The sequence below is a fragment of the Anastrepha obliqua genome, chromosome 5 (genome assembly GCF_027943255.1).
Source record: "Anastrepha obliqua isolate idAnaObli1 chromosome 5, idAnaObli1_1.0, whole genome shotgun sequence".
Classification (NCBI taxonomy): Eukaryota; Metazoa; Arthropoda; class Insecta; order Diptera; family Tephritidae; genus Anastrepha; species Anastrepha obliqua.
Window position 1 is genome coordinate 97321498 of NC_072896.1, and position 576716 is coordinate 97898213.

The 576716-nt window shown below is 35.9% G+C and overlaps 22 protein-coding genes and 1 pseudogene across 41 annotated transcripts in view; 9 read left to right on the plus strand and 14 right to left on the minus strand.

Annotated features, from left to right (window-relative positions):
• Nucleotides 1-32037: 32037 nt before the first annotated feature.
• On the minus strand, nucleotides 32038-35007 carry LOC129248893 (uncharacterized). The gene is made up of 2 exons (XM_054888505.1): nucleotides 34057-35007; nucleotides 32038-32310 (listed from the first exon to the last, which is right to left on the minus strand). The coding sequence occupies exons 1-2, from the start codon at nucleotides 35005-35007 to the stop codon at nucleotides 32038-32040; spliced, it is 1224 nt and encodes a 407-aa protein (XP_054744480.1).
• A 24376-nt stretch (nucleotides 35008-59383) lies between these two features.
• LOC129247165 (synaptotagmin 1) lies at nucleotides 59384-210388 on the plus strand. 11 transcript variants are annotated; one of them, XM_054886140.1, is made up of 13 exons: nucleotides 59384-59430; nucleotides 60134-60426; nucleotides 61037-61345; nucleotides 61449-61673; nucleotides 146265-146484; nucleotides 146574-146836; nucleotides 146894-146989; nucleotides 154126-154320; nucleotides 154408-154584; nucleotides 183797-183911; nucleotides 196082-196215; nucleotides 205712-205995; nucleotides 206227-210388. In XM_054886140.1, the coding sequence occupies exons 5-12, from the start codon at nucleotides 146274-146276 to the stop codon at nucleotides 205916-205918; spliced, it is 1398 nt and encodes a 465-aa protein (XP_054742115.1). In that variant the 5' UTR covers nucleotides 59384-59430; nucleotides 60134-60426; nucleotides 61037-61345; nucleotides 61449-61673; nucleotides 146265-146273; the 3' UTR covers nucleotides 205919-205995; nucleotides 206227-210388. The 11 variants fall into 11 exon arrangements, with proteins under 11 accessions (XP_054742115.1, XP_054742114.1, XP_054742118.1 ...); XM_054886139.1 differs by having other exon boundaries at nucleotides 61037-61673; nucleotides 206147-210388; XM_054886143.1 differs by having other exon boundaries at nucleotides 61037-61673; nucleotides 206176-210388.
• An 11369-nt stretch (nucleotides 210389-221757) lies between these two features.
• On the minus strand, nucleotides 221758-224415 carry LOC129248416 (bifunctional lysine-specific demethylase and histidyl-hydroxylase NO66-like). Its single transcript, XM_054887958.1, has 3 exons — nucleotides 223056-224415; nucleotides 222598-222956; nucleotides 221758-222533 (listed from the first exon to the last, which is right to left on the minus strand). Exons 1-3 carry the CDS (start codon nucleotides 224266-224268, stop codon nucleotides 221769-221771), a joined length of 2337 nt encoding a protein of 778 aa, XP_054743933.1. The 5' UTR covers nucleotides 224269-224415; the 3' UTR covers nucleotides 221758-221768.
• Nucleotides 224416-226157: 1742 nt separating this feature from the next.
• On the plus strand, nucleotides 226158-226729 carry LOC129247970 (electron transfer flavoprotein regulatory factor 1). Its single transcript, XM_054887359.1, has 2 exons — nucleotides 226158-226316; nucleotides 226393-226729. The coding sequence occupies exons 1-2, from the start codon at nucleotides 226272-226274 to the stop codon at nucleotides 226600-226602; spliced, it is 255 nt and encodes an 84-aa protein (XP_054743334.1). The 5' UTR covers nucleotides 226158-226271; the 3' UTR covers nucleotides 226603-226729.
• Nucleotides 226730-231501: 4772 nt separating this feature from the next.
• Nucleotides 231502-271479, minus strand: LOC129247533 (carbohydrate sulfotransferase 13). Its single transcript, XM_054886686.1, has 3 exons — nucleotides 270807-271479; nucleotides 235135-235600; nucleotides 231502-232291 (listed from the first exon to the last, which is right to left on the minus strand). The coding sequence occupies exons 1-3, from the start codon at nucleotides 271161-271163 to the stop codon at nucleotides 232062-232064; spliced, it is 1053 nt and encodes a 350-aa protein (XP_054742661.1). The 5' UTR covers nucleotides 271164-271479; the 3' UTR covers nucleotides 231502-232061.
• On the minus strand, nucleotides 271306-287094 carry LOC129247534 (uncharacterized). The gene is made up of 4 exons (XM_054886687.1): nucleotides 286749-287094; nucleotides 284396-284467; nucleotides 271496-272010; nucleotides 271306-271421 (listed from the first exon to the last, which is right to left on the minus strand). Exons 1-3 carry the CDS (start codon nucleotides 286998-287000, stop codon nucleotides 271519-271521), a joined length of 816 nt encoding a protein of 271 aa, XP_054742662.1. The 5' UTR covers nucleotides 287001-287094; the 3' UTR covers nucleotides 271306-271421; nucleotides 271496-271518.
• Nucleotides 281824-282004, minus strand: LOC129249599 (U2 spliceosomal RNA; annotated as a pseudogene).
• A 2052-nt stretch (nucleotides 287095-289146) lies between the features above and the next one.
• LOC129247510 (uncharacterized) lies at nucleotides 289147-291857 on the plus strand. Its single transcript, XM_054886662.1, has 3 exons — nucleotides 289147-289724; nucleotides 289789-289962; nucleotides 290944-291857. The coding sequence occupies exons 1-3, from the start codon at nucleotides 289210-289212 to the stop codon at nucleotides 291725-291727; spliced, it is 1473 nt and encodes a 490-aa protein (XP_054742637.1). The 5' UTR covers nucleotides 289147-289209; the 3' UTR covers nucleotides 291728-291857.
• LOC129247509 (pre-mRNA-splicing factor CWC22 homolog) lies at nucleotides 291857-295782 on the minus strand. The gene is made up of 3 exons (XM_054886661.1): nucleotides 294945-295782; nucleotides 293632-294874; nucleotides 291857-293576 (listed from the first exon to the last, which is right to left on the minus strand). The coding sequence occupies exons 1-3, from the start codon at nucleotides 295521-295523 to the stop codon at nucleotides 291961-291963; spliced, it is 3438 nt and encodes a 1145-aa protein (XP_054742636.1). The 5' UTR covers nucleotides 295524-295782; the 3' UTR covers nucleotides 291857-291960.
• A 3281-nt stretch (nucleotides 295783-299063) lies between these two features.
• On the minus strand, nucleotides 299064-300130 carry LOC129247867 (uncharacterized). The gene is made up of 3 exons (XM_054887228.1): nucleotides 300061-300130; nucleotides 299804-299999; nucleotides 299064-299728 (listed from the first exon to the last, which is right to left on the minus strand). Coding segments are annotated over exons 1-3 (756 nt in total). The 5' UTR covers nucleotides 300063-300130; the 3' UTR covers nucleotides 299064-299170.
• A 314-nt stretch (nucleotides 300131-300444) lies between these two features.
• LOC129247151 (leucine-rich PPR motif-containing protein, mitochondrial) lies at nucleotides 300445-307131 on the minus strand. Its single transcript, XM_054886111.1, has 7 exons — nucleotides 306933-307131; nucleotides 306170-306695; nucleotides 303870-304344; nucleotides 302919-303782; nucleotides 302335-302858; nucleotides 301143-302262; nucleotides 300445-301067 (listed from the first exon to the last, which is right to left on the minus strand). The coding sequence occupies exons 1-7, from the start codon at nucleotides 307073-307075 to the stop codon at nucleotides 300535-300537; spliced, it is 4185 nt and encodes a 1394-aa protein (XP_054742086.1). The 5' UTR covers nucleotides 307076-307131; the 3' UTR covers nucleotides 300445-300534.
• A 118-nt stretch (nucleotides 307132-307249) lies between these two features.
• On the plus strand, nucleotides 307250-309761 carry LOC129248476 (cysteine desulfurase, mitochondrial). 2 transcript variants are annotated; one of them, XM_054888033.1, is made up of 7 exons: nucleotides 307250-307338; nucleotides 307413-307586; nucleotides 307642-307733; nucleotides 307795-308006; nucleotides 308140-308348; nucleotides 308425-309016; nucleotides 309411-309761. In XM_054888033.1, exons 2-7 carry the CDS (start codon nucleotides 307430-307432, stop codon nucleotides 309562-309564), a joined length of 1416 nt encoding a protein of 471 aa, XP_054744008.1. In that variant the 5' UTR covers nucleotides 307250-307338; nucleotides 307413-307429; the 3' UTR covers nucleotides 309565-309761. The 2 variants fall into 2 exon arrangements, with proteins under 2 accessions (XP_054744008.1, XP_054744007.1); XM_054888032.1 differs by lacking the exon at nucleotides 307250-307338 and having other exon boundaries at nucleotides 307347-307586.
• Nucleotides 309762-311171: 1410 nt separating this feature from the next.
• Nucleotides 311172-312214, minus strand: LOC129248126 (very-long-chain (3R)-3-hydroxyacyl-CoA dehydratase hpo-8). Its single transcript, XM_054887564.1, has one exon. It carries the CDS (start codon nucleotides 312137-312139, stop codon nucleotides 311408-311410), a length of 732 nt encoding a protein of 243 aa, XP_054743539.1. The 5' UTR covers nucleotides 312140-312214; the 3' UTR covers nucleotides 311172-311407.
• Nucleotides 312215-312235: 21 nt separating this feature from the next.
• Nucleotides 312236-314138, plus strand: LOC129248125 (uncharacterized). Its single transcript, XM_054887563.1, has 5 exons — nucleotides 312236-312562; nucleotides 312625-312766; nucleotides 312822-313096; nucleotides 313150-313291; nucleotides 313346-314138. The coding sequence occupies exons 1-5, from the start codon at nucleotides 312415-312417 to the stop codon at nucleotides 313971-313973; spliced, it is 1335 nt and encodes a 444-aa protein (XP_054743538.1). The 5' UTR covers nucleotides 312236-312414; the 3' UTR covers nucleotides 313974-314138.
• A 2142-nt stretch (nucleotides 314139-316280) lies between these two features.
• On the plus strand, nucleotides 316281-328350 carry LOC129248997 (actin-related protein 2/3 complex subunit 2). Its single transcript, XM_054888599.1, has 8 exons — nucleotides 316281-317326; nucleotides 318466-318559; nucleotides 318661-318760; nucleotides 319530-319716; nucleotides 319783-320003; nucleotides 327360-327451; nucleotides 327531-327640; nucleotides 327769-328350. Exons 1-8 carry the CDS (start codon nucleotides 317253-317255, stop codon nucleotides 327794-327796), a joined length of 906 nt encoding a protein of 301 aa, XP_054744574.1. The 5' UTR covers nucleotides 316281-317252; the 3' UTR covers nucleotides 327797-328350.
• A 27-nt stretch (nucleotides 328351-328377) lies between these two features.
• Nucleotides 328378-357172, minus strand: LOC129248998 (transmembrane inner ear expressed protein). 2 transcript variants are annotated; one of them, XM_054888602.1, is made up of 4 exons: nucleotides 357013-357172; nucleotides 342751-342947; nucleotides 338289-338441; nucleotides 328378-328554 (listed from the first exon to the last, which is right to left on the minus strand). In XM_054888602.1, exons 2-4 carry the CDS (start codon nucleotides 342857-342859, stop codon nucleotides 328427-328429), a joined length of 390 nt encoding a protein of 129 aa, XP_054744577.1. In that variant the 5' UTR covers nucleotides 342860-342947; nucleotides 357013-357172; the 3' UTR covers nucleotides 328378-328426. The 2 variants fall into 2 exon arrangements, with proteins under 2 accessions (XP_054744577.1, XP_054744575.1); XM_054888600.1 differs by lacking the exon at nucleotides 328378-328554 and adding an exon at nucleotides 338027-338176.
• Nucleotides 357173-360215: 3043 nt separating this feature from the next.
• Nucleotides 360216-407153, plus strand: LOC129249001 (UPF0047 protein YjbQ). The gene is made up of 5 exons (XM_054888606.1): nucleotides 360216-360403; nucleotides 367401-368420; nucleotides 406449-406503; nucleotides 406592-406673; nucleotides 406770-407153. The coding sequence occupies exons 2-5, from the start codon at nucleotides 368222-368224 to the stop codon at nucleotides 406983-406985; spliced, it is 552 nt and encodes a 183-aa protein (XP_054744581.1). The 5' UTR covers nucleotides 360216-360403; nucleotides 367401-368221; the 3' UTR covers nucleotides 406986-407153.
• On the minus strand, nucleotides 403773-405103 carry LOC129249000 (uncharacterized). Its single transcript, XM_054888604.1, has 2 exons — nucleotides 404884-405103; nucleotides 403773-404722 (listed from the first exon to the last, which is right to left on the minus strand). The coding sequence occupies exons 1-2, from the start codon at nucleotides 405076-405078 to the stop codon at nucleotides 403874-403876; spliced, it is 1044 nt and encodes a 347-aa protein (XP_054744579.1). The 5' UTR covers nucleotides 405079-405103; the 3' UTR covers nucleotides 403773-403873.
• A 105-nt stretch (nucleotides 407154-407258) lies between the features above and the next one.
• LOC129248999 (AF4/FMR2 family member lilli-like) lies at nucleotides 407259-411837 on the plus strand. The gene has a single exon (XM_054888603.1). The coding sequence runs from the start codon at nucleotides 407259-407261 to the stop codon at nucleotides 409119-409121; it is 1863 nt and encodes a 620-aa protein (XP_054744578.1). The 3' UTR covers nucleotides 409122-411837.
• Nucleotides 411838-429455: 17618 nt separating this feature from the next.
• LOC129247623 (PITH domain-containing protein GA19395) lies at nucleotides 429456-432160 on the minus strand. Its single transcript, XM_054886813.1, has 5 exons — nucleotides 431896-432160; nucleotides 431690-431811; nucleotides 431524-431628; nucleotides 429870-429955; nucleotides 429456-429805 (listed from the first exon to the last, which is right to left on the minus strand). The coding sequence occupies exons 1-5, from the start codon at nucleotides 432094-432096 to the stop codon at nucleotides 429681-429683; spliced, it is 639 nt and encodes a 212-aa protein (XP_054742788.1). The 5' UTR covers nucleotides 432097-432160; the 3' UTR covers nucleotides 429456-429680.
• Nucleotides 432161-437033: 4873 nt separating this feature from the next.
• On the minus strand, nucleotides 437034-471587 carry LOC129247577 (uncharacterized). Of its 8 annotated transcripts, none has more exons than XM_054886756.1 (9): nucleotides 463167-463454; nucleotides 448821-449350; nucleotides 444684-445005; nucleotides 444161-444564; nucleotides 443926-444047; nucleotides 443745-443860; nucleotides 438594-438711; nucleotides 438213-438519; nucleotides 437034-438167 (listed from the first exon to the last, which is right to left on the minus strand). In XM_054886756.1, the coding sequence occupies exons 2-9, from the start codon at nucleotides 449125-449127 to the stop codon at nucleotides 438034-438036; spliced, it is 1830 nt and encodes a 609-aa protein (XP_054742731.1). In that variant the 5' UTR covers nucleotides 449128-449350; nucleotides 463167-463454; the 3' UTR covers nucleotides 437034-438033. The 8 variants fall into 8 exon arrangements, with proteins under 8 accessions (XP_054742731.1, XP_054742732.1, XP_054742730.1 ...); XM_054886757.1 differs by having other exon boundaries at nucleotides 437034-438137; nucleotides 463167-463453; XM_054886755.1 differs by lacking the exon at nucleotides 463167-463454 and adding an exon at nucleotides 471471-471587 and having other exon boundaries at nucleotides 437034-438519.
• A 92495-nt stretch (nucleotides 471588-564082) lies between these two features.
• Nucleotides 564083-564721, plus strand: LOC129248237 (uncharacterized). The gene has a single exon (XM_054887707.1). It carries the CDS (start codon nucleotides 564321-564323, stop codon nucleotides 564648-564650), a length of 330 nt encoding a protein of 109 aa, XP_054743682.1. The 5' UTR covers nucleotides 564083-564320; the 3' UTR covers nucleotides 564651-564721.
• An 11700-nt stretch (nucleotides 564722-576421) lies between these two features.
• The window catches only part of LOC129248147 (uncharacterized), an 11047-nt gene continuing 10752 nt past the window's right edge, over nucleotides 576422-576716 (minus strand). The window contains exon 3 of the mRNA XM_054887593.1: nucleotides 576422-576716. This exon is cut by the window's right edge and continues 193 nt beyond it. Within this exon, the coding sequence (XP_054743568.1) occupies nucleotides 576513-576716 (204 nt within the window). The 3' untranslated portion in view covers nucleotides 576422-576512.

Genomic DNA, 576716 nt, shown 5'->3' on the forward strand with positions numbered 1-576716 from the left:
TAAAGTCCATATAAGAAATAGTTAAATTTTTTTTGGACGAAACAGGCGGTTTCATATTTGGAACATTTACGAAAATAAACTGAATGAGAAGACTATTTGTACACATTTTATATGAAATATATTTAAAATTGAATTTTACACATGAGAAATCAGTGGCAAATTTTTAAAGAGTTGGAAGCACAAACAAATAATAAATAAAGAATAGGTGTCCACTTTTTTTGCTTTACAACAAATTTAAAACAAGAACAACAAAATTGTGTGTAGTCATCTCTACTTACAAGGTGGCACTAAATGAATCACTCTATTATAAAATTGATAATTATTTGCAAATGAGGTCGTCGGTCAATCATATTTGACAAATGTGAAGTAGACAACTGCAGCATACAAACTGACAAGCGGTGGGGCGTGAAAAGATCTAAATAAAGATTTTCACCACTCGAAACATTTTTTTAGTTAAAAAAGTAATTTAAAAATAAATACTGATTTAAATTAAATTGTTTCTGTCAAGAATATGGACTACGATTTTCCTAGCCTTTGTATTTATCGAAAATCTAGTGCGTTCTCATACCTGGAATTTTCTCCAGTGTACTTATTTCACATTGCTGCTCCTATCGATGTAAACACGAGAAGATATGTCCATCCTATCCATCACAAAAACTTTTAAAAATTGTACATGAAAGTAACTTTTTACAGACTAGTCGTAAACTAAGAAATATTTTTCACAGCATTAATAACATTTTCCAGTTTCAAGAAGATTAGCTTTATAAATACCCAAAGGGACTAGTATTTATGTATGTGTGAGCACAGTAACGTAACAATATTTCACTCTTACCAGTAAGTCAACAGAAAGTAGAAATTAAAAGCAGCTACAGTAATTGCTTTAGCAACAGTTTTGTAACAGAAAAAACACAAAACAAAACCAAAAATTAAATGAATTGAGAAAACTTTGCTAAACGAAGGATTCAAACGTAATATCTCGTAATCTTGCGCCAGCACACAGAACTCTGTGCAGACGTACATACACATATAGACATGCACACATACACACTAACACCTACTTCTATGCATCCCTACTAAATGAATATGTCAATTATTTAGACGTCGAACACCTAGAAGCGCATAGCAAAAGCAAAAGCTACAACACCACGAAGCGTTGGCAAATTAAAAAGTGATGAACTCACCAAGAATGCAAGAAGACAGTGAGCATCGGAAATTTCTCATTTAACTTCATCCATTTAGCCAGTCATCGCATGTCGAATTGCTAACTTTCAGGTGAGCAGCAGCCATGACAGCAACAAGCAGAGTGAGTGCTTCGTGTGGGACAGCAAATGTTTCCTAATCAAATCAAGTCGTTGCGAAATGATTTTTTAAAACAATTTCAACTACTCAATTACAACATCTTAACAGTATTTTCAACTAACTGTCGGTACAGTGTGTGTGCGTGTGTATGTATACAAGTATACATATATACACTCATCTAACGAAAATATGATAGTAGCAGGCACTTTGATTGCCACCTACAAAGGTTAAGCCCCAAGTCGTAAGACAGAGCCAAAGCGGTAGCCGTGGCAAGCAAATTTGTATGGGAGCGTGTTGCACATTTGCACCTGACGCTACTCGGAGGCGGTAACTCGCACTGTACTGGCATGTGCATTCGCCTACATCCATACTTGCCCACGTACAATTTATCTATGTGTATGTACAATCATAGATGTGGCCCGGCGTTGCTTCGACATTTTGCTTAGCTGAGTATGCAATTATCCAATGCTGACAGTTTTAATTGAATTTTAATTTGCAACAAATTGTTACTTTCCGTTAGTTGTTGTGCAGCTGGATATTGCTACATTTTGGCTGCTGGACCAAATGCCTCGAGCCGTTAACCGCTGAAGCGAGAGCAGAACATCTCTAGGCATGAATACCATAACCAGGCACGTACTCACTTCGGAAGCACGCAGCGCTAGCAAACCAACAGCAAAGCATCTGAGTAAGCCTGAGAATAGGAAAATGCACGACCGTATATTTGCTTGATAATAAAAAAGTTATAAAGGGTGGTTAAATTTCAAGAGCCGGTGTTGATTTTGAATAAAATACAATTTTTTTAGTAAACTATTATCATTTTTCTTTATTATGATAATACTGGTATGGCTCAATTACGTATAGAACAAAGTATCGGCCAAATGACCGCCGCGGCCTCGGCGGCACACCTTTATCCGATGGTCCAAATTTTCGATGACGCTGAGGCATAATTGAGGTTCTATGCCATTAATGTGCCGAATTATCTCATCCTGTAGCTCTTGAATTGTTGCTGGCTTATCGACGTACACCTTTTCTTTCAAATAACCCCAAAGAAAGAAGTCCAACACTGTCGTTGACGTTTAGGTGTGGCTCACATTCAACATCGGCCCTTGAAATTTAACCACCCTTTATACTTGCACTAAGCGGCTGCCAAAAAAATTACAGGAATGCAGTATAGCAATTATGAAAGAGGAAGAGATGTAGGAGCTCTTAGCTTGTCACTAAACTTTGCTGATTTGGTATCAGGCTGATTCTAATAAGGCATCCAATTTTTACTTCCTAGACTTCTCAGCTTGCCAAAAAGTGCTACTTTTTACTAAGTAGGCAATTGAGTAGTAAAGTCCACTTGCGAAAAACAAAACTAACAGTCTACTAGGATCTTATCATACCTGTCCTAACGATGGCGCAGAAGTCTGGACAATGACAATATCCAATGAGGCGTCCCTTAGAATGTTTGAGAGAAAGATTCTGCAGAAGATTTTTGGACCTTTGCACGTTGGCGTCGGCGAGTATTGTAGCCAATGGCACATTGAGCTCTTTGAACTTTATGATGACATAGACATAGCGCAGCGAATAAAAATTCTGCGGCTTCGTTGGCTGGGTTATCATAGCGTCCGAATGCATACAAACGTCAAAAATTAAACCGAGATATCTTTTCTAATTAAAATTTTAATCGATTTTATAGATGTTGAAAATTAACAAATAGCTTCGATTGAAATCCCAATCAAAGTACGAGGGTAGTTTGAAAAGTCAGTGCAAAGCCAGAGAGATGACATGATAGTGGCATCCCTTTGGAGAACACAATCCGATCGGTATATTTCTTCGTATTTGCGAGTCGTTTTAATCGAGGAAGTCGAGTAATTTTCAAAACAATGCTTTTTCATCACGACAACTCAGCAGTTGTAGTCGCAAAGCTAACGGAAATAAGGTTCCAACTCGTTTCACACCCCCCTATTCTCTAGACTTCGTTCCCTTATATTCCTTGGACTACTGTTTGTTCTCCCTGATGCAGGGTTATCTCAATCTGGTTGTGAAATGGACCGCAAATTGTTGTCTCTGGATAAATCCTCTGAAGACGGAGCTCGTCTTATTTACGAGGAAATATAAAATACCTAGAATCTTTCTGCCCTTAGTAGCGGGCGTTCCGTTAATGGTCTCTCACAGAGTGAATTACCTGGGACTTATCCTTGACAGAGGACTAAAGTGGAAACCCAACATTGAAGAGAAAATTAGAAAAGCAACAGTCACTTTGTATGGTTATAGGGCCTCTATCGGCAAAAGATGGGGCTTATCGCCTAAATTACGTTTTAGCTTTATAACACAATTCTAAAGCCAATTTTGTTGTACGGAGTCCTTGCCTGGTGAAACTCACTGGAAAGGATGACATCAGTTAAGAAACTTGAGCGACTCCAAAGGTTTGTCCCTATTGAAGTCAGTGGGGTGTCACTGCACGCATCGCAATCAGATTGAAGTATTCGGGCCTAAGCTAAACTTTAGCTACGAACACTCAAGTTTTCTTAAACATTTGGAGTTCATCCCTATGGTTCTGAATCATTGTACACATTCGCTAGCTCTGAGTGGAACTTTTTCCATTCATATTCTTTCAGGGGCGGAATGACCGGTGTGCAACATTTGTTGGCAGGGTATGGCAAATATATTTACGGATGGCTCGAAGTTGGACGGAAGAGTTGGTGGGCGAGTATTCTGCGGGAGCTCCCCATCAAGCTCAAATTCAGACTTCCGGACCACTTTAGTGTTTTCCAAACGGAGGTAGAAGCAATGAATTGGTTGATTACTTCTGTAATTACAGTAAAGAATGTAAATATTTACTCCGATACCCGAGCAGCAATTAGGACTTTGGGCTCGTTATTTGTGCGTTCGAAATTAGTCGGGCAATGCCTGGCTTCTTTCTCGATTGTATCTCAATACTTCGATATTCAACTCATTTGGCTGCCGGTTACAGCGGCATAGGGAGATGCTGCTTGGCTCATGAGCTGGCTAGACAAGGAATCCTAGGCAGGGTTTGATCACAAAATAAGACGATTGGGATTCCCTTGGAAACTTGCAGTCTGCGCCTAGAAAGATGGGCGTCGCGTCAACTCAGCGAGTGTGCAAACGTGCAAAGTCGCATGATCCTTTTATCCACGGGTAAATCGGGAGCGCTCGAGGGATCTTAGAAGGTTAACAAAGCCGCAGTACTCGAATTTGGTGGGTATCCTTACTGGAAGCAGTCTGAAAAACGAAGTGGAATCATCTCAGCATCTTCTTCTTAGCTGCTCTGCTCTCGTCCAGCAAAGTTTTAGACATCTCGGTTCTCATTGTTTGGCTACACCTGCGGATATTGCAAATATCACACATCTGGTGAAATGCATAAGTAGCTTGAAGTGGCTGATACGAACGTAAATAGCATCTGTTGGTCGTCATCCGCTAATCCAAAGCCCTTTCTTCTTTTCCTTCCACCTGCCTGGTTCCTGTGCTTTTCCTTTCCCCCCACTCCCTCCCACTCTATGGTATCGCAATGGGCGTATTTTGAATATTTATCCAAGCGGGCCTCTCGCAAGGACAGCCATTCGTCCTAACCTAACCTAACTAATTTTTGCACGGACTTTTCAAACGACCCTCGTGTTGTAATTTAAAAATACCATATCGTGTGAGGTGTTTACACTTCATTTAGTATGTAAAAATATTAATATGTACCTTTTATATAAAATATTTCCATTACAGTTTGCTTCCTCAAATCACTATGTTTACACACATTTACATACGAATGCCAATCTGCAAAATTTACATCAGTAAACAATTATGATTACGCCCCATTTGTGGTTATACAAACACAATCACACAATACATTCGCACGCATACCACTAAGCAACAACAGAAAATACCAGTGATTCAATAAAAGCGTGTGCATATCGCAAAAAACAACACCGCACGCATTTTAGTGTACATACACTAGTATTTTCGTGTATGTATGTGTGCATGTGTGCAAGTATGTATAAATCAACATCTCATCACAATTGGAAACGTTTTTCAAACGCTATATCAACTGCATAATCCAGCGTACAAAACAGAACTTTCAGCGTTCATCAGCAGCATTCATGCAACTAACAACCAGTTCACCTATGATTCACCCTGCACCCTTCATCCTTCACGTTTGCCCAACACCCACCCATATCCGCTCATGCACCTTTGTGCCCTAGGAGTCGCATCGATGAGCCTGACACGCTTGACTAGCAGCGCATCATTACTTGCATTTTTCTACCATTGTTACGCCTAAATGTATGCAAAACTTTTATTCTACATCTCGTTGTGTGCGCAGTCGAATAGAACGGAAAATTGCTAATGCAGGCGCAACTTCAGCAGTAAAAGCAAGTAGTGCTAGTATTACATAGATATTTGTATGTTATGTATGTAGTAGTATTTTACAAGCACAAAGGCATACTTGTAGTCACTTATATGTAGTGCTAGTGCTGCTGCTGCTGCTAGTTTGCTGGTAAATTGTAAAAGAATTTACACGCGTTAGTAGAGTAGAAAAATATGCGTGAATTTCATTTATGAATACGAAATTACTCGTATAGAGGCAGCAAGTGGAAAGTGAGCTGGAGAAAAAAAATGTCAAGCACGTAAAGTTGTGAAAGCGGCAACAGCCAAGTAGTTGAACAAGTGGTTTTCGATGTGCTGAGTGCCTTTGGTTTCTTTCTGTAGTTTTCACTTACTTCGGTTGGTTGGAGCAGTGAAGTCTCGTTTATGCAAAAAAATGCTAAATTATTACTTGAACAATTTTATTATTAGCCTACCTGAAGATGAAAATAACTCATATAATATTGACCTCTTTCTTTCCTCGGTGGGCTAGGCCTTTGTATTCAAAGGAAACTAAAACGAAAATTAAAACGCTGAAGCAGGATTATCGGAGGCAGAAGCAGGTCAAAATGCATACTAAACTTTTATGTGCCTCTCTATGAGAGATTTGAGTCGTGAAGAGGCGTGATTTTTTTAGTTTTTGCTACATTCTGAACTTTGAACAAAGAAGTGAAAGTTTCAGCTGAAACGCAATTTGGTTGAATTACATTAGCAAAGGCAATGAAAGCTTTGCTTTTTTTAAGTTATGTAAGGTAAGAAGAATTTAGAGTAGTTGGGGTAGATTATGTAAGATTTTGTATTGTAAGCTAAGATAAGCTTAGGTTAAAAATAAGAAGAAGAGTAAATAATTGACACGTACACTTCTGTTAGGTGTTTAGACGAGCTCCTCCTCCTATTTGTGGTGAGCGTCTTGCTATTGTCTCAGAAATGGAGGAGACTACAGTTTAAGCCGACTCCGTACGTTAATGGTTAGAAAAAACTTTTTCTCATTTTGCTGTTTCATGCCCGGAAACTCGAAGCTACAGTGCATGGTAGTTACGCATCAATCTATTGTACATTCCACCTAAAACCAAGACAGTGGCTGGAAACTTCGTAGCATAACGACAGGACTCTCTGCAGGACTGGAACATAGCCATCTGTCATTCTGGCGATTTCTGCAGTTAGCAGTATTTTGGTTTTGGTCAAACTTCGTCAAAATCATAACATCTCAGGAGCTTCAGGGTATTTAATTTTGTTTAGAAGGAGTTTTGATTGGATGACTGGCTGTTCTCCTGTTTGCTCCAACATAAACTGTTTTCTGCGCATAACGTAGAATGTATACCGGAGATCTTGCTAGACAACTCGATGATCACAGCACGAACAACGAAAACAAAGAAAACAATAAAATACTTGTCATGCAGGATTATCCCAGTGCTCCTTATCTGCAACTTAAACACTATTCTATCATCTCTTGGCTGGCAAGTGCCAAAATCTATGTAAATTAGCTGTCATATACAGTGCGTTTCATAACTACAGGAGCTTATTGAGAAGTTTGGATTATTTATTTATTTCTTATTTAATTTTCAAAGTTTGTTTTATTAAAATGTATTTCATTCTACTACAAAATACAAGTTTCAAACTTTGTACAAATTAAAAAAGGTCAAGAAATTTTCATCGCAGTTTATATAATATTTTCGTTTCTTTTTTTAACTAAAAAATTATAATGTATGCATTATATGTTCATTAAGGTTGAAACTATCTGCAAATTTCAAAAAAAAAAATTAAATTTGTATCAAAATTTCAATCTTTGTATTAGATCTTTAGAAAAATTTGAAGTATGCAGAGTTATAGCCTCTCAAATTTTGGTACATTAAAGTGGAAGTTTGAACTGCCTAAAAATTCAAATTGGTTTTTGACAATTTATTTTCTGCTTCCATATAAGAGAAATATCGAGTTTTCTTTATATAGAGAAAAAACAAAAGATCGCCAGCAAAGAAAATTGTCAAATATAAATACGATTATTGAGCGACCCCAAATTTGCACTTTCTTATACTAAAATGCAATAGGCTATAAAACTACATACTTGAAATTTTTTCAAAATTCTGAAAAAAAATTCAATGTTTGATTAAAATTTTTTGATTTTTTTTTTTAATTTGTATAAAATGTCAATCTTGTATTTTAAGGGATTTGGTAATAAAATTAACTATTTTTCATAAAAAATTATCAAAATTAATTAAAATTAAAAATAATAAAATTATTATAAAAAATAATGTAAAATTGTTAATGGTTTCGTCAATAAAAATAACTATTTTTCATACAAAAGCATCAAAATGAAATAAAATTTAAGATTCATAAAGAATTAACAAAATTAAATAAAAATTAAAAATTATACAAAAAATTATATAAAATAGTGTACTGATTCATCAATAAAATTAACTATTTTTCATAAAAAATTATAAAAATTAAAACAAATTTAAAAATTATAAAAAAATTATAAGAAGTTGTTTAAGGTTTCGTCAATAAAATTAACTATTTTTCATAAAAATTACCTAAATTGAATAGAAATTAAAAATTTGTATGGTTTCGTCAATAAAATCAACTATTTTTCATAAAACATGATCAAAATTAAAAAAAAAAACTAAAAATTATAAAAAAATATATAAAATTGTGTATGGTTTCGCCAATAGAATTAACTACTTTTCATATAAAATTATTAAAATTGGAGAAAAATTAAAAATTATCAAAATATTATAAAAAAATTATGTAAAACTGCTTATGGTTTCATTAATTAAATTAAAAATTTTTAATAAAAAATTATCAAAATTAAAAATTAAAAAAAAATTATATATAATTTTGTATAGTTTCATCAATAAAATTTTTCATAAAAAAGTATCAAAATTAAGTAAAAATTAAAAATTTAAAAAAATATATATATACAAAATTGTTTATGGTTTCGTCACTAAAATTAACTATTTCTAATAAAAAATTTTCAAAATTAAATAAAAATTAAAAATTAGAAATTATAAAAAAATTATATAAAATTGTTTATCGTGTCGTCCATAAAATTTACTTTTTTCATAAAAAATTATCAAAGTTACATTAGTTAAATTTAAAATTATAAAGGAATGATATAAGATTTTGTATGGTTTCATAAATAAAATTAACTAGTTTTCATAAAAAAATATCAAAATTATAAAAAATTAAAAGTTATAAAAACATTATATAAAATTTTGTATAGTTTCGGCAATAAAATTAACTATTTTTCATAAAAAATTATCAATTATCAATCAATTAAATAAAAAATCAAAACAATTAAAAACCTGGGCAATAAGTCCCTCTGCTATAGTTATGAAACACACTATTCAAATATATTACAGCGCATGGTTTATATATTCTGTTACGCTCCCACACTTATTATCACTACTCACTTAAGAGACCGACTTACGCTAATTTTAGTAGAACCATCCCCTGCTACTTCGCAAATAATGAAAAATGACAAGCTAACTTCGAATGCTAGCCTCGCATCATCAATCCCATAATCACTCCTTACTGCTAGCCATATGTCATAAATGTCATTGGTCCCATCCTTGGCACCCTCAAAATCTGGCAGCATGGCAAAATAAACAATTGATTTTTTCATTGTGTAGCAGTTTGTTGCGACACTTTCGTTACTTAATACGAGTACAAATTGCGGCTATCGAGGCAGCTTGGCGTCCATTTCAGTTAGTCGATCTCTATTTAGGGCGATTTATGCATTAACTTTTTCCCAAAAATATTTCCAATAATAAAAAAGCTTAAAACGAAAATAATAAATAATATAACATATTGGAAAATATGTGCACGCACACTCAATGCACAGAAGCAACGCGAAAAGGGCACATAAAAAATGTTTAGTGGAATAGCAGACTTTGAGTGTATGAAAGCGCGTCATTTTGTGCTTTACAGCTGCGCTGCGAGAGTTGGCCATTTATCAAAATCGCCCTTGCTATGCATCCAGCACGTGGTGTCCGGTTGTTGTTTTTTCTCTCTCTTTTTCCATTCGTTGAGTGTATTGCATGTAGTGTAGTTTATGATACATGAGAGCACACATGCAGTTGAATGCGTGTAAGCGTGGCACTTTGTATGGCATATGTACATATGAATGTGTGCGTGTGTGTGTTGTGCAAGCGCACGTTTCAGTTTGATGTAGCTATTGTAACAAATTCAATAATTTTCGTGACTGACAGGCACGACAAGGCATTTTGGCCATGAAGTTCCTACTTTCATCAGGATCCTTAAAAATTCATATAATTTTTTGATTTTAGGTGAAAGGGTAAGTGCAAATTTTTCGGGTATTAATCCATTAATCGCATGCGTTGCTTACCCTGAAATTTAAATTTGATAAGGCGAGCCAAGAAGCACCGAGAAATTCGTAATTCCTAAAATACTCAGGCTAAAACACACATTGCATTCAAACTTCTGGAATGTAAAAGGGTAGGTAGCCAAGGAGATAAAAGAGAAGTAGCAAGGAGAAAGAGATAGGATAGAATGGAGACAGAGAGAGAGAGACAGAGACAGAGACTGTAAATAGCATACATAATCGCTAATCCAATTCATGATTGGTATAGAACTAATTCGGATTATTGGCTCTGGTCCTTTGGGGTAATCGCTAATCCGCAGTTGGCCAATTCATCAGCAATTTAATTTCCTTGTGCACCGCGGTGTCCTGAAATCCAGATAAGTAGAAGCTTATTCCATCTTTCAACAGAATTAAGCTTCTTCTTACATTCCGGAACAATATTTGAGATTTGCTTTGCGTTCTCCAGGGCAAAGACTCCAATCTGTTTCCCGATCTATCTCCTCTCAAACACTTATCTTAAAAACATAAATGAAACGCAAATTATAAACTTTTTTAATTCTAGAAAAGAAGTTAGCTTTAATTTTCTATGTAAAATGCCACTTATTTATCGACATTGCAAATGTAAACCGCACTGGAAATTCCAACTCTTTCAAAATTGTGGCTTCGGTAATGTTGTTGATAAATTTGTTCAGCGCAAACCGAGCGCCCTTTCAAAAACGTGACAGGTTTATATTTCGTAATTCAATGATTACCGATCCGACTTTTAGTTGCAGTATATGAGGTGTCGCAATTCCAGCGAATTCAAAAACTCCTTTGGATAGAGGACCACACAATTATTTTTAAACCTAAACGCCTTACAAAGGGCGCACACATCATCCATTGACCCAACAGCAGTGATTGACTGCAAATTGTAATAATTTTTTATTTACTGTCATTCGTTTTGTGATAGGTGACAACCCTATGCAGAATGATACATTTTTTTATACACATTTCGTTTGAGGGTAGTATTGTTATATTGTACACCTTAACATATTTAAATTTGATTTTTGTATTTTTTTTTGCAATATGTGGCAACCCTACTTAATTTTAAAAACAATTTGTTTTAAATATTTCCATACTTTCTTTGAGCAATACCGACAAAAATAGATATTAAACTTTTTTTCTCGATATATCAAAAATATGGCAACACCGTTTTCAAACCTACCACAACCAGAAATAAGCAAAATAGAAGAAAGTGATTGACTACAAACCCTACGTAGAATGATACATTTTTTTGATACACGTTATGTTTGAGGGTAGTGTTGTTATATTGTATACCTTAGCATATTTAAATTTGATGTTTGTATTTTCTCCCTAGGTGGTAACCCTACCTAATTTAAAAAACCATTTTACTAAATATTTCCATATTTTCTTTGAGCAATATCGACAAAAATTTAAATTAAAATTTTTCAAAAATGTGGCAACACTCTTTTCAAGCCTTCCACAGCCAGAAAGAAGCAAAGTATAAGAAAGATTAATGAATTCGGAACAGCACTTAAGGAATATTATGTTGCACAAATGATTGAAAAAACATGCTGAATTAAAAGAAGAAAATATTTAGATTAATTTCATTGTTTTATGAAAAAATGTGTCGTCTTTTCCAATCACCCTGCACCAGAAATAATCAAAATTTTAGCTTGGACAGTTCTTTGCCTCTTTTACCATTGTTGTTGTTGTTGTTGTTTCCTGCTGAAATTTTCGCAATTAGCGACTAGCGCCGTTTTACAGTTTTTTTTTTTCTTTTTAAGTCAGATCCATTTCGTGAGGCCAATGTAGGTATAACAGCAAACTTTGTACCTCTCCGTCTGAGATCTCATTAATTTGCTGTAAGAAGTGCTTGCCGAAAGAGTGAAGTCTTACTTTATCTAGACCTGGACATTCGCATAGATTGTGGAAGAGACTTTATTTCACCTCTTCCGCTTTACAGCTTTTGCGGATGGGATTGAAAGGGGGTTAAGACTGACTGCGCGATCACCTACTTTCCAGTGACCTGTAAGGGTTGCGGCTAATGTAATGTATCGGCCGAAGATTTTGTCCATGCTCCGTTGGCTTTCCTCAAAATAGAAGGACAGGAGAGTTCTTTGGATAAAAGCTTACTCAGAATGGCCGTATCTTTGGTTGATCCTATGGAACTACAGAAATCTTTCCAAGCTTCTGCCTGAGCTTGTCTGATTGCTTTCTTGTATTCCCTAAGACAGTATTTGTAAGGTTTAAACTACTTATATTTATAGCAGATGTTGTCATTTTCCTAAGCTAACTTAAATCTTCATTCCACCAGGCGAGATATGTGGTTTTGCCGTACGTGACAGGACATGAAGCTTCAAGTCTTTTGTCAACGAAACTTCGAAAGCTCTTACTTTCTCATCTAAGCCTCTACTTGAAGTTATGGTTTTATTGAAGTGTTGAAGTTTAGACCTGTCTACCTTATTGATTGTGTACCAGTTTACCATTACTTTTTTTACCATTTACAGGGTTTGATTGAAAAGTAGGTTAGGTTTGGCAGCCGCATCGCACATAGAGACAACGATGCCACTTAGACCACGAAATGGGTCCGTTGTGAACCGCGGGGGCTGAGCTACATTTCCCTCTCCATATTAAACCATCCTGAGCTTTTGTCCTGTGAGGGCCCCTACTAAGGTCCTGATTTGAAGTCTATTCAGTTTTATAATACTCTTGGACAGACGTAAATTTAGCCTTGGCCATGTTTGCCTAGCAATTAACGCTAATCCATCTTTGATTTGTAGATCTGATTAATGCGTCCTTAATCAGAAGCTTACAAGTTGCCAGAGGTATCTCCATAAAATTACTTATGTCTGGCAAACAGGTACCTTCTCTTGCAAGTTGGTCTGCCCTACAGTTCCCTGGTATATCTCTGTGGCCTGGAACCCAGCACAAGATTATACGATATTGTTTGGCCATCTCATTTAGAGATTGGCGACAACGTAAGACACTCCTTGATGTTGTTTGGAATGCATCCAGGGCTCGTAGGGCAGCTTGGCTGTCTGATAGAATGCAGATATCCGTTGATGATATTCTGTTTATCTTTAGCCATTTTAAGGCTTCATGAATAGCGTTTATTTCCGCTTGAAAAACACTACAGTGATCCGGTAGTTTAAAGGATTCACTAATAGAAAGCTCTTCGCAAAATAACCCTGATCCTACACCGGTATCCATTTTAGACCCGTCCGTGTAGATCTTAACGGGTGTGTTGGGTGTTGGATCTTCTTCACACCATTCCAGTCTAGAAGGGATTTTCATTAGGAAATTCCTTTCGAAGCAGAGAATGGGAGGGTGATAATCACAGTCACTGGGTATATCCGTGTAGGAGTCTAAGATGGTTGAATGTCCATGTGTGACGGCCTTCTATTGTGAGCTCGCTTTGAGCCTTACAGCGGAGCAGGCCGCTAAGTATTTGCAGAAGAGATCTAGGGGTGGCAGATGTAATATGATATACAAAGCCATGGATGGCGTGGTTTTCATGACGCCACATATTGCTAATTCCGCTGATCTCTGCACCTTATTCAATAAATTAGAATAGGTTTTTTTCTGCATAGCACACCACCAGATAACATGGGTCTGACGACAGCAGTGTAAAGCCAATGAGCAACCTTAGATTTAATTCCCCAGGTCTTACCTAAAGCTCTCTTACAGGCATAAAAAGCTAGGTTCGCTTTCCTGACTCTTTCTAAGATGTTTGACTTCCAAGTCAGTTTCCTATCTATGATTAGTCCCAAGTACTTGGTTTCTTCCGAAATCACAGGAGCTTCCCCCTTGAGCATAATTGGACTTAGTTGAGGGATTTCGTGTTTCCTAGTGAACAATATAAGTTGTGTTTTGTCTGGGTTGACTCCTAGACCACACTTTCCTGCCCACCTAGAAAGTATGTCTAGAGCATTTTGTATTAGGTCTCTTAATGTAGATACAAATTTACCAGAGACAGCAATGACACCATCATCGGCGTAAGCTATCACCTTACAGCCTACCGATTCCAGTATTAACAGGAGTTTATTTACAACTGCGTTCCATAGAAACGGTGAGAGGACTCCGCCTTGCGGTGTACCTCTACTTACCAATCTCCTGAGCACCGATTCTCCTAGTTCCGATTCTCCTAGTGAAAAGTAATGAGCCTTATTTTTTTTAAGCATTTTTGGCTTATACAACTAATATTCTTCTAATATTCGGTCCTTCTACTGCAGGAAACATTTTTTAAACTCATCCGCCGGAATCGAATTCGGTTGTTACAGTTTTTTGGATCACCTCAATGGAGCCGAAACGCCTCCCCTTCAGCTTTCTTTTCAGGCGCGGGAACAAGAAGAAGTCCGGAGGGGACAAGTCTGAGCTGTAGCGAGGGTGGGGAAGCACCGGAATCCCCATCTTGGCCAATGCAGAGGTGCAGAGGAAGGTGGTGTGCGCCGACGCATTGTCGTGATGAAGAGTCCAATTGTTGACTAGGTCGGACCGTACCCGGGCGACGCGGTTTTTCAGCCGAAGGAGCACTTCTTTGTAAAATGCCGCGTTTACAGTGCTTCCTGGAGGTACAAACTGTTTAGCTTTACGCAAAATTTGAACGAGTAACGTTGCTCCAACGATCGCTGTATTTTCGGCACTGCAAAATCCTAACACACTTTTAAAACAGCTTTCACGCGCGGAGCGATGTTGACTGCACCGCTGTTGTCAGCAAACTGGGACCAGTTTCTAGTGGAAGGGGAAGATCCAACGATCATTTTCCCCCACCAGCCGATTCGGTTGATCGCTTGGCAGACGCTCCGCGCGGGAAGGCTCATTACTTTTCAATCCAACCCTGTACATTTACTTTTACCATTACTTTCCCACTTTTAATGGCAGTACCTTAGCATAACGGTTCCAGAGGTAAAAAGTAAGACATTTTTAATTTGTATTGGAGGCGTTAGGCCGCATCTTTATTAAACGTTTTGAAGTTTTGCTGTTGGTGAACAACCCTCATGCTCTCCGCCATCATATTTTTACATTCCATACCTAGGAGAGTGCGGTTATTGTGTCTGGAGTAAAGTATAACCTTATTTAAGAATTTTTACTAACAGTTCTCTGAAATTTCACATGGAATTTTTCTTGAACAAAAAGATATTTTCTCCAGACGGTGTTAGTAATAAATTGTTTAATTTTTCATTTCATATTATTAAAGAAAAAAATGCCTATATTAATTTCCCAAACTCATTCATGAAAAAGCAAAAGTATTCGCTTAACCCCAGATTGATTAACAAACAAGTTATAAAATAAATACGACACCAAAAATGGCGTACATTGCTCTCGTTCATCAACATTTCTCAGACTAAATATCGCTTGAGTATTTTACTTACGTTTTAGTACATCACTTCGAGTTTAACATTTTTTCCCATCAAAGTGTATGTACTCATAAAATATGCAGATGCACACAAATTCCAAACCACCGTCCTACAAGCACGTATCCACCGAAGGGCTCAATGGGAAATATCGCACTGATTGGCTGCCTTCGCAAAAAGTGATTGACTTCGTTCCAGCTACTGCTTGCATACAAAGACATTCCACCACGAAATCGAAGTCAGGACATAAAAAGTGATACCGAGAATCGATTTTGTATCAAAATGAGGTAACATCTGCGTCCAACGAGATCAACAGATGCACTTCATGCAGGATGCCACTGATTTATTGCCAGCACACGCGCCAACAGGCGTCTAACGAGTAAACAGCCATACAAACAAACTTCGAACTACGAACACACACACACACATACCTACAGAAATGTACTTTCGTTTGTCTATTGTACCCTACTCCACTGGCTCCCATTCCAACCCGAAAATTCAACGCTGTCCACAGCTTAGAGCCGCAAACGACACCAACAAGGCAAGCCTCTGGCAATATTGTTGTTGTAGCAAAAATTGCTGGCATTTTTTTCGCTGATGCTTGTCTCCAATGATTCAACGGTAACGATAAAAAATCTCCACCACATGCTGCAGTTCATGGAAAACAGCTGCTACGCGTGGCCTTGCACACAGTTACAGCAGGTCCTTCAAGCAGCGTTGTTGAAATATTTGTTGCATTCACATTTTTAAGTTGGTCACTTTGTCAGCGAGAGGATGAAGTGGTGTTTTTTATACTTTGGGGTTTCAAATACAAACGTGCAATACATATTAGAGCACGCGTACAATTGTGAGTAGATGAGGGCTTGTGCTTGTATAGGTAAATTTATTCCTGCAATCGAGTGAGGTATTTCAGCCAGGTGCAACTCAGGTACAATGGTAATACGTTGCAAGGTACACCACTTGGGTGCGTATGTTTTTTAAGGTATATTTGCATGTAGTTGAGAGCATAACATAGTGAGACTAATTCTAAATTACAACTATTTCTTCTTCGACCTATGGTAACTATTCCGAAAGTGGTTACATTTGAACTAGTTGAAAAAATCCCAACTTGCACCTACTCTGAGTAAATTATTGGTCTGGCAAAAAAGTTCAACAGCAAATTGTTAAAATATAGGTTTAAATTTTAATATCTCGTGCAATAAGAGGATGTGCAGAGGGGATGTCTCTGCGAAAATTATAAAGTGTTGAAACGTGGCATTTTTTTAGTTTGAAATACTGCATAAATTGACAGTCTTATAATGTGAATAAAAATTATAAATATTAGTCTTATTTCACTATTTTTAACAATATTTTTTTCCAATTCGCAACATTTTGATCAAAAAGTGACTGGAAGAACAGCTGGGAAAGAACGAAAATTTCGTAGTTTAAAAATCGGCCTCACCCTAATCGGCCAACCAATGAAAAAGTTTGGTAAAATGAAAAAGGGTAAAAAATTTTAAATTTTGATGAAAATTTATTTGTTGTTTTTTTTCTAATTAATATGAATTTTATATGAGGATGAACAATATTTTCACAAAAAATTTATAAAAATTATATAAGAAGCAATTAAGTGGTAAAAATCTGTCAATAAGTCCCTGTTATATAGCTATCCAACGAAATGTGTATTATGTTCAGCTTATTAAGACACCTCTCATGACACAATTAATCACTTCACCTGCCCCTAAAGTCAACTCATTCAACACCTCCTTCCCTTAGATTCCACCTTTTCTAAACACCTTTTTCGTTGGTCCTTCTGTAAGATATCATCAGCGATGGCAACTGATGCGTTTCAGAAGTTAGGCAGGGTTTCGATAAGCTGCTGCAATAAAATCAAAAACAACAACAGCAACAACAAAAACAATTGAAACGGCTACAATCATTCAATAAAAAGTACATCGTAGTTCATCATTACAACAACGTGTGACCACAAAAGGCGGGTTCCAATGGGATGGATCGATTTGACAGACAGATTTGGCGAACATTTCAACGATGTACATTTCATTTATAAAAGCACGCATCACTTTTTTTCAATAATGTCAATACTCTTAATTCTAGTTATGTAAAATTTCGGAAGCCTTGTGGAGTTAAGTACTGCTTTTGCACTTTAGAAGAAGCAAATATTAACACTTCTTAAAAACTACCTGATTTTGTTATAAAGGGTGGTTAAGTTCCAAAGGCCGGTGTTGATTTTGAATAAAATACAACTTTTTTTAGAAATTATTATCATTTCTCTTTATTATGATAATACCGATACGGTTCAATTACGTATAAAACAAAATATTGGCCAAATAGCCACCGAGGTCTCAGCGGCACACCTCTATCCGATGGTCCAAATTTTCGATGACGCTGAGGCATAATTAAGGTTCTATGCCGTTAGTGTGGCGAATTATCTCATCCTTTAGTTCTTGAATTGTTGCTGGCTTATCGATGTATACCTTTTCTTTCAAATAACTCCAAAGAAAGAAGTCCAACGGTGTCGTTGACGTTTAGGTGTGGTTCACATTCACCATCGGCCCTTGAAATTTAACCACCCTTTATAAAAGAAAAAAATATAACCCCAAAGTCACTAGACGTGCAGCAAATGCAGTGCACTTTCCTAAAGGGTATCTATAAATCCAAACATATTTACATATATACCTCAGCTCAGAACTCTCAGAACTGCATTCGGGTACATACTGCATATGTCAATTGTAAGCACACCCGCTAACTGGCAGCGATTGGATCAGTGCAGTGACGAAAAAGTGGCGGACACTCCGAAAGCTATCGCTTAAAATTCATACATATTTACGTGTGTGTGTGTGTATACACCTCCAAATTTTTTCCATGTTTTTGAGCAATTATTGCGTTCTATGTTTTTCAGTTGAATGTTGGGAGACGCTGAAATTGGTTATGGTGACTTGACAGAATAAAAGATGCTACAGAATGTTATAAATGAATACGTCTAGATAGATATATAAATACATACACATACATACATGGATACAAACATATCTGATTAGAGAGAAAACTAAGTAAAATTTTTTAAGTTGTTATTTTTTTAGTTGATTAGTATCTTATTAAATATACATTAACATATTATCTTATTAAATATAATAATTTAAAAGGTACCTCTTTTATCTAAATAAGCGAATTTGCTGGTACATATTTAATCTAATTAGAATCTCAAATCAATTTAAATAGTCTTCAATAATTTAATTAAAATGTATACTAAATTAAATTAAAATTCTATTAGTAATATTGCATCACTTCCACACATTGTGTTGAATGTTTTATGATGTAATTGGACTGCTTTATCCAAGGTAAAGTCAATAAACAAGACAAAACGAAAAGAGCTTTGTTCTTATAACTTCAAGTTTATTTATTCAAACTAATCCCCTCTGGCCTCGACACATTGTTTTGCGCGATCTAAAAGCTTTTCGAAAGAGTGTTTCAGCTCATTGACCGGAATGTCCTTCAGGATGTCGGTACAAACCTTTTGGATGACCTCTATGGACGCAAAACGTATTCCTTTCAGGGCCAAAAAGAAACTTTCCGAATAGGTAGAAGTCACGGGGAGCCAAATCAGGCGAATACGGTGAACGATTGATGGTTAAAATGCAATTTATAGTCAAAAAATCAGTCAAAAGAGTGGACTGATGAGATGGTGCATCATCATGCAATAAGCGTCAGCTTCTTCCTTCGCGGTAATTAAGGCGAATTCGACGAATTCGGTGCAACAAATGCTTCAAAACGCCAAGATAGAAAATTGCATTCAAGGTTTGGCCCATTGGCATGAACTTATTGTGGACAATTCCATTGAAATCGTATAAACAAATGAGTATCGACTTGATTTCTGACTTCTCCAAACGAGATTTTGTGGGTGGTGGCTCATCTGGGGCCTTTCATTCGGCAATTTGACCCTTACTTTCAAGTTCATGTTAGAAAAACCAGGTCTCATCACCAGTTACAATGTTATAAAGGAAGTTCTCGCCTTTTCTTGCCTCTTTAATGAGGTCTTTCGAATGTTGAATTCTGAGCAATTTTTGGTCCTCGGTTAACTTGTGCGGAATGAAACGTGCACAGTCATTTCGTAAGCCCAAATGCTCTGTTAAAATGCGATAAATCGATGCTTTAGAGGTATTCAACTCCGATGCCATAAATTTCAACAACGATTTCGGTTGATTTTTTATAAATTTATGAGCAATTTCGATGGAGTTTTCGGTGATTACTCATTTTGGGCGCATACGGGCCGCATGTTCATTGTCATTTAAGTCCTCACAACCATCTCTGAAATGTGTAAACCACTCATGAATCATCGGCATAAACTTTGTTCATCAATTCAAATATTTCGGTACACGTTTTACCGATTTCAAAACAAAATTTGTTATTAGCTCTTTGTTCGAAATTAATTTTTGTACCGATGACACAAACATACTGACACTTTAGACGCAATAACTTTGCTTCCATTGAGCCGAATGTCACCAAGCTTTCACTTGAAGTCAACTAGGGATGTAACTTCCAACGCATTAACTCAGTAAAAAGATGGCACCATCAGAAACATTTTTATGACACCAGTCTTGTTTATTTTGGACTTCACCTTGGATTTAGGCAAATAATCGATTTAGAACCTTTTTTAATCTCGTAGCTAAATTTTTTTAGAAGAAAACGAATAAACGTATTTTGATTTCGATCGATTCTAGTCTCATAAAGTATTCGTTCCTTACAACCGAATTTTTAATGCGAAAAATGCTTCGAAAATAGTTCGAAACGAAAGTCAATACAGGCAGTTGAAAGCAGGATATCGTTTAGAATTTAGTCTAAAGCCTCCATGCTAGTCTAGGCACTTTTAGCAGGAATGATAGATTAGCGCGTTTGGCCAACCAAAGCAAAATTATGAGAGTAGCTTCGGCTGTCACGTCATTGATTGGTTGGTTAAAGTGGGGATTCGTCCAGAATCCATCCATTGGGAACTCGGCAGCAGAATTCTACTCACTTATTTCACACAGATTCGCACACTCGTCCAATCAGTCATGGTTCAGATGGCAACGAAGTAACAAAAGCGGATTGATTTTTTTCGTATAACTTTAACTCAATTTCAGTTTTTTTGTAGACAAATAGCTGTTACGACCCCAGTTTCATCAACCAATCAGCTGATGCGATCAAAATCACTGAAAATCGGGGCCGGTTGACCACACCTATGGATTCTGTACATCATGCACTTTTAGCTTTGATTCCTTTTTTATTCCTTGTTCACTCCTAGCATAGGGCCTCGACAAGAAATTTGCCTTGCGTTGGTTACGTTAATCTATTTGATTTCTGACAGGGTAGGTGATTAGCCTGCCACTACCAGTCGTAAACTTAGGAACAACGCCTTCTTACAGCTTGGAGCACCCTCTGTGTTTTACCTTTATCTGCCAGAAGGATCGCGCAGATTTTTGATGACTTCGCTAAAGTTGATGTGTCTGCGCTATGATTCACAGTATCAAACAAATTTTGGCATCTACGAATTATTCGAATCATGCTGAGGCAGCCAACGTTCACTACACCTTGAACATTGAAAAGGGAGCTAACGCTCAAACTCATACTTGGGTGAGGATAAGATGACAGCCGAACGATGAACGACTGAATTACGTTTATGTTAATCTTCAATCGATATTCGAAACTACTATATCCGCAGGTGTAGCAAAAAAGTGAGAGGCGAGAGATCTAAAACTCTGCCCAGGGAGAATAGGACAGCCGAGAAGAAGGTCCTAACACCTTCATTCCAACGTATCCCTCAGACAGGACCAGCAAAATTCGAAAGCTGCAGTTTTGTTGGCCTTAGAAGTTTTCTCGACCATCTCGGATCTGCCCGTAGTCAGGAGCATTTCCCGACTTTGCATGTGCGCTCTAAGTCAACGCGAAGCCCATATTTGCAGAAGCTGGCCACAAAATTTTCAAGGTATCCAATCCTCTCATTTCGGGGTAAAATCATCTCGAGGATCTATCTACCTAGCACATCCGCTCAGCAGTTTACTCAAATTTTTCGAAGTATTCGAATGCAGTCGAGAGAGAAGTCAGGCATTACCCGACTAATTTCGAGCACATTAACAACTAAGACTATTTGTCTCTTAATCATTCCGATGAGCCTATAATCATGCAAAGAAATATACTCCTCGCCATTTAGGAAGCATTCTTGAAGTTAAAGAATTGGATTTCCTTAAGTTGGTCTCATTTCGTTATTTTTTTAAGACTATAAAGACGTCTAACTCTTCAGGTATTAATGACAGAGCAAACCGTAATCGTATTAGAATATTTCATCATTTCAATAATGCAGTTCGGGTTAAATTTTTCATTACGAATTCACTTTTGTCAGCTAAAATTAACTACCTAAATTAACTAACTACACCCGCATTATTATCGCTTACAAGGAATAAATGTATAATATAAAAACTAACCTGATTCCAATCCTCTACAGTCATGTGGCGATATTTCCATACCAAAAAAAGCTTCTTTTTTTCCAAAACATCCGTAAGCTTTGCTTTTTACCCAGGAAGATAATTGCATAGTAGTGCGAATCTTGCCTCTTAAATAACTTAAATCTAATCTAAAATGTGACTTAGTAAAATAAGTATGACTGGCTTAAGGGGGAAGTCTACTGTGACAAGGGAAAAAACAGGCTTATTTTCCGGATTTTATTTCTAACAAAATATTGCTCGTACATAAAATCTATTTAAACTCTTATCTTTATTATATATTTAAGTTTTTGAAAAAAAAATTTAAGTCAAAATATTCAAAATGGCCGCTGTGGCACTTCTGCAAGCGCAGGTCCGCTTTTCTTAGGTGCCTAAACGGTGTACATGAAATCTTACGTTTCGGTGATCTAAAACAAAAAAACAAAATATTGTTATCATATACATAGTATTGACTCTCGTCTGACGTAGGATTATGTCGATAACAAATTTTGGCGTTGAAAAAAAAATTCTTGAAATTTTTTTCTTTTTTTTTGCCTAAAATTGATGTTACTATTGTTTATAACAATTTAACAAATAACGATATCAAAAAAATTCTATATCAGACGAGAGACACTATTACAGAGAATATATAATTAAATTTTTAAGCTGATTCATTTATCAGAACTCGAGATATCGTGTACACCGTATACAAAAACTTATATTAGTTTCGAGAAAAATACGTTTAAAGTTTCATGTGCCGCAGGTACCCGCTTTGGAGCGCTTCGGGAAAAGGTCGAAATTTCAACGAAGAAAAATTTAGCCAGCTGTAACACATATTGTACCTTATTTAAGAGGGTTCAAAGTATTTTTTAAGCTAATAAAAAAAAATCGATTTTTTGAAAAATTCACAGTAGACTTCCCCCTTAATTTGGCAATCCACTGTATGTATTTACATATCTCTGTGAGTTCAGATTCTGTTCCTTACATAAGATGTTAAACTAAGAGAGGGACTGTACTGTTAACGTCCAGCTAACATCATGTAGAAGCAGTGGGGCTCTACTGTTAGCGTCATAAGTAGCAACTGTTTGTATTTTTTTATTTTTTGGTGTGTGATGTAGGATTCGAAATGCTTTCGCACTTACAGCCACCGTCGTCTACTGCGTGGAGTGGTGTGGCCACTAAAACAATCCCTCCTCTCCTTCTGGGGAGTCACATTTCCCGGGACTACTTTCGGCATTACTTTGGGAGGACCCAGAATGGCATCCATAAAGGACCAGTTCCGTTTACCCATGTCTGGGTCCACCGTATTTGTAGCCAGCTTTCATGCTATAGGCGCGTCTTCTTTGTTGCACTGTGTCGAGGTCTATTTTTTTCTGTAGTATGTTCCCGATGTATTTCTTTACCGCGTTCCAGCTGTCCTCGCGTTCGAGAATTTTGCTGATTATATTACTCGGCGCGATATCACCAATCTGCTTCCTCGGAGCATCTCTTTCCGCAAACGATCTGTCATAACTAAAAAACGTGTGTTCAAGGTATTTCACTATTTCTGGGTCACTAAAAACTTACTGATGGCCTAGTCGCTAATGCTTTTTTAATTCATTGTGATTGGAATTCATTACTTTTCCAATTTTCAAATAAAATAAAAAAAAAAAAAAAAAAAAAAACTTACCACATATTTGCATGCTTTAAGCGAGTGGCATGTGACCTCAAATCTTAAGGATGATTTCGGTCTTATGTTTAGCGAAAGGTCATGATCCTCGCGTTGTAACTATTTGCGTCATTATCATAACTTGTTTTAGCGTCCTTCTCGACTCCTCAATGTCCCGGGCTAGTATGACCACCGCTATATCGTCCGCGTATCGCACCAGATATGTATCTTCTGGCATTTCTATGCTCCAGATCTCGTCGTAATCCAGATTCCAGAGATCGAAACCGAAAATAGATCCTTGAGCTGGGCCAGACGTTACCGCTTTAGTTTTCTGGCCATCTGGTGTGTCGTACAGCAGTTCATGCTTACTCAGATAGCTCTCGAGAATACTCAGCAGGTATGCAGGAGGTATTCGAAGTCTTTATAATGTCTACCCATCGTTGGCTGTTAAAGGCGTTTCGTACATCGTACAAGCGTTGCTAGGACATTGATGCGAGTTTTTCAAAGTTCAAATGTGCAAAAGTAAAAAATCCGAAATATCTAAAAATGTGTTTGGGTTCTTAGATAACAGAATAAGAATTGAAAAGTTGGTATTTTATGGCGTTATAAACAACTACTCAATGAGTTTTTAGTTTGTGAATTGAACAAATTAAATTGATAATAAATGCGATAAAGTCTCTAAAAAATTGCAAAGCTCTCAGGTCCGATAACATCAATCTGGAACTTCTAAAAGCTGACCCCATGATAAGCGCTCGGATCCTTCTGCTCTTATTGAAAAAACACCTGGAACTCTGAAGAAATACCATCTGAGTTAAAAGAGGGGGTTATCACCCTTCTGCCGAAGAAAGGTAACCTATCTGAGTGCAAATATTGGCGAGGAATCACGTGCTAAGCATGGTGAACTCATTGAACCAGGGTCAACCCAAAGAACAAACAGGCTTTCGTCCACACTGCTCTTGAGTCGATCATGGAAACTCCTTGAGAGTGATCATGGAGCAGTCGGTTGAGTGGCGCTCGCCTCTTAACCTCGACTTCGAGAAAGCGTTGGACACTCTCAGTCATGAAGTAATGTGGAAAGCTCTTGAATGCAAAGGAGTGCCTGCCATAATAAAAGAATTGTACTCGGGCGCTTCATGTCGCGTGAAATACGAAAATGCTCTAAGTGGTAGTACCGAAATTCAAACCAGTGTTAGGCAAAGATGTGTATTATCTCCACTCTTGTTCAACCTAGTCCTGGTCCTAGCAATGCGACAAGGGGGTGCGGTCAGCAAGGGTATTTTCTGGGGTTGATGCGGCCGGCTTGAAGACCTAGACTATGCGGACGACATTTGTTTACTATCGCATAAATACTCAGATGCATCAAGCGGTATGCCATGCAGTAGCACAAGCAGGTCTAAGAATTAACATAGCAAAGACTAAAGTAATTCGGAGTAACACCACCGCAACGCAAGCACTTCAAATTGCCGACACGCCGCTTGCAGATGTAGATGAATTTTGCTACCTTGGGAGCATAATGTCAAAAAACGGCGGATCAACAACTGACAAATGCAACCGAATATCTAAGGGACGCGTTGCATTTGGCATGCTAGACAAGGTATAGAGATCAACCCACATCTCCAGGCACACAAAACTGAAAATATTCGATGCCAACGTGAAGCCGGTAGTTCTGTATGGATGTGAAACATGGAACATAACAACAAGCATATCACAATCTTTGCAATCCTTGTAATCTTTCCTAAGCCGTTGCCTACGAAAGATAATGCGGATATTCTGGCTTGATATTATAAGCAACAATGATTTTTGGGCGGCTACCGGCCAAACACCAGTTGATATAGAAATTATGCGTCGCAAATGGAAATGGATCAGACACACATTGCGCAAACCATGTGATGATATCGCAAGGATAGCGATAGACTGGGGATTCCAAAAATTTATTTATTACACGCATCATGGAAAATAAATTCGAAAAGTTCAAGATGGCGCAAAATTAATCATCCTTTTTGTCTTTTTTTTTTTTTTTTGAAGAAGGTGTATGCTAAATAAAAAAATGTTTTTAGTGATGGAAATATATGTTTTAACTTTCGCGCGCTCATTGCTTTTATGTTTATATACAGGGTTTGATTGAAAAGTAATGAGCCTTATTTTTTTAAGCAGTTTTATTAAACCTTTTGGCTTATACAACTAATATTCTTCAAAATAGGACCCTTGAGCGTCAATACACCGCTGATAGCGGTCCTTCCACTGCAGGAAACATTTTTTAAACTCATCCGCCGGAATCGCGTTCAATTCGGCTGTCACAGTTTTTTGGATCGAAACGCTCCCCTTCAGCTTTCTTTTCAGGCGCGGGAACAAGAAGAAGTAAGGGGGGGACAGATCTGGGCTGTAGGGAGGGTAGGTTAGCTCCGGAACCCCCATCTTGGCCAATGCAGAGGTGCAGAAATTCACGAACCCGGTTCACATATTCGTCTGTTTGCGTCGTCGAAGGCCTTCCAGATCGCTGTTCGTCTTCGACGTTCTCCCGGTATTCCTTGAACGACTTGTGCCACCGTTTTACCTGGACAGAGATTGGTCCCCGTAAGCCTCCTTGAGTAGCCCAATGGTTTCGGTACTCGGTGCACTAGCTTTACGCAAAAGTTGATCGACTAACGTTGGCCCAACGATCGCTGTATTTTCGGCACTGCAAAATCCTAACACTCTTTTAAAACAGCTTGCACGCGCGGGGCGATGTTGACTGCACGGCTGTTGCCAGCGAACTGGGACCAGTTTCTAGTGGAAGGGGAAGGTCCAACGATCATTTTCCCCCACCAGCCGATTCAGTTGATCGTTTGGCAGACGCTTCGCGCGGGAAGGCTCATTACTTTTCAATCAAGCCTTGTACTGTAGCTGTCTAATTCACAAGTACCAACTATGATTAACGTGCGACGCCATATCCAAAAATTATAAATCTTCCGATGGGGGACTAATTTTGCGTCACCTTATATTTTAAAATGTTTAATAATTTTTGTAGCACACAACTTTTACTGCCTAACACTTTAAAGGAACATTGAGATAAATAAGCAATCGTCCAATATATATGCTTCTACCTCATTTCTTTATTTTGTTTGCTGTGCTGAGGCAGCCAGATAATGTTTACTTCTATGGCGTTGTTAATTCGAAGCAAGTCAACTCAGCACGCACACACACGCACTTTGTGTATGTATTGACATTAGTGGCCAGTTGGTATGTGATTGGGTGTTACACAGCAGTTGTGCCGACACTAAGCTAGACACCTTTCAAAAAGCTAATACTTATCAGGTGGACGACTACATTTTGCAGAAGCACTGTGAGCGGGAATTTTCCTCACAAATTCCTATCAAGGTTTTTTGTATGGATGTATGTACTCAAATGCTTACATTACGCAGAGTTTCTGTCTGTTTAGGTGTGTTTTTTTTAAATACATATTTGCTTGCATAATATTTCACCTTATTCAAGCGAAACTCATAAATCTTCAAAACCGCAAAGAGTTGTGCAAACGGAAAGAAGAAATGGTCAGCTATTGAATGATTTAACATGCAAAATGTGGTGATATTGGCAAAGAGTAGGGAATAATTGAGTTATTAGAAGGCGCAATGTGAAAAATGGAAAGGTATGGCAAACATCAAACCGTTAATTGACTCTCAATGAATTTGGGGGAATCAGCTGATTTGCTGACGTAATAAGAGATATGACAACGTCGTCTTGTTTACAATAGAAGGTAGCAAAAAACTGGTCGATTCTGAATAAATTATAAATATAAGTATTATTGGCCTTTTTTCTGCCTTGAAATTGTTGCTAGAAATATAATTTCCGTCGAAGTTAAACATCATTGAGCCATGACTAACTACTTTTAGCGACTGATATTGAAGACTTGGGTTATGATGATATTTTTTAATACCAAATTATGCCACACAGTCGACTAGCTAACGATCTTTCCGGTGTTATAAGCTGCGATGGCGATATTAATGGTCGCGGCACTAGGAAGACAGTCGGAGCAGTCGCATGAATGAAATCGTCTTGAATGAATAATCGGATTTTAACTATTTCTATCAAACCTTAACGAAATACATAAACTTATATACGGAACATTTTAGAGAACTATAAACAACTGCCTAAATGAGTTTTTATATGGCTACTCACATTGAACAAATTGACTCTCTTAAGTTATTATTGTTATAAAATGGGTATTTGTGCACTGTGATCTGAAGAGATAAAGTCTGTGTAGAAAAAAAGAACCGCAATTATTCATGAAGTATAAAAGATATATATTTACATTTTTTTTTACATGAAAGTATGTACAAAACTATGATTCGAAACTACTCTATAAGCCGCGTAGTCTTCATCGTTGTTGGGTATAGCCTGGCGTGTTCTTCATGCTTTAAACCAGCTTTTCATGGACTGGACTTCCGGCAAGATGCGTTTTCATAGTTCCCCACATATTTTCAATTGGGTTCGCGTCTGGGGGCTGTGAAGTTCAAAACTGTGACGCCATTTTCTTGTTTTGTTGTTTCTCAATGTGTTTTTCTGAGAGCAGTGGTTTTGATGATGTGGCACGGTAGGATATGTTCGCCTCCTTCACTCGACGTTCGATGGTGTTGATACTCACATCTATTCCCTTTTTAGCAAAACCTGATTGTGCTTGGCGGAGTCACAAAGAAGGGTCCTGCTTAAAAAGTTGGACGATCACTTTATCCTGCTTTTTTGTTGACACTCGCTTCAAGCCACGTTCGTTGTACACCTTATATCGCTGGTACCACATCACAACAAACTTTTTTGAGTTTTTAATCCCTTTTGCAGCCGTGGCCCTTTCGAATGCGTGCATAAAAATACCGCCTCAAAACGCTTCGTGTATTTCTCACTCATTTTTTCTTGGTTGCGTTTACGAGAAAGTTTCGACCGACACTAGCCTGAGTTAGCACTTGCGTCGTAGCCCTTGAGTGGGACTATTACGCAGCAGAAAGCAGAACCCGCTTCCCAGGTAATTTAGTCTGCGTCGTACCACTGTTGTGCAGTCGCATTGAAAATGTTCTGCTGTTTCTTGTGCCTCTTTACAAAGTCTACGAGAATTATTTTCTGCCACACCAATTTTTTTCATGTGGTTGAGTTTACAATGCCTTGTTATTAATTTAGTATAGGGTCTTATGTATTTTCTGCGGAGATTAAGGATTTATATTTTTTTATACTTTCTGGATCAATGAGTATTTTTGATTGACGCATGCCCGTTTGGACTCTTCAATACTCGATTAGGCCTCGTTGTTTCCGCTCACGTAAAAAGGCACTTTTGAAGCTGTTGTTAACCCCACTGAAAGGTTCAGGGTTCAGGACCAATGAAGGAAGTGTTTGCACCTATTTTCGATAAAGCGTCCCCAATTTCATTCGCTTCGTGCCCCTCATGTCCCGATACCCATATCAGAGTAACAAAGTTTCTTGATGCTAGAGTTTCTAGAATTCTAAAACATTCACAGACCAACCTTGATGGAAATGAGAAGCTATCTAGCGATTTTAGAGCTCCTTGACTGTCAACGAGAATGTTGATATTGGCACCACATGCGTGGCTCTACGAAGACATTCCCTGGCACATACCTCTAAGGCGTAGACTTTTGCCTGAAAAATGGAAATCGTTTTTCCCATTGCAATTGCCTTCTTGAAGTTAGGTGTGATAACTCCTACCCCCGCACTGCCGTCTTCTATTTTGGACCCATCAGTAAACCACACCTTTGCGCTTTGGTTTAAAGATATTTCATTTTTTCTCCATGCTGAGCGATCACTGATGACCACCTTGAAATTGTTGGGGAATTCTTATTTTCTCTTAAAGTATACAAAAATTGATACCCCGCATCATTAAAAATAAATTCGAAAAGTTCAAGTTCAAAATCCGTGTGTCAGTGTGAAATCAATGTGTGGTTTATTCTGCCATTCAAAGTCTCACGTTCTTTCTCATTTCCTGCGCAATCTATGTTTGTTTGTTGGCTTATCCTTCTTCGTATTGCCTTCTGCAAGTGTATTAGTGCATGCGCGCATGTGAATCCAGAGTGCAAAGAAATCAATATGACTAAAACACGTTGCGTGAATGCCACTACCTAGCCGCTAGCCATCTAGCCAAGTTCCTTTTCAACGTCCCCTCTACGTCAATGCTTCGCTTGCTATTCAGCGGATTAGCAGCGACTTAAGCGCATCTTAGCCTTCAGTGAATGCTGCCGAGTGAGTGCAGAGTACACATATAAATAATCCGAGTATTTGTATAGAAATGGGTGGGGGACATGGGGCAAGGCATTAAAGCACAGATATATACGAGTGCATCTGAACGCGTATACACTAACAAACGTGCGTAAACAATCATTGATACTTGCACAAAATGGGCAAATCCAAGATGGTATATGCTTTGCTTTTTTTTTTGGAAAAAATATTGATTTTCCACGTTGGTACCCAGGGCTGCGAAATAAGCGCAGAAGGCTGAAGAGAGGAATTTAAATGAAAAACTTTACGTTTAGCTGTGTGAAGTAAGTGTTTGCAGTGAATAAATCAGAGGGTTGCGAATATTTTAATAAAGTTTTTTTTTTGGTTGCTAGAAAATTGCTTGAGATATTTGCGCACCCCCTAAATTCGTGGTTTATTTTATTGCGTGAAGCAAAAATCATTGTTTTTTCATCTGCATATATCGTTCATTCACATAATACATATTGCATTTATTCTAGAGAGATTCAGCAACAGCATAAAGGTATCTACAAAAGCAAATATCTGACGCGAAACTCCCAAAAATAAATTTCAAGCAGTTGTTCTATGGAAAATCCTCGAATTGGAAGGAATGCGTTTACTATTGCAATAAATAGAGTTATTTATTCCAGCGAAAAATTTCAAGCCATACTTGGCCGGAAAGTTTTGGAAAATAGCAGCCACATACATATATTTTCTTGAGGCCCAAAATTGAAGAATTTAGGTCTCATGTATGACTGCTACCCTTTAAAACTGAATACCACTCGTTATTATGAAAAAAAGAAAAAAATGCTCCCCTCCTGCTATGACTCACAAATAATTTAATTTTGACACCTAGCAAATGAGCGATAAATGAGCAAAACAAAGCCAATACTGACTCTTAAAGCGAAGAAGTATTTCAGTTGTCCGATTGGTGGCGTTGGAGAAAAAATGAACTGAAGATATCATTGGCGATACCGGGTCCGCAGGAGAATATATGTAAGCGAACATCAGTATAATGGTAAATGATTGCGCCGACGTGAAAGTACTTATAGACATACTAACATATTTTTCATTCCAATGGACCGATTTTCTAGACTAAGGTGCTATCTACCTAAGCCTAAACAAGCATAAGATTTAAGGAAGGATTAAAACTCTTCTACGGACGGATGCTTACACCAAAGCTTGCCCTCTATCAGCAAAATAATATAGAAACAGCAAGATAACTGGGTACCTGGGTGCCTACTTACTGCGCGATCGCGGGATTAACCCACTCGACGCACAGTTGAGACGAAGCTGAGCTACTAACTTAATGTGAGTGGGGTCATTATGTGATCCCACCTACCAAAGGTTAGTTTATTGTAATTTTTAGCAGCTTACAAAAGGTCTAATAACTGAATGTACTGTCTTAGAGTGGATTATGTAGGGTTTTCCAATAAGAGGTGTTATTTTGATATTCAAAGAAAAATGGTATTTTTTAATATAAATAAAATACATCATTTTTCTGTGTTTGGCCGAGCTCCTCCTCCTATTTGTGGTGTGCGTCTTGATGTTGTTCCACAAATTGAGGGACCTACAGTTTCAAGCCGACTCCGAACGGCAGATATTTTTTTATGAGAAGCTTTTTCATGGCAGAAATACACTCGGAGGTTTGCCATTGCCTGCCGAGGGGCGACCGCTATTAGAAAAATGTTTTTTCTTAATTTAATGTTTCACCGAGATTCGAACCTACGTTCTCTATGTGAATTCCGAACGATAGTTACGCACCAATCCATTCAGCTACGGCAGCCGCCGTTAATAGTGGAAAATAACATCAGGCAAATAACCCTATATATAGGTCTGGTAACAGTTTTAGTAAAGATAATGTTAAAGTGTTAATTAGCGCTGGTTTTTTAACCAATCACAATTGAAGGAGTTTTTATATTTCGGTGTAGATTCATCTACTGCTATGTGCTGCTCACCGGCTTGATATAATCAGGAGGGCATTTTATGTACACGTTCGGTCATGCCTAGACAAAGGTCAAAATATTTATTTATTCTGAGAGGAACAGCAATTTCAACTATACTATATAAACTACGAGTATATATCCAGTCGCTTGAGATTTATCAATCAGGAAAATATCTGGCCTATTGTGATCTCTTCGGTCATAATATAGAAGGTAGTTGGAGTCTTCTTCAACAGGTTCTGGGGTGTATCTGAAGTATGGTATTTTGCTTGAATTGAAGTCGTACATCTGCGTCAGTTTTACATGGACTATTTTCGCGATGTCATTATGTCGCTTCAGGTACAAAGAGTTTGCCAGTGTCGTGCATCCCGCTAGCACGTGGTCTAATGTCTCACTCCGACTATTGCATCTTCGACATCTGTCTGCAGCGGCATTTGGATCTCGCATTACGTATTTAATGATCTAAATTTCTAGTTGGAATCACACCATCTTGTATGGCGAAAATGGTACCCTCCGTTTCAGCAAATATCGACCTGTTGGTACGCCATAAGTGCGACAGTTTTTGGTCAACATGTGGTCGACAAGTCTTTTCAGCCATTTCAGACCATCTTTGGATCTTTTCATCTATTGTGGTTGCGTTCCTGATTTCGTAGGATTGATTCATCCGAAGTGGGATGTAATTATCATCCGCAGCAATTGCAGCCTTGTGCAGATCGGATTGGGAGCACTTATGTTGGAAGTATGATCTTATGTTTAAGATAAGTTTGTCATGTAGTGCTCCAACATCAATCTGTCCCCTGCCGCCCGCTTTTCTAGGTAGCATCATTCGAACGACAGAGCTTTTTGGATGACGTGACTTGTATTTAGTTATAATTGTACGTATTATTCGTTGTAAATTTTCTATTTCAGTAGATGACCATTTTACTATTCCGAAGCTATACGATATCTCCGGGACGACAAAGCGTGGATTTAGTTTTTCCCATTAAGTTGGGTTTTACAGACAGCGTTAAGGCGCCTTTTAAATTCTGCTATTAGATTTTTCCCCATTTGCATCGTATTTATGCTGCTGCTTTGCATAACTCCAAGGTATACCTCTCCCGGCTCCATTTCTGTTATGTCGAGTCCGCTACTTTCCGCAGTTACATGTCGAGAAACCACTTTCCCCTTAACTATTGTGATCTTTCGGCATTTATCAAGTCCAATAGGCATTTTAATGTCATTGGAGAAGGTTTCGACGCGGTTCAAAAGCTTATCTAGATATTTGGAATTGCTGGCGTAGAGTCGCAAATCATCTACGTAAAAAAGGTGGCTCAGCCGGAATCTTCCAGACTGTCCGTGCTTTAATACAAACCCATGTCCCGTCTCATTCATGTTGTGACTTAAGGGGTTCATGCTGAGAACAAACCAGAGTGGACTCAACGAGTCACCTTGAAAGATGCCATTTCGAAAGTTTATTTCGGTTGTGTATTGAGAGCTTTCCGGGCCAGGTATTTTTATTCTTGTCCTCCAGCGTTGCATAACTTTTTCTAGAAAGAGTATGATATTGGAATTGAAGTTTTAAATATGAAGTACTTCAATAAGCCAGGAGTGGGGAACCGAATCGAATGCTTTCATCCAGCCAATATAAGCTGCATAGAGGTTTCTGTTCTTCTGTTTAGATTGCCCAAAGACAACTTGATCTATAATCAGCTACTCTTTACAACCTTGTGATGCACGTTTACATCCTTTCTGCTCTTCTGCAATTAGATTATGTGTTTCGATATGCTCATACAAGATGTTAGTTATGCACGACGTGTAAGTATTTTGTAAATAACTGGCAGACAGGTGATGGGCCTGAATTTTGATGGGTCGTTGATTTCATCACATTTTGGAATCATATAATATATGTCGTACCAAGCGTTGCAAAATTTGGCAATTCTTCTTCGCTGGTTATTATCTTGGTGAAGAGGGCTGCAAGTTTGTCGTGTATACATGTGAGATTTTTGAACCAGTAAGCATGCAAGTTGTCGCAGCCTGGAGTTTTCCAATTGTGAAGCCTTCAAGCAACTTTCGCAACCTCTTCAGGTGTTACGGCTGAGAAACCAGGTATTGGGATACTAGAGTACTTTTCTCTAACTTCTGCTATCCAGCTTGCCGAGGTGTTGTATTGCTGAGGTTTGGACCAAATAGACGACCAGTATGATCTAAATTTATCCGTTGATGCCTGTCACGTCTACCTTTGAACGTTCGTGGTTTGTTTTAATTGTCGTAAAAATAGCTTTTGATTGCTTTCAAACATACGATTATGTTGTTTGCGTTTCATAGACATGCTATATTTTTCTCTTCTGGTGGTTAGCGTTCTTAATTTTTGCTTGGGCGTATCGAGCGTACGCTTGGGCATTTCTTCATTATTTTCGAACTTCGAGTGATTATTAAATTTTTTACATATTTTGAGGACTTGGCGTTTCAATCGTCCGGAGGTGTTTCCACCTACCAATGCTGTTATTTTTCCTATTTTTCGGCGGTGCTCTTCAATGTTCTTATCGAGTCTTATCAACCACTTCGGTTTATTACTCTTGTCAGTTGATCTGGAGTGTTTTGGCTTCTGATTGTGTTGATTGTTCTCAAAATGTTTGTTAGTGATAATTTCAGATATAGTTTTAGCAACGCAGTATATGACTATTATAAGTTCTTCGAGACTAATCTCTTCGTTCAGTGTTTCCGGTAATACAACAGCGTTGTAATAGTCAACTAATTTTCTGAGTTTTCTAGAGGTGTTTAGTTTCGGCAAGTGCGGCAGACTCATCGCAGGCATTCCCCTATATTTCGCATAATTTTTTTGAAAACTATTATATGCGCATTCAAAATCTATTGGCTCTGCATTGTCGTTGACGGGCTCAATAATTAAAGGGACATTCTGTTCGTTCTCTGCATCCATACTACCATCCTGTGGTGATTTGTTTGGTTGCACAGGGCTTGCTGGGGCTCCAGAGTTGCTACTGAGCTCTCTCGCCACTTCCTGAGTAATTTCTTCCCTTCTTGCTTCTGTGATGTAATCATGTCTGCGTATTGCTCTTAATTGATCAGACAAGTTTTGCTCTGACGCGTTCATTTGCGGATATTTTTCTACAAACTTTTCACGTAAACGTTTTCGGAAAAGGGTGTTGTGTGTTTCTAATTTAGTGATATGTAGGTATGTGCGTAATAAGAATTCGTTAATTTCTGATGTCCATTTTTTACGCTGTCTAGTTGCTACAACTGGGCTGGTCGCTGCATACGATGCTTGTGAATCAGTCCACGGCTGCAAAAAGTCTTGTCTATTATCCCCAGAGTAGTTGTTTGTATCTGGAGTATGATCAGTCTGGGGCCGAGCTGGACCAGATTCCAGAAATGTATGATTACAATTAAGATTAGGGTTATCCGAGGCTTGATTTATTCTTCTCATTTTTTATAATGGTTCCATTTTATACCTGCTGGCAGGTGGGTTAACAGCCGCTTCTTACCTGAAGTACAGACGCTGACCGGAGAGCCGCCCACTCTGGTTCAGTCGCTGCCGGGTTTAGATTTCCAGTTTTTGGTCCGCGAGTGGTATTTTATTTCCCGCCTACCCTGTATATCTACAGAGCGTTCCCCTATCCGCCACCCGGGGACGCGTCCGAAGGTAGAACGGATTGAAAACTCCCCAGAGGGAGTTTATTTTATTTTAATTTTTATTTATTCTGATCCAGCAGGTGGAATGAGGTGATGAAATATACCATGAAGGTAGTCCCCCATCTAAGTACTATCGGCGTCCGACGTTGCTTAATGTCGATGATCGCACGAGAACCGATGTTTTCAGCGTCGCATGGCCATTGACGCCATGAAGGTAATATAAATTAGCCAAAGATTCATGTCAACTAATGTTCGATACTTAACTAACATCGAGATTGGCAGCACTAATACATAGCCAACATAACTTTAAACTGCTACTTTCAGGATCCAAAGCACTACTTAACTCGTATAGCTAACCCCGTCGTGCGCAAGAAAACGATTTTCACTCGTACTCGTATGCGCATAGAAATCGTCGCCACTAAATGTTGTGTAGAACTAGTCGCTTTTATGAGACATCGTAATTTTAAGCGTGAGGCAGTGTCAAAAACAATTCGCAACAAATGGTGCAAGCAATTTGCGCTGATTGAATTTTCATCGTGAAAACAAACACATTCGCATGGGTACTCACGCATAAAAAAGCCATTGATATGGGCTTGGATTGCGAAACTGTGCAAATCCAAGTGAGCTCTGATGATAGTGCGTGATTGTAAAATTGCAAGAATGGGCAGATGTCAAGGCGCAATGACACCAAAGCCAGAGAAAATACCTTCATCAAAAATTATCGCAAGGCAGCACTTGACAGCCGCAACGTCACCAAGATGACGATGAGCAAGCTGACGACAATAGCAGTAGCCGCAGTAGTAGTGGCAGTAGCAGTGAAAAGCAAGGCTGATAGGCTTGAATGCGGCAGCTTGGAAGGGGCGAAAATTTCAATATCGCAGCACACGCGCAACGACGTCACAGCGCCCATCAATACCGTCTTGACTGCAACAATAATTTCAATCACTGTCAACGATAAATTCGTCAATTGCACATTCACAACAGATCAGCAAGGAAATTGGGTAAACCAACAGATCCAACAATAACAGCAAAGCGTACGCAATAAAGTTAAGCCGAGGAAAGCAAAAATGCTGACATCTTCAGCGACGTATACAACGCAACAACAGCCAGAGCCGGATGTTTGTGAAGGCAAGCGTGACGATGCGTGAGGATACAAAAAGACGCAACTAAGAAGAGTCGAAGGCACGTTAATGCTGCCAGCAAATGAACTTCACTTGTAAATAGCCAAAAGCATGTAATTGAAAGCGGATTAAAGCAGCAGCAGCAGCAACAGTGGCTGTAAATGGAAACACTTGCCGACGAGTCACATTTCATTGCGTGAGAAAGGAAAATGTCCAATCAATCAGGCACAAAAGTATCACAGACTATCAGCGGCAAAAGCTAACCTACATTTTCGCAGTGCCATAATAGCTATGATGTATTTAAGTACGTACACTTGTGTGCACAATAAAAACAGCATAACATATTCACTATTTATTTAATTTTTATCTAACTATCTTAATTTTTTTTTACAAAAATATATTTTACATAGTTTATACTGTTGCTTTTGAGTGTACATAGCTCTGTAGCCTATTCAATTTTGATATAAAGGGTCTTTCAAAAGTGATGACTAGTTGCCAGTAGTGAATAATACGGACAGATAAACGTCCGAATAAATCGACAATTCAGAGGAAGGTAAAAAAATTTCAAGAAACTGCTGTGTTGAGGATAGAAAAAGGACTCTTCTTCTTCTTAATTGGCGCGATAACCGCTTACGCACTAAGCGCGCCAGTCGTTTCTTTCTCGTGCTAACCGGTGCCAATTGGACACACCAAGTGCTACCACCAGCTGGTACCGCATCGAATACTTTCAAAGCCGGAGCGTTTGTATCCATTCGGACGACATAACCCAGCCAACGTAGCCGCTGGATCTTTATTCACTGCGCTATGTCTATGTCGTCGTAAAGCTCATACAGCTCATCGATCCATCGCCTCCGATATTCGCCGTTGCCAACGTGGAAAGGTCCAAAAATCTTACGCAGAATCTTTCTCTCAAACACTCCAAGCGTCGCTTCATCGTATGTTGTCATCGTCGACGCTTTTGCGCCATACGTTAGGACGGACATGATGAGAGTTTTGTCGAGTGTGAGTTTTGTTCGTCGAGAGAGGACTTTACTACTCAATTGCCTACTTAGTCCAAAGTAGCACTTGTTAGCATAGAAAAAGGACTGGCAGACCCAAAACTGGATGATCTGTTGAAAATATTACTGCTGTAGCGCAAAGTGTTGGTGAAGAACCTTCAACTTAGATATTTTGGCGTTCTCAACAATTAGACTTTTATGGATCGACGCTTTGGCGAATTTTGTCTGTAGGTTGTCTTTCTCAAGGTGGATATTTGCTGATGTAATTTGCCACATATAATTGTTAATAGTCGTATTTTGATAAAAATAGTAAAACCTGCAAGAACCTAAATTTTTACATGTTTCATTTTAAACCAATATCTAAGCGCGTCTTTTGTAAGACCCTTTACTGCTGAGGCAGTTTAAGGTGGCTCAAATTTGAGTTATATTTGATAGACTTTTTTTTGACGGTGCTATGCATTTTCTTCCATATAACGAATGCTCGAAAAAAAATTTTATATGAAAAAATGCATAAGACCGCCAGTAAAAAAATTTCAAAAAATCAACGCGTTTTTTGAGCCACTTGAAATTTTTCACTTTATTGGACCCAAATTCAATAGGTTGTGAAACTGCATACTCCAAAAATTAGCTGCATTTTTTTTTTAATATTACCCAAAAACTTTAATTTTATGTTAGATATATAGACCAAAAAACACCAAATTCAATATAAAGATTTTTCTATAGCGGTCGCCTCTCGGCAGGCAATGGCAACCCTTCGCGTGTTCCTTCATGAAATATATCTGCCGTTTGAAGTAGGTGCCTCGATTTGTGGAACAACATCACAAATAGAAGGAGGAGCTCGGCCAAACACCCAGAAAGGGTGTAAGCGTCAATTATGTAAATTATAAAAATATATCTATTCATATATATATGGGTATATATATATATATATATATGTAGTCTTTGTTGTAGTATTGATATAAAAATATGTTTTATAAAAAAAATTTAACAAATTAAATAAAAATACATAAATGATCAAAACTTTCTAATATGTCCCGCTGCTATTATTGTGAACATAGATGTATGTGCGTTGCTTTGTTTCTGCATGTGTATGTGCCAGTGAGTGTGCAGTGCCAAGCGCGGCATCTTATAGTACGTGATGAAGCGCACAATCAAGCCTCTCAAAACGCATGCAAATGCTACCTCACTTCTCCCAACGGCATTTCCTACTCGTTTCTCTCTTCTACGGCATAGTTGTTATCTAGAAATTCACTTTCGTTTTAGCGACACATCTACTAACGACATACTGCGCTTGTGGATGTGGATGTGTAGTAAAGCAAAAAAAAATAACAAAAAAACAAGAAGTTTAACCATCGAAAACAAGTACAAATACGACAAAAAGTAGGCACACATATCCACTGGTACGTGACACTGACACAGATTGTCATGGCAAGTGAAGCCGCCGAAGGACATTTTTGCCTACAAACGCATGCGAATAAATATGATTTTATGAGCAAGTTCATGCACATTTATTCGAATTAGTATAGGTATATATACATACATACATGTGAGTAGAAATATATTACAATGAAAGTATTCATATAGAGACCACATCCGTTTGTTAAAAAAACAAAGACACGAATCGCGCAAAGAGCAGACGATTTTGCTTAAGGCGCAGCGCAAAGTACTTCAATAGAAAGAAAAAGGAATGACTAGATACTCATAAAAGGTGTTTATTCATGCTGGAGATAACAACTCGAAGAGATGACAATTAAAGTGAACTAATGTTAAGTTATTTTGATACAGTTGCCGTACATAGTTTCATAGACCTTTATTTGTCACATCATCCTAAAAAATCAGTCTGCTTAGTTAGGATTACTTGAACATAAAAAAAAGTTCCTGATAATTCAGAAACACGCATACATAAACTCAAACATATCCGGGTCACCCATATCGCCCGCCCGATCTTACCACTATGAACTTTTTTCTGTGAGGGCGCCTCAAAAAAACAAACCGAGTGAACATCTAGCGCCTAAAGAAAATATAGTTCGCGAAGTTATTGGCACTCCGTGTTTACTTCTTCAACGAGTGGCATGGAGTACGGAAGCCAAATTCCAAGAGTGTTCCGACGTAAATGTTGACCATTTTGAGGAAATCATTTTTAAGTATTGAATCCGCTCTTGTCTTCTTTGTACTAGTTATTGAAATAAACTAGTATCATTAGTAATTCCTAAACTAATCAGACTGGTGTGTGGTAACGTGAAAGAATAAAAATTCAAGGCGAGACATCCGCAAAGTTTGCAGCCAAGGCGAGAGTGAAACAAAGAGATGTGCTGCCATGGACAATTTTCAACCTATTTCCGTGCAGTGCTATAAACGCGGAAGGCATTAATTTTAAAAGACATACCATATGATGAACACTATGGCACTGATCTATGTTTATCCGGATGACTTCACACTTGCCTGTAAAATGTATGTCTTCCGGAAGAGTTTCGTAATATTCGGCGCAGCTACCAGCGAAATTGCCTTAAGAATCATCCAACAAACGACTGAACACTGGGTACTATCAAGCGTAGTTGCGGATCTATGTACATGAACATCAAATAATATAAAATGTTGTTTCTAATAGTGGTCGCCCCTCGGCAGACAATGCCAAGCCTCCGAGTGTATTTCTTCTTGATAAATAAAATGAAAAATGAATAATTGGCGCGTACACTTACGTTAAGTGAATGACCGAGCTCCTCCTTCTATTTGTGGCGTATGTCTTGAAGTTGTTCCAGAAATGGAGAGACCTACAGTTTTAAGCCTTCCCGAACGGCAGATTTTTTATGAGGAGCCTTTTCATTTCCTGTTGAGGGGTGACCACTATTAAAAAAAAAACAATTTTTTCCATCATTTGTATTTCATAGCTTCACAACAGGTTTCGAACACGAGCTTCACCATGTGATAGTCTCGCATCAACCCACTCGGGTAGGGCGGCTGCAAAATATGGCATTGACTTTAATTTTTGGCAGGCAACTGTATAACATACATTGAAATATTTGAAATTATTAGGTTAAGTGAAGTTAAATTAAGTTAAGTTAAGTTCAATGAAGTTAGATTACGTTAATTGAAGTTAAGTTAGGGAAATTATATTTAATTAATTTAATTTTAGTTAAGTTAGGTTAAATTATGCTAAGTTAGTTAAGTTAAATTAAGCTAGTTAAGTAAAGTTAGGGTAAATTAATTTAAATTGCGCTAAATTAGGTAAGTTAATCTAAATTAAGTTGTTTGTTGTAAAAATAAATTAAATTAAGTTAAGTATCTTTACCCAAGTTAAGTTGCTTCTACATGAGATATTTTACGTTAAGTAATTAAGTTGAATGAAGCCAGGTTAAGTTATATACTTTTGATTGCACTTGAGGGTGCTCTATAATTGGCCTAGCATTTGCTGATCGTACCACAGCGAATCGCACAAAATGGAAATTGGCCGAATTAATTTATACTCAAAGCGATCACCTGGCGGACGTACGTACTGTAATGCCGAGAATTGAATCTAAGACAGTCAAAAAAAATGGAAGCAAAAAGATTTTAACGCAGTAACTTTTGGACAAGTATGGACAGACACTTACAACTTCCGCAAATCAGCAGAGGATCTAAATACTGGGGAAACCGAAAACCAGCATATTGGTGGACAGACGAAATAGCTAAACTTCGTGAGGACAGCAGAGTTACAGTTACTAGAGGAAAAACTAAAAGAGCGCGAGGTCGTACAAACTACGATGAACCACAGGAGTAATATAATATAAATGCCGAAAATTGCTTAAAAACGCAATCCAAAAAAGCAAAACTCCTTGCTTTAAGGAGCTGCGAGAGCAAGCCGACAACGATCCTTGGGGATTAGCTTACACGATAGTTATGAGCAAAATTAAAGGACCAAGAGCGCCACAGCCAACCTGTCTGGTGCTAATGAAAAAAATTGTTTCAGTCCTCTTTCCCCCACAGGAAGCAAAAGACTCACAAAATGGCTTAATATCAGAAATTGCAATGGTTCCTCGAGTAATAGAAGAAGAAGTTCTTAGGACCTTAACGAGGATAAAGGATAGCAAAGCCCCCGGGCCTGACGGGACTCCCGGGTTAACAACCCGACCTGCCTCTATCATACAGACCCCTATGTCTGCTGAACACCGTGGGGAAGGTACTGGAACGCATTATCTGCGAACGACTTCAGGAGCATCTGGAAGGCTCGACAGGACTCTCAGACAACCAATTCGGCTTCCAGAAAGCTAGATCTACGGTCGATGCAATAAGAACGGTGGTGGAAAAAGCACAAAAGGCTATAAGTACGGGAAGATCGGCAAGAAAGCTCTGCGCTATGATCACCTTAGATGTTAGAAATGCTTTTTACTCGGCAAACTGGCCCTCAAAGGTTTCAACGTACTAGCCTACCTTGTTCGCATTATCAGCAGTTATCTGCGATATGAAACTTAAAATGGCCAAAAAACGTACAAGGTCTCCGGTCGTATACCGCAAGGATCAGTGCTGGGACAAACTTTATGGAATATTATGTACGATGCAATTCTAAAGGTGAAGCTTCCACTAAACGCCGAAATTATGGGATACGTCGATAATATTGCCCTGGGGGTAGTTGATAGGAAAACCACTTAAAGGAAAAGTGCAACGATGCTGCAGCGAGAGTGCAACGATGGCTTAACGAGACTAAGTTAGATTTAGCTGGTCATAAAACCAGAGCAGTTCTAATAAGGAAGGGCGAAAGACCTTTGAACTGAACATAGGTACACACCGTATAATCTTGAAAAAGGCGTTCAAATATTTTGGGATCTGGATTAACACACGACTTTGTTTCAGGCAACATTTAATAAAAATAAGTTCCAAGACGGCTTGAGCCAATGGTGCCCTGACGCGACTTCTCCCTGATATAGGAGGGCCCCAGGGAAATCGCAGACGACTAATGTCATTGGTTGCAGACTCTATAATTCTTTATGCAGCACCTATCTGGGTGGAAACCAAAAAGTCTAATCTGCGGAAAGTCACCAAGACATACAAGCAAGTCACGCTGCGTATAGCTGGCGCATATAGTACGGTGTCTGATCATGCAATCTACGTAATAGCTAGAAAGATACCTTTGAACCTCTTGGCAAATGAAATGTTTGGGCTCTATAACGGGCAAGGAGTGCGGCCCACACCAGTCGAAAAAGCAGCTGAACGACGGCCGGTGGCAGCGATGGGATAAGTCACAAACCGGATGTTGCACCTACAAACTCATACCACGTGTTTATGAGTGGTTAATGAGAAAACATGGAGACACCGACTATCACCTTTCGCAGTTGCTCAGCGAACATGGCTTTTTTCAGGAATGTCTGCACCGTTTTAAGCTGGCAGACAGCCCTTTCTGTCCAAACTGCCCGAATACTAACGAAACGCAGAACACGTCATGTTTTATTGCGACCGCTTCAGAGAGGAACGAGCTATCCTGGAGCAAGCCCTGGGTCATCAACCATCCCCCAGCACCCTCATACGAGATATATGCGCAACCAGCGGTGAGTGGGAGGCAGCGCAAACGTTCGCAAGTTGTACGCAAGTTCGTAAGTCTACTCAAATTAAGTTAAATATCTTAAATTGTATGCTGAAACTTAAACTGAAACTAACCTTTGAATGTAAAACACAGTATTCACCTTTGAAAGTAAAAATGATCGAAAACAAAATGAGTTTGAAAAAGCACTTTCCACGCCAACTACAACCGCAAATTTAAGTATATAGGCCAGTCAAGCATTTGCTAGCTATGAAATTTATTGACGAATTGAAATTATTAAATCTGAAAAAAAAAATAAAGCTACTTTAACCCATGCACTATCGTTAAAGTTGCAACAAAGTAAATGGCAGTTTTTTAATTGAATAAAAACAAAGCATAAACAAATTGATGCGTGTATGTGTTTGTAAAATTAAATTTGTATGCGATTCTTTCAGCGCAGACCCAATAAAATTTACATTAACCAAAGGAGGAAAAATAAAGTAAATTATGCCATTGAATGGTAATTAATTTGACATTGGAGACAAGGTCATATGGGATTATCAAACCAACCATGAAATGGAGTTTTTTTGTTGTACATAGTTAAAAGTCCGTTATATTATATGATGACAGTTTCGATAGTCGAACAAATAAATGAAATAAATGAGAATATAAGTGAAGAGATAAAATGACAGTGAAATGAAAATGCGCTGAAAAGTATAGAAAGGAAACAGGTTGTAAATTAAATTTAAATCAGAAATCGACGCTTAACTGCACAGCAAAGAACATATGAAAATGCATACATACGCACATATGCATGTATATATTTTTTACGCACACATGTCCAAAGTCCATGTAAACAAAGGTTGACAAGCAAATTTCATCTTACTTTGTCGTAATTTATAATTTAAATTCTCCTCAGTAAATTATGCATCTACCATAAATGCAGTCCCAAAAGAAGCTTTAACTACTCACATACACATATACTCTCACATACATACACACATAACATACATACACACACTTATGTACAACGTTCTCCATTCTTCAGTCTAAGCTACCAAACGAAATTCTCCAATATATCCTTCAAAAATTCTGTCAACGTTCAGTGCATTGAAGGCCAAATGAATGTGTCATAATTGCCACAAATGATACTTGAAACTCTCTACAGTGTTGTTGATCTATTGCTCTCATTACAAGCAATTAAATACAGTTGAATTATTTAAATTGCGCAAATTAATTTGCTCATCTCACATCACAGGCAACTTCTATTAGTTATCTCTCCCAGGCAAGCGTCAGCAAAGCATTGGTACGTTAGAATGCGACGAACATGCGAACAAGGCAAGAGAATTCAGTTGATGCAAATCGCATGTGAATGATTCCATTGACATACAACAACAAGAGCATAATCACATCATTTGGAATGCAATTGACATTCTATGGCTGTTGGATTGCTGTCTTTGATGCGTGAATGTTTGCTGCACTGCGCAAATTGGCTATAAAGGGCAAATGCTTTGTACGGGTACTAAGTTAATTTGTTGTTGTAATTGAACTTAATATAATTGCAAGTAAAGTCGCTGTAGTAATTTGCACAAGCCAAGTGCATTGGAGCGAATTCTCATGGCCAGGAGGTTCATCTATTACGCACAGAATGTTGATTGCAAGAGTATTCGCCTTATGTCGCTTAACGGAAATTGCCGAAGTTATGCATTCAACTGCAATTTTAGTTTTGGTTAAAAAAGGTTTCTTCGAAGCAAAATTATTTAATATTTTTGCGCAAATTGCTACAACTTACCCTGGGAGAGGAAATCGAAGGACGATGTGGGATCGGGAGGTCACAGATACGAGTATCATGGCTGCGAAATATTAAACATTGGACGGGAATCGGCAATACCAGATAGTTATGGAATGTGGCAAGAGACAGAGAAGTTTTCAGCGAAATTGCACGCCAATATTTTTTAAAAACATAAATTTATACATAACAAACACACAAATACAAATACATACTTATATATAAGTACATATACACTTTTGTAGGAGCATTCAAATAAAGAAGAAAAGCATTTCTTTATTCCTCAGAGTGATTTTTTCATCCATATGGTGTAGCAACTGCATAAGTAATAGAATTGAATGAAAATTCTTCAACTCTGAGTGCAGTACGTATATTTCGAGAATCATTTTCAATTTGCATAATATTTCAACGCGGCCGCTTCTACGTGCATTTTAAGGCACATTTCTGGTCTAGAGACGTGAAAATTGAAGGTGTTGAAAATTGCAGAAAAACAATCGGTATCAATTAAAAATCGCTCTTATTCATTAGATCAATTCTTTATTTACAAAAAAAAACAATATTTTTTTCAATGACACTAATAAAAAAAAATTGCTTCCCCTGACGTAGCACATGACACTGGCAGAACTGATTGGGCTGCTCAGGTGCGTCTGAAAAAAAAAAATAGGTCGATTATTCATCAGGAGATATGTCACTATGATGGGTAGCAGATTTACAAAAAAAAATTGTTTTCTAGATATTTTATCTGTTTATTGAAAAACAAACAAAAAATGATTTTTTTCACGTTCTCGCTCTTAAAAAAAATAGAAAAATTTATTATAAAATTATAATTCTGCTACCCCCGAGAGCCACAAACAAGACTACTCAATAGCATATTAAAAATTCAAATCAATCCGTTCAGTACTTTTTGAGAAATTACCAACGCCAACTCGGAAAAAATAGTTTCGCGAAAAACACGGTTAAAATTTCATGTCTGGGCGTCGTACTCCAACCCCGCCTCGTTTTAAAGGACTGTATAGGGTGGGCCATGTAAAATTTGCTTTTTGAATCGGCTATAAAAAAAAATAATTAATAGTTTTTGAAACTTTTCTTTTTATTTTGAAGATTGAACATTGTCATTTATGAATGAAAAATAATATCGTTCAAATGACTGCCACGATTGGCTTTACAGTAGGCCATTCGATCAAACCCAATTTTTAAGCACATTTTCGATTGTTTGGGCTCCAATTTCATGAATGGCAACTTCGATTTCGTGTTTTAAAGCATCAATCGTCTTTGGATGGTTCGCATAGCATCGTCCATGTCATCCTCTTCAATTTTTGGAAACAACTCGTTGAGCATGTCACGGTAACGCTCACCATTTACTGTAACCGCGGCTCCTCGCTCGAAAAAAAATGGCCCAATGATGTCGCCAGACCAAAAACCGCACCAAACAGTGACTCGTTGTAGAAGCATTTGCTTCTCTACAGTAAAGGGTGGATTTTCTGAGCCCCAAATCCGACAATTTTGCTTATTGACGTAGCCACCGCTGTGAAAATGAGCTTTATCAGAAAAGATGATTTTTGGGTAAAAATACTCATCTTCGGTCAAACGATTTTCTGCCCATTTTCCCAATTTTGTTCAAGCGTATAGCGTCCCATTTCGTAAATGTCAAACCTTTATGTAAATTATGAACACATTTGACATGTCATTTGTGTTACCATTCTCAAGAAAATAGGTGGTTCAAAAAGCAAACGCTATATGGCCCACCCTGTTTGTAAACTATTATAACGAATTTCAGTATAAAAATTTGCAAGTATACTTTTGAAAGTATAAACTATCATAACATGAAAAAAATCGATTTTTTCGAAACTCTAGACCAGGAAGGTGCCTCAAAATAAAAAAAGTAGCTCACACATTTTTGCTAGGTTGTTTAATAGATTTTGCGGTTCGATAAGAAAAACACAATTTTATGATTTGAAATACTCGTACACTCTATTATTTAGTATAGTATCTCTGAACAACAATACACCTGTTCCAGGAGATTCCAATTTATGAATTCTATCCCTGAGAGAATCTGGAAGGGCTTCAAAGTAAGCTTCCACAGCCATTTTGGCCTCATTATTTGGTGAAAACCATTTTCCACTCATGCATTTTTTAGGTCTGGAAACAGATACAAGTTGCTAGCGGCTAAATTTGGATAATACGGGGTATGCTCCCACAATTCGATGTTTAAGTTATGGATTATGCTTTTGTCACACAGTGCATTTTCCTGATAAAAAAAATTTGTTCTTTTGCAAACTGAATTTTTCGTGAATTTTTCCCTTCAGCTGGGCTAGAAAGTTACAAAAATATTCAGGATTTATTGTTTTACCAGTTTGCAAGTAATCCACAAACAAAATGCTCTTCGCAACCCAAAAAACTGATGCTAACATCTTCTCTGTCGATTTCCGGACACGAACTCGTTTCAAAGCCGAAGAATCTGGTTCACACCACTCTTTAGCCTCTTGTTCTTATTCAAGATCGTTTTGATAGACCCAAGGTCTCCTCTATAGTTGGCTGATATACTGGCTAATGAAGGCTCTGCAAGCACACCACTGGGCCCTGCACTCATCCTATGGGTCAATTCTGCATCGGTTCAATTATGAATTGACGACTTCATGTGGTCTGCTCATAGAAGGCCTGAGTTGGTCTGAGTTGGGCTCCTGCAGAGTAGCTAAGTGCTTTGTGAAAGAAGCAAACAAGAAATTAGCGGCATTGAATAAAGCTGATACTCTTCTTCTTCCGGATCTCATAAGATTCATCACTGAATCCAAAAAATTGGTGGAAGAGTGACCTCCAACCAATTTTCCCGTCTGTATCTATCCTGTTTCCTTATTCCTTCCACTGTAATCTGTCATGGTGTAGAACAATGGTCTTCCTAACTGAGTGCTTGGACTTGTCCAACCCCGCCACAAACCTATTCTAATCTAACTTACCTCTATAGTGATGAATCGACGCACAAAATCCACTTTACGCTTTCAACAACGATTTAAATGTTGCTGAGAAAGTCGCATTCGAATGTGTTTTTCATTGTTAGCGAATGCGGCATCCATTGTGCGCACACCTTTCTGAAACACAATACTTCAGTCAAAATATTGTTTACACTACACAATAAGATACCTGGAGGTCTACTAAATCTCTTTCAGTCACTCGACGATTTTTCAATATATTATATTACAATGAAACTTCACATACGTTCATATGAAGACTATACCAACATAACAAAAAAAATCTTATCGAACCTTAGTATACTTAGTGCCCTCCTATGTGGCACTTCATGATACTATGTATTAGTTCATACAAATTCTTTCGCCTTACTTCGACTATAAAATTTGCATAGTTATGATCCTCTGATAAACCTTTTCCCTTTTGAAGATAATTTCATACCACACGATTTGTTTTTTTTTATTTTATTAATTTCAATTATTACATACAAAAGCTAAAGCGAAGCAAAATTGTTGTCTAATAAATTTTTAGCTCGAGGATTTGGATTAGGGGCAAGGCGATTGCCGTATCTTTGACTGATATTGGCGATTTCTTCAAATATTGTTGAAACTTTCAGATCACCTCGTGTAAAATCTCGTTGCTTACGAACCAAGGCGCATTCGCACACATGCCCAGCAGCTTAGACTGAAATCTCTGCAGTTCGAAATCTCCAAGTTCGATTTTAAAGCTGAACCCCATATTTGAACCATATTTGAGTATTGCTTGGCTTGTGACAACCACGATTTTTGGTCAAGTAACCAATATAAAGAGCGTAGTTTAAGTCCGATTTGCTTCCGCTTTGAAAATGTGTGAGATCGCCATGTGAGACGCCTGTCTAGCAGAATTCCTAAGTATCTAGCATTATCTGTTTGGGGGATTTGAGTGTGGCTTAAGGATACATGAGAGCAAGATCCGTTTGCTTTTGTATGCCATTCTTTCAACCGGGCGCCGACTTTATGGAGGTTTCTGGGTAGTTTAAAAGAAGCAGCTGAGACATGATTACTCTTAACCATTACAACAGTGTCAACTGCATATGTGAAGGGTTACCTTACCTTTGTAACACTTGTATAGCATCCGCCGCATACTGGAAAATGATCTCAAAGGCAAGCCTTACAAGATCCAAAAGGCGCATGATCTCACACCATAGCAGCAAAGGGTTGACCTTGAGAGAGCGAAGGAGTAGCTACGCTTGGCCGAAAGCGGTCAATTTCCAAACATTGTATTTTCGGACGACAAAATTTTTGAAAATGAGAAATTCGTAAACTTCCAAAACGATAGGGTTTATTTGACCGACCGTTCATACGAGAATTTGAGACATCGATTAGCCACCAGGAGCCAGCACCCGCCACAGGTAAAGGTTTGGCCGCTGTGACCACAAATAGGCACTCTCCAATCGTTTTCATCGAGCCTGGCGTCAACGTAAATGCGAAATATTATCGACAAAACATTTCGGTGGCAGATCATGGACGTTTCAACAGGACTCAGCACCGTCTCACAAAGCTCGAGGGAACCAAGAATAGCTAAAAAACAACGTTCCAAACTTCATAACGTTCACACAGTGGCTTTCAAATTCACCAGACCCGAATCCGATGGATTATTCTCTTTGAGCCATTTTGGAGAGCAAGGTCCGAACTAAAAGATTCACCAATCTCGAGGCGCTAAAAAGCCGTTGTTCGCGAGTGGGCCAAAATACCTGCAAGTCACATTCGGGCAGCTTGCGATTCGTTTCTGCACTGTCTCATGGCCATAGTCAAGGCAAAAGGTGGTCATATCGGGCGAAAGTAAATTGATTCTTAATTTTGTATTACTTTCACACATTTTTACTTTGAATTGAGTAAAAGTAAATTTCCGAACTAATTTTATGCCCTTTATAATTGGACACACTTCGAGCGCCGAACCCTGTATATTCAAGACAAAATAGTAAAAAAAAATATGAAAATAAAAATAAAAATAAAAAAAAGAGGTTGTCTGTAAAGTAGGTTTACTGACGATAGTTTAACGTGATAACGTCATAAGAAAATACTAATTGAATGGTTGCATTTTTCAAAAGAAAATTTTAATTTTATTTGTTTGATAGATATTTTGTATGGATATAGAGAATGAGTTAACATTAACATAACATAAAATACTTTAACATAACATAACATAACATAACATAACATAACATAACATAACATAACATAACATAACATAACATAACATAACATAACATAACATAACATAACATAACATAACATAACATAACATAACATAACATAACATAACATAACATAACATAACATAACATAACATAACATAACATAACATAACATAACATAACATAACATAACATAACATAACATAACATAACATGCTGTTCAAGCAAGGTAACGACGCATTTTTTGGTGCGTGCAGCTGGCTACATAGAATTATAAGACGTTATCACGTCAAAAAATAATAATAGCATTAAAACAACAGGTATTATTAACAAACTTGGTTTTATTTTAAATTCTTCAAGTAAATCAAATTAATAATAATCAATAAGAAGGCATATGCAAATACAAATACGTGAATTTATATATGTACATATGCGCATATACATACACATATACGTTCACTTAAGTAGGAGAGAGCAAGATATCGAACGTTGCCGTTCGTTTGCTTTGTTTGCTTTGTCGTTCGTTCCGCGCTTTCGCTTGCAGTTCATTCAAGGTAACGGCAATGAGCAAGGTAACGACACAATTTTTCGTGCGTGCAGCCTGTTAAATCGAATTATAAGACGTTATCACGTCAAAAATTAAAAAACAAAAGTCGAATGTAGTAACCCTACTTTTTTGAGCCGTCGTATAATGGTACCCAGCCAAATAAAATGGTGTTCTTTGCCATCATCGAACACACCAGTTTTATGAAAATAATTGAATGAAGTATTGAGTGCTTAAATATCGGTCCGACTACATTCTTTCCGCAATTTTCTCAATACTTTCGGCAATTGGACTACCAGAACGGGCCTTAGTTTCGACATCCATATTACCAGAATGGAACTTTGGAAACAAAAATTTCCTGCATTCGATGGTATATTTGGTCCATAAGCAATACAAATTTGTATAGCCATCTAATCCGACTTTGCCCTTGCTTGTAGAAGTACTGAAAGGTGTATTGCATTTTCTCTATTTTCTCTCGGAACGTTCTAACACACAACTGGCTTCACTAAATGCAAAACTGTTAAAAAACATAACGTCCCTTAAATCTTAATGTCACTTTTAAAGCATGAATTGATTGAGTAACTGTTTATTTGTTATGAAATCACACGCACAATGTTTAGACAACTGCCATCTCCTGAGAACCCCACGTAACGCCTTTTCATTTCAAAGTGCTCCTTAAGCTTTTACAGCTTCTGCAGGTTGTAGAAATTGCTCAGAATGAATTTTACTTTCACAAACGACTAAAAGCTACAAAAGCATTGCATAAAAGCACATCATGCACGTAAAGCTCATTTGTACTGTGAACAGTTTACGAAAATAGTTACACAAATTATTGTTTAGAGTTAATTTAAGAAAACTTTAATGTTTGAGGTGAAGCCTACTAAATACAGATAAATTTAATTTTTGGTATTAAAAATCCGGAATAGGCATACAAATACAGAGTAGTTTTTCTATTGGAATAATCAATTCTAACCGTTACCCTCCTCCCACCTCACCAATACGAGGGTCGCAATCCACACAATGTAAGGCCAATAAACGCCGAAGCTTCTAAAGCGTCTAGATCTAACCATTTCAGCTTCAGCAAAAAATAAAATCATCAATCACTCAGGAGGGCTGGAGCTGCACCTAAATCTACGGCTACCTGACTACTACAGCGTCTTTCCAGCTGAGTTAGTAACTATAAGGGGCCTGCATTGTGAATCAGAGGCTAGTTGCAGCTCAACCGATCATTATCTATTTTGACAGTCAAGCTATCATAAAATCGCTACAGTGCCAGGATACTTCATTCAAAGTGGCAACCGAATGCATAAACTGCATCGCGGATGAGCTGGCTAGGAGGGGAACTGAATTTAAATCACTTAACTCTGGCTAATATGCGAACAATCCTTTATTCTCCATCAGGCTTTTGGTCAGATTTATCTACAACACGCATTCCAAAAAAGATGGAAGTCGGAGCCTATTTGGGAGATAATTAGACTGGTTTCGAGTAGAAAGAATAAACACAGAACTCGATACCGAATCATTTTAGACCAGCCTTCCATTAGTAGAGTAGTTGGCATCATAAACGGGCACTGTCTGAGCACATGAGAAACGTACGGGGTTTTGCTCAAACGATTTCTGCCGCAGCTACAGAAACGAGGTGAAAGTGGAGAGCGTTGAATACTTCCTATGCCACTGTCCCGTCTTTCCAGAATGCGGCATAGCTGTCCAAACTTTTACTTCTTTGGCTGTTTGGCAGTTACAGAATCCACAGTCATCTAAAATATTTCATCGTTTATCAGAGAGAGAAAATGGTTTCACTACATTGGGAATTAGAGGAAAAAATTGGAGCCCAGACTAGTGGTGTCATAATGGGCGTCCAGGACGAAGTATGCCCCTCTCCACCCGAACCTAATCCACTGAAATTCCTTTAATGCAAATATTGATAATTTTTTGATAGTGCAGGTTCCAGACTATTGTATCATGTTCTAGAGCGGTCTTACCAAAGTTAAAAAAAAAAACACTTCAGTAAAATATCGATTATTGAAATATTTTGATTACCTCTTCATAAATGCAAGATCACCGAAGCATTATTGTGAAGGCTAAATTAATTGTGGTATCCTGATTCAATCGATAAGAGTATAACCGAAAAAGTTGTCCATCATCGCCATATATTAAATTATTTCAATGTTTTATAACAGTTGAAATATCATTAATAAAAAGCAGGACCAGAATCCGTCCCAGGTGACTGCCCTGGAGAACGCCTGAAAAAACGTCAATTACGTGAGAAATACAATTTCTGAAAATAGCGCTTTACGTACTACATTAGAGGTAGAAAGACATATAAAGGAGGAGGCCGAATTGAAAACAAAGATATAAGAAAGAAGGAAAACGATTTGTTTAATCCTTTTTCTTAAATGTAAAACTATGTAAATTGCGAACTGAACTTTGGGCTCATATCTCCCACTCCCTGTAGACAGTATCTGCAGTTAACCTATTTTCTGGTATTTCAAGCGGCGATCCATGGCATATATAATTCTCGCAAAGAAGAATGGAACCTTAAGCAAATTACACCGGGGTAGGAACCAGGACATGAAGGTCATGATGGCAACGAACAGGCACTCTGTCTAGTAAAGTTAGGCGCTACATTAAAATTCTATGGACCAGAAGCCTTCTGCGGACTTAGCAGAGCCCATTTAAAAGAAATTGTTAGCGACCAGGGGAACACCAAATTCATTCGAAACTGAATGAAAGGTCCAGGGCAGATAAAACAATTTATTCTTTTTTCTAGAGGAGTATCACATAGACTCTCAAATCTGGACATGATGAGGCGCTGAGCTCACCCGAAATGGAGATGTTAATACTTCACAAATCGCATTATAAGGTCAAGTAAAATATCCATACTCTAATCGATTCTGTACATCAGAGTCGTGTTTTTTTTTGACATTTTTTTTGCTGGGTATTATAGATGACAGGTATTTAGATCGAGTCATTTTATCAAAAATTAACAGTGTTAAAACTAGGATAATCATCGGTGAGGTTGGCAGCAGCACCGTGAAACGCTCTGTCCTCAGGGGAACTCCTCAGGGAGGAGTCTTATTCCCCCTGCTGGGGTTGTTAGTTGTCAACAATATCCTAACCAAATTCAACCGAAAGGGAATTAAAGTAGTGGCGTGTGCGGATGACATAGTGATAAGTTTAAGGAATGATTCCAACCATAATCAGTGAGATTAGGGAAGGAGCTCTGGTGTTACTCAGTAACTGTGGTTTAAGTGTAAACCCGAGCAAAACTGTGCTGATGCTGTTCACTAAGAAAACCAAGATACCAAACTTTAATACCCCAAAACTAAACAGCGTTAGTCTTACGTTAGCCCAACAGCCAAAATACCTAGGTCCCAAACTCAGCTGGAGGTCCAACGTAGAGTAAAGGGTAAAGAAAGCAAATATAGCACTTTACACGTGTAAGAGAATATTGCGTAAAAAATGGGAACTCCAACCAAAACTATTCAATTAGTCCTACACAGCCATTGTAAGGCCAATACTAAAATATGCGGTACTAGTTTGGTGGCCCGCAACAGAAAAGAAATACAACCAAATCAAGCTAAACAAGATACAAAGAACAGCGTGTATCTTATCTACAGGAGCGCTCAGCACCAGTCTTAAGGAAACGCTCAATGTAATAACTCATCTACTACCATTAGATTTATATATAAACACAATCGTTACCTGCAGCGCGGTGAGACTCAAAGGCATAGGAAGCTGGACAACAAGGTCGTACGGTCACAGCAAGATCCTCCTACAGGGACCCCTGCTGCTCATAAACAGATCACACTACACAGTCCCCGACCATTAACCGAGAGCCGAATGGAACAAATGGAAGGTGATTGGAAGACACGACATTGAAATATACACTGACGGTTCTAAGATGAACTGTGGTGTGGGAGCTGGCTTCCATTCGGAGCTACTCAACCTATCTCAGTCAGACTTCCCGACTATGCCAGCGTCTTCCAGGCAGAACTTTTAGCGATCAGAGAAGCATGCAAATCACTAAAGCTCTACAAGGAAGTTGGTGCAAGGGTAGCCATAATTTCAGACAGTCAAGCAGCTATCAAGACCTTAGACTCTAACTCCACTTCATCTAAGGTAATCTTATAGTGTAGAGAGGAACTGAAATTACTTAGTCATCGGCTTGAAATTACTTTGATATGGGTTCCCGGTCATAGGAACATACGGGGTAATGAGATAGCGGATGAGTTAGAAGCTAGAGCAAGAAGAGGTTCGACACTAGACATAGCAGAGGTGGTGGCAGTCTCCACCCCACTCAACAATTAAAAGCATCCATTGCTTCACACTATAATGTTTTAGCCGAAAGAAGATGGAAGCAACTAACTACATGTATTACAACAAAAAACACATGGCCGTCGTACAAAATCTAAAGGACGAATTATCTGTTAGGATGTTCTCGGCCAAACATTTCACGCATCACCGCAACCCTTACAGGCCATTGGAAAGTAGGGGATCATGCAGCTAGACTCAACCTACCCTCCCATCTGCAGAAGCTGTCAAGCGGAAGGGGTGAAGGAAAGTCCTTTCCACTACTTATGTGAATGTCCTGGTCTAGCTAGGGCACGACTCCGCTCCTTCGGCAAGCCTTTACTGCAGCAAATTAATGAGATCTCAGACATCGAGATAAGGAATTTGCTACTATATTTGGACCTAACTAAATGGATCTGACTTAGAACAAAACAAAAAAAAAACCAACGAGGACAGTGGTAGTAAATTAGGATTATTTCAGTGAAAATACTCAACCACTTCAACAACAAGGTGTTATTTACCCAAACTTTCTACTCACCACTACGCTCATCCACAACGACGAAGAAAAATAGTCGCCAGTATCTTTAATCTTTCTTCTTAGATTAGATTAGATGTGTGGGTGCCCTGGCCAAGTCCAAGCACTCAGTCAAGAAGACCATTGTACTCCACCGGGATAAATTACAGTAGAAAAAATAAGGAGACATGATGGATACTATATGGATAATAAGACGGAAAAACTGGGTTGAGGTCACTGTTCCGCAAATCTTTTGGATTCATTGATTAATCTTAAGCGACCCGGAAGAGTATGAACTTTATCCATACTCAGTATATCGAAAATGCTCTGCAGCCTCATACCCAAGACAAGGCATATTGGGTTGCCAATGATCCCCATAGCAGTCATATGTTAACCCCAGGCATTGTGCCCTGCGACTACACCCACCAGTACTCACAAACCCTCCCTACTAAGTTTTAGGAGAAATGTCAGTAATTTCCTACTTAGTTCTTTTACAAAGCACTTGGCTGCTCTGCAGGAGTCCGATGCAAACCAACGTCTTCTTTGAGTAGACCTCATGAAGGCGTCAATCCATTGTTAAATCGATGCAGAATTGGCACCTAGAAAAGATTCATGGCCTAGTGGTAAGCTTACAGAGCCTTCGTTAGCTATCTTTCTCCTACCATTAGACACCGTACGTATGCTACGGCAGGGGTCGCAAGGTTAGATGATTTTCTTACGCCTATTATTTTCTCAGCTCTAAGAATGAAGAAAAACTCCTTCGAGGACATAGAGGGCTCCACTCAGACTGGAAGCCTTTGTCATTGAAATTATTTGGGCTAAATTCTCCGCTATATTTTTGAGCCTATATAAAAATAAATATTTAAGTTTGCTAAGAAACATCTTAGTAGAGAAATATTGAAATCCCTGCCCACCGGAGCCTCCCTATCCTTTAAATTCTTTGACTTATTATTACATGCCATCGGCAATTTTCCTGAGTGCTTGGAAACAAAGTGCCGGCCATTCACAATTCCATTAGCAAATTTTATTATAATTTTTTTTTTTGGTTTTAAATAATTTTAAATAAAAATTATTATAATATAACAAAAAAGGATACCCAAATCAACTAATTAAGATTTTTTTATTATTTGATTTTATTTAATTTTAGATAACATTTTTAAAAGGAACAGAAGCTTTACTATAAAACATATCTTTCTGCACAAATTGGCATGCGAGGGTTAAAAAGCTTTTCGCAGCTTTGCTTTTTGCCAAATTATTCTTACATTGCTTTTCACTCAAGTATTCCCACTAGTCGTCATTTATCATAACTGACTCCCCATCACACTCCCACGTTCTCAATCAGAAATGCGTCAGTCATGTTGTGTCATTGAGAAAAGTCGTCCTCTTATCACATCACAACCTCACTAACACTACAAAGCGCGCATAAATGAGCACATTTGTGTCGCATGCGAAAGCCATTGAAATGTGAGAGTGGAAATGTATTGCGGGAGTTATTTTGTAACATAGATTCGAAAGAGAGGCGAGTGGCTGGCGAAAGAGAAAAGGAGAGGATGTTAGAGTATGTTGACGTACTTAATTCTTTACTTTTACTGCTAAGCTGAGGAACGTTTACGCAGTGCTGCCAATGTTTCGCTTGGCTCAGAAAAATGTGTAGTTTGCTAAAAAATGCATGAGGGATTCTTTTCGAAATAAAATTATAATTTAGTTTCTAAGATAGGAAAGTAGAAAAGGGCAATTCTGCATACCTATATTTTTTATTAAAGTATGTTGCTGCATGTATCTATTATATTTGATTGGGGAAAAAGAATTTGTGTTTTATTATTGCATTATTTCCTCAGTAGATGACTGCACTACAGTATATCTTGTAAAATATCGATAAAAACTATTTAAAGTTAATACTCATTGTCAGGGTGAAATTTCACACTAAACAAATTATTTTGCTGCTTGCAATGGAAGTCAACAATGAGAAAATTCTATAGACTTTATAGTTTTTCTTTGATAAACACGAAAGTACAAGCCAAGCCATTGAAATTGTGAATGGTTTTATGGTGCCGATACTGTAACAGCTAATTAAGTGCAATTTTGGTTTCTTCGGTTCCATCCAGGAAGTTTTGATCTTAAATAAAATGACGATAACAACGAAAATGTCGATAAAACCACAGAAATAATCGAAGCTGACCGACAGGCTAGTAGTTGCAGCATCGTCGTGGAACTGAGGATCGACAATAAAACAATTTAAACCATTTCCGCCAAAAATTTTTACGCAAAAATAATGGGCTTTTCTTTCCCCAAACTAATTCTTTAGTCGTAGGTATCTGAAAGGTGTTTCTGTAATAATTATATAATTTCCCAAGGCAATAACTGTTAAAGCAGTTGTCAGTTGTCACAAAAAGAAAGTCACTTTTATTTACTATTGAAATTATTAAAATTTACTTTGAAAATAGAGAAGAAGGGAATATATTTTTATCGAAAAGTTGTATTCAGTGATAAACTAGGGCTGAATGCATTTGTTAACACACAAAATTGTAAATTCCAGAGTGAGAGAAATGTGGTGACAGTGTGTCTATCATACTGGTGATATGGTTGACCTTATTCCTTCAAAACTGCTGTTGGAGCCAATTTCAACCTCAATAGAGCACGTTGTAGAACCATTGACTTTTTGTTCCGAAAAATGTAGAATATTGATTGAGACAAAATGTGATGTCAAAAGGATGCAGCTACAGCCCATAAAGTACCTGAAAGCAAAGGTTTTTTGAAAACTAAGTTTGATGAAAACATTCTTGCTCCATTTTTTTCTATAAAGTAGCCTACAGAGCTGCCGGGTGTAGTACAATGGTCTCCTAACTGAGCGCCTGGGCTTGTCCAACCCCCCACAAGTATCCTACTATGATACTTAACGTACTTTACACCGCTCGATTATTTTCTGAGCATATAACTATGTTCAGTCATAAGTGTACACTTACACAAAGACCACAATTGGACCTGGAAGCCAAAATTACTGAGTTATAACAGAAATAAGACCAGATTAGCCGAAAAATTACTCAAAAAGTGACTATTACAAAAGACTTCCTAATATGTAGTTTATGTGGGAAAACAATTCTCAACATCAACGCAAAAAAATTGTCAGAAAACCTACGCGATTTTTTTGTGTTTTGTTGTAAAAAGTTTGAAGTTTTGGTTTTTGTTTAAAATCCATTGTGTTTTTATATAAAAATATAAAAAAAAAATATTGACGAAAGAAAATGCTGGTAAATTGTCGAGCTTTCATTATTTTATTCAAAATCTTATGTAAATATTAATGGTATATAATTAATTGTCAAATAAGTGAGATTAGGTTAGGTTAGCCTGGTTGGCAATAAGCCACGCATAGGCCGTTTGGTGCCTAGCGATACCAGATGGAGAATAATTATCAAATAAATATAATATAATTTTGTGAATCAAATTAATCATTTCTTATTTATGTTTTTTAATTAAATACTTAAAAAATAACTTACACTTATATTTGTAAAATATTTGCTTTTTTCGTTTAGTAAAAATACGCGCTGAAAACTTGACCACTTCTCACATATATCAATTTCCAAAATGTTTTAGATTTAGCGCGAAAGTAATTAAGTTGGCAACTCTGCTTTAAAAGATTCGCTCAGATTTTATTAACGGGTTTTCACACTCTTTTTCTGCCAGTCTTTTCAAAGCGAGCTCAATAAAAGTAACTCCAGCGATTAAACAGTGTGAAGAGCGCGCATTCGGCAGTGAGCGCAAATATTAAAGAGTAAAAGCCATAAGAGTACCGAAATGTTGCCTTTGTCAACAGAACAGCACGATAACGGAATTTTCAAAATAGGGCAGGTTTGCCATTGTAAATTTGTTTTCTTTAGACATCCAATAATTAAGCAACCCTAAAATGTCATCAATCAGTTGCAGGAAGGTCAAAGATAAATTAAATTGAATGTAAATTTTTTTATTTTTAAACTCTGAATTTTGTTAATTATTATAATTGTAATACTTATTTTAAAAGTTATATTATTTTAGCTACATGAAAACAAAAATTGTTACTTTACTTATGGGAACTCCAGTCAAACCTTAATTCCCACTCGCGGTCTTTAGAGCTTTCAAAGCTTCACCAGTGTTTCATACAGCTTGCGCACATGCTTGTCTGTCATTCGGGCTTTTGGGTAAAAAATCGATTTTCTATCGCCTGTCACACTCCAACCAATGTGGAAATGCTCGCCGGTGTGGGCTTTCCATGGGATTTTCTATACTGTAATACCTCAAAACGCGAATGAGCATCGACCGTGAACGTTGACGAGGAATAATTGCAGCGCTGAAGGTGAACACATATATCTATAGAGAGAAAAACCTTATATTTTTATTAAAAAATTACACAAAATCCATCATAGAGGTGGCAAAGTATTTTTGTTTTTTAAGTGATTTGGTGAAAATTCGGAATTTACACAACATCAAAACTAAAAAGGTTTTCGCATAGCGGCCTGAAAAGAGACTTTTCGCAACCAACCTATATTGGTCGTTTCGAAGGGAAAAGAAACCTCTGTGACTATTTGAAGTGTAGGAGTGCGGGCGAGAAAGAAAATTGGTTGGCTACATATATAGTATTATGTGACTGAATTTAAGGTCAAAATGCCAAGAAAAAGTGTAAAACTGTAACTGCTAACAAATTTAGATTTCAGAAGATAAATTATTTTAAGCAAACTTACAACAACAGCAAAAAATTAAACAAAAAAAAACGAACTCAAGATTAAAACTCGGTCAACGGGTCTCGCAAATAGCAAATATTCAACGAAATATGAAATTATTGATTTTCTGTCGTGGCAGCATTGAACTAAAAAAAAACAAACAAGCGTGAAACTTTCAGAAATTTCTCATTTCGAACTACTACGAATTCATTTTACGTGCTGATATAAAGAAATTTCTGCTCACTTTTTGTGGCACGCAAAATTTCTTCATATCAATCGTTGGGTAATCGTAAGCTCAAACATGTTTCTGGTCTTTCTTCCCCCAAAATCCCCTTGAAGAATAATCGAACACAGTTCACTTGAGCAAAGCTACTTAATGAAAATGTCGTCGCAGTCGAGGAAACAAAGCAACATAGCTCAAATAGCGTAAACAACAGCAACCAGGACGTAAAATACTTAAATAATTTTCGGATTTAGAGAATTAATTCTATAGTAGCAACGGTGCAGGAAATGCACTAGCAGTCAGCGTTGAAGAATAAAGTAAAATATTTAAGCAGCACAAAAGTAGTTCAAAAACTATAAAGGCAACACTCCAGCCAAATTAAATCGGTCCATCACCATTGCCTATCATTGTAAGAAAAAATCTCTATCCCGAAAGTCGCCCCAACGTCGCTAAGCTCATAGCTTTAAACACACTTACACACACATATATACGCGAGTAGTTAGCGAGTGTGAGGAGGAGAGAGCGATCAGCATTGACACTCCGATTTAAGTGCACACAATACTTGTAGAGAAGTGTCATTTAAATAGTATTTTGCGATTCTTTTATTCCATTTTGCTTTCATCTCTCACTCTCTCTTTCTCTTTTCCATCCACTTACATGCTCAATCACTGCATACGTTTATTCGCCTAAAAGTTGATTTCGACTCTGTGTACTTAGCTTATTGTGCCATCAAGACAAAAACTAATACACCCACAAAACTCATTTAGCACACATACCCACTGGGCCATACGCCATTAGCTGTTTGAACATACAAACAAACACATAGCAGTGGGACATATGCACACACCCATCCACACTTATATTTATAATTATCTGATACACGCACTCCCACATCGCACACGCGCATTCGCATACAGACAGCTCCAAGAAATTTTTCTCTTGTCAATAACACTAATATCAATACACATTTTGTTTGCCTTCAACATCATCCACCGCTTCGTACTCTCACGTGTTCTCAGCGCCAACGGTATCATCATCAGTACTACAGGCAGCCTCGTATTGAGAGCATAGCCAAAGTTAACCAGCAAACAAACAACTTACAAGCCAACGACGACGAATTGACCAACTAACCGAACCAACGAAAACGCATCGTCAGCACCATAGTAGTCATAGGCTACAAGCCCCCGCTTTACACTGCACTTGCTCTTCGCTCTTATGCGATACCAACCAACACACTGATGCGGGCCAGTTCGTTCGAATTGTTCGTATTGATTTAAGGCTGTTGGCAAAGTGAAAATTACAAATAAAAACCAAGCGAATGTACATGCGTACGTACACACATACATACATACATATATATATATGTATAAAGTTATAATTTTTAATATAATGTTACAATAAATACAAAAACAAAATTGAATACCAATGCAGTAGAAAAGTGCGCATAACAAATCCAAGTCGAGCCAACGTTAAAAAAATTTGCTCTCGTGAATTGAGAGTTAAAAGCAACAATAACAAACAAGCAGTCATCAGCTGTCCTCGAGACACATTATTGTAGTGAAGAGACGTAATTCGGTACTAGAAATAAAAAATTTAACGACGCGACTTTCGCTGTCATTCTGCTGATATTCAACGGAACCACTAAATAAATCAAAGGTGAGTGAAACGCAGTAAAGGGGGAAAAATTATATTAATGTGTAAGATAACTATAACCACTAACCTCAGTGGGGTGGTCTCTACATACATACGATGGTGATATGAAATCAAAAGCCTGAGGAAGTACTTAAGTTTAGGTCCGCGATCAAAGGTCCACAGTGCACTACGGTGCACTAGAAACTAACTAAGTCTGACACATTTGTTCATATTTACGCCAAAATTTAGGGTAACCAATTTTTGAGTTGATTTGATTTTGTATGAATGTCGACCAAGCTTTTTACACAGTATTCTCGACAAAACATAAACTGAGAGATTCTTTACACTGGTGAAGTTCGCTCATTTAGAACTGCAGCATTTACGATTGTGATATTTTTGGTATCTCGGCAGTTATGTTGCCTCACTGATATCTGCGAGTATTTGGTTCACCCATATCCACTAAAGCAGACGAAAATTTTATGGTGACACAATTATTAGGGCTCACAATTGCAACAAGCACTCTTAAAGTTCAGACCACTAGCATAGAATTGGTTGGTATTTTAATATTTAATTAATAATTTCCAATTTGTAAAATTCACGAGTAAAAAAATTGCATGGTGATATTTTTGCATTTCTAAATCATTAAATACTCATTGTTGTATTTGTATTTAATTGCACGAATTGTATGCCTTCAGATATACCTGGTGTATAAGATGTAGAACACTTGTTTTTTTGCACGGTATTGAGTTAACAGTGATTTAAAATTGTTATCCTGCTCCAATTGTAGGCAAGGCTAGAAAATTGCAAAGAAAGTGCTCATCTGTTTCTTCCTCTTCCTGATCTCTACAACTTCTAATTTTTTGTTTGTTTTGCAATTCGCTTCAGTTTTGTAATACAGTTTGACAGTGTAAAGGAATTTATGAAAACCAAGAAAATTTCGCGCTGGTAAGTTTGCCGGATTATCCGCGTTTAAAACCATAAAAATCTTACCTCCTCAGGCGTCACCATCTATCTGATGTTGTACTCTACCAATGAGGTTCGAAACTTTATCCTTATCCTTTAACCTTATATCAGGAACAAATAGTCTCCACTCTTATGCAAGCTTAAGATGAGTACTGAGAGGTTGTTTTGTGCCTTTTGAGCTAAATGAATCTGCTATACTGAACTTTTTGCCATATACTTAACCCTATTTCGATAGCACAAAAAATTCCAAAAAAATATTCACTCAATTTTAAGTTATACGAGTATGGCAACAGATATGCTGCTCATCCATGATTCAATGATGAAAGGTTTGCTCAGTAAGCAGCTTTCTTGGTCTCTCTTGCCAAATCGGCTCCCTTAGCAAGACACTGGGTTGCTAGCTCTAGAAATTTTGAGTAAAAGTGGGAGAATAATTGGATAGTCCCGACGCGATCAATAACATTGCACACTTTATTATAAAAAAGTTAGGATTGACGGAACTTGTTTCCGATAAGCCCACCTTCCCATGGATGGATGAAGTGTCCAGAGGAGGCTTAGCAAACCACAGTACCAGCATGCAAAAGCTTCTCATAAAAAACCATCCACCGGAATCGGCTTAAAACTGTAGGTCCTTCCATTTGTGGAACGCGCGCTACCGCAGAACTCTACGTGCCAATTATTTATTTATTTTTAACAAAATAGTTTCATATTGGCGAAACTACGCAACTTCGCGATCGGTTTTAAATTTAAAAATTAATTCACAAAATAAAATCATGGATTAAGTGAAATAATTTCTTGTTTTAATATTAGACTTGGCAATTTCCGCTAATACCATAAATTCTATTTGTACCATTATTTACATTCAAATATTAATTAAAATTAATTTTTTAAATCATTCGCAGTTTCTTTCCATTTAAGTAAGAAAATACTTTTTTGCTACCATTTTTACCAAAAAAGATTTAATATTTTCCACTTTATTCACCTTCTTAAATACAACCTTTTGTAAGGAAGTGTCAAAAATCGAATGTTACCAGTGAGCACACCTTTAATAAATGACTGCCCATCCAAAAAATTCCAAATCAGCTGCCACTAAAGCGAGAGTTCAAATAAATTGGAAAAAAATCAAACCGCTTTTGAACATTTAAGCAGTGTTGAACACAAACACAAGCTCAAATTGAACTGAGTAGTATCCCATATTTCAGAAATATTAAAAATTGAATTTCTGACACATTGTCCAAATTTCTGTCACGAATTTTTGCGTTTTTTATTGCAAATATTTTCTTACAAAGAAGAAAAGCGGCTTAATAAATATTTATTATTCTAACTCATCCAGTGCCTATAAAAGTGTAAAGAATATTTCTTTTAAATTAGGATGAAATTTAAGGAATCTGTTTTGAAATGTAATTAACTGATGTTATTCAAAAAATGGTATTTTGAAAAATATACCATTTAAGTCTTAAAACACCGTGCGTTAAAAATTAATTTTTTTTTATTCAGGACAAAATTCACATGCACGCAAAACTATAGATCTTATATTGGGTTGGCAACTAAGTAACTGCGAATTGCACTCATAGATGGCTTCAGTTGAATTTTTCGATTATTTGATAGTTAGCAATTCAGTCGTTAATCAGTAAAAAAATTGTTTAAACGGTTGCTTAGTTTTCGTTTGGCGTTCATTGAAAAATAGAAAATCAAAAGGAACATTTTCGTCATATTTTTCTTTTTTATTTCCGCAAAGGGAAAACCGCATCGCAATCTCATAAAAAGTTATGCGCAGTTTTTGGTGACGAAGCCTTAAAAGAACGACAGTGTCAAATTTCGTTCTGGTGATTTTTTACTCAAAGATGAAAAACGTTCTGGTCGTCCAGTGGAAGTTGATGACGCCCTACTCAAAGCAATAATCGATTCCGATCGTCACAGTACAATATGTGAGATTGCATACATAACTTCTGCTCAAATACGAACGAGACGTTATCAATAAAACGGTCCGCGGATGACATATGGCAAAAATAAATTTTTTGTTTTTTGGTAGGACTGTTATAAGCTTACATGGCAAATTTCAGCGTGATATCTCACGTAGTTTGTTTTCTGTGCTACTGTAAACAAGTCAAGCTCGAGTATGTGCTTCGAATTCGCTTTTATGAATTTAATTGTCTCAAAATGTTTTCCACGGAGCGGCAACTTGAGCTTGGGAAACAGGAAAAAGTCACATGGAGCCATATCAGGCGAATACGGTGCTTGCGGAACGATATTAACATTATTTTTGTTCAAATAATCGCAAGCAAGACGTGATGTGTGAGCTGGTGCATTATCGTGATGCAAGAACCATGACTTGTTGTCCCACAATTCCTTCCTTTTAAGACGAATGTTCTCGCGCAAACGCTTTAAAACGTCTAAATAATATTCAACGTTAACCGATCGGTCTTGCGGAAGGAACTCCGAGTGCACCACACCTTCGTAATCGAAAAAAACAGTCAGCATAACCTTAATTTTTGAGCGACTTTGGCGTGGTATTTTTGGGTTGATGTACGGCCTTCTTTGAACGATTTGTACCACTGGAAAACACGTGCACGCGATAGAGCAGAGTCCCCATATGTTGTCTGCAACATTTTTAAGGCGTCTGAAGCCGAAATTTTGTTGGAATAACAAAATTTCAAACAAATTCTTTGTTCAACTTGAATTTCCATCGTTAAATTCGAAGAACTCACTCGAGCTTGACTTGTTGGCAGTAGCACAGAAAACAAACTATGTGACATATCACGCTGAAATTTGCCATGTAAGCTTATAGCAGTCCTACCAAAAAACAAAAAATTTATATTTGCCATATGTCATCCGCGGACCGTTTTATTGATAACGTCTCGTTCATATTTGAGTAGAAGGTAGATGCATTGAAAATCACTTAAAACAACTTGGCTATGTTCAAAAATATGGCGAAAGGCCATTGATCGGAATGGGCAACACATTACAGAATAAAGTTGCTTAGAGCTATGAAAAAATTGTCTTGGATTTTCTAAAAAAAATCCGGGAATACTTAGTTGCCAAGCCAATAGTTGCATACTCGGTTTTCCAATTTCACTTCAATTTATTTTTTTAAAGAACTTTAAAATTTCAAAAATTAGATTTTCAACAAAAAATTTGTTTTATACTATGATATTAATACGTATATCAAACCAAAGAAGGTATATGCAACTATTAACAAAAGTCGATTTACTCTTCGTCAAGACCCATATACATTATTTCATAGCAAGAAAGTTCAACTACTTTTTTTAGTTTTTATAATACAGCAAAAACAACGAAGTTGAAAAGTAGTAACTTTATATATGTATGTCCTCTTTCCTCTTGATACTCATATTAATATTATAGAGAAATATGAGTATTAAAAACAAAATTTTCAAAATTTAGTTCATTGAAATAATCGGTTTTCCAATAACAGGTGTTATTTAGATTAGATTAGATATGATAAACGGTTTTCTTACGGCCGCAATTGGATAGTGTTGATCTGGACAACGTCTACTTTCAACAAGACAACGCTACGTGCCACACAAGCTACGAAACCATTGATATTTTACGGGAATAACAGCTTTTATTGGAAAATCCTTTAAAACATTGCGCCATCTGGCTCGGTTAGCTGCTTGCTGGCGGTGAAACCGAGCGCTGCCAGGTTATGCCTCACTTGGTCTCCCCAAAGTAGATTAGGTCTTCCTCTTCCTCATTGTCCACCCGAGTGTTCCTGAGTGTATAGCTCATACAGTTCGCTATTCCATCGGATACGGAACTCATTCTCGCCTATGCGAAGAGAACCAAAGACTTTTCGGAGAACGCTCTCAGTGCTCTCTCCTCAGAGAGAGAGTGCTCTCCAAACACTTATTTTCAACAAATAATGGGATATCAATCAAAATTTACCGTTTTACTTTGCTCTAATTAACCCATTTTGGATATGTGCAATTATGCTAAAAAAACAAGTAAATGTAAAGAATACAATTGACACTGATATGAAAATGCTCTGAGTAGGATTTTCTCCAAACTGAAAACTTAAGTAGCGACCGTCGTAAAAGTTCCCAGAATATATTCGGAAAATTCAAAATATAAGTTGATTCCTCAAAAGTAACATTATCGCCTTCAAAGTACTCCATATTAACTGCATTTGGTCCAGCTCCCACATTTCTGGAACTCTATTTTAGGTATAGCCACCTTCAATCTTTCCATTACTTCCTATCGGCTGTTAAAACGTCTTTCCCTTAGTGTTTTTTTTAACTCGATGAAACAGCAAAAAAATGTCAGGGAGCCATATCAGGCGAATTCCATGGCCCTTGGATGATACTCGTTTCGTTTGTGATAAAACAATGATTTCACTATGCGAGGGTGCGTTATCAGGGTGCAAAATCCACGAGTTGTTGTCCCCCAAACCCCTTCCTTTTCCAAATAATAAATCTTATTAACTGTCTGACCTTCTGGCAAGAATTCATTGTACACCACGAATATTCAATAATCTGTAATCCATAAAGACGTGAGTATCGAATTCTGGTTTGACTCAAAACAACGACGTTTGTTTGGTCTTGGCTCATTTGGCGCTCTCCACTCATTCGTCTGATTTCTAGATTGCGTGTCGTACTCATAAATATACGTCTCGTCTCCAGTAATGATGCGTTTGATCAATGGATTCGGTCGGATGCGGTCTTTGGGAATATCAACGAGATTCCTTTTTTGCATAAACTATAGGTATTTTGAGACCAACTTTGGAGCAATTCGGCGCAAACTCAAATCATTAACTGCAATTTTGAGTTGATCAAACAACTTTTCTTTCACTTTATTGATGTTTTCAGCAGTTTTCGTTGTTGTCGGCTCGCCACTACGCTCGTCATCCTTGATGAACTCACGATCTCTTCCGAGGCGTTAATGCTACTCGTGAATGCCTGTCGGGTGCTTTCTTTCGAGTTTCATTACCGATAGAGTTATCCAACATTTCTAAGGTTTTAACACCATTGAATCCAAACCAAAATTAAATACAAACTCATTGTTGCAAATTCAAATCCATTCTGAAAACTGCAAAAAATCCAAAGCATGTGCAGAGTTAGATTTACTCAAGACAGCGTAACTTTTACAAATATCAAGAAATGGAGATAATTTTCTTTAGATCAAGGATCTTGGACCATAACAATTATTGCTAAAGAAGCTTAAACTGCCTAGAACCGCAGAGTAGTCCCTCCAAGGAAATCTGAATCGGAAAGCTTTCGCATGAAAAGTACTGAAAGGATTTTGTCTCTTACTCCGCTACATAGCACCTGCAGAAATAGACGGTGGTGTGGGCAATGGTCCAGTGCCTCGTTAGTACTCCTATGATGAATTACATATACTTTTTTGAGAGCCTTAGTAGGCTTTGCGTACTTACATATTTCTTCAGTTACAGGCCAAAGTACCCTAATACGCAAAACTGTTGCCGGTAGCTGTTTTAATATTATTTCTAAAGTTATGAATAAAATAATTCTTATATTTTTTTTTATGTCCATATATAGCTTAGAAATAACACATTACATATCATTGAAGCCGATTAGGGAGTAGAAGTTGCAAACAAGAAGTAGAGAATTTCTTTCGTAGGATAGGTGGTATATCTCATGGGAAACTTCGTGCTTATATGGCGACACATATTTGATTATTTTTTTTTTTTTAATATACCTTTTATAAACCCACTGTATCTATGGTTTTGAAACAAATTGAAACATTGTACTACAAAATATTTTTTTTTGTTCAAATTAACGAGGCTCCGGTAATGGATTCTGGTGGTGAGGGCAAAAAGAAAATTCAAATATATAAAATGTGTACGGTAACTTATATTGAAATTTTACGAAATAATTTTTTCAATACATACTAAGCAAATTACCACCTAAACACATTTTTTGTTTTGATTTATTTCTCACATTTAAAAAAAATCGAACTTAGATGTATTCATTTTTTTTACGGCAAATATCTGTGAATTTTATGGCAAATATTTTTGGGGTACATTTTAACGGTAGATGTTGTCATACCTATTCCGCTTTTATAAAAGAAAAGAAATAGGCACTTTTATTCAGGATTAAAATGTTCCACAAAAATGTTTAAAATGTAAGGACTACATAATTTCCTATATCGAAATCCATTAATAATGTGCAAATGGACTGTGAAAACTTTTTTTTTGTTGGGTTCTGTGGTATAATCAACATATAATTTTAAATATAACCATTATTTTTTACATACCCTATGATCAAAAAGTACAGGGAATGTTTAATTTAAACGAACCGCGCACGTGGGAACCGGTCCATATTTTTTTCTTATGTTGGTAGGACTGTAAGACACACAAATGTCACTTTTTAGCGCCATCGTGTCTGCTTGGCCGGCCGGAAATGTGGGCCAGCAATTCATGGATTTTGGATGATGATAACGCGCCATCGCACCGAGCCCTAATTGTGCTGGATTATTTGACCAAACACCAAGTAAATACCATCGTGCAAGCATCGTATTGACCTGATATGGCCCCGTGCGACTTCTTCTTGTTTCCCAAGTTGAAGTTACCACTTCATGGAAAGTTATTTCAGTCGATCGAGGAGATCAAAGAGAATGCGACGAAAGAGCTGAGGGCCATCCCTTCGTCGGCCTACCACGGGTGCATGGACGACTGGGTTAAACATTGGCACATGTGTCTTGCTTCAGACGGGTCATATTTTGAAGGAGATAAAATAAATTTGCCTTAAATTTAACTCTGTTTTATTTTATTTAAATATTCCCGGTACTTTCGGATCATAGGGTACATAGTTTGCCTCTCCTCCGAAAGAAGATTTTTTCCGAATAGAAATATTTTTGAAAATTTGGAGACGTTTTCCGGGGAACAGCCACTACGAGTATGAGCAAAATATTAGTCATGCACAACTCAACTCGGCTATAGTCGACCGCTGGTATTTATGCCACGGTACTTGTATCGGGTGTTTTTAGCTGCACCTTAGCTAACCTATCGATATCGATAACTAATGACTTAACAGCTGAAAATGTGTGTTGACATTTCTCTTCAGAAAAATTTGGCAAATCATCTCCCTCTGGCGGCATCATCGGTCCGGTCTATCAAAATGAGAAAGGAAATGCTCTTACGGTGAATAGGGAGTACCATCAAGCCATGCTAACTGAATTTTGGTATCCAAAAATTAATCAGCTACACATCGACCATATTTGGTTACAATATTTATTAATCAAGCCATATTCAAGCCACCAACGATGCCATACGGCTAGAGTTATTAGAAAAAGTAGTCAAAAATTCGATTGATTGAATGGACTAAGGGACTCGTAGACGAAAAAATTCATTCAAAGAGAATTCTGCTTTGTACTTTCACTTTAAGTGTTCAAGCTTTTAATAAAAAACAGTTACATACACATAATTTGTATTATACAAGGTGGCGCAAAATTAAGCGTTCATTTGTTTTTGAACCATTTTTTCACTACATTAAAATTGATTAACTTTTTGCTAATTAAAAAAAATGATTTTGTGTAATGGAAACATTTATTTTGACTTTATTGTTTGTATGCTGCATCTGTCCAGTTCAAATATGATTGACGTATGACGCCATTTGCAAAAATTATGAATCTGTAATTAATTTTGCGCCACCTTGTATAGCATTTAAAGCTAATTGCAAATGAGGATTGTAGAAACTACTCTTTCAATATAAAATTAGTTAGTTGTAGTCGTGAAGTAATAACTGCCTTAATGGGCACCATGCACGAGTGTTCATCGTTTATCAATTTCTTCTATCTACATCATACTGACACATCCTGTTTCCATTTTTCTTTCTTTTTTTCATTATCACTATATCCACTAATTATTTATTACTCTGCCTAAATTTTTTATGTACCACAAACACAGACTCTCTATGTGCCAATAAAACACGGCACAAATAGAAATGAAAATGAAAACGAAATTTGAATACGCCAATTTAACGCCATGTTTGCATATTTTCTTCTTGAACATTGCGTCACAAACCACTTCAGAGGTGAACGATAGCATGGAAACGTGCCAAAACCTTTAAAAAATTTCCATTCGCCAACAAGCTATGTAGTAAAGTGTTGGTTTCTGTAATACAAACACACATACATGCGCATACATATGTATATACAGATACATGCGAGTATTTATAAATGTGTACGTGAATGTAAACATACTCACACGCGCCATCTTAAGCACACACATATACTTTTGTCGTAGCCTTCGCACACCAGTCTGTAATCCCCTTCATCTTTTCAATCAAAAGAATCGCTTCTTGTCTTAACAAAGGACACATAGCAGAAAGTTCACTTATAAAGTAGCGATGTCGACGAGCAGTGATGATAACATTAAGACGATACCAATGAGCAATGATGTGCACAAAATCACACTCACATTCGTATGTATACAAGCCACATACAAGCCAAATTAGAGGCCAAAAAGTGGGGTCGCACGCAATCCGCAGTATAGGCAACCGGGCAGCCAAGCTGGCGAGGAGCATTTTATACTTTTTCCTTTATCTACAACTACTATTTATGAGTTTGTAATTTTTTTTTTGTTAGCAATAAAAAGTGTAATGCATTTTCGTTCTTTGCCCGAGGCTGTAATTTGTTACCGAACGCCTGTGACCTGCCAGCTTACCAGCCCACCAAACGCGCTCGTGCAGCAAAGTAATCAATAGCATTAAAATATTTGTTTGTATATTTGCGTGTGACCCCATGTTGCTACTTTTATATACACTACATCAAATATTAATAAAAGCTTATACTATACATATAAATATATAAAAAACAACTATTTTCTCCACTCCTTACATTGCGAATTGCCTTTTGCCGTTAGCCCTTAAACCGATTTACCAACTAACTTTCATTCTTTATTTGCTACGCATACGACAAACAGTTTATCACGTCTCCCCTAACCATGCAGTTATTGTAGTATTTGCTTGAATGTGAAGAAATGTGTGCTTGGGTGTGTGTGTGTGTGTATGTCTGCTATAATTTTCTTTCATAAATCGCCTTGAGCAGTTCGAACGGCTGCGAAGAAGTGTAAGTTCTCTGCTAAACAAGCATCGTTGTGTGAGCATATCTCTCTATCGCATCTCTTTGCCTTTCTTTTCTCGCATCCACTCTCTTGTTCGCTCACCTCTGCGCTCTTTGCCTTTCTTAACAGATTTTAATCTCTCAGTGTGATTTGTTATCATTTAGTTGATTTCTGTTCGCTCTTGTTCCGCACGATTTTGAAAGGCACTGGCACGCTTGAGAGTATGTGCCTGTATGTGTGTGTGCGAATGGATGTATGTAAATGCTGAGCATTTATATTACGATTCTTTTCGTTTTCATTATTTGCGACAGAAATATAATATCCTTTTTCTGCGGAACCTACTTACGCTAGTGTAGTTGTTAATAAACGAACAGCAGTGTGATTTGAAACTCAATGAAATATATTTGTGTGTTTTATTTTAAATAATAAATATTTTCTAATTTTTATTCATTTAGTTTCCATCACTTTGCGCTCAGTATAGATAAAAGTGCCAAATAGCTGTTATTGCGAATCGTCTTTTTGAAATTATTATTCAAATTTAATGACCCAAAGTAATGATTTTACCTTCCTCTTCTTCATTTGCGCTTTTATAATTCATAACCAAAAATCAAGCACGAAAAATTAGAATGAATTAAAGACACCTGAAAATCCGTAATTGAATAGACTGCAATGCGGGCACTGCGAATTCACCCATTGGACTAAAATGAGGGACAATACAATAAGATCACCACATTTTGATAAATTTTTACTATTTGCTTTTTTTCTATTTTTTTTTTTTATTTTTTAGGAAAATATATAGTTTACAATATGACAAAGGCCGTATAACCCAAAGTTTCTAACTTTAAAAATTTATAAAAACTAGGCAACTTGTCATCAAAATGTTAAACACTTTGGTCAGAAGTTTTAGTAAAATTCTTGTTATGCAGTTTTATAGCCCATTCACTTTTTACAAACTGCAGATTTGAAGCTGCTAAAACTCCACAGTTTTTTTGAAAAGGTATTTTCGCTGAGGTATGTCACATTTTCTCCATGCAAGTATAACGAATGCACGACAAGTTTTTTTAGTGTATCGAAAATAGGCAACAGTGTCCGCGAAAAAAGTGTCAAAACTCCTAAAAAAATTTAGAGGTACTTAAAACTTGCTCTTTGAATAGCGATTTAAATAACATTTAATAACATTTTTTAGCCGATTTGGTTTCTAATACATCATACACTGTTAAAAACTTTCTAAAATATCCTCATCCACATCTTAATAAGATCACCTTCACTTAAAGAGTGAAGTCTCTTTATTGTTTGGAGCGCCGAAAACTCTCAAATTAAGTTCTGCAAAAGTTATGTTATGTCTCTGTTGAATACTTCCATAGTGCTAGCCACTTTCTGTTAGAATTTAAGTATTCCCAGGAAGAGTTATATTCTTTTCTGTCGAGTTTATTTCGTTAAATGCTAATGTCCTTATTATTGATGAGGCGAATGGTGTCTTATCGGTGTGTATTTAGACTTACTCAATACCCATACCCAATGCTAATACTCAGTACTTATACCCATAGGTAGGTAAAATGGTTGAAGTGCTAGTCTGGCACTCCTCAGGCAACAACAGGCAGTTATCTACAGCCAACCAGAGCTGTTGATGTAGTGGAGAATATTGATACGATTTAGGCTGGCACACTACCCCAAGCTATCGAAGAATGGAGCGCCCAGTGACCTTAGTCGTCTAGCTGCCAAACCCGGACATTTACAGAGAAAGTGCTCAGCAGTCTCCTTTTCTAAAAAAGATCCCCACAGCTTCTGCAATGGGGGTTAAATGGTAAACTCAGCTTTTTGCATGAGTGCCGATCATCCAATGACCGTATTTACTGGTCTGCGAGTTTGTAAATTTAATCCGTCTATTGTGCTGGGGCCAAAGGGTTTTCGAAATAACATGAAGAAATGGAGCTCCATCTTTTCTGCGCTTTCCTGAGAAATAATTTGTGCAATTCCCTTTTAACAACTGTCAGAGGGATATTTATACTCATACTCTCGATAATTTTTTAAAACAAAAAAACTAGAAAGCAGCATCCATGCCTTTGCATATTTTAAAGCCGCTTTTGGCTATACATAAAACAATTTACCTTATCCTTATCTGAATCTTGTATCTCTTTACTTACCGAATATGCTTGACCACAATTACCTGAAGTATCTTGCATACAAACAAGCTTTCAGAGTGTGAGTAATTATAGCATTTTACAGTACTGATGGTAAAAGAGGAAGCAGGAACTGAAACTAGTACTCGGCATCAAACGTTCCAGACAGTATAGCTTTCAACGCTTTACTCAGCTTTAAGATTTGTCACCTGAGTAAAGCACCGAAAGCTATAGCGCTGCAACGCTTGGTACACAGTTCTTGTATTATTGTGCCCATGAATTAAGTAGATAATTCCAGAAGAAGTTTTTCAGAGATACGAAGTGCCCTTGCGCCATGCGGACGGTACAAGCCGCAGAGGCGGAAGTTTATAAAGTATAAAAAATTCACAACGATTTGTGTATGTAGCATAAAATTCATTTCATTAAGAAGCAACAATTTCAGAGGATAGTCCATGATATGCCAATTAATACAAATTCTTTAACCCAGGAAGTTTTTTATGCAAAAGCCTTCCTTAAGAACGAAAGACCTTGAAAGACCAAGGGGAAAACGAGTGTTCACACTTTTTGGTTCTAATTTCCGTTAATTTGCTAGACTGACACTTCGTTTTGACCGAATTATATATTATTACAGCGCGTGACCGTGAATATTATCTTGAAAATATTTTATATGCAAGTGAAACTACAAATTTTATACACCAGTTTTTCATTTTCTCAACAATTCAATTCTTTTAAAGGATTCTAAAATTTCAAAGTATTAAATTTCCAAAAAAAGGTTTCAAATACTTATACTCACTCTAGGATATGAGCACGGATTACAAGCGAAAGAGGATATATTCAGTTATTAAAAGAATAAAATTTGAATAGGTCGAGCCAAGAAGCACCAAGAAATTTGGTGGCTCCTAAAACACTCAGGCTAAAAAGCACATTGTATTTAGAGCTCTAGAAAAACGGTAGATAGTCAAGGAGGAAAATAGAAAGGTACCAGAGAAAGAGATAGGAAAGAATAGAGACAGAGATAGTAGTCCTGTGAGAACTTTCCAGATTCTTTGGCAAATCTGTAAATAACCTCCAGTTTTAGAGAACGAATATTACTCATGCTCACGACATCGGAACCCAAAACTCGTAGCCTTGCACTAGCAAAGGCAGGACACTCACAGAAGAAGTGCTCAGTGCTATCCCCCTCCTCCAAGCAAGACAGGCACGTTGGGTCCTCAATGATTCCACTGGTGGTTATATGCTGACCCCATGGGTTGTATCCTGTAATAATACCGACCATCAACCGAACGTCTTTCCTTCCAAGTTTTAGTAGAAAGTTAAGAGAATACTTTTTTTACTTTTCGCCAGGTCAAATATGGCACAATAATGTCCTAAGAAATATTATGAAATTTTAATTATTTTGAAAAATATATTATTTATATTTCAAAGTTATTCATATGAAGTAATGCTAACTTCAATTGCTTTTTTATAAAAAAGTAAAACAAAATAGTTGAGCTTTCCTCTTACGACATTAAGTATACGCAATGGATGCCTCTGCCTACGTTTCCGCCTTTGAAACTTAAAGGCCTTTTAAAAAATTTTTAAAAAATTTGAAACCGAAGAATTGAATATGCAGAATTTTTATATAAAATCAATAGTTGCACGGCCCTTCGCAGAAATAATTTTCAGCATGCCGGTCGAGAAATTGGCAGACCGATACCGCCTGGCGATGCCCTACAAATACAGAAATGAAATCTCTTGGCCTAACATGAAATGCATTGGGATCCCTAGCACATAACTGTGTTCGTTGGCAAAGTGGAGTAGTTGGCACGCCATACTCACACTCACTGGTTTAAATTTAGAAAAATTATAATAACAAAATCATAGAACTTATCATGTTATAGTCTATTCTATCCCCCACCATTGAATGGGTCTCCCAGTTGTCCTTTTAGGTTTGTACTCTTCAATATCCTTGAAAATTTTCTTAACAGCAGAAAAAACATAAGAAATGCTTTATGAGTATATATAATTATATGTATATAAATAAAAAAAATGCTTGTTAGCTTCATTTGCGCGTTGGTGTGTGTGTGTAGTAATTGCTCATACGCTGACACAAATAGTTCTTGTACACGAGAAGCAATAAAGCTAGAAGCATAAAGTTTTGACAGGTTTTAATTAAAAATAATAGTCTCTATTAAGGTGTTTTTTTTGCCAACTGCCAAGGAAAATGAACTGGGATATTAAAAAATAAAAGTTTTGAAGGACATTCTTCACATATTTAAGAAAGTATAGCTGTCAGAAAAATGTTATGATTATTTTTATTTAATTTTTTTTATTTTATTTTTATATTTCTTAAATTAAAAAAAACATAAAAGTGATTATGTTTTCCCAAATAAAGCTCTCTTAAAAACAATATTTTACCATAAAATATGATATTAAAAATTTAATTTTTTCCAAAACAAATTTTTCTAAAATGTTTACATTTCATTATCAAAAATTTAAATTTTTTTATTTAATACCAAAATTCTCAACAATGCATAAATCTTAAAATTAAACATTTTTTTTCTGAAAGTTTTTTTTTGAATTTTATCAGTTTATATATATAATATTTTCCATTAACTCCTTGTGGAGCATAGAGCGTGACAAATCCAGATCCTCGCGGATACGGTTTTGCACTATAACCCTCAGGCGCGGTCTTCCAACTTTACGTCCTGCTGTAGGAACGGATTACACTTTGACGCTTATTCTTCGACGACCAATGACTAAGCGGTAGTACTGTTGAGATACAAGGATTTAGTTTTATTGACGTTGATTTTAAGTCCAGTCAAACGAAATTGCTGTTGTACGGACGTTGTCATAGCCTCAAGATCAGAAAACTTGAGTAACAGTAAGCAGATGTCATCGGCATGGCTCAGGTATCTCAACATGGTTTTATAAAGCTTCCATTGAATGCCACGTCACCAACAGGAAAATTAGAGGCCATGATATCTTCGATAACCATCATTTTACTTACTACATCAATGGTTTCATTGCTTGTGTGGCACGTAGCGCCGTCTTGTTGAAAATCAACGTTGTCCAGATCAATAAAATTCAATTCCGGTCATAAAAATTCGTTAATCATCTCTCAATAGCGCAATCCATTCACCGTAACTGTTCTCCAGCTTCATTTTCGAAAAAGTAAGGTGCAATGACTCCGCCGGACGATAAACCATAAACCGCACCAAACAGTCACACGTTGAGGATAGAGAGGCTTTTCAACAATAACTCTTGAATTTTCCAAGCCCCAGATCCGACAATTTTACTTGGAAATGGGCCTCATCCCTCAAGTTGATTTTTCGATGGAATTCCGGATCATTTTCAAGCATTTCAGCGAACCAATCAGCAATGACACGGCGTTGTTATTTTTAATTTTAATCATTATAATGCGTTGTTTAAGCGTGTATTGCTCCACTTTTTTTAATGGCGTTGTTTCTACTTCTCAAGTATCAAAAAATGACAGCTTCAAAAGTGAAATCTACCGAAATAGCGGGCCATTCAAAATAACGCCTGTTATTAGAAACTCCTTTATTTAAAACAAAATAGTTAAATATCTATTTAGATCAAAGCTACTCGTATCGCTTTTGAGTTGAATTAAAATTCTGAGCGAAAAAATATAGATGAAGAAAAAGAAAGGAATCTGGTATAGGGATTATGAAAGAGGAAGAGCTGTGGAGTATTGGAGCATCAACCATTTTGTTCATAAACGCCATTAATTTTTTTCTACAGTGTATTGAAATTTACTTAATTTGGCCTCAAGTTGATCTAAATTATTTGAAAAAACTCGTATAAAACTAAATTTGCCATAGATATTGACTTTAGTTGTCTGAAATAAAATTTAATTACGCATATTTTTGTGGAATATTTCAACCCGATATTTCTTACCCACATGGGTCATTTTAACCGCTATTTAAAATTCTGAAAAATATTAAGTTTGTAGAATCGAATGACGATTCGAATAGAAATATTTCCAAGAAAGTTTCAAGAAGTGTCTGCACATATAAATAAAAGTGTGCCATGAGGAAAGCACGCCATGAATTTGTTTCCAACGCTATTAAGCGCTTTGTGCTCCTTCACAAGTGATACACCGCATTCTTGTTATTATTATTAGTGCAGCTGGAGTGGCAGTCGGTGGTCGGATATAAATCCGAATCGTTCCGCTAACGTCGAATCAACTGGGGTGGGAAGGACAGCATTCGTGTCATTTTGTTTGGCTGCCACACATTGTAAATTTATTTATTTGTTCCTGATAATAAATAAAAAGTAAAAAATTAAATAACTATTTTGAAATATTGACTGGGTTGCACTAAAGGGTGACTAAAAACAACAATGAATTATTATTGATTAAAACTTAATTTTACACCGCCTGCGTGCAACAATAAATTATCCTCTTATCCAGCAAAGTGCAGGTTTTTATTGAATACACAAAGTGACCTTCTCACTCGCAGTCTTTTCGTGTGTTCATTTCTTTGTTTTTATTTTTATGTTTGGTTTTGCTTTCTAGTATTGGCACATAAGCTCTAATTACATCACATTTTTCAGTAGTTGAACAAATATTCCAGTTCATTGCAGGTGGGCGTGGAAATATAACAAATATTCCGCACAACCCCTTGCGGCTATAAATTTTATTAATGTTCCTGTTTGACGTTTTAACTTTTGCTTTTTCTTGCTCTACTCCCAATTCTTTCTGTTCCACTGCGGTAGCTGCCATTCTTTTCACACAAATGATGCTTGCATGTGGGTTAAGTAGTTGGCATTGCGGTAACAGACTGCGATGTCCTTTTGGCTTTCTTGGTTTCGTGTTCCCACATTAGCTACATACGAAGCCAGTTTTCTAGTATATCCATTTATCGTTTTATTACCTTCTTTTAGGGTGTGACTCTAGCCTCATTTTGCTTATTCTTCTATAGACATATAAGTACTTTTTAGAAAGATATTGCGTATTATAAAAGCGAGCGTAAAAATTGCCGTTGAGCCTCTACGCTTCATTGCGCGAAATTACCATAGGGAAATATAAATAGATAATGCGATTCGAAGAACGAGCGAACGAACAAGTGAAATAAAACAAAATTTATTAAATTGAAAATTGTCTGAGCGTTCATAGTCGTAAGGCAGCTTATTTTTTCCACAAAAATCCTGCATTATTATAAAAGTTTCTATCGTTTGCTTTCATGCTTTTTCCATTAATTTCTCCCAAAAGTATTGACACACAGGCCACTGCAGACAAGATACAGGTATAAGGGATATGAGATCAGTTCCATGTCAAGCGGTCCAGTTATTTTAGACAAGATCGCCAGTTCTTCCAAAAATTTATTTGTTTATGGGCCTGAATAGAATAAGAAACAAATTAAAAATTTCTGAAAAAAAAATTTTAATTTTTAGATTTATGCAATTTTGAAAATTTTATATAGAGATTTTAAGTGTGAAATACCTTTGGTTTTTTTAATGTTCTCATAAAGTTTTTTTTTTAATTATTAAAATAATATACATTAAAAAAGAAATTCTATCATTTGAGCTGAAAAAGCTAATCTAAGCTGAAAAATTTTGAAAAAAATTTTAAATTCTGAAAATTGGTTTATTTGTAGCCTAGAGTACAATCAGAAATAAACCGAAATTTTTTTAGAAATAGTATTTACAGATTTTTTTTTTTCAAAGTTGAAAATTTCGGTATGGAGTTTTTAAAAGTGAAATATGTTCGGTTCTTATTAACATTTTTATACAGTTTTTTTTTTGTAATTGTTTAGAATAAAATATGCTTTAAAAAAATCTCTTTAATAAGAATTACAATGAAAAATTTTGAATAAGCTTTAATATATCTGGAAACTGCTTTATTTTTAGTATTCAAACTTAAACCAAAAATTTTTGAAAACAAATTATAATTTTGAGATTTATTCAATGCTGCAAATTTTTATAAATAAAAACTTTTAAAATCTTCAATTCGTTTTAATAATGTTTTTTATAATATTTTTTCTTCTGTAATTGTTTAGAATAAATTATATATAAATAATATTATATTTTGTGTTGACAATTTTTGGCTAAAGTTTTATTTTTTTGTCGGTTTCGAAAAACAACTTTTTTCAAAATAAATATTTATTTATAGGTTTGAGTATAATAAAAGTAAACTGAAAAATTGAAAAAAAAATAATTGGGAGTTTTATTCAATGTTGGAAATTTTGATATTTAAAAGTTAAAAAAAAAATGTTAATTTTTAGTATAAAATACACTTTTTATTCTCCTACATTGTGATTATTTATAATAATATTTCATTTAAATAAATAAACAAATATTTAAAAACGGTGTTGGAAAAAATCTTAATTTTTTAGTTCAAAATTAAAAAAAGCCGTGTAATGGGATGTTTTTCAAAAATGACAAAACAATTTAAATATTTCCCAAAAATTTTTGTTTTAATTTTTTAGGATAAAACATACTTATTATAAGCCTGTAATGTTATTACTTATATTTCTGTTTCATGAGAATAAATAAATAAATACTATATTAAAAAAAATTTCCAAAACCAAAAAAATTTCAAAAATTTATTTTTTTTAATTTTTGGAAAAAGCGGTTCTGAGGCGACGTTTTTCAAAAATTACAAAAAAATTGCTTCTTTAACAAAAAACTATTTGAAATTTTTTTTAAATTCGCAAATAAAAAATAAAAAAAAATAATAATAATAAATATGAATTAAAAAAAGATTAATAAATGTTTTTCACTTTAAAAGACTTTATGCCCAAATTTTCAATATTAAATAAATCTCTAAATTATAAATATATTTTCAAAATTGTTTCAGCGTACTTCATATTGCAATCAAGCCTACCAATTTCAAGCAAGCCAATTTTCAAAAAAAATGTACTAAAAGTTAATTTTTTTTTTTTTTTTTGAACTTTTGGGAAAGCACTTGTTTTGAGAAATGAGAAATTTTTTTATTTCATAAATGAGAAAAAAAATTGTTTCGCAAGCATTTTTAACAAAAACTAAAATTGCTTCCAAAGAAAAAATTTTTTTTTTTGATATTAAATTGTATCATAAAAAATTACAAAAACAATTATTTGCTGAAAAGAACCGAGGGTTTTTCACTTTAAAAGGCTTTATGCCCAAATTTTCAATATTAAATAATTCTCAAAATTATAAATACATTTTCAAAATTGTTTCAGTGTACTTCATATTGCAAGCAAGCCTACCAATTTCAAGTAAGCCAGTTTTCAAAAAAATGTGGGCCAATGACCAAAATACTTGGATCACTTGACATGGTATCACTCCTAAGTTAAATTAAGTTGATTGTGAAAAATAGAAAAAAAAAAACATTTTTATGCAACTTTCTAGAAGAGAAAAAAAACAAGGAATACTTGGAAAAAGGATCTTGTGTGGTACAAGCTAGCGTTTACTAGAGCGTAGTTGCATGTCACTAGAAAATTCCGAAGATGATTTTTCCACTCCTGATAGTTTCTTGGGTGAATTAACGAAGTGAAAACCATGAAGTCTAGGATTATTCCATGATAACCTTCTCCAAAAAGTTGCAGCAGTAGGTAGTTGAAATAAAGTTGGCTCTCAGCCACATAATTTACTATCATTTCTTCCATGTCATTCCAGCTTTTTCGTTATATTCGGCTCACTTTTCAGAGTCAAAAAAACAGATACTCTCCGCTCTCATTATTTTATTGACGTTGGTATGCCAGTAACTTTTTATTCTTATGATATATTTCTCGGTAGCTGTACAGTTGTAATTCTCGACGCTAATCAAATTCCTGCATTTCTTAGTCCAACGCCAAAACAACATCGATTCATACGCCTTGGCAATCGCATACCTCGGTGTATCGGTTAAACGGAAGGAGTGCAAAGTTGGAGTTTAATATTATTGTTCGATTAAAACCCACTTTTTGTTGAGAGTTCTGGCGGTGTTAGCACGAGAAGATTCTTATAGCCTTACCTTTTATCAAAAACCTGAACCCTCACTGAGGATATTCGTACGCACATTGGTACCTCTCATGATAAGTGGCGTTCAATTGCCGCTCCACGGAGGCATATAAGCAAGGCATCTTCAAATTAGTTTCTGTTTATACATCTTTTGTTTTTAATTCTGAAGTCCTCGTCAGAAAATTATACCGTAAAAATGCATTTTTGCTACTTTTAATTTTTAATTTAAAAAACACCTCCATATGGAGTACCTTGAGCTCGTACTTGTACCAGAAATAACATCTTGAAGGAAATATAGTGCCAGTCTGCCTTCTAAATAACAGAAGGCCCAAAATCACATTTAGAAGATTTCGATAAAAAACTCTTCATGGAGAGCTTCAGGAGTATAACTTTGGTATATTTTACATGCCGATGCAGTGTAGTGAAGGTAGTAAGTATTCAGATCAAATACTCATTTTTTATAAAGGGTGGTTAAATTTTAAGGGCCGATGTTAAATGTGAACCACACCTAAACGTCGAGCTTTTTTCTGCATTGCATTCGACATTTTTCAATCTCAGACTAACTTAATTTGAAGCATGGAAAGATAAACAATCAAGCAACGCGTTAAAATTATTCATTATTATGAAAACGGGCGTCCAAATCAAAATGCATATCAAAGAAAATCATCTTCAGTGATGAGGCACATTTTCACCTCAGTGGATTCGTCAATAAGCAGAATTCCCGCATTTGGGCGAATGATAATCCAAGAGTGATTGCCGAAAAACCAATGCACCCACAAAGAGTGACTGTTTGGTGCGGTTTATGGGCCGGCGACATCATTGGGCCGTATTTTTTCCAAAATGACGCCGGTCAGGCAGTTACTGTGAATAGTGTTCGCTATCGTGAGATGATAACGAATTTTTATGGCCCTAATTGGAAGATATGGATGTGGACAATATGTGGTTTCAACAGGACGGTGCCACTTGTCACACAGCTAACGAAACAATGGCTCTTTTGCGGGAAAAATTTGATGGCCGAATAATCTCACGTCGCGGCGATGCCAATTGGACGCCAAGATCATGTGATTTGACACCGTTGGACTTCTTTCTTTGGGGTTATTTGAAAGAAAAGGTGTACGTCGATAAACGAGCAACAATTCAAGAGCTAAAGGATGAGTTAATTCGGCACAATAATGGCATAGAACCTCAATTATGCCTCAGCGTCATCAAAAATTTTGACCACCGGATGGAGGTGTGCCGCCGAGGCCGCGGCGGCCATTTGGCCAATAATTTGTTCCATACGTAATTGAACTATACTAGTATTGTCCTAGTAAAGAGAAATGACAATAATTTCTTGAAAAAATTGTATTTTATTCAAAATCAACACCGGCCCTTAAAACTCAACCACCCTTCAGATTTTTTTAGGATTTTTTTTTTTTAAGAAAATAAAATGCGATCGTTTTTTATTTTATATGTAGTATGTTATTATTGACATCAAATAGTATATAAAACCAATTTTTTTTACATACTTTTTTGTAATAGTGTGGCACCAAAGTAAGCGTCTTACAAACAAGATAGGTGGCTTGTCAATAAGATTTTGGCTCTTCAGGACATCTGAAACGAGAACGTTACACTGATTATTATTCTTTAGGCTTGTTATTCTGGCAGGTGCTACAATGGGAAAACTACAGTCTGATTTCCATCCGAAAAACATACCTTTTTTTCAAAACGCCTCCATTTTGTTATTTTTCAAAACAAATTGTGAATAGCTTAGGCCAACTTCTTCTTCTTCTTGATTGTTGTGATAACCGCCTATGCTATTTTGCCCGGCGTCAGTTGGGCATACCAAGTAAAGCCAAGTCCTTCTCCACCTGATCTTTCCCACGCAGAGGAGGTATTCCTCTTCCTCTTCTACCACCAGCTGGTACCGTATCGGATATCTTTAGAGCCGGAGCGTTTGTATCCATCCGGATGAAATGACTCAGCCAACGAAGCGTCGTGAACCTCATACAGCTCACTACTCCATCGCCTGTCGCCAACGTTCAAAGGTCAAGAAGTCGTCTACAGAATCCTTCTCTCAAACACTCCACATCCCATCGGATATTGTCATCGTCCAAGCTTAGGATAACCAGGGAATTATGGTGTTCAATGAAACAAATTTTCTGATAAATCGCCGAATTGTGGAGCTAGGACTCACTCAAAGAGATCTGAATCAATAATCGATTCAGGTTTTACAAGGATCGTTTTGTGTATCCAAAACTTCACTCAGAAAGAACACAAAGACTTTGGTACAGTTGAGGTGTTGATCTTCCTAATAACTAAGTGCTTCTTGAGAAAGCCAAACGAAGTGGTAGTGAAATTCCACATTAGGCTGAGAAAGAATGAGAACGATTGAAAAAATCAAAGCGTGATTTCTGGTGGGATTGAAGACGCTGCACAATCCATCTGTCCAATATTTGATTACCACAGACATTATTGACAATCCTATAGGGGTATGCTGCCAGGAAGAGGATAATAATATAAAGTACTTTTTCTGTTTTGTCCCACATACAGTAGACTAAGGTTGCTCATTTTGGAGCCAGCTTGACAAGAAATATCAAAATATTCTATTTATCAATAAACTTCTCAGAATTATTATGGTGTCAAAAAATTTTAGAGGAAGTTAAACTCGTTCCATTTTTCTTATCCATATTTCCTATTTTACTTCTTAGGTCTTAAGTTAATCTCTTACAATAAACATCCCCATTTGAGTACGTAAGTTTGCGTTAATAATTTAATACCCCATTGATAACCAATTCAATGCTATCCAGACCTTTCTATTGTACATTCTGCACCGTCATTTTCTTAACACATCTGATGTACCTCAACCAAGCAACTTCCGCTGAGATTTCCAGAATGTTGCGGCAATGAAAATAAAAATAAAGTAATTGCATCTCATAGAATAGCGCGTGGCTATATCAGCGGTTGTAAGTACTTACATATATATAATATTATAGAATCAAGTATAAATAGATACAGCGACCGCCTTTATCTTATCACACACAAATCCAATATTTCCTCTGTGCGGCATTGTGTTTTGCTTTGCTACCTAAACAACAACTTTGCAGTCATGATTTCATTTTATCGACAGCCATTGTTGGCAGCCGGATGATATGTACGTGTAAAAATAGCAAAAACATATGAATTATTCAACGCATGTCGCAGCAATTTCTGTTGGAAAGCAATCTAATAGATAACTACGATATTTAGTAAGAGTTGCAGTATAATATATAGACGCCGCTCCCACGCTCACAGGTGATGAGCGATACGCACAATATTTTCTTTGTATATTTTGACTTTTGTCAGAAAAAATGTATGAAAATACCTCAACATAATTGAATTAAGGTATATTTTTAGGCAGCTCCATAGCAGCCAAATAGGCCCTCAAAAATATAGGATTGATAAGGGTAGGTAGGTATGTAGGCAACATAAGTCATTGTACTTAGCCATGTGCACTAAAGCTACTCAGAGGTCCCGTCTGACAGTGGAGTATATTTCTATAAATACTGTTACTTAATAGGGCTCAAATAGATGGGATCAATTTGTAAAATTCAGAATAGACATGCGCTGCTCACAAATCAATCTGGCTAAGTAGCAGAGATTGGCAGCAAAAATAATGATGTTAATTTATTTCACTAGACAAAAAATGTAGCTGTGCACCTATAAGGGGACAGATACCTGTAAACGGCCATATTTTCCCTGATTTTCATTAAAACTATTTAAAATGAAGAAGTCAATATATTTTTTTCAAAATTGGCATACAGTTTATTTATATATACATTAAGATAGTAAAAAAAAATTTTTTTACATTTTAATCATTTAAAATGGCGGATGTACACTCAATTCTTCCAGGAAGGTCACAGCAGGGCTTCTCAATCGGCGGGCATTGTAGCATCGGCGTCAGTGACCTGAATACAAAAAACTAAAATTTTTTTGTTTATTAATGTCATAATTTCTATATGAATTAAAACAAATGGAAAAAAAAGTTTCGCGGAATAACAAGCTTAAAACAGAATGAAACAAAATTTTGGGGCGAATTTTCCTACTATTTGTGCTTCGAAAAAATTATTTTTTCAAAAAATTTTCAAAAACTTCTAAATTCACATAGAAAGTAATATCATAAAAAATATGTGTGCAAAATGTAAGGGAAATCGGTCAATAACTTTTCGAGTTATCGTGTACGCCAATTACAAAAATATAGTTTTGAGAAAAACGCGTCTAAAGTTTGAATACATAAGAATTCCTCTCCCAGTGCTCAAACGCAAAACCTAGAGTCGTCACGGTTAACGATCTATAATATAAGAAATACTTAAATTTACGTTCTAAACATTTTTTGGCATATTCTTAAAGGATTATATGAACATTTTAAGAAAAAAACAAAAATTTTTTTTCGAGATTTTACAGGTATCTGTCACCTTAAGCCTTTATGGCTGCTGAATAGGGTTATATACTGAAGTCTGTTTAGCAAGAGTATTCGAAAACGGATCAGAGTCAAAAAGAAAAAAACGCTATTTTTAAACTTTTACCACTACTTCGGCCAGCCGACACTGCTAAAAAATGAACAACGCCACCATATCTCCGGGACTTTGCACTATATGATTTCTGACTGTTTCAACAAGAACTTTGCACTTCATGACAATTCTGGCATTATACTATGTATATGTCTTGACATACAAAGGATCAAAAATAAAAACTACTCAACTATTTTTTTAGTTTTCGACACAGTCTCCTTTGAGGCTTATATACTTCGTTCAACGCTGTTCTAGTTTGCTGATCACTTCCGAATAATAGAATTTGTCCAACCTTGAAAAGTAGCCATTCGTTTCTGCAATCATCTTCTCGTTTTAATAAAATCTTTTTCCGACCTGCCATTTCTTCAAATTTGTACACAAATAGTAGTCCAAAGGAGCCAAGTCTGGAGAATTGGGGGCATTTTGAAACTAATTGTTTGCTTTTGTATTAATTCCTGAAGCGTCAGGTGGTGCGTTGTCATGATGGAAAATGAAAATCACTCGATTTCCTCTATTCAAACGGATGCCACACACAAAGAATAGACCGATCTGCCTAAAACTTGGTGTATGTTTTTCCAAGAGATGCTACAAACTAAACATAACCTCGATAAATGTCAGTAGTGTCATCTCTCTGACTTTTCATAAACTTTTCAAACGATCCTCGTATATGCAGTAAAGGCTTTGCAATTCTTACAATGAACTCAATCTCATTCGGAAATCGCATTAAAATAATAAAAATCCTCTATGAAAATGTTGAATCCGTAAAATTTGGTGGGTTTGTAAAATTTGCAATATTCTTGGTTGCCCTTTTTAAGACCCTTATTAAGGATTTGATCGATAAATTTGAGTCGACTGGCGTATTGTTAAATTTTTCAAGAACAACGCGCGTTCGACCGAGTCGTTCAAGCAGCGCTATGAAGCCTGGAGGCGTGATTAGACCTTCTTTTCGAAAATTGGACTGGAACTGCGGTTACGGCCAATGCATCACACTATCGTGAGATGTTAACAACTGGATTTTGGTCTATTATCGATGATATGGATATCGCGGGCATGCCTTACAGCCACTGAAAAAAATGATTTTAGTGAAAGCTAAGTCACCCGATCACGTAATTTTGTTATTAATTAGTCACCTCGATTATGCGATTAAACACCATTGGAATATTTCTTACGAATCTATGGTTAAAGATAGATTCTATACGGAGCCAGCCCAATTGAAGCCTTAAAACTCAAAATTCGTGACGTAATCATCAAAATCCCGTACTTAAGGTGTCATCGTTTTGTTGCATATTAGCTCGTTGCTAGATTAATCCAATAATTCCAAGCAGTGTCTTTGCTTGGAACCTCTCTATGATGTCAATGTTCGTTTTCGCCGCCGCTCCCTATAGCTGGGATTTCAAATTGATTAAATTACGGCTTTGTACAGAAGAGGTTTCTTTTCTAGAGACAGCATTGAGCTTTTTCCCATAAGCCATTGTAGAGAAGTAAGTCCAAGACCGAGCTGTTTGCGTTTGGTCATTATGTGTTTTTGCCACGTTAGGCGTCTGTCCAAGTGCATACCCAAATATTTCACGTTATCCACTTGTAAATGCCGAATAAGGTAGCGGCAGAGCATGTTTCAAATTTCAGCGTGAAGGTAACTTGCATGGACTTTGTTAGGTTTACCTGCTTACGCCATCGATTGAGCCATTTCTCTATATCTTCAATGCTTTCTTGTAGAAAATGTGTCGCCAAAATGCTGTTGTGACTAGTAGACATGATGACGGTATCGTCAGCGTAAGTTGCAGTCTCAACCATTCTTAAGAGTGATAGACCCGCATTAAATATTGTGTAAAGTACGAGGCCAAGAACACTTCCTTGGAGGACACCTACAGAGATCGTGGCTAAGTCCACGACCTCGTCCCCAGTTTGAATCTCAAGTACCTGCAATGATATCTACAGCTGAATCCATAGAGAAACCGGCAGAGTTTGGGAATTTGTTTATTCATACTTAGCCAGATCTGCTTCGTCACACAACATGTGATGTCCACTTCATGACCATTTACCTGTTGTTGGTATGCTAAGAGCCGAAATCTGTGTGAAGATAAAGAGAATTTCTTAAGTGTTAGTAAGTGTTATTTCTAGCGGAACGTCTCTAGGTAATTCCCAAGTATATGTCTCTGTTCGGGCAACCTTACTACTTTTGTGGCATGCTTCGCAGATAGTCAGTCTAGAGATTTTCTATATACAATAGCTACCTTTGAAGAGGTATTATTGCATTGCAAAGATTTTATTGCTGCTTGACTCTCAGAATATATGGATTAGTATGGACTATGGAGTTGGGGACTGTGCAGCTGATATATCAAAAATTCACCACTTTCGACATTGAAAGGTGTTACAGTAGTCAGAACGCCATATGCTAAGGTTCCTTGAGAAATGCTCCCTCACAATTTTGCTGTCAAAATCATTGTTCAGCTTAGAGCTATCGATGCAAATGGCAGTAGATCCTGCAGCTGAGTCTATAAAGTTCGCTCTTCCGCAGCATTTAAGAATTTTGATGTGAAATTTCCAAAGAAAATTTAAAGCAATAAAACAGCGCACCGAGTTTAAATGAAAAGCGCAAAGAGTTCTAAGGTCTGTAAAGCGCTTAAAGTCATTGAGTGATGGTAGGTAAATTTATGCCAACAGTCCTCACACAAGAACGGCGATGCTTCTAAGCAATAAACTAACGTCTTTCTCCCACTTTTACAGTTCATGACGTCAAAAATCCCCATACCCAGAGGTGAATGAGAAGCTATTTCAACCTGCGCATATCTTCTGAAGGCGACCAGCTTCGCTTAAATACGTTTCGATTTGACAAAAAAGAATTTAATCGCAGCTCGTGAATTTTTTATACAGAGGATTCAGAAACTCTTTTGGACTCTTCGCCATTCAATTTCCAAACTTGAAGTTGTGTTTACCGGACACGTGGAAAAGCTAGGGTTACCATTTAACCCCCATTGCAGAAGCTGTGGGGACCTTTCAGAGAAGGAGACTGTTGAGCACTTTCTCTGTAAATGCCCGGGCTTGGCAGCTAGATGACTAAGGTCACTGGGCGTTCCTTTCTTCGACAGCCTGGGGCAGTTCGCCAGCCTAAATGCCATCAATCTTCTCCACTACATCAACAGCTTTGGCTGGCTGCAAATATCTGTCTGTTGGACGTCTCATAAAGGTATCAAAACGGCGCCTTAGTGCTACTTGAGGAGCGCTAGACTGGCAATTTCACCTATCTACCTACCTCGAGAACCTTTGTAGTGGCAGAGAACAGAGTACCCGCGAGAAATGAAAGACTGCCCATTGCGCTCTCTCCTTTTAACACCTAGAAGTGGGGTCTCTTTTCAACCTGTTCATCACCAAACGATGGCATCGTAGAACAACTGGATGTGTCGGGCAACCGCTGTGTACAGCCAGCGTCGTTTGTAAGATTTCGTACCACATCTTTTTCGCATGCCTTATTTGCTGGCTTATGGTGCTGGCTTGTGGGGTGGTGGTGGTGGGCTTCAAATAATCAGATTGACATTTTTTCTTGGAAATTATTATTCTGCTTGTATATTTTTAGATAATAACCCCAACTTTCTGGTGCCAATTGTCTTTTTTAAAAAAATCGCAAAATGTATTATTTCCATATTTATTCAACTTAATGCGCTTTCTACTACCGAGAATTGATAGAATAAAGACCTAAATTAAAATCTTTAAATCCTTATTACACTTCCATACAACGTTGCGCACTCATGCGCATGCTTCGCAAAATTCTGCGGAAATTTTCATTGAAATTTGTTTTCCGGCGCAGACAATGGATATTTAATGTATTTTTCGTAAATAAAGTCAACGCAAAAGTCTGTGCTTTTCGGAGAGCTTAATTTAATTTATTTTTAATTTTTTCCGTCACAACTCAGATAAGTAGCACTTATTTGGGTATACACACATACAAATACATATACGCATCTGAGTTGGGGTACGGCGAGGCCTTGCTGTACTTTTGTGAAAAATGTTTGCTTGCGTGTGGGTAGCAAATATGGCAGCAAAGCTCGAATACAGAATTTTTATATGAATGAAATTTTCCATGAGTGGAATTAAAAGTATGTTTTCCGAGGAAAAACAAGTAGCAAAGGGGGCACTGTCAGTAAAATAAAAGTAGATAAAGCAGCCTCTACGCAAGTGTATGTCGGCGAAAATTACGGTTGGACACATTTGCAAAAATGCTTATAAAGTTAATGCAGCCTTTGACACATTGTACGTATATAGTATATATATATGTATGTTTGTATGTGTGTGTGTATGTGTTTATGTTTTCATGTACATTTTTATGCTTGTATTCGTGTTCATATGCACAACCAACTGCTCTCACATTGTAACACATGTTCAAATGTGCTTAACTTAACTTCCCAGCACAAAGGCAAACGCGTTGGTGTGAATGATAACAAAAAGCGCTGTTAACTGTAGCAGAGAAAGCCTGTATATCCATGCAAGTGTATGTAATTCTAAGCGTAGAAATATATCTAATATACCTTATTGTATATGCCTTCCTTTTGTGTTTGTGTTACAACAGAAATACGATGGCATCATAGAAAAATCGAAAAATTAAGGCAAGCGTAGCACTTTTTGCCAACACTTGGCAGTCTGACGTACACTTCTGTACACCCTGCTTTTGTGCACTATTTACCACTGTATGCCCAATAACAGTTTATTATTTGTTGCTGTTGTTGATTTCGCTTTTATTTTACGTGTGTTCGCATTGTGCTCCACTTGTTTTGTTGCCAAAAGGTGGGCGCGCACATGCATACAATACAGGCAGCAAAACAAAAAAACACAACACACACAACTACCTACATAGCTTATGCCGAGCTCGTACGTTTCACCTGGAGGGAAATTCACTAGTACTGAATTGATGCGCTCTGGAGGGTTTGGAACTTTAACTGGTATGCTTATGCACTCTCTCTCTCTTTCATATAAAAATATTGCGAATGTAAGCAGCGAAGCGCTAGAAAAAATAAATTCTTGAATCTATTTAAATATTAGGTGCGCAACTAAGTTCCCGCTGTTTGTCAATAGATGCCGCCTGCAGTGTGTGCTACTCGATTTAAACATAACCTAAACGTCACAAACCAAGCTTTGATATATGGTAAACAAACTGATTCAACACATATGTGATTTTGTTTTGGTATCTGATTTTGTGCCGAATAATCGTCGTTTGCGGGAAGTGTTGATTTTCCTCTTTCATTCGAAAAAAACGCCGGCTGAAGCGCATCGAGAGCTACAAAAAGTCTATGGAGATGCTGCTTTAAGTGAAACAAAGTGCCGAGATTGGTTCTATCGGGTTCTATCGCTTCCAAGAGGGTGGTTTTAATGTTAACGACCGTATTCGTTTTGGAAGGTCAAAAACCTTCGAAGACGCTGAATTGAAGGCATTGCTCAATAAGATCCGTGTCAAATGCAAGAAGAGCTTGCATCAGTATTAAGAGTTACCTGCCAATCCATTTCCAAGCGATTGCATGCTTTCGGAATGATTCGGAAACAGGGCACTAGGGTTCCTTATGAGTTAAAACCAAGGGATGTTAAACGTCGTTTTTTCGCCTGTGAACAACTGCTCCAGCGGCAAAAAAGGAAAGGTTTTCTTCATCGCATCGTAAGGGGGGATAAACAATGAATTCATTGCAGCAATCCAAAGAAAAGAAAGTTATATAGACTGCCCGGGTATGCTACTACGTCGTCGCCTCGGCCGAATATTCACGCGGCGAAAGTTATGCTATGTATTTGGTGGGACCAAGTTGGTGTTATTTATTATGAACTGTTAAAACCAAACCATCACTGGGGATAGGTATCGACTTCAATTGATGCGATTGAGACGAGCACTGCGCAATACGCGGCCTCACGTTGCCAAGCCCGTAAAAACCTACCTGGAAACACTGAAATGGGAAATCCTACCCCACCCACCATATTCTCCACATAATGCGCCGTCCGATTATCACCTTTTCTGATCGGTGGCACATGGTCTAGCTGACCAACAGTTCCATTCATATGAAGACATCAAACAATGGCTTGATCCATTGATAGCCTCAAAAGATGCGCAGTTTTACAGCGACGGTATGCGAGATCTACCAGAAAGATGGGAGAAAGTAGTAGCCAGCGCTGAGCAATACTTTCAATGATTCACTTGTAACCATTGCAAAAGTTTGGAACTAAATAGTACTGAATTCGACTGATGTTCTCTCCTCGCCGTTTCCCATAGCTCCGAGCTAATATTAAATTCGACAAATTATGGAGCAACAAAATTGTAAATTGCATAGTTCGATAAAATAAATCAATGACTTTCGATTGATGTTTGCCTTTTGGGACAAGTAAAATAAATTTTAGCTTTTAGCTCTCTGCACTTATGGAAAAATTCAGTACTTACTTATATTTTTGTCTGCCGTTCGGAAATAGTCAAGACGCACACCATAAATAGGACGAGGAGCTCAGTCAAACATCCAAAAAGGCTGTAGGCGCCAATTATTTATATATACAGAAATATTGTTTGGATCACAAAACTCGAAAATAAGTTCGTTAATTAATTTAAAATTTACAGACAAAGTTGCCTTCGAATACTTATGGCAGCGTGTTTTCGAAAATCGAACTCATGCGGACCTAAATAGTACACCTTCCTACAAAATAAAAACAAAATCTTACATTGAAATGTATGTAGTATGAAATGAAAGAAGTTTAATAAAACTTGAAAACAAACTTATCTTTGCATAGATTTGGCAGGAAGCTTTAAAAATAAAAAAATAAAAATTAAATATTGTAGTTGAAAAATATATGGCAATACTGGTTTTAAAAGCAAGCTAGCCATTGCCATTGATACGTGGTCGCATAGAATTGCCACTTCATTAAACAATTAGCTAATAATTAGGAACTTAGAAAGTAAGGCGTTGTATTATTATTAAGCTACTGCGCGCACTGCGACCAAAAGAGACATAAATATTTTAGCCCACTCTAGGTTTTACTGCTTCATTATTTATATGAAGGCACGGCAATACCACCAAGGTGGTGTAGACTTTTCTGTTTGCGGTTTATTATTCCCGTACGGGTGAGCGATATATATAACATTGACTTCAAAGGTAATACATTTTTTTTGAGCAGGGTTGTCACTTGTCTGAAAAAATAACTAACCAAGAGGATTTCAATACTAACATAGATGCATATATGATATTTTATTACTGGCATTCGGACATACATATTTTAAGTAGAGTTGCCATCAACCTTGAAATTGTAAAGTATTTAAAAGAAAGCTTTTTAAGAAAGATGTATGCTAAAATGGTTGTTGATAAAAAAACTGTGACAAAATATTTTTAATACTAACATTGTTAATTAGAGTTGCCACCTGATTAATAAATAATATATTATATATATTTATATTATAATAATAATTATAAAAGTAAGATATCTTAATACTTATATGAAAGATTAGAAATTTTCTCGAACAGGGTTGCCGCACATGTACAAAAATAGCTAAAAATTAATAAATAATTTCAATGCTGACATTAATTATTTACATAATATATTACAACGTTGCTATTAAAAGAAAACTATTTAAGAAATCTTTAATCTAGACACTGTTGGTATAGAAGCTTTGATAAGAAACCTTAAAGCTAGACATTGTTGAATGAAGTTGCCACATGTTTAGGGGTTGCTGCTTATCTAAAGCACAAAATTAAATAAGAAGAGTATATCAATACTGACATGCACAGATAATATATTTTAATAATGCATACAGACGAATAGCGACTATTGTAGCCGAATTGGTTGGCGCGTGGCTACCATTCAGAGGTGTATATTTTCGAGTCTCCGTGCACGAAACTCCTATTAATAGAACAAGTTCTTTCTAAAGCGGCTGCCCTCGGCAAAACTTCCGAGTATATTTCTGCCATGGAAAAACTCCTCACAAAAACCATTTGTCTTTCGGATGCGGCTTAAAACTGTAGGTACCTCCATTTGTGGAACAACATCAAGACGTACGCCTCAAATAAGAGGAGTAGCTCGGTCTAACCCCCAACAAAGGGTGTAAGCGCCAATTATACATATATATAAACCCAAAAATTTCTAACTAGGGTTACCATCCATCTAAATAATATATTTAATGGAATATTAGACTTTACTTCAACATTTTAATATTATTCTTCCTTAATTAATGCGCGCCTTCATTTTTATGCTGAAGCGTGAGGTGAACAAATTATTAAAAATCGACTAGAATATGGAGTTACTTCAAACTTCTATTATGCAAAATAGGCTATAAAACTGCAAACCAAACATTTTTCTAAAAACTCTTACTTAAAGCCATTTACACTTCAGATATTTATTTTTTTCTTTATGAATTTAAGAAATTAGGCTGTCTCTGTAAGACTGTTTAGTATTTTGTAGGACATCAACTTAGATTTATATGGTTTTAGTTATGCATTAAGGGGCCCCGGTGGTCTAGTGCTCGAAAATGTAGGGTATTTCAGGAAATTAAAAAAAAAAAAAAAAGATATTTAAATTTTGTATGCTTTTTATGTAACTTCTTTTACATACAAAAATGAAAGAAATTTTTTTTTTTTTTTAATTTTAATAATTTTAAAAATTGCGCTGAAGATGACCCTCCCGAAAAATTGGGCCTGGACGGTGTTGTCCATTTTGGCTCTTCTAGATATTTATCTGAAACACAAAGAACAACATATTATTAATCAGTATGACTATAGCTCTGTCGCGTACTTGAATAAAAACAATTGAGAAAATGCCGCTTTGAATTTGACACTCTAAAACTCGGGTTTTTCAGTTTTTTAATCATAAAAACGAAAAAATTGAAATAATAATACTATTCTAATAGCCATTGATATTGGGAAGAAAATATTAAAATTTCAGACGATTCGGTTGAATAGATTTTTTTGTTTTTTTTTATAACACTAAGCCGAAAAAAGTAGTTTTGAGATATTTGATTTTAAAGTTTTGAGAGTGGATATTTTCCATTGATGCCGCCGAGTGACAAATCTGACTTTACCTGCTCAAAAGGCTGCAGAATCGAAAATACTGGGAATATCCTTCCAAAAATTTTACTATATTATATATTCTTAAAAGCCCATACTTTCGAAATATAAAAAAAAATCGAAATTCTAGACCACCGGGATAAGATATCCTTTATATAAAAACAGTATTGAACATTAAAGAAAAGCAAATAATCAAAACTGATCAAAATTTTCAAGTGCTAAAGTGTTTTCCATCCCTGTATTTGTATCAAAAGAAAGCCATTTAAAAATCTCTAGCCTATTTACTGTTTTTTTAACAACGAAGGTATTAATATAGAAAAAATAAGGTTACTGCCTAACTGAAAAAAGTTAAATAAATAAAATATTTTAAAATTCAAACCAGATTTGTTAGAAATAATCTCCATTCTCATCTTATAATTCTAATCTTATAATTCTTATTTAATTTCACCTAAAGAATTGTACTTTAATATAGTTATAAAACAAATGATTATCGTTTTACAAAAATTAAAAATTGGCTCAATAGCCTACATTTACGTAGAAAGCACATAATCTTTTATCCCGACTCGAGTCAGCAATTTATTGCATCGGAAACCGTTGTTGTTGTTGTTGTTGTTGTTGAAGTAGTTGAGTATTTCCACTGAAATAATCCTAATTAGTGACCAGCGCCGTTTTAATACCACCGTGAATGATGTTTTTTTTGTTGTTGTTGTAAGTCAAATCCATTTAGTGAGGTCCAAGTATACCAGCAAATTCTTTATCTCGATGTCTGAGATCTCATTAATTTGCTGCAAGAAAGGCTTACGAAAGGAGCGAGGGCGCGTCCTAGTTAGCCCTGGATATTCACATAGGTAGTGGAAAAGGCTTTCCTCGCCCCTTCCGCATGACAGCTTCTGCAGATAGGATTGAAGGGTAGGTTGAGTCTAGCTGCATGATCCCCTAGTTTCCCATGGCCTGTAAGGGTTGCAGTGATGCGTGAGATGTTTGGCCGAGAAACCGTAGTCACCACATAATATCGCATCATTTTAGCATAACTTTTCAGCCGTAACGCTGCCACACTTTAAAATTAGCTGCTAGCGACATAAATAGCAATGCGGTTCGCAATTGCCGAAATCACACTGGTTCTGAACCACAAATATATTTCACTAATAAAAATTTTCTCTACAGGGTGTATTCAAACACTGTATACATATATACGTACACACATGCATGCATACTTTTCGGCGTACAGGCTTAGGTAAATGTGTAACGGCGAATATTCACACAGGAATGCAAATACATGTACACATTTGTTGTTGTAGACTTACTCACATTCAAGCTCGCTCCAACTCATGTTGGAGACCACTTGTCTGCGTTGAAAATGTGCTGCGAAATAGCAAAAAATGAATAGGAAAGAATAGAGGGAAAAATTAAAGCAAAAAAGCTCCTGACAAAAACCAGGGTATGCGTATATGTTCGAATGTATATATGTACATGAATAACTAAATATAACTGTATATATGTAAATTTATTAGTTTCTCCACTTCTAACTATACAAAATGAGCACAAACATAAATGGATGCCCGATGGGTGCCTGAGTGCTACAGGAGGTAGTATTTCAATGTGGAGTTGCCAACAGCAAAAGCATACAACTCTTAATCTGGTTTATTTTTTTCTTACTATATTGAAATGGAAAAATATAAAACTAAAAATATTAGTAAGTAGGCTCATGTTATAAATTTGTGATTTCAATTTCCATTATCTTGGCCTCAACAAATAATGAATTATGGAATTTAATGCAGTGCTGGTCTGCCGCTAGCCAAATAGGGCACTTTTTTATGCCTATACTTGTATGTATATTTGGATGTATATATTGCTGTAGTTTAGTGGTGCTCACATCCGCCGCAATGCATTCTCTTCTTGTTTTCGCATGCTTCACTACTTGACTATTGTTTGTTATTGTTATTTTTTTTTTTTCCGTTTTTGGCACCACTCCCAGTACTCATAAATTGAGCCATAGAGATGCCAGCATTGAAATCGATTTTTCAGTGAGCGCATACAGAGGAATGATTCTTTGCAATTCTCACTTTCATCGCATTCCGTTTAAAGTAATATTTTGTGAGAATTATTATTAAAGTTAATATGGAGACTAAATTTAGAAGAAGTCACTTATGACTTATCTAAAGCATACAGTTTGTCAATGAAGTGTTTTGACATCCACTAATCAAGCGAAATTCAGAAGTATTGTTCAGGAAAATATGTATTTTTTCATGGTTTTTTTCCAATCTTTAGTTTTGTTTGCTAATGTAAATAGTTCATAAACCAATAATAGAAAATACAGTAACTCCGCTTAAATAGAACACAAAATTGAAAAGCAAAAAGAATATACATTCAAGCACAGCTGTCAGGAAAGTCTTTTTACATTAGGTAAAAGTTATATGTTTCAAAAAAAGAAGCGTGAATAAGCACTTTGTATGACTACCCCGAGCATCTATCTATAAGACCTTGTAGTCAGCCTTTCACAGCCAAGAGTACAACCTCCGGCGATGCTCTAAATGCTATGCTTGATTTGCTCCCCTCGGATCTTAAGATACAACAGGCAGCAATAAAAGCAATGTGTAGGCTCCATAAATATGGTTTCTGGCACGAAGACGGTACTTCGGGACACAGAGAAATCTTTAAATTGCTATCTGAGCAGTATCCATTGTTCTTGGCACCTAAAGACAACCTGATACCCATATGAAGGACAATTTGATGTCAGATTTCCACTGCGTGAGCAATGGAGCAATCCAGAACGCATTCAGAGAGGTTTGACGGATATTTTCTTTACCGATGGATCCAAGAATGAAATAGGGTCTGGAACCGGATGTTACTTAAATGATAGTAATAAGTATCACTACGCTATGGGGGAAATAGCAACTGTTTTCCAGTTTTCGCCATCCCGAAAGTAGCTGAATGGATAATCGAGAGGAGATGGAGCGGGAAACAGATTGAAGTTTTCAGTGAGAGTCAGGCTGCACTGAAGGCGCTGGATAACGCGAAGCAAATCTCAAAGATTGTTCAAGAATGTAAGAAGAAGCTTATACTTATATGGTTTTCAGGACACTCCGATGTTCAAGGAAACGAAATTGCCGATGAATTGGTCAACTGCGGATCAGCGATTACCCCACAGGGACCAGGGCCAATTCTGCAGAAATCAAGAAATGGATCAGCGATTATGTATGCAATTTACATAAAGAGCGATGGTCCGGTCTAGAACGCTGCAGAACTGCAAAATGTTTTGTGACAAGTCCGAACAGAAAACTTTCAAACTTTCTACTAAAACTTGGAAGGAAAGACGTTCGATTGATGGTCGGTATTATTACAGGACACAACTCATGGAGTCAGCATATGAACAGCATTGGAATTATTGAGAACCCAGTGTGCCTGTCTTATTTGAAGGAGGCGGATAGCACTGAGCACTTCTTCTGTGAATGTCGTGCCTTTGCTAGAGCAAGACTACGAGTTTCGGGTTCCGATGTCGTGAGCATGAGTAATATTCGTTCTCTAAAACTGGAGGATATTTACAGATTTGCCAAAGAACCTAGAAAATTCTCACAGGACTAATTACCACTCTATCTGTCTCTTTTCTTTTCTATCTCTTTCTCCGATACTTTTTCTCCTTTCCCCCTTGACTATCTACCCTCTTTCCAGAGCTCCAAATACAATGGGCTTTTAATCCCGAGAGTTTTAGGAGCCACCAAATCTCTTTGTGCTCCTCGGCTCGACCAATTCAAATTTCAATTTCAATTTCTGCCTTTCACAGAATGCCCCTATTTTTGAACATCATAGCCCTGAGGCATCTTGCGTCATTCCTCTCCTCTTTTGTTCTCGTTATTTGCAACTTTTTTCTTTATATATGGCACAAATTTCTATTGGATTCATACCCGAACTTTGGGCTAGTGTAACCAATAAAAATAAGTAACATTTTAACCATACGAACTTTATGCCTTGGACCGTTGTCTGGGTAGAATTTAAACTGGGGTTTGTTGTCAACAATGGAGCAAAATTTTGTGGCAATATTGGTCAAATGGCATTGCAAAATGTTCAAAATATTGTCGTGCAACCATCTTATCTTCTATAAACACCAAATTACTTGTATCCCCACATCATAACTGTAAGTTTCCCAAATTCCTCTGTCGGTATAATATTTCGCATTTTCAGTGCTGTTAATAGCTGCCTCCACACTCTAGCTAAATGGTTGAGCTATGTACGTCCTAGCGAAAAATAATTGCTCTTCAATATACTGTCCAGAGAATAAAGACTTCATCCGAGCAAACTGTATAGTATAATCGTGCTTTTGCAAAACTTAGCGGACTTGTTCGTGAGAAATTCGCTACCACAATCATTACTATGGCTCACTAGTAGGATTTCTTGTCGATCTGCGGCCTTGCGGCTACTTTTCTCATCAAAATATGATACATTCGGTGTGGACAGATATTTTTCGTAGTCTTCCGCCTGCAGATTTTGGCTCCAGCCTATTTTAAGTTTTTGGACGATTTATTGTATCATAAATGATTTGTCCGGTTAAATAAAACACTTCTGATAACTGGTGCACACTTTTTCCCATTAAATAATTATATATATCTATTAGACAAAATGAGTCCCCTCAAGCGTTGTTCGTTTTCCAGGCATATTTGAGTTCTTTGTAATTTACTTATAATTTGATATTTTCATCAACAAACCACTCTCGCGTGAAGCTATAAATATTTAATTCTTAATAATTCTGCATACTTAGTTTTATATCTATTTAGTTTTATAATGGACTTTAAAGTTGCAATGGATTAAATTTTTACAAATACTTATACTCTTTTTTATAGCTCCGATTTTTGTAGCTCGTAAATGCAAAAAGTGGCCAAAGTATCCAATTTATCTCCAACCTGCATTTTTATTTTTTCTACCTCTGGTCTTTTGTCTGGTTCAAAACTAAATTTTTGGGATTTTTCAATTAAGTTCTAGGCCAAGGCTTTTCTCCATGCAGTATTTTATATCTGTACTAAAGTGCTTTATAAATTGAAGTCCCTAAAATGGATGCCTTCACCGAATAGCAGATTTAATGGCAGAAATGCACTTTGGTATTTTCCATTGCCTTTCGCTGCGCTGCAGCTATTAAAAAAGTTATCTTTAGCCTTAAATGTTTCACAGCGAAAATAGTACGCGAATGAACTGATCTCAGTTGTTTGCTTAATCTTCAGAATCACACTAAACAATGGCGTCGTGGTGGGCTCTGAAGAATCAAAAGTGATGCTCAAATACAAGTAGAGAGTAATTTCTAGGCGGTGTATTCTTGTACGTTATCTTTGACATTTTTCGAGTAGATAGATATACAATTTTAGCCACAGGTGTTTCACAAAAGAAAAACGCGTCAAATTTATTTAAACTTATTACGAAAATCATCAATCTTTAAAAGCAACATATCGCAAAATTAGTCATTGTTTTCGTGAAAATAATCATCTAAATGAGTCGACAGTTCAAAGGTTGGGAAAAAAATTTCAATAAACTGGTTCTGCTGACGATAGAAAAAGGACTGGCAGACCACAAACTGGACGTTCTGTGGGAAGTATTGCTGCTGTAGCATAAAAAGGTGCTGAACAACTTTACAGATCGTTATCTCGATGTCCTCAACAATTTTGCATTCATGAATCGGCTGTTTGGTAGGTTTTATCATTTTACATAAATGAATTCATTTCTCCAAGCAAAGATAGGACAATAAAATAAAAAAAAAAATATGACTAGATGGCCTTACCTACTTTCGTACGTTTAATTATCATCATTTAACTGAATGCGACTACCGGTCGGTTGGTCTTGGATTAAAATCTCACTGTGAACATGAAATATGAAATGATAGAAACATTTTACTTTCAAGATCCAAGAGTCTTCAGTACGCCTTAGCAAACCTTCGAGTGCCTTCTGCCTTGACGAAATTTATCATAAAATTCATCTGTCACTCAGTCATGAAGCAAAACTACTCCTCCGTTTATAGAACAGCGGCAAGACGCATACTACAAATTTAATGAAAATCTTAGCTAAAAGTTGTAAGCGCCAATTTTATATGCACTTTAGGTTTGGCAGCCGCATCGCCTATAGAGACAACGATGCCACCTAGACCACGAAATGGGTCCGTGGTTACTCGCGGGAGCTGGGCTATATTTTCCTTTCCATATTGAACCATCCTGAGCTTTTGACAAAGCGTAAAAGGTTGTTGATATCTAAAGTGCATAGATTATCTATAGGCGGCCGCCGTAGACGAATGGTTTAGTGCATGATTACCATTCGGAATTCACAGAGAGAACGTTGGTTCGAATCTCGGTAAAACCAAAATTAATAAAAACATTTTTCTACTAGCGGTCGCCCCTCGGCAGGCAATGACAAACCTCCGAGTGTATTTCTGCCATGAAAAAGCTCCTCATAAAAATATCTGCCGTTCGGCTTGAAACTGTAGGTACCTCCATTTGTGGAACAACACCCAGACGCACGCCACAAATATGAGGAGGAGCTCGGCCAGACACCGAAAAGAGTGTACGCGCCAATTATAAATATATATAATATAATAATACCAACAGTCTATTTTTCTACTCCAAGCAGATCCTTAAGGCCCTTATATTGGGCTTGCTGGTGGCCTTAATTTCGAAGAATTTTAATTACTAATTACCAAATACGCTAATCTATCCGTCTAGTAATTTTCACTTTTAATAACTATAAACTGCAAACCTACACTCGCTGTAGTCAATCTTAGTGAAACATTTACTGAAACCCAGCCTCCTCACCACTTACAAAGACACACTTAAACCTTTTCTCATACTCATAAGCATTTCTTCACCAGAATCATACTCCATGCGCTGTTGTTTTTGCGCAATCCAATGGCTTTTTTTTTTTGTTTTCTTGAACTGTTGAAATCTCTTTTCTTTATATACTAATTTATTATGTCCTTTTGCGGTTTTCTTACACATTTCAACTATTTCACGAATGCTGTACAAAGAAAACCATTTTGAGCTTTGAAGATGTTGCCATTTATTCTAATTTTTTACCTCACTTAAAGTTGGCAGCAGACAAAGTGTTCTCGGCGCCAGGTCAAGGTTGCTGGAGCAAAGCCAAAAGCCGAGATTTTACGCTTCCACTTGCGAAAATTGTGTTCGCGTCAACGCGCTAGTAGCACATGCAGCGCCAGCAAACGTATAAAGAAACAAAGGAAAAAGCGAATGCAATGGATGAGTGGATATTCATGGCAAGGATTCACGCACGTGTTTGCATGCTGTGGAAAGGGAAATAAAATTGAAATAACTTCAAGTAGGAAAATTTTTATTTCGCATACTTTCTTTTTCGTATTTTAGTGAAAAAATAAAAGTATCATATTCGTCTGCTCCTGCCCAAAGGTTGAAGCCAGTACCTTCTCGAACAGTAAATAAGGAAAAATATATGCAATAAATGTTTTTCAGCGCTCATCTCTCGGTATGTATAAACAAATATCTCTGTGGAGAGAGGTAACAAATTAAAAGCACACCAACCAGAAGTTGGCGTAAAACTAAGTTGTCATAATACTTAGTTTATCGTAATTCATTTTACAATACTGAAAATGGTGTCTCTGATGCTCTTAGTACCTAAAGGCTATCAAAAATGTGTACCTAATTTATAGCTCATTGATATTCGAAAAGTGCGTACTTCATTTCAGAAGCTCCTATTACTTGTTTCTAACCATATAAAGGGTAGCCCCTCGGTGAGTTTCTTTTTACAAATACTATAAAATAAGTAAGGAAGGGTAAATTTGATTCAATTCGAACTTATATATATACCCACGCCCCTTGTGGGAAAATTTAATCAGAGCTGAGCGCAAACTTTTTGATTCAAACCAAGTCACAGACAATGGCAATATTTTGTAACAACGGGGGTACGCACGAAAAGTTAGCCTTATCATATAAAATGAGGACATGGTTTTCATCAAATCTCAGTAATAATTATGCCGAATTTAAATGAGGAGGAGAGCAATACGTAAACGAAGTTTCGGCGAGTTTTACTGGGTCAATTATCAATCCATCTTCTGTTTTAGTATTTTATGTGTCTAAATATTTCCAGGACGGTCAGCATAACTTCGATCTTTAATGACTCCCAAACTGTACACAGTAATATTAAAGCTATAAGAAGAATGATTGCGCTAGAGATAGACCCTAGTTGAACTTCGGCAGTAACAACAAATACCGAAGTTGAAGTTACAAATCCGAAATATAACTCTTTATTTTCTATCTTAGCGGCATGAAGAAATAACATAGATAAGCTTGAGAAAAAGAGCAAAAATAAGGGATTACGATTGCGTTACTAGTGAACACTTCTTGCCAGACATTTCACTAAGGTCGGTGAACATGGTCCGAAGTTTACCACGAGAGTATAAATTTTTATAATTTTTATTATTATATAAAACTAGCGTACCCTGGCCCGCTTCGCTAGACGATAAATTCAATGATTTGCTGAAAGAGAATAAAATTAATACGAAACAAAGCAAATTCTTTGATACAATTTCATTCAAACTTTATTGTAACACTTTTTGGTAGACAACGTTTTTGGTTTTTTCATCTTTCGCGTGAATAATGACAATGGTTTGCCAACTCGTGAGCAAGCTACATACAATTGTCCATGAGAAAAAATTGGGTATTCTAAATTAATACCGCACATTTGTAGAGACTGTCCTTGCACCATATTAATTCTCATAGCGAAGGCAAGGCGAATAGGGAACTGCAAACGTTTGAAATCGAATGGTAAATCCGCCGGAATCAGTGGAATTCAGGGTATCAAAATGTTTTCTCCTTTGTACTTCCATTTCAAAATTGTTGCTTTGATAACGTTACCCATTAGCTTCTTCACAGCGAGTCTGGTACCGTTGCAAAGTCGGGGCACATTACTATTGCGCAGCATAATAATCGGTGCTCCAATTTTTAATCGTAAATTATGAGGTGGTAAGCCTGGCAAATCGAGTGAGTTTAAGAATTCAGTTGGATAATTTACGACCTCATCTTGATCAGTAATAGTGTCCATTGACTTACACGCAACTATGTCACCAGGTATTTGATCTAAAATAGCTGAATTTATATCATTGACGTCCTTATTTTTCCCAGCTAAAATTGCTCTTTCGCTGAGTCAATCATGGTTTTTGTAATGTTGAACTCTGTTTGGAAATACACTCTGTATCAATGCCTATTTAGACTGTGCAAAAGTGCAGAAATTGTTAGGCAATGTTATCATTCCTGTTGTGTTTGAAAAAAGGTTTATTTTTTTTGGTTAAAAAGTGTTTTTTGAAGTTTCCATAAAAAGTTGATATGGTAAATAATATGCAGGGTCTGATACACGCAAATTTGCATTGACTATTATAGTGACAAAATTATCGATCACCAATTCCAACAGGATTTCAAAATCAGAGTTGGAATGAGTTGTTGTGTGGTGTACTTCTGAAAAAATGAGAAATAAACAAAATAAATCTAAAAATTCGAATTCTAACTTTATCTTGTGTATGTTCTTATTACCTTTCCTTTTTCATTCGATTCCAACATTTGTTCATAGCCGAAAACATCGTTTGCAAACGCATTCATTTCCATATAGAATAGGTCAAAGAAAGCATTGCTCAATTGAATTGAAACATTATTTTCATAAATACTTAGGACCTTAACTAATGCACCTTGGTACATACCTAACGCAGATATTCATCGCGACCTTAACATCGATACTATTGATGAAACAATACAAAGCGCTAGCAGAAGACACATAAATAGACTATTAACGCATGCAAATCCTACGTTGAGAAGACTACCAAATAAAAAAAAATCTACCCAAAGTCGGCTTAACCGTCAAACACCAACAGATCTTGCAAAATCCTTGTAATCAATTGTCAACTAATCGTATATGTCATTGTTTGTTAACCACTTGTTTTTAAATAATATGTATATATTTCTTCTAAATGAGCTTGGGGGCATTGGCCCTTCAATATCACTCTCATTCTATCTTTTTGTAAATGAAATTACTTATTGTCTAACGACAGGTGTAATATTTTATGGAAGAAATAAAAAAAAAAAAAAATTTCATTCGAATCATTTGAAAGTTCTGTATACAATAACGAAAAATTCAAAAAAAGTTGTATACATAAAATGAATGTCGATTCGAAACTTACTTTAATCTAAGAATCGAGCAAGTTTTGTTTTGTACAATATTTTGATTTTTTCTTTTTTTTATATGAAGAAAATATTTAAAAGAAATTTTTTTTGCTAAAAACCTTCCCCTAGTGGATCCCTATAATATGAAAAAAGAACGAATAAAATTGGCCTCGTATCGGCCCAAAAAAATGCGTACAAACGAACATCATTTCATTTTTATATATATAGATAGTTCACAAAATATGAGAAAAAAGTTATTTTAATATTCAACTCTTTTTCAATTTTAACCTTTGATTCAATTTTATTTCCAAATTAAGTAATACAAATAATTCAAACTATTTTAACCCATCAAATGTCTTTATATTCAGCAATAACAAAACGCAAAAAAAATTGTCTCTGATTTTATGCCATTTCAAAATAACCTGACTTTTGTGCAATTAAGTGAAAAAGCAGACTTGAAGTGCTCGTGATTAATTTTCAAAAAGCGACAACCGAGTAAAACGTGCACAAGTAGTTTTTGACAAACAAAAATATTTTCTTGGGGTGGATCGAATAATAATTTCCGCTTTTCGACTGCCTTCTATACTTAACAACTAGTTTTTATACATGGCTCCGTAAAAACGAAACCAAAAAATAAAACTGTTTCATTATTTTGCTTTTAATATGTCTTATTGATGATTAAATAAAACTATTTCCACCGGGAAACAGTTTTTTTTTTCAACGCTTTATTAATTCATGCATTTAAGGGTAAATTTGCTTTAAATAGTTCATCATACGCACTGTATTCCCTTATACATCGCGACATAAGAATTTCTTATTTAAACAAAACTTTGAAAAATTAGAAATGTGACTAAAATTTATTTCAGTCTTCACTTCTATAACTAATTTGTAATGGTGTTGGTCATGTCTCTTTTCGCAAATATTGCGAAAATGTGGATTGAGAGGTCCAAAATACAAATGAATAGCTTCTGAACAGAGTAAAAACTTAAAAAGTTGAGATAATTAACTTGGAATTTTGGTAATAAATTTGACTCATTTCTTAAAGTTAGTCCAGCGTAAACCACAAAATTAAATAATTTTTAACCTTTATTAGGAATCAATAATAATAATAAATAATTATGGAGCGTTTCCATTCAAATATAATACAACACTGCTAAGGCTATGTGGAGCAACACTTTACCATCAAAATAAAGTTGAATGAAATTGGCAAATCTTACTCAAGAAAGTAAAGTATCTGCTTGTATACAGTTGAGCTCAAAACTTACCAAAAATTTTGCTCAGCTATCCGCGCACTATTTTCACTATCGATTGTTCTTCACTTTTTTCCACCTAGTCAATACTTGAGTGGGCGCATAACAGAAAGCAAAGAATTTCTCCCATTTTTCAAGGGACAAGAGAATTGTAATTTGAGTTTTTGACATACGGCATTTTAAATTTGCTAAGTGCTCGAGTCCCAACTTGAACTTTACTTAGGATTTCCTTAATGTTATTGCTCAAGCTTATCTTCGCATTCTTCTAGACTTTAAATTCGATGTGTATTGTATAGCCATCGAAAAAGGTCATGTCTTGCGGCTGGCAAGGAAATGAAGTCATACAATCTGCGTATATATGTCGCACAATAAAGCCAAAGGCCGATTAAACTAACTAAAACGCCAGCTACTTAAATAACTGAAACGATAGTCGTCAACTGCGTAAATCAGCTTAGAACTGAAGTAAGTAACAAAGTTAATACAATTCAATTAGACACCGCGACGACGAAACAATTAATTGCGACGTACCGCACAAACAAATACGTATACAAGCACAAGCAAATATACGTATGTGTGCACGTCACAGCTCTGCACCAGTGTTGCCAGAACCAATCGCAGCAGCGTACTAAAGCGATGATCAAAAAAGTAATAGATAGTAATAGAAAAATAATCCGCAATTATTTCACGTGAGAAAATGTTCAGAAACACTCACCTTTCCATACTGATGTATCAACAGGATTTAATTGACTAAAACAAAAACAAAACACTCACTATCATACTGACATGCTCATCACAGTGACAATTCTCGAACTGAATAAACTTCTAACAAAGCAGTAAAGCTCATTCAGAAAGGCAGAGTCAAATAAACGTCATAACACAGTCAGTAACACAGGATATCACTAATTAACATATCGCACCCTAAATACAAAATGGTCAGAACTCAAAATTTTCCGCACTCGAGCTTGACTTGTTTACAGTAGCACAGAAAATTTATTTTTGCCATATGTCATCCGCGGACCGTTTTATTGATAACGTCACGTTCATATTTGAGCAGAAGCTACATTTTGAGTTGTGACCCTTTTGTATTTAGGGTGCGATATATTCTTCCAACATTAGCGGGTTTAATATTTTAAGCCTTTACGGCCAATGCGCACGTTGCAAGTTGCAACGTATTGTATCGTGTTGTTATACATATTCAAAATTGACGATGTGCAGTAGCGGAGAAATTATTGTCAAAAGGGCGAATGAAACAAAAATATCTCCATACATATGTCCTTTTAGTATACATTATGTTTACATTTATGGCTGCTGCTCGCCCTCTCTCGTTAATAATGGGACTTACATAAGCAGCGATGGATAAAGAAGGTTTCCCAATACGTCTTTTATAAAACATTTTTTTCAAAATTTGGCTGAAATTGTAATTTAAAACATGAACAATTTTTTTCCTGTTTCCTCTTAGAATTGGAAATTGTAATAGATTTCATATGAAGTGAAATGGCGTAATAAACTGAGAACAAATGTAATAGATCTATTACAATTGTAATAGACTGGCAACACTGCTCTGCACGAATAAAATCTTTCAACTCACGAATGTCCCGATGCGAAAATGTGATAACTTACTCGTACATGAGTAGTTGGATAGTAATCGGCATCGTGAAACCGAATACGAATAGGATACGAATGCGAATAGGAGTACGAATATGAATATAATTAGGAATATTAATAGTGAGTGAATGAGTAGGAATGGGAATATGGGTATGAGTATACTTATATAAGTAAATATGAATATGAATATGAATATAGGTATGAGTATGAGTATGAGTATTAGTGAGTTAGTATGAGTTTGAGTTGAAGTATGAATATAAAGATGAGTGTAAATATGAATATGAATATGGATGAGAAAATTAGTATAAATATGAAATTGAATATGAATATAAATACCAATGTAAATACAACTACTTTGAGGATTACGAATATGCAGATGAATATGAATATATGTAAATATGATATGGGTATAAGTAAGAGTATGAGTATGAGTATGTATGAGGATGAGTATGAGTGTGAGTAAGAGTATAAGTATGAGTACGAGTATGAGTATGAGTATGAGTATGAGTATGAGTGTGAGTATGAGTATGCATGCGTATAAGTATGAGTATGAGTATGGGTATGAGTATAAGTATGAGTATGAGTAAGAGTATGATTAGGAGTATGAAAATGAATATGAATATGAATGCAAATGCGAATTCGAATTGAAATCCGAATACCTATACGAACGCAAATGCAAATTAGAGTTATCTCCAGGACGGCTTCACTAACAGATAATATTTTGCATTTTCTGCGGAATCTGTACTTTTTTTTAGTCAGGTGTAAATCAAAATGTCTGAAACATCATTAAAGGTGCCGTCACACCAATAGTACGTGGGCATGCTCCCACTAACACTACATATAACATTCCTCCTCCTCGGCTGATTTCCACCCTGGAACCGTGTTAGCATTTCTTTAAGTTGGAGCCGCTTTTATGTCTATTGACACAACAGGTTCCTGCGTCCACGTTCCGCTCAGGTGGACGTATAGAGATTTTACGCCATCGATAGTATTCACTCCTCCCACTCTCTTCGAAAGCGGTTGTGGGGAGAATGAAACATCGGAGAATATGCAATAGCCCGATACTCACAAACTATTGTCTTGTCTTCCGTTTGGTACTGTTGTGAGTGTTTAACTCAAGCGTCTGTGTTTGTCGTCGGTGTATCTAAAACAGTTTATCTCCACTGTCCAAAAACTGTGTAATCATCGAATAGGCTTTATTCGCATAAGGTTGTTGCATTGCTCGTTCTTCACAGAAACGTCTGCAGTGAAAGGCCATATATTCTGCGCTCTCGACTGTATTCGAGCAACTGGGGCAAAAAGGGCTGTCGGCCAGCTGGAAACGGTGTAGATATTCAAGAAAGCAGCCGTGTCCGGTGAGTACCTGAGTTAGGTAGTAGTCAGAATCTTTACTTTCCTACACCTCAAACAGTTACTGCTCATTATTTTTATACTTTCATAATGTAACACCTACAAAATATGTCCATTCTCTATTTTCTGAAGAAGAGTCTTGAAAAATTTCTGAAAGCGTCGCACAGTAGGTTTTGGTGAATTTCAGCCTTACTAACTTTTTCGATCACAAGTCAGTTAAGGGGTAGCATTACTTGTCGGAACGAAAGATAAAAATAATGTTATATTTAGGTCTTACAAAATATTTTTTATAATTTCGCTTTAATATTTAAACATTCTCGCATAATCAAATATTACTTACATTTCACGTTTTCTCTTGTGCTGCGCTCTAGTACACATGCACGCCATCTGGTGGTAAAAATAGACAGTTGTGAAAGGTATTCAAGAGAAGCAGCAACTATTCTCCTCTACGTAAGTACGTTGATTAAATTTTATGGCTGCTTTTAGTAAATTCTGCGAAAATGCAAACCCGTAAAAGTAGTTTATAAAAGGGAAATGATAATAAAATTATTTCCAACGCAACAACAAGTAAAAGGCTTCTTCTTAAGAGTATTTTTAGCAATAGAAATTTTTTTTTTTTTCTTTACTTTTTGTTATCCTTATGCTAAGAGCAGCTGCTTGTGATATAAACGATATTTCTTGTTATCACTCCAATTGGTTTTGTACATGTAAATAAACATATCGTGCAATGTCATAACTATAAAAGAAAAAACACACAAATATGTATGACACAGACTCGGCTAATTCAATTATTTATGAGTTTGCCACATCAAAAGGCGCTTATTTTTTCAAACGTCCACGATTCACAGTCTATAGAGTTCAAAAAGGCTTCACAATATTCTTTTTTCATGTCTTATATTTATTTGGTCTATTTCCCTTTTTGTTTGTCTCCCTTTACGGATGACCAGTTTATCGCTCAAACAGCTGGAACATACCCACGCATATGTGTGTGTGTATGAATGTATGTATTTGTGTATTCTCATTTGCGAAGCATTAGCTACGCTTCTGCTTTTCTGCATTTCCTCCACATTGAATATGTCGTAAACGTTTTATTACTTGCATCTGTTTTTTTTTTTTCTTTTTCTTCTTTTTCGTGTAATTTTATTCCTATGCAGGGAGCACATTTTAATAATTTGTATATTGTAAAGATTGTTGAAGAAGTTGAAAGTAATTGCGTGACTTGATTTTCGCTGGAGTTCTAAAGTTATACATATTTTTTTCAACCATTGGTCCTTTTTTATGTTCACTATAGGCTTTTGAGAAACTGGACGTCTTCGTTTTCACTTGGACACGAAATTTGCTTTGAGAAAAGAAGGGTTACGGATACATGTTATGTATTCCAGTTCGACTCAAGAAGGAGATGTGATGAATGCTAGATCGCCACGTGCTAACCTTACGAAGTAACTTTTAGAATTGCCTGAGCTATGATACCCGAAATTATAAAATTTCGAACACTTGATCTTCTAGTTGCAGGGAAAGTAAGCATTAAAAGCCCATGTATGAGCCAAAGTGATGGTTTAATAGGTTTCGATTCTGCTAAGCCTTTTAGCAAGCTCATATCCATAACTCCAGGCCGTTTAAATGTTGGTAGTCAAGGCTCTTTTACCGAAATGACAGCATGAAAAGAGAGCACATTTTTTTCTCTGGGCAATTTGTGGGGACCTAATGAATTTTTTTCATATGGACTACTCAACGGGTCAGTAGTTAAGCAAACGCCGCTCACATACGAGGGGTGCCTTTTATATTTCGGGATTTGGCAACCCTGGTGTTGCAATCTGGCAACTGACAGCTGTTTCGCAAAGTTTGACATTTTTTGGCTTTTACGTACTCAGAACGTTTTGAAATACCAGCGCTATTTGTGTTGTTTACAGTAACTTTAAAGATTCATCTCGGTCCAAAAATGGAATTAAATCGTGAACATTCTCGTGCGATTATTTTTTACAACTTTCGACGTGGATTAACTCAGCAACATTGCATGGTTCATCCATTTCATTAATTCATTTTTTGGCGATGAAGCTCCATCAAGGACCAGTGTTTATCGATGGTATGGTGAATTCAATCGTGGTCGTAGTTCACTCCAAGACGAATTTCGTGAAGGTCGTCCAAAATCAGTTGTTGTTCCGAAAACCATTGATGCTGTGCGCGAACTGATATTGCAAGATCGTCATGTGACCTATCGTGAGATTGAGACAATCTTAGGCATTAGTGAGACCAGCATACATTCAATATTGCATAAACATTTGACTGTCAAAAAAATTTGTACGCGTTGGATACCACACAATTTGTCAATCGCTCAAAAAAAGGCTCGGTCGATTGGTCGAAGGAAATGCTCAAAAAATACGATCGCGGGGCTTCAAAACACGTCTATGACATCGTGGCAGGTGATGAATGAGGTATGAGACCGAAAGTAAACAGCAGTTGACTGTATGGGTGTTTCAAGATGAGCCAAATACAACAAAAGTTGTTCGCGCACGAAGCACTTCCAAGCAAATGGTCGCCTGTTTTTTCGGAAAAACTGGACATGTCGCAACCGTACCACTAGAACAACGCAGAATAGTAAATTCTGAGTGGTACACAATCATTTGTTTGCCAGTTGTCTTCCAAGAAATTAGGAAAACCAATCGCCAAAGACGGATCACTCTTCACCAGGACAATGCGAGCTCTCACACATCGGCTCAAACAACTGCATTTTTGAGCACCCAAAACATCGAATTAATGGGTCATCCGCCGTATAGTCCTGACTTGGCACCGAATGACTTCTTTTTATTCCCGTACATACAAAACAAACTGAGAGGTCAACGTTTTTCGACACCTGAAGAAGCGGTAGCGGCATTCAAAATGCATGTTTTGGAGGTACCTCATTCAGAGTGGCAAAAGTGCTTGGACAATTGGTTCAAACGCATGCAAAAGTGTATAGATCTTCATGGAGAATATTTTGAAAAACAATAAAGTGGATTTCGATGATTAAAATTTGTATTTGTTCTCTAATCCCGACATATAAAAGGCACCCCTCGTATATGTCTTAAAACCCCCAGTTTGTATGACTTCCTTAATAACAAAAGGTTAAGATGCTTTCAGGCGGCTTATAAAGCGTCTTTTATAGTAGAAAACGCTTCTATATCTTGTTTTAAAATAATACGGCTCTTTATAATTAAATGTGGACAGCTAAAATGTCAATTCATGAATGCCTAATTGTTGAGTACGTCGGGACATCGATGTTGAAGGTTGTTCAACAACATTTTCCGCTACAGCAGCAATATTATCAACAGAGCGGCCAACTCTTGGTCTGTCAGTCCTTTTTCTATCGTTAATTGGACGAATATTTCCACCAAAAAAATCACGAATATTGCGATATGATGTTCTTACAGATTAACCCTTTCATAATAAGTTTCCATGGTTGGAACGCATTGTTCTATCGTCAAATACCTTCATCTAGGTCATCACGAATTATTCGCTACTGACATCTAGGCGTCACTTTTGAAGGGCTCTTTAGTTTAATGGGTTTCAATAAGAAAAGCGAAACACTCAAAAAACATTTTGTTATAAGATTATCTCTTCCAGCGTATGTAGTTAGTTGGTAGGTATGTTTTCTCTCAGCTTCTTCTTCATTTTTCATTATTCTCTTCCTGCTCACTTCCTTCTACTTTCTATCATCAATGCATTATAATATTTATCTTCTAAATCGGTATTTGTACTCTGTTCATTATTTGGAAGTCAATTATCGTCAAAATTGCAGTCATCGCTGGAAAAATCTTAGCCACTATCTTTAAAGCCTGGGTCACTTTCAGACTTACTCTCGCTAAAATTTTCCTTTTCATTTTATTGTTTTTACATACTTTTCAAAAACCTCTCACTATGCAAAAATTACTGCTCACATTTTGAAATTACCTGCTCAGAACTCACATTTATAAATTTGGCGACTGGTTAGAAACCACTTCCCAAAAAAAATAGTATTTTGCTTCAGATTAGTACATCGTGCTACATTGATTTGGCACACAAAGCATAAAATTAGTGAATTTGATAGAAAAAGTCAAAAATTTTAAAGAAAGAAACCGAGAATATCAAACATCAAAATGCAATAAAAATGCCCGGACCAAGAACTAAAGAATATAAAAATGTTCAGAAATGAAAAAGTGAAAACTGCAAATTTTAAAAATCTTCTTCTTAATTGGCGCTATAACCGCTTACTCTCATTAGTATAGAACAAAAAGGAGAATTTTAAGATCGAAATGAAAAATACCGAAAACCATATGCAACAAAATCAAAATTTTTCGTCCATCAAAACTTTTTTGTTGAAATCTAAAAATGTTGAACAATCTCAAACCATCAAAAGACGCGCTTCCAAAAACTAACTCACAATTCAGTTATGACATCAGTAGTGACTTTGGGTCTAACACCTTTCCGCGTTGACGCTCTGCGGCCAGGCTTGAAAAAAATAACCATCATCAGACCAACTTCTGGCACAGAAAATTTCAGGTTTTCCACATTTTTTAATTATTATTATAATTTTTTTTTGTTTTTGCTACTGCTCTTTCATTTTTCTTACAACATTCGACTTAATTTCGATTTTAAAATGCGCACTTTCCACCTACAATAGTTCCTGAACTGAAAGATGTGATTCGCCGAGCCAAGTGAACTACTTGTTTTGCAGTACTAAAAGTTACGATACATATTCCAAGCAAAATGTGACAAAAGCGCTTCATTTAATAAAATATGATATTTATATTTCTAACCTAAGAATGGAAAAATGAGCATTAAAAAAAAAAACAAAAAAAAGGCGCATTGCTGGTTGAAAAATACATCCTTCCTTTTTCAATATATTCTCCTTGAAGATCACTTTTGCATTCATTTGATCTAATTTTCGAAGCCCTTTAGTCAGTCGCGTTTCAAGGACAAAATGTATGGGACCCAACACGAGCACACCATTTTCAGCCCAAGGTGATCATGCAAAATCATACTGATGCACGTCATAATAATACCCAAGGACACTTCAATCTCTCAGTGCACAGCATCGATATTTTCCGGAACAACAATTGATTTTGGACGACTCTCCCAGGTTTCCTCAATGAGCGCATAGCGACCGCAAGAAAGTCCATTGTGACGTTTTTTTACAGTTCTAAGATATGGTGCTTATATATATATATATATATATATAATTGGCGCGTACACCCTTTTTGGGTGTACGGCCGACCTCCTCCTTCTATTTGTGGTGTGCGTCTTGGTGTTGTTCCACAAATGGAGAGACCAACAGTTTCAAGCCGACTCCGAACGGCAGATATTTTTATTAGAAACTTTTTCGTGGAAGAAATACACTCGAATGTTTGCCATTGCCTGCCGAGGGGCGACCGCTATTAAAAAACTGTTTTTCTTAATTTTGGTGTTTCACCGAGATTCGAACCAACGTTCTCTCTGTGAATGGTAATCACGCACCAACCTATTCGGCTACGGCGGCCGCCAGATATGGTGCTTACTCTTCGTATAATAATTTTAGCACACCAATCCATTATCGTCTGGTTAGTTCATTCCGAAAATTGTCATCTTTTTTTAGTCGTTTTTTAGACGCGAAGCAACAGTTGGATTGTACACGCCGACCAGATGTTTTTCAAATATTAATAACGATGAGAAGAAGCTGCCTTAATAACAAAAAAGAAGAGTACAGTATTAAGCTGAAAAAATAAAAAAAAGTGGAATACCCCGGCATTTTGTGGATTTTCATTCCGCCATTTAAATAATAGTTAAAAAAATCCATTTTATGCCGAGTTGAATCTTTAAAGGCCATGTAAATAACATTAATTTATTCGCACAGCAAAATGTTCTGAGTGCGTTTATCATAAAATATTATATGACAAACTTTCCAATGGAAATTTCAGTTGGCGCCTAATAATGCAAGAGTCGTCCTTGACCAGAAATATAAATGGCAACCTTCGTAAAACATCCGAAATTTTTGAATACATTTTTCGTTTTTTCAAATTTTCAAATAGGTAATATTAATGAGACACCTTCTCAAAAAGCTGCTTTAAATTTCTTTAGACTTTCTTCACAGAATATATTCTGAACCGAAACTTGTACTGGTATAAACTTTTTCTTTAAAAGCTCGGTTTATAAAGTTTTTTATAAGTGTCTTTGTTAAGCCAAGTTCTCGCATTCACCCCACTTGTAAATACTAGTTGGTTGAAAAATATTGAAAGCGATATTACGAGTATATGCCATTTTCATATCTCATCTTTCATTCGAACACATACAACATTTAATTTCGACCTCATTCATTCATTTCATTCTTCGCTTACCAGATATTTGAAGTTGATGTATCCGAGTAGTATTTTACAAGAAATAGAAAGAGCCGAATATAATGAAGTGATACGATTTTACCAAAAAATCACTACGAAGATGGAAAATCATTGGAAGCTAAAGCAAAAGCTAAAATTGAGTGAAACCAACTAATCGCACTTTATAAATTCGCATTCTTCTACTTTTGTGTTCTTACCTTTCAACTTTTCCTTCAACAACGCCTTTCAACTACTGCACAGCACTTGCACGATCAATGGTAGTTTAGTGTAGCTATTTTGCCTCACAGTGCACTTTGCGCCTCCATCACAGCACGTAACGAACAACTTCCAACGAACTGCCACTTGTAATTATCTGTCAGTCAAGTGTCGACGGCAAGTGAGTCAATACGAGTATGAGCACACTGAAGTGCTTCCGTCATCTTTCTTTGCTGCGCTCTACACTTTTCCTTATTCTTTTCCGCAAAGGCTGCTACTTAAGTGCAGCCCTCGGCTTGCTGCTATTTATTTAATTAATATGCACAGCGAGTGGGTGCCTGCGGAAAGTGATGAGCATTAAATTCTAAATTGAAGGGTGAACAAGGCTTGGAAAAGGCAAAAGATATATGTATATGTATATATGTATGTGAGGGATAAAAGAGATTAATTATTTCGTGCCGCCTGTAGCGATGAATTGAAAACAAATATGAACCAATGAATGTAAGTATTGCCTATGTTGTATTTAAGTTGTGGTAATAATGCTTTCATCATTTGCGGGAATAACTAATTAAAATATGGACTACTTCGTAATACAAAATTTCTTCATTTAATCGAATCACAAACAGCGCACTTTCGGTTGTCTGAAGGAAAATGAGGCTTCTAATGAAGTCGAATAAGTAGTACAAGGAGATGGTACAAGGAGATGGTATGTTATTTATATATTTGAAAAAATAGTACAAATAGTTGACCGCGGAGTTAAAAGGAGGAAATTCTAATACAAATTGCTTACTAATTCTAATTCTGTCAATCATATGCCGAAGCGATCATGTTTTACTATTTCAAGAATTAGGTATGTGAGCTCCAGGATTCTCGACTGTTCATGCCAGAAAGCTTGAACCGGAATGCGTATAATTGCAGAGCGATTCCATGTCCATTGATGCACGTGTTTTGGACATTGTGCTCAATTCTGGTACGATTTCGTATTTGAGTATCTATGTACAATATTATTACGAGTCTATTTGTGCGATTGAGTATAATAAAAAGGAAACTGAAAAAAATTTTTAAAACTTATAATAATATTGAGATATATTCACAAATTAAAAAACAAAATGCTCCCAAAAATTTCAACAAAAAAATTGTATATTATCTCTATAGGAAAGTTTTTCAAACAAACACAAGTAAAATTCAGAAAAATGCATGCAATTTTTATTTAAATCGGTAGTACAGTCCATATAATTTCATGTTTGAAGATTATTTCATGCAAATGTTGACCGTGACTGCGCTTCAAATGGTCCATCCGCTTAGTCCAATTTTGGCATACTCTTTCCAATGTTTCGGCCGGTATCTCACATAAAAATGTTTTAATGTTGTCTTCCAATGTGTTAATTGTCTGAATAGCCATGAGCTTTAACATAGCCCCACAAAAAATAATCTAAAGCGTTATATCGCACGATATGGGTGGCCAATTGACAGGTCCCGAACGTGAAATAAAATGTTCACCGAACTCGCCCCTCAACAAGTCCATTGTTACGCGTGCTGTGTGGCATGTGGCACCGTCTTGCTGAAACCACATGTCATGCAAGTCAAGCTCTTGCATTTTGGGCAAACAAAGTTGGATATCATTTCACGGTAGCGCTCACCATTCACAGTTACGTTACGATTCGCAGCATCTTTGAAGAAGTACGGTCCAATGATACCTCCAGCCCATAAACCGCACCAAACTGTGACCTTTCCTGGATACATTGGTAGATCTTGCAATTTTTCTGGCTGATCTTCACTCCAAAATCGACAATTCTGCTTATTTACGTACCCATTGATCCAAAAATGAGCTTCGTCGCTGAACACAATTTTTCGATAAAAAAGTGAATCTTCGGCCAACTTTCCAAGAGCTCATTCACCAAAAATTCTGCGTTGCGGTAGGTCGTTCGGCTTCAATTTTGCACCAGCTGTATTTTAAAAGGCTTCACACCTATATCCTTTGGCAAAATTTTCCACGTTGTTGAGTCACAGATGCCCAATTGCTGCGAACGGCGACGAATTGATAATTGATGGTCATCATTAACACTGGCCGATACAGCTGCGATATTTTCTTCAGTTCGCACTCTACGTAAGCGTGTTGGTGGTTTGATGTCCAATAATGTAAATATGGTTCTAAATATAGTCACAATAGCTCGAATAGCCGCTTAAAATGGAAGAAGCGCGCGATAAACTTTCTTAACAGAACACGCATTTTTATAATAAAATTCAATGATTTGCAAGCGTTGTTCGTTTGTAAGACGATTCATGGTTAAATTATAGACCAAACTGAAGATGTTTGACAGTGAAACAAAACACGAAACGTGCGTCAGCTGTTTAAACCAACTGTTTAAAAAGATAATAAATAGCTAAAAAATCACCCTTTATAATGAAAAAATTAGAATCATAATTTAATATAAAATATATATTAAGTTGTATATTTTTATTATAATGAAAAATTTCACCCAACAAACAATATTTTTTGTCTTAAAAATTTTAAAAACTATTTATATGCCAAAATTATGTAATTATTTATTGAAATTCCTCCAGCGTGTTTCATATTATACACAAACCTACAAATAAACCATTTTTTTTTTAAATGGCAAGAAAATTTCCAAAATTGTTTAACAAAAATGAATAATTTTTGCTCAAAATATTCTTTACAGGTATGTTTTATCCTAAAAACTTAAGAAAAAATATTACAAAAATGTTAAAAATAACCAAAGATATTTCACTTTTAAAAACTCTAAATAAAATCAAATGCTTACGAATGAATATATCTCAAATTACAACTTTCAAAATTCCTTCAATGTACTTTATACTATACTCAAACCTAAAACTACAAATTACCAATACTAAAAACAATAGAAAGATTTTTTTTTAAATTTCAAAAAACCAAAACTTTCTCAGACAATTTGTACAAAAAAATATATTTAAAAGTGCATATAATTTAAAATTAATATATCATATAATTTTTCCCACAATTTTTTTTTCTAAAAAAATACGAAAAACCTTTATAGAAATATTTAAAGGAACTAAAAATGTTTCACTTTTAAAAAATCTATACCAAAATTTTACTTTGTATAAATACCAAAGTTAATAAATTTTTTTTTATTTTTAATTTTATTTTTTATTATAGTCAACTCTATAAATAAATAAATTTTTTCAAGAACTGGCGGCAATGTCTAAAAGGCTTGTATTATTCAGCAGGAAACCGCTTTGCCAAAAAATACTATTTTTTCCCCCTTCTCTTCGGTTTATGCACCACTTCGAGCTTCCTCATTTTCTGCTAACAAACAATTCGCTTTCAGTCTGTACTCTATTATTATTATCCGAGGATTTAGCACAACAACTTCAAAGACCTATTGTGCCAAGTCTGTACTTTACTGCTAAATTTCCACATAAATTTTCTTCATAATTATCTTTACTATTTAAAATTAAGACGTTTTCAATATTTAGAGCTGGACATACCTTTCTTTTTTTCTTATTTCTTATTTGGAAATAACTCAAAACTACTCTTTGCATTCAAAATATCGCTTACTTATAAAAAAATGAGAATGATCTGCCTTGTTTTCACATATTTGTAAATAAATGGACAAAATCAGCAAAATATCCAACATCACCCTGCTACAACTGGTACAATTTGCCTAAAATCTCAGTACTTATTTAAATATTTCTAAAGCTTCTAATAGCCGCTCTAGCTGCCTTTCGATTAGCCATTGTATGAGTGGCTGGTATAGCGGACGAAATCACCTCTAAAGCTAATTTTCCTTGGACTTGTAATAGTGCCAACACTTTTATAACGGAAGATTTTTCCTCTCCTACGAAGAGCATTCAAACCAAATTTTTTCCCGCATTATTGTTGACACTCTGATTAGATTATGACATCGTTTTGGTAGGTTTTTGAAAGACTGCCATTAAAAAAGGCGTCATCCATTTAACTCTCATCATCAAAAGCGGCTCAGGAATATACATTTTGAATTTGATCTAAAACAAGACTCTTTTTTATATAAAATATATTTTGAATTTGATCCAAAATGAACCTAAAATGCAATTTCTTAAAACATCTCGACCCAAGTGCTAAAAAGCAGGCAAAATTAATATTGTATATTCTGAATTTAAACTAATAAACAGTAAATACCAATTTTCTGAATATCTCGACATGAGTAGCACCCAGCAGTAGCATTTTTTGAATATTGGAAATGCATTCGCAAAAATTTTAAGGATTTCCTGAATTTCCAAGTAGCAAGGTTTTCCCATTTATAAACTATTTACAATTATCAGATATGACTCAAAAGTAAAAAAAAATACCTGCCATGTGAGTTAAAGCCCAGAAACCTTTAAAGGCGTTACGAATTTCTTCTTATAGGTACTACAAAAAGGAAGATTTCACACCAGATGGTGAGACTGAATGAAATATAGATACACTAAAATGAAATTACTAAAACCTATTTGCAAAATTACAGCTTCGTTCGCCAAGCATTTCATGTGCCGCATTCCATTTATGGTATTTAGTGCTGAGGCTCCTTTCTGGTTAAGTGGCTCTATAAATAAACAAAGTTGTCACATTTAGAGCGCAGAAAATCCAAAAGAGCTTTGTAAGTTGTCTCTATACTCCAAAAAAGTCAATATTCGGTGGGCATTTTACTCTGGCAGCTACATCGACTCATATTTCTTTGCCTCTTGATTGCCCAAGGCACTCGTACATTCACATTTCATATAAAATATTCACATGATTGTATTTATTGCTCATTTTATTTATTTATTTATTACAATTTTCACTTCCTTCATGCTCTTTGAATTATAAATATTTCAAAATAAAAATCCATTTAACTACTGCTTCAAAAATGCGTATTACTTAAAGGAAGCAAACTGATGTTCAAGGTTTTTCTCTCTATTTTATGCTCTTCGACTTTAAGCCCCAAGAAATTCAATATTAAAATTTCTTACAAATGTGACCTTGCTTCGTCGCACGTTTCGCAGTTTTCAATTGAATAAAAGCAGTCCAACCCCCTTTGTCGCCCTTTCGTTTTCATTTCCTCCTATGGCAATCTTGCTACCCAGTGAACCAAGAATTATGAAATCCGAATAGCAGTTAAGAACTCAGTACAGAATAAAAAAGCTGTGTGGGGTGATATTAGGGAAAGAAGTAAGATTATTTAAAAAAAATTGCTATTTACTTCACATCACGCCAATTAAAATAAAATTAAAGCTTATTATAAAACTATTTATAACAGACAAAAACCCAGAGAGTTGTTCCATATAATAAATCTTTTGTTTTTCGCTCGCTGCTAAATCCATCCAATGAAAACACCTAGTGCGGAATTATCTTTAGGAGGCTTTATATAGTAAAAGGTTCTGAACATTTTCCGCTAGATCTCTTTGCATCCGGTCAGGATATACGACGATTGAAAGTTGTTATTACGCTTCAAAAAGTTCTTTGCAAGTTCTTTGCACTTGAGGAATCCAGTAGTGCTCTACAGCGTCTAAAAACTTTTCTTTATGACAAACATTTATACAATATAAAATACATAACAATGTTTATTGGCACTGCAACCAGTTACAAATAAAATAAGGAGCTGTACAATTTTTGTACCAAAAAGACAATTTTGTTAAGAGATTTGTATTGTCTCGTCCATCATGCCAGGTTATGTGTTTTAATTCGGTGAACTCGTCGGCTTGAGTTGTTGAGGAATTTGCTAGCTTCCTCATTCACTTGCCGTTGAAGCCTGAGAGAGTGGGCTTCTGCTTCTTTTTTAATTTCTTCAGCGACCGTAGAGAACTTGAGGTTACTATGCATATCTTTATTGTGAACGAATCAAGATGAGTTGAGAATATTTCGAAAGATTTATTCTGGTTTCGTTGAATTTATTTTTTTATACTTTATAACACGTGGCGCAAAATTAATCAATTATGGAAAGATTTATAATATTTGCAAATATCGTCCTACGGCAATCATATTTGACACTTATCAGCTGTCTAGCAGCATGCAAATAGACAAGCAATGGAGCACGTAAGGGTCAAAATAAAGATTTCCGTCATTCAAAATATTTTTTTTTTAGTAAAAAGTTGAATGGTTAATTTTGCGCCACCCTTCACTATTACATTTACTTTGACTTTCACAACCCTATAATTGCGCTCCAAAATTAAAGTAAAACGATGAAGATTTATGCTTTTTCCACCACAACTACGACCAAGCTGAGTAATCCGAACAGGCCACCGAACACTTTGTGCTATTTATGGACACTTAGCAATAGCGAATGCCAGTGCAAAGTGGTGATTTCAATACAATATTTTTTTGCATTTATTTTTTCATTTATTTTTCGTCCAAATTAACTACAATTCAACCGCAACCGCAGGGTATGTTAACAATTAAAAGGCGCCAAATTTTAAATATTATTTTCAATAAGTTGAACTCAAGGCACTTAGATTAAACAAACAATTTTATATTTTTCATTTATTTATTTATATATTCATACATATACAAGGTGGCACACAAATAATGATCGAATTTTGTTTTTGTGTAACTCTTGCAGTAAATAAAAGAAAATTATTTTGAATGATACGAATCTTTATTTTGATCTTTGCGCGCTCCATTGCTTGTCTGTTTGTATACTTCACAAGTGTCAAATATGAAATATTGCAAATATTGCAAAAATTATAAATCTTCCGAAAAGGTGATTAATTTGGCGCCACTTTGTATATATAAGTATAATTCGTAAGTGTATCCTTTGTCGGATGCTTGGCCGAGCTGCTTCGCCAATTTTTAGTTTGCGTCAATTTTATGCTGCCCCGGAATGGTCGGTCAATATTTCAACTTCAATCTGAAGTCATCTTCAGTATTTTAAAGCTATGCCTGGTTGACCAACTAAATGGAAATGCGCGCCAAAAGCAAAAAATCGCCAAAATTAATTAAATGAGTTCCTGTCAATCTGAAAATGATATTTTGAGCAAAAGGCGGTGAAAGTTATGATATTAGATTTTAAAATATTTTAGTTTCAAGTTTTTGAAAACTCAATTTTAATTTAAAAGGTAACTTCTGTAATCCAAAAGAAGTGAAAAATTAAAAACAAAATATTGATTGAAAAAGAAAGAAAAGAAGAAAAACCAGAATGTTGATTAAAACTTCTCTTTCGTGAATCAAAAGAGGTGAGACATGAAAAAAACAAATTATCGATTGAAAATAAAAGAAAATAGAAACAAAGTATTGATATAAATAAAGAAAAAATTATTATATATTGATTTTCTTTTTTTTTGGAATTCTTAAGTGTGTTAGCGAAGCGTCACTAAAACTATGTCTTTATACTAAATGTTACGAAAATTGGGCTACTTTTAATTAAAGCAATTGGTTTTCTTGGGCAAGTCGACATTTAATATCATCTTTGATTCCGATCGTATGTCGTACGTAAGATGAAGAAGTGGTATATCCTACGGAAAAGGAGGTTAGCGAATAGCTACGAATTAAGCGGAAAACATCAGTATGTACCGACGGCTACTTGAGAAGAGGCTGTTCTCAAGTTCAGATTGTTCAACAAAATATTACTTAGGTTATGCTATATAGTTTGAAGTTAGTTATATTGTCACTAATATATGATGCATTTTCTTTATCTAGTAAAAAAATACTGCCCAAAAATAGGGACTTCGATAGTTTTAGTTTTAATGGCGGAACCCAATAGGAACTGTTAAAGAATTCCTTCTAATAATTTTATAATTATCCAATTGAGTTACGCAAATGAAACTGCAACTATCGTAGTGCCTATTCTAGTATATAAAAAGTATTTTTCAATAACAATGACTTCCATGCTTCTAATTTCAATAGCGAAAGTCAATTAAAATAATCTCAAAAGTTTTCTCATATTTTTTAATTAATAACTTCAATGAAAATTTTTTACTTAGAACAAACGAATACTGTTTTTTGTTTACTGGGCTACAATTCATTTCAAATCATTTGGGTACTGATACGTCAATGCAAAAGTGCGGGTACATTTCTTGCTGCCTCATTTCTGCTTTCACTACTTCCTCATACCAGTCCTCATCTAATTTATATGCAAGTGTTTGCGCGCTTATAGTGCCTTTATCTCAATAATAAATATATTCATGAATGCAGCGCAAATTTGTAATAATACAAAGGATAATTGTGAGCAGCAATTTGATATTTTCTGCAATGAATATTGAAAATTCCATTCAATTTGCAAGTAAAAATGTACAGCCAAAGGACACTTTGCGCTGTACGTGCCATGCAATATTTAAATATGCATCTTCTACTCTTTTGATAGCAAAATATTAGTGAAGTGAAGTGTTGTGATTGAAAAAAGTTGTCATATTTTTCACATTGCCATGCAGAAATATACCACAAAAAAGTTGCGCAACAACTCAATAAAAGTGACTTACACTCAATTTATGTCTGTCTATTTGAAAACAAAAAAGTTTACTTAAATATTTTACTGTTGAGAGCAAATGACTTCCTTTTGACGAAGGAAAATGAAAATTGTAGTTAGTCCTTCGAGTTGCTGGTGGCATATGGCATGAATGCGGGTCAAGTGCTATTCCCGGAGCACTCACTCGCACGTTAACTATATTATATGGCACAACAGTCATCGTCTGTTTGCTCAGCAGCAAGCAAGTTGACACTTGAATCAACGATGCTGTGCAAAGTACCAAATGAACTTCTGTGAAGTTAGCCAACAAGGAAGTCTGTCCAAATAAGGGCACAAAATAAATGAAATTGAAAAAAAAAATGAGAGTAAGATATTACCTCAATTGTTCATCGCACAATATATTTGTGAGGTGTGTAATGGCGATGTCAATCTCGCAATACTGGCGTTTTGAAGCACAAATAATTTAAAGATTTCCGGGATTTGTAATTTCTAATGAAACATATACCATAAAAGGGAGACAGAACAGCAAGTTGCCAAGTTGTTGCAAAAAAATGAATATCTCAATCCAGTGACTTGTTCTGGAATCCCGGATTTATAATAACATTTTTAAGAACAACAACCGCATCCCGAGACTCCCAGAACTGTAGAAATCGAAAAAATGTACATCCCTAGCGTATAACTCAGCTTCCGCTGCTTTTGAGAAGAACACCAAGTTGCCAAGTTCTTGCAAAAAAATGAATATCTCAATCCAGTGACTTGTTCTGGAATTTCGGCAATTGAAAAAATCGAAAAAATGTACATCCCTAGCGTACAACTCTGCTTCCGCCGCTTTTGAATAAATGGCCATATGCTGAATCATCTGTGAACATAGCCTCAACACTGTAATAGAAAATTTGTGTTTTTTGCCTTCATAAATTTATGCTCGGTCGAGGGCGTCAGTTTTTGTACCGAATGCTCAACATTTTTAGATAGATTTAATTTGCTGTATTCCAATCGAAGAAAACTGTATTTGGAGCTCATCATTAGCTTTTTAATACTTATGATAAGACTGTAGTCAGTGAGCGAACTCACCGTGAGTGGTGTGAGCGCTTCTACTAAATGAAAATTCATGACATTCTTTTGAACCGAGCCCTGAAAGAGAAAAGAGAAAGAGAGAAGATACAACAAGGCCATCCTCCAGCACCATAAGGCTCCACCTCAAATTTCAAAAGGGGTGAAGAAATACGTAGAAGCATTAAAATTAAAGATATCGTCTCATCTGTCATACTCTCCAGTCATTGCTTCCTTACACTATTAATTATTTTGAGTCAAATTCCATATAGTCTGGCTGATTAATTTCAATCGTGTCAAGAAATCCAAAAATGGACAGATTCATGGATTGCCTCAACAGGTGAGTAGTTCTTCCACTTTGGCATTCGTAGATAGCAAAAGGTAGTGGCTAATAACTGACAGTACTTCGAAGCATAAATGTGTCATCATGTTTTTTAAGCAGCACAGTAAATTTTGAGAAACATATTTGCAGGTAAACAGAAATAAATTTGGAGATAAAACTTTCCGCAATATAAGAAATTTTAGAAAAATTTCGAGTATGCAGTGTTATAGCCCATTGAATTTTACTCAAATAAAATGCAAGTTCTAAACGACTTAAACGTTTTTTTTTGGCAATGCATTTCTAGAAATTACTCGATATAATAAATAGTAGGCATTTTTTATATAGAAGAAAACGCCCAAGACCGCCAGCAAGAAGAAATGTCAGATATCAACGCAAATTTTAGCCACTTGAAACCCATGTTTTATTTTACTATAATTTTAGGGGCTATAAAACTGTGTATCCTAGTTTTTTTTAATTTTTATTAAAAAGTGAAAATAAAAATTTGTTTATATCTTTATACGAGTATATCCTCCACATTGTTTGAAGCCCTATTCTATAAGGTTTTTGTAGGAAAATGAACTATAATTTCATAAAAAAGTTTTTAGAATTAAATAAAAAGCAAATAAATTGTAAAAAGGTGCCAATAAGTCCCGGTGGTATAGTTATTTAAGAGAGTAACTCTTAATTCCTGTCCTCCCTGACGGGACATAGGGCCTCTGCAGAACGCTTTCAACGGCCACGATCCGTCGCGATGACTTCGATTTCTTTGAAAGATTTCCCTGCAGTCTTAAGTTATTTTTTCAAATGCAAATAAGGCGTCTTTTTTTCTATTGCCTTGCGGGTACCACTCTTCTTTCGAAGAGTATAGCCAATCAACCTTCACTTCCTCTGCTTTATTTCAGTCTTAATGGGTAATTGCTTACAAGTCGTCCGAAGCTCTCTGCTGTTGATTGTTCTGGGTCAAATCTGCAATAAATCTCTTAAACATTTGTTGACAAAAACTTGCAGTTTATGGCGAGCAAATCTGTTGTGAGCCAAATCCCACAGCCATACAAAAAGACCGATCGGTCAGGGAGTAATGCAGTACAGAAATACGTCTGTCTATTTTTCTATAACGTATTTTTGTGTAATCGCTCCATATCTCCCTTTCTACTGCACCAAATTTAGTGATTTAAACGCCGTTTTCAAGTCCAGCTTTATGTAAAAAGTATACACTTTTGAATAGGGTAGCCACTGTCCGAAAATTTTGTGATTTCAATGCATAAGTGAAATAAAATATCGCAGGGCGTTTAGCAACTGAAAGATATTTAAATGCACTTTTACTCAGAAGCAATATTTTTGAATAGGGTTACCACCTACCTAAAAATTTAAACTAATTATATTTTTATCAAATATTTCCACTGCAACTACTATATGGCGAGTATCGGTATAAACTTAAACCCAATAAATTTTTTGAAATGCGTTGCCATGTATTTAAAAGTTCTTGTTTGAGCCATTTTGTGTAATCCCTTCATATCTTTTTTATTACTGCATCCAGTTTCATAAGTGAAGCGTCATTTTATTGTAGATGCCAACTTCATCGCCTAGATCAAAATTTCAATATTGCAAATAGCGTTACCATCTCTCTGAAAATTTAATAAGTTAAATATAAAAGTGAAATAAAATATGGCTGTTTATTTACTAGTAGGCATTTAAAAACACTTTGATTCCAAAGGAAAATTTTAAAGTAAAATTATGAAGAGGTTTGCCACCTACATGAAAATTTTAATTAAAATATATCTGTAATTTAAGCAGATCTTGGAACCAAATTTTTTAGAGGGGTTACCACCTATCTAAAACATTTAACGAATTTAAATATGTGAGTTACGAAAATAAGTTTCCAATTTATCTGAATAATACAACAGTTTGATCTGTTATATAAGTCATTTTACCCAAAAAAAAAGCGTCCGATGAAATTTTAAAAACTTATTTTTTTTTTAATAATTGAAAGTTAGTGTTTTCCAACTTCATTTAAACAATTGTTGTATATCCTAGGCATATACTTCTGTGAAGAAGGTGTGATTATGTGATTATTTTGATTTTTAACTCTACTAAAAATTTTTGAAAAAAAAACAATTATCACTTTCTGACATCAATCACCAATTTTAAAGCAGTTTCGCACATTTTATCGCACATCGAATACAATTTTTTTTTAAACTCGAATTCTCTATTATTCCTGAAAAAAATGTTACTTTTGGGGATATATAATTCCAATTTATTTTCTTCATTAGTCTTCTTTATATTGTAGGTAAAAATAGTACTTATTGTTATTGTTATGACAGATTGTATGAAATAAATGGAAAACTAAAAAAAAAAATTATTATTTTCACATTACTATATAATTTCATACCTGCGAATAATTCACACGGGTGAGCTAATAAATATTAATGCTTTACAAAAAATTTTAATTTCTATATATTCTTCTATATTTTCCAAAAATCAAAATTTTTCTTTAAAAAAAATTTTAAATACAGCACACTTTAGTTTTTATTACAATTCCACAAACACTTTTCACATAGCACTGCCACTTTATGATGTAAAAAGGCAGATAAGCTCTGAAACTATGCTGACAAGCTGCCCTGCCTATAATCCTAAAATCCAATACCTAACCACCAATTTGGGAGAGCGATTTGTTTAAAAAAAATGCTTTGATTTCAGAAATCTGTACACAAAAATCATCTTTTTTTAATGAAAACATAATAATAGAACAAAAAATTTTAATTTTACAGTCACTGGCACGCTTTGAGTAAGTAATTCCAATTTTAAAATGAATGAGAAATTAAAATATCCCTAGTTAAAGTTTGCCCTTTAAAGAATTTCATGTAAGCCTTTTAGCTATCCAAATGTTCATGGCCGTACAGCGGATGCACAAATTAACGCTAAATTATGGAAAATTCTTATTTGTTTGACAATTCTAGACCCAGCGGGGCGTATACGTAACTAGCGCTCGCGCTACACATCTTTGCACTTGAGCGCGCATGTCGTATACGTAACAGTTGCTGCAGTGCGACCTTTTTGCTTGTTTTATTTGCGGTATAAAAATGGAAAAATTGAATTAGGACTTTCTAGACATTTGCGCTAAGACTCACCTGCATACAAACATTTCATATTTCAACCGCAACGCATACATACACATAACATCTTACGAACAACACCTACAAAATGGTGTCCTTTATTTAAACAAGTGTTTGCACACATGCCACTCAGTGCTCAGAAAAATTCATATCTCTTGCCAGTATACTTGGAAGAAAAGAAAATTCACCGTAAAACGTGTCAAAAACATTGTATCCACACACATTTAAACATATATACGCATACGTGAATGTGCTCTTATAAAAAGTGAAAAAGTGATTTCTTTCTTACGGAAGATACTGTTGATAGATACTATGTTTCAGCTTTTGTGTACAATGGTGTCATGAGTTTGCTTTTAGTTAAACATTCTGGCAGTAACGTTTGAGACAGATTATATTCTCAAAAAAAGTATGACGTGGGTAAGATCGCTTTGAAAAAAGTTAAAAAAATAATATTATTATATTTAAAGAGGCATTAAGAAGATGCCTCTCTTGATATATAAATAATAGTTACTGCTGAAAGATTCCTAGAGCTGGGAAATACCGAGACAGGTAACTCAGCTCAATACATGGGCATTCCTTTAGACATAAAAAGCTCTGGATCAGGTCGGCTTACACCCCGCAGGCCAACATCAGATGGACAGATCTGGCTTAGAATGCGTCAAAAGAGCTTGAGACCAACTTTTCATTAGTAGTTGATATAATTGCCGAACACTGCATAATGGGAATCCAAGGCAAGTGTTTAGAGTTTCCCTCTAATGACTTCTGTAGCAGTAACAAAAAACCAGAAAGTGCATAGTATTGAATTTCGCCACTACTATCCCTCTCTTACCACTACGCGACATCGCTGTTTAAACTTTTGCTTCTTTGGATATCTGAGAGACTGAAAATTCACAGCCATTGACAGTATTTCCTCTTTTATTACAGAGGTCAAATAGATTCAGAGTGAGCATCCAGGCTTCAATGCAACCCTTTTTGTTTTTTTTTTTTTGTTTTTGGAGGAAAGGATAAAAATATCAAAAACATTCAATTGGTGCCGTCGCACTAATGATATTTGGGGCATGCTCAAAAAACAAAAACACAATCTCCCCTCTTCAGCTAACTTCCACCCGGCACTACGTGTTGGCATTATATCGAGGCCCTTTCCCTTGGACGTATGGAGATAATACATAAAAGATAGTCTACAATTGCTTCTGCTATAGGTGGGATCAAAATTAACATTGAAAATGCAGTAATGTCTTCACCAATACCGTCATGCCACTTAATAATTTAGTCGTGTGTGATAAACTTAGTCGGCTTTGATTATCGTCAATTCGTTACTATTCGACCTCCACTGGATGTGCAACCATTTAGATTCTCATGAAAAGTGACAACCAACGTAACTTGACATAGCTTAAAGTAATATGCCCTTCGTGGAACCTTCAATCTGTTAGCAAAGCCAGCAGTCTCAGCTTACTTTTTAGTGGACAGATGGAAATTTTCAACTTTACGCAGGCATCTAAATTTAACCAGGAATTTGTAGTGGCACTTCTCGGATTCAAGTTCCTATACTCTGTATAGGAGTACTAGTGCTAAAATCTCAAGCCTTCGTAAGATAAGTATGAACAGATTTTCAAGTCAGCCGGGATGCCTTTAAGTGGTGTCGTGTGAGCAAGCTGGTATATGCCGCTTGGGTGCTTTGTATTCATTAGCTACTCCAAAGATTTCTAGCTGAAGCCAATTAGTGGCTATCAGGCGAAACTTACAAGAACCAGGCGAGTTTTAAATAGCACTTTTCGGAGACTTAATGCATAAAAAAATTGCTGCTGGTATTATTTCTCTGCAGCTCTTAAATTTTCTACTAATTTTATTCGTATTGAAAGTGGTCCCATATTTCCTGCAATGCTCTGCGCCTCCACTTCCCTTAGTTACGTGTCTTTCTATATTTAACTACTCGAAACTTTATTTCGCCCACAATACTTGTGCTATAAATGAAATTAAGTGATGTGTTCCTAAACTCCATTTCTAAAAGTTCACATTCATACACATTTAAAAGTATTTCAGTGTACTCTGTGTGTTTGCTGGTTTTCTACATGAAAAATGGCTTTGGCAACGCTTGAATTCATCTGCATTTACAGAGGCGCCAGCAACAGCTGCCAGCCACCAACAAATCCTTTCGCACTGACGTCATTTACACTCCAATTCAATTCACACATACTTTGGCACTACTACATACATGCATACATCCCCATTGCCCGCACTAAGCTCGGCTAAGTAATAAGCTGTGGAAAGGCCTTAATGCCAGCATCAACTCTCGTAATGAAGTTGCCCACATCGCCACGGAACTGGCGTTGACTTGACAACGATTGGAATGGAAAGCAAAGGCAAATTTATCTATAAATAAAAATTAAATAAAGATTTTAAATGAGAGCTTGTGGCTATGAAAAAGGTACTTATATACGATTTCCTAGTGAAAATGAAATGGTCTACTCAAACAAATTTATTTTGCTGTTAAGTAAATGTTGAAATGTTTACTATTTGTAAAGGGTTGGAATTTTAGTAATTTTTAGCTTTAACGCAAATTTTGCATTTATTACTTTCTCTCATATTTTAGCATTATTATTATTGTAAATATTTTTCAACGTGAATAAATTTCTAGTGTACTTCTCTGTTCCTAAAGTGTAAAAGCAAACTAAACACCTTTTAATATTTGAATTGAAAAGTTTGCATACATTCAGGCCAAGCAACGTAGTTGAAAGCGTAATCGCACTAATGAGAGTTGCTTTGTTGTATCGCTATACCACAACGTCATTTGGCAGTAATGGAGCAGCGTGCAGATGAAAAATTTAAGTACCACAAATATGTTCAGTGGCTAAAATTTAATTTGTGTTTGTGAATTTTAGCATTTCTTCCCGCTGTGTGGCATTTCTACCCTATAAAAATTAAATTTCTCATATCTCACCAAATATTTTGTTTAATTTAATACAACAAAAGCTTTCAGTGAAATAGAAATGTACCACAGCAACCATAAATAGCACCAGTTTGACTCAGTACTACACCTGCAATTAATTGATTAATTATATTTTGAATTTTTGTTCTTCCACAAATCCGGGCGTTTCTGGCGGATTGCTTCGCGCAAATTGCGCATAACTTGCAGGTAATTTTCCTTATTGACTGTTTTACCCTGTGGCAAGAACTCATGATGCACAACGCCACTGCAATCGAAGAAAACGGTAAGCAAAACTTTTACATTTGACCGAACTTGCCGCGCTTTTTCCGGTCTTGGTTCGTGCGGCAGCTTCCATTGAGGTGATTGAGCTTTGGTTTCCATGGCATAACCATAAACCCACGATTCGTCACCAGTTATGACCCTCTGGGGCAAATTTGGGTCGTCGCGGGCAGAGTCCAACATCTCATTAGCAATGTTCATGCGATGCTGCTCTTGGTCGAAATTAAGCAGTTTTGGTACGAACTTTCCGGCGACCGGTCTCATGCCCAAATCGTTGAAAAAAATCGAATGGCACGTGCCAATCGATATGTCTAGGTTCTCAGCAACTTCTCTAACGGTGATTCGACGGTTGGCTAATACCATTTTTTACTTCATCAATTTTTTCGTCTGTTATTAAGTGCTGGGGCGTCCGGCACGCTTTTCATCATTTACATCTTCTCGGCCTTCTGAGAATATTTTGTACCCCCGATAAACGTTGTTTTTTTTCAAAGCAGCTTCTCCGTATGACACAGTCAACATTTGGAATGCATCCGCGCACTTAATTTCGTTTTTCACCCAAAATGTGATCCTGGTTCTTTGATCCATCTTTTTGAATAGGTAAAAATCGAAGGCGTGTCGAAACACGTGCAAGCAAAGCAGCTGTCAACAATTAACTGAACATTCAAAATGGCCGAACTCGTCGGCATGAGTGAGAGACATGAGTACCAACATATCGCCACTAAAAAATCGAAATTCGAATATTCGTAACCGGCAAAAATTCAAAATTCGCGATACTTTTTGAACACACCTCGTATCTGCGCGGGGGCTATGCTTTTCGAAAATGATAAAAAAATATTTCCCCAAAATGTTTAACAAAAAAAATTAATTTAAGTTTATGGGATCCCACTCTGAAGATTTCAGGGCGTACAAAGCGCAGTATCAGCTATTAGTAAAAAGAATACAAAATTATTTCTGCCGGAGGGGTTCCCATAATTTTTTAAAACTAAAATTAAAATTAGTTCATGAAGATTTAAAGGATTACTAAGCAACACCTCAACTATTAATAAAAAATATACAAAAATATCTGCGGCGGGGTTGTGCTTTTCAACAAAAAATTGTTTCCCAAACATGTTAACCAAAAAAAAAATTTATTTTTTTCCAAAAAAATATAAAAAATATTTCTAAGAAAATATAAAAAATATTTCCAAAAAAATATAAAAATTTTCCAACAACAATGTTTTCCAATTTTCCCTAAACAAAAAATTTATTTTTATGTATTTTTTTGTCTTAAATAATGATAAAAAATGTGTAGAAACTATAAAAATATTAAGAGGAAAAGAATATATCTGACTTTAAAAAACTTCATACCAAAATTTTCAACCTTCAATAAGTCTCAAAATTATTCAATTTCTTTCAAAATATTTTCTGTTTACTTCTTATCACAGTTAAGCCTAAAAATAAACCAATTATCAGAAAAATTTTGAACCATATCCAAAATATGTACTTGAGTCACTTGGCAGGGAACCACTCTACTTCAGAAGCAACTAAGCGACATTTTTTAGCCATTAGAATAATTCACTTCTATAAAGACTTCTACAATGAAAGACTAAATTTTTTTTTTCTGTAACTCTACTCTCTTGCCAACAAGTGCTACTTTGGACTAAGTAGCCAAATACTACCCATTTGCCTCTCTCGACGAACAAAACTAACACTCTACAAGGTTCTCATCATGCCCGTCCTAACGTATGGCTCAAAAGCTTAGACGATGACAACATCCGATGAAGCGACGCTTGGAGTGTTTGAGAGAAAGATTCTGTGCAAGATTTTTGGACCTTTGCACGTTGGCAACGGAGAATATTGCAGGCGATGGAACGACGAGCTTTATGAGCTTTACGACGACATAGACATAGCGCAGCGAATAAAGATCCAGCGGCTACGTTGACTGGGTCATGTCGTCCGAACGGATACAAACGCTCCGGCTCTGAAAGTATTCGATGCGGTACCAGCTGGTGGTAGTAGAGGAAGAGGAAGGCCTCCTCTGCGTTGGAAAGATCAGGTGGAGAAGGACTTGACTTCACTTGGTGTGTCCAATTGGCGCCGGTTAGCACGAGTAAGAAACGACTGACGCGTATCCCTCAGGTAGTGGGCTTTTCACTTTTGGTTAGACGAAGTGCCCGTGCGGGTGCGCATTCTTCTTCGAAAATAAACCAATGAACTTTTTGCCATAATAAATTGTACTCCCTATACAAAAACATGTACGATAACTATTCAAGATCTGTCCATAAAATTGTAAAAAAGCCAAATAAAACATTTTTCTTTCTTGCACAAATACTTTAGACTCATTGATTTGAGACGAAATTTTTTTTAGCTATAAGGTGGGGTGGTACATGCCGCCATTGACACCTTTGATACAGCTGTGCCACAATCATAGATTTATGAAAACATTATTAATTATTTATGTATATGGCATTTTATAAATTGGAAATGTTTCCACAAATCCTGTTTATGACCCAAAGCAGAACTTTTGTTCCAAACGTATAATGGCCAGATAAAATTAAATGCTTTTATGCTTTTCAATAAATTCAGACCCTGGAGATGACGCTCGCATTGAGATATTTTGAAAAGTCGTATTTCTGGTACATTCAAGTTGAAATTCTATAAAATTAATTCTCAGTATCAGTATCAACTCAGTAAAACTATATATGCTTTATTTTCAATGTGGCCCCCATAACCCCAATACGCTTTTTGTACGAATATCGTGAACTTAATTTTTCAATGCACTCTGAAAAATCGTTGCTCCTTGTTCTATAAAATGTGTGCTTACTTTTGTCTTGAGCTCTTCATTGTCTGAAAAGAAATTTTTCACGAAGATCTTTTTTCAAATTTGGAACAAAAAGTAATCATAAGAGTCCAGATCGGGGCTATAGGATGGACAGTATAACATCAGCGGCCTTCGAACACGCGCTGTGTGAACCAAAGCGTTGTCTTGAAGAAGCAACACACCGGCTGTCAATATTCGCCATCCTTCTTTTTTCTGTAATTGCTTCCCTTAAATTATACAAAGTAGTACAATGCTGCGTTCATGGTTTAGCCTGTTTTCGTGTACTCAAACAATAAAATCTCGTCCAAGCTCCAAAACACGAGGGCCATGGTTTTTCCAGCGGACAGACTGACTTGAATTTTTTTAGGAGGGTTTGCACTCTTCTTATGTCTCTGCATACACCCTTGTTTACTTTCAGGGCCATACTAATAAAGCCATATTTCATCTCCACTGACAATAAGGTTGCTGTGGTAGCCAAACTGGTTTGTACTTGACAACCATTCGGAAGTTCACGGGCTTGAATTCCCAGGTACGAAGCACCAATTGACAGAAAAAGTTTTTTCTAACCATGGCTAACTTCCGAAGGTATTTCTGCTTAGAAAGCTTTTCATAAAAAATGTGTGCCATTCGGAGGTGGCATAAAACTGTAGATCCCTGTTAAAAATATTTATTGAATTTCGCCTAAAGAACTCCAAAGGCACTTTAAAGCACTCCACTCGATTTGATTTCTGTGGGCGTGAGCGCTCGCGGTACCCATCTCGCGCCTTGGGAGATTTAAATGAGCATGGCGGATGGTGTGTATGCTACCAATGGATAGGTTAGTCTCCTCTACTTATAATTTATATAATAATTTATAATTTAAGTTTTATTCGGATGCCCTCCAATACAAGTTTCTCAACTTTTTTCACATTTACTGCAGTAGCGGCAGTAATAGGACCGCCTGAGCGAATGTCATTTTCAATACTCCTCCTGCCCCTTCCAAATTTATTTGACCACTTTTGATTTGCATAGCCACTATTTATTCGAGAATAATTTTTACGCTTATCCCTGGTTTTGTAAGGAGTTTAATCACAACGCTTGGTTCGATTTTCTTCAAGATTGTCGCGTCAGTCATCACGATCGTCTTTCAATCAAGGACTACTAAGTAACTAATGGCCGTAATTATGTGAAATCTTGTTTCTATACCATCAAGTAATGTAACCATTTATTGCAAATATTAATTTACACACCTCACTAGTAAAGTACACGGACAGCGAAAGTTTATGCAACGTTTCTCGTACGTTACCTACCCAGAGAAATATATTCGCTGCAAATTTACCCTCTGGCAGGAGCTTGTCTCAAGACGCGTGAGGTCGAGATATTTATATTATCAGGTACCCAGGCCGTTTTTCATTTCATGGTCAAAAATGAACTCACCAATTTTTACTGAATACTGAAAAATGCCTGAAAAATGCGCACCCCAATTTAAAATAATATAATTTAATCCCCTTAATTAAAACCATTGTACGCATATGCGAGCCACTATTACAACATGCAACTTGCCCACAACTGCTATTTATTAATATTACGTGAATTACTATAATCAATCGTAATTCATAATTTTGCTGTGTTTTTAGATTTTGCTGGAAAGCGCAGCTGACCACTTAAATAGAGCAGGAGGTAAAAACAGTTCAAGGTGAAATAGCGACAGTAATTGCCCATAATTGAAATATTTTAAAAATATAAGCTAACATGGCAGTCGGGTAGAGTTCATTTGATTGGTAGTATGCACGAGGAGTGTTAATTCTGGGATCCCGTAATCTCGAAATCGCGGGTTTCTCTTTGTTTTTCAAGCATCGATAGCTTCGGAATTAATTTATTTGAGTGTTGCTTGTACGAGTGATATCCATCGCGGGACTCGGAATGCCAAAACTTTTTTTAATATTAAATTAAAAATCACGTGAATAATTGATATGAAAATCAGCACAATTTATGAATTTTTTCAAGTTAAAGAAATGATTTGAAATTAAATTTTGATAAAAATTTTACATTGATTAAAATTACAGAACTTTCCCTTTTGGGTGTACAAAAAGTGACCAGTTACCAAAACTAACTTTTAATTGCAAGTGGCGGCTTTCGTCGGCAGACTTTATTATACACCGAATAAGTAAATTTGAATTACGGTCAGAAGACTAAGCTTTGTATGCTTTGCTCTTCTTGTGAACTCATTTAACACAAATGTAATAAACCATAAAGTTCCGTTTTTTTGGAATCGTGTGAGTGTTCTTAGTCTAAAGGAAAGCTTTAAGAAGTAAGAGAAAGTTTGTTCACCTGACTGATTTTTCCTATCCCACACTTAAGTAAAATACCTGACTGATTTTTCCTATCCCACACTTAAGTAAAATGTATTGTATTTTTTCAAGAATTAGCTCCTGCTCTAAGAATTCTTTGTTCGGGTTATTTAGAATTATTATTATTCAAAACTTTTTCAGCTGCTTTAACAATTCTTTGTTTGTGTTATTTTAACTTGATTACATAAATAGTATTAAAAACTTTTTCATCTTTAATGCTTAGAAATTCTTTTCAAAATCATAAAATGAGTTGTTAAAATGCCTGAGCATCAAAACAAAAGCCTTTTTTGAGTTTTTTGAACTTAAGAAAGTTACAATAAATCTCGGTTAGGTTAGGTTAGGTTAGGTTAGGTTGTAATGGTCGCCCAGAAAGTGGGCTCACTTGGACGAAAGAAGTTTGGTTCATTCTTTATGATACCATTGCAAGGGCGAAAACATCCGTAGGATAAGAAAAAATCACTCATACAAATTAATAGATTTTGAAAAAGTTATATTTCGGGACTAATCTCGAAATCGCTGAATCAATAATAACCGCTAATCACATTCAGTTAATTTTTTTTTATATTATATAATGTGGTATGCCCAAATGCTTCTTACTTTTGCAAAAAAACCAAAAGCCCTATGGAAGTTTTACTGAATTTAAGTAAGTTATATCTCGAGACAAATCCCGAAATTACGGGACTCACAACCACTTTGAACGTTGACATGCTTAGTATAAGAAAAATTAACTCTTATGAATCAATAGTTTTTACTGGTTACATTTCGGGACTAATCCCCTAATCGAAATCAATAATCGCCGCTAATCAAATTTAGCAAATGTTTGTTTAATATAGTAATACGCGTATCCTGCTATTTTTTAGCAAAAAAACAAGTGCCTTATTAAAGTTTTACTGAATGTAACCTCTTCCAGTATGATTTAGTAATGAAAAAGTGTGCGTGAAATAATGTTAAAATAACGAGCTAGTTAGACACACAAATTAGTCGCTCAAAGTAGTTTTCAACAGCCCGAGAACCAACAAAAAATAACTTTGTTTCTAACTAACCGTGTACCGGAGCGAATCCCGATTAGCAATATTCGTTAATATTGAGGTCCCTAGCGTACACGTGGAAGTACGTATTCTACTTACATATATGGCAAAAAATCACTCATACGCCCCGGATAAGCTATCTAATTCATACGTTATTATATGCTTAACAGTAGTTTATTATATAATATTGTGCCGTTATTGTGTCATTGCAAGAAGCAGTACCCTTAAAAATGAACTAAATTAGAGCACATAAAGGCCAGGACTCCACCTACTTTTATATACAATTCTGTATAGAGTAGAAATGCGCGTCAGCCATCTGTCTTTTGAAGAATTTTTTTTTTGTCGGGACAACTAGCAAGTGCAGCACTCAGACACAATTAAGTCCATTGTGCTATACTTGGATTCCCTTGAAAACTTGGTCTTTCCAACACTAACATGCGCTCTTTCCTCTGTTATTATCATTGATTATCACATCAGTTCTCCTTAAGGCTTAGGTTTATTTCGATAAAAGCAGCCACCTTTGGCAGACAAAGAAAACTTTCAAAAGTTATTTAACATTTGGAAGACTTACTAGATTAAATTAGAAGTGTTTTCTCAGAGAAATGTTCCTGTTGTTGCACTAAGATAACTAATTTTTCCAGCCACACTGCCTTTTTTCAGTACTTTTTAATATTTCATAACTTCAGAAATTATGTAATATCGTTGTTATTTTTGTACCTTAAATGGAGGCGCCTATAGTTTGCCAAAGAATGTCGGCTGATTTCTAAGACATGATCGACAGACCCGCGAAGCTTTTCGCCATTACCTACGCAGGATCGTCCGCTGTTGTAAAAACATGTTCCAGTGGACGCCGAGCCAAGCACTAATCGATAAGTAGACACGCAGAAGCACATACAAAAAAAGTTCGCAAATCAATCAAGTCAAATTGCAAACACAGAGTATTATTACTCATACCTCCACTTGTATATATATTTTGTATATTTTAATTAATTTTTCCATAACTCTGGCCAACATACTCACATATGTAGATACAGGAGAATTGTTTTGCTCCATGCAAGCGAAAACCACAATTGCAAAGCAATAAGTCAGTGGGTTATTTAATATTGCTGGTTTGAAGCATCGCTGTTAATCAAATTGTGGCTGAAATTGTGATGTGTTTGCACACACAAAGCAACCCAAATTTGTAATAAAATACACGAAAGATCTTAATTTGTGTATGCAAATATAACTATTTGTTTGCTCACAATATTTGCAACGTATTTTATTTAAATGCAAAGATATTTGTGCTATACACTACAGATATGCATATATATTTATGTACATATGGGCTTATTTGTATTTCCTTCACAATGTCAGCAGCACCATAAAAAATAACTCTGTCAGATTATTTAAACGAGTACGGTGATGAACTGTCGATGATAAATACTCTTATCTTAATGAAATTAATATTTCTTATTCACGTAGAGATCACGAAGGAAATGAGAAAGCAGACTTTTGTGCCAAAAAAGGGACAGAAGGGATATTTATTAGACCAACCCCATTTTTCGGCTTAACAAAAATAATATAAAACAGGAAACCAAAAAATGAAAAATGGAAAAATCGGGGAACACTGGAACGGCACAAGTGGCCTTAATCACTCCAAGAAGGTTTTGAACTTCAATGCCAACCGAGCAAAATCTGATCTAACCCTAGATTACTCTGTGGAGCACTTACAAGTCTCTTTGCTTGTAATAAGGACTTTAACTCAAGAGGATTGTCTAGTACAAGATTATGCAGGTTCTGCTATGATGAAGAGCACTCTATGGAACACTTCATCACCAACTGTGAGGCATTAGGCCACAAGAGACACAGAATCCTGGGCTCGTACCTACTATAATTGCTCCCTCCTATGGAGCTGGTTTGATTCCTCGGTATACTAAATAACTATAATTATGTAATTAGGGGCGCACAATAAATCAATCTGGTCACAGTGCATAAAGGCCTTAGCCTAACCCGTACAACCATTACCATCATTATCATTCACGTAGAGATTTTTGCATAGCCATATGCGCTGCAGTAGTAAAATATAATGCATGCAATGAAACCCAAGCAAAATTAATCACGGTATCGGAAGCTGCATATGGCGTCGATTGACAATGTCATCGGCATATGCCAGCAATCGTAAATTAAAATTTTCTGATAAACTTAAAATTTCATACAAAATTTGGAATCTGAATTCGGAATTCAATCTGACTTTTGTTAAAGAATGAACTATGTCTATGGAAAATTTGTTAAAATTAAAATAAAACGTATAAATGTAAAAATTTGTAATTATAAGGTTTTTTTTGTCGTTGGATGTATTTTATTCCTAAGACCTAGATCCCTACGCAAGGAAAACTCTACAGGTGGGCCATATAGCGTTTGCTTTTTGAACCACCTATTTTTTTGAGAATGGTAACACAAATGATATGTCAAATGTGTTCATAATTTACTTAAAGGTTTGACATTTACGAAATGGGACGCTACACGCTTGAACAAAATTGGGAAATATTGAAAACCTATTTCCAAAGTGGTGAGTCTTCTTCTTCTTTTCTGATTTTCACATCGGTGACTACGTCAATAAGCAAATTTGTCGGATTTGGGGCTCAGAAAATCCACACGTTACTGTAGAGAAGCAAATGCATCCACAACGTGTCACTGTTTGATGCGGTTTTTGGTCTGGCGGCATCATCGGGCCATTTTTTTTCGAAAATGAGCGAGGAGCCGCAGTTACAGTAAATAGCGAGCGTTACCGTGACATGCTCAACGAGTTTTTTTTCCAAAAATTGAAGAGGATGACATGGACGACATTTGGTTTCAACAGGACGGTGCAACTTGTCACACTGCCAAAGTTACACTCGAACTTTTGGCCACCGTTTTGAAAACCGAATAATCAGCCGAAATTCCGATTTCAATTGGCCGCCTCGGAGCTTTGATTTAAGCCAGTTGGACTATTTTTTGTGGGGAGCTGTTAAGGACAAATGCTATGCGAACCATCCAGAGACGATTGATGCTTTAAAACACGAAATCGAAGTTGTCATTCATGAAATTGGAGCCCAAACAATCGAAAATATGCTTAAAAATTGGGTTTATCGAATGACCTACTGTAAAGCCAATCGTGGCATTCATTTGAACGATATTATTTTTCAATCATAAATGACAATGTTCAATCTTCAAAATAAAAAGAAAAGTTTCAAAAAGTATTAATTAGTTTTTTTTATAGCCGATTCAAAAAGCAAATTTTACATGTCCCACCCTATATTTAATTCGTTAGTTCGATCGACGGTTTTTGTTTTTTGTTCTTATCTCTTTCTCTGATACTTTTCTCCTTCCCTCCTTGACTACCTACCCTCTTTCTAAATAGAATAGGATTTTTAGTCAGAATGTTTTAGGAGCCAAAAAATCTCTTGGTGCTCCTATTCCAGTTTTCAATTTTTTTTCGGTCGAAGTTGGCAAATGCTACAGTAAACAGTCGTTTACCATGGCGCGATAGCGTTTGCCATTCACTGTTACATTGCTGCTAATTTATTTCACATATTCTTATGGACTCTAAAGGGTGCTAAAAAGCTTCTCCCGTTTCAGCGTTCAACTTCTTCATTTTTTTTCTAATCATCTATTCCCACTTGTAATCGTTGTACGCTTATGACTTTGAGCTCGCTTGAGTGCAGACGTTCAGGTCGCCTTAGTATTTATATACTTATAATATTGATTCTTGAACTAGTAATTGTCTAGAACTTTGAATGTTCTTCACAGAGCAAAGTTGATTTTAAATGTATTTTGTCACACTTTTGTTTATTAAATATCAATAAATACTACAATCAACTTTACCATAATTTGTATTGTAAGCTAGAAGGCTATCGATTGCTTTAGTTGCTCGTGCCTTATAATATTTACTATGAATTAATTTATAACAGGCAGGCTAATAACCTACCCTACCGTTAAGCAAAATAAATGAACGAAACCAACGCAAGACTGAGTATTATCGAGGCCCTAAGCTCCCGAGTGGAGTGAACAAGGAAAAAATACATTTATAGCAAATAAAGATTAATAATTATAATACGATACGATAATAAGACACATGGGTACATCAAATCTCACACTTTACTAAAGAACTTATATTTCTGCGAAAACCACCTCTCATATCTATGAACTTTTGTCAATAAATTCTGACCTTTCATAGAAAAAATCAGCACTTTACTAAACTTTTATTACTCCAGCTGTAGCTATAAATGATAAATTTATTAAATGTTTCGAGAAAAACAAGAAATTTAACGCCTTATCGAAAAAAGTGCTAAGTCGGTTTAATTTTTTTCTGAAAAAATCACAGATAAATATGTAAATAATACGCAATCCATAGCAATCTGCAGATCCCATTTTAATTTTGTTTACTAGCCTTGAATACTAGCATATAAAATAAAAGTGAGCAATATAATTTTTATATATTTTTCTTTACTGACATGCGCCAGGCGGAATCGAGGCTAAACTCTTGTTTTTGTTGCTGTTTCCCCACATATAAAGTTGCGTGAACACATCTAGTTATTCATCTGAAAAGCTAATACGATTTACACACAATCATTCTTACATTACATTATGATTGGCGCTAATTGAGAGAGCATTTGTAGTGATTCCAAGAACAACAGCTGCTGCATAGTTTTTTCGTTTAAGCAGAATATACCGAGTAAGGTTTCGTTTCGTTGAAATTGAGTTTCCAACACAAAATTTGAAATTTTTTTTTGTTATCCTGGAAAAATTTCATATGGACGTGAAACTATAAATTTTGTTTAGTGATGCTGCATTTTCGCATCAATTTAATATTTTAAACAACTTTAAAGCTTTAAAGGAGAAAAAGTAAGCAGAGGAAGCCATGGCGTATACTTTATTTCATAGGAGGAAAGTTCAACTTTTTTAGTACTTTTTTATAATACAGCAAGAAGAACGAGGTTGAGATATGCATTATCATATGCAAATATATATGTACCTTTCCTATCTATAAATATATATATATACTTTTTTTTTTCAAAGTAATTCATTAGGAAATTTCAAGGATATTTAAGTATAAAATTTCCACAGTACAACATTGTACTAAATTTGCTCTAACGTGTAAGTGAAGAGAAATCTTTTTTATTATCGAGATATATTCTTTTTCGTTTGGTATCCATATTAATATCATAGAGCGAGCATAAATATTTAAAAACATTTTTTTTTTTATTTGGTCTTTTAAAATTTGAAAGTGTGCAATATTGCTATGTCAAATCCATAGTTTTAGGAGCATATGAAAAATTTCCCTGATAATATATAAAAAATTACAAAACTCGAAGGCCAACTATTTTATGATAATTTGAAAATTTTCAAAAGTCAGCGAAACGGAATGAAAACAAATTCCCCACACATAATTTTTTTGCACACACAAGTCCCAAAGATGCATGTAGTAGGATACATTTTTTGATGTAATAAATAATTATTATTTTTAGGCTACTGCGCACTGTGGCCTAAACAGATCTACAGTGCAAAGCCTGCTGAGGTACCCTATATTTTAAGGCTGTTTTAAAATTTTAGAACATTCTGCGGTTTATTTTCCTTGAATTATATTAAGGCACGGCAATACCACTAATGTGGTGTAGTCTTTTTCTGCTTAGTGTAGGACATATACAAAAAATGTGTTCCGAATTTTCAGTGTCCATTTCACAGAATCGACCGATGATGGTCTCAGATAGACAAATTTTGTTTAAGTGATACCTCTGTCTACAGTTGCTTATAAGGTTACCAGTTAAAAGTCTTAAGCCTACTCTGCTGAGTTACAAATCAGAAATTTCTCCATCAGGCATTAGAATTTTGCCAGGATTCAACGATCTTCTTCTCCTCCCACTTACTGAGAAATTCATTAATGTGACCTTGTGTAAGTCCACAGGCATGTTTGCCTCTTTTTTCTCTCATATCCCTCATGTCGAGGAGCCTTAACAGATAATACTGTTAAAGTTTCCTCAGATGTTAAGAAGGCCCAGGCAGTGATTTACCATTTTTGAGTTGATTAGAGTTGATAGAAGGGCTTTCAAAACCGCCGGACTATCTAAAAGTATGTAAATGCGGGTGAAAAACTAGCACAAAATAATTGTTTCACGGAATAAGTTGATTTTTTTATCAAATAATTCTTTTTCAAAATTACATTCATTATTTAATATACAAAGCATAGTTGTATGCTTCGACTTTTATGCAAATTAATAAACGTTTTGCCTGTCACTAACCTGAGAGTGGACCAAAATTTACCTAACAATTTGATAAGATTAATAAAAAAAGAACTCGCTAACTCCCTTCTGCAGCTTGAGCAAAGCTGCTCCATGAAGCCTAATTGAGCAAGAGGAAGAAGCTCATAGCCAATTCCATTTGAGGCATTTGAGATATTAAATTTTAAAATTTTGGGCAAAAGTGCGAATACTTTATCAAAAATATCATGTAAAAAACAAGTCGGAATATTATTTCTGTCCTCAGACTTCCATAGTAGAATTAAAAAAAAAATGCTTGTAGTACATTCTATGTAACCCTTTATCTTTTACTTAAACGGGCATTTTTTACAGTTTCTCAAAACATGCATTATGGAAATTCATTAAAAAGGCAGTTGAAAGATTAGAATGTTGAACTGTTCCACAGAAATTTTAAGCAGTGAATTTTACTGAGGGTTACCGAAAACGAAAAACTCGTATGGGTTAAAATGAATGCAACCTGCAGTTCGCAGGCTCATCAAAATTTTTAAAAATTAAATCATCCGTAAAAGAAACTCAGTCCGTCTGGGCTAGTATTACCTTTGGCGAAGTTGATCCTGAATACGAACCCTTTAATAATTATTGACATTTCACCGTGTTGAGTAACAATTTTGTAAAATTGTGGATAGATGGCATGAAAAATTGTGAACTGGCATCGTCTTCGGCAAAGTTGATCCCGGAGACATTTAATTTCATAATTATTGAGATCTGTTCATTTTTGTTGGACTGTGTATTCATTGGTCTCTCGTTAGTAATCAGACACCAATTTGGGGATAGTTAAAGAGTGAAGGAGAACCCTGGTGCTGTCATTTCCATACAAACAGCTTAATGTGTCATCTGAGTGCAGATATTAGATTTCTTCCTAGAATAGTTCGCTCTTAATATTTTTATATATTGTAGAAAATCAAAAAGAGCTTCTAAAGAGCGAGGGCGAACTCTGAGTTGAAAAGGTCAATGTATCTGACCCTATGACTAAAGAAACCAGCTTCGCCCAAAGAGCTCGAAGCTGAAACTCTCGATCGATAATTCTGAACTTACGAGTGCTCGCATCTTGGTTCGAGATATGCAGACGAGTAAGATATGAGTAAGTGGTGGGGATAGGTAGTGTATGGAGCTGGCACAAAAATTGCCATTACAATGTGCAAATAATTTTGGACCGAGACGCATAAAAAGGCTTCGATAAAAGTTTAAAGAGCAAATTTATATTTATAGCCATACAGCCAAGAAGGCTGTCTCCAATCCAATGTTTACGTTGAGGCAGCCACTCAGCAGAGATAAGACAGAATACAGTTATGGTGTTTTGGTGTTGGAGATTCAACTACCGAAGACCTTTAAGTATTTATAAGGCATTCCCATGGCAGCCGGAGCCGATTCTACGTTACCGGAATGACTCGGGTTTTTCCCGACCAAAGGCTGCCACCCCAGTAAATTAGCCCTGTCTAGTGTACCGTACCCCAAGTATTTATTAGGGAATCAGTCGAGGATATTAACATATTATGGAAAGCAAAGGACTTTTCATGTCGCCTAGCCCCATTTTTCCTACTACTCTCAAATTATATATTTACCCATCTATCTAATTCTTTTCCACGGCCTCTCACTTAATTTAATAAAATCTCCCTTCCATCTTCTCTCCTTTCAGCAACACAAAATGCCGCCAAACGCGAATGCGAACACTGAAGAACAGCTGCCGGAGGAGTCGACGCCCAGTCTGGAAGCGGCCGATCAGAAAATAGAGGAAACCACGCAGCGTGAGGTATTCCGTGAGTTAGCGCAAAAACCAAAAGAACAGCAAGCGGAAAGTCAAAAAATGTTCACAGAGGCAACCACTTTGACACCTAAAACCACAACAGAAGCCGAGGGTAAGACAGAAAATTACACTTGCAAGCATACATATATATCTACAAATTCGCATACTGGTATTAATTAATTATATATTGACACTTTGCAGAGGAGCCCACCACAACAGCTGTGTCCACCATCCAGAAAATTGGGCATGCCGGCGAAGTGGTCACTGAGGTGATTGCCGAGAAGACCGGCCTGCCCACATGGGGTGTAGTGGCCATCATCATATTGGTATTCCTCGTCGTCTTTGGTATACTCTTCTTTTGTGTACGCCGTTTCTTGAAGAAGCGACGAACCAAAGATGGTAAGGGTAAGAAGGGTGTCGATATGAAATCGGTACAATTATTAGGATCGGCGTATAAAGAGAAAGTAAGTATCAACAACGCCATCATATCTTAGTAGTTATTGGGTTCTGGTATGTCATAGGTTCAGCCTGATATGGAGGAACTCACCGAAAATGCTGAAGAAGGTGATGAGGAGGATAAGCAAAGCGAGCAAAAATTGGGAAGACTGAATTTTAAGGTAAGCAGAGTGAGAGATCTCAAGTCGAGCAAGGTTTACACTCTACTGACAACACGCCAATATATGTGTACGTGTATTTGTATGTGTGCAAGTACAAAATATACAGTAAAAGCACAGTGGAGCATAGAAAACGCGAACGTGTAAACTAATTTATATGGTTGCAAAATAATTCAAATACCTTTTACAGCTTTTCAAATTTTAATAATCTCAATTCTTAGTAGCATAAATTTAAATACTTATTTTTCCGTCTAAAATATACAACTCAATTATAATATATCATAACTAAATTTCACCACTTTTATCGTTGCACATAAAAATTGTATTTAGTTTTTTATTAAAATTTTGTAGATGTTTTCTCATAACGCTCCTCTAAAACAAATTTGAACTTGGAAAATATATTTAGAATTATTGATTCATACTAGTGTTGCCAGAGTTGTAAGAAATTTTAATAATATATAAGTCAAATTCAATATAGTAATAACAATAACAAGAGCGCAACGCTTACACACTGGAGACTTGAAGCCGAAGGTTTCAAATGTACGCCAAGATGGAATTTCTTACAACATTTTATATGCCTCATCTCAAAAGAATTATGAACGAACTATAGAAAGCTCCAAAATATCTTGGAATATATTCAGAAATTTCAAAATACAAGTTCATCCCTCAAAAAGGATATTATTGCCTTCATTGTAATTCCCATCAACTGCAACGCACTCATGCCAGCGTTTAATCCAGCTCTGAAACATTTCTGGAACTCTATTTTCATTATAGCCAACACAGCCGTTTTTGATTTTTCCATTACTGTTGAAACGCCGAAGTGTTTCCCCGTAGTGAATTTTTAATTTGATCAAACAGGAAAATTGCAGGGAGCCATATCAAGTGACTGTGGATGACAGTCGTTTCATTCTTGGTCAAAAATTCACGGAACACATAGTCGTCCGAGTGGTCCGCCGGAACCAAGTCTGGAGAATGGGCGTGATATGAAATAAGTTGTAACTCTATTTCCATTAATTTTACGAAATGGTTGAAGTGCCAGTCTGGTACTCCTCAAGTAGCACTGAAGCGCCGTTTTGATACCATTATGAGACCTCCAACAGGGAGATATCTACAGCCAACCAGAGATATTGATATAATGTGGAAGATTGATAGGGTTTAGGTTGACGCACTGCCCCAGGCTGTCGAAAAAGGGAGCACCCAGAGTAAATGCTCTACAGTCTCTTTCTCTGAAGGGTCCCCAAAGCTTCTGCAATGGGGGTTAAATGGTAACCCCAGCTTTTCCCCGTATATGCCGATCGTCCAGTGACCGGTTAACACAGCTACGAGTTTGGAAATTGAAGGGTGAGGAGTCCAAAGGACTTTCTGAGTTCTTCGTATATTGTACTGGGGCTAAAATGGAAATGGAGCTCCATCTTTTCCTCGCTTTCCTGAGAAATAATATAATTTGTGCAGTTCCTCATTAACAACGGTCAGGGGGATGCCGATGACCGGGGAGAATGGGAAGCTCATCACCAATTTCATTTCTCTCTATGTTCCTATGTCCTGGAACCCAGATCACAGAAATATTACCTGCACACCCAAGAGATTTCATCTCCTCCTTGCAGGCGTTTACAAATTTCGTTCTGCACTATGGCGTCGTCAGAGTCTTGATCTCGCCTTGACTATCGGAGAAAATGTTAATATCGCCCTCGCTCCCGCATTCCCTAAGCATTTTGTATGCCTGCAGGATCGCAAAGACTTCTACTTGAAAAACACTAGCAGTATTCGACAGTTTAAAGGAGATAGATAAATTGGCTGATTTAGAGAAAACACCTGCTCCGACTCCCGATTCAATCTTAGAACCGTCAGTGAACACAGAGGTGCAAGCTTCGGTGCAGATTTTCCCCTCCAATACTGCCTATTTGGAAAAATTGCCCTAGCACGACCCTCAAACTCTAGTTTGCGGATAGAGAGATTTGTTCGAAGTTCGGAGAAATACGGTGTTAACTGCCGAAAACGCTACCATGTCCCTTGAGAGATTGCCTCCACAGGCCAACCTCCTTTAACCTGATTGCACTAAGTGCAAAACGACATTCAGGGCAGCACTGGGGCAAGTTTTATATGCTCCAAACCAGGCATGCATACGTTAAAGTTGGCAAGCCCACTGCGTTGTACATACACAGCACGACCTGTGGCTTGAGTCCCCATTTTTTACCGAACAGAGTTTTGCAGGAGTAGAAGACTATACTGGCCTTCTTTACCCGATTTTCAATGTGTAGCTTCCAATGGGGTTAGGAGTCAAGTATCACTCCAAGATATCTAACTTCCGATGAAAGCGGGAGAAAGTGGTTATTTAATGTGGGAAGTCGAAAGGGTGTAGGTTTATATTTTCTGGCAATAGCACAAGCTCTGTTTTGTCAGAGTTATCTCGGAGGTCGCAGGTAGTAGCCTAGCGACTGAGTACAGCCAGTGACCTATCCAAAATCTCAGCCATGACTGAAAGAAACGGTGCCAATACCATTAAGACCAAGTCATCGGCGTATACTACCACGTTAACCCCACCCTTATTTAACATTATCAGTACTTCGTCAATAGCAACTAGCCAAAGTAGGGGCGAAAGGACACCACCCTGCGGCGTCCCCTGTAAACGAATTTAGTCACTGTAGGCTGGTGCTATGTCGACTGGTGCGTTGTCGTGATGGAAAAAAATCACTCGACTTCCCCGATTCAAACGAATACCAAACACAAAGAAAGGTACTACTAAGTAAGCATAACTTCAATACGAGCCAGTAGTGCCACCCCTCTGACTTTGCACGGACTTTTCAAATGACCCTCTTACGTACAAATAGAATAAAAGTCCAAATATCACTTTTGACTTGAATCACCTTGACTTAAAAAGTTATAAGATTCTGGGCCCCTGGCAAATAGGAAAGTTGTTTTGAGCTCTTGTCAAAAGCAACAAATCGCAATTCCATGTATGAGGAAGAATGGCAACATAGGTAGAAGAAAAAATATTGCTTGTTAGCCCACTTAAGGCTAGCTGCAATATAAATAAATGATACAAAAATTTTAAGTTTGAAATATTACACTGTGCGATAAAACACAATTTTTTTATTATCCACAAAAACGTGTATATGTGCGTGAAACTATAGATTTTATATATGTCCAAGTATGTGGTAATGCTGCTTACCCAGTTTTTCATTTTCTCAGCAATTTTTTAAAGGGCAAAATTTTTTTTTCTTTTTTTACGAGATTAATATGGATATCCAACAAAAGCGGAAATATTTAGTCATTAAAAACAATATTTTGGTTACGAGCGCTAGGACAAATATAAATTTTTTATAGTACACACTACGTATACTTCATTTCATGGAAGGAAAATTAAACTGTATATATTATTTTTTTTTAAGTTTTCATACAACAGTAAAGAGAATGAATTTGAGGTACATACATAGGTAGACACCTATGAAATGAGACCTTCTTGTAATTTCAAACGTTTATTAACAAAAAAAATGGTTACAAATTTAATCTTCAAAATAATATCCATCGTTAGCGACACATTTCTCCCATCTCTCAGGCAATTTGCTGATGCTGCGCCAAAAAAATTGGCCGTCTTTCGCTCAAACCAATCATCGAGCCATTTTTTGGCTTCTTCGTGAGAATTTAAGCGCTGCTCCGAAAGTGCGTGGCCCATCGATGCAAACAAATTATAATCGGAAGGCTTTAAATCTGGTGAGTAAGCCGCATGGACCAGTGATTCCCAATTGTACGTCTCCACCAATTCCCGGGTCGCTCTTGTTCGATGTGGCGGTGCATAGTTCAAATCGGCCAATTGTCGTTGGTAGCGTGCACCGTCAACTGTTTCACCTGGTTTTAATAGCTCGTACCAAATCATACCACGCTGATCCCAGAAAACACACAGCATTGCCTTGCGGCCGAAGCGAGTTGGTTTGGCTGTTGTTTTTGGCTTGTGGCCGGGCGGACCATACGATCGTTTACGCTTGGGATTAGAGAAATGCACCCATTTTTCATCATCCGTAACGATTCGATGCAAAAAAGACTTCCTTTTGAACTGGGAGAGCAGCATTTCACAAGTGGTTTTTCGGTTCTCTTGCTGCCTTTCAGTCAGTTCATGCGACACCCATCTTCCGACCTTTAAAATCATGCCCATGTCTTTCAAACGTTTGGAAATGGTTTTTAGGGTCACTCCCAACTGCTCTGCCATCAATTTTTTGGGTTTGACAATCATCTTCATCCAACAATGCTTGCCATTTGGCGTACTCAAACTTTTTCGATGGCCGGCCACGGTCCTCGTTCTCCACGCTAAAATCACCACTTCGGAATTTTTCAAACCACCTGATGCACTGTGCTCTACTTATAGCATGTCCACCATAAGCTTGCATAAGCAATTGTTGAGCTTGAGAAGCGTTTTTCTTCAATTGATAACAGAAAATTATCGATATCCGCAAAGCGTAGTTTGAAGGCACGAAATTCGACATTTTTAAGAGCGACAAAAATGCATTGTTATATGAAACATAACAAACAATGACCTGAATATTGTTGACAGATGACAGACGAAAAAAACAAGACATTTGGGAAGGCTTTAAAATACTCCTAGCGACATCTATGGACTAATAGGTGGAAGTCTCATTTCATAGGTATCTACCGTACAGTTCTAATACAGGGTGGCTGATGAAAGCCGCTACCAAAAAAAAATTGAATAACTTTTTTTCTTTTTAAGTTATCTGTTCCATTTTTGTTTTAATTTGCAGATTGATCTTTAAAATTTATTAAAATGGATAACTGGGACACGCAAACAAGAATTTGGATAGTCCGCCGCTATCACGCACTGGAGTCCGTAGTTTTGGTACAGAGAGAGTACAGGCGGATGTTTGGCGGCGATCCCCCGAGCAGATGGACCATAATGAGACTGGTGAATAATTTTGCTGAGCAAGGAACAGTCGCAAGAAGGCCTTATCATCGAAACCCACCAGTTCAGACGGAGGAAACGATCGCTGCTGTAGCTGCAGCTATACAAAGCAATCCAAGGGTTTCAACAAGAAGCTTATTTGCTCAACTTGGTGTCAGCCGACAGTCTTTGCAAACAATAATGCACAAAGATTTAGACTTATTTCCCTACAAAATTCAAATGGTTAGCAAACTGAATGCAGCAGACTTGCCAATTCGCTTGGAATTTTGCCAGAAGATCCTGCAAATGGTGGAAGAAGACCAAAACATGTTAAACTGCCTTTTCATGTCTGATGAGGCCCATTTCGATTTAAACGGCAATGTGAACAAACAAAATTGTCGAATATGGAGTACTTCTAACCCACAGATACTCCACGAGACGGAATTGCATCCTCTTCGCGTGACAGTGTGGTGTGCGATTTCTTCACGCTGTATTGTCGGGCCTTATTTTTTTGAAGAAAATGGTCACACCGTTACGGTTACTGGAGACCGTTATTTGAAAATGCTGAAAGAATTTTTCTATCCAGAACTACGCCGAAAGAGAATTCCTTTCAACTCTGTGTGGTTTCAACAAGATGGGGCAACGTCTCACATAGCCCAGACTGTTATGACAGAGTTGCGACGAAAATTTCCCAATAAACTGATTTCAAGAAACTCCGAATTTCGTTGGCCCCCCAGGTCGCCTGACCTTACTGCACCTGACTTTTTCTTGTGGGGTTTATGTAAACAAGAAGTTTATAAAACAAAGTCAACAAATTTGGATGAACTAAAACAATCCATTCGGGCAACAATTACGGCTATTCCTGCCGCAACTCTCAAAGCAGCAATGAACAACTTTTTACTAAGATGCCGCACTTGTGTCAACGAGCATGGGGGGGCATTTAAATTCAATTATTTTTAAAACTAGTTAAGCTACATTTAATAAAATTTAACGACCTTCAACTTGAAAAAAAAATAAATGAATTTTATACACTAAAAAAAAGTTATTTGAGTTTCTTAATGTAGCAAAATTCATCAGCCACCCTGTATATTGTTTTTTTTTGTTTTTCAAAATAGTTCGGGGAAAAAATTTTCAAAGGATATTTTTATACAATACTATATTTTTTAAAGAAATGGGCGTATGCTCTTTGAGAGTTTGAGGCACGTAATTGTCTTTTTTTTCAATAATTCAAGAATTTTTGAGCTTACATTTTTCAAAGGACAATATTAATATATTTCTTCAAATATAAGAAAAATATTTTTTAAATAAGTGGACATATGATTTTTCATTTAATAGGATGCTTTATTATTTAATAGGAAATTGATATTTTGAAAATTTTGATATGAATAAAATTTTTTGAATATTTAGTTCTTTAAAACTTTAGAGTTTTTAAAAAAATGTATTTTTAATTAAATTAATTCTTTAAAACTCTAAATACATTTTTTTTATATTAAATGACTGAGAAAAGAAAGAACTGAATAAAAATAAAGTTTTTAATTTTTTCTTAAAATTTAACAAAAAATTTTTTTTTAAGAAAATAAGTAGAATTTTTAAAACTTTCAGAAATGATATTTACTGTATCAAAAACAATATTTTTATGCAAACTTAACAAAAATAAAAGAAATAATAAACAAATAGTGACTAAAATGTTTTAAAATTTTAAACTATAGAATTTGTTTTACATGTATATTAAATTTTTTCTGTATAATTTTTACTGTCGCACGGTGTTATAATAACGCTCTGGCAACGCTATGCACCTGAAAATCTAGCATACATTTTGTGATTTTTTAAACTCATTCTAGCGCACTTTGCAGTTATGCTAAAATATCTTGCATTAATTTTTTTTTTTAAATCGCGTCACAGCCACTTAAAATTTCTCAACTTGATTCTCGACAACATTACACACATTTTAATTCCTATGTGTTACAGTTATCATTCAATTATTTTCCTTAAAAATAAATATTAGTAAACTAATATAAATATTTTCCTCTTACCGCGCTGCTCCGCAAAATTCACCACCTACTGGATGCTGCGCTGCGACTTTCTTTTCACGCGTTTTTTGTTTTTGTCTCAAATCTCTTCGCATCTGCTTGCCATGTTTTTGTTTTTGCTTTTATCTCTCTCTTTATTCCTCTCTCTTTCTCTCTCTCTCTCTCTCTCTCTCTCTCTCTCTCTCTTTTGCTTCTATTCTCTTCCGATTTCTGTTTAACAGCTCGAATATGACTTCAACTCGAACAGTCTGGCGGTCACGGTTATACAAGCTGAAGAATTACCCGCTCTTGATATGGGCGGTACGTCGGATCCCTATGTTAAAGTTTATCTGCTGCCCGATAAGAAGAAGAAATTCGAAACTAAAGTACATCGCAAAACGTTGAATCCCGTCTTCAATGAAACTTTCACATTTAAGGTAAAAATGTGCACGTTCTTATTTCCACGCAATTGCATTCATTTTCAATTACATTTGTGCCTTTTACGTTCCATTTACGCTAATTAGAGTTTACCCTATGCTGATGCCATGAACAAGACTCTCGTATTTGCCATTTTCGATTTCGATCGTTTCTCCAAACACGATCAAATCGGCGAAGTGAAGGTACCACTCTGCACTATTGACTTGGCGCAAACTATCGAGGAATGGCGAGACTTGGTCAGCGTTGAAGGTGAAGGCGGACAGGTATGTGATACTGGCTGTGCTGCTGGTGCACCACAACGTTACCAGCTACGTTAAAAGTTAATGTGGTTTATTATTATAATTTTTTTGTTTGATTTTTTTAAATTACAAAACTTATTGCATTTCTACTATTTTATGATTACTTTTTCCTATATATAAAAATAATGAGTAACAAAATTAAAATTAAACTAAATTAAATAGCGATTAAGTCCTTGCGAATAATGCCATGAATTTCGAACACTGCAAATAAGTAACTTAACGGGTGCGAATTTTCAATATACGTTTAAGTATCTGTTGTTTTTTCTTTTTCTACAACTACAAGCAAAAGTCAAATTTGCCTGTTAAACTAAGTACAAACTTTTAACTAATTGTGTACACTTCTTTATGAAACATTAACTCGCGTGTTATGAGTATAAGTAGCTTGTGTGTGTGAATTTACAGACGTATTTGCGCCACGCGTCAGTGGAAGTGTGTTTTGTGTTACTGCAATCAAAAATCAAGCATAAATCAGTACAAAGAAATTTACAGGTACAAAGAACAGTTACATGAGGCAGAAAGAGTGCAAAGACCTACCCGATTAGTTCAACACACCCAGTTCAAAATGCATTAAGTAAACTGAAAAATTATTTAAATATCCGCATTTAAGACCAAAATGTAAACCATTTATACAACAACAAAAAAATTCTCAAACTAAATATAAAAAAATATTTTAACAAAAGACTCCTCGTTAGCCAGTAAACATAATAACTAATAGTTCTATTAATTACTAATTTTAGTAGATAATTTATTCTTTCAAACTAGAATTCATTTAATTAAGAATTTTAAAGAATTTTATTATTTTCCTACTTCTTTCAACAGCACATTAAAAAAAAAGTATATACACTTTTTTCAAATACAAAGTAGCGTTTAGCTTCACTCACTCACGTGTGAGTGGCTGAGCAAACGTTTTTTTAGTGCCAACATTAAAAGAAAACTTATTCAATGAACAATCAATCGTTTAAATCAAACTCTAAACAAGTTTTTCTTTTCCACTCCCCCTCTATTTACTACTACTACTACTACTACTACTCTACTCGTACTCACTACTCAAACTCAAAATATAATAATCTTGATTTGATACCGACCTTTCGTAGAAGGTAAATACATTCAAAACAACAAAAAAAATCATATAAATAGTCCTCTTGTACTATTACTACTACTACTACTACTACTACTACTACTAAATACTAAATACTACTACTAATTCCTTTTTTCAATTACTTTTACCACTTACTTTATTGCAATATACCATTTTATTACAAATAAAATCAATACAAAAACAAAAAATTATATATTTCTGCATTTTTCTCACATTGTTAATATTGTAGTTAAATTTTTGTGTTTTTTATTTTTATTACAGAAATTTATTGCCTATTTAAATATGAAAATGTACAGTTATAATATTTTACAAACAATCCAAAATAGAAAGAATGCAATTTGATATCAAATATGTGGGCATTTTTTAATTACTTCTAAATGAAAATACAATAATTTATGCTACAATATTATTTTGTTGAGAAATTCTAATGAATTGCAGAGAAATATGCCGCCTTATGTTGTACATACGAATATAATCCTTTTTTAATAACAACGTTGCTGGAGTTTAGTAAAACAAAGAGGTTAGCAAAACAAAAAAAAATTGGAATCAGATCGCATTTATATCGTTCATTAGGACTCAAAACAAACCAAAAATATATCTATATCAAAATACAATATAAAATAAATTTCTCAAAATTATAGACGTGATTTCTAAATATTTATGGCACTTCATTAAAACCCAGCACCAAGTAAAGGCTCTTTCAAAAGTGACGCCCAAATGTCAGCAGTGAATTATTTCTAGATGGTGCCTTTTCCTATGCCAACTTTAACATTTTTCAAGTAGACAGGTTTACAATTTTACACGGTAGAAGAATGCGTTAAAATTATTGAAACTAATTATGAAAATGATGATCCGAATGAATCGAGAATTCAAACGAGCGCAAACAAATTTGAAAAACTAACGCTATCAAGGATAGAAAAAGGACTGCCAGAACGAAAACTAAACGTTCTATTCAGAATATTGCTGCTGTTACGCAAAGTATTGAGCCTTCAAGATCGATATCTCGACGTTCTCAATTAGGTATTCACGACTATTCATCGTCGACGATTTGGCGAATTTTACCTGCAGACGTTCTTATGGTGGGCATTTAAAGAATGTAATTTTTCTTCAGAAGTTGTTAACAGACGTATTTTGAATAAAAAAGAGTTGAAGCTGAAAGAATCTCAAGTTTTGAAAGTTTTATTTTAAAACAATGTTGAGACGTGTCTTTTGAAGGACCCTGTAAACAAAGTCCATTAATGCCGAATTCTAGGTTCTGCTTTGCATGGTTGAATATGTGTTTATTCATGATCTGAAAAAGAGTCCAGTGCCAGAGTAATTTGCCAGCCTATGAAGTTTTTTATAAAAATAACTCCACCAATCCTGCCTAGGTGACTAATTACCACACCAAATTTTGCTTAGATTTCTCTCTGCATTATCAAATATCTACTTGAAATGGAATAGAATTATGGATAACCGAAAATGTTCCACATTTTTGAGCCGCATCGCTCATTGTACAAGGTGGCGCAAAATTAATCATCTAATTTTATTTTGGTATTTGGTATAGCTTACACTAGATACTTTAGCTATCTAGTTCTGAAGTATCAAATATGATTAACGTACGACTCCATTTGCAAAAATTGTAAATCTTACGACAGGAGGATTAATTTTACGCCACCTTCTAGTTGAGAGAGCATTTAAAAGATAAGAAAAGAGAAGTGGAGTGAAAATTCATTAGGCATCCATACATTTTCAAATTTTTTTAAGAATATTATCAGTATGTCCAAGAGAAATTGCTCCAGAATGTGGCTCGTTCGACAGAAAAATGTGCCATCTAAGGCTGGGGAATGTCGCTCAGCAGCAGAGAAAATGCTTTGTATTGTACTCATTTGTCAAACAAAGTGTACAAACTGGATCGTCGATGAGGTTTTTATGGTGACCATATATCGTCCGCACGGATTGTGCCTCGTAATTAGTTCAATCAGGGCTCGTAGCTCACTTTTCCTTTCGGGTATGAACTTTTTGCTACAACCCTGTCAATGCTTCTCAGGAAATAATAAGTAATTTTGCAGGCGCCAGTACTACATCAACTTATCTCATAATCTCTCTATTACTGAGAACTTTGATGCATTCGAATGTTATTAGTGTGCTGGGCACCAAAATGGGTTCCAATCCAAGTGAATGCTCCAAAGAACTGTAACTCGCATTTTCATCAACCAGTTCGTTGCTTTGAACTCCATAGAATCTCGGCTGCTTCATGAACTTAACCTTGTTCCATGGCTTTGACCTCAACTTACATCATTAAACTATTTTTGATCAGTAACTTTCCGTTAAAGTATCTTAAGTTATTGTCCAAATCCAATCTATCTTCAGTACCATTTTCAGTCTTGGTGTCAGTCAGTGTAGAAAGTAAAACAATCCAATACTTAGTTCTTCAAGTCATCGATGACCCTGATATATTTACAAATAATTGATGATGAAATATGAAAAAAAAAAAAATTTTCAAATCAAGATCTATGCTGCCATGTGCCATGTAGTTCAAAGTACTTTCAATAACATGGAGATGCTATCGTTTTATGAGAATATTGTCAATGTTATCCCTGAAGACTAGAAATCCCTAAATATGCAATTCGTATTCATGCGGCGCTGTTTGCATGGCCTTTCCTCTCGCATGACCAAATTATGTTGGTGTGAGTTTGATGGTGATTGTTTCGCTTGTTCTTTAAACTATGGCCTTCAGTTTTTTTTAACGTTTGAATAACTGATCCAAGTAATTTTTTGTTAGTATGAAGACAACCCATGATACCGTGTGATGCATCTTCCAAATGCGCTTTGGTGTAAATTTCAGCACCAACTGAGGGAAAGCTAATATTTCAATGGGGCAAAGAAACGCTCAAAGGCGGTGAAAGGCCAAATGGTAATGGCAAAGTGGATTCTGCTCGAAAAATATCAAACTACGTGATTTCAATAAAAAGTAATAAAAAATTTGGCTTCGCGAATTTTTGAGATGGAATTGAGAATTCTTCAAACTCAAATACTGTAGATCTTCGTGAGCTCAATTCAAGATTTTAGCCGCACAAGCCGGAGTTTCTATCGAAAACGCAAATTATTTACTATACCTTTCCCCTTCTTCGTCCCATTTGGCACTCTGCGACTAACATCGACTACTGAAATTGCATGTGTTGATGAAAGAAAGTCATCAAGAATCGATTCAGGCCATTCAAGTCTCTATGACTACCATCCTATGCAACATTCCCAAACAGGACACAGCAGAATCTTTTGATAATTTAGAGAAGCGTGTAAAATTTCGCATCAAACAAAATCACATAAATTGATTAATAAAAAATTTTTTCGAATCATTTTCGGTCGCGCAATTACTAACAATAGAGGCAGTGGCAGAAAAATATTAGGATTTGTTTCAAGAACCCATTGCGTGTATACAAATACTTATCCTAGCCCAGCAACGTTGTTATTCAAAATATTTTAGTACCTTACCATCAGCATGGATACGTCGGCATTGGCTCTTGGCTTCAAGTGAATCGAATACTCCAACTGAAATAAATCCAAGTCGATGTAATACTCGTAAAGCTGCATCGATTTTGCCTGATAAGTGGATTTTTCTATGTCGAATTTTGTGCATAAAATACAAATAAATTTAAACATAATTTTTGCATCAATTTCGATCCTTTTCAAACCAATACCATGCTGAATATTTCAAAATTGCTAATTTTCTTGTAATTATTATAAAATAAACCGTTTTTATTTTTGAACGGTCCATTCTGCAAAATGTATCCCTTGCAAAATTTTGCTTCTTTAATTTATTTTAGATTGATGTTTTTGAAAGCATTCGGGAGACGGATCGCAAAGGCGTGTCTCTTTCCAAAGGCACACAAATAATATTAACTATTTTTATTTAACTATAAATAACTGTAATATACCTACAAACAACACAAAACTATTTAACCTCACATATTGACACTATTTACATTTGAATATATCATTTTTCCCAGCCAGTATTTCGTAGTTGCAACTCTTTGTCTCAACTTTAAGGCAAAAAAAAAAAATATTTTATTATGTTTTATTTTATTACTTATTCAATTATTAATTTGTTTTGATGTTTTTAGTTATTTATTATTATTTATAATTTTTTATGTTTTTTTTTTAATAATTTAATTATTCAATTATTATTTATAGTTTTTTTTCTGTATTTTATAATTTAAATTTTTAATTATTTTACTAATTTTGTATTTCCTTAATTTTTTTATTCCCGTGCTTATTTCCTTTTTTTAGTTATTTAATTTTTTCTGTTTGTTTATAAATAAATATTTTATTTATTTCAACATCTTTTTTATATTCGTTTATCTATGAGTTAATGATATTATTTTCTATTTATTTATTTACCTAATTATTCATATACAATATTTTCTTTTCTTGTGCATTTTTTAGTTAATTCATTAATTTATTAATTTATTTGCTTTCTTTTTCATTTTTATATTTTATTATTATTTAATATTTATATTGTTTATATTATTTTATTAGTTGAAATATATATGTAAATATATTTTTGTTTGGCGTATTATTATTTTTTATAATTTCATTTCTTATTTTGGTTTTTATTATTTTTTTATTTTCGTCTGTATTTACTACTTTTAATTATTTAACTGTTTCTATCTATTTCCTGAATTTTTTTTATTTGTTGATTTCTGTACTCCCCACTTTTTATGAATTAATGAACTTTTTTATTTATTTGCTTACTTAGTTACCCCGCAAGGTCAAATCAGCTCACCGTTTTTATGGAACGCAGTTGTAAATAAACTTCTGTTAATACTGGAATCGGTGGGCTGTAAGGTGATAGCTTACGCCGATCATGTAAATTGTACCTACATTGGTAAATTTGTATCTTCTTTAAGAGGCCTAATACAAAATGCTCTAGGTGGGCAGAAAAGTGTGGTCTAGGAGTCAACCCAGACAAAACACAACGCATATTGTTCACTAGGAAACACAGAATCCCTCAGCTAAGTCCAATTATGCTCAAGGGAGAAGCTCTTGTGATTTCGAAAGAAACCAAGTAATTGAGACTAAACACAGATAGGAAACTGACTTGGAAGTCAAACATCTTAGAACCTAGCTTTTTATGCCTGTAAGAGAGCTTTAGGTAAGACTTGGTTGCTCATTGGCTTTACACTGCTGTCGTCAGACCCATTCTTCTATATGGAAACATTATCTGGTGGTGTGCTATGCAGAAAAAAACCTATTCTAATTTATTGAATAAGATGCAGAGATCAGCGGAATTAGCAATATGTGGCGTCATGGAAACCACGCCATCCATGGCTTTGTATATCATATTACATCTGCCATCCCTAGATTTCTTCTGCAAATAATACTTAGCGGGCTCAAAGCGAGCGTATAATAGAAGACTATCATACATGGACATTCAACTATCTTGGATTCGTATGCGGATATATCCACTGTCTGTGATTATCACCCTCCTATTCTCTGCTTCGAAAGGAATTTCTTGAAAATCCCTTCTAGACTGAGTGGATTGAAGAAGATCCAACACCCAACACATGCGTTAAGATTTACATGGACGGATCTAAAATGGGCACCGGTGTAGGATCAGGGTTATATTGCGAAGAGCTTTCTATTAATGAATCCTTTAAACTACCGGATCACTGTAGTGTTCTTCAAGCAGAAATAAATGCTATTCATGAAGCCTTAAAATGGTTAAGGATAAATAGAATATCATCAACAGATATCTGCATTCTATCAGACAGCCAAGCTGCCCTACGTGCCCTGGATGCATTCCAAACAACATCAAGGAGTGTCTTACGTTGTCGCCAATCTCTAAATGAGATGGCCAAGCAATATCGTATAATCTTATGCTGGGTTCCAGGCCTCAGAGATATACCAGGGAACTGTTGGGCTGACCAACTTGCGAGAGAAGGTACCTGTATGTCAAACATAAGTAATTTTATGGGGGTACCTCTCGCAACTTGTAAGCTTCTTATTAAGGACGCACTAATCAGTTGTGCAAATTGAAGATGGATTAGCGTTAACACCTGTGAAATTGCTAGGCAAACATGGCCAAGGCTAAATCTACGTCTGTCCAAAAGTATTATAAAATTGAGTAGACTTCAAATCAGGACCTTAGTAGGGGCCCTCACAGGACATTGCCACATAGGAAATCATGCAAGGAGATTAGGCGTTTACACGCATGATTTCTGTCGTAGCTGTAGAAATGAAAAGGAGTTGGAAACAATTCAACACCTTTTTTGCACATGCCCAGCTCTAGCCAATAGCAAGAACCGAAATTTAAGATCCTACTTCTTAATGAATATGGATAATCTATACACTTTAGATATCAACAACCTTTTACACTTTGTCAAAAGCTCAGGATGGTTCAATATGGAAAGGGAAATGTAGCCCAGCCCCGCGGCTCACAACGGACCCAATTAGTGGTCTAAGTGGCATTGTTGTCGCAATGTGCGATGCGGCTACCAAACCTAACCTTACTTAGTTATTCATACTATCCAAATATATATAAATTTTTATTTATTTTCTTATTTTTTATTTATTTATTAATTCATTTGCATGCCTTGTTTATTTTTGTTAGTTTAATTATATGTGTAAATCTATTATATATATTTTTTTGTGTATTTATTATTTGTATATATATATTTATTTCGTTATTTTACTATTTTTATAATAATTTAATTTTTTATTTCCTTATTTACTTACTTGATTTATCTATTTCATTTTTCCTGCTAATTTATTATTATTATTATTTTCTTGTTTTTAGATATATTGAACAAGTATACATACAAGTAACAAGAAATATTACATATATTTTATAACTTTCTAATTTATTTTAATACTTTTTATTTGGTTTGTGTTTCTTTATTTATTCATTTATCATTTTATTTGTTATTTATTTTTTACTTAATTATTTTTTTACTTCTTTCTTTTTTGTTTTTTTTATAATTATGTATTTTTTTATTATTTTATATATTTATATAATTCCTCTACAAGTTATTTTTCATTTATTTATTTACTTATTTATTTTTAACTTACTTACTATAATATTATCGCATTTATATTTTTTACTAATTTAATTATATTAATAATTTATGCATATATTTCTTTTTTTTTATTGTTTATGAATAAATTTACTTATTCCTTTGCTTTATTTATTTATTTATTTATTATCTATTTATTTACTCATTTATTTTTAATAACCGCATGCGATGCTCTTCTGCATCTCCTCTCTCAGCCTTCAGTTAGACTCACATGTGCTCACATTCTCTTGGCTCTCTTCCAACTACAGCGCCTTTGAAAGCATCACCTTGCAGAGTCACAAAAAATTCAAATACTATCGAAAATATTGGCTGGGTTGAATTCACGAACCAAATATACTATTTTTTAAGCCAAATAAAGTATTTTTCAAACAATCTGTTTTCAAAACCAAAAAAAATGCAACACAACAGACTCTTACATACATGGATTCTTGCATACATATTTCCCTACAGCAAATACCCATCACCAGCTACCACAGCCACGAACCCTCTGTACTCATCTACGCCAACAAGCAAACTGCACACGAAAATCCACATGCACGCACACACAAACACACTCGACGAAAATACTCACCTCGTTCGCATACTCCGTAAACACTTAACAATTTTTAGTCACATTTGATATGCCACTAACACTACATAAGTAACGAATCCGTAAATATATTGAAAAATGCCACAAATTAATTGAGAAGAAAGATAAATAGATTAAATTTAATTAAAAGCTTGGCATGCGAATGCATCTGAAACTCGCCGATTCAATTATTCGTGCTCGTTTTTTAAATGCATTCAAATTTCGAAATATCAATTACAACAAAACAAAACAGCTTTTATTTAAAACTATTAATATTTAAACTTTTTTTTTTTGGTTAGTTAGCGCGATAAAAAATGTATCAATACTAAAATTATATTGTATCAATATTCATTCGAATTTTTATTATTTTTGTTTTGTTTTTGTTTATTTGAAATTCAATAACAATTTTCCTAACCCATTATCTGCATGCTTTGCATAAATGAATCGTTTTTAACTTTTTAGAGTAATCATTAAAATTAGTTAAATTTTCTGTTGCTTTCCATTAGTTTTACGTTTTTGTTTTTTTTTCTAAAGCAATTTAAAAGAACTCTTTACTGTTACTATTTTCACACTGTAAAAGCATCGCTTCTTTTCTTAGTTTTTTTTCAGCGCATTTTCCTATTTACCTTTTACATATTTATGCAAATAAAATATTTATATTAATTATAAATATTTTTAAAAAATATTATTGCTATTTAACTATACAAAAAACAAAAAATTATTTAAATAAAATATTTAATCTTCTCTTAATTCTTTTCTTCTTAATTACTTTTGTCTTTTATAACACGTTACATTCCTTCCGTTCGTATCGCTAAATCGCTAATCGATCAATTAATCCCACCCGAACTGTTGTACTGTCACGATTCAAACCGAAACAAACAATAAAAAAATAAAACAAAAACGATTCGATCTGTCAAATCCAAAAACAAAATACAAAAAAAAATATCGATAATTCAACTCATTTCAATTCGAATTATCACATCATTTGCCAAAAAATGTGATTGATTGCCAAATCGAAAACAAAATCAAAAACTTCAAACCACTTCCCATCGCAAAACCGACCACCAACCAACCACAACCACAACCACTTCGATATGTTAAAAAAACTCTTACGTATTCCCGATCAACTGTAACGTTTTGTAAACTTGGTTAACGCAATGGCTTACACGTAAGTACTCATCAAACGGATTTTTTCAAAAGTACTCATTGTTTTGTTTCGTTGTTGTCTCATTATCGAAGTATTTATAATCGTATTTTCGTTGTTTTTCTCCAATTGGTAATGTTATTAGTAATATATGTGAATATACAAAACTATTCGAATTTTTTTTTTTTACATAATCGATGTATTGGTGTACATCCCGATTGTTAAGCATATTATTGTAATATTTTTGAATCAAATTACTACCCCGATGTACTTAAGCATAAATTTAATTCTGTGTGCACTTATACGATTTTTCGAAATTTTTTTAACAAATTAATGTTCTAAATTATTTTGCCATATTCAATTTGTACGTACACATAAATTTATTTTATTACTTTTTTTTGTTTTTTTTTTTTTTGAAGATTTTATATTAATTTTATTCACAATGTTGTGCCTTGTTTGCTTGTCTGCTCGGAAAATATGGATGCATAAGTGATTTGATTTTTTTGCGCACCTTTCAAACATTTTGAAGTAAGGTAGGCTTCGTGAGCTCGTCAGGAAACTAGGATTGATAGCGGAGAATTTTCTAAGCGGAAGAAAGGCAAAAAAATAGAAAGCTGGCGACCTTGGTATTAAGTTCTTAGCAGCTTCCATAAAATAACTAATAAGGCGACTTTAAATGCAGAATCACGAGCTAGTCAAAGTATGAGCTACTTTTGCCACCAATACAAAGTGGCCAAGTGGACGCGACCTTCGATTATAAATCACCAAATCAAAATAAAAATTTTACAAAAATTAGGATTGCTTGGCAAACTTTAGTAGCGACTGTGATCAGAGAGTGTGATATTTTATCTCCTTCAAAATGTGACCCGTTTCAAGCAACACACACGCGTTTAACCCAGTCCTCCATGCACCCCTGATAGGCCGACGAAGAGATGGCTTTCAGCTCCTTCGTCGCATTATCCTTGAAATCTCCTTCAAGGAAGTGGTAACTTCAACTTGGGAAACAAAAAGAAGTCGCACGGGTATTTACTTGGTGTTTGGTCAAATAATCCAGTACAATTTGGGCTCGGTGCGACGGCGCGTTATCGTCATGCAAAATCCAAGTATTGTTTCCCCACATTTCCGGCCGTTTGTGGCGTAGAGCATCTCTCAAAGGCTTCAAAACGGATAAATAATATTCTCTATTGACTGTCTGGCCCGATGGAAGGTACTCATGGTGCACTATGCCTTGGCAATCGAAGAAAATAGTCAATTAAACATTCCCGGTACTTTTTGATCATAGGCTATACCGTCTATGTTTCCCAGCTAGCAGAATTAAAAATGCATTTGGGGAGAGAGTTAAAATTTCACGCAAAAATGAACGACCCCATATACGGATGGCATAGGTAGGTAGGTGGGTGATATGGTTGAAGTACCAGACTGGCTCTTCCCAAGCGCCGTTTTGATACCATTAAGAGATCTCAAACAGGCAGATATCTACAGCCAGCCAGAGATGTTGATGTAGTGGAGAAGATTGATGGGATTTATGTTGAAGCACTGCCCCAGGCTGTTTAAGAAAGAAGAAACTAGTGACCTCAAACGTCTGGCTATCAAATCCGCACATTTACAGAGAAAGTGCTCAACAGTTTCATTCTCTGAAAGATCCCTACAGCTTCTGCAATGGAGTTTAAATGGTAAACTCAGCTTTTTGCGTGAGTGCTGATCCAATAAGCAGTAAATACAGCTGCGAGTTTGAAAATTTAATTCGTCTATAGTACTGGGGCCAAAGGGTTTTCGAAAAAGCATATGAAGAAATGGAGCTCCATCTTTTCTGCCCTCTCCTGAGAACTAAGTTGTGCAATTCCCCTTTAACAACAGTCAAAGGGAGTCCAACGACCGGATAGGAGGTCTCTGCGACCAATTCAGTCGCCTTTCTGGCAAGCTCATCAGCAATTTCATTTTTTTCTATGCTCCTATGTCCTGGAACCCAGATCTGAGAAATGTTTCTTGCGCTCCCAAGAAGACGTATGGCGTTAGAGCTTTAAAATTGTGATAATAATGTGCGGTACCATTCTTGGCAGGTACGAAATGCCTTCGTAAATAACAAACCGTAAAAAAACCAAAACCCCCAAAGGATTCAACCCATGTAGGCCACAATATGTTTTTGTGTTCAAATAAATGTTTTATATTAGTAACCAAGATTGTTGCGGAAAATTAAAAGTAACGTTTAAAATAGCAATCAGAGCTAAAAAATATGTTCGGTTATATGATATGAAATTTCAAGAGCTATTTTTTCGTAAGACAATTTAACTCCTCAGTGTCTCTGCTTTATTTAATAAGAACCGGAAATGCCTTGTTAAAAATTAGTTAGAAGAATGAGAAGTTCTTCAAATATATTTCCTCAATAATTTCGCTTCTCTCACTCAAAAATAGGGGGACTAAAAAAATGCTCATCAATTTTTTCCTCTGTATCTGCAGTTGATACAAGCAATTAGTGACTTTATTAGTAAAATTTAGTTGTATCTTCTCCCGAAAGGCATAGCAACTTAATATTTATTCATTTGATTAATTTTTTATAAAAGAAGGCACATCATGAAATTTTCTGTGGAATATTTTGTAGAGCCTTTTAAGCCTGTAAAGGAAAATAGTTTCAAAATATCGCAATAGACAGAGCGAAATTTTAGTATAGTTATCTGGAGCTTTATACAGGGTAAAGTTATTAGACTACTAATTTATAAGTCCTTTGGTTGGTTATACCGTCTTATACAGCTTAGGCTCTGCAGCTCTAAAATATACTCAAAAACACGATTAATTCATGTGACCAAGAATCGTCTCAACCTCCACCTCTGATGATATTGAAATAAATAAATATTTTATAATACCTACAAACCACTTAAACTTTTTTGGAGAGGGAATTTATTAATAGCGAATTTTCATGAGTGCTCAGAGATCCTCAATTTTTTGTTTATGCCTTCTTTCGTAGTCCGCTCCACACTTCTCGCTTTCCAGTTTACTAACTGATGAAAGAACATTTTGAGCAACACTGGCTCACCTGTCGGGCAAAAAATTTTCGCACGTATTACAAAAGTTATAAATCAAAAAGTTATTTGTGTAAAACTATTTGGTTTTTCCTTGTGCACTCTTGCGTTGGTTTCGTTGATCTACTTTGATTTCTGACAGGGTAGGGGATTAGCCTGCCGCTACCAGGTGTAAAACTATATTTTACTCAAAATATCTACTTCAAATTGTGGAAAGTTATCCAAATTGCGAAATGCTGCTTTTGTTGACCACAGAATCCTGTTTTGCTACTCTTAACATATTTTCATATGTTTTTTTTTTATTTTAGTTACAATATAAAGAGCTTCGACACAGACAATAAACAAATAAAAATATACCCAACAGATATGAAAAATTGCCTAATTTTAATTTATTTTTGTTTGCAAATCTTTTAATAGTTTTTCATAGAGTTTTTCATACGCTATGGTTTATTTTTTGTTTTTTTATTTTTTAATTTAGTAAAATTTTTTTTGAAACATTTCAAAATTTGTGTTTTATAATACTCTACATAAACACACACCTAGTCAAGTCATAAAAATTAAAAATATAAGTAACAAGACAACAACAAAAAAGACGTAAAACTGAACCTTTTAGGTAAGTGAAAAATCTATAAACTCCTCTTTTTTCTATGTAAAAGCTAAAATCTCATACTTTCGCTAGAAAATATATACTTAAACAAAAGTTAGTCAAAATAAAAGCGGATATGGATTGATTCGTGAATATGAAATACTTAAATTATAAGCAAGAAATTGTATGCAATTGGCATTAACGTAGCTATTTTTTTATTAATTTCTCTATATATGTATATATACATACATATATTCATGAAGATTTATCGAAATTCTTACTTTAAATATTTGCTATATATTTATGTACTTGTATATGTGTCATCTCTATATATGATTTAGTTTTTGAATGCCAATGCAATTTTTGATTCTAATAAATAGTGTTTTCTATGATGACTCTAATTATTTTTTGAATTTTCGAAAATTTGTAATTTTTCACTTGTAATAAATATTTTGTATGCATTTTGGAATTTTATCTATCATTGCCATGCTTGAAACGCACTCATATACATACAAATTTACTCTTAACAACTTAAATCAAATCATTTTCAGCATTCACATTTCGACTCAATATAAAGTAGGTAGAGTCACAGTGTTATGATCGCCCAGCCGTATATATGTGAATATACTTACGTGTACTTGTATACATACCTACATCATACATATATAAATATATTAGCTTAGGCACTCTGCCAACCGGCAGTTGTTAATAACTAAAGTGAGCCTCACACTGGTCACGTTGCTGTCGTAAATCGTTGCCTTCAGCCCCGTACATCTTGTATTGTATATACACACGTGATGACAATAATAGCAGCGCGACATGTTGCAAAAATACGAATATTTATATAATTTTTAAAACATTTTTTTTTATTTTTATAAAAGTATAGTTCATACTATAAAGTTTAATACAACAAAATGAGAATGAGTCAAAATTTCAGAGATTTTGTAAAATTAATTTTTTTAATTCAATAAATTTTGATGAATGTTTCAAATTTTGTGCTCAAAATTTTTAGAAAATTCCAGGTTTAAGCTGCATACCTGCTTGTTTAAGGGAGCTCAAAATCCGCGTTCATTTTTTATCTTTTTTTTGTTTTTTGACGGTGCTATGCATTTCCTTCCATATAAAGACTACGCGAGGCCGCCAGTAATAAAAATTCTCAAAAATCAATGCGATTTTTGAGCTACTTCAAACTTACATTTTATTACGCTAAAATTCAATAAGTTACACAATTGTATACCCAAAGTTTTTCTAAATATTCAAATTAAAAAATTTTAAACTTTAATGAAAATTTTTCAAATTCCAGGTATGCAGTTTAAGGTTGAATTTTTCAAACATTTTAAACTTTAATGAAAATTTTTCAAGTTTATTTTTTATTTTTAAATATTTTCAGCGTTTAAGAGTTTAGATTTCGTGACTTTTGTTGTAGTATGAACCATATTTTTATAAAAAAAAATATTTAAAAATAAATAAATAGCAAAACTTTACGATATGTCCCTTTGCTATAAACAGGCGTATGTATGCATAAACAAAAAACAGGAACAAAATACAGGGCAAAGCAAATTTAACACGAATTAGAACAATTTTTTTTGTACGAGTATTATTTTCAATTATTTTTTTTTTTTTCAAAATAATCTTTAAGATGGCAATAACAAAGCATTTAATACACTTGCCAGAAAAAGTATACACACACGTGTATTCTATTGCATAAAATTAAGATCTTATTTTCAACTGTCCCCTAACGTAGCATTAATTCTCTCAAAAGCTTGATGAACTCTGCGGCTGATATATGTATTTATAAGGTTTGTTGTTGGGTTCACAGTTCAAGTGAAATTAGGTAATTAGGTAGCTCGCTGGCATTACCTGACTTGAACGTTGTCGAAAAAAGTAGTCGATTTTTGATACAAATTTTTGCCCAAGCTCTTCCTCGTATTTGAGTCGCGCGTCTTGACCTTGTTCAACAAATGGGAAGACCTACAGTTTAAAGCCGACTCCAAACGGCAAATAGTTTTTATGAAGAGCTTTTTCGTGGCAAAAATACACTCGGAGATTTGTCGTTGCCTGCCGAGGTGCGAAAAAACTTTTTCTATCATTTTAGTGTTTCATGCACAGAGATTCGAACTTAACCACTACTGAATTGTAGGTATTCACCAAACCATACGGCTACGGCGGCGGATTTTTGGTGCAGACTTTCCGTAGTTGAGAAAACGAAAAGAGCTAAAAGGCACCTTAAAACTGAGAATAGTTTATTGGTTCGGTTCATAAAACTCACTTTACGGGATGGATGATAATTTATATGGAAAAAAGCTTCCACGCATACCAGGACTATAAAGTCACAGTATAATGCAACAAAACAGAAATTGGATTCCAAAGTTAAATCTGTATCGAGAAAAGATGAATTCTGCCACATGCGGTAAAGAAAACAAATCTTTCTTTCTTATTGTACCATAACTTTGTGGGCAAAGTTTATTTTATTCAACTCATTCGATTATGGATGCCCAAAGCACGTATTTCAATAACGCTAACCACAGCCGCACAATCATTTCTTCAAACTTCTGGTAGAAAATTTTACCTCTCTTTGACCATAACGAACCATTTTGTTGCCACATCCTGGTTACCAACTTGCTTACCAGTTGTTTACAGCATGACTATATCCAGTCTGTGCGGTTCAGGAACCTTTTCAGGTTGTTGACATCTAAGTCAGACAGCTGTTCCAGACTCTCGAACAGCGGTTTACCCAGGGTTAACATTAGTCCTTCCATAGGGCAGGGCATTCGCAGAGGAAACGGAAGATTGTTTCCTTTTTCTCCGGTTGTTTACAACTGTGACAGAATGTGTTGTGAGGGATGCCCATTTTGGCTGCTTGTTCTCCCACAGACAGACTGCCGTTAGTCTCCAGGCGTCCCGTCGTTTCATGTTTATCAATGTTGGCGATTGCTTAAGGTGGTAGGTGGGCTATAACGTTCTGCTAAGTTTGCATTTCGTCTGGTCTCCCTATCTACAATCCGCGATTCGAAGGTATTTTAGGGAAATTGTACTCTTGACTGCACCTAATGGTGTGAATATCGATTCTGCAAGAGCGTTATTCACGAAAGATCCCCTTCTTGCCAGTTCATCCCGATGTCCCGGGACCCAGATTAAGGTAGCTTTATGGTTTTCGCTCAAGGTGGTAAGGCTAGTCCTGCTTTGTTCCACCACTTTAGAGGTTGTGTAGCCGAACCCAGGGCCTGGATTGCAGCTTGGCTATCCGAAAGAATAGCGATATTACCCTTAAAAGAGGGATCTGCGATTAGTAGCCTACAAGCTTCCCCAATTGCCAGTACTTAAATGGTAGTATGCCGTCCATTTTTAGTATCATTAAATGGTAAAAGAATTGTGCGTAGAAAAACGCTGCTTGCAAATAAAAAATTCGGCTGGTTGCTAATATCCTAATTTGATAGCTACACAAGTGGATAAGTGGATCCCAATAAATCTGGTTTTTATACTCAAGAAAGCAGGCCAGCTAAAGAGTAGGTTCTGAGATGATTATACCGCCATCATCGTCTAGGCGGCTACTGTCAAAAGTTCTCAAATCCCATCTAGTAGTGCTGAATTAGAATCCCGCCACTATCGAGTTTTGCGCCTTCTCAATTTTAGAAGCTGCTTTGAAGGTCTTCGTTTGATCCAAGAACCAAAGGACATCGTCCGTCATATAATTTCTTACAATATCCTTATAACTTAATAAGTTTGATAGCGAAATATTCAGCGGGAAAACTAAGTCAGACATGCCTCGACTACAGAGATATCCTTAAGATTTGCCCAGCTGGTGTCCAAGCTAAACAATATCACATATCCGACTCACAAATAAAATATGCTCATATAGTTAGTTTTAAAATATGTATATTTTGTTATTACATACTTAACAACTCGCAACGTTTAGAATTTGCTGATTCGAAAATTAAATTTTTATTTATAAAAAAAAATTGTGTAAAACGTCTAAAATTTTTAAATTACTAATACTTAGGAATGGCCACAAGCGCTTAGAAATTTTAAATATTTGTCCACTGTGTGCCAATACTTTTTTTAGCAAGTGTATGTATATATAGAATGTAAGTTCTTAAGAAAATAGGTACGCTGCAAATTCACAACTCTACCGGTTTTGAGCTGGGTGCATTCACAAATTAATACTATAGTCTAAAATATACAATAAAAAATGTAAAACAACAAAATCCACTTACTTAAATACTTCTTTAAGGGGGGGGTAACGTTAATTCATGGAAAAAAGGCACATTTTTATGATTTTTTTTTCACAGAATTCAGGTGGCTTTGATTATTTAACATTATATTTATATTTTTAAGTAAGCGGCTTATCAAATTCGACATATTTAAATATTTCTATAAAGGCATTCACAGATAGCAAGTCTTGTATTAACAAGAAAATTTTGTTTTAGTAAGCGAGGCGTATTTACTGGCTCTAGTGGTTTCATTAATAAAAATTAAGTTTAAAAAAAATTGTATGGTTCAAGTAAGCGATTTTTCAATTTCGAAACACCTAAATATTTCTGTAGGGCTATTCACAGATTTAGAGTCCTTCTTTAATATAAATATTTTTTTTTGTTTTTGTGAATAAAGGAGCTTTTCACGCTTCAGATAGCTTTGATTATTAAAAGTTAGATTTAATTTGGTTTTTGTTTTCAATTAAGCGACTTTGCAGTTTCGAGAATGCCGCTATTAACTAAGTAGTAAAGGGTTTCTGAAACAGCGTGACTGAAATAAAGCGGCTAAATTTTAAGAAAAAGAGTTCGAATTTATTTTTCTCTAAGACAATACTAACATTCTATATGATTTCCTACGTAAGAGTTCAGCGAATCCACTTCAAACACACAGCATTGGGTAGACCCAATTTTCGGTAACTTTTTCCAAAATTTTATTTTTTCATTAAGGGCAAGTATGTTATAGATCTCAATGCTTTGAGTGAGGCTGTAATTAGTGACGTTTTTGATATAGCCATAAAAACTAATCCAATGTCATTAAATCGTCAACCAAATTTAATACTTTGCTTTAGGTAATGAATTTGAAATTTTTCTAAATGTTGTTGACCTGTAAAGCGATTGATGATGTTTTGTCAAACAATTTTGAAAACCAACAGAACTAAGAACTGTCAAACCGAGTACAAATTGTACAAACTGGTACTGAATAGAGCATTCCAATGAAAGTTCTCTTATATTTTAAATGTTAAGTGGAAAAGTAGTGTATTTTGATCAAACACTTACAGCCTATTTCCACCAAGAACTCAATTGCAGTTAAAAGTTCCTCTCTCTGTTGAACTTCAGAAATATCTAGCATTTCCGCCGGAATAGAGTAAACTTAAACAGCTAACTTTTGCATATTTGACATTTTTAATCTTTACTTTTCATATATAAGGTTGTCAAAAAAGTCTTGCGGTATTTCCGCAAGCTTGTCTTTGCAAACGCGTAGTTCTAGTTGTATTCGTCGCATCGGTTCACGCTAGAGTTTTTTGGAAAGCTCTTTTCACGTGCTAACACGTGTTTGATTAATTGTTGTTTGCTTTTAGTCGTTCGTGAGTTATAGCGTCGCAAACATGGAGCAAAATAAAGAGAAAATACGGCATATTTTACAGTACTACTACGATAAAGGCAAAAATGCATCTCATGCTGCCAATAAAATTTGTGCAGTTTATGGACCCGATACAGTTTCCATTTCCACCGCACAACGATGGTTTCAACGTTTTCGTTCTGGTGCAGAGGTGATCGAAGATGCGCCACGGTCCGGAAGGCCTGTCGTCGAAAATTGCGATAAAATCGCTGAATTGATCGAAAGAGACCGGCATAGTAGCAGCCGTAGCATCGGCCAAGAGCTGGGCATGAGTCATCAAACCGTTATAAACCATTTGAAGAAGCTTGGATTCAAAAAGAAGCTCGATGTATGGGTGCCACACGACTTGACGCAAAAAAACATTTTTGCCCGTATGGATGCATGCGAATCGCTTCTGAATCGCAACAAAATCGACCCATTTTTGAAGCGGATGGTGACTGGCGATGAAAAGTGGTCACTTACGATAACGTGAAGCGCAAACGGTCGTGGTCGAAAAACGGTGAAGCTGCCCAGACGGTGGCCAAGCCTGGATTGACGGCCAGGAAGGTTCTTCTGTGTGTTTGGTGGGATTGGCAGGGAATCATCCACTATGAGCTGCTCCCCTATGGCCAAACGCTCAATTCGGACCTGTACTGCCAACAACTGGACCGCTTGAATGCAGCACTCATGTAGAAGAGGCCATCTTTGATCAACAGAGGCCGAATTGTCTTCCATCAGGACAACGCCAGGCCACATACATCTTTGGTGACGCGCCAGAAGCTCCGGGAGCTCGGATAGGAGGTTCTTTTGCATCCACCGTATAGTCCAGATCTCGCACCAAGTGATTACCACCTATTTCTGTCCATGGTGAACGAGCTTGGTAGTCGGAAGTTGTCCACAAGAGAGTCCTGTGAAAATTGGCTCTCCGAGTTTTTTGACAATAGAGAAGCGAGCTTCTATAAGAGGGGCATTATGAAGTTGGCAACTCGTTGGGAACACGTCATCGAATAAAACGACGCATATTTGACTTAAATCGCATTATTAGAACCAATTTTATGAACAATTGAAAATTCAATAAAAATACCGCAAGACTTTTTTGACAACCTTATACTTCATTCGTTTTGGGCATTTGTTTTGGACATAAATATTGAGAATTTTTTTTCATACAAAGTTATTCTAGAGCAGCAAAGGCTAAGCTGGCTACCTTCAGTGTGCTTTTTCCAATTTTTTAACAAAAATATATATTAATATTATCTGTCGAATTTCAATCAAAAAAGGGTTACCCAAATTTCTTTGATAGAGTGTTTACATTGAAATTATTGTATAAAAAATGTTGAATATGCAGTAAATCAATTATTAATTACAAATGGTTTTTAAGAAAAAGTATGTAAGGGATTTTTTTGCACAATAAAGTTCATTTTGATAAAAATTTATTTATTAAAATTTATTTTTTTTTTACTTTAATTTTGTGAAAATTTTTTGTTGTTTAATTTTGTTAATTTTTTTTTTAATAAAATTTTGTTTAAATTTTTTTTTTTTAATTTCATAAGTCTGTAAGAAAAATTTTTACAAAATAAAGCTTATTTGATAAAAAAAAATTCTTTTAAATTTTATTCAAAAAAGTGTTTCCATTGCAATTATTGAATAAAAAATGGTAAATACGCAATAAATCAATTATAATATTAATTAAAAATATTTAAAAAAAAAACTCTGTAAGGAAATTTTATACACAATAAAGTTAATTTTGATAAAAAAAAAGAATTTTTTAATTTTGTTAAATTTTTTTTTTTTTAATTTTGTTAAAAAATTTTTTTTAATTAAATTTGGTTAAAATTTTTTTTTTAACATTTCGTAAGTCTATAAGAAAAATGTTTACAAAGTAAAATTTATTTGATAAAAAACTTTTTTTAAATTTTTTTGAAAATTTTTTATATCAAAATTTTGTTTTATTTCAAACATATTTAAAAAAAAATTTTTCTTAATGTTGATTAACATTTTTTGAAATTTTTATATATTTACTTTTTGTCAGCGCAAGTTTAGCTCTACGTTCCACCTAAACTAAATTCATATAGTACCCGTCCAATTTTGTAAGCTTCAACTCGGTCCGAAAATTCACCACAGTTAAACTAGCGCTGAAACACTGGCCTTTAATGATTTCTGCTTCACTAATGTAGTCCGTCTGCGCCCGAATGTACCTAACAGAAATCTTTACATATGTAATACGTCTCGCAGTGTTAATTGGGAGGCTTCTACAAACCGGCCTGGTTGAGTTTACTCTGTTCTGAAAGAGAATCGACGGTATTTGATACATGAACAATTGCATGGAAGTTTGAGTATTTAAACTCAATATTTATCTATAATTAAGGCTCGGTGAAAATAGGTCATTATTATTACAGTGAAAAGTATTTCCTTCTGTGTGGAAGTTGGGCTTTCACAAAAATATTAGAAAATATTTATTATAATTTATTATGTAAACGAATTGTAGCCACAAATAAAACTGTATGTATTGAAAGAATGCGAACGGATCTGTTGTGAAATCTTGCTGTCTCTTTTAACAAAAAAATTGCATTTTAAGCAAACCCAATTCCAGTACACTAAAACGAAACAATTTATGAAATAATTTGTTTTTAGTTTTTGTTTTTTTTCATTTATTATTTTTTTCGAATACTAAATCGAAGCTCTGACACATGCAGTGAATTGCGTAATTCTTTGTTTTTATTTTTATTTTTTCTATATTCTCTCTTTCTTCTTATATAGTTTCTACTTATTTTAAGTTGTATATTTGTGCTAAATATTTACATACATATATCAGTTTATACTATTTATACTATGTGTTCAGATCAATGTTTGTGGAAATTTGTTGTTGTGTTGTATTTGAATACATATTTGTTTTTCTATTCGAAATACTGGGCATTAATTTATATACATATATTATTTGATGTTAATTAAAGTGATTACTCTGTAATGCTACATACATACCTCAATATATATATATTTTATATTTTGCTGAGTAAAAACCTACAAAATTATATGAAAAGCTTAAGTGCCTAAATTACAAAATTATATGCATAGATATTCTAATTTACACAAAATCGTTCAAAGTATGTATTTGGACTTGTATTTTAGTGTTAGTGTGTTCACGGGTTGAAATGATTATGTGGAAGGCTTCATAAGGTTATCTGAGCCAAGTTGAATAATGGATTTGAGTGAAATATGTAGTAATAAATAAAAATTGGAGTTTGTTATTGTTCATAAAAACCCGCGCACCCGATTGAGTTTGAAATTTCAAAGAAACTTCACTCTGTGAGTTATGTGTATAACTTTAATCAAGCTGACTTCAAAATGGTATCGCTAAGTGTGCTGCGTTGAAGCTAGAGAAAATACTTTTGCAAAAAATGGACTCGGTAGACGGAACTGAGGTTGCAGTATTTCGAGTAGTCTTATTTATTATATATCTGGAATTGTATTTGGAATACATATTAACGGTTTAATAAGGAATAATCGACGAACTTATTTGCTAGGAGACGCTAGGCACGAGATTTACAGAAATTTTGTTAACGATCCACTGTGCTAGGCAATTAGGATAAGTTTGAAATAGGAAAGAAAGTATTACTCCTTTTTCCTTTGCCAAGAATTTGACCACTGGAGATATTTCGAAAAATCACATTATAGTCTGCTGTATCCAAGCAGAGGGAGTTTTATGATGAGCTTCCTATAGACTTCGAATCAGAATCGAAAACTTTGCCAATTTCACCAAAAAATCGGTATAAAATGTGCTTAGAAAAGTAGAGGGTTTTGTGTTATACCTGCTATACCACGCTTAATAATAAAGGGCTTTCCAATAAAAGGTGTTATTTTGATAAAGGAACAATGGTTTCGTTGTTTGTGTGGCGCATAGCACCGTTTTGTTGAAAATAAACGTTGTCCAGATCAATACCATCCAATTGCGGTCATAAAAGTCGTTAATCATCTCTCGATAGTGCAATCCATTCACCGTAACTGTTGCTCCAGCATCATTTTCGAAAAAGTGAGGTCCAATGACTCCGCCAGACCATAAACCGCACCAAACAGTCACACGTTGAGGATAGAGAGGCTTTTCAACAATAACTCTTTGATTTTCTGAGCCCCAGATCCGACAAAGCGACTGAGGTGGAAATGGGCCTCACCACTCAAAACGATGACACGACATTGTTGATGATCGGACGGCTTGAGTTCTTGTGTGAACTGGACTTCATAAGCTTTAAGATCCAAATCTTTTTGCAAAATACGGTGTAATTCCAAAGAACAACGAGGAATGGACAAACCTGGGTTTTCTTCAACACTTTTGGCTACAACAGCAATATTTTCCGCTGTTCTTGAGCGACATGCACGGGTTTTATTCTTCACATCACTAACTTGTCCCAACAGCTCGAATTTGTTCACCAATTTCTGTATTGTGGTTCGACAAGGTGATTCACGATGACCCAGAAACGTTCGAGTTTTACGAACCGTCTCTGGCAAATTTTCACCATTTTTATAATGAATTTTAATAATTTCAATGCGTTGTTTAAGCGTGTATCGTTCCATTTTTATTAATGGGGAAGTTTCTACTTGTCAAATATCAAAAAATGACATGAAAGGTGACATCTACCGAAATAGCAGGCTATTCAAAATAACATCGGTTATTGGAAAACCCTTTATCATACAATTTTGTACACAGCTATAAAATAACCTTTGACGCAGACTAATCACAGCACCCAGAAGTCTAGAATTACTGATATTTTATTTTTAAATTAAATGAAACAAAACATTTTCGCAAAAAGAAAATACAAAGATCTTTTTGGCCACTTATAACTTGGGGGTAGGTTAGGTTGTGGTAGACCTACACACTTAAACCTTTCGTAGGTTCATTATGATACCACTGGAGCGAGCTTATCCTTACCCTATGGGTTCCTTTTCAAACCATCCGGTAGCTTTAATAAACGAGCAAAGCTTCACTAGTTTTAGAAGCGCTATGTCCACTACATCAGTTAAAAAAGCAGTATCAAGAGTGCGGAGCCTCCTTATAGCTAGCCTCACATCAAAATTGTCTGACTGTTTCCTCTTCATCTGTGTTAGGACAGCTTCTACAGAAATCAAAGTACGGGAGTCTTAACCTTTTAGCGTGGCTGCCTATTAAACAGTGGCCAGTTAATACCCCTATCATTTTTCTTATAGCTTCTCTGTTAAATCTTAACAAGCTTTTTGATCGACCGCTGTTCCATTTCGACCATGTCTGTCTGCCTAGTGCGCATGTTGAGAGGTTTGGCCAACTTATGTTTACCTTGTTAATGATTTCCCTATCTATAAGTAGGTTGTAGGCTATAGGCATGGGTATCAGCGTCTTATCCACTAAGAGGACGAGCGTTGTACCAGTTCGAGCAAGTTCATCTGCCTTGCAGTTTCCTGCTATATTCCTGTGGCCTGGCACCCAAATAAGATGTACCTTGTAGTATTTAGATACGTAATTTAGAAGTTTATAACATTCTATGACTGTTTTTGACGAGTGTGTTTTAGATTCTAGCACCTTTATGGCTGCTTAACTGTCCGAGTATATGAAAACTTCATTTGTGGATAATACTCTCGTTTTTATCCCTCTTTAATGGCAGTGACTACCGCCTGAAATACACTGGCAAATGATCAGGTAGGCGAAATGATTGGCTAACTCCGAGTTTACCGGTGTAAACCCCTCCACATACTCTGTTGTCTAGTTTTGAACCATCTAGGTTGTAAGGCGGCCCATTTAGAGCTGGAGTCTCTTTGTGATACCGCTTATTAGGATTCAATTGATCCCTCCAACTTCCAATGTGGTAGAGCCAATTCGTCGCTCGATTAAGAGAGAAAATAATGCGAGTGACTGTAGATTTTGTGCCCATTAGTCAGTTCTCGGTAATAGTACTAACTACTAGACTAATGGAAGGTCAATTGAGATAGATGAGGCACTTAGACACAATTCCATCCTTTATTTAGCTCACAACAATGTTACCTATTCAATTAGTTTTTGTGAGTTATGATGCTCCAAAACTAAAGTTCAGCCCATGATTAAATCGTACGTTCAGCCAATGATCAGAAATGCCGTTGCAGCAACTATTTTGTAAACATAATCGGCAGTTGAAGATTTTTTCACGTCACGCATTTACTTATTTCTTCCCGATTCTCGTTTATCTAATATAACTTTAGTCCAGTCAAAAGAGACAAAAAAAATAGCCAACTAAGTAATTTTAGGAGTATGCGAGTTTATGGTTTTATTATGTAAAGCTCATCACTGTGAACTTAAGTTTGAGTTTTCGGGGTCGGAGGTTGTGTCCCGCGGCCGCCATCTTGAAAATAAGGGTGCAACTGGTTTTTTGCGTTTATCTCGTGAATTCCGAGAGTTACGAACATTTTATAAGATACTTTTTTGTAGACAATAATATTATCTACAACTTTCATTCAAAACTTTTTATTTTAAAATTAATAATAAAAAAGTTATAAACAAAATTACGCGAAAAATTAAGGGATGAATTGTTTTAAAGCGTAATAACTTATTTTTTATAGATTTTATGGAAAATATACTTTAGAGCTTTTTTATAGAGCATTCTTTTGTGAACATTTCTGTCTATAAGTTTTTTCGGCTACCTTTATTTAGTCTTATGATTTTGAGCTGCTAAGCGGAGCAACCAATACATTAGTGAAGCGCGTACATGATTACATAGGCCGACAAAATTTAACCAACATTCAGACCCAGAAACCAGACTATATATTTCCGAAGGTTTATGATGCGCTGAATCCAAATCTGGCCTCAGAATTGCTCTATCAGCTCTGGTTATCTAAAAGTGCAAAAAACCCCATTTTTGCCCATATTTGAGGTTATGTAGCCTTGCAGATGTTTTATTGCACCAAAATTAAAGGATGGCATCTTTAAATACAAGCCTTCTTTTTTCAAATGGCGTTGAGTTTGCTCAAATATAATTTTTTTTCGCTGAGATATCGCATTTTGAAATTTTCATGTTTCTAAATTTTCCTACACCTGAAAATCGATTGAGATAACATAGACATGATATAGTCGATTGGTGCAAGAAAACATCTGCAAGGCTACATAACCTCAAATATGGGCAAAAACGGTGTTTTTTGCACTTTTAGGTTAGGATATCTCGAAAACCAGAGCTGATAGAGCAATTCTGAGACCAGATTTGGATTCAGCGCATCATAAACCTTCGGAAATATATAGTCTGGTTTCTGGGTCTGAATGTTGGTTAAATTTTGTCGGCCTATGTAATCATGTACGCGCTTCGCTAATGTATTGGTTGCTCCGCTTAGCAGCTCAAAATCATAAGACTAAATAAAGGTAGCGGAAAAAACTTATAGACAGAAATGTTCACAAAAGAATGCTCTATAAAAAAGCTCTAAAGTGTATTTTCCATAAAATCTATAAAAAATAAGTTATTACGCTTTAAAACAATTCATCCCTTAATTTTTCGCGTAATTTTATTTATAACTTTTTTATTATTAATTTTACAATAAAAAGTTTTGAATGAAAGTTGTAGATAATATTATTGTCTACAAAAAAGTATCTTACAAAATGTTCGTAACTCTTGGAATTCACGAGATAAACGCAAAAAACCAGATGCACCCTTATTTCCAAGATGGCGACCGCGGGACACAACCCCCGACCCCGAAAACTCAAACTTAAGTTCACAGTGATGGGCTTTACATAATAAAACCATAAACTCGCATACTCCTAAAATTACTAAGTTAAATCTTCTTTTGACTGGACTACTTTAGCAGTGACAATAATTAAGAACGCGGCAAACAAATATTTTCAAAACGGTCTACGTCACTCAAGGCGCAACAGTCGCAAAATCGATTAAAGTTTTCTAATATATTAAAATTAATGTGAAATCAGAATTCTATAGCCATAAAAGCTTAGATTAGATTTGGTCGGGCGGTTGAACTCAAACAGAATGGCTTGGAACTTGAACTGCAATTATAATCCTGAAATTCAATTCATCCGTTAGAACAGCATTTAAAGGTGGAAGGTAATAAGGTACACAGGAAAAATGAATAGGTAAGAGCAATATTTGAACGAAAACGAGTTATGGATTAGAAAACCGATACCTGAAAAATTTGAAATTCAGCAGGAGGTTAATATGCAAGTGAATAGAGCCACTGTAATATCGACTGAATATTAGCTTCAATAAGGTAGGGCACCTGAAGAATAGGGGCTAGAAGGAGTCCAACTCAACCTCAAGACAGCTGCCGTAAAAAGGACTCGAAGTTATATAAATATGCATCGCACAAATGCCTAAAGGACAGTATGCGTTTGGAATTGCTTGAATAATTTTGAACTTTGGCATTCGACGAACCTCACAAAAAAAGTGGCCTAAAATTGTTGCTATACGTATGTAAACATCATCCATTCGTGTTAGTACATTTTTTTAGTTTACTTCAAAATGTCCAGTAGTTTTATGGGTGGTGTACGATCACTTGTACCTACTTGGCTTCTATTGATGGAATTACATATGTGAATGGTTTTCCAAAGTGATTTTTTAGGTCGGCCCGCTTATTGTTCATCTATCAGTGACAATTTTCCAATATCCTAGCGAGTACAACATTCAAAATTCATTTAACTGCTTCAATGCCTAGCATATCTTCTAACGCAGTTCTCTCGAAAACGTTCGCTCGATCTACGTCTCACGTACGTCTTTCTAATATAACAAAACCAAAAAAATTGATTTAAATTCAGTGAATAATTCTGTTACCTTTCTAAAGCCGTATGTTGTTCAATTTACACACTTTTCGCTCATTCTATACGCCGTTGCCCACTTTTTCGGTCAAAAATTATTCGTACCTTGGAAATTTAACAGAAAATCTCCTGCAATTCTTGTTGAACTTCTTGCTACTAACGCCGATAAAAAGTGTTTTTGGCAATCATCGAACAAGTAAGATACCTGCAGTTTTCGCAGCAAAGCATTTCTGTGCACAATTCTGCTCCACTTTCTACCACAAGCACTCTTCCCTTATCACAGGCTATTTGGAAGCGATCGTGCATTAGTAAGCAATCTTCAGAAGCAAGGGTATTTCATACACTTCTGAATCCCTTTTTCGCTCCCTTTTAAGAATGCAGTAGATTTTGCAGGTCATTTGCCCTGTCAAATCTCATACTGTTAGTGATATTTTTCTCTCTCTTACGTAAGTGGCCGCCATAACCGGGAGATTAGTCCACCTTTTAAGATTTTTACTTCCACTTACTTTACACTCTTTTACAGTTACAGTGTAACCACTTGGATACTTATATTACTCCGTTGGTCCGAAATTATTTTTTCTAATACTAAGTCTTAGGGAATGGAATAAATCAGCGGATACTAGCTCTATTGGATGGACACAAATTTTTTGACGGTGAGTTTCCCATCAATAGAGGTTTCACTCTATAATGCATGCTTCCAAATTCATAGCGCTCCCGCGAAACTAATGGATTTCTCTGCAGTTTAGTTGTTAGCTGAAGGGCAAAAAAGTGTTGGCAATAATTAATCATCGGCAAAGTATTTCTCTCAAGCAAAAATCTTCTCTTCTTAACTAAGTTAAATCACGGGCCTCTTTTTTGTTTTTTTTTTTTGGAAGCGAAAATAGTCGAGAAGCAACAAAACCTATTTACTTATTAACATAAAAATTATAATTAAAAACTCCTCCTCTCCAATTAAGTAAATAATGTTGAAACTCAATAATTGTGGAACTGTATTTATGTATGTACGTGTGTAATTTAGTCTCTTTGGTGTGTATGTATTCAATAAACTTATCAGAAACTTAACAAAAATAAATTCGTATATGTTATTATAAGAAATGATAAATATAATTAATTAAAATAATTATGTAACTGTGTAAACGCCATATTGATGTGTATGTATGTATGTACCCAACCGAATACTCATATGTATTGTAGCTCAAGTGATATGTATGTTGTGTGCTTAGTTAATTTTAATGTTTTAATTCTGAGAAAATATATTTTCAACTTATTTACACTAAATATTTATAATTAAAAAAATTAATATTCATACAACTTTTTCTCTTTCTATTCCCCCGTCTCTTTATTCACTTTCTTTTCTTTTATCGTGTGTGAAAAAAAATATTTATAAATATAGGAAAAGCTTGGCGACATCTGCTTCTCACTGCGTTACGTACCAACTGCTGGCAAGCTAACCGTAGTCATCTTAGAGGCAAAGAACTTGAAGAAGATGGACGTCGGCGGATTGTCTGGTAATAAATTGTGGCACCAATGCGATGCAAAGATTTCGACAGTTTTCGAAATATATAAAAATTTTTTCGGAATGCAAAAGTTTTGTAATTTTCTGTTTTGCCAAAGTGCAAGCAAAAATTATAAAACTTATTAAGTGATGCATTCCAAGCAGACAACTGTCGTTCTTTGCATCGATTTTTCAGTATACGAAAACCGATACACACTGAATGTTGTGCCCAATAAGTGTTTATGTAATTACTATGCTTTTTCTTAAAATATCTACTTATAATTAGTAGCTTTTTTTCTCAAGTTAATATGCATGCTAAATTTAATTTTATTCTCCTTTAAAAGTAAATCAAATATTTTTTATGCTCTTTAAATTTGCCTGTAATTTTGTTGGACATTTTTTGTTCTACTCAAAACTAGCAATGAGCGAAATGATATGATTGAATTGAAAATTGAAAGTAAAATGCCTTTGAAGAAGCATTATTTCCATAATTTGATTAAAGAGAATTTATTCTTATAAATAGATTTACAATCTATCACCTAATTTCAGCCATTTAATCCATTTTAAAATTTACTTAAATCTATTTATTAATAAATTCTTAATCGCGACATTGATTTGTTGAAAATAATAAATAAATACATACACGTGGAAAGTATTTGATGCATGCAAAGGGTGTTCCAAAAACAAGTTCTCTTTTAAAATGGAAATAAATTGAAAAGAAAAAACAATTCTAAATATTAAGGCTTTATTAGAATAAGCACTGAGGTCAAAGGTTGCTCAGGAATGCCTGGCAGCTCTAAATGATATTAGCACCGTCTTCAACGACCGGTTTATATGAGTTCCAGGACATAGAGTTATTGAAGGAAATCGCAAGGCCGACGAGCTAGCCAGAGAGGTTAATGCTTGAAAGCAGACGCAATATTAAAATTCCTATGGCAAATTGCAAATTTAAAATAAAAAATAATATTCCTATCATGGCGAAAAGAAAATGGCTTGTGTTACAACCAGGCTAATTTGGCCGCAAATAGATAGGAAAAGATCAGGAGAATTGCTTAACCTCGCAAGAGAGAACCGCTAGCGGTTTGTGTCACCGGTCATTGGCTATTAGGTAAGCAGTCTTCTAGGTTAGGAGTATTTTCTCATGAGTACTGCAGAAATCATAGAGACGAGGAACAGGAAGAAACAGTAGAACGCTTCCTCTCCAATTGTGCTGCCTTAGTTAGGAGGAGAGGAAAATACTCTTCTGACTCAGTAACGGAACTACCCTGTGTTGGGATAAAACCTATTCTAGGCTTCATAAGAGCATCTAAATGATTCCAAAGATGAATAAACACTAAGTTTTTCGTGATACACAGTGGAGCCACCACGGACCTACATAGTCTAAGTGCGTTGGCTATTCTAAACCGCATGCCACAAAAACCTAACCTAACCCTAGAATAAGCAAATTTTCGAATTACTGATGGAATACGATTGTATAACTTTGGCAGCCTTAAGGGTGTGAAAAATGGCCTTAAGAGTCGAAAGTTGAGAGAAAAGAGAACATATTTTTTTAATTTTATTTGATAATTTTAAAATAGACTCAACTAGTAATAAAACAAGGCTAGCTACAACCTTTTCCGATAACTATAGGACTATGGTTAAGTTCGTGCGGTTTTTTTTCGAAATTTGAAACTTTATTGACGTAAAATGGTTACAAATTTAATATTCAAAGTATTGTCCATCGCTTGCTACTACTTTTTCCCATCTTTCTGGCAATTCACGGATTCCCTTTGTGAAAAATTCGGTCGGTTTTGCCGCAATCCACGAATCGATCCATTTTTTGACTTCATCGTAATTACGGAAGTGCTGGTCAGCCAGGCCATGTTGCATCGATCGGAAGAGATAGTAATCGGATGGCGCAAGGTCTGGACTATACGGCGGGTGGGGTAGGACATCCCATTTGAGCGTTTCTAAGTATGTTTTGACCACTTGTGCAACATGTGGCCGAGCATTGTCATGTTGCAAAATAACTTTGTCGTGTCTATCGGCGTATTGCGGCCGTTTTTCTCGCAGTGCTCGGCTCAAACGCATCAATTGTCGTCGGTAGACATCCCCCGTAATCGTTTCATTCGGTTTCAGTAGCTCATAATACACAACACCCAGCTGGTCCCACCAGATACACAGCATAACCTTCAGGCCATGAATATTCTGCGCCGACGTCGATGTTGAAGCATGGCCAGGGTATCCATACGTTGCCCGACGTTTTGGATTGTCGTAATGGACCCACTTTTCATCGCCAGTCACAATTCGATGCAAAAAACTCTTTCTTTTGTGCCGTTGAAGCAGTTGTTCGCATGCCATAAAACGGCGTTCAACGTCTCTTGGCTTCAATTCATACGGCACCCAATGGCCTACCTTTCGGATCATTCCCATGGCTTTTAAACGTTTGGAAATGGTTGATTGATCAACTCCCAAAGTTTTTGCAACCTCTTCTTGCGTTTGAGCTGGATCTTGATCGAGCAATTCCTCCAATTCGGTATCCATGAACTTTGGCGGCGCACCCTCGCGTTCTTCGTCTTCCAAGCCAAAATCACCACTTTTAAAGCGTGCAAACCACTTCTGGCACGTTCGCTCAGCTAGAGCATGCTCACCATAAACTTCCACCAAGATACGATGACTTTCGGCTGCTTTTTTCTTCATATTAAAATAATGAAGAAGAATTCCCCGCAAAAACACATTATTTGGCACGAAATTCGACATTTTCAAGTGTGGTAAAAATATTGTTGTTTACGCTTCAAATAAAAAACTTATACTGACGTTTGTGCCTTACGACAGTAGCTCTCCAATGAATGTTTGGAAATGTGGATCGATGGAATAATAATCAAGTTACGCCATCTGTTGTAAAACCGCAAGGAACTTATTCATAGTCCTATTATATATGGCTTGAACAATGTTGTAATCTTCCGAGTGACGAGTTTCAGTCGAATTTGTTTGTTTAAGCAAAAAAAAATGTCAACCTTTTGATTTATTAAAATCTGACTCCAGATCCCTACTACCGGATTCTCTACTAAATATATGTAACAAATTTGTTGAACATAGAATTTTGATTCTGAATTATATGCTTTTTTCGCTCTCTCAATCGGAATTCGCTCTCGCATTTCAGTATCCAAATAGGAACCCAATTACGTTATTCGCCCAATACATTTTTAAAGCAAATCAGTTTGGAGCGAGTTACCTTGCGAATTACGTATTACATAAGTTTTTCGTAATTTTTAGTAGGCTCTCCTCTAAACCTTTAAAATTTATATATCTCTGCAAATAGTTTTAATAGGCTTTAAAAAGCATTCAAATAGTTTAAAACGTGTATAAATTGAGATTTTAGTCAAAATATCACAGAAATTAAAGGAAAAAAAATATTTAATATTTGGTTTAACCCTTTAACGGCTCTCCTTTTGCACCACCTACAAAATAATCACAACTGCATAAAATCAAGTTGAATTACTTTCTAACGGAGCATATATTTTTATAGAAGCTTCTAGAGCCACGAGAAATTATAAAAAACGGCATTACTTATTTATTATAATTTTTTAAATATTTGTAGGCATGCAAGAATGTGAAATTTTTCACAAGTCTCAAGGGAGTGAAACAGTTTTAAATAAAAATTAATTTGACATACATAATAAAATTTGTTCTTAGAGCTCCTAACACCAATATGTGGTCAAAATGTTAAAATTCAAAATGGCGGATCCAATATGGCAGCAAATTTATTTTTTTTTTAAATATTTTCTAATTAAAATTATTGAATAAGGTACTTTTGAGGCGAATATTTTTCCCGAAATGTTCAGTCCACTTTTTTGATTTTTAAAATCTGAATATTAATTCCGGATCAACAACCACGAAAGCTTCAAAGGATTTATTTTTGAATTTAAAAAAATATTCACCATGCCGAATTTGTCAACATTGACCATAGCCTTAAATTCAGCACATCACTAACAAGAATGATTGATTACCAGGTTTGCTATTTAGCTATGGTGAAAACGAAAATTGTGAAGAGAACTTTGGCTGTCACGTCACTGGGAGATTCGGCAGCCGTTTTTCTTCACGATCATGTCACATGTGTTCACACACTCGTCCAACCAGGCTTTGCTCAGACAGCAACGAAGTGGCATTGATTGCTTTTTTTCGTATATCACCAACACAATCTCAGTTTTTTTGTAAACACGCCTCAAGTTAACCCAGCACATCAGCTGATTATGTCAAATTCGCTCAGAACCAAATAACGGTCTGTTAAAAAGCTCACCTTTGCAATCTTTTCACCATGCCTTACTAAATCTTGATAAATAGTTGGCATTTTGTTTAATCATTTTTTAGAGTTTGCCGAGCAGGTCAAGGGTTTGGTTAGATTAGGTTTGGCAGCCGCAACGATGCCACTTAGACCACGAAATGGGTCCGTTGTGATTCACGGGGGCTGGGCTACATTTCCCTTTCCATATTGAACCATCCTGAGCTTTTGACAAAGTGTAAAAGGTTGTTGATATCTAAAGTGTATAGATTATCCATATTCATTAAGAAGTAGGATCTTAAATTTCGGTTCTTGCTATTGGCTAGAGCTGGGCATGTGCAAAAAAGGTGTTGAATTGTTTCCAACTCCTCATCATTTCTGCAGCTACGACAGAAATCATGCGTGTAAAGGCCTAATCTCCTTGCATGATTTCCTATGAGACAATGCCCTGTGAGGACCCCTACTAAGGTCCTGATTTGAAATGTACTCAGTTTTATAATACTCTTGGACAGACGTTGATTTAGCCTTGGCCATGTTTGTCTAGCAATTCCACAGATGTTAACGCTAATCTATCTTTGGTTTGCAACACTGATTAGTGCGTCCTTAATGAGAAGCTTACAAGTTGCGAGAGGTCAGGTAGCTTCTCTTGCAAGTTAGTCTGCCCTACAGTTCCCTGGTATATCTCTGTGGCCTGGAACATAGCATAAGATTATACGATATTGCTTGGCCATCTCATTTAGAGATTGGCGACAACGCAAGACACTCCTTGATATTGTTTGGAATGCATCCAGGGCTCGTAGGGCAACTTGGCTGTCTGATAGAATGCAGATATCTGTTGATGATATTCTGTTTATCTTTAACCATTTTAGGGCTTTATGAATAGCGTTTATTTTCACTTGAAAAACACTACAGTGATCCGGTAGTTTAAAGGCTTCACTAATAGAAAGCTCTTTGCAAAATAACCTTGATCCTACACCGGTGTCTATTTTAGGTCCGTCCGTGTAGATCTTAACGGGTGTATTGAGTGTTGGATCTTCTTCAAGCCATTCTAGAAGGGATTTTCATTAAGAAATTCCTTTCGAGTTTGAAAGGGTTGAAAAAATGTATTGTATATTATTATATTCTCAATCTAATGAAACAAGCGCGAAAAATTATATATTGAATAAATACCGAAAATTGATTATTTTGTTCAATTCACCATCCTTCGAAATACGAACTAAAAAAAGTCTAACTGAGTCAAATGACGATGCATCCCCTTAATATCGCCAAGGCAGCTGATAACACCATAAGTCAACTTCTTTCTTTTCAATTTGAGCCCAACCGAAAGGATGGTAGAAACTGAAAGGATGGTACAAATTCTTCAGAATCTGCACCAAATGGTAGCACTTTGCCATCCTAACAACAATGCCTAAGATGGTTTACTATTTTTATAAAATTGTATGTTCAATTTAAATCTAAACTTAAAGCCTAAACTGAAAAACTTTAATAATGCTGAAACCTTCTAATGCTGAAACCTATAAACCAAATCCGAGCTCTTGAACTGTTGATTTGCTAACCTCAATTCGCCTTCATTTTCTTCACACTGTTGGCCACATTAGCCAGCTTCTCATCTATAATCAGCGTGGCAACGCGCAGCTTGTCCACTAGTCATGCAGTCACCGATTTTTACGCACAAACTTACGTTCGGCAGTCTGACTTCTTTCCTAAAAAGGCATTGGTTGGGCAATACAGTACCCATTTTGAAAATAAATTTGAAATATTTTCCAATGTTATTCACAAGCGCGAATCCGGTTTTGCTATCAACACATCCTATAAATCAAAAAGAAAGTCGCTTTTGGACCACCCTGTTATAAGAATAAAATTAGAAAAAAATTCATTAAATATAATGCTTGCTTCAACTGGCAACTAATTGACATTCGTATATCAACATCGCTTAACAATTAATAAATATTTGCAATTTAGCTTAGTGCCTTAGATTTTTATTTATATATAAATATACTTTTTTAGATTTCTTTAAGCTTTTCTAACCTAATGAATAACAATTTCAACCTTCCCTTCATTAAAAAATCATCGATATTTTCAAATGGCAACACGGTGAGGCGCTTTCACAATTTCTTCCCTTTTTGGTTTATCTTTCAATAACAAAAACAAAAATATATATATATTTATGCATAATTACTTATGTATGTATGCCAGGATATACATGTAAATATATGTATGTATGTGTACATGAATAAAGCTTCTCTTAAGACTGCTAGCAATTCGCAAAAGAAATTCCCCAAGCAAAAATATAAAAAAAAAAGAAAAAAATATTTTATTAAGTAGAGGGCTCGCACGTTTTTTAAAACTAAACATACCTTATTCGCTCGCTTTCATCTTCTACTACTGTTTTGTCTAAATGCGCCCTCCTCCGTCCAGCCGTGTTGTCTTTGAAAATATCAAATCCAGTTCTTCTAAGCTTTTACAAACATATGAATTGATGAATCCGTATAAATTATCTTCAATTTTTTGTTTTTAATCAGATAACTGTTTTAATTGTTTAAAAGAAAGCTATTACATATTAGTTAGATAGGTGTTTTATTATTTTCGTTCAAATATGTTTAAGGTAACTAAATTAAATGTTTCAGTTTAGTTTCCCGCAATTATATGAGTAATTTTTTAACGATTCCCTCAAAATGCAGGTGCAACTGAATCTTCGGTGAAATAGTAGATGGGTAGTGTTGTAATCTGAAAATTAAGAAACCCTCATTACACGCTAGATGTAAGAAATTTTTTTATTCACTTTTATTTATGAAACCAGAACTATTCAAAATAGTCAGGTTCGAACAAAAACCAAAGCTCAGGGCGTAATGTAATTTATATAAAGAGTATAGAAAAACTCTTCCTTTTGCCTTATAATTTCGAATTCCAAGAAAATAAATGATACAATAATCATAACTCCACACATACCTAAGCACATGCTGTCAAAAAAGTATCGAGAATTGCTTAGTAAAACACAAAGTATTTATTACTCAAGCAAACTTATGGCATAATCTTCAAAAGAGGCGACCCCTACCGAAGTAAATAATACACTAATTCGAACAAATAATGCGATCAACAAAATAATTGTCAAAACACATTCTCGAAATCGACTTCAGTTTTCGCCGCAAATTCTCCTTTACTAAAGCGTTTTTCAGTAAGAGGGCTTCAACTTTTTTTTTAGAATAAAACACAAACGGTTTGACTTTTTTAACTATATTTTTTTTTTTATTATAGAGTTTGAACATATACATTTAAGTATGAAATTCGATTTCTTTTGCATGACCACCGCGTGCACGTTTTACGAAGTCCAATCGTTAAACCCAATTTTCGACCACTCTTTTGCATAAATCGGCCGAAATTCCATCAATTTCGCGTTCAATATTGGCTCTGAGCTCACAAATCATCGCCGGCTTGTTACTGTAGACCAATGACTTCACATAACCCCAAAACGGAACGGCTTGTTAAATGGACCGTAAAATGGCCGAAATGCTCTTAAAGTAGCAGCAACAGAACGATTATTTTCATAAAAAATTTGCTCGATTTGCAATCGTTGCTCAAGTGTGTAGCGTTCCATGATGAAATGTAGACTAATGAAGTTTACAAATGACAAGCGAAAAATAAAAAATATTCGCCCTCCCTATCGGAAAAAAGTTGAAGCGCACCTATTGAAAAACGCCTTATATGTCTGCCGCCGACTGAAAATATGAGCCTTGAATTAGTGAGTTGCGTTTTGGAAAGAGGAAAGATCAATAAGACCCGTATCAGGTGAATACCGTCTAACCTTTTTGTTTAAAATTTTACCAATCCCTTCAAACAACCTTTTTATTTGAGCATTTCCACGCACTTTTTGGACACAATGCATTTATGCGCAAGCTGTCAACCAAATTTTCGAAGTCTTTGTGACAAGTCCTGGCTCTTTGATGATAACATTTAAGAGCTTTTAGCTTTAATAGCATGAAATCGATGGTTTCAAGAAATAATCGCACAAACCAAGGTTTTTCCAGGTTTATATCTCAAATTCCAAACCTGGTTTTGCTTAAAATACAGGGTGGTTGATGAATTTTGCTACATTAAGAAACTCAAATAACTTTTTTTTTAGTGTATGGAATTCATTTATTTTTTTTTTCAAGTTGAAGGTCATTAAATTTTATTAAATGTAGCTTAACTAGTTTTAAAAATAATTGAATTTAAATGCCCCCCATGCTCGTTGACACAAGTGCGGCATCTTAGTAAAAAGTTGTTCATTGCTGCTTTGAGAGTTGCGACAGGAATAGCCGCAATTGTTGCCCGAATGGATTGTTTTAGTTCATCCAAATTTGTTGGCTTTGTTTTATAAACTTCTTGTTTACATAAACCCCACAAGAAAAAGTCAGGTGCAGTAAGGTCAGGCGACCTGGAGGGCCAACGAAATTCGGAGTTTCTTGAAATCAGTTTATTGGGAAATTTTCGTCGCAACTCTGTCATAACAGTCTGGGCTATGTGAGACGTTGCCCCATCTTGTTGAAACCAAACAGAGTTGAAAGGAATTCTCTTTCGGTATAGTTCTGGATAGAAAAATTCTTTCAGCATTTTCAAATAACGGTCTCCAGTAACCGTAACGGTGTGACCATTTTCTTCAAAAAAATAAGGCCCGACAATACAGCGTGAAGAAACCGCACACCACACTGTCACGCGAAGAGGATGCAATTCCGTCTCGTGGAGTATCTGTGGGTTAGAAGTACTCCATATTCGACAATTTTGTTTGTTCACATTGCCGTTTAAATCGAAATGGGCCTCATCAGACATGAAAAGGCAGTTTAACATGTTTTGGTCTTCTTCCACCATTTGCAGGATCTTCTGGCAAAATTCCAAGCGAATCGGCAAGTCTGCTGCATTCAGTTTGTTAACCATTTGAATTTTGTAGGGAAATAATTCTAAATCTTTGTGCATTATTGTTTGCAAAGACTGTCGGCTGACACCAAGTTGAGCAGATAAGTTTCTTGTTGAAACCCTTGGATTGCTTTGTATAGCTGCAGCTACATCAGCGATCGTTTCCTCCGTCCGAACTGGTGGGTTTCGATGATAAGGCCTTCTTGCGACTGTTCCTTGCTCAGCAAAATTATTCACCAGTCTCATTATGGTCCATGTGCTCGGGGGATCGCCGCCAAACATCCGCCTGTACTCTCTCTGTACCAAAACTACGGACTCCAGTGCGTGATAGCGGCGGACTATCCAAATTCTTGTTTGCGTGTCCCAGTTATCCATTTTAATAAATTTTAAAGATCAATCTGAAAATTAAAACAAAAATGGAACAGATAACTTAAAAAGAAAAAAAGTTATTCAATTTTTTTTTTGGTAGCGGCTTTCATCAGCCACCCTGTATAATAATTGAAATAAATTAATCCGCACCAATGTCAGATTATTTACATTTAATTGTGAATGGCCCTACTGTGTTTTGCCTCTTTATAATACCTGAATATTATGTGAGCGGCAGGCTAGTCACGTACCCTGTCAGAAATCAAATATATTAACGAAACCAATGGAAGACAAGTCTTGTCGACGCCCTATGCTCCCGAGAGGAGTGAACAAGGGAAAAAAAATATGAGACGTTTACTTCGGCCTTCGTGCGTTTTTTAAAGGTGGTTTTAAAATTAATAAAAAAGATGTTTAAAGTATTTATTAAAAAAAAAAAATAAATAAATAATTGGCGCGTACACTTCTGTTAGGTGTTTGGCCGAGCTCCTCCTCCTATTTGTGGTGTGCGTCTTGGTGTTGTTCCACAAATAGAGGGACCTACAGTTTCAAGCCGACTCCGAACGGCAGATATTTTTATGAGGAGCTTTTTCATAGCAGAAATGCACTCGGAGGTTTGCCATTGCCGGCCGAGGGGCGACCGCTATTAGAAAAATGTTTTTATTAATTTTGCTTTCACCGAGATTCGAACCAACGACCTCTCTGTGAATTCCGAATGGTAATCACGTACCAACCCATTCGGCTACGGTGGCCGCCCAATCATTAATCAATAATATATTTTCTTTCATTATTTACAATGTCTCCCCAACGTTTAACCAAATTTTTAATTCCCTGCTCAAAAAATTTCTTGAAATTGGAGCCAAAATACGCTTCGATATCCCTTTTTATAGCTTCTTTTGAGGAGTAGTTCTTGTTACTCATATGTGATTGAAGTAAACGGAAAAGGTGATAATCACAAGGTGCAATATCCGGAGAGTATGGTGGATGTGGCATTAGCTCCCATCCGAGCTCGTTCAGCTTGCCTAATGTTTGCCTTGCGGTATGAGGTCTTGCGTTGTCGTTGTGAAACAAAACTTTGCGTCTATTCACTAAAGACGGTCGATTTTTGTTAAGTGGCTCATTCAGGTTTGATAGCTGATGGGAATAATAATCAGCAGTTATCGTCTGGTTTGGTTCCAGAAGTTCATAATAAAAGATACCGGCCATATCCCACCAAATAGACAGGAGAATCTTCTAGGGGTGAAGGCCATCTCTAGGGTCGGTTCTGGTGTTTCATCTTTATCTAACCATTGGCGTCTGCGAACAGGATTATTGGAAAGGACCCATTTTTCAACACCAGTAACTATACGGTTCAAAAAACTCTCATTTTCAAGCCGTTGCAGCAGCTGAGAACACACATTCACTCTCTGCTGAAGGTTGGCGACGGAAAGTCTATGCGGATTCCATTTTCCCAGCTTTCAAAGCTTTCCCAACTGAACCAGGTGCCTGTGAACAGTTCCATGCGTTGAATTTAACCTCTGAGCTATCATATCGACTGTCAAATTTGGCTCAGCTTCCACGAGTTCGAGCAAGGCGTCGGAGTTAAAGACTTCAGACTTGAAAACCACTTTTGCGCAGTCCTTACACTCACGGTATTCTCTCCGGGAATAGTGTTTATTTCTGCGGTAGCAGTTGTTGCATTTTTACCACTTTTATAAAAAAATACAAAATACGCCTCTTACAGGCGTTCGAAGATTCCATTTTATTTTTGAACAACACGTACTTCTATCCGCGATTAAAATCACTTGTTGAATGGACAATACCTGTATATCAAAGAAAATATAAATAATTCCGTTATATTCCGCGAATAATTTTTTGTATGCAAAAATCGTACAAAAGTGAAATTATGGGTAAAATACGCACGAACGTATGGACTGACCTGATATTTGTAGAGGCAGAATAGCCCACTGGGATATCATGATACAGATAAAAATAAGCATGAACATAAACATAAAGATAAAGTTAAGAACGCAAAGATAAAGATAAAACTGGAATTGAATAAAAACAACTACTTGCAATGGGAATTGATGTTGGTCGATTTTTCAGCCAAGTGGATACCCGCTTACTGCCCATGTAGCACCAGTAGCTTACTTCTAGACTACTAGAATTTTGTAGATACTTTTTTGATAGATACATCTGGTTACTATCCGCCTACAATAGTTATTTCATAGGTAGTCAGGAAGATTCAGTTCACTGATTTTTGCTTTAAAATTCATAAGAGATTTCAATTACTAAATATTTTTTCAACGTTTTTTTTTTTTTGTGTTTAGTTATTTAAACCGTACTATAAGTTACTTCCCCTATTAAGTGTTTATAAAGTTGGTTTCAAAAAATAAATTAAAAATAGTTCATATATGTAAAGTTGTTTTTTTACTGAATTTGCCAATTTGTATAACCAAGTTACATACATATATCCATAAACTGGATTACAGCTATTTAAAAACCAGAAAAACAAAAAAAAAAAAACAAAAAACAAAAAAGAAATAAAAGACAGCAACAAATAGTTCAACCAAAAATGTTATGAAATTTTGAGCCAATCCAAGCATTTATTGCAAACAAATTGATATAAACGTATTTGAAAATTTTGTATTTACGTTTTATTTTCTCACTTTCTCTTTCTATTTTTATAGATCCATATGTGAAAATTGCAATCATGCAAAATGGAAAACGTTTGAAAAAGAAGAAGACAAGTATCAAAAAATGCACCCTCAACCCTTACTATAATGAGTCGTTCTCATTTGAAGTACCATTTGAACAAATACAAGTATGCGAGAATGTATTATACTATCCTACTACTAACTACTTAAAAACTACTACTATTACTACCACTACTACTACTACTACTACTACTACTACTAGTACTACTACTACTACTATTACTATTACTAATACTACTACCAAGTCTACTTATTCTACTGCTATTACAAAATACTACTTTACCACAAGCAACTGCTTACCAAAACTACTATTATTACAACAACTACTACTAATACTACTCTTATCCCCACTACTACCTCTTAACCAACGTTATAATAAATGTTCTCCCCCTCCCACTCACCTGCCTTGTACTTGCAAATTTATCGATGTTTTTTTGAAGAAAAAAAAATAAGCAAGAAAATATAAACTCCCTTCATAGCGAACTAACCACTACATATTTTGAAAGCCTGTTTACAAGGTTTTGTACATACCTATGTGCCAATTTGAGAAAACCCGTTAAATATTATAAGTACATATCACAAAAAGTACTCGTACAGACTTAGCAAACAGAACAGCAAAATAACAAAAAATCAAAACAGTAACAACAACAACTGCGTACCATAGACTAAATCAATAAATATTTTGTAATCGGTGTTTGCTCTATGTTGTATTGAAAAGGCTTCAATTTATTGAGTTTATTATTATGATTTTTTTTTAAGTCGCCTCCTATAGTTTTTTTTTTTTTTTTGATTTAAACAAATTCGAAAACGTGTTTATGTAAATATTCAACAAAAAAAACAAAAAATACCAAAATCTATTCATAAAAGGTATAGTAAATATTTGTTTTATTTTTGCTTTGGGGCCGACTTACACATCATTTGTTTTTGGCTTTAATGTTATTTAACTCTGGCGATTTTTGTGTAGCTTACCTATGTAAATGTGATACAGAAAATTTGTGTTACAATAAGTTTTTGTTGATACATACATACATATTTTCCAAGCGAAAAAATTACGAAATTACGTTTACTCAAAATCAATTGTTTAATTTACAATATATTGCGCTTTTATATTAGTATTCAAAATTAAAGCAAATTAGCCATAAAATACAAGAAAAAGAATCACATTGAACGGAGTTATCCTGTAGGACTGTGCACGATTAGTCCTTACGAATTTCTAGTTTAGGCTGTCGTAGCTAAATACTAAATTACTTACTTAACGGCTTTACACTCATACATGTGTACAAACATACGTACAAATAAACAAATGTATGGCTACGTAGTTTTGCAAATAACCGCATACCCCCAATAAAACAAAAATGGCTTGCACACAAGCAAATTTCAGCGCAAAATTTCTAATTACACGGCAACTCTTATGTAGCTCAAGAATAAGTAACGTGCCAAACACTTATGTAAATGTATGTAAATGTCATTTGAGAACTATTGTGACGGTCTTAAAAGTCCGTCAAGCACCCACTTGTATGTGCATGTGCAAAAGGCGCATATGTAGCTTTGAGTTTCCCACTCAATTTTTCAAATTCGCAAATCGAAAACGCTTTGACTTGACACTCTCCACGCTCAAACACAATCGATTCAATATACTTACAATACATGCAAACAAATATGTAGGTGGTATTCACTGTACAAAAATATGTGGCAAGGTACTTGGTAGAGCAATAGTCGTAGAAGCGGCCAGACCAGGCCACAGCCAAATAGATCAACGCATTTGATGTCCAAATAAAATCGATGAATCTGCTAATGAGTAACGCATTTGATGTCCAAATAAAATCGATGAATCTGCTAATGAGTAACGCATTTGATGTCCAAATAAAATCGATAAATCTGCTAATGAGCAACGCATTTAATGTCCAAATAAATTTGATTGCTAATTGGTCTTCTAAAGAGCAAAAGACTTCCTCTAGAGCCAAAAAATTGTAATCATTTTTTTCGGAGAGGACAACAGCACCATGTTAGGCATTTCAATTTAGATAAAGAGCCATACATTTTTCTGTACATAGATATGTAGCATTTGTTTTTTTTTTTTGGTGTGTGAGGTGGGGTTCAAAATGCCTTCGCACTTACAACGGCCGTCGTCTGCTGCATTGAGTGGTGTGGCCACTGAAACAATTGCTCCTCTGCTGGTGAGACACCCTTCCCGGCACTACTTTCTGGGAGAGCCCAGAACGGCATGCAAAAAGGATCAATTCTATTCACCCATGTCTGTATCGACAGTATTTGTAGCCAGCTTTCATGCTATAGGCTCGTCTTCTTGTGTCGCTGTCTGTGAGGCTTCACTTTGTTGCACTGTGCCGAAGTCTTTTTTTTCGTAGTACGTCCTCGATGCATCTCTTTACTGCGAGAGATGATCGTACTCTTTCCGCGAGCCACCTGTTACTACTAAAAAACGTGTATTCAGCGTCATCGCTCGGAGTTTCGCAGTGGATGCACCTTGCCCATGCTGTATAAGTATCTCTGGAAATGTCCTTATCCCGAAAGGCCCTGAGTTAAAAAGTAATTCATTTCCCCGAAGTTCCTTTGCACCCATTTGCCTATTGATGGAATGAGATTCGCCGTCCATCTGCCACTCGGTTCATCGGTCACATCGGTTTTGCCACCGCAGCGTGGTTTGGCATCGTCTCCTTTCCGCGGCGCTGGGAATGACGTGTTTCTTCTTGGAGTACCATGCATCCATTCGTTCCTGGGCCATGAGGTCGACGGGCATCCCCCCGCTGATTACAAAGACTACAATGCCATTCCCATGGCAGCCGGTTCTAGGTACGTTACCGGTATGACTCGGATTTTTCCTGACCAAGAGCTGCCGCCACAGTAAACTAACTCGGTCTATGGAACCGTTTATCACTATAGTGCCAGAAACAGTTCGGTAGGCTTAGGCAACTCTGAGTGCCGCCGTTCGTTGCACAGCCTCCAGTGCTTTGCACTTGGCTTTGCAGTTTAGCGCATCTCGCCATACTTCGCCGCCGTCAGGAGATATACCATAGAAGAAAGGATAATTAGACTGATGGCTCACAACTATTTATTTACCTGAACCTCATGATTCGGTGGAAAACTTCAACCACAAATACTCGAAGTTTTAAACCAGGCTTCACACAAAACCTAAAATTAGATTTTGTGTAAAACTAGGAGCCAATTGTCGATTAACCATAAGAATGTCCAAGGGGTGAAAACTCCCTACTTAAACCAAAGTTCAGATGAAACTTTCAAATCGTCGTAATATATTTTATTATATTATTATCGATTCTCGTCTTCACCAGAATCCATTGCCCGATCACTCTGTTTTCTATGCCGATTTGCCATGGTGAAAACTCCTTCCCTAAACCAAAAGAAGTAAACTTTCAAATCGCCGCTGTACGAAAATGTTTGGATTTTTCTACCCTCCACCAGCATTCGTTGCCGGAACTTTGTTACTTTGGAAAAAGGTTGCTTTTGTCGTACAATTTAATAAAACACACTTTTTCAGCTCCATCTAAACGTAGTATAAACCCATTTGTGCGACCCAACTCTACACAAGGTATTTCTCGTTGCCACAACATAGTGAATGCCACCAAAATACATATATTTTTACCACTAACTAGTGCCGGTACTCCTTAACTCCTTCAACTCCTATTTATATTTTCTAACTAAACACTTAGTAATACAAACCTTCGCTACTGATCGGCTCCCTAGGGAGTCACACCGCGTAAAAAATAATGTACATATTACATACATACATATATATGTACATATGCATATTGTCGGCGTCAATAACGACGGCCGCCATGGGTTCGTTGTTTTGACACTGTCTTCTGATTTGATACGATATTACAACAGCAATAAAAATAAATCGAACAACTACAACAACAACAAGAACAACAAAAATAATAATCATAATAATAAGCACTAGAACTACAACAACAACAACTAGAACACTGCACAACAAGAAAAACCAACAGCCACAATAATTTAACAAATGCAAAGAGCGCAAAGGAGTAAACAAAAAAGACAAATTAAAAAGTGTTAAAAAGAAAAATAATAAAACGAAAATAATTTTGATGTCGGTGAAGTAAAATAATACACACATTTGTTTTTTGCATATTATTTTGAAAACACATTGGTATACATACATACATATATGTACATACTTGAATGCCTTGTACGAAATCAAAGATTTTTTTCTTATATACGTACTTAGGTATAAGTACATGCCTATGTATTGTACAATACAATACACGCATACACGTTAAAAACAACAAAAACAAAAGTATGTAGTTTAAATAGTAGTAGACTGTCTATAGCGTCAGCTAGACCCAACTAAAGCCAACTAAGCCTGCGTTGCTTTGTGCCAGTGGCGCCGGCACCCTCTATCTCCTCTGCCCCTTGTCTGGCACCCAAACACATTAAAGTCTCTGTACTGGACTTTAAACTTAAACAAGAAAAACAATCGAATAAATGGGATTGAGTATTATACATTTTCGTTTACAAGTATTTAATGAACATTATTCTTTTGGCTAAAGCAAAAAAAAAACAAAAAACAATGAATCGCTGCACCAAATAGCCACTATACAAAAAAAGAAATTGTTCATATAAATAACTGAGAGAGAAAAAAAAAAGAAACACAGCGACAACTCATTTCCATTGACACCAACATAATCGCACTGGTATTCGAAAGGCGCCAAAGCCATTACATTTAAGCCATTATACTTATATACACACATACATACATACTTAAGTATGCTAACTTTCTGATAAGCGATCGAGCACTGCCTTTAAACCACCCCAAATGGCTGAATGCAACCACACGCATATTTTCTACACACACATACATGCATACATACGAACATTGTGAAATGAGTACGTAGTACAGACTTAGATTTAGACTTAGAATAGCTAGAAATTAGGCTAGACAATCCGTTACTGCTGATTTTTTGTGCTTTATTTGCATGGGATTTTTTGCAAAACTTGCCGCCGCTCACCTTATCCAAAAATTCTAGTACACATTAATATTATATGAAAAGAAAATGCTTTAAGCAAATTTTTAATAATTTTTGTCGTTGGAGCTTCACTTTTTTGTATTTATAAAAATCAGCTTTAATTACTTAAATAAAACAAACAAAAAACAAAAAATATATAAAACATAAAACAAAAAAATATAAAACAAAAAACAAAAGATATAAAAAAATTTAAAACATAAACACATTCGTGTAAAGGTAGATTCCAAAACATGTATACATACATAAAATATATTTATATGCCGCAAAACTGGTATTGCTTTAGAAAAGTTTTACGAAAAGTATACACCTTTTTTTCTTATTATTCTAGACATTTTAAAAATTTATAACATTTTAGCAAGCTTTCGATTTGTAGGCACTTTCTTTATATATACTTTACAAGAGTTCAGCTATTTAAGTGAGTATATGGAAGGTGGCGCAAAATTAATCACCATATCGAAGATTTATAATTCCTTCAAATGGCGTCATACGTGAAACATATTTTACACTTGTAAAACATGTACAGACAGGCAAGCAATGGAGCGCGTAAAAGTCAAATAAAGATTTCCATAAGTCGAAATATATTTTTTTAAATTTTTTCAAAAAAAAAAATGAATTTTTTGATAAAAACTTATCAATTTTTTGATAACAAATTATCAAATTTATCAATTTTTTTGATAATTTGAGATGTCCATAACTTAAAATATGTTTTTTTTTTATTTTATTTTTTAATTAAAAAAATTGATAATTTTTAAGGTAGGCGTAAAGGCCAAAATAAAGATTTCCGTAAGTTTACGTTTTTTTTTAATTTTTTTTTAATTTTTTCAAAACAAGTTATGAATTTTTGATAAAAAATTATGCATTTTTTGATAATTTAAGATTTTCGTAACTTAAAATATTTTTTTTTTTCAATTTTTTAAAAAATTATATTAGATGTTTTCTGAAAGTTTGTTTCAAAAAATTAATAAACAAAATATTTTGAGCTATGGAAATTTCAAATTATCAAAATATTGGTAATTTTTTATCAAACAATTTTTATCAAAACGTTCATAATTTTTTCTGAAAAATTACAAAAAATTATAACGTTTTTTTTTTTGTTTTTTTCCTATTTTTTCAAAACAAGTTATTTTTTGATAAAAAAGTATCAATTTTGTGATAATTTAAGATTTCCGTGACTTAAAATATATTTGTTTGGTTTTTAATTTACAAAAAAGAGATGTTTTTTGAAAACTTTTTGAGTTATATCATAGAAATTTCAAATTATCAAAATACAGGTAATTTTTTATCAAAAAATTAATAATTTTTATCAAAAATTTTTATCTGAAAAAATACAAAAAATTAAAAAAAATTATTTTGAGTCATGGAAATCTTTATTTCGACCTTTACGCTTGTTTTCCTGTAAAAAAATTGATAACTTTTTTAAATAATTTTGCGCCATCTTATAAATATATGTCAGTTACCCATTTATACAGGTGCTAGATAACTCGTTTCTCAGTACTAAGAAAAGTCAAGAAATTGGTTCAGTCTCCTGATATAAGATATAAACCTTGAAGTGTAATGATAATAAACCTAGCCAAAATGAGAATCTACTGATCCCGTGCCATCGGATGCCTTATAGGAACAAGCTGGTATTTTTGCTTGTCCTTAGTGTTGAATAAAATTCATGAGGAATGTTCATGGCTTAGTGAATTTTTATGGTATGCAAGTAGAATGCCTAAACCTTCTTCCTTTTTCTTACTGGTGGCGTTAGTGGGTTACAATTTTTCAAATTAAAAGAAGTCCAATGACCAGCAAATTTTAAGGCATTTGGTGTTTAAAAATAATATCAGACACAAACGTGGCTTCCTTGAAGTCATGCATACATCGTTTGAAAGTCATTCGGGCAATTCAAGCTTGTACAATTTTTCCTGCCTAACTAACTTTATCGCCATAATAGCGCATGGAGCTTTAGCTTCCCAGCTCTCAATCTTTACTGGTTTATCAGCATAGACAAGTTTTTTTACTTACTCACACAAAAGTGTTCCAAAAGGGTCAAACATCAAACTGCATGGCTTAAGCGACCCGATTGGAGCCATTTCTTGAGATAATTCGGTCACAAAAGAATCAATCGCAAATTCGTAATGAAGTATCGGGTGTCAAGTGAGAATTTTCTCCCTTCCAGTATGAAAGCTTTGCTTATTCACATACCAATTATGTATGTAATTCCGAAATGAGACTAATTCAGAAAGATAATTTCGCAGCAAAATTCCAAGCTCCAATATTTGATTGTCATTAAAAATATGCCGGTCATTCCATGCAAAATTTACACTTAAACGTTCGTCTCGAAAAATTAATTTTTATTTTTTTTTTTTTGTAAAAATATGGCACGCGAAAACTTTTTATTTTCACATGATACGTGTGATTTACTAGTTATATTTTTCATAAATTTGAATTTTTTGATTTTTGGTATTTTTAATTTTTTTTTTTTTTAATTTTCAAATATTTCTATGTCAACTGTAAAAGTTTTAAGTTAGGCGATTGTTCAACGATTGTTTATAAAAAAAATTTAACATCATAAGTTTTTCTTTGCTATAAAATTATTATTTTTTTCTTCGATTTAAATTTTTTTATTGAGTTTTTTTTTTGTTTTTTTTTTGTGGCACTTTTTAATTTTCAAATACTTCAATTCTAGCGAGGCGCATTCATTAAAGGTGGTGGCACTAGGCTAACAGCAATTTTCTGTACGTTTGATTGTCAAAGCAAAGTATCGGGAAACTAGAAAACAAATAATTAATTCGCCTTGTTTCATTCCGGGCTGACAGCCACATGGACACGGCGAAAGAAAAAACAAATCAGCTGGTTTACCAACACTACCTTTAATAGATTCGCCTTGAATGCTAATTGTAATATTTTTTAGATAACATACGAGTATTTATTACAGTTATAAATCATATTATATTATAATATATTTATAAACTTACGTCTATATTGAATTTTTAAACAAAAGCTGATTCGAACTGTAAACGAATTTTAAGTGTAAATTTTACATAGACCAGTATACGCCCATATATATTTGTTTATATAACCCATAGAAAAACTCAAAAGTACCACAAGACTTTGACCAGTTTTGAGTACTTTTTTAAATATTTTTTTTTTATGAATTTTTTAGAAAAATAATAAAAAAATAAGAACTATTCCCTCTACAACAAACACCAAGTAAATAAAAGTTTGAAACTTTGTACCATTTCGACTGTCTTATCTCCATTTTACTACGCTCATTTTTGACAGTTCTTCACGTAACTATAGTATATGACCCATTTTTCATCACCAGTTTTTATCCGCGTTCGACTTCGTAATCTGAAACGCAAAGGCTCACAGATCAATTCGGCCCAAAAGGTTCTCTTGCATCAATTCGTATGGCAACTATACAGCGAGCTCCTTCTTGAGACCAAACAAATAAAACCAAGTGGGTTTCTGGCTTAACTTCAGTTTCCGGGAAATGAAAAAAGTGTTCACATGCCAGTCCGACTTCACAATTTTCATGAATTTCACGATATTTTCGACGCTTGGACTACCAGAGCGTGCCACAGCTCCGACATCCATTTCACCAGAACGGAGTTGTGGAACCACTGCCTTCTTACTGCATGCGATACAGTAGTAGATGTATAAAAAGCATAACCTTTTTAGCCGTCTACTTCGAAAACTCATCTAGGAACAGAATATATCGATTTTATCTTTTTTTCTGGCTTCACTAAACGCAAACCAATTCAAGAATTTTTGGTGTCACATTAATTCGCCTATAGTATACTCGCTGCAATATATACTTCATTGGATATGGCTCACTAAAGTCATCTAGCGAAAATGGGCAGAATTTCTCGTCTGAGTCAACACATGGTTCAAAGGTGAAGTGTGAAGTTACATGAATGCAAGTTAGCCTATTGGAAAAATTGTTTATGAAAGTTATCTAAGCAAACTCCACAGAGCTCTTCTTTTGCACTCAAAGCGTCTGAAAAGCGTAGGTTAATCAAATAGCGTGCTCCCGATTTTACCTTAAATTTTGCACCACCTTAGTATTAAAAAAACACCAAATTTATGATATAATAAAACGTGCATATGACTATTATTTGTTGTTAAAAGTAGTATTTGTAGTTAGTACATATACATACACGTACTTATAAGTGTGTACCTATGTTGAATCAATCACCATCCACTGTCCCCACCAATCCGCCAAATAGCACAAAACCTAGAGTTATACCAACTAGTTGAATGTGGTGCACAACCCCCACTTATCTGCTCACCCAGATATTCATGCAAAAAAAAAACCTACTACTATAACAACTACAAACAAAAACTCTTCTTCTTCAACAAACTATGAAACAAAAACCAAAGAGAAAATTAAAAAAAAGTAACGAAAGTTATGTAAAAAAAAAAAACATTTATAAACAAATAATTTATACTTAAAAAGAACATGCAAAACTGTGACCGCATAAGCTGCAGGAAATTTGCTAAATATTTTCTTTACATTTTACTAATCTCGTGTCTTTATTTCTCAAACACTCCTCTGCTCTGCTGCTGACCATTGACGCGCTGGATAAATTATCAGAAAATCTGTCTTGTCGTTACTGTTGTGGATTACGATCGTATTGGTACATCTGAGCCGATTGGACGTTGCATACTCGGCTGTATGGCTACAGGCACCGAACTGCGGCACTGGTCTGATATGTTGGCCTCACCACGACGACCGATTGCTCAATGGCATACACTAAAGGATCCCGAGGAAACCGACGAGATACTGAAGAATATGAAATAAAGTGGATAGATAAATCATATAACTAGTTAATGAATGCTAAGGAGCGGTGTAGAACGTCGTGACACGTGAAGATCAAGGTAATAAGCTATGATGCCATGGTGCTTTCACTTAACATACATACATACAAACATACATATGTATATACAAGTGCATAGATATGCAATTCATATACATATAATGTCATATTTCTAATTAATTACTTAAGTATTGATCGAAAATTTTTAACAGTTGTTCATCAATACAATGAATTCATGTAGTTATCGCAAAATAAACCAACTTACACACATACTTACATACTTATTATGTAGTTGCCCGTACCGCAAATGAACACTAAAGCTGATTTAGTGTAACAGAACAAAAATCATGCCGTCAACAACAACAACAACAATATAAATACATATATAATCTGAATATATACTACAATGTACCAAACGACAACAACAACAACAACAACATCAATAACAACTGGCAAACGCTCATCATTAGTTCCACACAAAACAAAGTCTATGGAGAAAAAAACGTCTTATTCGAATAACAAAATATACAAGTACATACATACTATATATATACATACATACATATACACAAAGTAAAAAAAATTATTTGTTCTCGCAGTATAAACTAAATAGGATATATTCGTTATATTGAATCAAATGAAAAAAGAACAAGAAAGAGAAAAGAAAAACGTTTATTTTAGGCCTCGACTTCGACCTCAAATCCAACAATCAAATATAACGCGAAAAAAACTACCTACCTAAAGAAATTTTGAAAAAGAAATAAGAAATAAAGTAGTCCGTGTGAACCCAGCATTATTGGTGTGTATGCTAAAAATTAAAAAAACAAAAAACAGGATCAGTTTTTCAATGCAAGTTTAACTGTAATTAAAATGTAGTCCAGCGCAATTGCAAAAAGGTAGAAAACAAACAGATTTGCGCCTAAGCAACAACAAAATGCATTTTATGCAGATTTGATTTGCTGTTTATTAGCTCTTTTGCCGCATAATTACCCTTGGATAAATTTGATTGACTAATTTACCACAGTCGAAAAACAACTCTGTGCATGACGTTTGTTTGCATCTCATTTCCTTAGCACTGCGTGAAAATTGTTTCATAGCGGGAAGAGCTGATAAAAAAAATAACAATCCAAAATCACATAAAAATTCCGGCACCATTTCGCAATACTAATTTTTTTTTTCCTTGTTCACTCCTCTCGGGAGCATAGGGCCTCGACAAGACTCAGTCTTGCGTTGGTTTCTTTAATTTGTTTTTACCCTAAGTAGTGGGAATGCCCCCACTTCGTTGCTTAGGAACAACGCCTTCTTACTGCTAGGAGCGCTATGTGTGTTTCGCATTTTTCTGGCAAAAGAATCGCACAGATGATTGAGGACTTCGCTCAATTTCATGTGTCTGCGCTATTAACACGATCACTCGCTTCCTCTTGCTGGCGCGATTGATGCAATGCCACTAACTTTGTTTGTTCTGCAGTCACAATGCAAATAATGCACTGATTATTGTGCGGGAGTAAGGATGGAAAGGATAAGTTTTTGGGGTTAAGGAATGATTTTTTTTTTTTTCTTTATTTAGAAACAGGGAAAGTAGGTAAATTTGGAAAAGTGCGAGGACCGTGCTTTACGTGGGATTCGAACCCAGAACCTCGGGGATGGCAGGCTAGTGCACTACGCTAGACTACCGAGACCACGATAACGCAGTACTAATACAAGAAGGAAATACACCCACTCTTTTAGAGTCGCACCTTTTTAATATATACTTTTTCTCTTTGCCAAATCAGCTGTTGCATTAGCTTTCTTGCGAAGCTGTCATATGATTGTACAGTGCGTCCAAAAAGCCTTCAGCCATTCTGTTACTAATCAAACATACCTGCATACCACTGCTGATTGTTCTAAAAGTGCTCGTGCCCCCACAAGTAATGGCAAAGTTGCGTATATTTCGGCCATGACAAAAAATCTTACAATTTTTTACGAAAACCAGTCGTTAATCGTGGGTGACATAAATCTCTCTTTGTGAGAGAACACCGCAAAATGGAGTGGCACCTTGGGGTGAACGCCCTTCAAGAAGCAGTAGTTGTAAACTTTTTTGAAACTTAAGCCCAAAGAGAGCGTAGAGTGGTTTGCGCATGTCTCTGCACCGATACTCGGTTTCTCAGTGAATTTGGCAGTATCAGTTGTTGAGCGAACCTTATTTTAAAGTTTTTTTTTTTAATATTTTTTTTTTCATTTTTTATTTACAAAGAACTCCAATCTTTATGTTAATCAAACCAAACTTTTCATTTTTGTTTACAAAACTTGGTTCTTTTTAGCACTTTTCTCTCAGTTCGCGCTCGTAGTTCTTCTAATATTACGTCACGCTAAAATTGCACTCGAATTGAATTCGATAAAAATTCTAACATTCTTGTTTATTAAATTAAATTTACACATCAAAATTCTTTTCCAACATTTTCGTTGAATATTATCAGTATATATTTTTTTGGGCATAAGTCAATAACAAAGCAGAGGCAGAATTATATAAAAGTTGTTTAATCAAAAAATTTATTTTGCAATCGGGATCGAACTGCAGTTAATAGTCACGATAGTGATTAATAGTAATTTATAATTACACTGCTAAACCCGGTTTAACTGTGGTGAATTTTTTAAGCTAAGTTTAAGACTGCAAAAGTGGGCATTCTAACTTGCCTTGGCTGTGGTGAATTTTTTTAGCTGGTTTTAAGCCTGTAAAATTTGCCGTTCAAACTTAGTTTAACTGTGGTAAACCTCTTTAAACTGTGCTTAAGCCTGCAAAAGTGGGCTTTATACTTAGTTTAACTTGGATGATTTTTTAAACTGAGTTGAAAGCTGCAAAATTGAGTTTCAAACATAGTTCAATTGTGGTGAATTTCTTAAACTGTGTTTAAGCCTGCAAAATTGGGCGTTTTAACGTAGTTTAACGGGAAAGCAGAGTTAAACTTGCACTGAAAAATTGGTATTTAACCCTAGAAAGGTAGACCCCTTAAAAATTCAATTATAAATAAACCTTGTATGTTTACGACTACTCACTTTTATATCTCATAAAAAAAATAAAATATAATCTCTTTTAAAATTCCAATCATTTTGTTTTAATCAACTCATTCAAAAAAAGTTCAGAAAAATTCGCGATTCTTAGTACAGTTAGCGCAAGTCTAGCACGATGTTCAGAGCTTAGGTTAAAATGAGCGCGTAAAATTTACGCATTTTACCATTCTAGGGTTAAACAAGCACTGAAAAGTTGATCCTAACTAAAGCCAGTCGGCTTTCAGCCGCGTCGAGTCGAGTCAGTTTAAACACAAAACAAAAATTAAAAACAAAAAAAAAACACAAAGAAACTACTATCAGACAAATGTTTGAGAACTTACGAAAATGCATATGTATTTATATGTAAAAACCAAAAACCAAAACCAAAACAAAAAACTCAGTAACTGTTGACTTCCTGTTAAAATGTTTATATAAAAGTATATGCATTGAATAAAGACGTATTGTATTGTATTGTATTGTATCTATTGTGACCATATTGTACTATATATTGAGAGATGCCTCAATTTTATGCTCTTTCCAAAGTTGTTTGTTTTCTGCTTTCAGCTCGATTTTTTAGAGAGAAGAAAACTTCGTTTTAAGTTTCATTGATAATTTGTAATTAAAGTTTATGATGTTCCAACTGTTATAATTGAAGAAAAGGAAAAGCGAAAAAATACTTAAAAATCCAAACCAAAAAATAATAAAAAAAAAAAAACATTTATAAGTGCAAACAATAAATAAAAGAATTTCAATTTCTTACTAAAGTTTGCAATCTTTTGTCTCAATTCCAATGGTAATGATGTAAATTGTATTTAAATTTTAATTATATAATGAAATTGTTATAAAATATATTAAGCAAGTGAATGATTAAAGTTTCAACAAAAAAAAACAAAACACAAATCATCTGAAATACTAACAAACTATTTAAGTAGCAAAAAGTAAAAATAAAAATCATGTATGAGAAATTAAATTAATAATGAATTAATTTGCCTGAAAACGAATGCTACAATAATTGACATCTCTCATTGGAAAACATAACATCTAGCAAAATTAAAAAAAAAAAATTAAATAATTGGGCTATCTGGTGATTTCAATTTTTTTTTTCAAACTTCTTTTCAACTCTTCTTGATTAAATATATATTTGTAGTTATTTTGAATTAATGATTGGTCAAAAGTACTCTAGAATGTTGACGCCGTTACCCCTGCAAGAATTGAATAATTTCATAATGATAACTTGAAAGCTTTATTTATTTTATTTATTATACTTCAGTTTAACGAGACCATTTTGAGTTATTCAATAATTAAATAACAAAATATGTAGTTGCAAAGGGATTTATTGGACTAACCTACCTTTTAGGAAATTAAAAAAAGGGACTCAGAATTACATCGCTGTTAAATTTTGAAACATGAGTGCTCAATTTGTTATTTACAATTTTTTTGACCATTATTTGCCAACTTACAGAATATATAAGTATATTTATTTCCGTATGCTGTCAAAAGTTTTATAATCGTCAAAATTTATTACCGTTTAAATTAACCGTTTCCCGTCAACGCTATTCACCGAAATAGGTCTCGCTGTCAAAGGCATGAAACCAAGGCGCCTTCATTAGATTCGCCTTGCATGAAACACACCATTCGCTGTGGTGAAAAGTTATTTATGAAGTGCCATATAAAGTAAAAGATGATAGATACCAGGTTTGCTCGTTCGGTATGGTGAAAAACAAATTTTTTTTTAGGGGAACTTTGGATTCTTCTCTAAGCTAAAGCTAAATTTTGTGAATAACGTCGGCATATCTGTCATTCTCGCTAAGAGCCGAATAACGGTCTGCTAAGTAGCACACCTCGAAAAATCTTTTCACCATGATATAAAGTGGGATCAACTATCATTCTTTTGACAGCTGACTCTTTTCTTTCCCAATCGATCGAGAAGTATACGGGAAAAAGGAAAACGATATCTATGAAATAAAAAACAGTGAATTTCTGCTAAATCTACATATAAAATAATATATGTAAATTAGTGTGAGCCAAACTTCATTAATCAGTAGCTTTATATGTATATAGACGGCAGATGTAATTCAGAACCTTATTGAAGCGTTGATTAGGAATAACATATATGCTAAATGCAAAAATTCCGGCTGGCATAGAAGAATATTGCAAATCAACTTTGACTATTACAACCTGCTCTGTTATGGGACATGGCTGCATAACAATGATTAAATTTCATAGAAAATCATATCAAAAAGTCTAAGCCATTTCGTACAAATTTGGATATTTCTGGGCAAAACATATTCGTTTAACTAAGAAATATATTAAAATATTTGTTATTGTATTTAATTTAAATTTTCCAAATTAAAGATACAATTTTTTATTATTATTATTATTGTTTTCCCCCCGAGTTTTTAATGTTATCATAAAAATTCTAATTTGGCATAGCAACCCCGCCAATACGCTCAAGCAAACGCACTAGGCACTCACACCATTACACACCTACATATGTAGGTGCCTCTCAAACTCACTCCAAGGGTGCCTGTCAAAACACGAAAAGTGCTTTTACTTATAATTTTGTACAATGAATTTTAATTGTGCAACGAAATTTCAAAACGACTTTCAATCGATTATCGTTTTAATCGATTAATCATGCAACCACTGCTTTCAAGTTATCTTAACTGAAAAGTTCGATTTTCGAATGTTTGACCTGAAAATAAGATCTTCCTGATACTCGTATATTTTTTTGTGTTTTATTTTTTTGTTTAATCTCATAATTAATTCAAATACCAATATTAAGCAAGTTTTACTTGAAAAGTACTTCATTTCTTAACTGGAAACCCAATTATGATAAGAAAACGTAAAGTAGCACCGAATTTTTGTCCATAATAATTATAACCCACACGTGTACAATAAATATTAAAACAACAAAAAAAAACAAAATCCAATCCATATATAAATACATTATTTCTTATTAAAAACGCGTATTGCAAATAGGAGAAAGGCTTAAAATATGTAATCGCTTACTTAGTAAATCATTTTACACGTTTACAATTACGTTTACGTTTACATTTCAATTAATTTATATGTATGTATATTCACATTACGTTTACATTCGTCGAAGTAAATTAAGGAATTTTATTGTGTGTATGTCTATGTGTAAGTAATCCTTTAGAAAAATGATGAATTATTAATGCAAGTAAAAGGTACATGAAAAAAATAAATAAATTATTGTAGAAAGTTAAACTTCGCGCGTGATTACAGAAAAGCAAATATCATCGGTTCTTAGAAGCCATAAAAACAATAATTTAAATATATTAAAGAAAAAACACATATTCGTGTGATTCATGCTTTTGTTTTATTTTTTATATAACTCTTTTTTGTGTCATATGTCACCATTTAGTCAATTTGTTAATGGTAAATGGTAATTATAACTGAAAAAAAACACAGTGCACACATATATGTTTACATATCTGGTTTATAGCGAGCATTACATTTTTTTTATTTATTATTTTCAATTAATTTTTTCTAAAAAAAATGCGCTTATATTATTTTTTTCGCTTTTTTTTTTGTGATATATTTTATTATTATTGATATACCTCATTGTTATGTATATCATTTTATTTTTCCTTGTTTTATATGCTTTTCTCATCACTTGCCATCGAACTCTTTTATTTCCCTTCAATTTACTTGAATTCATATCATTTGATTTCCTTTTATCGAGCTCCGTTATTTCCCTTCAATTTACTTGAATTCAAATTATTTGATTTCCTTTTATCGAGCTCCGTTATTTCCCTTCAATTTATTTGAATTCATACCATTTGATTTGCTTTTATCGGCGCTTATCGACCCACACACGGAGTAAAGCTTGTTTGGTTATCGATAACTGTAACTTTTACTCATACGGAATGCTGGTTTTGTTTGTGTATAGAATCGTTGGAGTTTACATTACAAAAAGTTATAATAATAGGCATTTAGAATTTGAAAACTCATATTTAATACTATTATTAAAATATTTAAAGACATATTAAGAACAATAATAGTTATTACTGCTAATTTATATTATATTAAGAATAAAGAAAAAAACTAAATCTGGCAGAATAGCAGGCAGAAAGTTAGAAGAAAAAAAACACACAAAAACCGAAATTAGTAAATTCAATGGTAGCAAAACAAAAAAAAAACGAACATAACCAAAAATATTAAAATTATTTTAGGTAATGAAAGAAAACAAGCAAACAAACAAAAACAAATATATATATAATATATAAAAAAAAGAGCCGCTATTGATTTTTAACTATGTAGAACTAATAAAAATACATACATACATATATGTTTTTGTCCTGTATAAATATAAATTTAAGGTCAACACACAAAACTGATTACGATTGACGAAACCAAAGCAAAAACAAAAACTAAAATTACAAAGGAAACACACAAATAATGAAACACAACCGTTACACTTACATACATATACATACATATATAAAAATGCAAACTACAGTTATTGCAAAATTTAAAATTAAAATAATTTCGCTTAAGTTGATAAAATATGCGTTATAGAGAGCGGCTGTACGGATCCGTAGCCAGTACCCCCCCAGTTGGCGTATTCAAATAATGTTATACATGAAAAATTGTGCAGCTGCGAAAGCCTATGTATGTACATACATAGGTACGTGTAGATGGTGTAAAAATAGCGAAAATGCAATGGAATGAATAGAAAAATTAGATTACACATAGTTGCACTAAACATACAAGTATATTATTATACGTATTTATTAAAACCAAAAGACAAAAACAAAAAAAAAAACAAAAACGAAAAAAAAAATCAAATAAAAATACAAATATATACCTATAAACAATACCTATATACTGCAAGAAAGGAAACTAATAAAAACACTAAATAAAAAAGTTTGTTATTTTTGATTGCAATGAGGCATACATATTACTAACAACTACATAGAAAAATATGAGTATAATAAAAAATTAAAATTAAAATGAAAATCATACTTTTATTTTGTTTTATTTACATTTAACTACAATTAAAAAAAACAAAAGAATTCAGTAACCATCCCACATCATCATGCATACAAACATATGTAATTACCACAATACTTACGATATTAATCGTAAACATAGATATGCTAATACATTATCGAAATCGCTAGGTTGAACTTCCATCTCTACGAACAAACTTAAGTACCTCTCTCTCACACTCACTTTTTGAAAAAAAAAAACGAAATAAACAAGTACCCGTTTTGATGCGCGTACAGCAGAGTAAAACTTTTAGCTCGTACTTGAGTAGACACAAACATTTATAGACCACATTTCAAAAATTGTATACATTCATATAAGAAATATACACCTGAATACATTGAAACATCCAGGCAAAAAGAGTCTAACGAAGTAAAAAATCAAAGATATGTAGAGAAAATCCCAAAACCCTAAGATATTACAATTTTCAAGCCCGAAAAGATGGTTCACATCAAATACGCATATGGCGATATAAGCGGCAGTATACTATACACATACATACATATGTATACATATGTATGTGTGGTATGGTACACTACCAAATTCCCCTCTTTTACAGTACAGTAAAATGTTTACAACAGCAACAGGTGTATATGTACATATGTTACGTATAGCCACTATCACAACAACTGTTTTTGCATTATTCTTCTATACTTTTCTTCGAAATCATGTACGCCACTTTGTTGTAGTCATTTGAATAGCGTTAATGAAAGCAAAAAAAGGAGAGGATCAACAGATTTAGGAGATTTCGCAGCCCCGCCAAGCATTGAACCATATTTCGAAAATTTTTACAAATCTATAGAATATCAATTTTATATTTTATATAAAATTCAAAGCAAAAATAGAAAAATAAAAAGGTAATGTGGCGCCATTCCATAAGCAAACAGGAAGATATTTACTACTAATACATACATACAGACATATAATGCATGCATAGTATGGCATACTACCACAAATGGAAAAGATATACAAATAATCATCTATACATAATCATCAGCACCGCATAGTATGAATTAATCAGCTAAAGAAAATACTGATACATATATGAAATAGTTGTACACATACGTACCGGAATGCACAAAGTTTCAGTAGAATAAAAGTTTGAGGCAAAATAAAAAATAAAAATAAAAATAAAAATAAAAATAAAAATAAAGGTAATTAAGCAACGCAAAGGATCAATGTAGCTGGAAATAAATGGAGTAGTAAAAGAATTAACTATGCATACATATGCATTACATATATGTATACATATAATGAATGTATTTAGGATGAAGAGGGACCTCTAGTGGTGCCCTAAACGAAAATGTTCACATTTTACACATTAAGAAAAAAACTTTTTGTTTTTGTTTTTCCTTGGACACTTTATACTTTCTCCTTACCGTTAACAGACATAAGTTTTTGAATGATAGTCCCCCAAAATGACTTTCGTTTAACTAACTTAGACATTACGTAAATAAGGCTTTGCAAAACTCAAAGCAAAAAGTATGTTTTATATTCAACGCATTCGATTCGGCATTTTAATCCAATCATCCCCACTCGCCAACATAATCAGACCGACATTTGCATATGTTGCATATATTTAATGTAAAAATACTTATAAATATATAAATTAAAAAATAAAATTTAATATTATAATTAAAAAAGAATATGACTAGTAACGAAACTGTTAATCCCTGACGAAGGAGTATTGAAGAGAGCTGGAATGATGCTTATTCACATATTTAATTTTGATTGTATTTAAAGAATGAATTTTATTTGATGCATTGAGCAGATGTGCAGATATTATTATGAATTTAAGTATTAAAAATATGTATTAAAAACAGTGGAAAAACAGAAATAAAATGAAACAAAAAACAACATCTGTAGTTAAATAAATACAAAATTTATATAAGTTAAAATAAAAATGTTCAAAACTACACATAATTTTTTTATTAAGCTTTTCTGTTTTGCGGAGACGACGTTAGATGAAATGGTAAGCATATTTTTTAAAGTATGAATACTTATTAAGGGGTCAGATACCTGTAAACGGCCATATTTTCCCTGATTTTCATTAAAATTATTTAAAATGAAAAAGTCAATATATTTTTGTTTTAATTAGCATCCAGTTTATTTAAACATTAAAATATAATTTTGACGTGATAACGTCTAATAATTCAATTTAGCCGGCTGCACGCACCAAAAAATGCGTCGTTATCTTGCTCATGCGTCGTTACCTTGCTTGAACAGCATGTTATTTTATGTTGTGTTATGTTATGTTATGTTATGTTATGTTATGTTATGTTATGTTATGTTATGTTATGTTATGTTATGTTATGTTATGTTATGTTATGTTATGTTATGTTATGTTATGTTATGTTATGTTATGTTATGTTATGTTATGTTATGTTATGTTATGTTATGTTATGTTATGTTATGTTATGTTATGTTATGTTATGTTATGTTATGTTATGTTATGTTATGTTATGTTATGTTATGTTATGTTATGTTATGTTATGTTATGTTATGTTATGTTATGTTATGTTATGTTATGTTATGTTATGTTATGTTATGTTATGTTATGTTGTGTTATGTTATGTTATGTTATGTTATGTTATGTTATGTTATGTTATGTTATGTTATGTTATGTTATGTTATGTTATGTTATGTTATGTTATGTTATGTTATGTTATGTTATGTTATGTTATGTTATGTTATGTTATGTTAAGTTATGTTAAAGTATATTATGTTATGTTAATGTTACCTCATTCTCTATATCCATACAAAATATCTATCAAACAAATATAATTAAAATTTTGTTTTGAAAATTGCAACCATTCCATCAATATTTTCTTATGACGTTGTCACGTTAAACTATCGTCAGTATACCGACTTTACAGACAACCTCTTTTTTTTATATTTATTTTAATCATTTAAAATGGCGGATGTACACTTAATTCTTCCAAGAAGGTCGCAGCGGGGTTTCTCAATCGGCGGGCATGGTAGCATCGGCGTCAGGACCTGAATAAAAAAAACCAAATTTTTTTTTGCTTATTAATGTCATAATTTCTATATAAATTAAAAACAAATGGAAAAAAAAATTCGCGGAGTAAAATGCTTCAAACAAAATTGAATTTGGGTCGAATTTTCTTAGTATTTTTGCTTCGAAAAAATTATTTTTTCGAAAAACTTTCGAAATTGTAAATTCACAAAGAAAATAATATCATAAAAAAATGTATGCAAAATGTCATGGAGATCGGTCAATAACTTTTCGAGTTATCGTGTACGCGGATTCGAAAAATATAGTTTTGAGAAAAACTCGTCTAAAGTTTGAATACAACGTAACTATACCTCTCACAGCGCTCGAACGCAAAAAATAGAGTCGTCACGGTTGACGATCTATAATATGTATAAGAAATACTTCAATTTACGTTCTAAAAATATTTGGATATATTCTTAAAGGATTATATTAACATTTTATGAAAAAAAAATTTTTTTTTCGAAATTTTACAGGACATACCCTTAACGTTCTAGTAAGACCCGGAAAAAATGCCCATACAATGCCAATCAGTTCTTATAGATATGGGTGTGTTCAAGCTAAACAATGATTAAAGCAATATGCTCTCAGGTCCTTAAAATTTTCAAGTCCTATCCCTTCCTACAAGGTGAAGTCTAAAATAAATAAGACTGAGCTAAAATAGAAACGACAGGAGCTTTGTTCTAATAACTTCGAGTTTATTTATTCAAAATAGTCCCCTCTGGCCTCGATACACTATTTTGCGCGATCTAAAAGCTTTTCGAAAGAGTGTTTCAGTGTTTTCCACGACAGTCGGTTCTACGTGACCGGAACGGCCCGGATTTATATCCGGCCAAGGACTGTCACTTCAGCAGCATTCCTCGTAAATGGACGGGGAATGTTTATGCTGCTACAACAACAACAACAGTGTTTCAGGTCATTGACCGGAATGTCCTTCAGGATGTCGGCACAAGCCTTTTAGATGGCCTCTACGGAGGCAAAACGTTTCCTTTCATGGCCAAAAGCAATTTTCGGAATAAATAGAAGTCACAGGGAGCCATATCAGGCGAATACGGTGAGTAGTTGATGGTTAAAATGCGATTTCTAGTTAAAAAATCAGTCGCAAGAGTGGATCGATGAGATGCTGCATTATCATGCAATAAGCAACAGCTTCCACCTTCGCGATATTCAGGGCGTATTCGACGAATGCGTGGCAACAAACGCTTCACAACGCTAAGGTAGAAAATTGCATTGACGGTTTGGCCCGTTGGCTCAGACTCCTTTTGCACAATTCCCTTAAAATCGTAAAAGCAAATGAGAATCGACTTGATTTTTGACTTCTCCAAACGCGATTTTTTGGGTGGTGGTTCGTCTGGGGCCTTCCATTCGGCACTTTGACGCCTAGTATGTTCATTGTCATTTATGTCCTCACAACCATCTCTGAAATGAGTAAACCACTCATGAGTTCCCGGCACGAGATAGACAATCATTGCCATAAACTTTTTTCATCAATTCAAATGTTTCGGTTAATGTTTTACCGATTTTTAAACAAAATTTGATATTAGCTCCTTGTTCGAAACTCATTTTTGTACCGATGACACAAGCATACTAACACTTTAGACGCAATAACTTCTCTTCCACTGAACCGAATTTCACCAAGCTTTCACTGGAAGTCAGCTGGGAATGTAGCTTCCAACGCTCTCACTCATTAAGGAAATGGCGCTATCAAATACATTTTTATGACGCCAGTCTTGGTTATTCTTGTATAATTCTAGTTTGATTTTAATTACCTTATAGCCAAGACAGGCGGCGGCGGCGGCGTTAATCGACGCAGATTAATACTCGTATTGTAGTGTAACAGGCGGTTGTTACGTGGATTACAGCTGATTTGTTTATTGAACTTTTTTTTTAATAACTCCTAAAACACTCAGGCTAAAAAGCCCATTGTATTTAAAGCTCTGGAAAGCGAAAGGATAGATAGTCAAGGCGGAAAGAAGAGAAGGAAAAGGATAGGACGCAATAGAGGAATAGAGGTAGTTAGAGCCATGATGGAAAGAATAATGAGATGGCGCCTATTGTGGTACCTTTACTTTGCGCACAGCTAATTTGACAATGAGTTACGTGGTTTTAACACCGGCGAGATTATCATTTTCGTAACTTTATTTAGCTTTTTTTTTTGTTATTTAGTCTCGGAGTTTTAGTTCTTTCTTCATGACATTTTTCTAGCCTGTTCTAATTAAAAGTAATGTTTGTATTTTTGTAAAATATACATTTTTTAAAAATTAGTTGAATAATTTACTCAGTTTTATTTTGCTTTACTTTTTTTAACATCTGGTCGCATTGCCCGCGATTGCAGTTGTTGTTATTGTTCTGCTGCTTTCAGCAGTCAAATCTCTCTCTCGCTATTGCAGTGTTGCCTAGCTTTGGATATAAAAACGCACTAAAATGTCCCTTTAAAGAAAATAAAATAAATGTGTTATGGATATTTACAATTTAATTTATGAGTTTTTTTGTTAAAAGAAACTCTTTTGTTAAGGGAACGACTTATTTGTTATATTTTTCATGTTATTGAACAAAATAAGGTACTCTTTTTGTAAAAATGTCGTTATGGTTTTTTTAATATTTTCTGGTTTTTTTTGCTTATTTTTACTATGAATACACCTCTTGATGCCCTATGTCCTACTAAGGATGGAGGGCCGGACGAAACGATTACACCTCTATGGTTTTAATTCGCATTCAGTAAATTCAAACGCTTTTTAAAATGTATAAAAAGGTTTTCAATGTTAAGCAGAGTTGAGAGAAGAACATATAATATTCTTGCATTAACTTGCCGGCTACGCTGGCTGGGTCATGTCGTCCGAATGGATACAAACGCTCCGGCTTTGAAAGTATTCGATGCGGTACCAGCTGGTGGTAGCAAAGGAAGAGGAAAGCCTCCACTGCGTTGGAAAGATCAGGTGGAGAAGGTCTTGGCTTCACTTGGTGTGTCCAATTGGCGCCGGTTAGCACGAAAAAGAAACGACTGGCGCACTTTATTAAACTCGGCCAAAATCGCGTAAGTGGTTATCTCGTCAATTAAGAAAAAGAAGCATTAACTTTAAAGGAGCAAAAATTTAAATTTGCGCTTTCAAAATATAGAACTTTATAAGAATCAACAAATTTGCATTAGCACAAAAATCTTCTCAGAGTGACCTTCTTTAACCTTCTTTTGTTTAATAATGTAGTTTTTTTAACTAAGCTGTAAGGCAGAGAACGTTAATGATATAGAGAAGTCTCACGAGCTACGAATAGTGTGAATTGTTAAAAATGAAGTCTAACCGCGAAGACATTTTCACCTCGCCCAGCTCGACAGCGAGGAAGTTCTTAACAGAGCTGATTACAGTGCATTATGTACAAGTACATTGGCTCTGCTCAGTTTTTGGTTTCTGTATGAAATCAAATTGACTAATAGCATTTTACAAGGCATTTGAATGTGAATTTCTATGTTCCTTTGAAAAATGAAATTTTATTCAATTTACGCCTTTTTCTTACAGGGAATAATAGGTATATGCATTAACGTTCTCTGAATTGCGTGTCGAGATGTTGAGTTATTATTTTCTTTTTTTTTTGTCTGAAGAAAGTTAATGGCATTAGTGTTAAATTACTTTAACCTGTGAATATTCGTTTATATGTTTTGTAATTTTATGGGCCAACAGCAAAAACAAAAACACTTTTGTTGGCACATATGTATGTATGTGAAGTCCAATTGTGTGGTCTAAATAAAAGTTATTAAGGGGTAACACCACTGTACACGCGTAAAATAAACACGATTTTTAAAGAATTTTTTTGTATAGAAGGAAAGGGGAAACAATCACTCTGATTTGGGAAGTTATTACTTATATACTAAAATACAAAACTACAAAGTTTGATCGAAAAATTTTACAAAATGCCGGCATTGGAGACATTTTTGTAATGTGGTTTCTCTTGAAGGAGCTCCGCGGCACGCAGCACAGAGGGTGCAAATTTTAATCTGGAACAAGGAAACATTTTTTTTCTTAATCTAGATAAGAATAGCTAGGGGATTTAAAAAATATTTATTTTTGTGGAATTAGCAAGCATTTGAAGAAAAAAACTCTATTTTGGACTAAAAAAACGGCACTTAAATAATTATAACAATCGTTTAAATTAATCTATCGAAAATCCCCTACGCTCTTCTCTTAAGAAGGTTATTATACAGACGTAGTGAAAAACCTGATTAAAAATATTTAAAATTGTTTGAGTTATGCTGCGTGCCAATTTCAGAAAACGTGTTTTGAGAAAAACGCGTTTAAAGTTTGGAAATTTGGAGAAGTCGTTAGGTAGCAGTCACTAACGCTTGGTTAAAAGCTTAAAATATTTATGAAATAGACTTCGGTAACGTATAAAACTTTTTGTTCTGTATTTTAAAAGGTTCAAAGAATTTTTTAAGCTTATAAAAAAAAAAAATTTTTTTGAAATTTCTACAGTGGTGTTACCCCTTAAGCCGATTTAAAAAGTTAATTGAACAGGAACATATATTTTGATTTTTATTTTTTATCAACATTTAACATACTTAAATATATTCCGCTTAATTCTTAATGATAAATTATAAAAAAAAACACTATAAATAAAAAAACCTATACAAAGACCACATTTATATATAAAAATTTTTAAATTAGATGCACACATTTAGACATTGTAACAAAACTTTCGTGGCAGTAATGGAAAAGCCAATACATTATAATTAACAATTTCTACTACAACACTAAAATTTAAAGACACTTAAAAAGACACTTTTGTCATCATTTAAATGGCTTCTCGGTCATCAGCAGCCCACGCTCCCATAGCGCGGTCACCATTTGCACCTTATGCTCTTCATCTTCTAGTGGCAGCTGCGACACAGCGATATACTCTGGGTACGAGCGTATGAGCAGTTCAACACTAGCCGCCTCTTCCATTTCAATTTCCATAAAGTTCCGATTATATTCGCAATACTCTTTGGAGTTGTCCAAGTAATAGTATATACGCACTTTGCTATCCTCCTGCACCAATCGCATTATGTTTGCTCGCAACAGGCGAACATTAGTGCGCTCAGTGATTTCATAGTCACACAAGCATTCGCCGCGCTCATTAGTCATACTATGCGAACCGAATATGGTTCGCTCGTGTTCAGCGGGCGACAGGTGTGGCGGCAGCGCTTCACTCTGATATTTTTTGGCGAGCTGATCCACAGCAGCATCCATTATTTCATCTAATGGTACGCTGTGCAAACTCTGGCCCATTAGTTTAGTGACTTTGCGCAACAGTTCGGCGCGCTCCATGGTATTAATGTCGCTGAACGCAACGCCAGCATGTTGGAAGATGTGAAGCGGCAAACCGCATCGCATTTCAATGTTGGTTTCGATAGCGCGCTGCAATACCAATGGCATCATATACTCGAAGAGATCAGCATAGGATTGCTTTTGATACATGCTAAGTGTGATGTGCAATGAGTGATAGCCTGGTTCGGTGCAGGCCTGATGGATAGTACCACGCGGAAAGTATAACATGTCGCCAGGTTCCAGCACCTAAGGAGAGCAAATGTTTAATATAAATTTTAAAATACTTGATATATGTACATTTGATGCACACCTCTTCAAATATCGGCTGGCCGATCTCCTGCTGGGTAAAATTCTTTGATGAGAAACGCGCCAGTTGTTCGGCCTGCGTACGTGGCTTGTAAAGGCGCCAGCGCTTGCGTCCTTCAATTTGCAGTACAAAAGCTTCTATATCGTCGTAGTGTGGCGCAAAACCTTGGCTGTTAGGCGGTGTGAGATAGGCATTGGCGCCAACTAAACAGTGAAAGTACTCCTGCAAGGTGGTGTTCAAGCGATACAGCTCTCGCAAAAATATGTGCGGGTTTGGCAGGCGTACACTACAGCCTTGCCCATAAAGATCCCAAACGACAGGCGGCAGGGCACGTCCTACTGGATTGAGCATCTTACGCTCACCTAAAGAAAAATAAAAATTTATAAAAAAAAATATTTTTATAAAGAATTTTTTATATTACAGTAAACTGTTTTTTTTTTATATTAATTATATTAACTCACCATTTTCATAAGATGTTATATCAATATTCTTTGTAAACTCTACATGATTTTTTAATAACATCTGATCAATAGCCTGAAATGATATAAGATGTGAATAATAGTTACATCCTTTGCGCTGTATTAGGCAGGGACCCGACTCCCAATATTTTGAGAAAAATTCCTTTATCGGTAGTGGAGTTAGAAGCCAGTTGAATAATTTTTCACCCTCTTTTATGCTATTCATCTTGACAATGTTGTTCGGTGGTGAAAGTGGCTCTATTTTAACGGCGCTTGCATTCACTGTTTTCACCGTAATTTCCGGGGTAGATGTAGACACAACGCCAGCTAAGTCTACAGATTGCCGCCGTTTCTCTGTTGGTTTTACGATTTTGTCAGTTCCAACTACTGTTGCAGCAGGTAGGTTATCAACTGACTTTTCCGATTTCCGCCCCTTTTTTTGAGCATTAGCGTCATTACCAGCTTTAGCAGATGTGTCACGCTTAAGCGCAGCGGTATTTTTGGTGGATGTGGCAACTGGTTTATTATGCTCATCCGATTCGCTGGAGTATTCATCGTTGACACTAGATTCTTCCTCTTCGCCTTCCTCCTCGGTGTAACTATTGATCGTATACTCGTCGGAATTATCCTCGCAAGTACTACAATATTCCTCCATGTCAGACTCAGATTCATCTTCCTCGCTAATATTTTCGTTATCTCTCTCTTCATCATCTTTCTCTAGCTGTCGTACCAAATAATCCTCCAATTCTTGCTTCTTTTTCTGTTGTGCTTTAGACAGCTTTTTAGGATGTGAAGATGAGTCGCCCAAGAGCTGCTCCACCAAAGCATCGATCTCGTTCTCTTTAATGCCGTTGAACTTTGTATTACCGTTAGTAACCGCACGATGACCTCTTTGTTGTTTCTTCGCAGTCTCAGGTTTGTTTGCTACTTTCTTATGAGCGCCTTTGGCTTTAGTCGTTTCAACTTCAGTTGCTGCATTTTTGGTAGCACCTTTAGACTTCACAGGCGCACCCTTTTCTTTGGTTGCCTTGCTGGATCTTGAATTAACTTGATTTTTGGGCGAGACCTTTGGTTTATTCTTCTCCAAAGTTTTGTATTTCACACCACTATTTTTGCTCACACTGGCTTTGCTGCTATCAGCTTTCTTATTAGTATTTTTGGTTTTATTACCACGCTTCGAAGCAAATCCCTGATATGCTGAATTTGGTTCAGACATTTCGATAAACACTTTCTTAACAACCCGAAGAAATTAACTGAATTCTAATACACAAAAAGGAACCGTTGGATTCCCTTCTCAATCAGAATTGTTGGCAAGTTTGTGCGAGTACAAAAATAGAAAAACGCTATACACATTACGACTTCGGCTTATATACTCAAGCCTGAGCGCAAAAATACCGTATTCCAAACAAAAACTATAACTTAACATCTGGACACGCAATCCAGAGAACGTTAATGCATACATACATATATTAATCCCTGTAATAAAATGTAAATGGAATAAAATTTCGTTTTTCAAAGGAACATAGAAATGCACATTTAAATGCCTTGCAAAATGCTGTCGACTATTAGTTAAATTGATTTCATACAGAAACCAAAAACTGTGCAGAGTCAATGTACTTAGACAGAATTCACTGTAATCCGCTCTGTTAAGAACCTCCCCGCTGTCGAGCTGGGCGAGGTGAAAATGTCTTCGCGGTTAGACTTCATTTTTGACAATTCATACTATTCGTAGCTCGTGAGACTTCTCTATATCATTAATGTTCTCTGGCTGGTAGCTCAGAGCAACAGTCAGAAGAATTATAAGTGCTCTCTGTAATTGGGGTAGCAGCAAAGGACTTGGAGTCGCCCGGAGCGCTACTTGTGAAATTATTCATGTCTGCTCCAGCCATCGTTGCTGCTCTCTCTTCTGTTCCTCTGCTATTACTCGCATAGCTACTACTTCATCGTGAAAAATCGTGAAAATCTATCATCCTTGCTGGTACTTATAATACGTTCACATATAAGTAGATGATCTACTTTTTCGCGCTTAACTCAAAATCCGTAATTAAAAAGCGCGATTTCCCATACAAAATTTTCTTTCTCAAAATCTGAGGTTATAAAATAATCCATGATAATAACGATATTTTTTTAAATACAACCGTGTTTTTTCTGTGTTATCGATAATTATTATACTAACTGCATATAATACTAATTGAATTAAAGATAGTAATTGAAATGCAACCATTTTCTGGAATATATAAAAGTATATATTAATCGAGCTGTGTTTTATTGAAATACTTCAATAGCAATTCCACGCACGGGTTAAGAGGTGAATTTAAGCCTGAAGCAGAATTGCAGCGGGTAACGGGTTGACGGATGGTCATCAGCTGATTTTTTTCCGTCGGCAAATTCGGTCGATTAAACACAAATGCGATGGGACGGGTTTCAGCTCACATTTTGTGGTTATGATGAAATAAATTTTGCAGAAAAATCTTTTCGTGGCTATAGTGAAGCACCTCGAAAAGCTCATTGTTCCAAAAAACAGCTTCCTTCTAAATAATTGATGTTTTGGGTGAACAAATCGATTGTTATTTGCCTGGTGTTGCTTGTGAACAAACCAATTGTCAGTGATAAGAAAAGCAACACTAAATCTTCAACCCGTCTGAAAAAATGTAAATGAACTATTTTGCCGCCGTAACAACAAACAATCCTTCCCCAGCGCAATTCTGTGCAATTTCATGCTATTTAATATGTTTTAGTTTTGACAGCAGGCATCCGCCAAACCGCTACTCACTCACCGCTGACCGCTGCAATTCCAATCAGGGGGTCAAACATCAGTTTCGATGCAATGATATCGATAATTGCTTGCTCTGACTATCGAAAATGCGCAGTTGCCACATCGTTTTTAAAGCGAGATAAATTGAATAAGTTTTAACAACTCATTTCTAGTTAGCCCTAACGTTAATCACATAAGAATTTCAATACACTAAAAATATTGGCAAGAACACTTAGTACTTCCAATAAGTGATAGTAAAAAAGCAAAACACTTCACTGGTAATGATTGATACTTCAACGTTTTCAAGGTTGTGTGGCAGCATGCATTGTCATTCGCTCTACCAAAAGCGAATATAAATTCGCCTTCGCTCTGGTTTGCAAATTGCAATTTTTTGATCTAGTTATTTATGTGAATCGGTTGTATAAAATCAAATCTTCGGTAACAAACATAATTTTTCACTGGTAATGTCATCTGAATTAAGATCAAAAGTAATTGGACTATACAAGCATGTAAGCAATTAATTTGAAATAGGATTTGTATTACGTATTTGTGTGAGCTAACAACTCTCCTCTTATAAATGTGCAGCTGCAGTTCTTGGGCAAGGAATACCCTGGCCCAAATGGACCACAGAAATTCCGCCAACAAATACGTGATGCTTTTCTAAAGCACAAGGATGAGACTGATCCGAAAAAGATTATGGCTTTAGTAGCACATGGACGTTATGTGGCTAAAGAAGTGGAGGCACTCTATTCTCTAAAGAAATACAGAGTTATGAAGCAACGTTACTCTGAGTAATCGAATCAATGTGGGAGTGATCGAGCAAACTAATCCGATACTAAGTCTGAAAATGCGTTTTTGTTAATGTTAATATGCGTGTTACTGAAATAAATAGAATGGTGATATGCATAAATAGCAAATTTAATTATGATATGATTTATCTGCAATTCGTTTGCCCCGTGATCTATTAATAACTAGATACATATGTATGTATATCTATTAATGCGACTTTACTACGCAGAAGAGTTAAATGCGTTTTGCAATTAGCATAATGTTTATGCAGATACATTTATTTGTCAATGTCATAGAATATATGTAAGTATGTATTTTAAAAACAACACTTATTTAATGAAGGTGTTAGGAAAGAAGAGCAAAACCAGTTTTTGCAAGAAATATTGCCGATGTCGCACATGGGTGCGTGTATGTACATATATACAAATGTACAATATGTAGTTGCGTAAGTTATAAATGCAATATATAGAGACCTATTGAGGTTTTAAATACCAGGATTCATCACCACTAGTAAGAGGGGTGTTATATGAGATTGTTTACATTCATTTGGTAGCCGTTTCTTTGTACCGAAATAGCGCGAGTTTGTACCGGCAAATGGCTGTCGTACCAATAAACTAACGGTATTTACTGCAATGAATTTCTTTCACGAGTTGATTTAAGGGAGCGCACCAAGAAGTTGTAGGAGTGTCGATAGATGTAGATAGTATTTTAGTCCGTCACAATATCCGGAAGGCATTTATGCCACTTTCTCAATAGTAACTCAAATTCTTCGCACCCAATAGGGGGTGCTGGTTTCAAAAAATATGAAGGTGTAATGCCCTTAAATAAATGACGTGCCTGTCAGTGTTTTCTTATACTGGCATTGCAGCCGAATTTCCAAAAAGAATTTTACATTTTTTCATACTCTTCGATAGACTGCAAACATCAAGTACAGCTTCTGTCATTGACCACGGTTGTTGTTGTTGTTGTTATAGCAGCATAAACATTCCCCGTGCATATAGTATACGAGAAATGCTGCTGAAGGGATAGACCTTGGCCGGATATAAATCCGGGTTGTTCCGGTTACGTCGAGCCGACTGTCGTGGGAACAATTGCCCACGGGCGCACACTTTGGTTGTTGTAGTACTTCTCCATATATCTACATATGTGCGTATATAGTATATTCACAGCCCTTTATTTAGGTCTTGTGCGCATACTTTTTAGCTTATAAATATTGATAAAATAAATCTAAGGGAGGGAGTTTTTCAAAAATGTAAAAAAAAAATTATAACTTTTCCACAAAACATTTTTAAAAAAACATTTTAAAAAAATTTTGAAAATTATAAAAATGTAAAAAGAACCGGTGATATTTTACTATAAAAAACTATAAAATTTTTTTTTTTTTTTTTTGTTTTCTATGCCAAAATTTTCTATTATTCTGCATATTGCATTTATGTACATTTAGGTGATGCTTTGAAAAGAAAAACACTTTAAATTCATTTACTTTTATAGTATATAGGTAGTTGACAGATATGAATGAAAAAAAAAAAAATTCAAATGCCAAAACAACGAATGCGTTATTGATATGAGATTGAAATATTAGCAATTGAAATATTTTATACCTTATTTCATATTTATATAACACAGAACTTAATTTGTATATAAAATATAAGTTCAATTTATATTTGGTCGTGAACTTATTCTATAGAAAACTTACTCCGTATTTCTATTAGTCATAGGGATTGCTTGTTTTATGGAAGCCAAAAGTTCATATTCTAAAGGGTGATCAGGTTGGAGGTACTTTTTTCAATACGGTTTTTTTGACAGATCACGCGTGACTACTGTCAAAGTAAATACAATTTTTTCAGTATTCATTGACGTTGCATTATGGAAAGACTTACGCCTTAACAACGTTTACATATCGTACAACTGTATTACGAAAATCGATGCTCTTTGAAAAGTATCCATCGCGCTCTCAGGCCAACTTATGGGGTACAGCGATGAGGCCCATTTTTGGCTTAATGGGGACTTCAATAAGTAAAAATGCCGTATTTGGGATGAAGAACTAACGGAAGCCATTCAAGAACAGCCATTACATGCATTGAAAACAGCCGTATGGTGCGGCCTATGGCTGGAGCAACCATCGACCCATGTTTCTTCAAAGACGAGGCTGGCGCCAATGTAACAGTGAATAGGAAATGCTATCACGCCATGATAAACGACTTTTTAATGTCGGAAATTGAAGCCCGTGATCTCCACAATATTATGTTCCAACAAGACGCTGGCGCTAATTGCCATAGAGCGTGTGAAACAATGGATTGACTGCGTCGTCGTTTCGGTGAGCAATTTATTTCTCGTCTCGGACCAGTGGATTGGCCACCAAGATCGTGGGATATCACACCTTTGGACTTTTATTTGTCGGGGTATGTAAAGTCCAAATGCTTTGTGGATAAGCCAGCTTCGATGGAGGCATTGGAAGCCAACATTACTAAAGTTATTCACGAAATACCGACCGAAGCTCTCCAGTGACATGCAATTTACGCCGGCTGAATTAGCTGTAAAAAAGCATATTGTTTATTTCGAAAAGCAAAAGTAATTCCAAATTCCAAGAAATAGTAACTTTAGATTGCAAAATAAATTCTAGAAAATGCTAATAATCGTCAATACCCAACACTCCGAAAAATTTCTTTAGATAACACACGATAGCGTTTGCAAGTAAAAGAGTGGAGACATTTCTCAAAAAAAATTCCTCCTATACAAAGTAAACAAAAGCCTCAAGGAAGATATCAGGTATGCGCGAAACAGAATAAACGCAGTGAAACTGTATGTGAAAGTAAGAAATGTCTTCTTCCTGATTGTTTTGAAATATATAATACATACATAATAATATATAACTGTATTTATTAGTAAAATTCTTTAAAATGTTATTAATTTTATTTATATTCATTTTATATTGTGACTTTATGCATTTGTTAAACAGACTCTGCTAAAAGCTTTAATAGAAACTATTTAAAGAAAGAGCTCGTTTTATAATTTGGTTTACACGATACAGTCACCGGCTTTTGGAAATTAATTTCCAGCGCAAGAGGTTGAAGTCATATTTGCGATAGCAGCAATCAACATTCCACACAAAATTTTAGAGACTACTGACAAAGTGAAAGTAGAACCGACTGGGTGGTATAATTTCATATCGCGACTGTTAAGATTGATAATATAGGGTTTTCCAACAAGAGGTGTTATTTTGATATTCAAAGAAAAATGCTATTTTTTAATATAAATGATCGGATGTTTATTTTATTATAAAGAGGAAGGTATGCCGTTAATAGTGGAAAATAACATCAGGCAAATGACCACCACGACCACGCTTACAGGTTCATAACCGAATTGCAAAGTGGCTGCCCTATGTCCTCGAAAGCCTCCCGAATTCCATCTTTGAGGTCTTGAATGGACCCTGGGCGTTTGGCGTAGACCTTCTCTTTCACGTGGCCCCAAAAAAAAAGTCACAAGGTGTTAAGTCACAAGGCACGCAGTGATGGTAAATGATTTTTTGAAAAATCCCTACACAGCCCAAAAAAATTCCCTACTTTTCCCTACGCTTCAAAAAATTTTCCCTACAAAATTGCCTACATATTTTTCTCCTGTGGGGCACTTGCAACGTCAAAATTGAATTATTTGTTTAAGTTTTGGGCTTGGTGCTGTTTTGACACTTTAATAAGAAATTTTATTTCAAAAATATATATAAATACACATATTTATTATATTATAAACACATATATAAAGAAAAATTCAGCAAAAAAACTAAAAATTAGACTTTTTCATTACAATCAGTTCTGTTTAAAATAAGACAGAGTTTCTATTTTTTCAGAATCCGGCACGATTACTTTTCAGACTGGGATTAAATGGTTCATCACTTGCAGCGCGACATTATGCTAAGTTTTATTTCGAAATTTCTGGAACCATTTGGTTTACTCGGTTTTTTCTTAAAAAAACTATTTATTTTAGGTGTCTTTTTTATTGTCTTGATATTTTTTTGGTACATTTTTGCCTCGGCGTGCCTCTGCAAATCAGAATTGCCGCAGTTCAAAACTTTGTCGCACTCAGCGCATTTACATTTAAATGAATCGTTAGCCACAGCTTTCAATCAGCCACTAAAATTGTCGTCTTCAAGCCACTTGTTATTGAACTTTTGTTTCCGATACTTGAATTTTTCTCTTGTTCCTCCGAAGAGTCAGTTGAAGAGGAGGAGCTCATTTCTGTAAAATATAAACATTTTAAATATAAAAAAAGCTAAAACTAATATAATATAATTGCAAACTTACTTCAAAAGTGAAAAGCACCAGAAAACGTGGGACAATTAACAATTTTCGCGCGAAGAAAAAATCGCGCTTAGCGTTAACGAAGAAAAATATGGCAATGTGGCCGTATTAACGCTTTTAAAGTATGCTGCCACAAGGAAAAAAACACTGGCATGAAATCTTACTGCGGTTTTTTATTTGAAATGAACTTTTTTAATTTTTCCCGCTATTTTAAAATTTTTTCTGTCCTTTTTGAAAATTCCCTACATTTAAAGAATTGAAAAAAATCTGTCTTGTTGAAAATAAACGTTGTCCAGATCAATACCATCCAATTCCGGCTATAAAAAATCGTTAATCATCTCTCGATAGCGCTATCCATTCACCTGTTCTTGGAAAACCCTTTATTATTCAGAACAACCTTCAAAAATTCTTGAAAATCCAAGTTTCAAAGAATTTAAACTCGAATTTTCATCCGCCCAGAAACTAATAATAAATTTCACCGCGCATTCTTTTCAAATATAGCATATATTTATTTAACTAAATATCTATGAATGTAGCAAAAAACTTGTGAATTCATTATGCTTATTACTAAATTGTAAAGATTAAAAAATTGTAAAGATTAAAATAAGCTTAGTTTTATTTGACATATGTACATCTAATTTATACTTATGACTAAATGCAACTAAACAGCACCTGGCTGCATACTGCGCGTTTGCTAGAAGGTCGTCATATTCCAAAAACTAAAATACCGAGAAAACCAAATGGTAATTTTTAATTTGCTATTAATCATTAAGTAAAAAATAAAGACACATAAGGCACATATTTTCCTCAAATGAGATACATATGTATGTACTGCTATTAGATGCCGCTATGAATTTATTACACAGCATACCAGAAGAACTGACGGCCTTTTCTGCATAATTAACGCACTTATAAAACTCTTCTAACATACGAGCGATATGTGTTTATATAAAAAAAATTCGCATTGTCTAAATTCTAAATCAAAGCCACAAAAAAACATCTTAAAAAGTAACAATTATTAAAATATGCATGCATCACAAATATCATTATATTAAAAATAAAGCGTCTTGTTGAAGAAGTCGTTACTTTATATGGTGCAAAAATCCATTGCAGTAACTTGATATGTTCTAAAATTTATCTATGACATGTACGCAGAGCCTGTATATTGTGTCAGCCAAACTCGAAGCCTAGCACATCTTCCAACCCGTATTCGAATAGACGAAAATCATCCATATAAATTTCATACAGTCGTCTTATCGCACTAATCGGCAACGGATCAAAGTATAAACGCAAATGAGCGCGCGTGTTGGATGGCTTGTGACCAGTGGGGAATGTAAGATTGTCTGCGCCAGCTAAATGTAATGCCAGTGACGAGTCATCAAGTAGAGTGCCATATTTACCTACAAGAAAAAATGCAATTAAACAATTTTCACAGTATTAGTATGTAGTTATGAGGTTTGTGCATGTGACAATTATCCAGTAACTTCATTTTGGAGAATTCTCGCTCAGAGAATAATATAAAAAAAAGTACATGAACGCAAAACCTGGAAGAATTTGTTGGTGTAAGAACAGCTGATTAAATTGTTGGCGAGCAAAATTGCAAAAATTAAAAATTTGTTCATTTCAGCTATATATATATAATTGGAGCGTACACCCTTTTTGGGTGTTTGGCCGAGCTCCTCCTCCTATTTGTGGTGTGCGTCTTGATGTTGTTCCACAAATGGAGGGATCTACAGTTTTAAGCCGACTCCGAACGGCAGATATTTTTATGAGGAGCTTTTTCATGGCAGAAATACACTCGGAGTTTTTCTTAATTTTGGTGTTTCACCGAGATTCGAACCGACGTTCTCTCTGTGAATTGCGAATGGTAGTCACGCACCAACCCATTCGGCTAAGGCGTATTAAATTAAAAAAATAAAAATAAAGCAAAAAAAAATGCAATCTAACGAGCAGTCAGTTCTACGTAACCGGAACGACCCGGATTTATATCCGGCGAAGGACTGTCACTTCAGCAGCATTCTCCATATATGCATGGGGAATACTTATGCTACTAAAGCGTTTTTCAATAGGTGCGCTTCAACTTTTTTCCGATAGGGAAGGCGAGCGATGCAATATTTTTTATTTTTCGCTTGTCATTTGCAAACTTCATTAGTATACATTTCATCATGGAATGCTACACACTTGAGCAACGATTGCAAATCATGCAAATTTTTTATGAAAATAATCGTGCACATTTTTTATGAAAAATTATAAATTTTCCAAAAAATCATCTTCAGTGATGAAGCTCACTTTTGGCTCAATGGCTTTGTCCACAAACAAAATATGCGTTACTGGGCAGAAAGCAATCCACACGTGATTCATGAGGCACCGTTGCATCACGACAAAATCACTGTTTGGTGCGGTTTACATGCCGGCGGCGTAATTGGCCCATATTTTTTCGTTGACGAGAACGATCGCCACGTTACTGTGAATGGAAATCGATACCGCGACATGATAAACGATTATTTTTGGCCGCAATTGAATGGTACGGACTTAGACGACATGTGGTTTCAACAGGACGGGGCCACAAGCCACACAGCACACGCTACAATTGATTTGTTGAAGAGTAAGTTCGATGAGCGCATTATTTCCAGAAATGGACCGGTCGAATGGCCGCCGCGCTCGTGTGATTTGACGCCTCTAGACTATTTTCTTTGGGGTTATGTGAAGTCATTGGTCTACAGTAACAAGCCGGCGACGATTTGTGAGCTCAGAGCCAATATTGAACGCGAAATTGCTGGAATTTCGGCCGATTTATGCAAAAGAGTGGTCGAAAATTGGGTTAAACGATTGGACTTCGTAAAACGTGCACGCGGTGGTCATGCAACAGAAATCGAATTTCATACTTAAATCTATATGTTCAAACTCGATAGTAAAAAAAATTAGTTAAAAAAATCAAACCGTTTGTGTTTTATTCAAAAAAAAAAGTTGAAGCGCTCTTACTGAAAAACGCTTTACAACAAAAACAAAAACAACAACAACGACAATTGTTATTAATTTGCTGCCGAGAAAAATTAAAAAAAAAATTCAGTAGAACTACCTCGTGCTAAATTAAAAAAAGGACATTTTTACATTCAAAAAAGTAAATTCTTGCAAGTAAAAATTTATCCCGTAAAAACTTGCAACTTCCCCTCAAATTGAAATGCCATTTTACTTCTCACTCTCCCCTATTTTGCAAGTTTTTTGGATATATAGGGTGTTTTTTTAGAGGTTAGGTTTTCAAGTTGGCACTACTTTTTTCGTAGATGGTCTTTTTGACAGCTATACTTGATTTATGCTCAGTTTGGTTTGCCATTTCATAATGAATAGACTTACACCTGAACAACGTTTGCAAATCGTGCAAATTTATTACGAAAATAATGGTTCGGTCCGCCCGACGCATCGAAGAAAATTTTGTTCGGCGATGAAGCTCACTTTTGGTTGAATGGGTATGTCAATAAGCAAAATTGTCGCATTTGGAGTGAACATAATCCACAAGCCATTGCTGAGACGCCGTTACATCCTCAAAAAGTCACTGGTGTGCTCTATGGGCAGAGGATATCATTGGTCCATATTTCTTTAAAAATGAAGCCGGCCATAATGTTACAGTCAATGGAGAGCGCTATAGAGCCATGATTAATGACTTTTTCGTGCCTGAATTGGACGATGTTGATGTGGACGACCTTTGGTTCCAACAAGACGGCGCTACATGCCATACAGCCAACGCAACAATCCATTTATTGAAGCAAACTTTTGATGAGCGCATTATCTCGCGCCGTGGACCTGTGACGTGGCCTCCAAGATCGTGCGATATAACACCGCTGGACTATTTCTTGTGGGGCTATGTGAAGTCGCTTGTCTACGCAGATAAGCCCGAGACGATTGACGTCTTGGAAGAGAATATTCGGCGCGTTATTGCTGACATACGGCCCCAATTGCTGCAAAAAGTGGTCGAAAATTGGGCCTCTCGGCTGGAATTTATTCGAGCCAGCCGCGGCGGCCACTTGCCCGAAATCATTATTAAAACATAATGGCAAACCCTTATCTTTATAATAAAGCTAAATTCTTGGCCATAACATTAAATTATATACGTTTTATTTCATCTTGAAAACCTAACCTCTAAAAACACCCTTTATAATACATACATACGAATATGAACACCGAAACTTGCTAGTTTGTAATTTGCTCTATGAACAGATCTATGGTAATCAAATTCGAAGCTCACCTATAACATTGTACTTCATCACACAGGGATTGCAGAGATTCGAGATAGGTTCCCAATGCTCATTATATGACTGATTGGTGCGGCTCACCTCCGGTGTTAGCAAATATTGCACAAATTCCGCAAAACTCACATCATCGCCACGTACAAGCGAATGATTATCGGCGCCAGCACGGAATGCCTTCACTATCTGCCGGCCAAAACGCGTCTGAAAGTAGCGTGCACTCGTCGAATCGCTCTCCAGCTTATTGCGATATGCGGAGAGTAAACGTTCCAATGGATGGCGCACCAATATGAAGCGTGTATACTCGGAGAGCACCTGAGCGCGTTCCTCATCGCTGAGCGCATGGAGCTTTTGGAACATGCCCCACGAATGTGCCAAAGCGGCAGGTATTTGTAATGGATCGGTGCCGTTCTGCCACTTTCCAGTGAGGATCATTAGTACGCGTTTCCAATTTGTGCAAGCCACCTGTGTGGTAAAAAGACAAGTTAATGTTTATTGATTGAGAGTGTAGGAGAGCCAAAAATTATACATTTGAATATTGATTTATGTGTGAGAGAAAATTTTTGTAGAACCTCATAATAATCGGATGTATATTAAATAGAGTAATGTGGTAAACATTGTTTGCGTGAATCGCTTAATCGGCAATTCGGAACATGCACACACATGCAGATGCGTAAACAATTTCTTATTTATGGCCACATATTTTTGGTTAGGTTGTTAATTTGTATGTAGAACGCAGCTGTTTAATTGTATGTATGTATGTATGTATCTATGTGGTATTCAGCGTATGCATTTAGTGAAGACTTTGACAAAAAATCATTTCAAAGGCAACGCTTATGAGTAAATAGATAGTAAATTACAAAAACAAAAATTTGTATCAAAATCTTACTACATTGCACGTTTGTATGTATATATGTTTATACATACATACATATGCACGATTTTTGAACATGAATCACAGAAATTACATTGAATGAAAAGCTATTTGTTTTTCTACCTAAATAAATATGTTAGATAAATTCATACATATCTACACACATTCATTCATATATACATTCGTAGCTAATTGGCGCTTTTTAGTAGTTTTGACGTCATCGCTTGTTACTCATTCCTTGCTCTGTTGATTTGCTAACATACAAAAGCGTATGAATTTGTCTATGTTTAGTTACCATATGTAAATATGTAAGTACTCTAACCATCTTGTTGACTCTTGCCCGACCCAACAACAATGCAATTTTTGCTATTTGCACCGGCTTTTTATTATGAATTTATTTAAAAGCTTTCACCTTCATGTATTACGTGCATGTACTCGTATGTACGTGGTTAGTAATCGAAAAAAAATATGTATGCATGCACTGCATTGCCCCAACTGATCCGCTTCATCTGATCTGGTTGCTTCAATCACTTAGCTGCAGTGTATCTTGTCACTTTACGCAGGCGCAGCCAATTCAAGCGTGAATTACTGCTGTTGGAGATTAATTTCTTGTTGTTGATTATGAAAATTTCACTTTTAATATTTCAACGCGGCTTTAAATGCGAAAATATATAAATATGAATAAAAAAAGTATGACTACAGCGGTTTATCTCGTCATGTGCAGCTAACTACTAACAAGTTTTGTAAGCCTCCGCTATTGGTATTCAAACGTTTTTATGATTTTATTTTATTTTAAATTTGCATTAAGCAAGACATGTCGAGAATATTTATCAATATATTTTTATTGTATCTTAGATACAATCTTTTACTATTTATCATAAAACACGCAGTTATAGCTGTTGGTGCATCCCACAAGGACTTCTACGCGGCTTAACGGCTGTTATTGCGAAAGATGTTGTGTCTTCAATTCTAATTTTACATGAAAGTCAATCTAATTTTTAGGGCGGTCTGGCCCTTAGCAGGCCTCAATCTATACTAAATCCATAGACTCTGAATGGCAAGGTATGTAGGTAAAAGTTTCTACGTATTCTCTAAGAGGACCATTTTCAGTACTACTCCTTCACGCATTGAGCTAATTAAGGCTTCCGGATTACTGTAATATATTCCAGATGGTGCCAGCCGTAATTAAAAAATCAGCCAATTAATAGAGGTAAAATATAACATTTATTCAAGGATTTGAGGTGAGCTCGAGTGCGCTCGAAGCCATACAGACTATCTGTCGCTTCTAAGGATGTTCTTAATAAATTGAAAAGAAAAAAACAATATGACCGATCAACTACATAACTGCGTAGAGCACCCTAGAGGTGGTTTCTCCAGTTCTTCTATATGGACAGGGTGGCCCATCTCACGCTGGGAGTTTGAACTAACTATTTTTTTAAGTTCGACAGTTGAAATAACATCCTTGGTGTCAGAAAATTTTTTTTATGATTATAAATTTACCACATGGGTCGCTCTTCCCTTCAACAAAATTGAGAAATATTAAACTCTAGTAATTAGCCGAAAGGGTGATGTAAAGTAGGCGCCTAAAAGCAGCGATTTGACTCCATTAGACTATTTTTTGGAGACGTTAAGAATAAAAACGTTCCTCCAACAATCCAGTGACGATTCAAGTAATAAAACCCAAGTTTATTTATTTATTTTATTTATTTATTTATTGTCTTTGAATGGATACATTCTTACAGACTATATTAAGCTAATGTACAATAGTTTAGTAGTTACTAAGAAAAGAACGATTTAAGATGATTGACTAAGATGCCATACGGCCATGTAAAATCAGCACCAGAAGAATTGAAAAACATATTTAAATCTGCACATGCCCTAGGAATCGGAGCATTCACCCCATAGTTGGTTCTCGAGAAGCCAATTTTAAAAGTTTCATACTGTCGGAGCCTCATATTGGGTATATTAAATTGAATTTTACTTAAAAGGGAAGGACAATCAATAGATCCAGAAATGATACGAATAATAAATGAGCACGATAGAATAGATCGTCTGCTATCAAGTGGTTTTAAGTCAATTATTAAAGTTCAGAAAAGTTTAAAGATCGGAGCACAAAACGAAGAAAGACTTTCTGAACTCTCTCAATCCGATTAGACAGACCTATCTGGTACGGTCTCCAAATAATAGCGGCATACTCTAATCTTGATCTAACAAAAGCACAATACAATGTTTTGAGAGGGTGTGGGTTGGTAAATGCAGAACAATTTCGGCGAACGAATGCTGGCATCGCATATGATCGTCTTATGACGTGGTTGACATGGCTGGTGAAATTCAACTTAGAGTCGAAAATAACGCCTAAGTCTTTAATTTCCTCAACGGATTGCAAAGGTAAGCCAGCAATATTATACGAAGTATGCAAAGTATTGTTCGATTTAGCATATTTTACGTGAAAGCATTTGCTAATATTTAGTGACAAATGGTTTAAATAGCACCAGTTCCGGACATTGTGCAAGTCGGTTTGCAACTTTTCAGAGTCCCTAACACTGTTAATCACCGCAAATATTTTAAGATCATCAGCATACAACAAGTGTTCTGCAAACGAAAAGCAAGAACCAATATCGTTAATAAAGAGTATAAAGAGGAGGGGTCCTAGAATACTTCCCTGTGGGACACCAGAGGATGCAATAAATGCACGGGATGTCGTATTATCAACGGCTACAACGCAGTGCCTGTTGGACAAATATGATTTGATCCACGACAAAAACGAGGAGTGTATACCCAATGATGCAAGCTTCGACAAGAGTATTCGGTGCGATACTTTGACAAACGCTTTAGAGAAGTCTGTATAAATTGCATCAACTTGAGATCTGTTCTGGAAGGCTGAAACGCAGTAATCATTGAAAATAGACAAGTTAGTGACAGTGGAGCGACTTGCAACGAAACCATGCTGGTTGGTAGATATTAGGCCTTTGACAGCAAAATATAACTTTTCATTCACAGTTATCTCAAAAAGTTTTGAGACAGACGAAAGCTTCGAAATCGGTCTGTAGTTGCTAACATCGTTTTTATTTCCACTCTTAAATATAGGCGTAACGGAAGTGAATTTCCAGTCGTCAACAAAGATACCAGAGGACAACGATTTATTGAATATAATTGTAAGAGGCTCAGCGAGACACAAGCAATTCTTCAGCAAAATGCCCGAAAGGCCATCCGAGTCAGTTTTCGTTGTAGACTTAAGCTTCATAATACCCTTGACGACATCAGTAACTGATAGGCATAAAGTCCCAAAATTGAGAGGTGAAAAACTATTAGAGGGTAAAGTAGAATCGGAGTCTAAGTCGGGTTCAAAATTAGAGCAGTAAAAGTCAGCAAATAAATTGGCAGATTCTATGGCAGAATTTGCATATTTACCATTATAAAAAACATTGTTTGGCACCATTGAGCAAGACTTTTTTGATTTGATGAATTGCCAAAAGGCCTTCGAATCCGAAATAATATTGTTTTCGAAATTCAAGATGTAATTTCTATATAAGAACTTGTTCAAACAGTTAAACTCTTTTAAATGGCATTGAAATTTTGAGAAGTGCATTGGGTCTCCAGACCTTTTATACAGTTTAGAAAATTTGTTTTTTAGATTCTTTAGATGCCTAAGCCGTTTGGTATGCCAAGGTGTCTTATATACTTTCTTATGATAAACAGGAATGTGCTTCAAACACAGCTCAGAAACCTTAGTCTTAAGAAAATGAAAACAAGAGGTAAGATCATTGTCGTGGAAGGCATTATCCCAGTCAATACTTAATAAAATTTCGTTAAAAATTGAGAAGTCGCATAAGTTGTAGTTAAATTTGATGTTAGGCTCATCGGGTACCTCAGAAAACTCAAAAAATTCCAACTCAAGAGAGAGAGGAACATGATGTTTATCAGTTAAAGATATGGGAGCAATGAGAGAGGAGATAAGAGGAAACTTGCGAAAACGTGCAGAAAAAATGGTTCGATTGTTCTTGTTGTTGTAACAGCATAAACATTCCCCATGCATATACTGAAGTGATCGTCTTTGGCCGGATATAATAAATCCGGGTCGTTCCGGTAACATAGAACCGACTGTGGTGGGAACGAAAATGGTTTGGTCGAATGAGCTACCGTAAATCCAGCCATTAAAATCAATGAAATTGTCTTCCATGTTTAATGGCAGGGTTTACTTATTCTTACCAAAAGGAAGAAAATATTTATTTATAGCCAATTTAAAATTTAAATTCCAAATGCTAAATGGACCACCCTGTACACATGATTTTTACGTAAAACATTTTCGACTTTGTATACATTGCTATAATGTATGCAGCATCCAAAAAGAGATAAAAGAAAAAAATAGTTCAAAAGGCGTGAAAATATTATTTATCATTATTCTCTTATGTAAACAGTTAGTCAAGAAAGCATGGCATCACCGGCTTCACACATTTTTTACGCACATAAATAATACGAAATTAATAATCAACGGGAAACTTCCACAGGTATTTATGAATGTCAATAAAAAGTTCAGCTGTTCATAGCAAATAGTCGTACATGCGCTCTTGCCCCTCCAGAAGCATACTTGTATGACAATCTTAATCAATAAAATACGTGCAAATAAATCTTAACTTTAAAATCGCATATGTATGAATGTATACATATATTATAAAATATATTATCACTACAAGTAAATCCATTTTTATTAGGGATATAATTCCGAAAGGCTTATGAAATTAAAAACCAAATAGTTTTAAGCGAAAACCCACTTCTATATCACCAATTGATTAGTGCCTTATCAAATTCAAAACAATATTAATCAAATGATTTGATAAGACATCACGCACGCTGCCATGCATATAAGATAGCCGCCACCCTAAATGCCACAGTTTAAAGTGCGATACAAATCAACAAGTCGGTAATAATAAAAGCACCACACAAGTATCTACTTAAGCTACACAATTATGTGCCTACATAAGTACTTGTCCAAAACATAGGTATGCATGCACATACATATCTACACACATATGCAATGGCAGCATACGGTTTCCCCTGCCCAAAGTAATGCAATGACTCAAACTGTTATTTTTCCATTAAATACAAAAACTCTTTTTTGGGCATGGTGCTTTAATATGAAAGGAAAATACCCTTAAAATGAAGGTGAGTGTGCATTGAGAAATAAACGGTTTCCCCTTTTGGGGATATGAAGAAGTTGGACGTTTTTTTGCATAAATGCACGAAAAATATTTTCACTCACAATCAATATTTTTGTGAAATTTACCCCGGCTTAAAATTTGGCAATTTTTTTATTTCAACAGCTTTTCCAAATATTCAAATCATTTAAGGGGTTATAACGGGTGATCAATCATGAGGTGCTTTTTTCAATAGTTAAAAAAAAAAACAAAAATGTAAATTATGTTCAAAACCTTTATTTATCATTTGAAAGGACATTCTTTGACATTTACTTTTTGAATATGACTTCATTCAAATGTTGGCCGCAACTACGCTTAAGGTGGTCCATTCTGAAGGTCCAATTTTCAATCACTCGTTCGAGCATTTCGACTGGTATGTCGTAATGTTGGCTTCCAGAGCTTCAATCGTAGCTGGTTTATCAGCATAGACCTTGGACTTCACGAATCCCCAAAGAAAAAAGTCCAAAGGTGTGATATCACAAGATCTTGGTGGCCAACTCACAGGTCCTAAACGTGAAATCAGCTGCTCTCCGAAATGACTTCTCAATAAAGTCATTGTTTCATGAGCTGTATGGCAAGTGGCTCCGTCTTGTTGAAACCAAATGTCGTAGAGATCATTAGATTCAATTTCAGGTAGCAAAAAGTCCGATATCATGGTACGGTAGCGAGCACCATTCACAGTTACGTTGCGGCCATCATCATTTTTGAAAAAATATGGACCGATGATTCCACCAGCCCATAAACCACACCAGACAAAATTTTGCTCGAAAACAGCGGATCTTCTTCAATCTTTTCAAGAGCCCAATCAGCAAAACGGTGACGTGCAGGAAGGTCATTTGGCTTTAGTTCTTGTACGAGCTGTATTTTGTATGCTTTTAAATGAAGATCCTTCCGTAAAATTGACCAAGTTGTTCCATACGACAGTCCAAGTTGCTGAGAACGGTGCCGAATCGATTCATCGCGGTTTTCACGTACACTCTCTGCAACTGCCGCTATATTCTCAATGCTTCTTGCTGGACGTGGTCTATTCGGTCGAGAATTATCCACCAATGAATATTCGGATTCAAATTTGTTGATGGTATGTCGAATAGTGTTTAAGGCAGGCCGATTATGTTGACCATAATGCGGTCTAAGCGCACGAAAAACATTTGTCACAGAACGCTGATTTTCATAATACAGTTGAACAATTTGTAGACGTTGTTGCGATGTGAGTCTTTCCATGATGAAATGCCAAACGCTGTTCAACAAATCCACGATGACAGTTTGCCACAACTCGCGCGCGATCTGTAAAAAAAACGCAAATGAAAAAAACTCCTCTTAATTGATCACCCGTTATATAGTTAGAATTTTCAAAAAATTGATTTTGTTTTTATTTTATTTTCTTAATGTACATATATTTAAGAATGCACACGGAAAATTTAATATCGTTCCGGTGAATATTTTCGAAGTTACAAGCAAATTTGAAAAGGCGTTTCAGAGAATTTTTACCCTATGCGAAGTGCTTTTCAAACTTTAAACGCGCTTTTCTCAAAAAACGGCCAAACCGATCGTCTTGAAATTTTAACACAACCTTCTCAGATATATTCTCCAGGTATTAATCGAAGGTATAATAATTCTGATGATTTTTTTTATTTTTTTAGGCAATTTTTCGTGAAAAAATTCCAGTTTTTTTCCTATAGCCACCATTTTATCAAAAATTAAAATTTTGACTATTCCTTTGATTAATACCTAGCTTTGTCTATCCCCAAAAAGAATATTATTGGTTTTTCGATTTCAGATAATCCAAACCGGAGATATTTTCTCCACCGCCGAACGCTTTTTTTTGGAAGACGCTTGGGAGATCATCTGCAGGAGCCGTACAATTCAATATTTTCATTAACTTTACGTGCTATAATTAACTTTAAAGTAGACATTGTTTGAATAATTAAAAACTTTATTTGTTTAATAAAATCGTTCTTTGTAAAAAAATGCTCAACAAAACTTGATTTTTCAGCCTTACAAGTGTATATAACCCTTTAATCGATAGAGAGAGCCTAATAGCCTAGCCAGACGGTGGCGTTAATCGGGACGGATTACAACCAGACTTAATTCTCATAATTTAAACGGATTAGGGGAAATTTTGATGGGAACATTGCCGAAAAATGACAGTAATCTAATGTGAATGTGAAATAATGGAATTTTTTTAAAGAGAAGAACAAGAAAGACTGGGTGCAATGCTAGTTTACACTAACACTTTCGAAATTATTGCACATTAGTTGGTTTGACATTTCGGAAAAGTTTGAGAAATTGCAATTTAAGATGTTTTTTAAAAACATAATTATTTCTTGCTACATGGACAGCTTTTACCCGTATTTGTTGCCTACTGTCCATCTGTTACTGACAAAACTATCCAATGAACAAATCAGCTATTCACTTAACCGCGTTACAACCGACTGTTACACTACAATAATAATCAGAATTAACTCCACCGATAATCCCAATAAACGCCGCCGTCTGTCTAGGCTATAAGTGTCATATTTTGTCGCCAAATTTAATCCATTGGGTGGAGCTGAAAGAGTTGAAGTAGTTTTCTGTATTTTTTATACTTTTGAAAAGTATTAATTTTTATATTTTTTTAGAAGTATTAATTTTTATATTTTTCAAAAATTCCAACTTTTTCTTAAGGGACCAGACAAAATAATATGTTGTTACGCACTTATCTAACTCCAAAATAGTATTATTATATTTATCAACTAGAAAAAGTTGAAAAATGTTGGTATGTTTTGTTATTTTTTGAAAAACGACAATTTGGAACTTTTTGAAATTTCAAGTTTCTATCGAAAAACCAAGTTTAGTTTACTTGTCACTCGTTCTTTTAACATTTTCAATCATTTCTTTATTTTTTAAGCTTAAATAGAGCTTAATTTTTAAAATAATTTTTGTTTTTTCACAGCTGACACTTGAATTGAGAGAAATTCCCTTTCTGAAAATTAAATTTTTTGATTTATTTTTGTAGTTAAAATAAAAAGACTGAAACCAAATCAAAAATTAAATTTTCAATACCATCGATAATTCTTAATTTATATTCTTCAGTAGCTCTTACCATCACAGCTATCATTCCGATTTGAAGGTGAAACTCTATTAATTGACATCACTTTTATTGAACTAAATAAGAGGTTAACCTTTGCCAATGTCACGTTTTGATTTTTTTAGACGAATGCGCCATTTAATTACGTTTTACGCAGAGATGGGTTTTGGTGATTTTCATAAAAAACTTTGTGCTTTCGATTCAAGAAAAGAGGTGCTACTATAGGGTGATCATTCAGTAATGACAGTGTTTTCATAACAATTGACTCTATGGCGTTACTGTTAAGGCGTTTGCACCCGCCCGCCAAAGTATCGATGACATCCAGTTGTCAAAATATTCAGTAAGATTTTTCATTTAGCCGAGCATCGTTTAACGCTTACCGAGCGTGAAAATTATTAAAAAACTATTATCGAAATTCCGGTGCAGTTATAAATACGTAGATTCAGATTTTGACCCAAAAATCATCATCTGCTCTGACGAGCCCATTTTAGACTCAGCGATTATGTTAACAAGCAAAATTGCCGTCGTTGAAGCGAACACAATCTACAAGTTTTGGACCCAGCACCAATATGTACATCTACAAAAATTAGTTGTTTGTTGCTGTTTGCATTATGGCGGCATCATCGGACCTTATTTCTTTCGAATTAAATTTTTCTTCAATGGTACTCGGTATAGAAAGACATGAACCGTCTTTATGTGCGATATATCCGAACTGTGGCTCCAGCAAGACGACGCTGCATGAAAAGCAATCGGCACAACGCTCGAAGTTGTGGAGGAGAAATCTGATGGCTGGGCCTTCTTATAAGGAGCGTTCATCAATTGGTCACCGTAGTCATGCGAGTTGACACCGTATGTTGTTTTATCTGGGGCTACGTCAAGTGCTTAGTCTACGACATAGGTGGGCACTTTGCAGTAACAGTAAAAATGCAGTAAATATAATATTTTACTGATATTGCAATTTCATTTTCATTACCAGTAAACTTTTACTGATTACTGAAAAAAAATTGCAGTAAAAATATTTTTTTACTGATTACTGAAAAAAATTGCAGTAAAAATATTTTTTTACTGATTACTGAAAAAAATTGCTACGATAATAAGCCAACCATGGATGATCTCAAAGTACAGCCAGCAAAGTCGAGGCGGTCATTTCAATGATTTGTTATTTCATACAAAGCTTCAAGATAAAGCCTGAATTTAAATATATTTTCCTATCGTTCTTATCTGGTGACCCTTTATTAACTGATGTGCTCAATTAAGGGAGTTAAACTATGGGGTTTTCTAATAGCGAAGAGTCGATGTGATAGATTGTGGCTGTCATGTTGCTTTGACGGCATCTATCAAATTTGTTGTTTATTATTTAATCACCGATGACACGGTAAGCCAATCAGCAGTGCGTAGAAATGATATTGCGGAGGTAACAAGAATTTTCCAGCAAGACCGTATGTATGATTTGAGCTCGCTAGATTTTTCCTTGAGGAATATTTACTTGGTACCTCTTATTTAGGCGGCTGTTGTGGTCAAATGGGTTGATGCGTGACTACCATTCTCGGACATGAAACACCAAACGATAGACAATAAAATTATTGAAATTTTTTTTCTCTCTCACTCTTCGGCAAGCATTGATAAACCTCCAAGTGCATTTCTTGCATGAAAAAGCTCCTCACAAAAAAACATCTGCCATTCGAAGGCGGCATAAGCCTTTAAGTCCCTACATTTGAGGAAAAACATCAAGGTGTACAAATTAGGTGAGAAGCTCGGCCAAATGATTAACAGAAAAGGTGTAAGCGGCATTTATATTTATAAATACTTCTTATGTATGCGATTGCCAAGCCGACCCTTGCACCTATCGAGTCTAAAAGGCAGTATTATCAACGGCGAGCTGTTATATTAATTTCATAATTAGTTTATCAACATGGGTACTAATGAACGAAATATAGGCGCGAAGAAATATTGTGCCGAAAAAAAATTTGTGAAATTGTTTTGCTTTGGAAAAATGGCTTAAAAATGAAGGATGACACGTATAAAATTTGCATTTTATTTCTTTCTTTTTCTTTTGTATGTAGTTCCTTCAAGGGAATCAATGTAAGAAAACACGCAACATTTGTACACATTATTATTCACATACCCATTCACCTCAATCGCTTCTACGCGCACCGCAACAATAACATTTTTGTTATGCCTCTAAGTGATGCATGGTTTGGTGTTATTTTTATTGGGTACATAAACTATACATAATTTCTCCCGATCGTTGATCGATGAATGCCAAAAAAGTATATGTATGTATGTATGTATGTGTGTATATTACACCAATGGCCAGAAAGCGCAAGGTTTATTGATTTCAGGTGGTGCGTGGTCGAGTAAAGAAACATGTCATGACTCAAAGAATTGTCCGTACAGCTGATAGGCGTAGCTATTTAAGTGAGTAGCGCCTCTATAAATATACTGCGATATTCAGTGGCGTGAAATATCAAATATTTGTACTGACAACACCCTTAGAATTTCATACAGAAAACTTGTTTTTAAAATAAATCTTTGACAAGCTGAACATTTAAAGATTTTCGTACCATTTGACACCTATTGACTTGCTTCGCGACATATTTATGGAGTTATTCGTTTGAATTGCTTCCGATATCAACTGCATGGACAATTATTTTATTGAATTTAAATATATTTATAGGTAGTTTAGCGATAATATAGTAATGCGGCACATATAATTTTGACTAAAATAGGCCAACGCAAGAAATGGCTTAACATTCTTCCCTATATACAGCCCGCGACAAATGATACCACATCAACATTTCGAGAAGTTTTAACAATTTTTTTTTTTATTTTTTATTTTTATATAAAAGCACAATTAATTGCCTAACAAAAGCTACGTAAATCCAATTTTCAAATTTTATACAAAAAATATAAAAATTCCCCAAACTTTTTAACCCAATTCGAAGGTTTTTAATTAGAATTTATAGAACAAATTTTGGTATGCAGTTTTGTAGCTTCTTCAATTTTAGTACAATTGGCTGCAGATTTGAAGTTGTTGAAAAACTCCGTTGATTTTTCATAATTATTTTTCCAAACTATGTTATACCTTTTCTTTAAGGCGTCTGGCCACCCTGGCGGACCAAAAAATGCACTTTTTTTTTTTTAATTAATAAATTCGAAGCTATGGGCCGGAATATTTTTATTTTTTAACTCAATATCATACAGGGTTTCAAGAATAACATTGTGAACTTTTATTTGAAAATATTAAAAAATGGTTACTTTCTTTTGCGATTATCTCGAAACTACATTTTTTGACCTGGTACCTTCGAGATCTCGGAAACTATCCTTCTGATTGCTTTCAAATTTTTACTGAATATTCTTAGATACATTATCTACAATGTTACGTAGAAGTTTTTTGATAACTTGATTAGTTTTTTTTTTATTAATGTTTTTGTTTGAAAAATGTCGGTAAAAAATTAAAATTTTTTTTTTCGGCTCACCATAATTTTTCTAATCGTCGAAAAAAAAAAGGCTACGCTACATTGTAGTCACACTACTTCAGAATAACCGGATTTTTTTTTTTTTTTTTCAGATGTACCATAACCGAGGACCAGGTGGGACAAGGACCGTGCGTATCGTGTGGAGGACCTCCGCGGCAACCAACATCACGGCGCCATTTTTTAATATTTTCAAATAAAAGTTCACAATGTTATTCTTGAAACCCTGTATGATATTGAGTTAAAAAATAAAAATATTCCGGCCCATAGCTTCGAATTTATTAATTAAAAAAAAAAAGTGCATTTTTTGGTCCGCCAGGGTGGCCAGACGCCTTAATAAAAAAATGCCGAGCATTTGTTATACTCGCATGGAGAAACTCGTTGGTCAAATGTGCCTACTCTTTTGTTTTTTAATTTTTCATGTAATTTTTTTTTATTATTAATTTTTTCATTTAAACTTTTTTGAATTTAAATTTTTTTTAATTTACATTTTTTAATTTTAATCCTTATATATTTTTATTTATTTTTATTTTATGGAGAAACTCGTTATGCTAAAATTTAATGGCCTATAAAACTGCCTACTAAATCTATTTATTGTTTTTTTATTTAAATTTTTTTTAATTTTTTCTATTTATTTTTTTTTTAATTTTTTTTAATTTAAATTTTTTTAATTAAAATTTTTATGTTTATTTTATTTATTTCACTTGGTATTTTATGGAGCAACTCGCATGGAGAAACTAGTTGGTCAAATACTAACAAAAATTGTACTACATTATGCTAGAAATATTTTATTTTTTTAATTAAAATCTTTTTTTTTTATTTAATTTTTTATTTTTGTTTTATTTAATTTCTTTTTATTTAATTTTTTAACTTTTTTTATTTAAATTTTTTTCAAATTTAATTCTGATAAAAAAGTTGGAAACTTTGATGAAAATTTGTCGAATTTTTATAAATCTAGTTGAATGCTTTGATTTATATGACATTTGTTCAAGAATAAACTATTTGGCCGTGGGTGCCCATATTGAAAGCGACAAAATTAGAGAAATCAAATTTTGTATAGGCCATTTTATTTTATATTTTATTTTTTTATTTTGGTTTTATTTAATTTCTTAATTAATTTAATTTTTTAATTTTTTTTATTTAAATTTTTTTTTAAATTTAATTCTGATAAATAATTTGAAAACTTTCCATATTATATATCTATTTTGGATTCGTTTGAGTCGATTGCAAGTGAAGGAAACTAGCGGGCTTATACTGACAGCATTTTCTGGACTTGGTTCTAACCTCGGTCATAATTTGGTAAGCATCTAAATATATTTCTAATAGATTACCAGCCTTGACCATCCGTAGCAAATTGTGAGACTAACTTCTGTTGCAACGCTGGTTAACGGTGTGATGCTGTCCACAGCTCTAAATTCTCCTTGCAACGCACACTTACAGACATTGAAGCGGATATTGGAGCGCTTAGTGAAATCGATTCCATGGGCGAGCTAAGTGTAGGTGAGAGCTCATCAAAAAAATTGTTCATAGGAGGGCAATAAATATCTTAGATGATAAGTTTAAAAACTAAATATAAATTTTAACTAAAATAAACTAACAAACGGACACAGGATTAAAACGAACAGGTTGGTCTTCATAAGTTTCGGTGGCCATATGCCCGAAATTATTTATAAACACCAAATGCCATAAGATTTGCTTGCTAAGAAAACCAAAAATTTCTTTGAATTTTTGTATTTTTTTCCAAAAAGAACTCTGTATTTCTTAAAAAAAAAAAATAACATCCGTTGCATACACATTTCGAGAGAATGCACATTTGGGCTTTTATTGCTTCAAAAGTTTAGTTGAATAAACAATAAATTATTTTTAGTGCTCACTTAGTGTGAGGTTCGCGCTTCTAGTCAGATGATTATTACATAGTTAACTTTTAGAATTTTTTCCAAATCTAAATTTTGTTATTAACACGTTTTTTTGAATATTGACTACATGACTAGGGAAAATTATTGGGTGTTCAAATTGAAATTGTGGGCAGCACATACGGAGGTTTGCCATTGCCTGCCAAGGAGCGACCGCTATTAGAAAAAACTTTTTCTATAATTTTGATGTTTCATGCACGGAGATTCGAACCTACGCACTTCCGAATGGTAGTCACGCACCAACCATTCGGCTACGGCGGCCGCAATTAGATTTTACTGTCTTAGATTAGTTTAGATTTTTTTTATTATTTAAAAAAGAGTAGAAAATTTATTTTTTTTAAGAAAAAGTAATAACTTTTCTGAATTAAAAAAAGAAAAAATTTCTTAATCGACTCGCTTTGAATTGAAAATAATACGCGAATAGAATTTAGATGCGTTTTTTTTAATTAAAACATTTTTTTTGGTATTTTTCTTTATTTATTTTTTTACAATAAGAGGTTTTTATTTTTCAATACATTTTCTTATCTTTCACTGGATGTGCTGGTGTTGGCTGGTTCCAACATTACAGAAAATCTCCGAAAATTCTATAAATAAAATAATTTTCTGTTGTTCATCTCAAGCGGATACTTAAGAAGTAAGCTTTCGTATGTATCTCATTGTTAAAAATAATTAGTGGACGTATTTATTTTGTAATTCATAACATGCCGTTCAGTTTTACAAGAAAGAATTGTTTTTTTTCCTTCTTCAAAAAATTTAAGCTTTGAATTAAAAAAATTTAAATGTAATTATTTAAAAAAGTATCAAATTAAAAAAGTTATGGTAAAAAAATGTAGAAGCTGTTCCAATCTTCATTATTGGAAAATTTATTCATTAAATTTTGAACTGCCAAATTTGAAGCCGCCATTTTGAATTTAGTAAAAGCGACTTCACATTCAAAATCAGCGATCTCAAAAGCCCTTAGCTACCAAGCCTCATAAAAATCAAAAAGAAAAAATTACAAATTCGTCCGCCTTTTTTGAATTTTATAAAATCAACTTCAGATTCAAAATCAGTGATCTTAAAAGCACTTAGCTACAAAGCCTTATAAAAATCAAAAAAAAAAAAAATTTGATTCGTTCCCCATTTTGAAATTTATAAAATCGACTTCAGATTCATAATCAGCGATCTCAAAAATTTCTCAATAAATTTTGAAGTTTATAAAATAGGCTTCAGACTCAAAATCAGGGATTTCAAAAGACTCATATGTAAAATAAAAAAGTGCGTGTAGCGCACACTGTACACTAACAGAAGTGAAACTTTCAAGGCAGACAAAGAAAGAGGGAGAGACCCGAGAGAGAATGAGAGAGAGAGAGAGAGAAAGAGAATACAAATAGACAAAATTTACAAAAAACGAGGAAGGGTGGGCCGGTGTAGATAAACGCCGGACACAAACCGTGGCAACAACGCGCACTACTCCGAGCGTTTATCACCCGCACAAACGCAGCGATTCCAGGACCGCAGCAACGGCACAAATTACCGCAAGGCAATACCAATAAATCCGACACCGGAATGGATTGCACTTCATAGTACGCACAAGCACTAGCCAAATCAAGGAAATATAACGCCAAAAAGTAGGCACCAAAAATATATTTCCTGCAAGTTTGCACCAACAAACAAGCGCCAAAAAGTAGGCAGTGTTATTTCTCACTAGAAATTAACAACCATAAGGAAAAAATCAGGAAAAATAGCCTAAAGTGTATCTAATATACATATAAGGTATAGCTCTGTCTCTCTTTTTCCTCTACGTTGTATCTTTTTTCTCTCTCGCGGAACGAAAATGCCCAAAACGTTGTATGGCCTTGAAATTTTACTCTCCATTCTCGCTCGTCCATCGACGCCTAAGAAGTTTCACTTAAAAAAAAAAATTTAATTCGTCCTCTATATCTCCTTTTTTGAATTCTTAAATAAAAAATATCGGCTTCAGATTTAAAATCAGCGACCTCAAAAACCTTTAGATTTAAAAAACCCTTAAAATTATTTTGCCCTCAATCTGTATGTCTTCGGCCCACTGTGCATAGCCCCAATAATTTAACAAGTTTCGTGAACTATCTTGACCGCTAACTCTGTCCATGTGCATATAAACATACGGACGTAATAGCTGTAACTGCTGCTCTTTCCATTATCTTTGTGGCTGCAATTAAACGGACTTAATTGCTTGTGGCTTACCGAAACTCGCATTGTATATGTACTTATGTAAGTTTATAGTTTCATATTTGATTATACTATATTTTGTAAATGAAAGAAATATACTTGTACAACATTTTATAGCTTTTAAAGTTTGTTTCATAATACCTAATGCCCTGGAGGCAAAATAAGAAATAATAAACGCACAGTGTGTCGAGTCCACACATGAAATGAGCAAACTTTTAGAGATCTCCGACGCAAAGCAGTGATGGAAGTTTTTACTTAATTTTTTTATTTTAATAGCAGGAAAAATCGCATGACACACTTTTGTACTGCTAAAGAAATAACAGTGATAGTTTTGCAACAGTAGATAAATATCTAATAGCATTCGCCCCTCGGCAGCCAATGGCAGACCTCCGAGTGTATTTCTGCCATGAAAAATCTTCTCATAAAAATATCTGCCGTTTAGAGTCGGCGTAAAACTGTAGATCCCTCCATTTGTGGAATAACATCAAGACACACTCCACAAATAGGGGGAGGAACTCGGTTAAACACCGAAAAACGGTGTAAGTGCCAATTATATATATACATATATATACAAAAACAAGAAAAAATATAATTTAACCCCGAAATAAATGAGAAATTTTAATTCCATCGAAACGTTCATCGAAAGGCAAAGTTCAGAGCGGAGAATCTCATTAAATCCAATATACAAGTGAATCGAAAAATAGCCTGAGAGTGAATGTTGAGATTAAGAAACGATTGCTACTTTACTAATCTGAAAATATTGAACAGCCACTCTAGTCTTTGAGGTTCATATCCCATTTTTTAAATGAAGACGGTTCGCGCTATCAAAGGTCTATTAGCGAATTACTTATAATACTATACAAGGTGGCCCATAAAATTATTTCTTTTAAAAATTCCAAAAAAAAGTGAATAGAAATCTATTTTTTTCAGTATATTATTGGCTAATTTGGAAGATCAAACATTTTCAATATTTCTGCAACACGATTTCAGTAATGTGGTTGCCTTGACTGACTTCGCAGTAACGCATCCTGTTAGCCCAGTTTTTTACGACCTTGGTGATGCTTTCTGGATCGATATCGGAACCCTTAAGGGCCTGAATCGAATGCGAATAGATTGTTGCACGTTATCCTGCTAAAATCGACGATCGCTCAAGTCCATATCTTCAATTTCGGGTCCCATAAAATCGTTTATTATTAAATGAAATAGCATTCCCACTCCCGAGGTGAAAATGCGCTTCAACAGAAAACATAAATTTGACTTGTTCTCAATACTTTCGAAAAATGTTCACAATATTACCCAAACGTTTCTCAAACGTAAAGCGATTCATTTCGTTCCGCAGAGATATGGAACTGACTTTCTGTCAAGATTTCCATCGGGAAAGAGCTGTTACTGTCGTTCCACCGTCCGTTCTACGTTACAGAACGACCCGGACATCCGTCCAAGGACTGTCACTCCAGCAGTATTCTCCGTACATAAATGGGAAATGTTTATGGTACTAAAACAACAACAACAACTGTTACTGCCAAAATAACATGTAATTAAAAAAACCTTTGACTGGATCAGTCTGTATTTACGTGGGTAATTACACTACATTTTTTCTGGTGTTTCCTCAATCAGCAGGTCCCATCTTTCCAAAATTGCCAAAGTGTCCTATCAAGTAAGTGTCGTCAAGCTCTTCCAGTTTAGTTCTAGCCGCCAATGATTCTAAGAGATCACTGATTGTCTATTTCGCCTTTGATTTGTGCCAGTGAACCGCAAACTGAGATTTCTCCCACCTTCTTAATTGTTCTGAGATATTCCACAGAAGGATTCCAGACTATGCAGACCCTTTTGTGCACCAGATTTTGAGAGACGCTAACTAGTTTTTTCTTTGTTTTCAATTCTATTGTTTCAAGACACAGATCCCACAGTTCCAAAAAATTTTGTTTGAGCGAGATCGAACTTTGAACGGCATTTTGTGAAAGTTATTACTCCATTGCAATTCTGAATCGTGAACTGAGTGAGAACGTATAATGTGAATATGATAACATTTTACCCGATCGAGAACGAACCGTGATCGGCATTATAGGGTGGAACGGCTCTTAATGTTACCCTAGTAGGAGATGCAATGGAACAAAGACTATACAGAAATAAGCTGGAAGGAGCCCCATACCTGCAAGGGAGTTCCCCCAGATTGCTCAAATAAGGATCCAAACTTCTACGAGAATCGTTTGAAAAGTCCGTGCTTCTCTTGGAAGAACACACCCAAATTTCAGCCAACTCGGTGTATGTCTTTGTGTTTGGTATTCGTTTGAATCGAAGAAGCCAAGAGATTTTCCTTTTCTATCACGACAACGCACCAGCTCACGCCTCAGCAGTTGCGGTCGCAAAATTAACGGATATTAGGGTTCAAACTCGTACGTATGGCGCCTCTGGAAGTATTTGATGCGGTACCAGGTGATGGTAGTAGAGGAAGAGGAAGGCCTCCTCTGCGTTGGAAAGATCAGGTGAAGAAGGACTTGGCTTCACTTGGTGCGTCCAACTGGCGTCGGTTAGCACGAGAAAGAAACGACTGGCGCGCTTTGTTAAACCCAATTAAGAAGAAGAAGAGTTCAAACTCGTTTCACATCCCCCCTATTCTCCAGACATGGTTCCCTGGGTTCCCTCGTACTATTATTTATTCACCAATTCGAAGAAATGGCTGGTGGTAAAAAGATTTTATTCAAACAGGAGGTTATTGCAAAAACGAATGACTATTTTTCAGACTTGAACAAATCCTTTTATTAGGAAGGGATCAGCAAACTAGAAAAGTGTTGGACAAAGTGTATAAGCCTAAAAGAAGACTATGTCGAAAAATAAAAAAGGTTTAGCCCAAAAGAATAAGTAGTTTTTATTTTTGCATAGACTTTTCAAACGACCCTTGTATTGAGACCAGCTAATTTTTCGCTTGTTGGAATGCGCAAAGAGGTATTGAACCTTACGGTAAAATGCCTGGTTTTCATTATGTAATTTTTTTCACGACAAATTTTCACCCGAAATGCTCATATGTTGAAATTTTAGTATTTTGTCACTAGTTTTTATAAATAATGACGTAATGAAAACCAAGCATTACAGTGTTGTCGTAAAGCTGAGAGTAAGTTATCTGCATTTAGATCGTGTAAATCGCTGTGTTGAATCGGAAGTGTATACGAGTGTATTTTCAATAACAAGCAAATCTTTTTTTTTTACTTTTATTTTTACAAATTTCCACTCACTTTGGGATCCACTTTGAATATAAAAATTTAATTTAATTAAGCAATAAAAAACTGAATGATCATTAGAAAATATCATAATATAAATCTCGATTAAGTTGGAATGATTTACGATTCATATTTTATATAATATAAGTATCTGAATTTTAAATAGAGATAATGCTTTCAGTTATAAAATTGCCCATAACGAAATATTTGAATTGCGTACTACAAACGTAAATTCTATTTTCTAGAAGTTTATATGGGTTGTAATGAGGCTTGTATATGTACATACATATATAGAGGTATGTATGTATGTATATATGTACACATTTAATTTCAAAATAAGCATTTGAATATAATTTACTATTATGACCCTACAGGAAAAACCTAAGTTAGTGAAATAAATTTCTAACACAGAAGTGGAACAAAAACGCCAATTGCGGCGCACTTGGCAGCTTTCAGCCTTCAGAGTCAAAGCATAGAAGTATACTCCAAACTGCTACCACATACAGCTTCTGATGCAGTAAATTGCTGGTTCATATTAGATTGGAAGATAAGGTTTCCTTTTTTTGTTGCAAACGCAATATATGTAAGTTTTTGTCTTAAATAAAGCATGTAAAAGATCGTAATTATAAATTGTAAGTTTGAAGTGAAAATAAAAACTAAAAAAACAAAACTACCTCTCCCCAGGATCGATCCTAGGACTGCCTGAAATGTAAACCAGTGCTCTATTCCAATCAAGTTTGCGCATCAGCGCTTCAGTTTTGTTTCTCATACACCATAGACCAGAACCAAAGTCACACAAAGGAAGTTATAAAAAACTGAGAAGGCAGGGGGTTTATACGACACTGGATGAAGAGTCCAGTACAGAGCCAGCCTCAACAATTAGTACTTCGTTCTAGAAGTGTTTCAAATAGGCTCCCTAACTTAGATGTACAGGATTGACAAACTCTCACTGGATACTATCCCAAACATTGTAGTCTTCATTTCATTTCAGGAAACTAGAATTAGTAGAAACAAACGTCTGCTACTTTTGCGAACTGGATGATGAAAATCCAGAACAAATTTTCTACGAATGAGCAGCTCTCTCAAGCCGAAGACCGGTACACCTAAGTAATGCGACGCTAAATCCATTGGCGATATGAAACAAAAACCCGAGGAAGTACTCAAATTCATCACAAGTCTGTAACAATATAAGAATTACTTGCAGTAAAGCGTAATGGACCATATTAGAGGTCGTACTGAAGTACTGAAGAAGGCAAGAAAAGCGTACTAGATGCCAGCCGCCGTATTTAGTACTAGTTACGAATTACCGAAAAAGAAATAAGGAGTTTTTAATAAGTGGTATTATTTTGATATTAATAGTGGAAAATAACATTAGGCAAATGACCATCACGAACACGCTTACAGTCGCTTACAGGACAATATCCTTTTCATGAAATTTTCCATAACCGAATTGCAAAGTGGCTGCCCTATGTCCTCGATAGTCTCACGAATTCCCTCTTTGAGGTCTTGAATCGAACCTGGGCTATTGGCATAGACCTTCTCTTTCACGTGGTCCCAAAGAAAAAAGTCATAAGGTGTTAAATCATAAGATCCCGTTGGCCAATTGTGATCATTTCTTCGAGAGATAACACGGTCCGGAAACTTTTCCCGCAAAAGTTTAATGGTTTCGTGGGACGTAGCGCCGTCTTGTTGAAAACCAATGTTGTCGAGATCAATACCATCCAATTTCGGCCATAAAGAATCGTTAATCATCTCTCGATAGCGCAATCCATTCACCTGTAACACCTGTTATTGGAAAACCCTTTACAATGAATGACAAGTGACACTTCTTGCGACATTATCGTGTAAATTTTCTTATTTGCTTATGTGAAAAAGAGAATAATTGCGAAATAGCTCACTTAAAACGAAACAGTGATAAATTTCCAGCAGGGTTGGTTCGAATAAAGCAAAAACACACAACACTCTAATCATTCAAGCCACATTGACCTTTTGAACGCAAAGAAAAATACATAAATAAATATATACAATAAGGAAACAAGTACATATTTACTAATCGCTGTAATTCCAAGTTTCGCTTAGTAAATAAAATCAACATGAACAGCTTTTAAAAGTTTTGCTTAACAATTGCCTATTGAAAAACTACTTCGCGGAAAATTTTATTTTAAACGATTATTAACTATTAACTATAGTATTAAGGTATATTAAATAAGAATATTTTCCATACAATAAAATAGTTGAAAAACAAATGAATTTTCAAGTATCTGTTAGGTTGGTTGACTTTATTCCATGCTTTTGCCCTCTCCGCCGTTAGCTGCAATTTGACTATTTCTCATCAAAATAATAAATGTTTAAGTCATATCAGATATTTTTTAAACTTACAAAGCAGGTAAGTGTGCAGTGCATGGTAGAAGTCTAAAAAATCAACCATTTAAAAACAAAAAACAGAGGGACTCAGTAACGTTCTTTAAGCTGGCCGTAACAGTTTCCAAACAAAGTTAACCGTTTCAAAGGCCGAAGTTAAAATATACGGAGAAACAAATTCAATTAAAAAAATAGTTCTACGAATACAAGGCTAATTAAAACAGCTTTATTTTGATTATTTATACAAAATTGTAAAATTGAAATAAAATAAAAAATGTATATAAAAAAATGTACAATATATAACAAAAAACTTAAATCCACTTTTTATTTAAAAAAATTTGTTTATATTTTTTAATAATTTTTTTTAATACTTTTAGAACTAAATTTTTTTTTAATTTAAAGAATTTTTTTTAAATACGAAATTGTAAATAAAAACGAAAATTGTTTAATTTAAAAATAAAAATTAAAAAAAAAAATTATTTTAAATAAAATTTTTTATTGTTTATTTTTTTAAAGAATACTTATGTTTTTTAAACAAATTTTTTGTTTGTAATAAAACAAACGAATAAAACGAATATTGTTTAATTTAAACAATCTTTTTTTTAATTAAAACGAAAATTATTTAATCTAAAAACGAAATTTAAAAAAAAAAAAAATAAGTCTAAAAATATTAAAAACAAACTTAATGACTATTTTATTACAACGTTTTTCTCGGTAGATCATTCAAAATAATTAAAAAAATTCTCTTCAAAAAAATAAGAATGTAGTGTATACAAAGCTCTGACGAAAAAATTGGGCATCAAAAGAGTTTTTTACGTAGACCAAAACTTTTTTAAAATAATTTGACCGAAGTCAAAAAACTAAGCGAACATCTTTAGCCGTTAGGAAAACTAATTACCTAAACCAATACAAAGATAACTCAAATACCTTACCATATTTCTTAGATTTTTCAGAAAAAAAAATAAATACTATGGAAATTTATATTAATAGTTTGAATAACTTTGATATCTGTTTTTTTATTAAAAAATTAAATCAAATAATTTTTTTCCTGCAACACTTCGATTTGCAGATCTTTCAACTAAAATATATTTTCTAACCTTTGCTGCAAATAAGTGAGAAAAAATTGCTTTTTAGTATTGGGTTTTAATCACTTTTGAAATGACTGCACTGGTTAGGAAAGGAGGTTGCCAATTTCAAATAGAATAATAGTGTGTTTACATCAACGCACGTTCTGCAAAGTCAAAGTGATTTCGACATTTCTCTCTTTTGGACTGCAATTGAAATGCCACTTCAGAACCATTTGAGATTCGCAATTTAAATTTCTTTTTTTTTTTGAATTTGAATTTGTGAGCTGCGCGACTGATTTTAAATAATAAAATGAAAAACAATTACAAATAGTGGACTGTATGTGGGTTACAATACAATTACCAAATATGAAGAGAATATCGTCTTCTCGGATATTTTTTAGGAGCTTTACTTTTTGCTCAATCAGCAAAAGTGCGACGCAAACGACGGTCATTTGGCTTTAATTCTTGCACGAGTCTTATAGGCAGATAAGCTTAGTTTTATAAGCAGATCCTTACGTAAAATGTTCTATGTAATCGAAGGGCAATGGCCAGCAAGTTGAGAACCACGACGAATCAACAATCGGCGTCTTCTTCAAAATTCGCTCTTTGGACCTCGCAAACAGATTTATTTATTTCAAGTTGAATTTCCAATTTTTTAGGGGTGTTCTAACATTAAACGGTTCATGATGACTTGTCAAACCTTACTGAACAGAAATGACGACACAGTTTGCTATTCTCAGCTCTCCAACCATAGTTATCGATATCGATAGTTCTCAAGAAGCTAAATTAACACCCGATACATGGATCCACCAAATTTCAAATGGTCGGATATAACCCAAACAGAATTTGAATAAAAAATAAATGAAAGTAATTTCTAATATATTAAATTTAATGGAAAAGAAATTTCGCACTGTAAAAATTAAATAGCTAAACTATTGAAGTCGCTCTCTGGAGATTCGAGCGATGATATCAAAAGTCGAATAAAGAAAGCTGTGGCGGCATTTGGCTTTCTGCAAGCAATTTCGAACTCATCATGGCGCCCAAAACTGCGAATTTTTAACTCCAATGTAAAGTCGACTTTACTTTATGGTTGTGAAACGTGGAATGTGACTTCGGCTGACACAAGAAGCTCATTACAAGTTTTCGTAAACAGATGCCTTCAAAAAATTCTCAAAATATTCTGGCCAAATATTATATCGAATGCTGACGTATGGGCCAGATTCCAGCAGAAGCCAATACTATTAGGGAACGGAAAGAGAAAACGAGTTTAGATTGACCGCCATTGACTGAAACCCCCAAGGAAGCCGTAGACGTGGAAGACCAGCGAATACCTGGAAACGACTGCTGGAGTCAGAAACACGCGCCATGCAGCTTAGCTGGAATGAAGTTAAGAGATTGGCGCAAAACAGACCCGAATGGTAGAAATTCATTGCGGCCCTAAAGTCAAGTTCTGATGTAAATCTAGAAGGAAGAATCGACACATTTTTCAGGGAATGTCAAATGTAGTTTAAAATGATGTGTTTGAACAACAAATTAAATGCTCAAAAACATTAGGTAAATAAAAATCAGAAAATCACCAAAACAGTTTCATAAATGAATGCCTTTCAATTTAGTAAGTAATATAATTTTTTTTTTTAAGAAATGTAGATTAAAATCAAAATGTAAAAACTACTAAAGTCAAGCTGATTTTAAGATGAATTTAAATATTTTCATATTTACAGACACTTTCATTTGAACTAATATTGAGCTTTTGCAAAAATGGTACATTAATCTTTGCCTAACCTTTTTTGACATAATAGTCAGGTATAGGGTGGCCCATGTAAAATTTGCGTTTTGAATCGGCTATAAAAAAAAAAACTAATCATATTTTATCAAACTTTTTTTTTTTATTTTAATCATTAAACATTGTCATTTATGAATAAAAAATAATATCGTTCAAATGACTGCCACGACTGGCTTTACAGTAGGTCATTCGATCAACCCAATTTTTAAGCACATTTGCGATTGTTTGGGCTCCAATTTCATGAATGGCAACTTCGATTTCGTGTTTTAAAGCATAAATCGTCTCTGGATGGTTCGCATAGCATTTGTTCTTAACGGCTCCCCACAAAAAATAGTCCAACGGGCTTAAATCACAACTCCGAGGCGGCCAATTGATATCGGAATTTCGGCTGATTATTCGGTTTTCAAAAACGGTAGCCAAAAGTTCGAGTGTAACTTTGGCAGTGTGACAAGTTGCACCGTCCTGTTGAAACCAAATGCCGTTCATGTCATCCTCTTCAATTTTTGGAAACAACTCGTTGAGCATGTCACGGTAACGCTCACCATTTACTGTAACCGCGACTCCTCGCTCTTTTTCGAAAAAAAATGGCCCGATGATGCCGCCAGACCAAAAACCGCACCAAACAGTGACTCGTTGTGGATGCATTTGCTTCACTGCAGTAACGTGTGGATTTTCTGAGCCCCAAATCCGACAATTTTGCTTATTGACGTAGCCACCGATGTGAAAATCAGAAAAAAGGAAGAAGACTCACCACTCTGGAAATAGGTTTTCAATATTTCCCAACTTTGTTCAAGCGTATAGCGTCCCATTTCGTAAATGTCAAACCTTTAAGTAAATTATGAACACATTTGACATGTCATTTGTGTTACCATTCTCAAAAAAATAGGTGGTTCAAAAAGCAAACGCTATATGGCCCACCCGTTATAAGATTCCGATTGGGTTGTTACTTCTACCTTGTTTGTGATGTTTGTAACGTTACTTTATAGACCAACATGATTTAGCTGTCAAATTAAGCATAAAAGAAAACAAAAAACTCTAAGCAGAAAACTTAATTTTCGCAATTCATTATATTTCACTTTATTTTAATTTTTATATTAAAAAAAAGCTAAACAAAGCAGACTTAAAGCTTAAATAAATGATCGCTACAAAAATGAAAATCATTTTTTCATATTATTCATCATTATTTGTTGGATCGCCTTCAAAATAGGCTCCTTTTGAGCCGATACAAATATTCCAACGAACAACCCAGTCATCCATGGCCCGCTGGTAGGCCGGCGCCGGGATGGCCTTCAGCTCCTTTAGCGAATTTTTTTTAATGTCTTCAATCGACTCAAAACGCCTTCCCCGAAGACGATTGCTGACTGGTTTGCATATCGTACTCGTAGACCCATGTCTCATCACCAGTTATTATGCGTTTCATGAACGTAGGGTCCGTATTAGCTCGCGAAACCATGTCTTCAGAGACCTCCTTCCGATGCTCTTTTTGCAAAAAATTGAGCTCTTTCGGAACAAGCCGAGCGGCGACGCGGCGCATGCCCAACACACCAGTCAAAATGTTCTGAGCGGTCATGTGAGAGATGTTAAGCTCACGACCGATCTCTCTGGTACTCAAACGACGATTTTCAAATATAATTTTCTTAATTTCTTCGACGTTTTCGTCGGTCGTAACGATCGATGGTCGTCCGGAGCGAGGCAAATCTTCTACCACTTCACGGCCCTCTTTGAACGTCTTGTACCACTCGTAGGTTTGTGTTTTGGATAAACACGAGTCACCATAGGCTTCCCGCAACATATTTAATGTATTGGCACACGTAATTTTGTTCGCAACGCAAAATTTAATGCAAACCCTCTGCTCCACAAGTTTATCCATAGTAAAATTCGCCAAGTAAACAAAAGATCAACTCACTTTGACTGCAGAATAAAACACACTAAGTAATAGATCCCGTTCTAATAAGGCTTGTGCATTCAAGGACATGTGTACCAACATGAAAAAACCAAATTTGAAGTGTCAGGTATTCCCGGGAGAGTTTAAATTATAAATTCCGGGTACATATTTTACACAATGTAAATTCGACGTGTTTGGCAGTGATGAAAAACCAAATTCACAATTCGCTTTTAAAATTACCACCACTACATTTAGCAATACAAGAGGAAGCTACTATGCAAGCACCCTCTTTTCATATGAAAGAAAAACTTAAACCAGGAAACCTTACTGGACATCTCAATATCTTGAACAGGGTTCAACATGCAGTTTGCATAACCCAAGCGACTGACCACACGGAACCCGTACTCAATTTCATAAAGAGATACAAGGTTATCTTTCCGTCTAGGGAAGAGCGGAACACTTACCCAACATGGACACATGATGACTCATGAGATGCAAGGTTATCTTCCCGTCTAGGGAAGTGTGGAACACTTACCCAACATGGACACATGATGACTCACAAAAATGGTACACAGATGGTTCCAAAACGCTTCAAGGAGTAGGAGCAGGAATAGTGGGACCTAGAACACACAAATCCCTGACACTAAGTACAGATACTTCGATTTTCCATGCGGAGCTCTTCGCCATAATGGAAACAGTTGAAATCATATCCAAAAGAGGGTAAGAGAAAGTAAAAATTAAAATACTTTCGGACAGCCAATCACATTCAAGTAAAAAGTCCTAATAGAGTTTAACAATGGATTCAACAAACTGGCCACTCATAATCAGGTCTCACTGATTTGGATACCACGACATGAGTGACACAAAGGAAACGAGAAGGCAGACTTTTAAAGGGGCAGAAGGGCTATTTATTGAGCCAACCCCATTTTTCGGCTTTAACAACAATAATATAAAACAGGAAACCAAAAAATGGATCCAAACTAAAATCACTGGAACACTGGAAAGGCACAAGTGGCCTTAATCACTCCAAAAAGCTTTTGAACTTCAATGTCAACCGAGCAAAATATGCTCTAACCTTAGATAAAAAGGGCCTCATCAGAGCACTTACAGGTCACTTTTCCTGTAATAAATAGACATTTAACTCAATAGGATTAACTAGTACAAAATTATGCAGGTTCTGCTGTGGTGAAGAGGATTCTATGGAACACTTAATCATCAACTGTGAGGCATTAGGCCACAGGAGACACAGAATCCTGGCCTCGTACCTACTAGAGGAGGAAGACCTCCAATTGCTCGCTCCTAAGAAGGTGGTTCGATTCCTCGGTATACTAAATAATTATAATTATTTATAATTAAAATTAGGGGCGCAGAATAAATCAATCTGGTTGCAGTGCACCCTTACCATTACCAAAATCACAAGATTTGAAGTCTGCAAAAAAAAAACGGACAGAAGTTGGTGTTAAAGTTCGGGGATGTTTTGTATTTCGTCCCAGAGAACTAAAAATCTAGTTTTTATCAGCACAACAATAAAGAAAAATTATTATTTGAGGCAATCAGTTGAGGCTAGAGTTGGGTTTCGGGAATTTCCCGACGGGAATTCTCGAGAAATTCTCGATATTTTTCCATCCCGAATCTCGAGAATTGAAATTTTTAGCATTTCGGGAAATCCCGAATCTCGAGAATGTTTCAAAATTTCTCGAGAAATCCATTTTTTTTTTTTAAATTTTTGTTGTCAAATATTAAGAGAAAAAACAATTCTTTCAAAAGTAAAAGAATACACATAAATAAAAAAAATAAATAAATAATTGGCGCGTACACTTCTGTTAGGTGTTTGGCCGAGCTCCTCCTCCTATTTGTGGTGTGCGTCTTGATGTCATTCCACAAATGGAGGGACCTACAGTTTCAAGCCGACTCCGAATGGCAGATATTTTTATGAGGAGCTTTTTCATGGCAGAAATACACTCGGAGGTTTGCCATTGCCTGCCGAGGGGCGACCGCTATTAGAAAAATGTTTTTATTAATTTTGCTTTCACCGAGATTCGAACCAACGACCTCTCTGTGAATTCCGAATGGTAATCACGCACCAACCCATTCGGCTACGGCGGCCGCCTAAAGAATACACATACATATGATTAATACCTGGAAACACCAAACTGTAACGGCCATTATGTTACAAAGAATCGCACACTACATGCTGTTTCGCAATTAGAAATGCTTTGAAAATAGTCAAGCAATTTCAATTTGTTCGCAGACTGCACAGACGACGTTTGTAAATTTATTTTTTGTAGTGAGCGGGTGCATTTCATTTTGTGGTACCTGATTAAGTATAAATTATACACCGTATAATAAAATATTTTGTGGTCCAAATATTACTTATTTTTAAGTTTTGAATCGACGTATCGTTGACTGTGAGTACCGGTTAGTTACTTCCTTTAAAAAACAAAATTTAAAACAAATTTTGAATTTTTAGCATTAAAAATCATGAGTTCAGAATACGAATACGACCAAGTGTGGCAGCTTTTCAAGCGATTTGACGACGAAGCAACATGTTTGAAATGCAATAAAATCATTAAATGCAAGTCATCGTCAACATCTGGACTTCACCGTCACATGGAGAGGATACACAACATAAAGCGAAGGGAACATGAGGCTCCAAAAGAACAGCCACCAGCCAAGAAGACCCGAACTCTTCACAACTTTTTCAATACTTCTTCCTCGCCTGAATCGCTTGAACAAATTGTTGCAAAATTGGCTGCAAAAGATGGAATTCCAATAAACGCGATAACAAAAAGTGAGTTCATTCGTAATAGTATCGGCAGCTTAGGATTTCATCTTCCAAAGTGTCACAAAGCTGTTCTGGGTTTGGTTATGAAGTACTGCACGAAAATAAAAAGCGATTTGAAGATCAAAATTGAAAATTTTAAATCTGCACAGCGTAAGTTCAGCTTGAGCATCGACGAGTGGACAAGCGTGCGAAACCGACGTTACATGAACATCCATATATATTATGACGATGGACAATCTGACAACCTTGGCCTGGTTCGCATTCAGGAATCATGTCCCGCTGAAAAAGTATATGAGCTCGTAAATGCAAAGCTTTCAGACTTCAATATAAAACTACAGTCCGACATCGTGGCTATTACAAGTGATGGTGCCAGTGTCATGATCAAATTTGGGAGACTATCACCAGCGCATCAACAGATTTGCTACAATCACGGCATACATTTGGCGGTCATGGAGGTAATGTACCAGAAACGAAAAGTCGCAAACAGGATATACGATAGTGACGTAAGCGATGGAGACGATTCGGATGATAGAGGCTCCGATGAAAATGAAAACAATGCAGCCAGTACTTCATTTTCCGACATTAATGCGGAAAACGCTTCCGATGACGAGGACGACAATATCGTATTTGTTGCTGACAAGACGGTCACTATAAAGTCTGCATTTGAAATCGTAAAAAAGGTTCGCAAGATAGTTTTGAAATTCAAGAACTCGCCTGTACGGAATGCCATCTTGCAGGATTATGTTAAAGAGGTCGAGAAGAAAGAGTTTTTCTTGCTGTTGGATTGCAAAACACGTTGGAATAGCCTGGAAACTATGCTGGCCAGATACATTTGCATCAGCAAGCATGTTCGTAACGCGCTCGACACTCTTAATTTAAATTTTATGGCCACTACTGACGCAGAAGAAAAGTATTGCGAGGATATCATAAATACTCTTAAACCTATACGTGTTGCGGTAGAAGCACTTAGTCGCCAAAATGTGAACTTACTTGCTGCCGATTCTATTCTCAAATTTTTGTTCACAAAATTGGAGAATCAGCACACCGAATTGGGCAATCAATTCTTATCCAGCCTAAAAAAAACTTAACAGCTCGTAGATCTAGCCGTTTGTTATCGGCCTTTAAATATTTACACGATCCAGTTAACAGCTCTAGTGACAAATCTGAATTTTTCCACACCTGTTCTAAAACAGAATTGATAAAAGAAGCCGAAAACTACTTGGTTCGTCTATTTTCTACGAGCATTCAAGAAGACCAAGCAGTGTCTAGTTCTGACGATAATGACGTATTTGCAACCAACAACGTCGATGAAGAAGATATGGCGAAACAGCTTGAAAAATACGTTCAGCAATGCTCAAAACCGAAAGCAGACATTGCGCGACATGCGGCGAACCAGATGTTTTCGTCGCTTAGAAACGAGCTAAAACTATATGAAAAAACTGGAGAGAAAACACAAAATGTTGAAAGACTGATCGGGGCTTTTAACACTGTTAAGCCAACATCGACTCAAAATGAGAGGAATTTTTCTACAGCGGGTAATTTTGTGTCCAAAAAGCGTACGCGATTGTCAGACGAAGCCATTGACAGTCTGTGTTTTTTAAAACACCATTTTGGGAAATAATGTTTACAATCACTTTTTTCCCCTATTTTAATAAGTATAATCTTGAATTATTTTTATTTTGAATTTTTTTGTAATTATTTTTGTTTCACTTTTTTGTTTGCAATAATTGAAATAGTAATATTTTCAAATATTTTTTTATGTAATTTATACTTTAATAAAAATAAATAGAAATAATATTTTATGAAATTCATTGCTCTTACACTGGTTTTAGATTTTTTTTTTTTTAATTTTTTGGAATTTTTCCCGAATTTTCGAGAATTCTCGAGAAATCTCAAAAATTATTTTCGGGAAATCCCGCATCTCGAGAATTGAAATTTTCGTTATTTCGGGAAATCCCGATTCTCGAGATTGGGATTTTCTCGGGAAATACCCAACTCTAGTTGAGGCTGAGTAAATGGGCATTCTACGCCTTCTTAAGCTGTCGATTATTATCAGGGTAATGGTCCCAAGCATAAAGTCGGCTTTGTAATAGAAATAGCTGATGTAGAACTGCCCGCCTTTGATTGTCACTCCTCCGCATGCATCAGATCGAAAAACTCCGCCTTCGCAGGCAGATTTTACGAAAAAATACTGTCGATGTCATAGTCACAGCACACAGAGTGTCCGCGTATGGCACAACAAACGAAAGAAGATCTTATCTGCTTTTTGACTGAAACTGTTCAATATTCAATGCATTTTCTGAAACGAAAGCACTGTATGAAGAGTTCTTATAAAAATAATTTTTTTTTTCGGAAAAAAATACAATAATAAGTATGAAATACATTCCTCAAATTAGCTTTGCATTGCCATAATTAGTTTCTTATTATCAATTATCAAATTGAGCTATTCGGAATTATAAATATAATATTTGAACTTTGGCTTCTGATATCTCCTCATCTTTTCACTCATTTTTCACTTCCATTTACGCTTTGGCTTCTAGCTTCTACTCTTTTCGGGTTTCAATATATAGTAGTGTGGTAACCCTAGTATGCGCATATTTCATTTAGCATTCTTTAGCTAGTGCTTGGAGGCAATGCCCCCATACGAGAAGCTACACAGCTACATTTGCCTGCAATAAATACAATTTTACACCTATGCCATATAATATGCAATTAGATACTTCATAACACACGCATGTATGTATGTATGTGTGCGCATTTATGCATTTTTGTTTATGACACTTACTTATTATCACTTATTTGGGGTTTTAAAATCTAGTTGCGGTTTCGAATTTCAAAATATTGTATACCGGTATCTTCATTATACATACATACAAGTATATGTATGTATGTATGTAGGTATATTTAACGGTGAGTGTGTCTCTTATTGTTTTTCGTTAAGAATGCTAATGGCCATGCAATGTTAATTTTTGCAATATAATAAATATATTAATATTCTGCTTGGTAATGCAGAATCAGCATTGTCGAGAAGGAGGAATACCCGGAGCACAGGTTTCTTCAGCGGAGCAAAAATTCACAACATAAGGCAAGTGTGTATATTTTATTATAAAAAAATGGATTATTAAAAACTTTAATATTTAACAAATTATTATTCAAATAGAAAAGGTATTTTTAATGATAATAATAATTTATAGGTGAAATAATCGCCGAATGGATATTTTTAATTTTGTATTTTTTCAAGCTTTTGAAAATACCAACGGGTAAAGGATTTTAAGGTGTTTAAAAATCTTTTTTATATGAAAAAATGGTCTAGTTTATAGAATAATTTAAATTAACTTCCTCTTTGTGCATAAAAAATTTCCATAAAAAGGGTCTTTGAACAGTGACACCCAGATGTCAGTAGTGAATGATCCTAGACGGTACCTTTTTGATGCCAACTTTGACATTAGTCAAGTAAGCAGTTTTACAATTCTACACGATAGAGCAACGCATTAAATTTATTGAAACTTATTAGGAAATTGGTCCATTTTTAAGATCAAAATATGGCAAAGTTCGTGATATTTTTGGTGCAAATAATCGTCCTTAAGAGTCGGTAAATCAAAGGTTGTTGAAAAAATTTCAAGAAACTGGTTCTGCCGACAATAGAACAAGAACTGGCAGACCAAAAACTGGATGCTCGGTTGAGTATATTGCTGCTGTAGCCTAAATTGTTGCTGCACAACTTCCACATGGATGTCTCGACGTGCTCAAGAATTAGGCATTCATGAATCCATCGTTTGGCGGATTCTCCCTGTAGATGTCATTTTTCACACATGATTGTTAAGAGCCGTATTTTGAATAAAAATAGTGAAACCTGAATTATTTTGTAACACCGTCTGGGCGCGTCTTTTGAAAGACCCTTTAGTGTTGCTATTGAATATGTAAAATCTGTAATTGTGAATATATCCATAACTTTAGGGTTTATATAGCCGAAAAAAGCGAATTTTCCAGAATTTTTTCTGATTTTTATTGATCTAAAAATTTGTACACATATTATGTTATCTTTGAACTGTATTTTAAGAGACTTAGTATAAGTAAAAATATTTATTTGGAAAGGAGCTACAGCTGATCTCCGGGAGCTCCTCTCGAAAACGACGAAGGAATAAGCAAAATAAATTTTTTGACAAAATGACGGTCTCTAAAAAAATAAAACATTTTTTACCAAAATTTCGGCCTTAAATTGTTTAAAAAAAAATTTATCGGTGAGAAAAATCTTCGATTAATTACTAAAAAATATATTTCAGAAGCTCGTGTTAAAATTTGAGATTAATCGGTTTAGCCATTTTCGAGTATGAAAACACCACTTTGCGAAAAACGCGTTTCAAGTGTGAAAACCACTTTACTCTAAACCGCCTTTTCAAATTTGCATGCAACTTCAAAAATATTTACCGGAACGATTGAGAAAAAAAAAATTGATGTTTTGAAAATTCTAACTGCATATAATCGTTTAACCAAAATGTTCAAAAGCGGTCATTTTGCCTTATCTTCGTCGTCTGAGTGATACAGCCCAGACAGATGTCATAGCTCAAAATAGGCCATTTTGATGCACCACTTGTGATACACCATTGCTTTTTATAAGTCGCAGAGCAACCAGATTTGGGCACTCACGCAGATGGTGAAAGACTGTTCCCTTAGATTCTTCTTGATTGCAGCTTCTACATCTATGTAGTACCTAGTACGGCCACCCTACGGCATGATCTCTTAAAGGCCAGTAATTCTGAATATGTCTGCTCGTGGCTTTCTTAACAACTCGTGAGTTCTCGATTTGTTTAAAAAGGGCCACGTGTTAAGGTGTTAAAATACTCTCGTTGAATGTTGTTAATAGCCTGAGGTCCAGTGGTTGTTTTGTGTACGTCCCAATTGCGGCAGTCAGTTGATGGGCATGCGAAAATAACATAATTCTATGCTTAGCAACCGTTTTCAGCTGATTTGCTACCGTTGGTAACACCCCAGTAAGCACTTTCCGGAGGCTGGCCCATCACCTAGGGCCTTCAGAGGAAAAATTCATCAACTGACTGACGTGATCCGGACGCAATTGAATTGCTCTGCTAGTTTGGTTTCGGTTCTCGCAATAATAAGAGTGTTGCCGCGCTAGATAACTTGTAAAAAGCTTGCAAGGAAAGGCAATTAGAGAGTAAAGTACATACCCACGACAGTCGGTTCTACGTAACCGGAACGACCCGGACGGCCAAAGACCGTCACCTCAACTGCACTCCCCGTATATGTATGAGGAATATTTATACTACTACAACAGCAACAGAGAGTAAGGTCAATCATGAAATTTTTGCCGTACATTTTTTGCAGGAATTTTCCCAATAAGAAAAACAATTAAAAAAACTTATTACAATAACAGCTGTGTCCATACAATAAACAAACAATAAAATAACTGCATTGTGAAAAATCTGTAGTGAAAATGTTCTAAAAAGTTAATATTGGAAAACTGTGTAAATATACGTAACACATTACTACTCTCCATTTTTCGAACTTTCTTGAAATGCGCAATAACAAAATGTCTTTTGCTGTAATGGAAAATGAGCTAAACCAAAAATTTTTATAAAACGAATAACTAGTAGATAACTTTTACGAAAACGTCCGGTCTTCGCAGCGATCAATAACAAATAAACCTAAAAATTGTTCACTATTGACAAGCCTTGTTGGTGGGTGTTCTACTGAATACAATTTGTAATCTTATGACTAGTGTTCGCATGCGTAGATTTAAGTAAATATTTTTCCTCATTAACTTTTCTCATATTCGCACAACCCTTCGCGCCCGTCATCTTCACACTCCGCTTTCTTTTACTTCTCAATCAACACTTACCTTCGGCACATAACAGTAGAGGAATTTGTGTTCCTTATCCACAATCATATGATCCATTTGTTCTTCCGTTAGATCGTCTAACGTACGTGTATGGTAACCCAATGTTTCACATTGTTTCTGCATATATTCCTGTCGCTGTATATTTATCGTTTGTGTTAGTTCAAGACCATGTTGGGTGATTTTCACATTATTATTGTTGCCATCTTCGAATGCAGCGCAAATGAGGTCAAACTGCTGCATACAAATGAAAGTTAACGCAACCAAAGAGATCAATAAGGATTGACGGCAGCAAATGGAATTCGCCTCCGCTGATGGCATGCTCATCTTTGAATTCTTGTGCTGGCTGTTGGCGCACATGCGTCGTTACGACACAACAATACCACTTTATGGCTGCTGTATAAGCTTTTTAGAAGATTTTTTGATTTTAACTTCTTACTTTTCGTGCGGCGCGGTGGTTGCGGTGAAGTGGCGTTTGACATGGAAACCTTAAATCGCTTTAACATTTGAGTTTTCTGAGTTGTTGAAGCTTGCGTTTAAAACAATTAGCTTGCCTTATGTGTTTTTTGTATTTCTGTTTTGCACTTCTAAGCCCTTTCAACATCAAATTGTTGATTGATTCTTTTTTACTGATTTTTTTTTTATTCTATGTAATTTATTTATTAGTCATTATATACTATAGTAGCCACTACACACACTAATGCACACTTATGAATTATTGCCGGCGACGTTTCATATAAATTTCACGTTTACAAAATCGTAAAGTCGCACCGTTCTCAATGTCACAATCAATCAATAATTTACGTCCGTCCTCGTCGTAAAGCGGCGTTTTCTTCTGAACGTCGATCAACATGTAGGCGCGCCAAAGAAATCGCCATGAAACCGTCGTACGATGTGGATGACCGCAGCGCGTTGTGGAGTAGACGAGTTCTCCCGTGCTTCTGTTGGCCGCCAACCAAGCCGCTGTAGTTTCAACCTGCTGTCGCCATTGTTGCTGCTGCCAATTCTGATATGCTGCTGCTTGTTTGTCGGCATTGCCGGAGTCATCGTTGCTATTGCTCGCATTTCCAGTTTCTTCAGACACACTCGTACATCGTCTACGGCGTCGGCTTTCATAACGCTCACGCAGCTCTCGTTTATGTTGTACACGTGCAGTTGATTCGATCGCTCTCTTTAAATTTGCAATTGTTGGATTTTTTTGAGGCAACTAATGGTAGAAGAAAAAAAAACATTTATAAAGCCGTTTGATATCATAAAAAGTCTTAGTAATACCTAAATGCATTTTATGCTTGGATGTTTTCTTTATAATGAAAAACAAAAAACTTATATTTAATGAATGAAACTAATAGTCAAATGAAACTAAGAAATATATATTTTTTTTGTATTATCGATTTTATCGGTGGAAATATAGAATTGCGGCATACCTATTACTCTAACTTCGAAGGTGCAAAAAAAATGACTTCAAAGTCACGCCACCTCTTAATTGTCATAATATAATAGTTGTTGGATATACAAACGTACTTGCATACATACATTTATATATTCACATACAGGTATGATTTTATGTAGCCTTACATATATAGTACATTAAATACGTATATTTATGAGATACGCATTGAAAACGTGCTCGGCTCAAACAAGTTGTGATAGCTGAGCGCTTTTAGCTGTCATCTTCTTCCATAAGTACCCCTGCAGGGAAAAGCTGATCTTGTGAAATTTATTACATGAAGAGTAAACAGCCTTGAACCAACACTAGCTTGTACATATTTCAAATTTCATTCAGCTCGTTTTCCTATTTTGCTCCGGACGTTTAACGCTTGCAGAAATGCATAAACACCGAAATTTGTTCTGCATGCTAGAGGGGAATGCTTGATCTTGAATTTTGCTAGTTTGTGTTACCACGCCTACCTCTTTTAATTTGGAATTTTTTTCTTTGTTTGGATCGTAGAAAATCAACCTAAATCCTAAATCAAATTTTCTGCACTTTTAAAAATTATCGCTGTTTGGAAAGTGGGCGCAGTTATTGGTCGTCGAATTCGCCAACCAGCACCCGTTGCAGACGAAGAGCTGCAGCTGCCTCGTAAGGCCCGTGTGATATGAGTTCAATTAGGTTTTGGGTATTGGAGCAGGTTAAACTTCTACTTATCCAGAATCGAATTTTAAATTCAAATAAAAGAACGAAAATTCAAATGGATTGGACAATTTTTATTATTTTTGTGTAGAACCATTCATGATATGACTCGTTGAAGGGCTTCGGCCGATATATGGTGAATAACTTCAGTAACGTTGGCTTCGAAAGCTTCACTCGAAGTTGGTTTATTCACAAAGCATTTGGACTTTACATACCCCGACAAATAAAAGTCCAGAGGTGTGATATCCCACGATCTTGGTGGCCAATCCACTGGTCCGAGACGAGAAATAAATTGCTCACCGAAAGTACGACGCAGTAAATCCATTGTTTCATGGGCTGTATGGCAAATAGCGCCAGCGTTTTGTTGGAACAAAATGTTGTGGAGATCACGGGCTTCAATTTCCCACATCAAAAAGTCGTTTATCATGGCGTGATAGCATTTCCTATTCACTGTTACATTGGCGCCAGCCTCGTCTTTGAAGAAACATGGGTCGATGGTTGCTCCAGCCATAGGCCGCACCATACGGCTGTTTTCAATGCATGTAATGGCTGTTCTTGAATGGCTTCCGTCAGCTCTTCAGCGCAAATACGGCATTTTTACTTTTACTTGAAGTCCCCATTAAGCCAAAAATGGGCCTCATCGCTGTACCTCATAAGTTGGCCTGAGAGCGCGATGGATACTTTTCACAGAGCATCGATTTTCGTAATACAGTTTTACGATATGTAAACGTTGATAAGGCGTAAGTCTTTCCATAATGCAACGTCAATGAATACTGAAAAAATTGTATTTACTTTGACAGTAGTCAGGCGAGATCTGTCAAAATAACCCTATTGGAAGAACTCCCTCCAATCCGATCACCCTTTATTACTTCACAGGCACAACATGGGCCATCGGCTGTCTGATAACGAAACAAATGTAACGGGTGATCAATCATGAGGTGCTTTTTTCAATAGTTAAAAAAAAACAAAAATGTAAATTATGTTCAAAACCTTTATTTATCATTTGAAAGGACATTCTTTGACATTTACTTTTTGAATATGACTTCATTCAAATGTTGGCCGCAATTACGCTTAAGGTAGTCCATTCTGAAGGTCCAATTTTCAATCACTCGTTCGAGCATTTCGACTGGTATGTCGTGAATAACACGCGTAATGTTGGCTTCCAGAGCTTCAATCGTAGCTGGTTTATCAGCATAGACCTTGGAATTCACGAATCCCCAAAGAAAAAAGTCCAAAGGTGCGATATCACAAGATCTTGGTGGCCAACTCACAGGTCCTAAACGTGAAATCAGCTGCTCTACGAAATGACTTCTCAATAAAGTCATTGTTTCACGAGCTGTATGGCAAGTGGCTCCGTCTTGTTGAAACCAAATGTCGTAGAGATCATTAGATTCAATTTCAGGTAGCAAAAAGTCCGATATCATGGTACGGTAGCGAGCACCATTCACAGTTACGTTGCGGCCTTCATCATTTTTGAAAAAATATGGACCGATGATTCCACCAGCCCATAAACCACACCAGACCGTTGTTTTCTCTGGGTGTAAAGGTAGCTCTTGAACCTGTTCTGGTTGCTCTTCATCCCAAATACGGCAATTTTGCTTATTGACGTAACCATTGAGCCAGAAATGCCCCTCATCGCTGAACAAAATTTTGCTCGAAAACAGCGGATCTTCTTCAATCTTTTCAAGAGCCCAATCAGCAAAACGGTGACGTGCAGGAAGGTCATTTGGCTTTAGTTCTTGTACGAGCTGTATTTTGTATGCTTTTAAATGAAGATCCTTCCGTAAAATTGACCAAGTTGTTCCATACGACAGTCCAAGTTGCTGAGAACGGTGCCGAATCGATTCATCGCGGTTTTCACGTACACTCTCTGCTACTGCCGCTATATTCTCAATGCTTCTTGCTGGACGTGGTCTATTCGGTGGAGAATTTTCCACCAATGAATATTCGGATTCAAATTTGTTGATGGTATGTCGAATAGTGTTTAAGGCAGGCCGATTATGTTGACCATAATGCGGTCTAAGCGCACGAAAAACATTTGTCACAGAACGCTGATTTTCATAATACAGTTGAACAATTTGTAGACGTTGTTGCGGTGTGAGTCTTTCCATGATGAAATGCCAAACGCTGTTCAACAAATCCACGATGACAGTTTGCCACAACTCGCGCGCGATCTGTAAAAAAAACGCAAATGAAAAAAACTCCTCTTAATTGATCACCCGTTAGTTTAAATAAGGTCTAGCGTTAAGTATTTATTCGAAACATAAGCTGAAAATTTAGACCCCCTTAACAAGTCGCTGGCTTTGAACAATTTTTATACAGTAAGGATATTACTTGCGGAGGTCTCTTTAAGAAAAATTCAAGTGCATGAGAGAATCAAAAGAATTGTTGTCTGGAGATATCTAGATTTCGACCAAATTATAGAATGGGATGTAACGTTACGGTTTCGTCCCAAAAGGGGCAATCGGAATCGGTTGGTTGTGTACATTGGAAAAGGTATGCGCGTGTGAGAATTGTGTGCGTTTGAGCGCTTTTAATGGAAAGTCAGAAACGGAAAAGAGATCTTTTTGATCTAGACGGATTTGTGATAGCGCATTGTTCAATCTCGTTTTTTTTTTATTACTATTAGCCGTTCAAATCATGATTTTTGTATTTGAAATTGAATCATTGCGGAATTACTCCACTATTTAAAAATGATCGAAAACATTATGTAGAGGAGAAACATTTAATACCTTGTTTATCTATCAGTTGTTTGTACGAAAAAGAATTTGTTATGATTCCAACTTCACTAAAAACGACTTACAGCTCCAAACCAGCGCATTTCTCTGCAGGCACGCTAAACTATCTGTGATATTCAAGCAAAGCTCATAAAACAAAAACCTAAATATGCATATACAACGATCATCGTAGCCAAGTAGGCTTGAGCTTGACTACCGCCATATGGTTGGTCTCGTGTTCGAGATCCATTATTAAACATAAAACATCAAATAGTAGCGAATGCAGTCAACCAATTGTTTGCGGGACAAAGCACTGCTATGAAAAAAAGTTTTTGCTATATTAAACACAAACCATCTGCCGTTGGCCACAAAAATGGAAGAGAAGCTCGGCCGAACGTCTAACAAAGGATGTACGCGATAATTGCATATACATATGCATATATTATATATACATATGTGTAAGTATGTGAAAACACATATTCATTATTGTTTAAGCGATCGAATTTCATATCACAGCATCGTGTGGCTCGAAGCCTTGAACTTGCAGCATAAATCATCAGAAAAAGTAAAAACAGAGAAAAACGCTACAATGGTGAATGCGCAGAGAAGATAATGCTTGCTATTATATGGCATGTTATACATAACTACACACATACCTACATTGCTACAGGTCAATTAAAGTGCAAACAGTTATTTATAAAACAAATTATTTAAATAATTTAAATTTCTAACCTACATTTAATGCTTTTGCATTAGATTAAGTTTAATTTCAGTCTAATTGGCCTCGATCAAATCAAAGTTGAACTCACTTCTTTTATGATTGCATGGTCTGCGCATGGGTCTGCTGATTGTTGGGTTAGAGCATTTAAAATATCTGCATATTAATTAATTCATAGAAAAAATATTGTGTAAAATTATCGTCTTTTGTTAATTACTACAGTGACGCACTTCGAAAAATTCGCTAAGTAATGAGTTTTACACATTAACATTTCGAAAATGTTATTTTTTATGAGAATAACTTGACTTTAAGATTAACGATTAATTCGTACTTCGATCTATTCTCATATACATCCCGTTGCAAAATTGTAAACACATCACACGAGCGGTGACCACTTTTAGAAACAACTTTTTTTTCTATCATTTCAGTTTTTCATGCTCGGAAATTCGAACCTATGCACTTCGTAGTGGTAGTAACGCACGAAGCCATTCGGTCGCCGTACTAAGTAAAAACCATTTAACGCAAATTCCGAAACTTTGACAAAATTTTTTTTAATTTCATCAAAGTGGCCAGTATTTTCCTGGGTATGCAGTTTTTGGGGCTCAATGTTAAAAATATTGTAAAAAATCAACGGTTGAAGCTTGTTTGTTGTACTAAAATTTAACGGGCTATAAAACTGTCAATATATTTGTCGGGAGGTCGTTTATATATGTACGAGGGGTGCCTTTTATATGTCGGGATTAGAGAATAAAAACAAATTTTAATCATCGAAAATCACTTTATTGCTTTCAAAATATTCTCCATGAAGATCTATACACTTTTGCATGCGTTTGAACCAATTGTCGAAGCACTTTTGCTACTCTGAATGAGGTACCTCCAAAGCATGCATTCTGAATGCCGCAACCGCTTCTTCAGATGTCGAAAAACGTTGACCTCTCAGTTTGTTTTTTACGTACGGGAATAAAAAGAAGTCATTCGGTGCCAAGTTAGGACTATACGGCGGCTGACCCATTAATTCGATGTTTTGGGTGCTCAAAAATGCAGTTGTTTGAGCCGATGTGTGAGAGCTCGCATTGTCCTGGTGAAGAGTGATCCGTCTTTGGCGATTGGTTTTCCTAATTTCTTGGAAGACAACTGGCAAACAAATGGTTGTGTAGCACTCAGAATTTACTGTTCTGCGTTGTTCTAGTGGTACGGTTGCGACATGTCCAGTTTTTCCGAAAAAACAGGCGACCATTTGCTTGGAAGTGCTTCGTGCGCGAACAATTTTTGTTGGATTTGGCTCATCTTGAAACACCCATACAGTCGACTGCTGTTTACTTTCGGGCTCATACGCGTAAATCCATGATTCATAACCTGTCACGATGTCATAGACGTGTTTCGAAGCCCCGCGATCGTATTTTTTGAGCATTTCCTTCGACCAATCGACACAAGCCTTTTTTTTGAGCGATTGACAAATTGTGTGGGATCCAACGCGAACAAATTTTTTTGACAGTCAAATGTTTATGCAATATTGAATGTAATGCCTAAGATTGTCTCAATCTCCCGATAGGTCACATGACGATCTTGCAATATCAGTTCGCGCACAGCATCAATGGTTTTCGGAACAACAACTGATTTTGAACGACCTTCACGAAATTCGTCTTGGAGTGAACTACGACCACGATTGAATTCACCATACCATCGATAAACACTGGTCCTTGATGGAGCTTCATCGCCAAAAAATGAATTAATGAAATGGATGAACCATGCAATGTTGCTGAGTTGATCCACGTCGAAAGTTGTAAAAAATAATCGCACGAAAATGTTCACAATTTAATTCCATTTTTGGACCGAGATGAATCTTTTAAGTTACTGTAAACAACACAAATAGCGCTGGTATTTCAAAACGTTCTGAGTACGTAAAAGCCAAAAAATGTCAAACTTTGCGATACAGCCGTCAGTTGCCAGATTGCAACACCAGGGTTGCCAAATCCCGAAATATAAAAGGCACCCCTCGTAAAAATATTTACCAGACTTATTCTTTACACGGATCGGTTCCTCGTTCGGAAATTCTGATATGTCTGTAAGTACTTGGAGTCTGTTAGGCTCCTAAACACAACTAGAGATTCAACGCACTAGACAGTGCTAGTTTACTGAGGCGGCAGACCGTGGCCAGAAAAAAGAAACAAGTTATTCCGGCACGTAGGACCGGCTGCTATGATATTCTACTCAAGCCGTGATCACTCACCGTCATAAATATACAGGTTAATCGTGGGCTTAACCAAAATCGCAGGCTGAAGACGGGATCCGAAAACTACAGCAATTATCTATCATCTTTCGAGACCAAAGCTCAAAGCAGAGGATGATAAAGCTGGGAGTGCCGCAGGGTGTCCAGGGTGATGTTCTCTCATTTTCCTAACTTTCACGAAACAGGAGACATCTCTTCGATTACAATTACGAGACCCAGGACCAGATACGACTGCAACTACTGGATCAGACAGTATAAAGGCATTAAACGACATGCATCGGGAGTCTCTTACTACCTTTGTTAACAACGGATCTCTGAGTGCCGTCACCATGGTGCCATCGCAGACGGAGGGCTTCAGCTGCCTCGTGAGATCCGTGTATCTTTTTTTTTCCATTACGGTCTGAATTTTGGAACAGGTTAAACTCCTACCTATCTAGAATCGACATACTCAATATATGTCCGGCCTGTGAAGGTACCCCGTACGAGACTAACCACCTATTCACATGTATTCTTAAAACTAGGTATCCACGACAGTCGGTTCTACGTAACCGGAACGACCCGGATTTATATCCGGTCACAACAACGACAATGTCTTCATAAACCCACTCACCTAACACCCCTTTTCTTATGGACGCAAACCGGCGAAACAGCATGTTTTCTGAGCCTACCGTTAGATAGGCTAGACGATGACGATCGGTGACTACACCGCACTGACTGAGCTTAATGAACTGCTACAACAACATCAACTCAAACCGTACATATAATTCGTCCCCTTAGTATAACAATAGCCTATGTGCTCATAGGCTATTATTTTTTTTTTTTTTAATTTTTGGATTCTCCATCGTCGATTTTATATGTGGCCAAAATTTTGTCAAATTCTAGTTCCACAAAGTGGGTCAAAACATCAGTCAAAAAATAATAAATATTTACAGACATAACGAGATTTGAGTGAGAGCTACTTTCGACAAAAAGTTTGAAATTCATTTTCTCAAAACATCAAAAAATGTATAGGCTATTTTAATACTAAGGGGACGAATTATAGTATGAGACTATAATCTTTCAATAAGCGCATAGAAAGCAACAAAAAAAGTTATTTAAAAATTCTTCGGGTGGATTTTAAGTCAAATATATTTTGAATTTTGATGAAATTACACTGACAGGACTTTTGACATCATAGTTAGACATCTGTATGCATGGACATCTGTATACTTGTAATAGCAGGGGTGGATAACGATTTTGATGACAACCTGCATGTTTGGACTTTAATATACCTAAGGGGAAAATGTCTATATATTTGAGTCATGGAGTTAAACTGCCCTATCAACAGTATTTTCCCTATTCTAAAAAATAGACCTTTTAATATAACTTTTAATATACGCAAAAATCATCTGCATATAAGGATTATTAAAAAAAATTCGAACAGAGCCTTGTTTTCTAAACATCCCAAACATATCTTGATCGATCTATGATATACATATGTACATAACTCAAATATCTTTGCAGGCATTTAAATTCTTTTGGGGAAAAAGAAATCCATTATTTTCTCGGTAGATGGCTGTAGTGATCGGTATCTCGTAAAGTATCAAGAAAACAATTTAAAGTTTATATTTTGCTGTTTTTTGTTTGTTCCATTTAGTTGTGAGTTAGAGGGTATCAACAATGGAAGTCAACAAAGAGAAAATTCGGCACATTTTACAGTTTTCTTTGATAAAGGCGAAAATGCAAGCCAGGCCGCTGAAATTGTGAATGCTGTTTATAGTGTCGATATGTAATAGTTAATTAATTACGTGCAATTTCGGTTTCGTCGATTCCGTTCAGGCATTTTTGATGTTAAAGTAAATGTCGATAAAATCATAGAAATAATCGAAGTTGACTGTCATATTAGTAGTCGTAGCACCGCCCAGGAGCTAAAGATCGCCCATAAAACAGTTTTAAACCATTTGGCAAAACCTTTAATAGATTTATTTTTTCCCAAACCTATATATTGAACATATTGAAGAACATTCTGTCAGGAACAACAATTTAAGAGCATTGATTTGATTATCAGGCCGATTTCGATCAGTGTGCAATATACGTTTATATTCACATAAAAAATTAATTAAAATTATAGTCCATCTCGTTCTGATTTCTGGTTTTAGGAACTTCATAAACAAATCATAAACGCATTTGTTTATACGTTTCCATCCAATAAATTAACTTTACAGTAACACAAAAGCATTGTCATAGTGGCCCAATTTCAAGAGTAAACTGTTAAGTGATTATATAAATAGGTTTGCGTAAACAATTTGCGGCTTATGAAAGAATAGCACAATTTGCATACATCATTCATCCATACATGCATACTCGTATATGTAAGATGATTATTGTGGGAATCTGGAGGGTTGGAGTGGCCAAATAGATGTTGCTACTTTCTTTATAACCGCGTCCACTTGTACCCAAGGGTATTCTAATTTTGTTCACATAACGGTTGTAAATATGTAAGAGCATCGACATAGATATACGCATATATACCAAAACGCTCAGATTTATGAGACGAGTCGATTTCGCCATGTCTGCCCAACTGTCCATCCGAACGTTATTATTATAATATAATATTGGCAAAATCGAGCAAAAATTAATATATTTCAATGATTACACACATACATTATTTTATTCTTTTACCAGGGTAGGTTAGTAATGGGCCAAATCACTCAATAACCACCAATTTGACAATATCTTTTTTTTACATTCAATATATAATATTTTTATCGGATTTCTTTTTCCATAATCATGGGAATCACTTACCATACTCTATATAAACAAAAAAACAAAATGTTTCTGTTCTTAACCAGCTTATACTAAATAAAAAAATACCAGTCTAACGGTTAGACTTGATAGAAGTGAAACCTTCCGTAAAACAAACTGAGAGAGAATAAGACGAAAGCAGCATTAGGAGCGGGATAATTATAGGTTCATTATAATATTGCTATAAAGTTCATATTTTATTTTCTTCATTTTATCATTATTCATCCTCAATGTTTTCAATTTCAACAAATGATCCGAGTGGCTTATGATAGATAAAATATGATACAAATGCTTTGGTTTCGATGTTGTCAAAAAAAATACCCAAACGGACCGAAGAAACAGACTTACAAATTTCTTCCATTTTCGTCTACTTGTATTCATATAAAAATTTATGGCTCTTCCCACCAAAGCTAAATGTATTAGTATATTTTTTCTTGTATTTATTCAAAGCCGAAATCCCGGCGGTACTGCAATACCGGGCCAACCCGTGGCAGAGGTGGAGCAAGCCCCTAAAACACTCCGCCCATTTCCAAAAATTAGTTTAACATTTGTTGTCCTCCGATGGATCTATCAGATGTTAAGCTGATAACCACACTACCTAGTCAATACATTTTAAATAATAAACCTAATAAACCTTTTGAGAATTACACGCTCACAAAAATTATTTATATCAACATATAATATAACGCTTCGTAACTAAATAACTTTTAGGCCAGCGACGACAGCATGGCGCGGTAGCCGAGCGACTAGCAATGTGAGCTTCCGATCCAAAATCCTTGGTTCGAATCACAAGAAAAAAAAAATAGAACTTATTTTTATTTAGTTTGTCGCTACGTTTATATCAACATATAATATAACGCTTCGTAGCCAAGTTGGTCGCTTTTTTCGTTTCACTTTTTCCCAAATCACTCCCAACGATTCTAAAGAAGTTTTCACTTCAAAAATTACGGATAAATTTTTTCACTTGGATGCCCTCAATATGCAAAAAATTCTTGCATCAATTAAAGAAGAAAATCAAGTTTTCGGGACTTTTTCGATAACTCATCTATGACTTCATCGGCTGTGATTGGAATATCATGATGAATAGCTAGAGCAGTCAATCCGTTCAAGCGATCAACGATCCAATGAGTTTCCAGGTTTGATATCGCCTTTACGAATTAAATATCTCTTCCAAACTTTTAATTCGACAAGAACAGCATGTGAGAAATTCCTGGTAAAACTAGACTGTTTTGATGAATTTATCAGCTACTTTGTCGATTTCGTTCAAATCATGCTTGAATAGGGCCGAAAATCTTTCTAATATATTTTCATGTTTGGTAAATCTTTCTCCAAGATCCATGATGTAAAAATTTAAAAAAGGATTAAACGCTGTCACACGAAAATAATCTTCCGTGCTTTGAACTTCAGGATTTGCTCGATTTTTTTGTCTGCGCGCTATTCTTTTGTGTTTGATCTCAATGTCAAGATTTTCAGCAATTTTTTTCGAAGCTTCGTAAATTGCAGAAAAAGCATCTTCTTTTGCGCGAATCTTTTTTACTTCCTGGCGCAAATCTTTGGCGAGATCCATGGCTTAGACCAAATCTAAATTAACCTTTTGCAATTCATGACTAAAAGGCAACGAAAGTTGAAAAATTACATTGATAATATGTAAACGTATAATATTTAAAATTCGAAATCCATGGCGTTTTTTCAGATTTTTGGCGTTTTTTTCCGAGGTTCTCATTGCATCTAGAGTTTCGTAAACAAACGGGAATAACTCAAAAAAGTCGTTGACGGCCTCATATTTCGAAACCCATCGAGTCAGATTCAATCTTTTCAAAGATTTCGTTCGTGGAGTTTCATCAGATTCTTCAATCGTGTTTTCCAAAATGGCTTTTCTTTTAGGGGTATGCAAGAAATTGTAGACATTTTCGAGGGTACCGAGGCAATCTCTAATGGCTGGTATGTTGCTAGTGATGGATATAGCAAGATTCAAAGAATGTGCGGCACAATGAACGTATATAGCATGAGGCGCATAATTATTATGTATAATTGCCTAATTTTTATAATTGATCCCCTTGATCCCCCCCCTATCTACGCCACTGGAACTAGCTAGAAGTAGAAAACAGTTGAGGGGCGCATCCAACTCCCTAGAAATGGCTTCCACTGAGTAAGTTTAGAATTTTCAAAATGTGTTGACGTACTTAATATTACAGAAATTTCCTTACAGATTTTGAAAGAACTTTAGATTATCTAAAGAGGCGTTTATGAACCTACTGTCCAGTACAGAAAACCAGTTGCAGCAGTGCAATCGAGCCAAATTCATTCCAAATATGTTAAAGCTAGCCACAGTTCAAAATTAGTATATATTTATTATTTGGTTACTATAAAACCATAAATAATCGCAAACAACTTACACTTTAACAAGTTTTCCCACAATACGCTACACGATAGAAAGCAAAATTGCATTCGACTCTAAATTCGGTAAACAACGAAAATTTCGATAGGGTTGCACCGCTCATAATACCAAATTGACATTCGATTTTCGATCTTCGACAACCAGCGAATATCGAAGATCGAATGTAACTCATAATAGGGGCCAATGTCTTCATACACCCACTCACCTAACAAACCTCTTCCTCTGGACGCAACCTGTCGAAGCAGCATGTTTTCTGAGCCTACCGTTTGATAGGCTAGACGAGGACGATCGGTGACTTCACCGCACTGGCAAAGCTTAATGAAGTGCTCTACAACAACAACATGAATATAGTAGAATAAATCATGTTATTGTTGCTATTAAAAGGATCTCTCAAACCAATTATGTATATTATGTTCGCAATAGATTTTAAATCTACGCTTATGTTAGACAGTCTGTAAATGGCACAACTGAGTTAGTTTAACTTAATATCACCTAAGTATAAAATTATCATAAATTAGCGCCGAGGGAAATACCGTATTAATCGTTAAATAAATTAAGTTATCATTTCAAATTATGATATACAGTTAGATACATACATTGGTTTCGTTACTTACAATTATGGTCAGAGTTGATAAGCCATCACGTTCAAGGTAAATTGTTGTCGCATAACCATTTGCTATCGCAATCTAAAAGTAAAAAACGAAACATTTAAAGCAAAAATTAAGTAATGAAGTACAAAAGTAAAGAATTCTATTATTTTTGAGCTAGAACTGATTATCAAGGGAATTGATAACAAAGAACAAATGGATAACCCCTACAACTTTTAATTTTATTAACTGAGCTAAAAGACTCGGTGTTTCCACGACAGTCGGTTCTACGTTACCGAAACGACCCGGATTTATATCCGGCCAAGGACTGTAACTCCAGCAGGATTCCCCGTATGTAAGTATGGGGAATGTTTATGCTGCTACAACAACAACAACAACTCGGCTTGTTCGTGTTGTCCAGTAATTCATACAACCTGACGGTACATGGACATAAATCAAACGCAAATAATTTTATTTCTTGACGGAACTATTAGACGAAGAACATTTACATCTTTATTTGCGTTTTGTACATGAACTTCAAAAACGCATATATTACAAAGAAACAAAAAATTTTAAATAGCGAAGATATATGACATCGCGTGAGGTGATTTTTCCAGGTCATTCCTTCAAGCCAGGCGTGCAAGTAAACAAAGACTTTTTTAAAGTTTGAATAATTATGTATAAAGTCGCGTTACCAGAAATAGCAGAACTTTCAAAAATTTTGCTTTTTTGTAACAGAAAAAAAATGCCTAAAATCTATTAAAAAAACTTAATATTAACTAAACAAAAAAGTCGAGTCTAGTCTAGGAAGTCTAGTCAATACCAAACCTCCAATTGTAGGTATTTCTGCCATGATAAATCCCCTCATAAAAAACCATCTGCGGTTCGGAAACGGCATAAAACTGCAAGTCCCTCCTCCCTTTGTGGAAAAACATGAAGACGCACAGCGAAAATTGGAGGAGGAGCTCTATCAAACCCCAAATAAAGGGTGTAAGCGCCAATTAGATATATTTTATAAAGGAAAAAATCCCACGCTATTATGGATAGAATGTATTTCAGACGTGTACCGTTATTTAGGTCTCAAGTAAAACGTAAAAGAATATACAAAAAATTCTTCTGCACTCTCCTGCAGCGTAGTCGTTAAATAATTATTTTTATCGGAAACATTTAAGCATTTTTCAGGAATATGTAAGCAAAAAATAAATAGATTTATTAATTCAATTTCAAGGTAGTTATATCTCTTAAGGGGTTATACGCAGTTATGAAGCAAATAAAAGACGGGTTGTCAAGGATTTATCCTGAAGAAACTTCAGAATATTTTAATTTGAAAATTGTTGGCGGTTATAAAAGCATCCTTCACGAACGTAACAAAATTTTTCATTTATGAAAATGTTGATTATAGAGCGCGCTGCAGGCGATTTCTGGAACCTCCTTTAAAAAAAGACGATTTACGGTGTACGTCGTAACTCAGGATTGGATTATCTGAAATCAAAAAACCAAACAAATTTTGTTAATATATTAGATTATCTAGTAATTAATCGTTCGGCTAATCAAAATAGTGAATTTTCACAAAATGGCAGCTTTTAAAAGAAATGATTTCGATTTTTACGTTAAAATTTGGCCGTAAATTGATTATAAAATGGAAAATAAGTATCAGATTTACAAAAGGAACGATTAATTACTAGAAAATGTATCTTTAAAGATTGTGTTAAAACGGTTGACCGATCAAACAAGCCGTTTTCGAGATATCGTGTACACCGACTTGAAAAATGCCGTTTTGAAAAAAACACGTTTAAAGTTTCAATACCTACCTTAAAAGGTGCCGAGGCATCTCTACATATTTAGGTATAACTCCGAAAGTATTGCTTAGATCTACTTCAAATTTCGTGCGTATACTTTTGAATATATGTACCATACATTACAAAAATGCAATAAAAAAATCGATTTTTTTGAAAGTCATAACTGCGTATAACCCCTTAAATGCTTGCTGGGTTGACGACTGCTGTATACTCTTCTCTTCAACTGTATTTCAGTACAAACTGCAAATGCGGTCGGAAAAAACCTAATTTTTAAACTTCTCCTGGGGGTTCTATAGGGACACTAGGAGGTTGGGACTTTCACAGTTATAATGGTGTGACCTTGCTCTTTCTAATGGGCGTGGTGGGTGGTGCCACGCCCCCTCCCTCTCCGCCCCCCATACAAATATATCGTGGTAGTAAAGGAAAGTTTTGCCGAGAAATATATAAAGCAAGCATTTAAATAAGGTTGTATAATTCATATTATTTATGAAAGTTGTTTTATCGTAGAATTTATAAGTGATTCTGGCGAAAAATTTAATTAAGACACCTCTCACATTATTTACATCCGAAAACTTAATTACCTCGCCCATGAGTTCCTGTGGTGTACAATCGTACGGTATATCTGAAAGCACTTCGTTAGCTTGCAAAATTTTTTCCAGTTGAATTTCGGTGGTTCGAACCAATGCTTCGTGATTTCTTCTTTCAGAATCTAATTTTTTGTTAAGATTTCTTCGACGAGGCTTTTTCTTCCCGTCTGCTAAATGCCGCTGCTCACGCTGTTGCTTCCGCAACAAATTAATTGGTAAACTCTTTCGATTTCGTTTACGACGCATTTTATATAGAAATAGTAAGTTTAATTAATAAGATCGACTAACAATGTGAAAAATGCTTTGTTTCGATGCAAAAATTCCAGTATTTAAATGCTAAATGCAAATGTATTTAAAAACAAACATCGATATGAAAACTGCTGATTAGTGATGAGTCGATAGCAGAACATACGATTAATAAAGTTCGATACAAAAACCGATTACATGGTATCGACTACTTGACTACTCGACTACTTCTTAAGAGGTATTGAGTAAATATTTGTATCCTTGAAGCGTCGATGTAACGCCAAGAAAATATATACATGCGAGAGCTAAGAGGTCAAAGAGGACTTCAAAAATGCTCTCTCTCTCTCTTAGCTTCCGTGGTGGACTATAACTTCATCAACAATCCTCCTCCAATTCAAAATAGAGGTTGTCTGTAAAGTCGGTTTACTGACGATAGTTTAACGTGATAACGTCAAAAGAAAATACTGATTGAATGGTTGCATTTTTCAAAAGAAAATTTTAATTTTATTTGTTTGATAGATATTTTGTATGGATATAGAGAATGAGTTAACATTAACATGCATAATATACTTTAACATAACATAACATAACATAACATAACATAACATAACATAACATAACATAACATAACATAACATAACATAACATAACATAACATAACATAACATAACATAACATAACATAACATAACATAACATAACATAACATAACATAACATAACATAACATAACATAACATAACTTAACATAACATAACATAACATAACATAACATAACATAACATAACATAACATAACATAACATAACATAACATAACATAACATAACATAACATAACATAACATAACATAACATAACATAACATAACATAAAATAACATAACATAACATAACATAACATAACATAACATAACATAACATAACATAACATAACATAACATAACATAACATAACATAACATAACATAACATAACATAACATAACATAACATAACATAACATAACATAACATAACATAACAAAACATAACATAACATAACATAACATAACATAACATAACATAACATAACATAACATAACATAACATAACATAACATAACATAACATAACATAACATAACATTACATAACATAACATAACATAACATAACACAACATAACATAACATAACATAACATAACATATCATATCATAAAGGATTCACCAACAGCTTCCATTTGATACACATATTGTACATACACATCCGAAGGTCATCAATAGGTATGAAAATTACCCCGTATTAAAGCACTTATCAACAGCTTTCATTTGATACCCATATTGTACATATATAATAAAAAAATTAATAATAATAACATTAAAACAACAGGTATTATTAACAAACTTGGTTTTATTTTAAATTCTTCAAGTGAATCAAATTAATAATAATCAATAAGAAGGCATATGCAAATACAAATACGTGAATTTATATATGTACATATGCGCATATACATACATATATACGCTCACTTAAGTAGGAGAGAGCAAGATGTCGAACGTTGCCGTTCGTTTGCTTTGTTTGCTTTGTCGTTCGTTCCGCGCTTTCGCTTGCAGTTCATTCAAGGTAACGGCAATGAGCAAGGTAACGACAAATTAGCAAGGTAACGGCAATGAGCAAGGTAACGACATATGAGCAAGGTAACACTAATGAGCAAGGTAACACTAATGAGCAAGGTAACGACACATGTTTTCGTGCGTGCAGCCTGTTAAATCGAATTATAAGACGTTATCACGTCAAAAATATTTAAAGAAATAATTTTTGTTGTCAAAAGAAATTTGGTTTATTATTTTTTTTTTTGCCTTCATTAGGTTATCCGTTAACAGCCTTCTGCAACAACATCTAACGGTAAATTCAGTTATGTGCTCTCTCGTTGGAGTTAACACACCTGTGTTCATTTTAGGAAAAAATGAGTACTAAAACTATTTTATACTATATTCTTATTATTACTATTTATATGGGATATATACAATATAACCCTAACTTAATTAGCACACTGGCTACTAGGGCCTTCCTTTTTTATTCATTCACAAAATGAACAAAACTATTTGAATATCAAATGTTCTGACAATTAAAAATTTCATCTAATGCAATAGCAAAAGCTCATACATAAATTATTAAAGGTAGTTTTATTTATTAATTTTTTTTTTTTTTTTTTTGCAACAAAGCTCTAAAGAAAAATGAGTAACTGCGGCAAATACGTGGATCGCAATCCGACGTTGCGTGCTGCGGGAATATGTACTAAAATATCGGAAACAGCTGAGGATGCATTGAAAAGGTACTCTATCGACGAGGCAGCTGAAAGTATTATGCACACGAAATGCTTACAGAAATACAATGCTATGCGTGGTGATCTATTGCCAAACCAAAGATTCATACCTGAAGAAAATTTAAAAGAATTGCTCAGCCCAGAATTACAAAAGAGTAGATTCGTTGTGTTCCGTGAAAAGTTTGCCGAAAATATGTACTCCAAGAAAGCAGAACTTGGTAAAGCTCTTCAAGTGGATTCAAAGCCCGAGTACATTACCAACGAAAGTACGACATTTGGCGAACCTACACAGAGGTCGGAACCCTTATATAATCTTATGTTTCCATGCAAATCTCCAGATGAAGTGAACCGCGATTATGTACGTTGGCATGAGAAGTATATTATAAGTCATGGCCACTACTTACCCTCGGAACAAATAAGTCGACAGTATGAAATAGAAGAGTCAAAAACTTTAGTTAATTAAATTAAAACTTGAAATTTACATTCATAGTTACATTAAACCATTTGACCGGCACAAAAATTTTGGACAAGTTTACGATGTTGACTTCAATGGAAAATATGTTAAAAGAGCCATGGCACAATGTGATAATCTAATTGTTGTAAGCAAGGCACAAAAACAATATCTTGAAAGAACATTGGGTCATTTGGGGCGAAGCATTAACAGGTATAATTGATTTCAGATTTACGGAATGGATTGAATGTCAGAGTGTAATCTTACCGAACTTGTTCCCGTTCGAACTCACCGTTCCCCCGACAGTCTTTTCTGCGTTACCGGAACGGCCCGAATTTACTATATATCCGGCCAAGGACTGTCACTCCAGCAACACCCCGCATACATGTGCGGGTGTGGTGCAACAACAACCGAACTGGTCAATATTTGACTAGCCTTACATTTCAATACAAATATTTTGTATTTAGGCGGCACATATAAGCGCTCTTATTTATAAATATACGAGGGTATGGCATATCTTACAAAGTTGAAGTACTAATGCTTTAGTAGCCTTCTCTTATTTATTTTTTTATTAGTATTCGTTCCCCGAATATGCAGGTTTTTGAACCACATTTTAAGATTTAGTTCGCAAGTGTCAAATGTGATTGACGTGCTTTAGACTCGTCTATGACATCTTCTCCATACTCGTCTATGACATCTCCGCAAATGTCCCGGGCTGCTTCGGCAGCTTTTGACCTCGATGAAAAGCAAAGAAGAGCAGGTGCCTAAAATGTTAATTTTTGCCTCCTGGGTATTGCATTTCTGTAGTGGAAAAATTACTCAAAAATACAATTAACATAGTTTTGCAGAGCAGAAAGAGTTCTACCAAATGATACTTACCCTTTGCCAAACAGCAAACCAATCGTTGTAAAATAAAAGAAAATTTAAAAACGCTATGAACTTATTCCCCAACCCAATATAAATCTTCTGACGGGGTGATTTATTTTGCGCCACCTTATACATATAGGTAAGTCCGCTTCGCTTCGTCAGCACAGAATCACCTCTCATGCGCACGAAGTAGTGGTTCTTTTATCGCAATTTTTATATTTCTGAAAACTTATTTTGGAGGAGCCTTTGCATAAGGGTATCCTTTTGTAGCCAAATTTCATTATTTCTTGTTTTTTGGTTACCTGATAAATCACTTGCTTTTTTCAGAGAAAATCATATAACACCAGATATGACTTTTGGTGCACCCTCTAAGCCAAATGAATGTAATGTAAAAGCACTGATTGAGTTACAAGATCAATGTGAGGGAACAAGTCCTTTAATCACAGCTATAGGAAATTTAAATAAGATACGCCAGAGTCTATTCGATCGTCACACCTTGCACATGCAAGATTTGAAGTTGGCATTGGAAAAAAGCGACATTAAAAAAACTGGCCTTTTAACTTGGAATCAAATATATGAAATATTGTATCGAGAAGGAGTTCATTTAAACCCGCAAAAGATAACTCCAGCATTACGGCATTTCAACTTAATCGAGAACGAGGGCTTACCTTCAGAGTGCATCAAATATGAAGAACTGTGGAAATTATTGCACGTTCAGTATCCAATCCCAAAAACTGGTAATATATCAAAAATGCCACCAAATATTTATAACAAAGACACAACATACCGGCTTATGTGTCAAGACCGAACAAGGCCACCAGTTGAGGCTTTGCCTTTGAAACCCTTCGACCCAGAGTTTGCAGACGAGCCCACAACGGCCAAGGATGTTATTTCTCCGGATATACCTATGCATTTTGGACTTACCCCAAGTGATTTCGCGAAATTACGTCCCAAGGAAGAATTGCGTCGAATATTTAAGCGTTTAATAAATGCAGACGAATTCGACCCTCTTTGGGAAGCGGCGTACAATAATTTAAAACGTACAAACGAGCTGATTTCAGTAGTTGAAATACGTAATGTTATGGATAGTAAAAAAAGACCTACAGCATAAAACCATCAGCGTGATTTGCATGCCATGAACATTCCGAATACGATTTTCTACTTGACGTAGATATATTCTTTGAAAAAAAAAAAAATTATAGCTTTTTCCTGAAAAATGCATTAAAAATACATTTTGAAATATCTTTAACTTAATAGGATATCATTTTCATTAAACATAAAAAGTCCACAATGTTTTGAAAATTCAATTTAATTTCAGCGTAATTAATTGTGTAGCTTTAACAGTTATCCACGCTCTTTGGACGAATTTCGTGTTGATCGCACACTACGTTTATCAGTATAATCTTCACGCTCTTTACGGTTGCGGTCTCGGCTGCGGCTACGACTGCGACTGCGTTGGCGTCTGCGTTCGCGATCCTTCCGACGATCCTCGTCTAAATCCCGATTTCGCGCTTTGATACGTTCATTTCGGTCACGCATTACATCTCTTTCTTCGTACTTTCTTTCAGACGACTTATCCTTTCGAACATTTCGTTCCGTATATTTGTCAACATGGCGATCCTCATTACGTCTCTTGTCATTGTCCTTTGGCTTATTTTTTCGTAACTTTTCCGCATTATCGACTTGTGCCTTGTGTTTCTTGGTGGATGTATCTTTAGGTTTCTTACCTCTCGGTTTCCGATTGCGTTTACGCTTATCATCGTCACTGTCACTGCTACTATCACTACTATCTCCATCGCTTGCACTGCTTTTCGAGTCGGATGAATCTTCCGAGTTGCTGCTACTTTCATTATCGCTTACTTTTCGTTTAGTTTTACTTGAATTAGTTTTTCTCGACTTCTTTGTCTTCTTGCTTTCCTTCCTACTGCTCTTCTTATTCAAATTATTTTTAGCTTTGCGCTTTTTCTTTTTCCTGTCCTCTTCATCGGAATCGCTTGAATCTGACGTATCGCTGGATGAAGAACTACTTTCCGAGGAACTTGATGACCCCGATGAGGATGATTCCGTCGATGATGAGCTTGAGGAACTGCTCGCAACTGGCTTTGTTGCCAATATTTCAACATTAATGGCAGGCACAGATTTCGGTGCGTTCTTCAAGAACTGCCTTAATTCATCAGTTAAACCTCCCAGCCCAATAGATGTGAAAAAGTTAATTGCGAAACGCGTATTTCTAGGATTGTCTTTAGGAAATAGACCTGCCAAACTCTCCGTCAGAACTTCATTCTTAAGTTTAGTATTAAGTTTCCCCAATCCCATGTACTCGGCTAACTCTTGGAAAAGTATTTTTATAAAAATTCGACTGGATGAGGTGGTGTCATCTTCGTTTAGCTTAATACATTCGAGTACATCCCAACCAATAGCATCCGTAAATAGTAAATGCGCGAAAAATTTACTCACATTCCGTAAACGATTTGTATCCAAACGATGCGTTGTCTGATAGGTATCCTTAAAAATATCCTCAAATGGTGCAATGTAAATTTTGTTAATTGAACAAAAACGTTGAGCCAACAATCCATAGAATTTTTCGTAGGTTCTCTGCTCTGCACAACAATCAAGAAACATGTGGCAAAGCTCAATCTCTTGGCCTGGCTTCAACTGCATTTTCATTAATTTGTGCGCACATTCTTCATAATCCAAACTCGAATTAATTGTGAGATAAATCGTACGCCTTAGAGCAATTAGATTAGTTTCAGTATTGTCGATGATGTCACCGGCAGTGCCTTGGCTGCCATCTCGCTCTTCCTTTTCAGAACCCGACGAATCCCCGGACTCGCTTTCAGAGTCACTTCCAGAACCAGAACCAGTACCACTGCCACTAGCATCACTGCCCAATATCTCTTTACTAAGACCTTTGTACTTATCTTCATTAGTTTCATACTGGTCATCAAATTTGAAGGCATCTGCAAATATAAGAAACATTTTCATAAGCTTACCATACTTTAATTTAAAACTTACTTAAAGCGTCCTCCAGATTTGTGGCCTCGTCCAACATTAGCAGATGTGTAAACTGATCATCTTCCTCTACCAGCTCTAATGATTCAATCACAGATTGATGATCCTTGAAGCCATCCTTTCGCACCTGAAATACCACCTCAATCATGTACTGCACACGCTTATCTAATTTTCCTTCGTGCAATATATTCTTTAGCATTTCAAATATGGCACCTATGCCTTTCGAAGACACCTCCGTCAATTTCATGCCGCACTCTTTGAGGAAAGCGATAGCCACTTCTACAGAGTCATCGGTTGGTGACTCTACCAATAGGGTCAGTATCTCCAGGGCAAGTATTTCGTGTGCGACTCGCTGATTTACTAAATGAGCAATGAAACGCGAAGACGACAAACAAACCGCCTTATCATTTCGACGAAAAGCGCGTTTAAATTGAATTACCAAACGCTTAAGTAGTAGCTCGCCAATATTAGGAAATTTTGAATTGATTATAGATACCAAAGCTGCATAGACATGCGTGAAAGTAGGTGACGCCGCTTGGGCTTGTATAATGGAACGACAAAGTAGGCCGCGTCCACGTACAATATTCTCCTTAAGAAGCTCACGCGTAATAATAGCAATGTTATCGACATTTACTTTGTTAATGTAACCATGTATTGATTTTTTCAGTGCTTCCCAAGCAATTCGCTGGTATGCGGCTGAAGCTTTATCTGTTATTTCCGCTTGCATCATACGTAATTTGGCCGGTGGTATATAAGCTCCACCGGTACGCGATGTCAATAAATCGACAGTTCGACGCTGACGCTCAGTAATCTTTGCTTTTGGATCAGTAACTGTAGCATTGTCATTTTCACGTTCTTTGCCATCGAAATCGAACCCTTCTTTACCGGATAAGGACGTTGTAGATTGCTTTGTTGAATTCTCACGTTTTCTTTTATTGCGGTCTTCATCTTCGCGTCGCTCTTGCTCTGCATGACGCCGCTTACGTTGTTCCTGTCGCCTTGCTAAAGATGCAGATCGACGTGAACGTTTGCGAGAACGGGATCGCGATCGTGAACGTTGTCGTGAAGAGGCACGATTCTGCGAACGACTCCTCCGCCGATGTTTTGTTCGATCACGGGAATGTGAACGTTCCCGCACGCTTCGCGCACTGCTACCAAATTTCGTGTTAGGTACCTCATTAGCTTCTTTATGTTTTTGGTCCGCATTTGATTTGGCTACTTCTTCGGCAGAATTGCTTTCATTTTGCTGAAAATATATGCAAACTTTGATTAGATGACTAATATACGTTTATTTTTTGTTTTAATTTTTAACAAACCTTATTGAAATTATCGTCAACATTTTCCTGACGGCTAACTGCAGTTTGATCTCCAATAAATGTGCCACCCGAATCACTCGCATTCACTTTTTCTGCCACTTTTTCATTATTCAGATTAACATTAGTAAGTTGAACTTCTTCAGGGCCTTTTTCTGATCCCTTCACATCTTGAATATTTCCATCGTCATTATTCAGCTCACCATCTTCTAGCTCCTCCGATTTTTCATTTCCATTTGAATCTTTATCTGTAGAACTCGCCCCATGCAACTCAGTGCTTTTCTCTGGATCTGCGGAATCTGTGGTATCTTTTGCAGCTGGCTCTTTTCCTTTGTTATGGTTTTCTACTATTGCGCCGTCAGATGAGCAATTATAGTCATTTTTTTCTGCAACATTTTTAAGTTCCTTCGCCCCATCTGCTGATATGGGATTCTCACTTTTTTCCGCATTCTGAGATGCAAAGTCCCTTTCAACGTTTTGTTTATTGGTGCTCGGTGTGGACTCATCTGAACTCGAAGAGGTTGATGATGAACTTGTACTATCACCACTGTCTGAGGTGCTATCGGATTCACTGTCTGACATTTTTAATCAACTCTAAATCAAAATATTAAATTTACACGCCACCAAATACCGCAAATTTTCACTACTCTTTAATAGTACAAATACTAAACAATCGATGTAAAAGTCGAAAGCACCAATTGCCTTTAGCCGTGTTCCTATCGATTTCCCTCAAATTTATGTTCACAATAACTTCATTTAGTGTTATGTTCCCAGGCATGGTGAAATTCAGAAGGTGGGGCCAATAACAAACCGCTAACTGGCTTTCAACGAGTTTGAAAGAATCACTTGGTTGGCTGACGTAAACAGGCTTATGGCAGCGGTTTGTTTATATATAATGGTGAAACCAGGTAAATCTATCATCCTTGTAGTTCCGTGGCTACCTGAAAAACAGCCAAATATTTTCAAGAATGATGCACGAGTTGTAGAATCAAGGATCGGTGGTGGAGGTGAATACAAAAATGCAAGAAATGTTGGAGAGGACGGTGAAAGCAATTTGGTCTCCTATACCAACCTTGAGGTGTTCAATAACTTTCTCGACACATCCTTCTTTCACAATATCTCTGTTTGTTTCTCTTATTAAAACTTAACTCTATCTGTAGATTATTAACATTTGTTCATTTTATTTTGGATTACTCAGAGGCATACGACGAATTTTTCGACCTCATTAGTAATAGATTTACTAGTTTCCTTAAATATTGAATAGCGTGGTCACGATTCTTATTTGGCGCTTACACGAGACAGTAATTGTTTGATCGATACTTTATGAGATATCGATCACTAAAGCCGAAAAAGTAATGGATTTCTTTTTTCCGCAAACCAATAGAATAAAATGAAAATTTTTACGCTCTTAAATTCCATGAACTAAAATATTATTGAATGTCTAGGCCAAGGCGAATTTATTACAGGTGACAGCAAACACATATAAGTAAAACCCTACATGTATTTGTTGTTGCGTTTGGTGCAAGCATCATGTCAAAATCAGCAAGCAAATGTAAACATACGAATGTAAACATACCAATACATACAAACAAAGCATATCATTTTGACGTAAGCCATCCCTACGGCGAAAAATTCAGCTGGGTGAATGCTGTCACCTTATTAAATCCACCTTGGTCTAGGCACTTCATAAATCTTCCAAAGAAAACTTCAGTAGACGACAATAAAAGACATTTGATGTCAAAGTTTATATTCCACACGCATTTTATGTTTACACTTTAGTAATTCAAAGAGTAATTAATGATACGAAATACCACTTTAAAGGAATTGTTCTTTGTTAATAAGGCTTGAACAGTCTTGAAATATCATTGGACCTCTTATCATTTCATATAAATTAACTGTAATAATTAGCACCCAAATGGCTTAGCATAGATGAGTGTCGCGTTAATGGACGAAAAAGATCTTTCGAAACTCGAAAAACGATGACAAAATAAAGTTCATAATAGGTTTAAAGATTCACAATTAGGATCGTATTTTTCGAAACCTCCAAAATTATTAGAAAATGTAGATAATAAACAATAATTAGAAATGGAATCAACTTTGCTTTTTTATATGAGCTCCAGTGAAAGTGATGTAGATGGAAAAAAAGTGCAGCGTCAGCTAAAGGTTCGGAGTAACGCACTGGCATTGTCCAATTTTGACACGAAAGCAGTACCTCCAGTGGTGCATTTGGCAGCTAATTGGCAGAATTTTGAATAATCGATTTCACCTCAATAGGCAGGAAAATCCATTTCTTCCGGGTATGGCTGTAATTTTCCAAATCTTTGGGTATTTGCATAACACTTTGCAGAACGCTGGAGAGTTTTAGGATTCTGTAAAAAAGTAAGGTATCGCCCTACAAAAGTGGCATTTCAAAGTCCGCATTTCACAACATTGGCATTATGTTTAGAATTATTTATGATCCTCAAAACTATGACCCTGACATGGGCGAAGCAAATCAAACTAAAATACTCTATTTTTTATTTATTTATTGGCTATCCTTCATGCGTCAGAGTATGCAACAAATAATAATGGAAAATTCTTAATATGTACAGACAGCTTGTCAGTCTGTCTAGCGATAAAAAATATCTTTAATGATAATCAGATCGTTTGTCGTATCAGGGATAAATTAATAAAATGTCCTAACAAAATAAAGATTCTATGGATACCTAGCCACATCCCTGGATATGTAAAAGCTGATGCAACAGCCAAAAATACATATTCCAAACCCTCCATCACTTTCGACATATTCTCCTCGAATGACATCCCTAAAACTATCAACCTCCATTCTTCCCACTTGAAAAAGGTTGAATGGTCTCAATTAAATAATCCATACACCCTTATAAATCCTGATGGAAAAAAATCCCTATTCCCAACTTCCCTTTCCAAACACCAGATCACAACTTTCATACGTCTGAGACTCGGTCATACTAAACTAGCACACGAACATCTTCTCCTCGGCTGTCCTTCCCAGACTTGTCAGTTTTGTGGAGGCCATCTCTCAATCGAACACATCCTAGACCTCTGTCTAACACTAACCACCTAACGGACTACTGCATTCGGAACTATGGTACCAAGGTGGATTTATTATAGGTGACAGCATTCACCCAGCTGAATTTTTTGCCGTAGATATGGCTACGTCAAAATGATATGCTTTGTTTGTATGTACTGGTATGTTTACAATCGAATTGTATTGTATTTTCACTTAATGCTTGTATCGAAGGCAACAACAAATACATGTAGGGTTTTACTTATATGTGGTTGCTGTCACCTGTAATAAATTCGCCTTGGTACCATCCACTCTATTAACTAAATATATGAAATGTATTAATACCAGGTACCAGGTAGATACCAATGAAATAAGACTTTCAGCTATTAGTCCATAGATGTCGCTAGGAGTATTTTTAAAACTTCCCAAATGTTTTGTTTTTTTCGTCTGTCATCTGTCAACAATATTCAGTTGATGGGTTATCTATGGTTGATGGTTTGTTATGTTTCATACAACAATGATTTTTGTCGCTCTTAAAAATTTCGAATTTCGTGCCTTCAAACTACGCGTTGCCGACATCGATAATTTTCTGTTATCAATTGAAGAAAAACGCTTCTCAAGCTCATCAAATGCTTATACAAGCTTATGGTGGACATGCGCTAAGTAGACCACAGTGTTTCAGGTGGTTTGTAAAATTCCGAAGTGGTGATTTTAGCGTGGAGAACGAGGACCGTGGCCGGCACCGAAAAAGTTTGAGTACGGCGAATTGCAAGTATTGTTGGATGAAGATGATGGTCAAACGCAAGAAATGATGGCACAGCAGTTGGGAGTGACCCAAAAACCATTTCCAAACGTTTGAAAGGCATGGACCATATTTAAATTGTACAGTTAGAAATAATTCATTTTGTAATCGTCATTAAGTACTGAAGGCCCTAGTAGCCAGTGTGCTAATTAAGTTAGGGTTATATTGAATATATCTCCCATAAATAATAATAATAATGAATTAGTTACTAATTATTCTGAAATGGTATTAGAAATGTTTTAGTTATAAAATTAAATTATTTTTACTAAAACTATTATGAAATAAAGTTTTTTATTCTCGTTTACAAATTAAATATTTAATTTTTATTAAGAACTGCTTAAGACTAAAACTAATAACTCAGATATATAAAGGTTATTATATTTCACCCCCACTTGAAAATGCTTAAATACTAGAATGCTTTGCTAAATTAATTTGCAGCGTTTCCAGCTCAAGCCTTTTTATTTGCAAATTTATTTGGTGCGATTCCTGTAGAATTAGATGCTTTTCCTCCTTTATTTTAAGCATTTTTTCCTGCACCAGCAGTAATCTATCTAACTTCGCATTCAAACTAATATGGAAATCGGACGCCGCTTTTAAATTTTGCTGGAGCAATGTAAACTTTTCCTTTTTACAATTTTTTCTACTCCGCAAAGTTTTACTCCTTCGCGGTGTGTAGGCAGCAGATGGAGCTGGTAAAGAGTTGCTGGAGGAACTCGCTTTTTCGTCGTCGCTGTTATCACTGCTACTGAGAATTGTTGAGGCCGGTGTAGTCGGTACACTATCGGGTACTGGTGTATACTTTTTCTCCTCTATACAATCCTCTAGTCCGGCTGCCTCTATTAAAAGTTCTTCGGAGGCAGTAATAACTTTTCCAGTATAGGGTCCACCGCCAGTTCGCTGCTTAGATGCTTTGTTAAAAGAAAGCTTTTTCTTTGCCTGATACTTTTGATCAGCGAAAACCTATAACAATCCATAAAAATTGTATATTTTCAAATAAAAAGTACAACTTTTTTATGCAGATATGTATGTAAGTACCTTCCGCCACATCTTAGCATCTTTAGTAGGTGGTCCTACAGCATTTAGGCGCTTCGAGAGCTCCTCCCAGAGTCTGCTTGCTATTGCTCTCCCTTCCACCGAACTTGGCAGCTTATTTTTTGCCAGGCCTGGGTGGCTTACCATAAACTCCGCCATGAGTTCTTTCTGTGTAGGGTTTAGTTTACTGTAATTCGTCCTATAATAGTAAAAGTAGTTTAAAATTATTTTTAATTTAAACAATTTTACAATTTACTCACATTTTTAGTGAAATTTGGCCGCTTTGATTACCTGTTGATGTTCGTATGACAATTCGAACGAACGCGTGCGTTTACTCTACTTTTACCGTATGTCATCACGCAGCTTTACGATATAGGCATTACGAGCACGTATGTCATAATCTGAAAAACATTATTTTACGTGACCAAAGGTACGTTCACGTATGTGACAAAATAACCCTGCTTTATTTTAGGTTTGTATTTATTTCATCCACCAACTTTTTAAATGAATTTCATACGACTAAAATTAGAGTACATGAATTGTCACTTTATGCTATGTACAATAAAAGTTGTATGTGTAATCTGATAATGTACTGGTTCAAGATAATGGCCGAACGAGAATTAAATTAATTCAAAATAAACATATGAAGTACTTAGCATTTATTTAAAATAAGAATCAACAATTATTCGTTAATGTTACAGACTACGAACATATTTAATATATCCCATCCCTATTTATTTAGTTGGTCGTGTAATTGGTCTTGTCTCTGGTCGCTTCGGCGTAACGTCATCATCAGATGATTGTGAGCTGCTGCTGCTGCTGTTTTTTTGCGACTTCTTTTCAGGAATTTCGAATGGAAATTCCTTATTCTGCTCTTGAAGTGCAGTTTTCAGGCGCACTAGCGCAGTGCGATTTATATTCTCTAAACATATATCTTTGATTGCTGTTTTCAGCGTGTCCAGCGCTTTATCTAAATTGTTGCCAGTGGTGTGTATGTCAATTAGGCACGAATAAGCATTCCCTATAGCTCCTTCCGAGATCTTTGACTCACGCAATTGACTTATTACCGCTTGAGCGAGCTTCTCGTCTTTTTGCTCGCGCGCCGTCTGCAGAACTCGTTGGAACATTAGACGTGGTGCGTTCGAAAGGTGTTTATCCCATATGGATTTCGATGCAGCTTCATCGCCTTTTGAGAGTAAATGCATCCATAGCACATTAACTGGGCCTAATTGCTTTTGTTCAGCGTATTTCTCCGCAATTTTTTCGACTGAACGACAACAAAAATAGTGAATGTTAAACTTTTGAAAGAGAAATAGTGATTATTAAAATATAAAATACCTACATAATGGCAATGTTTCGGGGTTTTGTTGTAAAATTCCTAGAGCGCCACCACGTGGAAAATGATCAGCTAGTTTAGCAGCTTCTTCTGGAGTTTTTGCTGCAGCAATCTGCTCATAGATTGACTGCAAATACTGATCCGTCTTACCAGCTATAATGTTTGCATGACAAAAACGGTTATCAAAAGAAACTATTTTCTTTTGATCATCTGATAATTGCTCTCCGAGTACTTGTAATGTATTCACGTCGCCAGCGGCAGCAATCTTATTTAAGTAAAATCTGAAAATCTTCGGTTTCGGGTATTGCTTTTTCGCTAACAGCTCGGTTACGATTTTTGTCGCATCCGTCAGACGTCCAGCGCGTACCGCATGCTCGATCAATTGCGAAAGATCATTGATGCTCACAGCTTCAACTGATCGTAATTGGTTTTTAAAATCTAGCGCAGCGTCAATCTCACCAGCTTTGATAGCTTTCCGCAGAAGCGATAAAGTAGTTGGTGACTTTGTTTCCTTTATGGCATTTTCCGATTCAGCATTTTTTGTTTTATTCGACTTAGCCGCTGGTGCTTTTTCTAGTTCTGGTACAACAAATGGGACTTTTATGTTTTTGTGCTTCAACAGTTCTGCCAATTTAATAAGGAAAATATCGGTGGGCGCTATGTCCTCCTCCTGCATTTTGGTCCAAAGACCCAAGGCCTTTTCGGTATCTTCCGACTTACAATAACTCAGCAATAAATTATAGTAGATCTTGTTGCGATCAATATGATTAAGATCCTTTGTCGCTTCAACCAAACCTTCAAGTGGTTCTACCATACCCTCGTTTTTGTAACGTTCACATGCGCTGTTAATACGTTGTGGACGTGTACGAAGTCCAGGTGTTTCCAAAATCTTTCTTGCTTGACGTATGCGTCCACATTCGACAAACGAAAATACCAAATCATACAGACTGTTTACTTCACCATGAATGTTTGTGCTCAAATCAGTTAGCTTTTGCAGATTAGCGGCATCCTCCATTTCTATGAGGCGACAAGCTAAATCATTTTTCCACGGCGTACACTTATACTTTTCGCAGATCTGCTCAAATGCTTCCACAGCTTTAGGAATGTTGTCATTTTTAAGGTGCACCTAAACAAAAAAGTATTTAAATAGTTATAAAAAAATGAATACATATTCTAATAAATAATCCCTGATACATACTTTTATTAACGGCCCCAAAAGTACATTAGTGGGGTAAATATAATTTCCGCCCACCAATGTATCAAACAGTTGCTGCAATTTATCCGCTTCACCAGCTTCGGCCAGTGTATTCAATAGACGCCATACAACCGAGATATAGTTAAAAGAACCTTCGTTGTCCGTTACTAACTCCGGTTTCTTATTACGTTCCAAGAATTTAATGGCTTCGTCGAATCGTTCTTCGTTTATGAGTAGGTTTGCAATGTGCACCGATTTAAGGTTGTCCAACACGAATTCAGGATTATCCGCTTTAATTTTTTCGTATTGTTTTAATGCCTCTGATGTCTTATTTTCCGTTGCGTACAAATCTATTAGTTGCGCCCATATTCCAACTGAAATTGTGAACTTTTCCACTTCCAGCTTTTCGATGACTTGCAAAGTCTTCTCCAAATTACCAGAACGGAAGCAAGCATTTAGTAGTTGTCGTTTTAAGTTGTTAGCATTATCGCCTTTCGTTTCGACGTTAGCGATGAAACGTTCAAGTTCTAAATATAATTAGAGGTTTGATTACTGTAATCGAACCAATTAAAGCAACTGGAGCTTACCTTCAACTGTCAACGAATCCAGACCACGTTTGCGCTGTTCTGAAGTTTTCCGTGGTACAAGTTCTAATTCACCAGAGGTAAGTTTGGCCAAGTTCTCGGAGATTTCAGTTGTCATTTCGGAGCCCAGGCGTTCTGAAATACGCGCAGCACTTGTATTACTAATGGTGAGCCCCTCCTTTACCAGCGCTGGCAAAATGTTACTTAATACTTCAATTCTATTGCGACGAAAATATGAGCAAATGTCATTCAGCACAGCTCCAACAACATCAAAGCTTAGATTAGGCCCCTCATTTTCTATTGTCTCACCATTTGCTTCTACTTCAGAGCCCTCCTCAGGTTCGGTACGCTGTGCGTTAAGTGAGCGACTCTGAACGGTTTCGTATAGTTGCCTGACCACACGAGTAAAAGAGGCATAGTCGTTGGTAGCTGATAGCGCGTGAATTAAGGGTTGTCTGAACAATTGGGATGAATAATATGATCTATATGACTCCATAATATTAGCGGCAGACTTCAATTGATTTGTAGTCAATGCTACGTAGGCAGTAGATGCTGCTGAACTAGCGCTCGATATACCCGCATCACGTAAGATTGTTACGATTTTATCCCAGTTCTTCTCCTTTAAATTAGGAATGACGTAGTCGCGCAAGGTTTCAGAGTTCGGATGCAAAGCGAACTCATCTTGCATGTTACGTATTATGGACATGATTTGGTTTGACTCAGCAGAGCAAATCAATGGCCAGAAGTAATGCTGGCGAATAGGCAAACCAGCATTCTTCAATTCGCGCAATAGCGGAAGTGCATTAGAAACCACACCATTACTAAGTCCAGCTTCAGTGGCTACCAAAAGCGCTTTAGGGTTCAGACCTTAAAAAATACAGGCAAAAAAAAAAAAACAAATTAATTTAACCCACAATAAAAAATAATTATCATAAGAATATGTGTCCTCCATACCTTCATCCTGAAGAGTTTTGCAAATACTTAAGATCTTGTCCATTGGACGGTTGGCTTTGACAAGCTGCTTAATGAAAAAGTTTCCGGTATCTACCAGTTGACCATCAGGACGAGTGCTACGTGGCATTACTTGCAAAATTTTTAGTCCGACATCCTCATAACCCTTGTTCACCAAACGTAGTATAACATTCACTGCATCTTGATTGAAACCTGCCGAAATGCGCAATCTTGCAAGCACTACATCCACTTTATCCGCATGTCCGTTAATGCTCAGTACATAGACGATGTCCAACAGATCTTTATCAAGTAAGAATATTTCCGCCTTTTCACATTCGTCCAGTGTACGAAGTATAGAATCAACATCACCATGACGAGCATAACAACACAGAAGAGTTGTGTAGGTGTCAGCACTGGGATCCAAATTAGCCTGTTTCATCACCGATAAAATACCTTTGGCTGATTCTAGATCATTGGCCTAAGGTTGAAAGAGAAATAAGTACATACACACACATACATATATTAATTAAATTAAATAATAACGAATAAAATTTTATAAATATATATTTTTTCCTCGGACATTTTTGATAGCTCTGCGAAAAGTTGATCAAGTGGTGATATTAAAAATCTACATATGTATATATATAATTATATATATATATAGACTATTAAACTCTCAGAATCCTTTAAAGTTAAGAAGTAATCAACAGCAGCTTTGAAATTTAACACTAAATAACCAATGAAATCAAAATAATAAAACGAACAGAGAATTACAACAAAAACACGGCATACGAAATTAAATAGGGGAACATATTGGAAATTAAATAGAGCAACACATTGTTCAAACTGACAGAGCCGGAAAAGGGTGTGATTTGGGGTGATTTGCCCATACCTTGAGAATTGGGGTTTGCATTTATTTGAGCATATTAATCTCTGCAACTCAGGGTTGGATAACTACAAAGCGATCATAATTGGAACGAATGGTGATGGTGGAATTTTATGCGAGATGTGAGTCACATACATTCAAATGGTATAACACTGATCACAAATAATCTGAAGAGTTCCGAAGAAATTATTAAGAGCACCCCAAAGGCTAAGTATGAATACTGATAAAAAAAATGTATTATTGTAAATAAAAGCGGCAGAGACTACTGAAATGCGAAGCTAACCATGGAAATAAAATAGAATGAGTAAAAAAAAACTTAAAATATATAGGAATATGGCGGAATGACCAATGGGATCATGATCTGGAATAAGCGGTAAAACATATCGCACTTGTTACGTTAAAGCGTAACAACTCAAAATTTCCAAATTTTAGTTTTTTGCAAGAAAACAATGTACAGTGGTCATCTCTACCCACTATAAAAATCGTTCAGTGGTTTGTCTAGTCTTTCGTTTAAAAAACCGTTATGACTCTCTCTTTGTTTTCAGAATGACTTCTTTCGTCTCAACTAAAGAGTTACATTTTTAGTTGCCTCCAAGTGTTTGAACAAATTTGTGTCACATAAAGTGTAACATTTTGAATTGTGCCTGTTTACAACCAAACGGTTTGTTTAAGTTTGTTTAAGTTACGTGTTATTTTTTCAGTTAAACAGAGACAACTCAAAATAACACCACTAAGTGCATAAAAAAATTTCAGGAAAAGAGTAACAACTCAAAAATTTGTTATTTTAGCGCAACTACTAAACAAATAAGAATGAAACCGTTATATTGTTTTTAATGATATTTTCGTACAATTATATTTATATATTTTTTTCCTTGTAATATATTATTAATATTTACGGAAACAGTTTTTCGTCTCTACTGAAAATGTTCAGATTTTGAGTTGTTACGCTTTAACGTAACAAGTGCGATATACTTAACTATTGACACGACATGCCAATTAAATTAAGGACGATTTTTAAAACTCTACGTAATGGCGACCCTTTTCTATCGACAATGAAATATAAGCTTTTGAAATATGGTGCTATATAAAAATGATGTTAGTAAGCTAGACTGACAAAGTTTCAAGTGAAATAATGCTAAATGGCATGCTAACTCCAAGGAAAATGTTAACGGAAAAAAGTTTGCAAATTATGATGGTTCACAATTGCTGAACGAATGAAGAATATCAATTGGCTTAACAACTGCAAAGACACAAATTTCCTGATATCTTTAATATGACCTGATAACCGTATGGCTAAAATCAAAATAACTTTTGTATGTAAACGCGAACATGCAGCAAGGATACGCAGACCAAGAAGAAGATGGATATATTCATAATTGTAAACAGATAAGAACATTCTTATTGGATTTCGACTTACCTGTGAATGACCAAGTATAAGCGAATTAAAAACATTCTCGTTTACTGGAAGATTCTTGGAACGCATAAATTCTAATATGCGCGTAGCCCCGTCAATATCGCCTTGCTGACAATAGCGTGCAATCAATCGCTGATATGTCACACGATTTGGCTCTATGTTCTTGGACTCAATTTCTGCTAAAAATTCTGTAGGTGAGAACGGATGCTCATTTTCCAAATAGACACGCAGCAAAGCATTATAGTGAGATATATCCATTGCCACATTCAACACATTAAGTGTCTTCCAAATCTCTTGCACTAGTGCAGTACGCACCTCCGGCATTTCTTCTGGCACCAAATTCCCACAACAACGTATTACGAGCAGCGATTGTGAACTAGTCGCTGATTGTTGCGTGCGTATCTCTTCCAGCACTTCCTCAATATCTCGCCGCGAAATTCGTCCGACACGACGCACATCTTGATCTAGCCGGCGCAACTGTTTTTCCAAGTTGAGATCTGACTTGGGTGCTGGATTGCTGGCGAAGCCACTGAAAATATGCAAACATGAGTCAAGTTTTTTTTAGGTTATGCCATATGGTCCGAATCTGAAAAGCATCTTTTTCAATGAAATTTGATAAAAACCTTTCACATTTTGACTTTAATAAGAACTAACGCAAATTCGAGCAAATTTGTAAAATTGAGCCACCATTTGTTTCATGATTTCACCCTTCGTATTGCGTAATGTAATGGCCAGAGGGTGCACCGGTAACCACTCATATACTTACTGCTGGAATTGTATGCCAACACTGGGAGTGATTTGTAGCAGATTAATTCCATTTTCACTTTGTCGTACTGAATCCACGACAAAATTTCGCGTGAAACCTGCGAAATAGCGAAGAAATTTTCCTGTACGCAAAATTGATGCCATCCTTTATGCCTTCTGGAATAATGGTTGTGACAAGTAGAGAGATATTTAGCTATCTGAAGTATGAGGCATGGGAGAGTAAAGTAATAAGTGTTGCTCAACCAAAATGCGGCCGAAATAATAAGTGCAATACACATTATACGAATTTTATCGCATCTAATGGTAAGCGCGACATCTATACGTGAGATTCTTCTTTTCTTGCGAAACGACGTAATTGTGTACTGTCAGCTGATTGTCAAATAAGGCGTGTGATAACAAATAGTTGGGTGAGTGAAAATATGTGAAATTGAATTTGTAAAAAAATAACTTCCCTACATTTGCATTCTTTAACTTCTGTTAGTACCAACATTTATAAAAATGCTGCAATTATTTGGAAGAGTTCCGAAAAATGTTTTCGCACCAAACATTTTATTAACCAACCACGGTGGATCGAATGTTGGTCTTCCGTCGTCTTGCGTATGTTTATACAATAGGTTTAACTCTACTGAAACGCAACCGGCATCAGTATCTGAGGGTAAAACTAATAAACACTGTTATATCGTGGTAACTTGAATATATTGCAATTTTAGAATTTCGACAAAAGCAGATACGCTTTAACATAAAAGCAGAACATGTGGAAGGTAGACCACTTTATCTAGACGCTCAGGCGACTACACCCTTGGTAAAAATATTCTGCTTTAGTTTACGATTGCGTGATTTCATCATTCGCAAACATTTTTTAGGATCCTCGTGTCTTGGACGGAATGTTGCCTTACATGACGAACTACTACGGAAATCCACATTCTCGCACTCATGCATATGGTTGGGAATCTGAGAAGGCCGTAGAAACGGCACGAGAACAGGTGGCAAAGTTAATTGGTGCAGAGCCAAAAGAGATAATTTTTACATCAGGAGCTACAGAGAGTAATAATATTGCGGTTAAAGGTGTCGCTAGGTATGAATACTTACTATTTCTTAAAAGCATAAATTAAGTTTCCAAATTCAATTCGTATATTTTGTAAATACTGTGCTGGAAAGAAGACACCTTATCATACACACCCTTATTTTTATTTCGAATTATTTCAAAGATTCTACGCAAGTAAGAAAAAGCACGTGATTACTACACAAACAGAACACAAATGTGTGCTGGACTCTTGCCGTGCTTTGGAGAATGAAGGTTTTCGAGTAACCTATTTGCCTGTTAAATCAAATGGTATTATTGATATTAAGCAGCTGGAAGAATCTATGACACCGGATACATCATTGGTGTCCATTATGACTGTAAACAATGAAATTGGTATGATTATGACTAAATAGCGCTACGGAAAATACATACCATAAATTATTCACTTATTATAATTTTTCTTATTCAGGCGTGAAACAGCCGATTGCTGAAATCGGTGAACTTTGCCGTTCACGCAAAGTATTCTTCCACACAGATGCAGCACAGGCTGTAGGCAAAATTCCCATCGACGTAAATGCAATGAACATTGATTTAATGTCAATATCTGGACATAAAGTGTATGGTCCAAAAGGAATTGGAGCAATTTATGTGCGTCGTAGACCACGTGTTCGCCTTGAACCAATTCAAAGTGGAGGTGGGCAAGAACGTGGTCTACGTAGCGGCACTGTACCCGCACCACTTGTTGTTGGATTTGGAATTGCATGCGATCTAGCATTGAAAGAAATGGACTATGATAAAAAGTGGATTGATTTCCTTTCGAAACGCTTGTATGACAGAATCACTAGTGCTTTGCCTCATGTCATCCGTAACGGTGATGCCAAGCAGACTTATAGTGGTTGCTTGAATTTATCTTTTGCCTACGTTGAGGGCGAATCTTTGTTGATGGCCCTAAAAGATGTTGCTCTATCAAGCGGCTCAGCTTGTACTTCAGCGTCATTGGAGCCTTCCTATGTACTGCGTGCAATTGGTACCGATGAGGACTTGGCACATAGTTCAATAAGGTAAAAATATATATATTAATAGTATTTCAATAAGTCAACACGCCAGCTACTGCACTAAAACAGAAGATTATGGAAAGTTTTTTTTTGTCTATTTGTCTGTGCAATGAATAACTCAAGTATATTTACGATATCTCAAGGGAACCTGGAACATAACGTTGCTTTTTGAAATTGCCATCGTTGGTTATATGATAACGACATCCACTTTCTAATTAAACAATTTTCGCAGAAGCGTGACTTTATGAAACCAAAAAACTATTACATAAAACCTGATATTAAGCAGATAAACTGCGCACACCCTTCATAATAAGCCTTAAAAATGTGCTATTTTGAAATATAAAGTAGACATTAGTATATAAATAAATTCATATGTTTTAATTTAAAATTTGTTTTCCAGGTTTGGAATTGGTCGCTTTACCACCATTCAGGAGGTTGATTACACCGCCGACAAATGTATCAAACACGTCGAACGTTTGCGTGAAATGTCTCCATTGTGGGAAATGGTACAAGAAGGCATTGACTTAAAAAATATTCAATGGTCGCAGCACTAGTTTAACTGAGCTACAACCATTGTGTCAGAACTGTATTGTATTGTACCTATAAGAGTTCGGCTAATGCCCTCGTTATATGCCGATTTTGTATTGAAAATGTGTGAAAATTTGGAATATTGGAACGATGCTGCTTTATTTTTCGTAATATTTCATAGATCGTATTAAGGAGTGAAACAAAATAAAATATTGGAAAGAGATTTAAAGTCGTATTTAATGTGAAAAAGTACTTCTCGCTTATCCTTCCCACGACAGTCGGTTTTACGTAACCGGAACGCACCGGATTTATAACCGGCCAAGGACTGTCACTTCAGCAGCATTCCTTGTATATGTATGGGGGATGTTTATGCTGCTACAACAACAAAATTCGTCGCTTATATGTAAATTCGGTCCGTGTGGTACCAAATTCGAGAAAATCTTGTTTGTATTTGGTGCAATACTCTTTATTATAATGCGACGAGATTTGTAAAAATCAATTTCTGACATATGTATCTCATCTCAGACTTTTGCCACAGTTGGATGTTATAAATGGTATTCATACCATATATAGGTACTATACATATATCCTATTTGTGAAATGCGTCTTGGTGTTTTCCACAAATAAGGGGCTTACAGTATTATGCCAGCAGATAAGGAGCCTTTTCATGGCAGAAATGCACTCAGAGGTGTGGTATTGCCAGGAGAAGAGCGAACTTTAATAGAGAAAACTTTTTCTAACATTTAGTGTTTCATGACCGAGATTTCGAACCCGTGCACTACCTAATGGTAGTTACGCACATTCGCACGACTGTCAATTATACATTACCGGAACGAGCCGGGTTTATATCCGGCCAAGAACTGTCACTCTGGCAGCATACCCCGTACATACATGTGTAATATTTATGCTGCTACAACAACTACGCAGCCGCCATACACACATACCTCTGAGATATTAATTCAATAAATTCCAAGTTACATGCTCTACATAAGGATATGATTGGCTTAGTGCTTTTACTAATTAAAAATTGCATCAAGCAATCATTGCTTTTCTAAACGAATTAATGTATGCATGCATGTATAATTTTTTTTATATTATAAGAAATGCTCATTTGTGATCTTTTAAAATTTAATGGCAATTTATGCAAATATGTGAAAATATTGTTTTCGTATGCGGAATACTACCACGTAACACCTAAATGTAATCGTATAATATAAGCAACAAATATGTACATATACACATACATATGCATGTTTTTGCACCGGCTTAACAGAAAACGTCAATTAATTATACATAGTTGCACATAGTGAAAAGTTGAAGGGTGAAGAGCCAATCGGCTGTAGTCCGTATGGTTAATGCAGTTGCTACAACAGTTGCTTGCATTAATTAGTCGTTTTTTAATTTCGAAAGCGTGATTTTTTAACGTTTACATAATATGCCAAAGGTTTTGTAAAGTCCAACAACGTTAGCAAGCGTCCACTTAAAATATACCGGTTTGTATGTGCTCATATTTGCATACATATTTTTATAGTCGTATATATGTATGTACATACGTTCACACATAAGAAATGTATAAGACACAACATATTTGGAATTGCATATCGTTTCCAAAATTCACACAGGCCCTTACCAGTATTTTTTATAAAACTTTTTATTTAAAAATCTGATGGCTAATGCCCAAAAATTACAAAATCTCACAAAAGTAGTCTTACTTAATTATTTGTATTTTAATTTTTTTATTATTGTATTTGTATTTTCTTTGTTCGCGTTTTACGTAAAATAAAAAAAAAATATTTTAGGCCACTTTGAGCATTTCGGTAGCTATATTTTAACATATTATTAAATGTATTTAAAAACTGCATAAACTTATTAATTAGTTTTTTTAGTTCCTTGAGATTTGCTGACGTTTCCTCCCAATATCTTTTTGCGCTGTGCAAACATGTGCAAATACATTTGCGGAAAGAGTGGTATATACAGAAGCATCACAATCCACAGCAGCGCAAAATATGAGAACGTGGCGTTCCATTTATTTGGCATTTCCCAGGACCAAACTGTATTTGTTTTGGCATAGCTCTGTGCCCACCAGAAACACAACAGTTCTCCAGTTACGCCGATGGGGTAAAGCGCAATAAATGTTGTGTAACGTAGGAAGACCACAATGTAGGGCATGATATTTAAAATATTGAGGGCATAATACCCGTATCGTATGATTTCAGTAATAGCCCAAGCGAGAAGTGCAATCGGTAGACCAGGTGACACTTTACCAGTCGGCGTAGCCATGACAACTCCAATCACAACCATCATTCGACTCAGTACTTGAAACGTTGTTATCACTGGATTTGATTTTACCAAACCAAAAGCTGCATTTAAAATTTCAACAAAAGCAGCATTTTGGAAAACTATTACTGCAAAACGGGTGTAGTCCCAAAGCGTAATTTGTGCCCGAAATTGTGGACTCTGTAGCAGATAGTAATTCACCAATTGAAAGAGGATGTAACTCCAGCCAGCTACTTGTACGGCATTGTACAGGAAAAGGTAACCTTTGACCACTACACCTTGTGGCTTTGAAGCTGATTTAACCGGACTCGACTTTGTTGCCATTTTTGAAGACTTCACCAAATTAAGACGTCTATACACTTTCACCGTTTAACTCAAAGTGTATTGTTTAACAACTAAAACAGCTGAGGCAAGAAATCATATCACCAATGGAGCACGGTGTACATATTACAATGCGGCGCCAAAAGTTAAGACTAATTGTGAATTGTTTTGACTCTAAAGAAGAAGAAGAAGATAAACTAAAGTCTAATTTATTGGTTTAATTACAAAGGCGACTTCATACTACGTATTCATTCTATATATATTCATTATTTGGCACAATGGTCTCACAGTTAGACGATGTTCGACTTATTAAGCTAGTACAACTGCATCCTATTTTGTATGACAAAAATCTTGCAAGGGGATACAAAAATTCATCACTGAAAGATGATATTTGGCACAAACTGTCGGTTGAGTTGAACTGTTCAGGTAAAAAAAAGATTCAATATGATTTTAATCTATTATTTAAAAATAGTTTTACTTATCGATAGAACGCGCGTGTATTACTCGTTGGAAAAGTATTCGGGACCGCTTTGGCAAGGAGTTACGGAGAGCGCAAGAAAATCCTGAGGAGGCGGTGAACTGGGACATTTTCGAGCATCTGCTCTTTTTGAGAGATCATTATAAACAAGGGTATTTGTGCATAAACACCAGTACTCAGAATTTAAATTTAAAAATAAATGATTAGACAGGCGAATGGAGAAGCGTTCCTTAACATAAAATATGAACCCAAAAAACGAAAACGGGGAAGGAAGCGTCGGATAGAGTGTGAGGAAGAGGAGCCCAAGGAAGAACGTGATGACGACGATGTTGATCCCGACGAATTAATGGAGAATCAGCAATTAATTCAGTTAGTTAAAGAACATCCAGTGCTGTATGACAGGATAAAAATAAGGGATTCGAAAAATTTGACGGTGAAAAATGATGCATGGTATGAGATTTCTGAAAGTATGGGAATATCAGGTAATTAATAATGAAATGGTAAAATTACAAAATGTAATATCGCGCTTTTTTAGAGGAAGTCTGTTATAAACGTTGGAAAAAGCTACGGGAACGTTTTGCTCGTGAATATCGCCACCAGAAATTGTATCCAGAGCGACCTGTAACTTGGGTGTACTTCCAAGATTTATCATTTTTAGAAGAACATTACAGAAAAGGGTAATAGAACATATTTTCAAAAAGTGTAAATTTAACAACATCTACAATTTTTAGTATCCCACTTCCAGTAGAAGCTATCAGGCAAAAAAAGAATGCTAAAAACGCAATCACAACCGCAGTAAATACTTGGGGGGAAGATTGCCCATTTCTATATGTTAAAGATGAGCGGCAGTCACAGGGAGAAGATTTAGATGTTATTGACACTGAATTGGACGAATTAAACACGGATTCATTGGATGAGCTCATAATTATGCCAAATAACAACAGTTCAAATGACGATGGAGATGTTGAAAATTCGATAACAGACTTATTAACAGAACCGCCATGTACATCAGAAGCGTGTCGTATGCAAAATATTCAAGAAACTAGTGCTGAAGAGCCGGAGCATAAGCTTTCAGTTGTAATATCGGGAATCCAGCAGGTTTTACAACAATCACAGGATTGTCTTAAATCCTTACAGAAACAAAAAGAAGGCCACAAACATGAATTGCAATCTAAAGGATGGTCCTCATTTAATACTGAAGTAAGTTTGCTTCAGAAAGTGCATATACTACTCGATGGGCTGAACGCCGAAAATCGGACAATAGCTGAGCGTAGAATAATACAATTCCTATGCGAATGCCAAATAAGAACACTAAACAATGAGAGCGTAGAAGACGTATGCTATACACAAGATTTTTAAACGCGTTAAGTTAGAAATCTGTACCCAGCGTTCTAGGTAGTATAGTATTCAGGGCTGAATGCCACAATGCCGTGAAAGTTTGCTATGGTATAGTAGCTTGGAACTTGGAACTTCATACAGTTACTAAATAAGCTCTATTACAGTTCTATATGATGTCATGCGTTTATATGCAAATAAATATTATTAGATTATTTATATATTTTTGAGAAGCGGAAGGAAACAAATTACGGTAACAGTTCAATTATGTTGTCTGAGTTGATATTCAGTTATATGTCGGCGGTGTACTTCATAAACAACGCCGTCATCGGAGTCGCATATATTTAAACTTTTAAGATTCCCTGGTTATATACATATATATTTATATGCATGTATATAGTGTCAGGCAACGCGTATTAGTGGTTTCAAACATTTCCCTCAGTGAAACTAAATATGTACGTACATATATCACAACAAAATTGGTAAATTTTTTTATATATGCCCAAAAATTGTCATGAAGAAATTTGTGTATTCACAATTATTAAATGAGGTATACTCCATTACTGGACTGTCCATTGAGAACTATTACAATATGAGTATTCAACTCGGTGTACAGAATACAGATGGTGATGTCTTCCGAAAATCGCTACCTAATTTTTAGCGATTTTGACAACCAATTGCGTCATCTCTGTAGATAAACAAACAAAAGTATGTCAATATTTGTATGAAAAGTTGCTCACAAAAATTGAGTACAGTTAAGATAAGATTTTAGTGCGTAAATTTAAGCGGCAGTTGAAAGCAACCATGTGTAATGGGTTTAATGGAATTACAGAAATTTGTCTGGATGTACTTTCATGAAATAATGCGTGTACCGTTTAAGTTCAAGCGGTTCGTAGATCATCATATAAAATATCGTTTAGATATTATATAAAATATTAAAAAAAATTAGTTTTATTGGCAATAAACCCAAATATTTTCCATATAAAAGCATGTGTGAATCGATAACAAAGTGCGCAGGTGAATAACACTTTAACTATGGTATGAGACTTTTCCAATTTGTTGTGTGAAATGAAATTATTTTTGACAACCGCTGAAAGTTTATGCAGAATATTTTATAAAACAAAGTAAAACGACTACTTTCAGAAAATATCTACAATTATTAATTGCCATAGTGTTAAAAGCCAGTTCACTGCAATTAATGGAAGTTTCAATTCTTACATTATGAAAAAAAAATCCCGCCTGCTAAGTCTTATTCTACAGATAACACTATTTGGATTTTACATTCTGGCGTTTATTGTCCCATCATACCACAAAGGGGTGTAGCCGCTTTCTGCACAGTGCAGGATATTTACAAAGAATATGTTCTGAATTTTCAGTGTACATTTCACGGAGTCGTCAGATAGTGGTCTCAGCGAGACCAATTTTGTAGTATCTTAGGCTACAGTTACCTGTAAAGTAACCAATTAAAAGTTTTAAGTATACTCTGCTGAGTGAAAGTAGCTTATCAGAAATTCCCCTGTCCGGGTTTGGAATTAGGAATACTTGTGTATATTTGCTTATGTACTATATTGAAACTATATTAAATATATACAATTTTGTATGCGGTCGCCAAAAAAACAAATTTTAATCATCTGTCGTCTGTCAAATATTTCCTCCCAATGTACTTGTTTTACTGATTCAGTGCCTAATATTCAATACTCTTCTTCCCAAAAGTAACTGTCAAGAATTTCCAACAGTGAAAAGTTACGAATTTCGCCATACGAAAACCAATTGGTGAAGATTTCATTCAAATTGAACCAATAAGTGCTTGGTTTTTATTGCTAGTAAATTGTGATGAATTTTTAAACTTGGTTTAAGCAACCACAATTTAAGCGCTTAAGCATAGTTCAAATAGAAAGCATTTGTTTACTAGCATGGACAAACTAGCCATAAATATGGTGAGCTAAATTGAATGGGGTTAGGTGGGGACTCTCTGTCTGTAGACGTTACGAGTACAATTTTTGGGGATGTATGTTAAAAAGCGATTATTTATAACTCACGCCAATAACATACCGTTAACAGTTTCTACCAACCACGTATTTATACATTATTATTTATAAAGGAAAAAATTTGCAAATAAATTTTTAAGCTTTGATTGATAAGTTATTTTCTTAAAATATTCCCAGTCTATAATAATTTGTAGAAATAAGTTTGAAAAATGAAAGCTGCATAAATTATTTTGTAAGCGAACGTATCGAAAATATGTCAAATAGCAAATAATAAAGAACTTTTAGCGTGAACCCACTCTTGCTGTCAGTAATTGAGTCATTCTGTTCATTCGAAAATATGACACACGTACACCAACGCATTTTACCACACTCGACGCACCTTCCATTTTCCCAATGCGGGAGCGGCGATATTTGTGAAAAAACTAACTTGGACAAAATTTGCCAAATAGGTTAATAATAGAACTGTTTGATTTTTATCAAATCTACAAAAGTGATTTACGTGTATAAATACTGTATCTTAAAGGCAGTTCAAATGCAAGACATAAATAAAGACTAAGGTGACACTCTGAGAAAAGAAGAATTTTCTTCGTGAAAAAGTGAAAATATGAACTAACATATGAATTGAAGGAGAAGGAATGTGTTATATTCGGGCAATGATTTTGCAAAGTTCTGGACTTTTTGTTTAAGGCAACTCGGAGCAATATTGTAAAAAATTGGTATTTTTTGAAATACGTAGAAATATATTGAAATAGGTTGTTATTACCACATTGGCCGGCCAAAGCTAGTACAAGTACCTACGAGTAGAAGCAGAGATTTAGGTGTTATTGGTGCTGTAGACGTTGACACAGATCGCCGTCGACAGTCATCACCGCACGCGTAATCGTAGTGAAGAGTACGCGGGAGCTATTTTACACATACATATGTATTGCTTATGTGTAAAGTTAAAAGAGCGAGTCAGCAGTGACCAGCAAGTGTGAAACGTCTACGGTTGCGGGACGGCCAACAAAATCTAACTAGATGGTGCAACATTCAGGCAAGGCAATTTGACGACACGGATTGAACGTAGCAATTGACATAATTGACGCGCTCATCGGTCGCTGGCGAATTCACACCTACATACCAAAAATAAAGGAGTCAATAATACAACGAACAATTGCTGCAACCTACTGCCTGAAAACACAAAAACTTGTCACTCTGAAAGTATATTTATATTAAACTAATAATATCATTGCTAAACGTAAAGGGGAAGTGGAAACGAAGTAGAAGAAACTTGCATTCACGCGCACTGGTCACAAAGTATTTTTGAGGTTATAACATGATTCTACTGGAAATCAATAACCGCATCGTCGAAGAGACTCTTCTGGTCAAATTTCGTAATGCCCTAGCTGGGTAAGTTTATTTACAAAACTTGAAACCACTACTTACTTACTTACTCATATCGAAATTCCATTTTATATTTTTTACTGTTCAAAAAGCTTCGCTTATCAGTATGCATTTGGGAGTATTTTTGAGTATGTTTATACCATACATACCTACTTGTTAGTGTGTATATACATGTATGTATTTTGTACATCCGGCGCTTTTCGTACACTTGCAATTGTTATGCTATTAACATTGACACGTCGTTTGTCGACACTGCCTCCCCTTGTCCGACTATATGTATTAATCATCATCCGTGCTAAGGCTTGAATGGCAAGCCACACAAAAGTATATATTTCATTCCAAACTGCAAAGCAGCTGTATGTCGATTAACCAGTAATTGACTCATAGACTGTTTATGGACTCCCATTGAATGTGTTTTTTGCTAAACGCACCAAGCTCTGAGTTTTTAAAACCTTGCAACAAAGTATAATCGAACAAAAATGTTAAAAGTATGTACCTATGATCCGATATGATTTGTTGAAATAATACTCAGATTAAATAAATAAATAATCGTAAATGTTTGTACGATTTGTATGTATACATTTTAAAGTACCCTTAGTATATGTACATACACACATGTGTTTCTCCAAAGAATTGTCGTTATCTGATTTTCGAAGTTTTGATAAGATTGCGAGCCCGCATGTTTCACTTGCGGTATTGGCACGTCGATGAAGTACTAGCGTTTATTTATTGTGTATAAATAATACGAATGACTAACATTGGATGATGGTATTGGTCGGTTTTTCAAATTTTATTAAATTTTGATACCCTCCATATCGTAATTTTGAAACAATGATTAACGGCAACAATAATCCTTCTCTAACTGTTGCTGTGATGCTAAGGAGTGGGTTTCTTACCATCTCCTTACATACCACTCTTTTACTGTAATTGTCATAATCCCACGGAGTTTTTTTCTTTAAATATCCTGAAGACACTACCAGCTCTTCTTTTATGGCCTTATATATTAACAGTAACTGATTAGATGAAAATATGTCTTGAGTTTTAAATAGTATAGTGAAAGGCAAGGTAAATTGCCAAATTTGTATACATTTTTCACAATATTTTGGTTTTGTGAATTATTTTAATATAATTTTTTGTACTTTTAGCGCCAAAGCCGAATCTATTGACGTGCGAATTGCGGACTTTGATGGCGTGCTCTTTCACATTTCGAACGTTAACGGCGATAAGACTAAAGTTAGGGTAAGTCAACATTGACATTAAATAAATACATTGAAACATATGTGTACTCTTACATTCATATATTAAAGAAAAAAAATATATAAAAAATACTTCTATTACAGACAAGCATATCGCTGAAGTTCTATAAGCAATTGCAGGAGCACGGCGCTGATGAATTGCTGAAGCGTGAATATGGCGGCTTATTAACAGACACAGAAGATGGTAATAAATATACTATATTGCGTCATCTAAAAAGTTGATAGCAAATTTTTAAACTTAATATATCTTTTACCTATATTTGGGTACATCCATTATTTCATTCCTGTCGAAGTGTCTTAGAGAAGCTCAAAAGAAATTTGCAAGCCGGTATTTAATTAAAGAAGAGTTTTGCAGTACATTTCTCATAGAGATTTTTTAGTAGCCAGCGCCGTATGCTTTCATTGTACCCAATAAAAAATTACAAAATAATATAATTTTTAAATTTTATTTTAAGTGTTTATTTCAATATGTCAACTGTTCAACATGTTTAAGTGATTCATAAGATGTCCCAAGTCTCCTAGAATATAGCGCTATAGCGCGGTGAAGGTTGAGATATCTTGACCAACTGCAGCCAGAAGAAAGGCACATACGCTCAATCCAACCCAACTCTATCCTGAGTTCAATAAAGGAACTGGGTCTGGATGAGGTACTGTTATGAGTAGAGGGCGTTAAGCACAAAAGCTCGAAGTGCAAGCCTCGTAGAATATCTGATCTAATCTTAGAGTAGTTTTGTCTAAAGTCGTAATATTTTTAACGATTTAAATGCTTAGTGGAAATTCATAATATGACTTGTATAGTACCTTGCGACCCCTTACACTAGATTTTTAGCCGTTTAAAATGAATACAACTTATGAATATCCCAATCGACGCCACCTATAGAACTTTTAAATAAATAAATACAAATTCAAGCTTTCTAAAGTTTATTTACAAAATTTTGTTTACATATTTTTAGGCTACAATGTGTCGGTACTTATCGATCTAGAAAACATACCAGCTGATTGGGAAGCAGTTGCGAAAAAAATTGGTCTACTTAAACGCAATTGCTTTGCATCAGTTTTTGAGAAGTATTTCGATTTCCAAGAACAAGGCGAAGAAGGACAGAAACGAGCTGTAATCAATTACCGTAACGATGAGACGCTGTAAGTATTCAAACTTCTTTAATTTATAGATTATTTGACTTTTCTAGAGCGCATGTTATTTTTTAGTTATGTTGAGGCCAAATCAGATCGTGTTACAGTTGTATTCAGTACGATTTTTCGTGATGAGGACGACGTGATAATTGGTAAAGTGTTCATGCAGGAATTGAGAGAAGGACGTCGGGCATCACATACAGCGCCACAAGTGCTGTTTTCGCACCGCGAGCCGCCTTTGGAATTGGCAAAGACGGACGCTAGAGTAGGCGACAATATAGGATATGTCACTTTTGGTGAGTACAATCTATATAAATGCATGCCACATAAAATATTTTCAATTGAATATGCATATATATTTCAACTGGTAATCTTTCCTGACGTTTAGTCTTCTCAATCTATACGTCAGGAAGGATTATCTCTGTTTGAAAAGTAGGGAACGTAGTTCGACTGAGCATTGATTTTAATATTGGCTTGCACTTAAAATAAGAAAATTTAGGTCAAAGTATTAGTAATTTGAATAAGAAAATTTGTTATTCTATTACGGTATGTTCTCATGGCAGCCGGTTCTACGTTACCGGAATGACTCGGTTTTTTCCCGACCAACGGCTTCCGCCCTGGGATTCTTTTAATTAGCCTCGGTAGAATTTAACAAGGGTTTTCTCTTTTCATACCGTTCAGACAGTGACCAGCGATGAATGTAGCCGAGTGGTGTTTTTATTAGCTACCATTGTTTTTGCAAGTGTTTAAAATTAAATGTTATCTAAATAAGACGTTTTTGGTTAGAAACCAACATTTTTGGTCTAGAATGAAAAATCATAATCATAATCATAATATTTTGTTTGTGTCTCTCAAATACTCCTAAATTGAATTATAGAACAAACGGCATCCTGAATAAACCTCATTTTATGTCAGATGACTTGTGTTTGGTTACAAATGAAAATTTATAGAGGAATGTGAAAAATCACCTGAAAATTAGTGTTGGGAGCTAAAAGTGGGATATAAACTAATATTTTGTTTGTGTCTCTCAAATACTCCTAAATTGAATTTTAGAACAAACGGCATCCTGAATAAACCTCATTTTATGTCAGATGACTTGTGTTTGGTTACAAATGAAAATTTATAGAGGAATGTGAAGAATCACCTGAAAATTAGTGTTGGGAGATAAAAGTGGGATATAAACTAATTTTTTGTTTGTGTCTCTCACATACTCCTAGATTGAATTTTAGAACAAACGGCATCCTGAATAAACCTCATTTTATGTCAGATGACTTGTGTTTGGTTACAAATGAAAATTTATAGAGGAATGTGAAGAATCACCTGAAAATTAGTGTTGGGAGATAAAAGTGGGATATAAACTAATTTTTTGTTTGTGTCTCTCAAATACTCCTAGATTGAATTTTAGAACAAACGGCATCCTGAATAAACCTCATTTTATGTCAGATGACTTGTGTTTGGTTACAAATGAAAATTTATAGAGGAATGTGAAGAATCACCTGAAAATTAGTGTTGGGAGATAAAAGTGGGATATAAACTAATTTTTTGTTTGTGTCTCTCAAATACTCCTAGATTGAATTATAGAACGAACGGCATCCTGAATAAACCTCATTTTATGTCAGATGACTTGTGTTTGGTTACAAATGAAAATTTATAGAGGAATGTGAAAAATCACCTGAAAATTAGTGTTGGGAGCTAAAAGTGGGATATAAACTAATATTTTGTTTGTGTCTCTCAAATACTCCTAGATTGAATTATAGAACGAACGGCATCCTGAATAAACCTCATTTTATGTCAGATGACTTGTGTTTGGTTACAAATGAAAATTTATAGAGGAATGTGAAAAATCACCTGAAAATTAGTGTTGGGAGCTAAAAGTGGGATATAAACTAATATTTTGTTTGTGTCTCTCAAATACTCCTAAATTGAATTATAGAACAAACGGCATCCTGAATAAACCTCATTTTATGTCAGATGACTTGTGTTTGGTTACAAATGAAAATTTATAGAGGAATGTGAAAAATCACCTGAAAATTAGTGTTGGGAGCTAAAAGTGGGATATAAACTAATATTTTGTTTGTGTCTCTCAAATACTCCTAGATTGAATTATAGAACGAACGGCATCCTGAATAAACCTCATTTTATGTCAGATGACTTGTGTTTGGTTACAAATGAAAATTTATAGAGGAATGTGAAAAATCACCTGAAAATTAGTGTTGGGAGCTAAAAGTGGGATATAAACTATATTAATATTTTGTTTGTGTCTCTCAAATACTCCTAGATTGAATTATAGAACAAACGGCATCCTGAATAAACCTCATTTTATGTCAGATGACTTGTGTTTGGTTACAAATGAAAATTTATAGAGGAATGTGAAAAATCACCTGAAAATTAGTGTTGGGAGCTAAAAGTGGGATATAAACTAATATTTTGTTTGTGTCTCTCAAATACTCCTAGATTGAATTATAGAACAAACGGCATCCTGAATAAACCTCATTTTATGTCAGATGACTTGTGTTTGGTTACAAATGAAAATTTATAGGAAATGTGAAAAATCACCTGAAAATTAGTGTTGGGAGCTAAAAGTGGGATATAAACTAATATTTTGTTTGTGTCTCTCAAATACTCCTAAATTGAATTTTAGAACAAACGGCATCCTGAATAAACCTCATTTTATGTCAGATGACTTGTGTTTGGTTACAAATGAAAATTTATAGGAAATGTGAAAAATCACCTGAAAATTAGTGTTGGGAGCTAAAAGTGGGATATAAACTAATATTTTGTTTGTGTCTCTCAAATACTCCTAGATTGAATTATAGAACGAACGGCATCCTGAATAAACCTCATTTTATGTCAGATGACTTGTGTTTGGTTACAAATGAAAATTTATAGAGGAATGTGAAAAATCACCTGAAAATTAGTGTTGGGAGCTAAAAGTGGGATATAAACTAATATTTTGTTTGTGTCTCTCAAATACTCCTAGATTGAATTATAGAACAAACGGCATCCTGAATAAACCTCATTTTATGTCAGATGACTTGTGTTTGGTTACAAATGAAAATTTATAGAGGAATGTGAAAAATCACCTGAAAATTAGTGTTGGGAGCTAAAAGTGGGATATAAACTATATTAATATTTTGTTTGTGTCTCTCAAATACTCCTAGATTGAATTTTAGAACAAACGGCATCCTGAATAAACCTCATTTTATGTCAGATGACTTGTGTTTGGTTACAAATGAAAATTTATAGAGGAATGTGAAAAATCACCTGAAAATTAGTGTTGGGAGCTAAAAGTGGGATATAAACTAATATTTTGTTTGTGTCTCTCAAATACTCCTAGATTGAATTATAGAACGAACGGCATCCTGAATAAACCTCATTTTATGTCAGATGACTTGTGTTTGGTTACAAATGAAAATTTATAGAGGAATGTGAAAAATCACCTGAAAATTAGTGTTGGGAGCTAAAAGTGGGATATAAACTAATATTTTGTTTGTGTCTCTCAAATACTCCTAGATTGAATTATAGAACGAACGGCATCCTGAATAAACCTCATTTTATGTCAGATGACTTGTGTTTGGTTACAAATGAAAATTTATAGAGGAATGTGAAAAATCACCTGAAAATTAGTGTTGGGAGCTAAAAGTGGGATATAAACTAATATTTTGTTTGTGTCTCTCAAATACTCCTAGATTGAATTATAGAACGAACGGCATCCTGAATAAACCTCATTTTATGTCAGATGACTTGTGTTTGGTTACAAATGAAAATTTATAGAGGAATGTGAAAAATCACCTGAAAATTAGTGTTGGGAGCTAAAAGTGGGATATAAACTAATATTTTGTTTGTGTCTCTCAAATACTCCTAAATTGAATTATAGAACAAACGGCATCCTGAATAAACCTCATTTTATGTCAGATGACTTGTGTTTGGTTACAAATGAAAATTTATAGAGGAATGTGAAAAATCACCTGAAAATTAGTGTTGGGAGCTAAAAGTGGGATATAAACTAATATTTTGTTTGTGTCTCTCAAATACTCTTAGATTGAATTATAGAACGAACGGCATCCTGAATAAACCTCATTTTATGTCAGATGACTTGTGTTTGGTTACAAATGAAAATTTATAGAGGAATGTGAAAAATCACCTGAAAATTAGTGTTGGGAGCTAAAAGTGGGATATAAACTATATTAATATTTTGTTTGTGTCTCTCAAATACTCCTAGATTGAATTATAGAACAAACGGCATCCTGAATAAACCTCATTTTATGTCAGATGACTTGTGTTTGGTTACAAATGAAAATTTATAGAGGAATGTGAAAAATCACCTGAAAATTAGTGTTGGGAGCTAAAAGTGGGATATAAACTATATTAATATTTTGTTTGTGTCTCTCAAATACTCCTAGATTGAATTATAGAACAAACGGCATCCTGAATAAACCTCATTTTATGTCAGATGACTTGTGTTTGGTTACAAATGAAAATTTATAGGAAATGTGAAAAATCACCTGAAAATTAGTGTTGGGAGCTAAAAGTGGGATATAAACTAATATTTTGTTTGTGTCTCTCAAATACTCCTAAATTGAATTTTAGAACAAACGGCATCCTGAATAAACCTCATTTTATGTCAGATGACTTGTGTTTGGTTACAAATGAAAATTTATAGGAAATGTGAAAAATCACCTGAAAATTAGTGTTGGGAGCTAAAAGTGGGATATAAACTAATATTTTGTTTGTGTCTCTCAAATACTCCTAGATTGAATTATAGAACGAACGGCATCCTGAATAAACCTCATTTTATGTCAGATGACTTGTGTTTGGTTACAAATGAAAATTTATAGAGGAATGTGAAAAATCACCTGAAAATTAGTGTTGGGAGCTAAAAGTGGGATATAAACTAATATTTTGTTTGTGTCTCTCAAATACTCCTAGATTGAATTATAGAACAAACGGCATCCTGAATAAACCTCATTTTATGTCAGATGACTTGTGTTTGGTTACAAATGAAAATTTATAGAGGAATGTGAAAAATCACCTGAAAATTAGTGTTGGGAGCTAAAAGTGGGATATAAACTATATTAATATTTTGTTTGTGTCTCTCAAATACTCCTAGATTGAATTTTAGAACAAACGGCATCCTGAATAAACCTCATTTTATGTCAGATGACTTGTGTTTGGTTACAAATGAAAATTTATAGAGGAATGTGAAAAATCACCTGAAAATTAGTGTTGGGAGCTAAAAGTGGGATATAAACTAATATTTTGTTTGTGTCTCTCAAATACTCCTAGATTGAATTATAGAACGAACGGCATCCTGAATAAACCTCATTTTATGTCAGATGACTTGTGTTTGGTTACAAATGAAAATTTATAGAGGAATGTGAAAAATCACCTGAAAATTAGTGTTGGGAGCTAAAAGTGGGATATAAACTAATATTTTGTTTGTGTCTCTCAAATACTCCTAGATTGAATTATAGAACGAACGGCATCCTGAATAAACCTCATTTTATGTCAGATGACTTGTGTTTGGTTACAAATGAAAATTTATAGAGGAATGTGAAAAATCACCTGAAAATTAGTGTTGGGAGCTAAAAGTGGGATATAAACTAATATTTTGTTTGTGTCTCTCAAATACTCCTAGATTGAATTATAGAACGAACGGCATCCTGAATAAACCTCATTTTATGTCAGATGACTTGTGTTTGGTTACAAATGAAAATTTATAGAGGAATGTGAAAAATCACCTGAAAATTAGTGTTGGGAGCTAAAAGTGGGATATAAACTAATATTTTGTTTGTGTCTCTCAAATACTCCTAGATTGAATTATAGAACGAACGGCATCCTGAATAAACCTCATTTTATGTCAGATGACTTGTGTTTGGTTACAAATGAAAATTTATAGAGGAATGTGAAAAATCACCTGAAAATTAGTGTTGGGAGCTAAAAGTGGGATATAAACTAATATTTTGTTTGTGTCTCTCAAATACTCCTAGATTGAATTATAGAACGAACGGCATCCTGAATAAACCTCATTTTATGTCAGATGACTTGTGTTTGGTTACAAATGAAAATTTATAGAGGAATGTGAAAAATCACCTGAAAATTAGTGTTGGGAGCTAAAAGTGGGATATAAACTAATATTTTGTTTGTGTCTCTCAAATACTCCTAGATTGAATTATAGAACGAACGGCATCCTGAATAAACCTCATTTTATGTCAGATGACTTGTGTTTGGTTACAAATGAAAATTTATAGAGGAATGTGAAAAATCACCTGAAAATTAGTGTTGGGAGCTAAAAGTGGGATATAAACTAATATTTTGTTTGTGTCTCTCAAATACTCCTAGATTGAATTTTAGAACAAACGGCATCCTGAATAAACCTCATTTTATGTCAGATGACTTGTGTTTGGTTACAAATGAAAATTTATAGAGGAATGTGAAAAATCACCTGAAAATTAGTGTTGGGAGCTAAAAGTGGGATATAAACTAATATTTTGTTTGTGTCTCTCAAATACTCCTAGATTGAATTATAGAACGAACGGCATCCTGAATAAACCTCATTTTATGTCAGATGACTTGTGTTTGGTTACAAATGAAAATTTATAGAGGAATGTGAAAAATCACCTGAAAATTAGTGTTGGGAGCTAAAAGTGGGATATAAACTAATATTTTGTTTGTGTCTCTCAAATACTCCTAGATTGAATTATAGAACGAACGGCATCCTGAATAAACCTCATTTTATGTCAGATGACTTGTGTTTGGTTACAAATGAAAATTTATAGAGGAATGTGAAAAATCACCTGAAAATTAGTGTTGGGAGCTAAAAGTGGGATATAAACTAATATTTTGTTTGTGTCTCTCAAATACTCCTAGATTGAATTATAGAACGAACGGCATCCTGAATAAACCTCATTTTATGTCAGATGACTTGTGTTTGGTTACAAATGAAAATTTATAGAGGAATGTGAAAAATCACCTGAAAATTAGTGTTGGGAGCTAAAAGTGGGATATAAACTAATATTTTGTTTGTGTCTCTCAAATACTCCTAGATTGAATTATAGAACGAACGGCATCCTGAATAAACCTCATTTTATGTCAGATGACTTGTGTTTGGTTACAAATGAAAATTTATAGAGGAATGTGAAAAATCACCTGAAAATTAGTGTTGGGAGCTAAAAGTGGGATATAAACTAATATTTTGTTTGTGTCTCTCAAATACTCCTAGATTGAATTATAGAACAAACGGCATCCTGAATAAACCTCATTTTATGTCAGATGACTTGTGTTTGGTTACAAAAGAAAATGTGTAGAGGAATGTGAAAAATCGCTTGAGAATTAATATTAGGAGTTAAATGGGAGTGGGATGCAAACTAATATTTTTTTCAAATAAAAATTAATAAAGGGTCATGAAAAATCAGAGGAATATAAACTAATTTTTTTACTTAAAAGATTTGTTTTACATTTTGATTTTTAAATTAAGGTTATTGAAGGATGTAAATAGTGGAGGTCATGATATTTGTATACCCAAAATAATAGGGGTGCTCATGAAAACTTTAAATAGGGTTGAACTTGAATATTCTGATATGTTTTTATTGACTGTATCTCTATGCCAGTACAATGTTTTACGTTTTGCATTTCAATTTTTTTTCTTTCAGTACTCTTCCCTCGTCATACTAACAAAGAAACAAGGGATAACACCATTAATCTAATACACATGTTCCGAGATTATTTACATTATCATATTAAGGTAAGCCCAGTGCAGTTCTTCCAATTCAATTCCAGTTTTGTGGTATTAAATGAAAACTTTATTCACTTCCGATTTGCAGTGTTCAAAAGCGTACATTCATTCTAGAATGCGCGCAAAAACGTCAGACTTTCTGAAAGTGCTTAATCGTGCTAGACCGGAAACGAAGAATACGGAAAAGAAAACAATTACGTAAGTTGATCTGCGTTTTTTATTTATTTGTTTATGATTAAATAAATAAGCTAACATTTTATCACTTATCCTTTGATTGAATTACTTTGAAATCAATTTGTTGTGTTTTGCTTTGCTCTTCGTTACAGGGGGAGAACATTCATTCGCAAGGAATGATTTGTGGACAATGTCTAGTTGTTTTTATATTTATGTATTAATTATTAATAATCATAGCTTGATGGCAACAAGTTTTATGAAAGCGAAAAACGTGAATTGAAAAACAAAAAACGTGCGCTCTATTAAGCAAATACAAAACATGCCAAGGAATAGATTCTATCGGCGAATACAAAAATAAAATGCTAAGTGTATTAAAAACTAAAATTTAAATTATACCATTTAAAACACCATAATTAAACAAAAAACAAAAAAAAAAGTAAATCTGGTCGATTCGTTATAACATTAATAATTTGGTAAAACCCTTAATAAAATATAACTAAAAATATACAATTAAGTTCCGCAGCGGAGAAACCATGTTAAGTATTGGCGTATTATAAAAGCAAAATATATAAATAATAAAGCATTAAATAAAAATAAAAATTTAATATACAAGGCAATGAGAAAATGACGCAGCTGGGTTGTTGTTGTGTCAGTATATGGCGCTGCCGAACAAAGAATTTGATATGGAATCCACAAATAATAAAAAAGAACAACTGCAATATCGATAATCAAAACCGTAGTTTTTTTTACTCCTCTGTTTTTTCACTAATTGTTAAAAAGTAATGAGTAAGTATGTATGGGTGTGCTCGTTTACGCAGGCACTTGTATGTTGCTTTTGAATTTGATGCTCCCATAAGGATCTTTGGCGGTATTGTCGCCGTCGCTCGTGCCACAGCTGTTTTGCGCCGATAAATACTCGGCTTGTATATGTGCAATGACTGCAAGCAGATATGAAAAAAACATGTTAAAATTTTAATTTGTTAGTCAATAGTTTTAGTTCGATCTGTTAATATTTCTTATACATATGCATGTATGTATGTATGTATTACAATCATATATCTATGCCATATGTTTACTTACATTCGACAATCGCTTGTGCATAAGTAATGGACCGACATGAACAAGTACAAAGCAAAGGCATGCAGGCGGATGTATGGGGATGTTATGGCACTTCAAAATCTTCCAATTTGATAGAATGCAGTGCTGTTTTTGTTGATAAGATTGTATTTGCATTTATAGAAGTAGGAATAAGCAGTTTTAGGAATCGTTGAGAAAAATGCATTGTGCCGATAGTAAGCAGAAACGTGTATGAGTAATAGAGGGGGTAGAAAATAAAACGTCAATTCCATACAAATTTAAGTGTTTATTTACATATTAACGGTATTTTTACCAAACGATAGCAAAGTTCTGTGGGGAGAAATGTGTACTATTCTAAGAACTTTCCGTCTTGCTGTGTTAAATATCTTTTTAACTGCGGAGTCAATTTTCAATATACATGAAAAGTAAAAGAATTACGAAATAAAGCGCATGGAATTAAGGACGAAACATTAATGGGGTTTTTAAGTTTAACATTTTGATAAGAAAATAATACAATAAATTAAGAACTGTGAATATACAGCGAGCGTAATTCATTGAATATCGTACAGCAATGTTAACAATGAACAAGAAATGTAAAAACTAGTCAAATATATTAATTTTTTTTCTTGAAATTTTCCTTAAGTTTGGAATTTTTATTATATTTAGTATTGTTTTTTTATTTACATCTACTCGGAAGCAATTTTTCAAGCGACCTCAGAGTACACTCTGGACGGTATTAAAGTTATTGCATACCCTATGATCAAAAAGTACCGGGTCGACTTGTCCGATGGAAGCTACTCATGGTGCACTACTGGTCGATTGCCAAGGCCTAGTGCACCATGAGTACCTTCCATCGACCCAGAATAAAGAATATTATTTATCCATTTTGAAGCGTTTGAGAGATGCTGTACGTCGCAAACTGCCGGAAATGTGGGGAAACAGACGGGTCATAAATTTGCCTGAAATTTAACTCTATTTTGTATTATTTAAACATTTCCGGTACTTTCTGATCATAGGGTATGTATAGGGTGATCAATCATGAGGTGCTTTTTTCAATAGTTAAAAAAAACAAAAATGTAAATTATGTTCAAAACCTTTATTTATCATTTGAAAGGACATTCTTTGACATTTACTTTTTGAATATGACTTCATTCAAATGTTGGCCGCAACTACGCTTAAGGTGGTCCATTCTGAAGGTCCAATTTTCAATCATTCGACTGGTATGTCGTGAATAACACGCGTAATGTTGGCTTCCAGAGCTTCAATCGTAGCTGGTTTATCAGCATAGACCTTGGACTTCACGAATCCCCAAAGAAAAAAGTCCAAAGGTGTGATATCACAAGATCTTGGTGGCCAACTCACAGGTCCTAAACGTGAAATCAGCTGCTCTCCGAAATGACTTCTCAATAAAGTCATTGTTTCACGAGCTGTATGGCACAGAACGCTGATTTTCATAATACAGTTGAACAATTTGTAGACGTTGTTGCGGTGTGAGTCTTTCCATGATGAAATGCCAAACGCTGTTCAACAAATCCACGATGACAGTTTGCCACAACTCGCGCGCGATCTGTAAAAAAAACGCAAATGAAAAAACTCCTCTTAATTGATCACCCTATATAAACAACATTAGATACGCCGATGACACAACTTTAGTATCGGACTCCAAAGAGTGGTCGATAGTGTGACAAGATAAAGTCAAATACAGTCTGTTAAAAAAATATCGGGAATTGTTCATTTAAAAAGCGCGCATTACACCTATGTATGACTAAATTTTTTTTTGTTGAAATTACAACTGTGCTCTATAGTGCCGCATAGTTTGAGCGTGATCTGTCAGTTAGCTTGCTTTTGGCATTTAATTATATCAGCCAACCGCAGGTGTGCTCTGCGATTTTCATTATGGATAAAAATATCGAACAAAGAATTCATCTGAAATTTTGTGTTTTGAAAGGGATTTTGTATGCCTGATCGCTGAAAATATTGCAGAAAGCCTAAGACGGATGTGCTTTATCAACAACACGGGTCTACGAGTGGTATACGGCTTTTGCAGAGGGCCGAGAAGTCATGGAAGATTTGCCCCGATCTGGTCGCCCATCAACACGGATGAAAACGTCAACAAAGTCAAGGAAATGGTTTTGGAAAACCATCATTTAAGTTTGAGTGAGGAGCTCGTGACCTTAGCGTGTTTCATGAATGAATTCGCAACATTTTACACCATCAATTGGGTATGAGACGCCAAGACGCGTGGCTGCTCGACTCATTCCAAGTGGGTTGAATTTCTTTCAAAAAATGCATCGGAAGAAGGTGGCTGAGGAAGTGAATTCGAACCCAATGTTTATCAAGCGCATTATAACAGGTGATCAGATGTGGGTATATGAGTTTGACATGCAAACCATTCAACAGGTGGCTGAATTGCGCTATCCACATGAGCCGACACCCAAAAAACCACGTCAAAGTCGGTCAAAAGTGAAAATCATGCTACTCTGTTTCTTTGATTATCATGGTGTTGTGCACTCGGAATTTGTTCCAAAGCTTCTGCGGTAAATCAAGAATATTATTTGGACGTTATGCGACGTTTGAGAGGGAATGTGTGTAGGAAACGGCCCAATTTGTGTAATGAAAACATGGATCTTGCACCATGATAACGCACTGTCTCACAAAGCTCATATTGTGAACACTTTTTTGACCAGAAACTCGACAAATATCATCGAACAACCACCGTATTCATCGGATTTAGGGCCCTGTGACATTTTCCTTTTCCCAAAACTTAAATTGCCATTCCGCGGACGCCGCTTTGAGTCGCTAGAGGCCATTAAGGAGAATTCGCCGAAGGAGCTGAAGAAGATTTCTTCAAACGCTTTAAAAGGTGCTTTTGAAGGCGACAAAATAAATTTTAATTAATAAACAACTATTTTGCGTTTTATTGAACAATTCCCGGTACCTTTTTGACAGAATGTATATGGTTTAAAAATCAATTCAATAAGACAAAGTTCATGTCGATCAGTCGTAGGAATGCCTACAATAATCTCACACTAACAATAATATACACTAATAATATGCCGATTGAACGGGTTAATAGATTTAAATGCCTTGACCGATTTATTAATGATAAATGCGATGATTCAATGGAAATTAAATACCGCATAGAAATGGCTAGAGCTGATTTTCATAAATATAACAGTGTTCTAACAAACCACGTTTTAAATGTAAATCTAAAAATACGCTTTTTGAGATGCTATGCTTTTCAGTTTTGTTGTAATGGCATGGCAACTTGGACGATGAAAGTTTCTGATATGAATCGCATAGAAACATTCGAAAATACAAAATTTCCGTGGACCGATCTTAACTGCAACTCTCAAATACTTCGAAGAGTTGAAAGCGGAATAAAGCATCGAAGATAATATACATTAAACCCAGAAAAACTGCTTACCGAAATATTATATAAGCATAATCTCTTTCAACTTATACTACAGGGAAAGATTGGAGGAAGACGAGGCAGCGGAAGGAAGAAGTTATTATGACTGCGGAATAAATAGCCGTCAATGTATTGGAGTTTAAAATATCGATTATCTTTTGGAGTTAGCCAGAAACAGATATGTATGATACAAAATTTATAGATTTGACTTATTGTAAATATTCTTTTTCAACCATTTTATTTTGCAAGGGTAACCAATTGCTAATAAAGAAAGTTTTTTTTTTAATCTGAACTATATTTTCTTTTAAATTAACGAAAAAATAATAATATTGCAAAAATTGCAAAACTATAATAAAAAAGTAGCTGTGTACGGTTTTGAGTGACAGTCACTGAGGAATTTGTATATTCAAAAAAAAGTTTGTATATGTAATATGCGGTCTTGAAAAATTATAAAATGCAGTTGTTATGAGTGACTACTTTTAAAATGTTTTATATTATAAAGTTACCATTTATTAATTAAGTAACGAAGTTATCTGATTGTGTACACAGCCATAAAGTAGTTGCATGCTTTTCAAATCGCTCCGCACCTTATATTAAATATTTAATTTTTTTTCAAATCTTTGCTATCATTTGGCACATAACTTTTTTATATACAGATATATTACGATTTATAATACAATACAAAGTGAAATATCAGATATGTACAGTGATTGAGGTACAATATACGATACAGTATAAGGTGAAGTCCAAAAAAAAGGACTGGCGTCATAAAAATGTTTTTGATGGCGCCATCTTTTTAATGAGTTAGTGCGTTAGAAGTTACATCCCTAGCTGACTTCCAGTGAAAGATGGTGAAATTCGGTTCAGTGGAAGCGAAGTTATTGCGTCTAAAGTGTCAGTATGTTTGTGTCATCGGTACAAAAATGAGCTTCGAATAAAGAGCTAATATACAATTTTGTTTTAAAATCGGTAAAACGTTTACCGAAACATTTGAATTGATGAAAAAAGTTTATGGCGATGATTGTCTATCTCGTGCCAGAGTTCATGTGTGGTTTACACGTTTCAGAGATGGTTGTGAGGGCATAAATGACAATGAACGTACGGGCCAACCAAAATGAGTAATCACCGAAAACTCCATCGAAATTGTTCGTAAATTTATCAAAAATGAACCGAAATCATCATTGAAATTCATGCAATCGGAGTTGAATATCTCCAAAACATGGATTTATCGCATTTTAACTGATCATTTGGGCTTACGAAAGGTCTGCGCACGTTTCATCCGGCACAAGTTAGCTGAGGACAAAAAATTGCTCAGAATGCAACATTCGAAAGACCTCATTAAAGAGGCGAGAAAAGACGAGAACTTCCTTTACAACATTGTAACTGGTAATGAAATGTGGTTTTCCAACATGAACCTGAAGCTAAGCGTCAAAGTGCCGAATGGAAGGCCCCAGACGAGCCACCACTCAAAAAATCGCGTTTCGAGAAGTCAAAAATCAAGTCGATGCTCATTTGTTTTTATGATTCTAAGGGAATTGTCCACAAGGAGTTCGTGCCAACGGGTCAAAGCGTCAATGCAATTTTCTATCTTGGCGTTTTGAAGCGTTTGTTGCATTGCATTTGACGAAATCGCCATGAATACGGCGAAGGAGGAAGCTGGTGCTTATTGTACCATCTCATCGATCCACTCTTGTGACTGATTTTTTCACTAGAAATCGCATTTTAACCATCAACCACTCACCGTATTCGCCTCATATGGCTCCCTATGACTCCTACCTATTCCGAAAATTGCTTTTGGCCATGAAAGGAAAACGTATTGCGTCCGTAGAGGCCATTCAAAAGGCTTGTGCCGACATCTTGAAAAGCTTGTGCCGACATCTTGAAAAATCTTTCGAAAAGCTTTTAGTTCGCGGAGAACAGTCTATCGAGACCAGAGGAGACTATTTTGAATAAGTAAACTCGAAGTTATCAGAACAAAGCTCCTGTCGTTTCTATTTTAGTCATCGCCAGTCTTGTTTATTTTGGACTTCACCTTGTATAATAATCTTAATTTAGTTATTAGACCAAACCGATGGGCTCTTCTTTAACACTTATATGACCGCATATTATTTCTCGTAGGTTTACTCTAAGACTGTCGAGAAGATTGGTCTTTCAATAAGGGCATCAGTTGACCAGTATTCCTTCAAATCTGCTTTAAAGTTGTGCTCCAATAGAAATATCAGACCAACGAAGTTCTTCAATTCTGTACATGTTATATTACTTGTTGAAATTTCAAAGTTTTATACTGAGGCTTATACTTGGCCTTGTTTTGCACATAATAAATATTAGTTTGTTCCGCTCCCATGATAAACATTTTTTTATCCAAGACTAGTGCAGCACATTGCGGTACACTTTGAAAATCTTCTCGTAAAATTTTTGCTCCAGAATTGCCTTCAAATGCTTCTAGATTTATAATTCTGTCCTGTGTCCAAATATCTGCATTTTTCGATTGTTCCTACTCCCTACAACTTATACGAGTATTTAGTGTCATAGTTTTACGTTTGCGCGCTATAATCTCATCATCATCAGTACCACTACTTCTGACACAGTCTTCAAAATTGTCTAAATAGTCACCATCATCGCTCGATATATCCGAAAAATCATCTGCATAACACTCTAGAACACTCATTTGGTTATACAAATTATTTTCTTGACATTATTCTAAACTCCCTTTTTTTTTAATTGAAATTATTGAGAGAAAACCAAACAGTATCCAGCAAGCTCAAGTATATACGCACTAAATCTTGCTACATGTGAAGTCATTCCAATATTTATCAATTACCGTTAGAACCGATATTTTTTAGAGAAAAGAGATAGAAACGAGAAATCTCGTTGCTGGTCTTTTACGTTTGGGTACTGAAGCATGAGAAATCTGGTGAGCGGTCGTTTAAGTGTTAACATAAATACTATGACATTCACTTATAGGTACAATTAGAATTTTCATATTATGATAATATTTTTAATAATACTATTAACACTGTGCAACACTTGAGATAGGCCTTTTAGTGAGATGGTGTAATGTGTGGAAATTTACTTTCAGCGAAATTTCAAAAACAATTTTTGTGGGTTTTTGAAAATTTATGATTTACACGATGTGTGTGTTAAGAAGTTTACATATAATAAATACGTATTGCTTATTTAACATATGCGAATATTTTTTTTTGCCTTTTGTATTTTGTCCCGCAGTAAAATGTTGCAAGTTTTTGTAGAGTATATTATTATTAGCATACATAAATTCAGTTTACAAAATCTTGGCATCAAAAGTTCGTTGAAACTATGTACAGAGAAACTTCTCCAAACGGATACCTCTATTAGACGAACATGTCTTTTGGGCGGAAATTTTTTCCTATACCAAGACGACGGGTTGTTCCTCTTTGGGAACTCACCAAAATCGGCTTTAAACATCTTCAGGCCGGTATATTACCAAGTGGTGCGAACGAGTATTTTTGCACTTGGCACAACTCCAATAAAAAAACTTTTTAGCAGCGGCTGGCCTACCAACAATTGAAGAAAGAATACATCAGATTCAAGCGAGACTCATCCCTAAACTTCTTTTCCATCCAACTCAATTATCGACAAAGGCATCTTAAATATAAACTGATCCAAAAGCCCACAAAAAGTTGCTTCTGTTATGTATCAAATATTTGGAGTCGGAAACAAGCTACAGTTATCTAATCTGATGGTAAACTACCAAGCAACAAACCCACAATGGAAGATAACGAAAATATCCTGTGACGTCAGCCTATACAAATTTGCAAAAAAAAACTACATCACCCGAAGTATTCCTTTCTATATTCCAGGATCGCAAGGCATACTATATAGCTGACAATTAGACTTTGTGGTTCACAGATGGCTCAAAATCGGATAACGTACCAGCCAGCTTTGCAGTGGTTGATACAAACGGAGACGCTCTACGGATGCAAACTTTGCCGAACTGTGCATCTGTTTTTGCTGCAGAACCAGTTGCCGTTTGTCATGCTATAAACATGGCCTTGGAAAATGACCTTAAAACTCTCATTTGCACCGACAGCAAATCAGTTCTCAAAGCAGTTCTTAACCATCTATACAATTCATCAAGCATTAGCAGAATAAGAGATACGCTCATTGGCAAGGAGGCTTCCTTACGCTTACTTTGGATACCAATCCATATAGGAATTCACGGTAACGCGATGGCAGACAGTGCGGCCAAACAAGCCGTTTCAGCACCGATAACAAAAGATCCCACATACGAAAAGAGAGATATTCTGTCAACAATTAAACGATATCTCAACAGCAGAATGAAACTAGAGTGACTAAACTACACCCACCATCACTACACTACCATAAACCGAGAGCATATACCCCCACAATACCCCGCCGGTGTAGGGAAAACACAAATAAAACATTTCTTCCGGCTACGTCTCGGCCACACTATTGATACACATCAACAGACCCTGACTGGGGAGCCACCTCCAGTCTGGGCACACTGTGGAGAAGCTCTCTCTTTAAACCATATATTCCAGGATTGCCCCGCCTTGGTAGATGCCAGAAATCATTACCTAATCTTTTCATAATGAATCCAACGAAAACCTCCGTTGAGCGGACGCATTTGCAAATCTTGCAAACATAATTTTTCCAAATAAAACACAATTAATTCCGTACGTTTGGTATAATGTCATCACTGAGTGTCTGTATGAAATTTTAAAAGAAATAAGTCCGATTATATTTATTAGGTTGAAAATTGGAAAAACACAGGCTGCGCTCACGTCAAAAATAAAGAAATTATTCGCACAAAATAGATGTATGCGGACAATGCCGATACAAAAATATCATTTAAGAATGTAGTAGATGGTAAAAAAAGATATAATATATGAAAAGTGCTTGGACTGGTTTCGCAAATATTCCCATATCTGTATCGGTAATACAGACAAAGACAAAAGAAATCGCCAAAAACGATTGTAACGGCTGACTATAAAAATGGCGGTGCATTTCTGGTGAAAGTGATGCTGTGGAGATGCAAGATGTTCTGTAGTTTTTAGAAAAACTTCCAGCATATCCTAGTCGGCTATAGCCCTACAGATATCCATAATGCTGACGAGACAGGCCTTTTTCTTCAGAGCATTGCCAAACAAAACTTTAGCTTTAAAAAATGAGGTACGCCGTGGAGGCGAATTATCAAAGGAAAGGCTTATTGCCCTATTTTGTGCAAATATGGCAGAAGAAAAATAAAAACCACTTGTTATTGTATTGGCAATCAAATAAGAACGCGTGAATGGCATGTGAAGCGTTGACACAATGGCTACTGAAATTCGACCGAAAAATGGAGTAGCAAAACAGAAAAATACTGTTATTTATAGACAACGCAGCATCTTACCCTCGTGATATACGTTTATAGAATATCAAAATATTTTTTTTTACCTAGTAACACGGCTTCAATTTGCCAGTCTTTAGATCAAGGAGTGATATAAAATTTTAAAAGTTATCATCGAAACCTGTGCTCAACCGGGTTCAACCGGAAACCATAAAGCACTGTTTCCAAAAAGCAGGGTTTGACAAAAATAGAAATTCGAGCGCGAAGATGACTTGCCGCTAGCAACGCTGGTTTCGTTATTTGAATTATCTCATCGAATAAATAAATAGAAGAATATGCATCAACCTATGAAAAATGGTGTTTTCAACTCTAAATCCAGTATTTTCTACTTGTCTAAGCCTTTAACACGTTTGAACCTGTGAAAAGTAATACATTTTTTTTTGTCACATAGTGTAATTAATTTCAATAAAAGATTGAGTTGAATATAAATATAATAAAAAGAAAAAAACATATTTATAACTTATCACTTAAGTTTTAATAAGAATTTTTTTTTATACAAATTGCGCAAAATTATTTTATACAGTGCTGCAGCTGCAATGCATGACAAGAAAGAGAGATCAAAATATTTTATACAAAAAAAATCTAAAAGTACCAGCGATATTAGGCAAATATGGACACAAATTCTCCTGAAGTATACTAGTAATTTTTCTATCAACATCAGTGCTCTCTTTTTTGCTATGTCCTGCAACAAATTATTTACATTTAATATATAATCACTTATAGTACTTATAATTCATAGATTCAACGCCAATAAACATAATAAGCCAATTATTATTTTCTAAGTTCTCTTTCACCTTTTTGTAAATCCATTTCGTCCATTTCAGAGTTTTTGATTTGCTGAAGTTTTTCACGGAATTTCTTCGTTATTTGCTTACGTTGGTAGTCAGCTTCTATTTCTTGTTTTGTGCGCGGTATCCGGAAGCGAATGCAACAGCAGACCATAATTACTAGATTTTTAAAAGAAAAAAAACTGATTTTTTTTAAATCTTCATGAAAGAGTAGAAACTTATTAGCTCTTAGCTATCTATGTATGTACATATGACCACGAATACTGCATATTTTTAATACTTATATATTTAAATTCGAACAAAAATTTAAGATTATTGAAAGGCAAGTTGCCCAAAAAGTCAATATATCAATTTTTTGTGTAAAATTTAAAGATAATATTAACCAAAGTGTAAAATATAATATAGTTACAACTATCCTCACAGGATAATGGTTCTGAACAGTTTTCTGACTACTCCGAAATTTCTGAGCACTGGAATAAGTGCCATAAGATGTTATCTAAGATTTTTCCAAAATATTCGACATTTAGCCTACCAGAGCGTACCTCACCTTCGACGTCCATATCACCAGAATAATATCGTTGGAACCATTGGATTGCTATTGAATTCGATACTGTATTGGCTCCATAAACCCCACTTCTCTTTAGTTTTTTGATTTTCACTTTTGCCTTTGTGATACATGAGTGTCGATTTTTTACCTTTAGCTTCACCTTTAAATTGTCGTATGATAGGACGCCATGCAATGTATCGTAAGATATGGGTCACTACAGATATCTAGCGGAAATCATTCGAAATTTGTAATCTGGTATTTTAATCCGTATTTTTAACAACGCCTACTTTCAAATACTAGAACTATATGCATATTCCTTATAGAATATGTAAAACCGGTCAACGACTGATTGACTGACTGGCTGTGAGTTGTTTTCAAATGCTTTGTTTTGAAGGTTTGCATTTTCGGCTTTTTCTTGCGAAACAACCCAGGATATTTGGTGGTGCGCTGCGTTTTAGACCGCCACGTAAAAATCCTCCTCCAATGAAAAAGCAAGCAAAGTATCGGATGAGAACTACCTACTCTGATGACGATCACCTCGAACGAACTAAGAGCTGGTTGATGTCCTAGTAAAAATAAGGTAAGGGTGATATATTCCTGCTATTCAAGAGATGTGATGGACGGGGTAAGGCAAGAAGGACATTAATTAATTAATTAATAATTGGCGCGTACACTTCTGTTAGGTGTTTGGCCGAGCTCCTCCTCCTATTTGTGGTGTGCGTCTTGGTGTTGTTCCACAAATGGAGGGACCTACAGTTTCAAGCCGACTCCGAACGGCAGATATTTTTATGAGGAGCTTTTTCATGGCAGAAATACACTCGGAGGTTTGCCATTGCCTGCCGAGGGGCGACCGCTATTAGAAAAATGTTTTTATTAATTTTGCTTTCACCGAGATTCGAACCAACGACCTCTCAGTGAATTCCGAATGGTGATCACGCACCAACCCATTCGGCTACGGCGGCCGGCAAGAAGGACATTTGACCCTGTGCTATTTACTACAACTCCCATGTACACGAGTGCAAATTCGATGTTGGATTTTTGGTAGAAGAGAGGCTTCGGTGCCAAGTATAATACCTACTTTCATTCACTTCGGTGGACAAGAGTGTCGCAATAATTCGAATGGATACAAACGTTTCGGTTCTGACAGTATTCGATGTGGTACCAGCTGTTGGTAGCAGAGGAAGAAGAAGGCCTACTCTGCGTTGAAACATCACGTGGAGAAGGACTTGGCTTTATTTTGTATGTTCAACTGGCGCCAGTTAGCACGAGTTAAACTCGGCCAAAATTGTGTAAGCGGTTATCAGTATACTTTTTTTAGAAGTATACAAAAAACCGTTCATTATTTTTCAAACATTTTTGATTCATCAAAAAAAGTAAACCTTCTGATTAATTGTGGGGTTCTTCAAATGGCTGGCTTGGTGGTACGTGCACGTGGCAACTCAGTTTATCAGCGCACGTATCATAAATTGGAGGTGAATTAGGCTAAAACAGCTAATGAAGCATTTATGCGCAGCATTTTCAAAGAATAAACAACAACAACAACCAACACTTCAAAATTGAAACCAAGCGTCGCACTGTGCCTATAGACCCGGCGAGGTGGTAATATGGTATTGTCAATTAACATACAGGCTGGGTAGTGCATACTCATTTGGGAAGTAAGTTTTCGGTATTTCGAAACGTTGTTCAAATGAAAAACAATCCATATCTAAGGGTGGAGTTTTGATACGGAGTCTTTGTCACTTTACTGAAGCGAAGAAGCAGTTCCTGTGCCAAAATCGAAGAAAGACACTTTCTGACTTAATTAAGTAATGCAATTGAGGATTTTTTGTTCGTGATATAAGAAATTCGGACAAGTTGTGCATTCCTAAATCCTGTTGAAGATTTTACACACATTTGTAGACCAACCATAGGAACCAAGGAAAAAATTAAGATAACGAATCACGTCGCTTGGTATTTTCGTGTAACGCAATTAAAGGGATTTTCTGAAAAAGCGAAACGAGGTGCCATCAAAAATAAAACTACAGTCACATTCCGACAATTTGTCTGTTCGTAACTGGATAGGTCATCGTTCGTAATCAGCAAATACTCAACTCCCCTCCCTTCCTCCTCCATTCTAATCTAACCTAAGTGGATAGGTCAATGTTTAAAGACAAAATGGTAACTGTAGTTCTCTGCGGATCAATCCTATCTGCGCTTTATTATCGCTTCTAGTATTATTTGTTGTATTGGAGGCGTATTTACGCTTCTTGAGGGCGTTAATTTTTATGGACGGGTCCGGCTCGACGCAACCTATTTTTCGACAATATGATACATCATATACCTATATATGTATAATTGGCGCTTACACCCTTTTTGGGTGTTTGGCCGAGCTCCTAATCCTATTTGTGGTGTGCGTCTTGATGTTGTTCCACAAATGGAGGGACCTACAGTACAAGCCGACTCCGAACGGCAGGAATTTTTATGTGGAGCTTATTTATGGCAGAAATACACTCGGAGGTTTGCCATTGTCTGCCGAGGGGCGACCGCTATTAGAAAAATATTTTTCTTAATTTTTTTGCTGTTTCACCGAGATTCGACTCTACGTTCTTTCTGTGAATTCCGAATGGTAGTCACGCACCAAGGCATTCGGCTACGGCGGCCGACAATATGATATAATATGATTTAATTCAATGTGTCTATCCCTATACTAGCAGGCATTACAATTTTTCGCAGCCCGGCAGGCCTGCGGATGTCGCTTTCTTGAATTAGTTTACTTCATGATAATTATCAAGAAGCTATCCGGAGAATACCCAGCCGAAATTGGAGGTTGTGAGCTAGTTGAACCATTCAACAAAGGAGTCGCTTCTGGACATGCCCAAGTGCGTGGCAATCAGAGTGTTTTCCGCAATACCTACCCCTGTCAATAGCCCCATCTCCAATACCCAATTGGCGCTTACATCCTTTATTTGGAATTTGGCTGAGCTCCTCCTCCCATTTGTGGTGCGCGTTTTGATGCTTTTTCACACCGACCTACAGTTTTATACCTCCTTCGGATATCAGATGGTTTTTATGAGGAGATTATTCATGGCGAAAACACTCGGAGGCTTGCTTTTGCCTGCCCATGGGCCAACTCTATTAGAAAAACGTTTCCTATCGGGTACTACCGAATGGTAATCGGCTACGGTGGCCGCAATGCTTTTTAACTGCTATAATAAAATTGGGTGCAACATGTGGCTAAAATTGCATTTCTTCTCTCATATTTGAGCTTTTTCGGCAAAATATGGGCTCAGTTAGTGACGGATAAGGATTCATCAAGATGTCGCTGCGCTCGAAAATCATTACCGAGGAAGATGGGAACCCACTATGTGGGCACATTACTGTTATAGTTTTATGACAGATGCCCTTAAAATCCAACAAGAGGAAAGCCAAGCGCAGCATTGCCCTTTAAATCATCATCACATCAATAAAAGTCGAATTGAGTATTAAGTTGGAGATTTTTTGAGTAGTGCTACTACTGCAAGGAGGCGCAAAATGAGTCCCCCTTTCGGAAGATTTATAATGTTTGCAAATGGCGCCGTATGTCAATCTTAGACAAGAATTCCATCACTCAAAATCATTTTTTTTATCTAGTAAAAATGGGTGATTAATTTTGCTCCACTTGGTATTATTATTATTATCATTTTTTTCTTCTTGATTGTTCTTAGTACATTCATTAAAAGAAGTGGATTTTAGTCTCGATATTAGTGAAATAAAACATATTTTCAAAAATATTTATACTTTACAAGTACAATGAAAATTTTGGCATTTGTGAGATATTGTTGAGATTTTTTAAGGTAGTGCAAGCTTTTCTAAGGAAAACTTAAATAAACATCTGAATACGTTCATATGTACATACGAAGAAATATCCATACATATATATTTATGAATTCCGTTCACACATACAAATACTTAAAGAGATGCCGAGACATATCGCAATTATATGCCACGCGCGAAATCCACCAATAGTGACGGTCTCCAGCCAAGCAGTTTCCGACTCCTCTTCTGCACTCATTGCTGCTGATGTGTAAGCACCACTAATAGGTCGCGTAGTTTATTGTTTAGAAAGTTATTCAATTTCAAATTCAAGGAACTGTGTTAGGCTAAAAAAATTCTTTACACAAAAAATTCAATTCTTTGCATTTAGAACTCGAAGTAAACTTAAAATTTATTATATGCACGAAATACTATTTCAAATACTGCTTTGATGTGGAACTATTTTATATTATACTAAACATATACAATATATTAAATTTTAAATTTATTTTAATTTTGCTCTTCCTCGGAGGAAGCGTTAAGTGCAAAAGCTAAAGGAATACTGAATTTGAAATATCCTTAACGGCAAACTTCGTTGGTTTTGACAAGAATGAGCAACCATATTAATGCTCCATTGTATGGGTGCAGTCCATTGAATACAGGGTGGTGACACTCATTGAACCTAAATTTAGTTTTTTTATTATTTTTGATGATGGATGAGACAGTCAACTCTTTGAAAGAGCGTATGAATAATAAAATAAAGAAGTAAAAAAGTTGAGAGCCAAAAATTTTTTTTTATTCTAGCAGAAGAAGTGTACTGACCGCAAACCCTGTATACACCTACTACAACTAGCTCATAAAGCAACCAACACAACATTTGTAGATGTTACGATGATATTAGCAGTATGTTTGTATATTATGTTCATTATCTACACACATTCGTATTTGAATACTCATAAGTTTGTGTGGCGTATGCTAAGTTGTGGCGAAATAAAAAAGGCTGGCAAGTGACACCAGAAATTCTGAACTGGGAGTGCCATATCAGGCGCTGTTCTTATGCTTTTACTTTCGCTATTGTTATTGTTTTTGCTCGTTTTTTTTGTGTTTTCAGTAGCTCTAATTCACTCACATACGACAAGGCGAGCGCTGACTTTGCATGCCGCTTATAGGCGGGCTGCTGATGACCTGAAGTTTTTGCATGCGTGTAGGTGGGTTTGTCCGCCTAGGTGTTGATGAGTGCACCCAGAAGAAAATTTCGGCATTTATGAGTCTCAGAACTCTCAGGTGTGTGCGCAAGCAAATATCCTTCAGAAAAGAAAATCAAAAAACAATAAATATCTGTTTTGTATCGAAGAGATAGTGAGACACACATACTCGTACATCCAAGTAATAGCGCACTGATCTCGCATCCGCTTTCATTTTAAGGGGGAAGCCTACTGTGACAAGGGAAAAAACAGGCTTATTTTCCGGATTTTATTTCTAACAAAATATTGCTCGTACATAAAATCTATTTAAACTCTTATCTTTATTATATATTTAAGTTTTTGAAAAAAAAATTTTAAGTCAAAATATTCAAAACGGCCGCTGTGGCACTTCTGCAAGCGCAGGTCCGCTTTTCTTAGGTGCCTAAACGGTGTACATGAAATCTTACGTTTCGGTGATCTAAAACAAAAAAAAAAAATATTGTTATCATATACATAGTATTGACTCTCGTCTGACGTAGGATTATGTCGATAAAAAATGTTGGCGTTGAAAAAAAAATTCTTGAAATTTTTTTCTTTTTTTTTGCCTAAATTTGATGTTACTATTGTTTATAACAATTTAACAAATAACGATATCAAAAAAATCCTATGTCAGACGAGAGACACTATTACAGAGAATATATAATTAAATTTTTAAGCTGATTCATTTATCAGAACTCGAGATATCGTGTACACCGTATAGAAAAGCGGACCTGCGCTTGCAGAAGTGCCACAGCGGCCATTTTGAATATTTTGACTTAAAATTTTTTTTTCAAAAACTTAAATATATAATAAAGATAAGAGTTTAAATAGATTTTATGTACGAGCAATATTTTGTTAGAAATAAAATCCGGAAAATAAGCTTGTTTTTTCCCTTGTCACAGTAGACTTCCCCCTTAAGGTGAGGAATGCCTGTTGGTTGAAAAGGTAATTCAGCCAGAATCCAACTAGCGCTTCTGCACCATTATGTTGCCACATCCTCGCTATCGACTTGTTTAACGGTTATTTACAGCATGACTAAATCCAGTCTGTGTGGTTTAAAAACCCTATTAGGTTGTTGATGTCTAAGCTAGATAGCTGTTCGAAACTCTCGGGCAGTGGTTTGCTCAAGAGTGACATTTTCTCCTTCCATAAGGCAGGGCTTTCACAGCGGAAATGGAAAATCTTTTCCTTTTTCTCAGTTTGTTTACAACTTTGACAATGTGCGTTGTGAGGGATGCCCATTTTGGCTGTTTGTTCCCCGACAGATCAAAAGCCAGTTATGACTGTCGTGAGTCTCCAGGCGTTGTTTCATGTTTATCAATGTTGACATTTGTTTGAGGTTGTAGGTGGGCCATAACGTTTTGCTAATTTGAAATGTTGTCTGGTCTCTCCATCTACAGTCCACAATTCAGAGGTATTTTGAGGAAATTGTATACTTTATTGCACCAAGTGGTATGAATAGAATCGATATTCAGAACATTATTGATGTCAGATCCTCTGCTTTTTCGATATCTTTAATCTTGACAACGACAACGATGCCACTTAGACCACGAAATGGGTTCGTTGTGAGCCACGGGGGCTGGGCTACATTTCCCTGTCCATATTGAACCATCCTGAACTTTTGACAAAGCGTAAAATGTTGTTGATACCTAAAGTGTATAGATTATCTATATTCTTTAGGAAGTAGGATTTTAAAAGTCGATTCCTGCTTCTGCCTAGAGCTGGGCATGTGCATTTCTGCAGCTACGACAGAAATCATGTATACGCCTAATCTCCTTGCATGATTTCCTATGAGACAAAGTCCTGTTAGCGCCCCTACTAAGGTCCTGATTTGAAGTCTACTCAGTTTTATAATACTCTTGGACAGACGTTGATTTAGCCTTGGCCATGTTTGCCTAGCAATTTCACAAATGTTAACGCTGATACATCTTTGGTTTGCAGAACTGATTAGTGCGTCCTTAATGAGAACCTTACAAGTTGCGAGAGGTCAAGTACCTTCTCTTGCAGTTATTCTGGCCTACACTTCCCTGGTATATCTCTGTGGCCTGGTATATCTCTGTGGCTAAGATTATACAATATTGCTTGGCCATCTCATTTAGAGATTGGCGACAACGAAAGACACTCCTTGATGTTGCTTGGAATGCATCCAGAGCTCGAAGGGCAGCTACTCCAAGTCACTGGGTACATCCGTGTAGGAGTCTAAGATGGTTGAATGTCCATGTATGACAAACCTCCATTGTGAGCTCGACGCAAGGTGGTAAGGCTACTCCTACTTTATTCTACCAGTTTAGAAGTTGCTGTAACCGAATCCAGTGTCTGAATTGCAGTTTGGCTATCCGAAAGAAAATCGATATTGCCCTTTAAAGATAAATCTGCGATTAGTGAAATTCAAGTTTCCCCAATTGCCTGTACTTCCACCTGGAAAACACTGCAAGTATTGAGAAGACATACCGATTTTTCTAGCCTAAGTCTATGCGAATATATACCCGCTCCAATACCACAATTCATTTTAGAGCCGTCTACATAGACTGTAGTGTCGAAGTTGTTCCATTCCTCCTGAGATTGTAGGAGAGTGGTAAAAATCTTATTGAATTTCATCGTCATACATGCACGGTCACATGAATTTCTTAGAGCAATGCCATGAAAAAAGTTATGCGTGCTGCCATGGATTGATATATTCTTAGTTAAATGACCGTACTTGAAGTTTTCCGACTGGGTTTAACACCTTTAGTAATATGTACCTCACTATTCCTCACCGACTCTTCGATTATTCTCTACCCGTAGTATGCGGTGTTGCACTCTTTGCTTGAAACGATAGGCCATAGTGTACAGAAAATTATTAACATGTAACGAGAAGTGAAAATTTGAAGCTATGCTAAGTTTTTCAAAATCAGATGGATTTTTAATTCTTATCGTAAGACAAGCACTTTTGTATTGCAACACCGTGAGACAAAAATCAACTTTCTTTATGTTCCAGGACAAATAACATCCACACATAAAACTATAGATTTTATTTAGTAATGCAGCCTACTCAGGTTTGTCAAGAATGTAATATTTTAAAGAACTTTAAAGTTCCAAAAGGGAAAACTAAAACAGGGGTACCCACTGCGTATACTTTACGAGTCTTTCATAGGAGGAAAGTTCAGCTACATAGCTGAATATATTATATTATATTTCATTAGATATCCATAGCAATAACATAAAGTGAGTATAAGTATTTCAAGCCACTTTTTGAAAATTTAGTTCTTTGAAACTTTAAAGTCCTTAACAAAGTTAATTTAATGAGAAAATGAAAAAAAACTGAGTATGCAGCATTATAAAATAAATAAAATCTACATATTATATAATTCTTCGTGCATATGAAAAGTGGATAACTTTTACAAGTAATTAATTTTCCAAACATTAATCGTCAGAACTAACCGTTTGAGTACCAGGGGTAAAAGCACTAAACTAAACAGCGAAACCGCAATTTCTCTAAATGAGTACGAAAAGCGGTAAGCAGCGCGATAGCGCTTGCCATATTTTCTGCCCAAAAGTACCAATACCAATACAAAATTGTATTATTGTATTATTCTGCCTACTGTAAAATGCACAATTTATAGTGAAAGGAGCTGTGTGAGCTCAGTAAATTGGAACGCGCGTCTTTAACAATCGGTAACGTACCGTCATCGCCGCGAATTTAGAAGGTCCTCCGCTGCGCCATTTTTGAAATTTGCAAACCATTTGCAAAAAAAAAAACTAACAATTTTTTTTAATGGCTATTAGAGACCTGCTATTCGAAGTGCGATTACGAGAGTTGCCTTTAATATTTTGCGCACAATAATGAAAACATAGTAAAATAATAATGAAAATGGTTTCTGTTTTTCAAAATATTCTCCTTGGAAGTCATTACACTTCGGCATTCGCTTGAATCAATTTTTAAAGTACTTTTGCCACTAAGACGCAAAATAAAAAAGGCATCCCTACTACTTTAGAATAAAAGTTGGCAGCCAACTCTTTTTCCATCGAAACATTCGATCTTTAACTTGGCCGGAATTCGGCAATTTAGGTCTCTAGAAAAAAGTTGACTAGGAACTTTATGTTGCTCGAAATGTTAGAGCTTTATATTCAACGAAACTGAGCAGCTCAGGCTTTAAGAAAAAACTGAAATTGACAACCAACGTTAAGTTGGCCAATTTGCTAGAGCTTTATTTTGTCCGAAGCAGTTTGATATGATTTCCATTCGAATTGCATTATTTGTATTCTATTTCAATATGTGACAAAATGCTACACTGTCCAATAGCAGGACATTACTTGCATCACCTCAAATGAATGGGACACTCCCTAGTGATGGTATTAATTTGTTTTGTTTTGTTTTGCTCGGACGGATGTGTTGAATCAAAAGCATACAATCACATGGATACCTTTATATACCCATTTACATATGCACGCACACGCACTCCTATACACATACATCAGCATTTTATAAAACTAAAATTACGAAAATACTTCGCGTATCTCTTTAAGATAGCAAAGTGAAAGTTCATTGCAAGTCTGACAGGCGGTGGGAAAGGGAAAGCCGCATAGGTATTATGTGCACGGTGTCCAACAGCGTCGTCTTTATGGCGCTTTAAAGGTGATAAACAGCTACTATGTAGTCGAATAAAACTTGTATTTTTACTGTTCTCTTTTTTGTTTTGTTTTGAGCCGCGAAGCTCTTATCGAGTGTCTCACCGGTTGCGCCGGTTAAATACCTTAGCGTGACCATTCCAATGGCCATTTGGCTGGCTTTCATTTAAGTGTACAATCATTTTTACATTTATTCGGCTACATACTCACATGCTGATATAGTATGTATATACATATGTGTGTAGGTAATAGTTGAGCAAATCATTGACTATTTTTATTTTGCCTTCATATTGTGATTGCGTTTAATTATTCAGCTAATCTACTTAAATATTCTATTCTCAAGGGATATGTGCATTGTATGAAGTTGTCTTGATTTTTTTTTTGCATTTGAATGTATTTTATGGTTTTGAGAGGTACGAAGTTTTGCTTTAATATTTTTTTACTTTAGAAGACGGTATTGTAACCCTTAACCTGTTGGGGTGTCGTATTGGAAGTACAATGTATAGGAACCTTTGTACTCCAGACTTTATTAATGATTAATGATAATATTGTACTTGTTTACTTATCCCAAAAATGTCGTTCAGTGCCCGTGTTCGAAACCCGCTGTGGGCACGAGTCACCAAAGTGTTCGAAAATATATTTTTTTAATAAATATTTGTACTCTTAGGAATATTCTAAGATGCAATTTGAGAAATTATAACTATTTGAAGGCAACGCTGCAGAAGAGTGCAGGGTTTTTTTTTGTTATCTTCCTTTGCGTTTTTCTTTTTTCCACAGCCGTGGGTATGATGATTCAAACTGTTTTCAACAGATTGGTCTAAAAATTAGTATATATCTTCTTAAATATTTTATATATATAATATTTATAGTTATATATAAAATAAAAACATATATTCTTCAAGCTGTCACGTAAGATTTTTTTATGGATACATTTTTGTTAATTTAATATTTTGAAAATTTAATTTTCAAAGGTTGATATACAAATTTAAAAAAAAAAATTTTAAGTTACTCTGTAGATAATTTATCATATATATATATAATATATATACATATGTATATACAATATATTTTTCCACTAACTTTTTCATAAAAAAAGTGTTCAAAACCTTACATTTTTTTCAAAAACGGCTACTTTGCTCTGCAGATGATTTATCAAATTTTGTAAATACTTTTTTCATTAATCTTTTAGAAAAAAAATTAAAAAAAACATACATACAATGTATACATTGTATAACTGACTTTTTTTGGGACAAAGAGCCTCATTTATCATAAGTTATTAGAAATTAAATTAAAAAAACATACATATGTAAAATGTACATATTTTAAACCAACTTTTTTAGAAATTGTAAATTGTAAGTGTAAATTTTTTGTTCAAAAATGGCAAAGCCCATCGGTAGACAATTTACCAAATTTGTATGCATTTATTAACTAACTTAAAAAAAATTTAAAAAGTTTAAAGGTGTAAATTTTTTTTTTATTGACTAGATGATTTATCGAATTTGTAAATACTTTTTTAACTAATTTTTAATGCATACATTTTATAACTGATATTTTGGAACAAAAAATAAATTGAAAGTGTAAATATATTAATTTTTTCCAAAAAGACTCTGTAGCTCATGTATCAAAATTGTAAATATTTTTTAACTAACTTTAGAAAAAAAATACATACCTACAAGGTACATATTTTCAACTAACTATTTTGGAAAAAATGTTTGAAGTGTACATTTTTTTTTTAAATGGCAAGCCTCTCGGTAGACGATTTATCATATTTGTACTAACTTCTTTAGAAGAAAATTAAAAAAACGTGCATACAATGTATACGTTTTATAATTGACTTTTTGGGGGAAAAATATTATTTAAAATGTAAATAAGTGCAAGTCCGTAGATAATTTATCAACTTAATTAAAAACAAACAAAAATTTTAAATTGTAGATATGTTTTTTTTGCAAAAATGGCAAAGTCCGTCTTTAGATAATTTATCATTTAGAAAAAAAATGTTTAAAAGTATTAATTTTGTTTTTAAATGGGTCCGCGGTAGATAATTTATCAACTTAACTTTTTTTAAAACATTAATTTTTTTTCAAAAATGCAAATAATTTTTCAAATTTGTAAATTTTTTTCCTAATATTTCTAACTAACTTTTTTAAGAAAAATTAAAAAATGCAATTTCCTAATATTTCTAACTAACTTTTTTAAGAAAAATTAAAAAATGCACATACGATGTACATATACATATTTTTTAATAAACTCATTTAGGAAACAAAATTTTAAAAGTGTAATTTTTTTCCATTTTTTATAAATACCTTAGTCGTTCTGTAGATAACTTATCAAATTTGTATACAATTTCGTAACTAACTTTTTTAGAAAAAAAAAATGTTACATATAAATTTATAAGTAAGTCACATTGTACATAATTTATCTATTTAAAAAAAAAATTATTTTTATATTATAAAATTTATATACAATTTCGTAACTAACTTTTTTAGAAAAAAAAGATTTTACATATAAATTTATAAGTAAATTTTTTTTTTGAAAACGGCTATGTCGCTTTGTACATAATTTAACGAATTAAAAAAAATTATTCACTTCTTTCAATTACAAAATTGCGGAAAAACTGTCTCCCATTATTATTATTTTTAGTTTTTTGTGTGTACTAAACGCAAATAAAAATAAAAAAATTCCACGTCTAACAGCTTCTTAAAAAAAATTATTTGTATTATCATTTTCCAATTTTTGTGCCATCGGGTTGGTCTTATCCCAAAAGCAAAATATATTTATCTTGACTATAAAATACGATTTATTTGAGTGGAAATTTTTTCGCAAGAAAAATTAAAAAATTAAAAACAAAAATATCCATTCCCATGGCAACCAGATCTGGCTTTCCCCGACCAAGGGCTGCCGCCCCTATAAAATAACCCCGTCTAGTGCGCTGAACCAAAATATTCGGATTTGATGACAAAATCTGTAACAGTATAAACTTTGGCGCCACAAAACAACGTGAAAATTTTAAATTGATTCAAGTTTCATAAAAGTATATAAAAATATAGATGAACAATCAATAAAAATTAAATATTTTCTGTGGAATTCCTTAATTTTTAGTTTGGGGAACACGAACTCCATTATTTTCGCAAAACTGTTTTATGGTCGATCTTTACTAACATGACGGTCAACTTCGATTATTTCCGATATTTTATCGACATTTTTTTTAACATCAAAAATGCCGCAACCGACGAAACCAATAATTGCACAGAATTAGCTGTTACAGTATCAGCATCATAAACACCATTCACAATTTCAGCGACCTAGCTTGCATTTACGCCTTTATCAAAGACAAACAAACAAACAAACAAACAAACAAAGTTTTCCTCTTTATAATATTAGTATAGAAAAACTGTAAAATTTACTGAATTTTCATTGTTAACACCCTGTAGCTCCCAACTGAATGGAACAAATAAAAAACAGTAATGAATTTTTTTAGTGTGAAATGCCGCCTTGACAACGGACATAAACTTTAAATTGTTCGATCGATACTTTACGAGACATTGATTACTACATCCATCTACCGAGAAAATAATGGATTTATTTTCCTCCAAACTAATAATTGCGGCTAGTTTCTGTGAAAATGCATAAGTACTCTTTAGTAAATACAAATAAATATTATCTCAACTTATTTCAGTTCTCAAATTTTTTTCTTAATTTCAGTTTTTGTGTATTGTAAATATTTCTGGTCACCTAAAACTGAAACTGTGGAAATAATGGTCCACTTCTTCCGTTTCCGGTTTGTTTATTCGCTTAACTAACTGTCTGCGAATGTGTGCAATCACAATAAAATGTATATGCGAGTACTTGCAAGGTATTGTCTATTGAAAAACTTCTCAAACTCCCAAAATATGATTTTTGTTCTGATATAAGACAAGGTATTTATTGTCCAGTCAATCCCTTGCATGAAATTCCTCGTAAACAATCGCATATCCTTTCACGCGTAAGTTTCATTTATTTTGGTGAGTTTCTCAGCGTTTTGTGTTTGGTGGTGTATTCAAACACGCCTTCATTTATTCATCGTGCCAAATAGTTAGGACATGGCGAGAGACAATTCGAGTTGAGTTGTATTTATGGCGAGTACCATACTTCCTACTTTTAACCAGTTTTTCGAAAAATATCCATCGCTGCTGCACTCCACCACGAAGCGAAGAGGTGGAAACACGAAAAGCAAAGGTTCACTGCTGCCTGCGAGTGTCTGTTTGTCTGTCCCAAAGAATGCAGAAAATTTTTCGAGCACATAATAAGTCACTGAAATTTTAAAATAATAGAAAAAAAACTGTGCAAATTTCTAATTTTAATTTCATCAGAGAAAAGGCGTAGAAAATCGAATGTCGTGCGAATAGAGTTGTGCTCCATACTTTGGTTAATAAAAAATAAAAATATAAAAAAAAGACTATAAAGTGTGCGTGTGTAAGTGATAAAACCTGAAATTGTAAGTGCTTCTATTCGTATTTGCATAATATCAATGCAATAATAAATGGAATATATTTATGATTGTAAAATGCAATGAATAGATTTTATAAAAATAAAAAAAATATATATTAATGAAGAAAATTTTCATTTTCACGGTAATGAGTGCGCCTGCTGCTTTGGTCGTGGTTCGTGAATGAGCGAATGCGAGTACGACGTGAACGACACACATACGCTAACGGGGCGAGGGGCGCGCGACACGTAAATGTACCGTGGCGTTCTTTGTACCATTGAAGCGTTCTCGTTTAGTTGGTAGCATACTTTTAGGCATTGTAGCGTGGTGGCAGAGTGGAAGCGTAGAAGCGTATAGCCGTGCGCGCGTGTGTGTGTGTGTTTGTGTGCGTGCGTGTGTGTACGATCCAAAGCAGAAAAGTGTAAAGTGTAAAGTGTACCGCAGAAGAAAGACAGTGAAGCCAGCGAGGTAGCAAATAAAAAGCAAGAAAGAGTGCACAGCTCACAGTATTGGCGAAGTCGCAAGAGAACAAAAGGAAATAAAGAAATCCAGTAAAATGTGATAGAGTCGGTGTAAGTGAAAGACAACGATGATGAGAAGGCAGTAAGTGAACAAATAGTTTTTTTTTGCAATAAAAAAGTGAATTACAATAAAAATAAAAACGAAAAAAATTCCAATACTAATCGTAACGGGTATAAAAAACCAAAAACAACAACAAAAATGCGCAAAACCTCCTGCAACGATACGGCAACAATCAATCGAAAAAATGGTTATAGTAAGTAGTAGCAGGTAGTGTCCGAAAAGTGTACACAAAAGCGATATGGACTATAACTAGCGAGCAAGTGAAGTTTTTGAATGTGCCACTGCCACAGCTACTACATACATAACGCACATACCACATACTTACTACATATGCATAATTACATTGTACGTGCAACCGAGGAACCGAGCAACTAATCAACCAGCTAACCAATCGACAACCATAAGTCAAAAGTCAAAAACAAAATAAAAAAAAAATAAAATAAAAATAAGTAAATAAAATCCTACTTTGTTAAATATTGTATTGTATTCAATTTCTCTAGTACGGTTTTCGCACAAATGCAATTTAATCGGATTTCGCCTTTTTGCGGTTCATATTTCGGGTTTCGAGTTTCGCTTTTCGCGAAATAAAAACACATGTAATAAATAGCGTGTCTAAAAGATGAAGAATTCAAATGTGTGCCACAAAATGCAGGCAATCAGTTCAACAAAGCAATTCAAGCAACAGCACTCAATACAGCAGCCCTCCGGAACGACCACCACCCACTCGTCCTCGTCGCCCACACCCATTTTCACTTCGTCGTCAAATTCAGGCAAATTGTGATCGAAAACCCCGCTATTCGAAAAAATGAGGAAAAAGTAAGATTCTCAAATGCATTTTATGAATAAAAACAAAAAGAACAACTACACTTAAGTATTGACTTTATGTCAAATGACTTCCATACGTACATATGTGTGTGTGTGTAAAAGTCCTAGAGCAATCAGGAATCAATGCTCGTGGCAATCAAAAATTCTGTGCTACTTTCTTTCGTGTTTTTTTTGGTTTTTTTGATTTTTACTTCTTTTTTTAATTTTTTTTCGTAGCCTCTCTAACCTTGTGTTGTGCTAATATGCCTTTGTGGTGGTCGGCTTAAATTCGCCTTCATTCATTTTGTTTCAAATGCTTTTACGGTCTGTGTTGTGGAAGGAGACCGCAACATTTTGTTATGTCACACCCGGATGTGTGAGGTTAGTGCTTGAAATAAATATTACCCTTGCGCGATTGCACAAATACAAAGACATGTATTGACATAGAAGTTGCTGCCGCTACATTAAGCGGAAAACGGAGGATTTGGAAAACAGAGAAAAAGTATTTACAATACATATAGTACATAGATATACATGTACATATTTGTACACCTACATACATATGATAGCAGATGACTGCATTCCTTGCAAGAAGTTAGCGTTCAAATTTAAAGTAATCCTACATAATTTTTTGTGTTTAGTTTAACAGTTTATTCATTTTGGAAAAATTCCGTGATTCTTAAGTTAGCAAACGCATTATAATTTTCGAAATTCCTTCACATTTTTTGTGCGTAAAGGTATTTCTGCAAAATGAGGTGAACGCACAGTGTATGCACTTCATGGAACGAATTAAAAACATTTGAAATTTGATTTTTTAGGCAGAGGCTTTCGATTGATATAAAAATTATTTATTAGTTTAAATGCTTTTAATTTTCTTCTAATTAAATAAAGGTTATGCTCACTTTCCATGTAAGGCATAGGCAAAAGTCAATAACAATGAAACGATTGAAGTAAAAATATTTGGGGTTTTTCGTAATTAAAATAAAGGTACATATGTAAACTGTAAAACTGTAATGGCCTGCAAATAATTTAGTTTTCGTATTGTCATATTGTGAGCTCAAAGCTCAGAGCAAATTCAGTTATTTCTCTTATAAAGGGTGCTTAAGTTTCTAGGGCCGGTGTTGTTTTTGAATAAAATACAATTTTTTTAGGAAATTATTGTCATTTCTCTTTTTTATTATAATATTGGTATGGCTCAACTACGTATGGAATAAAATATCGGTCAAATGGCCGCCGCGGCCTCGGCGGCACACCTCCATCCAATGGTCCAAGTTTTCGATGACGCTGAGGCATAATTGAGGTTCTATGCCGTTAATGTGCCGAATTATCGCATCATTTAACTCTTGAATTGTTGCTGGCTTATCGACGTACACCTTTTCTTTCAAATAACCTCAAAGAAAGAAGTCCAACGGTGTCGTTGACGTTTAGGTGGGGTTCACATTCAACATCGGCCCTTGAAATTTAACCCCCCTTTATATGTTTTTGTCGATATTTATTTTACATGATTTTAATTTAATTTATTGTTTTACTTTATTTATATTTATTTGTCGACCTCATTTAGAAGTCACCCTCAGTAAATTTACACTCTTGGGTGCGTCTGGTCGATCAGCTCACAAAATAAAAATACGAAAATTTAATAAAAAACTACAATAAAAATTATCAAGATTGGTATGGTCCAGACCGTTTGCTTGAATACTGAAATTCCTGAACGTAAATTGATCCAAAGATATGATACGTGGCATGAAGCTGCATATGAACTACAGTGAGTATAGCGAGCTTTACCCAGGGGGACTAACTGTCTTCCCAATGACCACTAAAATAGTCATAGCTCAAAAACTATTAAATTTTCCATATAACTTTTTTTTATAGTAAAAAGGAAATTTTAGGCAAATATAATATACACAGTAAAATGATGAAAAACTCGCCGAAATAAACAAAATATTAAATGAAATTATATTTTTTAAATTTGTTTTAGCCAAAATTTGTTTTAGTAATAATATTTTATTAAACTGAGTATACTAAGCTCATATTTTTTATTATTACCATTTTGAGAATCTTTCAAAATCCTTTTGGATTTCAAGGTTTCTAATATGTATAAAAAATGATTATTGCCAAAAGTTTCAAAAAAATCGAACACTATTTGAATTTTGCTAACTTTTCGACGTAGTCTGAAGCCTAGACAGACGGTGGCGTTAATCGGTATGAACGACTTAATTCCAAGTTATCTAAGAAATTAAGTGCAACTAATGTGAATTGACAACTAGATTTAATTTTCATAATTTAAGCGGATTAAGGGAATTTCCGATTGCTACATTGCCGGAAAATGACAGTTAACATCTATTGTGAATAAAAAATAATGCAACTTTTAAAGAGAAGAACAAGAAAGACTGGATGCAATGCTAGTTTGCATGAACACGTTTGAAATTATATTAATTATTTTGATATTTCGGAGTAGTTTGAGAAATTGTAATTTCCGATTTTTTTTAATAAATAATTATTTCTTAGTTCAGGGCAGCTAATGCCCGTATTTGTTGCCTGCGGTTCATGTTTTTCTTACAAAACTATGCAATAAGCAAATAAGCTGTTCACTAATCAGGGTAACAACCGTCTAGAATTTTTAACAGAATTAACGCCGCCGTTTATCTAGGCTATTACACATAAAGAAAATATTATAAGAAGTAGGATAAAAAGTATGTATAAATGTTTTCAATAAAAAAACTATAGCATTACCATATCATAATTATCATCAATTCCAGGTTGACGTGCTTAACGTCATTTGGACGTTGTTATATCCTGATGACGTTTCGACGTTTTTTAAGTCAAAAATGACGTTTGTACGTTCCTAGTGACTTTTCTCATCTGACAAAATCGATGGCTATCGAAGATGGGATTTATGCTATAATATGTTCCCACGCCACAAAATTCGCTTTCTAAGTTATTCGCGAATTGCCCTGTTCCCGCGCATTCGTAATTCACTTTGCCAGCTCTTATTCTCCTTTTCGTTCTTGTTCATAGCTTTTTATTGTTACTTGTATAACTGTCAGTGGAGTCCGTCTCCCAGAAATTTTGATTCCAAAATAGTTATCATTAGAAATTTTATAAAAAATATCAACCAGTTGATATAAACTTTTTAAAGGATTTACTTCCAGGTTAAACTTTAAGAGGTGGAAAGTTTCTTTGAAGATTATTTGTTTTCCTCCACCATTATTCAGATATTATATTTAGCAACCTCCTCGACATAATAGTTTTTGCTCCCAGAACAATCGGTTCTAGGTTACCGGAATGACTCGGACTTACATCCAGCCAAATTCTGATGCTCCAGCAGCATTCTTCGTACATGCATGCTGCTACAAAAACAACTAAATAATTGTGTTAATAATTTCTTTTTTGCTTGATTATTATAATATATTTCTGGTTATCGATAAATTTTCGATAAAAAATAGGGAAGACAATGATTTCCTAGTAACTCGCAAGGCAATTGAGTTTGAATTTGAGATTACTTACTTTCGCTATCAAAATTTTTTATGGCGAAATATGTAATTCGAAGGTAATTGCCAAGTGAATTATGAATGAGATAGCGAATCACAGATGACAGAGTGAATTACGTTAGCTAATATTTTTGCGTAGGTGCGTTTGTACTGGCGTAAAATTTGATCAATTTAACTTCGAAAACTGACAAAGTTTATATATTGACTATCAAGAATACGGCTTTTATATTCTTTCATTGAAAAATCCCAAACATTGACGATGGAAAACTTCGAGAAGACAATTTGAAATATAGAATTTTAACGTTTCGCGTTCTTTTAAGATTTTTTCCAGAAATCTATTTAACAAATAATTCAGCAAACGTTGGAAAAAAATTTTTGAATAAAACTGAGCAAAGAAATCGTCTTACTCAGAGCCTAATGGAATTAAATGAATGTGCTTCCTTTCCTTTTAAGCTTTAACAAAGTTTACTAGAACTTTTTTGCAATTAAGTATGTTAATGGAATGGCCAAATGTGCAATATGATTTTAATTTTAATCCTTTCAAACGAATGTTTAATGTACTCTAAATGTGATCTATCATCTATATTTTTTATATACATTAAATGTTTAATAAAAAAATCTTTGTATGTATTCGATATGATACGTTTTTTGGTGAGAAACAATATTTTGTCCCATTAAGTGGGAAGCTTTCCTATGGCGAAGATTTGGTAACACGTATCCCGTCAAAAAATGACATTATTTTTTTTCTAAAATACCAGATTGTTCTTCAAAAGAAATTGTTTGCCCTAAGGACATCAGAAACAGGGTTTACCATAAATCATAATTAGTTGATAGTCGATTACTTTTAATTTTTTTTTGTAGGGTTTAATAGGCAGATGGTACCCACAATTGGCATTAACTAGTAAAGAAAAACAATTTTTCGGAAAAGTTGTATTTCCTTTTTTCAAGGTAGTCGCCTTTTAGCACAAAACATGGTGTTGGAACTTTCTTATACCTTCCGAAAAATATTATTTCTTGAACTTCTAAAAATATGCCTCGGTTTCTTATTTACTGCCTTGATTTGACAAGCATCTATTACCACCGAGCAATTTTTTTCGAGTTTAAAAACATATAATAGTCACAGAGACCAAATCTGAGCAAGCGATTCCCAGTGTGGTTCATTTAGTTTGGCCAAATTACCAATTTTGCTATGCAAAAGTGAAAAATTCAATTTACCGTTTTATTATTATTGTTGTTCCTACAAATATTAAAAAAAAAACTTATTATTTAATAGTTGAAACATAACCCGAAAAAAGTTTTAATTGATTTGAAATTGTAAAATTTTCTGTATGATATTAAAATACGTACTTCATTTTGACGAGCAAAAAAATTTTAACAATATATGTATTATGAAATATTTGTTATATATTGTTATGGGCTAAAATTTTTCACAAAATTACTCCTCGCAAAATTTACTTCATGTACCAAAGCTATGAGTATGCACATATTTCGGTCCGATATACATTTGAAACCTTTTTCCACTTACTCTAAAAATCTTCTTCTTGTTCGGCGTATCTATGCTGGATGTTAGCAATTACAAACAAACATTATTTTGGTATTCGCCATATGGTTGTCAGGTCATATTTTTAACGATGTCATTAAAATTTGTGTCTGTTTCTCGCTACCTCTGTTATTTCGCCAATTGTTTTGAGATCTCTGTCCACTATTTGATGTTGTCAACCCAAATCATTTTTTCGGCCAGTTCCTCTTTGTCCCTCACTTTTTTCTTGTATCAGCAGTTGTAAAATATCGTATTTTTTACCTCTTGAAATATGACCGAAATAAGCGGACTTTCCTCTTTTTATGGCCCCGAGCATGCTCCTTGAAGTTTGCATCCTCTTGGCACTATGTCATTTGATATTTTGTCAGTCTAGCTCATTCTCATAATTGTTTCCTTAATGTAAATGGCTTTTATTGTTTACATTTGCCACGCATTAAAATTATATTGAACAGTCCGTTTTTTAAAGGCATATTTTATCCCAGTCACCGTAGTCGAATTTGTTGGTGCGTAACTACCGTTCGGTAGGAATCGCGCTGAGACCATGAAACATCAAATGATTAAACTATTTTTTCTTATCGCGGTCGCCTCTAGGTAGGCAATGGCAAGCCTGATTGCATCTTTGCCATGAAAACAGCTCTTTGTAAGAAAATTATTTGACGTTCAGAGGCGCCTTAAAACAATTTGTACATATGTATTTGTCGTAAATTTTATATTTTTATGTTAATTTAATTTATTTTTAAATATTTCGTTTGCCGGTTAACAATAAACTACTATTTGTGATAATATTCGAAATAGTCATTAATTTGGATTTTGTATATCCATAATAGATCACTGTACCAGCTACAATGGCGAGTTCGAAAATTTACTCGTCGGTTGCGTGCACGTTGGTAGAATTTCGTTAAAGGCGCAATAACGAGTACCAACAAATAACGACACAAAGTAGAATGTGTAAAAAAGAATTTGCAAATTTTCAGAACTGTCAAATATTGTGTCAGTTAGTCGAGAAGAAAAATCTTAATGTGCTAATTTTTTCCACTTGAATTGGGAAAAGAAAAAAGAAACACAGTGGCATACATAAGGAAATTGTGTACAAGTGAGTGTTGTTGGCTCTGTAGAGCGTTTCCCATTGCATACAATCGAATTTTCATCAGGCATATGAGGCAAGTGTCTCGCCTACCTGTCTGTCGGTATGTCGTATTGTGCGGGTGTGTGTACGTGGCGTGCGGTGACCGCGTACTGTTATGTCAATAATTAATAAAAATTCCAAGAATTGTGAACCTAACACCGATGGGATGGGCCACAACGGATTACTTGTGCTTGCTCAAAAATTCCAAACAGAGTCCTGTTTCTATTTCTAATTGGAATTATATGTTGTGAAATGAAATGAAATGACTACAAACTCATTTCGATTAGATTTGCAAAAATAGTAATATGAATGTGCTTTGGAGTTTCGGAGTTTCCGCGAGCTTCAGTAATACGAGACGTCACCGTGTTCACTGGAAGAAAATTGATTTTTGTACATTGTGGCTGGCGTGTTTTGGTCCGCTGTCATTGCTGCCACAGTGCGCAGTGTATGTAAATTTGTGCATACCTTTTTATGTCGAAACTCCTTCAAGGAGCCAGTTCGTTTGTACTCGAGCTACTGACGCTACACAACTTAAATAATGTAGCACCAAATGGCAATTAGGGCGATAAGGCACGAATTTGCATTTGCGGCAAGTGCCTGCAGCACAGACAGCGGTTGATGCCATCGTTACACATTTTTGCATGTGCTTTGTATTACTTGTATGCCGAGCGCTACCATTGTTCTCTGTTCTCTTGCAAAAGGAAGGGACAAAAGGGCAACGACACACTTAACAAAAGTGAAAAACACTCAACGCTGCAAAAGGTTGTACTACATTTGCAAATTGAAACGGAAAAATAATTGCAAATATGTAAAGGTTTCTAAGTTAATCAGAAAAACTAGTAAAATGATCCGCATTAAGACCTTACTCAATATGTAAATAGGGATATATGACGTATGAAAAATTATAAAGGTTTAAAATGTGTCCAAAGACATTATCAACCAATTGGGCAGTTCTCCTTTTCCAACATTTACATACAAATCTGCATTTCTGCATCTATACTCAGCAAAATAACCTACCTGTGTGAATATTAAACAATGACCATTGTGGCTGCGGCCACTGCTCATGGCCTCGATTGCCGAATTGATGTGAACGCTGCAACTTGCGAGTATAATAGGGGAATAAGAAGGAAGGTTTTCTCGAAAATACATTCATATGTAATAAGTTTGCCTGATATATGTACATGCATACATGCCTACTTTGCTGTTTGGAGTTCATTTATTTCATTTCTTTGGATTACGAAAACATGTATTTAAAAAACAAAAACAAAACTAAGGGGAATGTGGACAACCGCTTTTGGGGGTAAATGGGTACCCCATTGGAAAGCTGACAGAGTACAAATTAAAGTTATTTTATAATAGTTTTTCACGAATTTTTTATGAATACTGTTTAAAGTAAAGAAATGCGAACAGTTTTAAATAATAAAGTGATTATAACACTAAAACTGTTGAGATCCAGGGGAAAATAACATTTTGTGGTTAACAAGTTTTAAAAGTTGTACTTCAAATAACTCGAAAATCATAAGTTTCCTGCAGCAATGATATATTAGGAGAGGGTAGAACTCCAGCTTTCGAAGGGTAGCGCTTTTACCCGCAGTACTGGTTGTCCAGATGTCAAAGCCAACCTGAAATAGGGTGGAAGGTAGGCCTTCGCTAATAAAATATGGACGTTAATGAAGACCTTCCATAAATTGAGATTAGTTTCTTCCCATATGTATGTATGTATATATTTGCACTAAAATTTTTATATTTTTTTGTGATGGAATTTGTAGTTCTTGTGATACTACATACTTGGATTAAAGGTTATCAAATTTGATTGACGTTAGTATGTAACACATACTATGTATGTACATACGAAATACATATATATTTCAAAATGAGCACTAATATGGACATACTACATATATATTATAATTTTTCTAATTCAAGAGGACCCGTAGAAAAAATAAAATAATTTTGGATAGACAACATTTTTGTAATTTGGCAGCTGTGCACTATGGGCTTATGTGAAATTTCTGAACAAAACGGCTAGGAAAACTTTAAGCTTTTTCTCACATTTTCATTCTATAATGCGAACTTAGATAGGAATGAAAATATATGTACATATTTATAAACTTAATAATCGTTATAAGGACAATATTTGTTGCGTTAAGGTTGAAGATGAATATTTTTACTTATAGAATTGATTGATTAACCTTAAATGAATAATTTAATATTAATAAATAACGATTGTATTAGCGCAAAACAGTGGTGGGTCCACACGGACGTATTTAGTTTAATGGCTTGCCAGGGCCTGCAAGATTTGTTTATCAGTAGCTGTGTTTTTTGTAGATTGCTGCAACAAAAACAATTGCAAGCCGGCTCTGTGTTGTCTTAGAGCAAACGATTTTCGATATTAACTTGTGGCCTTAAATAAAACACCTCAGTCTCTAGTGTGCCCTAGGCTCGGGACGACCGATAATTTTCAGATTGACAAAATGCAGTGACATACAAAATGTTGTTTTCTTTTTTTTTGTTTTTCTTGACGATGAAAAATAAATAAGGCCACCGGGGGCTTAACACTTAAAATTTGGTGGAAACGCTTCCCAAACCTGACCACTTATATCTTTTATTGGCAAAAGACTGCCATTTCAATAGCAGTTTTCTAAAATGTATGAGGAATGCTTTGTGCTGCTTCAATACCAACAGTCGGTTCTATGTAACCGGAGCGATCCGGATTTATATTTGGCCCATGACTGTCACTTCAGGAGCATTCCCTATATACAGGGTGAACGATATGAAGTGTTACCTAGTCAAAACACCATAACTTTTTTGTGTGAAATTAGTTGTTATTGATTTCAAAGACAAAATTGTTTAAAAATGATTACAATTTTAACATATATTCACTTTAGCTCGATATGACCACCTTTTCCCTTGACTAAAGCCTTCAAACGGTCAAAAAAGGAGTTGCATGCTGCACAAATGTAATCTTGAGGTATTTTGGCCCATTCTCGTATAATCGCTTTTTTCAGCGCATCCATACTGGCATATTTTATAGTCCTCACCTTGCTCTCCAAAATGGACCAGATGGAATAGTCCATCGGATTTGCGTCTGGCGAATTCGAAAGCCATTGTATGGACTAAATGAAGTGTGGAACATGATTTTTTAACCATTCTTGGTTCACACGAGCTTTATGAGACGGTGCCGAGTCCTGTTGGAACGTCCATGGACTACGACCGAAATGTTTGTGTGTCCACGGCTCTAAAGCAGCTTCTAAAACATGTTTCCGATAATAAGTCGCATTCACTTTGACACCAGGCTCGATAAAAACGATTGGGGAGCGTCCATCAGCGGTCACTGCGGCCCAAACCATTACTTGCGATGGGAAATTGCTTCGAGTGGCCATACGTAGGCTCAAATCCTCCTATGAGCGTTCGGTCAAGTAAACACGATCGTTTTGAGTGTTTATGAACTGCTCAATTGGGAAAATTTTTTCATCAGAAAACACAATGTTAGGAAATTCGCCACGTTCGTGCAAACGCAACAACTCCTTTGCTCTTTTGCACCGAACTTTTTTTTTCTGGGCTGAAAGATCGTGTGCTTTTTGGAACTTGTAAGCCTTGACCTCGAGCTCATTTTTCAATATGAGTCGAATGCTGTCTTGCGATATTTTCATATCTTTGGCCATTTTTCTTCCACTTCGACGTGGATTTCATTCAAGTCGAGTCTTCACTTTCCGAACCATTTCTGGCGTTGTTGCGGTTTTTTTTGGTCCACCTCCATAGCGTTTTGCAATGCTACCAGTATCATTGTAAAGTTTTATAGTGCGATACACAAATATTTTGTTCACTTTGGGGTGACTGAGCTCGCGAATAATGGTTGGTTGTGATTTTCCAGCCAAATATAACGCAATCACACTATTATTATTATTATTATTATTATTTCTTTATTAGTTATATATAACTTTTACATTTCGTTACGTTTGAACAGCACAGAAAAAAAATTCAACAAAACTGAGACGCAAATGCTTTTGATGGCTTACTATATAAACAATTGGGGGACATCAAAATTCGTTTTAGAGGTATGGTTCCTTCGGCAAAGTTTCTTATTTTGATCCCTAGAATACGATTTTCCCAGAGCAATGAGCGATTTTTAAATCGACTCGCCCTAATGTATAGTATTAGTTTTTTATTTACTTTTTTTATTATTTTTTAATTTATTTTTTTATTTTTTATTTTATTTATTTTTTATTTGTTTTTTTTTCACGTTGTTCATACTACAACTAAGATTATCTAGTTAAAATTTTCAAAATTGAAAAAAATTCAGCAAATTTTCATCAAAATTTCAATCCTTTTGTCAGCATTTTTAGAAAAATTTTAGGTAAGTAGGTTTTAGCCCATTAAATTTTTTAAGTTATAGTTTAAAGTGGCTCAAAATTCTCAGTTGTTTTTGATATTTTTTTCTGTTGACAGTGTTGTGTATTTGTTCCCATATAACAAATGCTCGAAAGTTTTTTCATGTGGAGAAATGCAAAAAGACCGCCAACACAAAAAAAAAAAATTGTCAAAACTCAATGTGATTTTTAAGCCACTTTTCACATCCACTTTATTATACCGAAACTTAATGGTCACTAAAACTACATATTTGAAATTTTTCTAAAAATTCGAATTAAAAGGTGGAATTTTTTTTTTTTAGTTTTTACACAACCTGAAACTTTTAGGTATACTATTTATTGGGAACATTGTCATTGTCATTGTCAAGTTTGTTCATTTTAAATGCCAACCGCCTTTGTATCAGAAGTTTTGTGAAGTTATCTACAAATTTTCACCGGTCGTGTTTCGAGTTATCTGTTGCATATACGAATGAATCAGAGCGAAGTACATAGCTGAATTGATGCATCTTATCATTTTGTATATTTTACTACATATATGTATGTTAGCATCCTGATTTCGTTCAAATGTTATCGATTTATCTTTTGCCTGAAAATATGCTTAAGTGTCACCGATAACCTCTTCATTCGAGCGAAATTTCTTACTGGAGAGCAGTTTTTTTTGGTCTGTGAATAGCCATTAGTCGCTGAGAGCCAAATTTGGCGAATACGGTGGATGTGGGAGCAATTCGAAGTTATATTCATATAGTTTTGCCTTTGTTTTGATTGACTTGTGACACGGTGCGTTGTTTTGAAAGGCAGAAAGCGTGGCCCCACTTTGATTAGAGCTTTTTCATAGTCGAATGCTCATCCAATACAAAGCCAACACGTTCTTTTGATATCTTTACGATGTCAGCTATCTCACGTAACTTCACTCTTCGATCATTCAAAACGATTTTGTGAATTTTTTTGATGTTTTCTAATGTTACCGCCGCATTTGGATGTCCACTGCGTTGTGCATCATCGGGGTCTCTTCAACAACCACGTTTGAAGTCAGCAAACCATCGTTTTATTGTTGTTTCTGATGGAGCGGCTTGTTTAAGCTATTGCTTGTTTAAAGTCATTGCTTCGCTTGAACGGTGTTTTTTCCATCAAGAAGCAGTGTAAAATTAAAACACGACATTCTTTTTGATCCATTGTTTTGAAAATAACAAAAGTAACGTCTCTCTTAATACAATAACTCACGAACTAATGAAAAGAATATCATGAAATCTCAGCTGCCTTTTTAAGGTTAACACTAACTGAAAAAGGTGTGAATGTCATCTATGTGGGAATTTTCAACCCATGTGGTACGTATATCGAAATAAAACTGATAGAACGTTTGCTTAATCCTCAATAAACTCCTTTTACTTCATAGAGTACAGCAAAGTTTACAAAATTAGACGATTTTGGCCGTTTCTTTCTCGTGCTAACCGGTGCCAATTGGACTGGACACACCAAGTGAAGCCAAGTCCTTCCCCATCTGATCTTTCCAACGCAGAGGAGACCTTCCTCTTCCTCTGCTACCACCAGCTGGTACCGCATCGAATACTTTCAAAGCCGGAACATTTGTATCCATTCGGACGACATGACCCAGCCAACGTAGCCACTGGATCTTTATTCGCTGCGCTATGTCTATGTCGTCATAAAGGTCATACAGCTCATCGTTCCATTGTCTGCGATATTCGCCGTTGCCAACGTGCAAAGGTCCAAAAATCTCCGGCAGAATCTTTCTCTCAAACACTCCAAGCGTCGCTTCATCGGATGTTGTCATCGTCCAAGCTTCAGCGCCATACGTTAGGACGGGCATGATGAGAGCCTTGTAGAGTGTTAGTTTTATTCGTCGAGAGAGGACTTTACTGCTCAGTTGGCTACTTAGTCCAAAGTAGCACTTGTTGGCAAGAGAGATTCTACGTTGGATTTGAAGGCTGACATTGTTATCAATGTTAATGCTGGTTCCTAAATAAACGATCATCTATTACAGGGGGTATAATTCTTATGGTTTCATTTCAATATCCTTATGTTTACACCGCCATGTCCAAGTGTGTTTGCTCGTTCGCACTACAGTCGGTTCTACGTTACCTTAACGATCTGGATTTACATATATGCGACCAAGGAATGCTAATCCCGCATAATTCCTCAAACATTAATGGACAATATTTATGCTGTTACAGCAACAATAGCCGCTGTTGGTTCTGTATTCAGCCCAGAAAATATTTACTCCGATAGCGAACCCCTTCAGCAGGCAATGGCAAGCCACCGAGTTCACTTTTGTCATGAAAAAGAAATAGTAAAATAACAAAAAAAGTATATGAACAAAAAATGAAAGCGTCCCCAGTGTAAATTTAGTAAATTAAGATACTGCCTATGCTAACATTTATGAATAGTTTATTTTGTAATTTTTTTAATATCAAATCAGTTCATTTTCACAAAGCCCAGCTTTGGTATGCTTCGTTAATAAATTGCATTAAATTATAAACACTTGGCCATTTGCCTTCCTCTCTATGCATTCTTACATGCATATTTATGCATGTAGAAACGGGCATGACTGACACATTTCTATTTTCTTGCATTTTCAGGTGCTCTCCCAATAGATTTGAGTGTGGTAACCAGAATGCAATAATTTCAAGTGGATACGTGTGCGGCATAGTGTCTTTGCAAGTACAAATCAAGAAAGCACCAGAGATTTCCACCACGTGTACACAATCACGAGAGCTGCAGTAGCATCTCTGTCTTGGATTTGGCCGAAAAATCACAAAGCAACAAATCGCAACGATTATTAAAATTGAATGCACAAAAACTAGATCGTGGAGGCCGAATAATAGATGCACCAGTAGGGTCAACTGGGCTGTAACGCAAAGTAGAAGTAAATAAATTTGCAGTTGATACGGTTTTGAGTTGAGAGCAAAAGTTTATATACCTAGAAGTTGTGAAAGAAAATTTAGTAAGATTTGCAAGCGACTTTACTGCCAAAACGTCGACGAAAACTCCAACTCCAACTCCAATAACAAAAACCAAAACAAAAGGAACTGTTGCTGCTGTAGAGTCGACAGCAGGTGGTCGTCGATCGAGTAAAGTGGTAACAGTGGCAGCAGCGGCAGCGTCACCTGCTGCTAAAACAACGGCAACAACGACAACAACGGCGGTCCCATCGTCATCAGGTGGTGGTGCAGGCACTGGTGCTGGTGCGGGGACAGGAACTGGTAGCGCAGGTGACGGCGGTGGTGCTCGTCGTCGTAGTGGGCGACGTAGTCATAGTAGCACTATTCCGCAGCAACAGCAACATCAACAGCATCAGCAGCAGCAGCAGCACACTATTAGCAATACTAGAAGCGGTTACAATATTAAGACTAGTGCGAGCCGCAATAGCAACATTCGCAGTTCTTCGTCCAATAGCACAATGGCATCGTCCAATCACCGTGGTGGCGGAGGTGGCGGCGGTGTTGGCGGTAGTTCGGGCCTACAAATTGGCTCGGCGTGGTTTCAACGCAAAATCAATTTACGACCACAGCATCGAGGTGTTCATTTAGTCACAGAGGAGATACTCCGACAAATGCCCGAACTGGTGCAGTTTTCAGTGGGATTGTGTCATGTGCAGAGTAAGTACATACATACGTACATACATACATACATACATACATATATTTAGTGCTTTAATGTTAAAAAGATTAGATATTTTTTGTATTAAAATTTTCATGTAAAATGTATGAATGTGCCAAGAAATTGTTATTAAATAACTAACTCACCTCGCGGGATGAACTCCAGTTCAGCTAAATGCCTTGAGCATGTCATCAACTGGCGCATTAACCTTGTCGACGTTGGCCAGCACTGACTAGCTTGATTATATGAAGTTTTCAGTTATATGAAGTTTCAAAGAGCCCAAATGTTTTTGTTATGACCCTATCGAAAACGCTATAACGAGTATAAGTGCATAGTAAAGGGTTTTCCAAACAGAGGTGTTATTTTGATATTCAAATAAAAATGCTATTTTTTAATATAAATGAGCGGATGTTCATTTCATTATAAAGAGGAGGGTATGCCGTTACAGGACAATAACCCTTTCCTGAAATTTTCCACAACCGAATTGCAAAGTGGCTGCCGTATGTCCTCGATAGCTTCACGAATTCCATCTTTGAGGCTTTGAATCGACCCTGGGCTGTTGGCGTAGACCTTCTCTTTCATGTGGCCCCAGAGAAAAAAGTCACAAGGTGTTAAATCGCAAGTTCTCGGTGGCCAATTATGATCACCTTTTCGAGAGATAACACGGTCCAGACACTTTTCCCGTAAAAGATCAATGGTTTCGTTGTTTGTGTGGCACTTAGCGCCGTCTTGTTCAAAATAAACGTTGTCCAGATCAATACCATCTAATTCCGGCCATAAAAAATCGTTAATCATTTCTCGATATCCATTTATATATTTAAATAGCAACACCTGTTATTGGAAAACCCTTTATTAGATGAGACTTCATTACACCCTCCATTGCCGGATATGCGATAGGTAGGTAGGTAGGTAAAATGGCAAGAGTACCACAGGCACACTTCAAGTAAGACTTACGTACCGTTTTGATACCTTAATGTGGACCATTACCTGTGCAAAGAAAAATTTTTGGGGAGAGAAAACCTTCTACAGCCATCCAGTGCTGTTGATCTAGTGGAGGAGAGGCAATGGATCTAGGCTGGAGAATTTCCTCCAGCCATCCTCAAAGGGCACGCTAAGGAATCTCAAGCGCCTAGCCGCCAGAGCCGGACATTTGCAGAGAAAGTGTTCAACAGTCTCTTTCTCTGCAGGATCCCACAGCTTCTGCAATAGGGGTTGTACGGAATTCCAAGCATTTCCGCATGAGTACCGATCACCCAGTGACCAGTGAACACCGCAATGAGTTTGGAAATTGAATGGCGGGAGATTCCCATCACCTTAAGCGACCTGTTTCTATCGTATTGGGGCCATAGTGCTTTTGAAATAGCGCACGATGAGACAGACCTACATCTGTCTTGCGCTTTTTTTAGAAAGAAATTGTGTAGTTTCCCTCTAACAACGCACAAAGGGACGCCGATGTCTGAGAGGGGGACAGCTGAAACCGCTTCTGTCGACCCCTTCCTGGCAAGCACGTCGGCAATTTCATTTCCCTCTATATTCCTGTGCCCAGGAACCCAGATAAGGGAGATGTTCCCTGCTCGATCGAGATGTTTGAGTTCCTCCTTACAGGAGCTCACCAGAAGAGAGCTGCAATACGGCGACGACAGGGCCTTGATCGCAGCTTGGCTATCGGAAAAAATATTAATGCCTCCCTCCCAACAGCGATCCCGAAGCATTTTGCATGCCTGCAGGATCGCGAAGACCTCTGCTTGAAAAACGCTGCTCGTTTCCGGCAGTTTAAAGGAGACCGAAATGCTGGCTGATTTAGAGAAAACCTCCGCTCCCACTCCAGATTCCATCTTCGATCCGTCAGTGAAGACAGAGGTACCTATATCCGTGCCGACTCTCCTTTGCTATCCGATATTTTTTATATAGGGTGATCAATCTTGAGGTGCTTTTTTCAATAGTTAAAAAAAAACAAAAATGTAAATTATGTTCAAAACCTTTATTTATCATTTGAAAGGACATTCTTTGACATTTACTTTTTGAATATGACTTCATTCAAATGTTGGCCGCAACTACGCTTAAGGTGGTTCATTCTGAAGGTCCAATTTTCAATCACTCGTTCGAGCATTTCGACTGGCATGTCGTAATGTTGGCTTCCAGAGCTTCAATCGTAGCTGGTTTATCAGCATAGACCTTGGACTTCACGAATCCCCAAAGAAAAAAGTCCAAAGGTGTGATATCACAAGATCTTGGTGGCCAACTCACAGGTCCTAAACGTGAAATCAGCTGCTCTTCGAAATGACTTCTCAATAAAGTCATTGTTTCACGAGCTGTATGGCAACAGAACGCTGATTTTCATAATACAGTTGAACAATTTGTAGACGTTGTTGCGGTGTGAGTCTTTCCATGATGAAATGCCAAACGCTGTTCAACAAATCCACGATGACAGTTTGCCACAACTCGCGCGCGATCTGTAAAAAAAACGCAAATGAAAAAAACTCCTCTTAATTGATCACCCTATACTTATATATTCTACTTGCTCTAACCACTGTTAATTTATACTCCTATGAATTCTTCTCATATACACCTCGATGCAAAATTATAAACACAATTTTTTTTTCTTACGAAAATATATTTCATACTACAACAAAAACCATATAACGTAAAATGTCTAACTGCGTAAAATGCTTTTCGAAATTTCATCAAAACTTTCAACTTTTTAAGTAGAGTTTCAACTTTTTTACAGTTTTTCTGAGTATGCAGTTTTATAGCCCATTGAATTTTAGTAACAAAGTGCAAATTTGAAGTGATTACAAAATACTGTTAATTTTTTTGCATGTTTTGTTTTTGTTGACGGTGCTATGTTTTTTCTTCCATTTAGAAAAAATCGTGTTTGTATTTCTGTTACTATCCCTATTTCAATAGTTATTTATAAATTGAAATATACCCAAGCTGCATTATGGTGTGATTTTGTCGAAAGCTGAATTCGAAACTATTGATTTGCTGACAGTGAAATATTTATTGTCCTTGTAAATTATTTGTACGCCTTAAGAGTATGTAGGCGTAGTTCATTACACACAAACATACAGTGTTGTGCGATGAAATAGAGTCAGCCTTTGTTTAAAGTTGGGAAAACTTGGTTTTTAACGCAATATCCTAGTGCTTGCTATTTGTTTACTTTAGGTAGGTAAGTGAAATGCTTGAAGTACCACTCTGAACTAATACTCATAACCCTCCCCAAGAATAAACTGAGAATGCTCATGGGCATTCAATTTTAATTTAAATTTTCTGTGATAATTAGAGGGTACAAAAGAACACTCCCCAAGTAGCACTAAAGCGCCCCTTTGATACCATTATGAGGCCTCCAAGTCAGAGCTGCTGATATAATGGAAAGGAGCACCCAGTTACCTTAATCGTCTAGCTGCCAAACCCGGACATTTACTACATTTGCTTAAGTCTTTTCTGAAAGGTTGTTGTTGTAGCAGCATAAACATTCCCCATTCATATATGGGGAGTGCTACTGAAGTGACAGTCCTTGGCCGGATATAAATCCGGGTCGTTCCGGAAACGTTGAACCGACTGTCGTGGGAACGTTTTCTGAAAGGTCTTCACTGCTTCAGCAATAGGGGTGAAATGGTTAACCTATCTCTTCCTCGGGTGTGGGGATCATCTAATGACCGGTAAACACAGCTACGAGCTTGGAAATTGAATTGCGTGGAGACCCAAGGACTTTCTGAGTCCTCCGTCTACTGTACTGGAGCCGAAGGGTTTTCGAAATAGCACATGAAAAAATGGAGCTCCATCTTTTCTGCGCTTTCCTGAGAAATTTACTTATTTAATGATTGAAGTGCAAAACATATTTAGGCAAGTCTCTGTTCAGCAATTAAGGTGGTTTGTTTGTTTAGTAACTAAGGTAGGTAGGTGAAATGGTTGAAGTGCCGGTCTGGCACTCCTCAAGTTTTGATACCATAATGAGACCTCCAACATGCAGATATCCATAGCCAGTCAGAGCTGTTGATATAATGGAGGAAATTGATTGGATTTAGGTTGGCGCACAGCCCCAGGGCGTTCGAAGAAAGGAGCCCCCAGTGACCTTAGTCGTCTAGCTGCCAAACCCGGACATTTACAGAGAAAATGTCTCCTTCTCTGAAAGGTCCCCATAGCTTCGACAATGGTGGTTAAATGGTAACCCTAGCTTTTCCGCGTGTATGCCGATCGTAAAGTGACCGGTAAACACAGTTAAGAGTTTGGAAATTGAATGGTGAGGTGTCCAAAAGACTTTCTGAGTCCTTCTTATAACGTATTGGGGCCAAAGAGTTTTCGAAATAGGACATGAAGAAATGCAGCTCCATCTTTTCTCCGCTTTCCTGAGAAATAGTTTGTGCTGTTCCACTTTAACAACTGTCAGGGGGATGCCGATGACATGGTAGGAGTCTTATTAAATTAAATTTTATTCACGAACTTGGTCAAGTAATTTGGACATTGCCGTACATTTTTCTGAAAATTCGTTTGGTTTTTGGCTTGACTATATAATAATAAGGAAACTGGAAAAAATTGAGTTGTATGAAATGTTAAAATTTTTTTTTAAGTGAAATATCTTTTTATTTTTTTATAATTTAAAATATGCTTTTTTTGTAAAAAAATTGTTTGTTGTTCGAAAAATATAATATAACATATATAGAAACATAGGCATCCTACTATGAAACTTTTAGGAATTACTGAGCTAAGCATCAGCTATTAATGAAAAAATGAGAAAAAAATCCAAAGAGCATTTTCTTTCCATAATTAGAAAACCAAATTTTTCCTTAAAATTTTTGCAAAAATTGTATTTTAATTAATCCTTATAATTATAAGCCAAATGGCCGTAACGAAATAAAAGGAAAAGAAGATGGCGCTCCTTTAATTCCCCGTTAGAAAGAAAAGCGAATATATTATATAAATGTTGATACATCCCCTATTTTTGGATAACTTTTGATACACTTCCGATTGTCAGTTTGGTCATTGGTTTGGGAAAGTGGAAATGAGTCGTTATGTAGGGTTCCAAAGAGGCTGTACATTGTGAAGTTTTCAATTAGGCAGGACTTATAAAATAAAATAAACCCTCAGTACTTATCCCAATTACAAACTATAATTTTTTTGAAAAATATTTTATCCTAAACTTAAATACCAAATGCTAAAAATAACCCAAGATATTCCATTTAAAAAGTCTGTACGAAAATTTTCAACATTGAATAAATCCCAAATATATTAAGTTTTTTTTCAAAATTTTTCGGATTGTTATTATTCTCAAGCTTAAAAACAAACCAGATTTTAGAAAAATTTACAATGTCCAAGAATTATTTTGTTTTTTCCAAATTTCTCAGTTTACATAATAACAAGTAAGCTTATAAATAAACTATTATAAATTTCAGAAAACTTTACCAAAATATCCAAAATACTTCTACCCCTTGACATGGAATCGCTCAAGTACAATTTTTTTGAGCTTTCCGTTTAGAAAACGTTCCCATCGTCTACATTCGGTGCAACTTCTATTTCAGCATTTGTAACCAAACAGCGGACGCACTGCTCGTGATATATGGCCCCTATTCTACCTAATTGGATTGACACGGATTTTTATTTGTCCAAGATTTGCCACTTAAGCAAATGCTTGCAAATTAGATAAAAATTGCAGCCATACATACCTCAAAAAGCTCTATTTCCCATAAATTTGTATTTTTATTTCAATTTATCTAAGCTAAGTTTTCGTAAATTCCTCAAGGAGTATGAAATTGAGATACGCCAATATGGCAGCTAAGAAAGTGGCTCTATTTCATCGCACACCATTATATCCAGTATTAGTGTTTTGTAAGTAAGTATTTAAGTATTGTCTCTTCTTCTTTCAGCAGACAATACAAAATGTTTTATTATGACAGAGTCGTAATACAAAAAACTCAAAAGAAACCCCAAATATGGGTGCAGGGAAGGCAGTTCAAGGTCTCTCCCCCTACGGAATACTCTAACCGACAATCCAACTGCATCAAAGTGGTGCCACCGCATATATGTACGTACCATACATACATTCAGCCACAGCTAACAGCTAACTGCCAAAGTGTTAAATTGAATGCAAAATAACAGCATATTTCTTATTATGTTTTCTGTTCTGCTCTGTTTCAATGCACTTTGTACTGTAAAATTGCAAAGCGGCAGGAAATATTGTTTTAAATGGGTGTAGCGCGGCTTGGACTCGTGCATCCTGTGTATAAAAATTTAGCGCCGTTTTTCATCGATTGCGATTGTTTCGGTGTGGAAGAGCATACCGGTGCTGACATGGACACACATATATACATAAATATATAAAATTTAGTTAAGTATATTTTGCAGTCATATACATATGCGCATACTTTGTCTCGTATATCATTTTATTGCCTATTGCCTATTGGCTTGCTTGCTGCTACCCTGCTCAACTATTTGCTTCATCATCCAAGCTGACTCGGCTGCGCCACTGAATGAAATTGAGGTTTCCTCCATAAGTTGTCTTTCGTTTTTTTTAGCCCTTCGTGCTGTTTCGTTGTTTTTTCAGGCGCTTCCTGCTCACCTTTCGTCAGTGCGCTTGTGTTGTGCTGAGTCCATATATTTATTGTTATTGTTGTTGTTGCTGCTGCTGCTTAGTCCTTTTTAATTTGTTCTTTAATTCTACCGACTAAACAAAAATTCAGGTCACGCTTAGTTACGAGTCATGGTGCGCTACGGTGGGGAGATGTGCTGCATAACTCTCGGCAAAACAGATAAAGGCATAAGAAAGAAGGCCCTTTCAAATATCTCTATGTATGTATATTTGTTTTAGTATTAATTTTTCGATTGGCTTTTATATGGAAATTTTGTTTGTTTTATTAGGCACTTTTTATGCATTACTGCTATTTATTTACAGTATCATTTTTATTTATTGTTTGAAATTCTTTTTTGACTCTCTCATACAAATCTCTGTGTTGGCGAAAGCTTTGGCAGTGGAAATAATGATTTTGATTGTAGTTTGGCAAGCAGCATTGATTATTTTAAATGGTCTTTAGTGCTGTGTAATATTTGTTTCTAATAATTCTTGGTATTGATTAAAATGTGTTTGGTAGCAGCAAAGTGGTTGAATCGCTTTGTGCTTAGCTGTACATTAGTTTGTAAAAGCTAACTTTTTTTTTGAATTTCTTAGACAGCCATTTTTTACCTTGCATTTTTCACTAATAAGCGTCACTTGATTAAACGAGACGAGATGCTAGGCTAGGTTGGGCCAATTCGTTTACAGGGATGTCAGCAGAGACATCCTCCTGCGAATGCGGTGAAAAGGGCTAGTTTACTGAGGTAGCAGCCATTGGTTGTGAAACATCCGAATCATTAGGGGTACATAGAACCGGCTACCATGACAATGCCTGTCAAACGTGCTTGCTAACTCGCTTGTCCAAAAAACGAGTCGGGGATGGACAAAGGTAATGCCCATGTCTTTAATATCTCAATTGATTACAGAGTCAATTTCCCAAAAAAATGTATGAATTGATGCGAAGGTCGCTTTGAGATGTGTTAAGGTCACCAGCTTAAGGTCGAGGTGTTAAGGTGGTTTGAGTGCAAACACGAGTAAGGTTCGTCTGACGCTCGAAAATAAAGCTTAGTTCCGGAGCGTTATTTCGATTTAAGAGAAGGTTTATAAAGGGTGGTTAAATTTCAAGGGCTGATGTCGAATGTGAACCACACCTAAACGTCAACGACACCGCTGGACTTCTTTCTGTGGGGTTATTTGAAAGAAAAGGTGTACGTCGATAAGCCAGCAACAATTCAAGAGCTAAAGGATGAGATAATACGGCACATTAACGGCACATACGGCATAGAACCTCAATTATGGCTTAGCGTAATCGAAAATTTCGACCATCGGATGGAGGTGTGCCACCGAGCCCGCGGCGGCCATTTGGACGATATTTTGTTCCATACGTAGTTGAGCCATACCAATATTATCATAATATCATCATAATAAAGAGGAATGACAATAATTTCATAAAAAAATTGTATTTTATTCAAAATCAACACCGGCCCTTGAAACTTAACCACCCTTAATTAATCATCCAATTTTGTTTTTGAATAATGTTTTTGCTAAAACAAAAAAACAAAAACCTTTTGAGTGATGGAAACCTTTATTCTGATCTTTAGGCGCAGCTGTCTACTTCACAGGTATTAAATATGACGTTTAATGTCACTTCCAAAAATTATAAATTTTCCGATAGGGTGATTAATTTTGAGCCACCTTGTACCTACATGCAAAAGGGCCACAGGTAAAATTTGAAGCCTGTGTTCTATTGTTGTTATAGCAGTATAAACATTCCCCATACATATACGGGGCATGCTGCTCAAGTGACAGTCCTTGGCCGGATATAAATCTGGGTCGTTCCGGTTACGTACAACCGACTGTCGCGGGAACGAAGCCTGTGTTTTATTACGAGCAGCTACATAGATATGCAAAGTAGTCGTCAGGCCTATTCTCCTATTTACGGTGGAGCTGGATTAGAGCTAACCTCAACCTCATAAGAAGTTAACCTCAACCTAACCTCAAGCTGTAGTATGATCTTCATAAGTGGGTCGCTTAGAATTAGACCGAAGGAAATTCTATGTCCCGTTTTAAACATGCTGCCTCCTAACAGCTTTCGCTGCCCTTCGCCTGAGAGAAACATTTCTGTGTGATATTGACGCTATAGCTCACTCGAACATATTAAGAATGCTTATCTTTCTCGCAAGCAAGTGCAAATCACTCGGTTCATTAGCCTTTTCGATATAAAAAATCCCAAGTAGGGAAGAGTGGACGGACAAAATACAGAGCTTCACCTGGTAATGTAGCCATCTACGCTACATTGCAGTGATTTTCTGCAGAGATTTTTTGATCTTATCAGATTATTATTATCATTCGAGTAATTCGCGAGATGATGTTGGTTTTTTATGATTCAGTAAACGCTGGTAAAGCGAGTTTAATCCTGTTAGTTCGATAAACATTTTTGTTTTATATCCTTGTTTACTTGGCTTGGGAGCATAGGGCGTTGACAAGACTCTTCAACCATACACGGTTCTGGGCTGTTATTTTTGCACCGTCGCATGTGAAGTCGGCATCTGCTAGCTCGCGCTCGCAACATCGACATTCTCCAAGTATTTTTTGGCCGATTGCCTCTTCTGCTCCTTTGGGGGTTCTAGTCCAGTGCCATTTTCGTGATGCTACCTGGTGGTTTTCGAAGCGTGTGACCTGTCCTTCGCCACTTTCTGCTTTTAATTTGCCATAGGACGGATTCCTTATTTGTTGATCTCGACTTATAAGAAGGGTGAGTGAAGGAGCTCCGTGTAATGCGGAAGAGCGCAATTCCATTGGTTTCCCAAAAAAAGATTGCCGAAACTATAATAAAGAAAATGTTATTGATGGAAACAAAACTTATTTTCATTTCATTTGCCAGCTCCTAAAACGACATTTGAGTTGCATTCTGTTCTAATGCTACAAGGAGCATAGCTGCTGCCTCCTTAAACTTTGAAAAATTAGCAAGCTATCCTTTTTTCTGAACAAATGCAGGTTGCAATCAAAACTTTGGTAATGTTTGGACTGAGAAAGTTAAATAAATTAAAAATTCAATTCTATTGTAAACCAACAAAATTGGTTCTAATGTTTAGATTTTCTCCAGTTTATTCCCACGAATTTTTCAGAAATGATATCAAAACGTTTTCAGCAGTGAAATTCTATTTGTTAAAGTTAAATTGTACGCTCCCACGACAGTCGGTTTTACGTTACCGGAACCATCCGGATTTATATCTGACCAAGGACTGTCACTCCATCAGCATTTCTTGTGTATGTATGGGAAATGTTTATGCTGCTAAAACAACAACAACGCAAAATAAAGCTTTACTTTTCCATAGGCTCCGATTGCCAACATGAAGCATAAAAATAACAGAATACCACACTAATTGTTTTGATTACCGCTAAAAGCTTGTGGAATCTCAGCAGTGCAAATTTAAATCACATCTCGTTCAACAAAGTTTAGGTATAATATTCGTATAGTGGTATTGAACGCATTCCATATATTTCAAATGGCTTTGCACTATCCGGCGATCAGCCGTTAATATTCAATAAAGAGGTGCCAATAAGAGGCTTGTTTAAAACTCAATTGCTGAATCCGGTAATAAAGGAAATGAAAGGTAAACGGCGGAAGGGAGTGGAAATCAATATCCATATGTCTTGGCCTCAATTGAATATGGTTGGAAATTGAAAAGCACTGCAAGCTATAAAGAGTATGCATCAATGTGCTAACATCACCTTTCTCCAAATACGTACATACATACATACATATTTAATGATGTGAACAAATTGTGCGCCGTAGAATCATTGAAAGTCGTCACTCCGGCGCTTGCTATGCAGTTGCACTAATGCACACATTTGCACACATGCACACCCACATAAGAAGGTGGCAGCAAATTTGTTTGTAATTTTTGTTTTTATAGTTCATCTTTGTGCTGGATTTGATGCCTTAACACTTCCTCATGCATTTTTATTTGCGGGCGGCAACTTTGATACAAACGCGCAGGCATACATTTGTAAGTGAATACATACAGATGCATTTGACACAATCATCGTTAGTTATGAATGCACAACGTGAATGCCTACACACTTGCAGCCTCATTCAGTCCATCGCCTGTCTATTGCATTATCCACCGATTGCTCACCTGCTACGTCTCTATTCTGAGTGTGCGTGCCGCCCTGCCTGCTTTCACTCTGACTAAGTCGTCGGATGCGTGTTTTGTAGTCTTTTCATATTTTTATTAAATTTTTTTTATATCACTACGAATATGCTAACGAAGGTGATTTAATTTGGGTCATGTTGCAACATTAACATGGCAAAAAGGTGTGATAGCTGCTACAAAAACAAGCACATTAAAACACGTGATCTGATATCTGTGGCAGCTGAGGTTAAAATAGCATCCTTCTTCTCAAAAGCGACTAGCTAACGTGACTTGCATTCTCTCTTTACACTGCAGTGGTTGCTGTAGGTTGCTGTTAATGGTGTGTTGGTTGGTTTCGCTCCCCTAGCACATATGGAAACTATGTCGCCATTCCTCGCTGGTCTAATTGAGTGTGGAGGATTCGACTTAAAATCGAAATGGCTTTTTGGCGGGTCTTCAATTGTTTAAACCCGTACTCTAGAGATTTCGAAGCAAAAACCACCGGCGCAGGATCGGTTACAATAGCGCTTCAAATGCGTTCGTATTTCAATGCTCCTATTTATCTTATAGCTGAAATGCGACCAAATGCTGCGTCGTGGTTTGAAGTTTCTTGCTATCAGCTTTAAATAACTATATTGAAAATTTTTTCTCACCTAAATAACCCACAAAAAGGCGTAAGGCATGCAAACCATGTTTAACATCCAAATTTCCAAAGAATTTACTTTATACATTTGAAATTTAAATCACCGAATTTTCTTTACCTTGGAAGCTAAAATAATGTATACCTGTGCTCAGAATGATAGCAGCGCGACATATGTATTTTAAAGTTTTGACAATTTACTGATTTTTTAATTGTTTATTTACTTGCAAAAAAAAAAATTACTTATTGTTTTATTTTTAATATATTAAAATTTTGGTTTTATTTATTTTATTTAATTTTAATTTGTTTATAAATTTTTAAAATTTAATTTTTTTAATATTTTCTTTATAAATTTCTTTTTTCATTTCTTTATAATTTCTTTCTTCTCTGTTTTTTGTATATTTAATTTAAAAAAATTTTTTTTTATATTTTTTTTTATAAATTAATTTTTTTTATTTCTTACTTTTTATTTTACTTTTCTTTTATTTTTTTATAATTCTTTTTTAATTTTTTTAAATTTTTCCTTATTTTTTTATACATTTTTTCTTATTTTCTTATGAATTTTTATTTTTAATTTTTTTATGACCTTGTTTTATTTAATTTTTTGTATATTTTTAGTGCATTTTTTGAACTTAGTTTTAAGCTTCGTAGGAAATTAAAAAAAATTAAAATTTTTTATCAATATTTCAAACTTTTCGGTTAGAATTTTTATAAATATTTCGAATAGGCACTTTTATAGGTCACTAAATTTTAGCATAATAAAGTGTCAGTTCAAAGTGGCTAAAAATTTGCTTTTCTATTTTGACGGTGTTATGCATTTTCTTCCATAAAAAGAATGCTCGAGGTCGTCGAAAAAACATTCTCAAAGCTTGCACTTTTTCTTCTTCTTAATTTGCGCGATAACCGCTTACGCGATTTTGACCGAGTTTAACAAAGCGCGCCAGTATTTTCTTTCTCGTGCTAACCGGCGGCAGTTGGACTCACCAAGTGAAGCCAAGTCCTTCTCCATCTGATCTTTCCAACGCAGAGGAGAGCTTCCTCTCCTTCTGCTACCACCAACGATTCACGATTTTTTTATGGCCGGAATTGGATGGACAACGTTTATTTTCAACAAGACGGCGCTACGTGCCTCACAAGAAGCGAAACCAATGATCTTTTACGGGAATAACACTTTTTATTGGAAAACCCTTCATAAAAATGGGAAATATTTAAATTTACATACTCGAGGATGTACTAATACTCACTTATGTGTTTACATACCCACTCATGCCCATGTATACAGACATACATAGTGTAAAGAGCATTACATTCCATGACTGACAGTCCGTAAATAGACAATTACTCTGCAAAGTCACCTCTAATGTGTTTACGAATCTGGAAAATGCCATTTTAACAAATACACCACACATATTTACACAAATTCATAAAAAGAAACAATGCCAATAAACAACGTTGACTCCCAGTTGTGTTTTTTTTTTCTAGAAGTGCATAAGCTGGAAGTTGCATTGCGGTGCATTATGCAAAGCATGTCCATACATTGTTGTGCCCACATGCATACACACTTCTAAGTACATACCTATGTATGTGTTTCATGCGTCAGCTAGCACATGAGTTGGGGTATGCGTATGCACATACATTCAAATAAAATGACTATAATATTTCCCTGCATCTATTGCTAAACATTGGCATCTAAATGCAAAAGTCTTCTTCACTACAGGCCACAACAATGTCTCAGATGGTTTTTAGCGGTTAAATTTTAGGACAGTAAAGTCTGTTCAGCATTCTTCACTCCTGCTTGTGTGTTATGAAATATGTAATAAAACTGAAGTAATATTACAGTGGGTGAAACACACAAGGATTGATTAATGTTAATGTATAATTGGCGCTTACACCCGTTTGTTGGGTGTTTGACCGATCTACTCCTATTTGTGGTGTGCTTCTTGATGTGTTCCGCAAATGGCGGAATTTACATACAGTTTTATGGCATCTCAAAATGGCAGCTGGTTTTTTAGGTTTATTTGCATTAGATTATATATTTCTTAATTTGTATACAGCTTTGAGGCAATAAATTGTAATTAAATTTCTGGAATAAATACCTATAGTGGTTTTCGTGCAGTTAAATTTTGAAAAGAAGATGTGCAGGTTTTATATTACAAGGCAGTTCCAATACTTTGTGAATTGAAAAATAAGTGGCAGCGGCATTCAAAAAATGCTTCGAAATTAAAACGTTCTCAATCGTAATTCATCTATTTTATAATGTTATTTACTCCTTTCACCTTAAGAGTTGGGGTGTGTGTAGTTAAGAGGCAACATCATACACAAATAATTTTAATTTAAACTTTGTTAACTATTTTCAAAAATTATTTGCTGTTACCCACATCCTAACCTAAAGGGTGTTTTTTTTAGAGGTTAGGTTTTCAAGTTGGCACTACTTTTTTCATGGATGGTCTTTTTGACAACTGTCACTTGATTTATGCTCAGTTTGGTTTGCCATTTCATAATGAATAGACTTACACCTGAACAACGTTTGCAAACCGTGCAAATTTATTACGAAAATAATGGTTCGGTTCGCGCGATGCATCAAAGAAAATTTTGTTCAGCGATGAAGCTCACTTTTGGTTGAATGGGTATGTCAATAAGCAAAATTGTCGCATTTAGAGTGAACATAATCCACAAGCCATTGCTGAGACGCCGTTACATCCTCAAAAAGTCACTGTTTGGTGTGCTCTATGGGCAGAGGGAATCATTGGTCCATATTTCATTAAAAATGAAGCCGGCCATAATGTTACAGTCAATGGAGAGCGCTATAGAGCCATGATTAATGACTTTTTCGTGCCTGAATTGGACGATGTTGATGTGGACGACCTTTGGTTCCAACAAGACGGCGCTACATGCCATACAGCCAACGCAACAATCGATTTATTGAAGGAAACTTTTGGTGAGCGCATTATCTCGCGCCGTGGACCTGTGGCGTGGCCTCCAAGATCGTGCGATATAACACTGCTGGACTATTTCTTGTGGGGCTATGTAAAGTCGCTTGTCTACGCAGATAAGCCCGAGACGATTGACGTCTTGGAAGAGAATATTCGGCGCGTTATTGCTGACATACGGCCCCAATTGCTGCAAAAAGTGGTTGAAAATTGGGCCTCTCGGCTGGAATTTATTCGAGCCAGCCGCGGCGGCCACTTGCCCGAAATCATTTTTAAAACATAATGGCAAACCCTTATCTTTATAATAAAGCTAAATTCTAGGCCATAACATTAAATTATATACGTTTTATTTCATCTTGAAAACCTAACCTCTAAAAAAACACCCTTATAAGTGAATCATGCCTTTCTTTAAATTGTGTTATTTTTTTTTAATTAGATGGGAATACCATTTAAAAATATTAATGGGTTAGAGCTATCTTTGAATTAATTTTTTTTAATTACGTGGGAACGCCATTTATAAATATTATTGGATTAAAACAATCTTTATCTTTAAATTGATATAGTTTATTTTTCACAATTAATATATTTTTTTAAATTTCTTAGTTCCACAAAAACAAAAAAAAAAAAAACAGAAATTAACGAGGTGTCTTAAAAATATTTTTTTTGTTGAAACTTGTAAAAAAACCTTTCATCGTAATATGCAACTGAGATTTGAAAGAAATATATTATATATTATATTTGCAACAAAATCAGGTAGGCTACGCTATAAAAAAGACTAGTTTATGAAAGACATTTTTCTGAAAAGTATTTGCTTTTATACAAATAATGTAATACTTAGGCATATTTTTTAATAAGCCCCCTTTTTTTAAATGTAAACAGCAACACCCTGGTAAAAAAAGATGCCTCACAGAAACTATCTACGATCCACATGCCGTTCCCACAGCAGCCAGTTCTAGGTTATTGGAATGACTCTGATTTATATCCGGCCAAGGACTGCCACTCCAACAGCATTTCCCATGCATGTATGGGAAACAACAACAATAACGACGACACATAACGATGGCTTTCCAATGCCGCAAGAAATGTTGAAATCAGGGCAGTAATATCGAAGAAATTTTGTATGTTTTCTTCGCTGTCAGACTCAATCTGATATGAAAGTAGTGGAAAAGTAAATCAAAACATTCTACACCTTTTCCAAGAGTATTTCAGAAAGCGTCAAATGCACTTCAGAATACACAGTTGTTCTTGAGAAACAGTAAAACTTATTTCAGAATATTCAATTCTACTTCAGAAATAGTAAAAGTGATTTCAGAATAGTCAATTGTACTTCAGAAGCTGTAAAATGTAGTTCAAAATGTCAAAATGTACTTCCGAAACCATAAAATGTATTTAAGAATGGTCAGTAACACTTCAGAAACCGTAAAATGTATTTCAGAATAGTCAATTGTGAAATATAGTTGAGAATGGCCAAATGTGCTTCAGAAAATGTAAAATGTATTTCAGAATAGCCAGATGTACTTCAAGATACTGTGAAATGTATTTCAGAATATCCAAGTGAACTTCAGAGACTGTAAAATAAATTTCAGAATAGCCAGCTGTACTTCAGAAACTGTAAAATATAGTAACAAAAAATAAGCAAAAAGAATTGTTTCTCATTAGCAGCTTTATCACTACTTCTAAACGTCGGCCATTGAACAAACAAGATTTTTACAGAATTCTAGGTAAATATTATACCACTCATGCTTAATGGCTCTTTCAACTCCTCTAAATTTTTAAATAAACAAACAAAATTGTCGTATTTGGGGATCAGACATGACGTATGTGGTTGTCGTGAAATCAATACATAAGCTAAGAATTAGTCGCCATTCTGAAAAGGATGGCATCATAGAAATTTTTTTTCGAAAATGTTGCTGGAAACGGTTATTGAAGCCAAGCTATTCAAGCATTTTTTTTATTTTTTCACAATTGTTAGAAGTTTGGCAATTATTTAAGAAAAAAGATTTTTATTTTTGACATGGAATACCAACTAAAGTAAAATCATAAATTTAATAAGTCCACAGAATTGAGCTGTAAATTTTTATTTTTTTCTAATAAGGTCAAATAGGCCAACAAATTCAGTTGTATTTGTTTTATTTTATTTTTAGAAATATACTTGTACTCGGACCACCCTGTAGGTGCAAGAACTAAATAGTTTCATAAGAAAGGAGCCGTAAGCGACCTAATCTTGAAGCTCTCAAGTGTCATTTTACCGTTGTTTCATTTATGCTAATTTCCCTTTTAACACACAGAGATACAAATGTATGCATGTATGGGTGTACATACTTAAATCTTGAAGAAAAAAGTAAAATATGCATGCATATACAAGTACACTTGCGTGCAAATAAAGAACAACTGCTAGTAACGTACCCCTGCGGTGAAAATGAAGGGTGTCGAACTGCGGCTTTTCTAGTGAGTTGGCAACAATGACTACTTCGTATATGCAGCTTCATTCTTTTTTTCGTATAAGCAGCTGGTTAATGTAAATAAGTGACGATACCTAGGAGGCATTTGTGTAAGAGAATCATTAAAATGCAGAATATCTCATTAAGCACGCCGCTATTTTTGAAATTTGAAAACCGTAAATATTGAAATTTATACACATTGAGGTTGTGATTAGAACACAATGGACGAAAAATGAGTCGATCGCTCATTTCACACTATTTTCGACACTTCTGTAAATTGTCGGTTGAGTTTCGTTAATCTAGCTTTTAGGTTCATTAGAGTATTTAACAACTTTTTTCCAGGTTAATCACATACATCTTTAGTTTCGTAAAACAGCATCAATTCGCATGATCTTTGTGGCCAATTCATGTCACCTCGGCGCACAATGGCGACGTTTTGACCAATTTTGTTCAAAAATCCTAGAGAAGGCAATTTTCGACCAATTTTAATATTTTTTTTTAAATGCTTGTAAATGATTTTGAAAGAGATTGTCTAGGACCAAATTTTAATTTGAATAGGGGTACTTTTATGAAAAATTCAGAAAAATTTTAAAAACAAAAAACTATTACTATGGACTATGGACCCTGTAGCCATTTTTGAACAAAATTGGTAGAAAAATCCCCACTGTACGGCGTGAGATAAACACGCTTTGTGACTTAACCTCAATGTTTACGCATGTGAGCTTGTGAACAAGAACGCAGTATAAAGCGTCATATTTATTATAGACCAGTACAAAAAATTTCACTAAATTCCAAATAGTGGGTCTTAACGGATCATTCCTTGGATTAGCATAACTAGAGAAAAAATTTTCTTTCGAATATTCCGCTGGCTTTTTTTTGATAGATTGCGAGCAAAAGTTAGTAGTATGCCTCAAAAGGCTTAAACATCCTGCTTACTCGTATTTTCACTGGTGATTGCACACTGCGAAATCATCTGAATAACTTCGGGATGTGGTCAAGAGATTTATGTTGACTCTGCAACTCGAACTCCAGAACACAAATGCAACTGCTTCTCGAATACGTTTGGCATATTGAGAAAAGGAGGAACACCTCGGTTTAGTGCGTTCTAAAGAAAACCCTATACATTCGCTAAAATCGTTTGCCCCTTAGATTTCATGAGAGAGCACAATCTGAATAAATGATGAGTAGAGGGCGTAATTGGTCATATCGTTCAAATGGATACAAATGCTCCAGCTCTGAACCTATTCGATGCGGTACCAGCTGGTGGTAGTAGAGGATGAGAGAGACCTCCTCTGTATTGGTAAGATCAGGTGGAGAAGGACTTGGCTTCACTTGGTGTCTGCAACGCCGGTTAGCACAAGAAAGAAACGACTGGCACGCTTCATTCTGATACGTAGCATCAACTGACGGGGGAACGTATGGTAGGTCTTCAAGTCCAAGAGAATACTTCTATTTATTTATCCAGTGGTATCGCAGCGCGATTTTATTGGAATATTTTCACGAAAAGCAAAAAAGCTGCAGATGCGTTGGTAACCGCCCTTTTTCAACGTCTGTCAAAAATATACAAGCACCGTTATACTAAATTGACAAAAAGTGTTCCCAATTAAAAACAAAAAACAGAAAAAAAAAACGTTCCTAACTTGATAACTGGTTGCAGCTTTCTGCTCTTTTAAATGCGCATATTTACATATTCATACCTACTGGAGTACCTACATATGTATGTGGTTGCCTATATATGTATAATATATCTGTGTGTGTGTTTGCTTATATGCTGAGTTTATGAATATTTAGTGTTTTTTTGTCCTATGCCATATCCTCGCTTTGTCCACTTTACCACCAGTGACAACACATCATAAACCACAACAATAATGGCCGGCATACGAACATAACATACATACACACAAACCGTATGGCGTTGAACGTTGGCAACACAGACAATACTTACAGTTTTTACAAAATGTAACATCCGCAAAAGCTACGTATGTGTGTTTATAAATATGTATGTATGTATGTAAGTATTTGAACACTCATATTTATGATTCTTGTAGTAGCAACATTAGTGATGAAAAAAAAAAAAACATTGTAAAAAACAGTACCTATTGCGGTCGTTGTCAATTCCTGGCTCACTTGACGTGCCAGTGACGTCCGTCACTGCTCTTTATACAAAACATTCAAAATGCCAATGGGGATAACGAGGACGAGATTTTCATACCCAGTTAACAGTGAACAATAGAGGGACTGACTGGTAGGCTTGAAAAGTGAGTTCACACTCATTTTTAGTTAGCTTTTTCGATCATACATACATACATGCGCTTACGGTCGTAAAATGAATATTTTTCATGCTACATTCTTTTCGTTAGTTTTTTATAAAAATATAGTTCATTCCATAACAAAAATCTTAATCTAAATCTTATACGTCAATGTTCAAAATTTTGTACAAAATTCAAAAAAAATTTAAAAATTTCAATAAATTATCAGATAAATTCTAAACTTCTTTCATCCGAATTTTTATAAAACTTCTGGGTATGCAGTTTTATATTGGGTGTTTTTTTCGATATGGATAACTATAGTTTGACTGTTGAGAATGGAAAAATGTGCGGACATTTTTGTTTAGTAAGTCATCATGAATCGTTTATCGACCAACGCTTCTAAATTGTGGAAATTCACTTTGAAAAAAAAAAAAAAAATAAAAATAATAAATCTGTTCGTAAAGTTCTTGGAGCACTGACTGTCAAAATGAGGAAAAAGCTGCCGCTACGGTGAATGGCGAGTGTTCAAGTCATGCTGACTTGCCATACAGTGAGCTTAGGGGGGCCTCTTATTAGTGGCTTCAAAAAAATGTGTTTTTTTTTTCAATTTTTTTTTCGAGGCGAAAAAAGCGACACACATTAATAACACGGTGTGACAAAAAAAAAAAAATTAAATATACTTTTATGGAGACCTAGCACGATTTGTGGCTATAGAAAAACTAAAAAAAATGGTATAGGAGAAATTTCCAATACACCCCCAAAATCTCATTTTATGGCCATAAAACCGTTTTTCAGTAGGTTGATGTGAACAATCCCTCCTAACTTCGCCAATTTCCATCCGATTTCGAATTTGTTTTTTTAGTTCGAAAGAAGAAAAACAAGCCTTTTTGACAGTGTGTTGACAATTTTTCTGAAATGACAACTGACGACACTGTAGACGGAAGTATTCGGAATTTTTTTATTTTTTCTCTATTTTTTCCACTTTGACATCATTTTTGCGATATTATCCGATATTGAGGATGTTTTTTAGTACACCACTGTTATAGTGAATTTTATTCTGCGTCGAATGAGCTATATTTTACTGTAATTGAATTAAAATTCATAGAGTTGTGCGAGTTGTGCGAGTTTTAAGATTTTATTTTTTTTACTAATTTTATAGCAAGTGTCAGTATAAACACATCATCAGTACGAAACAGTACAGGTTTAAAATTTGAAAAGATGTCGGGAAAAACTAATCTTCATTTCAAAAATGTTTGCTAGACCTGCTCCGTTTATAAGAGTCATCACAATTTTAGGGATCCTTGTCGGGCCTCAGATTCGAAAACTCATGCGAGATGAGAAATTTACGAGTAAGCTCAGTGCAGTGGAAAGACGGGCATGGGAAAGTTTTAAATCATTGTGTGAGAAGTTCTTTGGAAATAAAAAGACCTCTGATTATGTTGAAGTCGTCAAAGAGTTTTTGAGTGCGTACGAAAAAATGGAATGCAATATGTCCATCAAGATACACTTTCTGCACTCACATTTGAATTTTTTCCCGGAAAACCTGGGCCAGATGAGCGATGAACAGGGTGAAAGATTTCACCAGGAGATAGGAGTCATCGAAAAACGTTTTCAAGGGAAGAACTCCATCAACATGCTTGCTGATTACTGCTGGTCCTTGAAACGTAAAGCAAGTGATGACTCTTATAAACGGAGCAGGTCCAGCAAACATTTTTGAAATGAAGATTAGTTTTTCCCGACATCTTTTCAAATTTTAAACCTGTACTGTTTCGTACTGATGATGTGTTTATACTGACACTTGCTATAAAATTAGTAAAAAAAATAAAATCTTAAAACTCGCACAACTCGCACAACTCTATGAATTTTAATTCAATTACAGTAAAATATAGCTCATTCGACGCAGAATAAAATTCACTATAACAGTGGTGTACTAAAAAACATCCTCAATATCGGATAATATCGCAAAAATGATGTCAAAGTGGAAAAAATAGAGAAAAAATAAAAAAATTCCGAATACTTCCGTCTACAGTGTCGTCAGTTGTCATTTCAGAAAAATTGTCAACACACTGTCAAAAAGGCTTGTTTTTCTTCTTTCGAACTAAAAAAACAAATTCGAAATCGGATGGAAATTGGCGAAGTTAGGAGGGATTGTTCACATCAACCTACTGAAAAACGGTTTTATGGCCATAAAATGAGATTTTGGGGGTGTATTGGAAATTTCTCCTATACCATGTTTCTTAGTTTTACTATACCTACAAGTTGTACTAGGTCTCTATAAAAGTATAATTTCACTGTCGCACAGTGTAATCTTTTGCATTTATTTTAAGGCATGATTGAAAAGTAATAAACAATTTTTTAACATAAATAAAAAAAACAAAATGGCGGACATATGAGGGATCTCGCACAGCTTCTCGTTGCGCGCTAGTAAAACGGCGTGTAAGATTGCGGTCGTAGTTTTCACCTGAAACAAAAGAAAAGGCTTTCCCGCATATAATAGACTAGGAAATTGTGCTTGAAAATCGCACAAATCGCAAAATCGGTTAACGCTGAATATTATTTAGACGTTTTAAAGCGTTTGCGTGAGAACATTCGTCTTAAAAGGAAGGAATTGTGGGACAACAAGTCATGGTTCTTGCATCACGATAATGCACCAGCTCACACATCACGTCTTGTTCGCGATTATTTGAACAAAAATAATGTTAATATCGTTCCGCAAGCACCGTATTCGCCTGATATGGCTCCATGTGACTTTTTCCTGTTTCCCAAGCTCAAGTTGCCGCTCCGTGGAAAACATTTTGAGACAATTGAAGTCATAAAAGAGAATTCGAAGAACACTCTCGAGCTTGACTTGTTTACAGTAGCACAGAAAACAAACTATGTGACATATCACGCTGAAATTTGCCATGTAAGCTTATAACAGTCCTACCAAAAAACAAAAAATTTATTTTTGCCATATGTCATCCGCGGACCGTTTTATTGATACCGTCTCGTTCATATTTGAGCAGAAGGTATACTCACACGAGGGACGGTACACAGGCCTGTAACTCGGCAATCACTTTGAATTCCGCTATACAATTTTGAGGGCATATTCTCCTATAATATATCTATCGATTGCAGTAAAAACAAAAAATCGATTTTTTGAAGCCGACTGATAAGAGGCCCCCTTAACAATCGATTTATTGCCATATTTAAATCACCATTGGCGCCATACGGCAAAAATTTCACTGATCAAATAGACGATTGTAACTCGTATCCGCGGCAGACTATGCCGGATATTATATTAAAAAAAAGTACATGCCATGAAATTATCTAGCCACCATTTTATAATAATTCATAGATCAAATAATTCATTGCAATAATATTTCTGTTTTGTACTATAATTTTAATCTCTTAAGCTATTAAAAAAAACACCCAATAGTTAATTAGATTTTAGTGTAATAAAGTGAAAGTTTAAAGTGGTTCAAAAATCGCGTTGATTTAAAAAAATTTGTTTTGCATATACAATGTGAACATTTTCTTGCATATAAAACATTTCTGAGCTTCTCAGACGAACATACAGTTTTTTAGAAAAGGTATCATGTCGTTCGAATCTCGGTGAAAGCAAAATTAATAAAAACATTTTTCTAATAGTGGTCGCTCCTCGGCAGGCAATGGCAAACCTCCGAGTGTATTTCCGCCATGAAAAAGCTCCTCATAAAAATATCTGCCGTTCGGAGTCGGCTTGAAACTGTAGGTCCCTCCATTTGTGGAACCACATCAACACGCACACCATAAATAGGAGAAGGAGCTCGGCCAAGCACCTAACAGAAGTGTACGCGCCAATTATTTATTTTTTTTTTTTTTATCATGTCGGTGGAGGCACATTTGTTGTTGAAAGTAGGTGTAAATATAAAAAATTGCTGGTGTTATTTACGACCAAAAAGTTTAAAATTGATGCGATTGTTGTTTTCTAGCAGCATAAACATTCCCAATACTATACGAGAAATTATGCTGAAGTGACAGTCGTTGGCCGAATATAAATCCGGGTCGTTCCGGTTACGTAGAACCCACTGCCGTGGATGCATTAATGGCGAGCCACAGTAACGAATTTTGTAATGCCCATTATTCATGAAAATGACGTTGATTTACTGATTACGTTTAATAACGATTTTAACAAGATGGTGCCACATGCCACATAGCTCAATGAGCAATCAATTTATTGCAAATATTGCTATTGAAAAAGGGTGATTTTCCCTGGCCACTCAGATCACTTTATATAATGCCTTCAGATTTTTATTTGTGGGATTATTTGCAGTCCAAGGTATACACCAACTAGACAAGGATTCTAGCTAAATCAAAAGTCAAAATAACTGATGAAATAACTTCCATGTAGGCCGGAACAATCACCAACGTAATGGGAAACACTGGAAGTGGGCATGTCTGGACATTGGCGCGATTCATATTTAAAATGTAATTGGAATAAAAATCCTTGAACTAAAACAAATTACGATTCCAGTGAACCGAAAAACTAAATTGGTTCTATGTTAAGGTTTTATGTTTTTCAGTTAAAATGCTTCTACTTTAAATGACCAACCTTCTATGCATTGTAAAAGGTGTTCTGTGTCAAAATATTATTTAAAAAATATCAAAATATGGAAAAAACATATTACATAAAGTTTTGAAGTGCATTTTGTGCTCTCTGAAGTGAACCGAATTTCAAATTTAGCAGCTTTTTGGACATCTACTGAGCCGAATAGACTCAAATATCCTGATATGCTTGGATCGTTGTGTTGCTGCCAGATCCAGATGAAATTGAATGCGCTATAAAACTGCATACTAGAAAATTTTCTAAAATTTTTTAAATATTGATTGATGATACATTTTTTTATTTGGTAACTTTTCTTTTAACATTTAAGCTTTGATAAATAAATAAAAAATAACGAAAAATATTTAACATAAAATTCAATGTGAATATTGTAAAAATAGTCATTGGACGCATACTTCCGCTGCTATTTCGTTTTTGAGTTTTTTTTCTATATATTTTCCCATAGTTCCTAGATGAAACATAGGGCCTCAATAGACAAGCTATAATTTCGTTTGCTTAGAGCTAGATGTTTAATTTGACCTCAGGAATGGCCTGCTCTGTCCGCCTCTTCTGCTATTTACTTATCGCCTCCATGTGTTGGCTGGTCTCCCGCACCTACAGCTTCCTTGGGGATTCCGATGGTGTTTGTCCGGTAGCCGCCTAAAGATCATCGTTGCTATAATATCAGGTCAGAATATCCACATTATCTTTCGAAGGCAACGGTTTAGGAAGGATTGCAAGGATTGTGATATGCTTGTTGTTAAGTTCGATGTTTTACATCCATACAGAACTACCGGCTTCACGTTCGCATCAAATATTTTCAGTTTTGTGTGCCTGGAGATGTGGGTTGATTTCCATACCTTGTCTAGCATGCGAAATGCAACGCTTCCCTTAGATATTCGGTTGCGTATGTCAGTTGTTGATCCGGCGTGTTTTGAAATTATGCTCCCAAGGTAGCAAAATTCATCTACATGCCGGAAATTTGAAGGGCTTGCGTTTCGGTGGTGTTAATCTGTATTACTTTGGTCTTTGCTATGTTAATTTTAAGACCTGTTTGTGCTACTGCATGGCACACTGCTTGTAGTTTAACAAATGTCGTCCGCATAGTCTAGGTTTTCAAGCCGGCCACATAAACCCCAGGAAATTGCCCTGCTGACCGCACACGCTTGTCGCATTGCTAGGTCCAGGACTAGGTTGAACAAGAGTGGAGATAATACACATTCTTGCCTCACACCGGTTTGAACTTCGATACTACCACTTAGAGCATTTTCGTATTTCACACGGCATGAAGCGCCCGAGTACAATTCTTTTATGATGGTGACAATTTTCTCAGGCACTCCTTTGCATTCAAGAGCTTTCAGATTGCTTCATGATTGAGAATGTCGAACAATTTCTCGAAGTCGATGAAGCATCTTTTAACTCAGATGATATTATTTCAGAGCTCCAGATCTTTTCAATAAGGGCAGAAGGATCCGGGCGCTTACTTTGGGGTCAGCTTTTAGTAGTTCCGGGTTGATGTTATCGGACCCGGGAGTTTTGCAGTTTTTTAGAGACTTTATCGCATTTAGCGAGATAATGCTCTCATCCGGACATTTCGTGGGGATGTCACGTCTTGCAATGTGACGTTGGCAGCTACACGACAGAATGGGCTGCAAGGGCGTGGCTGGCAGTAGCTTCTTATAATAGGGCTCCCAGATGTTGACTTGAGCACTTTGAGTAATTTTTGCTTTTGAATCACTTTTTTACTAAATACAAAAAATGATTTTGCGCGATAAAGATCTTTATTTTGACCTTTAAGCGCGCCATTGCTTGTCTGTTTGTATACTTCAGCTGTCTAGTTCCCAAGTGTCAAATATAATTGGTGTACGATGCCATTTTACGCAAAAAAGTATAAATATTCTGATAGGGTGATTAATTTTGCGCCACCTTGTAGTAAGCAAAGTGTTCTTTCTGTTCAAATATTCCATTTTGTGGTTCACTGGCTTACCATAATTGAGTCCCGTTGTTGTACGTTTGCTAGCTGTCGCATTTACAAACACATTAGCATGTAATGCATTTAACTATTTACGAGAACATACGAACAAATATACATTTATGTATGTATGTGCATAAATTAGAAGTGAAGGGAAGGGAAGAAGAAGGAGCGGTGTTTATGTGTAAGTGAATCAATTTGCAAATGTCGTACGACTTTGAATATATTAGTAATTTCATTTGGGTATTCTGTTTTAATTTGTAATGCGTTTGCTGCCAGTATGCGAGTATGACGTTGACAATTACATAATCACTTCGTACACACACACACATGTACACATACTCTACGGAGCAATAAATAGGTGTAAATTAATAAATACCTTCATACCCAGCACCAGGCCGTTTTGTTTCAAAGTAATACCAGTTCACGGGTAGTCTTCAACACACACTCACACTTCCACATTTCACAAACTACTCTTAAGTGGGTATACAATTAACTATTGTACATTTTTTATACATTACACATCTATTTTGTTACTCTTACCTACGAAATTATATGATTTATTTGACGAAAATGTGACTCTCTTTGCTTTTTCGTACGCATTGAGAGGGAAATCTGCTTGCTGGGGCAACTAGGACTGTCATATGCATGTATGTATGTCATTAATACTCCTTATGTTGTATACGGGATTAGTAACAACTTTAGTAAAACTAACATATCGCTCGTTTGCTGAAAGAACGTCATAACTCAAAAAATCCAAAATTCGAGAAAAATTTCTTCTAAGCTTTAGATCCCGATGGACATTACTTTGAAATCCATATTTTTGCAAGAGAAAAACCATCAATTCGTTAGTTCAGACCCAATGTGAAATGCTACGAGCAGCCCCTACGCGAATCCTCTATTATTCTCTGGGCAGGGGACCAATGTTGTACTTGTTGTGACAGATTAAAATATTTCCTTTCAATGTTTTGGGAATGCTGCGAAAGTTACAGCCGATGACCATAGGGATGATAGATTTAAAGAGGAAATATGAACTTTGGCTGTCACACCACCGGGGTCTCGGCAGCAAAATTCTGTCTGCTCATTTCACGCTTATTCACACATTCGTCCAATGAGTCGATGTTCAGACTCTAACGAAGTAAAATGGGTGGGTGCTGTGTTGATTATTTTCTTATATTCCAACATAATCTGAGCTTTTGGAAACAAACCGCCGTCACTACCCGCACGTAAACAAATCAACTAATTTCTTCAAAATAGCTGATGCTGGCCAAACCTCTACATACATTCTGTGTCTCGAGTGTTGACCGAGTATAAAGCCGTGGTATTTTAGTAATGTAGAGCCGAATGTCGGGTGAATGTTCATGGGGCGGTGTTGCTCTTGATGCAGCTGTTCACAAAACCTTGCCCTTAGCAGAAAATTCAGCGGTCGTTGTCGTCTATCTCATCTAATGGTAGGTCTGGAAACAAGCTCTTTTGACAGTGTGTGCCAAGAGGGAAAGGACTGTTAGATGTGTGGGCTATGAAGGGTTGTGGATGAGTGGACATATGAAGTGGGGCTTAGTGTTGTTGTTGTAACAATAATACAAGCGCCGTCAGTGTAGGGTATATCACTGCTCGTCTTCGTCTGGCTCATCTAAGGCCCAGGAAACATGCTGTTTCAACAGGTTGGGTCCAGAGGGAGGGGGGGTGCTAGATGAGTAGGTTTTAAAGGGCATGTGAAAAGGTGGTTAGTGTCGTGCGGGGTACCTTCCCATGCCTTCACCTTCACTTTATAAGTAGGAGTTTAACCTGCTTCAATATCCAGAACGTAATTATGCTAGTGTTACGCGGGTCTCACGGGGAAGTTGGAGCTCTTCGTCTGCTATAGGTGGTGCTTGGACTCCGATTACAGCATGCGGTGGACAGAAGCTTATGAAGGTGGTAACAGTCTCCCGGTGAATGCCGCTTAATGTCTGTCTAAACACTGTCTGGTCCTGTAGATGTCTGTTAGTTTTGTCCTGGATCTCGTCGGCGTAGGTTAGTAGGTATCTCCTGACGTGTCTGGGAGGCGGTTCTACGCTACCGAAATGACTCTGGGTTTTCCCGAAAAAGAGCTGCCGACCCAGTAAACTAGCCATGTCTAGTGAACAGTATTCGTATGTTGAGTTTGCCTGCGTAAATTTTGGATAGGTAGGAGTTTAACCTTCTTCAATATCCACAACGTATGCAGAGAACGAAAATCTAGTTTGTTGCTGAGGTACGAGGGTACGTAAAGGGAGCTCATCTGTGTCCAACCACCCCGGCCAAGCTAATAAGCACTATTTCCTCAACTGGTGTTCTTACTTACAAAATGTACTGACCGCCGTTTCACATTGCACTCGTACCCAATTATTTGCGAGCCATGGAAGTTCATGGAATATTGCTTGTGTCCTTCCTAATTTTACTTCATTGTCTTTGTTGTCGCCATTGGCGCTTTATTAACTCTCAACTATGTTGACTACACCCAGTGCTCCAGGCATGGACAGCTACAATACATACATATGGTATGTATGTAGGTAGCCATTGTATAGCCACTGTGTCGAGTGCTTCGTGCGAGTAATTCGCTTCTTGCCCTATCTTTAATTTGTAAAGCACATAATTTAATTTAGTCGACATTATGTACTTCACATTTTAAAGCCATTGTGTGCCATTGTTTAGTTGTTATTTATTTTGTTCTGCTTACATTTTTATTATTTTTATTTTCTTTTGTTTAAACCGAAAGTGGAAAAAAATACTGGATTTCTTTTTTAGTGCTTTTTTATTCAGCTGTGCTTCCGTTGCTTCTTTCATATTTATAAAGTAAACAAAAACAAAATGGAGACTGTTATCCGTGTGATGTATCATTGGGTATGTGTGTGTGTGTGTATGTGTGCGGCTTTTTTTGTTTGTGCATGTGCATAAGTAAGCTTGGCTTGGTTTAGTTACCTTGCTAATGTCCTTTGGCGTTGTTGGTACACCTGTTAATAGTGGCTATAGCGGTTGTTTAGTTGCTGGTGGCGTAATTGTTGTTGCCTATCCTTTTCTTAGGGTCTTGCTTTTCATGTACACTCATGCATATGCATGTAAGCACGTATACGCCCTGCTGGAAAAACCTGAAGCAGTGAAATAAATATCTGGTACGATTTCACCAATTGCGACCCACTTCGCTACTCACGATGCGAGTAGTGAAATCAGTTCACAATTGACGTCCAAGCTGATTACACACTCTGCTTGCTAAAATCTTTCGATTTAACAGCTGTTGCGTGTGCTTCACGCAATTTGATATTTTTTTCTATTTCTTTGATCTCTAAATTACTATTATACTTTTTTTTTCAAATTACCTTATTAAGCTTGACAGCTTCGTTTATAGATTTTGAAATGCTAGGGATCGAAAGCAAAAACAAAATACATTGCTATTGTTGTTTTTACGCTACTGCTGCTCTCTGTTCGATTTGCCTTTATTCAAAAAAACTCTAATTTTTTCTTCACATCTTTCACAGATATTTTCATGTCAGCAGATATTGATTCATAGGCCTTTATTTTTAAATTATTCCATTGATTTGACGACTGATTCATGTTCCATAGAATTTCATTACTTCATTTTCGCATTACTGAAAGGGAATATTTCGTTCAACTAAATTTTCAATTTCCAAAAGTGTGAGTGTATTGGTAAATTTAGAGGCAATGTGAATGAAAACTTAAACGTGCAACGTCCAAGTAACGTCAGTGGATATCATCGATAGTGATTAACGGCGACTTATTTCGGCTTGCTTTCAATTGAGTTGAATGTTGTTGTTGATAGTTTTAGTTGAATGAACGAAAGAGGTTTAGAGATTAGAGATTCAATTTTAGTTTTAGATTTATTGGAGGTTTGCACTACGATCTCATGGTATTTTGTGCCCTCTATTCATCACAGTACCTCATCCAGACCCAGTTCTCTTATTAAACTCAGGATGGAGCTGGTTTGGATTGAGCGTATGTGCCTTTCTTCTGGCTGCAAATGGCTGAAATGTCTCAACCTTCGCCGCGTTATAGCGCTACATTCAAGGAAAAGGTATATTGGAATATTCTGGTATTGGTCACAGAAACGACAAGAGTCAGTGCAGATGAAATGGTCTTGGGGGGAGTTATGAGTTTTTTAAATCTCTTTTAGCTGTAACCCTCCAGTAAGGATTTCGCATGGCGTAGCCCCATAGTTTGATGCCAGTTAACCTCCCTTAGCTTTTGCTCATCACTCCTAAGCTTCTTCTTGATGATGTGTTGTCCCATAGCAAGCAAGGGATCGGGTCCTATTAATGACGAGGCCGCAGCCGCTCTTGCCAATGTGCCCACTATTTCGTTTCCAGTTATACGCCTGTTTCTTGGGACCCAAATTAACTGAATACGATTGTGGAACGCATATTCAGTTTCTCGATAGACTAAGGACCAGTGAGGACTTTAATCTCACAGGATGAAAAAGCCTTGTGTGCCGCCTGATTGTCGCTCAGAATGACAATTCGCTCAGTCCGGAAGCTACTGTCTAAGTTAATCCCTGTACATAGACAGAGAAGACGCTTGGAAAACTACCCATCGGCGCAGAATGCTTGGTTTTGGGGCTATATATTTCAGCGCGTATGCCTTCTGGTGTCTTCGAGGCATCTGTGTATCAATGCAGGGTGCACTTATAGAGTTTACTTTCTAATGCGAATGCACTCCAGTTTACTTTATCGTTCTGAACTTCTTGACGAAGCCAACTTAAAACATATTTAAGAACTATGATGTCGCAAGAGCGGTTGAATCAAGGATGATAGATTACAAAAGTTAAACAACATCGGCGATTCCGTGGCAGAAATTTACTCACTAATTTACACGTAATTCACACACTTGTCCAATCGGTTGCCCTTCACACGGCAACTAAGTTATAGAACATGGGTGGATGTCGTGTTGATTATTTTCGTATATCATAAACACCAGCACAGTTTTTACGTAAGTAAACCGCTACCATAACGGTTAGGTAAGCAAATCAGCTTCAAAATTGCTGAGAGCCAGTTAACGATCTGATCTTGGCCACACCTGAATTCTTGGCATGAAAACTAATCACTTCTGCGCATATTACGCCCATGCGTTATGTGATACGTACAGCTCGTGCTGCGGTGAGTTGTTGGTTCAAGTCCATTTTAGGAAAATTACTATGAAAACCCCAAGAATGCAGTTAAAAACCAGTTGAATGGCAGACAAAAGCTCGACCCTATTGTTTATGGCTTCAACGAAAACAGAACGAGCTATAGATATACGAGAGTTTCTCGAATTTAACAACTACTCAGAGCTAACGAAAAAGTGACGCAGACAATACTAGATCGCATCTCAGAAGTTTGCACTAATGCCTAACTAGAGAAGGGAATACAGCGGGGGACATTGGTATTCTCTAATTGCTTATAAGAAACGGAGCAGGAACGCGAACTAATTATGATTCCAAATAATTCTACCGAAGCGTTTTATTTCGATAGTGGTGCATTTTCCCGCAGGGTAGATTTGTCTATTTGTGTGTCAATTTTTTCTTTCTTGTCGCGATTGCTATTGTTGATGCTTTCGTTATGCTCCTGTTGGTGCTGGTGTTGGCGACGGCGTCATCATTGTGTCTCGGATTTTGCATTTTCTCACATAAGTCATTTTATTTATATTTTTTTTTTGCATCCTTTCATGTTTTACAACCTCATCGGCACCCCACTCGTCGTCGTAACCGTTATGCACACTTTATCAACATTTACATACCCCTATTTGGCTATTTAGAAAGCATTCATACTGCGGTAGCTCCTTACTGCGGCATCATGCCGCATAGCCACGCGACTCGTGCTCGGTGTGACTGACATTCTTTATGAACTATGCATTATAATTAAAGTTTCCACCGTTTAAACAATTAATTGTATAAATTAAAAAGTATTTTGCAGTAGGCAGTTATGTGTGAGTTTGTGTGTACGAGTGTGCAAGTTTGTGTGCGAAAGATGTTGCAACAGAGAAGAGTTTTTTTATATTGTATTATTTGTTGAGCGAATTCATTGTAAATTGAGAAGTACTCTTGATTGTAATTATGATACTTTAAATAATGAGAGAATGATCTGAAATGGTAGTTGTCGATAAATTTCATCTTTAGTTAAAAAATTATTTTTTAATGCTTTATGTCGGTATTTCTCTTCAAATACGAGTTTTATGTTCATGGGAGGATTAATTCACACCGGTTTCTTTATTTTTTCTTTGCTATTCCGGTTTGCCTAAACTGCAACTTGTATGGGGTAGTAATAGATAGAAATTCAAAATTCAATTCCAATAAATTATTTTAATAATCTGTATCTCGCATTGTAATTGTGTGAGTGCGATCGAGTTACACTAGATGGCGTTGAAGAGATAATAACTTATACCAAACAATTTCTGAGGCAGGTTTTTGATAGGTTGGCTTAGTATTTTTTGACTTTTGATATTTTTTGGCAAGAGTGAACATCAGCCAAGAAAAAATATGCCATATTTTATAGTTTTTCTTCTACATATAAAGGCGAGAACACAAAACAAGCGGCTGAAAATATGAACGGTCCTTATGGTGATTCTGATGTAATATCAACCAATCACGCACAATTTCTGTTTCGTGCTAAACATTGCGCAAAGAGACTGTTTAGAACCACCTTGAACGTACGAAAAGAAGTTCAATGTATGGGTACCAGACGAGTTAACGAAAAAGAACCTCATGGATCGAACTTTCATCTGCTAATCGCTGCTGAATCGCAATAAAGTCAATCCATTTCTGATGACAGTGACTGTTGATGAAAAGTGGATCTCTTAAAACAACGTCAAGCAAATCCAGCAGTTTTTAGAATCGCGGTGGTCATACCAGGATTGGTGGAATCATTCGCTATCAGCTGCTTACCTACGGCCCAACTTTTAATTCGGACCTGTACTGCCAATAATTGAACCGTTTGAAGGAGAAAATTACAAAGAAGCGGTCAGTATTGGCCAATAGAATAGGATTGGTGTTCCATTAGGACAGCACCAGACCACAAATTTCGAAAATAACAAAGCATATTTGACCTAAATCGGATTTTAGCTACACTAAATAAAGCCTTCAATGTTATGAAATAAATAAAATAAAATAAAAAATAAAATAAAAAATGAAATAAAATAAAAAATAAAATATATAAAAATAAAAAAAATTAAAATTAAAAAATATATATAATATATGTAAGTAAATATAAATAGAAAAAAATTAAAAAAAAAAAGAAAACAAAGAAAAAAGGAAAAACAAAAACGAAAATGAAAAAACAAAACAAAAAAAATAAATAAAAATAGAAAACTATAAAAACAGTTAAAAAAAAAAAATCAATAGAAAAAAATAATAAATAAAATATATATTCAGGGAAATATTCGATGTGAAGACTCTTTCTAATAAAAACTTAGTTTAGAGTATTTGTGCGTGATATATGGACTACAGAATATTATTTGTTTTAGGGGAATTTAAGAATTCGAATACACGTCAGAATTTTATTTTTTATGTATAAAATATAGAGCTCGTAGTCCGCCTGTGTGAAAAACTTTGGATCAATTTTTAACCCTTTTTCCGTGATCCAATCGTGCTGAATTTCTGCAGGCAGACTCGTGGAAATGTTTTTATTATTTAAAAAAAAATTTTATCAATTCTCAGATTTTCTTGAATTTTTTTTTTCTACAAAAAAAAAAAAAAATTCTAAATTTTCGGCATAACTTGAAGGGACTCCAAATTTTTAAACAACTTATAAATAAACTATAACTATAATAAATAAAAAAAATAGTTGCAAGTTATGAATTTTCATCAAAATGGAATGCTATCGAACAACGTGCATGGAAAGGCACAGTTGCCGTTATTGAGCAGTTTCTTGGCAACAAACGAGCTGACATTATAAAAATATTGTTGCAGAAATGATTTCGGCATATGGCGAAATGGGCATATTAATGTCGCTAAAGATCCATTTCCTTCACAATCATTTAGATTGTTTCCCTGGTGATTTAGGAGCTTGTAGCGATGAACACGACGAAAGGTTCCATGAGGACATTGCGGCTATTGAAAAGCGCTTTAAAGGACAAGACATTACGCATATGCTTGGCGAATACTGTTGGTCTATTTGTCGCGATACTGACACAAATGCTTACAAACGCAAAAATAAAAGGCCTAAGTTTCTTTAAAAGCATTACAATTTTTAATGCAACAATTTTTAATTTTAATATAATAAAATTCATAAAAAAATTCGGGGTTTTATATCTCTATTGTAATGCGGAGTGAAATACCTTTCTTTTGATACCTACATCGGCATATCACATGCAATTTTTTTTTTTAATTTCGAACAGGTGGCAACCCTGTGAAACATAGTCAGTGGCAACATCTAGGTGAAAAGTCTAGAAATGTGATACACTATCTGTGTGCCCAATTTCATTCAAATCCGTTAAGCTAATCCTGGGATCGTGTGGCTATACAGATATGCATACAAGAATTGCTCGTTTAAAGTTATAAAATACAAAAAAAAAAAAATGTGACGTGTACATGAAAATCGCCGATACACGTGTATTTTTATTTTTTATCCCCTTTCCGAAAAAGTATATTTGGTTCATAGGACAGAATGTCTGTAACACGGTGTAATGATTAGATAATGCTAATGATTGCTAATTAACCTTCTTTTGCAATTATTTGCCATTAGCAAAAAAAATTGGTTTACCTTTACAATTAGAAATCTAATTGACTTCTGCTAATGCAATTAGATATTCAATTAGCTCGAATTATTTTGATATTTTGAAAAACAAAAAACAAACTGAAATATTTATAATATGAATTTCACACATACATATATGTATATATTACTTATGTACATAATATGTACTACGTATATTACATACATGAACATACATACATGAACGTATGTACTAACTGTTTATTAACTAGAATGACCGGGTATATTCGCTTTCAGCAATACGAGCTTTTCAAAAGAAAAGTCAGTCAAGCGGCTCCGCCTTGGACTATTAATAAGGCCCGCAAAGGAAAATAGTCGCTCCACAGGGCCTGAAGACGTAAGCGGCGTGTTGCAAAACAGTGCTATGTCCTTTAATGTCGGATATTTGGACCATATATTGGAAGTTTTATCGTCATCATTCAAATATTGATGCATCATATTCGAAATAAAATGCCTGCTTTCACCCTCCTCTGTCAATTTTGACAATGAAGCAGTACTTCCTTCTGCAAAAATGTAATCAGATTTACTAAAAATACCATATATGTATATGTGTTACTTATGCAGAACTTACCACCATCACTGAAATCATAAAAGGTCGATTCAGTATACGAACCGTCACATTTATGATTTTCGTGTGTTGTAGGAAGGTTCAGCTTGATTGCATAATCAGTGATAATACGAATAACCCTTTCCGTTATTCGCGTATATGTAAATTGCGGTGATGTTTTTTGTAAGATTTTCAGCCAGCTCAACTTTACGTTTGGAATCAGTGCAGCTGCAGCTAGCGCCAAATCTGCCTCCTCATTTAATTCAAAGAAAGCTCGGAATCGTTTTCTTAATTGCTTTTCCAGCTCTAATGCAATTGTAGAGAATGGATGCTCGATTTTCTGGTGGATTTTTATCAATTTATTGCTCAGAATGATAATTGTAGGCAAAATGCAACCATATCCAACACTCTGTTCGCCTTGCATAAAGTCCAGACTCTGAGCAATAGGCGCCACAATCAGCTTGTATGTATCCAAATATGATAGTTCATAGGATGTATAACGCGGCAGGCTCAATTTATCGCACAACTCATCCAGTTTTGGCTTGTGCTGGAGAAGTCGAACAACGGCGTCGTATAGCGAGTTCCAACTCGTCACAACCGGCACAACGAGGCATCCACCTAAAGTTTCCTGTATCACTTCCGAACTTTTTGGCCATTTGCATTTTTTCCACAAATTATCGCATTTTTTGAACACCTAAATAAATTATATTCTAGTATAAAATATATTAACTAAAATATTTCTTACCATATTGTTCCGCTGGAATAGGGATTCATCGGCTTTCAAAATTTTTATTAAATCAGACGTAGCCAGAAGACTTAATGTGTGGCTAGAGCACCTGTGGTGTTTAGGGAGGTAAATCTTGTTTTGGAATTCTGATATATCATGGCCGCCGTCGTCTTCCATCTCAGAGGCATTATGAACTCCATATTCCTTAAAAGCTTTGACAAAGTTTGACCCGTTGTCAGTTACGGATAGAACAATGTTTTTTCTATTTAAACCATAGTAAGTATTTATGTCGGTTATGATATGCCCAATTGTTTCAGCAGAGTGAACTCCAAACATCCTTTTGCACGCCAAAGCAGCTGATTTCCTCTTAAAATCTTTATCAAGCCAATGACAGGTGTATCCGAAAAAGCTTCTGTGATTTCCTGACCAAATATCCGCCGTTGTGCAGACATGTTTCGCTGTGGCTAGTTCGGCTTTCACACTTTCTTCCATGCGTTTGTGAAGCTCTTCTAATTTTTTCATTGCCGTCTGTCTACTCATTAACTTAAGGCCAATACCATCAATTAAGTTGATAAATGACTGCCTTTCAACCAGGGAAAGCGGCAAGCCTGAATCCACTAGAAATTCAATAAGTTTCTTATCGAAATTTGATTGAATACTCAAGTTTTCATTTTTGGATTTCTTCGTAAGATATTCCTTATGAATTTTAGGATGCCGCACTCTGAGATGGCTGATAAAATTTGAAGAGACTCCCGTAAAACCGCGAATCACCTTACTGCAAGCAACACACTTTCCGATTATTTTATCTTTTTTATTTTCTGAAATCTGATACAAGGTTTTTATATAAAATTGATTGATACTTTACTTCGTCCAAAAATTCATGCTAACCTACACCCATAAGTTAACTTACTACGGCACACTACACAAGTACTTTAACAACTCAACAAGGACTTTCGATGTATAGTTTTGTAATGAAACGTTCATACCTTCTTAACATCAATATAAAAATTCGAGGTGAAAATTATACTGCCAAAAGTGCTTTCCATACGTCTCTTCACAAATTGTTCATCATCTCCATTGAACACCTTCCTTTTCTTTGATTCTTTCGAAGGCGTGTATGTAACATCAAAATCCTCATCATCACCAGAAAATTCAATTGCAAATGATATTTCTTCCGACATTGCGTCAAATAAATATGTTTTTCAGTTAACAGAAATACAACTTTCATTTAGAATATTAAACAATGCGAACACTTCAAAGTTTGAAGTTGAAACAAATTGCAAAGCACGTTGCTGATAACAATTACGGTACTTGAATAACCACATGTTTCCACATACAGTGACTTATATGATGTAAGTTACATCATTATTCGTTTACTTTAATAATTCTTTGCAAAAAATTTATTTTTATCAAAATAATTAATTCTAATTAGAGCTAATTAAATATCTAATTGCATTAGCAGAAGTCAATTAGATTTCTAATTGTAAAGGTAAACCAATTTTTTTTGCTAATGGCAACTAATTGCGATTAGTTTTACCATTGGAATACAAATTTCAATTATCTAATGGGAATTAGTTGAACTCATTCTAATTGTTTGATGAATTAGAGAATATAAACCAATTGCATCAATTGCTAATTCTAATTGGAATTTAACATGTTTGTCTAATGGTTACATCTAAACTTCTTGTTGTTGTCTGTGTAATACTTGTAGCATAAACATTCCCCATAAAATTACGAGTAATGCTGCTGGAAACTTGTTTTAATTTTTTCTACAATCATACCAGTTTGTTGAAATAGCACATCATTGCGACGACCAATTGATGAACGCTTGTCGTGAAATGATCCAGTTGTCACCCTTTAGTATTTATGAAATTTTCAGGAAATCTAAACATCAAGAGGAAAGAAATCAGAAAGACTCCCATGCCTTTAAAGCTTCGGTAAGGTTTGAGATATGTTCACCCGATTCTCGCATGTATCTTTATACCGTTTATGGCAGTAGGAAAAACGGGGAATGCCAAGAAGTTGGCTGAATCACTATGAACTACTTCTACGTTCCCACGACAGTCGCTTCTACGTAACCGGAACGACCCGGATTTATATCAGGCCAAGGACTGTAACTTCACCAGCATTCCCCGTATATGTATGGGGAAGTTTATGCTGCTACAACAACAACAACTTCTACAGTCATACTGAAGGGTATCTTGAAACACTTGCTGTGTCACTGCCTAGCACTCTGGCGATCGCAAATAAACTAATTTCTTTTTATGTTCTTTCCCTCATTAACTGACGTTGCGAATCAGAGGAGCAACAATTTGCTAAAACTCGTTAAATGGCGCACTTAGCTAGGATCTTACAATATTAACAATTTATTACAAAGGAACAAATTCTGTGATTTGTATGCAAAGAAAATAATTTAGAGAATCTGATCCAACCTAACCTTAAAGTGCTGATGCAGTGTATCGTTTAATTCAGCTCTAATTCCCATCTTTAAATTGCAAATATTCCATAAGAACTTAGTTTATGATATTTTTTATTTTTTCTTTCATTACAGTCCTTCATACATCGGCGAGCTTGGCGTTAAACGAGAGTTGGGATCCAGATGTTAGGTAACGTAAAACAGAGTATTTCATTGCATAAAAAAAAAACAAAATATAATATCATAATAATTTATTAACTTGAATTGCATATGTCTAGGGACGACATGGAAATGATGTTAAATAAAATAGTTCCCGAAGGCCTACCGTACAGGCACTCGTGCGAAGGACCCGATGATATGGTGGGTAAATTGTATTATACAGATTTCTTTTTTATATAATATTAATTTGAAAATGATTTATAATTTTGTAATGATCTTTTTTTTGGTCCTTTCTAGCCGGCGCACGTGAAAGCCTGCTTTCTCGGTAGTTCATTGACAATCCCCATAACTGATGGTAAATTATCGCTTGGTACATGGCAGGGCGTTTGGCTATGCGAGCATCGCGATCAGGCGGGTTCACGCAAACTGGTTATAACACTGTCCGGGTGTCCTCGTGAGACGGCGCGCAGTCCGCTGTCGCCAGTATCGCCAATCGCTTCGACATCCAGTTAGGGAAGGCCTCGCTCCACTCGCGATAGTCGGTAATCGCGGGGGAGCGACAATAATGACATCATTTCGTCGAGGAAATTAATTTTTAATAGAAATTTAGCTAATACCAAAATCAGTGCAACAACAACAACAACGGCGGCGGCAGCAGCAGCCGCAGCAGCAAAAAGAAAACCAACAGCAGCAGCTGCCACTACAACTACTACTTGTGCGAAAAATACGACTAATTTAACTAATATAACTACGAACACGTTATTAAGTAATAGTAGAAGATTGTTAATGAAAAATCAATTACATTTAAATTTAAATGTAATAGAAACATTGAATGTTGATAATGATGATAATGAAGGGGATCCGGTAGAAGCGGCAGCAGCAGCAGCTGCTGTAGCGGAGTTGAAATGGGATGGTGTTAATGTAGAAACCGTCACAACAGTGCCTCAACAACAACTACAACCACATGAACAAAAACAACAACTACCAGAAGAACAACAACCACTTAGAAGAGAATATAGTAAAGTCGAAGCTATTTCAATGGGACAGACGTCTACAATAGCAACAGCAGCAGCAACAGCAACAGTTAGGGGAGAAGCAGGAACTTCAACAGCAGCAGCAGCAACACGAGTAGCGGCAACATCGTTATCATCATCACCGTCATTGTTGAATTCATCATCAACGGCATTAGCTAAATTTAACCGAATCATCGACAGTACAATGCCGGCAACCAACTACTATCAGCATTATTTGCAACATCAGCAAGCGCATGAGAGTATGCAACATGCAATGCGCGCCGGCTTAGCGCCACCAGCTCCGCTGAGTGATGCATTACAGCAGCGGCTAGCGCTTGTATATCCCGACATTGTCTCGACTGATTCGCAAACGAAAAAAATTAATTTCACAACAGCAGCAACAACAACATCAGCAGCAGCAGCAGCGGCGGCCACAGCGAAAACAACAACAACCAGAACTGTGCAAGCAGCCAAACCGAAAGCAAAAGTGAAAGGAAAATCCGGTGCGTCGCTTGAGCGCCTACGTTCGGCGCGAGCGGAAATAGCAGCGGAGGAGGAAGCGGCAACATTAATGGCCGCAGCTGCTGCAACAGCAACATCACCCGATGATAATCAAATGAAACGAAATGATGTGCATTATTTGTTGAAACAATTAAATAGTTTTAGTGATATAGAAGAAATAGAAATTGTTGATATGGAGCAAAGGCAGCGGCAGCTGGATGAACAGCAGCAGTTGGTACAACAGCAACAACAGCTCGCCCAACAGCAACAACAGCAACAGTATATGGGACATGGCGTGGACAAGACACACTCACCGACAGCGCAATCGCTTGTGATAATCTCGCCATCGTCGTTATCGCACAAAGGCATACGACGTTACGCCTCATTGCATCAGCAACAGTGCACTCAGTATCCGCTTGACAGCGACGAGGCGATCGACAGCGTCGAACAGCAGCAATATTTGTTGCAACAATTCGACGATTACCTTTTTCAGTCCTGCCACTATTTGGAGACAAATTATTTTGCCGCCAACTATCGCACTGCCATGGTCGAGAGCAGCTCGCACGAGTTTCGGCCATCGACGACGACGACGACAGGCACTTCGGCAGCGTCTGTCTCATCGGAGCATTCGCTTGAGCTGCACGAGACTGAGCCGCCGAGCGTCATATGCAAAGCGCCGCCACCAGCGCCTGTGTCACCGCCCACTACAACCGTAGCCACTACTGCAATGCCATCATCCGTTGGTGGTATTGCAGTCACGTCCACAACGCTAAAACGCTACGGTATGCAAGCGCGGTTGACTACCAGTGGCGTACAAACCGAACTCACCGCCACCTCACTAACGGAGGCGTCATTGGCGAAGAGCACCAGCAGTTCGGCCAGTTCCGAAGAGCAGCGACGACGTGCGCCATTCTTCAAATGCTGCTACACGCCCATCGATCGCTGGCGAGAAAAGCGTAGCGCAGCACATACGGCTGCAGCAGCACAAAAGCGCGGTAGTCGACGTGCCACCGCGCAGACTAGTGGTGTTGATGCTGCAGCGTCGGTAAGTGGGCGTGCCGTCGGTATCAGTGCCACCGTCGGACAGCAGCAGCAGCAACAGCAACATACGCGCAAAAATGGGCATGCAGTCTGACAAAACGCGTGCGCGATGGTGTGTGTAGGCGTAGTGAGTGTCAGCGTGAGCTGTGAGAAGCGGCGTGCGAACAAATACAGAAATACAAAATCGATCAGTGCCGCTGTCTATTTGCGATATCAACAATTTTTTCTATTTCAAATTGATGCTTGGGATATTTACTAACATACATTGGTATACGCGAAAATATCTCAAGTGGATTATTTGTTGGTAAACTAGAGATGAAGTGAAGAGAGATGTAGTAGTGGCGCCTTGTGCGCGAAAACGAAACTGAAACAGAAGCAGAAAAATGGAGATTTGCGAAATTAATTGGTGGATTTAGGAAACAAAGAAAAAACATAAAATAAAATAGAAGTCTTAAAAAGTGTTCTAAATGTTAAAGCTTTTTTAAAAGGCTTTTTAAGTTAAGTTATATGCAAATAAGCTGGAGGCGAAAGAGTGCATTGCCAGTGCGAGCTGGCGAGTTTAGGAAGTTGCGCACGCTAACTTCAAAGATAATGAAGAATTGATGGCAGTTTTAAGTTTTTTGCCTTAAAATTTATTTTTTTTTAATATCTTGACTCAAGTAAGGAAAGGAGTGTAACTATACTTTTTTTTTAATTTTTTTTCTTTTTTTTTTGTAGCCCTTCGCTTGATTCTGCGCAATGCATTTATTATATTTTCTTATGTCCATACGGGTATGAAATAATTAAAATTTGGCACTTTTCTTTTTGTCCACTGAATTGTAAACCTGCTTTTAATATTTTTTTGTTTCTAATTGTCTTATTATCTTAGTTCGAAGGAAAAAGAGTGAGGTTACACTTCGTTTTTTCTTTAATGCTTTCTATTTGCGCTCGATTTATTATATTTTAGTATATCTTTACAGGTATGAAGGTATTAATATTTGAATTTTTTTTTACTGAATTGCAAACCTGTATGCTTTTAATGTTTTTTGTTTTCTAATATCTTAATTCAAGTAAGGAAACAGAGTGAGGTTAGATTTTTTTTTTGGTCTTTGAGCTCGATTTTATGGATTTATTATATCGATGCATGCATGAAGTAATTAACATTTAGAACTTTTATTTTTTGTCCACGGAATTGTAAACCTGTATGCTTTTAATATTTGTTTTTGCTTTGCTTTAATATGTAAAATATATTCTTAATATAATTCAAGTAAGGAAAAATAGTGAGGTTAGACTTTTTTCCGTTTATTGTTTGGTCAGTAGCGTTTTTCAATGCGTTTTCTTTGAGCTCGTTTTTACGGATTTATTCATTATATTTTCCTAATATCTTAATTCAAGTAAGGAAAAATAGTGAGGTTAGACTTGTTTCCGTTTTCCGTTTTTTGTTTTTTGTTTTTGGCCATTTGTGTGTTTCAATGCGTTTTCTTTGAGCTCAATTTTGCGCATTATATATATTTTTTATTATATAAATGCATGTATGAAGTAATTGTTGTTTGGAACACTTATTTTTTGTCCACTGAATTGTAACCCATTACTAACATTTTTACGTTTCAAGTATGTACCACATTTTTTTATACATTTTACCAATGCTGGCTACAGTTTCGGCCTATACTGAGTGGCTTTCAACGAATTTCAGCCAAAATAAATCAATACGAGCCGGAATTCAGCTTAGCAAAAATATTTTGATGACATTTTTTTTTGGTTTTTTCTTATTTTTGTTATTAGCGTGCGCCGTTTGCAGATTAGTGAGTTCCGATTGCTTTTGTTTTTACATTGAATAGAAGCATCTAAATAATCACTTATTGTAAGAACACCGAATGTCATCACAATGCCTACACACACAGCGATTATAAGTGACTGCTACACACACGGAACGAAAAACCGCACACATAACATACACATATACACATTTAGTTTGCGAGCCTCACAAAGTTGCATAGAAGAAGCTAAATATGTAAAACTAATATAATATTACTAAAATAACGAAATGTGGAGAGTATGCAAGCATAAAAAAGTAAATAATAGCTTAATATATCTAATATAAAAATAAAATAAAACTAAAAAATTAAAAAAAAAAACAAATGCCGTCGGTAGGTAAAAATTTGCAAAGGAGGAAATTACAACAGCAGCACATAGCATAATACACGAATGTTTACGAAAAAATACTTTACAAAATTAAAATAATGAAAACGCGAGCGTTTAGTCTTTACATGAATATAATTATAAAAATGCAAATACTAAGGATAAGTAACTTTTTCTAAAACACAAAAGAGGTATAGAAGAATAGTAGAATCGCAAGTAAAAACTACGATACAGAAATTAAAAAAAAAAAAACAAAAAAAACCAAACACTTATTGTTAATGCATTAAAACGCTAAAAAATAGAAGCTACATTACAAAATAAAAACAAGAAAAAAAGAAACACACACATGAAACGCATATTAATAATGTAAGCTATGAACTATATAAAGCGCATCAAATACCAGTAAATAATTTAAATTAGAGAGCTTGTATAGTAAATGGGAGATATCGAACCAAACCACACAAAACAAAATAAACTGCAACATTCATTACAAAAATAAAACAAAAAATTAAAAAAAAAATATTGAAAAGAAATAACTTAATAATAAAAAAAAACTAAAAGCAAGTATAGAAATGAAATTTTAAAGCGCTAATTTTTAATTTCCATAACATTCTAGCAATAACTTATTAGGTAATGCATATAATTATACATACAACAAGTAAAGCGAGCAAGCAAAAAGAAAAAAAAACAAAGGTAAACCAAAGCAAAGTGAAGTAATAAAAATAAAAATAAAAAAGAGCAAAGAAAAAATACGCCACATCATACGACAGCGCATAAAGCGGCGCTTGAACCAACTGTTATCATTAACGTATTCATAAATATAACTGAAAAAGCAACTTATATATACATACAGATAAAAAAAGCAAACAAACAATAAATGAATTTGTCCGAATTCAGCGCATAGCAAAATAAATTGATCCAAGAAGTACCAATTGTTAAGTTTGGGTTTTGATTATTCGATTTTCGAAATGTTATGTATGTTATGTACAATGCTGTTAATTTTGTTTGTTGATTTTTATATACATACATATATACCTTCATGTACATACATATAAAAACCAAAGAAAAAAGCAAATAAGCAAAGAAATACGACTGTAAGTGCGCGCGCGGTAATCGAATCATTGATGTATATCTATACATACATGCATACAGACATACATATATGAAATTTGAGAAGTTCCAAGGAATTGTTGCTGAACACCATCCTTTGCTTATTTTGATTTTGCCAAAAATGCACCGGAAAAAGTACCACAAACAAAAAACACAAAAAAATTAAAAATAATAAAAACTTACATTTATGCTTGGCTCGGTAAAAGTAAAAAATCGTGAATTGTTTCTTGTTCTTTTTTTTTTGTTTTGGGTTTTGGTTGCTTTAACGTAGTTGAATTACTATCCCACAATCCCAATCGGCGCTGTAAACACCTACATTTAAACTGTATACGTATAAACGACGACGCATACACGTACACTTGCAAGCATTAACACGCAAACATGAACATGAACACGAACATGAACACAAACATAAATATATATCAAAAGCAAACTTGTCAATTTTGTTATGAACATTATTATTATATGAAATACTTATATTGTACTATAAATACAATAAATTTTTTCTTATGGCGTATAAGAGATATTGGAGAACTTTTACAGTTTTTTCTTATTATTATTATTATAACGCATTCTCTTATATTAATTAATTATTCTTATATTATCACTAGTACCAATAAAACACGCATACACATATATACTCACAAAATGGGCAAATGATAATGCGAAGAAATTATACACAATAAAACAAAAAAAAAAAAAAAATATTACAAAAAAACTTAACAAACAACGGCGCCTTTTTTTCTATTTTGTTATTGTAGCAGAGTTTGTAATCATCACATGTAAGGATTTAAAAAAAAATTGTATGCTAATTGTTTAAATTGGATGAAGTATCAATTGTATTATTCTACAAAACTTTCTCAGCTTGCGGAACAAGGCACACGTCAACAATGTGAATAAAAAGCAACTGCATTCGATGGGATAATATGATTTGTTGAAACTTTTGTGTGAACGAGTTCCTCGTTCGTTTCGTTTTTTCGGCTTTAATTCTTTCATTTTAGAGAGTCTTGTTGTTGTAGCATCATAAACATTCCCCTTGTATATAAGAGCAATGCTGCTGAAGTGACAGTCTTTGGCCGAATATAAATCCGGGTCGTTCCGGTTACGTAGAACCGACTGTCGTGGGAACGGTTAGCTCAGTGTTCGGCGTCCATCGAGCGCGGGGGGAAGTGAATACGATTCTCTGTTGCTATTCAGATTAGTCCATATCGCACGCCAAATATTAGTTTCGGGGGAAAAGAAATCTATTATTTTTGCGTACAATTTTTACGCAATTGGTTTAAAACTGTTTTATGGCCGATCTTTATGGCCGTCAACTTCGTTTATTACTGTGATTTTGTCGACATTTTCCACATTTTTTTAACATCGAAAATGCCTGAACGGAAGCGCCGAACCCAAAATTGCACGTAATTAGCTGTTACAGTATCGGCACCGTAAACACCATTCACAATTTCAGCGGCCTGGCTCGCATTTTCGCCTTTAACAATGTAAAATGTAGCTAAATTTCTCTTTGTTGACTTCCATTGTTAACACTCTGTGACTCAGAACTGAATGCAACAAACAAAAAACAGCAATGAATTTTTTTAGTGTGAAATGTCCCCTTGACAACGAGCATAAACTCTAAATTGTTTGATCGATACTTTAAAAGACATGGATCACTACAGCCATCTATCGAGAAAATAATGGACTTTTCTCCCCCCAAACTAATACAAGAGTCACAATTCAAAATGTTTCCAAATCCATTTTTTCCCATAAACTAACTCACAGTACACAGTCTCTAACTGGCCAAGAAATTTTTTGGTCATCACCAACTTCTTTAACGAGATAAGTACCGTTATGTTATGTTCGTTGTTGTAGCAGCATAAACATGCCCCCTACATGTGCGGGCGATTGTGGCTGGAGTCCTTGGTCGGATAAATCTAGGTTATGTTGAAAAAAAAATCAGAAGTTGTGGCCAATATCAGACTCTTAACCGGCTCTCAGCGGATTTGAAACAATCAGCTGATTGGCTGATGTAATCGGGCTCATGACAGCGGTTTGTTTACCGAAAAAACTGAGATTGTGTTGGTGATATATGAAAAAAAAAAAAAATTAACGCAACCTTCGCCCATATTGAACGCAATCTCTGCCAACTGAACAACGACTGATTGGACGAGTGTGGGAATATGTGTAAAATGAGTTGAAATAATTCTGCCTCGGTGACGTGGGATTTCATTTTTCCCCAACGCAATTTTAGTCAAAGTATAATTTATTTTATTTATTTAATGAAACTTGATGAAGACGTAAGGGAATGGTTCCGAGTCCTTGCCTTCCAAGTGCATCAGAAGATAAAAAATTCTGTCACTTTTTTTCATGACAGCCTATCAATTCCGTTCTAAAATCGTTTGGCATTGAATCATTCATAAACATTGAGCAATTGGGGGTCACCCTTCTAAACGTGGTTTTGTGTTGTGCTGAAAAAATTGCATTGTGTTATAATTATTATTTTACTTGGATAACGAAGGCTCTTTTTTGTTGAAACGTTTGTGGTTCTGGTGCCTGATTTCTGAAACTGATTTCGAATTGTATTAATGGATATATCAACACAAAGTGGATTTCTTAGCAAAGCTCTACAGATCCTCCGTCTCGGCTTTAGTGTACATAACCAACAATATACTTTATATTATATAACGGAATTCGGTTTTTGTTGTTTTAGTAGCATAAACATTCCCCTTGCATGTACGTAGACTGCTGCGGAACGGTATTGGGTGGATATAAATCTGGGTCGTTCCGGTAACGTAGAACCGACTGTCATGGTAACGAACGGATTTCGGTACATTTTTGGAGGTAAGTGTAAATCAACAAAACTGGAGAGTTCTCAGCAGCAGCACTTATAGCGGACTGGGAGCTTTTAGCTATTCATAGTCTGCCATATACCTGTAAGAGTGTAGCCACTGTTATGGCATTATTTTTAATTTTTATTTAAGTCTTGGACAATTTAGAAACAAATTAATTTTTCCTGATTAAATGTATCTGTAACTGGGAAATTAAGACCGTCCATGTAAAAATTATTCAGTAACTTGCCAGTAACTTAATTTCTGAGAATTCGCTCTTAAAGAGAGAAATATAAAAAAAGTGCATCAACGCAAAACCAGTAACAACTTGCAAGATTTATGATCAGCTGATTAAATTGTTGGCGGGAAAGACCACAAAAATTAAAAAAAAAATTTAGTTGAGCTACCTCGTATTAAATTAAAAAAATAAAGAAAATAAAATGAAAAATAACGAGCTTAACATCACATGATTTTATTTTGCCTGCAATAACTTGTTCCACATCATCATCGCTGTCAGATGAAGAAGATTCCCTTAGCAATTGTATGTATGAATTGTCGTGCAATCCCAGCTTTCTTCATATTTTCCTTGCTTCCGTCAATGCACGTATACACTTTATATATATACAGGGTGGGCCAAATAAGACCTACTAATGACTAAAGACTACTACCTAGCAGTATGCGCAGATGCTCCATCTTGTTGAAACCACAAATTACGATACTGATCCGCCATTGGCCGCAAAAAGTTTTCAATCAATGTTCTGTAAGAAGCTCCCAAAATCGATTCTTGCGGGTTCATCCTCATTTTCGAAGAAATATGGACCAATAACTCTAGTGGCCATAACACCGCACCAAACAGTACATTTAGATGGGTGGAACTGATGTTGGTGTGTTGCCCTTGGATTTTCAGAGCCCCACAATCTACAGTTTTGTTTGTTGACATAACCATTTAAATGGAAATGCGCTTCATCCGACATCAAAACATTATTTAAAAAATCAATTTGTGTGGCTAATTGTGTAAGAATAGAAAAACTCGATAATTTTAACGCGTTGTGTTGTACTGTATGGTTCCATAATGGCCCATGTTGCTGCCTGCCTATATTTGTATAACTTGTTATTATACAAATTTAATAATAATAATAAATTTCCAACAATTCAATTATAACCTACAAAAAGAGAAAAATAAATATGCCAAAAAATAAAAATGTTATTTGTGCTTAACATTAGTAGGTCTTATTTGGCCCACCCTTTATATACTGCCAAAAGATACCTTCAATCCTTTCGATTTGTATTTCGCAAACTGCAGCAATGGTGACGGGAGGCTGTGGTTCAGAAGCACATAGGTGTGTACCTCTATATCATTGGCCAATTCCTATTTAATATATGACTCCAAATAAATTTTAAAAACTTTAGCTAAAATATATTTTTTCACATTTTCCATTTTAATTACCTTTTTTTAATTTAAGTAAGTTGGAATTCGCGTTTATTTTTACTTTGCGATCAGCTGTTTTTCTCACTTGCAAATTCTTACAAGTCCAGTTTATCCAGTGAAAACTTGCAACTTCCCCTCAAAATGAAATGTCATTTTGCTTTCCTAATTTGCAAGTTTTTTGGATACATGAACACAAAACTTGATAATTAAGAATATTATAAATTTACACTTAAAAGCAAATAAGCCAAAAGTTAAAGAATTTGCGAAGGCATGCAGTTCTCTTAAAGTTCTATAAACTGGAGCATTGAAAACATAACTACTTCTAACTGGTTTCAAGAAAAGAGCTTAATTTTTCCGAATACAGCTTTGAGAGATGTGAAATGTAGGCATTCTAGAAAAAAGTGGCAATTAATTATCCCCTTAATCATGTGAGGATGAGAGTAGTTCTTGTGCAGTTGAAGGCTTTGAAGTTGATTAACTTTCGTCTGGCACTCTACGATGGGATTAATAAAATAATAGATAAGTTGCTGGCGAAAGTTTGAAGGATTATGTTTTTCGTTTTTTTTTTTTTAATTTTGTTGAACAAAAAATTTGAGTTTCTTATTTATTTACTTTTAGCAGTGAATACAAGAAATTTAACTGGGAAAAATATATTTTAGACCCAGTTAAGTTGGGGTATTGTAGAGTTAAGCAGATGCAGCACCAACTCACTTTTGAGCTCGGAGTCTGGTTGATTTAAATAGACAGCTTACTTTTTTAAACTGTACTAAGACTATAGAAAAAAATAATTGCAATGTTGTGATTAACCAGTTGCTGGTAATCATAACTACCCGCTTATGTGACACACTGTAAAGGATAATGTTTTGCATTTCAAGCAAAATCCGAATGAGGGAACGATTCAAAAGTGTTGAATTTTAATTTTCAGTGTTTAACTTATTTAACTACGCCGCTTATAAACACTTATTTGTTTCCACATACATACTCGCATATACATACATATATATATAGATATACCTATATATGTGTTTATTAATATTTTAAAGCAATGCATGTGTGAATGTAAGAGACTTGAACACTTATTTAAATGCGTATCAGCAATTCATCACCGCAGTTCTTCCAAATCGTTAAAAAAAATGTATAAGATGTGCTGAACATAACAAAAAATCCTATAAAAATGTGAACAAAATTAAAAAATAAAATAAAATTAAAATCATGCTTGGTAAAAATCAAGTGTCAAGTGGATAAATTCTTGTAATTAGACAAGATAATATAATAGCTAAGATAGTTGAGGTAAAATTGCGAGGAAGTTGATGACAAGTGAGGTTAAAATGCTAAGTAGTAAATTGAAAAAAAAAAACTTTAATTAAAAAAGTATTTAAAAAAACCAAATAAATGCCTTTTACATAACTACATACACTACCCACAGTTTATACTAACATACAAGTACATATACATATTATATAATTTAGTGGTGAATATAAAATATCAGACATTTTATTTTTAATACTACAATGCTGATATATGTATGTAACTGTTTATTGTGTTGAAGAGTTGAATAGTTAAATTTACAATTTCGTTAAATTGTAACGAACAAAAACAAAAAAAAAATTTTTTTAATTTGTTTGTATGTACTTACGTATATACGAGTGCTTCATATTTTTAAATGCCTAGTTAAGCTATGTACATACATATAAATATATCATTCACGGAGAATATCTTTGCACATTCGACAAAACAACTCAATCGACTTACCGCTTTCTACCTGTTAGGTAATAAATTACTGGATTCTAATGCGATATCTAAATTATTAAACACTATTAACTTTGGCTTAGTTATTTATTTGGGTAAGTTTTTAATAAAATGACTCGATTTTTCTGTGAAATTTCATGATTTTCAAATTCAGATAAGTTGTTTTGGCGAAAGTAGTGTCAAAGATATGTAAATCAATTAGCAATAATAAGTTACCAAATCATTTTTAAATTTAATATAATAGTTTTGTTCAAGTCAACAAATGATTTTAATTTTCTGGGCTTGAATATTAAAATTAAAAAAAAAAATAACTACCAATTTGTTTAATTTAAATTTAAAAGTTGTTTACTTAACACATTGCCGCCCGCTAATGTATTGCCGAAATTTATTATATGACCGGTGATTTTAAACTTGACCTAAATTATTTTGGGAGGCGTGTAATAAAAATAATATTCATAAAAATATTATGAAAGTCCTCCGCAAACCTGTGTTCCTACCCATCACTCCGACATAAAAACCGAATTGAAAGCTTACTTAGAAACCCAATGGATAACGTTCAATAGCAGTACAAATGCCGTTAGAACGAAAATAATCAATGAATTGTTTATTGTTATTGAATCACCCTTACCACTAAAAAGAGAAATATCGCTTCCAGTCGCCAACAAATGTCTAATGAAAACGAGAAATCTCGTTCTCGGGCGTCAATGTGTTAAGAGTGCTTATCTACCTCTGGGTATTTATTTTATTAAACTTTTTATTTTAAATTAAATTAATAATTTCGTCTTTATAAGTTTACTCTTCAAGTTCTTCAGTTCTATTGTATTTATCAACTAATTTTCTTACCAAACAAAGACGTGGCCCGCTTACTACAAAAGGTAGGGAGAAAGAGGTTTAAGGGGACAGATACCTGTATACGGCCACATTAAAATTATTTAAAATGAAGAAGTCAATATATTTTTTTTTTAACTGGCATTCAGTTTATTTATACATTAAAATAATATAAACATTTTTTTTATTTTAATCAAATGGCGGATGTACACTCAATTCTTCCAGGAAGGTCGCAGCGGGGCTTCTCAATCGGCGGGCATTGTAGCATCGGCGTCAGTGACCTGAATACAAAAAACTAACATTTTTTTGTTTATTAATGTCATAATTTCTATATGAATTAAATAAAAATGGGGGAAAAATTCGCGGAATAAAATGCTTAAAAAAATGAGTTTTGGGGCGAATTTTCCAACTATTTTTGCTACGAAAAAATTATTTTTTCGAAAAATTTTCGAAAACTTTAAATTCATACAGAAAATATTATCATAAAAAAGATGTGTGCAAATTTTAGGGAGATCGGTCAATATCTTTTCGAGTTATCGTGTACGGCAATTCGAAAAATATAGTTTTGAGAAAAACGCGTCTAAAGTCGACAACATAACTATACCTCTCCCAGCGCTCGAACGCAAAGAATAGAGTCGTCACGGTTGATGATCTATAATATATCATAAGAAATACTTAATTTTACGTTCTAAAATATTTTTGACTGATTCTTAAAGGATTATATTAACAATTTATGTAAAAAAAATTTTTTTTCGCAATTTTTTTCGGGTATCTGTCTCCTTAACATTTTCTGAATATTCCAATTTATTTACTGCGTTATAAATCGAGAAAAAAATGAAGTGGCAAAAAATGTTCGCTGATATTTTGCGAAGTCGGCTCTCATCCTTTGATTCCAACTGATTTTCAGCAACCAATTTTTTGTGGTCTTATAAACATACATATACTTATATGTAAAATAATTTAAATCTTTAAAATTTATTATATTTACCATTTATGCAAGATTCTCTCATGGTAGTTCTCAACGAAGTCTTTACTCTGTTTCGAATGCTGAAAGAACGTTCCACTGTGACCGTAGTGCAGAGCTTTGCAAGCAAAACGTCAAGCGAAATTCAGCTTTTTAATAGACACAAAGTATACCTACATTTTATTGTTTCTAATAAAATATTGTACAATTATTAGATTTCATTCGGATTGCAACGTAGCCAAGACAATTAATTGATGATTCTTTTGCTCCCGAAATCCTGCCACTTATTTGTTGTTTATTTCTACAACTCATTTTAAGTATAAAGCGGCTGGGTCATGATGTTTTATAAAGCTTAAAAAGCTATTATTAAAAAATTAAAACTTCAAAATTATTTTTCAGTGGAAATGCAAGAATTTTAATATCAAAAAATCACTATTTCGAAATAGGAACTTTACTGAGAAATTTATTACCGGTTTCTGGTAAAAAAGAGTAACTAAATAAATATAAACGAATAAAAAATTATTATTATTTTTTATCATTTTTTGTGTTCTCTTATAAGTGTAATAATTATTTATAATTTTAACTCTTCAATAAATAAATAAATATGTTTTTACAAACAAAAACCATCACTAGAAGGCAAATATATTCGGGAAAATAAAATTTGGTTTGGATTACTCTGCGTTTACTTTTGTATTTTAATATTTATTTATTTTGCCTACTCTTGACTTCAATATTTACTTAGAAAAAAAAAATAGTTTTGTGAAAATTTGTCTTTGCTATAAATATTGCTAATGATAACTTTCGTCACGAATGACAATGATTATTTTAGAGAAAAAAAGTAAAAACAAAAAGTCATTACTCTCCACAAGGAACAAAAAACAAAAAATAAATAAATAAAAAGAATATAAAAAATTAGGCCCATATATTTCACAAAAACAATTTATTTTTGAATATTTTGTGTTTGTATTGTAATATCCATTTTTTTTTTTTCATAAAAAAATGTTTTTTTAGTCTCCTGCGTATTAATAAATTTTTCTTGTTAAATGAAAATTATTATTAACTTTTGTCATGAATAATGTATTATTGTTTTAATATTTGATTTAATATTAAAAAATTAATTATTGTTTTTGATAAAAACAAAATAAATAAATGAAATGGAGTAAAAAGTTATTTATGGAAAAAAGGGGTCGATAGTTTTTTGAACATATTGAAAATTTAAAAAATTTATTATTTATTTAAGACAGAAAAATTAAAAAATTAATTACTGTTTTTGATAGAAACAAAATAAATAAATGAAACGGAATAAAAAGTTATTTATTCAAAAAATGGGGTCGATATTTTGTTTTTAAATATTGAAAATTGAAAAATTTATTATTTATTTATTTCAGAGTAAGGCAGGGAAAATAAGATTAAAACCAAATAAAAATGTATTCTTATGTTCTGTTCTTTACAAAAAGAAAAAAAAAATTATTAGACGAAATTGATAAAAAATAAATTTGTTTTTAAATATCTTGCATTTATTTTTGTATTTATTTGACAAAAATTTTATTTAAATATTTCGTGTTTATTTTTGTATTTTAATATTCATTCTTCTTAATTGGCGCGATAACCACTTACGCGATTTTGGCCGAGTTTAACAAAGCGCGCCAGTCGTTTCTTTCTCGTGCTAACCGGCGCCAGTTGGACACACCGAGTGAAACCAATTCCTTCTCCACCTGAACTTTCCAAAGCAGAGGAGGCATTCCTTTCCTCTTTAATATGCATTCTGCCACACCTAATTTGATTATTTCATTATTTGCATAAACATAAAAAAATGGTTTCTTATGCCTTTAAGCCTTTTTTCAAATATATGGGCCAAATGATTTTTTTTCTTTATCATTAAATGACTTATTAACTTTTCTCATGAATGGCATAGAAAAATTTATTATTGTTTTAGAGTAAAACAGAAAAAATAAAATTCAAACTAAATAAAAATATAAATAAATAATATAATAAATGGGCCTTCCATATGCATATTTGACAAAAATTTTATTTTAATATTTTGTGAGCATTTTTTTATTTTAATATTTATTTTAAGGCCTGTATATTTGACAACATTTTTTTTTTAATATTTTGTGAGCATTTTTGTATTTTAATATTTATTTTGACCTGATTCGGTTGCTTTTTTTTAATTGTATTGATTGTGATTTAGCCTAAAATATTTTTTTTTATTTTTTTGCGTAAAAATTAAAATTATGCATATACATACATATGTATTTCTCACTAATCATATTAAAAAGTAATTCATTACTGTTTAAAATAATTAAATAAAACCGAATAAAAAGTTATTCCATGCAAAAAAAAAAAAATTAAAGCTCCATATTTTTGGTGAACAAATGTTATGTCTGTTTTTCGTTTTTGTTTAGTGCTTTTTGTGTGCATTTAGTTTTGTATTTTAATATTCCCTTTGCCGCACATGATTTGATTATTTGCTTGAAACAAAAAAAAGAAAAAATTTTATGACCACATCTAAAAATTTTTCGTTTCTTTTATTTTGTGCGTTACATGAAAATTGTGTATATATTTGTCACTAACGGTAACTTTAAAGATGAGTGTAAAAAAGTCAAAAGCTTTAATTAATTTAATTAACAGTTAATTCGATGTCTTTGTCGGTAGGCTGTAATGTTAAATAGTTAATTTGTAATCTAAATAAATATGTATGTATCTATGAAATGAGATGTTGAAGTGTGTAGTTATGAATAAGCAAATACCTACATACACATACATGCATATTTAATAAAAATAGCATAACGAAAAAAAGGTGAAAATAAAAATAAAACATTTATTTAGTATTCAGTATCACATTCACGTGGAGTTTAGTACTTAAGAGTAAATGTCGCCTAATTGTGTATTTTGCTATATTAAATTAGAAAAACAAAAAAAAAAAAATAATAATAATAAAAAACAAAAAAAAACCTAGTTCTAGTACGAATGAAGCCATTGAATAGTGCATATTTTTTTGTTTCTTTTTTTTACTAGAATATCTGGTACATAAAAACACTTTAGCCAGCATTTGAATCTTCACTAATACGACTCACAACAGCTATAGAAGCTTTTCAAGAATTAAGCCACCTTTACACAACACACTCCCATATACACTTGATCCCACATTTACAGCCACTCTCTCACTCGCGCCATACACACACACACATCTATGCATAAACATACCTACTTGTACTTACGCACAGGGAGCGGCGGCAGCCGCTAATAAATAAAAACGCATTTTCTTACCAATCTCTTTTGCATTTTCAATCTTTTTATATAAACTAAGTTTTTAATGATAATAATAACGAACAAACAACACTGTACTTAATAAAAATATTAAATCAAATAATACATAATACGAAATAAATAAAATTTAAATTTAAAATGTAATCCTGCCAAGAAACAATTGACCTGCTTGAAGAAAAAAAAAACCCGCTTTTTGCTAAATATAAAAAATATAAATAAATTAAAATAAAGTAAAAAAGTGTAAAATATTATTACTTCGACACGATTTTGAGGAAAAGCTGAATTTCAGTAAAAGTGCGAGCGTGCAATACTAAATAAAATTAAAAAAAAAAAAAATAAAATAAAATAAAAAATTATTAAAAAATTTTAAAAACCAAAACAAACAATAGCTTAGACGCATCTTACACACACATACACACAATAACAAAAAAGAGGAAAATGAAAAATAACTATGACAGAGCAAAGCTAAAGGCCAGAACAGAGAAGACTTTTTTTGCATATTTGATAAACCTTATTATACATATGTATATACACTAAATAACATAGTATATACATATCTGAATACATAAATATTATTTTAAAAAATAAAATACAATTATACATATGTATGTGTAAAGCAATGATTGAGACCAAATGCAAGTTTCAGAAGCAACATAAAACAACCAGATTTTTCCAATTACTCAAGCGCCATTTAAAGAAAAACAAAAATATTTTCTATGCAAAGATTACATACTTTCGCAAATCAAAAAAGCAAAAAAAAAAAATAATAATAATAATAATAAAAAATAAAAAATTTTTTTTGAGCAAAATTGGTTGAAATAAAATAATTGAAAGCAAAACTCACAGCTATTCATTTTACAAAAAAAAAACAAATATCTAAAACTTTAACCTTTATTAGACACCCGCAAGATAGTGCAATCCATTGCATGAATTGGAATAAAATGAACGTAAAGTCAAAATTTTCTACCACGAGCATTAAAAATTTTAAAAACACTTGAGAAAATAAGAAATGGGGAAAGTAAAATGGCAGCAAAATTAAGATTTTTTTTAACTTGAAAAAAATATAACTAACCGCGAAGCGGGACTACTCTCACTCACATTAAGCTACGAGTAGTCGACATGCCATACATAATATACGTTTATATACATTTTTGCCAGTACACTATTAATAAAAGTAAAAAGAAAAAGAAAAGAAAAAAAGACATACAAAAATATTAATAAATTCCATCCATATTTGCTTGAATGGGGTAAGCTTCAGAGAATTTGATTTTCATTTATCTGTTTCCTAATCTATGTACTTGGGTCCGTTTTCTTAACTATTCACTGCGAAATTTTATAGCTAGATTGAATTTTTTTTCAGTAAACATTTTTTATTTTATTTAAATTTTCAAATAAATTACTTGTGCGTTGCTGGTTTAACAAATTTATGTTCGACTGATTGCTGAGGAAGTGAACAGAGGCAAGGGACACCTACTTTAAAGTGAGCAATAATTTATCGTCTACTCTATTTGTAAGATTAGAAAATGTCACTTATTCAAATAAATGTTCAATACACATTTGAAATGACTCAAAAAAAACAAAAAAATTGTATGGGTATTTGTTTTAATTTTAACCGCTTTATCTGGCTTTCGAAACTTCTTTTGTAAATGTCAAAAATTCAATTTTATCGAGGCATAAAAACAAGGCGAATCTATTAAAGATGGTAGCAGCAGACCAGCTGATTTGTTTTTATTTATATTTCGCCGTGTACATTTGGACGTCAGCACAATTTTAAATTACGATGATATCGATCTTGATCGTTGTTCAGCAACACTTTGCAGAAATATTCCAACCTTTGAAATGTTGGCGCATTCGGACAATTATTTCTACAAAAAAAAAAAAAAAAAAAGATCACGAATTTTGCGATAAGTTGTTCTTAAAGACCGACCATTTTCATAATAAGTTTCACTAATTTTAACGCGTTGTACTTTCCGGTAAATACCCATAGTTAAAATTGTACATCTGTCTACTTGATAAATGTCAAAGGTGACATAAAAAACGCACAGTCTAGGATGAGTGGCTGTCATCCAACAGACTTAGGCATGAATAGTCTCATTGTGATACCACTGGAGCTCGTCCTTTACATTCCTGAGTCTTCTCTGAACAAACCTGTGGTTTTAATAAATTTTGTTAATTTCGACAACCTTATTTGAGAGACCTCTTCAATGCTGTCAAGAAAGACGAATCCGAGCGTGGAAAGTCTTTTGCTGTATAGAGCAATGCATGTACACAGGATGTGTTCCACGCCTTCCTCTTCTTCAATATCTTGACAGCTTCGACAAAAATCATTATGTGGTACCCCTAGTATACTCACATGCTTTCCAATTAAACAATGCCATTTTAGTACCCCTACCGTATTTCTTATATCCTGCCTCCTAACATTCAGTAGCGATTTTGTGGTACCATTTTGGCCAAGTTTGCCGCTCATTTGGGAAAAGGTGATTGGCTCCAACGGGCAATAATTTGTGGCGTTCAGCTACAGTTTTTGACGAATGTTTTACTAACATATAGGCGTCACTTTTGAAAGACCATTTATCACCCGTATGATTTTTTACTTCAGCTCTTGAATCGTTTTGGCCTTGGTGTTGACCACATTTTCACGTGGCCTCAGATGAGGAAATCCAATAGTCTCAAATCGCAAGATCTCGGCATCCTGGGAGGTTTGTTCGTAGTAGGACCATTGTCCTAATAGGATCTACGATTAAGTCAGCCCCAAAACCTTACTATGCAATTCGTTGTGAGTGCATAGTTTTTTTTTGGAATGTCATGTCGATTTTCAGTACCCCAAAAGCGGTAGTTTTGCGTGCTAACTTAACTGTTTAGTTGAAAATGTGCCTCATTGCACAATAACACAATGCGAAAAATACTTGTGGACAATTTTTTTAAAACATTTGCATTACTTTTATGCCATGTTCACCTAAGTATCACTTCAGTACCATGGGGCGTTTACTATTTTATAAAAATTGTTCAATCATTTGAATGCACTTTGTCGCATACGACTTCACGAAGATAAAGCGGATGTTAAATTTTTTAGACAGAACAAATATCCTTTTTCTAAAAACTTTATTTATTTTATTTTTAAAATAATTTATTTCGACCGAAATGCTCGCGCATGCTTTAAAGGTTGAGCTCTACATTTTTGGACAATATAAATAAATAATGTTGATAGCAATATTTATTACTTATTGTTGTTTTTGTATTATACTAAATAAAATAACAAGATTCGAGCAATCGTTCAAAATGAAAAAAAACAAAAATGAAAAAATTATAAATAAAAATAGCTTTCCACTCTTTTAACAAATCTTGCTTATTCTTCTCCTTAGCGATATATGTTCTTTAAAATATCTCTGATCTACTGCAAACTATTCATTTGAGCTAATGTGGATGCAAATAAAAATCCTAATCGTAAAAAGGAAGCACAAATTTATTAAATACAAAACCCTAATACAAATTTTACAAAATCGCCTACCATTTAATGCATCACCAATCACTTCCCAATTTTAGAAGCTTGTATATGTATGTGTATTAAATATTGAAAAATAAAAAAATAAAACAAGTATCACAAACAATTTAGAAATACAATATTTTTAAATAACCTACGCAAATTAATTAATCAACAACTCCAAATGTAAGAAAATCATAAAAGTCTCTCTCACATGTACTCTCACATATTTTCGTACATTGAGTTTGTTTTTAATTTTTTTATATTTTTTATTACAAAATTTGTGTTAAGGCTCAACTAATTGCATTGATTCATTTTTTGTACTTTGATTTAAAGGCTAGAACAAATTTCACAGCCGTGAAATGTCGCCAGCAGCACGCATTTGGCTTGCCGTAAAATGTTGCTAGCAACATCATGCAACATTGATTGCAGCATCAAGCAACATTGATTTCAAGAATCAAGAAACATTGATTGATGTTGCTAGCAACAAGTGTGAAATTGATAAGCATCGCTCCAGAATACATTTTATATTGACACAAAAAAGAAAAAAAATATAAAGAAGATTTACTTACACCTTTTGCGAAGATGTTTCGCTTAAAAATGCCATGTGTTCGGAGTATTTGAACTCGGGCGCACTTCATTCGCAACCGAATTGGTGTGAAACAATGTTGCTGGCGTCATATTGCTGGCATGCTGCGTGTACTCATTTCATGGCGTTAAGTGAGTACTATTTTGATACATACAAAATTTCACTACAATGCAATTTGCATGGATTTTGACAGCCATTCACGTGAAACGCGAACTTAGTATCATGCTTTTTAGCAAGAAAAAACTATTTTTCACCTTAATTGCAATATGTAAATTGAATAATTAAAAAAATGAGCCATATATTTCACGAATCAGCGGTGCGCTTGAAAATATGCTACTCCTATAAAATTCAATTTTTTTTTATTTTTAAATTGGATTTTTTGGGAATTTTTTTTTGCGATTCAGTGCAATAATAGCAGAACTTATTTATGGTAAACCCCTTTGCATCACCGCTCGAAATGCGCGATTTACAGGATTACCAAAATTATTTACTTTCCTTTAACAGAAAAATAATTTATTGCGAATTATTCCGCTCTTGGTGATAAGAGGTAGTTTTTGTTCGCGGCTTATTCCATCGAATGATGCAAAAGAATTTATTAAATTGTTTGCTAAAGTTTTAGATTTATTGGAGGTTTGCACTTCGACATCCATTTTTGTTAAGTTAACAGCTAACAATTAATGGCGCAACAAGTTTAATTCAAATAAATAAATACGTAATAATTTCATGTTTTTTTACAAAATATTTCACCTATTTACTTACTTCAAATATTTATGTGGATATCGCATTTTATGGTTTATAAGTCCACATAAAACATAAATAAAGTCATGTTTAAATTCATAAAAATAAAATAAATGTAAATAAAATCGAAATCAATTATTTTTGGAAATAGGCATAATAACTTTAGATTTTTTTTAATTTTTTCTTAATTTTTTTTTTTTAATCAAAGTCTGAAATATATCGAAACACATCAAAATTTGTATGACTTTTGCACCGCCATCCAACTATAATTCAGAAAAATTCTTTAAAATACAAAAATAATACATATACACTTGCTACATGCAACACATTCACATTCAAAGATGCGATTTACAATATATACTTACATACATAAAAGGGGAAAATAGTGAAAACACAAGTACATCCAAATCAGTGTTTTGGAATAAAATATACATACATACATAATATTAAAGCAAAATAAAAAAAATGAAACAAAAAAAAGGAGGAAAGCATACATTTATACATATAAATATATTTAAAATAATGTAAATATTAAATTTCTGTACAGTAAAAATTTGCATATACACGCTTACGCACACCGCCAAGTCCACAAACATACTTACATATTTGTATATGGTATGCGTACGCGTGCAACATATAAATATACATACATATGTATATGTACTATATATTATACATACTCGTACATGTATGTATGTAGGCGCTTAAATATTCATATACTACATACACACATATTAGTAAATTAATAATAAAAAATTACTGAATTTTAAATAAAGATAAATACAAAAAGAAAAAAAATATTTTCGACTTTGCCGAATCCTACGAATCCATATGCCTAACACACACATAACTAATAAAATAACATACATACTAGTACATTTATACATACATACATACATAGTTATGCTGTTTGTACTTACACGTATAAGAAAAACCAGAAGTGTGCGAGGCAAATGGTGACCAGCCATTAGCGTACACATAGTAAAAGAAATATTAAAATTAAAAATTAAATAAAAATAATAAAACAGTTGTATGCAAAAATTTACTCAGAAACATGCTAAGTAATAATAATAATCAGCAAAAACATTTCGGATCAATAAAAAGAGCAAAATTACATACATTAAAAAAAACAAAATTAGAACAAATTGAAGTATGTTTACACGAAAGAGTATAGAACGGCATACACTCAAATAAGTAATAATAACTAAAAATTAATAAAAAACACGTGATTCGAAAACCCCATTGTGTAAGCGAACAACAAAATAAGATAATAATGATAATGAAAAATAGTGAATAGATTATCTTAAAAAATAAAATTATTAAAAATATTAACGAAGAATTTCACAAAATTCTAATTGACTTTTATTCACATTTCATCTGTGTTTTAATGGTAATTTAAAAATTTCATTATGTTTATTTTTCATAGTACGCCTGCTTGCAGCTTAACAATATTTCATGTACTCGTATTTCTTTCTTTTATATTCTTTTAAATTATGATTCGTATCAAAAATTGCAACATATTAGTTAGTTTTCAACTCTTTTGAGGTAAAATTAAATCACTTTATTATTGTATTGTGCGATTCACCGAATCGTATGCATCAGTTTTATGGTCGCTGACATTTGGACGCGCTTCATAAGTGCATATTGTCACTCCATGGTAATGCGCCTCACTGAACTCGCCACGCAGACCTGTGTGAGTAATAACATAAGTGTGTAGGAAGTATGTGCAGTGGATATGTTTTTAGATGCTTACCGATATAGTAGATACGTGTTGAATCATCACCGAAATTAGAAGGAAAATGTAACGATAAATGGTGGACTGATGAGAAAGTAACCACTCTGGAAAATACAGAAGGCGGTTGTTGTTGTTTTTTTACAAATACATGCGCACATTGGTTTTAAGCCTCCGTTGGCCACCTGGGTCTGGTCTTTCCGACTTTAGACGTGCATTTAACATATTTCTACTTGAACTTCCAGGTAGCTGCCTAAAATTTAATTTTCTATCCATATATGGATATAACCTTTTAAAAAGGACCCTCGAATAGGACGAATAAAGGCCAGACCCGGGTGCTCAACTGGAGGTTTAAAAAAAAGGTGTCCAACGGACGGTTCATAACATTAAATATACGAAAATGGCTTACTATGAAGTTGATAAAAATAGGTTTATATCACTTTTTTCGATCTTCATGGGATTGCGCATATTCACTGGGTCGCTTAAAATTTATTAGCTAAAATTGTCAACAGCGCACTCATAAATCATAAAAATTATCATCTAACGCTTCTCTACCTTAACCTATGCCGTCAAAACAGTATGTTTCCTGACCTACCGTTAGATGTCATTAAAGATATTCACGTTCCCATGACAGTCGGTTCTACGTTACTGGAACGGCCCGGATTTATATCTGGCCGCTCGTACATGTATGGAGAAAATGTTTCCGACAACTAAACGGGGTCGGACCATAGGGAGAGGGTCATTAGATGAATAGTAGACAAGTAGTGGTAAGGTTCAACGGTCAAAAAATTGTTAGATTGCTAACAGTCATTGATGGGATGAAATTTGAGTCAATCCAGTACGTAGATCCGACTGTAAGAATGAGTAGAGCTGCTTTTTATAGTTTTGGTATAATATTAAGTCCGTAATTTCTCTGTTCATTGAGATGCCTACGATTGACCAATACAAAATTTCATTTTCATATTTAAGCGCACATTAATGACCGCCAGTGGACGAAGCTTCAAACCTACCCAAAACACTGCCATTCAGACAGCGACGGGACGCCTCCGGACACCTACATGACGAGGCTCAGATGCTCCCTGTGAAAGAGCACAACAAACTGCTCAGCAAGCAGTTTCTGATAGGTTGCTACCGTAGGTTTCACCAGACACGCTTGAACCGGAGTCGCCTCCCAGGTATTACGCTCAATTCCGCCGACGAGATCCAGGGCAAAACAGATCGACAATTACTGGATCGGATAGTGTACAGACAGACCAAAAAACGGCATTCATCGGGAGACATTTACCACCTTCTTAAGCTCCCGACCCTTGAATGCCGTTATCGAAGTCCAACCACCACCCGTAGCAGACGAAGAACTTTAGTTCCCCGAGAGTTCGCGTAACCTTGGCACAATTACATTCAGGATACTGAAGCAGGTTAAGTTCCTAGTTATTGAGAATTGACCCCGACATACTAAACATAGTATGTCCAGCATGTGAAGGCACTTTACACGACACTAACCACCTTTTCACATGTCCTATCAAAACCACTCATCTAACACTTCACTCCCTCTGGACCCAAACTGTCGAAACAGCAAGTTTCCTGGACCTACCGTTAGATGAGCTAGACAAAGGCGACCGGTGATCTACATAACTCTCAACAGGGTTATGTGTAATTATAATTTAATTTTACTTACTTTGGCGAATACTCAATTTCTCCTCGCACATCTCTTGACAATTCAAATTCCTGATCGGCTTTGATACGTGCATCGTCGAATGTCATTTTAGGCCGATTTTTGAAGCTATTGAAAAAATCAAATTCGCAACCCTCATTCTAAAACATTTAAGTTACAGATTACTTACAGCCTTACTTTGTTTGGATGTGTGTTGTCATTAGCGCCCACTATAATGATGCCCTTCAGCTTGATATTGCCGGTAAATGGTATGTTGAACAACAACTCCTCATCCACATCGCTTTGCACGTACTACAATTCATTATAGTATTTATAACCGATCGGGAATTAGCCTTATACTATTATTTGACACTTGGTGGTTAATGATAAGCTTACCTCTGTGTGGTCCAGCCGATTTTCATAAGCCTTAAATACTTTCTTGCCGGTACCTTCGCTTTCCTCATTCAAACACTCCAAATTGTCCAAATCGATTTTTTTAAATAGCGAATATTCGATTCCCATTTCCAAGGCATGGTCTATGTCGGTGGCTTCGTGGCCACAGTCCTGTCCATGATTATGCGAATGGCCGTGAGGCATCCTTATTTCATATGGTTTAAAACGCTTCAAAATTTGCTAATCACTATCTCTCATAAACAAACAGTTGCTTCTTCGAAGGAGTACCATTCACAATAGTGGCATTACAGCTGATTGATATCACTTTTGATAATTAACCGGATGATAAATATTGTTATTAATTAAATAATAATTTAAATAATAAAATAAAATAAAGTAAATTGAGATCAAATAAAATAAATTGTAATAAAACAAAATGGCTTAAAGTAAAATAAAATAAAATAATAGCGCAGGACGTAGTAGCCAGTGCTCTAGTTTATAAGTGGAATAATTACTTATAGTTATAACTTTCTTAATAAATAAATAAAACACATAAAATAAAGAAGAATAAAATGAAAAAGGAGAAAGAAAATAAGATAAAAAGTATCTAAAAGAAATTCATATGTGTAGTCTGTGTTCAGATGTTTGGAAGCTCAGGTCGTGCTCACGGGGTAGGGGTCCACCCTACCAGAATAGCTCAAGCAAGGACAACATTTTCAAAAACTGCACAAAAGAACTTTGTGAATGGCCATTTACTTCAGGAAACTAAACATCCACCTTCAGGGGAGCTAGGTCTACAAAAATGTTTGCCGTTATTTTTTTGCATATATTTTTTGAACACATCATACCTATATTGTATAATATTTGACATATGTATAAGCACAGCACCACGTTGAAGTCACCGCAAATAATAAATGGGATACAAATAACACCAGGTTGGTGTCACCGGACGTGAAACCAATTAAAAAGGCCATAAATTTAGTTTGGAAAAATACTTTTATTCAATTCAAAGTAAAGAATGTGAAAAAATAATACAAAATTAAGAATCAATTTACTTTTGCTCGATATTATCACCTTTTGCCTTGACTATGGCCTTGAGATGGTCCAGAAACGAATCGTAAGCTGCCCGCATGTGACTTGCAGTTATTTTGTGGACGTTATGAAGTTCGGAACGTTGTCTATTAGCCATCCTTGGTTCACCCGAGCTTTGTAAGACAGTGCCGAGTCCTCTTGAAACGTCCATGGTCCGCCACCGAAATGTTTGTCTGCCCACCGGCTCAAAGCGACCTCCCGACTACTTTTCCGATAATATTTCATTTGCATTTACCTTGACGTCAGGCTCGATGAAAATCATTGGAGAGGGCCCATCTGCGGTTACAGCGCCTAAGCCATTACCAGTGGTGGGTGCTGCCTCCTGGGGGCCAAATTCTCATATGAACGGAGTTCTCGTTTTGGGAGTTTACGAATTGCTCAATTTGAAAAATTTTCTCGTCAGAAAACACAATGTTCGGAAATTGACCACTTTCGGCCAAGCGAAGCAACTTCTTCGCTCTCTCAAGTCTGAATTGTTGCTGTTTTGGTGTGACATCATGCGCTTTTTGTATATTGTAAGGCTTGACTTTGAGAACATTTTTCAGTATGCGGCGGATGCCATGTTCAGATATTTTCAGTTCTTTCGCCATTTGATTGGCACTTCGTCGGGGATTTCACTTAAGTCGCTTCTTCACTTTTTAAACCATTTCACGTGACGTTGCAGTCTTTTGATAACCACCTCCATGGCGTTTCGCGATTCTACCAGTATCATTGTAACAAGTAATGCTGCGATTAACAAATACTTTTTTTACTTTAAGGTGCACGAACAATCGCTGGTTGTTATTTCCCAGTCAAATGTAATGCAATCAGACTTTTACGTTTGAAATCCATTACTGATTTTCTTTTTTCGCGTTTACTCTCGGCAAAATGCTTTCGCGCACTTGTAAACAGTACTCTGAACTGCTATTGTGCCAACGAGCGGTTTGAAGTTGGTTACACTTCGAGCATAGAAGACTAGATGGGAAACTCTTTTTCTCGTGAGAGCGCTGAAAAATGTGCATTTTTTATAACATTTGCCAATATTGCCATACCGGTAGAAACATGAATTGGGTATTTTTTGAAAAACAATTGGGAGTTTTTAGTTTCCATACCACCATTGAGGTTAGTATTTAGTGTGCGGTTGCCCAATAGCCTTATATCACCCGTATACACCTACATATACTAAAAATAAGCACAGTCCGTATGAAATATGTACATAAATAACCAAAAAATTTAAAAATTTATATGTTAATGAAATTATTTAAAACTGATATTCAAAAGTAATGTAATAATAATAAAGTAATGAAACCGAAAAACATAAGTTATAAGTAAAAACTTGACATATTGCGATTTTTTAATATAACACAGAAAGTGGGTAACAAAAAAAAAAAAAAGAATTCTCAAACAACGAACAGAATAAGTTAAAGCAGATTACCTTACCTTTCAATTCCCTTACCTACGCTTTTCAACCATAGAATATTTACGTATATACAAATTTACATAAACCAACACACAGTTTTCAATAAAATTACATTATGTACATAAGACTAATTAAAAGTAGAAGTCGAAAAGGATATAACGAGCTTTGGATTCTACAAACTCACATCAATTCAAATTATTACATTTCAATTGAATTAATTTTAAAACAAATAACACTGTGGTACAAAAAAAAAGTTGCAAAAAAACTTTGAATCGGACATGGTGAGGGTTGTAGCTTATGAAAAACTGAAAAGAATGGTATGTATTAAATTTTGAATACACCCTCAAAATCTCGTTTTAGAGCCAAAAAACCGTTTTTAGGCATATTCATGTACAAAATACATCGTATCTTTGTCATTTTTTGACGAAATTAAAAAAGTTTTTTTTCATTTTCCACCTAAAAGCTTAAGCTTTCCAACCGTGAAAGAATTTTTTTATTATCTTTTGAATTCATGGAGATAGAGACCAAAAACTTTCAAAAAATTTGATTTTTTTACTTATTTTTCAACTTTAAGACTAGTTGGTAGCTTTCATTTTATATAAAACATCTATTTTCTCTTACTACATCAAAAGTGTATTTAATTTTGCTTTTAATGACCCCTAATTCAAAAGAATTCCTTAGAAATTATCCAAGGAATTGCGTTTATAAGATTATAGTCACTTTACTAATTTTACAAGTAATGTGATATTTTTTCTATTCTTACTTCCTCGTATTTTTTTTTGCATTTTATGCACTTTTCTATACTTTTTCCACAAAATTATCAGTGTGTAGAGTTTAATAATATGTTTATCTGATACTATAGAATAATAATAAATTTTCCCTCCATCTTATTGAGGGAAATGCATTGAGGGAATCTCTGTTTTTTCATACTTATTCGGTGCTCGACTATCCCACTCACAAAAATAGTATAGATTTTTGGTATATCCTTCTTGCATGCCGAACAAAATTGTTAAAACTTTTAAATCTGCAACAATTCGCCACTTATGCTCATTATATTTTATCATTTGAAGTATTTTCTCCATTGTAGCATAGGACTCCTTCATCAATCAATAAAACGGAACTGTCATGTCGTTTATGTGCTAAAGATACAAAAAACGTGTGATCAGAAATGATTTGCGAAAATTGAAATAGCTTTTGCTACATTTGCGGCTGGTTTATAGATAAGAAGCATCGTTTAAAATTTGAAAACAATAAAGCAATGGTTCTAGTGTATAATGAAATTTTTAACCGCGCATACGTAACTAGTAAATGGTATGAACCAGAGTATATTTGTGTGGCTTGTTCTTCAAAATTAAAACTAGCAAAATCAAAAAAGAATAACAATCATCTACAACTTTTGAGTCCAATGATATGGAAAAATCAAACTTATCATAAAGAAGAAGATTGCTATTTTTGCCAAACAAATGTTACTGGTCACCATTACAAAACACGTTGTAATATAAAATATGCTGATGTTCTGACCGTAACAAAACCTGTGCCAGTAGCCGTTGACAAGATGGATATACCAAAAATCTATACTATTTTTGTGAGTGGGATAGTCGAGCACCGAATAAGTATGAAAAAACAGAGATTCCCTCAATGCATTTCCCTCAATAAGATTGAGGGAAAATTTATTATTATTCTATAGTATCAGATAAACATATTATATTATTAAACTCTACACACTGATAATTTTGTGGAAAAAGTATAGAAAAGTGCATAAAATGCAAAAAAAAAAATACGAGGAAGTAAGAATAGAAAAAATATCACATTACTTGTAAAACTAGTAAAGTGACTATAATCTTATAAACGCAATTCCTTGGATAATTTCTAAGGAATTCTTTTGAATTAGGGGTCATTAAAAGCAAAATTAAATATATTACATTTTTGATGTAGTAAGAGAAAATAGATGTTTTATATAAAATGAAAGCTACCAACTAGTCTTAAAGTTGAAAAATAAGTAAAAAAATCAAATTTTTTGAAAGTTTTTGGTCTCTATCTCCATGAATTCAAAAGATAATAAAAAAATTCTTCCACGGTTGGAAAGGTTAAGCTTTTAGCTGGAAAATGAAAAAAAAAAATTTAATTTCGTAAAAAAATGACAAAGATACGATGTATTTTGTACATGAATGTGCCTAAAAACGGTTTTTTTGGCTCTAAAACGAGATTTTGAGGGTGTATTCAAAATTTAATACATATCATTCTTTTCAGTTTTTCATAAGCTAGAACCCTCACCATGTCCGATCCAAAGTTTTTTTGCAACTTTTTTTTTGTACCACAGTTATAAACATTTCAATACGTTATTTCTCCATTAAGCAAAAACGAACTGTTTTCGTCAGTTATTTTTGGCGCGTTTCTTTTGGCAGTCTGCCATTTCGCCTATCAGCTGTTCAAAATCCCATAATGTGTGAGTGCTGCCAAGTTTTGAAACGTCCTCATGGGCGCGCTCTCTCTCAAAATGAAAAAGTTTCCCATCTTATTATCTATGACTTCGAGTGCCGGACCTTGTATATTCGCCTTGGTACAGCTATTCTCGAGTTTTGCGAACCGAAAAAAAGGCTTTCAAATTATTAATTAGTATAGATTTGGTTCCACTGATTGAGTCAATACATTTGTAGGTTTTGTATTATTTATTTTTATTTTATTGTTTTGTTTTATTATTAACAAACTATCGAATTTCGTGTTTATATAAAATTGTTTACTTAATATTGCTACAGTTATAAATTCATGTCACAATTAGAGATGCCATCCGCCGCACATTTTTAGTTGTTCCTTCCACATTGCCAGCACTTTTTTCTTTGAGATATTACATAATCGAGTTGTGGAGTATTTTTCTTTATTTTTATCATTTTTAATTTTACTGTTTTGTGTTTTGTATACGTTTATATATATGACGATATGTTAAAGTTGTTTTTCTAAAGTTATTTTCAGATTTTTTTGTTTTACTTTGACTCCTTCCTCGTTACAATTAAAGTACTACTATTTTAGTTATATAACATGTGCTGTATGCTAAGACATACTATTAATATACCATAGAGAAATCCATTAAATCACTAATGCGAAGCACAAGAAAAGATCTCACAACTACCAAAAGAATTTCTTTATATCCAGCTCATAGATTTTTAATTCTATTTAACATTGTTTTGGGAAATTTTCTAATTTAATGTTTGAAATTGCATATAAGTTTTTATTCTCAAATTATTTTTCATATACTTGATATGGTTTTCGCTTGCTTATTTCAATATTTGCAGTATACTTTATAATTTCACTCTTCATTTACTTTCTTTTTTCTCTCTCCGCCGTGTTTTCTTTTTTCTCTCTTTGTTTTCAAAGAATTAGAATCAAAAATTTACAAACTTATATTAAAATATGTTCGAACAATAGCATAGAATTAACAAAATGTAAATCAATCTATACACACAATGACATTGCCGTGGTTCTCTGCCTGCTCGCTTGGACCACATTTACACAAGTAATATTTATCTAATCATATTTGCCTTTCGAAAATATAATCTCAACTACTACGTATTTCTGGCCTATTCCATATGTATGCATGTATGTATGAATGCAATCAACCAATGCAAATAGTTTTAATTCACTGCTGTTAGCATCTATTGTGGAAGTTCATAAATCTGGACGGGTAGTGCCTTCGGCGTTATAATCTCATCATCGAATTCGTCATCCTGATCGCCAATAATGTAATCGCCATTTCGCTCTGAAAAGAAGATATCGAAAAACAAAGAACCTAAAAAAGGCGCATCACTAGACACTTTAGTGCACAAACACTCACGTCCACCACCGCCGCCACTACCATTGGGGTCTGATCTCGTTTTTGTCGACTTTGAAACATATTCACGCAGCAGATGTGCATAGAGTATATCATCGATGTAGAACATTGTTCCCAAATTGTAGACGAATACTTCGTGTTCGGTAATCTTGGCGTTATTAACGCTGGTTGCATTGCTTCCCGGATTGCGTGTGATTTTAATATGGCCGCCACCAATAGTTTCGAATACCTCGTTGTCCCGCAGATCACGATCGTACAGACGTCCGCGCACAAAGTGATTCAGCAGCATTTTGATGCCGCGTGGTGAGGCCTTTTAGGATAAATAAAAAAATTAATAAAAATATTTTGAAAAATTATGCAACTGATTCTTGGAAGACTGCATACCATGACATCATCGGAGAGCCTATCAAAACCAAGTCGTTCAAAAGCTCTATCCTCTGGCACAAAGAATGTGTAATTAGCGCCGGAAACATGTGGTGCTATTTCGGCATTGTTCAAATATCTGTAATAGAAAAGAAACGTAGCGCAAAGTGTAATTGAGGAAACAAGCAAAAAGTTTATTTGGTTAAGTCATTGCTACAGCAATACTAAGTTTTAAAAAATTGAAATCACCAGGTCCTGACAACATCATTCCAGCAGAACTTCAAGAAGGACTGGGAGTTCTACTGCCTTGGTTAACAAGGATCTTTAACAAGTGTTTAAATCTCTCTTACCTTCCGACAATTTGGAAGAAATCGAAGGTATATAATATTCATTCCGAAAACGGGGAAGCCTTCACACTGCAAACCAAACGACTTCAGGCCCATTAGCCTAACCTCTTTTTGCTTAAAGGCTTTTGAAAAAGTCTTAGATGAGCAAATCAAAACCCAACTTGATACTAAGTTGATATCTGAGGCACAACATGCCTACACTAAAGGGAAATCGACTGAAACGGCACTTCATTCACTGGTGCAAACAGTGGAAACTTCCCTTCACAATAAGGAGTACTCTGTTGTCGCATTTATGGACATAGAAGGTGCTTTTAATAATATTGAACCCAACGCTATTTTGTCTGAAATTGCCAAATTGGGTATTAATTACTCCATCCGAAAGATGATCGAACAAATGCTCCAAAACAGAAGAATCACTTCAGAGCTTGGGTTAAGCCGCATGAGAATGTACGCCGTCAAAGGCACTCCTCAAGGCGGAGTACTTTCACCCCTTCTCTGGAATCTCGCTGTAAACAGTTTGCTTCGAAATCTCGAAAAAGCAGGCTGCAAGGTTGTAGCCTATGCAGATGATATTGCTCTCTGCGTGTCAGGCAAACACCTGAATACCCTCACTGAGCTCATGCAACGCTCAATCAATATTCTGTCAAAATGGTGCACCGAATGCGGACTAAATGCGAATCCAGAAAAGACAGATCTTGTTCTCTTCAGTAGGAAACAACAATCTCCTCCACTGCAAACAATAACTTTAAAAGGGGAATCATTACTCCTATCTGATTCAGCTAAATATCTAGGAGTTATTCTAGATAGGAAGTTGAGTTGGAAATTGAACATCGAAAACAGATGTAAAAAAGCTTTCATAGCTCTTTATACTTGTAAGAAAGCTATAGGCAAAACCTGGGGTTTTTCACCTCGGATCATTTATTGGATATATACCTCGATCATCAAACCGATACTCTTCTACGGTGTGGTTGTATGGTGGACAGCACTCGAAAAACGGTGTAGAGCAGCCACAATTGATCGAGTTCAAAGAACAGCCTGCCTTCTGATAACAGGATGCTTAAGTGCAACACCTACTAAGGCTCTAAACACGTTGCTTCACTTGTTCCCTATCGATCTGGCTGGCAAAGCGATTGCAGCGAAAGCAGCGACACGCAATGCTATATCGAAATGGAATAAGTATCTTGGCCATTTGGCCATACTGAACAGGAACACTGTTATCTCGTCCGACATAGACTATCATGTAAGTCTTCCATCACCACCCTTGCTATTCTCCTGTTCACTCCCAACTAGGGAAGAATGGAAGACAAATCTAACCGAAATCGATGGCCCTCGGATTATATATACAGATGGTTCAAAACAAGACGGCAAAGTGGGATTTGGAATCTTTTCCAATTCCCCTCACATCAATGTATCATTTAGATTACCCGACTACTGTAGCGTATTCCAAGCGGAAGTATGCGCTATCTGGTATGCTGCGAAAACTCTCTTAGAAAATAGAATATCACTAGAGGATATCCGCTTCTTCACCGACAGTCAAGCGGCCGTTGTGGTTCGATCCTGTCTCTTATCTCTTAACGAGATAAGTGTTCAGAATTCCGTCCAAGTTATCTGGATACCGGGTAACAGTGGATTCGAAGGTAACTGCAAAGCTGATGAGCTCGCAAGAGCTGGAGCTGCGCAATCAAATGTTAGTAACTTACCCACAATCCACATTCCGCTCTCAACATGTAAATTGCTCATTGATCGAGAATTTCACAGCATTGCTGATCGGAGGTGGCGAGTGGAAACTACTTGCGTTACGACCAGACAAATCTGGCCATCCTACAATCTGAAACAAACAAAAACCCTTATAACTCTTTCGAAACACGAACTAAGGCATATAATATCTCTCATCACCGGCCACTGCCTTTTGGGCACTCACGCACGTCGGCTCGGGGTTCCTCAAAACGACCTGTGCAGATACTGCGAGGATGAAGATGAGGAAGTATCGAGCAGACATTTGCTGTGCAGTTGTCCCGGTCTAGCCAGAAGTCGACTCGCTCTTCTTGGCTCTCCAACAATTGACAATCTTTCAGTACTCTCGAACCTGAAAATCGAATCTCTCATCAAATTCTCGAAACGAATTAATATCTTTGACCAAAATCTACAATAAAAATCTCGGTTAGGTGGGAAAATCATTCAAAATAATGAGCTCTAGGGCAACACAACGGACCCAACTTGCGGTCTATGTGGCACTCCGATGCGGGGTCACCCTTAAACCAACCAACCCAAGTCATTGCCAATTAAAATTTTAAGACTAAATAACTGTAAAAATTATAAAAGATTCCGTAAATATGCTCTGCATAATAGGAATATTATTCTGTTGTTACTAAGTGAAAGCAGCGTCAAAGTTTATAACCCCTCTGCTATTAGCGGTACGAATACTTATTGCGTGCCTGTAAGTGCTCAGAAAGCTGGAATATATGAAATGTGTTATAGCCTATTTACGTCTCTATTTCTTTCTTACGCTTATTAACTTAAAACCTCTAGGGATAAGTCTATCTTGAGCTAATAATAATTCTACGCAGAGGTTCCCTCCTCCATCTGACCCATTTAATTTAATTTATTTAATTCCAATATTGCCGATGTATTATGGTTCATGATTTTAGGGCAAATAAGAAAAATATAATGCATGCATGCAATTTTGCAACCCTTTTAACACACCACCTTGATCAAAAAGTTCCCGGAATATATTCAGAAAATTCCAAATAAAAGTTTATTCCTCAAAAGTGATATTATCGCCTTCAAAGTACTCCCCATCAACTCCAACGTTTAATTCAGCTTTCGAAACATTTCTAGAGCTACATTTTCGGTATAGCCATCCGGGTCGTCTTCGATTGTTCCATTACTTCCTTTTGTCTGTTAAAACACCGAAGTGGTGGTAGTGGTTTGTTGATGAGATCAATCAGAAAACAATCAGAAAATCGCAGGGAGCCATATCAGGTGAATTCGATGGCTGTTGTTGGATGGCATTCGTTTCGTTCTTGGTCAAAAATTGATGGATAATGATGACACTGCGCGGCGGTGCCTTCTCATAGTGCAAAATTCACGAGTTGTTCTCCCACAAATCCATTATTTTTTGGCGCACTGCTTCACGCAAACGTCTCATGACTCCAATATAATAGTCCGTATACCGTTGTAGTTAGCAATGACGATACAATTTTGGTAGGAATTTTTTTCGCAGAAGTGGCAACCTAACAAAAAACCGAACTCAAATCAGTTGACTTAGAGCATCACCTGGCGGTTGTTCCGGAACCTTTTGATCAAGGTGGTACTCTTATCCAAATGGTTAGTATAATAACATATGTGTGTGTTGAGATTTGATCACCCACGGAAGAATTTTTGGAACATTTTCCAAATTTTGATTTCAGTCAGTCAAAGAAAGTTCTTGCCTTGCAGGATCTTATAATTTTTTTTTATATTCTATTCTTGAAAACAATTGTATATGTTCTGAATCGTATATCAGTTAATAGGTGTATTCTGAGCTTCTCTACAGCGTGTAGGGACCTATAATTTTATGCGGCCTCAGAACGGCAAATGATTTTTGTATGAGGAGCTTTTTTCATAGCAGAAATACACTCGAAGGCTTACCCTTGTCTACCGAGGGGCTGCCGCTATTAGCAACATTTTCTATAGTTCGGTGGCTAGAACCTTACGATTAATTGTAAAAATTAGCTTCACATCAAATGGCTGTCTCAGTTAGGCCACAATTTAAGAGATAGCGCGTATAAAAGGTCCGTTTTTCTTTATGCTCAGGCAAGTTTCGGCTCAATGAGCGGAAACAGCTCAGAAGCACTGAAATGCAAAAAATACCATTTCAGAGTTATTTTAATTATTATGTACGATTATTTTTAAATCCTCTTCTTTTTGCACAAAACAGTTCACCACTCAGTTTGACAGTTTTCATGCACTACTCGAAAATGGCTAAACCGATTGGTCCCAAATTTTAATACGAGCTTCTTAAATATATTTTTTAATAATTAATCGAAGATTTTTTCCCACCAATAAATATATATATATATTTTTAAATAATTTAAGGCCGACATTTTGGTCACAAATCGATTATTTTTGAGAAACCGCCCTTTTGTCAAAAAAATGTATTTTGCTTATTTCTTCGATTAATTACTGAATTTAACATTACTTTAACGAAATCTGTTTGGCTTTTTAATTACTGGATCCAGAGATATAGTGGTCACCGCAAAACGTCTTGCTTGAGAGGAGCTCCCGGAGATCAGCTGTAGCTCCTTTCCAAATAAATGTTTTCACTAATACTAAGTCTTGAAATACAGTTAAAAGATAACATAATGTGGGTACAAATTTTTAGATCAATAAATTTAAAAGTTTTCTCAGAAAAGTTTCTAGAAAATTAGGTTTTTTCGGTCTTCTAACTGTATATAACCCCGAGAGTTGCCGAGATCTGCAGCGACTTGATGTTCTCGGCCAAATATCATGGGATAAAAAAGAAATTCGACGACGGATAGACTCTTACAAAGGCGTAGTAAATTTTATATTCAGTTTTATTCCGATTGAAAGGTGTTGGGGATGGTATTTATTGGTTTTTTTCAATTCTAATGCTCAGATCTTAAAGAGCATTTTACATATTTGAGGTTACAAAGAGCTCAACCCATTTAAAAACCTCCGATTGAAGCAATCTACGTTTACAACGTCTTTTTTCGCGAATGTGATTTAGACACAAGCTCTTTAGATCCTTATAATATACAACTAAATAGCCAAGAGCATTTTGAAAATGGCAATGAAAAATATATCAGTGGAGCTAAGGAATTACCTTGTAATTTGCGTAAATCGTTGATCACGTTCCAGTGCCAAAAAGGAATGCGACAAAAACTGAGCACCAAACCATGGAAAGGCGAGCAGCGGTGGCGTTTCTTTGTCCTTGTGCATCTGTATTAAGTAATGGACATATTATAACACACATTAAATAATAATTAGCAACCATCTCTCTCTACCTGATGCAGTTTTGAAACCACAGCTTCCGACACAAATAATACCTCGGAGATCAAGAACACTTGATTGCCATTTATCAGTGAGTAGTCGGACATAATGGATACATTGTTCACAGTTGGACCGGCTGAAATTGAGAAAAAGGCAAAAAAAAACCATTTTACATTTTACCAAATGAATTCCAACTAAAAACGGAAATAAGCAAACAAACAAACAAACAACCAAGTAAATTGCACTTACGATGTCCGCGAAAGACCACATTCTCACCGCCCAACGTTCGCACCGTCATCTGGTCGATGTTCTTCACTTCGGCCATGCGCAGTGGACGTTGTGTGGGCAGGAAGTGGTTACGCAACACACTTTCGGTGAATTCATGCACACTGAATGGATAGAAGCCCCAGTCGATGGGATGCCACCGTTGAAAAGCATTGTCGGATGGTATGAGTATCGTGTAGGAGCCATCGTCCATTATCTGTGTGAGATTACTTTTGGACAGGAAATGTTGAAAAACTTTGGTGCCACTTTTCATGCTGTTAAGGAAGGACATGAGTGGGCTGGATTTCGACTCTTTTAGTATGGGTTCGATTTTGGTATGCGCAGTGGTGGTATTGCGCATCTCCAAGCGTTGTGGTTCATTGTATCGACTGCGGGATAAGAGAAAAAATGTGAGAAAAGTTGTGCTAAGTTTTTGGTTTTTGTTTTTAGTTTGTTTGAGTAGAATTTGTTGCGAGTTTATAAGCGTTTACTTTGAATGATGTTTTACCTATTCGGTTCTTGTATGTTGCGTTTTGAGTAGGGCGATTTTCGGTCACCAAGGTAGCTATCGATGGCGATTGCCATCAAGTTTTCATTCAAGCGCATTTTGTATAAAATGAGATATCCATTGAGTAGCCACAAACTATTTTGCGACTTCTCAACTTTATATAGGTGAATCTTGTGACCATTTCCATTGCCATAGACTTCATCATCGGCCAAGTTTTCAAAAACTTTTCCTGGTATCAAATGCTCCAGCATGAACTCCTTGAGTCGCGTCTTCTCAATGGTGCGTACATCGATTTTCGGTACAATTATTGTAAATGGAGTATCTGCAAAATAAATTGGAAAAATGTATAGTGAGTATGTATAATACTTATGTTTGAGCAAACAGTGTGCTAAAATATAACATTACGTGCACAAAAAAAAAAATTAGGTTAGTTGATTTTAGCTATTCAATTGCAGACAATGTGATTCGCTTTTATGCTTTTTTTCCTTGTTCAATTCACTCGAAGAATAGAGCCTCGACAAGACTCAGTCTTGCGTTGGTTTCGTTAATATATGTATTTTGATTTCTGACAGGGTAGGTGATTAGCCTGCCGCTAGACATAAAAAGTTTGCGAATGTTAAAAATTGTTAACAGTTTTTTTTTTTCGGGCAAAGACTGTTTTAAAAATTAGACGTAAATTTTTTTATTTTCCAAAATTGAAATTTTGTAATGATCTTTATTAAACCAAATAAAACAAAATTAAGAATCAATTTACTTTTGGTCGATATGGCCACCTTTTTTTTGCCTTAGTTATGGCCTTGAGATGGAGCAGTCGCAAGCTGTCCAATTGTGACTTGCAGGTATTTTGGCCCACTCGCGGACAATGGCTTTTTTCACCACCTCGAGGCCGGTGAATCTTTTAGTTCGGACATTGCTCTCCGAAATGGCCCTAAGAGAATAATCCATCGGATTCGCGTCTGGTGAATTGAAGAGCCATTGTGTGGACGTTGTGTTTTAGTCCCTCTTGATTCACTCGAGCTTTGTGAAATGGTGACGAGTCCTCTTGAAACGTCCATGGTCTGCCACCGAAATGTTTGTCTGTCCACGGCTTCAAAGCGACCTCCAGAATACTTTCCCGATAATATTTCATTTGCATTTACCTTGACGCCAGGCTCGATGAAAACGATTGGAGAGCGCCCATTCGCGGTTACAGAGGCCCAAGCCATTAGCTATGGTTGTGTGCTCCCTCCTGGGGGCCAATCGATGACTTAAATTCTCGTATGAACGGAGTTCTCGTTTTGGGAGTTTACGAATTGCTCAATTTGAAAAATTTTCTCGCCAGAAAACACAATGTTCGGAAATTGACCACTTTCGGTCAAGCGAAGCAACTTCTTCGCTCTCTCAAGTCTGACTTGTTGCTGCTTTGGTATGAGATCATGCGCCCTTTCGACATTGTAAGACTTAAGTTTGAGATCATTTTTCAGTATGGATATTCAGTGGATGCTACGTCCAGATATTTTCAATGCATTCGCTATTTGATTGGCACTTCCTCGGGGATTTCGCTCAAGTCGCTTCTTCACTTTTTGAACCATTTCACGTGACGTTGCAGTCTTTTGATAACCTCCTCCATGGCGTTTCGCGATTCTACCAGTATCATTGTAACGAGTATTGCTGCGATAAACAAATACTTTTTTTACTTTAAGGTGCATGAACAATCGCTGATTGCGATTTCCCAGCCAAATATAATGCAATCAGACTTTTACGTTTGAAATCCATTACTGATTTTCTTTTTTCGCGTTTACTCTCGGCGAAATACTTCCGCGCGCTTGTAAACAGTACTCTGAACTGCTATTGTGCCAACTAACAGACAGCTGATGCACGGGCATCAGTTGCGCGAGCGGTATGAAGTTGGTTACACTTCGAGTGCCGGGGCCTGTAGATTAGGTGTATTTGAGTCGAGGCGTCACATACGTGCCGTTCGCCATGCCGGAATGCACCAGCCCAAGAAATACTAATGATGGCTTTGAAGTGGAACCCACAACTGTATGGACGGAGGAGTAGACCAGGAGGATCCTGGTGACGCAGCCTGCATGACGAAATAACCCGCAATGATCTTACCTAGACTCAATTGAGACAAAACGCAAGCGATAAAAATATGTAAGTGGAAATCATTAACTTTGACACTAATCGGCGCTTAAGAAATCTATAATAATAGCAATAGGTAAATGCAGAAAATAAAAGGAATTTAAATTAATTGAGTTAATTCAAATGCGCCCTTATCTTTTCGATACAAGCTTGAAAGAGTAGAGAACGAAACGCTAGGCTGAAACAAGTTGTCCTGAAAAATGAATGTGCGCCCCGATCTCGATGTTGTGGTTCACAATTGGCAGTGTAGTAGGTTAAATTCTTATCTATTAAGAATTGACTCGACATACTAAACATATGTATGTCTAGCATGTGAAGTCAACCCGCACGACACTAACCACTTTTCACATGCCCCTTCAAACACACTCATCTAACATCCCTCTCCCTCTGGACCCAACCTGTCGAAAGAGCAAGTTTCCTGGGCCTACCGTTAGATGAGCTAGACGAAAATGACCGCTGATCTACATAACACTGACAGGGTTAAGTGTACTGCTACAAAAACAACAACCACAACCATAAAATCTATTAAAACCATTTTTTTGCGTCAATAAGCATTGGTTGGTTAGTTTAAGTGGTAATTCAGTTGGTTTAAGTCCTGAATCCAACTAGGGCTTCCGCACCATTTTGTTGCTACATCCTCGCTACCAACTTGTTTATTTACAGCATGACTATATCCAGTATGTTCAGAAACCTTATCAGGTTGTTGACATCTAAGCCAGACAGTTGTTCGTGACTCTCGAACACCGGTTTGTACAGGGTTAACATTCTGCCCTTCCATAGGGCAGGGCATTCGCAGAGGAAACGGAAGATTTTTTCCTTTTTCTCCGGTTGTTTGCAACTGTGATAGTGTGTGTTGTGAGGGATGCCCGTTATGACTGCCGTTAGTCTCCAAGCGTCCCGTTGTTTCATGTTTATCAATGTTGACGTTTGCTTAAGGTTGTGGGTGGGCCATAACGTTCTGCTAATTTTACATTTCGGCAGCTCCAACACCAGTAAGCATTACTTTTATGATATATTTGACAACCAACAAAAATCTATTTATACACACGAAATATAATATTTGCTTTCACGATAAGAACATCTGTTCTTTTTATATGGGGCAAGACTTTTATTATGGCACCACGGTACGTTTTCCACGTCAAAGGACTAAATGTGACCGGCCTATTAGCTTTACTATTCGTGCGGGTTTTTTAAGCCTCTTCTTTTCGCCAAGGGTATGCAAATGGCGAATAGATGAAGCAACTGGTATAAATGAACATATCTTGGCAACGCTGGAATAGAGCTGCCTTAAATTACACCAAATAAATTTGCACAATCGAAAAGATTTGGTTTAAGCCTATGTGTAATCATGGATATTTATTTTTTTGCGCATATTTTTCTCCATTTGCAGCGTTTCTCACCGTAACGTTCCTATTTCGACTCGAATGCTATGTTTGGGATATTTTAAGGTAGTCAGATTGTTAGTATAAAATTTCTCTTTAAAAATCACCAAAAACATTAAGTTCGGTAGACCCAAATCCGGAGATTCCTCCTGAAATTTTGCACAACTTCTTCAATCCGATTTTTTCTATTCATGGATATTTGGATTTTCGGCAACACTCGCCCACCCAGAAGCTTAAGTATTTTTAATGGAGCGACTCTGCCCAGCATGTTTTTGGCAAACAGCTGCAGATCCTTGTTCGAAAAAAAATGTAGGCTACGACCGAAAGTGATATTATTTTGGTGTGTCCTGAATTGGTTAAAAAAAAATAGTTGATGATGAGAATTGTCAAATTTATTAATAATTCAATTGACAAGATTGGAGTGGCGCAGCCTGTACATACGAGTATACCTACATATATACATATGACTACGATATTTTACTGCAGCAAATTGCGCGTGATGTTTAGATACTTTTGCTAAATTCAATTCTATAAAAAAAAATTTTAGAAATAAAAATTTATTCGGACCCCATTGTTTTTTTTTTTTCAAGAATTAAAAAAAAAAAATGCATTAACATTTTAATATTCTTACCTCTTTTTGGCTTGTAGCCGTAGAGTTCCAGCACAGGTATGCCGTCTTCCATAAAACGTTGCACCTGCTGCCACTTTTCCCCATCGACCCCATCGCCTCTGGGACGTTCATTGAAGACTGATTTAACATCTGGTATAACTTTGTTTTCGATATATTTGATATTTTTTAATGATGGATCCAATTGTGCGCTGGTGCTAACGTCGGCTGCATCAGCAGGCGCCGCAGTAGCATGACTAAAAGTGGCGGCACAGAGCAGCGCCATCGAAGCGAATACCGACATCGGACACTTTTGGGGTTTTTTGCCCATTTTGTGCGGCGATTTTCTTCACTCACTCACTTCAGAAAATATCGTTATTTTATGTGCGTGTGTGTATTTGTATTTCAACTTTTTTTTTGTAAAATAACTCTTTGCTATGGTTGCTGGTTTTGTGCAGTTATTTTCTTGTTATGGCACTACGATTTTGTTCATTATTGCGCAGGCGTTGCAGGTGCTGATTTGAAATTGCGCGCGCTTATATTGCGTTACATTGCTAAAGTCATTGTGAATTCAACAAAAAAAAAAAAAAAAAAACAAAAACAAAACACATTTTAAACTGATTAGATTTGTTGACTACAGCGTAGAATACATTATATATGAGCGGTTCCATGTCAAGTGATCCAAGTATTTTGAACAATGTTGTAAATTTCTCTGAAAATCGTTTTATTTCTTGGCTTGAGTAAAATATGAAGGGAAACGAAAAAATTTGGAAAACAAAAATTTTGAGATTTACTTAACGTATACTATACGTCGTATAGTATTAACATATATATTGTACATTTTTAAAATTTTAGAGTTTTTAAAGTGAAAGTAGTAATATATAAAAGTACTAATATTTAACATTAAAAACAAATGTTTTTTTAATTTTTAAATTAAAAATTAATTTAATTTATATAAAGAAAACACTTAAAATTTTCTTTTTTGGAATAAATGAAATTTTTGTTCAAAAAAAAATAATTTTTAATTCTTATTTTAATTAATTTCAATTAATTAATTTAAATTTTGTTTTATCAATTAAAAAAATAAAATTGAAACAATTTTTTAAGATAGAATATACTTAAACATTTTTTTTTGGGAATAAATTAAATTTTTTGATTTCATTTTTTTCCTGTCATTCTCGAAACTTACAAATTTCGCATTTTAACACTTATACAAGGTGGCACAAAATTAATCATCCAGTTATCTTTTTTGTATCATCCGCCGTAGCCGAGTGAGTTGGTGCGTGACTATCATTCAGTAGTAGGTTCGAATCTCGGTGAAACACCAAAATGAAGAAAAAGTTTTTTCTAATAGCGGTCGCCCTTCGGCAGGCAATGGCAAGCCTCCGAGTGTATTTCTGCCATGAAAGAGCTCCTCATAAAAAAATATCTGCCGTTCGGAATCGGCTTAAAACTGTAGGTCCCTCCATTTGTGGAACAACTCGGCCAAACACCCAAAAGAGTTGTACATTTTGTACTAAATAAAAAAATAATTATTTTGAGCCTTTACGCGCCCCACTACATTTCACTGATAGCTAGGCGGTGATAAAATCCCTTACAAAGCAATCGAAAACCTTCAAGGTAGCTATGAAATCCCGCACATGGCTGAGTCATTTCACCTAATGGCAACATGGGCTCCTGGCCATTGTGATATTGAGGATAACTGCAGAGCCGATGAACTACTGAGACTCGGCACTAAATTGACAGATGAGTACACAAAAATATTTAAGGCGTACAGTGAATAAAAGGTGGCGTAATGAAACCACATGCACAATCCCTCGACAATTGTGGGCCACTATCAACGCTCAACGTACAGAATCTCTGCTAAGCCGAAATAAGCACAGCCTTAGCGCACTAATTTCAGTTATAACGGGGTAATGCTAACTAGGCAGATTTGTCTAGAGGATGGGCGTGCAAACACATGACTTCTGTAGAAGTTGTCTAACTGAGGAAGAGAAAAAGATGATCTCCTATGTCATTCTATGTCACTGTCCTACTCTATTCTGACGTAGATTTACCATTTCAGGTAGACAATTTTTTAATGAGTTGGAAGAGCTCAGTACTGTGGAAATTAGATAACTTCAACATGTTTTACAAAGTACACACTGGTTTTAGGAGATATAAGCACAAGTTCCCCACGCCGAATCGTAATGGGCTACGAGCCTGAGTATGTCCCAGAGTGGGCAACCGCTTCAACCTAACCTAATCTTATGCGACCCATATCTTGAGTGTTTGAGTATTGCAGCTGCATGGTTCATAAGTGTCAAATACGATTGACATACGACGATATTTGCAAAAATTATAAATCTTCCGATGAGGGAATTAATTTTGCGCTATTTAATAAAGGGTTTTCTTATAAGAGGACCTATTTTGATATACAAAGAAAATGCTATTTTTTAATATAAATAATCGGATGTTTATTTCATTATAATATAAAGAGGTAGGTATGCCGTTAATAGTGGAAAATAACATCAGGCAAATGACCACCACGAATTTTTTTCATGAAATTTTTCATAACCGAATTGCGAAGTGACTGCCCTATGTCCTCGATAGCCTCACGAATTCCATCTTTGAGGTCTTGAATCGACCCTGTGCTGTTGGCGTAGACCTTTTCTTTCACGTGGCCCCAAAGAAAAAAGTCACAAGGTGTTAAATCACAAGATCTCGGTGGCTACTTGTGATCAACTCTTCGAGAGATAACACGGCCCGGCAACTTTTCCCGTAAAAGATAAACCGTTGCTTGTGTGACACGTAGCACCGTCTTGTTGAAAATAAACGTTGTCGAGATCAATAACACCCAATTCCGGGCATAAAAAATAAAAAATTATCTCTCGATAGCGCAATCCATGCATTCATAACACCTGTTATTGGAAAACCCTTTATGTAAATTTAGCACATTTTTTTGGAGTCTACCACAATTTTTAAGGCTTACCTACCACTGAAAAAAAAGTTTTGCACTCGGCACACTGAAGCAGAAATACGGTACTTTTCACTAAAAAAACCAAAACTTTTCTTTTTATACTCAAGTCAAAAAACAAACCAATTTCCAAAAAAAATGTCGACAATGTCCAAAATACTTGGTTCACTTGATATGGAATCGCTCAATGTATTATATGTACCCTAAGTACCAAATCTGATTAAGTATTAATTGGTTGCCGGTACGCGGTTATGAACCCAAAAACGTATATTTTGTTCAAATCACTGATAGTAATGATCGCATCCAGTAGATATTTCGCATTACGTTTGTGTAGTGGCACGCGACTCAAAATAATCACAACACAAATATTTACTACAGAATAGCTCACGAATTGTTTGCCCTCTTTGGTTGTGGCGCATGTGGGTCTCCGTTAGACGCCAACTGGCTTATTTCGCAATTATTTTGTTAATTTTTTCTATTTTATTTTTTCAACGAAGTTTTTCGAATGCTTTGCCATTGCAAATTAAATTTTCAACATTAACTTTGTTGCCAATTTGGATATGGCTTTTTGTGGCGTTTGTTGCCAACATTTCATAGGAGTATGTAGAAAAAACATAACATGAACATATGAAGGTGTGTACGTATGTATTATAAATATTTTCATTTTTCTAAGATTATGTTTTTATACATAACTACAAGTATTACAATGCTTGCACTACCCAACAGTATTTTTTAACGAGAAAATGGTTCTTATTTCTTACTGAATATCAGTAGAGGCGTAGTAACAATATCTAAATATATTTTCATTTTCTCATTCGTTTATAGAGCTGGCGCTAAAAGATAATTATCTAATAGCCGGTGTTCGAGAAGGTATATGTTAAAAGGGGCTAAACGCGTAGTAATCACTTCCACAGTAAAAAGCTAGTAAACAGAAAGCGAATAGCCAGAGGAAAAATTCTTAACAATTCAGGTAGAATTGCAATAGGAAAACTGATATGAAATGCAGTTCGGTACTCCTCTCTAATTGTTTTGCGAATAAAACAAATAATTATATATTTAATCTCAACCATTAATTTTCATAACACACAAACTAAAAATATCAGTTTTTTCAGTGTTTTATTAAATATTGTATTATTATATTATTATCGGCATGCAAGAAAATCATTTGTTTATTTTAGAACTATTCCTTAAGTATTTGCAAAGAATTTTGTTTATATACTCTAAAAAAAATCGGCTGCCATATTATCTGTCAAAAATTTTTATAAAGGAAGAGTATTCCGTATTAGCCTGTCTGTCGATCTTTGTCTTTTGACTATATGTCAGAAGAAGATAGAAGATGCAAAATTGCTCTTAACAAACCGCAACCAGGCAAGGGTGAATGTGTACATACAAAAAGCCTTAATTACTAGTAGAATATATAAGGGCATAGCCTGTTCAAGAGGTCTGGATTATTTTAAAAAATATCACTTAGAATCAAGCATGTGGATAATAAAGGATAGAGTTGACATGGTAATTTTAAATAACAACAGATTTGCCACAGAAAATAAAACTTGCTCAACGTGTGATTCAGGCGAGCTTGAAAATATAGCATATTTTCTGACGCGCTGCCCAAGAGAATATAAAAAAGTCTTTTACGGAAATTAATGACTCGCAACTGATTAAGATTCTCAATGGAAGAAATGATCATTGGGATACACTTTTGCGTTTTATTAAATGTGCCTTAGATACAGAGATTACTTAATAAAAGAGTTTAAGTGGTTTTAAAACCCGGAAAACGGATAATTGTTTTGCAAGAAAAATAAATCGACAGACGGTTCATGCCATTGTCGTTTAATTATTATAAATATTTTTTTCTTCTTATATTTACTTTTGTTTGCAACTACTACTGCCACTACTTATGAAAGAGGACGTCTCCCAGACCGACTAAAAAGCTCTAAAATTTGAGTTCTATACACATCGAACCGTCATAATGCTCGTAAGTGTGTGTAGTCTATCTATGCCAAATAACATCTCAACCTACTATTTAAATTCGAAAATGTTGGGCCGAAATCGTATACAAGGTCTCGCAGTTTTTTTAAATCATCTAGTTTTAACCCACACCATGGCACACGCTATGTTCACTTCTCGCCCGACCTTCTGAATTCGTCTCAAATCACTATTGAAGGAGAACGGTCGCTAAACCGGTCCTGAATTGGCCCAAAAAAATGAACTGCGATCATAAAACAATTCTCAATCACGTTCATTCCTTGGGATTTACCGAAAAAATTGGAAGCTTGGGTGCCACAAGAGCTCAATGAATTAGAAACAGAGGAAGTCGCCTTCAGCATCTCGCCCGCCATCGAGCAACACGCGGTCATAAATAAAGTTTTTTGTAGCGAATCGTCACGGGAGATGAGAAATCGTGCCTATACATCAATATGAAGCCAGGAGTTAAGCCGGATCTTCATCCAAAGAAGATCATGATAAGTGTTTGGTGGGACTGGGAGTGCATGGTGTACTGGGAAATGTTCGAAAAGAATGTTACGGCCAACAAAAAGCTCTACATTGCCCAGCAACACCACGTGAATGTGGCTATTCGACTAAAAAGACCTAATCGACATGGTCAAATCATACTTTTTCACGACAACGCCGCACTTTGTACCGACCGATTACCATCTTTTGATATCATTATTGTTTTTTGTTTAAATAGAAGTCTTCGGTAGAAACGCTATCAACTTATTCCCCAACCCCACCTGGGCGGCTCAATGGATTTAATAATTTTGTGATCGCTTCTTGCGGTACATTTTTGAAACCTTGCGATATAAATAAATATTGCTATATATGTAATAATATATACACTCCCAAACACAAGACGAGATCCCACTAGCTTCAAAGTAATTGTTATTTGGGGTACATTCGCTATCAGAATGCTTTTTCTTTCTGCAATATATTGGCACTCTGATGTCGGAGAATGTACTTTGTGTGCTCTGGCAATATAAGTGTAGAAGTATTACATTTTTGTATCTAACGAACTAGTCAGACTTTGCAACAGAGTTATACCAGTTAATTAACTAGTTCATATTCGACAAAACAGCAGATGATTGGTTTCATCAACACTTACATTCGTCTAATTGTCCTTTCGTGCATCCTTAACGTGTGAGGAATTTTCATTTTTAATAAGAGAAGATTATTTGCTTCTCACAAACATCTAATTGGTTATTTTGGTCTAATAGACTCACTGGTCCCATTCTATTTACTCTCTAACCAGTATGAAGCCTTACAGCAAATATCAGTATATACGTATGGTAGAGTACAAACATAAAAACATGCATACATACATACATAAACGTATATGCTTGTTTATTACGTAAGACTTGTCGTCGTCGCATTCGAATGGTATTTGAACGGTATTGTTATGTCAATCACGTACATAATAATTACAGCGAATTTGCGAAAAATGCAAGTGCTCATTAAAACATTTAATCGCTTAGATATCAAGCAACTCAAATATCCAGGTAGTAAGAGGAGTAGATTGAAAATTATAACAGCTTGTTTGGAATTAGACAAAACCAATATACAAGAAATATTTTCCATTATACGTAGAAAGCTTCAGTAGTTGTAAAAATTAAATTACTTCAGTGAAACTAAATCACTTCACCATATTTTGATGAAAGTCTTTGCGTAACAAGCGAACAGAGATTTTGTCTTTTGCGGAAATATAAACCTCAGAATAAACTGCTTTATACTAATACACCTCAAAGGTTCGCATTACAGTTATCGCAATTTTAAATAAGACGACTTAAAACCAATTGAACTAATGGCGTCGGCATTGCACTGGCACTATGATTGGTATTTGATTTCATTAATTTTCAAATCACGATCAAACGATACCAAAAGCCATGTGATTACGAACTTTGGTTGCAAAAGGTATTTTTGACAAGTGAGCGGCTCCATATCAAATTATCCAAGAATTTTGAACATTGCCGTCAATTATTCTAAAAACTGGTTTATTTGTGCACTTGAGTACAATAAATAAGTAAGTAAAGCGAAAAAAAATTGAAAAATACATTTGCAAGCGGGCTTTATATACGAGTACGTGTGCTGGTACTTCGTTAGAGTGGCGTTTTTCATTAAATTGCTGTACGTATTTGCATATAACTCGAAAAGTTAAAGGAATACCATTATGAAATATGACGGGATTACTGAGGAGAGAAGAAGCAGAAAAGCTATTATAGATTTACCATCTAAATTGCAGAAGCTGTAAGAACCTTTCAGAGAAGGAGAGTGTGGAGCACTTTCTCTGTAAATGCCCGGGTTTGGCAGCCAAACGATTAAGAAAGTCACTGGGTGCTACTTTCTTCGACAGCCTGGGGCAGTGCGCTCACCTAAATCCCATCAAGCTGCTCCATTACATCAAAAGCTCTGGTTGGCTGTAGTTATCTGCCCGTTGAAGGCCTCACAATGGTATCAAAACGGCGCTTTAGTGCTACTTGGGGGTGCCAGTCTGGTACTTCAACCATTTCATCTACCTGCCTACCTCTCTACTATGTATAGTGTAAGGTACTATAAAAGCGATAAGAAATAAATCTGACATAGGTGCTATTCAAATAAGATGAAAAATATATTCTCTTCAAAAAATATTTTTTTTTTCCGAACTATTTTTTTTAAATATGTTTTATTCTAAAAAATTCTATATTTTTTTTAACAAAACCGATAGTATTTTACTTAAAACAATAATCAAATTATAAAATATTTCTGGAAACTATTTTTCAGTTTACTTCTTTTTATACTCAAACCTCTAAGTAAGCCAATTTTTATCACGCCAATTGGATCATTTGATATGGAATCGCTCGAGTACAATATTTTTCGATAATGTAAGAATAATAATACATTTACCAGGCCTAATCTATACAAGGTTAATCTATATTACATCGATAAAACTATTACATTTACATCGATTTTATACAACAAATTCGTATTTTCAAATTTCAGCTAAAAAAAGAATAGGGAAAGAAAATACAATAGGTCCCCCCTAAATAGAAAATACTTTCCCTTTGATATCAGACACCAATAAATGTATTTCTGAAATGAAAAAGTTCCTCATAACAACTATGTATTTGGCAATCGCCGGGGGCATAAAATTGCGAGTTCTGCTCATTTGTTGGACAATATCAATAAACACACCATAAATTGAAGTTGAAGTTCAGCCAAACCCCTAACACAGAAGATTGGTGCAAAGAAAGAAGATTGGCGCGTAAACCATTGAAAGGTGCTTAGGTGAAGACTGCCATTTTTGCTGTTCTCACAAATGAAGGACTTACAGTTTCATGTGGCCTCTGAACGGTCATAGGAGTAAAATTTTTATGAGAAACGTTTTCAGCTGCATGCCTCAGCTTCTCCGCGGAATACGGACATATGTACCTTTTACATTTTGCACCTTTGTAATACTTGTGTAAATGAGCGCATACTGAAAAATGAACTCAAAGTCAAGTCTTACTATATCCAAAAGGCGCATGATCTCACACCAAAGCAGTAACAAATCAGACTTGAGAGAGTGAAGGAGTTGCTTCGCTTGGCCGAAAGCGGTCAATTTCCGAACATTGTGTTTTCTGACGAGAAAATTTTACAAATCGAGCAGGTCGTAAACTCCCAAAGCGATAGGGTTTATTTGACCGACCGTTCATACGAGACTTTGAGTCATGGATTGGCCACTAGGAGGCAGAACCTGCCACAGGTAATGGTTTGGGCAACTGTACCCGCACTCCAATCGTTTTCATCGAGCCTGGCGTCAAGGTAAATGCGAAATGTTATCGGAAAAGTATTCTGGGGATGCTTTGAAGCCGTGGACAGACAAATATTTAAGTGGAAGCCCATGTATGTTTCAACAGGATTCGGCATCGTTCCGAACTTCATAACGTTCACACACTTCATAACGTTCAAATTCACTAGACGCGAATCCAATAGATTATGCTCTTTGGGCCATTTCGGAAAGCAAGGTCCGAACTAAAAGATTCACCAGTGTCAAAGTGCTGAAAAAAGTCATTGTCCGCGAGTGGGCCAGAATACCTGCAAGTCAGCCGCGGTGGCTTAAAGCACATCTACCCGACTAGAAAATTTGGTAAGGCGGTGATTAGGTGCAAATAAGGAAGACCGCATTCCAAATTTGCACCTCATAAGGCAGCCAAACTAGGCCCAAGCCCCGAAAGTTATCGCCTCACATCTGCCTCATTAGGCGCAGGTTCGAAAAACCGAACTTCGGTAATACTCCGGATGCCTTTCTACAAATCAGTTAGGGATTCCAATTTATGCCTAAGTGAGACACTGCCACAGATTTTCGTGATCACAACCAAATTTGGCATTGTTCTGGCATGCCAATCTTTGCCTTGCCTAACGTGGGCCTGGTAAGGTAATACTAACTGATTCTTTGGCATGCCTCACTGTAATTCTAGTCGGGTATGACATCGCATCAGGAAACGAGTCTTGCATCTATGCATATGAGCCAGCAACTAAACAGCAATCGACAGTATGAGTGCCCCAAAACGAGCTGAATGTAATAACAGTTGTTCGCTTAAGAAGCATCAGAAAGCAATTGGTCGCCGGTTTATCTGATAATCTGATCAGTGCTCACCTATACCACTAGAGAAACCTAAAAAAGTCTATTCCGAGTGGTACACAACCACTTATTTGCCAGAAGTTTTCCGATAATTAAGGAAAACTAAGCACAGAAGACAAATCTTGGAATTAATGGGTCATCTCCCTTACAGGCCTGACTCCCGATTATCAAAAATAAAATGCGAGGTTAACATTTTTTAATGCCTGTTGAAACTGTTGAAGTCTTGAAACAGCTCGTTTTGGAAGTATTCACTTCTGAGTAGCAACAGTGCGTTAAAAATTGGTTCTAGCGAAAGCGGCATTGAAGTGACTTCAAAGAAGAATATTTTCATCATTATTTTACTATTATTGGGCGTAAAATAAAGTGGATTTCTTCGTACGCAAAATAAAGTTGATCTTCGTAAGAATTTGCGCGGGTAGGAATTGAAATGTGCTCTGCCAAATTCATAAGAAGAAGGATAATCTAGCATTTTATATGGAACTCTATGGAACGATTTGTGTGCAATATTACAGCAAATCGTCAATGAATTGATTGGACTTCGTCGGTACGACTATCGTTCTGGTGAATTATCTGGTCGATTTATGCAATGATCGATTATGCATCCTATGCTACATACACGCGAGTATAACCATACTTTGTAGGATCCTCCGCTTAGAGAACAATCAGAAAACACACACTCCAAATATTGGAGGAGCAGCTCTACCAAACAGTTAACAAAGGATGTACGGCCCAATGCAGAAAAAATAACAATTTGCATTGTTGACCATTTGTCTGTGCACTGGCTAGACAAAACCCCAGCACACACACATAATTAGCAGTTGAAGTCAAGAAAGATACGCAAAAAACTTAAAAACTACAAAAACATGGAGCAAAATGCAAGCGAGGCAAATAAAATAGAATAGTAAATGAAATAAAAGCAAAACACTTTAAAAGATAAACAGATAAACAAATACACACAGCGTACAAAGCTGGATTAGAAAATGTGGGGTGAGGGCGGACGCCACTGAGACGAATGTAAAGCAGTGCAGAATGGTTGAGCGTCCACTTAAATTTGATCGCACACAAGGCTGTTTGGGGGCAGTTAGGCCAGCGCAACGCAGGTCATGTCGGCGATTTGATGATGAATGTGTTTTTATCCACATGCACACATGCACACACTCGAGTACATACATGAACATATGTTTGAAGCTGTTTGTGTTGAATTCAGTTAGATTTCTACATAGGTAGCGTAGATTGACTGACATGTGCGACGATGTTTGTAGTTGTAGGCAAATATCCATTCGTATGCCCAGTGGCGGCCAAAATAATAGCACCGGCTGAGTATTGCAAAGTTTTGACTATTTTGTATTTTTCTCAACTGATTTTATTACAATATTTTTAAAAAAGTATAGTTATAGTAGATAAAGACTATATAGCTCTCAGCCTTAAATTTTAAGGAAGATTTAAAAAATGTTTTTGTTAGAATATAAAAATAAAAATCATATATAAAAATAGAATTTGTCATCCAAACTTCAAACTTTTTGGACAGAACTTTTTAAAAACTTAATTTTTCCTAAAAATTCTGGGCAAGCAGTTCTGTAGCGCACTCAAAACGTTGAATATGTGTTAATTTTTGATAATTATTTTGCAGACGGCGTTAAGCAATTTCTTCTATATAACGAATACTCTAAGTTTTTATATGGAAGAAAGCGCAAAACATCGTAAAAAAAAGATTTGTTTAAATTAATTGGAATTTTCAGCCATTTTAAACTTGCATAATTTCATCAGATGCAAATGCACCATACAACTGCATATCTAGAATTTTTCTAAAAATTTTAAATTCGGATACAGCTTGAAATTTTGGGTTATTTGCTTTTTTTGTGGTATGAACTTAAGTGGATGAAAAATTGTGTTAAGTTCTGACAGCAGATTTGTCATGTAAATTTTGCAAATCCTTCAACCCTTATATGTTTTTTGGCGCATTACAAATATTTAACTTTAATTTTCAAACTTGTAATTTTATTCTGTGAAAAAAAAACGCAATCGAATGCAGCTCCGAAAGGATCAAATGAAAAAAAATTGTGTGAATAAAAAATTTTAAATAGAACTGAAAGCAAATCGTGTGTCATATGTTGAGCCAGCCAACGAAGCCGCTCAATCTTTATTCGCTGCGCTATGTCTATGTCCGCGTAAAGCTCACGCAGCTCATTGCTCCATCGCGTACGGTACTCGCCGCCACTAACGTGCAAAGGTCCAAAAATCTTCTGCAGAATCTTTCTCTCAAATACTCCAAGGGACGCCTGATTGGATATTTTCATCGTCCAAGCTTCTGCCCCATACTTTAGGACGGGCATGATGAGAGCCTTATAAAGTATCATATTAGTTGTGTTGGTCGAGAGAGGACTACTACTTTGGACTACTCAATTGCCTACTTAGTCCAAAGTAGCAGTTGTTGGCAAGAAAGGTTCTCCGTTGAATTTCAAAGCTGACATTGTTATGGGTGTTCATGCTGGTTCTTAAATAAACGAAGTCTTTTACAACCTTGAAATCAAAACTGTCAACAGTGACGTGTGTGCCGATACGCAAGTACGCCGACTGTTTGTTTGATGACAAAATATACTTCGTTTTGTCCTCGTTCGGGATGGTTCCATACGTAGTAGTCCATAAATGTGGTGAAAGTACCTTAGCGCCATTCAATTGGGTATGCCCAGAACGTTTCTCCTGCATATAGTTCAAGGAGCTTACAACTTTCGGGCTTCGTCCTAGTACCCTGTGGGTAGCTTCCGAACATCTGTTCGAGAGCGAGCTAATGTGAGAAGGCGAAATAATCCAGGATATTTGGTTGTGCGCTGGGTTTGGGACCCGTCACGTAAAAATCTCCTATCAATAAAAACAGAAAATAGAGCTTTGGACGAGAAGCCCCTACACTGATGTGTTCACTTGAAGGCAATGAAATTTCAAATTGAGCTACATGGATATGGGCCGACCAATTAGTCAGAACTGGATTAAAAAATTAAAATCAGAATTTTTAACAAAAATTGTATTTTTAGAAAAAAGTTTTAGTTTAGTCAATGGAGAAATTAAAACAATTTCCAGATTTAAGTGAATACCTATGTTCTATACAGGAATAAAAAGATCAAATAAAGGATTTTCCAATAACAGGTGTTACAGGTGAATGGATTGCGCTATCGAGAGATGATTAACGATTTTTTAAGGCCGGAATTAGATGGTATTGATCTGGAATTCGTGAGGCTATTGAGGAGATAGGGCAGCCATTTTGCAATTCGGTTATGGAAAATTTCATGAAAAGGATATTGTCCCGTAAGCGTGGTCGTGGTGGTCATTTGCCTGATGTTATTTTCCACTATTAACGGCCATACCTTCCTCTTTATAATGAAATAAACATCCACGGCATTTTTCTTTGAATATCAAAATAACACCTCTTATTAAAAACCCTTTATTTTATATTTACGACTATAATAAACTCGTATAAGCGAAAGCCAAAATTTACTTTTAATGAGGAAAAAAAAAAACTGTTTAATGTATAATTATATTTCGTATTTAGTATTTGTATAAGAAACTTAAGTCCCAGCCATATATAAAAACATTAATAAATAGAAAATTCAAATTTATTTAATAATTTGAATTAATAAAAACATTTAAATGTATTTAATAATTTTAATAAATAAAAAAATTCAAATTCAGCGATAAGTAAAAATTTTAATTAATTAAAAATTCAAATTTATTTAATAATTTATTCAAATTGAGCTAAAAACTTATGCGGATTTTTGTTGGGCCTTATGTTTCAATGCTCATTTAAGGGTTAAGGTAGTGTAAACAAGCTTTTGACAAATTTGCTTTGACTTAATACGCCTGCCGTCAGTGCTTAACACACATTGCTTCATTCACATTAAAATGAACTACAGTGTAGCCTGCTTTACGGACACCTCCCACAAGTGGGCACTTTTTGAGTACATACCATAAATGCTTAAGAATTCAAAAAAAATTTTTTTTCTTGACCACATAACTCCAAAACAGCGGAAAATCCCATAAAATGTTAACCATTCCATGCAAATAATTACATTTTTTACACTTTTCTCATAAGCGGAAAAATTTTTCAGTCTTTATCAATATAAATATTTTTATAAAAAAATTAAAAAAAAAGTTTTATAAAAAGGATAATTACTCAAAACTTGACTGTTACTAATTTGACCGCCACTGTATGTACATTTAGTTTCTGCACCAAAGTAGTCTGTTTTTTTTTTTAATTTTCTGTTTTTTGTTATTTAGTTAGGTTTGTGTATTTGCTGCTAGTGCTTGTTGTTGATTATAGCGGAACAACGATAAATTAAATGAATTTAAATTGAAGATGATGCCACAAAGAAATAAACTGCGTAAATATTTTGAAAAAAAAGAAAGAATCGCTGCAGCAAGTATGGTGTGCCCCATGGCAAAGCATGTGATTTCAGCGATTTGATATTAAATTTGCATATGCGAAATTTTTTCCAATTTAATTGTTTCATCGCTCACTTTTTCCGCAATTAATTATATTTATGTGCCATTACTTTCACTTTAAACGCAATTGATTGGGCCACCCGTACCGATATTGCGTTATATATATTTCCGCGAATCCCATGTACAGCAAGTCGCCACAAAAATCAATGCCTGCTCGCTCACTGCACACAACGACCATCATAATCAAATCAATTCTTTGCCCTTCACCCTTCACCCTTCTCGACTTACGCGATCTGCACTTGCCACTTGCAAGTGCAAGCACATACATACTTGTGTATATGTACTCACACACATACATACATATTATATATTCCCCACTCCCGCATACCTAAAAGGACTGACCGTTCAACGAACGTGGTGTTGCGCCTTTTTACATCAATTACACCCAATTTTAATTTTAATTTGAATTCGCCTTTCACAATTCAACAACCAATTTAAATGTTCAATTGAATTCTATTTGCACTGCTTCTTTTTCCTACTGCTACTTCTTCTTCTTCTTCTTCTACTTCTGCTTCCTGCACTTCCACTTCAATACAGTTAATCACCGTTTTCACAATTTTTGCGTCCACCGTCAGATTTCGTCCGCGTTCAGCAAATTCTCGATTTGTACTGTCCGCGCTGCTGCTTTACTGTCATTGATGCGGCCAGTGGCTGGTGGCTGGCGGTTGGCGTTTGGCTTTGGCGGCTGACGTGCGCTCCAATACGTGCATGTTTAAGTAAGTACGAGTATAAGTTTGTCTATGCGGCTGCGGCTACGACGAAGGTGGTGTTGGTAGCGGTGGCAAAGCGCTCATTATTCATGATTATGCCTTTTGCGAAATTGTGTAACCGAAAAAACTTGCAGCTCTGTGCCGGTGCCTGGCTGTCTATGTATGTGTGTGTGTGTGTGTGTACCTGTGTGCCACAGACGAACTTTTATCATTTATCAACGCACAACAATGGCGCGCCTCACTTCGTCTACTCTTTACTCTTCACACTGACTCCTAGTCTTGTCCGGTCTGCGGTCAATGCGACTAGTGGAATCACTGCTCTCTGCCGTCTATGTACTCTCCTGCGTCACTTTATTGGACAATTTTCAATTATGCCATTTCAGGTTTTTCTACGTGCGGTTGCAGAAATTATCGTCGCATAGCGGATAAAAATACCACAACAGTCGCACTGCAGCACCAACTGCGGCATGCTACGGTTGGCGGAGATTGTTATCACATCGCCATTTATCAGCATAGTTTCTATATGAGTTGATAGATTTATAAAAAAGTATGCCCGTCTTCCCATTCTTATGTGACAAGTGTGCAAGTAAGTCAAATTTATTGGCCATTACTGGCACGGCTACTGGGCGCAGCAGCTATTTAAAATGCAGCTCGCGTTCGCTTGTTTTTTTGCTATCTATTTTTAGTGTGAAATGAAGTTGTGCGCTGAAGTCCGGTTGTTCGTTTATGAAATTCTCTAGTTGGACCACACTTTAAGTCGCTGTTTGCTATTGGAGACAATTACCGCTTGCGTTACCCTACCCCTGATCGTTGTTTGTTCTGCCGTTCTACGTCTAATCGCTCATCCATTGAGGCTACGATATGTGTGGAAAGTTGGTTGAATAGAAAAAAAAAATGTATAATGTGTAGACGCTTAGTGAATCATAATGATGATGATTATGGCTGTAGTAAACAAACTTTTATAAACCAATGATCTCATTTTTGGAAAAGGTATAGTAAATAAATATATTTATTAGCCTATGAAGCTTTCTATATTTTTGTACGTTTGTATGCGCATTTGTACGGCCGGTGAGATAGAAAAGCGGAAAAGGTAAGAACTTGAAATTTGAATAGGTCGAGCCAAGGAGCGCCAAGAGATTTGGTGGCTCCTAAAACACTCAGGCTAAAAAGCCCATTGTATTTAGAGCTAGAAGGAGGGAAGGAGAAAAGTATCAGAGAAAGAGATAGGAAAGAATAGGGACAGAGATAGAGATAGTTCGACTTGTGAGAATTTTCCAGATTCTTTGGCAAATCTGTAAATATCCTCCAGTTTTAGAGAAGGAATATTACTCATTCTCCCGACATCAGAACCCAAAACTCGTAGTCTTGCTCTAGCAAAGGCAGGACACTCACAGAAGAAGTGCTCAGTGTTATCCGCCTCCTCCAAGCAAGACAAGCACATTGGATCCTCAATGATTCCCATGGTGGTCATATGTTGTGTCCTGTAATAATACCGACCAGAAACCGAACGTCTTTCCTTCCAAGTTTTAGTAGAAAATTTGATAGTTTTCTGTTCGGACTTGTCAGAAAACACTTTGCAGTTCTGCAGCGTTCTAGACCGGACCATCGCTCTTTATATAGATTGCCTACATAATTGCTGATCCAATTCATGATTCCTGCGGAACTGATTCCGATTATTGGCTCTGGCCTTTGTGGGGCAACCGCTAATCCACGGTTGGTCAATTCATCGGCAATTTCGTTTCCTTGAATACCGGAGTGTCCTGGAACCCATATAAGTACAAGCTTGTTTTGTCTTGGGACAGAATTGAGCCTCTTCTTACATTCTTGAACAATCTTTGAGGTTTGCTTCGCGTTCTCCAGGGCCCTCAGTGTAGCCTGACTGTCACTGAAAACTCCCATTTGTTTCCCGCTCCATCTCTTCTCGATTATTCATTTAGCTTCTTTCAGGATGGCAAAAATTTCCGTTTGGAAAGAGGTGCCATATACCCCATAGCATAGTGATACTTATTACTATCGTTTAAGTACCATTCGGCTCCAGACCCTATTTCATTCTTGGACCCATCGGTACCGTTTGATGCTCAATAGGGTGGCACATCGCCTCGTCGATACACCGGGGCCGTCTGTGGCATATTCAGGCACTGCAGGGATATTTTTTAGAAGAACAGTTTTTCTGGAACCTGTTAGATCTGGTGGCATCTCATTTTGTTCTAATGAATCGAAGCAATGATTACTCGTTCCTGAGAAGTATAGCAAATCATGCCTTGCTGACGTGTATTTTGTATCTAATTCTTTCACACATGTCGAAGCAAATTTGATATTTCCCTTTATTTGCAAAAATGATAATATCTTCCAGTTTTGAGTTTTGAGCTATCTTGTCAAATTTATATATATGTATAATTGGCGCGTACACCCTTTTTGGGTGTTTGGCCGAGCTCCTCCTCCTATTTGTGGTGTGCGTCTTGATGTTGTTCCACAAATGGAGGAACAGTTTCAAGCCGACTCCGATTGGTAGATATTTTTTATGAGGAGCTTTTTCATGGCAGAAATACACTCGGAGGTTTGCCATTGCCTGCCGAGGGGCGACCGCTATTAGAAAAATGTTTTTCTTAATTTTGGTGTTTCACCGAGATTCGAACCTACGTTCTCTCTGTGAATTCCGAATGGTAGTCACGCACCAACACCAATTCGGCGCCGGCTTGCCACATTTAGTAAATAAAATAATAATAATATGAGAGTTAGGACGCTGTATATGTCAAGTACAACGCAAAAGTCATTTCCATAAAAATAATTCGAGGCAAAAGAAAAAAATTAATACCGTATGAATCAACGTATGGAGTTGACTCCCGGCCTACTCAACATTAGCATTAATGATTATCCAAATCGCCAAGTATACTGATGGTCTATAAAGAAAGAAAATGGGCAAAACACGGAGAGAGGAAGGAATATTTCTCGGAAAACTCCTCTTCAAACTTTCTCAACCCCTTGATGAATCTGAATGATAGAGAATATATTTGATCCCTTCTTAATTCATTAGATCTAAAAATGCGCCTGTTTAGTTGGCCAAAACAGAGAAAGTGCTTTGAAATCTCATCCCCCACCCGACATATTGAGTCGTCACTGATTCCTATGGTAGCCATAGTCGTCTGATTCGGCGATTGTTTATCATCTCATTTGGTCTTCTTACGGCAAACATAATTATGACGGAAGTGTGGAGGCTTTATCAACGGTGCCTGTGTCTTTTGAGATCTGGAATTCACTTGACAGTTTTTGCAAAACCTGGTCGGATAGTTCACTCGATTGCCATTCAAGTGAACTGCAAACCAGTTCGCCAATTCCTCAGCTCTTACCTTGAATATCACAGTACTCTGGAGTTGTTTGCTCCTATTCAAGATGGAGTTAACCTCAACTTGCATTCCTGCATAATTTTTCAGGACATACGAGCGTTTCTATAATTTTTTAGGCAGAGTGGCTGCCACTGCAGACTCACCTTCTATCAATGATCTATTTCGTTGATCTCAATATTGCCATCACCTCTGATCGAAAAATTGTAGGCACAATACCGAGTGGTAAAGAAAATCTGCAGTTTCTCTCAGTTCCGGTTTCGGTCTTTGAGCTATTCGCAAAGATATTTTTGGACAAATCTCCCAAAGGGAATCTATTCATTTTCTATTCTCTAGAGATAAACTGGCATCGTTGAAATTCAACATAGAATTTCTCTTGCCAACAAGTGCTACTTTGGACTAAGTAGGCAACTGAGTAGTTTAGTCCTCTCTCGACGAACAAAACTAACGCTCTACAAGACTTTATCATGCTTGTCGTAACGTATGACGCAGAAGCGTGGACGATGAGAACATCAGATGAAGCGACGCTTGGAGTGTTTGAGAGAAAGATTCTGCGGAAGATTTTTGGACCGTTGCATGTTGGCAACGGCGAATATCGCAGGAGATGGAACGATGAGCTGTATGAGCTTTACGACGGCATAGACATAGCGCAGCGAATAAAGATTCAGCGTCTACGTTGGCTGGGTCGTCCGAATGGATACAAACGCTCCGGCTTTGAAAGTATTCGATGCGGTACCAGCTGGTGGTAGCAGAGGAAGAGGAAGGCCTCCTCTGCGTTGGAAAGATCAAGTGGAGAAGGACCCGGCTTCACTTGGTGTGTCCAATTGGCGCCGGTTAGCACGAGAAAGAGACGACTGGCGCGCTTTGTTAAGCTCGGCCAAAATCGCGTAAGCGGTTATCGCGTCAATAAAGAAGAAGAAGAAACTGGCCTCGTTTTCCCTGTCGAATATTACTTTGGCCCAGTACGTAGAATAATATGAAATTTCCATTTTCCGTCCAGTAACGTTTTCAGTATTGGATTCCTTGTTGAAGAAATTTTTTGCTACACCTCCGGAAACAGATTCTGGAATTCTCCATTGTTCTTTAGAAAGCAATCTGACACTGAGTTTCCTGCCAAAGACTACTTCTGTCACAAGTACTCCACACATAAGATATTACCTTGCAACTGTCGAAGTTCTGTCGTCGTGCCATAATTCATAGGAATGTAGCCAACATTGAAACATCGAAACTTTATATGGTTATCATATGACCCTCACAAGCATGATAATTAGTCTGATGAAGCACCGATAACCTTAGGTTTGCTATATATTTTCCGACACTATCAAAAAAACTTCGAACCCCCGGTTTATCTTCAGCTATATGTGTGTGTGGGTCTCCGTGTCAAATTCTTGTTTAGAAAAGATTACACTTTCATGGAAGGTTTCTACTTCTAAGTGCTAAGGGTTGACATCTACTGGTTTTCTCTTTCTCGTACTAAAGTTTGCTTGCTTGAATTCTCTACCCATATAAATCCACAACCACCTTATTTTCTTGATTTAGCTCAGAGTGACCTTTAGCTAATGGCGCAAAACAGTTTTCCGACAATCTTCAATTCCTGGACAATAAAATAAGAGCTACGTTGCTGCCCCACACTATATGACTTCTATGATTTTATCAGCATTTTCGATAGTAGACCCATCATTAGAACGGAATCATTGGAATCCCTACTTTGATGGTGCATTCGATGCTGTATTGGCTCTATAAAGACAACACTTCTTGTGGCCACCTGTTTCGAATTTTCACCTTGATCGACGATGTGTTGAAGAATGTATCTAATTTGCAGTTTTCAAATCTTTGATTTGGAACAGTGGAACTCACCACTGGCTGAACTGAAAATAAACCGGTGAAGAGGTTTTTTTGCTACCAATTACCTGAAAGTCGTTTTTGTTATTAAATGAAATTTATTAAAAAAAAAATGAGCAAAAATACATTACATTACAAAAAGTTATTAAATCTACAAATACAACAATTTGGTAGGCTATTGCCAAGTTTCAGTTAAAGCACGCGGAGGAAAATAAGACTCTGACAACCAAGCACCAATAAGAAGTTGACACAACACCATCTTGTGTAGATTCGGCCTGGACATTTCTATATTCATTTTAAGTGACATGTCACCTATTCTACGTCAACTATTTCGGGCTGATAATATGCAGTATATTTTATATATTAATATATATTTAGAGAAACATTTAATTTCAACAATTTTTATGAAGTCTTTAGTTTTAAGACGACCCTGAACGGCAGATATTTTTTATGAGGTTGCCATTCGGTTAAGGTTGCCACTACGTACTACATTACAGTAGTGGCGTGTTCGAATGAACAGTAATACATGATTGAACAAATTTCGCTTATCATGCTAAGCATTTTGGTATTTGTATATCTGAACACAGTACTATTAAAGGGTGGTTAAATTTTAAGGGCCGATATTAAATGTAAACCACAACTAAACGTCAAGTTTTTTTCTACATTTCATTTGACATTTTTCAATTTCAGACTAACTCAATTTGACCATAGAAAGATACATAATCGAGTAACGCGTTAAAGTTATTCAGGCTTATTATGAAAAGGGGCGAATCAAAATGCATATCGCGCACTTCGTGAAGAAAATCATCTTCAGTGATGAGGCACATTTTCACCTCAGTGAATTCGTCAATAAGCAGAATTGCCACATTTGAGCGAATGGTAATCCAAGAGTGATTGCCGAAAAACCGATGCACCCACAAAAAGGGACTGCTTGGTGTGGTTTATGGGCCGGCGGCATCATTGGGCAGTATTTTTTCCAAAATGAGGCCGATCAGGCAGTTACTGTGAATAGTGTTCGCTATCGTGAGATGATAACGAAGTTTTTATGGCCCGAATTAGAAGATATGGATGTGGGCGATATTTGGGTTCAACAGGACGGTGCCACTTGTCACACAGCTAACGAAACAATGTCTCTTTTGCGTGAAAAATTTGATGGCCGAATAATCTCACGTCACGACGATGTCAATTGGCCGCCAAGATCATGGGATTCGACCCCATTGGACTTCTTTCTTTGGGATTATTTGAAAGAAAAGGTGTACGTCGATAAGCCAGCAACAATTTAAGAGCTAAAGCATGAGATAATTCGGCACATTAACGGCATAGAGCCTCAATTATGCCTCAGCGTCATCGAAAATTTCGACCATTGGATGGAGGTGTGTCGCCGAGGCCGTGGCGGCCATTTGGCCGATATTTTGGTCCATACGTAATTGAGTTATACCAATATAATCATAATAAAGAGAAATGACAATAATTTCCTAAAACATTCTATTTTATTCAAAATCAACACCGGTTCTTGAAGCTTAACCACCCTTTATAATACGCAACCGCACGCAATAAAGTCATTAAATTCGACGATTCTGTATATTTACCACACATTTCCGATGATCATTTCCTTGCTCTACTTACAATTTCTATCCAATCTGAGATCAATCTTTCCTAACCAAATATAAATAATTTCTTCGAGTAGGCAAAAAAAAAAAAATCAAAATGTTCATTAAATGTAATTGCTGCTAACCATTATATCGAAATATTTAATCAGAATCAAATGATGTGCCCCAATAAACCGCAGGTCAAACACATACATGTATTTTTATTCTAATTGATTTGCACTTTGTTTATCTCTTCTTGCGTGTGCTCTTGGAAAAAAGCCGGCATATTAAATTACCCGAACAATTACGCATTTGCGTTTGCATAGATATATCTATACCGTTACTTCGTGCATGCGTACGTTCAAGGCTTTTTTCGAGCAGACCTCAAGTTATTTTACTACGATTTTTATAGCCACATTCATTAATATCGGTGTGAGGTTGCGGCGGGGGCGAAAGCAGCATTGGCCGAGTGAATGGCGGCAGCTCAAATGTGTATCCGATATGCGAATGCAAATGTAGTGGGCAGCTAGGCGCAAAGGTGATGAGCGGAGTACCGTGTTTACGAGGAGACATATGACACCAACAACACCGCTACCCCAACGAGAGCGCCTCAGCGAGAGTGTCTCATGTAGCACTACATTTGTATGCAAGTATATTTACATACATACTTACATAGTTGTACATTACAATAAAATATGTAGTGTTAGATACGTAGGAAAAATGTATCTGTATATCAACTCGAAACTATTCAATTTCAATTTTTCGGCAATTGAGTGACGCTTTTGCTTTTTGCGATTGTATGCAATTGATGAATGCGCTTTTTAAACGCCACATTACACTATTCGACCACTATTTATTATGAATATACTGCCATGATTGTTTAGATTTTTCACTGCCCGATCAATACAGGTGCCACTTAGTTTTGCTTTTGTTTTTTTTTTTGTTTTGTTTTGCTGTTCTGTGTTAGATTTTTTCATTAGTTTAAATGCCACAACACATAAAAATCAATTACAAGCGCTTGCCAAAGGAGAAAAGAAAACAAAAAGGGAAGAAGAACCTCACACAAGTACACACTTATGATAAGGGACCTTCTTTTTGTCTTTTCACTGTTTGTTGCAAAGTTTTTCAAATATCCGTTTGCTTTACGTACTGCGTTGTGCAAAATTTCGCGTCTGTTATGCCGGAAAATTTACGACGAATTGAAGCTTTCGTCTCAATTTAACTCAATTCGGACCGTGGACGGTGGACTCGCGCTTGCTAGCTGGCTGACTGGCTATAGTGGCACCCGCAGTGACCCTACCACCCTTTCACCCGCTTAGCACACCACTCTGAACGAAACGATAGTAAAGGCTCTGCAAAATGTCTGCACTGCTGCCGTCATTGTAGTTGTTGATGTTGGCAGCTGTTTTTATTGTACTTTTTATGTAGTAACAATGACACAAAAGAGCGGCTGCCTGTGTTGGTTGCACTTGCTATTATTGTTGGTGTGTACAAGCCAGACGTAGGGGTTGTTACTTCGGGTGCCTACTAGCGTTTCGTGTTTCATGGCGAACAATGTTGTTTCTTTTTGTTATTTACACAACTATTCTCTAAAGCTGAGTAGTTGGCTGTGGTGAAGTAATGAAATACTTCCAGCAAAAATTGCTAGAATATAATAATTTAATTTCGGGTTTTAAGTAAAATCCTAAATAATAAAAGGTAATAAGAAGTAAAATCAAGCTTTTAAAATATTATCTACATTTAAGCGCTCATTTTTAATTTTATTTCTAATGCATATTAGTTAAAACCCATCAAAGGCAACATCTTTTGGTAAAGCTTCTTATTTTACCACTGCATTCACCGAGAATTTGAATGTCTTTACTACGACTTTTATGCTTAATGTTGGGCGCTTGCTGAGTTTGGGGTGGCAGTCTGTGCTATTTCCTGAAAAGCTTCGACATGGCTAAGAGCTTTTTCGCCAGCGAAAGCATATAAGTTAAGTATACGACATGACTGATTATTAGTTTCATCGAAATTCAAATTTATTTAATTGTGTGCTGAGTCTAAATTTGTCTGAGAGGTGCGAGAATGGTGGTTGTGAATTACTTTTAGGAGTCGAAAAACAAATTGCATTCGGGATGATGCGGTATAAAAAAAATTATTTCTACTCATTTGTTTTTTGTCGTACAGTATTTGTTCAAAACTTTAAGAACGTTAAGAGTTTATTATAATATTTCTTATTATGAGTAGATGTTTGGCTCCGGCTAAAAAAAAAACTAGCATATTTGTACACCTATTGTGGACTAGACTGCGTACATTCTACAAGTACTCGTATAGCCAATAAAGGGTGTAAGCACTAAGTACAAGATTGTCCAATAAATTTTGCGGTTCGTTGAGAAAAATATAATTTAATGGTTTGAAATACTCGTACACTCTATTATTCAGTATAGTTTCTTTGAACCTCAATACACTTGTTCCAAGGAGGTTCCAATTTATCTATTCCATTCCTGAAGTGAGAATCTAGAAGGGCTGCAAAATACGCTGCCACAGCTGTTAGGACCTCACCATTTGATGAAAACCGCTTTCCACGCATGCCTTTTTTAGATCTTGAAACAGATGAAAGTCGGTAGATGCCAAATTTGGTGAATACGGTGGATGCGCCAACAATTCGTACTTTAATTCATGGATTTTAGTCATTGCCAAAATGCTCTTGTGACACGGTGCATTGTCGTGATCAAAAATAATTTTTTTCTTTCGCAAACTGGATCTTTTTTCCGAATTGTTTCGTTCAGCTGGTCGAACAGGTCAGGATGTATTGTTTTACCCGTTTGCAAGTAATTTACAAACAAAATTCGTTTCGCATCCCAAAACGCCGATGGCTAACAACTTCTTGGACGATTTCTGGACACGAACTCGTTTCAGAGCTGAAAAACCAGGTTCACACCATTCTTTAGCCCCTTATTAGAATCATGTTGAAAGACACAAGTCGCACCCATAGTGATGAGTCTCGTTCTTCTGAGTGCTGTTGTTCACTGTAAAATAAAAACAATTGCAAGGTGTATGAACACGATAGGAAACACCAAAAGGAATTCGCCAAAATGAAAATTAAACCAAAGAGAGTCTTCCTGTATGAACGCGGTCTAATGAAACTCTCTTGAAACTAAGTTAGCAGCATTGAAAATAGTGAGCCAACCATACTTCCTAGCAGCGAATCTTGCCCGATAACTTTGTTGTTGCTTTCCTATGCAAATTTTACTCGTCAAATGAGCAGAGCCTAGAGATAGCTAGCAGAGAAGTGGCACATCGAAGGTGTTTTGTATACATATGGTATACAAGATGGCGCAAAAGTAATCATCCAATTTTGTTTTTGAATAACTTTTTTATTAAATAAAGAAAAATGGTTTTGAGTGAAGAAAATCTTGTGTGTGTACTTATATACTACAGCTGTCTAGTTCAAAAGTATGAAATATGATTGACATTTGTGCATTTGAGCAAATGTATCAGCCCCCAGGCTTAGGTGGGCTCCCTCTGCCTACATTTGGAAAATGGCCACCACGGAAATTTAAGAAAATATTTTTATAAGATTTTACAATGAAAACTTTCATATTTGTTTTTTTAAGTAAGCCGTAGACCTTTGCGATAGGGCTCCTATTCAAACATTTTAATCAGAGTTTAGAAAAAAAAATTGGAAAAGCAGTTGTATAGCTCATTAAATTTGGTATAACAAACTGTATTTCTGAAGTTACTCAAAATTTTCGATGAATTTTAATCAATTTTTTCCTTGACAGTGTTGCGAATTTTTTCCATATAACGCAAGCAAGGAATTTTTTCCTTATACGGAATTTCATGAAGATTCATCGAATTTTTCTAAATTTTACACAAGGTTTGGAACTTTGATAACATTTCTTATAGAATGAACCATTTTTTTATACACAATTTATAAAATTAAAAAAAAAAAGCAAACGAATATTTATAAAAATTGGTAAGCATTTTGCGGTATTACATATATTTTTTCGCCTACTTTCTTATTGGAGTAGAAAGACAGTTTACCACACACAGTGCTCTTGTAATACGTAAGCATGCCCTCAAAGTAATTAATTTAAAAGAAAGTATTATGGATGTGTGGGAAAATGCCATTGAATTAATTGCAATGCTAAAAAAAGAAATGGAAAGAATTGGTTCCATATTGAAAGGTAAAGTGTAGTTCCATAGCAAAGCGAAATGGTGGGCCTGACATTTTCCTTAAACTTTGTAATTTTGTAATGCTTGGAGTGCTTAACAGTTTTGCAAAAAAAATTCATGAAATTTAATTATATTAATTTGAAAGATATTCGCAATTAAAAACTTATTATTTTAAATAAATAAATGTTTGGTTTAATATTTATCAATAATTTGCTTAAACAATGATTTTAGAAAAGAATTTTTTGTTTTTTAAACAAGAATCTTTCTCAAAAATGGTGAAATTTTTAGAAAAGAACTTTTGTTCCTTTAGAAAAAAAAAAAAATTTAAGAAATTTTAAGTTTATACTCCGTGTCTTAGTGTATGACGCGAATTTGGTTGGTTGGTTGACGTGCTGATTCATCAAGAATCCAAGCAGCGCTTCCGCACCGTTTTGTTGTTACATCCGCGTTACCAACTTGTTTGATGTTCCAGTATGTATGGTTTAAGAACTTTACTAGGTTGTTGATGTCTAAGCCAAAAAGTTCTTCGAGACTCTCAGGGTTTACCCAGGGTTGACATTCACTCCTTCTATAGCGCAGAGAATTCACAGAGGTAATGGAAAATCGTTACTTTTTTCTCTGGTTGTTTACAACTGTGCCCGTTAAACAAATTATTGAAATATAATGTTTCCTGATTTTTTTGAATACAAAAGTTATAATTTTCCGCCAAATTATGCAAATGACTTTTTTTGTAGGACTTATAATTTTCCAGAACAAAATAACTTTTTTTCTTTTCAATTTAAAATTTTCAAAAGCAAATACCTTAAAAAACAACAAAAACAAAATACCTAAATTGTGTTGCACATGAAATTAAGGTAGGGCTTGGTGAACGACGCAGCCTGATTTGCTGTTTAACCCCGGCATACCTTTGTGACCAAATGAGGGTAACACTAATTATTTTATCACCTTTCAGTACCAGTGGCAACTTTTTCGAGGGGTTACTTGCAGCTTCAGCCCATCAGATATAATTCGCTTTGCTTTACAGAAACTTATTTTGCCGTGCGAATGTGGCATAGCGCTTCAATTAAACACAAATTTGTTAGTCTCAGTATACTCTCTAACTTCTTTGCAATGTCCCCATTCTCTATTGTCGTCCTCCCTATCGAGCTGAGTGTATAGATCCCGTATGAGAATCGAGTGGCGATATGGTTTCTGTCCCACAGGTTACTATTAATATGAATCTATGCTGTAAGTGAATTGACTCCTCTTACTTCCTTCTTATGAGATTTTTCTCCAAATAAAAACAACATGTTTTTACAATATACAGGGTCTTTCAAGTTCGAGTTGCTTTTTTAGATTCAAATTAGATACAAATCTTGAAATACTGCCATATGCGGTTTAGAGTATGGCATTTGTGAACGGTCGTAGCCGAACGGGCTGATACGTAATTTCTCTTCGGAGTACGTAGGTTCGAGTCTCCGTGCATGAGAAAACCAAAATGAAGAGCTTTAATCACAAATAGGAGGAGGAGCTCGGCCATACATATAAAGAAGTGTACAAGCCAATTATTTATTTTTTTTTAATGATATTGCAGGCGGAGGGTTGTCTTCTAACAGATGGTTCCTCTGGTTTTTGACGATATTTAAGCAGAATTGTGTCTCAATCTCACCAATTTTCTCTATGAATTCTATCTTTGAGATAACCGTGCAGCAAATAGTCCAAAGTCGTTAAATCAGGCGATTTCGACGGCAAATTCCTGAAGGATATATGAGAGATTATTCTTCGTTCGTCTATCCTCGCTTTCATATGTTGTCTACCCTCATGACTTGTCGAAATTCACTCGAATTGTCAGCTAAGACGTAAGCTCCAACCTTCAAAACAAAAAAAGAGTATGAGTAACTTCATTTTAAAGATGCTGTTATCAAGGACCCAACTGAAAACTACCTGTTCACTCAAAGTATTGCTGTTTTACGGACAAAATGTCTTTTACCTTCAAACCAAAATTGCATAGAAGCTAATGGTCAGTAACTTTTAACAATTAAGAATGAAAAGTTAACGTGTTCAGATTACAATCCGCGAAAAAACGGTAGCACATCAACATTTTGATCAGTTTTGACAACTTTTCGTCATGTATACGTAATATAGAGAAAATGCGCAATGCCGTCAAGGAAAAATATTACAAAAAATCTACGCAATTTTTCAGCAATTAAAATTTAAAAAGATTTAAAATCTTTCTAGAAATTCTAATTAAAACTCAGTAATTGGAATGAAAATTTGTGTAATTTTCTAATTTGTGTATAAAATTCATCTTATTTTGTTAGAAAATAAGCTATATATTTATAAAAAAAAAATAATGAACATTAAAAAAAAAAGAACAAAAATACTTGTCAAAACATTGATGTGCTATTGCTGGTTGCGCACTGCAAAGGGTCTGTCAAAAGACACGCATAGATGTGTTTTTTAAATAAAGCATGCAAAAATTTGGATTCTTTCAGGTTTCACTATTTTTACTCAAAATACAGCTCCTATCAAAAATTATATCGTTTAAGTGCCTATCACGAGCAGATATACTGGGAAAATCCGCCGAAGAGTCGATTCAGGAATGTCTAGTTGTTGAGAACGTCAACATATCGATCTTGAAGGTTGTTCAACAACACTCTGCGCTACATCAGTAATATTCCAGTTTGTGGTCTGTCAGCCTTTTTTGTATACTCAACACAACCAGTTTCTTGAAATTTCTTTACCATACTTTGAACGGCCGACTCATTCTGTCGATTATTTCCACCAAGAAAATCACCAAATTCGCGATATGTTGTTCTTAAAGATCGACCATTTTCATGATAAGTTTCAATATTTAAATTGCGTGATTCTATCATGTAAAATTGTACATCTGTCTACCTAAAACACGTTGAAGTTATATAAAAAAAGGTACCGTCCAAGCGAACTGAGTACTATAGGTGGCGTCTTCCCAAAACCGTTACTTAATTTTTCGGGACTTTGGCAAGTCTGACGTCAGGTCCCTTACGAATACAAAACCAACAGAAATTACATATTTTTTATATATTTATTTTCTCTTCGAATGGATACATTCTTACAGACTATGTTAAGCTAAAATAGTTCAGTAATTACTAAGAAAAAAAAAACGATTTAAGATGGTTGACTAAGATGCCATACGGCCATGTAAAATCAGCACTAGAAGAATTGAAAAACAAATTTAAATCTGCATATGAAGGAATTGGAGCACACCCCGCAGTCGGTTCTCGAGAAGCCAATTTTAAAGGTTTCGTACTGTCGTAAAAGGGAAGGACAATTAATAGATCCAGAAATTATCTTTTCAAAGTCACTAACACTGTTAATAACCGCAAATATTTTAAGATCATCAGCATACAACAAGATACGGCTACAACGCAGTGCCTATTGGACAAATATGATTTGATCCACGACAAAAACGTGGAGTGTATACCCATGACGCAAGCTTCGACAAGAGTATTCGGTGCGATACTTTGTCAAACGCTTTAGAGAAGTCTGGATAAATTGTATCAACTTGAGATCTGTTCTGGAAGGCTGAGATGCAGTAACCATTGAAAATAGACTAATTAGTGACAGTGGAGCGACTTGCAACGAAACCATGCTGGTTAGTAAATATTAGGCCCTTGACAGCAAAATATAATTTATCAATCACAGCTATATCAAAAAGTTTTGAGACAGACGATAGCTTCGAAATCCGCCTGTAATTGCTAACATCGTTTTTATTTCCACTCTTAAATATAGGTGTAACGGAAGTTAATTTCCAATCATCAACAAAGATACCTGAGGACAACGATTTATTAATATATTAGTTGTAAGAGGATCAGCGAGACCCAAGCAGTTCTTCAGCAAGATGGCCGAGAGGCCATCCGAGTCAGTTTTCTTAAAGATCGATGTGGGCTTGAGCTTCATTGACGACATCAGTAACGACATCAGTAATACGTGGGCACAATCACCCAAAATTAGAGATGAAAAACTATTAGAGAGCAAGAATTGTGATTTGTGAGATTTAAACTAAACAAACTAATGAAAAGGAAAAGCCGCGTGTGGAATTGTGAAAGCATAAATTAATTTGAACCCTCCAAATGCAGCTTGTTTTGGGTTTTTATGCGGAATACGCCGTAGCAAGAATTTGCTTCCGCCTACTCTTCCTCTTCCTCTTCTCCTCCTTTTTTCGTTTATTAAAGGGCTCTGACGACACATACTTGGGTACCGTCTATGAGTTATCCACTACTGACTAGGCGTCACTTTTGAAAGACTATGTCAATTTGTATTTCATTTAAGTATCTTCGTTCTAATTTCCTAATAAAATACTTTTAAAAAGCATTTTCGTATATTGCTATCTACATGTAATGCTGTGGAGACGATTGACCCAGCACATATTAAATTTTATTTATGAAAACATAATAACTACCGCGCGTACTGGAGGGAAATTTCTTGAAAGCTTCTTCATGCAAACTAACTTAAAGTAACCTAGTTTTTTTTGCGTTTAACTTTTTTAATTTCGTGCTATGTGGGAAAATTATTAAAACCGCAAGTAAGTACCTATCATTTCGAGAAATGCACTTTTCATAGCGCCACCTTCTAGGATGGGATTTTAATTATTTCTGTAAGGTTCTCGAACTTCTTTTAACAAATTGTAGCTTACCTACGCCAGGGTGGACGAAGGCAATTTTTGGTCCACCAGTCGGAAAATTCAGCCTGCACAACGAAACATACGGTAACGGACAGAGGCTGATCGACTTCGCCGGGCCCCGAAACATGGTAGTCTGCAGCACCAGACAGCAGCATAAGAAAATACACCAAGCTTTCTGGCTGTCTCCTGATCGAAAAACGTGAAACCAGATCGATCAAGTTGTGATAGATGGAAGAAACGCATCTAGTATATTAGATGTACGAGGGCGGGTCAATAAGTCCCTGACTTTTTGTATTTCTGACCTCTTTACTGAAAAAAAAATACTGAGTAGTCTGATAAAGGTAGCTGTAAAACACAAACTAACTGAAACAAATTTTGACAGGAGTCAACTGACAGATGCCTGTTGACACGAGCAGTATTCCTTTTTCAGTAAAGAGGTCAGAAATATAAAAAGTCACGGACTTATTGACCCGCCCTCGTACGTACGGTCCGAGGACCCAACATCGATTCGATTCATTAACTCGTTGCAGCCAAACTGCGCACACGCCTCTGTGCAGCAAAAAACGTGCATCTAACGCGAGCCATGTTGGATCGCCACCGAAAGCTAAGACAGGAAGAGAGACGTATTATCGGAAAGAAGAAACGAGAGAGGCCGAAATACGTGAGTGCGAGGAGCTTCAGATGCTGGCCAATAGGAACAACACTCAAAAATTCTACCAGAAAGTTCGGCGGCTTACAGAAGGTTTTAAGACCGAGGCGTTTTCTTATAAGAACAAAGACTGACATCCAGAACATATTTAATTATGGAGGGATGGGAGAATGTGAAGATCCTGACACCCCAATCGTTAACGACGGAATTTTCGTTCCACTATCCGAACATCGCGAGGTGAGAATAGCGATAACTTGGCTAAAGAACAACAAAGCCGCGGGCGTCAACGGATTGCCGGCTGAGCTATTCAAACATGGTGGCGAGGAGCTGGTAAGGTGCATGCATCAGCTCCTATGCAAAGTATGCCTGCCGATTAGAATTTAAGTGTGCTCTGCCCAATCTATAAGAAGAGTGATCCTACAATCTGTGCCAATTACCGCGGGATTAGTCTTCTAAATATCGCCTATAAGGTTCTAGCGAGCGTATTGTGTATTGTCAACCAACTGGTTGAACCTTATCAGTGTGGCTTTATTCACAATACGCCAAATCTTGGAAAAGACCCATGAAAGGAGAATCAACTCCCACCATCTTTTCGTCGACTTCAAAGCTGCATTCGACAGTACGAAAAGGAGTTACCGGTATACCGCGATTTTTGAATTCGGTATCCCCGCAAAACTAATACGGCTATGCAAGATGACGTTGCTCTATGCCAGCAGCGCCGTCAGAATTGGGAAGGACCTCTCCGAGCCGTTTGATACCAAACGAGGTTTCAGACAGGGTGACTCGCTGTCGTGTGACTTCTTTAACCTGATGTTGGAGAGCATCGTACGAGCCGCAGAACTTAATCGCTCAGGCACAATATTTTATAAGAGCGTAAAATTATCGGCCTTAACAACCGCGCTGTTAGTTCTGCCTTCTCCAAACTGGATAAAGAGGCAAAGCGAATGCGTCTGGTGGGAAACGAGAACAAAACAAACAACATAGTCATACCGCAGCGAATAAAGATTCAGCGGCTGCGCTGGTTGCGTCATGTCGTCCGAATGGATAAAAACACTCCGGCTCTGAAAGTATTCAATGCGGTATCAGCTGGTGGTAGCAGGAAATACCAGGTGGAGAAGGACTTGTCTTCACTTGGTGTTTCCAACTGGCGCCGAAGAAGAAGCTTACCTACTTAGCATCCGTTAAAAAAAGAAAGCTCCAACTTGAAAGACCCTGCACGATTACTTGGTCAGTGTATGCCGCAACCTATGCCACTTAACTCTTAACCATTAGTTTTGTGTGTGTGTGTGTGTGTGTGTGTGTGTGGCCGACGCTTCGGCACGTGTAGCCGTGTCTGCAGCCACATCCGCAGTCACATCCACAGCTAATTCGCTCTAATGAGAAATTCTCGCCGCAATCATTGCGTTCATCCCTTTCGGCGTGTCAAACTCGACCGCTTCTTCCTACCTGCCTTCACTTACTGGCAACTTCTAAGCAGTTTGCCTAGCGCTGAATGCGTACGTTGCCGGTTAATCGTATTGCAGTTGCGTCTGCGGTTGGCAGCTGTTCCACTTACTTACTCTTCGTGTGTAGGTGTGTGAGTATTGCTGCATGTGTGCTACGCTTCTGCCTCTGCTTGTGTTTGTGTTTCTGTTTGTGCTTGTGTTTGTGCTTGTGTTTGTACTTGTGATTGTGGCTTAGTGCATCTGCATTGTATTTGTGTAAGTTTACATGTTTGCTACGCTTCTGTCCTTTTGCTTAGTTGTTGCCTCTGTGTTTGTGCGTTTTTAATGCACTTCATTGGCAAGTTGAAGTTTCCTACCGTTGCACTTAATTAATTCTCAACTTGCTCCTTTCCCAACTTCTTATTTTAATCATTTATTAACTTTTTTAGCTTTGCCCCGCAACTGCCACCTTGCCGTGCTGCAGTGTTGCAGTGTTGCTTTTGTGCTGCTTGCTGCTTTTGCGTTTACTTGCTGCGGCAACATTTGTTGTGCTAGTTGCCAACTTTAAAAAGATTTCAAAAATGTTATTGTTTGCTTTTATCTTTTCTTCCCCGTAGCTTTTTCCCTTTACACTCTGCTCTATCTGTTCGCATTCACTTCGCAGGTAATTTACCTGATGGCACAATTTGCACCATTTCAACGCGAGCACAAAAACTTCCAACCGCCTGCCGTTGGACAAGCCAAAGCGGCTCTCGCACTTATGCAAACGTTCAATTGCATTAATTAATTTTGCTTGGTTTACTTTGCGTTGAATTAACTTTTCATGCATTTGCACTCAAACAAGCCAGTGGGTAAGAGGAGTGGTTACTTGGGCAACAGTTTTTGCATTTAGGTATATATTTATAAATATGTATTAGGGTGATCGGGTGGGAAATGACTCAATCGGCGTGCTATCTAAAAGGTAGTGTTGTCGGTCAGGAACACTAGAGTACAAGACTGTAGCCAGTTAACTACAAAGGGGGAACAATTTTGAGGAATATTACGGTTTATTTAAACCTACACTAAGTTAGTGTACCAACCCATTTTTTAAGAAAATGTGGTTCATTCTCCTGTAAAAACTAAATAAATCCAAATTTCAGCAAATTAAAAAAAAAAAAATAAAAAATTTAAACACTTTTTTTAAGTTTTCAGAAAAATTTCGTAGATGTAAGTTTATATATATATAGGTATAATTGGCGCGTACACCCTTTTTGGTTGTTTGGCCGAGCTCCTCCTCCTATTTGTGGTGTGCGTCTTGATGTTGTTCCACAAATGGAGGGACTTACAGTTTCAAGCCGACTCCGAACAGCAGATATTTTTTATGAGAAGCTTTTTTATGGCAGAAATACACTCGGAGGTTTGCCATTGCCTGCCGAGGGGCGACCGCTATTAGAAAAATGTTTTTGCGTTAATTTTTTATAATTTTTTTTATTGACAATGCAGAATTTTTTCTTCCTAGTAAAAAAATGTCGAGTCCTTCTTTTATGGCGAAAACGCACAAGACCGCCGACCAAAAAAATTGTCAAAAATCAATGGAAGGTTTGTGCCACTTAAGAGTTCCCGGTGGTCTACAATTTTTAAAAAATCGATTTTTTTTGCTATTTCGAAAGTAGAGGCATTTAACAATTTACTGTCAAATTTTTGGTAAGTTATTATGAATCTTTGAAGCCAGAAAAACAAAATCTGTTCGAGAAGTTCATAGAGCAATTACCACACAGCGCGCTTAGCAATCGATTTATTGAAAAATCAATTAACTCATAGGCATGGTTGGCATATGCCGGATATCCCATAAGTTTAGAATATAGAATATACCTATAACGGAGTAGGGTGTCATGGCAATATCGTGTGTAATTTCACTAGTGAAAAATTTAATTTGACCATCAAAATTTAACTCTTAGTGCCTGTTTTTTGTATATTTTTTATAGGAAAAATAAATAGCTATTTGGGGCAATTCTTAATCGTAAAATTGGCTAATCCAGAAATCTGTCACTTCTGCCAAATAGCACTTCGAATTGCGTAGCGCGCCAATAAAAAGCAAAAGGAAATTTTTATACGAGTACGTCCGATCACCTTAATGTGCAGAAATACATACGCAGTCACTCGTATGTGCCTTATAAAGAAAGTTTTTGTAGGTTTTGCAATAATTAAGAAAATAATTTTGGTTCGAAACACTGCAAGATTTTGATATATATAACTCGTTAGAAGCTAGTAACTTTATATTGCATTAAACTTAGTGCTTAATATTAAAAAGTAGATGGCTTTGAAAAAAAAAATGCTTGGCTGTGTTGCAGTTTTTTATAGAACATCTGGAATAAAAAAATATGAGGTTAAAACAGGTGTGACACAAAGCTCGGTGCTAGGTCCTACGCTGTGGAAAATTATGTACGATGAAGTGTTTTGCCTGCCATTTACCTCAGCTGTACACATCTCAGGCTTTGTAGGCGACATAGTTCTAGTAACGGGTGGGCCATATAGCGTTTGCTTTTTGAACCACCTATTTTTTGAGAATGGTAACACAAATGTGTTCATAATTTACCTAAAGGTTTGACATTTACGAAATGGGAAATATTGAAAACCGATTTCCAAAGTAGTGAGTCTTCTTCTTCTTCCGCGGTTACAGTAAATGGCGAGCGTTACCGTGACATGCTCAACGAGTTTTTGTTTCCAAAAATTGAAGAGGAAGACATGGACGACATTTGGTTTCAACAGTACGGTGCAACTTGTCACACTGCCAAAGTTACACTCGAACTCTTGGCTACCGTTTTTGAAAACCGAATAATCAGCCGAAATTCCGATATCAATTGGCCGCCTCGGAGCTGTGATTTAAGCCCGTTGGATTATTTTTTGTGGGGAGCCGTTACGGACAAATGCTATGCGAACCATCCAGAGACGATTGATGCTTTAAAACACGAAATCGAAGTTGCTATTCATGAAACTGGAGCCCAAACAATCGAAAATGTGCTTAAAAATTGGGTTGATCGAATGGCCTACTGTAAAGCCAGTTGTGGCAGTTATTTGAACGATATTATTTTTCATTCATAAATGACAATATTCAATCTTCAAAATAAAAAAAGTTTGAAAAAATATCGATTCGTTTTTTGACGTGATAACGTCTTATAATTCGATTTAGCCGGCTGCACGCACGAAAAAATGTGCCGTTACCTTGCTCATTTGTCATTACCTTGCTCATTTGTCGTTACCTTGCTCATTCGCCGTTACCTTGCTCATTGTCGTTACCTTGAATGAACTGCAAGCGAAAGCGCGGAACGAACGACAAAGCAAACAAAGCAAACGAACGGCAACGTTCGACATCTTGCTCTCTCCTACTTAAGTGAGCGTATATATGTATGTATGTATATGCGCAAATGTACATATATAAATTCACGTATTTGTATTTGCATATGCCTTCTTATTGATTATTATTAATTTGATTTATTTGAAGAGTTTAAAATAAAACCAAGTTTGTTAATAATACCTGTTGTTGTAATGTTATTATTATTAATTTTTTTATTATATATGAAGGAAAAAATGTATGGTATATTAATATTTACCATATACCTTATAAGATATGTTGTATACTAATATATGTAATATATATAAACATGCATATACATATACAATTTCGCGCAATTTCAATTATCAAATGTACGAATCTATTCTGTACGCAAGCAAATGTAAGCTAATGTGCTTGAACGGCAAGCGAGAGCGCGGAACGAACGACAAAGAGCACAATCGGCCCCCGCGTTCGGCAACGTTCGACATCTGGCTCTGTCCTACTTGAGTGAGGATATATATGTATGTATATGCGCATTTGTATAATATATAAATTCACATACTTGTATTTGCATATGCCTTCTTCCTGTGTGCATGGTAATGAACCATTTCTCTGTTGAGAATAGGACGATGATAGAAAAAGTAGGAAATGAAAGGGAGTGTTTCGAGTTTAAAGTGTCTTGAAAAAGGCAAATCGATGATGGTGCCTCTTAGTGTTGTTGACTTATTAACGTCTGATGCACAATCGAAATTGAACATATCTTTCATGAATTTGATAAATGTTCCGTCATTTTTCACGTTTGTGTAAATGTAACTTGACCTATTCCATTGCAATTCCATTTACCTCCTCCTCTATATCCATACAAAATATCTATCAAACAAATAAAATTAAAATTTTGTTTTGAAAATTGCAACCATTCCATCAATATTTTCTTATGACGTTGTCACGTTAAACTATCGTCAGTAAACCGACTTTACAGACAACCTCTTTTTTTTATAGCCGATTCAAAAAGCAAATTTTACAGGGCCCACCCTATAATTGCAGCTAAATTGGTGCCCGAATAAAATCCAAAGCAAACTCCGCTATTGCAAAAGTAACAAACTGGCTGGACAGGTTTATCCATTGCAGTGGAGAAAAGGGAAGTGGTTTTCATAAGGGCCGCAAGAAATCCAAGATAGTATCTTTCATCGTAGGTGAACATAAATTTATATAGCGGCCCTATGTTCCATGGAACGCAAGGAATTTATGATGATGATGAAACATAAATTTAACTTATCACGTTAACTAAAATACCTGGGTATTACGACTTACGATCGACTTAGATTTGGACCACATACCGAATATATGTATAACCGAAAAAATCATCAAGAATGTTAGGCGCGTTCTCTCATCCACTCTCCTATATGCAGCTCCAGTATGGGCGAAATTCTAGGAGGTAAAATTATATAAGACCATATGAGGCTTTGCCCAAACTTTGCGTACTGAGGTTGATAAACGCATAAAAAACCACTTCGAACGAAGCTGCTATGGTGATCACAAACCTAACGCCCATCGATATAATGGTGGAGGTACGAGTTAGAGAGTACAAGCAAAAGGAGTGGTACAAGACGAACGTAGCAGAAGTTATAGAAAAATGGAAGCCTACATCCCTACGAAAGTGGCAACAGCGCTACATCCCTACAACAAAAGGCAGGTGGATGCAATTCTTCGCAGGCCGTGGACGCTATCTGCAGTACCAATATCGCTTTAGGCTACTTAAGTCGTCTTTATGCCTGGAATGTGATGAAGATGAAAATGAAAGGCGTCGGTTTCTATATGCCCATGATTTGCCGCGGGCAGACGCGACTTAGCCGCACTAACAAAATATCTAAAAAGATGACTTTAAGGTATGTGTGGCATAAGATTTCGTTAATAATCGGCGATGTGCAACATGCATTTAAGCAGACAGAATAGACAAAGAAAGACAGACGATACTAGACAAAGAAACGGACTGTTGAAGTCGGCAGAAAACATGTATAGTCGGAGGGAACCTACAAGCCCAACTAGAGTGGTTTCTAAAAATAAACGAAACAGTGCGATGATTAAAGTCTATGCAACTTTTGACGGACAGCATGTAAACAGTAACTGATCTAGAGTCAAGTGATGAAACCGCCCCGCGATGATTTACTTAACACCCGTACCAGGAGGAGCTGTCGTAGCTGAATGGATGGTGTGTGACTACTATTCGGGCGTGCGTAGGTTCGAATCTCCGCATGAACAACGCCTATCGGCAGGCAATGGCATTGGAGGTTTGCAATTTCTTCCACGAAAAATCTCCTCATAAAAAACCATTTGCCTGTCGGAGTCAGCTTAAAACTGTAGGTCCTCCATTTGTGGTACAACATAAAGACGCATACCACAAATAGGAGGAAGAGCTCGGCCAAACACCTAACAGAAGTGTACGCGTCAATTATATAATATTTATTTTAGTACCAGGAGTGGATTTGTAATTAGACTGTAGGAAGTTTAGTTTGGATATATTTGCCCCACCTTTCAATCCTTTTTTGAGTATACATTTCTTAGACTTGAGTTTGCCAAGAAGCAAGTGGTATGCTTAACCTTTTCCAGCTGCATCATCGTCAATTCCTAGAGTTCTAAGTTGGAGCATAGAGCCACTGGTTTCAGTAATTTAGAGAATTTAAGGTGAATAGATGATTACTCTACTACACCAATGTTGGTGGTCTGGTTGCCAGCAGATCCTCGAGACAGGTGTGAAGTTATCTGGATAGGGACATCATTTCCTTTGTGTAGGATGTTCGGTCATCAGAGCCTCGTTCACTTAAACAGGGGTTACCGAGTCAAGGTGAGGTTGACAGGTGAGTGGGATATGGTGATATTTGCGCCACCACTCCGTTTGCCCATAATTATAAAAATTAGTGTCCCCCATGTCATTACAGGGTTCGACAATTTAAAGGGCCATAAATTGAGTTTGGAAAATTACTGTTATTCAACTCAAGGTAAAAAATGTGTGCAAATAATACAAAATTAAGAATCAATTTACTTTTGCTCGATATGACCATCTTTTGCCTTGACTATGGCCTTGAGGGGGTACAGAAACGAATCGCAAGCTGCCCGAAAGTGAGTTGGAGGTATTTTGGCCCACTCGCGGTGAATGGCTTTTTTCAGTACCTCGGGACTGGTGAATCTTTCAGTTCGAACCTTGCTCTCGGCCCAAAGAGAATAATCCATCGGACTCTCGTCCGGTGAATTTTGGAGCCATTGTGTGGACGTTGTTTTTTAGTCATTCTTAGTTCACTTGAGCTTTGTGAGACGGTGCCGAGTCCTGTTGAAACGTCTATGGTCTGCCACCGAAATGTTTGTCTGTCCACGCCTTCAAAGCAATCTCCAGAATACTTTCCCGATAATATTTCGCATTTACCTTGACGCCAGGCTTGATGAAACCATCTGCAGTTACAGCGGCCCAAGCCATTGTCTGTGGCGGGTGCTGCCTCGTGATGGCCAATCCATGACTCAAAGTCTCGTATGAACGGTCGGTCAAATAAACCCTTTCGCTTTGGGAGTTTACGAATTGCTCAATTTGAAAAATATTCTCGTCAGAAAATACAATGTTCGGAAATTGACCGCTTTCAGCCAAGCGAAGCTACTCCTTCGCTTTCTCAATTCTGACTTGTTGCTGCTTTGGCTTGAGATCATGCGTCTTTTGGATCTTGTAAAGCTTGACTTTGAGATGATTTTTCAGTATATGACGGATGTTATAGTCAGATATTTTCAGTTCTCTTGATAAATTGCACAGCTCCTGTCACAATCAGTAGGTCTCATAATTCACCCTTCGTGTTCGTCATAGCACTACAGCTCGGTGTGAGCCTTAGCTTCGTGCAACATTTTTTCCATACATCTCGGTCCATAACCGTATTACTGGTCGCTCTTCTGCTTCTTAGATCGTCCTCAATGTCGTCTAACCATCTTTTTCGCGCATGCCCTCTTCGCTTTTCACCAAACATACGCGCATCCAAAACTTTGCGAGGTATTCTTTGATCCGGCATTCTTCAAACGCTTGTCCTAGCCATCGCATGCACTGCAATGTAACAAACCATACGACGTTTTCACGTTGTAGGAATTCCAATATGATTAATTGTGTAATTGTATCTGCTTTCAGTGTCCACGTTTCACCTCCATATGCTGCCACTGGTCGAATCAGTGGATTATATATTTTGATTTTCATTCTTCTACACAAGAGCTTGCTTTTTAACAGTTTAACGTGGGCAAAATATGCTCTGCCTGCAGCCCGAACATTTTCTTGGATAGCAATCGTTGCCCCATCCGCTCTACTGAAAACCAGTCCTAGGCATTCAATTTGATCCACGCTTTAAAATGAGCACCAATTGAAAGGTTTGGCACTTTTCCCAACGTGCTAAGTCTTGTGAGGTATTTCGTTTTGCTTTCATTGATCTTTAATGTAGAGAATTTTGCTCTTATTTGGAGCGCTTGGAGTACCTCTTTTAGAACATTCCAATCTCTCGCGAGGATGATCAGATCATCAGCAAAGCCAAATATTGGGAAAGTTTTGGGGAATATACAGTCTGTGTCAGAAAAAAGGAACCGTGATTATTCATGCAGTATTAAATATATTATATATATTTAAAATTTCTTTACATAAAAGTATGCACAAAACTACGAGTCGCAATTACTCAATAAGCCGTGTAATCTTCATCGTTGTCGAGTATAGCCTGGCATCTTTTTCATGCTTTGAACCAGCTTTTCTGCGTCGCTTGCCGACAAACAGGACTATATTTTGCGAACTAGACGCACGAGTTGCTTTAAATCATGGACAGTCCTTCCGGCAAGATGCGTTTTCATAATTCCCCACACATTTTCAATGGGGTTGGCGTCTGTGGAATGGGAAGGCCACTTCAACACTGTGTCGCGATTTGCTCGTTTTGTTGTTTCCCAATGTGTTTTTCTGAGAACAGTGGTTTTGATGATGTGGGGTGGTAGGATATGTTCGCCTCCTTCAGTAGACGTTCGATGGTGTTGATACCCACATCTATTCACTTTTTAGCAAGAACTGATCGTGCTTGGCGTAATCATAAGGAAGGGTCCTGCTTAAAAAGTTGGACGATCACTTTATCCTGCTTTTTTCTCGTCACTCGCTTCAAGCGACGCTCAGTCATCAACATTTTTGTACACCTTATACCGCTGATTCTACATCACAACAATCTTTTTTGATTTTTTAATCGTCTTTGGAGTTGCGGCGTAACATAATTTTGGCCTTTCGAGTACGTGCAAAAAAATATCGCCTCGAAACGCTTCGTGTACTTCTCACTCATTTCTGTTGGTTGCGCTTCGTAACCTTTGAGTGGGACTATTACGCAGAAAAAAGCAGAATGAAATACTATATCCTGAAATTATAAGAAAAAAAAAACGGTTATTTTCTTCTGACACAGGCTGTAGGATCTGATGGTTCAACTTCTTTAATTACATAGCTTAGGATCAGATTGAAAACAAGCTTTACTCTCAAGTCTCCCTGCTATACTCCTATTTGAACTCTGATTAAACCCGACGCTTTGCCTTGTAAGAGTACTTTCGAATAGGTTTCAGCGAGGGTCAGACTTACTACCGAAGACAATTTTTTCGGTATTCTGAGCATGCGTAGCACACATTCAACTGCGTCTCTTTCAATACTATCGAACGCTTTCAGAAAATCTATAAAGATGGCATGCAGGGCTTTGCGGGACTTACTCACGAAACGTTTTACAAATTTGGCGAACTACAAAGCTTTGATCGGTAGTCGACCTTCTACTCTAATGGGTTGATGGGTGACTACCATTCGGAATTCACAGAGAGAACGTAGGTTCGAATCTCGGTGAAACACCAAAATTAAGAAAAACATTTTTCTAATAGCGGTCGCCCCTCGGCAGGCAATGTCAAACCTCCGAGTGTATTTCTGCCATGAAAAAGCTCCTCATAAAAAATATCTACCGTTCGGAGTCGGCTTGAAACTGTAGGTCCCTCCATTTGTGGAACAACATCAAGACGCACACCACAAATAGGAGGAGGAGCTTGGCGAAACACCCAAAAAGGGTATGCGCGCCAATCATATATATAAGGTTGTCAAAAAAGTCTTGCGGTATTTTTATTGAATTTTCAATTGTTCATAAAATTGGTTATAATAATGCGATTTAAGTCAAATATGCGCCGTTTTGTTCGATGACGAGTTCCCAACGAGATGCCAACTTCATAATGCCCCTCTTATAGAAGCTCGCTTCCCTATTGTCAAAAAAACTCGGAGAGCCAATTTTCACAGGACTCTCTTGTGGACAACTTCCGACTACCGAGCTCGTTCGCCATGGACAGAAATAGGTGGTAATCACTTGGTGCGAGATCCGGACTATACGGTGGATGCAAAAGAACCTCCCATCCGAGCTCCCGGAGCTTCTGACGCGTCACCAAAGATGTGTGTGGCCTGGCGTTGTCCTGATGGAAGACAATTCGGCCTCTTTTGATCAAAGATGGCCTCTTCTGCATGAGTGCTGCATTCAAGCGGTCCAGTTGTTGGCAGTACAGGTCCGAATTGAGCGTTTGGCCATAAGGGAGCAGCTCATAATGGATGGTTACCTGCCAATCCCACCAAACACACAGAAGAACCTTCCTGGCCGTCAATCCAGGCTTGGTCACCGTCTGGGCAGCTTCACCGCTTTTCGACCACGACCGTTTGTGCTTCACGTTGTCGTAAGTGACCCACTTTTCATCGCCAGTCACCATCCGCTTCAAAAACGGGTCGATTTTGTTGCGATTCAGAAGCGATTCGCATGCATCCATATGGGCAAAAATGTTTTTTTGTGTCAAGTCGTGTGGCACCCATACATCGAGCTTCTTTTTGAATCCAAGCTTCTTCAAATGGTTTATAACGGTTCGATGACTCATGCCCAGCTCTTGGCCGATGCTACGGCTGCTACTATGCCGGTCTTTTTCGATCAATTCAGCGATTTTATCGCAATTTTCGACGACAGGCCTTCCGGACCGTGGCGCATTTTCGATCACCTCTGCACCAGAACGAAAACGTTGAAATCATCGTTGTGCGGTGGAAATGGAAACTGTATCGGGTCCATAAACTGCAAAAATTTTATTGGCAGCATGAGATGCGTTTTTGCCTTTATCGTAGTAGTACTGTAAAATATGCCGTATTTTCTCTTTATTTTGCTCCATGTTTGCGACGCTATAACTCACGAACGACTAAAAGCAAACAACAATTAATCAAACACGTGTTGGCACGCGAAAAGAGCTTTCCAAAAAGCTCTAGCGTGAACCGATGCGACGAATACAACTAGAACTACGCGCTTGTAAAGACAAGCTTGCGGAAATACCGCAAGACTTGTTGGCCAACCTTATATATATATATAATCTCTGGTGTTATCACTTTTAATAAATATCTTTAAAATAATACTTTTTCTGTAAATACTTTTTCTGTAAATACATATGAATAACAATGCGGTTTAACAAAGTATTAAATATTTAATGGAGTCAAGCTATCCAGTGGTTATTCATTTACATAGGTATACAAGCACACACCTATTTTTTTATATGTTTAGTACGACAATCTCAGTCATTCCAACAATACTCAACTTCCTTCTTGCCAAGCCATATCAAAGCCGCCTTTGGCCATCTATCGCATCAAATGTGATTTCATGAATAAATTTAACTGCTAGCTGTAAATATAGGTAAGGTATCTTAAACGACATTAGGACTCAAAGCTGTGTACGGCTGTGTGCACCAGCTGTTTCGCATATCCTAGTCATTTACTTACTCGACCTCCTAACAAATGCCAATTTCCTTTTTACTTCAAGTTTATCACTCTCGCCGACACTTAATGCACTTTAGCAATTTAAATTTCTCTTGTTCTTTTCTTAAATTACTTACATACATACTTTCCACTCCATGCTAACAGTATTTGGTCAGTTCACCTCTCACCCGTTGTGGCCACTTTGCTTATCTCATAAACTTGGCGCAGGTCATGGAAGGAGCTTTGCAGGTGTGATTTTCACGGTTGTTGCTTGCCTTACTTTGCCACTGGTTATTGTTATGGCTGTCATTGTTTGTGTTGTTGTACATTTTAACTTTTGTTTACTTTAAAATTGAATTTTTAAATGCAATTCAGTGATTCTCATTTTAGCTTGGTAAAGTGTAAATTTATGTAAATCGAATTGTTATCCAAGAGTGACTACTTTTTCGCATTGTAATGGGTGTGTTTTCTGTTCGAAGTCGATTGTGGTTTGAGGGTTGGCATCAGTTGCCAAAGGTATAGTAGGTGTTGAGTAACAATTATTTTGTACAAAAATTTGTTTTAAGACATTTAACGCTTGAAAAATCTTCTGAAAGAATTAAAATATTTTCTTTTGATATCTTCGAAGCCAATTCACGCTAAATGGAGAGTGCAAAAGTGATGTTTTCACGAGCCTGCAGAAAGCAAGAAACGCGTTTGCTAATCCCCGACCAGTGTGGCTGTCCAAACAGATCAGATTGCATACCAAATTTCGAGTCTTTCATTCGAATATTTCATTTTGTCCTTCTCTATACATGTGGAACATGGTATCTATCAACAGAAACCGTTCAAAGGCCAGCGTTTGTAAGCCGCCGCCTGAGGAACATCCTGCGCATTTGGGGCCAGATTATTGGATATCGAACGTCGACTTACACCGACGATGCCAACAAAAACTACTCGCGCAAGAAAACATAGAACGTGACTCGGCCATACACTACTCAAGAAAGGCACGGAGATCAGCAAGCATGCACTAGACTGGAATTCCTAGGATAAGCGGAATCTAGGGGCTAATAGTGACATTGTCTTGAAAGTGATATAAAAGCTGTGAACAAAAGCCTGACGTGGCAGCAAGTAAAAGCAAAATTAGGAAACAAAACAGCATGGAACAATTTTTCTTTGGCACTAAGCTCCGCAACGGAGTTCAAGGAACTATGATAATGATTTGTTAAATCGGATGGTTCTTGGGGTATGCGTGGAGGATCTCGAATTTAAAATTTTTCATAGTATTAAACATCCAGCATTAACACCGATAATAAAGTCAGCCTGGACATACAAGGTAGAATCTCTCTTGCCAACAAGTGCTACTTAGTCCAAAAGTAGGCAATTGAGTAGTAAAGACCTCCCTTGACTCTCTCAACGAACAAAATTCAAATTTTATCTCTCATCATGTCCATACGGTCGTATGGCGCAGAAGCTTGGACGATGACAACATCCGATTACTTGCCCGTTGGCAACGGTGAGTATCGCAGGCGATGAAACCACGAGCTGTATGAGCTTTACGACGATATATGTAGACATAGTGAGGCGAATAAAGATCCAGCGGCTCATTTGGCTGGGTCATGTCGTCCAAACGGATGGATACAAACGTTCCGAAATTTCTCTTCTGCGTTGGGAAGATCTGAGGATAAGGACTTGGCTTCACTTGGTGTGTCCAACTGGTGTCAGTTAGCACGAGAAATAAATGACTGGTGCGCTTTGTTAAGTTCGGCCAAAATCGCGTAAGTGGTTATTGCGCCAAAAACTGATTTTCGGTGAATTCTCGGATACATTTTTATTTAAAAAAATTTTATAGCAAAAAAAAAAAAGAAACATAAAACTCGCAGGGATATCTTGTGAGTTATGTGAAGAAAATATTTTAAAGTCGAGAAGGTATAGGATAAGCTGGCCTGTTAGCGGATACTAAATGTGCTGTGAGGTAAAGAGGTCAAAATCAAATCGGAAGTAAAATCCTTGAGTATAAAATCTGAACAAAAATTAGTGTGGAGGGCACACATAGAAGAGATGGCGAGAAGGTAGACTAACAATATTGCAATTGGTATACACGGCTATAGTCAGACCTATGATTTCCTATGGGGCAGTAGTCTGGAGCAGGTGTGTCATGGTGGACATTTAAGTCATGCAATTTTTCACATACATATAATTTCTAAGAGCCGTTAGGGTTCTAGGGCACATAGAAACTACTAGGAACGAAATGGCAGATAAATTAGCCGGGGAGAAATATTAGGCATAACTCGTTTAAACAATTCTTTAAGTTATGTCGACCGACATGCAAGATTCATTTATTTGATACCCTATCTTGACGGTGATTGTGAGAAAAGGTGCTTTGATGCTAAAGAATAACATTTGAAACGACCATCCGAAAATAGAAATCGATATCGTAATGATTGTCTAAAATGTGTTTCAAAGGACGGAAGGGATCATATGGCTGTGATTAAATTCCTCAAATCATGATGTAAATTTGAAAAGTAAGTTATTACAAAAAAATTGTCTCAGAACATAAGAGACACCCTGTATTTGCTGAAAAGCTAAAGTAACGGGAAAAAGAAGTGTATTGATTATACACACAGCCACACGTAAACTATGATATATAAATGAAGCCATTTAAAGAAAAAAAAAACTAAAAAGGAGCCATTTTTGCCAAATAAAAGTCAACTGCTAATGAAAAATTCCCAAATAATAAAAAAAAGAGGCACCCTATTTCTAATAAAAGTTTTCTTTAGAAGTAGTCAAAATTTTCGACCGAGTAATACAATTGGTTGTGCAGACCGACTACCACCATAACCTAAGACAATTAATATAGCCTACATAAAAAAATTTTAGAACTCACGGAAGTTATTATAAATAAATGAAAATTAAAAGATGCAGGCTGCTTCGAGCTTTCTTTTAAGAAATTTAATATGATCCTATTAACAGAATTTATATAAAGATTAGAAAAACGCAGAACTTTTCTTCAGAAAATCGCTCCATCCAACCATTGTCCAGATTTTAATGTTTTTAGACCGATGGAAAACCTACGGGGAGTGAATGTAACTCCTTTTAGCTGGGTGTTGCCATCTGTTGTATAGAAAAAGTACATAGTTCATTAAAAAATAGATACATATAAGTATTACAGATGGGTATCAAGGCAAATATTTTTAGGAAAAAACTATTCCCTAGGCAGTTTTTTTATTTTATTTCTAAAATTGCAGTTTATCAAACATTCCATTAAGATATAGGTATTAAACGGTACCGAAGTGGTAACTGCGACGTGGAGGATGCCCCGCGCGCTGGTCGCCCTGAAGTCTTTAACTCCGACGCCTTGTCCGAACTCGTGGAAGCTGAGCTACATTTGACAGTCGATATGATAGCTCAGAAATTAAATTCATCGCATTTAATAGTTCACAGGCACCTGGTTCAGTTGGGAAAGATTTCAAAGCTGGGAAAATGGCTTCCGCATAGATTTTCCGTCGCCAACCTTCAGCAGAGAGTGAATGTGCATTCTCAGCTGCTGCAACGGCTTGAAAATTAAAGTTTTTTTAACCGTTTCGTTACTGGTGATGAAAAATGGGTCCTTTACAATAATCCTGTTCGCAAACGCCAATAGTTAGATAAAGATGAAACCCCAGAACCGACCCCTAGAGATGCCCTTCACCCCAAGAAGATTCTCCTGTCTATTTGGTGGGATATGGCCGGTATCTTTTATTATGAACTTCTGGAACCAAACCAGACGATAACTGCTAATTATTATCCCCATCAGCTATCAAACCTGAATGAGGCACTTAACAAAAATCGACCGTCTTTAGTGAATAGACGCAAAGTTTTGTTTCACCACGACAACGCAAGACCTCATACCGCAAGGCAAACATTAGGCAAGCTGAACGAGCTAATGGGAATGGGTGGGAGCGGATACCGCATTCACCATACCCTCCGGATATTGCACCTTGTGATTATCACCTTTTCCAGTAACAAGAACTACTCCTCAAAAGAAGCTATAAAAAGGGATATCGAAGCGTATTTTGGCTCCAACGTTGCCTCAACGGTGGGAAAACATTGTAAATAATGAAAGAACATATATTATTGATTTATAAATACTTTAAACATCTTTTTTATTAATTTTAATACCACCTTTAAAAAATGCACGAACTTATGGACTGACCTGATATTAAAAGTAGTTTACTAGACTTGCGACCATATTGTAACTATCCACTTTATCTTTTCGAAAATGCTCTAAATGTTGCTGAGAAAGCTAAATACGTTTATGCACGCCCAGGTACCCTTGGTTACTGCCGCTTATAGCAAATCTCTCTCCCCCGGCAGACACTGTGAACTGTGCTGCAAGGGCTAGAGAAAAGAGACCCAGTGCAAAAATAGAAATATTCTCTATTGCTCCTCCACCACTAGTCTAATGGCGGTAAGATCTCAATAAATGAAAACAGTCATGACATTAATCCTCAAGCCTTTCTTCATACTTAGGCTACAGAATGCCACAACCACCAGTTGAAGACCAGAACCGTGAATGAAAAGCCGGGTCTATACATTGGAAAATATCTGGGTTAGGATGGAATTGCCAACTTACTCCATCTGTTGCCCAACCTTTCAATCGAAGTTGAGTTTAATCGAACCGACGTGAAGGAGAAAACTTCTCTTGCGCAAAGCCTTTCAACAAAATAATTAGAATGAACTCTTGGGCTTTCCATACTGGAATTAAACCTCTACCATAATCCAATGTCTAACCACAAATGGTTGCCTAAAAGTCTTGCAAGCCTTTTAATAGTCGTCAAACTCTTTCCCCCTTCAGTCTTGCCTTTAGACAGGCTTAGACAAACTATTATCATAACTAGAAATTATCTTTTTATGTATTTCGCTTCGGTTCACTTTGCATTTAAAACTTTTCTAAGGTGCAAACTTATCGCAGCGAGCATTTAATTCATTTGCAACGTCAAAAGTGACAACAAAAACAGCTGCAAAAACGGCAGCAGCACCAATTGAGGAGAACCGGCAACCATTGATATAACAACAGCCAGCCCATCAACAGCATCATTACCATCATCAGTTACAACAATAATCATTATTTTCGACATTATCTATGTCGTCTAGAGTGTCGCCTTTTAGAAAATTTGCGTTATTGTTGTTATTCTTGTTGTAACAGTGGCTGAACAAGTTGGCAAGTACGTGGCAAGCGTAACTGAAACCATTAAAATTTTAATCGCAAATGCCTGAGGACAAAAAGTGTTGCCAACTGCTCTTATTTCACAAGTTTCTGAAACTGCCGACACAAAGAAATTTTTGGAGCGCACTGATGGGCATAGTGGGGGTGCTAGGAGAGAGGCGTCGCAACGAAGTGGCTGAGTGTATGTATGCGGTAGACTGTTAGAAAAGGCACAGACGTAAAGTAAATTAAAAGCGACTGAGCGCAAAGGTGCGAAAGAATTTTGAGTGTGAAAGTAAGGGTAAACGGGAGTGGCTTGACGGTACATTAGGGATGGACACTGTTTAAGAAATACCTGTTTGTGATTAATAGAAATCTTTCGAGTAGATTTCAATGCGTTGCAGAAGCTTAATTTAAAATCTATTTTGTTTTTTCTTTTTCTTTGGATTTCGTTGGTGGAGCGGTGCGCATAAGCCATTAAGCCAGGTTTTTCTTTTGTTAGGCGAAATTGAATTTCTGTGAATATGAAAGGTTGGTTAGAGCAGCTCAGTTGGTATCTCTTATGTAGTTCGATGGCTTTCGTATTGAAATTTTTTCCCTTTGATCGTTGTATAGCTTTAATACAAAATAGCAATATCACAATGGTAATTTTCGGTTTAAAAAAAAAAAAAAAAAATGCAAACCACTAGCACTGAAATTGGTATTGAGGTTGAAAGTAATGATTGAAATACTAGGCCACTGTAGAAAGTGCTCGATTTTTTTGCTATCTTCAAATGTTGCTCTTACCTTAAAAATAACCTGCTTAAGGCTTCTATTATGAATTCTGGTTCAAACAACTTTCAATACGTTGCTCTCGAACATAAATACAACAAATCTTTGACTGATTGACTGGAAATGTTAACTGAATTCTTCAAATTAAATTCTGCAAGGAGTACAGATATACAGGATAGCTGATGAAAGCCGCTACCAAAAAAAAATTGAATAACTTTTTTTCTTTTTAAGTTATCTGTTCCATTTTTGTTTTAATTTGCAGATTGATCTTTAAAATTGATTAAAATGGATAACTGGGACACGCAAACAAGAATTTGGATAGTCCGCCGCTATCACGCACTGGAGTCCGTAGTTTTGGTACAGAGAGAGTACAGGCGGATGTTTGGCGGCGATCCCCCGAGCAGATGGACCATAATGAGACTGGTGAATAATTTTGCTGAGCAAGGAACAGTCGCAAGAAGGCCTTATCATCGAAACCCACCAGTTCGGACGGAGGAAACGATCGCTGCTGTAGCTGCAGCTATACAAAGCAATCCAAGGGTTTCAACAAGAAGCTTATCTGCTCAACTTGGTGTCAGCCGACAGTCTTTGCAAACAATAATGCACAAAGATTTAGACTTATTTCCCTACAAAATTCAAATGTTTAACAAACTGAATGCAGCAGACTTGCCGATTCGCTTGGAATTTTGCCAGAAGATCCTGCAAATGGTGGAAGAAGACCAAAACATGTTAAACTGCCTTTTCATGTCTGATGAGGCCCATTTCGATTTAAACGGCAATGTGAACAAACAAAATTGTCGAATATGGAGTACTTCTAACCCACAGATACTCCACGAGACGGAATTGCATCCTCTTCGCGTGACAGTGTGGTGTGCGGTTTCTTCACGCTGTATTGTCGGGCCTTATTTTTTTGAAGAAAATGGTCACACCGTTACGGTTACTGGAGACCGTTATTTGAAAATGCTGAAAGAATTTTTCTATCCAGAACTACGCCGAAAGAGAATTCCTTTCAACTCTGTGTGGTTTCAACAAGATGGGGCAACGTCTCACATAGCCCAGACTGTTATGACAGAGTTGCGACGAAAATTTCCCAATAAACTGATTTCAAGAAACTCCGAATTTCGTTGGCCCCCCAGGTCGCCTGACCTTACTGCACCTGACTTTTTCTTGTGGGGTTTATGTAAACAAGAAGTTTATAAAACAAAGCCAACAAATTTGGATGAACTAAAACAATCCATTCGGGCAACAATTGCGGCTATTCCTGTCGCAACTCTCAAAGCAGCAATGAACAACTTTTTACTAAGATGCCAACGAGCATGGGGGGGCATTTAAATTCAATTATTTTTAAAACAAGTTAAGCTACATTTAATAAAATTTAATGACCTTCGACTTGAAAAAAAAAAAAAAATTAATGAATTCCATACACTAAAAAAAAAGTTATTTGAGTTTCTTAATGTAGCAAAATTCATCAGCCACCCTGTACTTGATTTTTAGATATATTATTTTTTTTTTTTTTAAATAAATTTGGCATGTTTTTTTTTAATTTTTTTATAAGCTTTGATTATAAACAAAGTTTGGACGCTTTTTTTAACTTTTGTTTCGTATTTTTATTTCGTAAATTCAAGGCTGGTTTAAGAACAAAGTAGCAAATTCACTTATTGCTATTACTTATATGCCGACAACATCAAGACGCACACCACAAATAGGAGGAGGAGCTCGGCCAAACACCTAACAGAAGTGTACGCGCCAATTATTTATTTAATTAGATGTCAGCCTTAAGAATAATTTTAACTATTTATTTACAATTTAAAAGAATTTTTTTCATGATTTTTTTCGAAAATTTTTGGATATATTACATATTATAACATTTTTGTGTCAAAAAATCTTGAACAATTGCTAAAGTTTTTTTCTTCTGCAAGATAATACGGATGGAGTGTTGGGTACATAGCCCTTTTTAAAAAAGATACCCGACATATCTTTATTTTTTAAATCTATTCACCTTTTTTAATTTTAATTTATATTTAGAAATAAATTCTGCAAATAAGTACTGATAAAATGGAGTCTTACATAATTTTTTTATTGACAAATTTGGCAGGATTTTTTTTGGAAATTTGAATTTTGTTGAGTGCTTGAAACATTTTTTAAGCATTTTTTTATAAGCAATAATACAGTTTTTGGACACACAAACTGTTTTTCATTAATAAGTTTCGGATGATTTTTTTGAATGTTTCTCAATTACATATTTACAATTGAATTCTGAAAGGAAGTCCGCTTGGAATGATTTTCTTAACACTTTAGTAGAAACAATTTTAAGACAATCTCCTTTATTTTTTTTTGTAATTTTGGTTACATATTCATATCTAAAATATTTACTACTAAAGAGTATGGAGGGAAAGGTGCTTTTGGTTAATATCATATTTTTCCTAACTAAAGAGTTTTCCAATAAGAGGTGTTATATTGATATTCAAAGGAAAATTTCGTTGCTTGTGTGGCACGTAGCGCTGTCTTGTTGAAAATAAACGTTGTCCAGATCAATATCATCCAGATCAGTCACACGTTGAGGATAGAGAGGCTGATGACTAACCCCATGGTAATTTAAGCAGATTGTAGGATCATCCTTCTTGAGGATTGAGCATAGTACGCTTAGATTCCAGTCGCTCGGCATGCTTCCATCCGACCATATTTCGCAGCTGATGCATGCGTTGTGCCAGCTAAGTAGTTGCAGACGTATAAAATACAAGGTGGCGTAAATCATCAAGTTCATCTTTGGAACACCTCTTTTACTAATTAAAAACAATGATTTTTGATGGAAGTCTTTATTTTGGCTTTTACGCGCTCCGTTGATTGTCTGTTTGTGTACTGCAGCTGTCTAATTCACAATTGTGAAATATAATTGGCATATGCAAAAGGCCGAACGAAGGCAAGTGAAGAATCCGATTTGGCGATGACAAAAATCAAATGACTAAGAAACTGAGAAAGAAAGAAACTTTAGAAAGATTACTTTTAAATAGTAAATATATACAATAGTTTAAATTAAAAAAAACAAGTCAGCCGAAAATTGTTTGTAAAAAAATATGTAACATACTCACAAATTCGAAATATTAAAAAAAATTAAATGTTAAAAAAAAAATTTATAAAACAAGGCAACATACCCAAAAACTCTCTTAAAGCCATATTTATTTGCAGAATTTAATCGTTGTTATATAAAGGGTTTCCCCCAATAACAGATGTTATTTTGAATAGCCCGCTATTTCGGTAGACGGCACTTTTGAAGCTGCCATTTTTTGATATTTGACAAGTAGAAACTACGCCATTAATAAAAATAGAACGATACACCCTTAAACAACGCATTGAAATTATTAAAATAAAAATGATGAAAATTTGGCAGAGACGGTTCGTAAAACTCGAATATTTTTGGGTCATCGTGAGGCACCTTGTCGGACTGCAATACAGAAATTGATGAAAAAATTCGAGCTGTTGGGACAAGTTAGTGATGTAAAGAATAAAATCTGTGCACGTCGCTCAAGAACAGCTGAAAATTTTACTGTTGTAGCCGAAAGTTTTGAAGAAACCCCAGGTTTGTCCATTCCTCGTCATTCTTTGGCATTCGTCGTTAGGCATTCCACAAACGTCATTACACCGTATTTTGCATAAAGATTTGGGTCTTAAGACTTATGAAGTCCAATTAACACAAGAACTCAAGCCGGTCGATCATCAACAACGTCGTTTCTTCGCTGATTGGGTCGTTGAAATGCATGAAAATGATCCCGAATTCCATCGAAAAATCATCTTGAGTGATTAGGCCCATTTCCACCTCGGTGGCTTCGTCAGCAAGCAAAATTGTCGGATCTGGGGCTCAGAAAATCCAAGAGTTAATGTTATGAAACACAACTTCATTCATATGGCTGCCTCGGCTAGCCATGCACCATCCCATACGATCGGTCCAATTTTTCAACATTTTCGATTGTATGCGGCTGTATTTCAGCTATGACATCGCGTATGTTGGTCTTCAGTGCATCAACACTGGTCTTTGACGGCACCCCAAAGATAATATTCCAACGATATCAGAATTTCGGCTGATAATGCGATCTTCGAAAACAGTGCGCAAAAGATTGATCGTAGCATTCGCTGTATGGCAAGTACCGCCATCTTGTTGGAACCAAATGCCACCAATATCCTCCTCTTCAATTTCTCGGAACAAAAATTCGTTCAACATGGCCCGGTAACGCTCTCCATTGACGGTTACGGCCACTCCTCGCTCATTAACGCACATACGCTTCATTCGGTGCTTTTCTTCTTCCCATTGCCATACGTAATTTTCGTACACATTCTGCAACATTACCATGATTTTCAAAGTAATGTCGCAATATTTCCCAGGTTCTTTGAGCGTATACACAACCATTTTCGTTCAGCGGAAGAATAAAACTAATTTTCTGTCAAATCAGATGATAGCTAAGTGTTACCATTCTTCAAATAATACCTAGTTCAAATCCGTAACGATAGATGGCGGGCCTTGATATATAGGGTTTCCAATAAGAGGTGTTATTTTGATATTCAAAGAAAAATGCTATTTTTTATATAAATGATCGGAGGTTTATTTCATTATAAAGAGGAAGGTATGCCGGTAATAGTGGAAAATAACATCAGACAAATGACCACCACGGCCACGCTTACAGGACAATATCCTTTTCATGGAATTCTCCATAACCGAATTGCAAAGTGGCTGCCCTATGTCCTCGATAGCCTCAGGAATTCCATCTTTGAGGTCTTGAAATTTCTTTCACGTGGCCACAAAGAAAAAAGTCACAAGATGTTAAATCACAAGATCTCGGTGGCCAATTGTGATCACCTCTTCGAGAGATTACATGGTCCGGAAACTTTCCCCGTAAAAGTTCAACGGTTTCGTTGCTTGTGGGACACGTAGCACCGTCTTGTTGAAAATAAACGTTGTCCAGATCAGTACTATCGAATTTCGGCCCCAAAAAATCGTTAATCATCTCTCGATAGCGCAATCCATTCCAAAATAACACCTGTTATTGGAAAACCCTTTACTACAAAAGTGTCATGCTATTGACGTATGCTGACGATATTGATATTGTCGGTCTGAACAACCGTACCGTATGTTTAGCGTACTCCAGTCTGGAGAAAGAAGCAGAAAAATGAGTCTTGAGGTGAACGGGAGCAAAACCGAGTACCTGCTGTTAACATACAAAGAGTCCTCAGGTTTTGGAGAACACGTCACTGTTGGCAATTGTGAATTTCAATTTGACGGGGTGAAGGACTTTGCTTATCTAGGTACCATTGCTAACACCCAGAACGACGTCAGCCAACAGATTAAACGAAGGATATCTCTGGCAAACAGGTGTTACTTTAGGCTCAGTGGGCAATTGAAACGAAAAACGAAAACAATGCTGTACAAAAGCCTTGTCATCCCTGTCCTTGTATATGGCGCAGACGCTTGGACGATGATGACAACTGATGAGAGAGCACTGAGAGCGTTCGAGAGAAAAATGCTCTGATGGAACAGCGAGCTGTATAGCTATACCGAGCTGTGGGCATAGTGAAACGTATTAAAATACAGCGGCTGCACTGGCTTGACCATGTCTCGAAGGTTTTTTTTATTTTATTTTATTTTTTTTTTATTGAAACGTTATAGATATTTAAATACATTTCATTCTATTACACCTAGTTCACAACTATCAAGTAATATTATTTTATTAAATTCGACAGTATTTAAAGGAAATACGTATATAACTGGAAGACAGCTGACAGAAATTTACATATATTTGTCAGTCATCAAAATTTCTGGAACAAGATCATTTGGTTTTTTTCGTTTAAGTCTCCGGCAATGGTCATCTAAATTGGCAAGTCGCCGAGCCTCCGGGTTAGTATGTTTTTCGAGCCTTTCGGCATGAGCTACAGCGTAATGTTTGACAACTTCTGATACTAATGACATCTTGAGCTCACGATGTAAATCAGTGTTCCTCACATACCATGGTGCGTTTACTGCGTTCTTTAGAAACTTGTTTTGAAATCGTTGTATTTTTTTCGATATGATTTTGTTTGGCACAGCCCCATTGCTGTATACCATAAGTCCACACAGGTTTAAATACTTGTTTATAAATTAAAAGTTTGTTTTGTATGGAAAGAGGAGACCTTCTTCCAGTAAGCCAGTTTAATTTTTGCATTTTGAGGTTTAATTCCACGTGTTTTATTTTAACGTGCTCTTTCCAGCAAGCCACCTATTGACCTCATGGCGGAAAACCTGGCAGCGAAATCCGCGAGGAGGCTAATGGCTGCGGGGGTATTCACCGGCAGAACCTTCGGTCACAGCTCAATAGGAAAGTGGAGCTCATGTGGCACGGACTACATGACTCCGTACTTTAATTGGGAGGGATGGCACAAAGGCATGAAGGCTGGCCATAGAATTTTTCACATCTATACAGACGGCGCGAAAATTCCAGACGGAGTGGGAGCGGGTATTTACTGCTCAAAACTAGGAATAAGGCAGCTTATCAAGCTGCCAGACCACAGCAGTATTTTCCAAGCGGAAGTTTTTGCTGTGGCGAAAGCCGCGGAGCTAGCCTACACTAGAACAAGAAAGAACTCAACAATTAATATATACGTGGATAGTCAAGCAGCAATAAGAGCAATAAGCTCAAATTGTATTAAGTCGAAAAATGTTCGACGGAGCAGGGAGGCCATAGAAAGGCTAGCCGGAAACAGTAGGCTGCATATCTACTGGGTACCTGGTCACAAAGGCATTATGGGGAACGAAATAGTAGATGAGATAGCAAAAAGTGCTGTGAGACTACCATTTGAGCAAGCGAACGACTTACCAGATCCGCTAAACACAATATACAATGAAATGGACGACTACATGAAAAAACTAGTTGAAGCTAGGTGGACCAATCTAACCACATGCGAAACAACAAAAGTCATGTGCAGAACTAACAACAAAAAACTGACTCAATTCGCAATACGCTCTCGCGAAAGGAATGCAGAACTATCATAGGTATGCTAACAGGTCGTAATCTATTGGCTGCACATGCGTACAAGATAGGGATTGCTAACACGGACAAATGCAGAAAATGCAGAGAGGATGTTGAAGAGACTTTAGAACACCTTCTGTGCGTTTGTCCGGCATTATTAAAAACGCTACTAAGATGTCTGGGAGCCCTACTGTTTGAGGGTCTGGAAGACGTCTCAAAAGCGGAGCTTCCAGCCCTACTTAGATTCGCCAAAAGCGCTGACATCCCACATGATGTCTACTGGTATCTGGTATCGCTAGGGACCAAAAGGTCTATGCGTGGCTTATTGCCAACCAGGCTAACCTAACCTAACCTTTCCAGCATAGTTTGGCATTAAGCGTCATCCCTAAGTACTTCGCCGTATTGGAGTGAGGAATTTTCGTGCCAGAAATATATACAGGATGATATCGAATTTTTGAAGTGAAAACTTCTTTAGAATCGTTGGGAGTGATTTGAGAAAAAGTGAAACGAAAAAAGCGACACTCTTGGTTACGAATATTACATATACACGTAGCGACGAACTAAATAACTTTTAGGCCAGCGCCGACAGCATGGCGCGATAGCCGAGCGGCTAGCAATGTGAGCTTCCGATCCAAAATCCTTGGTTCGAATCACAAGAAAAATTTTTTTTTTTATACAGTTATTTTATTTTATTTTATGATATGTTTATGAGGAGCTTTTTGAAGTGAAAACTTCTTTAGAATCGTTGGGAGTGATTTGAGAAAAAGTGAAACGAAAAAAGCGACACTCTTGGTTACGAATATTACATATACACGTAGCGACGAACTAAATAACTTTTAGGCCAGCGCCGACAGCATGGCGCGATAGCCGAGCGGCTAGCAATGTGAGCTTCCGATCCAAAATCCTTGGTTCGAATCACAAGAAAAAAATTTTTTTTATGCAGTTATTTTATTTTATTTTATGATATGTTTATGAGGAGCTTTTTTTCATGGCAGAAATACACTCGCTGTTTTGCCATTGCCTGCTGAGGGGTGAGCGCTATTAGAAAAATAGTTTTCCTTAATTTTGGTGTTTTCACCGAGATTCGAACTGACGTTCTCTCTGTGAATTCTGAATAGTAGTCACGCACCAACCCATTCGGCTACGGCGTTTGTTTAATTTTACTGATGCAAAAATGAGGAAAAATATATGAATAAAGTTTGCTTACTGTTTACACATTTTCCAAAGGTGACGGAGAACCAAACAAAAAGTCGATTTTCAAACAAATACGAGTGCATGTGTGTAATTGTGTTAGAGTTTCGGTCACGCCCCAGCAAAACCTGCGTGCATATGTGTTTGTAACATTCAAAAAAATGTAATTGTGTTAGAGTTTCGGTCACGCAGGTTTTGCTGGGGACGCTCATAATAGCAACCGCGTGCGTATTTGTATATTCGTAAATATTTTCATTTTTAAATATTTACCGCAATTATGCCGAAAAATAATGCAGAAAAGTGTCGTGAATATCGACAGAAAAAAAATCAATACATAGCATCACGGAATTCATTCACGAAAATTTAATAAAGTATACACCAGAAGTATCGCGGATACTTAGAAAAGATTACGATAAAGTTCCAATGATGTTAAGTGGCGATTTTAACGTAAATTTTGCATTGGACACAGCGGTTCCTTCAATTGACTTTCTCAATACAACATTCAATTTAAAAATTTGTAACAATCGCACTGAATCGACAACACGATCAAAAACAACAATTGACGCGGTATTTCAAAGATATGTTGACAACATCGAAACCAAAGTATTTGTATCATATTTTAGCTATCATAAGCCACTCGTATCATTTGTTGAAATTGAAAACATTGAGGATGAATAATAATAAAATGAAGAAAATAAAATATGAACTTTATAGCAATATTATAATAAACCTATAATTATCTTGCTCCTAATGCTGCTTTCGTCTTATTCTCTCTCAGTTTGTTTTACGGAAGGTTTCACTTCTATCGCGTCTAACCGTTAGACTGGTGTTTTTTTGTTTGTAACATCCACATGAAGTGACTTGGCTTCATTAAGTTTTATGCACCACTTTGTAGCCCATTCGGTGATTTTGTTAACATCTTCCTGAAGTTTGCGAGTGGACTGTGTCTCATCGTCTCCAATTGCTAAAATGCACGTATCGTCAGCAAAGGTAGCTATAGTGCTAGTCTCAGAGACCGGTAGGTCAGATGTGAAAAGCACGTAAAGTATAGGGCCAAGGATACTGCCTTGTGGAAGCGCGGCTTTAATTCGCTTTAGGCTTGAATAAGAGCTATCGCACTTGATCCTGAAATACAATATCTGTTATTTAGATACGAAGTAAATAGGTCCGAAAACTCCCTTGGAAGCAAGATTTTAATTTTATGGAGTAGTCCGTCATGCCATACTTTGTCGAAGGCCTGAGCAACATCGAGAAATATAGGTAGCAAGGAGATCGGACGGTATGATGACACTTCGTAAGGACTCGAAGGTGAACAAAAGTGCTCCGGCACGGCAATCCTTTGCGAGGGAACTCCCTGGTGGGCGACGATGAAGAAGAAGATTTACTCTACATTGGGGAAATCAAGTGGGGCATAACTTAGTAGCAGTCGGTGTTACCAACTGGCGCTAGCAAGCAGCGAACCAAGCTTAATGGCGCAATGTTTGAGATTCGGTCAATACCGACACACGGTTTTACTAGTGCCATTTAAGTAAGTAAGTAAGTAAGCAATTACCTATACTGCTACAAGATTCTGAGTTATTTCGTTATATATATTTATAATTGGCGCTTACACCCTTTATTGGGTAGTTGGACAAGTTCCTCCTCCTATTTGTGGCGTGCGTCTTGATGTTGTTCCACAAATGGGGATACCTACAAATTTAAGCCGACTCCGAACGGCAGATATTTTTTTTTTATGAGGAGCTTTTTATTTAATTTGGATTGGAGGATTTATTTCTTTGCTCTACTGAAAAATATTTTTAAAATATGCTTACATGCCATCGCTACTTAAGTAAATTAAAAAAAATCTTTTTTTAGTAATTCAAGTTTTTTTGTAACATCCCTAATGTGCATATAAAATATTAGCTACCTGAGTGTGCCAGCTATTTGTGGTGTCGCCAGCAAGAGGGAGCAGCACGTCTGACGCATGTTATTATAAGCAAATGCACACACTCGCATATAATAATAATAATAATAATAATAATTTTTGCACGAAAAGTTTTAAGTTAAATTCATTTGAAAGCTACGGCGGTTTGGGCTGCGCAAACCACACTTAAGCGCACAAGCACCTACCCAGATAAAACGTGTAAATACCTACACACATATGCAGTACTTACGAGTGTATTGTGAAAATATTTATACAGCACGTGCAGTGCACAAAGTATCTAAAATTGCCACAAAATGTTGCTTAGCCTGTGGCATTAAAGAAGATTTTAAGCGGCGGAAGTAGCTACTCAATCAAAGCAAAACAATTTCAATGCGAGTTCGACCTGAATTTCATAGAGGAAATAATTGCGTCTAAACTGAATAGCGGTGCCAGTGCTCTTGGCTCTCGGCTCTTTATCTGCCGGAATTTGTGCGCAATTAAATGCTTGACTTTCGACCCATTTAATGCTTAAAATTCAAATTCATGCATTTACATAACTCGTAAATTTTTCGCATTGTAGGGACATTAGCCTCAACAGGCACTCGCTGTCCGCTTCAATTAACCATCACTGGCTGCACTTCTATTGCGGCACACCACCGGGAAATCGGGAAATGCGGCCATTACCGTGAAGCAGCCAGCATTCAGCGTTTTGTTCATAAGCAACGGCGGTGGCAACTATGCTAATTTATGTATATAAGTAATTTAAATTAATTCAGAAGCGGTCATGCATTTTGGCATGAAAACATCTCGTACTCATACACAAATACCAGAAAAGGGGTTGGGAATAAATTAAATTCATTTGTGGGTATAAATCTTGAATATTTTGATATCTCGCACAGGTCACGGCAGAAGCAAAGTAAATGAGTATACACGCCATGTATGAGTTTAACTGTGTATGTGTGTGTGCGCGTGTGTACATGCCAGTGTCTGTTGGAGTTAATTTACATGTGAAAATATATTTGTTATTTTATTTTACGATCTGCCGCATGATGATGATGATTAGCGTGTTTTTGTGATTACCCAAGAGCAACATTGGCAACGTTTGAGTTCGTTAGCGGTTTTGCTAGACGCTAAAATGTGGGAATGCCTGTAAACATAATGAGCAGCTAAAGTTTGAACTATGCAGTTGAGCAAAGTCGTAGTATACAGCTACAAAAACTGAAATAATTTTCTTAAAACGAGCACTTCAAGCGGCTTTACAAGCTAAAACAAAGGGAAAGTTAGTTTTACTGCTCGATGTGCTTCTAGGCTTGTCCATATTGAACGTAATCAAATCCTAAGCTGAGACGGGATACCTTCTGATCTCCCTCTTACACCATTTCGATTTTCAGGCATGTATGCTGCCAATAAGGGTGCACAGCTCTATGCTCGTCCAAATGGTCGAAGACATCCTTTTTCGTTTTTTGCTGCAGTAATCGCCTAAGCGATTTTGAGCGAGTTCAATAAGGGACGCCAATCTTTTTTTCCATGCTGACCGCGAAATGAAATGCCATTTAAAAATGTCAAGTGAAACCATGTTCGTCCTCACCCGAACTTCCCAACTCAAAGAAGATCTCTCTCTTCCTCTGCTACTACCAGTTAGTACCTCATCGAATACTTTAAGAGCCGGTGAGGTTGTATCTATTCGGACGATATGGCCTAGCCAGTGAAGTCGCTCAGTTCGAATTTGCTAAAATATGTATAACTCATCGTTCCATCGGCTTCGATATACGTCGTTGCCGAAGTGCAAAGATCAATAAATCTCTTGGAGAATCTTTCTCCCGACTACTCCAACGGCTGCTGCACCAGATGTTGTCCATCGTCCAAGCATCTGTATCAAGCAATTGGGTGGGCATGCTGAGAGACTTTTAAAGTGTGATTTTTGTTCGTCAATAGAGGACTTTACCTCAAGCTGAAGGTTACTCCGATGTATGACTTATTGGCAAGAGATATTCTCGTATATCTCCAAATGTAGACATCGCGGCACATTCGCGCCATAGAAGGAAAGTTTGAAGTCGACAAAGAGGTGGTATGTGTTGGACTTTCTATGAATATTTAGACAAGATCCAGAAAATCGAGAAAGAACCAATGGAACCGACGGAGCACAGATAGGCTTAAACGACATTCACAGAGAGTTCATCACCATCTTAATTAACTATTATCCCTCTGAATACTGTTAGCGAAATTGAACCACCAAAGTAGATGAAGAGCTTCAGTAGCCTCGTGAGATCCCCGCTTTACCCTGGCACAATTGCCATCATCTTCAATGGCAGAAGAGATTCAGACGTTCATTAGATACTCACTGTAGCCGATAGAGTACAGATAGGCTATAAATTTCATTTAAATTCTATAACCACCTTCATGAACTACCATCCCTCTGAATGCTGTTAGCATAGTCTAACCATCAAAGCAGATGAAAAGCTTCTGTAACCTCGTAAGATCTCCACTTTAGTCTTGCACAATGACCTTCTCCTTCAAATGACAGAAAAGATTCAGATGTACATTAGGTACTCACTCTCACTGTAGCCGATGGATTACAGAACGATTTTAAATTACTTTCAGAAAGAGCTTATAATCACCCTTGAAGTCGTTATCGGAACTTAGCCTCCGTAGCAGATAGAGAGTTCCAGATCTGAGATCGTGAGATCCCGCTTTACCCTGGCGTTATTGAGCTTTGGATATTAAAGTAGGTTAAACTCGCACCAATCCAGAATTAACTCCGAAATACTCAACACATGTCTGGCATGTTAAGGTACCCCGCAAGATACTAATTACTTCTCATATTCAGTTAAACCTATTTACCTAAAACCTCCTTGGTTGAAACCTTGCGAAAAAGTCTGTTCTTTGGTCTTACTGCTAGATGAGATTGACGGCGGGAGCTGACGTTTTACTACTCCAGACAGAGATCTATGAGCTACTACAACATTACGGGAGTAAAGAGTTCGTTTTTTTGCAAATAAAAAGTTTCTAAATTTTGAGAATGTCGTAATTTTTGGATTCGCAGCTTATCTTCAATAAGTCGTAACTCCAGTGCTTTGGAAGCTAGGAGCTTCTATTTTATTTGTTTTTAAGCTAAAATGAACCGCTGTCAGAGAGGTGCTGTGAGTGTTTTCCACTTTCTTGTACGAGTTTTGGGTCATCAGTGTAGTTGGCTGCTGAGTGCCAATCAAGGATGAAATCATATTTTTATTCATTCCTGAAAAGGATTCCAGTTTAAAAGACATTTATACCAAAAGCATAACTCAGACTGGAAACGTTATTTATTACATATGCCGCTGATGTTGTCAAAGAAGAGCAGGACCTTCCTCGAGTTGGAAAAACCAAAAGGATATATAAGTATAATAATTTACCATATTACTTCATAAGTTTCCCAAAGGTTCAGTCAATCGCATGTCGCGTTTATTGTTTTCGTTGGTGGTAAATGTCAATTTCCTTTCCATTCCTTTCTGATATACCTTCAGATCTCAGTTAGTGTTCTACTCGAATGAGTCGAGCTCACAAGGATGTAATACGATTCCACTGCATATTGTGATACCTTTGCAAGAGGGCAATAAAAAGAGGTGAAGGAAAAAACGATAGGACGAAAAGGAGAGGGGTGGTGAGGGTTGAGTATCTGTGGACTATGAACGGTGACTAATTTGCGGTTGTGTTAGTCTCTTTATACTGCTGATGAAGTTCATCAGATTTTTGATATCAAGACCGCGAGATCTGGGCAGGTCCTGAGATGATTACACCTGATTCTTCATACAGCTGATGCAAAAAGAACTCGAAATAATTCCGAGTCTCATGGCATGTATGATAGTGCCCCGTGAGGATGCCCACGAAATTTGAGAGATGAGATTTTGTCATCCTCAGAATATCCCTTGAACGCCTCCCACCCAAACGTGGCCAGAAGGACTTCGCGTCATTACACATTCGTGTACTTGCCCAGCGCTCGCAGAGTTGGTGCAAAGCCAATCCTTCCAGGAGTAGAGCGCAGTTGTCAATTGGATCCCGATCCTCTCCTTTCGCGGGCACACTGCCTTACAGGTCCCTTGACTGGCCACCTCGTCGGCTTCGCAGTTTCCAGCAATGTTACTATGACCAGGTACCCAAATTATTCGTATGTCGAAGAATTCTGATGCAATCGAGAGAGAGACTAGGCATTCCCTGACCAGTTTCAAATGCACCATAATAGAGCCTAGGGCCGTAATTGTCGCTTGGATATCGGAGTTAATATTATATTTACCTTCTTAACAGTTATTACGCAAGTAAGTGGCCAGTCAGCTGCTTCTTTGGTTGCGGCCACATCTGCTTGGAGTACACTGCAGGGGTCCGATAGCCCTACCATCCAACAGGTTAACCCAGCCTTGACCCCAAGTGTAGCCCCCGATCTACTCCTCCATTGAAGGAATATGGGTGGGGAAAGTTCTGCTTGGACTAAGCGAGGGTACACACTGCGGGGATGAACTCATAGTTTCTGAGGATGCTTGAGTGCCCATATGTGAGATTGAGCTTATAGCCCAAGCCCCTCAGTCTGATTGCGGTACGTGCAGCGGCAAATCTGCCTACGATGTCTATACATAGGTACCACATTTAGCATTACATTAAGCGCTAGAGTACAAGTAGTTCGAAGCGCCCCACTGATTCCAATGAGTGCAGACCTTTGAACTCTCTCTAGCATTTTAACTGACTCTCCAGTGAGTTCCACCAGACAACGACTCCATATAACAAGATTGGGCTTACTATGGTAGTATAGAGCCAGTTGCGTTGGGAGTACTATGTGTTGAAAAAATTGATTGCTTTTGGGTGGCTTCTGTTCATCTAAGAAGGAAACAACGATTCATAATTTTAAGGTTGTTTCAAATAATTTAATCAAGCAGGCAGTGAGTAGACAATAGTCTATCTAATATATAGTAGAATATATATTGGAGCTTGCTTGGATATAATTTGTGAAAACGAGTACTTGTAATGTACTCTTAAAAACCGGAATAAAAAATAAATAATTGGCGCGTACACTTCTGTTAGGTGTTTGGCCGAGCTCCTCCTCCTATTTGTGGTGTGCGTCTTGATGTTGTTCCACAAATGGAGGGACCTACAGTTTCAAGCCGATTCCGAACGGCAGATATTTTTATGAAGAGCTTTTTCATGGCAGAAATACACTCGGAGGTTTGCCATTGCCTGCCGAGGGGCGACCGCTATTAGAAAAATGTTTTTTATTAATTTTGCTTTCACCGAGATTCGAACCAACGACCTCTCTGTGAATGCCGAATGGTAATCACGCACCAACCCATTCGGCTACGGCGGCCGCCAGGAATGGTCCGTACAGAATAGGTCCGCCGGAATAGGTCCGTACAAAATCTACTCGCTAGTTTGTACAGAAAATGCAATGAATACAGGTAGATCAGTCTGAGCTCGAAACCCACTAGAAGATCACCGATTTAGAATCTGAGTTATCCTCTGGAGAAGTGTTCACGCACTCACTTTTAAACTTATCCATAAACACTACATACCTACATGCAAAACTGTGTACATTTTCTCATTCAGATTACTTCCACCGTCTACCTCATTTATTACCACTTAACTGCAGCTTGCTGATTCTCTCCAGTCTGCGTAGTAATTAACACTTCAAATACGTGTTCGCTACCCATAGTAGAATATGTGAATGTATGTATGTATGAGTGTAGTCTGTCAGAAGCAAACACTTGCAAATGCTAAGCGACAAAAGCGCGCATACTCGCTAATACACACATGACTTCAACTGCGCCTAAGTTTATGCTAATTATTCGAAGCTCCATAGTGATGAGGGGAGATTTCGTTGGTTTAGCAATCTTAGCTTCGTTGTTTTTTGGCAAATTAAATTACGATGCTACCTTTAATATGCATTTACAGTGTTTTGATATTAAAAGGCAACAAAAACATTTGAGAAAATACTCATATACTACTTAGGACTTAGTAGTCAATGTATGTGTATTGGTATTTATACGAGTACATATATAAAGCTGTTTCAATGAGGGTGTGAAAAGCAGTAGAAAGTATTAAAATGTAATAAAAAAAAATTTTTTTTTGTTGAAAACCATAAAGCTGTTTCAGTGAGGGTGTGAAAAGCAGTAGAAAGTATTAAAATGTAATAAAAAAAAAAAATTTTTTTTGTTGAAAACCATCTGCCAGTCGGTGGCAGACAAATTCTAGGGTGCTTGCAGGGAAAAAATGAGGACATTTTGCAAAATCGAAGGAATGGTTAGAGATAAAAAATACCATGCAGGCATCGTTACTCTTACCTATAAGTAGTAGCGAAAGAAAGTATCGATATCTGCTCGTACTTTGAGATATGAAAGAATTTAAATTTGATTGTTTTAGATCTAAACCAAACATTCTCTGGGATAATAAAAGTTACTAATGTAGTAGGTATGAACTGACAATAAAAAAACATCGTTGCTTCACAAAACTATATTATTAATTATGAATGGTGCTTAGGACAGCAATTGAATTCGTAAACTCATTCATTTTAGCGAAAAAATTCTTCTCTTGTTGTACTACCCAAGAGTAGAAGTTTTTCCAAATGGTTGCCCGTTATCCGATTTCATTTCTTTGCTTTTTATTTTATTATCTAGTTTCTTTGTTTATCTAGTTGATAATAAAGAAACTAACGAACAAATTTCTTTGGTTTTAGTATAATATAGGGTTTTCCAAACAGAGGTGTTATTTGGATATTCATAGAAAAATGCTATTTTTTAATATAAATGATCGGATGTTTATTTCATTATAAAGAGGAAGATATGCCGTTAATAGTAGAAAATAACATCAGACAAATGACCACCACGACCACGCTTACAGACGCTTACAGGACAATATCCTTTTCATATTTCCAATTTTCCATAACCGAATGGCAAAGTGGCTGCCCTATGTCCTCGATAGCCTCCATCGAATTCCATCTTTGAAGTCTTGAATCGACCATGGGCTGTTGGCGTAGACCTTCTCTTTCACGTGGCCCCAAAGAAAAAAGTCACAAGGTGTTAAATCACAAGATCTCGGTGGCCAATTGTGATCATCTCATCGAGAGATAACATGGTCCGGAAACTTTTCCCGTAAAAGATCAATGGTTTCGTTGCTTGTGTCTTGTTGAAAATAAATGTTGTCCAGATCAATACCATCTAATTCCGACCATAAAGAATCGTTAATCATCTCTCAATAGCGCAATCCATTCACCAATAACACCTGTTATTGGAAAACCCTTTACAATTAATATGATGATGATTTGCACAAGATTTGCAAAGCAGTTGATTATTGCAAGAGGTGGTTCGGCTATTTCGTTTCCGGCCTTTCAAACCATTTGTGTTGTTCGGTGAGGTCTGAGGCTTTGCTGTTGACATGATGAGATAGCCTATTCATATGAGATAGGACTTTTCTAGTTCTATGCCGAGATAGCGTTCAAAGTCGTGGATGTGTACATATCAAAGCGCTCTAGTAGTTGCGATGCCTATTATTAGAGTCACTGACTATATTTGGATTTGAAGTACGCTACTGAAGTTTGAGCAACCTATAAGTTTAACTTTGTTTTGGCATTTGCCTGTAGAGAAGTATTTTATTGCAAATGGCTAAAGTGGATCATTTACTTACTTTAATACCAAGTTCTTACTTTAATACCAAGTTCTTCTGTTTTCTTCTTTACGTGAGCACTCCACTTGAGTTTGGTGTGAAGAGTCATACCCAGGTATTGAGCCGTGCTATGTTAGGGGACTTGCCCTCCATTTATATATAGTGGAAAATATCTTATTTTATTGTACGTGAAGTGAATATAAACGGATTTTGTTTCATTTAGTTTTATGCGCCAACTAACTGTGCACTCATAGATTTTGTGTAACTGTTTTTGAAGATTTACAGTTAACTAAAAGATGGCAAGATATCGGTTTCTTCCAAGCGAGTTGAGTACTGAAGGTGACGCCATTAAAAAACAGTTACTTTGCTCTGAGGTCAGCTCCCTTCGCAATACAAAACAAACAAAAGTAGGAGAAATTCCGTAGGTAGGGTTCCATAAAGGGCCAATTATATTCACCCACGTCTGGGTCCACCATATTTGTAACCAGCTTTCATGCTACAGGATCGTCTTCTTTTGTCTCTATCTGTGCGGCTTCACTTTGTTGCACTGTGTCGAGGTCGATTTTTTTCCCAAAGTACGTTTTCGATGCATTTCTTTACCGCGTTCCAGCTGTCCTCGCGTTCGAGCATTGTGCTGATTATGTTGCTCGGTGCGATGTCGCCAACCTGCTCCCTCAGAGCATTTCTTTCCGCAAGCCATCTATTACACCTAAAAAATGTGTGTTCAGCGTCATCGCTCAGCGCTTCGCAGTATATGCACTTGGAATTGGTTACCTTGCCCATACGGTATAGCTAACTACGGAAGTATCCGTGGCCCGAGAGGAACTGAGTTAAGAAATAGTTCACTTCTCCGAAGTTCCTTTGGACCCATTTGTCAATTGATGGAATAAGTTTCGCCGTCCATCTGCCACGCGGTTCAGTATCCCATCGGCTTTGCCACCGCAGCATGGTTTGGCGTCTCCGTTCTGGGAAGCTAGTGATGACGTGTTTCTTCTTGGAGACCCACGCATCCATTTGTTCCCGGACCATGAGCTCGACGGGTATCTGCCCGCTGTACACGATAAATTGCAGCACCTGAGACAATGCAGTAGGCTGAGGCAAGTCTAAGTGCAGCTGTTCGTTGCATAGCCTCTAGTGCTTTGCGCTTCAGTTTGCAGTCTAGCACAATTCCCCATACTTCGCTTTCGTACAGAAAAATTAAACTTCTGGCCGCCATAATTAGCTTTCTTTTGCTTTGTGTTGGCCTACCAATGTTTGCCATTAATCTACATAGCATACCCGTGACCTTTGCTGCTTTGGTAGCCGCATGCCGTATCTGGGCCCAGAAAGTAAGCCTGCAGTCAAGTTGAATACCTAAATATTTCACTACTTTTTGGGTCACTAAGGTCGTGCCGCTTATTTACATGCTGACCTCGAGTGGCATTGACCTCGTGTCATAAGGATGACTTCGGTTTCATGTTTGGCGAGTTTGAGGCCGTGGTCCTCAAGCCATATTTGCGTCCTTATCATGACTTGGTTCACCTTCCTTCTAGCGCCCTCAGTGTCCCGAGCGGGTATGACCGCCGCTTCTAGATATGTATCTTCTGGCATTTCTATGTTCAATGTCTCATCGTAGCTTAGATTCCAGAGATCGGGGCCGAGGATAGATCCTTGAGCTGCGCCAGACGTTATGGCTTTCGTTTTCTAGCCATCTGGTGTGTCGTACAGAAGTTCATGCTCACTCAGGTAACTCTGGAGAATCCATAACAGGCATGCAGGTATTCGAAACCTTCCTCGTAGTGCCTTTATAATGTCTGTCCATCGTAGGCTGTTAAAGGCGTTTCGTACATCAAGCGTTGTCAGGCTTGCTGATAATCCTCCTGCACTCTCAACAGATTCTGCAAGTCTGCGCTGTATGAGTTTCTCAAGCAATTTGCAGGCGCTGTCTAACATGCAAAGGGGACGCCAAGCTGACAGTTGCGCTGGGTCACCCTTACCCTTACTGATCAGCATCAGTTTCTGTTTTTTCCACAGCTTAGGGAAGATGCCCTGAGCAATGCATGCATTGTAAACATCGATCATCACATCTGGTCGGCTCTCAGCCACAAGTTTGAGAACTTCAGCTGGGATGCCATCTGGGTCTGGAGCTTTGTTTCTTCTGAGACTTCTTCCCGCGGTTTTAAGCTTTTTCTTGGTGAAGAGTGGACGCATCTCATCACCTTGGGGGTCTCGGTCCCCACACAGCATAGGGTGCGTGGGAAACAGTCTGTCCACTATTTTGCTGATAGCATCACTGTCTAGATGTACGCCTGTGGAGTTGGCGTTTAGCTTCCCCGTTACAGTTTTATAGCCCAGACCCCAAGGGTTGCTATTTAGGTCCCTTCGAAGTTTCTCTCATTTTGCCTTCTTACTGGCGATGATTGCTTGCTTCAGCGCTTTTCGGGATTGTCTGAAATCAGCAGCTTCAGAATTCTATCAATTCGATGCTCAGGGTTTTTCTGAGGTTTTAAATTAAGCCTTGCGAGAGCAAAGTGAAAGCAAAATAAAAAAAAGAATGGAAACCCAGCCTGTATTTTGAAAATGGAGTGATTAAAACATTCAAATTTACGATAATATTTTACCCAATATTCCTATGTCGTGTTGGGAAAACAATACCCTGCATTTGACTCGCTGAATATTCGCAATTGACTCTAATATGTGCAGTCATATTCTAATCACCTTTATCAGTTTTTAATCAACAACAGAACCGCAAAAGGGCTCAGAAAGATGATCAAAAAAGGATTATTACTTTTAGTCATTAATAATACACATATTTGTCTATTCCTTGTGTTTAACTGTACGTCAACTTGGTTTTTAGCAAGCAATTGACGGAATCCCTGTCGCCAGCGATATACTTGTTTTTGGAAGACCATTTTTTGAAGCTTGACAACTTTTTGAATGAACCTAGTATGGCCAAAAAAAAAATTTTGTTTCTTAACAATAGATTAGAATATAAAATATTCAAAATAAAAATAAAAAATCTTTTTTAGTTTCCGTCTTACACGGTTTTAAAGAAACAACCAAAAACACCATTTCAAATTAGGCGAGGGCCTGAAGAGATTAGTTCCAAAGAAGATTAAAAAAAATCGATTTTTTAAAAAGTGCAAAAATTTATAGTAAATGCTTGCTGGAAAACGTTACTTCCAACAAAAAAAAGAGAAGCAACGCCTTTTTTTACGACCTGGTTGGCGTGATCCGGACTAAAATTGTTTCAGCTTATACGCAAATGTGTATGTTGTTCTAAGATACCTTAATTTATAATTAATATTTACCCTTTTTTTAAGCGATTTAAAAATTTTGAAATGGTGTTTTCTTCGTCAGATTTTAACCATCGTAAATAACGAGCGACAACAAGTCTACTCTTTAGTTTACATATTTTGTTTCAGGCCCTCCAAACTTGAGACCATTTTTAATAAGGGTATCTTTCTGCAGTTATAGCAGCCGAATTTACCATTTAAAACAAAAAAGAAACATTTTTTTTTTTTAAATAAAATTTTGATGTCAATATTCTTGTACTAAAAGCCATCGTGCCCGCACTTATAGTAGGAGCATTCGCTATGAATAAAAATCTTTCGGGATTTTTGAAGCGATCTCTGTCTAAATAAGGTACTTTGTAGAATGAATGGATGTTAAAAAAGATGTCCAGGTTGCAATACATACCTCAAATTACATATCAACTTATTTAAAACCATACATCATAGTTCATACATAGAAGCTTCTCCAATAACCATGAAGTATAATAAAAGAAAAAAGAAAAAAAAAAAATGCAAAAATTTATTCTCTGAAAGGGATATTTTACTGGTATTGATTTTAAATGCAAATTTATTTTAATTGGTAAAGCAAATCCTGCCACATGATATATGTACACACATTATTCAACATTTGCAAAAGTAAAAACCAAACATTTAACCAGGCAGTTTATGATGCTCAATTAAAGTTGACATATTTAATGAAATTTCAAAATGTAGAAAACTTTAAAATTTAAAATATTTCAGTTCAGAATACCACATTAAATAAACTATATATGCACTTGCATAGGCTTGTGTTTGTATAGGTGCATGTGTATGGGTGCGCTTTAAGCAAGTCAAAAGTGTCACTAAATTATCAGTGTTTATGCAAATTTAATGATACATCTGCAACGACGATGACTTAAGCGGCCATTAAGTCGAGAAAGTAACACGGCAGGACGACAGAGGCACGAAAATGAGAGAAAAGGAGCAAAAGAGAAACGTGAAATACTTAACATCGTTTGCCGGGCATTTAAAGTGATTCAAAGCAACTTTTGTGGGCCAACTTTAAGCGCTCCGAATTACATATTTAAATTTATGCCAATGCTGCAGTAGCCAGCATACACACGAAGCTACACAAATACATGCACACATAGATACAATGTACAATTTTACTCTTTACAAGCAGATTCGCCTTGGTGTAGCACCACGTAACAATTTGAAAAATGAAGGGTGGTGCGTTTTTTTGTTTGGATTACATATATTTGGAGTAGATTGGCGAAGGGGAAGGGGGTTATGAAAATGTGTCTGTGTGCGCATAGAGTGCGCTTGCTCGTCCGTGGGTTTTTACTTTACATATCCATTACATACATACACACAAATATGTGCAGAACAGTATACATAAACAGTATAGGACAAAAAGAAAGTTCATTCGATTTTTCTCACAGTTTTTATTTGTAACATAACATACACCTAAACATACACATCTACACATCAGATCAAGCAAAATTGCACTCACTGTACTATTGTCTTCACCTTTATCCAGCAGTAGAAACTCGATTCTTGCACGTAATGAAAACCTGGCTCGGTGCAAGTTTCGAGGTTTTCTCAAGTGTTGAGGTTTTTTTTTCATACAAATTAAAATATTGGGTTGACAACTAAGAAATTGCGGATTTCACTCATAGATGGCTTCAGTTGAATTATTAGGTTTGTAGACGTAGTACAAATGTAAAACACATTTCGTTATTTGATAGTTGGCAATTCAGCTGTCAATCAGTAAAAAAAGTTTTTTGATCGATTGCGTAGTTTTCGATTGGCGTTTGTTGAGAAATGGAAAATCAAAAGGAACACTTTCGGCTTTTTTATTTCCGCAAAGGGAAAACCGCATCGAAAGCTCATAAAAAGTTATATGCTGTTTATGGTGACGAAGCCTTTAAAGAACGGCAGTGTCGAAATTGGTTTGCCAAATTTCGTTCTGGTGATTTTTCACTCAAAGATGAAAAACGCTCTGGTCGTCCAGTTGAAGTTAATGACGCCCCAATCAAAGCAATAATCGATTCGCATCGTCACAGTAGAACACGTGAGATTGCAGAAAAGCTTCATGTACAACATAAATGTATTGAAAATCACTTAAAACAACTTGGCTATGTTCAACAACTCGATACGTGGGTTCCTCACGAACTGAAAGAAACGCATTAACAGCTGCGATTTGCTAAAGAAACGTAATGAAAATTATTCATTTTAAAAACGACTGATTGCTGACTATGCAAAATGGGTTGTTTACAACAATATCAAGCGGAAAGATCGTGGAGCAGGCCAGGTGCACCAACTCAAACAACATCAAAAGCAGTTATGCATCAAAAGAAGGTTTGGTTATCAGTTTGGTGTGATTACAAAGGAATTGTCTACTTTGAACTCTTACCACCCAACCAAACTGATGTCTACATTGAACAACTAACGAAATTAAACAATGAAGTTGCAGAAAAGCGGCCCGAATTGACAAATCGAAAACGTATTGTATTCCATCATGACAATGCAAGGCCGCACACGTCTTTGGCCACTCGGCAAAAATTATTGGAGTTTCGTTGGGATGTTTTGCCATATCCACCATATAGTTCTGACCTTGAATTATCTGATAACTTTTTGTTTTGATCTTTACAAAACTCCTTGAATGGTAAAAATTTCAATAATGATGATGATGTCAAATCGTACCTGATTCAGTTTTCTGCTAATAAAAACCAGACGTTTTATGAACGTGGGATTATGATGCTGATGCCAGAAAGATGGCAAAATGTCATAGATCAAAATGGGCAATACGTTATAGAACACGAGGTGTGTGCAAAAATTACCGCGAATTTTAAATTTTCTACAGGTTACGTATATTCGAATTTCGTTTTTTTTTGAGGCGATATGTTGCTACTCATGTCCCTCACTCATGCCGACGAGTTCGCCTATTTTGAATGTTCAGTTAATTGTTGACAGCTGCTTTGCTTGCACGTGTTTCAGCTCGTCTTCGATTTTTACCTATTCAAAGAGATAGATCAAAGAACCTGTATCAAATTTTGTGTGAAAAACGAAATTAAGTGCGCGGATGCATTCCGAATGTTGACTGTGTCATACGGAGAAGCTACTTTGGATCGAAGCAACTTTTATCGGTGGTACAAAACGTTCTCAGAAGGCCGAGAAGATGTGAACGACGAAAAGTGCGCCAAACGCCCGAGCACTTCAACAACAGACGAAAAAATTGATGAAGTGAAGAAAATGGTATTTGCCAATCGTCGAATCACCTTTAGAAAAATTGCTGAGGACCTAGACATATCGATTGGCTCGTGCCATTCGATTTTTTTCAATTATTTGGGGAAGAGATGGGTCGCCGCAAAATTCTTACCAAAACTGCTTAATTTCAACCAAAAACAGCATCGCATGAACATTGCTAATGAGATGTTGATATCTGAACTCAGTCCGCGACGACCCAAATTTGCTCCAGAGGGTCATAACTGGTGATGAATTGTGGGTTTATGGTTATGGCGTGGAAACCAAAGCTCAATCATCTCAATGGAAGCTGCCGCACGAACCAAGACCGAAAAAAGCGCGCCAAGTTCGGTCGAATGTAAAAGTTTTGCTTACCGTTTTCTTCGATTGCAGGGGCGTTGTGCATCATGAGTTTTTGCCACAGACTAAAACGGTCAATAAGGAATATTACCTGCAAGTGATGCGCAATTTACGCGAAGCAATCCGCCAGAAACGCCCGGATTTGTGGAAGAACAAAAATTGGCTCTTGCATCACGATAACGCCCCTGCTCACATATCGTTGCTTGTGCATGACGTTTTGGCCAAAAACAACACAGTAATGATGCCACAGCCATCGTATTCCCCAGATCTGGCCCCCTGTGACCTTTTTTTCCGAAACTGAAGAGGCCCATGAAAGGACGACGCTACGCTACGATTGACGAGATAAAGACCGCATCGAAGGAGGAGCTGAACAAGATAAAAAAATGATTTTTTGAAGTGCTTCGATGATTGGAAAAAACGTTGGCATAAGTGTATAATATCTCATGGGGATTACTTTGAAGGGGACAAAATAGATATTAATGAATAAATAAATAATTTTTGAAAAAAAAAAAAAATTCGCAATACTTTTTGAACACACCTCGTATCTATGACATTTCCGGGCTAACTACAACAGAGCTAATACATGCCTACCCTGAAAAGTTCTGACTGACTACTGCAGTGTTTTTAAAGCTGAGTTAATAGATGCATATAAAGGAGGCTGCTGTCAAGATGACAGTCAAGCTACCATAATGTATCTACAGTGCAACAAGACTTCTTCCAATGTGCCAATTGAATGTAGAGCTATTCTAAATGATCTGGTTAACCGGGTCATCGGGAACATTATATGGCGCTCTGGGTACAGAGACATTCCTAAAAATGGCATCGCGGACGATCTGGTAAAGAAGGCAGTTGATCTTAAATCGGACAACTCCGTTCAGAATCCTCAATCCATTATCCTCAAGCAAGGCTAAGTGAGCCTGTATGTGAGGCAACTACACAGATCTGGAATAGAAGAATTTAACATAGAATTAAGGCCTTCAATAATATAGACCTATTCTTATTAGTACAGAGGTTGGCATTGTCATCGGCCACTGCCTAATGGGAATATATGAAAACTGTATTTGGCTTCCCTGTCATGAAGAGTGCTGAACACTTTCTCTGTCACTGCTCTGTGCTTGCTAGAACGCGACATCGCTACTTAAAATCTTACTTCTTTGAGTGGCTGGCAATCTGGGTATATGCAATTATTAACAATTTTTCATTGTTTATCAGAGAGCCAATGTAGTTTCAACACATCGGAAATTAAAGGGGCAGACTTATGATCGAAAATGTAGTATTAAAATAGGCCTACTCCCCTCTTTATTTTCATGCAGACTGACAGCCACTATAACCGAACCTGAAGTATAGTTGCGATACCATAACTGCAAATCTAAAAAAAAAACACTGCACTCCATTGCACACAGATATAGGTTAGGTTAGGTTAGCCTGGTTGGCAATAAGCCACGCATAGACCTTTTGGTCCCTAGCGATACCAGATGGAGACCGACCTCTATGAATCCCTAAAGTAGACATCGTGTAGGATGTCAGCGCTTTTGGCGAATCTAAGTAGGTCTGGGAGCTCCGCTTTTGAGACGTCTTCCAGACCCTCAAACAGTGGGGCTCCCAGGCATCTTAGTCGCGTTTTTGATAATGCCGGACAAACGCACAGAAGGTGTTCTAAAGTCTCCTCAACATCTTCTCTGCATTTTCAGCATTTGTCCGTGTTAGCAATCCCTATCTTGTACGCATGTGCAGCCAATAGATTGTGACCTGTTAGCATACCTATGATAGTTCTGCATTCCTTTCGCGAGAGCGTAAGTACGAATTGAGTGAGTTTTTTGTCGTTGGTTCTACACATGAGTTTTGCTGTTTTGCATGTGGTCAGGTTAGTCCACCTAGCTTTCACTTGCCTTTTCATGTGGTCGTCCATTTCATTGTATATTGTGTTTAGCGGTCTCGGTATGTCGTTCTCTTGTTCAAATGGTAGTCTCACAGCACTTTTTGCTATCTCATCTACTATTTCGTTCCCTATAATGCCTTTGTGACCAGGTACCCAGTAGATATGCAGCCTACTGTTTTCGGCTAGCCTTTCTATGGCCTCCCTGCTCCGTCGAACATTTTTGGATTTAATACAATATGAGCTTATTGCTCTTATTGCTGCTTGACTATCCACGTATATGTTAATTGTTGAGTTCTTTCTTGTTCTAGCGTAGGCTAGCTCCGCGGCCTTCCCCACAGCAAAAACTTCCGCTTGGAAAATACTGCTGTGGTCTGGCAGCTTGATAGACTGCCTTATTCCTAGTTTTGAGCAGTAAATACCCGCTCCCACTCCGTCTGGAGTTTTCGAGCCGTCTGTATAGATGTGAAAGGTTCTATGGCCAGGCTTCATGCCTTTATGCCATCCCTCCTCTTCAATTGTAGTACGGAACCTTCTCTCCCAATTAAAGTACGGAGTCATGTAGTCCGTGCCACCTGAGCTCCACTTTCCTATTGAGCTGTGACCGAAGGTTCTGCAGATGAATACCCCCGCAGCCATTAGCCTTCTCGCGGATTTCGCTGTCAGGTTTTCCGCCATGAGGTCAATAGGTGGCATGCTGAGTATCATTTCCAGCGCCGCCGTTGGAGTGGTCTTCATCGCTCCTGTTATGCACAGAGCAGCGAGTCGTTGAATCCTTTCCAGCGGCATTAAGTATGTCAGTTTTTTTGTCGCAGTCCACCATACTAAGGTTCCGTACAGCAATATCGGTCTGACTACTGCTGTGTAGCACCAATGCATCAGGGAGGGTGATAGACCCCAAGTAACGCCCAGCATTCTTTTACATGCGTACAACGCATTACTGGCCTTTTTCACCCTCTCCTCAACGTTGTGCTTCCACAGCAATTTGCTGTCCAATATTACTCCGAGGTACCTTGCATAATCTTTGAGAAGTAATTCGTTGTTGAATAGCTTCGGGAGGTTCCACGCCGGAACTTTGTACTTCCTGGTAAAAAGTACCATGTCCGTTTTTCCCGCGTTTATCCCTAGCCCTGCGTGAGATGCCCATTGGTGTATCGTTTTGAGAGTGTTGTTCATCACATTACTGATGGTGTCCAGGTACTTTCCTGTAACTACTATAGCTATGTCATCGGCATATGCCACTAGTTTAGGTGCCCCTCTGTCAAGTTTCTTAAGAATTTCATTTGCTACTAGTAGCCATAATAGCGGCGATAGTACCCCACCTTGCGGAGTACCTCTGCATGCATATTTGGTGACGGTCGCATCGTTCCACTCCGCTCTTATCTTCCTGCTAGCTAGTAGCTGCCTTATCCATAAATAAACCGCGGGTTGCACGTTAAGTGACTCTATGCTATTTAAAATAGCATCTTTTGTCACGTTGTTAAAGGCCCCTGATATATCTAGAAATATCACACGCACACAGATATAAGTTTGCATGAAAAATTAAAATATAATTTTTTAAAAACCTCAAAGTGATATATTTTTGTAACATACTGTACTCATGTTGTTTTTTAGCTTACACATTTTTCGTTTTATTGCAACACATTTTTACTTTTAATTCTCATTTTTCTCTTCTCTGACACTTGAAGGTGCTCGTTACAGAATTTTGCTTCGTTGTCAGTTTAGCCCTAAAGAAGCTGAAGTAAGAACAGAGTTCTGGCAACACTTTCAGTCCCAGCGGCTGTTTTTACCACAGTTTGCGTGCTGTGGCTGAGAAAAAGACTATTGCAATCAGTAAATGTTGAATGTTGAATGTTGGCGTTGAGGTGCGTTGATGTAGATGCGATTATTTTAATCTTGGTAATAGACGTATGTATGTATGATTTCACAAAAACAACAACTCAACTCATTCAACTCAACATTCAAAAGTTTAAGCCGGCAAATAAACAGTTAGAGAAGTAATATTTAGTTGCAAGTACGAAATACTTTATGAATGGCACTGAGCCAGAGCTTTAGCCGCAATGGAAACGGTAGAACATCTTCAAGATTTGTTAAATAACTTTGCCATAATGCAACTTAACATAATGTACATGTTTTGGTGATGATGATAAAGTATTAGTGATGATGGTGTAATCATACCTCTGATTTTAGGCAGCTAATATTGCATCCAAAACTTACGCAGAATCGGATAAAGTAGTGCGAATTTCGACTGGTAAACAATAAATGAATATTGAGTGAATATCGGTTTTCGATACTATTGTGAGTCTTGATCGCTCGATAAATCAGTGCACAGTTTTTAATCTCTTATTGTTCTACAATAATTTGTAGTCGTTGAAAGTACAGGCGGAGTAGTAAAATAATGGAAAAAAGTGCGCCATTTATAAATTTAAAGTTCTAAAAAATTAATGAAATTAAGTTAAATGAATTTGTTTTTAAAGAACTGAAGTGGCAAGCAATAAAAAACAACTTGTGCCCCTGGTCCAGAATAGTGTGTTGCTCCAGGATATCTTTCGTTGATATACCGAATTTTCATTGCATTATCATAGACCTCTAACAAACATAAATAAAATAAAACGATTAAGTAAATAAAATAAAATAAATAGGTAGGTAGGTATAGTGGTTGTCGGTGGACACACCGAGGCCTGCTGTAGGCCCATTGTGATACCACCAGGGCTGTCCCCTCTACTCACTCTACATTGTCCTCATTGAACCAACCTGTGTCTTTAATATATCTAACAAGGCTTGTTATTTTTATATTGGCTACTTTTGCCAAGTTATTCAGGAAACTTTTTCCCAAAATAGTGAACCTTCTTCTATCCAGAGCCAAGCACCCGCATAGCAAGTGTTCTATAGTCTCTTCTTCTTCGATGTCGTTATAGGTTTTGCAATAGTCATTATAGGGCGCTCCCAGTCTGCTGGCATGCCTGCCAATCAGACAATGCCCTGTTGGGACCCCGAGAAGATTTCTCAAGTTATTACTGTTCCGTTTCAACAATCGGTTTGTGCGCACCATGTTTCATTCCGGCCACGTCATTCTACTAGTTGCACAGGTCTGGGACTGAGTCTATAGCCTGTTGGCAGCACTGATAGTGTGTTTGTCTATAAGCATCTTACAAGTTGCTAAAGGTATAGGTATGTTCGCTTTGTCTGGTTGGATCGGTAATGTGGTACCCAATCTCGCTAGTTTATCTGCTTCGCAGTTGCCTTCTATGTCTCTATGACCCGGCATCCAGAGCAGGTCTATTACAAAGTACTGTGATAGTTCTGTCAAAACGTCGATACATTCTTTTACTGTCTTCGAGTTAATATTAGGCGGTTTTAAAGCTTTTAAGGGCCGATTGACTATCTGAATATATGTTTATATCTCTTGTTGTGAGGACACTTTTATTTAGGGCTAGCGGGCCTTCCCTGATAGCCAATATTTCAGCTTAAAATACACTGCAGTGATCCGGTAACCGGAATGAGATGTTGGCATTCATTCCTTCAGAATGTAGGCCTCCGCTTACTTGATCATTTAGCTTGGAACCATCAGAATAGATGCTGATTCCGCTTCTATTGCCCATACTAACCTACTGCGCCTGGTATTCCACTTTTCTCAAACAAGTGAAATTTTTGTTTTTCGCTTCTCTTCTTCAGCGTATTTAAAGGTTATCCAGTCTTTACAAATGTGTTCTTCTAAGAATTTAACTGAGGATTTGCTCTCGCTAATAGCTTTAGAATTGTGCGAATCTATCTATTTGCTGGTAATTTGGTTTCCAAGATTGTAAGCAAACGCGTGAACGCAGCTTTCGCCAAATGGATACATATATATGTGCCCGTAATTATAAAAGTAGCCTAAGTCAAAATTTCAAAAAAAATGAGTTTATCACTTATTTCACATCGACATTGTCTTAAACTATATATATTTTTTGTAATTTTCACGATTTCAACGTTATAAGGAATTCATTTAGTGTTAATTATGAAAGTGGTCTAAGTAAAAAACTTGAAGAAATTAGATATAAACATAACTTGAAAATAACGCGTGACCCTCTTCGATGTGTTTCTAAATGACATGGTAGGCTGGTAAAATAAATGATAACGAAAACACCAACAGATGAAATGAAGATAAAAGCTGTATTAGAACATATTTTAAGTTTTTCAGTTCATTTGAGCCACTGCATCAGAGCTCCTCACACTCCTAGTCGAGAATATTTGAGTCCTGACCTAGACATTTGTAAAATGTATAGAGAAATGTGAGAAGAAGAACCAATCCTTTGTTAAAGAATGAATCTACAGGAAAATATTTAATACTGAATTTAACTTAAATTTTCATGCTTCTCGAAAAGACACATGTCAAAAATGCGATTTTCTGAATGGAAAAATCTAAGCATGCAATAATGCGGAAGAGAAATTATATCTTAGAGAAAGTCATAATGTGCATTTACAAAATGCCGAAAGAGTTAGAAAATGTCTTGCAGAGAACCAGAATTAAGCCAGAAAAAATTTCCAGTGAATACTATGGATTCTCGTTTGATTTACAAAAAGCACTTCCGTATCCTAAACTGTCTGTTTCGTTATTCTATTATAAGCGAAATATGTACGTTTATAACTAGGGTTTCCATAATTTCCATAATGACAATGTCAACTAATGACAACAAACTACAGCATCAATATACTCAATAACTACTCAAAAACACGTAATAGCTTATAGTGATGCGTGACCAGGCCAAAATTGTAACATTAAAGTAGCATTAACACGGATGAAAATGGCTCAGTCAAATAATATTAATATTGAAACGGTAAACCACACATTTTTGGTATCGGGTCATTCTTTTTTACCAAATGGCCGTGATTTCGGTTTGATAGAAATGAGAATAAAAAAAAATTACTTATACAACCATGAGCATTATTATGAATTGGTAGAAAAGTGTAGAAGGAAAAAACCATTTTCGCTAAAACAAATGTCGCAATCGAATTTTATATCGACGAAATCACTAGAAGAACCAATACCAAAAAGAGGATAAAATACCGTGGCCGAAATGTCTCTTGGCTGAAAATTCAATGGATGCGTTTCTTGAAAAATTAACCTTTTAAAATGTTTTACAAAACTTCTTTAGATGATTCTAAATTCAACGTTTTGGATCTTTAACCGAAAAGATTAAGACCAAAAATATACGAAAATATTAAATTATTTCCATTATGTACCACCCTTAGACCAGTAACGGAAAAAAAGAGATAAGGATATTATGTGTTACTACCATAGATTCCTCCAGTTTATCATGACATTTTTAAAAACCAGAAAAAAATGATAAAAATGGATTACGTTTTAAAAATAATTAATAAATGTTCATGAATTATTGCCTTAAAGTTATTGTTTCAAGCCATCACTCATAGTTCTTTATTGTACTAAGTCATTTATAGGACATTCAATTCTTAGTCATTTAGGGCTTTAAAAACAAAATTCATACAAAATTTCATATTGATAATATAGGACTATGAATAAGTTCGCGCGGTTTTACAACAGATGGCGTAACTTGATTATTATTCCATCGATCTACATTTCCAAACATTCATTGGAGAGCTACTGTCGTAAGGCACAAACGTCAGTATAAGTTTTTTATTTGAAGCGTAAACAACAATATTTTTACCACACTTGAAAATGTCGAATTTCGTGCCAAATAATGTGTTTTTGCGGGGAATTCTTCTTCATTATTTTAATATGAAGAAAAAAGCAGCCGAAAGTCATCGTATCTTGGTGGAAGTTTATGGTGAGCATGCTCTAGCTGAGCGAACGTGCCAGAAGTGGTTTGCACGCTTTAAAAGTGGTGATTTTGGCTTGGAAGACGAAGAACGCGAGGGTGCGCCGCCAAAGTTCATGGATACCGAATTGGAGGAATTGCTCGATCAAGATCCGGCTCAAACGCAAGAAGAGGTTGCAAAAACTTTGGGAGTTGATCAATCAACCATTTCCAAACGTTTAAAAGCCATGGGAATGATCCGAAAGGTAGGCCATTGGGTGCCGTATGAATTGAAGCCAAGAGACGTTGAACGCCGTTTTATGGCATGCGAACAACTGCCTCAACGGCACAAAAGAAAGGGTTTTTTGCATCGAATTGTGACTGGCGATGAAAAGTGGGCCCATTACGACAATCCAAAACGTCGGGCAACGTATGGATACCCTGGCCATGCTTCAACATCGACGTCGGCGCAGAATATTCATGGCCTGAAGGTTATGCTGTGTATCTGGTGGGACCAGCTGGGTGTTGTGTATTATGAGCTACTGAAACCGAATGAAACGATTACGGGGGATGTCTACCGACGACAATTGATGCGTTTGAGCCGAGCACTGCGAGAAAAACGGCCGCAATACGCCGATAGACACGACAAAGTTATTTTGCAACATGACAATGCTCGGCCACATGTTGCACAAGTGGTCAAAACATACTTAGAAACGCTCAAATGGGATGTCCTACCCCACCCGCCGTATAGTCCAGACCTTGTGCCATCCGATTACTATCTCTTCCGATCGATGCAACATGGCCTGGCTGACCAGCACTTCCGTAATTACGATGAAGTCAAAAAATGGATCGATTCGTGGATTGCGGCAAAACCGACCGAATTTTTCACAAAGGGAATCCGTGAATTGCCAGAAAGATGGGAAAAAGTAGTAGTAAGCGATGGACAATACTTTGAATATTAAATTTGTAACCATTTTACGTCAATAAAGTTTCAAATTTCGAAAAAAAACCGCACGAACTTATTCATAGTCCTATAAATTTAATGGAAAATTAAGAAAATTATAAATTAAAATATCGCACAATATAAACATATTTTTTAACTCATTCAAACGCAATTTATTAAATATCGCGAAACAAGAAATATATGGCTTAGACCACTTTCATAATTATGGGCACATGTGTTAACCAGATTTCTTAAGCAACACTTCAAAATCACATACATGTGCTCCAAAGGATTGGATGTATATATATCTTAATTCCCTTCTAAATTTCGCCAACCCCGTCAGACTACCACTTTCATCTTCACTCTCATCACTCAATATTATCCATTTTTGTTGAAAAAAAATATTTATTTCAAAGTAATAAAAAGTAAATCAAATTCCCAAAAAATGTTAGCAAAGTGACTCAGCTATTTACAATTTCAATGAGTAAGGATAGACTTGAATCAACTCAATGGACAAGAGTCGATTTTACTGCCAGTCGACATTCGCAATATGGGTGAATATAATTCTTGAGCGTCTTCGCTATGATAAGATATACTTAAGTACACTTCTAAAGTAAAAAGTGAAAAATTACAAAAAAAAAAAAATGCAACTGTCATTGCGCACTAAACTAAACGAGCGCACAAAATCAAGCGAAACAATTTTACCAAAAGCTAGGATATACCTTTTTTTCAACGGGTCATACATTCTGCGGTGGCTCAAGCTTCAGTGATATTTTAACCAAATAGTCCAAAACACCATACGAGGTTTCATGTAGGCAGACTCGCTCTCGTGTGACTTCTTTAATCTGATGCTGGAAAAGATTGTGCGAGCCGCAGAACTTAATCGTTTTGGCACAATTTATTTTAATGACGCACAATTGTTGACATATGCAGGTGCTATTCGCATCATCGCTCTTAATAATCGTGCTGTTAGTTGTGCATTTTGTAGGCTGGATAAGGGCAAGGCGAAGTAGCTCCTGTCATCAAACAAACAGTCGGCGCACTCGCTTATGGGCACCCACGTAGCTGTTGCTAGTTATGACTTCGAGTTTGTAAGAGGCTTCGTAAATCTAGAAACTTTCTCTCTCTCTCTCTCTTGCCAACAAGAACGAACAAAACTAACACTCTATAAGGATCTCATCATGCCCATCCTCTCGTTCGATGCAGAAGCTTGGACGATGTCACCATCCGATGAGGCGTCCCTTGGAGTGTTTGAGAGAAAGACTCTGCGGAAGATTTTTGAAATTTTACGCATTGACGACAGCGAGCATCGCAGACGATGGTAAAATGAGCTGTATGAGCTTTACGGCGATATAGACATAGCGCAGCGAATAAAGATCCAGCGACTTCGTGGACTGGGTCATGTCGTCCGAATGAATACAAACGCTACGGTTCTTAAAGTATTCAATGCGGCACCAGCTGGTGGTAGAAGTGAAAGAGGAAGACCACTTTTGCATTTTAAACGCTTTGTTAAACTCTGCCAAAATCGCCTAAAGCGGTTATCATGCCAATCAGGAAGAAGAAGATGTTCAAAACCCCAATTTTTTTTTTATTTATTATAATATTTTTTTCTAAAAAACAAAAAATGCACAGCATCTTCAAGTACATGTCTTGTTCTTTGGGTTTATTCCTATACCGTTTATTGTTGTGTTTTTATTTTTAGTTTTGTTCCTGCAGAGGTGACACAAATCATTAAAACCCAAAAGTCTGAGAAAGTCTGCCTTTCTCTGCAATGCACTAAAAGCACACCCGTGCTCCGTTTGCCTTCTTCGAGAAACTATCGTTAGGTATTACTTCGCGGAGGCGGAGCGGCCCTCTGCTTTTCTATGAAGTTCCTGCGGATCTGTTCCACGCAATGCAACTTTGTTAAGATGCGTTTGCCGCCATTGAACAAAGAATGGGCCAGTTTTCTATTGACTGAAGCATAATATTCCCCCAGCCTTTTATCTTTAGTGGCAACACCACCTGAATGCGTGAATCGTCTCTTTCTTTAGCAAACTGCGGTAAAAAAAAAACATTTCCGGCGTTATTAGTGATATCATCTGCTCAGAAGGTGCAGTAAGGATCGTTCTCATGCTTAAGCCTGTATAACTATGATTGGAAGTGTCCATGTTTCGACAGTATTTAGGTTAGGTAAAAATAAATTTTAAATTACCGACTGTTTTAAGTCGAATGGGTTGGTGCGCAACTACTAAAAGGTGATCAGATTGGAGGTACTTTTTCCAATAAGTTGTTTTTTTTTGGACAGATAACGCGGGACTGCTGTCAAACTATATTAATTAAATACATCATTTTTTTCAGTATTCATTGGTATTTCATCATGGAAAGACTTGCGCCTCAATAACGTTTAAGAATCGTACAATTGTATTATGAAACTCGGCGCTCTGTGAAAAGTGTTCATCGTGCGCTCAAGCCCACGCGATGAGACCTACTTTTGGCTTTTTGGCTACATCAATATGCAAATATTGCCGTATTTGGGCTGAAGAACAGCCATTACATCCAAGAAAACAACCGTTTGATATGGTCTGGAGGAATCATCGGTTCATATTTCTTCAAAGACAAGACTGGCACCGCTCTTGCGCCATAATAACCTTTTTTTATGCCGGAAATTAAAGACTGTGACGCTACTTGCCATACAGCCCGTGAAACAATAAATTTACGTCGTCGTCGTTTCTGTGAGCAATTTATCTCTCGTCTCGGACCAGTGAATTGGCGCCCAAGATCATGTAATATCACACCTTTGGACTTTTATTTGTGAGGTTATGGAAAGTCTAAATGCTTTGCGGAGAAACCAGATACTGACCGAAGTGCGTGGACACCACAAATACGAGGACGAGCTCGGACAAACTCAAAGCAACGGGTGTAAGTGGAGGTTATATACATATATGTATATATATGTATAAAGTGGCGCAAAATTAATCACTCCATCGGAAGATTTATAATTTTTGCAAATGGCGTCGTACGTCAGTCGTATTTGACACTTAGTTTCAGTATACAAACAGCCAAGCAATGGAGCGCGTGAAGGTCGAAATAAAGATTTGCATTACTTAAAATATTCTTTTCATTATTTAAAAAACAAAATTGAATGACTAATTTTGCGCCACCTTGTATATACACTGCTGGTCTTAGGTTAAACGCACCATCGTTTTTTTTTAAACAAAATCAATTATTTATTATCATGCTTGTTCTAATTGTCCAAAATCCTTTTCTTATCAAAGTGCGAATCTTGTTCGAAAAAAAAAAATGCTGACAGCTGGTTGATTTGAGAAAAAATAACTGTACATTCGGAGATTATACAAATTTCTATAGCAATCACACGTGTTTTCGGTTGGTCATTGAATTAGACGCAGCTTAAATTTCTTCATATTGCGTGGACAAGTGTAAACTTTCGTATTGAAAAAATATCAAAAATAAACAAATAAAGTGTTTTCGAGCTACATTTGAAGAAAAAAATGGGAAAAGATGCTGTTATGAGCTTATTGGAACGTCAAAAAGTAGACTTTCTTCACTCGCAAGGACTGTCCAATCGGAACATTACCAAACAAATAAATCGCAGCTCCAGAACTGTTGACAGATATTTGAAGGATTCAGAGGCATATGGAAATAGCTTCAAAGGGAAAAAGGCACTATCAAAACAAATTGTTAGAATTGCTTCGAATTCGACTATATCTGCTGCTAAGATCAAGGAATTGGCCGGAGTAAAAGCAAGCCTATCAACTGTTCAGCGTACGATCAGAAATGCAGAGCACCTGAAGCGTATAAAAATCAAGAAAAAACCCTCTTTGAATGCAATACGCAAAGGAAACTGGCTTCAATTCGCGAAAGAATATATGACGTGGACTGTCCAATCTGACACTCAACTAAATGATTGGCGTTCAGTTGTATTTACTGATGAAAAACGTTTTAATTTAGATGGCCCTGATGGATTTCAATATTATTATCACGATTTGCGGAAAGATGAGCTATATTTAAGTCGCCACCATAGCCAAGAAGGGGGAATAATGGTGTGGGGTGCTATCACGTTTTATGGAACAATTGACTTGATTTTTATCGATCAAAAGATGAACGGCGATCGCTTCAAAACATTGTTGGAGTCCGTATTTCCAAAATTAAAAGATCTCTTTGGACCAATTCCTTGGATTTTTCAACAAGACAATGCTCCTATTCATAACCCTCGAGTAGTAAAATCTTTTATTTCGAGTCAAAACGTTAATATCATGACCTGGCCACCATATTCTCCAGATCTTAACGTAATTGAAAATGTTTGGGGCTGGCTAACACGAAAGGTATACGAAGGAGGAAAGCAATACGAAGATAAGGAAACATTAACTGCAGATATTAAACATGCTTGGAGCGAGATTTCCGTGAACTATATAGATTCCTTGTATCATTCTATGAAGGACCGTATTTATGAAGTTATTACTAACAAAGGAAGCAGGACTCATTACTGAAATTATTATTATTTTTTTTTATTTCAAATAAATCAAATAGTAATTTAAGTTAAAATCCAAATACTTTTCTTATATGGTAAAAATTAAAAAGCCAAAGTGCGTCTATTCTAATGACCAAGAAAAACTCGCCTAATTTTGATTAGCTTTGAAAATGTTTGAGAAACACAATTTGGTTAAATATGTATAATCATTTGAATATTATATTTAAAGTATCATTAAATAAGAAATGTTTTTGCATTTCATCTTTCTTTTCTATCGCCTTTTAATAAATAAATATGAAGCAAAGTTGTATGCAACTAAACGTGCGTCTAACCTAAGACCAGCAGTGTATATAACATTTTAAATGAGTCGTTTGAGAAATGCTTGAGTTAAATAAATAAGCATACATTTTTATTTATTTTTTCCAAATTGAAAATTGCAGTTTGGCACAAAAATTCGCAAATCGACTGTTAAGAAAAATTTTCGCAGACAAATTCCTTTGAGATATAATTTTCGAAGTCATAAAGGACCATTTGAAATGCGAAAGGAATGTTGTACCGAATTTCGTGGGAAATTTATTTTGTATTCGCATTACTTGCACATACTCACACACATATCTCTATAATAATGTAATGCCACATTCTGAGGTATGAACTCATAAAACATTTTCATAGCTAAATTTTGCTCATAAAGGTGCTTAAATAAGTACGTCGGTACCAAGGCTTGCGCTCCTAACAATGCATACATTTATTTATATAAAAATTTTGAAGTAAATTGCATTTATTGCAAATAAACATATGTGTGTATGTATGCATGTGCGACAAATCGTTGATAGTATTTAGAATACTGTGCAAAATGTGTTTTGATGTTGACGTCAGGTTAACAGCTGCATAAGACATATGTATGGCATGCATAAAGTAATACAAACTCACACACACACACACACTTAAAGGTACATACATACTCACTTCTTAAAAACCATATGCATGCATGTATTTGTGTACTATGTGTATTCATATAATGTCTTTACGTCTGCTTCGGTGGCTTCTGTTTCGTCTTTCTGTCTTTCTGTCTTTCTGCTCTACACTCAACTATGCTTGCTGTCTTTCAATTTACTCGTGTGTTGTGGCAGGTGAGTGCATATTCTTTATTTGTGCAGATGCAGCTTTAAATTTATGTAATAAATAGAATTAGGAATTCACAACCAACACATACACACACGCATACGAGTGCACAGAGTCAATACCCTGTAGGGAAAAATACTAATTGTGAACTATCTTGTAGAATACTACCAGTGCACTGCCCAGCACCACCAGTTCGTGTTCTATTTTTTTGGGCGACAGCGAGTATCGTAGGCGATGAAGAAGAATGGGCACAAACGCTCCGGCTTTGAAAGTATTCGATGCGGTACCAGCTGGTGGTAGCACAGTATCAAGTGGAAAAGGATTTGACTTCACTTAGTGTGGCCGACTGTCGCCGGTTAGCACGAGAAAGCAACGACTGGCAGGATTTGTTAAACTCGGTCAAAATCGATTAAGCGGTTATTGCACCAGTCAGGAAGACGAAGGTACAGCAACATTGCATGGATGAACTTAATTCATTTTTTGGCGATGAAGCTCCATCAAGTACCAGTGTTTATCGAGAGTATGGTGAATTCAATCGTTGTCGTAGTTCACTCCAAGACGAATTTCGTGAAGGTCGTCCAAAATCAGTTGTTGTTCCGAAAACCATTGATGCTGTGCGCGAACTGATATTGCAAGATCGTCATGTGACCTATCGTGAGATTAAGACAATCTTAGGCATTAGTGGGACCAGCATACATTCAATATTGCATAAACATTTGACTGTCAAAAAAATTTGTTCGCGTTGGAACCCACACAATTTGTCAATCGCTCAAAAAAAGGTGTCGATTGGTCGAAGGAAATGCTCAAAAAAAAAAAAACGATCGCGGGGCTTCCAAACACGTCTATGACATCGTGACAGGTGATGAATCATGGATTTACGCGTATGACCCCGAAAGTAAACAGCATCACTCTTCACCAGGACAATGCGAGCTCTCAAAACTTTTCGAAAAACTGCTGCTGAAAAGCTTTTATCCCATAATTGCCCAGAGGAAGAGGAACCTTATATCCACATACCAATTTGGCTTTCGCAGACATCACTCCACTGAGCAGATGCGTATTTAATTTCGCTAGAGATGCACTTGAGAATAAGGAATATTGTGTTGCAGTTTTTCTAGATATCACGAAGGCTTTTGTAAGGTCTGGCATGAAGGGCTATTATACAAACACTGCCACATATGCAGATGATACTGTTGTAATGGCTAAGAGTAATCATTGCCTCAGCTGCTTCCTTTAAACTACGAGGAAACCGCGGTAATATCTGCACCTGGTTGAAAAAATGGCGTTCAAAAGCAGACGAAAACAAAGCCATGCAAATAACTTTCACTCTACGCAACGGGTCCTGCGCTCCTATGCCTTTGAACACCATCCAAATTCCCCAAACAGATATTGTTAAATACTTAGGTATTCTGCTAGATAGGCATTTCTCATGGCGATTTCACATATTTATAAAGCGGAACCATCTCGGACTTAAACTACGTTCATTGTATTGGTTACTTACTTACACTACAACCGCTTGTCGGTTTTGGCCGAATATAAAACATTGCGCCATGTAGCTCGGTTCGCTGCTTGCTGGTGCCAGTTCGTGACACCGAGTGCTGACAGGTTATGCCTCACTTTAGCTCCCTAACGGAGATTGGAGAGTCCCTCTCAAAGGACAGCCGTGCCGGAGCACTTTCGTTCATCCTCGAGACATGGTGAAGCCAGCGCAGCCGCTGTATTTTAAAACGCTTCACCATGCCCACACCTCGGTATAGCTAGTACAGCTCGCTGTTCCATCCGATACAGAACTTATTCTCGCCTACGTGAAGAGGACCAAAGATATTTCGGAGAATTTTTCTCTCGAACGCTCCCAGTGCTCTATCAACAGTTGGCGTCAGCGCCCAAGCTTCTGCGCCATATATGTCCAAGGACAGAGATGATAAGGCTTTTGTACAGCATTGTTTTCGTTTTTCGTTTCAATTGCCCATTGAGTCTGAAGTAACACCTGTTTTCAAGGGATATCCTTCGTTTAATTGGTTGGCTGACGTCGTTCTGGTTGTTAACACTGGTTCCTAGATAAACTGCAAATTCGTGGTTGCCAACAGTGACGTGTTGTCCAAGACGTGAGGACTCTTTGTATGTTGACAGCAGGCACTTTGTTTTACTTTCATTCACCATAAGCCCCACTTTCTCTACTTACTTCTTCAGACTGGAGAACGATACGGCGCGGTTGTTCAAGCCGACAATATCAATATTGTCAACATACGCCAGTTGGTTACTTGGCCAAAAATTAGCGTTGTTGCTAAACAATATGGACCTATGGAGTTCAAATATGGGGGCTCAGCTTCAAAATCGTACTTAGAAATCTTGCAGAGGTGGTTTGGCATCGCCTGCCGAGGGGCGACCGCTATTAGAAACAACTTTTTCTTCATTCTGTTGTTTCGCGGAGATTCGAACTTACGCACTCCGAATTGCTTAGTCATTGGCTTGAAACCACTCTGATATGGGCTCCCGGGCATATGAACATACGAGATAATGAGGTAGCGGATGAGATAGCAGGAAAAGGTTCGGCACTACAAATAGCAGAGACAGTGACAGTCTCCACCCCACTCAACAATTAAAAGCATCCATTGCTTCACACTATCATGGCTTAGCCGAAAGAAAATGGAAGCAATTAACTACATGTATTACAAGAAAATACACATGGCCGTCTTACAAAATCCAAAGGACGAATTACCTGTTAGGATGCTCTCGACCAAACATCTCACGCATCACTGCAACCCTTACAGGCAGAAGCTGTCAAGCGGAAGGGGCGAAGGAAAGTCTTTTCCACTACTTATGTGAATGCCCAGGGCGGCTAGCTAGGGGACGACTCCGCTCCTTCGGTAAGCCTTTCTTGCTGCAAATTAATGAGATCTCAGACATCGAGATAAAGAATTTACTTGGACCTCACTAAATCGATCTGACTTAGAACTAAAACAAAAAAAAAAAAACATCATCACACAAGGACAGTGGCAGTAAAACGGTGCTGGTCACTAATTAGGATTATTTCAGTGGAATTACTCAACCACTTCAACAATAATAGCAACAACTACTCCGAATGGTAATCACGTACCACCCCATTCGGCTACAGCATCCGCCAAAAAAAAAATCCTAATTAAATTTGGGATTCATATTTTAGGTGTCTAGATGCTGTGAGAATGTTTCTTCGTTAACCATTTAATTAAAATACATATTTACATTTATTTTGGTATTGTATAAAAGGTTAGATGAAATGGTTGATGTGCCGGTCTGGCACTCCTCAAAAAAAAGGTTACTGAAGTAGAAATTGAAATCTATATAAATTTGTATTTTCCTTGAGGCTATTCTTTTCGTAGGTCTCGTCTATTATGTACTCAATTATTTTATTGAAGCTCAGCATGTTTTTAAATGTATTTTTGCCAATTTTTTTTTAAGGGAAGGGAAAGTCGAATAAAAAATCGGTTTTAGTCTATGTATTGAAGATGAACCAAACAAATTTTTATCAAAAAATATTTAAAAATGACGGTGCTGTGCTGTTCTCCGGTAACATGAAAATTTTAGAAGACTCCGCGGCACGCAGGATAACTGATGCAAATTTTCATCTGGAACAAAATAAATTTTTTTTTTAATCTGCATGAGTAAAGCTCGTGAAACATTTACGGAATCTTAAAAATATTCATTTTTCGATATTTGGTGGATGTTGAAATAAAAGATTGAATTTTCGACTAAAAAAGTGACTCTTAATTTATCTATGAAAATTTTTCTAAGAGACTTATCGAAAATTCCGTACGTGTTTCACGGCGCAATGATCTCCTGAATATGTGTACAAAATTTCAAAGAAAATCTTAAAAACTCGTCGAGTTATGCTGCGTGCCGATGCAAAAAATAGTATTTTGAGATAATCGCATTTAAAGTTTCAATTTGATTTTAAATATTCAAAATATGATAAATTCAACTACATACAATTTTTTACCGTTAATCTGCGATACCAGCTCCATATTCTAGAAGCTCTAAAGTAGCAATTTCAATAGTAAAAAATCGCTTTTTTCGAAATTCTACAGTGGCCTAACCTCTTAAGACCTTTGCCAATAGAATGCTGAATCAGACTTCTTATGGCAGAAATCCGTCGAAGGAAACCTTAACCCTTGACTTTTTTGTGATCGACGATATTGTAATACACACAAGTATAGGAGCGTTTTTGGCACCAGCTTTGCATTCACGTTAATTCAATTTCTGTAGAGCTCAGCAGAAAGCAAGATTCCATCGACCCTACCGCCATATAATTTAAATCAAAACTATTTTTCTGCAATTTGTTTTGCACATTACCGAGGTTTAACGTTTATTTCTCTTGACATTTTAAATTATAAACTGATCTGGTGTAACACTTTTATAAATCCGTTCGAATCCGCTCTTAAGCTTACTGACTTTTGATGCGGGGTGCCATTGTTTCACTGCTTGTCTGTTTGTCCACTGCAAATGTCTAGTTCAGAAGTGTAAAATATAATTGATATATGGCGCCATTTGCAAAAATTATCAATCCTTTGATAGGGTGTTTAATTTTTCGCCACCTTATAGGTAGGTTTCTTCCATCAATTACCAGTATCTGAATTAGAATGTCTCCAATGTTGGCTCTTGCCTGCAGGGTAGAGAGTAGAACACACATACATTTGTAATTGTAAAAATATGCAAAATATCGTCAAATATTTACTTTTACACACTTAAAGTCGTAAATTGCTGCAGGACGAAATTCTTCCACAAACTAACTAAGATTCTGCCATTTCACAAACTTCAAATGGATACTGGCTATTTAATCGGTTTAATATACGTACATACATACATGCACATATTTGTTTTCACTTTGATGCTCATATTTACACAATTATTCACTTGGGATGTAAAAATAAGCACGCACACATACAAGTAAATACACACAAACACATAGAAACAAATTAAATTATTTTATTGCAATTACGCAAAACAAATTCAAACCTGGGGCATAGTAATTTTGTGCTTTTTGATTGGAAGTGTATTTTCTACTAACGAGCAGGTAATTTAAGATTTGCTTTTAAAATTCAACAACACACTAAAGTTAAATCTATAAAATTCAAAGTATATACCTATCTATGTGCTTCTTTAAGTTTACAAATGAGGGGATATAAAAAGTGCTGAATGTTTTACGCTAAATATCTGTGAGTCGAAATTGTTGTTCGACTTCTACTTTAGAATGACTTAAAGCTGACTTTATGCTTTAAAGAAAAACACTTTGCCAGTTTCGGTGTTCCAGCGCTTCACCATAAAGGCAAAAAAGAGAAAATTCGATATACCCCTCGGTGCTACTATGGCAAAGGTTAAATATCGGAGCAGGTGGCACAAAAAAAAAAAAAAAAATTAGTGCTGTTTGTGGACAAAATACAGTGAAGAATGCATTACCAAAGTGGTGGTTTCAGCGATTCGGTTCAGATATGTTCTACGCACTATGAGTCAGAAGCTCTATAGGATAGGAAAATATCAACCCGTTGATCTATTTTAATTCTATTTTAATGAAAATGGACGGGTTTCTGTGATCGCTGATTACGAATCTGAAGCTAGTCTTTCAAAGTGCAATATATACGGGATCCAACGTGGCGGACGCCTTTTAAAAAATTATCATCCGATTCTAATTAAATTTCTTATAGAGGGGTACTTGAGGTCTCTGATTACGAATCGGAATTTAGTTTTTCAAAATTCAAGTTGGCGGAACCAATATGGCAAACGACTATTAATAATAATCGCCCGAGTTTAACTAAATTTCATATAGGGGACTTTTTTAACCTCTTAGATACGTTTTAAAGGCAATCGATTAAACAGATCCATTAATGTCAAGTAGGAATGTTAACCGAAATTTAAAAAAAGTCAACAAAAGCGCTTCAAATTGTCTACAAGGAGCTTATTATTCCAAGTCAAGCGTTTTAAAACACTTTTATTCTGAGGTAAATTATTCCTTCGACCCCAAAGATCAATCCATATATAGGGCGATATATAAAATATTTACAAACATATGAAAAAAAAAATTAATTACGTATGGAAAAAATGAAGTAATGAAAAAAATAAAATAAAAACCAGAAATGTATAAAAATTAAAAAAAAAACAGTATGCCTTACTGCATAGAGGCGGAAATATAAAATACCTACAAACATAGGAAAGAAATAAAAACCAAACTCAAAAAATAAAAAACTAATTAATTTAAAAACCAAAAACCAGACTAATAATTATTTTAAACCAAAATCTTAAAAAAAATTATAAAATTAAAAAAAAAAATTACTTACATTACTGCCCTAGAGACCGGAATATAAAATACCTACAAACAGATTAAAAAAAACCATAAGAATGTTAGCGAAAATTTATAAAAATTTAAAAAAATAAGCCTTACACCTTATCGGCATAGAGACTGACGTACATATGTATAATATAAAGTGCGTAACACAGATGAAAAAAAAATCGAATTAATGAAATACCAAACATATGAAAAAAATGGAGTAAATACCTAGAAAACAAAGTTAAATAAAACGGCTTAACTTTACTTTAAGGGATCCAGTAAATAAAAGTACGTGGTTTTTTTTGTTTCTTGTTTTTTATTGAGACGTAACAAAAAAGCAGAATATTTCATAATATTATATATATATATATATAATTGGCGCGTACACCCTGTTTTGGGTGTTTGGCCGAGCACCTCCTCCTATTTGTGGTGTGCGTCTTGATGTTGTTCCACAAATGGAGGAATGTACACTTTTAAGCCGACTCCGAATGGCAGATATTTTTATGAGGGGCTTTTTCGGGACAGAAATACACTCGGAGGTTTGCCATTGCCTGCCGAGGGGCGACCGCTATTAGGAGAATGTTTTTCTTAATTTTTGGTGTTTCACCGAGATTCGAACCTACGTTCTCTCTGTGAATTCCGAATGGTAGTCACGCACCAACCCATTCGGCTACGGCGGCCACAACATTACACCCAGCAAAGCTAACAAGTAATATTTTTCGGTATAATTAATTCATAACATACGAACTATTTAAATTGTGCAACGCCGTGGCCACTAAGTTTCTCTAAGGCTTCGTTCTTCGTAGTCTTCTTGTGTATATAGTATGGCTTTTCTAAATACTGAAGCTTCCGGGTTTATGTGTTCTTCTAGCCTTTTTTCATACTTTTCAGCAAAGACAGGTATTAAGGGCAACCTTTTTCATCGATAGATCGTTGTGCAGATCGGTATTCTTCATATACCGAGGGGCATTGGTCATGGCCATGAGCACCTTATTTTCTTGGCGTTAGCTCAATGTTTGAGGCAGCGGTATATGCCCACAATTGAACGCCATATGCTCATACTTGCTTTAAAGCTTGATTCTAAAGAAGTAATTTGTCTTGTATTGACAGTTTAGAGTTTCTGCCAATCAACCATTTACGTTGTTTTAATTTTATGTCAATTTCGTTAGCTTTATTTTGACATGCTCATTCCATTTCAGCCTCGAGTGCAATGTCATAACCTGCCAAGTATTTAGCAGTATTACTATGGCGTACTGTAAGGGAGGATATTTTCACCGGAATATAAGTAAGAAGAAGATGACTGGTGAAGTCAGCGTGTACAGATTTGCTCTCGTTCAGTTTAATGTTCCAGGTTTTAGTCCACATTACAATTTCTTCTACTATGTAGATATTTAAAAGCAGTAAGTTAAAAATTAAAATGATTAAAAAATAAACAAATGAAAAAATTCGAAAAATGTATAATAAAAAAAAAAACAATAAAAAAATTTCGATGAAAGCCAAAAAAATTAAAAAAAAAAAAAAAAAAAATAAAAATTAAAAAAATGTTAAATAAAAAATTTTATAAAGTTAAAACTTTATAAAAGTAAAAAAAATATTTTGCAAAAAATAAAAAAGGGGAACCCAAAATATTACTGCAAACTTTTGGTGATGGACCTATATTTCTTTAATGTAGAACGAAAATAAAAGAAAAATTTAGATAATTTAAAAAATAATAATAAAAATAAAAAAAAATTTCAAGTAAAAACCGCAAAAAATTTGAAAAAATGTTGAACAAAAAAATTCTAAAAAATTAAAAAAAGTTTAAATAAAACTAAAAACTTATTTTGCAGTTTAAAAACTACCAAAAACGTAATTCACAAATACAAAATAAAAAATGGGAATAAAAAATATGCCAAGCGTTACAAAAACTTCGAAGAAAATATCGAAAAAAATATTAAAAAAAATAAAAATTTAAATAATTAAAAAAAAATATATATATAAAAAAAAATAAACAAATTTCAAACAAAAACTCCTAAAAAAAATTATTTTTATGCATAAAACTAACTAAAACAAAAAAAAAAATTAAATAAAAACCAAAAAATTTATAAAAAAACAAAAAAAAAAATAATGCTGTTTAAAAATTAAAAAAACAAAAATTAGTAAAGCATTTGGGTTGGCAAGTAATTGCGGATTTCCCTCATAGATGGCTTCACTTGAATTTTTAGGTTTGCAGACGTAGTACAAATGTAAAACACATTTTGTTATTTGATAGTTGGCAATTCAGCTGTCCATCAGTAAAAAACGTTTTTGATCGATTGCGTAGTTTTCGTTTGGCGTTCGTTGAAAAATGGAAAATCAAAAGGAACATTTTCGTTATATTTTGCTTTTTTATTTCTGCAAAGGGAAAAACGCATCGCAAACTCATAAAAAGTTATATGCTGTTTATGGTGACGAAGCCTTAAAAGAACGGCAGTGTCAAAATTGGTTTGCAAAATTTCGTTCTGGTGATTTTGCACTCAAAGATAAAAAACACACTGGTCGTCCAGTTGAAGTTAATGACGCCCTAACCAAAGCAATAATCGATTCGCATCGTCACAGTATCACACAAATTCATTCAAAATCACTTAAAACAACTTGGCTATGTTCAAAAACTCGATACGTGGGTTCCTCACGAACTGAAATAAACGCATTAACAGCTGCGAAAACGTAATGGAAATGCTAAGAAACGTAATGGAAATGATCCATTTTTAAAACGACTGATAACTGGCGACGAAAAATGGGTTGTTTACAACAATATCAAGCGGAAAAGATCATGGAGCAGGCCAGATGAACCAACTCAAACCACATCAAAAGCAAATATTCATCAAAAGAAGGTTTTGTTATCAGTTTGGTGAGATTGCAAAGGAATTGTCCACTTTCAACTCTTACCACCCTACCGAACGATCAATTCTGATGTCTACATTGAACCACTAACGAAATTAAGCAATGCAGTTGCAGAAAAGCGGCCCGAATTGACAAATCGGAAAAGTGTTGTATTCCATCACGAAATGCAAGGCCACAATGCAAGGCCGTCACCCCTCGGCAAAAATTATTGGAGTTTGGTTGGGATGTTTTGCCATATACACCATATAGTCCTGACCTTGTACCATCTGATTACTTTTGTTTCGATCTTTACAAAACTCCTTGAATAGTAAACATTTCAATAATGGTGATGATGTCAAATCGTACCTGATTCAGTTTTTTGCTAGTAAAAACAGGAAGTTTTATGAAAATGGGATTATGATGCTGCCTGAAAAATGTCAAAATGTCATTGATCAATTACAGAATAAAGTTATTTGGAGCTGTCAAAAAATTGTCTTTGATTTTCTAAAGAAATCCGCAATTACTTAGTTGCCAACCCAATAAAAAAGGGACTCAAATATATTACTGTAACCTTTTCTTCGTGGACCTTGAAACCTTTATTTAGGCTGGCATTGCCAGCCAAGCAATACTGAGTTCAGAATTTTAATTAGCACACACAAAGTGGACACGCTAAAGAAGATAATATAAAAAGATACAAATAGTGGCATACATTCTGCATAGTGTATATTCAAAGGGCAAAATGGGCTCGAAGTCATTTCAACATGTGTTGCAAGGTTAATATGATCTTGTGGAGCGTCAAGACCTAAAAAGTGCAAGAATTATAATCTGCACATAACCTCAATATAAGTAAATCACTTGAATTTTACATAATGTATTGACATCCGTTTGAAGAAAAAGAGTGATAATTTGTAAGAAAACAAAAAAAAAAAAACAACAACAAAAGACACAACACCTTAATGGACCTTTATTTATATACAATAAGATAGTTTTGCGCATTAAACCAATTTCAGAACTTGACTTCGGTACATTTTTTGCCATTTGAAAAAGTTCTTGAAGGTCGTCGAAAATCTGGAATGTGAGCACTCATTTAAATTTTCAGTAATTGAAGATTAGTCAGAAGGGTATTTAGCACCATTTTCATAAGGAAAACTAGAACAACATATTTTAATTTCTTTATCGAAATAAAGCGAAAAGACTTTGAGAACTTTATACTTCACCCAATACATCACTTTTTTTTGTGTTGAAACTTGCTTGGGCATCTTGCAACAGAATATGTAAATTGTGTAGACTAATTATTTTAATACTTTGTGAAAGACGAACGATATTAATTGTCGTCAATTATAATAACTTACAAAGATTGCTTCCAAAAAAGTCAAATTACAAAAAAAATCGATTTTTACAACTGTTTAGGCTCACCGAATAAAAAATACTGATTCATCCAATGCAGCCTGGAATTTGAGGGTGTTTCGCCTCATTTGACACATCACAGTTTTGTTGTTCTACAACCCGATTTTAATGATTTTTGCATATTTAAAAGCTCAATGCTTTTGCAATAACCTGCCGAAACTTCTGATTGATCGGAGAACAATTGCGCGAGTTATATCAATTTTACTGAAAGTTATAGTAAAGCCACTGCAGCTTGGAAATTAATGGTATTCCACCTCATTTGACATTTCACAGTGTTGTTGTTTTTCAACCGATTCTCACGATTTTTGCATAAATTAAAGCCCAATGCTTTTGCAGTAACCTGCCGAAATTTCAGGTCAAGCGGGGCAAAACTGAGCGAGTTATAGGAATTTTACTGAAAGTTATAGTAAAACTCATGTATAGCCAATGCTGCCTGGAATTTGGGGTGCTCCACCTCATTTGACATTTCACAGTTTTGTTGTTTTACAACCGGTTTTCATTATTTTTGCATATTTAAACGCTCGCTAAATAAGTTTTTTTCGTAAAAAATTTGAAAAAAATCCATAACTTGGTTCTCAATTTCGTGAAAATATTTTAGCAAATATTTCAGCTCGTTAGTTTCTTTTTGTAGAATATAGGTTGTCAAAAAAGTCTTGCGGTATTTTTATTGAATTTTCAATTGTTCATAAAATTGGTTATAATAATGCGATTTAAGTCAAATATACGCCGTTTTGTTCGATGACGAGTTCCCAACGAGATGCCAACTTCATAATGCCCCTCTTATAGAAGCTCGCTTCCCTATTGTCAAAAAACTCGGAGAGCCAATTTTCACAGGACTCTCTTGTGGACAACTTCTGACTACCAAGCTCGTTCGCCATGGACAGAAATAGGTGGTAATCACTTGGTGCAAGATCCGGACTATACGGTGGATGCAAAAGAATCTCCCATCCGAGCTCCCGGATCTTCTGGCGCGTCACCAAAGATGTGTGTGGCCTGGCGTTGTCCTGATGGAAGACAATTCGGCCTCTGTTAATCAAAGATGGCCTCTTCTGCATGAGTGCTGCATTCAAGCGGTCCAGTTGTTGGCAGTACAGGTCCGAATTGAGTGTTTGGCCATAGGGGAGCAGCTCATAGTGGATGATTCCCTGACAATCCCACCAAACACACAGAAGAACCTTCCTGGCCGTCAATCCAGGCTTGGCCACCGTCTGGGCAGCTTCACCGCTTTTCGACCACGACGGTTTGCGCTTCACGTTGTCGTAAGTGACCCACTTTTCATCGCCAGTCACCATCCGCTTCAAAAACGGGTCGATTTTGTTGCGATTCAGAAGCGATTCGCATGCATCCATACGGGCAAAAATGTTTTTTTGCGTCAAGTCGTGTGGCACCCATACATCGAGCTTCTTTTTGAATCCAAGCTTCTTCAAATGGTTTATAACGGTTTGATGACTCATGCTCAGCTCTTGGCCGATGCTACGGCTGCTACTATGCCGGTCTCTTTCGACCAATTCAGCGATTTTCTCGCAATTTTTGACGACAGGCCTTCCGGACCGTGGCGCATCTTCAATCACCTCTGCACCAGAACGAAAACGTTGAAACCATCGTTGTGCGGTGGAAATGGAAACTGTATCGGGTCCATAAACTGCACAAATTTTATTGGCAGCATGAGATGCATTTTTGCCTTTATCGTAGTAGTACTGTAAAATATGCCGTATTTTCTCTTTATTTTGCTCCATGTTTGCGACGCTATAACTCACGAACGACTAAAAGCAAACAACAATTAATCAAACACGTGTTGGCCCGCAAAAAGAGCTTTCCAGAAAGCTCTAGCGTGAACCGATGCGACGAATACAACTAGAACTACGCGCTTGCAAAGACAAGTTTGCGGAAATACCGCAAGACTTTTTTGACAACCTTTATTTAAAGAAAATAAATATATCAGTTCGCTGAATGAAAAAGAAAATTTTAAATCTTTGAAGAATATCCGTTTTTTTTTGTTTCTGTTTTTCGTTTTTAATTAAAAATTAATTTAAAAATTCGCATTTTCATTTATTTTGGCAGAATATTTGAAAAAATATATCAGCTTGTAGAATAAAAAAAAATTAAGATGCATTATTTCGTTTTGTTTTGAAAATATACGAAACAATATATTTCTATAGATCGCTAAGATAGCCATTTTGCAATTTTCGATTTTATATTATAATATCTACATATAAGCAGCTTCGTCTTCTTTACCTTCTTGGTTGGCACAGTAAACGGCTCAGAGCCATCAGCCGGGATGCACCGAGTAAAACGAAGCGTCAATCATTTCTGCCTCATGCTAGCCATTAAGAATTACAAACAACTAGTGCTTCCAAGCTAATCTTCACTTGGTGTCTCTGTCACCACGACGAGCGGATACCACACTGAGCACTTTGAGGGCTAAAGAGTTTGTATCCATTCGTACGACGTGACCAAATTATGGTTGGATGGTTGTTGAGGTGAGTGCTTACAACTTCAGTTAACCCTAGAAATGCACATATTTTATACCACAGTTTTCAATATAACCTAGAGGTGAAAATAGTAATAAAATTTTGCTGTATGCGACACAAATGGGCAACTTTCGTTTTTCATTCAATTCAACCCGTGGAGTTTACAAGTCTGGTTGACGTTGCTCAACTCTATTCAACTTTCAAAACAAGCTTTGATCTAAAACCTAATTATAGTCCAACGCAATACTAAGCAGCTGTAGTGGCGATGCTCCACTGCTTATTCTACCGCTTACGGAGTTACAGCTACGGCGGGTGTTCCAGTACCAGTCTGGCTGAGTTCGCCTTCAGTGCCTAGGGAGCTGTGAAAACAGCGGTTGGTGAGAGTGTATGCTTCCTGTCTATTTTCTTGCTGGTTAAAGATTCTTTGGTAACAAACTCCTTGAAATTCGACAGGGTTGTCGATTTTTGCATTTTTAGTCAAGCTTAGCGAGTGTTGACAGATCCAACATCTAATGAAATTCAGAGATATAAGAATTTATTTTGCTTTGAGTATTTTTTGCGATAGATAATTAGCCATTTCGTCTACCGGAATGGGGGTAACGCTATACCGAGGCACGGGCTAAGCTTGTTTCTCGTGGTTAGTTGTCACTACTACAGAGTCAAGAGGCTCTTTTTGTAGCCAGGCAATGCGAAATTATGTGGTTGTTCCGAGACTGGAACTATTTTACATGTCTCCAAGTTGGTAAGGACTTTAATTGAAAGGGCTTTGAGAATTTCATTAAATAAATTTTTAAGTCGCTAAGTTTTGTGTGTGAGGCATAGTTTTTAGAACTGAATTCAATGTTTGCACCCGCCATTAGTAGAGAAACCTGTGACATTTTTTTTTCACCAAATTGTTTGTCTCTTGCAGCGATTAACCGTTTAAAAGTGAAGAAAGTCATATTCTACAGAAAAATTGCTTAAATTTTCAAGCGTATGCTTTCCACCATATATACACACGATACAATACTCAAAATGATATAACATTGGCATTGATATTGCTCACTTAAAAGAAATCTGCTGGCCTAGCAACTTTTGAAAATTCCACTTTAATCTTATAGTTTCCCACATATAAATCTTCAAAAGTACTTTTACTTGCATGCATTGCAGAAATGTCGCTCCTTACCCTTCACCTCAAGCCAGCACCTAGAACTCGGTGTCCTTGCCATAATTCATGTACTTGTCATTACCTGCCCGATCTGGCACTGACCAAAGCGCAGCGGCTGGGCATTGAGTGGAGTAGCTCTTAAGCCACTAAGTTAGTAGCAATGTGCGCATTTCAAATTTCCTTCTCTTGGAACTTAGAGTTGTCTGAGGCATGTAGCAAATGCGGCAGGCGCCTTTGTTGCACTCGGACGCGAAATACGACTAAACTTTTCCCATCAAAAGTTTTTGGTGCAAGTGTTGGGGCATACAACTCAATCTGCTGTCTGGCGCCAATACGAGTGTATGTTTCATTCACCCATCGTGACAGCCAGAGCCAGTCACCTTCACCATTACCTTGCCAACGCTGTTGGTTTGCCGTGCTAATTTGTTTGCTTTAGTATTTGCTGCTATTTGGGTGAGAATTAACAAGATGCGCAAGCAATAACAAAAATACACCTTATCATAGAAATATAAATTAGTTTAACAGAAAAATGTAAAGTTTTATTTTAATTTTGGTTAAATACCTCAAGCGAATTTGTATTGTGAAGAGTTTTCAAATTTTATTTAACGACTTGAAAGTGGTGTCACCAAGCTCCCAGCTGAGATGATGCAACAATGAACTATACAATGTGGTCCAAATTGCGGATTTTTTTCCATTATGGAAATCTTCAGGGAAAGTCAATACCACATTTCCAGGGAACGAACGAAAAGAACAGCTTTATGCTTGAATAACGTTGGGAAATATTGCAAACTTATTTACAAAATAGTGTTGGGTAGCCCAAACAGTGCGATTATTTAGATCAAAATTATCTTTTCAGAAGTGGCGCATTTTCGTTTCGGCGACTTTGGTAATAAGCAAAACTGCCGCATCTGAGGATCGAAAACCCGTACGCAATCGTCAAGAGTCCAACCCATCCTCAGGGAGTGACTGTTTCGTGTGATGGTTTGCATTTTAGACGGGTGGAATCATTTGCTCATTTTTATTTAAAAATGCTGTTGGAAATGCCATTACGATGAGTGCTACAGAGGCACGACAAATTATTTTTTGTGGCCGACATGAGCTTGGGTGATCTGTAGTTTCAGTAGAATGGCGTGTCATGCCACACAGTTCATTACGAAATCGATCTTTTGCCCGTCAACACCTTTTTTCAGTCGTCTTAAAAGCTGTGTCAAAACTGTGATTTGACCTCGTTTTTGTGGGCTGCCAATGGACCGATGTTATGAGAATAATTGGATAACGCTGCAAAACCTTGAGATGAGCCTAAAACCGTCACCAAAGTCTTGGACACTGGGAAATAAAGGCAATCAATATGAACGGGAATAATGTAAATGGATTGAATTGAAGTTTAAAAAAAAACAGTTAATTGGACTACCTATGAATTGACCTTGCATTTGAATTGACCTTCCTCTTACGCGATTTTGGCTGAGTTTAATGTAGTGTACCAGTCGCTTCTTTCCCGTGTTAAGTGCCACCCGTTAGACACACCAAGTGAAGTCAAGTCCTTCTCCACTTGATCTTTCCAACGCAGAGGAGGGCTTCCTCTTCCTCTACTACCACCAGCTGAACACCGCACCGAACAGTTTCAGAGCCGGCGCATTTGTATCTATTCGGACGACATGACCCATCCAACGTAACTGCTGGATTTTTATTCGTTGCGCTATGTCTATGTCGTCGTAAAGCTCATAAATCTCATCGTTTCATCGCCTACTACACTCGCCGTCACCAACGTGCAAAGGTCAAAAAATCTTCCACAGAATGTTTCTCTCAAACACTCAAAGCGACGCCTAATCTGAGATAATGTCATCGTCCAAGCTGCTGCGCCATACGTTAGCAGCAGCATGATGAGAACTTTGTGGAGTGTTCGTTTTGTTCGTCGAGAGAGGACTTTACTACTCAATTGCTTACTTAGTCCAAAGTAGCACTTGTTGCCAAAAGATATTCTCCGTTACAACCTTGAAATCATAACTGTCAACAGTGACGTGAGTGCCGATTCGCGTTTATTTGGTGATAGGAGGTACATACTTCGTTTTGCCATTTCGTGACCCGTTCGTTTTGCTTTTATTCAGTTTGGAAAAGGCAGAACTAACAGCGCGGTTGTTAAGGCCTATGATGTCATTATCAGCGGCATATGCCAACAACTGTACGATCTTATAAAAATTGTGTTTGAGCGGCTTGCAAGATCTTTTCCAACATCAAGTTAAAGAAGTCGCACCACAGCGAGTCACCCTGACTGAACTCGTACGACGGCGCTGCTGAATCGACGTCAAAGCACACATAAAATCTTAAGTACTTGAAGAAGCTAGAAATATTCATTATTGTACAATGCGATTCAGGGCTGGTTTTGGACATGCTAAAAACTCGGAAATCTGATTTAGGAAAGCTGTATCATACTGTGAAAACCAGAGGAAAACCGAGGAACAGAAGAACCTTATGGACCTAGACTCATCGCATACGGCCATTTTCAATAATGTCTCGAATGGGATCTACTCAAAAGAGCCTTACCTTAACCTCATCCTAGGCCTCTCTGATCATTGTAGTGCCTACCAGTTTGAATTGACAGCAATAACAGAGGTGGCTCTCGGTACTTTCATATTAATACAGTCTTGCCAGAGAGCAAATAGATCTCGACATTGCTATAGCACTTAGTACTTGAAAGTACCTATTGAGTGCCGGAGCTCTCTGAACCAGCTGGCTGGGAAGTATGATATGTACGTAGTATGAGTCTTCGGACACAGTTCGATGAAAGAATATCTAAATCTTTAACCCCCTTGACCATTTCTCATTATCCATTAGAGCTGTGGTAGGTACGGCGGCCGCCGTAGCCGAATGGGTTTGTGCGTGACTACCATTCGGAGTTCACAGAGAGAAAGTTGGTTCGAAACTCGGTGAAACACCAAGCGTCGCCCCTCGGCGGGCAATGGCAAACTCCTGCCATGAACAAGCTCCTCATAAAAATATCTGCCGTTCGGAGTCGGCTTGAAACTGTAGGTCCCTCCATTTGTGGAACATCAACATCAAGACGCACACCACAAATAGGAGGAGAAGCTCGACCAAACACCTAAAAAGGGTGTACGCGCCAATTATAAGAAAAAAAAAGGTATCATTGTTGGATACTGCCTTGAGCGGATGCATGGAAAGCGCATGGGATTCTCTTTAAATGAGTTCTGTATAGAGATGAAGAAAGGTAGAGGAGAGTCACCACAAAAGATTCGTGATTATTGAATCAGCTAGGTAGGACACCCTAGTGGTGGTTTCTCCGAGCAATAATATTAAGGGAGAGAAGTAGCGGAGCTCAACAAGCGCCGAACGCTAAATAAAGTGTACCGTACGCGTATAGAGTTGTAATGACCTCGTGACTGGCGAAATATTGCAGGTATTGGAAGGAGCTTCTAGGAAAAAGTTTCAATACGAATTGGGTTATTATTAGGCACTGTCCAATAGGAGTAATTCTGGCGACGAAATATGGATAATTTAAGATGGTACTCAAATCATGGTGAGCCGGCTAAAACGATCGCTAAGCTATGATTAACGACCAAAAAGGTTTTAATGTGTGTTTGGTTGAAATGAAGGAAATTATCTGCTTCCTTCTATACGAGCTATTCTTCAGACTATACACTTAATTTGGATCTCTACAATAGGAAAACAACTGACCAAATTGAAGCAGGCGATTGACCGGAAGCAGCCAAAATTGGCGAGTAAGACGGTTGTTGGTTGTGCTTCACCATTAGTAATCTTAGATGGGAATTTATGTCACATCCATCGCATATTCCAGACCTGGTGCCAAAAAATTATTAACTTTTTGAACATTTGAAAAATTTTCTAAGTTGTATAAGACATATTTGTTAATAGCGGCGTGGAGTTCTTCAATCGTTCGCACGGCAATCGGTTCTACGCAACCGGAACGATCTGGATTTATATTCGACCAAGAACTGCCACTTCAGCAGCTTTCCCCGTATATGTATGGGGAATGTTTATGCTGCTACAACAACAACAAGGAGTACTTCAATCGCTTAATTGTGAAATTGCCTTCAAAATCCAGATTTTTAAATTTAATTTGTCAAATGAAACGAAAAAAATTCTCTAAACTGCCCCTTTCAGATTTTTAAATTTAATTTTTCAAATGAAATGAAAAAAAAATCTCTAAACTGCCACTTTCCCTTGTAGAGGCTACATACTCGCAATCGCACTGACGAAAGGCTTGAAATAAGGCAGAAATCGCACCCTCATCCATTCGGCAGATTTGGTCCTCTATTCATAATTCCTATTTTTGTGCTTCAGGGCACCACCCTGGTTGATCCACCCTCGTATATGTGCTGGCCTTAAATGTTTTCATACATATTTTATTGACATAATAATAACAAATAACCAACTGTTGAGGGGAAGTCTGCATTTGAATTTGCATTTCTTTGCAAGAAAATTAATAACAAATACGCTACTATGTATGTTTACATTCATAAAATACAAATTTATTGCCTACTGCGTCAAACCTGAGAAATATTGATCAATGCATATAAAATGACGATTGCTTCATATGTAAATATTTGAGGTCTTAGAGAACCCTGTCGGGAATGCCGTAGCTGACTACAGAAATGGCAGATTTTTGATTCACTTTTTATTACGGTTAACTTTTAATCGGCTTCAAAGTGGACGCACTGCGCAACCGAAAAAATTTGTGTGGAATTGTTCTTGAAATAATGACACATAGCCAGTGATTCTATTATTATTTTTTTTTATTAACAAATTAAACTAAATTAATTAGGTTAATATTGAAAAAGAGCATTAAGGCTATCAGTCACAGACTATCACTGTCTGCCATCTCGTTACCGTGAATTCCTATATGGATTAGTATCCAAAGTAAGCGTAAGGAAACTTCCTTGCCAATGAGCGTATCTCTTATTCTGTTAATGCTTGATGAATTGTATAGATGGTTAAGAACTGCTTTGAGAACTGATTTGCTTTCGGCGCATATGAGAGATTTACGTTCATTTTCCAAAGCCATGTTTATAGTATGACAAACGGTAACTGCTTAAAATATCTTCGAATCGCAGATTGTAGATGGAGAGACGAGACGAAATGCAAAATCAGCAGAACGTTATGGTCAATCTACAATCTCAAGCAATCGTCGACATTGATAAACATGAAACGACGGGACGCCTGTAGACTAACGGCAGTCATAACTGGCTTCTGGTCTATCGGAGAACAAGCCGCCAAAATGGGCATCCCTCACAACACACACTGTCATAGTTGTAAACAACCGGAGAAAAAGGAAACAATCTTCCATTTCCTCTGTGAATGCCTTGCCTTATGGAAGGACAGAATGCTAACCCTGTGCAAACCGCTGTTCGAGAGTGTCGAGATACTGTTTGGCTTAGACGTCAACAACCTAATAAGGTTCCTAAACCGCACAGAGTGGATATAGTCTTGCTGTAAATAACTTTTAAATAAGTTGGTAGCGAGGATGTGTCAACAAAATGGTGCGGAAGCGCTAGTTGGATTCTGGATGAATCACCACTCTAACCAACCAACCAACCAACCAACCGGCAGAGTTTGCACCTGTAGAGTGTCTTCGTTTGTGTCAACCGCTGCTAAGCTGGCTGGTACGTTATCCGATTTTGAGTCATCTGTGAACCACAAAGTCCAATTGCCAGCTTCATTGTATGTCTTGCGCTCCTGGAGTATAGAAATGAATACTTCGGGTGATGTAGTATATTTTACAAATTTGGTTAGGCTGAGGTCACAGGATACTTTCGTTATTTTCTATTGTGGGTTTTTTGCTTCGTAGTTTACCATCAGATTAGATAACTGTAGCTTGTTTCCGATTCCAAATATTTGATACATAACAGAAGAAACTTTTTGTGGGCTTTTGGATCAGTTTATATTTGAGATGTCTTAGCCGATGATTGAGTTGGATGGGAATGGAGATCTTTCATTGATCGGTCGCCCCTCAGCAGGCAATGGCAAACCTCCGAGTGTATTTCTGCCATGAAAAAAAGCTCCTCACAAAAATATCTGCCGTTCGGAGTCGGCTTGAAACTGTAGATCCCTCCATCTGTGGAACAACATCAAGGCGCACACCACAAATAGGAGGAGGAGCTCGGCCAAACACCCGAAAAGGGTGTACGCGCCAATTATTTATATATTATATTATATATATATGCTTTTTGGGGATTATAAAAGTGGCAAGTCCATTGGTAATTATGGAAAAATGTAGTACCTAATATATTCATGTTTTGTATGATACATTTACATTTTTTGTATTATTTATAGCTAATCTAAGCTTGTGAAAACCGCACGTATGTTTCCTACATATATGAACATTTTTTGATTTCTCTAAGCATATCTCTCGGCTCCAGAATAATCCCCCCATTCCAAGATGTTCTTTATTAAATTCTTGAAAGTTTAGATCGTTTCTATATTATTGTTCCTTTTGCAGAGTATGTGGACGTCATCTGCATAAAGAGAGTGATCTACCAGACTTTTGAATTTTATAATATTGCTTATTTCATTAAAGGCGATGCTAAAAAGGCCGACAGATAAAGGAGAACCCAATTATTAATTTTCATAATAAGGTGCAAGATAAGAGTAATTTAGATAACCATTATTTATTATTATAAAAAATTAGGGGCATGGTACCGAATGCAACGTAAAGTAAAAGAGGCATAGTCACCCCTAGTTGAAAAATAGTGAACTTATAGCGCATTTATAGTTAGTTGAGTTCCCTGCAGGGGAAGCTACACATGTGTATGTATGTATGCTTGCTTATTTACAATACAACGTTTGGTGAATTCCTGAACTATATTCCACTTGAGAAAACATTCGAACACTCGTAAATGTACATACCATATGTATGTAGGTATATCAAATTTAGGTTGACGTTCGAAGATGCTCAATTAACACTTTTCCCTAAAAGTGTAAACAAATAAACAGAAATTAAAAAATCGTAAAATGAAATGTAAATTGTCAACAAAACTGATTTCAACTACATAAAGGAAAATTAATAAACAATATTTGGTTTTTAAATTCTGTACGATTTGTGTGTAGACTTACAAAAGTGTTTTTTGTTTTGGTTTTTTTTTGTTAAATTTTTTGTATTTTCCTTATGGCAAAATGCATTTGAAGTTGAAAGGAAAGTATTTTTATGAACATAGGAGGCCATTCCAAGGTTTGCGTTGAAATCCTCCAATAATATTTGGCTACGTTGTAGGCATTTTAGGAGAGTATAAAAGCATAGATAGACGTCAGCGTTAATCGGAATTACCGGCGCAGTTAATCTTTGTATAGATATACATACATACATATATAAAAATTCAGCCGTTTTTCACGTTGTGATGAACTTTACGGAGAATGGCTCAACTGATATTAACCAAACTTTGCCACATTGAAGAGACACATGTGCTTTGTGTTTTGAAATTTTAAGAATCGGATACCAGGGTCTCGAGAAATAGGCCAAAACGTTGACCCGGATAACCCTAGGATGTGTTTGTACAATATGGGTAGCAAATGGAAGCTGTTGATGATTTCTATAGTATAGAGTATTTGTCATACCGTTCCGTGACTAGGGTCTCGATATATAGGTCAAAACGTGGACCCGGGTAACCTTTGGTTGTGTATGTACAATATGGGTATAAAATGAAAGCTGTTGATAAGTACTTTAATACGCGGTAATTTCCATACCTATTGATGACTAGGGTCTCGAAATATATGCCAAAACGTGGACCCGCCATGTCTTTGCACCGAATTAAATCAAACTTACACACATTGTTAAGTAAGTATTGAAAATGGGTTTCGCAAAGTTTGGTTGTAATTCGGAACACCGGCAACGCGTACAGCGTTCTTTTGAATCAGCCATAATGTCGTTTACTCTTTTAACGCTTGGGGCGGAACTGAACTGTCAAATTGACAGTGTGAGTTACAATGTGTCAATATTTCTTTCTGATTTGGACGCTATAAGAAAAAGACGTAAGTGCAAAGTGTAAACATTTTTTGTGAATTTTTTTGGAGTAGATTTTGGAACAGTGAATAATTTCTTACGAAATTTGAGTATTTAATGTGAAATCCGAATGTTCAAATGAAATTATGTTTTGTGGATTTATTTTTTCGGTTCATATGCGATAAGCTACGATACACCATGAGTGAAAAAAATGGTAAAAAAAAATGAAAAAACAAAAGAAATTGTTAAAGGATGCAAAAGAAGAGCACGAAAAATGCGTAACTTTGCTGAAAAAATTAATAGTCTTATCATGCAAATTGTTAACAATTTTCAGAAGAAAAGAGATGATATAAGAAAATCACAATAAAATAAAATAATCCTAACCATGTGGACTTGGGATTTTAAACACATATGCATCGAAAATATAATCCACAAAATTGAAAAAAACATGTCTTAAAATCTCAGAATACCATAATTACAATCATGTTTATTACAGTACAAATTGCCATTTGAATTCAAGCGTTTGCAACTGCCCATTCGTTTAGCATTTGCAATAATTATCAATAAACCACAAGGGCAAACTTTAAAAATATGCGGGATGAATTTAGAAGAACCAGTATTCACCCATGGTCAACTATACGTTGGCTGTTCACGTGTTGGGAAGCCAACAACATTATATATTTACTCAAAAACAAATAGAAAAACAAAAAATATTGTTTATGCCAAAGCGCTTAAATAAAGAATAAAGAAATAAATAATATGAAAACCATATTTTTTCTGTTCTAAACCATATCTATTCTATTTTACTGTGCCCGGCGAAGCGGACCGGGTTTGCTAGTTCTTATTAAAATTGTAGTGCGAGAGACAGTTTTTATGCGGATAGAGAAGACCTGATTTGCTTATTGGCTAGTTTTGCCATTAAAAGACTGTTCGCCCGCAACAAATACGGGCTTTAGCTACCCTGTTAGTAAGAAATATTTGAAAAAAAAAGTTAAATTGCAATTTCTCAAACTGTCTCGAAATCTCAAAAGAATGAATGTGTTTTCGAAACACGTTAGTCCAAACTATGTTAAGATTGCATCCAGTCTTTCTTGTTCCTCTCTTTAAAAGTTGCATATTAACTGAAATTTTCGATTGCAACGTTGCTTAAATTATGAGAACTAGGTCTCGTTGTCAGTCCGCATTAGTTGCACTTAATTCTTGAGATAATTTCGAAATATGTCGTTTATCCCGATTAACGTCACCGTCTGAGTTATAGGAGGACTTTATTTGTCTGTTTGAACATATTAAATTGCGGAACGGTCCAATCGAATTTGATTGGTATAGATGAAACGAAAAACCAGTCAAGTAACTTAGTAATAATGCAATTTTGTTTCCAATATAGTTTATTTATTGTTTTTACCAAAAAAGCAAGCTTCAGAAGAATCACGCGCTGTTGCTTAGATGTCGATAGAATTTTAAAAATGAGTTCAATTTGATACAAAAAAAAAGGTCTTTTGAGCAAAGTGCCGAATAAAATAAGATGATTCAGATCTAACACCTAAAATAAAATTAACATGGCTGCAATCCACATATAACACATACAAGGTGAAGTCCAAAATAAACAAGAGTGAGCTAAAATAGAAACGCCAGGAGCTTTGTTTTGATAACTTCGAGTTTATTTATTCAAAATAGTCTCCTCTGGCCTCAATACACTGTTTTGCGCGATCTGAAATGCTTTTCGAAAGAGTGTTTCAGGTCATTGATCGGAATGTCCTTCAGGACGTCGGTACAAGCCTTTCGGAAAGCCTCTACGGACGCAAAACGTTTTCCTTTCATGTCCAAACGCAATTTTCCGAATCGGTAGAAGTCACAGGGGGCCATATCAGGCGAATACGGTGAGTGATGGTCAAAATGCGATTTCTAGTCAAAAAAATCAGTCATAAGAGTAGATCGATGAGATGGTGAATTATCATAATTACATTAAGCACCAGCTTCCTTCTTCGCGGTATTCAGGGCGAATTCAGCGAATGCGATACAATAAACGCTTCAAAACGCGGAGATAGAAAATTGCATTGACAATTTGGCCCATTGGCATGAACTCCTTGTGGACAATTTCCTTGGAATCGTAAAAATAAATTAGCACCTGATTGAGACTTGATTTTTGACTTCTCCAAAGGCGATTTTTTGGGTGGCGGCTCGTCAGGGGCCTTCCATTCGGCACTTTGACACTTAGTTTTAGGTTCATGTTGGAAAAACCACGTTTCATCATCAGTTACAGTGTTTTAAAGGAAGTTCTCGTATTTGCTCGCCTCTTTAATTAGGTTTTTCTAATGTTGAATTCTAAGCAATTTTTGGTTCTCAGTCTTGTTTATTTTGGAATTCACCTTTTACATATAAGAGAATTTTGTCCGTATTTGCCACCTTCCAATATCATAGATCGGTTATTAAATATATAAAAATGCTTATACTTTTTTTCTAGCACGTTCAAATATCAATACTGCATCAGATTACACTAGTTTACAGTCAACAAAAAAAAAAAATTATGTATGTACTTTAGGCCGGGTTGATTTGTGGGGAGGCAAAAAAGTCGCCCATTGCTCTGTGAAAATCATATTCTAGGGATCAAAATAAGAAACTTTGCCGAAGGAACCATACCTCTAAAACGAATTCTGATGTCCCCCAATTTGGGTCGAACTTTTAGTGTCTTTTGTGGGGAGGCAAAAAATTCGCCCATTGCTCTGTGAAAATCATATTCTAGGGATTAAAATAAGAAACTTTGCCGAAGGAACCATACCTCTAAAACGAATTCTGATGTCCCCCAATTTGGGTCGAACTTTTAGTGTATTTTGTGGGGAGGCAAAAAAATCGCCCGTTGCTCTGTAAAAATCATATTCTAGAGATCAAAATAAGAAACTCTGCCGAAGGAACCATACCTCTAAAACGAATTCTGATGTCCCCCAATTCGGGTCGAACTTTTAGTGTCTTTTGTGGGGAGGCAAAAAAATCGCCCATTGCTCTGTGAAAATCATATTCTAGGGATCAAAATAAGAAACTTTGCCGAAGGAACCATACCTCTAAAACGAATTCTGATGCCCCCCAATTTGGGTCGAACTTTTAGTGTCTTTTGTGGGGAGGCAAAAAAATCGCCCATTGCTCTGTGAAAATCATATTTTAGGGATCAAAATAAGAAACTTTGCCGAAGGAACCATACCTCTAAAACGAATTCTGATGTCCCACAATTTGAGTCGAACTTTTAGTGTCTTTTGTGGGGAGGCAAAAAAATCGCCCATTGCTCTGTGAAAATCATATTCTAGGGATCAAAATAAGAAACTTTGCCGAAGGAACCATACTTCTAAAACGATGTCTCCCAATTTGGGTTTTATTTTATTTTTTAAAATCGAAAATTAAAGTATATTTGCAAAACAAAAAAAAAAAAAAAAAAAATTATGCCCTTTGTAAAAATTTTAAAAACGTTTAATTTTAATGAAAAATTTACCCCATATAAAGGGAAGTGTGAATAATATTAAAACAGAACAAAAGAAGGAAAATCAAAGTTTTTTTTTTATTCTCAAAAATTTTGAAACTCTTTTTTTAATGAAAAATTAATTGTAAACGAAGCATAAGAAATTTATTTAATTTTACAAACGTTTAATTTTAATGAAAAATTAACCCTATATAAAGGGTAATTATAATAATATTGAAAAAAACAAAACAAAAAAAAGGAGAACCATTTTTTTTTTATTGTAAACATTTTTAAAACTCTTAGTTTTAGTGAGAAATGAACTGCAAACGAAGGATCATTAATTTATTTGCCTTTTATTCAATGTATCACATGTTTTGACTGGTTAATTAAATTTGCAGAATTTACCTTTTTTTTCTTTTTACCTTCTATATTTCAAAAACTATATACAAACTTGCGCTAAATTAATCTAATTTACTCAATTTTTGTTCTTCGCTTTTGTTTTTGAATAACTTTTTTACTAAATACAATACAAAAAAATATTATTTTGGGTTACGGAAATTTTTATTTTGGCCTTACGCAATTCATTGTTTATTAGTTTGTATATTGCAGATGTCTAGGTCACGGGCGTTCTGCCTGGTTGGATAATTTTGCGTCACCTTGTATTAATAAAGTGCATTAAAAATTGTTTTTTTTTTTTTATTTTGTTGGACTGTGTTATTTTCATAGTTCACAAGTTTCAATATTTTCGCACATCTATTTCATTTGCTTGTAGAGTCACAAAAAAATAAGATGCCGCTTAACTTTGTGTAATTCTTCACCAGTGCTAATTAATTGCATTAAATGTATTAGAAGCTGCAAAACGGCAGTTAAAAACCTCCCTACGTAGTAAGCTCTCCCTCTCCTCTTCCTCTTTGCATTATCTCCAGCATATTACCTGTTACTGTTAACTTGAATCTAAGCTTTTGTAGGTGCTAATTTACGTTAATTTTTGTTATTCAGTTGTCAAGTAAGCACATTGAACGGACTTCATGCCTTACTGTTGTTTTTGAAATAAATAAATAAAGAAAGAAATAAGTGAACAAATTAATAAATAAACAAAAATAAATAAATAAACAAAAATCATGACCATGCTGAAAATAGCATTTTTATTAGAGTTAATAGAGTAAAAAATAATTTTTAGCACCCTGTTTTCTGTTTAGCTGTTTACGTTTACTTCATTCTCTTGCTCTACATTACTCAAATATCTCTTAATCACACTCGAAGCAGTCGACGTTAACTGGCCCTTCAAAATAATCATGAATGTGTACGAGTATAGGCATCATACTCGCTTATATCTTATCAGAACTTATTTAAACACAAAAAACACTAAATACAATGAATCGATAGCAAATGGTTTAGATAATTGTGAAGGCATTATTTCTAAACACGATTGCCATTGTGCACACATTGTTCACGAAAAGGTAGCTCGTTAAAGGCTTTATTGTTAGCAGACCACTTCTCCCACTACTACTCGTGTAATGTATAGTATTCGTGCTACTGTTATCGTTGTTCGTTGACTCGTCATTTATGTGACAATTGCCAATTGTTGCTTATGACTGTGTAACATTAACGCTTTTTGTTGTTAGTACGCTGATTGAGAGCACTAGCTGCAGTTCCCCTTTGCACTTTTGTTAGTGCGTGCATAGAGTCAGTACAGGTGACCGCGTTAAACGAACAAGTGGTGACATTTTTTTACATACATACATATTTACCTAACAAAGTGTCATACAAGTGAATACATAAATACGAATATGTCTTTGGATGTGGATGAGGAAAAGGCCAAACAGGCGCTTGATGAGGTCGATTTCAGCAGCGGTTTCGAGACACAGTACTTGCAGGAGTATCGGCCGTCGAAAGTGGTGCGCCCCACACGCCCTGACCCGAGCCTAGCCTGGTATCGTGATGTCAAAGCGGTGGTGATGGTTTGCTTTCTATTCGTAGTGCTTGTCACTGGTTCAGTTCTGTTGATTCAGACAGTTTTCTCTGCTGATCCCACAACTGTGGTGGTGCTCTTGGCTGCCTATTTTGTGTTAGCTCTGTTCTTCATTTGGCTTGAGGTGTTCAGCAAGCATGTGCGTTGAGAGCCACCAAGCTAAGAGAGGCGCAAAGTATTTGAATTTAAAAAAAGAATTTAGAAAAAGTGATACAACATACATATGTATGTATATGTATTTGAAAATCAGCGTACCGTTATATGTAGTTATTTGTTTATTAAAAGATCTAATGCTTATGCTCTTAAAATACTAAATGAATTTTATTGTAAATTTAACCACCGAGTGAGTAATCAGATGGAGTCACAATCACTAAATTTTCGGCGAACGGGCATTTTGGTGCGGTCAGTCGGGTAAAAAGAAAAGGAAAGGGGAACCATTGTAACAAGCTCTACAGGCGAGAAACGATGTCTTTGCTGGTATTCACAAAAATAAAATCGACACGAAGCAAATGCGCGGTGTATGGCAAATAAAAAATGAAAAATATATGTAAATAAAAATCGGTAAAACCAGAGCTTTAGTGCAGAAATAATTGCTGAACATGTTTCTTCTAAAGGGTTTTTCAATTGGCGCGGGTCGATTTTGGCGCCCTGTGGCAGCCATTTTGTTTTGGTGACATCTGTCAAATCTTTTGTTTATTATTCAGTTGTTTATGCCAAATCATCATGGCAAGTTACACGATTGAACAGCGCGTTCAAATGATAAAACTTTATTATCAAAATGAGTGTTCATTAACGCAAACGTTGCGCGCATTGCCCCCATTTTTCGGTAGACGTGGTGGCCCTTCCAATTTCTTATGGCCATATTGAACTATATGGACCTAGACGACATGTGGTTCCAGCAGGACGGCGCTGCGTGCCACACAGCAAACGCCATTACATATATTCCATTTCAACATCTACCCGCCCTTATTGAAAAGCCCTTTACTATTAGGCCGAAACACTGGGGTGAAATTGTCAAGAACTTGAAGTTCTCGTACTTTTGTTCTGAGGCCAGGAATCTCAACGTAGTGGATAAGTGTATTTTTTTTTTTTTAACAATTACAGGCGTTTTCAATGAGAACTATGAGAATAATATACTTAAGTCTGCACGTTCGTACGAAGAAAATGTGCAACATTTGTAGAAGTTGACAATGTAAAACGATTTAATAGCAAGAATGATAGAGAATGCATACATTCATACTTCTGAATTCGCCGTGTCGTAAGAGTCCATTTATAAACATACAAAAGGAAGGAGAATTACTTGTTTGTTAAGAAGAAGAGTAAACGAAAGTAATGGAAAGCACCACACACAAGAAATAATACGCACATACACATACTTTCTAGTCACGGCGTCTTCCGCATAAAACCGCAAAAAACTGCACTTGGAGGCTTTATACAAGGTCCGGCACACGAAGTGTAACCAATTAAAAAGGCCATAAATCTAGTTTGGAAAATTGAGTTCAAAATAAAAAAATGTGTGAAAATAATACAAAATTATGAATCAATTTACTTTTGCTCGATATGACCACGTTTTGCCCTGACTATGACCTTGAGATGGTCCAGAAACGAATTGCAAGATACCCGAATGTGACTTGAAGGTATTTTGGCCCACTCGCGGACAATGGCTTTTTTAAGCGCCTCGTGACTAGTGAGTCTTTTAGTTCGGACATTGCTCTCCGAAATGGCCCTAAGAGCATAATCCATCGGATTCGCGTCTGGTGAATTTGAAAGCCATTGTGTGAACGTTATGAAGTTCGGAATGTTGTTTTTTAGTCCTTCTTGGTTCAATCGAACTTTGTGAGACGGTGCCGAGTCCTGTTGAAACGTCCATGGTCTGCCACCGAAATGTTTTTCTGCCCACAACTTCAGAGCAACCTCCAGAATATCATACTTTCCCGATAATATTTCGCATTTACCTTGACGCCAGGCTCGACGAAAACGATTGGAGAGCCCCCATCTGCGCTTGAAGCGGCCCAAACCATTACCTATGGCGGGTGCTGGCTCCTGGTAGCCAATCAAATTTTTGTATGAACGGTTGGTCAAATAAACCCCTGGCGCCATCTCCAGTACTCAATTAACCTTGATTTGGTAGCTTTCTTCTTTTTATATTTGCTAATCATTTACCCATACCTACTTATTTGCATTTTGCTTTGTATTTTTGTCCTCTTTTCCTTTTTCTCTTTTTCCTTCCATCTTTAATTATCGGCTCAAAACCACATACATACATATGTATAAGCCGCTTGCCGTCTGTGGCAAACGACAGCGAGCATTTGCCCCGCCGTAACTGCCTCAGCCCAATATATCCGACGTAACGAAGTGCCGACCGCAAATCCTCATATTATTTTTTCAGAAATTAGGATCGATTTGGAACTTCTGATGCCAGATTTGGCCCAATTTGAGCACTCGGCAGAGGGAAAGTTAAATAGTTTAATATGTGGATAATGTCGCCGAGATCGACGGCACGACTTCACAGCACATTTTTCGCATTCGTTTTTCTTTATAGGCATCTTATGGGTAACGATAACTTTTACAATTATTAATTATTTTTTTGAAATTTTGCTAAAGTCTATAAGTATTAAGGGGTTAGTCTACTTTGTCACTTTAAAATTTTTCAATTTTTTTTTTTTGCATAATTTGAAAGTATATATATCCAGAAATATTGTGTAAAAATTTTAAGAAAATCCGAGCACTCTAACTATTTTTTTTTTACCTGAACATCATTTCGTCTACCTGCGCGTATAGCGTGCATTAAAAACTTTAAACGCGTTTTTCTCAAAACAACGTTTTCAAAATCTAGCTCCACTGTATCTCAAAAACTAATCAACCGATTTTCATAAAATTTGGATCACCTATTCTAGACATAATTTGCACCAAATTGACGCTCGGGGGTTTTGAAATTTTAAATTTTTACTATATATTTTTTTTAAATATGCGAAAAAAAACCGTTCTATCAAAAATTTTCCATTTTTATCAGCCATTTTTTTTGTCTTCATTAAAACCTAATATCCGAGGGTCATTTTGTAGCCAGTATCTTACTGAATCTGAAACATTTTGATTTTTTTGTTTCAGACAAGCCGTTCTTGAGTTCTGATGGAGCTGCCTCACCAACCCATGTTTGAGACGTTACGCTTCACTGCTATTTTTTTACTAAAAATACAATAAAATTGAATAAAAAAAAATTTATTTCTGAATTTTAAGACTTTATTTAATAAATCAAACAAATTTTATATTACTATCATTTATAGTTTTCTCAAAAAAAAAATCACGAATATAGCCTTTTTTTCGAGTCTCCAAAGTAGACTGACCCCTTAATGCTAAGTTTTTATTTTTGTAAAATAAAGCAATTGACTAGCAAAAAAATTATTGAAAGTCACCATTTTTTCGGCCCTCTGACTACCCCTAACCCCACAGCAAAAATATGACCATTCGCCAAATTCGCGGCAATTCTACAAGAGCGAAGTTAGCAATATGCATGTGCACATACATATGTGTGTATATATTTATATGTGATCTATGTACATATGTACCCTCTGATCGAAAAGTAAAGTGAAGTTGGTGTTGACTGTTTTCTTCGATTGCCAAAGGCATGGTGCACCATGAGTACCTTCCAGCGGGCCAGCCAGCCAATAAAGAATATTGAATCGTTGGAGAGATGCTGTACGTCGCAAATGGCCGGAAATGTGGGCAAACAATTCTTGGATTTTGCATGATGGTAACGCGCCATCGCACCGAGCCCAAATTGGGCTAGATTAGTTGACCAAACACCAAATAAATACCATCGTGCATTGTTTCCCAAGTTGAAGTTACCACTTCGTGGAAGGAGATTTCAGTCGATAGAGGAGATCAGAGAGAATACGACGAAGGAGCTGACAGCCATCCCTTCGTTGGCCTACCATGGGTGCGTGGAGGACTGGGTTAAACTGGGTCATATTTTGAAGGAGATAAAATAAATTTTCCTGAAATTTAATTCTGTTTCGTTTTATTTAAACATTCCCGGTACTTTCTGATCATATGTATGTAAATTCATATATTTTAATAAGTAATTTAGTAATATATATTATTATAACTAAAAGTAACCTTGGATTTATGATTTAACCATTGAGTGAGTAATAAGATAGTCACAATCAGTAAATTTTCAGCAAACGGCTGCGGTTGGTCGGGTGAAAAGAAGAAGAAGAGCATCATGACGTACTCTAGGGGCGAGCAACGATGTCATTGCTCGAAAAAACAAAATGAATGCGGCACGAAGCAATTGGGGTGTCGATTTGTGTTTGCTTAGGCACTGAGCAAGCGTACGGTGAACTTACTCACAGATGTACATACATACATACATACATATATTCATGCATTCATTTGTATTTTGCGGCTATATACATACATGCATATTAGGCCGGGTCGATTTGGGGGGAGGCAAAAAAATCGCCCATTGCTCTGTGAAAATCATATTCTAGGGATCAAAATGAGAAACTTTGCCGAAGGAACCATACCTCTAAAACGAATTCTGATGTCCCCCAATTTGGGTCGAGTTTTTAGTTTCTTTTCTATAACTCACTTAAATTAATTTTTTCATTTACATATGTTCTGACTAAATAAATTTCCTAAGAGAAAAAATAGATATTATTATAAATAAATAAAAATAAAGAAAAAACATAGCCATTTAGCGAATTTTTTCATGTAAAGGCCAAAAATGGTGATATTTTGAAATGATTGTATGGGGAACCCCCCAGGGGAGTTCCAGGGGGTGTGCCACTGGCATGGGTGGATCGGCCGTCCAAAGTTAGTGGGGATCGGTCATACATTTGGACTCGATTGGAGCACTCTAAATGGGTCAAAGTGGGATTTTTCAAAATTTGCCCCTACCCAAAAGTTTGACCCAAATTGGGGGACATCAGAATTCATTTTAGAGGTATGATTCCTTGGGCAAAGTTTCTTATTTTGATCCCTAGAATACGATTTTCACAGAGCAATGAGCGATTTTTAAATCGACCCGCCCTAATGCATATATGTATATATATTTGTGCGCTTCTTATCAATTGCAGAAACAAAAACATACGTAAAGAAACATACTAATTTAATATCAGAGATCAAAAAATAATTGTTTCGAAATTTGCGCAGTATCGAAATGTGTGAGAGAACTTTTTTATAAGCTACTTAATGTTTTTTTCTGCATCTTACATTATTCTTATGCGCGCACTTGATTCATAACAGCTGCGATTGCAGAAGGCTTACATATTTACATTCGTAAATTCAAGATTATTTGCCAAATATTGTCAAATATTTCTAAATAATAATTATTCCAATATTAACTTATTGCGAATGATCTTCAGTGATTTATTTAATCCTAGATATAGAATTTTTATCTCTTTGAGAAAAATTGGCAAGCGCATTTTCGTTTAATGAATGAAAATGGAAGTACTTTACTCTTAGAAATATGAGCAGAGAAGTTATGAATGAGTTTGTTTTTGTTGTGTTATACAATATTTTAGGCTATTCAGCGCCGTCGCGATTAAAATAATCACTGCGTCTATGACTATATTTTGTTTTTGTAGTCGCTAGACTTAGAATTTCAGTTTTGGAAACTTGCGCATGTAAAGGCATAAAGTTAGTGCCCAGTGTGTGCGGTTATATCTACATACATATATATTTTAATACTAATAGGTATAGGTTTGCCTGGAGTTGAGAATACAAATACGTACGTATATATGCTAGGGCATCAAGGGCCCTACAAGACAGCTGACTATTATATAAGCACTCATATTATCATCATCACTATCCTCATCCAACTACACATTTTTGTTCTAGCCATGGGAAAGTTCTGATAGTTTCCCCTTGTCGGTGTGATATTCTATCTCTCTTTTACCAGTAGCAATTTCTTATAACTGAAAAATACATATGTATATCTACTATGCTCTAAAGGCAAGGCAACTAATCATTTTTATTCTTACAATGTAATAACTGCTGACAACTAAACTCCTCATTGTCGTCAGCACAAACTTCTCAGCACTAATAATCATACTCCTCATTTTTCGAATGAGGAGATGCTTGACTAAAATATAAATTTTATAATTTCAAAATAAAAGATTTTAACGAAATGAGGAGTTATATTTTTCAGTTATAAGAAATTGCTTTTGGTAAAAGAGAAATAGAATATCACACCCAGAAGGGGAAACTATCAGAACTTTCATTTAATGTAATGCAAAAAAAAAACAAAAAACAAAAAAAAAAAAAATAAAACATACAGAGATTTCACGCCGCTGCTTAAACGATACAGTTAAAAAAATAGCAACTATTTATACCTAATTTTTTAAATATTAAGGTATTTAGTACTTTCTTGAGTATCCTTCATTATCAATTACAGCTTGAAGTCTGCGTGGCATGGAGTCAACCATTCTGGACTAATTTGCTTGAAGTATCGTCTTTTTAAGATCAGATTTGTTATGGATGTCATATTTGCTTATACAGGGTTGGCCATATTAAACTGACCCATTGAGTAACCCTATAACTTTTTACTGTAATTTGAAATCTAAGGTTTATGTCAACAAGCCAAAGACACTAGGCGCACTTAAGGCCAATATCCGACGGGAAATAGCCGCCATATCGGCCGAGACGCTGGCCAAAACTATGGAAAACGCCGAAAAACGGGCACATTACGCTATACGAGCTAAGGGCGACCACTTGCGCGATATCATATTCAAAAAGTGATGTAAACGAATCTCCTTTAACTAAATTAAATGTTTTTCACAATGAAACACAAAAAAATGTTTCTTTTTCCATATTTTTTTAATAATCACATGGGTCAGTTTAATATGGCCAACCCTGTATTTGTCTTCACAATCGATCACGAATTTTCGACGACGTTTAAATCCGGTGATTGTACAGGAGTTTCAACAAAGTGGACACATTTATATGTTGACCAACTTTGTAATGATTTATTATTAGTTTTGTTTTTTATATTATTTGTGACTTATGCTTAGGGTCGTTATATTTATAAAAGCGCAAGTGATCTTCAATTTGAAATTTTCTAGCCCTACTAACCAAATTTTCTTGCAGAAGTTTTAAATAAACACTTTTGTTGGGGTGGTTTTAACCTTATGGGCTGGAGCGAAAGCTTGGTGGAAGATTCAACGCTCACCACACCTTCTAAGACATCCTCCAGGTACACTTTTGCCCCGGGCTTAAACGCTTTTTCTAAGACACTCCTCACCAAGCCGTTACGGAGGCTGAATGGTGGCCACGCTGAACCTCTGGAACAACATTTTTTGCGTCTTTACAAGTCTGGCACAGATTTTGTAGTTTTGCTTGCTAAAAACTTCTTCAACAGTCAACATTTTCTCATCTGTGAAAAAAATATTTTCATGGCCGTAGACCGCGTGCCACCGAAGAAGCTGCTCTCTCGAGACTAATTTTCTTCAAGCGCGTTTTCAAAATATGACCAGTTGAGCGATGGAAGACTTTCATGGGGAGATCATCTCTAATTCTTCTTGACATGAATCTGGTCGATACATTCCTTTCCCTGGACATGATTTTCTGCTTTCTAAGAGGATTTCTGCGAATTCTTGAACGGCTTTATGGCAGCACTGGTTCGAACCATGAGAGGGCAACCACTTTTTTCACACTATTAATTCAGACATTTGGAATAAACGATTAATCGTGCGAAATACTAAGTTTTTTACAATTTAGCCCTCACTCCATTGTTAACAAACGAAATTTGCCACGAAACTGAGCATAGTTTATGAGTAGACAAAAGAAAAAATAAAGGAACTTTTTCTGCGAATTTGCTCTCGCCGTATGCATTGTAAAATTTATCACAGAATTTATGGCACGACTAAGTAATACGAGAAATGCGGCATGCCTATGCTCAATTAGTTAAACAGATTTTGTTACTGATCAAAAAATACCTGAGGTAGCATAAGAATAAGCCCTTTTATGCTATGAAATAAATATAGGATTTATCTTAGGTTTCTTTAATTTTTCTTTTATTCGTTTTAAATATCGAAACTTTTGTACAAATCCAGCTTTATAACAAATAAAATGAATACAATTTCCAAAGGAACAGAAACAAACACATATTCAAATACCTTGCAAAATACAGTCGGCCATCAGTCAATTTGATTTCCTGTAGAAGCAGTAAACTGTACAGAGCCACTGTAGGTTTACCTACCACAGCAGTAGACAGCAAAGACCACCTACATAAACAAAATAACATAAACGCAGCGCAAACAACAACATAAGCAAGAAATAAAAAGCGCAGCTCAAGTAACGCAGACGCAACAACAGAAGCGCCTGTAAGCAATGCCGAGCACAAGCAGTTCACATTCGTGGGAATCGCTGATCCAGCTAAGGAGAGTCAAATGGCAATGCGCGTGAGATGTGGCAGTTATGGAGTTAGGAATTCAGGTGCCGACACCGATCCAATCAGTTCTGTTAACTCGTTCAGCATGAACGACTGCCCGGGAAATAAAAATTTATCAAACCGAAAATTGTATTTGATTTACTTATACTTAAGAGAGAATTCACTGCAATCAGCTCTGTTAAAAAGTTCACCACTTCGCACCCGCATTATATACATTAACGTTCTCTGAGATAAATCTGGGATGGTTCAATTAATAAAAAATGCAAGAAATACTCGTATGTACAATATTATTGAAAGTAAAGTTTGGAGTTTACTTTGCACAAGACTGCTGCTTTTTTGCTGTTTATGCTGTCCATGTTTACATATACATTTCCTACGCGCAACGAGCGCGAATTCTTTGGAAATTTTAGCGAATCGTGCTATTTTTCTGCGCATCCGGCACGGCACTTGCTTGGCTGCGTCGCACATTGCTTTCTGAGCGGGGATAAAACCAAAATTTAGTTTTTTGAAATACAGTCGCATTTCATCATCATCATCATCATCATCATTTCCTTTATCTCCCATTGGAGCATAGGGGCTCAATAAAGCATTTCCACCTGGTCCAATTTTAGTGCATTCCATGAATTCCCACTTTCATGAACTTATTTTTGTAGCGATCTTCTCCATGTAGTCTCAGGTCGGCCCCTGTTGAAGCTTCTTTGGGGTTTCCAATCCAGAGCTTGTCGACAGACTTCCGTTGCATCTTTTCGCAGTGTGTGGCATATCCACACAGTTTCGTAATTTTTTATAGTTGGCTATTGGCTGAAAGTTCCACGTTTTATATAATTCATCGTTGATGATGACGTTTGGCCACCACACCTTGAGAATACACCGAAGACATCTGTTTACAAAACTTTAAGCTTTTCCGGTTAGATGCTCGGTTACAAGCCAGGCCCTGTATCCATAGAGTAGTACTGAGATGACATTTGAAATTTAAATAATCTCATTTTTATTTGGAAGGTTTCTTGTGATGGGCTCCAGATTTAACGAAGCTGTGCATATGCGTCAGTTGCTTTATTTATTTTGGCCAGGATATCTGAGAAATTCAACAACAGACGAAAAAATTGATGAAGTGGAGAAAATGGTATTGGCCAATCGTCGAATCACCGTTAGAGAAGTTGCTGAGGATCTAGACATATCGATTGGCTCGTGCCATTGAGTGCATGAGACGGGTCGCCGCAAAATTCGTTTCAACACTGCTCAATTTCGATCAAAAGCAGCATCGCATGAATATTTCTAATGAGATGTTGGACTCTGTCTGCGACTACTCAAATTTGCTGCAGAGGGTCATAACTGGTGACGAATCGTGGGTTTATGGTATGACGTGGAAACCAAAGCTGAATCATCTCAATGGAAGCTGCCGCAGGAACCAAGACCGAAAAAAGCGCGCCAAGTTCGGTCGAATGTAAAAGTTTTGCTTACCATTTTTTTCGATTGTAGGGTAAAACGGTCAATAAGGAATATTACAGGGTTTGATTGATAAGTAGTGAGCCTTCCCGCGCGGAGCGTCTGCCAAGCGATCAACCGAATCGGCTGGTAAGGGAAAATGATCGTTGGACCTTCCCCTTCCACTAGAAACCGGTCCCAGTTCGCTGGCAACAGCGGTGCAGTCAACATCGCTCCGCGCGTGAAAGCTGTTTTAAAAGTGTGTTAGGATTTTGCAGTGGCGAAAATGCAGCGATCGTTGGAGCAACGTTACTCGATCAAAATTTGCATAAAGCTAAACAAAACGAGTACCGAAACCATTGGGCTACTCGAGGAGGCTTACGGGGACCAATCTCTGTCTAGTGCCCAGGTAAAACGGTGGCCCAAGTCGTTCAAGGAAGGCCGGGAGGACGTCGAAGACGAACAGCGATCTGGAAGGCCTTCGACGACGCAAACAGACGAAGATGTGAACCGGGTTCGTGAATTTTTGAGCATTGGCCAAGATGGGGGTTCCAGTGCTTCCCCACCCTCCTTACAGCCCAGACCTGTCCCCTCCGGACTTCTTCTTGCTCCCGCGCCTGAAAAGAAAGCTGAAGGGGAGCCGTTTCGACTCCATCGAGGCGATCCAAAAAAGTGTGGCAGCCAAATTGAACGCGATTCCGGCGGATGAGTTTAAAAAATGTTTTTGCAGTGGAAGGACCGCTACCAGCGGTGTATTGACGCTCAAGGTCCTATTTTGACGAATATTAGTTGTATAAGCCAACAGGTTTAATAAAACTGCTTAAAAAAATAAGGCTCATTACATTTCAATCAAACCCTGTACGTGCAAGTTATGCTTAATTTGCGTGAAGCCATCCGCCAGAAACGCCCGGATTTGTGAAGGAACAAGAATTGGCTCTTGCATCACGATAACGCCCCTGCTCAGACATCGTTGCTTGTGCGCGAATTTTTGGCCAAAAACAACACACTAATGATGCCACATCCACCGTATTCTCCAGATCTGACCCTCTGTGATTTTTTGTTGTTCCCGAAACTGATGAGGCCTATGAAAGGACGACGCTACGCTACGATTGACGAGATAAATACGGCATCGAAGGAGGAGCTGAACAAGATAAAAAAATTGATTTTTTGAAATGCTTCGATGATTGGAAAAAACGATGGCACAAGTGTATAATATCTGATATTATTATTAATGAATAATTAAATAATTTTTGAAAAAACACATCGCGATACTTTTTGGACACACCTCGTATATATATAGGTTAGGTTAGGTTGGTATGGTTGCCCAGGGAGTGAGCCCACTTGGACGAAGAAGGATTCGTCCTTTGTGATACCATTGTCAAGGAAGTGAGGTGAAGGGAAGGACCGATGAGGTGCAGGGAGAGGGCGGGGAGAGGTGGTGATGGAATGGTTAGGAGCGTGCGGATTATGAACGATGACTATGTTTGCGTCAACCGCTTTGTGCTGCTGATGAAACTCATCAGATTTTTGATGTCAGCGCCAGCTATATCAGCAGGCGTGGCAAAGAAGTAAGAGCCAAGATGCCTGAATCTTAGCCCCGCCAGAGCAGGGCAGCTAAGGAGAAGGTGCTGAGATGATTCCACAGTATATGTACATATATATAATTGGCACGCACATTTTTTTGGGTGTTTGTTTCTCAAATGGAAATCCGCATATTGTGCTTTAATTAAAGCTGCCAGCTTCTCAGCAACACCTCTGTATCTGAGCGCTTCCCAAATACTTCCGCGATATGTGCTGTCAAACTTCGTGCTATAACCAACGAAAACAAGTTGCAGGCTCGACTGCCATTCTTTCATAGACGTACATATGTTTTTGGTATTGTTGAAATGCTTCAGAAAACAAAAATGTTAAATCCTCATTTTAGACTTAATTTCAGCAAAAATATAAAAGCTATGGAAAGGAAAATACAAATATCAAGAATTCAGCCCACTAAGCAATAATTTTTTTTAGCAAAATTCATTAATTTGCCCACTTTTGCCCGCTGTTTATATTGAGCCGCAACCATTGAGTCATTTACTAAATGCTTAAATTAAACTGCTAACTTCGTTGTTCATATGTATGTATGTATTTATTTACTAATTTATAAAAAAAATGTGAATCAAAAATTTCAAGTGTTATTATTTTTACGCCATTTCAGCCTTTACCGAATTTAAATACACCCATTACTAACAAAAACATAATCGTGAGATTATAGACCACACAAAGCACTATGCCTGCACTTGTCCAGTTGCGATACCACGGCAAGGGTGGAGATTTGAAAATCGATCGTTCGTTTGCCGTGTTGGTGGGTGATATATTGGCTTTTTCTGCTGTGAGTGGTACCACCATACCGAGTTC

Coding starts and splice junctions, on each gene's coding strand:
- LOC129248893 (XM_054888505.1), bottom strand. CDS start 35,007: ATGAGAAGAATAAATCAAGCCTCGGATAACCCTAATCTTAATTGTAAT. Junction 32,311..34,056: donor TAGGAAAAATAACAGCATTG/GTAGGTGGAAAC, acceptor TTCCAACATAAG/TGCTCCCAATCCGATCTGCA.
- LOC129247165 (XM_054886139.1), top strand. CDS start 146,274: ATGCCGCCAAACGCGAATGCGAACACTGAAGAACAGCTGCCGGAGGAG. Junction 146,485..146,573: donor AACCACAACAGAAGCCGAGG/GTAAGACAGAAA, acceptor GACACTTTGCAG/AGGAGCCCACCACAACAGCT. Junction 146,837..146,893: donor GATCGGCGTATAAAGAGAAA/GTAAGTATCAAC, acceptor GGTATGTCATAG/GTTCAGCCTGATATGGAGGA.
- LOC129248416 (XM_054887958.1), bottom strand. CDS start 224,268: ATGTCTGAACCAAATTCAGCATATCAGGGATTTGCTTCGAAGCGTGGT. Junction 222,957..223,055: donor TATAACATCTTATGAAAATG/GTGAGTTAATAT, acceptor ATTTTTCTTTAG/GTGAGCGTAAGATGCTCAAT. Junction 222,534..222,597: donor GCCAGCCGATATTTGAAGAG/GTGTGCATCAAA, acceptor TGCTCTCCTTAG/GTGCTGGAACCTGGCGACAT.
- LOC129247970 (XM_054887359.1), top strand. CDS start 226,272: ATGTCATCTGAATTAAGATCAAAAGTAATTGGACTATACAAGCAT. Junction 226,317..226,392: donor TAATTGGACTATACAAGCAT/GTAAGCAATTAA, acceptor ATAAATGTGCAG/CTGCAGTTCTTGGGCAAGGA.
- LOC129247533 (XM_054886686.1), bottom strand. CDS start 271,163: ATGTGCGCCAACAGCCAGCACAAGAATTCAAAGATGAGCATGCCATCA. Junction 235,601..270,806: donor TCTACTGTTATGTGCCGAAG/GTAAGTGTTGAT, acceptor TTTACCACACAG/GTGGCTTGCACAAATTGGAA. Junction 232,292..235,134: donor GATGAAGTACAATGTTATAG/GTGAGCTTCGAA, acceptor TTTTTCTTGTAG/GTAAATATGGCACTCTACTT.
- LOC129247534 (XM_054886687.1), bottom strand. CDS start 287,000: ATGCGTCGTAAACGAAATCGAAAGAGTTTACCAATTAATTTGTTGCGG. Junction 284,468..286,748: donor CACAGGAACTCATGGGCGAG/GTAATTAAGTTT, acceptor TTTTACTTTTAG/ATTGCGATAGCAAATGGTTA. Junction 272,011..284,395: donor TATCAACTCTGACCATAATT/GTAAGTAACGAA, acceptor TTCTACCATTAG/TTGCCTCAAAAAAATCCAAC.
- LOC129247510 (XM_054886662.1), top strand. CDS start 289,210: ATGAGTAACTGCGGCAAATACGTGGATCGCAATCCGACGTTGCGTGCT. Junction 289,725..289,788: donor TCGGAACAAATAAGTCGACA/GTATGAAATAGA, acceptor TTACATTCATAG/TTACATTAAACCATTTGACC. Junction 289,963..290,943: donor TTGGGGCGAAGCATTAACAG/GTATAATTGATT, acceptor TGCTTTTTTCAG/AGAAAATCATATAACACCAG.
- LOC129247509 (XM_054886661.1), bottom strand. CDS start 295,523: ATGTCAGACAGTGAATCCGATAGCACCTCAGACAGTGGTGATAGTACA. Junction 294,875..294,944: donor TTGACGATAATTTCAATAAG/GTTTGTTAAAAA, acceptor ATATATTTTCAG/CAAAATGAAAGCAATTCTGC. Junction 293,577..293,631: donor AAATCTGGAGGACGCTTTAA/GTAAGTTTTAAA, acceptor TTATATTTGCAG/ATGCCTTCAAATTTGATGAC.
- LOC129247867 (XM_054887228.1), bottom strand. Junction 299,729..299,803: donor ATGCTAAGATGTGGCGGAAG/GTACTTACATAC, acceptor GGATTGTTATAG/GTTTTCGCTGATCAAAAGTA.
- LOC129247151 (XM_054886111.1), bottom strand. CDS start 307,075: ATGGCATCAATTTTGCGTACAGGAAAATTTCTTCGCTATTTCGCAGGT. Junction 306,696..306,932: donor GTTGGCATACAATTCCAGCA/GTAAGTATATGA, acceptor GCATATTTTCAG/TGGCTTCGCCAGCAATCCAG. Junction 303,783..303,869: donor CAAAACTCTTCAGGATGAAG/GTATGGAGGACA, acceptor GTATTTTTTAAG/GTCTGAACCCTAAAGCGCTT.
- LOC129248476 (XM_054888033.1), top strand. CDS start 307,430: ATGCTGCAATTATTTGGAAGAGTTCCGAAAAATGTTTTCGCACCAAAC. Junction 307,587..307,641: donor ACCGGCATCAGTATCTGAGG/GTAAAACTAATA, acceptor TTGCAATTTTAG/AATTTCGACAAAAGCAGATA. Junction 309,017..309,410: donor TTGGCACATAGTTCAATAAG/GTAAAAATATAT, acceptor TTTGTTTTCCAG/GTTTGGAATTGGTCGCTTTA.
- LOC129248126 (XM_054887564.1), bottom strand. CDS start 312,139: ATGGCAACAAAGTCGAGTCCGGTTAAATCAGCTTCAAAGCCACAAGGT.
- LOC129248125 (XM_054887563.1), top strand. CDS start 312,415: ATGGTCTCACAGTTAGACGATGTTCGACTTATTAAGCTAGTACAACTG. Junction 312,563..312,624: donor GGTTGAGTTGAACTGTTCAG/GTAAAAAAAAGA, acceptor ACTTATCGATAG/AACGCGCGTGTATTACTCGT. Junction 313,097..313,149: donor TGAAAGTATGGGAATATCAG/GTAATTAATAAT, acceptor GCGCTTTTTTAG/AGGAAGTCTGTTATAAACGT.
- LOC129248997 (XM_054888599.1), top strand. CDS start 317,253: ATGATTCTACTGGAAATCAATAACCGCATCGTCGAAGAGACTCTTCTG. Junction 320,004..327,359: donor TATAGGATATGTCACTTTTG/GTGAGTACAATC, acceptor TTTTTCTTTCAG/TACTCTTCCCTCGTCATACT. Junction 327,452..327,530: donor ATTTACATTATCATATTAAG/GTAAGCCCAGTG, acceptor TCCGATTTGCAG/TGTTCAAAAGCGTACATTCA.
- LOC129248998 (XM_054888602.1), bottom strand. CDS start 342,859: ATGAGTGCAGAAGAGGAGTCGGAAACTGCTTGGCTGGAGACCGTCACT. Junction 338,442..342,750: donor CGGCATCTCTTTAAGTATTT/GTATGTGTGAAC, acceptor TTAAAAATCTAG/TAATTATGGTCTGCTGTTGC. Junction 328,555..338,288: donor CGAAATGGATTTACAAAAAG/GTGAAAGAGAAC, acceptor ATCTGCTTGCAG/TCATTGCACATATACAAGCC.
- LOC129249001 (XM_054888606.1), top strand. CDS start 368,222: ATGGCATCGTCCAATCACCGTGGTGGCGGAGGTGGCGGCGGTGTTGGC. Junction 406,504..406,591: donor AGTTGGGATCCAGATGTTAG/GTAACGTAAAAC, acceptor GCATATGTCTAG/GGACGACATGGAAATGATGT. Junction 406,674..406,769: donor GCGAAGGACCCGATGATATG/GTGGGTAAATTG, acceptor GGTCCTTTCTAG/CCGGCGCACGTGAAAGCCTG.
- LOC129249000 (XM_054888604.1), bottom strand. CDS start 405,078: ATGTCGGAAGAAATATCATTTGCAATTGAATTTTCTGGTGATGATGAG. Junction 404,723..404,883: donor TTTATATTGATGTTAAGAAG/GTATGAACGTTT, acceptor ACCTTGTATCAG/ATTTCAGAAAATAAAAAAGA.
- LOC129248999 (XM_054888603.1), top strand. CDS start 407,259: ATGAAAAATCAATTACATTTAAATTTAAATGTAATAGAAACATTGAAT.
- LOC129247623 (XM_054886813.1), bottom strand. CDS start 432,096: ATGCCTCACGGCCATTCGCATAATCATGGACAGGACTGTGGCCACGAA. Junction 431,629..431,689: donor CATCCAAACAAAGTAAGGCT/GTAAGTAATCTG, acceptor TTTTTTCAATAG/CTTCAAAAATCGGCCTAAAA. Junction 429,956..431,523: donor GAAATTGAGTATTCGCCAAA/GTAAGTAAAATT, acceptor TGTATTTTCCAG/AGTGGTTACTTTCTCATCAG.
- LOC129247577 (XM_054886755.1), bottom strand. CDS start 449,127: ATGGGCAAAAAACCCCAAAAGTGTCCGATGTCGGTATTCGCTTCGATG. Junction 445,006..448,820: donor CGGCTACAAGCCAAAAAGAG/GTAAGAATATTA, acceptor TTTATTTTGCAG/ATACTCCATTTACAATAATT. Junction 444,048..444,160: donor TGTGGTCTTTCGCGGACATC/GTAAGTGCAATT, acceptor TCTCAATTTCAG/CCGGTCCAACTGTGAACAAT.
- LOC129248237 (XM_054887707.1), top strand. CDS start 564,321: ATGTCTTTGGATGTGGATGAGGAAAAGGCCAAACAGGCGCTTGATGAG.